Below are 561,469 nucleotides of genomic sequence, written 5' to 3'. Positions count from 1 at the left end.
CGATCATCTCTTAGTTTGGCCCTGAAGCTCTGAATTATGTCCTAAATTGATGATTCTCAATCCTGGCAGCATGGGCAAATCCATCTGGGGAACTTTGAAAAAGTATGGCTACTTGGGCCCACCCCCAGAGATTCTGATTTAATTGGCTTTGGGTGGGGACCTGGCCCTGGTATTTTTATAAGCTCTCCAGGAGATTCCCATGTGCATCAGGGCTAAGAACCACTGTCTAAATCGTATGAGCAGCTTCAGTAGGACAAACAGTGATGTCAGACTAGTGGCCAGCAGTGAAATAGACAGCAGCAGATGGCACAAAACCTTCCCCAGGACGAGCGTGGGCCTGCACCGTGCTAGGAACAAGGACGGCCAAGAGCTATGACTGTCTCTGGCCCACAAGAAATTTGCAACCTAGTCGGGGAGAAATGCACAGGTGGGTTGCTATGATGCTTGGAAGAGGGCTTTTGGTTCAGCTAGGATGTGTCAAGGAAGCCTGCCTGGAGGAGTTACCTGAGTCATGAAGGATAAAGTATCCAGATGAAGAAGAGAAAGGGAATAGTCCTCCTGGGCAAAGGCTTTGAGGTATGAACTGCGCAGCGAGTCTGTGACGGCTGATTTTTTGTGTGAACTTGACTGGACCACCTGGGGTGCCCAGAGATTTGGTTGAGTATTATTTCTGGGTATGCCTGGGAGGGTGTTTTTTGGATAAGATTAGCATTTGAATTGATACACTTAGTAAAGCAGAATGCCCTTCCCACTGTGGGTGGGCTTCCCCCATGAAGGCCCAAATAGAAGAAAAAAGCAAGTGCACAGAGAATTCTCTCTTTGCCTTATGTCTCAGAACTGGGCTATCCGTCTTCTGCATTCAGGCTTTCCTTGCATTGGAACTGCACCATCAGTTCTCTTGGGTCTGGGCTTCTCAGCCTTCATAATTGTGTGAGCCAATTCCTTACAAAAAATCTCAGGGCACCTGTGTGGCTCAGTCATTTGAATGTCTGACTCTTGATTTCGGCTCAGGTCATGACCTCATGGTTCATGGGTTCGCGTTGGGCTCTGGGCTGATAGCCTGGGGCCTGCTTGGGATTCTCTGTCTCCCTCTCTCTCTGCCCCTCTGCCACTCACTCACTCGCTCTCGCAAAATAAATAAACATTTTAAGAAATATCTCTTCATGTATTGAAGAACCCTGAGTAATACAGAAGGTGTATTGGTCGGGGTGGGGAAGTGGGAATGACATACAATTTGGGATTACTAGAGCAAAAAAAAAAAAAAAAAAAAAGGTGAGGCAATGACATTAATTAGGTGGGTGGAGGGGTAAACGGGACACGGATGGGACCATTGAGCAGGCTGGAGGAGGCTGGCAGAGGCAGCTGGACTGTCTGGAGCTGGGCCGGATGAGCAGCCTCTGTGGAGAGAGAGAGGGGCTCAGCTGTCAGTGCGAACTGGGAGAACCACGAACCTGTCCTGCCCCCACGAAGCCCCTCTGGACCGCAAGCTGGAGGAGAAGGGACCACAGGGCTCTGGATAAACCTAGCCGAAGGAGGTGTTAGAACAGGGAGGGGGCCACCTTTGCTGGGTTTGAGTTCCTTTGGGTTCATGTAAAGAAAGCCCTGGGCACACCCCTCCCCTAGGATAGGGCTTTTTGACAAACAGAGACTTCAGACCATCCTCAAATTTAGTCCAGCACCAACCCCCACACTCCCACCTACCCCCACTACCCTCCCCCCATTACCTTGGCTGGCAACACTCTTTCCAAAGCCACCTCACTTAGGAGCTCAATAATATGTATTTATTCTCAATAATACATTCTGTTTGAAAGGTTTTTTTTTTTTTTAAGTTTTTGTTTGTCCGTCTTGTCTCTGATAATGTTCTTCATGCTTCTATGATCAGAAATTTGTTTCTTCTCCACCACTGGGATAAATGTTTTCCTGTTTACATTTCTGGATCACTTAGCCAGTTTGTTCTAGTTTGTATTTAACGCTCTGATTCAGGATGATATTACTCACTATGTTCCTGGCACTGTGCTAAATGCTTTACATACATTATTAAGTTACTCCTCAAAACTATCTTCAAACATAGGTGTTATAAGTCCTACCATACCAAGAGTAAAAGGAGGCTTAGGAATTTTAAAGACTTGCCATAGTCTGGCAAATGAACCGATTCCAATTTGGTTCTTAAGTACTGCATAAGTAAATGATTTTTATACCGATTTCTGGTTGTCTCAGTAGCATTTATTACTGATTCCTTTCCTCACTGTATTACTTTTGATTTGTCATACTCAAACTCTTTGAATGAATCTATTACATCTGTTTTTTCTGATTTAATTATGTTTTCAATGTCGTGCCCTATTGCCTTCATGATTAGCACTTTATGTTTTAAAATGTACTAACACAAAATATAAAGTAGGATAAGTCTGTAATCATTATATTTCTTAAAATAACCCTTCTTTGGATTTTTTCTTGTTATTATACCAGAGGAATTGTACTCTTTGTTTGTTAGGTACGTTAACCTGCTGAGGCTTTGATAAATCTACAGACTAACCTTGAAAATACTATTATATTTACTTTCCTAATTAGGAGCAGGCATAGCACTCAATATGTTACGCTCTCTATAATTTCTCTGAATAACCCTTGCCACAAATTAAGTCAATCCCCATGCATTTAATCTGTTTTTGTTGTAATAGCAACGATAGAAATCCATTTTTATTGTATTCCCTGGTTTTATATCAGCATATATATTGACATGAACATATAATTCAATGCAATCTATACATAAATATTATATATACATATATACAAAATTTTTAGTGTCAGTTCTGTAGCTAAACTCATTACTTTCAGTAATTTTTGGTTGATTTCCTTAGATTTCTAGGTCTGCAATCATGCCATCTGTAAAATAGACACTCTTGTTTCTTCCTTTCCAACATTTATACATAATATTTTCTTCTTGATAGTTACTGACAACATTTCTAGAACAACAAATCCTGATTGAGAAAACCAATGTGTGTTTCTTTAAGAATAAAACAGACTCTTTCTTTTCCGTGCATACTCCATCATGTTTAGACTGGCAATCCAACATTGCTAACATTGCCTTCATTTCCAGTTTGGAATGGCTGAAGATAAAAATAGTTTGGACGGGGCGCCTGGGTGGCGCAGTCGGTTAAGCGTCCGACTTCAGCCAGATCACGATCTCGCGGTCTGTGAGTTCGAGCCCCGCGTCAGGCTCTGGGCTGATGGCTCGGAGCCTGGAGCCTGTTTCAGATTCTGTGTCCCCCTCTCTCTCTGCCCCTCCCCCGTTCATGCTCTGTCTCTCTCTGTCCCAAAAATAAAAATTAAAAAACGTTGAAAAAAAAAATAGTTTGGAGGCAGCTGAAAGAAAAATAAGCAAAAAGGAAAAAAAGTATATCATTAGGGCATTTGGAAGCAATTGTTCCTATTCCCTTTTCCTGGGCATTGCTAAGTTATTTCCTACATGTGAGCCTCTTGAATTCATCTCTCCTTGGATCCTGGATCCCTAGTGCCACAATCTGTAAATATGAGAGTCCCTGCCCTGAGGTGCTAATATTTTTCTTGTTACCAGTCCTCCTTCCTGCACATGCTTTCTCCAGAGTAAAGGATATATTCTCATATAAGAGAAATGGTTTTAAACAATGCTGACCAGAAATCCACCTTTCTGATGAATTACTAAACTAAATTCCATATGACAAAAAAGCAATCTCTAAATTATTAACACTTGATTTTAAAATTTTTCATCAGGAAGAGATGAGAATTATAGCCAACAACTTATTAAAATCTCTTTGGATAAAACATATATATCCAACATGATGTGCTATATTGTTTTTACTTCTTTGTACAAGTTTTGCATTTCTGGAATTAAGCATAGTGACTAGCACATGTAAAATATTTTTCTCTCCTTTTGTTAACATACGATCTTAATATTTTTGTTTATTAAGGAGATTTACCTATAATTTGATTTCAGTTTCCTATTCAAATTTTGAAATCAATCATTTTCACTTTATAAAATAAGTTGGTTAGGGGCGCCTGGGTGGCTCGGTCGGTTAAGCATCCGACTTCGGCTCAGGTCATGATCTCACGGTCCATGAGTTCAAGCCCCGCATCGGGCTCTGTGCTGACCACTCAGAGCCTGGAGCCTGTTTCAGATTCTGTGACTCCCTCTCCCTCTGCCCCTCCCCCTGTTCATGCTCTGTTTCTCTGTCTCAAAAATAAATAAAAACGTTTAAAAATAAAATAAAATAAAATAAGTTGGTTAAGCTACAACATACACATGCAAACACTCACACACTTAAAGTTTATGTGACATAGGAGTTTTTTTGTTCTTTGAAAGTTTGGAAAATTTTCATGTCCACCAGGATCAGGCATCTTTGTGGGCTAACTGCTTATGTTTCTTTTTGATGCTTTATATTTTTGTAAGCAAGCACACAATCAGAAATATAGTTTGTTCTTATTTCTAATCTTATTAATTCATATTTATCCCCTTGTTTTGATTGAGATAATAATCATTTACACACACACAAACCACTTTTTACTATTTTTTTGTTTGCTATTTAAATTTTATTTATTTATTTATTTATTTTAAATTTATATCCAAGTTAGTTAGCAGATAGTGCAATAATGATTTCAGGAGTAGATTCTAGTAATTCATCCTCTACATATAACACCCAGGCCTCGTCCCAACAAGTGTCTTCCTTAATGCCGCTACCCACTTAGCCCATCCCTGTACCCACAGCCCCTCCAGCGACCCTCAGTTTGTTCTCTGTATTTAAGAGTCTCTTATGTTTTGTCCCCCTCCCTGTTTTTATATTATTTTTGCTTCCCTTCCCTTATGTTCATCTGTTTTGTATCTTAAATTCCACATATGAGTGAAGTCATATGATACTTGTCTTTTTCTGACTGACTTATTTTGCTTAGCATAACACTCTCTAGTTCTATCCATGTTGTTGCAAATGGAAAGATTTCATTCTTTTTGATTGCCGAGTAATACTCCATTGTGTATGTATATCACATCTTCTTTATCCATTCATCCGTCAATGGACATTTGGGCTCTTTCCATACTTTGGCTATTGTTGATAGTGCTGCTATAAACATTGGGGTGCATGTGTCCCTTTGAAACAGCACACCTGTATCCCTTGGATAAATACCTAGTAGTGCAATTGCTGGGTCGTAGGGTAGTTCTATTTTTCACTTTTTGAGGAACCTCCATACTGTTTTCCAGAGTGGCTGTACCAGTTTGCATTCCCACCAGTAGTACAAAAGAGATCCTCTTTCTCTGCATTCTTGCCAACATCTGTTGTTGCCTAAGTTGTTATTTTAGCCATTCTGACTGGTGTGAGGTGGTAATATACTAACTTGTTTTTGTTTTTTTATTTTATTTATATATATTCTTGTTTAATTAAAAACTTTTTTTTGAATGTTTTACTTTATTTTTGAGAGAGAGAGAGACTGAGCACAAGCAGGGGAGGGGCAGAGAGAGAGGGAGACACAGAATCAGAAGCAGGCTCCAGGCCCTGAGCTGTCAGCACAGAGTCCTACGTGGGGCTAGAACTTGTGAACTATGAGATCGTGACCTGAGCCGAAGTCAGATGCTTAACCGACTGAGCCACCCAGGGACCCCTTGTTTCATTTTTTTCCTACTCCTGACTTGCTACTTTTTCCCCTCACTAAATACTTTATGTAGGGTTTTAGTTTATTGTGTTCATCTTTACTATTAATAAAGGTCTTCTTTATTAATGATCTTTCCTACTGATAACTGGGTTGTATGAAGTTTCCCTATATCATAATGCAATAGTTAAGAGCGTGGACTCCGGAGTTAGGCTGCCTGTGTTCAAACCTCAGCTTTAGGCCTTATCAGCTGGGCTGCTTTGGGCAAGTTACTGAACATCTCTGTGCTTCCAGCATTCTCATCTGTAAAGGTGGGGTCGTTCCCAGCACCTAGCTCAGAGATTATTTTTGTAAAGGTTATTTGAAGATACTGTGGTCATTTAACAGAGTATGTGGCACATAGTAAGCTCTTGATCAATGTTAGTATGATAGTTATTGCTTTTAATTTAAAAATATGAATTACCTAGTCCCTTCTGTAGGAGTACTCAGAGGAAAGAGGCATTTCTTGTGAGGGGTAGGATGAAGGGGAAGACTGGCCTCCAGGGTTGGTCTCTGGGTGAGAGGTAGAGGAGGATCTATGGTCCCCAAGCCAATACTATGGGTTTACAGCTGGAAAACCATGTAAAATGTTTTCCAGAACTGGGCCGTGGTGAAATGTAACACAGCAATTTCCAGGTAACTATAGCTTCCACTCCTTCTGCTTTTCCTTTCTCCTCTGCCTTATCCTTACCAGCTTCTCAATCCATTGCTTTTCCCCTTTTCCCCCAGTTCAAACCCAAATGAACTTCCATTAAGGTATACATGATTAATAAGATAGAACTTCTATTGTATTTGAATTTAACACTTGGTACAATATCAAGACAAATTAACTTTCCCATGGATTTCTCAGACAGTATGATACAGTGTTAGGTTTTATTTTGTTTTGTTTGGAGGAGGGTTGACTGGGCAAGGGTCCTTCTTGAATATCCACATATCCTCTTACCTATCGACCCAGTGCTATGCATAAGTCAAAACTGGACAGTTTGTTTGAATTTGTTTTCTGGCCAAGGTAAGGGAGTTATGAAGAGATTGAAATAGGAGTCTCTAAATTAATATCTGTAGGAATACGGTGGTGTTTCTGTGAGAAATAAAATTTTAGGCCCTCTTCCCATCTGGGCTTATCTCAGATCACCCTTCTTCCAACTCCCCACTCAGTAAGGAGGAAGTTTTGTTTTTGTTTTTAAGGTTTTTTTTTTTTTTAATTATTTTTTTTTCAACGTTTATTTATTTTTGGGACAGAGAGAGACACAGCATGAACGGGGGAGGGGCAGAGAGAGGGAGACACAGAATCAGAAACAGGCTCCAGGCTCTGAGCCATCAGCCCAGAGCCTGACGCGGGGCTCGAACTCACGGACCGCGAGATCGTGACCTGGCTGAAGTCGGACGCTTTAACCGACTGCGCCACCCAGGCGCCCCTTAAGGTTTTATTTTTAAGTAATCTCTACGTCCAACGTGGGGCTCAAATTTACAACCCCAAGATCGAGCTGCATGCTCCACTGACTGAGCCAGCCAGGTGCTCCAGTAAGGAAGTTTCTAATCTGAATGGTCAGAGCCCAAGACATTGATTGGACCGTGTGGCAGATTGTATTTTCCTAAAATGTCTCATCTCTCATGGTCTTCATACAATGTAACATTGACATGCTTCGTCATGAGGCAGGGTCTGTGGAGAACAGGGGGAGCCCTCTGGATGTAGGCAGACCTCTGTAACTGCCACAACTACACCAATGTCACAGAAATGATGTTGCACGACTTTTGAAGCTGGATCGTAACAGTTAATATGACTTCCTGGGAGCTCTCTCTCAGGACACTTAGCATGTTTGGGGGAAGACACATAGAGAGGCCACATGTGAGTGTCCTGACAGACAGCTAACTACCAGACACGTGAGTAGGCAAATGTTTCTCAGATAGGTCCAGTCCTCAGTCTTTGAGTCTTCCAGTGGAGACTCCAGAAATTGTGCAGCAGAGAAAAGCCATCCTTGCAATGCCTTGTCTGAATTCCCAGCCCACAGAAGTTGTTGGAGATAATAACGATCATTGCTGTAAGTCACTAAGTTTTGATTTGTTACACAGCGTCAGGTTACTAATATGGGCTGTATTTACTCAACGGTGTGAACCCCTGTGTTCCTCTCTTGTGTTTCCTGTATCACTTCTAGATGGATCAGGCTTAGCCAGTTTCTTCTCATCTCCTACTTTTCTCCTAATGTGCATTTGGGCGAGCAAATAAGCCAAAGCCTGTTGTGCAAACCTGGCCATACAGTTCCCCTATTTCTTAGGCTTCCTCCTTTTTGCATATGGTCAGAGGGCAGCGATATCCCAAAAAGAAGAAAGCCGCACTTAATATTTTACCAGAGAGCTATACATTGGAGTATGTGTGCCTGGGCCATGTTAATAAAGAGGCATTTTGCTTCACAATCTATGATTATTTATTGTGCTTAGCTTCCTTGGAGCCTGGTGGGAAGAGGAGAGGGAAGTAGGAGGCAAGGCAGGTTGGGGCATTGCTGGGTCCTTGCCTAGAATAACACAGAATCAAAACATCACTCTAATAATGAATAGTGGGTGGAGAACAAACAGAAGTCATCAAAATTTAAATTTTTTGTGTGTTTTTATTTTCTTTTTGAGAGAGAGAGAGAGACAGACAGAGTGCGAGTAGGGGAGAGGCAGATAGAGAGGGCGACACAGAATCTGAAGAAGGCTTCAGACTCTGAGCTGTCAGCACACAGCCCGACACGGGGCTCGAACCCACAAACTGCAAGATCATGAACTGAGCTGAAGTCGGACGCTTAACCGACTGAACCACCCAGGCACCCCAGGAGTAATCAAAATTTAAAACGTGTGAAGGCAGAAGCCAGTTCCTCTTCAAACCTCTAAGGTAGAAGGAAGAGCAGTAGCCTTGGAAACATGAAATATGGTTTTTATTTCTTCTCCACCAGGAATAAATTGCAGAATGAAGAGTTTTATGACCTTGGGCAAGTCACCTCATCACTTTTCTGTGCCTCCACTTCCTGAGTAATAAAAGGGGTGTTTTGCTGAACTAATTCTGTCAATCTATGAATCTACACGTTTCTCCTTTCAGTCACTTTCAAAGCTACTCACACCTTCAGCTTCCAAACAGGAACGTGTGCGTTTGGATGGACACCCATGGGAGATGCAGGGAGGGCAGGGAAGCCCCAGTTCTGTGCTTTCTGGAAATCACAACAGCTGCCACTGGGGCTTGGCCCTCTCTGTGGGAAGTAGAGGATGAAAATCCTGGGGGACAACAGCTGCCTGGGGAAAGCCTGCTGCCAGTGAGGACAAAGACTTGCTCCTACCCTTATTTCACCCTAGATGAGCTCTGCTGAGGACTGGAGTAACAGTAATGTCCCAGATTCCACACCCAGCCAAGTAGGAATGAGGAGCAGAGAAAGAAAACAAGTCTTATCCTTGCCCTTGACGTTGGAGCAGAGCAGAGGTTCATTTTCCAAATGTCTGTATAAAGAACCTAAATGCAGCCACCACAGACATTACACTTGGAGACAACTGCATTGGTAATTCTTTGCACCTGATGCATTGGCCGAGGGCAAAAAAGCAGGGCTCCTGGAAGAAGCTAACAGTGCTGTCATATTGCATGTCACCTTCTTGTAACTAATTTCCTACTGACTATTTTTGAGATATAATTGACATATAACATTTTATTAGTTCCAGATGTATAACTGAATGATTTGTTATTTGTATATATTGTGAAATGATCACAGTAACCTATCACTAGACCTATCACTACACGTAGTTACCAATTTTTTTTTTTTTACGATGAGAATTTTTAAGATTTTCTATCTTAGCAGCTTTCAAATATACAATACCATATTATTTACTGTAGTCACCATGTTGTACCTTACATCTCCGGGACTTATCCCATACCTGGAAGTTTGTACTTTCGACCACCTTCACCCATTTCCCCTACTCCCCACCCCTTCCTGCCTTTGGCAACCACCACTATGTTCTCTCTGTGAGTTCAGGGGTTTTTGTTTGTTTGTTTTAGATGCCATGTATAAGTAAGATCATATAGTATTTGTCTTTCTCTGTTTGGTTTATTTCACTTAGCATAATGCTGTCAAGGTCCATCCATGTTGTTGCAAATGGCAGGATTTCCCTTATTTTTATGGCTGAATAATATTTTCATACTGACTTCTAAAATTAGAGTATCCTCCATATGGTTTCACTCTTATGTGGATCCTGAGATACTTAACAGAAACCCATGGGGGAGGGGAAGGAAAAAAAAAAAAGAGGTTAGAGTGGAAGAGAGCCAAAGCATAAGAGACTCTTAAAAACTGAGAACAAACTGAGGGTTGATGGGGGGTGGGAAGGAGGGGAGGGTGGGTGATGGGTATTGAGGAGGGCACCTTTTGGGATGAGCACTGGGTGTTGTATGGAAACCAATTTGACAATAAACTTCATATATTGAAAAATAAATAAAATAAAATTAGAGTATCCTATTTTTTATCTGCCCTGTCATCCAGCCTCCTGGCCTGTGCTAGACACATGCTCACATATGCATTATAGTAGGGATGTCAGTCATGGTGCCTCCATGCCCACAGTCCCTTCTACAGGAAACTGTCCACTCACAGCTCTTGCTAAAGCTTAGGTGGCTTAAAAAAATTTTTTTTTTTTTTTTTTTTTACCATTTATTCATTTTTGAGAGACAGAGACAGAGTACAAGCAGGGCAGGGACAGAGAGAGAGGGAGACACAAGATCTGAAGCACTCCGGGCTCTGAGCTGTCAGCACAGAGCCCAAAGCGGGGCTTGAACCACAAGCTGTGAGATCATGACCTGCGCCCAAGTTGGCTGCTTAACCGACTGAGCCACCCAGGTGCCCCTAGGTGGCTTTTATATCACATGACTTCCCCTTCTCTTTCTTCAGCTGTAGATGACTGTGGTTGAAACAGATTCTTGTTCTCAAACTGCAAGGGAAGAGGAAAAGGTAGGTCTATCAAGAACTGAATTAGAAAGGATTAACAATGGAAATGAATAGGTGGGGCTGGGACTATATAGGTCAAAGTTAGGAGGAAACAGACACTATGAGGGAAGAGAAACTATAAGGTGGAACAAACAAAAAGTAGAAAAAATAAATGTGCCGGCAATGTGAGCACCAGCACATGGAGAATAGCAAAGTCCTATTTCCAGAGCACAAGTATGAAGCTCTGTCAACCCCTGTTGCTGTCAGTCCCAGGGCTGCTTTGGTTGCAACCCCAGTTCCTGGGGGCCTGGATGTACCATGGCTTCTGTTTTCGGTTTCTATTATTGTACCATGTACCTCCTGACCTTGAACTTTCCATTACTTAAAGTACTTGCAACACACACACACACACACACACACACACACACACACACACACTCACATTCCCTTTTCGTCTCCGTCTCCCTCTCTTTCTTTCTCTCTCTCTCTCTCACTCACCATTCTGGACACACTGAGTACTAAGAGTTCTAGCGTGGGTGCTCTGTGATGACTCTTGTGCTCTCTGAACAGAATGGTGGGCACATTCAATATGTTGGAGTGTCCTTCAGTGAGAGAGAATGGCTACTAATATATCACAATCATAATGGCAGCTACAACTTCTGAAGTACCTATTTTGTGCCAGGAACTGTCCTTAGCATTAAAAATCATTATCTCACTTAATCACAACAATTCCATTAAAATTGGTATTCCTCACCCTGTATATAGCTAAGGAAATGCTGGCTCGGAGAGTATAAGCGACCTGCCCAGTGACACCAATTAGTGAGTGGTAGAGGCAAGATTTGAACTTAGTGCTGCCTGACTCATGCCAAAGCTTGTGCCCTTTTCACTCTGTTGTGATATCTTCCTCAGGAATTCTGTTAAAACCAGCTTCTCTTGAAGCTGAATTCAGCCTCCCAGAGAGCAGTGGTTCAAGCGTGTTTGGCTTTGATACCTTTAAGTAAGGCAGGCACCTTGCAGTTCAACACAGTCTCCACTGTTCCCTATTACTTTATACCCAGAACTCTTCCCTCCTTTATGTTATTTTCTTAACCCCCAAGGGCACTGGAGTTTGCAGCCTCTGTGAGTAAGTACAATTTCTTACGTAGAGTACCCGATTTCAGACTTCTTTGTACCATGCCTCCAAGTAACTATTAGTGTTCCCCATAAGGATGACTCTCAGCCACTTTGATCTCCACACGTGCCAAAATTAAACTTTTTTTCTTTCTCTATAAACATGTTCCTCCTCCTTCATTCCTTAGCTAATGACTGGCATTGTCCCTGAAACTCCTTTACTCCCCAGAACCAAATAATGTCAAGTTTTATTAATTTTACCTCTTCAGTATTTATACCACTTCTCCTTTCCACCGCCACTACTCAGGCCCTCTTCATCTTCTTCCTGGGCTAGCAAATGCTTCATCTTGGTCTTGTCCCAGTAAATTTCTCCTGCAGGCTCATTCCTGAGTTCACATTTAAAATTCACATTTGATCTTATCACTCTGTGCTCAGAATTCTGCAGTGGTGCCCGTATTAGTTATCTCTTGCTGCATAACAAGTGGCCCCATAATTTAGAGACTTAAACAGCAAAGCATTTATTATCTCATAATTTCTTTGGGTCAGGAATCTGAATGTAGCTTAGCTGGCTTGAGGTCTCTTACAAGGCTCCAATCAAGGTGTTGGCTAGAACTGTGGTTTCATCTCAGGATTCAACTGGGAGGATTTCCTTCCAAGATCACTCCTGTGATAGTTGGCAGTCTTCGTGTCCTTATTGGCTATTGGCCAGAGATGTCAGTTCCTTCCCATGTGGGCTTTTCCATAGGACCACTCACAATATGACAGTTGGCTCCCTCAGAATGAGATCTCTGAGAGAGACGGGGAGAGAGATGAAAGCAGCATAAGTCACAGTCTTTGCAACCTTATCTCAGAAGTGACTTCGTGACTACTTCTGGAGTTGCTAGATCCAGCCCATACTGGAGGGAAGGAATGATGCAAGGTGTGAATACCAGGAGGTGGTGACCATTGGGAGCCATGGTAGAGGCTGCCTACCACAACCTCCCCCTCCCGAAGCAATGGTTTGGCTTTGGTGTTGTGGAGGTTACAAACACATAGGTTTCCTCACCAACATATATCATGCCTCAACAGGAGCAGCTGGGCTTCCCAAATCTGTTTCTTTTATGCTTTCTGATAAGTGTTTCCAATGAACAAAGTGCCTCTAGCTTAGAGCTGTTCAAAAACTACTGGTTTAGAGGACTAAATCGAAACTTTGTTGGGCTTCACATGATTTGACCCCTGTCTACCAATTCTGCCTCTTATCTGACCGCTCCTTTAGGCCATATTACTTCCAAGCAAGACAGACTTCCAGAACAGCCCTTTGCCTTTCTTGCTAGCATGCATGCTGTTCCCTCTCCCATAATACATCACTCCCAGCTTGTCTGCATTGCCGGTGTTACTAAGTCACCCTTTCCATGAAGTACCTTTTGATGGTTCCAGGCAGACTTAGCTGTTCCTTTCTTATTCTTCTAGTTTGCTTTGTTTAAACTCCTTAATCAAAGCAATTACCTTTTATACTCTTTTATGATCGGTTTATGTCTCCCCTTTAAATTATCTCCAGCATCCAACCCAGAGCCTGGCACATAGGAGACACTCAATAGCTATCTGTGGAGATCAATGAGCCCAGCATTGCCCAAGTGCTTGGGGCCCTGGGTGTGGATGGAGTGCTGACCATAGCCTGGCATCTTCACGGGATGCATGTGGTATCTCAGCTGCCTCATTTATAAACCATGAGTCAGTCATTGTATTCCAGATTGCTCTTCACTGTCATTTTAGCCTTTAGCTACTGACTGAAGTGAGCTAATTAAAGCTGAACTATTTTAATTGCTAATCATCAAGAAATCAGATTTTTTTTAATGGAAATGGCAGAATGTGTGTGTTATCCTACCATTAAAACAAGCCGGAGTGTTCTTGTTTCAAAATTATGATAGGTCCATTGCATCCAGAAGTAAGTGTGAACTGTCAGAGCGTAAGGAATGGGTTGTGTTGTGTGGAGCACAAAATTGACCCAGTTCCTACTTCTATTAGTGTCACATCACATCACTCAGGAAAAGTCCAGTGGTTATTGGGCTTGAACACGGAGGATGTTTACTGATGCCCACAGGAGGCTGATTGCTTGGCACGTTAAGGACTGGCCTTTTGCCCTCCCTCTTTATATTCAAAACCTACTCTGGAGGTTTATTTTTTCACTAAAATGTTTTTTATCTATAAAAAGATTTCTCTAGTTGATAAAAAAAAAGGTGGCACAAAAGTGGTGTGTCCCTTTCAAATGAAAGTTGAAGAATAAAATGGTGAATTTTGAAAATCATATTAAGACAATCCACATATAATAACCACTCCCACCACTATAAAAACAAGAGAAATGCTACTTTGGACCAGTTTGGGGTCCATCTGTTTTTCTATTTTGCCTCTGATGGTGACACAATGGGATACTTTGGGGGAAACCTGCCCTTCATGGTTCCATATCAGAATGTTACAGAGGGACCATGAATATTTCTCAATTATGTGTCTGTCATTATTGCGATGTCTAAAATACCTCTTTGGGTCTACAGCTGTTACAGCCTGGGCCACCTATAGAGGTGAGACATTCAATAAGATTATAAGCAAGTTTATTTAAGTTAGGCTTCTTTTTAATTTCAAAGGTTTCAAAGGAATCTCTTAGTTCTGGGGGTTTAAGCTTTGAAAACATGTTTTGCTTTCCTACACTATGAATTTTTAGTCATAAATCCTTTAATGTATCCATTCAAAAATATTTGTTGAGAATCTCCTAGTACCCAAAACAATGACAGGCACTGGAAATACACAGTACCTGCTTTACTATTTGAGGTACCATGTGGTAGGCACAAGCATGTCGTTGAGTATGGAAAAAGGAGTGAACTAAGAAAGGGATTCAAGCAGCATTTGAGCTAGAACTTGAAGGAAGGGTAGGAATTGCATGCATAAAAAAGATTAGGCACTTCAAGACAAAGGAAAGGATGAGGGAAGAATGAGGGACGACACAGGCGAGCAGGAGGGGATATTACATGTGCAGAAACAAAACAATCCCGTGAGGGTACAGATTTGGCGGCATGGGGAAGAGTAGCTGGAGAAGACATCAGAAGGGCTTTGTATAGCCTACAAAGAAGTATGAATTCTTTTTATTTTTTTATTTATTTTTTTTCAACGTTTTATTTATTTTTGGGACAGAGAGAGACAGAGCACGAATGGGGGAGGGGCAGAGAGAGAGGGAGACACAGAATCGGAAACAGGTTCCAGGCTCTGAGCCATCAGCCCAGGGCCCGACGCGGGGCTCGAACTCCCGGACCACGAGATCGTGACCTGGCTGAAGTCGGACGCTTAACCGACTGCGCCACCCAGGCACCCCCAAAGAAGTATGAATTCTTTTTCACTAGGCAGTGAGAAGTGTTAAGGGTGTTTAAGGCCAGATATGATATCAGATTTTAGAGAGTTCTGTTCTCAGCATTCTGAAGGAAGGATTGGAGCATGGAGAGTCTGTTGACGGGGAAGGTATTTGGAATGCTTGGAAGTGGGAAACTAATACTTATTGAGGATCTGCAATCTGCCAGATCCAGTGCTAGGCTCTTCACATATGTTATCATATTTAGTGTTCACTGCAAGTGTATGAGGTATGAATTCTAATTCTCATTTAAGAAATGAGGCTACGTAACTTGCCCAAGATCACCCAGCTAGAGGTGGTGGTGGAGCTGAGCTTTGATTGATTCCACCTGCCTGATTCCAAAGCCGCCCTTCTTTCCTTTATGCTGAAGGGGATGGTGAGGGTCTGAATTATGCCAGCGGCAATGCTAGAGAGGTGTCCTCCCTCCCCACAGAAGACTCCTCATTTAATTGTACCTCATTTGGAAGCTTCTCCAACTACTTCATCATTCGAATTGCTTTAATATGACAAATTGACCAATTACTAACAGGTTATTTATAACCATAGTGAAATTAGTTGCTTGGTTCAATCAAGCAACCAAAAAGTAACTGATTTGTAATGACTTGATTTATCAAAGTGTTCAGAACGGTTGGTGTAAATAGATGTAACTTACATTAGCATTAGACAAATATGTGCAATAGAATAGGCAGGCAATATCTGATTATTCACAAATGACATCTGAACCAAAAGGATTTTAACCCTAGCTCGATCTGTAACCAACTGGACAAGTCATAGCTTTGAGTGCAAAAAGATGTTCTGGGAAACCTTCTATTTTATTTTTCTGATAAAGAAATGGAAGCCCAGAAAGCATAAGGGATTTGCCAAGGTCTCCCAGCCAGAAAACAACAGAGCTGAAAATACAGACTTGGACCATCTGTATTTTTCTGATGCCAGGTCCTGGAGAACTTTTCCCACTATGCCTGCTGCACTGTGACAATGACCAGTCACTTAGCCTCTTGAATCCTCAATTTTCCCACAACAAGACAGAGTTGGTTGGTGGGTGTATCAGTTAGCTTTTACTGTGTAAGAAACAGCCCAAAACAACAGGTTTTACAACAATTGTTTTATGTAGCTCCTGATTCTATGATGTGTCCTGGTGGCTGTTCAGGTCAGGACTGGCTCAGCCGATTTCTACTGGACTTGCTCATGCTTCTGTGGTTAACTAGTGGGTCTTGGATGATCTAGTATAGCCTCACTGATAGGGGTTGGTAGACCAGTGACTAGAGATCAGCTGTTCATCAAGTGGGGCACCTTCATTTTCCTCCACAAAGCATTTCATCCTCCAGCAGACTTGATCAAGTTTGTATACCTGGTGCCCTCAGGGTTCTACGCACAAAAAGAGAGAAACCCCACTGAGCATGCTCTTTGGAAATCTTTGTGATGCCAAATTTGGTATTCTCTCATTGGCTAAAGTCAGTCACATGATGTGGCAGGCAGCTTGTGGAGTGGTTCCCAATAATTCCTACCTCCTGATATTCATGTCCTTATGTAATCTCCCCCTGTGTGAGGACTGGACCTCAAGATTGGCTTCTAATGAATAGATTCATTAGACCTCAAGTCAATAGACTGGACCTCAAGATTGGCTTCCGTGAAAGTGATGGGGTATAGCTTCTAAGATTAGGTTAGTGACACTCTCTTTGACTCTTTCTATGTGCTTGCTCTGGTAAAGCAAGCTGCCATGTGTGTACTGCCTTATGGAGTGGTCCACGTGGCAAGGAACAGAGAGAGCCCTCTAGCCAATAACCAGTGATGAACTGAGACCCTCAGTCCAATAGTTCCTTGAAGAACTGAATCCTGTCAACAACCGGTGAGTGAGTGAACTTGGAAGCGGACCCAACCCCCAATGAACTCTAGATGACACCGCAGCCCTGCCCCATACCTTCATTGCAGTCTTGTGAGAAACTTTCAAACAGAAGACCTAGCTAAGTTATGCCTGACTCACAGAAACTGAGTTGTTTTAACCTTGTAGTGATTGGTTATATAGCAATAGATAACAAATACACATAGCTAAGTTCAGAGTCAGTAGGGAGGGTGAGTATCCAACAGTGTGGTTATAGGAAGAGTAATTATATAAACTATTCACACATATTTGCAAACAATTTACTACAGTTTTCCAGCCTTTGGGAGTCTGAGGTGGAATGATTTTCACTACTTCAACATTTATTCTCTGTGCAAAGAACTGGGAACAAGATGGTGAACAAGACAGATTTCCTGCCCTTAAGGAGCTTACAGTTTGTGGCAGGGAGGGGAAGAATGGGGAAAGACATTAGTTCAATAATTCCTTTTTTAATTATTTGTTTAAAGTGATATTAAGGGAGAATGTGTATAACAGTCTAGGTTGGTCAGAGTAAAGCTTCTTTGAGAAAGTGGCACATAAGCTGAAGAGGCAGGCAGAAGAGAAAGAGAGGGAAAGAGGAAAATTCCAGGTAGAACGGTGACATTCTTAAAGAGGAGGCAGAGAGGTGGTCAGCAGATATGGGACAAGTTCCTATTTATGATCAAATTGTATCTTATTATGTAATAATGATGTTATGGGTTATGGTTTTAGAGATAAATGCAAAAATATTTATGGATGAAATTATTTGATGTCTGGGATTTGCTTCAAAACAATCCAGTGGCAGGATAGGGGTCAGGAGTGGGTGGAGCTATAAATGAAACAAGAATGAGTTAATACATTTTTGTGTATTTTTCATTTTCCATAATAATACTTTAAAAACTTGTATCTGGGGGTGCCTGCGTGGCTCAGTCAGTTGAGCATCCAACTCTTGATTTTGGCTAGGTCATGATCTCATGTTTCGTGGGTTCGAGCTCCGTTTTGGGTTCTGTGCTGACAGTGTGGAGCCGCTTGGGATTCTCTCTCTGTCTCTCCCTGTCCCTCTCCCCCTTTCAAAATAAATAAATATTAAAAAAAAAAAACAAAACTGGGGCGCCTGGGTGGCGCAGTCGGTTAAGCGTCCGACTTCAGCCAGGTCACGATCTCGCGGTCCGTGAGTTCGAGCCCCGCGTCAGGCTCTGGGCGGATGGCTCAGAGCCTGGAGCCTGTTTCCGATTCTGTGTCTCCCTCTCTCTCTGCCCCTCCCCCGTTCATGCTCTGTCTCTCTCTGTCCCAAAAATAAATAAACGTTGAAAAAAAAAATTAAAAAAAAAAACAAAAAACAAAAAAAAACTTGTATCGTGACAACACATCCTGAATGCTGTATGTATATATGTTTGAGAGGTCACAGGACACTTATTTCCTCCTGCTCCACTGCAGAGTAGAGGTTAATAGCATCTTTAGGGCAAGGGGATGGAATGAGTTTTGTGTTACAGAAAATGTAAAGGCTTCTCAGCTTCAAATCTTGTGGCTAACATAAAGAAGGATATTTGGGTAATTTACCTTGCCTCCTGGTTATAAGGTGCTATATTGCATTCTTTCTCATCCTCATTTGTCACTAGCTAAGATGGTATGGTTTCATATGTAATAGAATCTTATAACGTGGTTTTTACCCTAGAGTAAAAGGCAGTGGGAGGATGCTGTTTAAATATTAGTAAAATGCTGAAAAGATTCTGTTATAAGGCCTTATATAATCTGGGAAGTATTAAAGAGCTTATGGGTGGGGAAGGAGAAAAATAGGGTAGAAGAGATGGAAATCCCCCTTTGTTAAAAAAATTCTGGGTTGGCTTGCTACAGCAATACTGGATTAAGGATTTATTTGATTAAGTTTTCCTTTTACTCATGATATTCTGAGGTGGGTCAGACTGAAATTAATAGCCAGCATAGATAGATTTTATGAGTCAGGGATGTATTTCATTAGGATGTTTTTCAGGACAGGGGCACCTGGGGCTGAAGCTGAAGAGATGATGCTTCATATTTATAACTGTTTCAATGTTATTGGGGGAACCGTATTTTGTGATTTTGATTTACATCTTTCTTGAAAATTCCTTTGCCACCAAATTGAGTCTCTCCCTAACCCCTAATAAATGAAGACTTCACTAGAGTCAGATATATGCAAATTACATTTCCCTTCTCAAGCTAAGGTTAAATAAAAGGGAAAATTATCAAAGATTGCTTATGGCAGCAAGGATTTTCAGTGCTTGAAGATCAATTTCGTTATTTCAAAACCATGATGAGTCTCCTCAGTCAGTGCAAAGCAGGAAAGGAATAAAGTAACGGAGAAAGCGGACCTGGGCATAAACATGTTCCCACACAACATTTGTGCTGAAAGGCTTTGTTGGTGTTCCCTGAACCTTGGCAATTACAGGCATTTTCCTTTGCTCGGAAAAACGTCTGGCAAATACAGAGAGTAGGTTCCCTCCTATTCTGTGTTCAAGGCTAGGTTCTGGCCTTGTTGCAGGGAAACACTAATTCCTAACCATGCTATGCTCCCTGGGAGCAAATGGTTTGTTTTCTCTTCACTGAATCCAGCCTGGGGTGGGTTCTCAGCAGCTGAGCCTGGCATGGAAAATCTATTTGGAGCAACTTGTCCCCAGGAGGGAAGAAGGCAAGCTGATTGTGCGGAGGAGTCGCAGCCACCATCCGGGTCAGCCACACTCGCTGGTCAGTGCAGGCATCAACACACAGAGACACACACGAGAGTCCACAGCAAACAAGAGTCCTGTTTGTGTGCCCACACCCGCATGTATCACGCATACCCAGCTCTACCCATATATGCACTGTGCACCCACACTTGACATACCAGTCACATGTACCACAATGACACACAGACACCATACACATATACACAACACGTATATAACCACATCCACCCGCACATCGTGTACAAATACACACACATACACAGCTGCACATACTACACAGACCACATATACTCCACTACACACACACACCACCCACAATCCACCCTGGTCATATACATCCATACCACATACTCCTGTATACACACACCTCATCACACACCATGTAATGTCACATGCATCACGCACACCACATACATTCCGTACATACCATGTACACACTTGAACACATCCAACTACACACAGATACCCACCACACATGCTCCGCATAGCAACCATACACACCTACATACCACACACACACACACACACACACACACACACACACACCCATGCAACACATTCCACACACCAGTCCTGTGCACCACAAATGCATCTCTGTGTCTGAGACACCCACACACCCACCCCGGTTACTTTCCCGCTCAGCAAGGCGGGGCTGCAGTCCCCTGCGGGACTGGGGCGGGCGGCGCGCTCAGGGCCGGCGGGCCTTGGTTACCGCGGGCGGCGAGGCGGCGGGGCTGGGGTCTCGGGGGCCGGCGGCTAGAGCTCCGGAGGCGTGGCTGAGCGGCAGCACCTGGAGCCGGTGGCTTGCCCTGGGGTAGTGCGCGCGAGCGTGAACGTGCGCGCGCCTCCGAGGGGCCTCTGTGCCCCCTCCGGGAGGTGTGTACTGGGGGAAACGTGAGCCGCTCGAGGGGAGACGCTGTGTGTGCGAGAAAACCTCGCTGGCGGATGCGCAGGGACCGGCCCCCCGGGCGGTTATGGTGGGCGTGTCCTCGGTGCGCCCGGCCCTCGGTGGAGTTCTCCAGACGACCCAGCTCGGCTGGAAGTGTGTGTGGGAAGCGCGCGCGCAAGCCGCTGTGCGTGTGAACACCAAGCCTCCAAGGCGTGTGTGTGTTCATAATGGCCGTCCGTCGGTTGGGGTCGGTCTCGGAGGAATGAATGAGTGTGTGTCAGAGACTCGCTGTGACAGGAGGGGACGCCGCTAGTGTGTGCGAAGAAGCCAGGCTAGCATCGGCCGGCGCCGGTCGGCGCGCGCTTGTGTGCGCGTGCGTGTGCACGTGGGGACGCGGCGCGCGCCGCGGCGGAGGGAGGCGGGCGGCGGCAGGCCCAGCCCCCGGTCGCAGCGCCCGGGGCGGCTCCTCTGCGAGCCTGGGACCGCCGTGCTCCCGCCGCCACCACCGCCGCCGCCGCCGCCACGCGCTGGCGTGACTCCCGGCCCGCGCCCTCCCACGTCTGCAGCCTGCTCGGCTTTTGGCCCGCCCAGACGCCGCTTCTCCCGGCTCCCGGCCTCGGCTCCGCGGAGGGAGCGGAAATGAGTGCGGCGTCGGCGTCCGAGCGGGGTTGGAAGAGCGAGAAAGTGGACGAGGCTCAGGCCCTGGCGCGGAGTTGCGCTGCCCGAAGACCCGACTTCCAACCGTGCGACGGGCTCTCCATCTGTGCCACGCACAGCCATGGCAAGTGCTTCAAGCTGCACTGGTGCTGTCACCTAGGATGGTGTCACTGTAAGTCGAGCCGCGTCTCCCCTCCTTCCGCCGCCGTCCCAGGGCGCTCGGTGTCCCGGGTCGCGGTTGCCACTCTGCGGTCGCGGGTCTCGGCTCGGCGGGGGCTATCCAGCTGCTAGCTGGAGCCACCCTGGGCGCCCGGCGGGCAGGCGGGAGCTGCCCGAGGCGCCGGACGCCTCGGTTGGCGCTGCCTTGGCAACGAGATGAAATCCCGCGGGGAGCTTCGCTTTAGCCACTTCTACAAAAGGGGATCTCCCCGTCCCAGGAAAACTGGAGGTTTTTTTTTTTTTTTCCCTCGCTTTTTTATCTGAAATGACCAGGCACTGTGTTGAGAAATGGTAGAGCGCCGTCAGAGTTGACAGCCAGAGGGGAAGCCTTTTTTTCAGGGCTAGTGGAAATGCTCCCCTTTCTTTCTCACTTTTGTTTTTTCAGGCTGCTCGTTAAAAGAAAGAGCCCTTGGAAATCGAATTGTGGCCCATTTATTGTATCCAAATTGAGAAAACACTGAAGTGTAAGAGAAAGCTTCCGAGAAGTTAATATTAACAGTTTGGAAGGGTGAACTCCTTCAATACCTAGTTGTAGCGTATAGAGCCAATATATGAGACTGTTTTAAAATTACGAAATAAAATAAATGAAAGTAAGCTTTAATAATCTCAAACCAATTTACAAAAGCCAGAGCTAACTGGTGTAGACCTTTTCTCTGTGGTTATCCTGCCTGTGATTTTTAAAACGTATTAAACTTAAGTAGCCATTTAATCAGAATTCCACAATTTGATTAGTTCACGATATTAGGCCTGCTGTATCCAATAAATCATCATTTAAAGAAATATGTTATAAACTTAAGTTTCAACATAGCCTTATAATAGAGGTTTTTGGAGTGTTTATTCAGGACACACATTCTGGAAGTGATCTTAAGTTAAAATTGTTTTTTCCTTGTTGGTTAGGAAAAAATGGCTCCCAACAAGAGATGCAGTACATTGACAAGTCCTTGTTTACGTTAATTGAACACAGGGGGATATTTTAAATTGAATTTATGATTTGAAGAATAGGAGAATTCCTGCCTTTTCTTTACATTGAACAGTATTGATTTTTTTGTGTTGTCTGCTGAAGGGTCAGGTTCTTCCTATATTTCATTATTCCTATTGCTCTCAGATCCATTCCTCATTATAAAGCATCATTTCAGTGGGGGACAGGATACAAAGTTGGAAGTAGCAACTGTAAGAAACCTGTGATGCTGAAGTGCACAAGTACGATGAATCTGGTGAGAGTCCATTTTCTAGGGAGGTATAGAATCATAGTACAGAATATGAGGAACATTAAAGACGGTCAGGTCAGTGCCTGTCTTATTTCAGCAGTCTCTCCACTAAGTACCAACATTCCTGATAGGAACCTTGCAGTCTTCTCAGGTAGCTTTGATTCTTAAAAATACTCTCATATGGAGCTAAAATCAGTTACTTTCTAACTTCTTTCCACAGGTCTTATTTCTACCTTATGAAATCATGTAGAACAGTCTAATCCTTTTTTAGATCATTTTTTTTTCCAGCCCTTCAGATATACATATGAATATTCCACGGACATAGACTGTCTTCTCTCTGTATTCCCAGCCATTGTCACAATGTCTGGCCTGAAATAGATTTGAAATTCATGTTCGTTGAGTGACTGAGTGAAAGTAGCCATCGTTTTCCTCTCGGGCATTGTTTTGTCCTGTTTATAAATCTCTAGTCCCTTCTGCCTCTCCTTGTGTGGAATAGTATCCAGGCTCCAGAGCATCCTGGTTATTCTTTTCTGAATTTGTGCCAGTATGGTTATGATCCTTTGAAGACTGTGACCCTTAGAAGGGTACGTAATATCCCAATTGTGGTTTGAGTCAAGCAGGACTGCTGTCTCCCATGTGTGAGATACTGCTAATGCAGCACATTAGCTTTTCTCATATCCTCATCATATTGAGCTTGCTGCTGTCAGATTGAACTAAGATTGCTGTCGACTAAAGACATTAAGCCCCTTTTTTGTTTGTTTTACGTACATGGCAGTTAAGTCATGATGCTTGCCCATTGCACAGTTATATATGGATTTCTTTGGACTCTGATACCTTAGATGTTTTTCCCCATTAAATTTCATCTTCATTAGAGTTATCCATTTATCTGGCTTATCGTTGTTTTTTCAGATCCCAGCTCTTTCTTAGTCCATATTTGAGCCCCCTAGTTTCATGTGAGTCATATATGGGATGCCAACAGTAGTATAGTAACCTTTTGCATCTTCATTCAAATTATCGATAAAATTGTTGAATGGGAGAAGGCCACATACAAGAATCCTGAAGCTCACAGGTAGGACTGACCTTTAAGTTGATGGCAGTTCATTAAGAAGCACTCATTGTTATGGTCATTCAGATAATTAGCTAGCCACTTAGTATTGTATTTATCTTATCCATGTGGTATAATGAGAGCCTGGTCATATACCTTGTTGAAATCCTACCTTGTTGATATCTGACACTATTTATATTGCTTCTTTTTAATACATGATCTATCTATAAACACACTCTCTAAACAAGAAAGGAAATTTGATTAGTCTGGTTATTTAGTTTGGCTCCACAAATGCTTACCATTTTCTTTTCTTAGGGATTAGAAGCTATTTTTTAAATAAAATATCTGAATTAGGAAAGGATTGATGTCGAATCTACTGGACTATCGTCAGTTCTTTTCTTTAAAAATCAGATCTTTACATTTATTTGCTTGTTTCCAGTCTTTGGCAACCCTCCGGGTATCCATGCTTCCTCCACTGGCAGCAATTCAGTGATCACATTCACAAGAAGCTTCATTTCATTGAGAGCAGCAGCAAGGTGCTTTGTTACAGTCTTCTGTCCTATACTGGGGAATCAATTCTTTCTATCCCTTTTTTAGTCCAAATATCATTTTTCTTGAAAAGATGCAGAGCTCACACATTTGAGAAGTTCTACTTTCTTTTTGGCACTCACAGACATTATAGCATCAGTCCTAAGCCGAATTTTTAAATTCTGTTTAATGTATATTGAGCACTTTTTTCTTTGTGAGACATTATTATGGAAGTTAGGGATATAAATATGAATACAGCTGGACCGTGCCATTTAAGCAGAGTATAAGGACATGATTAATACTATATTTATTTTTGTATTCCTTTAAAATCACAAATGAGGGACATTTGGGTGGCTCAGTCGGTTAAGTGTCAGACTTCAGCTCAGTTTATGATCTCATGGTTCATGGGTTCAGGCCTGCGTTAGGCTCTGAGCTGACAGCTCAGGATTCTGTGTCTCCCTCTCTCTCTGCCCCTTCCCTGCTTGCACTCTGTCTCTCAAAAATAAATAAACATAAAAAAATTTTTTAAATAAAATCATAAATGGTAAGGGTGAGAAAACTATCAACTTGTTCACCAAATCAGAAAATGGTAAAATGAGAGGACCACTTTGATATTTGAGAGAGGAATTTCAGAACAAATGAAGAAAGTTCAGTTATATATGGTTCGTGTTAAACTTGTGAAATTCATAACCTTAGGAAATAGAAAAGACTAAAAATATATACATGTTCATAAAAGACATATAAAACATGTATATATTCATAGATGTGGTACTTGATGTATTATTAAAGGAAATCGCGTTTGGATAATGGCAGAGTTTGAGAATCATGTCTGGGAGGAAAACTATGGTACGTACTGTAGGTGTCACTATCAAAAATAGGTTATTTAGTTGAAGAAACTATGGCCCTGAATGTGTAACTTTTTTTCTTCCCCCAGTAAAGAGCGATATTGGATGGAATTACTGAGTGAAGGATTCCAAGAGGAGTTTTGAGAGGAAAAAAAAGACATAGCTTGGCTAGGGAAGAGGAATGGGAAAGAATAAATCACATGCAGATAAAAAGTAGATTTTTTGGCGAGAATAGGTAGAACATGTAGAAGGCATAACAAATTAGATTGTTGAAATGAACAGGGAAGGTGGGTAGTCTGAGATTTCAGTTGATAGAGACCTTAACATGATAGCAGTGATATGGGCAGTAGAGGAATGAAACTAGCAAGGGAGATTATTTTGTTATTATTGTAAAATAGAAATTCATTCAATAATATCCATAAATGGATTGGAATAGATTATTAATTTGGAGATAGAGGAAGAGAAAAGTTATAAAGGATAACTTCTAGACTTCTGCCTCATGCATATAGGATGGATGGTAGTGCCATTCATTCACTAACAAAAAGAAAATATTAAAGAAGAGCTAGGGTTTGGCTGAGCATGGATTGTGAATCCAGTTTTGAATCATGAATCCTGGGAGACCAGGAATTCAGTTTTGGATCTATTGAGTTTAAGCTGCCTTGTCATCACATAGTAATAATGTGAGTAGGCAATTGGATGCAGGGATCTAGAACTTAGAGGAGAGGTCTTCACTAGAGATAAAATAGAAGTCATTTACTTATTTTTAGATTACAGTTGTGGCCATGGTGAAGCCAGAAGATCACCAAGGGAGGGACTATGGTATGAGAAATGAAAATCTTTAGGTTTTCCCTTTAGAATGCTAATATTTAGAACACTAATATCTGGGTACAGGAGGATCAGCTTGCAGCAGAGTCCGGGAGGGAAGAAAAATATGGAAAGCTATTTTTTTGCATATTTTATTGCAGAAGCAGAGGGAAATGAGTGTTTTAAGAAACAGTATGAAAATTAGGGGTGCCTGGCTGGCTTAGTTGGAGTGTGTGGCTCTTGACCTCGGGGTGGTGAGTTTGAGCCCCATGTTGGGTATAGAGATTACTTAAAAATAAAATCTTTAAAAGAAGAAAGTATAAAGATTAAATCAGTTTTCGGCAGCTTATTTCTTAGAAATTGGCAAAATGTACAAATAGTGATTTTCTTTATTGCTGAAGAAGAGGGTAAAGGGTTTAGTCTCACAACAGTAACTTCAAAAATATATTTAATTGCAGGGGCACCTGGGTGGCTCAGTTAGGCATCTGACTTCAGCTCAGGTCATGATCTCACAGCTCCTGGGTTCGAGCCCTGTGTCAGGCTTCTGTGCTGACATGACAGCTCAGAGCCTGGAGCCTGCTTTGGATTCTGTGTCTCCCTCTCTCTCTGCCCCTTCCCTGCTCACACTCTGTCTCTCTATCCTTCAAAAATAAATAAACATTTAAAAAAAAAAGAATATATTTAATTGCAGTATTAGTCAAAGCTATTTGAGACAGTAAATTCTTCAAACTAGAAAGAAAAGAATAGAATGACAGGAGCTGAGAATTAGGACACAGAAATTACAGTTAATATTTATTGAGTGATTACTTTGTACCAGAGTAAGCTTATTATGCTAAGCACTAAATAGACAATTATGTTATTATGTCCATTCTACAATTGAGGAAGGAGGCTTAGGGAAGTTAAGCTAGTAAAAGTAGAGCCTGGATTTGGATCCAGGCCTGTCTGATTCTAGGACCGAGACTCTTAACCACCATAGGTTACAGAGTAATTTAAAATTAATGCACAAAATCAACAGTTTTTGGCTCCACCAAAGCCAGTGATGGGAAAAATTGTTAAGAAATGAGTGGAAAATTGTAACACTTGCAAAAATGAAATACAGAAGAATGAGAACTGTAAAGAGGTCATGAGATGTGATGGGGAATGACATCTAAGTTAAGAGTTAAGGAAGAAAAAGTGATTAGAAGGTGACAGGGGTGGGTGGGTAGTGTACGTGGTATGATGTTGGTGCCACCAGCAGAACTCAGAGTTGGCTTAATAAAATCACATAATAGATTAGTTCAGTTTTTTGCAGAAGACATCTTAAAAGATGTCTGTCTTTTTCAGATTGAAAGCAGGAAGAGTGGGACTTGATGTAGTCTAATAGATGGTATTAACATATCTAAAGAAAGACTGTCGCAGCAGAAGGTGGATGGGCAGCATGGAAATATAGAAAAATGGGTATTGGAGAGGCAGAATTTGGAAGTGTTTTTTTCAGAACCGTTCAGAGAAGGTGATAACACTGCCTAGAACTTAAATATCTGGTCTGTATGATTGGACTGTCCTACAAATATTTGGCTATAAGTTGGTTTCCTATTTATAGATTTTCTGTAGAGAGAGGAGCTGATTAGAGAATTTAACTCTTAGGACCTTTTAGCAAATATACTTGTCTCCACTAGGTAGTGTATTAGCATTGTGGTTTTTGTGTCATTGTATTTGTTTTGGTTTCCTGCTTCTACACAACTTACGGTAAACCCACAAAATCAAGTTCTGACTTAGCCAGGGTAATGCCTGCTGGTTTTCCTAAGGGGCATCTCAATCATATCAATAGCAGTTGCTACAGAAAAATATATTTAAGAAGTTTGATGGTGAAAACTATCAAAAAAAAAAAATGGAGTGGTAGTTTTATTGGATGAAGGAGTCAGCGGAAGCTTTTTTTCCCCCCCTAAGAATGAGGCTTCTTATCATGTCTAGTGGCTGAAGGAAGAGGATATGGAGTTAAGAAGACAAGTGTGACATGAAGTTCTGAGTGAGATTCCTCAAAGCCTTTCAAAGAAAGAGAAAACTGATGGGTGTTTTTCCATCCACGTGGTGCTTCAATCATAACACACATCAACTTCAACAATAACAATAACGGTGCTTATGGCAGGCATCTCTTTTTGCATGCAATCTTTATATTTGCAGGCATCATCTTTTTGCATGTGTCACCTCACTTAAACCTTAGAACAACCTTCTGAGGTAGGTATTGCTACTACCGTCATTTTTTAGATTAGGAAACTTGCTGAAGGTTACCTGTAGTCGCTTGGGCTGTATATGGCAAATGTACATCAGAATCTTACAAACCAAATGCCAACCAGGGCTCGGGGGCACTTGGTTCCACTCAGGGTACAGTGAGGATGACCTTCTGTTTTAAATTCTTTCTGGAATAAGCAGGAATTCAGTAAATAAAGTAAAATAAGAACGGTTTCTGATTTTAAAAGAAGGGCAATTGTATGCAATATGAGCATTTTCAGAGTGGTTGCAAACACTATAAAAACTGTGCTTTTAAAAACTACTTAACAGTGTATTGTATAATATGAATCTTCAGTCACCTCATATCCTCAGCTGATCCCTAACTGGTGCAAACCCTTTTGGTTGTTGTTAGATTTGCATGCATACCATTAATTATTGCTGGCTTCCAAGCCTGTTGCATTTAGGGATTTGAACTGGATAGCTTTTGAGGATGTTTCTGTGGTAATTTCCTACATTCCAAGACCCCCATTTTGTTTAGGTTTATTCTCTCATACTGTAGAATTTCATTTATTAGAAGAATATTATAGAGAAATGTTATTAATTCCAAACAATAGTAGTAACATATGTTTAACAATCAAAAGTTGTCTAGTAGAAGATTTGCTTTCTTGAAAACTAAAGAATGGTTTATACATAAAATGAGGAAGGCACAGTGTAATCCTAGAAGGGACAAGGGCCATGGAGTCTGATACACCTTAATTGGAATCATGGTTCCTCCATTTATTGGCAGTGTGACCTTGGACAAGTTAGTCAGCCTCTCTCAGTCAGTCTTAATGTTCCCTCTGGAAAACAGGAATAGAGGTTCTTATTTCACAGGGTGGTTGTGAGGATTAAGTGACACACGCAAAGTACTTAGTGCAAGTATTTAGTAGAAGTGGCTTGAGCCCCTCCTCAAGAAAACCAAACAAACAATATATAGAAATACCAGCTAGTATAATCATCCTGAGGGCAGGCTCTGGCTTGGACTTGGTGTTTGAATGCTGGATCTGCCCACTTGACCAGTTATATGGTTTGAGGGAAGTTAACCTCTTTCAGTTTCCTCACTTTTAATATAGAGATAATAATAGCACCAGTTTCATGGTGTAATGACTGCTAGTCTCCAGCTCCTTCTCCCTTCCACAAATGTTTAATGTTTAATCTGAAATTCACTTTGTGACCATACTCATTTGTTCAGTTAAACACTCAAAACAGCAAAGGTAGTATATACATTGTGAAAAATATATTTAGAAATTAATCAGTTTTTTGTTACCCTCCATTGGAAGGTCTGTTTTGTAATAGTTACTATGTGATGATTATCTACTTCTTGTCATGAAATCTGACAATGTGCTCCAACTCCCATGCCCCTCCTACATCCTGTTTTCCACCATTGTTTAAGCAATGGATAGTTCTGGTTTATTAGATATACCAGTTAATAGCTTTCATATATAGCAAATAAGGGTCAGAAGGTTTCAAAGGATCAGAATATTATAAAAGTTACATTGTATTAAAGTGAAATGAACATGTTTAATTTTAATAATTTAGAAGCTTTGTTAGGATCCTGTGGTTATACTTGGCCATCATTTGGAATGCTGATTTTATATGGAAAAATGGCCAAAGTACTAGTTGATACAGTAGTCCTGGCTGCTAGAATGTTGGACAAAGGACACTTAATTGTAGTCTTTGCAAATTACTTTACTTAGGTTGACAGAATTTTCATTCTGTGTTTCTCCTGTTATAATTGTTGGTTCTTCAATTTTCTGATAGTTAACAATATTCTGTAAGCACACTGCCAAAAACGTTCAGTACCGGAGTGCCAACAATATATAATAAATCCCTCCAGCTGTGTGTGCACAATGCCCTAAAACAGTCCTTTCAGGACAAATTCTTTAAACTTGCCTAGTGCTTATAAAACTAGATTATTTTGGTGTGATACAGATGTGTATTTCTTCCTCTGTATCTCATTACAACAGACTTTAGTGAAATAAAAACACTGAGAGTGTAATGATTTGGTATTTTCAGCATGCCTTTCTTAAGAATGAGGACATTTTCCTATATAATTACAATACTAGTCACATCTAAGATAATTAACATGAACTCAGCAGTGCTATCTGATATACAGTTTCCTTAATTGTCAAAAAATGACTTTTATAGCTGACTTTTTAAAAAATTCAGGGTCCAATCAAGATTCATACATCGGATTTCATTATTATATCGTTTTAGTTTCTTTTTTTTTTTTTTTAATTTTTTTTTTCAACGTTTTTATTTATTTTTGGGACAGAGAGAGACAGAGCATGAACAGGGGAGGGGCACAGAGAGAGGGAGACACAGAATCGGAAACAGGCTCCAGGCTCCGAGCCATCAGCCCAGAGCCTGACGCAGGGCTCGAACTCACGGACCGCGAGATCGTGACCTGGCTGAAGTCGGACGCTTAACCGACTGCGCCACCCAGGCGCCCCTCGTTTTAGTTTCTTTTAATCATTCTAGAATAATCACACTTTTGGGGGGATGACATTGAAATTTTTGAACAATCCAAGTTAACTGCCTGTAGCATTTCCCATATTTTAAGTTTGCCTAATTGTTTAATCATGATTAGATTTAGGTTAACGTTTTCATTGAGTTATTACAGAGGTGATAGTGTATCCTATCACGTGAGAAGACATAGAATGTTGAGGTGTTCCACTACTGCTAATGCTAAGGTGGTAACTGACAAGTCTTTTATAAAGATACATTTCCCCTTTATTGTTTTTCTTTTTAAAAACCTTTTTTATTCCTTTTGTTTTTAGCATACTATCTGTGGGATACTTTGACAATGAATATTCTGTTCTCTAACAGACTCTATCCTAGTGATTTTAGTATTGACTGAGGAGTCTTAAGTGGATCACTTATTACATTGGTGGTTGCATAACAGTGATTTTCTAATTCTGCCATTCTTTCTACCATTGATGGAATTGTTTTATAAAAAAGAGGTTGGGGGGGCACCTGGGTGGCTCATTTGGTTAAGTGTCCGACTCTTAATTTTTCGCTCAGGTCATGATCTCACAGTTTGTGATATCAAGCCCTCATGTGGTACTCTGCCCTGACAGCACTGAGCCTGCTTCAGATTCTCATTCATTCATTCCCTCTCCCTCCCCCTCTCCCCTCTTTGTGCGCATGTGCTGTTCTGTCTCTCAAAATACATAAATACACCTTTTTAAAAAAAAAAAAAGAAGAGGGTTTTCTTTTCTACCTGCATACCATCTTTTTTAAGTATTACTATAGATTACTTGGTTCTCTTTTATTTGTTATAAGTAAACATCATAACTCTTGATGTTCAAACTGTCTTAAATTTGGTCAGTGAGAGCCCCTTCAAGCTGGCTTCTGTGTCCTTTTGACATGTTCCTGTCAGTTTTTTGAGTACTTCCCTATTTTCTGGAACAAATTGTTCCAGGCTTACCTAGTAATTTCTGTGCCTCAGACCAGAAATGCATTGTTTTTCTAAGGATTCCAGATTCCTTTTAGTGATGAATGGCATGGAAACCATTATCTGGGCTTTTGGTGTGCTTATTTCTCCTGAGATGTTACTGCATTTAGGCCCGTTCAGTGGATAGGGTGTGTGTGTGTGTGTGTGTGTGTGTGTGTCCGTCCGTCCGTCCGTCCGTCCATCCATCCATCCATCCATCCGTCCGTGTGTGTCCGCCCATGCCCATTCCCATCACCTTTCCCCAATACATATTTGTACCTTGCTTCTCTCTGAGTAAAAATCCTGGTTTCCAATACATCATAATATTTACTCATTTCCTTTATTCTCAGCTACACACAGGGTAGTGTAGGGATTAGTACATTAGTACCACTACCAACAACAAACTGATGAATAAAGTTCAAGAATCTTTGCATGTTTTGGTCTTTAGGCTATATCCTAGGAACAATGTATAGTCAGAGCACTCTGTTCAAAAGTTTCTTGAGTTAATTTTTTTTTCTGTGTTATCAAGTTCATTGATTTCTGATTCTAATCAATTTCATGTTCACATTTTAATTTTTTTTAAATTGAACTTTTTTTTTTTTAATTTTTTTTTTCAACGTTTATTTATTTTTGGGACAGAGAGAGACAGAGCATGAACGGGGGAGGGGCAGAGAGAGAGGGAGACACAGAATCGGAAACAGGCTCCAGGCTCTGAGCCATCAGCCCAGAGCCTGACGCGGGGCTCGAACTCACGGACCGCGAGATCGTGACCTGGCTGAAGTCGGACACTTAACCGACTGCGCCACCCAGGCGCCCCTTAAATTGAACTTTTTATTTAGAAATAATTTATAGCTTTACATGCAGTTGTGAGAAATAATACAGAGATCTGGTATATCCTTACCCAGTTTCCCAGTGGTAGCATCTTGCAAAACTGTACTATGGTGTCACAACCAGGAAATTGAAATTGATACAGCCAAAATAATATTTCCATCATTATTTCCATCAACACCTCGTGCTGCCCTTTAATTAATGTTTATTTTCAAGAGAGAGCGAGACAGAGGGTGATCAGGGGAGGGTTAGAGAGAGGAGGAGACACAAAATCTGAAGCAGGCTCCAGGCTTCGAGCTGTCAGCACAGAGCCCGATGATGCAGGGCTCAAACTCACAAACTATGAGATCATGGCCTGCGCCAAAGTTGGATGCTTAATTGACTGAGCCACCCAGGCGCCCCTGGTGTTGCCCTTTTATAGACGTACTTTCCCTCTTGCCCCAGCCCCTCATTAATCTCTGGCAATCACTAATCTGTTCTCCGTTTCTATAATTTTGTCATTTCCAGAAGGTTTTATAAATGAAATCATACAGTATGTAACCTTTTGGGATTGGCTTTTCTTCACTCAGCATTATCTCTGAAGATTCATCCACTCTGTTGAGTGTATCAGTAATTTGTTCCTTTGTACTGCTGAGTAGTATTCCATGGCATACATGTACCATAGTTGAATCATTCACACATTGAAAGGCATTTTGTGTTGCTAGTTTGTAGTTATAAATAAAGCTGACATAAACAAATGTGTACAGTTTTCTGTTTGAGCAGAAGTCTTCATTTCTCTGGGATAAATGCCCAGGAGTGCATCTGCTGGGTTGTATGGTAGTTGCATGTTTAGTTTTTTAAGAAGCTGCTAAACCATTTTCCATAGAGATTGCCCCATTTTATATTCCCACCCACAATGTATGAGTGATCCAGTTTCTTCGCCACATTCTTGTCAGCATTTGGTGGTGTTGCTCTTTTTATTTCACTTTTGTTTCAGCCATTCTGATAGGTGTGTACTGATAGTTCATTTTGATTTTAATCTGTATTTACCTATTAACATTCATGTGCTTATTTGCCTTTTGTGTATCCTCTTTGGTGAAATACATTTTATCTTTTTTTTTTTTTTTAGGACTTTACTTTCTTAGAGCAGTTTTAGGTTTACAGAAAAATTGAGTTGGAGGTACAGAGATTTCTCACATATTTTGCTGCCACACATGTGCAGCCTCCCCTACTCTACTATCAATATCACTCATCAGAGCAGTACATTTTTTACCAAAAGTGAACCTCCATTGACACATCATAATCACCTTGACTATAGTTTACCTTATGGCTCAATCTTGGTATTGTACATCCTATTTGGACAAATGTATAAAGACCTATATCCATCATAATATCACTGCCCTAAAAATCCCTTCTGCTCTGCCTCTTTATTTCTTCCCACATGTCCCTGGCAATCACTGATCTTTTTATTATCTCCATAGTTTTGCCTTTACCATAATGTCATATAATTGGAATCCTACAGTAGCCTTTTTAGATTGGTCTTTTTCACTTAGTCATATGCATTTTAAGGTTCCTTCATGTCTTTTCATGTCTTGATAGCTCGTTTTTTTTTTTTTTTTAGTGCTGAATAATATTCCATTGTATGGATGTATTCCATTTTATTTATTCACCTACTGAAGGATATCTTGGTTGCTTCTAAGTTTTGGCAGTTACAAATAAATCTGTTGAAGATACCCATATGTGGGTTTTTGTGTGGATGTTTTTTGACCTCCTTTGGGTAAATACCAAGGAGGGAGCACTATTGCCAGATTCTATGGTAAGAGTATGTTTAGTTTCCTAAGAAACTGACCAGCTGTCTTCCCACCAGCAGTGTATGAGATTTCTTATTGCTCTGCATCTTTGCCAGCATTTTACGTTGTCAGGGTTCCATATTTTGGTCATTCTAATGAATGTGTAGTGGCATCTCGCATTGTTTTAATTTGTGTTTCTATGATGACATATCATGTGGGTGGACATATGATGTGGGATACTCTATGTGGAGTATCTTTGACATGCTTATTTGCCATCTGCATATCATCTTTGGTGAGTTGTCTGTTAAGATCTTTGGCCCACTTTTAAATCAGAGTTTTAAGAGTTCTTTGTGTATTTTGGGGGCACCTGGGTGGCTTAGTCAGTTGGGCATCTGACTTCAGCTTAGGTCATGATCTCACAGTCCGTGAGTTCAAGCCCCGCGTCGGGCTCTGTGCTGACAGCTCAGAGCCTGGAGCCTGCTTCGGATTCTGTGTCTCCCTCTTTCTCTGCGCCTCTCCTGCTTGCTCTCTGTGTCTCTCACTCTCAAAAATTAATAAACATAATTTTTTTAAAAATTTAAAAAAGTTTTTTGCACATTTTGGATAATAATCCTTTATCAGATATGTGTAATTCTTTGTATTATGTATTACTGAATTTTATTTGCTAATAGCTTTGTAAGGATTTTTATGTCTGTATTTATGATGGGTGTTGGTCTGTAGTTTTCTTTTTTGTATTCTCTTTGGTTTTGGTATCAGGGTAATAAAGGTTCATACAATGAATTGAAAAGTTTTCCTCTCTTTTTTCTGAAATAAAGTGTTTAGAAATGATGTGAATTTTTCTTTTAACATTTGGTGAACTCTCTAGTGCAACCATCTAGGTCTAGAGATTTTCTTCTTGGGAGTTTTAAATTACTAATTCAATTTCCTTAATAGTTAAGAGGTTCTTCAAATTATTACTAATGAGTAAATTAGGGTAGTTCATTTTTTAAAGGAATTGGTTCATTTCATTCTAAGTTGTCAAATTTATATGTGTAGAGTTTTTGTAGTATTTCCTAATTATACTTTTGATGTTTGCATGGTCTGTAGTGATACCCCTTACTTCATTCCTAATATTGCTAATTTGTATCTTTTTTATTCTTTGTCAGTCTGCTAAAGGTCTGTCAATTGTATTGATCTTTTCAAAGAAACAGTTCTTTGTTTCCTTAATTTTCTCTGTTGTTTTTGTTTTCAATGTCTGATTTCTGCTGTTGTGTTTATGTCCTTCTGCTTGCTTTGGGTTTGTTTTATGCTGCTTGTTTTAGCTGCTTGAGGATGAGAATTTAAGATGGTTGGTTTGAGATTTTTCCTCTTTTCTAATATGTGCATTAAATTTTTTTTAATGTTTATTTATTATTGAGGGAGAGAGACAGAGTGTGAGCAGGGGAGGGGCAGAGAGAGAGGGAGACATAGAATCCAAAGCAGGCTTCAGGCTCTGGGCTGTCAGCACAGAGCCTGACATGGGGCTCGAATTCACAAACCGTGAGATGATGACCTGAGCGGAAGTTGGTAGCCAACAATTTGAGCCACCGAGGCGCCCCTAATATATGTATTTGTTGCTGTAAAATCCCTCCCACAGCACTGCATTAGCTGTGTATCACAGATTTTGAGATGTTTTATTTCCATTTTCATTCAGTTCAGTGTATATTTTGATTTCTTTTGAGACATCTTTCTGATTCATGGATTCCTTAGAAGTGTTGGGAGACTTTTCTGTTATTTTTATGTCAATTGATTTATAGCTTGATTCTGTGTGGTCAGAGAATATACTTTGTACGATTTTAATTCTTTTAAACTTGTTGAATTTTGTTTTATGGCCCAGTATATGGCCCAGGTGTCATGGGCAATTGAAAAGCATGGGAATTCTGCTTTTTTGTTGGGTGAAACTCTCTCTATAAATGTCTGTTAGATCCTGTTGGTTATTATGTTGTTGCTTATTTTATGTCTATGTATTATGTCAGTTGTCAAAAGAGTGTTGATGACTCCAACTAAATTATGAATTTGTGTATTCTTCTTTCAACTCTGTCAGCGTTTGCTTCGGCTCTGTTGTTTGGTGCATATACATTTAGAATTGTCATTATCAAATGTTCCTCTCTGCTCTGGTAATGTTCTTTGCTCTTAATTCTACTTTATCTGATATAGGTATAACATAACTGCTTTCCTTTGACGTATGCCTCCATAATATATCTTTCCCCCACCTGTTGCAATACCACTGACTAGATTTCTTACACTGTACCTCTTATTCTCATGACTTATTCATTCTGTAACTGGAAGCCTGTACTTGCCACTCCCCTTCACCCGTCTAGCCTGTTCTCCCACTGGCAGCCATCAATTCTCTAGGTTTCTAAGTCTAATTTTTAATTTCTAGGTGTGATTCTGCTTTTTGTATATTTACATGGTTTGTGTTTTAGATTCCACATGTAAGTTAAATCATAAAGTATTTGTCTTTCTGTGACTGACTTATTACCTTAGCATAATACTCTCATGTTCCACCCCACATGGCAAGATCTCATCCTTTTTTATGGCTGAGTAATATACTATTGTACATATATACCACTTTTTCTTTATCTATTCATCTATTGATGGACATTTGGGCTGCTTCCATAATTTTGCTGCTGTAAATAATACTTCAGTAAACATAGGGATGTGTATGTCTTTTTGAATTAGTGTTTTATTTTCTTTGGTTAAATACTGAGTGATAGAATTATTGGGTCATACAGTATTTCTGTTTTTAATATTTTGAGACCTCCATACTGTTTTCCACAGTGGCTGTACCAATTTACATTCCCAGCAGTGCACAAGGGTTCCTTTTCTTCCACATCCTTGTCAGCACTTATTATTGTCTTTTTGATTCTAGACATTCTACCAGGTATGAGGTAATATCTCAATGTGTTTTTGATTTGCATTTCTCTGATGATTAGAGCATCTTTCCATGTGACTGTTTGATATCTGTATGTCTTCTCTGGAAAAATGTCTATTTAGATCCTCTGACCATTTTTAATAAGATGCTGATGCTGATGGTTTGGTGTTGAGTTGTATAAGTTCTTTATATATTCTGGATATTAACTCCTTATTGAGTATGTCATTTGCAAATATCTTCTTCCATTCAGTAGGTTGCCTTGCCATTTTGTTGATGGTTTCCTTTGCAGAATCTTTTTATTTTAATGTAGTCCCAATAATTTATTTTTGATTTTGTTTCCCTTGCCTTAGGAGACATGTTTAGAAAAATATTGCTACCGCCAATGTCAAAGAAATTACTGCCTGTGTTTTCCTCTAGGAGTTTTATAGTTTCAGGTCTCACATTTAGGCCTTTAATCCATTTTCAGTTTATTTTCGTTTATAAGAAAGTGGTCCATTTTAATTCTTTTGTGTATAGAATCCAGCACCATTTGTTGGAGAGACTGTCTTTTCTCCATTGTGTATTCTTAACCTACCTAGTCATAGATTAATTGATCATTTGTGTCACACTCACACATTTGAGTGTGAGTTTATTTCTGGGCTTTTTATATTCTGTTCTGTTGATCTTTGTGTCTGTTTTTGTGCCAGTACCAAACTGTTTTGATTACTACAGCTTTGTATTGTAGTATATCTTGAAATCTGAGATTGTGGTACTTCCAGTTTTATTCTTATTTTTCAAGGTTGCTTTGTCTCTTTGTGGGTCTTTTGTGGTTCCATACAAATAATAGGATTGTTTGTTCTGGTTCTGTGAAAAATGCTGTTGATATTTTGATAGAGATTGCACTGAATCTGTAGATTGCTTTGGGCAGTATGAACATTTTAACAATATTTTTCCAGTCTGTGAGCATGGGATATCTTTCTATTTATTTGTGTCATCTTCAGTTTCTTTCATCAGTGTTTCATAGTTTTCAGAGTATAGGTCTTTAACCTCCCTTGGTTAAGTTTTTTTGGCATTTTATTCTTTTTGGTGCAACTATAAATGGATTTGTTTTCTTAATTTCTCCGTCTGCTACTTCATTATTGTATAGAAATGCAACCAATTTCTTGGTATTAATTTTGTATCCTGCAGCTTTACTGAATTGATTTATTACTTCCAGTAGTTTTTTGGTGGAGTTTTTAGGGTTTTATGTATAGTATCATGCCATCTGCAGATAGTGATGGTTTAACTTCTTTCTTTCTAATATGAATGCCTTTTTTTTTTTCTTGTCTGACTGCCATGGGTAGGACTTCTGTACTGTGCTGAGTAAAAGTGGTGAAGCGGACATCCTTATCTTGTTCCTCGTCTTAGAGGAAAAGCTGTCAGTTTTCCACCATCAAATATGATGTGAACTGTTTTTTCTTATATGGCCTTTATGTTGAGGCACGTTTCCTCTAAACCCATTTTGCTGAGAGTTTTTATCATCAGTGGATATTTAATTTTGTCAAAGGCTTTTTTGTATCTATTGAGATGATCATACGATTTTTATTCTTTGTCAATGTAGTGTATCACGTTTGTGAATGTTAAATCATCTTTGTGTCCTTGGATTTAATCCCACTTGATTGTGGTGAATTATCCTTTTAGTGTATTGTTAAATGCAACTTGCTAATATTTTGTTGAGGATTTTTGCATCTATGTTCATCAGTGATATCGGCCTGTAGAGTGTGTGTGTGTGTGGGGGGGGGTGTCTTTGTCTGGTTTTGGTATCAGTGTAATGCTGGTCTTGTAAAATGTGTTTGGAAGCCTTTGTTCCTTTTCTACTTCTTGGAATATTTTGAGGAGAATAGGTATTAGCTCTTCTTTAAATGGTAGAATTCACCTGTGAATCCATCTGGTCCTGTACTTTTATTTTTTTGGTAGTTTTTTGATTACCAGTTCAATTTTATTACCAGTGGTTGATCTGTTTAGATTTTCTGTTTCTTCCTGATTCACTTTTGGAAGACTGTATGTTTCTGGGAATTTACTTATTTCTTCTAGGTTGTCTAATTTCCTGGCATAAATTTTTTTTTGTGGTAGTCTCTTATAATTCACTGTATTTCTGTGGTGTCTCTTGTTCTCTTTTGTTTTCAATTTTCTTTATTTGGGTTCTTTCTCTTTTTTTCTTCATGAATCTGGCTAAAAGTTTATCAGTTTTTTTTTTTCTTCTCAAAGAACCAGCTCTTGGTTTAATTAATCTTTTTTAGTTTGTTTAGTTTCTATGTCATTTATTTCTGCTTTGGTCTTTATTGTTTCACTTCTCACCTTATGCATTATTCTTTTTCTAGTTTGTTTAGGTGTAAGGTTAGATTGTTTATCTGAGCTTTTATTTGTTCTCAAGTTAGGCCTGTGTCACTCTGTATTTCCTTCTTAGAACTGCTTTTGCCATATCCTAAAGAATTTAGATCATAGTGTTTTCATTTAAATTAAAATTTTTTAACATTTATTTATTTTTGAGAGAGAGAGAAACAGAACATGAAAGGGGGAAGAGAAGAGAGAGAGGTAGACACAGAATCTGAAGAGGCTTCAGGCTATGAGCTGTCAGCACACAGCCCAATGCAGGGCTCAAACCCACGACCTGTGAGATCATGACCTGAGCTGAAGTCAGACACTTAATTGACTGAGCCACCCAGGTGCTGCTCATTTAAATTTAAAGTGGCTGTCTTATATATAGCATATATTAGTTATGTCTTTTTTAATAATTAATTTTTTTTCTTAATGTTTATTTATTTTTGAGAGATAGAGACAGAGACAGGACATAAGAGGGAGAGAGGCAGAGAGAAAGGGAGATACAGAATCCAAAGCATGGTCCAGACCCTGAGCTGTCAGCACAGAGCCTAACTTGGAGCTCAAAGCCGTGAACTGTGAGATCATGACCTGAGCCAAAGTTGGATGCTCAATCCACTGAGCCACCCATATGCCCCATATTAGTCATGTTTTCTAAGCCACTCTGCCAGTCTTTCTATTTTAATTGCTGTGTTTAGACCATTTATATTTAATGTAATTATTGGTAAGTTAGGGATTAGGTCTGCCACTTAATTTTTTTGCTTTATTTGGTCTTCCTGTTTTTTGTTTCTCATTATTTTCCCTGTTTTGCTGTGAGTTACTTGGCCATTTATTTAGAATTTCATCTTGATTTATCTGTAATATTTCTGAATATTCTGTTTATGTAGCTTTTTAAGGTTTGCTGTAGTGACTACATTATATATCTGTAGATTATCATAGTGTATTAGTGTCCATTTTGAGTGAAGTATAAAAACCTTCCCTTTTTGTCATTGTTTCCTACACTCATTTATAATATAACTATTTTAATATAACTATATCTCTATATACTTAGAACCATGTCACACAGGGTTATAATTTCTGTATTAATTGTCAAATATAATTTAGAAAATTCGGGGTAGAGCAGGTAAGTATTTTTCTACATTTCGCTTATTGTTTTTTATTTTTTCCTTTCAAAAGTTTCTTCTTTTATTATTCCCTTTTTGTTTATAGAACTTCCTTTAGCCATTCTTTTACAATAAGCCTGTTGGTGACAAATTCTGTTAGTTTTTTTTCACATGAGAATGTCTTGATTTCTCCTTCATTTTTGAAGGATATTATTATTATTATTATTATTATTATTATTGGGTATATGATTCAGGATTGATGCTCTTTCCTTTTTGGCACTTGAAAAAATTGTGCTACTTCCTTCTGGCCTCCAGAGGAGGCCAGAATGTTTATTTTTGAGAGACAGAGACACAGTGTAAGCAGGGAAGGGTCAGAGAGAGACGCACACACAGAATCTGAAGCAGGCTCTAGGCTCTGAGCTGTCAGCACAGAGCCCAACATGGGACTCAAACTCACAAACCATGGGATCGTGACCTGAACTGAAGTTGGCCACCCAGGCACCCCATGGCCTCTATGATTTCTGATGAGAAATCCACAGACATTTGTATTTTTTCACCTTATAGGTAAGGAATTTTTTTCCCCTGGCTGCTTTTAAGATTTTTTTTCTTTTTCTTTAGTCTTCAGAAGTTTGAATATGATGTGTCCTGGCCTGGATTTGTGGGGGCTTACCCTGTTTGTGGTTTGCTCAGCTTCTTGAGTTGGTATAATATGTCTCTAGCCAAATCTGGAAGGTTTTCAGCCATTATTTCTTCAAATAGTTTCTCAGCTCTGCTTTTTTTTTCTTCTGGCAGCTTCATTAATGCAAAACATTAGATTTTGTTGTTATAATCTCATGGCTTCTGAGGCTTTATCCCTTTTTTAAGTATATTCTCACTGTTGTTCAAATTGGGTAATTTCTATTGTATCTTCTAGTCCATTGAAACTTTCCTTTTCCATTCTTCTGTTGAGCCCATCCACTGAGCTTTTTGTTTTAGTTGTGTTTTTCAGTTTTCATATTGGTTTGGTTCTTATTTTTCTATTTCTTTGCTGAGACTGTTTCTTTTCTGGGGCTTGCTTTATTTGCCACTGCTTCAGGCATATTTATAATTGCTCACTGAAGTGTTTTTTTGAAATTATGGCTGCTATAAATTCCTTGTCAGATAATTCTGACATCTCTGCCATCTCAGTGTTGGCATCTATTGTCATTTTTCATTCAGTTTGCATTCTCCTTGGGTTTTTGGTGCAACAAGTGATTTTTAGTTGAAACCTGGACTTTTATAAGACTCTTGATTCTTTTTTTAAAGTTTTTTTATTTTGAGAGAGAGAGCACATGCACAGGAGGGGCAGAGAGAGAGAGAGGGAGGGAGAGGGGAACCCAAGCGGCTCCACACTGTCAGCATTGGAACCCAGTGTGGAAATTGAACTCATGAAACATGAGATCATGACCTGAACCAGTCAAGAGTCAGTCACTTAACTGACTGAGCCACCCAGGTGCCCTGTAAGACTCTTGATCTTAAACCCTCAGTTTTTACTGGATATATATATATATATATATATATATATATATATATTTTGACAGTGCACTATGAAGGGAAAGGGACACTGCCTCATTACTGATAGGAAGAGGTAGAAGTCCAGGCACCACCTTCAGCCTTTACTGACACCTAGTGGAGAGGAGTGTTCCTTGTCTCCTTGTTTCTGGTGGATGGGAGTGGGTTCTGGCTCTCCATGTGGTCTCCACTGGCACCACAGTAGAGATGACCTCATTACCAGACTTTCCACTGGGTCTCTGACACCACCAGGCTGGAGTGTTGAGAAACCTTTCTCTCCAGATTAGAAGTCCAGATTCTTTCTCTCCTCTTGGTCTTTGCTGTCATGGATTGGGTGGAGTACACAGTTTTTTCCCCTGATGTTTGATTGGAATAGAGTGATAATTGTCTTCAAGTTTTCTGCTCCTTGTCCTTTGGCCAGAGAGAGCAGACATTTGTTGGGGTATCTTTTGTCTGGTTCCATTGGCTTTTTGTGGTTGACATTTTCTCCAACCCTGGCATATAAACCCACACAAAGAAACTGGGAACTAACTGTCATGTTAGTCCCTGAGGATGCTTGGGCCCTGAGCTCACTAACTGGTCAGCCTTCTTTTCTCCCTTGTTAGGAGTCACATTCTTTTATATTTAATGTCTAGGGTTTTTAGTTGTACTTATTAGTAAGGAAGAATAGGAAAAAGTATGTTTACTTAATTTTGCTGGAAGTATTTGTTTCTATTTTCTTGATTTGATTTTAATTTTTGGATACATATTCAAAAATCAAAACTATATAAAAGAATACTGAGAAAAATCTCATTTGTATTTCTGTGCCTTCAACCCTATTCCAATTCACCTCCTCCTATTCATTTTTTATTAATTTTCTGTTGTATTCTGTGTTTCTTTTTGCAGAAGTATGTGTATTATATGAGTGTGCACATACATTTGTGTATTTATGTATGCATACATATTCTTATTTCTCCTTCTTAAACAAAGGCTTATCATACTGTATTACTTGTGTATTTATATACACATATATATTTTTTTCTCCTTCTTAAAAGCCTATATATACTCTTATTATTTACTGTATTGTGCTTTTTAATTTTGCTATTTATTCCTAAAAACCATTTCATAGCCAGATCCTTCTCATTTCTTTATGCCTGTATAGTGCTCTGTTGTGTCTATATGTGCAATAGATTTTTAACTTATTTGTTATTGCTGTATATTTTTTATCATATTTTGTTACAAATAATGTTGCAGTGCATAACTCGCACATATACTGTTATATTTTTGTGGTGGTGTTTCTTTAAAGTTTTAGAAGTGATGTTGCTGGACCAATTATAAACGCATGCATATATTTATTTATTTATTTATTTATTTTGGTATTGCCAGATTTTGCTCCATGTGGGTTGTACCATTTGCCTTCTTGCTAGCAGCATATAAGCATACTTATTTTGGGGGCACCTGAGTGGTTCAGTTTTTTTGAGCATCCACTCTTGATTTCAGCTCAGGTCATGATCCCAGGGTAGTGGGATTGAGCCCTGCCTTGGGCTCTGAGCTGAATATGGATCCTGCTTGAGATCCTGCTTGCCTGTTCTCTCACAGCCTTTCCAGTAGAGTGTATTGTCAAGCTTTTGAGTTTTGGCTGGTGTGATTGGTTAGAAATGGTATTTCATTTTAATAGTTTTAGCTTTCATTTCTTATGTTATGAGTGAGGTTGAGAATATTTGTTTTCACCCCCATTTTTCAAAGATATTTCCATTGAGTAGAGACTTTCAGTATATTGAATATATCATTCCACTTTCTTCTCATCTCATTGGTATTGTGGAGAAGTCAGCTGTCAGTTTGTTCATTTGAAAGTTATTTCTTCACTCTTAAGATAGTCTCTTTGTCTTTGGTGTTCTATATTTCTTTGTGTGTCTATATGTGGAATTCTTTTTCTTTATTCTGTTTGGGATTTGTTTAGAGTCTTCAGTCTGTAGATTGATGTCTTTCATCAGTTTCAGAAAATGCTTGACCACTCTTCAAATTTTATGATTTCCCTATTCTCACTATTTTCTTTTGAAACTCTAATTAATTGAATTTTATATTTTCACTTTATCCATGTCTTTTAACTTTGGCTTCATGTTGTGAATCCGTTTGTCACTCTGTCTTGCATTCTCAATGATTTCTTTAGATATGCCTCTGACTAGCTCTTCAAGTGGGTTTAAGCTGTTATTAGTTTAATCCATTGAGTTTTTTACTTTATTGTGTTATGTTATAGACATTCTATTTGATAGTTTATGGAATAATCATTTTGAAAAGACTTGCTCATTTAATAGTTAACTTGTTGTTACTCATCTTTTCAGTTCCTTTTATTTCTATAAATATAACAAGTATACTTACTTTATATTGTTTCTGATTGGTCCAGTAGTTGAAACTTTATAGATCTGATTCTACTGGATTTCCTAAGAGTCTTGTTCATTTGTATATTTTGTGATTTTTTTTTTTTTTAACTGTGAGTGCCTCCTTCTTGGGATGTTACCCATAGGAATTCCTCCAGACAGGATTTGTGTTTATTTTTGCCTGATGTCATATGGGTACTATTAGTACAGGATTGCTTTAAACTAAACAAATAGCTTGATGTATTTGGACCACTTAGGAGGATGAAGTTTGGTTAAACCTGTTGAAGGACAGCTTTTGCTTATGAGATATTATTTTGCTTCCTTCTCTCCTCATATGTCTTAAGTTTCAGATTTGTAAAATCCCTGCAGGAATATTTTTATTTCTAATTTACTGTTACTACACTGATATCAACTTTATGGGGAGTTTCTTCTTAGACTATTTATGGCAAGAATTAAGCTTTGTCTCTTGGACCCCGAGCTCCCAAAAGGTCATAAACCAAAGCTCAAGTTCACCTGTTTCTGCAAATGTCTGCAAAGTAAAAATCATGTTCATTCATACACTCATTTTTCTGAATTTCTACTTTTAATTAGATTTTGGCTTGATAATTCCATACTTTTTTCAGTTCATCAGCGTAGTGGGAATATTAAAATTTTTTTTAGCGTTTAAAAATTGTTTTTGTCAGGATTAGTTTGGTTGCCTAGTAAACCATACAGTCAGAAACAAATCTATTTTTAAAATTCCTAACATATGGTATGTCTTTTTAAAAGTTGCTTCAAAGCTTTTTTGGAACAGCATAGAATATAAATACATTCCCATATGAATTCATTATAGTAAAAGGCAGTAAGTATAATAATGATCTGGTTAACAGACATTAGACTGTAGGCAAGCTCTAACTATAACAAAATATCATCACTTGGTTCCTTTTGTGGAGTAGTAAGTGCTTCCATTCAAACATTGAAGAAATTATCACCTGATCATAGACTTAACTGTGGTTAATTTTTGGGTCAAATTATCACTTCTGTAAAATTATTTTGATTTGGGTAAGGCAATAGTCATTTGATTTCTTATAATTTTAGGCCAGCAGGTCATTTAAGAATTACTTTTTAAAGCCACAGTGCGATACCACTTCACACCCACTATGAGGCAATAACAAAAGGGAAGATAATAACAAATGTTGGCAAGGATGTAGAGAGGTTAGAACCTTCGTGCGCTTTACATTGGGAATGTAAAGTGGTATCCATTTTGGAAAACAGCTTGGCCATTACCAAAAATGCTAAACATGGAGTTATCATATGACTTAACAGTTTCACTCCTAGATATATACCCAAGAGAAGTGAAACATGTCCACACAAAAACGTGTCCAAAAATGTTATAGAAGCATTATCCATCATGTCCAAAAAGTAGCAACAACCTAAATGTCCGTTAGTTGATGAATGAATAAACAATATGTGGTATATCCACACACGGACTGTTATTTGGCAGCAAAAATGAATGCATTACTACTGGTACATGACTACAATATGGATGAACCTTGAAAACATTATGCTAAGTACAATAAGCAAGCCACAAAATCCACATATGGTATGAGTCTTTTTATATGAAATACCCAGAATAGGGAAATCCATAGAGACAGAGAATAGATTAGTGATTGACACTAGCTGGAGGAGGGAAGAGTTGAGAATGTTTTAGGGTTCTCCAGAGAAGCAATCTGTAAAAGATGTGCATGCACACACACAAACACACAACACACACAACACACAGCATACACACACACACAAAAGATTTATGATGATGAATTGGCTCATGTGATTGTGGAGGCTAAGTCCTACAGTCTGCCATCTGCAAGCTAGAGACCCAGGAAAGCTAGTAGTGTAATTCATTTCGGGTCTGAAGGTTTGAGAACCAGGGTAGCTGATGGTTTGAATCCCAGTCTGAAGTTTGGAGAAGATGAGGTGTCCCAACTTAAGCATGCAGGCAGGCAGGAAGTAAAAAGGAAAGAGTTCTTTTTTCCTTTTCTTTTGTTCTTTTTAGGCCCTAAAAAATTGGATGATGCTTATTACCCACATGGGTGCAGGGGGTGGATCTTCTTTACTAATTCCATCTAGTCAAATGCTAACCTTATCTGGAAACACTTCTACAGACACACCCTGAAATACTGTTTAACCTAGGCACAATGTGATCAGTCAGGTTGACATAAAATTCATCACAGAGAGTGACTGCTAAGGGGTATGGGGTTTCTTTTCAGGCTGATGAACATGTTATGGAATTAGATAATGGTGATGTTTGCACAACTTTGTGAATATACTAAAAACTGCTGGCTGATACACTTTAAAAGAATGAATTTTATAGTGTGTGAATTATATGAATAAAAATTGTATGAAAAAATTTTAATTTTATGGCTTATATTGAGAAACAGATTTCCTTCATTATATTTATTTTTAGCCCAAACCTCAGGAAAATATTTTTACAGGGTTATTTTGTTGTATAATTTATATAACATGAAATGACTTCATAAGAAGAAATCAGCAGGAAGAATGTGTTTTGTGTATGTGGGTGTGTTTTGTTTCTTGTGGTTGTTTTTTTAAGTAGTGTCAATTTACCTTAGTTAAAAGATTATGTGTGTGTGTATACATATATATATATATATTTTTTTTTTTTTTTTTTTTTTTGAGAGAGAGAGAGAGAGTGAGTGCACATGGGGAAGGAGCAGAGAGAGGGAGAGAGAAAATCCCAAGCAGGCTCCGTGCTGTCAGTATGGAGCCTGCTGTGGGGCTCCAACTCAAACCATGACATCACGGCCTGAGTCAAAGTCAAGAGTCAGACGCTTAACCGACTGAGCCACCCAGTTGCCCCACTTGAAAGGTTATATTTTAAGAGGTGCACGGAAGGATAAGCCAGCTCCTATTTTTGTTGCTCACTTTGAGAATGTCTCTAAACCAAATTATCAGTGGATATTTAGCTTTCATTGTATAACTAAGGTAGAAATATTACTTTTGTTTTAATCTGTTTATTCTTAATATAGACTTTACTTTTTGGGTGTCATATCTTTTATTACTCTTTAGGCTTCTCTTAACTCAGAATATGAACAAGTGTGTTAAAATTTTTTGTTTGAATATTTATATATTTTGGTAATAGAAAAGGTCTAAAATTGCCTTCTTAATAGTAAGAAGATTAATATTACCAGATTTGTTAAAATAACTGCCTTTTTTATATTTACCTTTAATAAGTTTATACATTCATTATATTTCCACCTCACCTTTTTGCCCTGGTAAATTGTTAACCTTGCTCTTGTTATTAATTTTGTTGGATGGCACAGTGTTTGTCTTGTTAGCCATGTTGCTCTGCCTATGTTATATAGTGGCTATTTTTTTTAAGTTTATTTATTTATTTTGAGAGAGAGAGAGAGGGAGGGAGGGCAGGAGGGAATATGAGTGGGGGAGGGGCAGAGAGAGAGGAAGAGAAAGAGAAACCCAAGCAGGCTCCAGTGCAGAGCCCAATGCAGGGCTTGAACTCAAAAAAAGCAAGATCATGACCTGAGCTGAAGTTGGATGCTTAACCGACCGAGCCACTCAAGTTCCCCTGTACTGGCTGTTTTTATAAAATAATTTTAGATTTATAGTCATAGTTCTGTTAATTCATCATTTAGTATATAACATATGAGAGCCCTAATTATTTGTGAATAATATTGACAAGAATGTAAAATTGGAGAAACTTAAACTATCTGAGTTTAACTTGTTACTTTGAATATTTTCTATAATCCTTTTTCAAAATGGTCATCAGCCTCTACAGAGGCTTAGGATGCTATGGATTCTATCTTTGGCAGTATAATTATTAGCAAGTTGTTTCTTAAATTGAGAAGTCCTACTTCTTAGTCCACCTCTGATTTCTGCTCTTTGTCCTACCTGTCCCTACTATCCATCTTTCCCTCTCCTCAGGCCTCCCTATTCCCTGATACACAACAATATTGAAGTTAAGCCAACTAATAACCTCCAGTAGTCTGTAAATGTCAAATTAAAGGAATAGTCAATTGATGTGGCAAACTTCATTGTTTTCTTATTTTAAGAAATTGTTGGGACTCCTGGGTGGCTCAGTTGGTTGGGCATCTGACTTCGGCTCAGGTCATGATATCACGGTCTGTGCATTTGAGCCCCGGGGCGGGGCTCTGTGCTAACACCTCAGAGCCTGGAGCCTGCTTCGGATTCTGTGTCTCCCTGTGTCTCTGACCCTCCCCCGTTCATGCTCTGTCTTTCTCTGTCTCAAAAATAAATAAACATTAACAAAAAAATTTTTTTAAAAGAAATTGTCACAGCCACCACCTTGGTCAGCAGCCATCAACATCGAGGCAGGACCCTCCACCAGCAAAAAGATAATGACTTGCTGAAAGCTCAGATGATGGGTAGTATTTTTAGCAATAACATATTAAAAAATTTGTTTAATGTTTACTTTTGAGAGACAGTGCAAGCGGGGGAGAAGCATAGAGAGGGAGAGACAAAATCGAAGAAGGCTTCCGGCTCTGAGCTGTCAGCACAGGTCCTGATGTGGGGCTCGAACTCATGAATCACAAGATCATGATCTGAGCTGAAGTCTGACGTTTAACCAACTGAGCCACCCAGGTGCCCTAATAAAATATTAAAAAAAATATTTTTTGTTTTAATATTTGTTTATTTTTGAGAGAGACAGAGCGTGAATGGGGGAGGAGCAGAGAGAGAGAGGGAGACACAGAATCTGAAGCAGGCTCCAGGCTCTGAGCTGTGAGCACAGACAAGTGGCTCGAACTCACGAGCTGTGAGATCATGACCTGAGCTGAAGTCAGATGCTTAACTGACTGAGCCACCCAGTCACCCCTCCAATAAAATATTTTTAAGTTAAGATATGTACATTGCTTTTTTTTTTAGACATAATGCTATTTCACACTTAATATAGTATCATATAAACATAACTCTTATATGCACCAGGATACCCCAGAATTAATTTGATTTGCTTTATTGTGATAGTTACTTTATTGCAGTGTTCTGGAATGTAATCTGTGATATCTCTAAGGTATGATTGTACAAACCATAGATGACTCCTCTTCTGTCCCAGTGTTAGAATGATTATTTTTCTATAGATTCTGAATGGTGCTAGTCTTTTGTTTTGTTTTCACAATAACAGGAGATAGTCTCTGATGTTATTTTTAATGGCTTTTTGTTCAAGAACTACTGAGTACATTAGCACTGTTACCAAAAATGAAGTTTTGTTTTAGTTTTGTTGGTTGCTTTTTGAGATAATATTATTATATTTAGATTAAAGAGCTAATAAGGGTTTTATTATAATTTGGTTTAATTTGATATTGACTGATGCTACCTGTAAAGTGCTTTTATTATTTTATCATTTAGCAATATCAAGCCTCATTTAAATAACAAAGACTTATTAACAGTTTCTAGCAGCTTGAGAAGCTGTTTTAGAATTGATATGCATTTCATATCATGCATGTGAATTTCAGTTGTGCAAATTTGCTAAAGTGGTGATACTAATCTGTATATTTTATATTCAGGCTATGATCAGTGTTGTTAATTTCTGTATTTAAATTTGGATTTACTTTAAACAGAATTATGGATTCATAGGAACCTCCATGAAAAGTACAACTATTTTATGTACAACTATCTATTTTATGTACAACTATCATTTTGATAGACCTTTATTTTGAGAAGTGTGTAAAAATGGTAACTTAATCACTAATCTCAATCATTGCATTTCTCAAAAATGTAATAATTTAAAAATCAAGCTTATATACTTAGAAACTTTCTGTTTAGGAAAAACAGGTAATTGAATTTAAAAATGTAATCAATGTGGAAGACCCTCAGTGAATATTTGTGGAATGATTTAACACAGATAACATTATTTTATTTTTTTTAAAAAAAAATTTTTTTTTTCAACGTTTATTTATTTTTGGGACAGAGAGAGACAGAGCATGAACGGGGGAGGGGCAGAGAGAGAGGGAGACACAGAATCGGAAACAGGCTCCAGGCTCTGAGCCATCAGCCCAGAGCCCGACGCGGGGCTCGAACTCACGGACCGCGAGATCGTGACCTGGCTGAAGTCGGACGCTTAACCGACTGCGCCACCCAGGCGCCCCCAGATAACATTATTTTAAATTACTTGATTAAATACCATGCATTCATAGTGTGATAGAACTTATCTCTTAAATCCTGTAGAATGTAGAAAAGAAAGTACCAGAGATCATATGTTTCAGAGTTTTTCAAATTATGCTACAAAGTAGGGTAACCCTTCCAACATGTGAAAGTAACCTATTTATTTATTTATTTTAAAAATATTTATTTTTGAGAGAGAAAGAGAGAAGGAGCACAAGTGAGGGAGGGGCAGAGAGACAGGAGACACAGAATCCAAAGCAGGCTCCAGGCTCTGAGCTGTCAGCACAGAGCCCCATGTGGGGCTCGAACCCATGAACAGTGAGGTCATGACCTAAGCCAAAGTTGGACGCTTAACTGACTGAGCCACCCAGGAGCCCCAATTTATTTATTTTTTAAATATTTATTTATTTATTTTTGAGAGAGCTCGTGTGCTTGTGCACAAAAGTGGGGTGGAGCAGAGAAAGAAGACACAGAATCTGAAGCACATTTCAGGCTCTGAGCTGTTAGTGCAGAGCCTGATGTGGAGCTCGAACTCACGAACCACAAGATCATGACCTGCACCAAAGTTGGATGCTTAACTGACTGAGCCGCCCAGGTGCCCTGAAAGTAAACTTTTTATATCAGGTTCTAAGCATACTGGCTTCTTATTTTATAAACAAAGTACAATAATAGTAGTATCACCACTAACATTTCTTTTACATCCTTTTTTTTTTTTTTCTGTTCCTCTCTTCTTCTTTTTAACTTGTAACCAGGAATACTGTTTGATTTTTAAAAATAGCTGGTTATTTTGGGCTTTTTTTTTTTTTTTTTTTTTTTTTTTACTATTGGGCTCTTTTGAAAGGAATTTCTACCAAAAGTTTGCTACCAGATTTGAGTACAGTGATTGCTGAAGTAATTGACTTTACTGCCTCTTGGATTTTTGTTTCCCTTACCATACTCAGTATTCTAAAATGTACAACCATTATTGTTTCTTACAAAGTCCCTTCATTTGTTAGTTAACTCTTCAAAGACGTTTTAACTTACATGTTTAATGCCTTTTGGCTCTAAGAGCTCTTTTTTTTTTATTAAGTTTTTATTTTAATTCCAGTGTAGTCAACATACATTGTTTTATTAGTTTCAGGTGTACCATATAGTGATTCAACACTTCCATACATCACCCAGTGTTTACCATGACAGGTGCCCTCCTCATTCCCCATCATCAATCTCACCCATTCCTCCACCGCTCTCCCCTCTGATAACCATCAGTTTGTTTTCTGTGGTTAAGAGTCTGTTTCTTGGTTTCTCTCTCTTTCTTTCTTTTTTCCTTTTCTCATTTGTTTTGTTTCTTTTTTCTTTTATTTACTTATTTTGAGAGTGAGCGTGAATGCGGAGGGGCAGAGAGAGAAAGGGAGAGAGAGAATCCCAAGCAGGCTCTGCACTCATAGTGATGAGGGCTTCAATCCCATGAACAGAACCATGAGATCATGCCCTGAGCTGAAATCAGGGCAGACACTTAACTGACTAAGCCACCCAGGTGTTCCTCATTTGTTTCTTAAATTTCACATATAAATGAAATCATATGGTTATTTGTCTTTCTCTGATTTATTTCACTTAGCATTGTACTCTGTAGCTCCATCCACATCATTGCAAATGGCAAGATTTTATTCTTTTTTATAGCTGAATAATATTCCATTATAAATATATATGTATATATTATACACATATATGTATATATGTATATATATGTATATGTATATTTTTAATTTTTTTACGTTTGTTTATTTTTGATAGAGAAAGAGCACAAGTGGGGGAGGGACAGAGAGAGGAGGAGACACAGAATCCAAAGCAGGCTCCAGGCTCTGAGCTGTCAGCACAGAGCCCGATGCGGGGCTCGAACTCACAAACTGCAAGATCATGACCTGAGCTGAAGTTGGATGCTTAACTGACTGAGCCACCCAGGTGTCCCTATGTATATATTATACACATATATACCACATCTTTTTTATCCATTCATCTATCAGTGGACACTTGGACTGCTTCTATAATTTGAGTATTGTAAATAATGCTGCTATAAACATAGGGGTACATGTACTCTTCGATATTGGTGTTTTTGTATTTTGGGGGTACCTAGTAGTATGATTACTTGATTGTAGGGTGGTTCTATTCTTAACTTTTTGAGGAATCTCCATCCTGTTTTCCACAGTGGCTGCACCAGTTTGCATTCCCACTAACATGCAAGAGTGTTCCTCTTTTTCCATGTCCTCGCCAACACCTGTTGTTTCTTGTATTGTTGAGTTTAGCCATTGTGATAGGTGTGAGGTGATACCTCATTTTAGTTTTGCTTTGCATTTCTCTGATGATGAGTGATGTTGAACGTCTTTTCATGTGTCTATTGGCCATCTGAATGTCTTCTTAGGAGAAGTGTCTGTTCATGTCTTTTGCACATTTTAAAATTGAATTATTTGTTTTTGCAGTGTTGAGTTTTACAAGTTCTTTATATATTGTGGGTACTAACCCTTTATCAGGTATATAATTTGCAAATATCTCCTCCCACTCAGTAGGTTGTCTTTTAGTTTTGTTGATTGTTTCCTTTGCTGTGCAGAAGCTTTTTATTTTGGTGTAGTCCTAATAGTTTATGCTTGCTTTTATTTCCCTTGCCTCAGGAGATATATCTAGAAAATTGTTGCTATGGCTTATATCAGAGAAATTACTGCCTGTGCTCTCTTCTAGGATTTTTACAGTTTCAGGTTCTTAAATTTAGGTCTTTAATCCCTTTTGAATTTATTTTTGTGTATGGTGTAAGAAAGTGGTCCAGTTTCATTCTTTTGCCTGTAGCTGTCCAGTTTTTTCAAGAGCATTTATTGAAAAGACTTTTTTCCCACTGGATATTCTTTCCTACTTTGTTGAAGATTAATTGATCATCTAATTGTGGGTTTATTTCTGGGCTTTCTATTCTGTCTTATTGATATGTGTGTCTATTTTGGTATCAGTACTGTACTGTTTTGATTATTACAGCTTTGTAATATAACTTGAAGTCTGGAATTGTGATACCTCCAGCTTTGCTTTTCTTTTTCAAAATTGCTTTGGCTGTTTGGGGTCTTTTGTAGTCCCATACAAATTTTAGGATTGTTTGTTGTAGTTCTGTGAAAAATGTTGTTAGTATTTTAATAGGGATTGTATTAAATCTGTAGATTGCTTTGGATAGTATGGACATTTTAACAATATTTGTTCTTCCAATCCATGAGCATGGAATACCTTTCCATTTATTTGTGTCATCTTCAATTTCTTTCATCAGTGTTTTCATTTTAGAGTATAGGTCTCTCACCTTTTGGGTTAAGTTTTTTCCTAGGTACTTTATTATTTTTGATGTAATTGAAATGGGATTGTTTTGCTTATTTCCTTTTCTGCTGCTTTATTAGTATATAGAAATGGAATCAGATTTCTGTACATTTATTTTGTACCCTGAGACTTTACTGAATTCATTTATCAGTCCTAATAGCTTTTGGTGGAGTCTTTTGGATTTTCTATATGTAGCATCATGTCATCTGCAAATACTGAAAGTTTTATTTCTTCCTTACCAATTTGGATGCCTTTTATTTCTTTTTGTTGTCTGATTGCTGTGGCTGGGACTTCCAGTACTATGTTGAATAAAAGTGGCGAGAGCGGACATCCTTGTCTTGTTCCTGACCTTAGGGAAAGGCTCTCAATTTTTCCTCTTTGAGTATGTTTGCTGTGGGTTTTTCATATAAGGCCTTTAATATGTTGAGGTATTTTCCCTCTAAACTTACTTTGTTGAGGGTTTTTATCATGAATGGATGTTGTACTTTGTCAAATGCTTTTTCTGCATATATTCAAATGATCATATGGTTGGGTTTTTTTTATTATTATTATTTTAGACAAAGAGTGCAAGCAGGGGAGAGGGGTAGGAAGCAGAGGAAGAGAAAGAATCCCAAGCAGGCCCCATGTCCAGTGCATAGCCAGAAGCAGGGCTCAATCCCACAACCCTGGGATCATCTGAGCTGAAATCAAAAGTCATGCTCAACTGATTGAGCCACCGAGGCATCCTAATCATATGTTTTTTAGCCTTTCTCTTATTGATGTGTCACATTTGATTTGCTAATATTAAGCCACACTTGCATCCTAGGAATAAATCCCACTTGATCATGGTGAATGATTCTTTTAATGTATTATTGGATTTGGTTTGCTACTATTCTGTTGAGGGTTTTTGTATCTGTGTTCATCAGAGATATTGGCCTGTAGTTTTCTTTTTTTGATGGTGTCTATCTGGTTTGGGTATCAGGGTAATGCTGGCCTCATAAAATGAGTTTAGAAGTTTTCTGTCCTCTTCTATTTTTTGGGAAAAGTTTGGGAAGAATAGATACTAACTCTTCTTTGAACATTTGATAGGATTTGCCTGAGAATCCATCTGGTCCTGGACTTTGTCTGTTGGGAGTCTTATGATAACTGATTCAGTTTCTTTGCTAGTAATTGATCTGTTCAAATTTTCTATTTTTTCCTGCTTCAGTTTTGGTAGATTATATGTTTCTAGGAATTTTTCCATTTCTTCTAAGTTGTCCAATTTGTTAGAATGTAATTTTTCATAATATAGGCATATTTTTTATAGTATTTTCTTTTAATTGTTTGTATTTCTGTGGTATTGGTTCTTTCCCCTCTCTCATTTGTGATTTTATTTGAACCCTTTCTCCTCCTCCTTTTGCTTTTTTAAAATTAATTTATTTTTTGAGAGAGAGAGAGAGGGAGGGAGGGAGGTAGGGAGGGAGGGAAGGAGGGAGAGGCAGAGAGAGAGAGAAAATCCCAAGCAGGCTTCTCACTCTAAGTGTAGAGCCCGATGCAGGGCTTGAACTCATGAACCGTGAGATCATGACTTGAGCCAAAGTCAGATGCTTATCTGACTGAACCACCCAGGTGCCCCCTTTCTCGTTTTTTCTTGATTAGTCTAGCTAGAGGTTTATCAATTTTGTTGATTTTTTTTTCAGAGAACCATCTCCTAGTTCCACTGATCTGTTCTATTAAGTTTCTATATCATTCATTTCTGGTCTAATTTTTATTATTTCCTTTCTTCTGCTGATTTTGGGTTTTGTTTGTTGTTCATTTTCTAGCTCCTGTAGGTGTAAGCTTGGTTGTTTATTTGAGATTTTTCTTGCTTTTTTTTTTTTAAGTTTATTTATTTTTGAGAGAGAGAGAGCGAGAGCGAGAGCTTGCATAAGTGGGGGAGGGACAGAGAGGGTGGGGAGAGAGAGAGAGGGAGAGAGAGAATCCCAAGCAGGTTCTTCACTGTCCATGCAGAGCCTGATGTGGGGCTCAAACCCACAAAACCATGAGTTCATGACCTGAGCCAAAACCAGGAGTTGGACCCTTAACTGACTGAGCCACCCAGGTACCCCGAGATTTTTCTTCCTTCTTGAGGTGGGCATGTATTGCTATAAACTTCCCTCTTAGTACCACTTTTGCTGCATCCCAAAGGTTTTGGACCATTGTATTTTATTTTCATTTGTTTTCATGTAATTTTTGATTTCTTCTTTCATTTCTTAATTGACTCATCTATTGCTCAGTAGCATGTTATTTAACCTCCATGTATTTGTGGTCTTTCCAGATTTTTTCTTGTGATTTCTAGCTTCATAGTGTCAGGAAAAAACGCGTGGCATGGCTTCAACCTTTTTGAATTTGTTGACTTGCCTAATATGTGATCAGTTCTAGAGAATGTTCCATGTGTGCTGGAAAAGAATATGTATTCTGCTCTTTTAGGATAGAATGTTCTGAATATGTGTTAAATCCATTTGGTCCAGTGTGTCATTCAATGCCACTGTTTCCTTGTTGATTTTCTGTTTAGATGGTCTGTCCATTGATGTAAGCTGGGTGTTAAAGTCCCCTATTATTATTGTATTACTGTCTATCAGTACCTTCATATTTTTTATTGACTGTTTTATATACTTGGGTGCTTCTATACTTGGGTGCATAAGTATTTACAATTTTTATATCTTCTTATTGGATTGTTCCCTTTATTATTATATAGTATTTTTTTGTCTCTTGTTACCATCTTTGTTTTACAAAGTCAATCTTGTCTTATATAAATATTGATACCCTGGATTTTCTCAGAGTTCTTTTGGAGAGTCTCTGCTCTATGACAGTGAACACATGGGCTGTGTCCCTTATGATCTTCCTTGAACTTTAATGTCATATTTGTACAACCTCTCAGCAAGGCAGACAATATGTATTTGCAGTATTTTATTAATTTTAATACAAAGCTAAAGTATTTTTTTTCTATTTCAGTTTTCCTAAAATATGAACTATGGAGATATTGTAAAGTTTATATTACTTACCTTTGTGAATTTGTTCTTTCTTTAATTACTTCAAGAACTATTTGATTTGTTGATTCTTGTGTATATTCCACTTTTAGTAGCATTCTGACTTGGAAAAGACTTACAGAATGTGTGTTGTAGAAGGCATGGTGCTTTTTATTATTAAAAAAAAAGACATTTTTGTTATTCAACAAATTTCTCTTGAATACCTAATGGTGCCAAGTACTGTTCTAGAAGTTGAGGCTTTAGCAATGAACAAAACACAAAAATGCCTATTATTCTAGACTTTCTAGTTAGTGGTCATTAACAATGAGGTATAATTTTGATTATGAGATTATGAGATCATAGTCATTTAGAAAATACTCATCTTTGGGTATTATCTTAGGTACTAGGAAGATAATTTTTGTGTGTGTACATTTCCTTTTTTAAATTAATGTTTGGATAACATGATCACAGAGATACTATACAAAGCACAGAGTTTGGGAAAATCATAGTCTTTATTGTCAGATACACCTGAGTTTGAATTCTAGCTTTACCACTTATATTCATTTGGCTGGGCAGTTTTGGATAAATAACTTATATGAGCTTTAGTTTACTAATTTGTCAACTGGAGATAATAGTTATATTGTAGAGTTATTGTGAGAATTAGAAATAATGTAATATTTTGTAGCATCAGCAGCTACCATTATCTTGTCATTATATTCTTTATAATCCAGGTTCATAGCCAACAATGACAGCAACAATAGGAAGGCAAGGGCCTAGGCCCCAAGATTCAAAGGCTTCTGGATATCCATCTAAGTATTCAATTCATTGGGATTGGGACTAGGTACTGACAATAAAGGGACATTTGGGGAAGCTAGTCAGGCCTTTTAGATTCAGAAAGATTGATCAGGTTAATGTCAACAGCATTGTCTTAGAAACATTGTTCTAACTTGCAATTAGGGTCCTAAAAAGCTATTACATTTTACTGAACACTTAAAAATTTTTCAGATGTTGATTTTATTGTGCTAATACTGGATACCTAAACTTGGGGTTCTTTGGGCAAGAAGAACAGATAACCAGGCACTGTAGAGCAATAGCTATGTATTTGCTCCTGAAAGAATCTCTTTATATAAGCCTGAACCAAGGACATGGGTGCCTTGACAAGGCTTTTTACTTCAGCAATTTTCTAAACTGATACTGTTTATTTTGTTCAACATTTATTTATGGGGAGTGAAGAGAACTAAAAAGTTGTATATCTTTATGTTCATAAGTAGAGTTTATTGTAGATTACTAAATGGAATATAACATTTTATTCTTACCTGCAAGTTGGAAAATACAGTAAAACCTTGGTTCGTGAGCATAATTCGTTCCAGAAACATGCTTGTAATCCAAAGCACTTGTATATCAAAGCAAATTTCTCCATAAGAAATAATGGAAATTCAAATTATTTGTTCCACAACCCAAAAATATTTATATAAAAATGATTACAGTACTGTAATATAGTACAAAACAATAAAGAAAATACAAAATATAAAGAAAAATAAGTTAATCTGCACTTTACCTTTGAAAACCTTCATGGCTGGTGTGAGGGAGACAAGAGAGGAGAGGGTTATTGTGTAAGACAGCTTTCACTATCACTAACAGAATCACTGCTGTATATTGGCTCAATGGAATCTTTTTCTGCACGGGGTCATTGTATACATTTGCAAGGTTGTTGACTATAGTATTGATAAACTCTTGTCATATCCTGTATTTAATGTAACTGGCGATAAGGCAGCAGAAGAAAGGGTCTATATCTGCAGGCAGCCTGACCCGGAATGAAGCAAAGCATTCCTAAGCTTACTCTTGTATGGAAAGCAAAGGACTGTCTGTAGGTGCTTTGAAGTGACAAAAAATACACTAGTGCCAGTTGTGGGCACCTGCCAATGTTCTGAAAAATCACTGGTTTCTGCCAGACACTGGCCTCTGCCAGACACTGGCCTGACACTGAGCATCTGAGCATGGGAGACAATCACCCACAATCCCACAGAGAGAGAGAGACAGAGACAGAGAGAGAGGAACCATTGGCTCAGTTGTGATCATGTGACATTCAGCGTCACGTACTATTCTTATTGCAAGACATGGCTGGTTTATCAAGTTAAAATTTATTAGAAATGTTTGCTTGTCTTGCAGAACACTTGCAGAGCAAGTTACTCGCAATCCAAGGTTTTACTGTAACAGAAATAGGTGACCTCAGCACTTTCCATTTAAAAAGCTGGGGTGCCTGGGTAGCTTAGGCCTCTGACTCTGGGTTTTACTCACGTCATGATCTCATGATCTCATGAATTTGAGCTCTGCGCTGACAACATGGAGCCTGCTTGGGATTCTCTTTCTCTCTCTTCCTCTCCCTCCCTCCCTCCTTCCCTCCCTCTCTCCCTCTCTCTCTGCCCTTCCCCACCTTGTGCACGCTCTCTCTCTCTCTCTCAAAATAAATAAATAAACTTAAAAAAAAAGCTATCTACTTAGTATAACACATTCTAGCTCCATCCATGTCATTGCAAATGGCAAGATTTCATTCTATGTTAAGTGAAATAAGTCAGAGAAAGACAAATACCATATGATTTCACATGTGGGAAGCAGAGAGGTGGGAAGAGAAGAGAGGGAAATAAACCATAAGAAACTCTTAATGATAGAGACAAATAGGATTAATGGAGGGAGGTGGGTAGGAGATGGTCTATATAGGTAATGGGTGTTAAGGAGGGCACTTGTGATGAGCACTGGATATTGTATATAAGTGGTGAATCACTGAATTCTACTCCTGAAGCCAATATTGCACCTTATATTAACTAACTAAAAATTTTAAAAAGCTATCTCTTCACCCACAACAGTTCTGGTTTATACTTCTGTTTTTACTGTATCTTTATAGGAAAAGAACCTTGTTAGGCCAGTAGTACCTTAAATTAGAAATAAAAGAGCATGCCCATGTGGAAGATGGGCTCTATGAGCCCTATGGACATGGGCTCCTATGTCTCTGGAAGAGACAGACCATTCTGCTATCCATTTATATGGACAGTTTGTCCCTATGTGTCAAGTGCATGCACACTAGACTTATTTTTTGAGCACCTTTTATCTACCAAGCTCAGTACTAGATCTGTTAGAAAATAAAAATATGAGTAAAAAACAGCTGCTTCTCTTAGGAATTTAGAGTTACTCTTAGAGATGGAAGAAAACTAACATTTAATGAGCACCTACAGTGAAAAGCTATTTCACCTACAGTGAAAGCTGTTTACATGCATTGTCATATGCATTGTCTTATGTGAGTCTCTGTAAATGGGTAGATAGTATAGAGGTTCAGAATATGGAATCCACAGTCAGACTCCTTGGGTTCAAATTCAGACTCCCAACACTACTTTTTCCAGCCAACTGTCTTCTCTGGACTTCAATTTCCTCATCTGTAAGATGTAATAATACAACTAACCTCATAAAGCTATTGGGAGGATTGAATAAATTAATATGAACAAAGAGGTTAGAAAATTATGTGGTATGTAATAAGCACTAAGTAATTGTTTATTTAAAAGTTAAATAGCTATTCATCAATTGATGGAACTGGAATTCAACTATCTCTTTCCCTTTACCTTTTAGTGGACATTGATATAAGACAATGGGACAATTTACTTCTTTTGTTAGAAGAAATAAAAAAAAGTTAATAGCGATTCAGAGGAGAGAGTACTTAGTTCTGCACTGGGGATTAGAAGGAGTCCTTAATCTGGGTCTAGATGGATGAGGGAAATTCCATTTGGGAAAGGGATATTCTAGAAGGCAAATTCCTATAAAGCAGATACTGTGTTTTTATAATCTTGTAGCTCTCATACCCCAAGTAGGAAGATAGTAGGCACTCAATAGCTAGTTATCAAACTGAATTGAACTTAATAAGTGGAGAATGGAGAATGTATTGAAGGAGAATAGCTGAATGGGTCAAGCTGTGAGAGTGCTAGATCCTTGGTTACCTCCTTCTCTGTCTGTCCTGGAGTTTTACTTTTTGTTTTCATTTATCACAATCAGGAATGACCTCAATTATCCATATCCTATATCAATGTAAGTAACAATCAGTGTAGGAAAAATTTCACAGTACTTTGTTATTCTGGTTTGACAGAGATTTGAAGAGAAGATCTGATAAAAAACAGTTGCTTCCCTTTCTTTGAAAATGTGTAAACATTATTTACTACTCTGGCCCACCAATGAAGTGAATCAGCAGATTTCTCTGGCTGGATACTTTGTATCTGGGTCTGAAATGATATAATTTGTTACTCCTGAAAATGGGAAGTGGAATAAATTAATTTAGAGAGACTAGCAGGGTGGAGGAAGTTACCTAGTGTCTAGATATATTTTGAGCCATTTTTATTGTTTTAATGTCATGGCATAGGATTTTTTTCTGTTCTGACATATCCTAATTTCAAAGATGTGACAGGTTACATGTTATTTATGCTTGCTTGTTTTAAAGTTATTGAACATGGGGATTTATTTGCAAGTTGTTTATTTGTTTTAAAGCATGTTTAGGATAGGGTAGGGATAAATTATTAAATCATTTCTGAGATGAAAGACCTTTCTTTCCACATGGATGTACACTATTGTTTCATGACCTTATTTTAAAAATGTAAAATGTAATGTTTTTAGAAGTATTGTTTCTACAACTACAGTTGTTGCTTAGTATCTGAGAAATGAAAGGTGCAAGTGTTGTGAATAACTTATTCACAACAGAATATAATTTAAAACTAACTTCTGATTAGGTTTTAAAAATAAGAATTTGAGGGGGAGGGGCCAACATGGTGGAGAAGTAGAGGGAATCCATATTTCCCACGTCTCTCAAACCAAGAAGTGCAGAAGCCAAAGGACCTTGAACACCAGAGCCTGGGAGGAAAAGAGACTGAATCTACTAGGAAGAAAATGGGAAAGCGGGAGATAAAAAAGGCCACGTGGGCATGGAGGGGAGGCACCCCCTTCTGCGGAGAGACAAAAGGAAGAGAAAGAGTGGCTAGGGAAGTGTAGGACCGTATCTGGACAGGAGAAAGACCTGGGACTGAGACTGAGAGGGATCCGATCTCTAACTGGGGGGCCTTCTTCGGACTGGAGCTGCTACCTGTTTGTGCACCTGGGGAGGAGGGCCTGGGTACAGTGGTAGGTCAGGGGCTCAGTCCACAGCTGGAAAAAGTGGTTCCCTCCCTGGAAGGCTGCGTGATAGTACAGAACCTGCCTGCATCCACCACTCCCCGGCACAGTGGCTGGATTGAGGATGCAGTCTGCAGGAGGAAAAGGAGGCCATCTCCCTGTAGTGCTGTGGGAAAAGACAAAGCCTGCCTGCGTCCGCCATCCCAGGGGCTCATGGCGAGGGCAGCGGCTCAGTCCACAGTAGGAGAAGGCTGTCCTCCCTGAAGTGCAGCGACACAGACAAAGCCAGCCGGGACCACATATTGCCGAACTAAGAGGCGCTTCCCTGGTGCCAGAGCACATGAAGCGGGACTTTGAATCCTAGCCAAGCGCAGGGTTAGGGGAGCTGGTGGAGAGAGAAAGACCACCCCGTCTGCACCCACAGCACAGTGAGGACGACTCAAACAGTCCACTGGGTCCGGATCCACGGAGAAGAGCCTGGGGAACCACCGTTTCTAACCCCCTGCCCCCATCACCACCACCAAGGTGGGGCCTCAGGGATCATTCCCAGGGCCCATAGTAGAGGTGGGTTCAGATTACGCCAAGCCACGCCCCTTTGCACTGGGTAACTGCGTTTCCATTGGAGCAGCACAGACCCTGCGGACAGCTACTACCTACAAGCGATGCAGCATTTCCTGGATTAACTCTAGGTCAATTCTGGATATATAGATATATTCTACCTTACCCCGCCATTTCTCCTTCTTATATCTTCCCTCCCCTAGGCTGGTTACTCTGGTTATTGGTCTGTCTAAACAGGAATATTTAATCCATTGTCTTGATACATGTTCTATACCTCCTTCTTTATACTCCTTTGTCTCTCTCTGAAATAATCAAGCCACATAGTTTGGGTAACTTTATCTTCGTTTCATTTTCCCTGCCTCCTCTATTTTCTTTCTCTCTCTATTAAGCCTTCTAGTCTCTCTGCCTAATCAGTGTTTATTCCCCCTGCCCCCATTCCTATCATTTCTCTCTTTGTATGTGCTTTTCCATCAGCACCGCCTCCACCCTCTTCTTTACTTGTAGTCAGTGTCTTTGGGTTTTTGTTTTTAGTCTTTAGTTTTTCGTTTTTGTTTGTTTGTGTTATTTGTGTGTTTGCATGTTTTTGTCTCCTGTTTGTTTTCCTCTACAGGGCTACTCCAAGGAACAAATCAAAGTACACCTAGTGGAGGATCTGAAATATCACTACGAGTAGGGTAATAAAATAACCAAAGTCAGGACAACAGAGAGCAAGTAACAGTCTCGGAAAAGACACCTCCTGAAGGGCCAGGCCCTGGACAGTGTATGACCCTCCTTTAATACAGTGGTGCTCGCAGGTGCAGAGCACACAACAAGCTTTTAAAATGCATAAAGGACAGAAAACTAGCCAAAATGACAAAATGGAAGAATTCTCCTCAAAAGAAATACCAGGAAGTAGCGACAGCTAATGAATTGATCAAAACCGATTTAAGCAATATAATGGAACAAGAATTTAGAATAATAGTCATAAAATTAATTGCTGGGCTTGAAAAAAGCATAGAGGACAGCAGAGAATCTGTTGCTACAGAGATCAAGGGACTAAAAAATAGTCATGATGAATTAAAAAATGCTATAAGTGAGGTGCAAAATAAAATGGAGGTGGCCACAGTGTGGACTGAAGAGGCAGAGGGGAGAATAGGTGAATTAGAAGATAAAATTATGGAAAAAGAGGAAGCTGAGAAAAAGAAAAATCCAGGAGTACGAGGGGAGAATTAGAGAACTAAGTGATGTAATCAAATGGAACAATATCCATATCATAGGAGTTCCAGAAGAAGAGAGTGAGAAAGGGGCTGAAGGTGTACTTGAACAAATCATAGCTGAGAACTTCCCTGATCTGGGGAAAGAAACTGGCATTGAAATCCAAGAGGCACAGAGAACTCCCTTTAGATGTAACTTGAATCGATCTTCTGCACAACATATCATAGGTGAAACTGGCAAAATACAAGGATAAACAGAGAATTCTGAAAGCAGCTAGGGATAAACAGGCCCTGACTTACAAAGGTAGACACATAAGGGTAGTAGCAGACCTATCTACCGAAACTTGGCAGGCCAGAAAGGAATGGCAGGAAATCTTCAATGTTATGAACAGAAAAAATATGCAGCCAAGAATCCTTTACCCAGCAAATCTGTCATTCAGAATAGAAGGAGAGATAAAGGTTTTCCCAAACAAACAGAAACTGAAGGAATTCATTACCACTAAACCAGCCTTATAAGAGATCCTAAGGGGGACTCTGTGAGTGAAATGTTGCAGGGACCACAAAGTACCAGAGATCACACTACAAGCATGAAACCTACAGATATTACAATGACTCTAAACACATATCTTTCAATAAGACTGAATGTAAATGGACTAAATGGCTCCAACCAAAAGACATAGAGTATCAGAATGGATTAAAAAAAAAAACAAAAAAACCACAAGACCCATCTATTTGCTGTCTACAAGAGACTCATTTTAGACCTGAGGACACCTTCGGATTGAAAGTGAGGGGATGGAGAACTATCTATCATGCTACTGGAAGTCAAAAGAAAGCTGGAGTAGCCATACTTATATCAGACAAACTAGACTTTAACGGTTGTAACAAGAGACGAAGAAGGGCATTATATAATAATTACAGGGTCTATCCATCAGGAAGAGCTAACAATTATAAATGTCTATGCACCAAATACAGAAGCCCCCAAATATATAAAACAATCACAAACATAAGCAACCTTATAGATAAGAATGTGGTAATTTCAGGGGACTTTAATACTCCACTTACAACAATGGATAGATCATCTAGACACAGAATCAATAAAGAAACAAGGGCCCTGAATGATACATTGGATCAGATGGACTTGACATATATTTAGAACTCTGCATCCCAAAGCAACAGAATATACTTTCTTCTCGAGTGCACATGGAACATTCTCCAAGATAGATCACATACTGGGTCACAAAACAGCCCTTCATAAGTATGAAAGAATTGAGATCATACCATGCACACTTTCAGACCACAATGCTATGAAGCTTGAAATCAACCACAGGAAAAAGTCTGAAAGACCTCCAAAAGCATAGAGGTTAAAGAACACCCTACTAAAGAATGAATGGGTCAACCAGGCAATTAGAGAAGAAATTAAAAAACATGGAAACAGATGAAAATGAAAATACACCAATCCAAATGCTTTGGGATGCAGCAAAGGCGGTCCTGAGAGGAAAATACATTGCAATCCAGGCCTATCTCAAGAAACCAGAAGAATCCCAAATACAAAATCTAACAGCATACCTAAAGGAAATAGAAGCAGAACAGCAAAGACACCCCAAACCCAGCAGAAGAAGAGAAATAATGAGGATCAGAGCAGAAATAAACAATATAGAATCTAAAAAAACAGTAGAGCTGATCAGTGAAACCAGGAGTTGGTTTTTTGAAAAAAAAAAAATTGATAAACCTCTAGCAAGGCTTCTCAAAAAGAAAAGGGAGAGGACTCAGATAAAATCGTGAATGAAAATGGAATTATTACAACTAGTCCCTCAGAAATACAAGCAATTATCAGGGAATACTATGAAAAATTATATGCCAACAAACTGGACAACCTGGAAGAAATGGACAAATTCCTAAGCACCTACACACTTCCAAAACTCAAACAGGAAGAAATAGAAAATTTGAACAGACCCGTAACCAGTGAAGAAATTGAATCAGTTACCAAAAACCTCCCAACAAATAAGAGTCCAGGACGAGATGGCTTCCTTGGGGAATTCTACCAGACATTTAAAGCAAAGATAATACCTGTCCTTCTCAAGCTGTTCCAAAACATAGAAAGGGAAGGAAAACTTCCAGACTCATTCTATGAAGCCAGCATTACTTTGATTCCCAAACCAGACAGAAACCCAGCAAAAAAAAAAAAAAAAAAAAAGAACTACAAGCCAGTATCCCTGATGAATATGGATGCAGAAATTCCCAACAAGATACTAGCAAGTTGAATTCAACAGCATATAAAAAGAATTATTCACCATGACCAAGTGGGATTCATTCCTGGGATGCAGGGCTGGTTCAATATTCGCAAATCAATCAGTGTGATATGTCACATTAATAAAAGATAACCATATGATCCTGTCAATCGATGCAGGAAAAGCATTTGACAAAATTCAGCATCCTTTCTTAATAAAAACCCTCAAGAAAGTTGGGATAGAAGGAACATAACTTAAACATTATAAAAGCCATTTATGAAAAGCCCACAGCTAATATCATCCTCAATGGGGAAAAACTGAGCTTCCCCCCTGAGATCAGGAACACGACAGGGATGTCCACTCTCACTGTTGTTGTTTAACATAGTGTTGGAAGTTCTAGCATCAGCAATCAGACAGCAAAATGAAATCAAAAGCATCAAAATTGGCAAATATGAAGTCAGGTTTTCACTTTTTGCAGATGACATGGCACTATACATGGAAAACCCGATAGACTCCACCAAAAGTCTGCTAGAACTGATACATGAATTCAGCAAAGTTGCAGGGTACAAAATTAATATACAGAAATCAGTTGCATTTTTATACACTAATAATGAAGCAACAGAAAGACAAACTGTTCCCATTCACAATTGCACCAAGAATCCTAAAATAACTAGGAATAAACCTAACCAAAGATGTAAAAGATCTGTATGCTGAAAACTATAGAAAGCTTATGAAGGAAATTGAAGAAGATACAAAGAAATGGAAAAATATTCCGTGCTCATGGATTGGAAGAATAAATATTGTTAAAAGGTCAATACTACCCAAAGCAATCTATACATTCAGTGCAATCCTAATCAAAATTGCACCAGCATTCTTCTTGAAGCTAGAACAAGAAACCCTAAAATTTGTATGGAACCACAAAAGACCCCGAATAGCCAAAGTAAAATTGAAGAAGAAGACCAAAGCAGGAGACATCACAATCCCAGACTTTAGCTTCTACTACAAAGCTGTAATCATTAAGACACCATGGTAATGGCACAAAAACAGACACATAGACCAATGAAATAGAATAGAGACTCCGGAATTGGACCCACAAACGTATGGCCAACTAATCTTTGACAAAGCAGGAAAGAATATCCAATGGAAAAAAGACAGTCTCTTTAACAAATGGTGCTGGGAGAACTGGACAGCAACATGCAGAATGATGAAACTAGACCACTTTCTTACACCATGCACAAAAATAAACTCAAAGTGGATGAAGGACCTGAATGTGCGACAGGAAACCAACCATCAAAACCCTAGAGGAGAAAGCAGGTCAAAAACCTTTCTGACCTCAGCTGCAGCTATTTCTTGCTTGACACATCTCCAAAGGCAATGGAATTAAAAGCAAAAATGAACTACTGGGACCTCATCAAGATAAAAGTCTTCTTCACTGCAAAGGAAACAATCAACAAAACTAAAAGGCAGCCTATGGAATGGGAAAAGATATTTGCAAATGACATATCAGATAAGGGCTAGTATCCAAAATCTATAAAGAACTCACCAAACTCCACACCCAGAAAACAAATAATCCAGTGAAGAAATGGGCAGAAGACATGAATAGACACTTTTCTAAAGAAGATATCCAGATGGCCAACAGGCACATGAAAAGATGCTCAACATCACTCCTCATCAGGGTAATACAAATCAAAACCACACTGAGATACCACCTCACACCAGTCAGAGTGGCTAAAATGAACAAATCAGGAGACTATAGATGCTGGAGGGGATGTGGAGAAACAGAAACCCTCTTGCACTGTTGGTGGGAATGCAAACTCTGGAAAACAGTGTGGAGGTTCCTCAAAAAGTTAAAAATAGATCTACCCTATGTCCCAGCAATAGCACTGCTAGGAATTTACCCAAGGGATACAGGAGTGCTGATGCATAGGGGCACTTGTACCCCAATGTTTATAGCAGCACTTTGAACAATAGCCAAATTATGGAAAGAGTCTAAATGTCCATCAACTGATGAATGGGTAAAGAAGATATAGTTTATATATACAATGGAATACTTCTTGGCAATGAGAAAGAATGAAATCTGGCCGTTTGTAGCAACGTGGGTGGAACTGGAGTGTGTTATGCTAAGTGAAATAAGTCAGAGAAAGACACCATATATTTTCACTCATATGTGGATCTTGAGAAACTCAGTAGAAGACCAGAGGGGAGGGGAAGGGGGAAAAAAAGTTACAGAAAGGGAAGGAGGCAAACCATAAGAGACTCTTAAATACTGAGGACAAACTGAGGGTTGATGGAGGGTGGGAGGGAGGAGAAAGTGGGTGATGGGCATTGAGGAGGTCACCTGTTGGGATGAGCACTGGGTGTTGTATGGAAAACAATGTGACAATAAATTTCATATAAAAAAAGAAACCAATTTGACAATAAATTACATATTAAAAAAATAAAATGCTAAAATAAATAAATATAAATTAAAACAAAAAATGAATTTTCCATTCTTAACTGTATTTCATAGATTTGTTGATCATAAAGGTATAACATCTGGTTTGATGAAAAATTTCACTTTTTAGAGCTGACACACTCAAAGAACATGTGCTGTGGCAGGAGTACCATGGTCAGGTTTTAAGCAGTAATTAACTGTCTAAAACTCAGTATTATTTGTCACATTAAATTAATTTAATTAATTATACGATTATTGGTTTTGTTGCTTATATATTTCATTTGGAAATTAGTTTCTGCTTTGAAGTTGTATAAGAGCTATAAGCATTAAGAGGTTTATATTTAATTTTGTGTTTCGGTGTTAGCATACTAATAAAATAATTGAAGCTTGAGCAGAAAATCTTCTGGGCAAATTATCATGTGACTTAACTCATTAAAATCTCAGTCTCTCACGTTTTTTGCTTGTGTTGATCTGCTCTCCGTGTTTGCCACGTGTCAGTTATATGGATTTTCTGAGGGGGTTCAGTTTACTTGTACATTAAAACAAGTGTTTTTATAAGGAATAATTTGTAGGTCTTCTTAGATCCTTTCTGTAAGTTGATCTTACATATCTTTTCAAGGAGTTGGAGGTTAATTAGAGTTTTTCTTAAAAATTGAGATAAAAATGATAAAAACCTTATAGTTCTACCATACTTTTAGCTTTTCAGTAGTACTTTCATGTTTATTATATCATTTTTAGATCCACTGTTTAAACTGATTAATTTCTTTCCAGAAGAGTTAGCTTGTTTTAGGCTTAAGGACAGAATGCATTGGTGTTTTACTTTTATTATCACATCCTGTGGTTCTGGATAGACAGCCCCTAATGCTTTTCAGGCATAGAAAAGGGACATCATATAGGCAGTGATGGAAAGATATTTTCTGTTTTTCCTGGGTATGAGGTAAAAGAGATGGGGAATTTCAATAGAAAAGATAAAAGATACCTGGAGAACTTTTCTGACACAGTCAAATGGATTTTTAAAAAGCTGTGGAATCTCCTCTGGAGATTTGAATGTGAAGATTTAAAATATTTTAATGGTATAGTTATCAATGCAGTAAGGGAATGGACAGGAGATCTCTTGCATGTTTGTGAATTTGTGCACTGTACCTTCTCCCTGCAGCTGGTTTTGTGGCCATGTGACAGGGCAGTTGGACAGGCCCTACTCTTAGAAGGGCTTTGTGCTCAGTTTAATTATTTGCTGTTGTCATCTTGAAATTCTGAAAGTTTGAGGAAGTCTCCTGGATTTTCATTTTGCATTAGGAACTGTAGATGATGTAGCCTGTTTCCCAGCACTGTTTGAAGATGAGTTAAACATGTGAAAGTCCATTCTGAGCCTCCCCCAGTGCGCTGTGAGTTCTCTTTCCTATGTTATTTTCTGGGTCTCTCTTGTCAGCTGCATGTACCTTGAGGCACCCAGAGAAGTTATTTGGGACTCCTTGCTCTAATAGTAATGACTCTTTTCTATAGCTATTTTGTCACTTATCCCTGAATTTCACTTATCTGAAAATACAGTTCCTTTAATCTGGGACTCACGTATCCTTTCTATCATCTTGCAACAAATTCTCTAAGCTGTTTTACCTACAAAAACAACCCAGAGCTTTCAGCTGCCAGATTTTGTTAGCTATGTTAAGACACTGGCAGCCCAGGGGCGCCTGGGTGGCGCAGTCGGTTAAGCGTCCGGCTTCAGCCAGGTCACGATCTCGCGGTCCGTGAGTTCGAGCCCCGCGTCGGGCTCTGGGCTGATGGCTCAGAGCCTGGAGCCTGTTTCCGATTCTGTGTCTCCCTCTCTCTCTGCCCCTCCCCCGTTCATGCTCTGTCTCTCTCTGTCCCAAAAATAAATAAAAACGTTGAAAAAAAAAATTTAAAAAAAAAAAAAAAAAAAAGACACTGGCAGCCTGAACTCAGACTACTATATTATGTAATTTGGTATTTTTTAAAATCAACAAATAATTAAGTGAAAGATGGTTTTACAATGATAAAAATATATAAGAAACTGCTTAGTGAAGTTGAGCATTATAGAATTGTAAGATACTTCTCATTTTTACCTTTGTTTTTTCATTGGTGCCCTTTTTGTACTTTCATGACCTTTGTTTTCTTTTTTTTTTAGAAAGTCAGGCTTGTTGACACATATCTCACATACAGTAAAATTCATACATTTTAAGGTGTACAGTTCTGTGCATTTTCTACAGACATATGCTGTTGTAAAACCACCTCCACATCAAGGTGTAGACTATTTCTGTCACCCCAAAAGATTCCCTCAGGCCCCTTTGTGGGCAGTCCCCCATTCCTGGTCCCAACCCTAGCAACCTTTAATCTGTTTTTGTTCCCTGTAGTTTTGTCTTTTCCAAAATGTTTTATAAATGGAATCATACAATATGCAACCTTCTTAGTGTACTTTTTATAATATTCCAGACTGTTATATAAATGGAATTATATAATATGTAGCTTCTTCCACTTGACATAATGCTCTTGATATTCCCATGCTGTTTACCGATGCAGTAGTTTGTTCCCATATATTGCAGTTTAGTATTCCATTGTACTAATATACTACAGTTTCTTTATCCATTCATTAATTAGTTGTTGGGCATTTAGGTTGTTTATAGTTTTTGCTGATTAATAACAAAGCAGATATAGACATTTGCATGCATGTTTTTATGGGGACATAAATCTTCATTTCTGTCGAGTACATATCTAGGAATGGGATTGCTGGATTGTGTATGTTTAATTTTCTCCAGAACTGCTAAGTGTCTTCCAAAGTGGCTGCACTGTTTTGCCTTCCCACCAGTAACGAATGGGTGTGCCTTTCGCTCTGCATCCTTGTCAGCACTTGGTGTTGTCAATTTTAAAAAATTATCCATTTAAATATGGGAGTACTATTATCTCATGGTGGTTTTAATATGATTTCTCTAATGAATAATGATATTGAGCATCTTTTCATGCATTTATTTGCCATCTGTTATAATCTTTGGTGAAATGGTTAAATTATTTGCTTAATGATTTGTTTGAATAATTTATTTTTTACTGTTGAGTTATGAGAGTTCTTTATGTATTTCAGTTATCAGTCCTTTGTCAGATATGTGTTTGCAAATATTTTCTCCCAGTCTGTGGATTGTCTTTTCATTTTCTTGCAGTGTCTAGAAAGGGGTTTTAAAATTTCATGACACCCATTTTAACAATATTTTCTTTTATGATAGGCTTTTTTTTTATGTTTATTTTTGTGTGAGAGAGTATGAGCAGGGGAGGTGCAGAGAGAGGGAGACAGAGGATCCGAAGCAGGCTCTGCACTGATAGCTGAGAGCCTGATGCAGGGTTCAAAATCACAAACCCTGAGATCATGACCTGAGCCAAAGTTGGATGCTTAATTGACGGAGCCACCCAGGTGCCCTTCTTTTATAGTTTATGCTTTTTGTGTTCTCTTTTATAGTTCTTTGCCTACTCTAAAGTCACAAAGACTTCTTCCCGTGTGTTCTTCTAGAAGTTTTATAGTAGAAATTTCATATTTAGTTAATGTGATTCTTCCATTTCAAGTTAGTTTATACCTTGTGTATGGTGCTAGATATTGGTTGAGGTTTTTTTTTATTTTTAAAAAAAAAATTTTTTTTTCAACGTTTATTTATTTTGGGGACAGAGAGAGACAGAGCATGAACGGGGGAGGGGCAGAGAGAGAGGGAGACACAGAATCGGAAACAGGCTCCAGGCTCTGAGCCATCAGCCCAGAGCCCGACGCGGGGCTCGAACTCACGGACCGTGAGATCTTGACCTGGTTGAAGTCAGACGCTTAACCGACTGCGCCACCCAGGCGCCCCGAGGTTTTTTTTTAAACACATGGATATTCAATTGTATCAGCACCCTTGTTGAAGATTCCTTTCTCCATTGAATTGCCTTAGGCTCTTTGCTGAAAATCTATTGGCCATAAATGTGCCGGAGCCATCTATTCTGTTCCACCAATATCAAAGTGTCTTAATTACTGTGGTTTTGTTATAGGCCTTGAAAGCAGGCAGTGTGAGTCCTCCAGCTTTATTGTTCTTTTTCAAAATTGTTTGGGCTATTGTAGTTCCTTTTTCTTTCCATATATGTTTTGGAATCAGCGATTTTAAAACAAATCTCCTGGGATTTGAATTGGATTTGCATTGAATTTGCAGATCAATTTGGAGAGATTTGATTTCCCTTCATGTATTTTGAAGCTCTGTTGTCAGGTCTATACATATTTAGGATTGTTATGTCTTTTTGGTCAATTGGTCCTTTTATGTAAGAGACTTTATGTAGCATCCCTCTTTATCCTTGGTAATTTAACCCTTGTTCTGAAGTCTGCTTTGATATTAATATAGTCATTGCAGCTTTCTTTTGATTAATGTTTGTATGGCATATTTTTTTATCCTTTTACTTTTAATGAGTTTATATCTTTAAAAAAATTTTTAATGTTTATTTATTTTTGAGAGAGACAGAGACAGAGTGTGAGCAGGAGAGGGGCAGAGCGAGAGGGAGACACAGAATCCAAAGCAGACTCCAAAGAGCTGTCAGCACAGAGCCTGTTATGGGGCTTGAACCTGTGAACTGCTAGATCATGGCCTGAGCTGAAGTCAGATGCTTAACCAACTGAGCCACCCAGGTGCCCCTTAACCAGTTTATATCTTAATGTTTAAAGTGGATCTTTTGTAAATAGCATATTGTTGGGCCTTGCATTTTTTATGCAGTTTGGCATCATGACTTTCTTTGGTTGTCCTGCATGATCTGGCTTTGTCGTTTCTCCAGTCTCACCTATCTCATTATACTCTCTCTCCTCACTGCTGTCTATCAGACTATCATTAATTTAGTTTCTGGAACTCCTACCATGCTTTCTTGCTATAAACCATTGTTCTTGCTGTTGTCTCTGCCCTGAATATTCTTATCCTACCACTCTTTTGCCCTGCAGCCCCCGCCCCATGCCATGCTGTAAACTTCTAGTAAATACCCTTCTTGTCCTTCATGTCTCTTCTTCATAGACACCGTTCCTGATTTTCCTATCTAGAGCAGGCCCTTTATATCTGTAACAGAGTCATGCTTATTTCCTTCTAGCTATACTCCTAATAGTGCATGTCGGTTTGTTTACCATACGGGAGATACATGGGAGATATTGTAAGTTTAGTTCCAGACCACCGCAATAAAGTGAATATTGCAGTAAAGCAAGTCAAATGATTTTTTTTGGTTTTCTAGTGCATAAAAAGTTATGTTTACACTGTACTGCACTCTGTTAAATGTGTAATAGCATTATGTCTAAAAAAAAGTACATACCTTAATTAAAAATACTTGTAGCTAAACAAATGGTAGCCATCAGCTGAGCTTTCAGTAAATTATAATCTTTTTGCTGGTGGAGGGTCTTGCCTGGATGTTGATGGCTGCTGACTGCTCATAGTGGTGGTGGTTGAAGGCTGGGGTGGCTGTGGCAATTTCGCAAAATAAGACAATAATGAAGTTTGCTGCATTGATTTACTCTCCCTTTCATAAACAATTTCTCTGTAGCATGTGAGGCTGTTTGAAAGCATTTTACCAACAGAACTTTTTTCAAAATTGGAGTCCGTCTTCTAAAACCCTGCTGCTGTTTTGTCAACCAAGTTGATGTAATATTCTAAATTCTTTGTTGTCATTTCAACAGTCTTCACAGCCTGTTAATCAGAAATAGATTTCATTTCAATACACCACTTTCTTTTCTCATTCATGAGAAGCAACTCCTCATCCATTAAAGTTTTATCATGAGACTACAGCGATTTGGGCTCAACTTCTACTTCTCTTGCTGTTTCCACCACATCTGCAGTTACTTCCTCCATGGAAGTCTTGAGCCCCTCAGAATCATTCGTGAGGGTTGGAATCCACTTCTTCCAAACTCCTGTTAATGTTGATATTTTGACTTCTTTCCATAAATCACAAATTTTCTTAATGGCATCTAGAATGGTGAATGGTGAATCCTTTCCAGAAGGTTTTCAATTTACTTTGCACAGACCCATAAGAGGAATCACTGTCTATGGCAGCCATAGTATTATGAAATGTATTTCTTAAATAATAAGACTTAAAACTAAAAAATTATTCCTTGATCTATGGGCTGCAGAATGAATGTTGTATTATCAAGAATGAAAACAACATTCATTTCATTGTTTGCCTCCATCAGAGTTCTTGAGTAACCAGGTGCATTGTCAATGAACAACACCACTTTGAAAATCATCTTTTTTTTCTGAACAGTAGGTCTCAATAGCAGGCTTAAAATACTCAGTAAACCATGTGTAGACAGTTGTGCTCTCATCCAGGCTTTGTTGTTTCACTTCTAGAGCACAGGCAGAATAGGTTTAGCATAAGTTTTGGGTCCTAGGATTTTGGAGATGGTAAATGGACAGTGGCTTCAACTTCAAGTCACCAACTACATTAGCCCCTTACAAGAGAGTCAGCCTGTCCTTTGAAGCTTTGAAGCCAGGTATTGATTTTTCCTCTCTAGCTATGAAAGTCCTAGATGGAATCTTCTTCCAATAGAAGGCTGTTTCATCTGCACTGAAAATCTGTTGTTTGGTGTAGCTACCTTCATTAATTATCTTAGCTAGATCTTCTGGATAACTTGCTTGCAGCTTCTATATTAGCACTTGCTGCTTCACCTCATACTTTTATGTGACAGAGATGGCTTATTCTCCCCTAAACCTCATGAACCAACCTGAGCTAGCTTCAGACTTTCCTTCTGCAGCTTTCTCACTGCTCTCAGTCTTCATAGAATTGAATGGAGTTAGAGCCTTGCTCTGGATTAAGCTTTGGCTTAAGGGAATGTTGTGGCTGGCTTGATCTTCTATCGAGAACATTCAGACTTTCTCCATATCAGCAATAAAGCTGTTTTTGCTTTCTTATCATTCATGTGTTCACTGGAGTAGCACTTTTCATTTTTAGGAACTTTTTCTTTGCATTCACCATTTTGATCGCTGTTTGGTGCAAGAGGCCCAGCTTTTGACCGGTTTCAGCTTTTGACGTGCATTCCTCACTAAGCTTAATCATCTCTAGTGTTTTGTTTAGAGAGAGAGCTGATTAGGAGAGAGGGGCAGAGGGAGAGAGAGAATCTCAAGCAGGCTCCACGCTCAGCACAGAGCCCAATGTGGGGCTTGATGCCATGACCTTGGGATCATGACTTGAGCTGAAATCAAGAGTCAGGTGTTCAACCAACTCAGCCACCCAGGTGCTCCAGTCATCTCTAGTTTTTTTATTTAAATTTTTTTTTTCAACGTTTTTAATTTATTTTTGGGACAGAGAGAGGCATAGCATGAACAGGGGAGGAGCAGAGAGAGAGGGAGACACAGAATCGGAAGCAGGCTCCAGGCTCCGAGCCATCAGCCCAGAGCCTGACGCGGGGCTCGAACTCACGGACCGCGAGATCGTGACCTGGCTGAAGTCGGACGCTTAACCGACTGCGCCATCCAGGCGCCCCTCTAGTTTTTTTATTTAAAGTGAAAGGCCTACAACTCTTCCTTTCACTTGAACACTTAGAGGCCATTGTAGGGTTATTAATTGGCCTAATTTCAATAGTTTTGTGTCTCAGGGAATAAGGAGTCCTAAAGAGAGGGAGAGAGCAGGGAAACGGCTGGTCAGTGGAGCAGTCAGAACACACACAATATTTATTGATTAAGTTTGCTACCTTACATGGATGTGGTTTGTGGCATCCCAAAACAATTATAATAACAATATCAAAGATCACTGATCATAGATCAGTATAATAAATATAATAAATGAAAAAGGTCTGTTGCCACAGACCTTCAATTTGCACAAAATGCAATATCAGTGAATTTCAATAAATCCAAGTGCAATAAAATAAGGTATGCCTGTATTGTCTACCATCTCCAATTGGAATGCCAATATTATGAAGGTAAAGGGATCTTAATCTGTTCTCCATTGAATGGTTGGCATTCACTAATAAAATGTCTGGCATATAGTATATACTTAATGAACAAATTTCTAAAATTTGGCTCTTTCTAGCAGTTATATAATATATGTATGTGTATGATACATGTGCATATATATGGTGTATGTTTATATGTGTATACATTCATATATATGTGTGTATGTATGTGTGTGTGGTTCATTGTATATATCCTCCATTAGGCAGAACTGTGTTTATACTTGCTAAATTACTCTTTGCATATTAGCTGTCCCACATCTCAAGTAATCTGTAGTGGTGCTATTATATGACCAAGTATAGGATCTGTGTAAGACACTTTATAAAACTTAGTTTCATTTTTCTAAAAGTACCTGAAATTCTAAAAACTGCAGACATAACCAAGAGACACAAAACTAAAAATAGAGAAGTGGTATACTTTTATGACAAATTCAGAATTAGATTAATTGAAAACCTAACTCAAAACTTCATAATCAGACATGCTTTTCAGTTCATTTTCCCATTTGAATATGTAATGAGATGTGGTGCAGTGTTTAAATTTGACATTTGATAGCTAACATAAAGTGGTAGTAAACTAGTAGTAGGATGTTAGAGCTAATTTATTGTTAGTCCATTAGGATCAACAAACATTGGTGGTGGGAAGAGGGACAAAGTCTGCTTAGAAAGTAATTAGTACTTCTATTTTTAAGGGACATTAATGAAGACTTTAATGTTATGGGTGACATATTAAAGAGTAACTGATGGTAGTAAGGAATTTTCTGGTGAGATAATGGAATTTAAAGATAAAGGAATGTCCTTTTCCTGCTGCAAACCCAGATACATTTTGGATTAAATATAGCAACAACAAAAAAATCTTTTCACGTATAGCCACGTTTGAAGGCTGGGGAGGCAAATATCCTTGAGCCAGAGGGAACTCAGAGATTGGAAGTTAAAGTCTAGAGGCCTATGAGACAGTAATTGGACTGCAGATTGGCCTCTGGGGTTTTAACCCAGGCTGGGGATAAGAGTGGAGGTCATGGGCTGCATATATAAGTAGAAACTAGACAAAGACAGCTTATTAAAGATTTTTTTTAATGTTAGAGTGCATGTATGAGTTGGGGAGAGGGGCAGAGGGAAAGAGAATGAGAGTGAGAGTGCGAGAGAGGCGGGGGGGGGGGGGGGGAGAGACAGAGACAGAGATAGAGAGAATCTTAAGCAGTCTCCACGCTCAGCATAGAGCCAAATGCAGGGCTCCATTTTCTGACCCTGGGATCATGACCTGAGCTGAAATCAAGAGTCAGACTCTCAACTGAGTGAGCCATCCAGGGGCCCCTAAAGAGTATTTTTACCTCATGAATCAAATCAGATACAAGAAAGAAACTCAAAAAATTTTAAATTAGTGTAATCCAATTGTTGCTCTTGTTCAGTAAAATAGAGTGATTGGGCAATGGATTATCTATTCAAATTTGAATGAAACTCAGTTTTTTGCCATTATTCTTCTTTTAGGTCTTATCTCTGCCTTCATTGAGTTTTCGTTTTATTGTATTTTTTTTTTAATTTTTTTTTTTAACGTTTATTTATTTTTGAGACAGAGAGAGGCAGAGCATGAACAGGGGAGGGTCAGAGAGAGAGGGAGACACAGAATCGGAAGCAGGCTCCAGGCTCTGGGCCATCATCAGCCCAGAGCCCGACGCGGGGCTCGAACTCACGGACCGTGAGATCATGACCTGAGCTGAAGTCGGACGCTTAACTGACTGAGCCACCCAGGCGCCCCTCGTTTTATTGTATTTTGATTAAAGTTGTAAGGTACAGAAAAGGGTAGTGTTTTGGCCATTAGCCTTTTATTTATTTCTTGAAAGCGTCACATGTTCTTGGTTAAGGAGAAACTAGCTCATAAGCATGGCAAATGTGTAGTCATTTATGAGCTGTGACAGAAGCAGCCAAATAATATAAACTTCTATCCTTGTATTGTTTTAAAGATTGTCTATTAAGGAATCATTGGTGGGACGCCTGGGTGGCTCAGTTGGTTAAGCGTTCAGCTTCGACTCAGGCTCAGGCATGATCTCATGGCTCATGGGTTCGAGCCCCATGTTAGGCTCTGTGCTGACAGCTCGGAGCCTGGAACCTGCTACCAATTCTGTGTCTCCATCTCTCTCTGTCTCTCCCCTGCTCGTGCTCGGTTTCTCTCTCTTTTAAAAATAAATAAACATAAAAAAAAAAGAATCACTGGCAAAACATTTAATGTTTCAAAAGTCTGGAGGGATAGACAATGTGTTAAGAAAAATGAAGTTGCGTTAGCAACCAACTCTTCTCTCAACATAAGGATGTAGGAGAAATTTACAGACATCATTATGTTGCCCATAAAGGGTTAACATCATTTAGAGTGGAATCCTTAAAGTATCCTCTCAATAATGGAATAACATGGTAGAGTGCTTCTTGAGATATCAGTATTTTAAAATGAGTCAGCTTGTACTGAGTGCAACCTTCAACTTTCTTATTTTCCTAGAACTGATTTATTATTTAAATTATTTTTAAATTTTTATTTAGTGTTCTGTTTCTGCTTTTAAGTTTTATTTTTTTTTATTTTTTAGTTTTTTTAATATTTAATTTTGAGAGAGAGGGGGGAGGGAAGGGGTAGAGAGAGAAGGAGACACAGAATCTGAAGCAGGCTCCAGGCTCTGAGCTGTCAGCACAGAGCCCAATGCAGGGCTTGAGTCCACGAACTGTGAGATCATGACCTGAGCCGAAGTTGGAAACTCAACCTGCTGTGCCACCCAGGCGCCCCTAAGTTTTGTTATTCTTAAAGCACACCAAGGAGAGAACATCGGTAAAAATGTTTTAAAAGCAGTTTTGTAAGGTCACAGCCCTTTCTGGATAAGCTTTAATGTAATTTAAATGTTGGGGTTTTATTTCAGGCTTTATTTTTATCTTTGTAGTGTTTTCACTTAGTAGGGGTTTCTGCAGACAGGTGTGGACCTGTGTAATAAAATGCAGCATATGTACCTCTGTACTCATTCGAACATTAACTGAATGCCCCCTCTGTGTTAGGCACTGTGCTACCTGAAGAGTATATACGGATGACTGACACAGTGGGAGAGACAGGGAGAGATAAGTACAAAGAAAACTACAGTCAAGTGTGTATGCTGTATAAAAATATATTTGGGATGCTGTGAGAACACAGATGTGGAGTATCTAACTTGGCCTTAGAGATCAGGTTAGTTTTCCAGAGTAAATGATGCCGAGCTGCGTTTTAAAGGAAAACAAGAACTGGCCAGATAAAGAAGAGAAAGTTGTTACAGATAGAAAATAGCACCCTGAAAAGACTTGTAGTTATAAAAGAACACTCATTTACTTACTTGACAAATCTTCATTGAGCATCTACTGTATGCCCAGCTTATGTGAAACCTGCACTGGGGACATATTGGAGAGTAGAAAATACTTCCTGCCGGGGCGCCTGGGTGGCGCAGTCGGTTAAGCGTCCGGCTTCAGCCAGGTCACGATCTCGCGGTCCGTGAGTTCGAGCCCCGCGTCAGGCTCTGGGCTGATGGCTCGGAGCCTGGAGCCTGTTTCCGATTCTGTGTCTCCCTCTCTCTCTGCCCCTCCCCCGTTCATGCTCTGTCTCTCTCTGTCCCAAAAAAAATAAATAAAAACGTTGAAAAAAAAAATTTAAAAAAAAAGAAAATACTTCCTGCCCTGTTGGAGTGTACAGTCTGTAGGAAAAAGAGATAAGTAATCACACAAATAATTTATAGAAACTATAGTTGTGATAAATTCAATGAAGGAGAAGTCCAAGGTGTTGTGAAAACATGTAATAGAGTTGGAGTTGGGGCAGTGTTCCTTGAAAAAGTAACACTAGACCAGACAACTAAAGGATAGGTTTGTAAACGAGCATTACACGCGGTTGTATTGATCTCATTTTTCCTGTGGTTATTAAACATAGGTTCTTGGGTATCTGTAAAGATCTTCAAGGAGTACAGAATGGTTGGAATTTAGGGTACATATGGGAGAAGGAAAGGAGATGAGGCTGGAGAGGTGCACAGGAGCAAGATCATGGAAAGCCTTGCATACCAGTCTGGGAAGTTCAGTTTTTATCTTCAAGATGATGGATTGAAGGAACCATTGAAGGACTTAAAGCAAGGCTGAAAGAAACATAATCAGATTTGTGTTTTAGAAGGATCTTTTTGAGAAAGGTTACTGTGGAGGATAGGTTAGAGAAGGCAAAACTACATTAATACCCACTTCATTCTTTGTCAAGTAATACATCATACTTTTTATTAATATTTTAGTTCCTTTATTTCTGTCACATTAGTGGCTATTCTTCTGTCTTTATTTGTGATATACGCACATATGGTGAGAACCATGGTTTTTACCTTTAGTAGTAGGCATGGCTTTTAAAGATTTCTCACAGGTCTTATAAGAGCAAGATTTGGAGAAAATGCATTTCATATATTTAAAAGTGATATGGCACAGCTCTAGAAATAATACTAATATTTTTAGGAGGAAAAACAAGTAGGGAATACCTAGCTTATGCTTCTGTTTGCATTTTTATTGACATGGTTGCTGATTTTAAACATAAGAGGTTCTGCTTCAATGAATGACTTACAATAATTATTAATATTTCCATAACTGTAATTTCTCTTCTATAAAGTGCTGGACTAGTTGAGCTGTAAAGACCTTTCTGGCCATTGTAATCTATGATTCCGTGTTTGGTTTTTCAACAGGTAGTCGCACTTTTGCTTTCCTGTACTGACACACCAAATTGAGGCAGTGATTCCAAACAGTGGGTGATTCTGGTACCTAGGGGACATTTGGCATGTCTGGAGACATTTTTGGTTGTTAGAACTTAGGGGAATTGCTACTCATATCTAATGATGTAGTAAGGGCCCTGGATGCAACTAAACGTAGTAGAATGTAGAGAACAGCCCTCCCCAACAAGCATTAGCCCATTCTTTCAGAGGTGGTGGATATAGTTATGGAATACATTATGGTGATGGTTTCTGTGGGTATATCTTTCTCTCTGAACTCATCAAGTTGTGTACATCAAATATGAACAGCTTTTTGTATGTCAGTCATACTTCAACAAAGTGGTTTTGGGGGGGAAAAAAAGAAGAAACTGTTCAGCTCAAAATGACATAATGACAAGGTTGAGAAACCCTAAATTAAGGCAAGATTGTTAAGGCTACCTTTGGTTAAAATATAGTCTTTGAATAGATCTCTTCTGTTGTCTTAGTCACCTTGGGCTGCTGTAACAAATAGACCATAGTGGTTTAAACAATAAATACTTATTTCTCATAGTTCTGGAAGCTAGAAGTTCAGGATCGGGGTGCCAGCACAGTTGTGTTCCTGGTTTATAGATGGCCACTTTCCTGATGTAACCTCAGGTGGTAGAGAGATCTTTTCTTCTGGGTCTTTTCTTATAAGGGCACCAGTCCCATTTATTAGGGCTTCACCCTCATTACCTAATTACTTCCCAAAGGCCCCACCTCCTATTACCATCACAAATGGGGTTAGGATTTCAATGTGAATTTTGGGAGGACACATTCAGTTTGTAAAACGATATTTATTCACTCACTCTGAACATTGCCAAATGATAAGCACGTTATCTTTGTATTCCTGTGGAATTGTCAAATACAGAGTAGGTCTTGTTGAGGTATCTGGGAGGACCCAATAAAACAGCATTGCTCTTCATTACTGAATTCTAAAACAGTTGCGAAGTAGAACAAGAGTAAATATTTGGGAACCAAAATATTACCCTCTTTCTAATAAAATGTGAATTAGAGGATGCAGCTTATATTTGTTGCCAGGTGGGCTTCTAAATTCTGAAACTCAGAAGCCTTATCAACAGCAGCACTGGACTGGGAGGAGTAACAGAGACTGTCCTTAGAGAACGAGGTCAGAATTTGTGTTCTCTGTGCTTGGTTCATTCTCAGGAGGCACAAGGAAGCAGCTGAGCCAAGCATATACAGTTTATTCCTCCAGATTTGCCAACTAATAAACCATTCTGTCTCCTTGGATAGAGGGAAGAAAGACATAGATAGAGAGGGCCAAGACTTTGATACTAATTGAGTTCCCTCCATAGAGAAAGGTACACTAGGGAAGAGGAAGGTTTCTTCATAACAGGACTCAAGTGGTATAGAATCTATACATACCATGGATTTCTGCAGAGTCTAAAAGGGACTTTTTCTGGACTTGTGTGCATATGTGGTGTCTACCCATTAGTTAACCTACAACCAAAACAAGGAAAAAGAAATTTAAATTTTATATGATAAAAGGGACCTTCAAATATTAGTCGGTGGGCCTTAGTCTTGGTTGCACATTAGAATCACTTGGAAACTTTAAAAAATACTGATGCCAGCGGACAATCCCAGAACATTTAAAATAGAATCTGTGTGGGATAGGACCTGGGTGTTGCTGTTTTTAAAAGGCCACTCAAGAGGATTCTCCTGTATAGGCAAGATTGAGTGTCACTAATCCAGTCTATCCTTCTCATTTTATAGATAAAAACTGAATCCCAGAGTTTTGGTGACTTAACTAAGGCTATGGTTAGTGAGAGCTGGAGTAAGAATCTGGGCTTTTTCTACCTCAGAGTCTATGGCTTGTTATGAAAACAAAGCTTTTGGTGGGTCCTTTTTTTTTTTTTTTTTCCCTCCCCAAATTTTAGCTCAGCAAAAGAATTTACAAAAGCACTAGTCTTATGTTGGGAGACTTGGGCTTTAATCCTGGCTCTGGCACTAGCTGGCTGAAACATTTGGCCTCAGTTTCTTTATCTTTTAAAATTAAGGGGTTAGACAAGATCATTTCCAAAGGTTTTTTAGTCAGTGAAACTCTGTGCTTCTTCTATAGTTTCACAGACTTATTGCTTCTTAGATGGTGTTAATTGCTATTGTGGTTTCAACTTTTACTAAGAATCCCTTGTCTCAGGGAAGGAAAAATAACATAAAATAGAGAGGAAGACAAACCCTAAGAGACTCTTAAATACAGAGAACAAACAGGGTTGCTAGAGGAAGGTGGGTGGGGGAATGGACTAAATGGGTGAGGGGCATTAAGAAGGACACTTGTTGAGATGAGCCCTGGGTGTTATATGTAAATTATGAATCACTAAATTCTACTCCTGAAACCATTGTTACACTCTGTTTTAGCTAACTTGGATTAAATTTAAAAAAAGAATCCAGTGTCTAGCAAGTGTGATGCTAGCTGCTTTCATATACATGAACTCATCGTAATTGAAATATTTTAGGATAGGGGCGCCTGGGTGGCGCAGTCGGTTGGGCGTCCGACTTCAGCCAGGTCACGGTCTCGCGGTCCGTGGGTTCGAGCCCCGCGTCGGGCTCTGGGCTGATGGCTCAGAGCCTGGAGCCTGTTTCCGATTCTGTGTCTCCCTCTCTCTCTGCCCCTCCCCTGTTCATGCTCTGTCTCTCTCTGTCCCAAAAAGAAATAAACGTTGAAAAAAAAAAAAATTAAAAAAAAAAAAAGAAATATTTTAGGATAGGGCTAATGGGGAATCTTCAAAATAATTATTAAAATCTAGATATTACAACCACTTAAAATTATGTGTTGAAAATCTGAGCTGCTTTAATTTGTTTCATTAGTTTACTGTAGAAGTAGCCTCTAGGGATATGTTAACGTGGTAAAGAATATCAGGAAAAATGCTTCTAATTTTTCTTGGCTATTTCCAAGTCTGGGTGTATTCAAATATCTGAATAATTATTTCAGTCATTTTAATGTAATCCTAATATTTCTCAATATATAAGTAAAACCTGAAACAAAATTATTTAATACAGTTATGTTCTTTTAGTTATTTTTGTGTTCATTTCATCATTTTATAGTAATCAACTTAGTATTGTTTGAAATTTAAATTGTTAATTGTTTCAGCTTGTATTTCTAAGGGCAGGGCCTGTTCTATTCCAGGGATTAAGTTATGTACTTCTCCCTTCTGTACCCTACATAGCTCTGTCCCTGCCACTTAAGAAGTGGTTGGCTTTAATTACTGTTTTATACTCTGGTATTAACAGTGCACTGTGTCTTGTTTTTCCATATATATCACAAACTGGAATTTCCTTTTGGCACTATTTGATAATGAATTGTAATAGAAGGTCACTATGACTAATGAATAGAATTATTTCATTAAATGGTTCTACTAGTGTTATTTATAGTCAGTTATATGCTTATCCATTATTTTATGACTTGATAAGGTTTTCCTAACTTCTTTCTACATAAATCTCAGGTGAGGCAGGAATGAAGATCTTACTATTTTCAGCCATGTTTGAGAAAAAGGAATACTCTCTTTAGGCGATCATATTTCTTTCAACTCCTATTCCTATAATTCTATCAAAAAAAAAAAGAATGGCACAGTTCATTCTTTAGGAGTCTCATTTGTCTTTCATTTTAACTTTCTACATATTGTGTACCTTTTTTTCTAGTCTAGATAAAAGCTTCCACGGGAAGACAAATATTAGATATGCTACTTTACTTTTGCTACAATTCTCTATAGGACTTGTGTGCATGTCAAATGGCAATTATCAGTTTGGAGTAAAAATATTAAAAATTTAACTCCTGTTCAGTGATTCGGGTTTTGAAACAATGTCATAGGAGTTTTTTCCTGAATTTGCAGATTCTGGAATTTTTCTAAAGTACCGTGATCATTATTAAGTATTATTTATTACATAGTGAGAGTTGGTTTATTACATAGTGAGAGTTGGTTGTATGTACTATACAAAAGGTAAAATATTTTAATTACTGTAGACATATGGGGTCTAGAGGTACAATGAAAAATATATTAGATAAAAATTTAAGCAAGGGGTACCTCTTGCAGTGATGGAGTTGGGAGAGGGAGGAATGAAATTGAGAATGAATAAACAGAGACGACTTCAACTATATTGCTAGTTTTATCTTTTAAACTGGATGGTGGGTACATGGGAGTCCTTTATATTTTTCTTTATACTTTTGTGCAAGACAAATATTTTCCAATGATTATTTTTAAAATGCTCAAAGTAAACTGGATGAAAATAGGTTGAATATGCAGACACCATAAGTGTAAATTTTTTTAGCCTATTGGGGATACTAATATGAATTATATACTGAAAAACTTTACAGAAATAAGTTTTCTAGTGAAATTTGAAAATACTGGAATTAGTTGGCAGTATAAGCAGAGTGTTTCCAGTCTAACAGGCAGGATGAAAGAAAGCAAGAATAGAGAAAAGGGATGCTTGCTGGGAAGTAAGGGAATGAGAGCCAGGTGGCAAATGACCATTGACTCAACCAGTTTCTTTTGTGAGTCCGAATATTGTCACAAAATGAGCCATAAGGGACGACTGTGTACTTGACACAAAAGTCATCAGTGACACCTGCTGAAGTCTTGGGACTGGGAGGAATTTGAGAGTAAGGGAAACCAAAGACCTAACTTTTCTAAAGGAAGACCTACATAAATTTCACTTACGTCTTTGAATTTTTTGTTAATAAAAGCTTAACTTCTACTTGAGCATGTTGCTTTCCATAAAGGCTTAAATCAATACTTTCACTACATGTGAAATTCCACATCTTTTTGGAGAAAGACTGAGTCAGAATCCAAGCTGTAAATTTCAGGCTGTCTGTGCTGGCAAATGAAGACTACCAGGCTCTTGAGAAGTCATCCAGACTATCTCTTGGCTGGGTTCCAGGGATATCCCAATTAAAACATCTCTTGGGAACTGAATTCCCTTTTGAGAAATTTGAGTTTAAAATACTTAACCATTTCACAAATCACAGAAAGCAAATATGCTTGCAAATTGCATAATGAAATATTTTTGTATGGTTTCCAGATATCTTAAGTTCGATCTTTGACAAAGTTGTGAAGCCTTTTCTTTCTTTCTTTTCTTTCTTTCTTTCTTTCTTTCTTTCTTTCTTTCTTTCTTTCTTTCTTTCTTTCTTTCTCTTTCTTTCTTCTTTCTTTCTTTCTTTCTTTCTTTCTTTCTTTCTTTCTTTCTTTCTTTCTTTCTTTCTTTCTTAATGTTTATTTTTGAGAGAAACAGAACATGAGCAGGGGAGGGGCAGAGAGAGAGGGAGACACAGAATCAGAAGCAAGCTCCAGGCTCCAAGCTGTCAGCACAGAGCCCGATGCAGGGCTCGAACCCATGAACCACTAGATGAGGACCTGGGAAAGTTGGACACTTATCTGACTGAGCCACCCAGGTACCCCAGGCCCTTTTAAGCTGTCTTCTCGGTCTGTAGCCTCTCCTTGTTTCCCTTCTTCCTTTCAGTGTTCACCGCTGTCTCTACTTTTATTGTCCAGTTACACTTTGTTTTTTCACTCCTTCTCTGTCACAGAGAAAGAATCTGATATTACTTACTGCTAATTGATTGATTATTCTTTAGTCTCTAAAAAGTTGAATGGTAGCTCCCAAAAGATACTGTCCAAATCCTAACCCGTGGAACCTTGAAAATGACCTTATTTGGAAAAAGAGTCTTTGAAGGTGTAATTCATTTAAGGTGGTGAGATCGTCCTGGATTATCTAGATGGGCCCTAAATTCAATGACGGATGTCTTATAAGAGACATAAGAGGAGAAGACATCAAAAGAAGGCCTTGTGAAGACAGAGGCAGAGATTAGAATTATGTAGCCATGGGCAGGGAAGCCTGGAGCCGTCAGAAACTGTAAGAAGCAAGGAAAGATTCTTCCCTAGAGCCTCTGGAGGGAGGATGGCCCTGTTGACCCCTTGATTTTAGACTTCTGGCCTCCAGAGTTGTGAGAGAATAAATTTCCATTGTTTTAAGTCACGAGATTTGTGGTCATTTGTTATGGCAGCTACAGGAAGCTAATACAGATTTCATGAGATTTCTTGTTGGTGTCAAGGAAAGTGGGTATTGATCTACTTTTCTGGACCCTGACTTTTTAATCTGTAAATTAAGATAATTAGATTATATCTAAGGCCTTTTATTTCTATGAATGCTTTAGAAACAAATAATCTCAAACCAATTAAATGCTACAAATTCAAATTAGGGAGAGGGAGTGCCAGAGAAGCTGGCATTAGCCAGAAGAGGCAGTTTTTAAATAAAATTACATGTTTGTTTCTTCATCAGTGTAAGCGAAGAATACAGTTCTTCGTGTATTTGTCAAAACAAAATAAACTCTTCAAATCAAAAGAAAGTTTTAAAACCACCATACTAGAAAACAAAACAAAAATTTAAATGTTTATTTATTTGGGAGGGCAGAGTGAGGTAATTCTACTATATGGTAATTCTGTTTTTAAACTTTTTTTTTTAAAAATTTTTTTCAACGTTTATTTATTTTTGGGACAGAGAGAGACAGAGCATGAACGGGGGAGGAGCAGAGAGAGAGGGAGACACAGAATCGGAAACAGGCTCCAGGCTCTGAGCCATCAGCCCAGAGCCTGATGCGGGGCTCGAACTCCCGGACCGCGAGATCGTGACCTGGCTGAAGTCGGACGCTTAACCGACTGCGCCACCCAGGCGCCCCTGTTTTTAAACTTTTAAGGAACATACTCTCTTTCACAGTGGCCATAAGAATTTGCATTCCCACCAACATTCCACAAGGATTCTTTTTCTCCATATCCTCTCCAACACTTGTTGTTTCTTCTGTTTTTGATTTTAGCCATTTCAGCAGATGTGAGGTGACACACCTCTTGTGGTTTTGGTTTGCATTTCCCTGATGATGAGTGATGTTGAGCATCTTGTCATGTGACTATTGGCCATCTGTATGTCTTCTTTGAACAAATGTCCATCCATGTCTTCTGCCCATTTTTAATCAGATTATTTGTTTTTTGAGTGTTGAGTTGTGTAAATTCTATCCAAATATCCAAAATATATTTTAGGTATTAACCCTTAATTGGATATGTCATTTGCAGATATCTTCCCCCACTCACTAAGTTACCTTTTAGTTCTGTTGATTCTTTCTTTTGCTGTACAGAAGCTTTTTATTTTGATGTAGTCCCAATAGCTTGTTTTTGGTCTTCCTTCCCTTGCTTCAAGAGACATATCTAAGAAAATGTTGCTGTGGCTGATATCAGAGAAATTACTGCCTGTGCTGTCTTCTAGGATATTTATGGTTTCAGGTCTCATATTTAGTTCCCTGATCCATTTTGAGTTTATTTTTGTGTATGGTGTAAGAAAGTGGTCCAGTTTCATACTTTTGCACGTAGCTGCCCAGTTTTGCCAACACCATTTGTTGAAGAGACTCTTTTCCCATTGCATATTCTTGCCTCCTTTGTTGAGGATTAATTGACCATATAATCGTAGATTTATTTCTGGGTTTCTTACTCTGTTCTATTGATCTGTATGTTATCTGATCTGGTACCATACTGTTTTGATTACTACAGCTTTGAAGTATATCTTGAAATCTGGAATTATGATACTTACAGTTTTGTTCCTCTTTTTCAAGATTGCTTTTGCTATGCAGGGTCTTCTGAGATTCCATACAAATTTTAGGGTTGTTTATTCTAGTTCTGTGAAAAATGCCATTGGTATTTTGATAGGGATTGCATTAAATCTGTAGATCATTTTGGATAGTATGGACATTTTAACAGTTCTTCCAATCCATGAGCACGGAATATCTTTCCATTTATTTGTGTCATCATTAGTTTCTTTCATCAGTGTTTTATAGTTTTCAGAGTACAAGTCTTTCACCTCCATGGCTAAATTTATTCCTAGGTATTTTTTTTGTGCAATTGTAAATGAGATTATTTTCTTAATATCTCATTCTGCTTCATTACTATTATATAGAAATGCAACAGATTTTTTATATTGATTTTTTTATATTGATTTTGTATCCTGAGACTCCACTGACACTGAGCATCTTTTCATGTGTCGGCCATCTGTATGTCGTCTTTGGAAAAATGTCTACTCATGTCTTGTGCCCATTTTTTAATTGGATTATTCATCTTTTGGGATGTTGAGTTTTCTACATTCTTTATATATTTTGGATACTAATCCTTTATCACATATGTCATTTGCAAATATCTTCTCCCATTCACTACGTTGTCTTTTAGCTTTGCTGATTGTGCTTTGCTGTGCAAAGCTTTTTTATTTTTGTATAGTACTAGTAGTTTATTTTTCCTTTTGTTTCCCTTGCCTCAGGAGACATATCTAGAAAGAAGTTGCTATGGTCGATGTAAGAGAGGTTTCTGCCTGTGTTCTCTTCTAGGATTTTTATGGTTTCAGGTCTCACATTTAGGTCTTTAGCCCATTTTGAATTTATTTCTGTGTATGGTATAAGAAAGTGGTCTAGTTTCATTCTTTTGTATGTAGCTGTTCAGTTTTCCCAGCACCATTTGCATTTCTGTAAATATTCTTGAGCTTAGTTCTGGAAGCTAAGTCAGTTAATTAGAAATAATTTTATCCTATCAACAATAGCCAAACTATGGAGAGAGCCCAAATGTCCATCACCTGATGAATGGATAAAGATGTGGTATATATACATACTTGGGGTGCCTGGGTGGCTCAGTTCGTTAAGCATCCAACTTTGGCTCAGGTCATGATCTCACAGTTTGTGGGTTTGATCCCCACATCGGCCTCTTTGCTGACAGCTTGGAGCCTGGAGCCTGCTTCAGATTCTGTGCCTCCCTCTCTCTCTGCCCCTCCTCTGCTCACACTCTGTTTCTCTCTTCCTCAAAAATAAATAAATGTTTAAAAAAACTTAAGAAGATGTAGTGTCTGTGTACACACACACATACACACACACAATGGAATATTACTTAGCCATCAAAAAGAATGAAATTTTGCCATTTGCAACGACGTGAATGGAGCTAGAATGTATTATGCTAAGCGAAATAAGTCAATCAGAGAAAGATAAATACCATATGATTTTGCTCATATGTGGAATTTAAGAAACAAAACAGATGAACATGTTGGAGGAGAAGAAGAGAAGAGAGGGAAACAAACCACAAGAGACTCTTAACTATAAAGAAAAAACTGAGAGTTGATGGAGGGAGGTGGATGGGAGATGGACTAGATGAGTGATAGATATTAAGGAGGGCACTTGCTGTGATGAACACTGGGTGTTGTATGTAAGTGATGAATCACTGAATTCTACTCCTAGAATCAGTATTACACTGTATGTTAACTAAAATTTAAATAAAAAAATAGTTTTATCCTTTCTGGTTTTGCTTTTATGACTTGTTAAGTAGGTTATAAGCAGTGCTCACTCAGGGCTAATTTTTCTCTAGTACGAGGCAAGACCTTCCTTAATACTGTCCTCAATGCCCTGAAAATTATGAATTTTTCTAATCTACCTGGTGGGGCCAGCTCTTTATAAGTGAGTAGTAGACCCTGTTCCCTCTGATCCTTTTCAGTCTTTTCTTGGCTGTGGTAGTTTCCTCATCAGTATGCTATTGAATACTCAAGGGGACCCTCTACAGGTCTCTGGGCTTATCTCTCTATGTAGCTCTCTCCTCCATGGTAGTCTAGCTTTCTTAGTTTACCGAGACTTTTAAGCTTTGTTTTTTTTACATTAATGAGAAATTTTTTGAGGTTTTTACTATTTTCTCCTTCCCTGTGCTGTGGCCAGGAAATTATCTCAGGGCAGTAAGTTTGGGGACTTGTAAGGCTTACCTTTTTTTTTTTTTTTTTTTTTTTTTTTTGTCTCTTGGCATAATTGTCTTTTGTTCTCTGATGTTCATTGTCTTGAAAATCATTGTTTCATGTATTTTGTCTGTTGGGTTTTTTGTTATCTTGTTGTGAAAACTAATAACGTGGGAATCACCTTTGTCCCTTCATTTTCCCTTCTTTTACACATCAAATTAGCATGTCTCACAGAATTTATCCCTTTCTAACCTATTCCTTTGCCATTGCCTTAATTCAATCTCTTTATTTCTCTCCTGCAACCTAAGTTGTCTTCCTGACCCTTTAGTCTGTCTTCATACTGTTGACAGAATGGTCTAAAACATAAATATTATCTGGCCCCATTCTTCTTTATTTAGAATCCTTCAGTGATTCCACATTATCTTCTGGATAAAATCTCTATACCCAGTCTCTATAGCATGTTCTAACACAGCCTTTTGTGATCAGGGCCTTGCTCATCTATTTGGACTCTTTTCCTTCTTAACACCTACGACTTTAAAGTGGTACTAAAGTGTTTTAATTCTTTGAAAACCTTTGCTTTTGTGCATCTTTGTGCTTTTACACGCCACACTGTCTGCTTGGAATGTCTGACCTTTCCTAGCCCCACCAAGCCTCCAACCACCATACTCTGCTCAGACATCACCCCTTATGAGTGTTTCCTGAACCACCTGCCCTCCTGTGGTTGATTCCTCTCCTCTTTCTTTGTTCTTCCTCTGTGCTCTATATATCATCCTATTAAAACACTTGCCACATTGTAGTGCAGTTGATATTTCTGGACTGTTATCCAAGATAGAAATGACAGCCATTTAATAATAATCCTGAGTTATATAGGCATTTTGTAAGTAGAAAAAGGATAAAGTATGCAAAATTTGAACTAGAATCCTATGAACAGTATCAAAACTCAAAATTCTTTAACATAATAATTGAAAATAAGTAAAATAACTGAAAGTATTTTAGGTACTTTTAACATACTTTTAATTTGATTTTACAGCGTTGGATTGGAACATAATACTCAGAATGCAGTTTGTCCTTATTCGCTGTCACACCAGAATGATAATGCATAAAGAATAATGTCAGGAAAAAGTTGGTATTTAAAAATACTTAAGAATCTACACTGTTGGTAGCCAAAGTAAGTGGGGAAAAATCATGCTGACAAGCAATATTAGAACACGTGATGGAAAAATCTGAAAATAACCAATCAGTGTATATGAATTCTGTCATTTTGTTATATGTGAATGAGACTAGATCTAGGTATATAATTTAATCTATTAAAAAATATGTTACACATGTATGTATGCCCTTAAAAGAGGGAAATTGGGACTTCTCAGTGCTACTTCTCACCAGCTGGCAGAGAGACAATGATGAGGTAGAAGATCCCCTTTCGGGGTGGTATCAAGAAACAAGGGCACTGGAATAAGGAGTTGGGTATGTTTTTTTCCTTATTAGTGGAAATTCACGTTGAACATACTTGATTATATTGCCATGCCAGTATCTTACAATCTCTTATTATCATTGCAGGTAAGTTGAGTCCTACTATATTAGAGGTTTCTCTAGAGAACAGAGCAAATAGGATGTGTGTGTATATAGAAAGGTTTATTATGAGGAATTGGCTCATACCATTATGGAGTCTGGTGAGTCTAAAATCTGTAGTGTGAGTTGGCAGGCTGCAGTCTCAGGAGGGCCAATGGTGCGGATGAAGTCCAAAGACAGTCTACTAGAGAAATCCCTTTTGTTCAGGGAAGCTGGTCTTTTTGTTTTAATCAGGCCTTCAACTGATTGGATGAGGCCTACACCCACATTATGAAGGACAGTAAGCTTTACCCAGAGTTCACTGATTTAAATGTTAATCTCATACAAAAATACCCTACAAATTGACACATGAAATTAGCCATCGCACCCACTGAGTGGCAAAATGAGTAGTTTTGTGATCAGTTTCCTCGGGCATTATATTAATGCATCTTTTTTTTCTTTGCGGGTTCATAAAAATGTTTACTGTAAAGGAAAATTCTATTTGCTTTTATCACATCATTTTGTAATCATTTGACATTTTGTGGGAAAACTATAGATCTTCTGAATTATCATTAATGAACTCTTGGGATATTTGTTTTGGTTAGAATGTGGCCTGCTTGTATTCTAGACAGAAGCAGTAATAGCCTCATTATTCTGTTTGACACCATCAGGAAGATCCCACCTAACATTTTAGGTTCATGGTCTGCAAAGGATTCACAGAAATAATATTTGGTTCTTCATTAGCAACATATTTTTTTAAATCCATAATTAGTATGCCTCTATCAAGAACATTTGGGGATCTCTGAGCCAGCCAAATGCACAGATAATTCCCAGGATGGTTTTATCTGCTTAGATTATCCTAGGCACGGCAGAACCACTGCATCTGGACATGCTTCATCCTTGCTGTGGGGCTGGTGACCCTGGAAGTGTTTTTAACCACAGCCTGTCTGTCAAAGGCCTGTGGCTTTGTTTTTCTGCAGGAGACCTATTTGTATTAGTGATATCTTTGTTCCCTTATATTTTCAAGTGATAATTTAAAAAGTTCATCAAACCCATAGAAATCTTATTTGGCCTTGAAAATCTGCATTATCATATTATCAGATCTCATAGATGTTATCACTAGGCTAAAACCATACAGACATGTGCTGTGGCCATAAATTACCATACACACAATGTGGGCAAACAGCTCCCACAGTGCCCATCATGGTGCTGATTGTCTTAGGCTTCTTTTATATGCTGCTTTAGTTTGTCTGTTACTTTACCTGTAATCAGAATTTCTTTTAAGTGGTTGATTCTGCCTTACTTTACAGGTATGGGTGATTCCTCCTTGTCCTTCTCCATTGTTCTCTTCCTAGGCAGTTGTATCTCAGGCTGTAGGGAAAAGAGCTGTATTACTATACTTTGCCAGCCACAGTGATGATCTGTTCTCATTCATAAAACTACTGAAAACCTACCCATTGATTTTTTTCAGTCTGGAATTAAGATTAACATATGTTGGTCTATTATGAAGCCTGGTTCAGAATATTCTTTCCTGTTATTTTTTCAGGGAAAGCACTTTTACTTCATAAGTTTTATATGTCATTCCTATGGAGGAGCATACTCAAGGATATTCAATAAGCTCTCTTTGTTTTATTGTTTTTTGACATTATTGATATAGAAATACTAAGCAAATATAGCAAAAACTGCTTCTTTAAAAAAATAGGTTTTAGAGTGCATTCTTCCAAAATCCCCTTCTGTTATATTAAAGTTAATTGTTTATCAGTTTTCTAATTTTCAACATCTAAAGAATTATTAGTATATTAATACATAACAGTATCTATTAATAGTCTAGGTTCCAAATCTATACACAACTTAATTTCTTAATATCGTGCTTATATTTTCTCAGTAGACAAATCAGGAAAGTGCCACCTACCAGAAATCCCACACCTTAACCTTGATCACTGAATCAGTTTGAGTCCAATCAGGAAAATGGAAACCACACAATAGATTACTCGGGAAGTTTAATATAAAGAATTATTAAACTCTAAGAAATAAGTTAGTATAAGATGTAAGGAAAGTCTGTGTGGTTCCCATGGGTTGAAGGAAAATACCCACGAAGGATAAAGGTGGAAGGCAGTACCCTTCCCAAGGTTGGGGTTCAGCCCTCTGTTGGAAAAAGTGTCATTCTCCGACAGGACAGCAGAGAAGCTTGCTGCTTTACCAGGCTTTACTGGTATGCAGTTACTTGGCAAGCAAGAAGCAACCCTCTGGAGTGCAGGGAAGGCACAGGCAATCAGCAGTTAAGGGTGTGGGTGTGTAGAGGGAGTAGAGGCTTGGGTGGGCAGGAGGGCTTTGGAATGCTGGTTTCAATGTGGAGAGGGCCATGGGAAGCCTATCATCAGGCCAGGCCAAGACTGCAAATTTGCTAAGGAACTGCATGTTCTGAGTGCCTGGCTGGGGCAGAGCTCCAACAGATTTCTTCATGTCTGACCCCTCACATGTGCAGCAAATGGTAGAAGAGCCCCTTACTTCTGCAGTGTCCCTCCAGTACCCTCTCCTGAGGAAATTTACCATCATGCCGACTGTAGTGGAAAATGCATTAAAAGCCGTGGGGGTGCCTGGGTGGCTCAGTTGGTTAAGCATCCAGTTCTTTATCTTGGCTCAAGTCATGGTCTCATGGTTCCTGGGATTGAGCCCCAGATCAGGTTCTACGTGGACAGTGCAGAGCCTGCTTGGGATTCTCTCTCTTGAGGTTTCCTCTGTCTCTGCCCTTCTCCTGCTCATGTGCGCAGGTATTCTCTGTCTCTCAGAATAAACTTTTAAAACAATTCTGTGCATTATAGCAGAGTGTATATTGAAGGGAATGTTTGGAATCGAGAGGCAGTTAATTGATATGTAGCACATTTCTTAAAATATTTTTGAGAGAGAGGGAGACAGAGTATGAGCAGGAGAGGGGCAGAGAGAGAGGGAGACACAGAATCTGAGGCAGGCTCCAGGCTCTGAGCCATCAGCACAGAGCTGGAAATGGAGCTTGAACTCATGAACCACGAGATCATGACCTGAGCTGAAGTCACACGCTCAACCAACTGAGCCACGCAGGTGCCCCGACATGGTAGCGTATTTATAATCTCATTGTAATCTGGACCCCTTTTTCCCCTCTTTACTATTAGTGTGAAGTGGGGAGTGACTCCCTCCATATATTTACAACCCAACTATTGTCATGAAGAAGTAGTCCACAACACAGCTCCAAGTTGGGTTTTGGTGCCATCATCTGAGCCCCCTTGTCCCCATTCAGGAGGACAGGCATATCTCTTCCTATTTTGCTTCCCTTATTGTACTGTTTTACAAATTGAAAGTTTGTGGTAACCCTGTGTCCACCAAGTCCATCAGTGCCATTTTTCCAACAGCATTTGTTCATTTTGTGTGTCTATGTCACATTTTGGTAATTCTAGCAGTATTTCAAACTTTTTTTTATTATTGTATTTGTTCTGCTGATCTGTGATTAGTGATTACAGCTCACTGAAAGTTCAGATGATGGTTAGCATTTTTTAACAATAAAGTATTTTTAATTAAGGTATGTACATTAGCATAATGTGCATAGACTTAATGCTACTACACATTTGATAGACCACAGAATAGTGTAAACATAATTTTTATATATGCTGGGGAACCAAAAAATTCTTTTGAGTCACTTTCTTTCTTTTTTTTAAAGTTTATTTTGAGAGAGATAGCACAAGCAGGGGAGGATAAGAGAGAGAGAGAATCACAAGCAGGATCTGTGCTGTCTGCGCCCAGCACAGGGTCAATCCCGTGAACCACCGTGAGATCATGACCTGAGCTGAAATCAAGAGTCGGACACTTAAATGCTTAATCAACTGAATCACCCAGGTGCCCCATCTCACTTTATTTCAGTATTCACGTTATTGCAGTAGTCTGGAACCGAACTCACAATATCTCCACGATATGCCTGTAGTTAAGTGGATAGTTAAGTAGAGATCTATTTAGTTGTGAATACCAAATTTGTTACTTCTTACTCCTTAACTCTTTGGATTCCGTGATTGGCACTGATTTTAAAATTGGCTGGGTTAGAGGCACCTGGCTGGCTCAGTTGGTTGAGTGTCCGACTGTTAATTTCAGCTCAGGTCATGATCCCAGGGTCAGATCCCGTGTCGCACTCTTCAGGAGCATGGAGCCTACTTGGGATTTGCTATCTCCCTCTGCCCCTCTTCCCTGTTCATGTGCATGCTCGCTCTCTCTCTCTCAAATTAAAAAGAAAATAATAGTAAAATTAGCTGGCCTAGCCACAGGTCCAAGAGAAATGAAAGGTAATTATTACAACTGATTAAAGAAAAAACATACTTTCTTTTATATATCAAGAAATATAAATTCTTGTATATAATTATTAATAATTTGATTTGAAATTACATCTCATTGATAATTTAGAATGTATTTCATTGTGATTAATAAGAAAGTTCTAGAATGCCATATTGGTTTGTATAAATTTGGAAATTAAGTTTTTGAGTATGTACCTACATGTTCCCTACAAAAATAACCTACAACAAAGATACATTTTCAAAAATTCAGTAAAAATCTGCTGAATCCCTGCTGAGCCCCTGTGCTAAGCAGATACTTCAGATGTTTCAAGATCTTATTTTTCTTAGATCAGGTTAACTGGTTAGCATCCTTTTCTTGTGAATTTCTGAACTTTTCATCCCCAGATCAATAGATAAATGTGACAGATGTCTTATTCCATTTCCCTTAGCATTAGTCTGTCAAGAATATCTGTCCGTTGAATTAATGGCTGCCAATAACTTATTTGGGATCTGTAGAACTATATAGCTGTATGCTAGTAGAATGGTAGAAGCCCCACCAGGGTCATCATGTTCTAGCTCTCCAGTTTTGCTGCCTTCCTTAGGGAATTTCTTTGTTCTCAAATTTTTCTAAATGCAGTTTTAGAAATCTGTTGCCCAGTTTATGGACTGGGTAACTCAGCCCATATACTAGTGGTTTTTGCAAAAAAAGGTAGGAGGCTGAGATGGTCACATAAAATGCCCATAAGGTCAAGGCTTGTTATAAAGAAATCAGAGGTAATGACTATTATTATGATCATCCATCTTTAGATAAAAAAGGGTAGCACTCATAAAGCTTTTCTTACCTTGTAATGATCCGTAATTAGCCATTTTCTCACTAATTCCTCTTTCCCTCCATCAGGCTCATTAGTGTTTTCGTGCACTGTGATGTACAGACCCTTAATACATACTGGTTGAGTCTCTGTGTGCCCTGTCAGCTGCCATCTTTTTCTTTTTGAACATACTGTTTTAATCATCTCACTGTCAGTGGCTGACCCATCCTTGGGAGAAGACTCCCTCAGCTGTCCCTTTTTCTAAACAATTTACTATGTTTACAAAAGCTCTACAGAGCAGCTCTAGTGAATAAGTAGGACTTACAAATTAAGTGAAAAGAGGTAGACCTTATACGCTCCTACATGTGAAATAATGTTTGGCCACCTAAAAGGAAATGGTCCCTTGTTTGTGGCCTTATTTGGTCACCTAAAAGGAAATGGAAGCCCGAGAGTTCTCCTTCTCTGCCCGTTTTGTTTAACTGTGGATTGTTTTAGCCAGACTTATCTGTTAGGATGTTTCTGAACTCTGGCCTTAGAAGAGGCTCTTTCCCAACTGGAATCATCTGTGTCTACAAGTCCAGGGAATTTCATTGTGCCAGGTTACTTAGCAGAGTATCTCCTATTGTATATAGTCTTCTAAGGCAAGGGAAGGGTGTTGCTCTCTTTCCAGATTATCTCGGTGGTGAGACTGGTCTTGGTCATAGGAGAGCCTTGTGTTCCAGTCAGGCTGGTCACCCCACCATCCCTCTAATATCCCATACTTTTTCCACCCCTGGATTTTTGGAATGCCACTTTCTTTGGTCCGAGTCCCAGCTTCTCTTCAGTTTACATTCCATATTTTCTGTCTCTTTTTTTTAAAATGTTATTTTGAGAGAGAGAGAGAACGCATGTGCACACGCACATGCGCACACAAGTGGGGGAGGGGCAGAGAGGGAGAGAAAGGATCCCAAGCAGGCTCTGTGTTGTCAGCACAGAGCCCAGTACCAGGCTCCATCTCACGAACTGTGAGATCATGGCCTGAGCTGAAATCCAGAGTTGGATGCCTAACCAGCTGAGCCACCCAGGTGCCCCCATTCCATATTTTCTAAGCCCTTCCAGCCCTCACTTTTCTCTGCGGTCCTACACTGTGTATAGTACATGCCTTCACAGCTTAATACTTACCTTTCCTCTTGTGCTGTTTTGGATGTTTTGTATGACCCAACTAGATTGTAAGAGGGATGAATTTTATACTTCTTCTCTTTCCCCCTTGTTGTTTACTGGCAGGTATTTGTAGAGTTTTTATTTCTTTTTCTTTTTTTTTTTGTTTTGGTATTTGTTAAAATACACAAGAGTGTGTTACTTTTATCCGTCCTTAACTGTCCCTTAAACCAGAAGAATTGGCTTCAGGTAGAACCAAACATGGTTTAAAAAAGTATAGAGCCTTCACTATACCTCTGTTCAGACTGGCTGCTTTATAAAATGATAAATGTGGCAAACAGCTTTTCTTTCTGTTGTTGGTTTATGGAACTTTCAGAAATGATATTTTTAGGGAAGGTCTCAGTATAACACCTGCCCATACCTCAAGGTGTCAGAAGTGTGGCTCAGAGCACTGTGGATTGTAGAAGTCTGTTGGTAAAGGGCTCCTGCCCAGTACCAGCTGCTAAGTGGTATTTCTTCTACCTCCTCCAGTTCTTCTCCCACTTATTTGACTGAAGTCCAGATCTGAGTGTGAAACTGGGAGAGAAGATGGTAGCTTAATTGTTAAGTCTGTTGAGTGCTTTGGATTAGCTTTGTGCCAAACTGTGAGAGGAGCAGATAGAAATGGAAGTGAGTAGAAAGGCAAAGCTGGTCACATTACTCTCTCCTTAAAGCTGTGCGGTGTCTTTCTAGCGTGCAGGATAAAATCCGCAATCTTTAACATGGTCTCTAGGGCCTTACATGGTCTGGCCCTCTCTTATTCATCATGCTTCAGCCACTCTGGCTCTTCTCCTTCTTTGCCTGGTAACCCCCACTCAGTCCTGAGGGGGCATTACTATGTATGGTCATCTCAAGGATGGCTTGCGTGACACCACCCTCCCCTCCTCCCTCCCCTGGTCCAAATCATGCATCCCACATGTAATTGCTAATCACTAATTTTGCTTTTTCTATCGCTTTTGTCTGTCACTTTCTATGGTTTGTAATTGTATGTTCAAATATACATATTCCTTCCATAAGGGCAGGGATGTGGTCCCTCTTCTTGCTATTTTAACCCCCTGACCCCTAATTTAAGGCCTGGCACACAAGTGAGGCTTAATAAATACTAGTTTGAGGGAGAAGTGAAAGCATATGTAAAAGTGGATTGTAGGGTTTGTAGGGTAGGTGATGAAGGTAGGGTGGCAGACAGCTGTGGTCAGAGAGAAGTTTACAGGCTAAACTGAATCAGGAAACTGGGTGCATTCAGAGAGTTGTAGAAACTGAGGACTAGGGGTGGTCATGGGCTTTGCAGGGCTTGGCCACATAGCAATCTGAAAAGCCAGTAGAGTGGCTTAGAGACTGGTAGGCAGCCCCTGCCTTCTGTAAGTAACACCAGTAATAGAATGTTTACAGTGTGCCAGACACTGAGTTAAAGCTTTTAAAAGGTAGACTCTGTGAACCTCCAGTGCCAGCTGATCCTTCCAGCTCTGCAACTGGTCTGGAGCAGTTCTATGTGCTACTCCACAGGTCCGTATCTTTTACTAGCCGTGTAAATTCCTTCAGTGAAGCCTGCAATCCTATTCTGGTGCTCGGTGAATGCCCTTGTATATTCTTACAGTTTTACTCAGTTATTGATTTCATTTTACTTTTTATCTTCTACCCTAGTTTGGAAACTTCTTGAAGCATCACTACATGTTGTATTTCTTTTTATTTCCCTGTAGCACCTGATTTAGTGGTATAAACTTGGTAGATATTCAATAAATGTTTGTTAAATGAATAAATAATTCATGCCTCTGGTATTCTGTCTCACTAGGGTTTTGTTTCACATTAATAAGTTCCATTGCACTAAAGGTTATGTAGTTTGAAAAATGAAGAAACTACGATCTTGCATAAAGTTCTCATTGGGGACTTTAACATATTGGGCAGTATATGAACTTCATTGTTCTCCTCGATTGAAGTACAAATACATGGAGGGGCATCTGGTGGCTCACTTGGTTAAACGTCTGACTCTTTTTTTTTTTAATTTTTTTGATGTTTCTTTATTTTTGAGAGAGAGACAGTGCGTGAGGGGACAGGGTCAGAGAGAGAGGGAGACACAGAACTGGAAGCAGGCTGCAGGCTCTGAGCTATTAGTGCAGAGCCTGACGTGGGGCTTGAACTCATGAACCACAAGATCATGAACTGAGCTGAAGTCAGACACTTAACTGACGGAGCCACCCAGGTGCCCCTTGACTCCTTTTTTTTTTTTTTTAAGTTTATTTATTTGGTGGGGGAGGGTCAGAGAGGAAGAGCGAGAATCCCAAGCAGGCTCTGCACTGTCAGTGCAGAGTCCGACACAGGGCTCAAATTCACAAACTGTGAGATCATGACCTGAGCTGAAATCAAGAGTCGGACACTTAACAGATTGAGCCACCCAGCACCTTAAGCATCTGATTCTCGATCTTAGCTCAGGTCTTGATCTCAGGGTCATGAGTGTAAGCCCTGCAGTAGGCTCTGTGCTGGGCGTGATGCCTACTTAAGAAAAATAAAGTAAAACAAAAATATGATACATTGACTGCCAGTGGAGCAGGGTACAAGGTAAGGCCACAAAAAATGTTGGTTATAATAAATCTGTTCCTTTGTTTTTAGTTTGTGATATGCTGCTCAACTTAGTAAATGTATATTGTAGAAATAGCTGAATAAGGATATCTAACATTACTTTCAGTGTAATGAATGCCCTTGGGAATAAAATAAACATAATTGTGATTCACTATATAAAATCAAAGAACTGAACTGTGGATGCAATTTCCCTTAGGCCACTCAATTTTTTTTTCAGTAGATTTACCTTTCTAATTATGTTTTGCTTAGGCTAATTTTAAAATTACTTTGCATTCCCTGAGAGCAGTGTACTTCATGTGTCAAGGGGACACACATTTAATAGTCATAAAACTATCTGTAAAAGCAAAAAGCTCATTTCCCTCCCAAAGGATCTTTTTTAAGAATCAAAATGCACAACTGTTCTTTAAAAAATAGTTTAACAAAGTGCATACAGTAGCTTAACAGGGCATATAAATTATTTTTTACATTTACTGGGGTTTTATTTTTCTCTTCCCTTTGCGCTCTAGAACCAAAGAAAGAAACTCCTTCAAGGAAATAGATCTGCTGTTTATTTTTTTAATTTTTTTTAATGTTTATTTTTGAGATAGAGACAGAGCATGAGCAAGGGAGTGGCAGAGAGAGAGGGAAACACAGAATCCGAAGCAGGCTCCAGGCTCTGAGCTGTCAGCACAGAGCCTGATGCGGGGCTCCAACTCACAGACTTGAGATCATGACCTGAGCCAAAGTCGGACCCTTAACCGACTGAACCACCCAGGCGCCCCAATCTGCTGTTACAAATTGGAATATTAGCTGTAGTTAATGGTAGAGAACAACAGTATAAGCTAATAAGAGCATTATCTAAACCTTATTAATGAAGTAATGAGTACCCTCATAAAGAACACAGATGTCACAAGGCTTGGGTCTTAGAACTGACTTCTGTTGTGTTACGTGATGTTGAAAAAGTAATTAAGTCTTCCGTTTCTTCTTCCATTTTTTTTTTTAAACCAAAGAACTAGGATGAGAACATAAATCTTTTTTAGTGTCTCATCGAGGCATTGTTTAAAAAGTATGTATTGGGGCACCTGGGTGGCTCGGTTGGGCGTCCGACTTTGGCTCAGGTCATGATCTCGCTGTCCGTGAGTTCAAGCCCCGCGTCGGGCTCTGTGCTGACAGCTTAGAGCCTGGGGCCTGTTTCAGATTCTGTGTCTCCCTCTCTCTCTGACCTTCCCCCATTCATGCTCTGTCTCTCTCTGTCTCAAAAATGAGTAAACATTAGAAAAAAATTTTTTAAGTATGTATTATATATTATTGCTAAACACCAAAGGGGAAGAATGATAAGGAAAGTTATGAACTCAGACTCCTAAAGAATACTAGAAGTTACTTACGTAGTGGTTTTGATCAGTCCTTGGTTGAGAAATAGCTGAAGGTGTTGGGCCAGGTTCCCAAAAAGAAACAAGATGTATGAAATTTATTTTTCACTTACAGATCACAACTGTTTTTTTTTTTAATCTTGCTGTTGTATAGTCTATTTCATTATTAAGAAAGTGATTTCAGCTCCCTTGAAAAATATTCCAGATAAATTAATGGGTTTGTGACATTAATTTTTTATATTATTTTTAATGGGAATTAAGTACTGTAATGAGATTTAGTATTCATTTTCCTCTGGATGAGTTTAGTGAGTGATGGAATGAGTCATTAGCAAGCAAAGACTCTGCTTCCTGGGAATATTTTGAGAACAAACTTAAGAATGTGTTTAAGTTCGTAAGTGAAGGACTAGGGCTCCTTGGAGAAATGACTGATTCCTGGACTGGGGCAGGGGAGTACCAGATAAGCCAGTAACATCTATGGTGCCAGAAAGCATGGACATCTTCAAAAAAGGATGATGGGGGCACGTTGAAAGGACTCAGGTGCTAACTCGAAGGAGCTGCCAGCAGTTAAATATGGGACAATTTGAGGAGCAAAGTAAATAATGATAGTAATGGATTACAATCCATAGAACAAAATAAATAGCTGTGAATCATATTTAATTTAAATAATTGAAAAAATAAACAAAGGGGAATTGCTTACATGGAATTCTATTAATATAGGAGTAATGATGGAAATAGGAAATAACTGTTGGGAAAAATACTAACTCTTCAGTGGAGAAACCTGGACAGATACCACATTAAACAAGTGTTCAAAGTTAATATGAGATGGAGCCACAGCATGTTACCTCCTGATAAATAATGCACCAGAAAGGGTACAACATCACTTCTGTAGTGATTTTTCCCTGTTGTTTTGAATTATATTTTTTAGTTTGAAAAAATTAAGATTCAGATGTAGTTTTACAAATAATACAGAGATTCATGTATCCTTTACCTACTTTCCCCTAGTGACAACTGTAGTTGCAAAACAGTAGTTCATTGTCATAACCAAGATACCGATAGTGATGTAGTCAAATTACAGAGCATTTCCATCACGACAAGGATTCCTGGTATTGCTCTTGCATAGCTTCACTGCTTTTTAAAATTGGGCTGCTTACGGGGCGCCTGGGTGGCGCAGTCGGTTAAGCGTCCGACTTCAGCCAGGTCACGATCTCGCGGTCCGTGTTCGAGCCCCGCGTCGGGCTCTGGGCTGATGGCTCGGAGCCTGGAGCCTGTTTCCGATTCTGTGTCTCCCTCTCTCTCTGCCCCTCCCCTGTTCATGCTCTGTCTCTCTCTGTCCCAAAAATAAATGTTGAAAAAAAAAATTAAAAAAAAAATAAAATTGGGCTGCTTGTTTTTTGTTACTGAGTTGTAAGAATTCTTTACATATTCTGGATCATATGGAGTTTCCCCTCCATATAATGAATTATACTAATTTTTTTAGTATTAAAAATTATGTTAAAATATACATAAAATATACCATCATAACTGTTTTAAAGTGTTCAGGTCCGTGGTATCACCTACATTCATATTGTACAACCATCACCACTATCCATCTCCAGAACTCTTTTCATCCTGCAAAACTGAAACTCTATACCCATTAAACAGCTTCCTGTTTCTTTTATCTACTGGCCCGTGACAATCACTACTCTATTTTCTGCCTATATGAATTTGATTAAATTAGGTGGCTTATATAAGTGATACCATACAGTATTTGTCTTTTTGTGACTGGCTTATTTCACTTAGCGTAATAGCTTCAAGGTTCATCCATGTTGTACCCTGGATTTCCTTACTCTCTAAGGCTGGATAGTTTTCCGTTGTATGTATATCCCACATCTTGTTTTTCCGTTCATTGATCTGTCAATAGACAGTTGGGTTGCTTTCTCCTTTTGGCTACTGTGAATAATGCTGCTATGAACATGGTTATGCAACTGCTGTCTCTTTGAGACCTTGCTTTCATTTGAGTATATGCACAGAAGTAGGATTGCTGGATTATATTATATCTAGATTTTTCTTTTATTCTCCCTCTACTTTCTACTTCAAGCCCTGTCTATCTCTGAGTATCTTTTCCTTTTAGAGATTTAAGTTTTAAAAGTTCTCATCTACTTCTTTCTTTTTTTGTTTTTAAAAGTTTATTTATTTTTGAGAGAGAGGGAGAGATAGAGTGTGAGCAGGGGAGGGGCAGAGAGAGAGAGGGAGACACAGACTCTGAAGCAGGTTCCAGGCTCTGAGCTGTCAGCACAGAGCCTGATGTGGGGACCGAACTTACGAGCCATGAGATCATGACCTGAGCTAAAGTTGGACATTTAACCAACTGAGCCATCAAGGTGCCACTACTTATTTCTTTAAATAACATACTAAACTCTTAATTAAAAGGACTGTTCAGAGAATAAAGTATAGTGGTTGTGGAATTTTGGCCAGGACCCCCCCACCTTTGTCCATGGTATTGTAGTGTGTTAGTTCATTTTATTCCCTTAGTAAGTACAGTATAGCAGACATAATTGAGTTTCTCTGATAATTCAGGATCTTTTGATGCTTTGGGGCTATCATTACAAACATAGATTCACAGTATAGTAAGCCACAGGGCAGAAGTTACCGGGGAATGGTGCAAAGTACAAACCCCTCTGGACTCTTTACAAAACTAAATCCTTGATTTCTCCTGTTAATTATGTATTTATAAGAAAATTAAACAATATAGTTTTATATAATTGATGTTTGAAAGATGTTTACTAAACTTAGTTTCTCATCTGGCTGCCTCTGCTATTTTTCTTCTCTGCCTTCCTCTTTGCATCTGTGTCCCCATATCATCAGATAAATGGGCTGTCACCTAACTCAGAGTAAGCATATTTAACAAGTACAACTTATAGAAGCAAATGAAGTGTAGAATACAGTATTCTGCATACTTTGTCTCCCAGCTGCATTTCCCTTTCTTTTACTACACTTCAAGGAAGAAAAAACAGAGTTTTCGAGAAGACAGGGTTAGAGAAAGGAAGAGGTGGAAGAACTGAGATGAAGAGAAAGAACAAAGACATTATGAAGAAGCAGAAAGGAGGAGAAGAGAAAGGAGGGTGGGTCGAGGGCAAGTGAGAGTAGGACAGGGTGGTTACAAAAGTTCCACAGTCAGTCTTCATGGAGTTCCTCCTTCTTTGAACTAAATAAAGCCCTGATCCCTGTGAGTCTGAGAAAGAATTTTCAGGAACTTCTACAGTTGTGACAAGTGGATAACTAAACCAGAGGTCACTTGGGCCAGAAACTTAATCAGCATTTTGCAAAAGGCATTTCTTGAGTGCCTGTCATCCATAGCCTCCTGAACTCAGTAACCACCAGTCCACTAGCTAAGAATAGAAAAGACCAATGTCCATTCCAGATGATTTATTCACCACTGTGAATATAAGGGACTGGAAGATTGGAGGGGAGGTTCGAAGTTCTGCCTTCTTTGCCCCTTCAGCTGATAATGCCAGTGGTGCTTGGATGCAGAGGTCCTACTATACCAAACTCTAGTGATTTGAACTTTTCTTGAAAGAAATAATACTGTACTTCCTTACAGATAACAGAGAAATAAAGATACTGGCATATTTGAAACCTACTCCCCCAGGCAGGTGTGACGGATTCTTCTCACCTCTGTTTTTATCAGACCATTTAGGGTTTACATGATACATGTCCATGCTTTGAAGCAGACCTAGGAACCCAAAGGACTAACAGTTTTAAATGTACCTTTTCCATGTGTTACTCCAGAATGAAACTGAATATATTTTTGAGTAATTTAGTTACAATAAAATTATAGCATCTAAGCCTACACTTTTGTACAAGAGTCAGGAACCAGAAATAAAAAAATATAGGCAAGCTGATTGATCTTAATAGATTGCTGATGTTGTACTATTTATGGCCTAGTTTGCTTTTCTGATCTTAAATTGCTTTTCTTCCATGGCCTAAATAAATTGTTAAAAAATCTAAGGTAATTTTCCATACAAATGTGATTTCTGTCCTAGAATTTCCAGTCTGACCGAGAAATAAACAGGAGCCAGGTGCATGCACAATGAGTGAATTGCTTGCAAAGAGATGCTCATGACAGGATCATAAATCAGTAGTTCTCATCCGGGGCGATTCTGACCCTTAGGGGTCTATGATAATGTCTGGGAACAGTTTTGTCATACCTGTGGAGGAGGTGCTCCTGGCTTCTAGTGGGTAGAGGCCACGGATGCTGCTAAACATCGTACGGTGCATAGGACAGCCCCCTATAACAAAGGATCATCTGGTCCAAAATGGCAATAGTGCCATTAGGTTAAAAAGCCCTGTCATAATTATGTGCTGAAGATACAGTATGGACTGGTTGATACTCAACTACATTAGGAGAAACCCAAGATGGTGCCTACAGTTGTGGCCACTGTTTGAGTTTTTCAGGATTTTTTTTTTTTACTTCCAGATTTCTATATTGAAATCATTTTAGATTTACAGACTGGATGATTTCCATCTCTATCTCTGTTTCCTTAGCACTTGGTACACAGGATCCTGGCTTTGCAAATGTTGAGTGAAGTGAAAGAACAAAGAAAGACACACATTAGGACAAGATCTGTTTAGGTTGCACTTCTAGGTGTGCTGTGTGAAGCCCTGCTCAGAGCAGAGGGGAAGGTGTGGAGATAAGCTTCTTGGTTTCCTAGAAACACTTGGTAGGTTACCCCCTACACCACCTGTGCCTTTGTTTCTGCTTGGCCTGGGCTGCTTAGTACCAGGGGAGCTGGTGTCAGGGAGAACATCTCCTAATTAGGCCATTGATGCACTTGGGCCTTGAAGGAGATCATTTCCCACCTTATACCTTACCCCAGCCCTTGCCAGTGGCTGGGACAGTCCTGTAGGCCATTACCTGTTAAATACGCATGTGTATATGTATTCCGATTATAACAGAAACCTAAAATGTGAAAGTCTTCTGTAATCCTGATAATAAATTGGTATATATTTCTCCAGTTTTTAAATGTATGTATTAGCATATATATTAGCATATAACTATTAAAAATAAAATGGAATTATAATTTTATAGTATGCTATTTTACAATGTGTTTTTACCATACTTACATACTTACAATACATATATTGTGGGCTTTCTTTATTCTAGTGTAAGGGATAAATCATTTAAGACTGTTGTTAAAATAAGAATTTTAGTATATACCCACTTCAGAAGTACTAGAAAGACATCAATATAAATTAAAATTTGTAGTGTGTGAGTTTTCTTAGATGGAAATACCATGATGTTATTATGTATCATGCTGTATTTTTCATTGATTATAACAATGTAGAATGATTCTATTACTGGTTTCTTTTGATGGTGACATATTTTTAAAAACATTCTGAATCCTCAGAAGGAAACCATTATAGCTGTGTTAATGTACTTTGTGTAATACTCTTAGATTTCAACCACTTTTTTTTGTGTTCCTCACAGGCAAGTATGTGTATCAGCCTATGACCCCTGTGGAGCAGCTTCCAAGCACTGAGATTCCTGCAAAGCCTCGGGAACCCACGAACACCATTCAGATCTCAGTCTCACTCACTGAACACTTTTTGAAATTTGCATCTGTCTTCCAACCACCCCTCCCCCCTGATTCACCAAGGTACTGTATGATCTCAGACCTCTTTATCGACAACTATCAGGTTAAATGTATTAATGGGAAGATGTGTTACGTGCAGAAGCAGCCGGCGCCACATTCCCACAAAATGAGCCCTGAGGAGGTCTCTGCACATGATGCCTTAATTTCAAGAGAGAGCAGTACACCAAAAATAGATCACTGCTCTTCTCCCTCAAGTTCTGAGGACTCCGGGATCAATGCCATTGGGGCTCACTATGTGGAATCATGTGATGAGGACACAGAAGAAGGAGCAGAACTGAGTTCAGAGGAAGATTACAGTCCGGAGAGCAGCTGGGAACCGGATGAGTGCACCCTTCTCTCCCCTTCACAGTCAGATCTGGAAGTGATTGAAACAATAGAAACCACCGTGTGAAAGTCCAAGCAGGAAGCCATGGCCTCTGATCCATGCTGAGCTTTTGTACTTTGGTTTGATGGATCCTTTTTCCACTGCAGTTGGTATTTTCTACCCCTCTCTGACAACCATAGTGGTTCAGTGGTCTGCTGATTAGCTTCACTCTTAAATTAGTCTTAGAACTAAGACCTTCTTTTTCTTATAAATGGTTTTCTTTTGTATCTTGACTTATTTTCTATGTAGCATCTGGTGTCATGAATTGTGACCCAGCCTTAATTTCACTGGGAACTCTGAAAGCAGTGAAGTGATGATTATCATGGATCAGGTTGAGGAGCTACCCACAGCGAAGGAGACAGTATTTTCTACATAGCCAGTTCTTGACACACACACACACACACACACACACACACACACACCCCTCTTGGCATTCCTTTTGGTGTGCCCACGGGCACCCCTACCCTGCTAGTCTCCTATGGGAATCAGCTCAGGAGCGGGGAACAGAGTTTGCACTGTAGATGCCATTCTGTCTCTTTTCTCTTCTCACCACCTGCATCGGTCTGGGCCCCTGTTGCCTCAGTTTATTTCTGGGAGGTTACTGGAGGTTCGCTCGACCCCTAGTTATGGCCAGTGTCTGCATACCCTGCGTGATCTGGGGCAGAGCCAGACCTTCATTTAAGAGATGACGCCTTCAGTTTCATGTTCAATCCACCTTTAGCTGCATGCCTATGCTCTGCAGGGTGCACAGTGGGATGCAGACTAACACCTGACTCCTACAGGAAGGGGCCCGCAGTCCAGCAGAGGGCTGTGCTAACACATGCGGGTAATGGTACCCAGAATGCTCTGGAAACCCAGGGGAAGGAGAGTACTAGGCATGCAGCTGGAGAACGTGTTGCCACGTTTGAGCTGGCCTCTTGGGTGGATTCCTCAACATTTCCCCATTTTTCTTAATTGTTCTTCAAATCTGGGGAAAACTTTTAGGAAGTTATATAGGTATTATATTTAGGAGGCAGCCACATCTGACGTCTTAAAAAAATCAATAGTTTTAGTTAGCATGGAAATGCTAAACACAGCAGTCCTTTAGGGATTAGGAATGAATCTAATAGGTTTGATTAATTCTGCTTCATTTGGTTGTATGAAGCATTAGAATGGCTTAGGTGAGAAATGGATTAGAATTCAGTATGATGCATGGATTTTTTTATGCAAATGCAAAAGCAGTTGAAATAGTTTGCTGCTAAGTCAGAAGATATTTTGTGTAATATTCATTCACTTTACTACAGTAATATTCATTGTCTGTTGTACATGTTCTCTTTTCTCACACACACAAAATAGTGAATAATTCTTTCTTACTTAGCTCTCTTCCGAATTCTCCTAATTTCCATTTATACAAGGTGTTATTGTGTGAGTTGCTTATCTGCCATTTCTCCACGTCTCCTCTCTGTGAGGCGTAGTTAAGAGTTCAGGAAGTTTAAAATACAGCCTGATATACCTGCCAAAGTTTGGAGGTTGAGAAATACTTCTTATGCCCTCACTTTCTGTGAGCGTGCTCTCGTGGCACTATCTCGTGCTCTGTCTGCATTTTGGCACATCTCTTCTGTGTCACTTTAGTTTGTATTTTAAGAAATAAGACGAGGCCTGTTGTGTTCCACCCTGAAGCCTCCATTTGACATCCTTCACAAATCACTCTAGGCAGAGTCTGCTGTCTTGGTTGTACATGTAGTTCAAGTGATTGGCTAGAACACTTTGTTAGGTCTAGGTGCCCAAAACAGCGCTAGGGTTTAGAAAACAGAGTACACATATTCCTTTGAAAGCAGTGGCAGTTAAAGCTTCCTGTGCCAGATGAGAATGCAGCATAAAGTTCCCACTGACTGAAATGTAAAGACTCAACAAGTCAGACCAGTAAGGTGGTGAGAGGAGCTCCAGGAACAGCAGGCTCCAGGAAAGGGCAGGTGGAGGAGGGGGTGCAGAGAGGGCCTTCCCCAGCCTGATGGCTTAGGGACAGACATCTGATGAGCCTGTCTGAGGTTCTCAGTGCCTCCCATGATTTACTAGCCAGCTGAAGGCAGGCACGGAAGCCCAAATCCCGTGAGCCGAGCAGTGTAGCCAGCCACTGTGTACTCAGGATCGAAGCAGCGACCCCAGGGTCCTGTCTGCACCTACCCTGTGGTTGAGCTCAGTGAAGCCCCTGGGTGGGCATATGGAGGGTCTCCTTTCTCCGCACAGTTTTATCAGTTCTCTACTCTGGGCTCACATTCCTGTTCATTAAACTGATCAGAGTCAACCACCAGGTCTCCAAAGCTGTGGAAATACGTGGTCACAGGGCCATGTTTCTGAAGCTGGCTGTGTCAGGATTGGGGCCTTCATCTGTAATATCTATGACTTTTGCCTAGGTTCCTGTTTTTTAAACTCCTGAACTGCCATTCAGATTACCCATGATTTTAATGAAATTTTTGGATTTAATAATGGTTGATAATCACTTTAAATATTTGCACAATCTCTTTATAATTAAAAATTCACTAAGCTTCACTTACTACTCTTTTATAGAATTGAGGATGTTCCATTGGATTCTAAATATCAGATGCTCCTGGATCTCAAAATAGCCTTTTCTAAACAAGCACAAGCAAGGGTTTCTTTGTCATAGCACTGTTAATAATTCTCTGAAAATCATACATGATTGAACCAGAATTGTTTCTTAATGCTTGCATTCCAAAAACAACTGATAAGGATATGAAAATGGGTATTTACAACTTAAATTCTAGGCCTATCTGTTATATATTAGATAAAAGAATTTCTCTGTAAACCTGATATTATATTGCTCATTTGTATAAGCATATTTATAGGCACTTTAGAAAATGTTTAGACTGCAATGTGTATTATAGACATCGAACACAGTCATGTTAAATAGTCTTTGGGTTAATACTTGTACGTTGACAGGTACTAAAACTTAATAATTTGAACCTGGTAGTTCACTTGGAGTGAAGGGTTGGGCTGTGTGGATGGAGAAAGTGCTTTGGGGGCTTTTAAGGAAGCCTGGCACCATTCCCACTTCCTGAAAGTTGATGTAAGAGCTGTTAGGGTGGAAGATGCAAAAGAAGTGCTGTATGGAATTCAGCTTTATTACCTAACCAAGACTTACTTTGGAATTTTCCAGTTTCAGATATTCTAACTCTTCTGAGAAATGACAAAGCAATTAAAATGCTTTTGTGGTTATAACGATTTGGTACATTAAAAATGAGGCTTTTACAATCAAACCTAGGTATTTTTTACCTTGTAATTTTTAAGATTTGAAGTAAGAATCTGAGGAAAACCATGAAGAAAAACGGTTGCTTTCCTGGGAAAGGAAGACTTGTACTTCAAGGTAATACAATACAAAATAAAACCAAATAAACCACCCAGACTAAAACAAAACGGTGAAGTCGTTGTCCTCAAGTACCTTTTGGATTTGATCTCAGATTCGATACTGTTGTGGGGCTGGTGCTTTTATTTTTTAACCTCTACTTCCTGGCCTATTTGAAGCAGTTCTTTTGAGACTAATCAGAACAAACTCATTTTATACAAATTTCTCTATTTGGGTATAGGACACAACCTATTTTAGAAAACTGCCAAAAAAAAAAAAAAAAAAAAAAAGAAAACTGCCAAAATACCCAGATAGGTTTGGCGGTATAAATCCTATTAGGCAGGGGGTCGGGGGGAAAGCACAAGTTAAACTAATATTTATATGTCAGCTCTTGATTATTCCATCTTGTTTGCAAAATTGTATTGACATGTTTTGGCCTTTCACATGAGGGAAACAACATTTTAACAGTTTTCTTTCCTATCCCCTCTCCACAGGAGGTGAGGGCCAGAATTGAGGAGGACAGTTGCATTTTAGGTTTGTCTGAATAGTCTGGGATTGTGTCTGTTCCCACAGGGGAGGAGAGGGGAAGGAGGTTGGAGTCCTCACTGTCTCAGTGCCGTGAACTCCAGGGATGTCGGTATTTCTCACATCCAAACATAATTACGAGGGCACGTCTCAAAATTAATTTTGGGATTACCTTTTAAAAATGTTACATCACTGCTCCCTTTCGTTACTCTAGAGACTGGAGAGTTGACTACCGTGAAAGGGCCATGCTTCTGATAGTGCTTTGAGTTCCTTCTTCTGTTAAGATTGAAGCAGTGCTGTCTTCATAGTATGAACAATTCTGAAAGCAGATCATCACTAGAGGCTTTAATATTGAGCTTCTGTATCGTTGTGTCCACATACACTTTTTAAGGTTGTTCATACCTTGCAATATTCACTTACTGTGCTAATTTTTTCACCTATTTCAAAGTTTTAAGCACAATGTTGACCCCTCTGTAATTTCCTAATAGTATATTCTGTTTTCCTAAAGAAGCTCAAGTTTCCTCTATGTATAATACTTTAGGAAAATACTTAACTTGTAAAATAAATGTAATTTTTTTCTTTTGTACCAGCACAAATCTGATATTTTGGAGTCTGGAATATTCTCTCCCCCTCACTTTCTCCTTTGGAGGGGTTCTGTCTGATTCAAATAACATTGTGAACTAAAGAAAACAACCCGCATTTATAAAACATGAAACTTGTATACTGAGTGCTTAGTTTGTGCTAAGAAATAAGCAGTTTACATCATTATCACACTTAGACTTTATAAAAACTGTGAAGTGCAGGTAAGTGTTATTATCCATAATAGGCACTCATGGTCAACTGCTGACAACGACTCCCAGAACACTTTGTAATAGGAACTTTTTTATCAGCCACATGAGGTTTATGCAAATAAAACTTACATTCCCCCATGGTCTTTATTTCACACACAGCTACAGGCTTGCATGTGGTTTATATGTGCCGTGTGAGACACTTCTACCCACAGGTCCCAGGCGGTGCACTTTGTCACCCAGGCTCAGGGTCCAGACCTCAGAGTGGCAAATCCAGAAGCTCAGTTCTTTAATTCACACCTGGAAAAGAGCAGCTTGTGGGCTGGATTTAATTAAGTAACTTCACTAGGGACCGCTAAGTAAATTCATTTATCAGTAATAGTAATAATGCCATTGTTAATATTATTAATAGTTATAGCCCAACCTTACTGCTTTCCACAAGTAATCCTTAAAGCAGCCCTCTGAGGGACATTTCAGTACTGCATTTCACAAATCAGGAACAGTGCTCAAGGAGGAAATATTTTTGCCCCAAATGGCACAGCTTGTAGGTAGTAGGAGTCAGAATTGAACCCAGTTACTTTGGCTCCAGAGCTCACGTTCTTGGCCCTCTGCCTGAGTTGCTCACTCTTATAGCACCTCTTCCCACCCTCACGGTAGTTGGAGGCTGAGTCAGGAGGCTGCTAGTGAACCTGGGAGCAGAGTGGAGGGTGTTCCATCCCTGTCCCTAACCCAGCGAACACCTTCCCACGGGCTGGTGGCTCATTCCTCACCCAGTGTGGCTGCTCTCCAGGTGGTGGTGGAGAAACACCCAACAAGATTCCTTCCTCCCTCCCCCTTTTCTGTGCTCCACACAGACCTCCTCCCAGCGCGTGTGTGCGCGCGCGCACACACACACACGCCAACTTACTGCAAATATCTCCATGCTTTGATGAGGCTATTGTTTCTTCCATGTTTAATCACATCTTGACGAGCATTCTAGCTCTTTCTGCCTTCACAAAAGATGACTTGTCTCAAAATGACTTTTGCCGACAGCTAATCTCATCTGTGTGTGCATTTTACTCACTTAACTCTACATAATTGTATTGCCAAGTTCTAGAAGGCATCTCATTGTAGCCTCTTAAACAACTGCTGACTACATACACTTTTATTCTGCAATAAACTTTAATTTAGCATCTCGTCCTCATTACAATTCAGTCATTGCGAACTGCTAATGCCTTTAACCTGTGCTGTGCTGCCTCAGTTCTGCCTTGAATGCAAGGAGTGAGGCAGGACCTAGGAACTCAGGCTTGTTGCAGTAGAGTTCAGGGAGGTGTAATCAGAGGTCAGATGGAATTCTGCAGGAATCAGATACAGGAACTGTTGGAAATAGAAGCAAAAACAAGGCAAAGCAAGTATGCCGGGTATTAGTGGTGTTTTTGTTTGCTTTTTTGAATTTTCCTGGTTCTCTAAAATGAGTTGATACTACTTCTATAATCAGAATCCCAGTAAATTATTTTGAGGACGATGAGTCCTAGGACAGTGAGTACAGGTGGAGCATTTGCTGGGTATGTGGGGTGGAAATGGAGAGCACGCAGGTCTGAACAGTGACTCACCTACTCAGGCACCTGCTGGACAAGACTAAAGGCTGGACTGGGGAGTGTGTGTCCTTGAACTAACTGGCCTCCACAGGCAAGTGACCCCATTCCAGCCCTCCAACCATAGATGGAAAGTTCTCGCACTGGTGGGTTGGAGAAAGAGGAGAGGATTTGCTTCTCATTGTCTTTCTCAGTCCACAGCCTGAAGCTCTGCGTGTGAATTTGGAGATGGCAGATCAGAAGGCTTGGCTTTGGTGGGAAGCCTCAGCCCACTTTATCATCTAGTGTAAGACCCCAGATAATTTATCCCAAGAAAGAGATCTGGAGCGTCATTGTGAGATGATGACCGCACAGCACCGTGAATCAGCAAAGCACTGCGACATCAGAATGGGATGTGACCAAGCATTTCCCAAAAGGTCAGCTTATCAGCCACACCCAGTAACTGTGTGGTCGGAGGGACAGGATAATTTTGTGAGTTTATGGCTGAAGCAACCAATAGTTAAGTCAGCTCTAAAGGTGGGTAAGTTAGTCATACATGGCTGGTAAGTGGCAGGGCTAGAGCTCCAAATGTCTGCTGAGATTCCAAATCCAACTGGGGTGACTTCCTCATTTGTTGAGCCTGTGCAGTCAAACCCTCCTCAGGCCTACTCCATCTGCTCTCCCTCACCTGTCTGTCTCTTCCTCACTGCACGCCCAGGCCTACCACAGTCTGGACCAGCCCTGGCTCTAGGTGGAGGCATCAGCGAGCCACAGCTCAGCCCTCTGGGCATCGCCTGGTGTTGCCATTGTTGCCAAGTCACTCTGGCTTGACCTGGGCCTGGGTCTGGCCTTGGACCCCAGATACTGACGTGTGCTCAGGGGTGGTCCTGGATCTAAGAGCTCTGTTGGGGATTGCCCTCAGATTGTAGCACTTTTTAATCAGCTGCTTCTGCCTTCTCCCCTTCCTAGCCCTGTTAGGGTGGGGCCTTTGATACCAACTGCTCTCTTAGATATTGCATGTCCTCAGTCATCACCTGTTTTGGATTTGCCTCTTGGGGCCAGTTTGCTTCAGAGGACTATGTAGACACTGACTCCGATTCCCAGTGACGAGTATCTGATGTCTGCTTAAACAGGGCCCCATGCAGTAGACAAAGTTTCTGCCTTCAAGTTTAGAATCTGTATGAACTGTGATGCCAAAATTCACAGAGCAAATGTAGACACATCCACATATCTGTAGAAGGACCTGGAAATGCCATTGCAGTATGTCCACAATGCCTAAGAGGCCACACAGGCCAGGAGCTTTTGGGAAGACCCTGGGTGGGAAACTGCTCTGTGTCTGTAGGGAGTGCTCGCTGAGGCTAGGATGGGATTTTCACAGGGATTTACACAGCCTGTCCAACCTTAGAGCCTTGAATAATGAGAGGTGACCACAATGATGCACTGAGTGTATGGAGAGGACACCAGGGATTTGGGTTTCCCAAGGAATCCAAGGCCCTAGATAAATGTGGGAGCCACAGTGGGCATCTCTGGATAGGTCATTGAGAGGGCAGTGTAAGATCATTGGGTCCAACTAGAATTCACTGAACATCCTTTTAGATTACTAGGGGTCCCAAAGGTGTCAGTTCTATCCCAAAGGATTTATTCTTACCCCATAATCAACATATCCAAGAGTCAGGCTATGAATTCCTGGAGCTGTAGTATGTTCCTGGAGTCAAACAGGAAATAACGTGGGCCCCATGTTATGTCTGATAAAGCCATTCAGAAAGGCTGTATGGGGTCACAGGTCAGCAAAGGGGAGGGTGAAGGGAGAAATCACCATCTCAGGTGGAAGTGAGGGTGAGTGTGGGAGTGTTGAAGGGTGATGGCCTAACCATGTCCTTCTAGAGAGAAGAGGCTGGGTTCGCAAACCATGAGGTACTGGGGCATGGCATGCCCCCCAGACCATTAGGAACAAATCCTGATCTTTGAGATGGATGTGGTACAGAGTTCTGAGGGAACAGATGTCAAGCAGGAATAGGGGCTACCGGGCTATTCAGTTAGGGAAGTGCCCCAGTGTGAAGCCGAGGCCCAGCCCTACCAGCAGCTTAACAAGCAGATCCTGCCTACCTCCTGTTTGGGGCAGGAGGTAGATGTCAGGGCCTGTGCACCAAAAGCCAAGCTTAGGAAAGGACTGTGCAAGGGTGGTGTGCACATCTCCTGTCTTACTATCCCATGGTCCCCCGAAGCTGTAGACATTCGTTAGTTCATGCAGGCAGGCTGTACCCTTTGACCCTGAAAACTCATTCCTAAACTTATACCCAACAGAAGTGTGTACATATATTCAGCAAAAGACAGGAAGAAGAATGGTAATATCTGGAAATAATCCTAATGCCCACGAACAACAGAATGGATAAATTATGGTAGATTCATATAATAGACTACTATACAGCAATGAGAATGAATAACAATTCTCACAAACATAACTGGAGTGAAAGAAGTCATTTCCAGAAGAGTACATAATGTATTTTTATAAAGTTCAAAATAAGCAAAACTCTTTATGCCAATGGAAGTCAGGATAGTGGTTAACTTGGGGGACATGAACAGAGAATTCAGGGGACCTCTGTGGTCCTGGTCATTTCTTTTTGCTTGATCTGGGTGCTGGTTATACAGGTGTGTTCACTGAATTAATCCAGCTGTACACATAGGGTTTCTGAACGTTTTTGGCCCATAAAAAAGTGACTTGAAAGAAAATGTGACATATTACATTTAAGCACTGTGCTATGGAAGACATGGGAGTGTACAGAACACAGTTCTCTCAGGAGTGATGGAGACAGGCAGGAAGCCACCCAGGTGTGGACAAAAGGTAAGTCAAACTGCCATTTTCCTCACGGAGTTGTGGAAGGCTTCATAGAGTATCAACGTGTGAAGGAGGCTCATGGCAGAAAGAGGGACCCCTGGGATGTAACCTGATGAGCCAGGGCTGCCCTTTGGGAGCTCGGGGTGCTCAGACTCCCCAGGGCCTGGAGTTGGCTGTGGGCTGCCCAGAGGACAACACACACAGGCCTGCCCTGCATCTTTGGGCACATCACAGGCTTGTGATTATGGAGATGCACCTTTGGAAAAACATTTTCAGTGGGCAGAGCTAAGTGGAAACATACTGTTTCTAAAAGGATCCCCAAAGCTCTGAATTATTTATTCACTAAAGCATTCATCATTGATGAGGCCCCTGTTGGCTCTCCTCTTCCACAAATGCCTTCCCTCCTCCTCACCACAGAAGGTTCTAGTTGGCAATGTTATCCTTGTAAAGCATGTTCCCACCCATCACTTGGACCTTTGCTATAGATGGAGCAGATTGCTTTTATTTTTATTTTTCAGAAGAGCAAACAGCCTTCCTCAGCTGACAAGTGGGCCCATGGTGGGGCTGTGCCTGCAACCCCAGGCTCCTGATTGGCAGCCCAGGGCTCTTTCTAGTAGTCCATTCTGGCTCTTGTGGAGAACTGAGTGAGACCCTGTCCCCCTGATGGCAAGAGCAAGGGGCAAGTATGGTGGGAAGGGGAGCATTCAGTGGAAGCTGGGAGTTGAAAGTAACCGTTTTCAGGTGGGCCAGAGTAATATTCAAATACTTACCATTTACCAGGTACAAGGAAGAAAGAAAACTGTGATGGACACTGCTGTATTATTGGCCAACGAGAATCCACTAACCTCTCCCATCAGGGCCTTAATGTCCTTTCAGAGGATCATCTCTCCCTCTCCCACAGGGAGCAACATGAGAAGAGACTGTTTAGACCAGGTACCTGCCCTCCCCAAATGGTAGCTGAAGGGTCTATGGAACCTTCTCTCCTAGATCCTTCCTTTACCGCCTGTCACAGCCAAGGGGTGAGCATGGGACCTAGCAAAGCAGCTGGGGCTTGGCACTAGGGCTGGAGTGGGGGGTACTTAGAGCTGTCTGCTCTTCGTCTGCTCCTTGATCTTGTGAGTTCCTCCATTCCTCTCTGTGAGCTCCATGGAGATGTCAACAGAACCACTGCTGTTGTTGACTGGAGTCTAGATTTCCAGGCAAATCTTTGCCCCCGAGGAACTGCTTTGAAGCAGGACCTGACATCACTGCAAGGTAGGACATCTGCTCAGTGCCATGGGAGAGGTCAGGGACAGTGGCTTCCAGATGGCAGGGATTGGGGCTCAGCTCAGGCCTGCCACATCCCCAGTGCCCAGTGCTGCCCAGCACTGAGAGTCCGTTTCTCATCTACTCTGAGGTGAGACCAGAGGGCTTTTCAAATCCAATCCAGAGTATACTCTTAGGAAGGCATGACCTAAATATAAAGATACTGTAATGTATCCATTGGTGCTGTGACTTGAATGAGAAGGTGAAGGACTAAGGACTGATAGAACAGGACAGGGGCTAAAGAAGAGTGATTTGCTGTTTACTGGCCCTGATTTGAACAGAGGTTCTGATATTCCAACTGCTTTTGCTCTTTAGACTATATAATGAAGAAGGGCAATCACCAAATTTTGCTTTGAGAATATCAAGTGCCTTTGTCCTTAATTTTAGACTCATCAAGAAACCTTCTGATAGGTAATTTGGGCAGGGAGCATCACTAGCTCTGGAATCACAGTTGAGTTCAAATCCCTGATTTGTTCCTTGAAAAAAAAAAATATATATATATATATGTTTCATGTGTGCAGCTTTATAATTCAACATCTGTATGCACTACAGAGTGATCACTGTACATCACCAAACAGCTGGCCCCTTCACACATTTTGCTCACCCTCCAACTCCCCTCCCCTCTGCTGGTAACCACGAGTCTTTTCTCTGTATCTATGAGTTTGTTTTGTTTTATCTTGTTTGTTCATTTGCTTTTTTTTTTAGATTCCACAAAGGAGTGAAATCACACAGTATTTGTCTTTTGCTGTCTGACCTATCTCACTTAGCATAAGTGAATAAGAATATCAGGGTCCATCCATGTTGTTGTAAATGGCCAGGTCTCATTCTTTTTTATGGCTAATATTACATTAAAAAATATTTATTTAGTTTTGAGAGACAAAGAGCTAACGGGGAGAGGGCAGAGACAGAGAGAGAGAAAGGATCCAAAGCAGACTCTGTGCACTGACAGAGTGTGTCTGTTTTTGTACCAAAACCATACCATTTTGATTATTCTAGTTTTGTGGTATGACATCAGAGAGTACAGAATCTCTGGCTCTGTTATTTTTTTCTCACGATTGCTGTGGCTTTTGGGGATCTTTTGTGGTTCCATGCACATTTTAGAATTATTCTAGTTCTGTGGAATATTCCATTGGTATTTTGAATCTGTAGATTCCTTTGGGTAGTATGGACATTTCAACAGTATTAATTCTTCCAATTCATGAGCATAGAATACCTTTCCACTAGTGTCTTCTTCAGTTTCTTTCATCAGTGTCTTAACAGTTTTCAACGTACAGGTCTTTCACCTCCTCAGTTTATTTCTGGGTATTTCATTCTTTTAGATGCAGTTATAACTGGGAATGTTTTCTTAATTTCTATGTTTTGTTGTTAGTGTGTAGAAATGCCACAGATTTCTGTACGTTGATTTTTTTTTTTAATTTTTTTTCAACATTTATTTATTTTTGGGACAGAGAGAGACAGAGCATGAACAGGGGAGGGGCAGAGAGAGAGGGAGACACAGAATCGGAAACAGGCTCCAGGCTCCGAGCCATCAGCCCAGAGCCCGACGCGGGGCTCGAACTCACGGACCGCGAGATCGTGACCTGGCTGAAGTCGGACGCTTAACCGACTGCGCCACCCAGGCGCCCCGTGTACGTTGATTTTGTATCCTGTAACTTCACTGAATTCATTTATCAGTTCTAGCAGTTTGTTTGTTGTTGTTTTTTTTTTTTTTTTTTTTTTTTTTGGTAGAGTCCTTAGGGTATTCCACATAGAGCATCATGTCATCTGCAAATACTGGCAGTTTTACCTCTTCCTTTCTGTTTGGATGCTTGTTTTTTCTTCTTTTTGCCTAACTGCCTTGGCTTAACTGCTTTTGGCCCAACTTCTTTTTGCCTAACTGCTTCCAAGTTACTTTGGATTGGACTTGAAGTATTTGACTTCCAATACTATGTTGAATAAAAATGGTAAGAGTGGGCACACTTATCTTGTTCCTGTTCTTAAAGGAAAGCTTTCAGCTTTTCACCATTGAGTGTGATGTTAGGTTGTAAGATTGTCATATGTGACTTATTATGTTGAGGTACCCACTTGGGTACTTGATACCCACTTTGTTGACAGATTTAAAAAAAATGTTTTATTATTTATTTTTGAGAGAGAGTGTGTGTGTGAGCGAGGCAGGGTCAGAGAGAGGGAGACACAGGAACCAAAGAAGGCTCAGTGCTGAGTGCAGAGCCTGATGCAGGGCTCCTACTCACGAACCATGAGATCATGACCTGAGCTGAAGTCAGACACTTAACAAACTAAGACACCCAGGCGCCCCTATTGAGAGATTTTTTTTTAACCATAATTGGATGTTACATTTTGTCGAGTGTTTTTTCTGTATCTTTTGAGATGAACGTATGATTTTTATCTTTCATTTTGTTAACGTGACATATGTTGATTTGCAGACACTGAACCATCCTTGGATGGTATACCAGGAATAAATCTTACTTGACCGTGGTGTATGATCCTTTTGATATACTGTTGGATTTTATCTGCTAATATTTTGTTAGGAATTTTTGCATCTATGTTCATCAAAGATATTGGCCTGCAATTTTCTTTTTTTGTGGTGTCCTTATCTGGTTTTGGTATCAGGGTAATGCTGGCCTCATAAAATGTGTTTGGAATCTTTCATTCCTCTTCAGTTTTTTGAAATAGTTGGAGAAGAATAGGTAGTAAATCTTTGAGTGTTTGGTAGAATTTGCCAGTGAAACCATCCAATCCCTGACTTTTATTTTTATTGCGAGGTTTCTGATTACTCTTTCAATCTGCCTACTAGTAGTTGGACTATTCACATTTTCTGTTTCTTCATAATTCAACCTTAGAAGAATGTATGTTTCTAGGAATTTATCCATTTCCTCTATGTTGTCAAGTTTGTTGGCATATAATTATTCATAGTAGTCTCTTACGATCCTTTGTATTTCTGTGGTATCAATTACAACTTCTCTTTCAATCTATTTTTAAAGTTTATTCATTTATTTTGAGAGAGTGAGAGCATGCGTGAGCTGGGAAGGGGCAGAGAGAGAAGAATGAGAGGGAGAGAGAGAATCCCAGGCAGGCTCCACACTAGCAACATGGAGCCTGAAGCAGGCCTTAAACCCACAAACCATGAGATCATGACCTAAGCTGAAGCCAAGAGTTGGACACTTAACCGACTGAGCCACCCAGGAGCCTACTTCTTCTTCATTGTTGATTTTATTTATTTGAGTCCTCTCTTTTTTCTTGTGCTGTCTAGCTAAGGGTTTGTGGATTTTATCTTTTCAAAGAGCCAGCTCTTAATTTCATTGATCTTTTCTATTGTCCTTTTAGTCTTTATTTCATTTATTTCCATTCTGATCTTTATTATTACCTTTCACTCCTTAGGTGTGAAGTTAAATTGAGATTTTTCTTGTTTTTTTGAGGTAGGCCTATATTGCTATGAACTCCCCTCTTAGAACTGCTTTTGCTGCATGCAATAAATTTTGGTATGTTCTGTTTCAGTTTCCATTTGTCTCTAGGTAATTTTTTATTTCTCCTTTGATTTCTTTGATGACCCATTGGATGCTTAGTAGCATGTTATTTAATTTCCACTTTTTCGTGGTTTTCCCCATTTTCTTCTTGTAATTTCTAATTTCATACCATTATGATCAGAAAAGGTGCTTGATGTGATTTAAATTTTCTTGAATTTATTGAGACTTGTTTTGTGGCCCAACACACGACTGTCCTGGAGAATGTTCCATGTATATTACATCTGTTTTTGGATGGAATGTTCTGTATATATCTAGTAAATCCATCTGGCCTAATGTGTTTTTTAAGGCCAATGTTTTCTAATTGATTTTTTGTTTGGATGATCTATCCATTGATGAAAGGAGGGTATTAAAGTCTCTTACTATTATTGTATTGCTTTCAATTTATCTCTTTAGATCTGTTAATATTTGCTGTATATACTTTTATGCTATGTTGTGTGTATATACATTTACAAATGTTACATCTTCTTGCTGGATTGACCCCTTTATCATTATGTAATGCCTTTTCACTCTATTAGTCTTTGTTTTAAAGTCTATTTTGTCTGATGAGTATAGTTACTCCAGCTTTCTTTTCATTTCCATTTTCATGGAATTCTTCTATTGCTCCACTTTCAGTCTGTGCATGTCTTTAGATCTGAAGAGAGACTTTTGTAGACACCGTATAGATAGTTCTTGCTTTTAAAAAAATCTGTTCACGGGGCACCTGAGTGACTCAGTTGGTTAAGCCTCTGTCTCTTGGTTTGGGTTCAGGTCATGATCTTGCAGTTCATGGATTTGAGCCCCGCGTCGGGCTCTGTGCTGAGAGCTCAGAGCCTGGAGCCTGCTTTGGGTTCTGTCTCCCTCTCTTTCTGTCCCTCTCCCTTCTCAAAAATAAATAAACATTAAAAAAATCTATTCAGCCACCCTATATTTTTTGACTGGTGAACGTAGTCCACTGACATTGAATGTAATTATTGGTAAGTATAAACGTATTGCCATTTTATTGTTTTCTGGCTGTTTGGGTAGATTCTCCCTGTTCCTTCTTTTCTTGGTCTCTTCCCTTGCAGTTTGATGTCTTCCTTCCTCCCTTCCCTTCCCTTTCTCCCTTCTCTTTTTTGTGTATCTATTGCAGGTTTTTGGTTGTAGTTACCATGGGGTTCATATATATTGACACAAAGAAACACAGAGCAGTCTATTTTAAACTGATAGTTGCTTAAATTTGAACACATTCTAAAAGCACTACACTTTTACTGCCCTTCTCCAGTTTTTTAAAAAATTTATTTGGTGAGGGAGGCGCAGAGACAGAGGGAGAGAGAGAGAGAAATCCATGCTGAGCATGAAGCCCGATGTGGGACTTGAATTCACGAACTGTGAGATCATGACCTGAGCTGAAGTTGGATGCTTAACTAAGCCACTCAGGCACCCCCAGTTTTGTTTCCTATATCCTATGTTACATCTTTTATTTTGTGTATCTCTTAACTACTTATCATAGGTACAGTTGATTTTATTATTTTTGTCATTTGACCTTCATACTAACTTTGTAAGTGACTGATCCACTGCCTTTACCATGTGTTTGCCTTTACCAGTGATAATTTTTCTTATGTTTTATTTCTGGTTATAGCTTTTTCTTTTCCACTTAAAAAAACTGTTCTTTAACGTTTATTTTTGAGACAGCATGAACAGGGAGGGTCAGAGAGAGAGAGGGAGACACGGCATCTGAAATAGGCTCCAGGCTCTGAGCTGTCAGCCCAGAGCCTGATGTGGGGCTCGAACTCACAGGCCGCGAGATCATGACCTGAGCTGAAGTCAGATGCTTAACCGACTGAGCCACCCAGGCGCCCCTTCACTTAAAGAAGACCCTTTAACATTTCTTGGAAGGTTGGTTAAGTGATTAACTCCTTTAGGTTTTTTGCTTGCCTGGGAACCTTCTATTCTAAATGATATCTTGCTGAGTATTCTTGGTTGGAATACTCCCAGTGCTTTAAATACATCCTTTCAGTCCCTTTGGGCCTGCAAAATTTCTGAAAAATCAGCTGATAGTCTTATGGGATTTCCTTTGTATGTGACTTTTTTTTTTTTTTTTCCTTACTGCTTTTAAGGTTCTCTCTTTAACTTTTGCAATGTTAATTATGTCTTCATGTGGCTCTCTTTGGGTTCATCTTATTTGGAATTTTCTGCTTCCTGTACCTGAATGTCCATTTCTTTTGCCATGTTAGTGAAGTTTTTAGTCATTATTTCTTCAAGTAAGTTTTCTGCCCCCCTTCCCTCTCTTTTCTCTTTCTGGGACCTCTATAATGTGAATGTTCGTATACTTGATATTTTCCTAGAGGTTCCTTAAATATTGTTTTTACAAAATTCTTTTTTCTTTTTCCTGTTCTGGTGATTTCCACTATTCTGTCTTCAAGATTGCTGATCCATTCTTCTGCATCATCTTATCTGCTGCTGATTCCATGTAGTGTATTTTTCATTTTAATTATTATATTCTTCAGCTCTGATTGGTTAGGTCTTACATTTTCTTTGTTGAAGTTTTCATTGTGTTCCTCTATTCTCCCAATTTCAGTGAGCATTTTTATGACTATTACTTTGAGCTCTTTATCAGATAAATTACTTACCTCCATTTCTTTAGGGTTTTTTTTTTTCCTGGGATATTTATCTTGTTTGGAACATACTTCACTGTCTCCTTATTTTAGTTTTATTTTCTGTGTTTGTTTCTATAAATTAGGTGGAATAGCTACCTGTCCTGGTCTTGAAGGAGTGGCCCTGTACAGGACCATATCCTGTGTAGACTGTGACTGGAAGCTTTGGCAGGCTGGTTGGAGCTAAGCAAGTGGGCTGGGTTTGGGGTGGGTGCGGTGTCCCAGGGCACTCACTTGGTATGGTGGTTGAAGCTGGAGTGGGCATAGGCCAGGGAGTCCTGGATGCACTGTGCTAGGGCCACCTTGATGCCAGAGTGGCATGGACTGGGGGATCTAGGGTGTGCTTTGTCAAGGCCATCTTGTGGGGTAGTCCCTGGGTACCCTGCCTAGAGCTGCCCTGGCAGGATGGCTGGAGCTGGAGCAAGCTGGGGGTCCTGGGGTGAATCATGCCAGGGCCACCCTGGTGAGATGGGCGCAGGCCAGAGGCATCCTGGGGCACACCATGTCAGAGCTGCCCTTGCAAGCAGTGGGATGACTGGGTTCGGTGTGTGCTGGGGGTGGAGGGAGGAGTCCCAGAGTGCACTGTGCCAGAGCTATCTTGGGGGGATGACTGGAGCTGGTGTGGGCCAGGGGTTCAGGGTCCACTGGGGCAGCCCTGACAGGCTGGCTTAAGCACCTGGTCCCTGCTCCTGCTTGTGCTGTCAAGGTGGAGGAAGAGTGTAAAAAATGACATTCACCGTGCCTCCTATCCTGGAGAGTTCCAGCAGTTTCCTGCCAGTTTGGTGGATGCCCTAAGGTTAGTAAACGGATTTCCTTTGCTCATAGTTTAATTAACCTGTTTTTCACTGTGCCTCAGGGTAGATGAATCTGGACTGGGCCCCTCAAGTGACATCTCTCCCTATTGCAGGTTGCTGCTTTGAGGGTGGGGTTCTCATGGTATCGTGTCTCCTACTGTTCTCTGTGTGGTCCCTCTATTGTTTGTTGGGCAGAGACTGTTCAATCAGCTCTCACTTCTTCCTTAGGAGGAACTGCTCTATTATATGTGTGTCAGTGGGAAGAGATGAGTTTCGGGTCTTTCTGTGCTGCCATCTTGGGCCACCTCCCTTAATTTTACTACTTTGGTCTTTTAACCTTCATGCTGGCTTTGTAAGTGATTGATCCACTGGCTTTGTTATTTTTCCAGTGAGATTTTTACTTTCCTATACTTTATTGGTGCCATTTCTTCTCAGCTTAACGAAGTCCCTTTAAAACATTTATTGTAGGGCTGGTTTAGTGGTGATGAACTCCTTTAGCTTTTACTTATCTGGAAAGCTGTTAATCTCTCCAATTTGGAATAATCTTGCTGGGCAGAGGATTCTTGGTTGGAAGTTTTTTCCTTTCTGAACTTTGAGTATGTCATGCCATTTCCTCCTGGTCTGTAAAGTTTCTGCTGAGAAATCTGATAGCTTTATGGAGTTTTCCTTATATGTAATAAGTTGTTTTTCTCCTGCTGCTGATTTTGTCTTTATTCTTAATTTCTCCATTTTAATTATAATGTGTGTTGGTGTGGATCTCTTTGTGTTTATCATGGACTTGGATGTCTGATTCCTTTCCCAGATAAGTTTTCAGCCAGGATTTCTTCAAATTATTTTTCTGGCCCTTTCTGTCTTCCCCTGGGATCTATATAATGTGATTGTTATTCTGCTTGATGTCTGTTAAGGTATCTTCATTTTTCTTAATGCTTGTTTCATTTTGCTGCTTTGTCTGGGTGAGTTCCATAGCTCCTCCTCCAGCTCACCTGATCTATTCTACTTCATCCAGTCTGCTTTGGAACCCCTCTAGTGTATTTTTTAGTTGTTATAACTTCTGTTTGGTACTGTCTTATATATTCTCCTTGTTGAAGTTCACACTGCGTTCATCTGTTCTTCTCCTGAGTTTGGTGAGCATCTTTATGACCACTCCTTGGAACTCTTTATGAAGTAGTTTGTGTATCTCTGTTTCCGTTTTTTCCTGAGGTTTTGTCTTGTTCTTTTGTTTGGAGATATTCTTCTGTCCCCCTCATTTTGTCTGTGTGTGTTTCTATTTATAGGTAGGTCAGTGACCTCTCTCAGTCTTGAAGGAGTGGCCTTATGTAGGAGATGTCCTGTGGGACCCAGAAGGGCAATCTCCTTTTGTCACCAGGCCAGGTGCCTAAGGGTGTCCTCTATGTGAGCTGTGTGCTCCCTTCTATTGTGGTGGGCTGTGACTGTGGTCCATTGGTAGGCAGGGCTGGCCCCTGGCCCATCTGTGGGGTGTATCTAGGACTACTGGAGTGTGTTGGGTGGGGCTGCCAGTGGAGTATACCCTTTCTGGGGCTAGCAGATTAGAGGGAGAATTCCAAGATGGCCCCCAAGTACTGGTATTATTGAGGTAGACTGAGATTGTAGAAGTGGCTCATACCAGTGTCTCCGTCCCCAGGGGGAGTTTCTGCTGTTTCCCACTGCTGTGACGGATGCTTTAAGGTTAGTAAATGGATCTCCTTTACTTATGGTCTGCTTTTTAAAATGGTGTTTTTGCACTGGTCTCTGGGTACAGTGAGTCTGCAACTCAGCCCTTTAAGAGTGCGTTTTCCATTCTCTACAGTTTTATAGTTTTTCTGAACATAATCCTCATTGAGTTTCAAAACCTGGTGTTTTGGGAGCTCATCTCTCCTGTGGAGGATCTAAGGTTTGGGGTGCCTGATGTAGAGCTCAAATCCATCACTCCTCAGGGAAAAGTTCCATACCTTTGAGATCCCTCCTAGTTGTGCTTCCCCATGGCTGATGTATTTTCTCCCCTGGCAAATCCACATCTCTGTGTCTCCTCCTTCCCATCCTGATGTTACCCTTTCAGCCTTTGTCATGGAGGCTTTGGTCATCCAATTTTCAGGTTCCTTTCAGAGGGCATTATTCCATATGTAGTTGTAGATTTGTTGGTTTGTGGAAGGAGGTGAATTCAGGGTCTTGTTACACTGCCATCTCGAGACCAACTCTGTTCTGCCATTTCTTGAGTGTGTTGCCTTGTAATAACAATTATTTATCGTGTGGCTCTCAGCTTTTTTATCTGTAAAATAGGGTTGAGACTATGTCATGTAACTGTAACCAGCATCCCATTGGCGATCACTTAATGCTCAAACACGTCCCCCAATTTGACCTCCTTTCACATCCCCATCACGAGGCAGCTGGCTGCCTGTGCAGCCAGGTCTTGGGAGGAGTTCCATAATGAAAGCTAAACTCACATTTTGGGGGCATCTGCTATATGCCCACACAGTGCTAAATGTTAACATGGATTGTCTCATTCAGTCTTCACAATGGCTTTGTTAAAGTCAAAGCTTAGAGAAGTGATCTGCTCAGGATCACAGCACATGGCAGGATCGATTTTCTATTCAAAGTCAACATATTTGCCTCTAGTCTATGTATCTATTTCCTGTGGGCTTGGTTAGCATAAGCCAGTGTTGATCCCTGAGTGAACAGATGAAAGGAGCACCTCGACCTGTGAGGTGGAAACCTGGTCTCTGCAGTTGTGACCTCCTGTGGCTGTTGGTTCAAGGATGTCCAGAGTCCCAGGGCCAAGGAATGGAAAAATACTGCTCTGGCTCACCTACTCGCTGCCATAGGAGCACTTGGGTGGCTGGGCCACTCTGAATGGAACCTGTGATGGAGCTGATCATGTGAATAAAGGCAGGGTTGCCATAATCAGGGTCCCTGACTTTGAATTAATAGAACCAATTGGGGCAACAAGGGTTCTGAATGTCCTTTGTGACTTAGACTGAGAGCTAGACAGCCAGCCAGCAGGCCTACAGAACTTAAACACAGAGGCATTTATTGTCAGAGAGGGCAAATCTTACACTCAAATGGGTCTTGCCATATACGCATCAAAAGGGAGATGCCCCCACCTCCCCCCCACGGTGCAGGTTCCAGTTATCCTGTGGCCTGGCAACCCCTGTTCTCTTTTCCCAACAGCAGCAGAAGTTGAAGTCCCTCCAGGTTACCCAGCAGCTAGAGGGGATGAGGCAGGACAGACTCCTGAATGCCATCTGCCTGAGTCCCACCTATTCTCTAAGCTTCAGAGAAACTGGAAAACGTCCCAACTGGCAAAGCGTACTTTCTTAAAAAGCTGGACAAAAGTATGGGACATTCCGTTGCTTAACAAAACAAAATCAACTGGTCTGGTGACCTGATGCTGCAGCAACATCTTGGAAGAGACAGGGAGTCTCCCTGGGGAATGAGGGGCAGGAAGAAAGGCCCAGCCATAGATGTCCCCCTCGGAACCTCTGCTCAGAAGGGGGCAGACGGAGGGGCCGAGCCAGTTAGAGAGGGGGTCCCTCCCTGGCTGCATTAGGATGGTCTCTGGTCTTCAGTGCAAGGCCTCAGTCCTCAGTCACAGGTGGGGGAATGAGCTGCAGCTGGAAGTTCTCATTCTGGAAGATGCTGTTGAAAGCAGGGCCACTCTGGGAGCCACTGAACGGCCTGTAGCTGTCGCTGCTGCGATTCTGGGAGAGTTCTGTAAGGAGGGCCAGCTGCAAAGGAGGGGACACACATCAACCAAGGTGAGTAGGGGAAGACACTGTGGGTGGGTTTGGCAGGGGGTGTGGAACAGAGTGGAGGGTCCTCAGTTCCTTGGCCTCGAATACACAAGGGACAGCACTGTGCTGCAGGGTATAGACCCCAGGGCTGCATCTCACAAACGAGTAATGTGACTTCGGGCAAGTTCATTTCACTTTCAGGGCCCAAATTTCCTCCTTTAATAATGATGAGACTGCACTGGGGACGTCTCATTCCGAACCTCCCTTGCTCTGAGCACTCCCACCCTGGCTAGCACAGGACCCTGCCGCCCCCTCCCCACACACGCCCTGAGCTGAGGTTCTCAGCAGAGCTTGTTCCACACTCTGCCTCTGACCTCTCCTTTGCAACCTGGATAGCTCCAAGTGTCCAGCTGCCACTTTAAATTCAGGGACCTGTCCTCTTAGAGTCCTGCTTCCACCAATGACACCAGCAAAACCCTCTGTTAGTGGCTCTGTTCCGAAAGATTAGGTAAGGTTAATACCAACCCACTGGGAAGCCAGACTGTCACTCCGAGGGCCATCCCTTTCACCTCAAAGGCTTTCTGCAAAAGTAGGGAGCAGAGAGCCTGGCCCTCATGGTCACAGAAGAGACAAATTTTACACCCAAAGTCCTTCACCTGGACAGGGCAGCTGTGAGGAGTGAGCCATCAAAGTCTGTGTCAGGCTCTGGACCCAAAGTCCACAGGTACTTCAAGGTAACTGTAATGAGTGCCTTCTAGGTGCCAGGCACTGTGCTAGGTCCTTTACATATGTACTATTTTTTTTTTTTTTCAACGTTTATTTATTTTTGGGACAGAGAGAGACAGAGCATGAACGGGGGAGGGGCAGAGAGAGAGGGAGACACAGAATCGGAAACAGGCTCCAGGCTCTGAGCCATCAGCCCAGAGCCTGACGCGGGGCTCGAACTCACGGACCGCGAGATCGTGACCTGGCTGAAGTCGGACGCTTAACCGACTGCGCCACCCAGGCGCCCCCATATGTACTATTTTTTAAAAACTTATATAAACATTAAAAAATACGGTATTTTGAGAGACAGCGAGCATGTGCGTGAGTGGTGGAGGGGAAGAGAAAGACTCCCGAGCAGGCTCTGCACAGTCAGGGCAGAGCCCAACATGGGGCTCGATCCCACAAACCATGAGATCATGACCTGAGCAAGAATGAAGAATTAACCAACTGAGCCACCTAGGCGCCCCCACATGTGTACTATTTCTAATCTTCCACAACCCTCTGGGTAAAAAACCCAGAGCCCCAAGAGTTAAATTAACTTGCCCCAAGTTACTCTGTGGTGAGTGGCAAATGGTAGTGTGGGATTCAAACTCAGGTCCATGTGGCAAGTTCTGCTCAGCTGAGCCACCGACAGTTGTGCCTTCCCTAGAGGTAACTCGTCTATCACCTGCTCCCTACTCACCTACCCTGCCAGGAACCCGGTCTTCTGGCTGACCCAGCAGCTGTTCTCTGATCCTGGCAAGGGGTTCTCTCTCCATCCAAGCACTAATGGCACAAGACTCGCCTGTCTCATTTGTCACTTTTGTTGAAAACTTACTACCAGGATTATGGTAACTGGAGAGACACCCAAAGGACCTCTAAGTTCAAAGTGCCAATTCATCTAAAGCAATCCAGTGACACGTGTGGGGCCCAATTCACAGCACTGGCTCAGAAGCTCCAAGTCACTCAGCTAAGGACACACAGGAGGTACACTTGCTCAAGTGTACGCACTGCTGGTCAAGCAGGTTGCAGAGAGATGTCCCTCGCTCTGCTCGAGCCCCATCTCGTGCCACTTCTTATCCTCTACAACCCTCTCAGCTGCCCATCGGCCTGTGAAGTTCTCCGCAAGAACAATTCTGTACAGTGCTGGGAACAGAACGGGCGACAGATGTTACATAAACTCAAAGTTCTTTCACATTCAGACACTGTGAGGTAGAAAGATCAACCACAAAGATATTTTCTATTTCCTAAGAGAAGACATTTCTGTGTTCTACTTCTGTAACTTTGTGATGTGGAATCAAGGAGTCCTGAAAAACGGCTCAACAGTTTGAAGCCGTGGACCTTGCTGAGAAGGCCCAGAAAACCAACTCCTGGGGCAGAGCTTGGCTGAGGCTGAGAAGGGACACAGGTGATGCCAGTTCAATAAAGCTGCTGGACCACATTCAGGAGACCCCTGGAGAAGTCCCCTGGGATAAAAACCAACTCTCAAAGAAGGAACACAAGTTTTCCTCTGGGCTACCAAGCCACCCAGCAGGCATCTGCATAAGACCAGGGTGGGAGAAGGGAGTCCAGGCCTAGAAGCAGACGCACAGTCTGTGCAAGCTCAGGATAAGCTCAGAGGACAAATCTGGCCGGACAGGAATTTAGGTATGACTTGGGGAGTGGAGAAGGTGGTAATCTGGACTCCACCTTCAGGTTACAGAGGTCCAGGAAAGTGTTTAAACAAGAGGGTAACAAGACATTGGGGTCTGGAGTGAGCACCCAGACAGCAGCATGGAGCAAGGACAGAAGGTCTGCAGCGGCCTCTGTGAGTGACAGTTTGGAGGGGAGGGGAAGGGAAGAAATACAGAGGAGGAAAAAAAAAGATGCCTACCCGATCTCTGGGGGAAAGGGCTGTTGTGGGGTTTCTGCTCTGGGTGACTGGACAGGCCACCTGGAGACAGGCAGTAGGCAAGGAAGGACAGGCTGAGAAAGTTACTGAGCACACCTGGGACGGGCCCGTGGGGCACCCAGACGGAAGCTGGGGCATGACTGCTAGCAGCTCTTCCAGTCTGTTCTCTTCTACAGTTCTAGACAGGCACTCAGAGTTTGAGCCCAGGGCCTTTGGAATGAAGACCAATCTTCCTAGTCTCCACTGCAGTTCCCACTGCCTCTGTATCCTCTGCTAAATCCAGAATGCTCCCTGGGGCTGGGGCTCCACATGGCCTTAACCAGGGTTCCAAACTGAAGAGGCAGCGGGAGGACCTGAGGACACTGCATTTCCCAAACAGTATCTATAAATAGGGAAATACAAATCTAAACCACTACATAAACATTACCCGGGAACTTCCTCGGTAGAGACGGCAAAGTTGATCAAACGCTTGGATTTGCTGTGGGTCCAGAACAGGTTCTGAGGCTGCCTGTAAATTAGAAAAGATAAGGTAAACAAAACCCATGGGTGGCCTCTGCACGTGGCCAATGCCGAAACAGAATACGGTCTTCCTTTGTGCTTTTCAGAGGAAACCCACGCCACCAGCAAACAGATTTTACTGAACATTGCTTAGAATTGGGCGCATCTTTTCCTCCTCAATATTTTTACTATCTTTGGGGGGGAAACGTACTAAGAGCTCAGAGAGAATGGAAGCAAGAGTACCCTTGAAATCACTCATGCCGGCCTAGGGTGGAACTATGTTACCGCTTCAGCCCCTATCTGGGTGAAAAGGATCTCGTTTTCGGTCCAGAGAGCAGCTGTCAGTGAGGAGGCTCACACCTCATGCGCTTCTGGAATCCCACAGTTGTGGCCCCAAAGTAACACTTAGTTCTTGTGATGCTGTCAGTGGTGTGGGGATGGCTGAGGACAAGGTGGCTCAGTGGAAATCCTGGGAGGGGCGGTATGATCCAAAACAGCCCGAAAGAAAACTGGACCCATGGAGGCTCTGTTTTTCATTCTGTTCCATGTCTCTGAGTCTGCCAGACACACGGAGAGATCATTCTCTAATGAGAACGTTTAAACTTGCCTTGACACTTTTTATTTATTTTTAAAGGGGTACCTGGGTGGCTCAGTTGGTTAAGCAACCGACTTTGGTTCAAGTCATGATCTCATGGTTTGTGGGTTCGAGCCCCCACATAGGGCTCTGTGCTGACAGCTCAGAGCCTGGAGCCTGCTTCAGGTTCAGTGTCTCCATCTCTCTCTGCGCTTTGCCTGCTTGTGCTCTTTCTCTCTCTCAAAAATAAATAAACAGAAAAAAAAAAATGAGAGAGAGAAAGCGTACCTTCAAGTGGGGGAGAGGTAGAGAGAGAGGGAGAGAAACAATCCCAAGCAGGCTTAGCACCGAGCGCAGAGCCTGGCACAGGCTCAATCTCATGACAGTCAGATTATGACCTGAGTCGATATCAATAGTTGGATGCTCTTGTAGGAAAAATATCGTATTTTTGGAGATAAAGTGTGTGGAGTGTTACACTTCTGACAAACACTAGGTAAAATACACAGGGGAGATCCAAGCTAAAGACGATCTGTAAGTCTAAGAAAGACTATACACCTAGCTCCAACAAAGCAAAACAAGAAAAAAATATAATTATCTTTGAGACACTTAACAACGAAAAACATGGTTTTGCCACCTGGTTTCCTGAATCCCTTTAGTATTACTGGCATAAACTGGGGAGCAGGGTGGGTTAAGGACAAGGGTGATACATGCCTTTTATTAGCCATTCAAAACCTCAGCTGTGGGCTTGCCACTGCCACAGTCCATATGACAAGGGACCAGCCACCCCCATTTCACCTGTGCTTATTCCCTGGTTACTCTGTAATAACGTTTAACTAGGAAGGCCCACTCAGAAACAAGTCAGCAGTAGACTGAGGAGGGTGTTGGGAGGTGGGGGTGATGGTGAGGGGCAAGGCAAGTTAATTAAAAAGAAGATTTAAATGTCAAGTTTGTATATGATCAAGCAGCAAGAGCTAGAAAAGGTCTCCCCTTATGGAAGTATTTTTATAAAACAGTCCTTTGCCTTGAAGGGATATTGTAAGAAAAAAATCTCATGAAATGTACTATTGTACTTGCTACAAAAGTGTGGATGGTACAGGCCACTTACAGCGATCCACTGAAAAAAGTCCCATCAGACTCTGCACTGAGAAGAGCTGTACTGGACCCAGACTTGCTAATAATTGTATTTTCTTTTCTGCTTTTATCACTAGGGAATGCAGGGCTAAAGAGTCAGCTGCATAGACTAGCAACTGCTGAGGACTTGGTGGCACACATTTATGTATGCAATTACAACCCAGTTTTATATTATTCTTCAATCATATAGTTTTTTTTTTTTTAATCTAATTTCCTCATTTATTTACTTCATTTATGGATGTATTTTGGAACCAACTCAAATCATTGAGGCCGGAAAGTGAAGGCCGGGTCAAGTCATAAGTAGAAAATGCCACTGCTAAAAACAGAATCATGCTTTTACCACCCCCGCTGCCCCCCAGGAAATACTATGTGGCAGAAGAGTCTATTCCAGGCACAGAATAAATGGCTCCAGCCTCTGGGAGTTTGCTCACCGAGGCAGAAAGTGCAAAAGTCAAAAATGATGGTCCAGCTCATGTTTTATGAGCCAGTACCTCTCAGATTTTAAGGTGCATAATAATCACTGAGAGGTCTGGTTAGCAGGTTTGGGGTGGGGTCTGAGATTCTGGGTTTCTAGCATATCTCCTCCCCCCCCCCCCCCGCTCCCCCCCCCCCCCACCCCAGAGTGCTGAGACTGCTAGCTAGTCTAGCTAGTGTCAGTCTGCACTTCCGGGCCCAGGGGCTAATCTGTACTGCAAGAACAGTTCAGGGCAGCCAGAGACGTCCCGTCCTGAGTCCTGTGGTAACAGGAGGCTCTCGGGATATGAGTATTTTGCCCCCCATTGATTCAACTGTACCAAATCAACCACTCAATTAGCATTTCTTTTTTTCTAATGCACTCAGACTAGGGATGTTGGTTTTCAACACTTACTAGGTTCACACGCACCTTACCAACCCTTGGATATAATAAGAAAATTATTTAATAAGGATGTTCCTGCCACATGCTTTATTTTGAATCTTATGGAACTGCAAGCCCTACACCTATTTTACTAAATAAGTGCTCACGACTGTGTAAACTGAGGAAGAGAAGGCTAGGAGACTTGCCTAATATGAATAAAAATTTCAGAACCAATTAAGGGTCCATAAACAGGACCTTTACCTTATTAACCCTAGTTCTCCCCTTGTCTGAGGAAATCCTCAGCATCCTAGAGCCTGGAAAGCAAGTGCTTTTTGGTGAATGTACTGACTTCTTCCCAGCCTGCTGTTGTGGACCTGAGCTGCGGCCTCCAGCCCTGCTATCCCTCCTGCACACTGGCTCCCCCCACAGCCATTTCTCTGTTCTCATGAAGTGTTTGCGCAGCCTTTCGTCCATGGGAAATCTTGGGAAACCAAGGACCGGTTTTCCCTCTGACATCTGTGAATGCCTTAACCTCCTTTATTCTACATTAAGTCCTAGTTCAGGTTCTTTTGAGAACGGGGAGTGGGGGGGTGGGGGGGGAAGGGGCAGAGAATCCCGAGCGGGCACTGCTCTGGTAGGTTAGCTCAATGCAGAGGGTCACCTGAGCTGAAACCAAGAGTCCACATGCTTAACTGACTCAGCCACCCAGGCACCCCAGTCCTATTTTAGCCTTAGAACTCCAAATGGTGAAACACTTCAATAAAATAACCATGATTTTGAAAACAAAAACAAAAACAAAACTCTAGTTCTCCTTTGCTAGGAGAACACATAAACACACACATACACAGACTCAGAATTTCCAACAATATGACATGCCCAGATCAGTGTGCAGTGGTGGCTTGTCAGGGTCTTACTCATCCTCGAGGCCCTTGAACTCCTTGGAAATACCAAAAGAAGGAGTTTCCAACAATGGCATCTTTCAGAAACTGAAAAATGCAGTTGTTCCACTCCACGGGTGTGAAATAACTGAGGATTACAGGTCCTATCTTATAATGCAAGCCATCATCCTGGACAACCAGAGACTGAACTAAGGAGTGACTGCTGGGGCTTCCCCGGAACCCCCTGGAAGCAAAGTCACTGCAGGTTGGAGACGCCCTGTTCTTGCCTGGGCCATAACGCTGTCACTGCGATAAAGTGAAGGCAAGTCATTTGAGGCAAAATGGGAGAGCTGGTTGGACATGCCCGGGACCTAGTAGACGTTCACCTGTATTAAAGGCCTTCCTAGAGTAAGAGTATTTTTAAAAAGGAAGCATTAAAGGAAGCATTCAGAAAATGACTAGTCAATCACTGAGGCAAGCATTTCTGTACTCTTTTTCCTGGTGCAGGCTTGAAGAGTGGGATGGGGAGACGATGAGAGGAGGGACAGGGCCTCTGGGATGGCAACTTGTGCACTGAAGACCCGTTTAGCTGGTTTGTGACCTGCCTATGCAGGCTCCTGCCCTATCACCTCCAGGCCTCGTGAGCTGAGCGGAAGACCCATATCTACGGTTTAACAAGTATCTCTGGAGTCCCTGCTGCTATCAGGCCTGAGGCACAAAGATGAACAAGAAGAGCCTAACGTCCCAGCATCTGTGGGGCATGAAAACCCCGCAAAAAGATTTCACCTTCTCCAGTGCCGATAAAATAATATATGGTTGTTATTGTGCCTCAGCAGCCTCTCAAGCTCTGCTTATTCGCCAGGGCAGGCCTCGTTTGCAACATGCTCTCACATCATCTACGTAAACCAACAGGACGTCCCTGCTATTGCAACATTTTTGGGCCCAGATTACACCCTGGCACATGAGACATGGAAGCGTCAGGTTGGCACGCTCTCCGGAACGCCTCCTCCGTGCGCCCCAGTCGTGTCGACCGATCAGCTTCCGCGTGAACCCTGAAGAACCGCTGTGTCACATTCACGATGGTGTGATTCTGTTAGACCGTGAGCTACCTGAACACCGGCGCGGTGTCTTGGTCACTCTTCTGTCCCCCATGCTCCATATCCAGCAAACGCTCAAGAAACCACTGCTGAACAACCACATACCCTGGTCTATTTGGAACTGTCCATTTTAGCTGTCTGAACCCACAGTCGCTTGGCTCTCCTGGTCCAATGTGAAATCACTGGCCCTTGTCTTCCTGTTTCAGGAACTCGGGACCTGTAAAGATTTTTTGTGATTTCTGGCATATCTGCCCTATATCTCAGAGAAGACGTCAATTTCATTTTATCTAATTCGCTTTCGGAGCAAGGATTATTTTTAAAATATCAAAAATATAGGTATCAACCCTTCTAAGAGGTAGGAAAATTTACCAAGCAAGTGGGGACTTGTAGTTAAAAGCCTCTTTCTGGTGTTGCCTTAGTACTTCCGAGGGCAGACCTTCCACTTGGTGTGACTGTGGCCTGTGGAGGGGAGACCGGGCCTGCTCCCCATGTGTGGCTGGTGGTTAAGAGCCTACACACTGAAGCCATCTGCCTAAGCCCAAACCTGACATCGCCAGCCACCAGACTACACTCGTAGGCAAGTTACCTGTTCTGAGCTGGTTGGTTTTTTCGTTTTTCTTTTGTAATGTGGGATAAGCTAATAGCTGTGCCACAGAAGGTGGCTGGGATTGGGAAGTGATGCATACAGCACTTGGGAAATGCCCAGGGAGCTGTAAGTTCTCATTTGGGGTTATTTATTGGACGAGGCACACAAGGGCCCTGCATGCACCACCACACCCAGAGTCAGTCTCACACGGGACCTTCTGGTCGTGCACACCTCCTCCTAATGTGGCCAATGAAAGGGAAAGAAAGCAGACATAGAGCGCAGTGCAGTCCAAAGTGGCAAAGGTGGCAAAGGAAGAGGTGTCAAAGAGAGGGAGTGGGGGGAAAGCTTTACAAAAAGGAGAGCTCTCCAAGGACGGGGCCTCTGTCTTCTCCTGCTTATGGGCACCCGCACTGGATTTGGCACAGAGCACATGTGAAATAATTGCCTGCGGGTGAGATGCAGGAAGGGACGGGAAGGGCAAGCAAGCATTTCTCTTGGTCACATGCTCACAGGAGCTTTCTCAAGCCCTCTGCGGTGCAGCAGGAACACAGGCACGGACTCTGGCAGACCTGGGCTCCATCAGGATTCTGCAACAACTAGCCGAGGGCCTCTGGCCAACTTATTTAGCTTTTCTCAGTCTCTGTCATTATCTGTAAACTCTACATTGCAGAACTGTTGTGAGGACCGGAGGTAACATGTGGGCCTGGTGCCTATTTGATGTTCAATAAACGGCAGCGATTACTGCAACTGTGTCATCTATACTCCCAGGAGAAGAGCCTGGGGGAAAGAACAATGGGCTGGGACTCAGGAGCCCTGAGCTCTAATTCTGTCACAGCCCCTTACATAACTTGGGCAGGTCATGGCACTCCCCCGGGTCTATATTCTGATCAAGAGGTAAGGTCACCAGGGGCCACTCTCTACCACCAGGGAGAGATTACCATGAGATAATAAGCATTTAGGGCACAAAGGTTTCAAGTAAGTAAGTAAGTAAGTAAGTAACATTTACTGAAATTACTCATGGCAAAGGAGGAGTTAAGATGGTGGAGAAACACGGGGACCCTGGGCTTTCCTTGTCCTTCAAACAGAGCTGTTTTGAGGTCAGACCACTTGAACACCGAGGAAACTGATCCGCAGAGTGGCAGAAGGATCTCTACAGTTGGAGGGAGACAGGTGGCAGGTGCACGGTGTGTGGATACGAATGGGGGAGAAAAAACAGCGTTGCCGCAGAGCGGAGGGAACTCTTCCGTGGAGAGACAAAAGGGAAAGAAAAAAGAAAAGGGTTGAGAAAGTGCAGCATTGGATTCACACAAGAGGAAAACCTCTGTGGACCACAGACTGGGCAGCGAGAAGTACTGAGTGTCCCGGATCTTTTTTGCAAACAGCGTTTGGAGCTCAAAATCCAAGGTATTGGAAATGCGTGACTTTTTCCAGAATGGAGCCTTGGCATGTGCTCCTGGGCAGGAGGGAGCTGGCCTAGACAGCATAGCATAGGGTGGTATAGAGATCTCTGGGGCACACTGGGAAAGAACATTCCCCTTCCTAGAGTACTTTTGGAAGAGGGTTTTTTGCCTCCCCTAGGATAAAAGACCCTGTAGGTGCCAGCCAAAGGCCTTTCATCAGTAGGGTAGAGAGCCTCTACTCTGGAGGATGGGGGAGGATCCATGTGGTGCCGGCTCCTTTAAGGCTGGGTTTTGAATCCCAGCCACACGTCAAAGAAAAAACACAGGAGATCTGTGGCACAGGGCAAGCTAAGTGCCCTTGCTACTCTGTGATGGGGGCCTGACAGCAGGGGTTGAGATCCTCGGTCGGTCCAGGATGAGAGACTGCGGTGGTGCCATTTTCCCCCAATACCAACATGGTGGGACCTCAGAGAACACCACAGTGGCCCCAGTGAAGATGGGACCTACTTACACCAAACACCCTCCCCCCAACCCGTGCCTGACAACTGTTCATTTACTAGGGCAAGAAGGACTCTGACCAGCGCAGGGGACCTCTCCTCCAAAGACCAGCATGGGCAGCATTCCCTTATGCCCTAAGTGCACTGAAAATCGTGCCTCAAAATGACACTGACAGTTCTTTTTTCTTTTGTTCTTCCTTTTTCTTTTCTTTTGGAATCAAGCTCAGAGTTTCTTGTTTGTTTTTTTCAATTCCTTTTCTTTCTTTCTTTCTTTTTTTTTTTTTTTGGATCAGGCTTTTTTTCCTTTTTCTTTCTTTTTTTTTTCCTTGTCTTTGTCTTTGGAATCAGCCTTATGGTGTTTGATTCTGTTTTGTTTTTGTTTTTGTTCTCTTCCCTTTTCTCCTTTTTTGGGATCTGGCTCCCCTGCTTTTTTCCAGGATTATTTTAACAAACAAATCAAAGCACACTTAGGAAAAGGTCCAAACACTCCTCATGGCAAGCAAGGAGGTCTGCAGAGGACTGAGCAGTGGCAAAGGGCAGCCAAAACCCAACAGCAGAGTGCACACAGCATACACCAGAAACACTTCCTGAAGTGCCAGGCAGGCCCTGGACAGTGTACGACCCCTTTTTGATACAGCAATACGCTCAGGTGCAGGAAACATGCAAGCTTTTAAAACACACACAAGATAGAAACTTAGTCAAAATGACAAGACGGAGGAATTTCCCCCCAAAAGAAAGGTCAAGAAGAAATCACAGCCAGGGACATGCTCAAAACAGATGTAAGCAATATATCTGAACAAGGATTTAGAACAACAATCGTGAGACAAGTGGCTAGGTTTGAAAACAGCATAAAAGACACCAGAGAGACCCTTGCTGCAGAGACGAAAGGCCTAAGAACTAGTCAGGATGAAACAAAAAATGCTATAACTGAGATGCAAAATAAACTAGATACAGTGAGAATGAGGAGGAAGCAGAGGAGAGAATAGGTGAAACAGAAGATAAAATTATGGAAAATAATAAAGCTGAAAAAAAGAGCGAAGAGAAATAACTAGAGCACGAGGAGAGACTTAGAGCAACTAAGTGATTCCATGAAATGAAACAGTATCTGTTATCAAAGGAGCCCTGAAGAAGAGCAAGTAAAAGGGGCAGAAGTTTTATTTGAACAAATCATAGCTGAGAACTTCCCTAATCTGGAGAAGGAAACTGGGCACAGAGACCCCCCTCAATATCAACAAAAACAGGCCAGCACCATGACGTATCATAGCAAAACACAAAGATAAAGAGAGAATTCTGAAAGCAGCTAGGGACAGAAGGTCCTGAACCTACATGGGTAGACACGTAAGGTCAGCAGCACACCTGTCCACTGAAACTTGGCAGGCCAGGAAGAGTGGCAGGAAATATTCAATGTGCTGAATGGGGAAAAATATGCAGCCAAGACTTCTTATCCAGCAAGGCTGTCATTCGGAACAGGAGAGATAAAGAGTTTCCCAGACAAAACGAAAGGAGTTCGTGACAACTAAACCAGACCTGCAAGTAATTTTAAGGGGGACTCTGAGTGGAGGAAAAAAAAAAAAAGAAGACCAAAGCAGCAAGACTACAAAGGACCAGAGGACATCACCAGAAACACCAACTCCAACACAATGGCACTAAATTCATATCTTTCAATCATGGAAATGGACTAAATGCTTCAATCAAAAGACATAGGGTATCAGAATAAAACAAAAACAAAAACCCCAAGATCCATCTAGATGCTGCCGACAAGACAAGAGACTCATTTTAGACCTAAAAACACCTGCAGATTCAAAGTGAAGGGATGGAGAGCCATCTATCATGCCAAGGGACAGCAAAAGAGAGCCGGAGTAACTATACTTATATCAGACAACTAGATTTGAAAATAAAGACTGTAACAAGAGATGAAGAAGGGCGTTACATCATAATTAAGGGGTCTATCCATCAAGAAGATCTAACAATTGTAAATATCTATGCCAACTTAGGAGCACCCAAATATATAAATCAATTAGTAACAAATATAAAGAAACTTACTGATAATAATACGATAACAGGAGACTTTAATACCCCACTTATAGCAATGGACAGATCATCTAAGCAGAAAACCAACAAGGAATCTAGGCTTTGAATGACACACTGGACCAGATGGACTTAACAGATACATTTAGAATATTTCATTCTAAAGCAGAATACACATTCTTCTTGAAATTACTCGTGGCTTTTACTGCACAATTATATGCAAACTAGGGCAACCAACTACAGGCATTAGAGACACTGTCACAAAGACCCAAGATAGCCTTGAAGAGGAATAACAGATTTAGTCTAAGATGCTGTTCAGAGAACGTGATTTGCCAAATCACTGTCATGCACAAAAAGTGGGAGCAAGCAGATTTGAATTCGATCCCAGTATGGCAAATCTATAAACACAAAGCACCCTTCCCAGTGTTCCCAGACCATCTAACCCCCCAGCAGAGGATTGATTATGAGTGATTTTCCAATTGGAAGAGAAGGAAAAACACATTTGATGCTATCTGCCAGAGCACATTTCTTTCTTCCCATGTAATATAGTGACAAAAGCTGAAAATTAAACTGCAGCTAAACATGAGAGGGATAAACGGCGACAGCCCTGGAAATGACCTTGTAACACTCAGTGTTAAAGTACATCTGGTGGAAAATGAGGTCCCGATGATGGAGGAAAGCCCTGGGCAGAAGGACACTGGGCTAAGATAGTGTGCCAGCACATGTCAGAGGCTCAATGACTCACATGGGGTAGAAATGAGAGCTGTTAATTACCTCAGCTGGAAGGAAGGAAAACAACCTAAGACTTTCAGGAATCCACAGACTTAACTAGAGCATCAAGCTTCACTATAGGAAAGCTGCCATGACCCACTGTCGCCCTGAAGGCTGGATTCCTAGGAATGAGGATAACATAATACTAGGGATCCTGGATACAAAGGCTTTCAAATCACACATGAAGCCAGGGCAGTCACAGAATCTCTACAATAATTAAGGTCATGAAATCAAAACCCCAACATTTCTTCTCCTAAGCATCTTCCCACACTAGCACACAAGCAGGCCAAACCTAGTTTACCAGAGATGTGGGATGCTGGATATGATTCTGGAACAAATTATTTGTCTTTCCTGCATTCCAGGAAACTTCTGGCATTTTTGTAACGTGCTGGTAGGGGTGGAGCTGGAGGTGGAGTAGGTCGAGTGGAATGAGAATCGTATTTTCTCACTTCTCCCCCTCCCTGCCTGCTATTGGCCTGGCTTTTAAATCTTTCTATCTGTTACAGGCTTCAGTCAGACTTTTGCTACAACCTAAGCTGTTTCAAACTAGAGGCCCTTAATATTTTGCCTGCAATGAAACCCTGGCCTCAGAGATACATGAGTGAAGCCACATTTCCTTTCTCCCTGCAAACAGGAAAGGAAACACCCTTAAAATTCCCATCCCCAGCACAGTTTGCTCCAGACAGAACCCTCACCTCTCACTCATCTTTATTTCCTAATGTCACAACACTCTCAATAGGTCACAATTAATAATGAACTAGGTAACGAAATAATAAAATAAGCACGTGTGTTGCTGAGCTGAATGGAGAGAGGAGGGAAAGACCTGGCAGAATCTCTCTTAAGGAGATTTCACATAGAGTAGTAACCATAGCTTGCTCTAGGATGAGCAGCTCTCGGGCAGAGAGTCAGGTGGGAGATGGAAATTATGAATATCTGACTAGAAAATACCCATAAAAACCCAAAACCTTTAATACTACAGTTAAAGAGAAACAACACAGGGGCGCCTGGGTGGCTCATTTGGTTGAGTACCCAACTCTTGATTTTGGCTCAAGTCACAATCCCAAGGTCATGGATTAAGCCCTGTTTTAGGCTCTGTGCTGAGCATGGAGGCTGCTTAGGATTCTCGCTCTCACACCCTCTGCCCCTCTCCTGCTGGTATGCTGGATCTCTACAATAAAAAAATAATAATAATAAAACAATAAAAAAAAAGAAACAACATAGTGACTTCTCAGCAGTAGGAAAAAATGCTGGATTAAGTCAGCTAGGATATGAAAGGAGTAACAATAACCACTACTACAGCAGCTAAGTTATGGAGCAATCACTACTGTCTGCCACTGTTCCAAATACTGTGCATGTATTATCTCATTTAATCACCACAAAAACCCTATGAGGCCAGTACTTTATCCTTATTTTACAGTTAAAGCAAATAAGGTCCTGGGGTGCAGCGCTGTGCCTGAGGTCACTGTGGTTGGTGGTGGAACTCACACCTGAATTTGGGCAGTCCAATTCCAGAAGTTTCTTTCATTTGCCTTGCTCTTGGCATCAGTCTGGAAGAGGTCGGACAGTCCCTTTCAAGGGACACAAAAGGTGGTGTCAGGAGCAGAGCAGAACCAACTGGGGACCAATATGCCTATGCCATGCTCTTAAAACACTGATGGCCTCTGACCTCTTTGGGATTTTTCATGATTCTGCTTTCTAGTTAAGGAAACTGGGCCTACAAAGTCTTAATAAAAGAACCAGGAGGGAGAGCAGCTGATGAAATGAGATACAATGATTAGTGTCACGCTTAAAAATACATTTTGGAGAAGTAAGCTGCAGAAGACCAGTGAAAGCTGACAATATTAAGAACTAAGCTAAGTTTTTATTTTTTTTTTCAACATTTATTTATTTTTGGGACAGAGAGAGACAGAGCATGAACGGGCGAGGGGCAGAGAGAGAGGGAGACACAGAATCGGAAACAGGCTCCAGGCTCTGAGCCATCAGCCCAGAGCCCGACGCGGGGCTCGAACTCACAGACCGCGAGATCGTGACCTGGCTGAAGTCGGACGCTTAACCGACTGCGCCACCCAGGCGCCCCTAAGCTAAGTTTTTAGAACAAACAATCCTAAAATTTGTATGGAACCAGAAAAGATCCCCCACCCCCAGAGCAATCTTTAAAAAGGAGAACAAAACTGGAGGCATCACAATCCCAGATTTTTTGTAGTATATCTACAAAGCTGTAGTAATCAAAACAATATGGTATTGGCACAAAAACAGATACAGGGATCAGTAAAACAGAATAGAGAGCCAAGAAATAAACCCATGATTATATGGTCCGTTAATCTCTGACAAAGGAGGCAGGAATATGCAGTGGGAAAAATACACTCTCTTCAAGAAATTGTGTTTACAAAACTGGACAGCAACATGCAAAAGAAAGAAACTGGACCACTTTCTTACACCATACACGACAACAAAATCAAAATGGATGAAAGACCTAAATGTGAGCCTGAAACCATAAAATTCCTAGAAGAAAGGACAGACAGTAATTTCTCTGACATTGACCATAGCAACGTTTTTCTAGATAGGTCTTCTCAGGGAAGGGAAACAAACAAAAAGCTATTGGGACTACATCAAATAATTTCCTTCTGCACAGCAAAGGAAATAATCAACAAAACTAAAACACAACTTACAGAGTGGGAGAAGACTCTGCAAATGACATATCTGATAAAGGGTTAGTATCCAAAACACATAAAGAATTTATACAACACAAAACCCCAAATAATTAAAAAATGGACAGAAGACATGAACAAATATTTTTCCAAAGAAGACATCCAGAGAGTCAACAGACATGAAAAGATGCTTAACATCACTCCTCATCAGGGAAATGCAAATCAAAACCACAATGAGAGATCACCTCACACCTGTTAGAATCGCTGAAGTAAACAACTCATGAAACAAATATTGGTGAGGATGTGAAGAAAAGGGAACCCTTGAGCACTGCTGGTGGGAATGCAAACTGGTGCAGCCACTGTGGAAAAAAGTATGGAGGTTCCTCAAAATATTAAAAATAGAAATACCATATGATCCACTGCTGGGTATTTACCCAAAGAATATAAAAACACTAACTGAAAAAGATATATGCACCCCTATGTTTAAAACAGTATTATTTACAATAGCCAAATTATGGAAGCAACCCAAGTGCCCACTGATAGATGAATGGATAAAGATATGGTGTGTATATATAACAGAATAATATCCAGCCACAAAAAAAGAATGAAATCTTGCCATTTGCAACACTGATGGATCTAGTGGGTACAGTGCTAAGTGAAGTAAGTCAGAGAAAGACAAATAATATCTGATTTCACTGATATATGAAATTTAAGAAACAAAACAAATGGACAAAGAAAAAGAGAGACAAACCAAAAAACAGACTCTTAACTATAGAGAGCAAACTGATGGTTACCAGAGGGGAAGTGGTTGGGGAGTGGGGGGTGAAATAGGTGAGGGGATTAAGAGTACACTTATCACGATGAATGCTGAGTAATGTATAGAATTGTTCACTTGAAACTAATACAACACTGTATGTTAATTATACTGGAATTAAAAAAAAATCTAAATTCTTCATTGACAGATCTCAGACACAACACACAGTGAGAAGGCAGTTTTGTACACACACTAGGTGCTCATGAATATTTTCTGCCATTACAGAAAAAATTCTGAACTTGGCTCTGACACTAACTAGTTGTGTTGATATCCCTGATGTTAGAATATCTCGTTTATAAAACAGAGAAAATATCTGCATAGCCTACCTCATGAGGCTCTTGTAGGGATCAAAATGGGGAGGGGGAAATGGAGAAAATACATTTCCTGTCATCTCTTTAGTCTCTGGCCTTACTCTAGCTGCTTTCATGTTTAATGCATACATTAGCCCAATGAGGTAGACCTTACTGTCTCTAATTTACATATGAGGAAACTGAGGTTCAGACATGTCAAAAATTACAGCTTGTAAGGCACATGTTAAATTACCTCCTGATGACCTATAACCCACTATACACATGTTGGTGACAAATGTAAGGTGCTATGTATGTATGAGGTGTTATGGACTTCCCATGGACCATCTCAGTTGCTCGGTGTGCTGGGAGTGCATTTACCTGAATACCTATCAGGATCCTTGGTGGAATGACTCATAACACTAGCACCATGTCATGCTGCGTCATTAAATAAAGGAACGTGATAAGTTTTGTTTGGCTTGTCTATCCTTTTTGCTTCCTCACAAAAATAATTGTCCCCACTTGGGTTTAAAGTCTCCGATACCTGAACATTCTACCTGTTCATGCTTGCCTACTCCCTGCCTAATGTGCTTTAAAAGGCAACAACCTGGGGAAATCTGCTGTGGCAAAAACTGAAAATCTCATTATACCTAAAAAAAATGGACTTTTAAAAAGTTTTAGACAACTGCAGAATGTAGTTTTAAACTTTAAATAACTAGTATCACTCCTGGGTCAAATTCATTAAAATCTGTCAATTATCTTGACAGGGATTATTATAATTATTACAAAAGTTTGGTCATCTTAGTTTAAATGCCTCACGGGCATGGGAAACTCAAATTCCCAAACACATTAAAGAAGAACTGCTTGGGTGTTGCTGCCCCCGGTGTGATGCAGCATTATAAGCAGAAATAAAAAAAGGCAATACTGGGAAATAAAATGGTTGACAACTGGGCTAGGACCCCCACCTCCTTCCTTCCTGAGAGAACTGTCCTGTGCAAACTCAGGTTCTTGCTTCATGGTGTACTGTGGTCTTTCCTTTTTGTCAGCAGAGGAAGATCTAAAAAAAGTCCAGTAAGGGCTTTATTGTTGCTTAATTTCATTTCACCATTGGCTTCAAATATATTGAAGGTGGTGTCAGGATTCTCTTGTCTGGAGAGCTTAGTATCTGAATATTGGCAAGTTTTCAGACATCTCTCAGAAGCTGAGTCCCCAGCTTTCTGAAATGCAGAAGATTTCTCTCTGTTTTATTGCCTGTCAAATGTTTTTGGCTTATCCTTCCTGTGTTTATTCTTTAAAAAAATTTGCATATACATGCATATTTTTATTTCTTCTTTCTTACAGAAAAGGTAGCATAGTATACTACTCTTTTGTGTTTTGCTTTTTTTTACTTAACAATATACCTTGAAAATAATTTTATGTTACAGAGATGTTATTTCCTTTTTTTTTTTTTTTTTTACAGTTGTATATAGTACTTCATTGTGTATATGGGCCATGATTTATTTATTTGATCTCCTATATTTGGATATTTACCTACTTTCTGGTATGTGGCAATAAAAAAATTGATAAATTTTTTTATGATAAATAAAAAATAAAAAATTAAAAAAAATTAAAAAAATTAAAAATAAAAAAAGTCTAGTAAGATTTATTTTTATGGTAAGTAGAGTTAAAAGAAAGATTCTTAATGGAGTGGATTTTTTTCTTTTTTTTTTTAATATGAAATTTATTGTCAAATTGGTTTCCATACAACACCCAGTGCTCATCCCAACAGGTGCCCTCCTCAATGCCCATCACCCATCCTCTCCTCCCTCCCACCCCCCATCAACCCTCAGTTTGTTCTCAGTTTTTAAGAGTCTCTTATGGTTTGCCTCCCTCCCTCTCTTTTTTTTCTTCTCCCCGCCCCCATGGTCTTCTGTTGTTTCTCGGGATCCACATAAGAGTGAAAACATTTGGTATCTGTCTTTCTCTATATGACTTATTTCACTTAGCATAACGCTCTCCAGTTCCATCCACATTGCTACAAAAGGTCATATTTCATTTGGAGTGGCATTTTTCTAATGCTAATCAGAAATCCTTTGTCTTATCATTGACCTTTTTAAAAAAAAAAATAGAAACAGGGAAATCACTCACTTCATATATGTAATTAAGGCCTGCTACCCTTTGATTATCTAACTGACTATTGCCTACTTAAGAAGAAAGTTGAACAATTATCTTGATGGATGTCACTGTGGGATAGCAATTATGACAAAGAGCTCTTCTGAGGGCAGGGTCCTTAATGATTTTCTATCAGAGCCATGATTGCTGGAACATTTTCAGTTCTAGTATTCCTGCCCATCTTAACTAGATAGACCTAAAAAATGATTACCTAACAAGAGGAATATAGAATCATATGGAAAAGCACATTTAACCCTGAAATTAGCAAAACCCAATAAAAGTTCACAATGTAATTACAAATCAAAAAAAAAAAAAAAAAAAGAGCACTGATGCACTGTGGTTGTACTCTACCTAGTTTAGATGTCAATTCACTGGTGAAAAGAGAGAAAAGCTTTTGGACCATTTCTCTCTGTAGAACTTGGTTGTTGGGAGGAAAAGGGCAGGAAGTGGAGTGATAATATGGAAACTGAGAGAAATTAATAAATTAAGTTATTGTTTACTGTACCTTAAAAATCTCCCCCCAAACTGCAGAGATTTCCAAATCTTGCCATTATAAAGTAATGGCTTTATACTAGCCATTTTATATACTAGCCATTTATACTAGCCTAGCTCTCCCATAATAATATAAAACCAGCCAAAATACATATACCTGTTGTTTTCTAACTTTGGACAAAAGGCGGAAAAGGACTATAATCCTTGACAGAAGAGAAACATTCAAAGTGAGTCCCATAATTTCCCTGGAATTGTATCTGGAGACACTTTCTGGATTGTGGCACAGGGAGGGAGAACCTAAGCAGACCATGGAAGTCTTGCTGAGCTGAGGAAATAGGAGTTTGGGGATAGGAATTAGGTAAATTTGAAGAGGAGGAAGCTGAGCTGAAATTGAGCTGAGCTAAAAATCTAATAGGGGTCCTCTGAAGTTTATGGCCTGATACTCAACTGCACATATATGGGCAAGACTCCAGAAGCCTTGCAGAGAACAGGTGCTAGAGAGCTATGAGTTAAATGGAGATTCTAGAGGTTGCAAAGTCCTAGAAGATATGAAAATACTAACCAGGCAGAGTGCAAGGACCTTGAAAAACACTCTGGGTATCCAATGAGACCATCAAGATGCAGGGGTATTCTAGACCTGCCTGAACACAACTCAGAAGTCTCTAAAGGAAGACAACAAAATCCAGATGCTCAACAACACTGCATTCACAATGCCAACCACACAATCAAAAGTTTCTAGATACGTGTAGTAGGAAAACATGATTTATAACCAGGAAAGCAATTGATAAAAACAGACTCAGAGAGGACAGAGGTACTGAATTAGCAAACAAGGAATTTAAATTATCTGTTTTATAGGGGTGCCTGGGTGGCTCAGTTGGTTAAGTGTCTGGCTTTTGATTTTGGCTCAGGTCATGTTGTCACAGAGATTGAGCCCTGCATCACGTTAGGCATGAAGCCTGCTTGAGATTCTCTCTCTTTTCCTCTCCCTCTGCCCCTCCCCTGTTCATACTCTCTCTTGCTTTCTCTCTCTCTCTCAAAAAATAAAAAAAAAAATAAAAAGCAAGACCCAATTATATACTGTTTTCAAGAGATGCACTTTAATACAAAAACAAAAATAAACAGCTAAAGGATGGAAAAAAGATATATAATCAAAACATGAATCACATGAAAGCTTGAATGGCTTATGTATAGAGAATAGATTTTGATACAAGGAGTATTACTAGAGGTAAGGAAGAACTAAAGACAGACAAATCAATAGTCATAGTTGGAGATTTTTAACATTCTCAGTCAGTAGTTAATAAGATAACTAGATAAAAAAAATCAATAAGCATACAGAAGATCTGAGTAATACTGACAACTGCCTTCACTTAACATTTACAGGAATTATACCCAACAACTGCATATTACAGTTTTTTTTTTTTTTTCAACGTTTATTTTTTATTTTTGGGATAGAGAGAGACAGAGCATGAACGGGGGAGGAGCAGAGAGAGAGGGAGACACAGAATCGGAAACAGGCTCCAGGCTCTGAGCCATCAGCCCAGAGCCTGATGCGGGGCTCGAACTCACGGACCGCGAGATCGTGACCTGGCTGAAGTCGGACGCTTAACCGACTGCGCCACCCAGGCGCCCCTACAGTTTGTTTCAAGTGCACAAATAATGTTCAGTTAGGTAGAATGTATGCTTGCCCATAAAAAAGTCTCAGTGACTTTCCAAAGAATTATATCATACAGGGCACGCTCTCTGACCGCAACAGAATTAAAATAGAAATTCTTAACAAGATATCCAAAGACGCCTCAAATATTAGAAATTAAGTAACCAATAAGTGAGAGAAATAAATCACAAATTAGAAAATACTTCAAGGTGAGTTCTAATGAAAATACAACATTAGCAAAATTTGTTGGATGGAGCTAAAGTAGTGCTTACACAGAAATTTACGGCTTAAAAATTTCATATTGGGTAACAAGAAAGGCTTAATATTAATGACCTAAGTCTCCACCTTAGGAGGCTAGAAAAAAAAAGTAAGTTAAACCATAAGTGAAGGAAGACAAAATAATAAAATGGAAATTGTAGAAAGGACAAGTGTAGTATGTAATATGAAAAACTGAGCGGATGATCTAGACAGCAGATTTGATAATGTAGAAGAGAAGATCTGTGAATTTGAAGACAACAGAAACTATTCAATTTAAGCAGACAAAAAATAAGGTAAAAATAATGAAAAAAGTGTCAGTGACCTGTGGAACATTACACTAACATACATGTAATTACAGGTTCAGAAAAAGAGATCTTGGGGCAGAAAATATATTCAAAGAAATAGCAGCCAACTGTTTTCCAAATCTGATGAAAATCATAAACATACAGATCCAATATATTTAATGAACAACAAGAAAGAACACAAAACCACACCTAGTCATACCATTGATGAAAACAAAAGATAAAGCAAAAAATACAAAAGATACAAAAGATGGGGAAAAAGATGCATTATAAACACACAAGGTGTTACTGGTTGGCTTCCCTGGAAAAAAGACTCTGAAGTGGAGATCTGTGTGCCAGAACTTACTGGTGGGTAAGTTCTTACTTACTTGGAATGGAAACCTACGGAGAAGTAAAGGAAGCAGAACTAGGCATAGGGAGAAGTTCTATTGCGATGCGATTACCACAGAGGCCCTCAGGTGATCCCAAGGAGAGCCCTGGAGCTAAGATGGTCTTGAAGAACTATCCTGCATTAATTAATTAAGGGGGTTCTGCCCTTTTTAAGTCTTCAATGACTAGTCATCAGATGCTGGCTGCTCTCAGGCAGAGAGGCTGTCATTGTTGGCAAAGTAGATCTCTTTAGCTGAGGACAATTCCTAGAGAAGGAAGAGCTGATAGCTATCAGTTGCTAAAACTCCCGGCAGCAAAGGGAAGGAGAACTTCTCATTCTCCTGAAAGATGGGAAAAGAAGGTGTCATTGCAACCAAAAGAAGATAACAGTAAGAATTACCACCAATGACTTATTAGAAACAATGCACATCATGAGACAGTGGAACAGCATTTTAACATGAGCTGAAAGAAAAAAATATATAATGTGATCATCATGGACATTTTTCAAGTAACAATCAATAAAAACTTCTCGAGGAGGAAAGTCCTTACAGATCCCTTTGTGGGATGAACTTGCACTTTGGCTCAGGAGATTCTTGGGTCCTGTAGTGCCTGTCCAGGACTCCTAGGCCTGTGAGTAAACTGTGCCAGACATTTACTCCCAGCACACAGGCCTCTGCACATGCTCTTCTCAGTAAGTTTCATGGCAACCACTGTAGTCCTTACCAAATATTTCTGACACGACAGTGTAAACTGTAAGGAATCACTATCCTGAGTACATATAAAACATCTTCCCTGGGAATCAAGGTGAGGGGCAAAAACTGAGGCAATGCAAATGTGGGTTTCACTGTAATGTTACAGGAATGCTGTGAAGATTTTCCAATTTCAATAAAATGTCTGTTTTAGGTATTGGAGATTTCACAAAGTTTCATTCAAGATTCCTCCTCCCCAAATACGTTAAGCTATTACTGAATTCTACTCAGATATATTTTCATTATTTTTTGACACCTTCAACTGTTCATTTTTGTCCTTTTCTGCTGTGTGCATATTGAAAGCTGCCTTAAAGCAGCAGAGGAGCCAGGTGAGGTATAACATTTACGAAAAACAACAAATCACAAGTTAGAAACTTAGTCCAGACACCAAACCTGTAATAGGAGGAAGTGCACGCCAAGTGCCAAATGAAGAACGGGCAATGACTGCTGCAAGAATTCAGAGTAGGAGGGGATCGGTTCAAAGCCATTTAATTCATGACTCTGAAGTGCAAGTGGCCTGAGACTTCCCTAGTCTACGCACTCCACCACTATGCCAGGTGCTTAGTTCATATCTTGACCTGTCTCTTCAAACCTGCAACATTTCTCACCCCCCTGCCCCCACATTCTCAATTATTTCCACAGATTTCTATTCTCTCAGTGAACTAGAAAACAAGGATGAAGAGAACCTCCGAGAGTGTTCACCACCACACCCACCAGGCTGCGTGCCCATGCACAGTGGTCCCATTATTCCTGGGACACACCAGGAATTCTCCTGCTTCAAGACCTCTGCATTTGCTGTTCTTTCTGCTTGGAATGCTCTTTCCTCTCATGTTCACATCGACTGTAACTTCACGGTTTTTAGACAGAAAATATGACCTATCAACGTTCCATGACCACTCTGTATAAAACAGCAATATCCTTTTTATCTCTCTCATCATGCTTTTCTTCCACAGCCTTATCAAAATCTGAGATACCTTCATATCTTCATATCATATCATATCATATCTTCATTTGTTTAATATCTACCCCCTGCCACCAGAATGGGAGCTCTGTGAAGGCAGAGACTGGTCTTGTTTCTTACAGGATCCCCGGCACTTAGACCCATGCTTGCTACGTAGTAAGTGACCAATACATAGTTTTTGGTTTTTTGTTTTGCTTTTTTAGAGAGAGAGGGAGAGACCTGGAGCAGGAGCAGGGGAGAGGGGCAGAGGGGGAGAGAGAAAGAATCTTAAGCAGGCTCCATGCTCAGCAGAGAGCCCAACAAAGGGCTCGATCCCACAACCCTGGGATCATGACCTAAGCTGAAATGAAGAGTTGGGTGCTCAACTGATTGGGCACCCCCAATACATATTTTTTGAATGAATGAAGCAGAACTTGAACTGGAGGCTAAAAACAAAGTATTACCTAAGAGGGGAGAGAAGGAAGGACATACCAGATTATGAAAAGGCAAGGAAGAGTAGATATATGGACATGGTATTGGTTATGTTTAGGAAACCATGAGAAATTTCCTTTGATTAAAGAAGAAAGAAAAGAAGATTAAGATATGTGGGCTGGTGTTGCATCAAAAGCTGACACTGTCAATCTAAACCAATTTAGACTTAACTTTGTTAGCGATGGGGCACCACTGAAGTTTTCCAGGCATTAGAAGAGGTGGAGAATGAACTGGAGCCCCAGAAGACAGAGACTGTGGGGTCGATGAAGACTTTTGCAACAGTGGAGGTACACACTGACTGGGGATGAAGACACTGTGGAGGTAACTGGGAAGCATAGAAAGCCTCTGGGAGCTCAGTGAATGCAGACAGAGGGCACTGTAACTGGAGAATTTCTTCCTTCCAAGGAATGCAAAGACATTTCTGTATGATTTTATTTTATATTGCTATGAAGTTGCCAGAGACAGACATGGACTGTCCCATTTAGTGCCATATAAACTGAGTCAATAAATGAAAAAGTGATGTGACTTAAGCATATAGAGAGGAGTCTCTCCTTTTAAAAATATGCTGTATCTGAAATAATATCTACCATTAGTAGATATTTCACTGCAAAACAGGGAGCTACGGCTTATTTATGGCACAGGGGAAGAGCCAATGTAAATTGCAACTAGAATGCCCCTAGAATAAGTGCAGAAAACAACAAAACACAAAAGACCCAGGGCAGTCGCTTTTGATAGAACAGACTGTAGTAAGGACCAGCTTACATTTCATCTGCATCTTTTCCTTTCCTTCTACTTTAACCAATGATTTCTCACTGTTTCTTGAACGTACTCAACCCGTGTTCTGATATTACATGAAAGGCGTATAAGCTCTCAGGGATGGCACATTCATTGATTCGGAACAGCAGTCCAGACAGAAAGCTATATTCTATGGTAACAGTCTATCAGACACTCAAGAACAACACATACATTAGAGCAGCTCAAACTCTGCAAAGCTCTGCTGTCTGGATTCTATGACCTTTACAAATGGATGATCATTCAGCACAGTGCAATTAAGAATGGCCTACTGAGTTGTTTTAATGCAAAATAATAGGCTGTTAGTTGCTCTGTCAAATATACTGAAGAGAAAAAAAGACACCTGCCACGTATTGTAGGAAATTCCTAAAAGCTTCATCTGGAAACACTGTTGGAAGGGAAAGGCCCATTTGTAACTCGATCAATACTCTTAACTTCAGTAGGGTCCAAAAGTCCAAGGAGATGGTGGACATGATGACATCATTTCTTTTGATAAGGGAGTTCACTTCCATACACTGAGAGGGTACAAAGATGGAGTAAAGAACCACCACTGGCCCTGACACAGTCTCAAATACAATCCCATTGGGAGAAAAGAAACTCTTATGATCTGACTCCATTCAGTGAAAACAATCTTGTCAACTGTTCATGATGGAGTGTCATATTAGAAGCAGAAAAATCACACCCATTAACTCTTAATTAACATAGCATGGTGACAAATAATACTATCTAGGTCTCTACCCTTGGCTTTGTTTTATACAAATATTTTATCAGTGACATGGAATGAAAACACGTGATCCCCAAAGGGATAAACTGAAACAATAAGAGTCTTGCACTTGGCTCTACAAACCAACAGGAGTTACATAGGATGGGATCAGTACCATGTGTGAACAGATTCAGGAGTTTGCGATCAATATAATGGCTGCTAAAAAAGCTAATATGCTTCTGGTTTCATTCATAGAGCCTAGAATGAGGAAAGTGATGATCTCATTCTGCTCTAAATTGACCTCCTGAAGCACCTTGGTGATGGCTGGAGATGAGGTATGACAGGGTAGAGGTGAGTAAGGAACAGAACTATGAATGTTCTGCCTTGACAGGAGAAGACTAGGGGCTGGGGATTCATGATTTCAATAACATAAAGCACTGGGATGGTTGCTATCTAAAAAAGGACTTAGACATCTTTTTGATGGCTTCTAGAGGCAGGGCCAGGATCAAAGGGTAGCAAGGTGTCACCCAGAATAAAGAAGAACTTTCAAAGATGGAACGTCCTGCCTTACGACGTGGTTTTCTTTTCTTTCTTCTTTTTTTTTTCAAGTTTGTTTGTTTGTTTATTTGGAGCAGAGGAGGAACAGAGAGAGAGGGAGAGAGAGAACCCAAGCAGGCTCCATCCTGGCAGAGCCAGACATGGGGCTCATTCTTATAAACGGCATGATCATGACCTGAGCCGCAATCAAGAGTCTAATGCTTAACTGACTGAGCCACCCAGGTGGCCCAGGAGGTGGTTTTCAATCAGATGCAGGACACTGCTTGTTAGAAATGGATGAGGAAAGAGATCAACTCCTACTAGCATGACAGTATGAGACACTCTGATGACCTTTTCAGCACTGACGCTAGCTAGCTAGCTACACCTGTCTGTCTGTCTGTCTGTCTATCTATCCATCCACCCATCCGTCCATCCATCCCAAATCAACCATTTACAGACCTTGGAAATTGTCCTAAGGGCAAATAGCAAATGAAGAAATAACTCCTTCAAAAAAAAAAATCTATATAAATTCAGTAAGAAAGTGGAGTGTGTGGTTTCTGAACCAAGACCTCTCCCTCCTCCCACCTCAGCTTAATGAGGTAGAGACTCTACTGCAGAGTGTTGCAGCCAAGAACACTGGCTCCTTCTCTCCCAAGCTCCTAGCTGGACGGCTTTGGACTTTAGCACTTCTCATCCTGCCTTTAGCTACATGCTGCTGAGGCCAATTAGGCAAGAACAGTCAAGGAGTGTTGGGGCTCCATTTTCCCACCCACACTCCACTCACAGAATACAGGCTTTATCCTAGGTGCTGTCCACTGAAAATAATGGCTCTCTGATCAGCCCTGCTCCAGTCTGTGAAGCAGTGGTTCCATGACAGGAAAGGCAAGCCAAGCAGACCTCAGGCTTTTCCCCCTTGCAACAAGAATATAAATCCCACAGTGGGCATGCCATTCAGAGAGAATCTTGCCATCGTACCTACTTCCAGAAACAATCCTGGTTCACAGATTATTCCTTGGGGAAGAAGCACGCAGTACAACAGGTCCTAAACTCTTCTCAAAGGAACTGACTTGGCTTTCAACTGCGTGGAGAAGTTCAAACCTAAGTGTATCATAAGAACAGTGGAGGGTGTGGTGAAAGGCAACTGGGAGGAGATTCATGGATTTAATGTAGACACAACCTAGACTAGACGAGCTACTTTGTAGAAGAGAACTGACAGAAATGATAGCTGGGAGGAGCCCTAACAAGGTCAAAACAAGTATCAAAAACAGACCTCAGAAACTATTCCTTTTCAAAGGAGTCACAATTTCACTGGATGACTGTGTAGAGCAATTTTTGCAGCCAGGACATTGTTGAAAACAACAGAGCAATCAGTGGAGTTTAATGGCTGGGTGTGGTCAAGGAAAAAGAGAAAGAGAGCCCTACCAATACCACTGCCATCCCCCCAGCGACTTTGGGTAAACCCAAGGCCATACCTCCTAAGGAGCAATATGAGAGGCTTAACACTTGGGGATGAGTAGAGGCACAGACTTCACTAAAATAACCTAGCCAGTCACTAAAAGTAATAGTTTGGGCTGCAGCAGTCTGGAGTGGAGTGGAGCAAATAATTCCACGAGTGGGGAAATCAATGCAGAGTTTCTAACCAGAAATTACAGTTTCTAACCAGAAATTACAAGGCATGTAAAGAAATAGGAAAGTACGATCACATACTAGGGGAAAAAAGGCAAACAAACACAACCTGCCTGAGAGAGTAGCCAGATGTTACATTTAACAGAAAGACTTCAAACCAACCATTATAAATATACTTGCAGAACCAAAGGAAAGCATGATTTTAAAAGTAAAGTATGATGCCAATGTTGCACCAAATACTGAGTGCCAATAAAGAAACAAACTACAAAAAAGGATCAAATGAAACTTCTGGAGCTGAAAAATAACTAAAATAAATTCAGGAGAGGGGCTCAACAGATCTGAACTGGCAGAAGAAATAATTAATGAACTTGAAGATAAATCAAGAGAGTGTATGCAAGGGGCACCTGGGTGGCTCAGCTGGTTAAGTGTCCGACTCTTGATTTTGGCTCAGATCTCATACTTTGTGAGTTCAAGCCCCACATCGGGCTCTGAGATAATGGTGCAGAGCCTGCTTGGGATTCCCTCTCTCTCTCCCTCTCTCTCTCTCTCTCTCTCTCTCTCTCTCTCAGTTCCTCCCCTGCTTGTGCTCTCTCAAAATAAATAAATAAACTTCAAAAAAAAACCCCACAAAAAAACAGAGTATGCAAGCTAAAGAACACAATGAAACAACGAAACTGGACAGAGAAATTCAGGACACCATCAGTACAACAACAAATATGTAATGGAAGAACAAAATGAGAGGACAGAAAAGGGAGAAGAAAAAATATTTGAAGAAATTATGGTTGAAGAGTCCCAAATTTACTGAAAAACAGTAACCTACCCACCCAGGAAGTTTAACAACTCCAAGCAGGATAAGGGCAAAGAGATCCATAAATACCTCACAGTAAAAATGCCATGAGTCAAAGTCCTGGAAAAAAGCTTGAAGAGAAAAAAGACTAGTCATTTACAAGGGAACCCCAGAAAGATTAATAGCTGAATTCTCAGCAGAAACAATAGAGGCCAGAAGACAATGGGATAACACAGTCAAAGTGCTACAAGAAAAAACCTATCAATAATCCTATATCTAGTAAAGCTATCTTTCAAATATGAAGATGAAATAAACACTTAACCAAGTGAACAAAAACTGAGAGAATTTGTTGCTAACAGACTCACCTTATAAAAAATACTAATGTAAATTCACCAGTCACTGTTCACAGGGTCACTAGTGGAAAGCAATTCAAATCCACATAAGAAAATACAAAAGAGAACTGGTAAATATAATTATGTAATTTTAATATACAGTACAAATAAGTGTATTTCTTCCTTCTCAAAACTGATTTTATAAGGCAATTATATAATAATACAATTGCATACATTGTACAATGTAATGTTGGCCTATAACATGCAGAAATGCAATACATGTGACGCATAATATATTTGCACAAGGGAGATGAGTAAGGGCAAATGCTTTACTGGGTTAAGAAAATGGCTACAGACTATAAAGCAGTAATTATCACAATGTGTTATTTGGTTTGTAACATTAATACATGTATTATGTATAAAAAATATCACAGAATGCAGGAAAAGGCAATAGAGCTAAACAGGAGTAACAATTCTCTCTATATAACTGGAATTAAGCTAGTTTAGACCAGAAGCTGAATCAGAAGAGTTAAGCTGTATAGGGTAAACCCTAGAGCACCACTATAACAAAAAAAGCAAAAACCAGAAAAAAAAAACCCTCAAAAACATTTAAAGATCTCACCAAAGAAGATATAGAGATGCCAAATAAGTGTATGAAAAAATACTCAGCATCATATGTCATTAGGTAAATGCAGATTCAAACGAGACACCGCTTCACACCAATAGGAATGGCTAAAATCCAAAACACTGACAACACCAAACACTGGCAAGGATGTAGGGTAATAGAAACTCACATTCACTGTGTGGGAATGCGAAAATAGTGCAGCCACTTTGGAAGATGGTTTGGCAGCTTCTCAGAAAACTGAACATTCTTAACCATACAATCTAGCAGTTGCTCCTTGGTATCTACCCAAATGGGCTGAAAACTTATGTGCACACAAACCCCTGTACACATGGATGTTTATAGTAGCTTTTTGACAACTGCTAAAACCTGGAAGCAACCAAGATGTCCTTGAGGAGGTGAATGGATGAATGACAAACTGTGGTATATCCAGATGATGGAATATTATTCAACACTAAAAAGAAATGAGACATCAAGACACAAGAAGACATGGAGGAACCTTAAATGGGTATCACTGAAGTAAGAGAACCAATGTGAAAAGGCTACATACTATGCAACTATATGGCACTCTGGAAAAGGCAATACTAGGGAGACAGTATAAAAAAGATTAGCAGTTGCCGGAAAGTCTGGGTGGTGGGAGGGAAGGATGAATAAGTGGAGCATGGGATTTCTGGGGTAGTCTAACTACTGCAAGATGCTGTAATGGTGGCTACATTTCATTCTACATTTATCAGAACCCACAGAATGTACAACACAAGGGGTGAACTCTAATACAAACCATGGACTTTCATTAATAATAATGTAGCTATGTTAGCTCATCAATTATAATAAATGTACCAAGGGAATGCAAGATGTTAATGATAGGGTAAAGTGGAGGGGAAATTTATGGGAACTCTGTACTCTCTGCTCAATTTTTCTATAAATCTAAAATTGCTCTGAAAAATAGCCCATTAATTTAGGAAATCGTTAAAGAAATCCAAATGCTACATTAGAAAATACTCACTTAATACCAAAGAAATGGGTGAGGCATTGATTTGCATACTGGGTAAGATCTCTGAGATCCTTTGAAACCCTCAGCTAGTCTTACTTTTTAGGCCAGAAGATGTGCATAATTATCAGCAAGACAGTACCAGAAACAAATCGTCCCCAGTGTCCCTCTCTGTAACTATTTCCAGCTGACATTCTCTCCCTCTACAGGAGGACTCATGAGCAGGTTTCAGAAAGGCCCAGGCCATGGCCTGCAGATCATAACCATGGAGAAGAATAAGAAAAGAACACGGCAGCAGCAGGAAGGCCCAGGACTGTGTTAAACTTCACGTGAGCCCACAGTTCCTGGAAAACAGCTACAGTTAAGGAAATCATCATATCCTGTTCTGGGAAACGGCTTACTGCAAAGAGCCCTCCTTTGCCCTAAGTCTGAGACAAAATCCACCATGCTACCAAGTTCATCTATGACAAAGCCAGACACAGACCCACCAAATTTCCATTCTTTACCTCCTAAAAGACTAATGGAACTGTCTGTCCCAATTCAGGGAACAAAATGTTAACTGATGACCAAGCTTTAGTTAAGCTTCTTTCCTTCCCCAAGCCTTTGACACACCCTCAACCTGAGCCAGCCTACAACCCCTCAATGGTTCCTTCTGAGAATAGGCTGACTGTAAGGAAACATTTCTAGTTAATTATCTGATTCTACCACCGACTCCCTCATATCTGATTCTTTCTAGCCCTGTTTACTAGCCCCTGTAAATAAATTCCTTTCTGCCTTTCTTTCTTTTTTTTCTTTAAGTAATCTCTATGCCCAACGTGGGGTGGGGCTCAAACTCACGACCTCAAGATCAAGAGTCGCATGCTCTACCAAATGAGCCAGCCAGGCACCCCTGCCTGATTTTTTGACACTCTTGTAATCTTAAGGTCGGACTAGTCTCCTAATGGCAAAAGCCCCTCCTTTTACTGCAATGATTCCTTTGAATAAAGTCTCCCCTGACTAAAGTCAACATTTTTGTTTTTGTTATTTTTTTTATAGACAATATACTCTAGTAGCTCAGGCTAGATGTTAGGGTCCAGCTGAAATCACCCAGCACATCAATGAAAATGTCACTTGAGTTTTATGCAACCATAGGCTCAGAAAAGCAGCCCAACTTCTCACCCATGGCAGGAAAAGCTCTGCAGGAGTTCTGAGTGGCAGACATCCTGCCAAGGATCAAACACCTCCACTAACAGATAACGAATGTGCCATCTCAGAAGGTAACTTCGTCCCCTATTAGAAAATTCTCATAATTAAGCTGACATTTCCATCTCCGTGGCTGTGACCCACAGGCACCAGTTCTGTCCTCTGAACTACACAGAATTCCTATGTTTCCTTTTAAATCTTTCCGCTGTCTGAAGGCAGCTGCACCTCATCTACTTCACATCGGCATAACAAGGCACCTGGCCCGTAGAGACCGTCCACTCCGTCTACGCCAAAAAAAAAAAAAAAAAAAAAAAAAAAAAGACCAAATCTTGTCCTCAGTTTGCTTATTTTAAAGAAATTTTTAAAATATTTTTTAAAGCTTATGTATTTATTTTCAGTGAGTGAGAGAGAGAGAGGCAGAGAGAAAAGGAGAGAGACAATCCCACATAGGCTCTGCGCTGTCAGTGTTGACCCTGACGTGGTGCTCGAACCCATGAACCATGAGATCGTGACCTGAGCCCAAATCAAGATTTGGATGCTCAACCATCTGAGCCACCCAGGCACCCCCTTTTAAAAATCAGCAGAGGCATGGAAGTCACATTTGGATATTAAGTTCTACTAAGAAAAATTAGGAAAGAGGCAGCACACATCCAGCAAGGGCTATCTATCACTATTTGTTCAGGAGGGTCCAGTCAGCTGAGACATTGCAGCCAGCTTTTCCTGTTGTTATGGAAACAGTGCCTCTGTGAGAGGCTTTTTCCCTTAAAGATAACCCCTCAGTCTCCCCCCTCCAATGATTCAATAAAGATCATGAGTGAGTATAGTCGTCCACATTCCTGACATGAGTGGCAAGACTGGAACAGACTATAAAAATTTTAACCCACCAGAACACTCGGACAAAACAAACAAAACAAAACAAAAAAACTGCTCCAAATTCTTATATTATACTTGAATACTTGAGAAACTGCTAATCAATTTCTAGGAGGCTTGGCTATTAAATCCAACAGTTTAGCACTATTAACTTGTAAATGTGTTGACAGAAAGAACTACATTTCACTGACTTTTGTCCTTCCAAGATCAGGCATCTTGAGGCATGTTGAATACTGACTAAATTTACCCAGGCCTATCAGAAAGGCCTTCCACTCTGCCACTCCCAGTACCTTGTTCCTAACTGGAGTAAGTCACTCTGGAGACACCATCAACTGTGGACTCTTCCAGTGGGTTCCACCAGCCTGAGGATACTCTTTAGCCAGAGCTCCTAGTCCCTCAGACTTCTGCAAACACACCAGCAGAGACAGCTCATCTCAAACAGGAGATGGCTCAGGGAATATAACCATGCTTTTGTGATTGAGATGTAAGACAAAATTGCTTTCTCTGGTTATTGTGCGTGTAATAATCCCAACCTTGCTACACAAATTCCTAGTTGGTGTTTCTTTAATACTCAAGAAAAGATCCATCAAAGCTGAGTGGTTTTTGATGCTGCCTTCAACTAACTCTCCAAACTCATTTATCACCTCAAACATTCTCAACACCTCCAATTTTAATCTCTTCTAGTTTAATTGCAAGGGACTTTTACAGTAATTTTTATTTTAGGAAAATGCTGCCTGGTCTTTAAATTTCTAGCCATCCATGATCAAACACTGAAAAAGTCCTAGGGAAGAATGTGTATCCAACTTCATTGAGGTTATCAGACCTTCTGAGGAAGAAATTTTATATACATAAGATAGATATTACACACAAATCTTACATGACATATACATATGCATTTTTAAAAAATATCTAAAATGCAAAATGCTCATGTTGCAAACAGATGTTATGTACATATATGCATGGAATTTGCAGATTCTGACATGTGGCAGCAGAGTGAAGAGCGACTCCTACATGAGACAACGACCTCAGGAAGTTCAGCAGAACCCTACAGAACATGCCTCTATTTCCTCAGCACTTGAATCCAGCTCTTGACAGAGCCAATATTGACAACACAGTCACAAATACTCTCTTCAGTTATTGGTCAACAGAGGCTCTTTGGCTCAAATCAAGAACATTATTGCTCCTTTGTGTTTCTTACACATGTCACTTTTGGCAGTCAACTGCTCAACAGACACTGCTGGTGCCTCCATCTGCCAATGCCACTTTGACAATGTAGCTCCAGGATGATAACCAGAATATACATGTAGGTGTACATATATATGCACACACAAACAAAAATACATACACAACTAGGGAAGTACCGATTAGGTATTCAGTTTCACAGTGTGCTCACTCAAATGCTACTGATACAGCTCAAACAGTAAGGGACTGACCATGCTGGGAATATAAGCCTGGCACAGCAGTGATGATTCATTTGTTCGTTCTCTATTTATTCAGGCCCAGAAACTTCTTTTCCCCTCACTTCCCATATATGGAATCTCTTTCATGTACCTCTCATTCACTCAACAACTACTGATTGACGACTTCATTCTACACTAAGGGATTCAACAGCAAGCAAGACCGACGTAGTTCCTGCCCTCATGAGGCATACAGTCTCCAATGGGGGATACATATAGATAAGGAGGCAATTCCAACATAGCCAGGTAAACATGTTGGTAGGTGGGGACCAGTTCAGGCGCTATGAGAGAAAGCTCAATAAAGGAAAGACACCTAGGTCACACTTAAGGTGTCAGAAAGAGTTTTGGGGGGAAAAATACCTAAGAATCCGAATCTATTTCATCTCCTCATTCCATTAATACAGCACAGACTGAGGACCTTCTTTCTTGCCTGGACACGGTCTATTCTTCTGATCGATCTTTCTGCCTTTAATCTCACCTTTGACAGAAACCTTTATCTTCAAGATAAAAAGCGAGCTTCACACACTAGGGCTCTTTGTGATCTGGACTCCCACTTATTTCACCAGGCTTTTGCACGCTCCCATATTTAAGGTATACAGAACCATTTCTGAAGTGTCCTGTACTCACCCATGTCTACCCGAAATATCTCTTCCCTTGTGTTTCAAGGCTGATCAAGCTTTATCTTCTTTGGGAAACCTTCCCTGACCACTTATTCTGAGAGAGGCAACTGTTCTGATATGTATTTTAGCATTAATTCAGACATCATAAACAGTGTGATATTAAGTATGTGCTATTTTGTTTAGGGTTCAACTTAGGGACACTCAGTGGCCCCAACCTAGAATCCGTACTTCAGAGATTGCTAGCTAACATGAATTCCCAAAAGCATCTATTAAAAGTCCTTTAGCTGTCCATAGCTGTTCACCAACACCTAAGACTTTGCTCATTACCTCCAAACAAACAAACAAACAAACAAACAAACAAAAAAACCCAGAAATTTTTCTGTTGGTGAGATTAATGTCTTAGTAATCAGAATGATAACTATGAGAGATAGACTCTCATTGCTAAAATAAAAGGTATTCATATATATTTTTATGCACTGAATAAAATGTTTTAGAAATAGTCCCAATTCTTGAATGGAGAGTGAGTCTGTACCTGATCACTTAGGAATGCCACCGGGGGCCACCTGTGTCCAGTCATTCTAGGCTTTGGAAGTTTCTGTTTGTCTGATGCTGATTACAAGAGGATGAGAATCCTACTTCTGTAACATTGCTACACCTCTGACAGTGGTTAGACAGATAGCTAGGACATTCCCAAGTTTAAAATATAGGTTACAGGAACCAATTTCTAAATGAATATTTAATAAACATCTTTAAGTATGGCAGAATTTGTTTTCTTATAATCTAGTAATAAAGCTCTAAGGGAGCAGCTAAGTATTTCTCAAACTTTTTCATTGGGATTTTTACATAAAGAGCATAAGAGCTGTAGTAAATCCATCTAGTCATCCCCAACCAGCCTCTCCTCTCTGCTCTTTGTACCCTGCGCACCTTCCATGGCATGTGTCAAACTGTATGGTAATGTCTACCTTCCCTACTAAATGCTGAGGTCCTTAAGAACAAAGGCTATTTTTCATCTCTGTTGCCCCTTGCTTATTTATTAGCTCAGCATCTACATAAAGAAACACCTGTTGGATGGACAATAATACAAAGTAGCGTAACAGAGTGACAGGACATCTAACTAGGATGGGGGGATTTGTGTTTTTTTTTTTTTTTTTTTTTTTTTTTTAATTTTTTTTTTCAATGTTTATTTATTTTTGGGACAGAGAGAGACAGAGCATGAACGGGGGAGGGGCAGAGAGAGAGGGAGACACAGAATCGGAAACAGGCTCCAGGCTCCGAGCCATCAGCCCAGAGCCTGACGCGGGGCTCGAACTCCCGGACCGCGAGATCGTGACCTGGCTGAAGTCGGACGCTTAACCGACTGCGCCACCCAGGCGCCCCTGGGATTTGTGTTTTAACACTAGTTTGAGCAATAGCTGAGTCCTTATGTCAATAATTTACCAGGTTAGGCACTTAAATAGTATCTCATTTAATCTTCAGGATCCTTCTGAGAGGTAGCACCATCATTTACAGCAAAGGAAGCAGAGAGACTGGCTAAGAAAGTTATTCAGATAAGTAAGAGGAAGAGTCAATATTTGAACCCAAATCTGGTTGAATCTAAAGCACATTTTTAACCTCTACTTTAAAAGTGTGTTCCATAGCTCACACTTGAAAACTTAGGTGAAAAAAATCTCCCTCTGGATTCCAATTTCCTCATCTGTTTACTGAATGACACCAAGTGTCTCCAGCCCTCTCCACTCCTCAGGTTACAGTGTGGCGGTTCCAGGCAGTGACAACCAAAGCCTCAATCTTGCCTGCCTTTTTCTGTCCTGACAAAAATGGAAGAGATTTTCCTGTGCAGCATGTGACAGGGCTTTTCACCTAACATATCTTCTTTTCATTCTTTTTTTCTTTTAAAAACGTCTCAGGGGATTCTGCAGGCAGAGAAGAGGGATCCGTTTTTGGCACATTGCTTTGAAGCTAGAACCTGCTGTTAGTTAACAGAGCCACCAAGTTGTTATTTTTGTTCTACAATTCTTCACTGACATGGATGCTGGCTGAAATTATAAAAAAGGGCAAGGAAAGAAAACCTACATCCAGGGACACTTCAATTGTCAGAAAAATAAAAGTGGTAAAAGAAAACAGTAAAAATGTCAGCTTGTTTTTACCACATTTCAACTGCACTCTTGCAGCTGTACACAGAAAAAGATTTTAAGTGGTTCTCTTGACATCATCTGAGAATTGCTCAACTGAAAGACTCACACCCTATCTGTGCTACAAATTTTATAGTCAGGGATTGAAGTGGCATACGTAAATACCACAAATATTTACTGAGCACCTTCTTATGTAGTACGTGCTGAAATGTTAACATCTCGGGCCAGTTTTCTATAGGCACAGCTATCTGGAGGGAAAGCACATCAGTAAGGAAAGAGTATCTTGAACCATCCTCCTTAGAATATCTTTCATATGCACCATTCAATGATCAGAATACTTGCCTGGTAAAGCAAATGGTAATTCTAGAACAATTAAAGTTCTTAGTTGGCAGGAGACTGATGCTAGGCCCAAATCCCCACTTGGCTTCTCTGGAAAAGCCAAGGAATTCTGGTGAAATGTCACTGAGGTATTTAATCAGAAAAAACTTTTGACAGCATTAAGATGATTAAAAATCAGTGTCATTTCGAGAAAGTTGTTCAACAGAGAATAAACACACAGAAGGAGGAAGGTGGGTTTGTGCCTTTAAAACTCACTGTCTACAAATGAGCAAAGGAAAAAAAAGACCAAGAAACAGACTCAACTATAGAGAACAAACTGATGGTTACCAGAGGGGAGGTGGGTGGGGTACGATGGGTGAAATGAGTGATGAGGATTAAGGAGGGCACTTGTGATGAGCACTGGGCCATGTATGGAATTGTTGAATCACTATATTGTACACCTGAAACTAATATAACACTGTATGTTAATTATACTGGAATCAAAATAAAAATTTAATAAATTAAAAAAAACCCTCACTTACCTTCTTAACAGCAGGATCCCCTTTGGATGGAGGACAAGGAGGAGACATTTTTACCTGGAAAAAAAAAGGCAAACATTTTATTTTATTTAATGCTTTTTTTGAGAGAGAGAGAGACAAAGAACGGGGGGTGGGGTGGGGGCAGCGAGAGAAGGAGACACAGAATTCGAAGCAGGCTCCAGGCTCTGAGCTGTCAGCACAGAGCCTGATGTGGGGCTCGAACTCATGAACCATGAGATCGCGACCTGAGCCGAAGTTGGATGCTTAACTGACTGAGCCACCCAGGCACCCCAAAGGCAAATATTTTAATATACTTTTGGTTATAATCTAGTTTTATTTGATCCACACTCAAAACAACTCAACTAGAATTGGTATAACCGAGATAAAATAGACCTTTTCAGAGGAACAATGAAGAGATTTTTTTAAGTCCCTATGAAACTTTTCCAGAGATCAAAAGTCAGTAGTTAGCCAAGATTAAAATATGATTAGTGTAAGAAAAGTAGAACAGATGGTCCAGACTGGTTTTAACCAAATAGTGGGGAACCAAATAGACACAGATCTTTGTTGACAATGTTAACCAAGTGACACACTATGCAATAGTCAGCATTTCTTGCAGAGGCCAACTCAAAGCATTCTTTGTGATATAATAGCCCTTTTTAAGTAAAACAGGCACAAAAGAGTTTGATAAAATAGTGAAAGATTTAGAAGAAGTATCAGCCAAACCATAACAAAACAATGTTTAGCTCAAGGAAGAGAAGATTGATGGTATAGGGATATCTTGAAATATTTAGGGTTGAAAGAGATTGTCAGATTAGAAAAATGAGCAAGACTCAACTACACGTTGCCTGCAAAAACCGTATTTTAAATATAAAGGCACAAATAGGTTACAAGCAAAGGGATTGCAAAGACAGCACTAGATTTCAGAGCAAAGACTATTAGCATGGATAAAGAAGATCATTTCACAATAATAAAGGGGTCCAATTCATCAGGAAGACGTAACAATCCTAAATGTCCATGCATCTAATAGCTTAAAAATACATAAAATAAAAATTGATAGAATTGAAAGGAGAAAAAGATTTTATAGTTATAGATTTCCATATCCTTCTCTCTCAGTATTGTTAGAGAACAAATGGGCAGATAATTAGCAAGGATTTAGAAGATTTACATGATATAATCAACTAACTCGATCAGTTGGACATCAACAGAACACTCCACCCAGCAAAAGCAGTACATTCTTTTCAAGTGCATGCGGACCACTTACAAGCCACATAGACTATTTTATACCAATAAAACAATTCTCAGCAAACGTAAACAGATCCAAGTGATACTAAAAAGTTTCTCTGATAACAATTTATCATGGAAATAATTTAGAATCAGTAACAGAAAGATCTCTAAAAAAATTCCCAAATATTTAGGAACTATTAACCAAATAACCAATGGGTCAAAGAAGAAATCAAAAGGAAATTAGATCCTAGAAACACCCAACCTAGCAAGAATGAATCATGAAGAGGGGCGCCTGGGTGGCGCAGTCGGTTAAGCGTCCGACTTCAGCCAGGTCACGATCTCGCGGTCCGTGAGTTCGAGCGCCGCGTCAGGCTCTGGGCTGATGGCTCAGAGCCTGGAGCCTGTTTCCGATTCTGTGTCTCCCTCTCTCTCTGCCCCTCCCCCATTCATGCTCTGTCTCTCTCTGTCCCAAAAATGAATAAACGTTGGAAAAAAAAAATTTTTTTTAAAAAATAAAAAATAAAAAAAAGAATGAATCATGAAGAAACAGAAAATCTGAACAGCCAATAACTAGTAAGGACACTGAATCCATAATCAAAACCTCCAACAAAGAAAAGCCCAGGTCCAGATAACTTCATTGATAAACTCTAACAAACATTCAAAGAATTAACACCAATCCTTCTAAAACTCTCCCAAAAAATTAAGGAGAAGGGAACACTTCCAACCTCATTTTAGGAGGTCAGCATTACCCTGATATTAAAGCCAGAAAAGGACACTACAAGAAAATTACAGGCCAATATCCCTGATAAACAAGGATGGAAAATCCTCAACAAAATACTAGCAAACTGAATTCAACAGTACATTATAAGGACCATATACCACGATTAAGTGGGATATATCCCTGGGCTGCAAAGATGTTTTAACATATACAAATTAATAAAGGTGATATGTCACATTAACAGAATTAAGGGGAAAAAAACTCTGATCATCTCAATCGATGCAGAAAAATTCTTTGCCTTCTCATGATAAAAACACTCAATAAACTAGGATTAGAATGAAACTACCTTCTTCTTACATAATACCTACCTTCTTACATAATAAAGGCCATGTATAAAAAAACCTCCACAACTAACATCACACTCAATGATGAAACATTAAAAGCTTTTCCTCTAAAATTAGCAACAATGCCTGCTTTCACCACTTCTACTGAATATAGTATTGGAAATTCTTGCCAGAGCAATTGGGCAAGAAAAAGAAATAAAGGCCATTCACATTGGAAAGGGGAAAAGTAAAACTATTTCTATTTGCCGATGACATATTGTATGTATAAAACTACAGAATCCACAAAAATATCAGTTAGAATAAACAAATAAAGGACACAAATCAGCATATAAAAATCAGTGTGTTTTTGATGAACAATCTGAAAATGAAATTAAGAAAACAATTTCACTTACCACAGCATCAAAAAGAATAAAATACTTAGGGATAAACTTAGCCAAGGAGGCAAAAGACTGGTACACTGAAAACTTTTTATAAACCGTTGCTGAAAAAAATTAAAGGAGACAAAGATAAAAAGAAAACATCCTGTATTCATGGACTGGAAGACTGAATTGTTAAGATGTCCATACTACCGAAAGCAATCTATAAATTCAAGGCAATTCTTATCAAAATCTCAGTGACATTATTGTAGCAGGAATCTTGCACAGAGAGTCATGACACTGAAGCTTTTCTCCCCAGGAAGCAATTTTATTCGTGCCGTCACTGCTCAGTTTGGTTCCTACAGAAGAACTGAGCCCCAAGCACCACGTGGTGTAGTTTTTGTACACATTTTTTACTTCTTTGTCTCCCACATATGGTAACAGACAAACACGCAGTCTGATTAAGTGGTCTCATGTTACAAGGTCATGAGGGATGTTTTCACGTATGCTTATAGCCAGGTTGCCTTGAGGTTTTTTTTTTTTTCTTAGTGAGGGGACCCTACCACATTATAACAGAAATAGAAAAATCCATCCTAAAATTCACATGGAACCTCATGGGACTCTAAATAGCCAAAACAATCTTGAAAAAAACCCAAAGTTGGAGGTCTCATATTTCCTAGTTTCTAAATTTCTATAAAACTATAGAAATCAGAACTGTGCTACTGGGCTAAAGACATACAGACCAATGGAATAATGAGACCAGAAATAAATCTTCACAGATAAGGTCAAATGGTTTTTGACAAGGGTGCCAAGACCCACTCAAAAGGGGAAAACAACAGTCTTTTCAATAAATGGTACTGGAAAACGAGATATCCATATGCAAGAGAATCAAGTTAGACTTTTACCTTACACCACATATAAAAACTAACTCAAAGTGGATCAAAAAGACCTAAATACAAAAGCTAAAACTATAAAACTCTTATAAGAAAACACAGGGAAAATTTCATAACACTGGATTTAGCAATGATTTCTTAAAGATGACACCAAAGTTACAAACAACAATTAACAAAAAAGTAGACAACTGAACTACATCAAAATTAAAAATTTTGCATACCAAAGGACACTTATAGAGTAAAAAGGCAAGTCACTGAATGGAAGAAAATATTGGCAAATGCCACATGACAAATATCCAGAATAAGGGATTAATATCTTGAATATACAGAGAATGCTTAAAATTCAATAACAAACCAAAATACCAGATCAAAAATGAGCAAAGCACTTGGACATTTCTCTAAAGACATACAGATAGCCAATAAGCACACGAAAAGATGCACAACATCATTAGTCATTCACAAAATGCAAATTAAAAATACAATGAGATATCATCACACACACACCAGAGCAGCTGAAACTAAAAAGACTGACTACACCAAGGATGTGGAAGAACTGGAACCCTCATGTAATGCTGGTAGGAGAGTAAAATGGTACAACCACTTTGGAAAGCAGTTTGGTAGCTTCTTAAGATGATAAACACACATTTGCCATATGGGTCAGTCATTCCATTCCAAACGTATTTACCCAAGAGAAATGAAAGTATATGCCCACACAAAGACTTGTACACAAGTTTTCAAAACAGCTTCATCTGTAATAGCCAGAAACTGGACAAATGCAAATATCAACAGGTGAAATCATCAATAAGTAATGGTATATCCTTAGAACAAATCACTACTCAGCAGTAAGAAGAAATGAACTCTTATAAAAATATGGATGAATCTTAATTATGCTAATTGAAAAAAGACCAAAAAAGTATACTTCCCTTGATGGTTCCACTGATCTAAAATTCTAGAAAATGCAAAATAATCTACTGTAACAAAGCCAGTCGGTGCCTTCTGGGGAAGAGAATGGAAGAACTAAGTTTTTAGTAGTGAGAGGGTCACTCTCACTTTAGTAGTGAGAGTAGTAACAGGTCTGCAAAATGACCTTGATTGTAGTGATGGATTCAAGGATATATACATGCCGTATTTGTACAATCTGTATGCGTGTATTTTATGTTAATTATACTTTAATAAAGCATTTAAAGAAATTTATAGGATAAAGCTAAAACAGTGCTTAGAGGAAGAAATTTATAGCTTTTTATACTATCCTGGAGAATAAGAAAGGTTTAAAACGAAGGACCTATGCAAGCGAGAAAAAGAAAATCAAAGTAAAACCAAACTAAGTTGAGGGAAGGAAATAAGGAACAGAAATCAACGCAATTGAAATCAAACAAAATAACAGAGAAAATTAACAAAGCCAAAAGTTGGTTCTTTGAACATATCAACAAGACTGATAAACTCTTAGATTGATCAAGAGAATATAAATCAACAATATCAGTAATGAAAGATATACTACTACATACTACAATACTTACACACATTTAAAAGAGGCTATTATGAAAAATTTTATGCCAATAAATTTGACAAATTAGAACACTTTCCTTGAAAAGCAACTCAATAAAATGGACCCAAGATGAAACAGGAAATATAAATAACCCTATATTTATTAAAGAATTAAATGTTATCTAATCTTCTCATAAGGAAAACTCCCAAGTCCACATGCTTTTAGCAGTGAATTCTAGCAAATATGAAGTACACAGAGACTAATCTGTACTAATATAAAATTAGAACATCAATTCGTTAGTTTACAAGGAAAAATATAATCCTTATTGCAAGTAGTTCAACAGACAGTAGATACGATCTGTCTAGGATGATGCCACAGAGGTAGAAGTATTAGACAAGCAACTGGATTCAAGTTCTCCAGCCCCTTCAATTCTGATGGTCTACTTCTAAGAGTATACATGCTAAAGATACTTCCTACCACTGTGCCATCAGGCTATTCAAATAGGACCATACTGCAGCCTTTTTCTTTTTCTTTTCTTTTCTTTCTTTCTTTCTTTCTTTTTTTTTTTTTTTTTTGCCTTTCCCCTTTGACTTTCAGAATAAGCTTAGAAAACATAACCTCAGCTCAGGGGTCAAAACTGCTGGCTGTTCAGACTTTCCTTTCAGTCTGGTCGTTCAGCAGGTCTGCAAAAATTAGACTTGACAGTCTTTGCTTTAACGTACCATGACATTAATACTCTGGAATTCACTACAGATGTATGATATAGCTTGCTAAACGTTATCCAATTTTAACTACGGGTATGCTCTTTTTGAAAAGAGAGAAAATAGATTTTCAAAGCAAAGTAGGTATTTAAGCTTAAAAAAATGACCTCATGAAAGAATCTGCAGATTTTTAAAAACAAGCCAAGAACTAGATGTGATGCTGGACAATTTATCTGTGAAAGCTGTTCTCTGGAGATTAAGTTAGAGAGTGTTTGAAGTGGCAACAGAAATGGTTCAGCATTGCTCATGAAAGGTCTTATTTTTCATTTAACAGGATTCCTTCTGGAAATGCCTCAGGCAATGCAGCTTCAAAGAGACACTTTAAATCCAGGTGTGCAGACACCAGATCTGGGGATATGGATGATGTATTAAGCTATGGCCTTAGTAATGCTGAACTGTGGGGCACCTGGGTGGCTTAGTCAGTTGGGCATCCGACTTTGGCTCAGGTCACGATCTCACAGCTCGTGAGTTTGAGCCCCGTGTCAGGCTCTAGGCTGACAGCTCAGAGCCCGGAGACTGCTTGGGATTCTGTGTCTCCCTCTCTCTGCCTCTCCCCTGCTAGCGCTCTCTCTCTCTCTCTCTCAAAAATAAATAAACATTTAAAAAATTTTTTTTAAATGAACTTTTTTGATTTTTGTTAAAATGATTTCTGACAGACAAGCAATCTGATCTGAAGTTTAATAGCAATATGAATACCTTCTTTATCACTTTGTTAAACAAGCCTTGGTTTTTCTGATTACTAAAGGAATACATGGTTCACTTATAGAAGTTTAGAAAATAATAAAGAGCAAAACAAAGGAAATAAAAATCACAATCTAACCACACAGCAGCAACCACTATTAACATTTGGAATCACGCTGTTTTGTGATCTTTTCATGTTACATGTTGAAAGTGTCTATTTCACCATATCAGTATTCTTCTATGATTTTTCTATGAAGCAGTCCATTCACTGTATAGATATGCTGTGACTAACTTCACCGACTATTTGGAGGTTACTAGGACATGTGTTTCCAAAATTTTTTAATTAAGAAAATGTTGTCATAAACATCTTGACACATACTCTTGATGTGTTATTTCCATTGCATATATATTTACTAAGTCCCTGCTTCAAAGGGCATAGATGTTCAAAAACACATACTGCCGGTTTTTCTCCTGACAAGGAAGATGGATCCACAAACCTGCTTCCTAGAATTCTGAAATCCAAAGACTCTGAAACAAAAAATATTTTTTTTTTTAAACTTTTGGCACTGACAGCAAAATCCAACTGGAAGTGAAGTAAGGCTATTTATAGTCTTTATTTTTCCCACATAAGTATTTGATTATGGGATGCTGTCCTAGACTCTACTGGGAATGTTACATAATATACAATATATATACTGTATTACTTTTCTTTTAGCACTTCAAGGATGGCATTTTATTGTTTCTTTGTTTCTTGAGAAGTCAGCCATCAGAAACTTCTGCTTGCTCTCTAAACAACATTTTTTCCCATTTTGTTTAGAGCTAGGGCTGTTTGGCAGAAAGGCTGTTCAATATAGGTAACCCTTACCATTATTACAATTGGACCTTGTATTACATTTCTTTAAATACTCTTCCTGTATGATTCCTGCCTCTACTTCCTCCAGGACTTTAATTACAGGTGTTGTCTTTTGGTACCTGAAGTTGTTCCACAGTTCACTGCTGCTTTATTCATTTTTCCTCTTTGATTTGGGATATTTTCTGTTGCTATGTATTCAAGTTCACTAATCATTTCTTCTGCTATGTCCATTATGCTGTTAATCCCATTCAGTGTGCTCTGCAGCTCAGACACTGTAGTTTTAATCTCTAGATGTTCTATTGACTCTTTATAATTTCCATAACTCTATCGAACAGTTCTAGTCTCTCCTCTAGCTTCCTGAACATATGGAATACAATTATAATAACTGTTTTAATGTTCTTATTTACCAATTCTATCATTTGTGCCATTTCTGGGTCTGTTTCAATGGACTGCCTTTTTATTTTTTTTTTTTTTTAATTTTAGAGAGAGCTCACTCGCATGAGGAGGGGGAGAAGGGCAGGTGGAGAGACAGATCATCTTAAGCACGCACAACACTCAGCATGGAGCCCGATGAAGGACTTGATCCCATGACGCTGGGATCATGACCTGAGCAAAAATCAAGAGTAGGACACTCAACCAACTAAGCCATCCACGCGCCCTAAAGACTGCTTTTTTTCCCCCAATATATGAAATTTATTGTCAAATTGGTTTCCATACAACACCCAGTGCTCATCCCAAAAGATGCCCTCTTCAATACCCATCACCTACCCCTCCCCCCCCCAACTCCCCATCAACCCTCAGTTTGTTCTCAGTTTTTAAGAGTCTCTTATGCTTTGGCTCTCTCCCACTCTAACCTCTTTTTTTTTTTTTTTTTTTCCTTCCCCTCCCCCATGGGTTTCTGTTAAGTTTCTCAGGATCCACATAAGAGTGAACACATATGGTATCTGTCTTTCTCTGTATGGCTTATTTCACTTAGCATCACACTCTCTAGTTCCATCCATGTTGCTACAAAGGGCCATATTTCATTCTTTCTCACTGCCACGTAGTACTCCATTGTGTATATAAACCACAATTTCTTTATCCATTCATCAGTTGATGGACATTTAGGCTCTTTCCATAATTTGGCTATTGTTGAGAGTGCTGCTATAAACATTGGGGTACAAGTGCCCCTATGCATCAGCACTCCTGTATCCCTTGGGTAAATTCCTAGCAGTGCTATTGCTGGGTCATAGGGTAGGTCTATTTTTAATTTTCTGAGGAACCTCCACACTGTTTTCCAGAGTGGCTGTGCCAATTTGCATTCCCACCAATGGTGCAAGAGGGTTCCCGTTTCTCCACATCCTCTCCAGCATCTATGGTCTCCTGATTTGTTCATTTTGGCCACTCTGACTGGCGTGAGGTGATATCTGAGTGTGGTTTTGATTTGTATTTCCCTGATGAGGAGTGACGTTGAGCATCTTTTCATGTGCCTGTTGGCCATCCGGATGTCTTCTTTAGAGAAGTGTCTATTCATGTTTTCTGCCCATTTCTTCACTGGGTTATTTGTTTTTTGGGTGTGGAGTTTGGTGAGCTCTTTATAGATTTTGGATACTAGCCCTTTGTCCAATATGTCATTTGCAAATATCTTTTCCCATTCTGTTGGTTGCCTTTTAGTTTTGTTGGTTGTTTCCTTTGCTGTGCAGAAGCTTTTTATCTTCATAAGGTCCCAGTAGTTCATTTTTGCTTTTAATTCCCTTGCCTTTGGGGATGTGTGAAGTAAGAAATTGCTACAACTGAGGTCACAGAGGTCTCTTCCTGCTTTCTCCTCTAGGATTTTGATGGTTTCCTGTCTCACATTCAGGTCCTTTATCCATTTTGAGTTTATTTTTGTGCATGGTGTGAGAAAGTGGTCTAGTTTCAATCTTCTGCATGTTGCTGTCCAGTTCTCCCAGCACCATTTGTTAAAGAGACTGTCTTTTTTCCATTGGATGTTCTTTCCTGCTTTGTCAAAGATTAGTTGGCCATATGTTTGTGGGTCTAGTTCTGGGGTCTATTCTATTTCATTGGTCTATGTGTCTGTTTTTGTGCCAATACCATGCTGTCTTAATGATTACAGCTTTGTAGTAGAGGCTAAAGTCTGGGATTGTGATGCCTCCTGCTTTGGTCTTCTTCTTCAAAATCACTTTGGCTATTCGGGGCCTTTTGTGGTTCCATATGAATTTTAGGATTGCTTGTTCTAGCTTTGAGAAGAATGCTGGTGCAATTTTGATTGGGATTGCATTGAATGTGTAGACAGCTTTGGGTAGTATTAAGGATTGCTTTTTTTAAAGAAAAATTTTTAGAGCAGTTTCGGGTTTGCATCAAAATTGAGAGGAAGGTACAGAATAGCGCATACATCCCATGCTCCCACACCTGCACAGCCTTCCCCCTTATCAACATCCTCCACCACAGCAGTACATCTGTTACAACTGATGACACATTACACTGACACATCATTATCACCCAGAGTGATATAAACCCAGTTTATATTAGGGTTCACATTTGGTGTTGTTGCCTTCTATGGGTTTAGACAAACGTGTAATGACATATGTCCACTACTGTAACATTACACAGAGTATCTTCACTGCCCTAAAGTCTTCTGTGTTCCATTTATTCATCCCCCCTCCCCACTGGCCCCTGGCAGCCACTGATGTTTTTACTGCCTCCACAGCTTTGCCTTCTTCAGAATGTCATACAGTTGATTTTTTCCCTCCTCTTTATGACTTGCATTTTTCCTGCTTTCTTGCATACCTGGTAACTTTTGATCAAATGTCAGACATTGTGAATTTTACCTTGTTGGGTAAAATATTTTTGTAATCCCTACCATACTCTTGAACTTTGTTCTGGGATGTAGTTAAAATACTTGGAAATAATTTGGGGCACCTGTCTAGCCCAGCCAGAAGAGGATGTGACTTCACCTCGGGGTCGTGAGTTCGAGTCCCATGTTGGGTATACAGTAAACAAACCTAAAAAAAAAATAAATACTTGAAAATAATTTGATCTTTTTTAGGTTTTAAGTTTTGTGAGGTGGGATCAAAGCAGCCGTTAGTCTAGGGTTAACTTTTCCCTCAATATGATGGTCAAGACATAACTTAGTACTCAGTGCTGCCCTGTGAAGGATGCAGTGTTCCAGGCTGGCATTATTCCTGGCTGTATGTCAATCTGGGGGTACTGCTACCTCTAATCCTTTTGTGTGGTTCTTCTTCAGGCCTTGAGTGTTCTGCTTCCTCACACATGAGTGGACAATATTCAACTTAATACTGAAGGTTGTCTTATGCAGGTCTCTGGGGCTTTTTCCCTGTGCAGCTCTTTCCTGTTCATACTCTGTTCGGCAACCTCAAGCCACCTCGCCTTCTCTGGACTCCAGCTCTGCCTCCTCAACTCGGAGAGACCGGTGAGCTCTGCCTCGGTTTCCTCTTCCCTGTGCCATGGCTAATCTTTCTGCTAGCAGTATACTAAGGATGATCCTAGGGCTTACGTTATTTGTTTCTCATCTCTCAGGGGCCACACTTCTTCACTGCTCAATGTCCAATGTCTTGAGAACCACTGTTTATAAATGTTGTCTATTTCCGCCCAAGAACTCCAAATGCATCCTGTCAGAAATTGAAGTCCCTGTATTACCTTTTAAATAAAAAAACTTCTCAATTCTGAAACCTATCTTGTCAAAGGGATCTGGATAAGGGATTGTGCACTTGTACAAACATACCTTCCCAATACTAATGATTAAAGAGTGTCTGCCTCTTCACATCCTTAACAATATAAATGTGTATCTATTTTGAAATGTGTGCCAGTTTATTGTGTATTTTTAAAAATTAGCCAGTTTAATAACTTAAAAAAAGGCATCATATTGTTGTTTTAATTTGTATTTCTTTGATCACTGGTAATGAAGTTGAACATTTTTTCACATTTCATTGAACACTATTATTTTTAAATGTCACTTGCCCACATTCCCATCAAAGCTTTAGTTCTACATAAATCCTGGAAACACTTTTTGGGTACTATTGTTATCCTCTGGTCTTTTGGACATAAGCCTTTTCTGGATCAAAGTGAAGGGTGCAAACTTTCAGGGCTTTAAGCATCTGTTAAACCACTCTGGCAGTGGTGACAAGGGAGGTGCTCACAGAGACGTGACTGTCTATCCATTTTCCACAATCACAGTCAATACATTACATGTGTCCTCTGTTTCAAACCCTTCAATGTTTCCTACTACTTTAAGAATAAAAAGTAAACTCTTCACCAGATCTTCCAGGCTATTCAGGACATGGCCCTGCCTACCTCTTCAACCTCATTCCTTGCCACACTCCTCTTTAGTTTCTATGTTTCACCCACTGATCTTTTCTCAGTTCCTTGAACAAGTCAACCCTCTCCTCAGTTCCTCTGTGCTTGCTCTTCTCTTGCTTGGAATATTCTTCACATGGATGGTACTTTCCTGTCGTTCAGATCTTAGCTTAAATATCACCTCTGCAGATGGATATTCCTGGACCACCCTCCAGAGTAGGTTTCCCTCATGCTATTCTTCCCATAACATTCTATTCTTTCCCGATAGCACTTACAACCTATCACAATTTGGAGTTACACATGCAATTACAGTTTGCTTACAATTTAATTATCGTCTAGCTCTCTTCCTATATGGTAAGCTACGTAATGGTAGGAAATACGTTTTCAGGTTTTTTATTGTTGTTGTTGTTCAGTAATGTATACTCAGTCCCGAAAATATAGAATTTGGCCCAAAGTAGGCATATGTTAAATACTGGCTGAAATAATGAATCACTTAATACTAGGGTATAATAACAAGATTACTGGAAAATGGGTAAAAGTCTCCTCAAAGAGATTCATTTAAATTAGAATCATTTATCACCTCTCTGCACATCTAAGATACATTAACCCTCATTTAACTTGTAAATTTAAGTTACAGGATATTCTTTTGAGAAATGCTGCTATCACCAGATACTCAAATTTCATTGTTTAGCATTTAATTGGAATCTAATGTTTATAATGGGGAATTGACACTCTTTAAAAACGACAGATGAACACAGGGCATTAATACCAGTGTTCTGATTTCATTAAGCAGCTGGTAAAACAAATCTTCAATTTATAGTGGGAATCCAAATTAAATAAGAATTGGACAATGGTTAATAGAAAATTATGACCAGTGAGCCCAAATAAATGTCATGTACTGAGTAATTTCTTTGAAGTTTTAAATACTCTCCTCTGACATTATTTATAAATTTACCCCAAAAGACAAAACATTTTCTTAGACAACTCTAAAAATCAAAATATAAAACCAACCCCAAGTACCAAGAAAAGTATCAGCTTATTTCGTTTAATTCTTTTCTGTTCTGATGATTAAAGAATAAATAGGCAGTTATAGGTTTATTTGGAGTCTTCTTCTCATGTATTTACCTCTTATAAAAAAAAATAAACAAAAAAACCCACCTCTGATATTTGACTAATGTACCTGCCTCTCTACCAGTAAGAGATGATTTATCCAACTCTGAAAAGTTATCAAGCAATACATTATAAAACTTTCTGATAAGTCTTTAAATGTTGCTGGCACATAAAATGTGTTAGCTTACTACCAGCTCTCAAGAATTCTAAGCATACAATCTAGTAAATCTTCAATTACGTTTCTTTGAATTTGCAGCATGTTGTCTGTTGATCAACAATTATTTTAAAAATTAATACCAAGTTAATTTCTTCTATTGCTCATCAGTGCCAATGAAGATGGTTTTCTGCTACTATAAATTTGATAAAGGAATAGGAAAAGAAAATTTAATAACCCAAGAAAACTATTACATTATATTATATAGCAATACCATTTGTTGAGAAAATATAGTAGAATAAGTACTTCAGTTGAAATTAATTCTCCAATGTATGTTACCTGTGGGTAATACACACAGAAAACAAAACGGCAAATCAGAGAGACTTACAAGGTTTATTTGTGGACCTCAACACTTCAGACTAAGCTTTGTAAACCTGAGGCAATGATGGAGATAAGGAAGAAAAGACGGAGTCATTTTTCTGGCTTGTAAAGAGTAAAAGTAGTTATTCCATAGGAGAGCAGACTTCCTGGGGGAATAACTCCCCTCATGTCTGTGCCGACCCGTTTGGAGGCAACCAATCTGTCAGAGTTATTGCTTATATATACTGACCAGTTGTGCAAAAAAGACATGAGGTAAGGAGCAGAAGAAGACAGACCTTCTCTACCAAAAATACAGTTCTCAGGGTAACTGTTCCATCTTGTTGAGCCAGAGTTAGAAAATGACCATGGAAAAAATTATCCTAGGTCTTGGAAAAGAGTGAAACAAAAAGGGATTTGACTGAAGGATCATAGAGGCAGTGAGAAGGTTCAAATGCATTCAGTATCTCCTGGGAGTAGAGAGCAACACGTGGAAACTGACTGGCAATCTCAACCTGATTTTGGAGTCACTGGGCCCTCACCTCTGTGATCCTCCCTGCACTGGCTAGGAACTTAATGACCAGGGTTGACATTTTTCAAAGGAAATCGAGAGCACAAAGTACAACTTTCATAAAATACAATTTAATAAAAACCATCATAGACAGAATTAGTATTTTCATTTAAAATTTTCTTATAATTAAAAATGGAATGGCTCACACGTGGTAAGAAATCTTAATTAGCACAGCCAATATGGTATGGATGTATTTTAAAAATCAGCTTTCCCAGGTTTCAATCAAGTCAGAATGCTAAAAATAGGAACAGGCTGGAGGTAGGAAAATTGGGGGTGATAACGGTCCTATAAAACCTTGAGTTCAAATATTGGCCTCCCTTCTCTGAGCTACATCCAGTTCCTATAAAATAGGGAATATATCACTCATAAAATTATGGAAACTAGCATAAACACATCTTCAGCATATATTTGATAAATTTAATTTTCTCTTTCCTTCTTGTGTTACCAATCCACTAGATCTTTTTACAGTATCCTAGTAACACAGACAGCTAGAAGAAAATTTAAGAAATCCCAAATAGTTCTTACTCTAGAACTACTGCTTCATATGATTTGAGAATCATTCTTCATTATTAGCAAGTATCAAAGATTTAAAAAAAATTTTTTTTAAAGTTTATTTATTTTCAGAGAGACAGACAACGGGAGTTGGGGAGGAGCAGAGAGAGAGAGAGACAGAATCCCAAGTAGGCCCTGCACTGTCAGCAGAGCCTGATATGGGGCTCAAATTCACAAAACCATGAGATCATGACCTGAGCCAAAACCAAGAGTCAGATGCTTAACTAACTGAGGCACCCAGGAGCCCCAACGAAACATTTTCAAGAGGATCTGACTAGTAATCTTACTGGAGTTTCCTGAACAATGAAAAAATTGAGTCATCTCTCTTCCCTTCCAGAATGGGATTGCCTCATACAGCCTCAGAAGTAAAGCTGCCTTTGACATGTAGGTACAACTTCAAGATAATTTACCTTTTCCAGATGTTCTGAGAGAAGGCAGGAGGAAAGTCAATGAAATAGATTACTATCTTTCTTCACTGTATGAGGTGTGGGGACGCTGGTACAAGGCAACCAATGTACTATAAATGGCTTCAGGATTCGACACCTATTTAGGAAAAATTTCTCAGCAAAACATGGAATAAAAAATAACTTCCTAAAACATGATATAAAGGTTACACACTAAATGTCTGTGGTTAACATTAAACTTAATGATGAAAAATTGAACACTTTCCCCTAAGATCAGTAACAAGGCAAACAGATCTATTCTTATCATTCCTATTTAACACTGTACTGGAGGCCAATGTAATAAGGAAAAGAAATAAAAGGCATAAGATTGGAAACAAAGAAATAAAAGTCTTCATTTGCATATGATCTGATTATCTATGTAGGAAATACCAAAGAACCTATAAGAAAAATATTAGTACTAACAAGTAAGCTTTGTAAGGTCACTGGTCACTGGACACAAGATCAATATATGAAAAGAAGTTGTATTTCTGTATCCTAGCAATGAACAATTAGAAAATTGAAATATAAAACTGTAAAATATATATCAAAAGAAACTACATACTTAGAAATAAATCTTAGCAACAAAACATGCAAGATTTACATGCCAAAAACTATAAAGCATTGGTGAAATAAGTCAAAGAAGATTGAAATAAATTGATAGGTATACCATGTTAATGGATTGGAAGACTCAATATTGTTAAGCTATCAACTCTCCCTAAATTGATCGATCAACAGATCCAACACAATCCCAATAAAATTCCAGCATGACTTTTTTTGTAGAAATTGACAAGCTGATTTTAAAATTTATATGGAAAAGCAAAGGGATTAGAACAGCCAAATGTTAGTAAGAACAACAGACTTGGAGGACTCATAATACCTGATAGATTTACTATAAAACTACCATATTGGAGAAAGGATAAATAGGTCAATGGAAGAATAGAAAGTCAAAAAACAGACCTGCACATAGTCAATTGATTTTTGCCTAAGATACCAAGGCAATTCAATGCAAAAGAATGAACTTCAATCCTATCTTGTACCCTAGTAAAAATTAACTCAAAGTGCATCAGTGGTTGCCAGGGACAGAGAGTAGGGGGAAAGACTGACTACAAAGAGATATGGGGGACTTTTGAGAGTCAGTTATAACACTGCTCTATATCTTGATTGTAAAGGTGGCTATCAACACTCTCGACAATAGCCAAATTGTGGAAAAAGCCTAAATGTCCATCAACTGATGAATGGATAAAGAAATTGTGGTTTATATACACAATGGAGTACTACGTGGCAATGGGAAAGAATGAAATATGGCCCTTTGTAGCAACGTGGATGGAACTGGAGAGTGTGATGCTAAGTGAAATAAGCCATACAGAGAAAGACAGATACCATATGTGTTCACTCTTATGTGGATCCTGAGACACTTAACAGAAACCCATGGGGGAGGGGAAGGAAAAAAAAAAAAAAAAAAGAAGTTAGAGTGGGAGAGAGCCAAAGCATAAGAGACTCTTAAAAACTAAGAACAAACTGAGGGTTGATGTGGGGTGGGAGGGAGGGGAGGGGAGGGGAGGTGATGGGCATTGAAGAGGGCATCTTTTGGGGTGAGCAATGGGTGTTGTATGGAAGCCAATTTGACAATAAATTTCATATATTAAAAAAAATACAAAAAAATAGCTAAAGAAAAAAAAAAGGTGGCTGTCAAAACTCACAAAAGGTAAATTTACTGCTTGTAAATTATGCATTAAAACACGTAATAATAGCATAAAACATAACTATTTTTTAAAAAAGGAAAAAATGGTCTATTTTAGCTGAGGACTATCTAGAAAGAAAGACATTAGTTGGTAATATCCAAGCAGTTATATGCATACAATCACAAGTTGGTTTACGAGCAGGACAAAACTGAAAGAGGAAAAAAACTGAAGTGCCCCAAGATGTGACTTAAGTCTTTGCATAAAAAAGGTTCCCTCATCTGCATTTGGATGCAGCTTGGAAACAGGGTGGAAATCATAAGATCTGTCTTTCCTTCCCTAAATGCAAACAAGGAAGCATTTTAGATGACTAGTTAATGAAATTTTCAATCTGGAAACCATACTGAACATCTTTACCTGTAATGTCCTGCCAAAGTCTCTAAATTCAACAATGACTTCTCTTATTCCCAAGTATGTTCTTTGTTTATTGCTTTCTACCTCAGTAAATGGTACCATCATCCACCGGTTGTTCAAGTAAGAAATCTGGGTACTAATTTTGACTCCTCCCTCTGTCTTACGTGCTCCATCCAACAGTTTTATCACCAACTGCTGATAATTCTATCCCTCAAATATAGCATCTCTGCTATAAACCAGAAAAGATCATGGAACTGGAAGTTGAACGTGACTGGATGACAGGGTGAAAGAGAGTGGTCTGAGATGCAGCTGGTGAGGTAAGCAAGGACCATGTTAACTGTTCTGGTGTCTCTGCGCATCTCAAACACATCTCAAATAGGTACTAGTTTCTCCATCCCAACTTCTATCATTCTAGTATAAGTTACCACTTCTTTCCTCCAAATTACTTCAGTGTTCTTGGGTCTCCCTACATCTGTTCTTATTTTCCTTTCATTTTCTACACTGCAGTTAGAGTGCTCTAAAAATATCGCTCTGAAAAAAAAATGCTATTCTGATCAGGTATTATTCCTTCCTTAAAACCCCTTAATACACTTTCTTTAGCACAAACATCAAAGTAATTAATATGGTCCCTGTTTACTACAGCAGCCTCACCTCATACCACTCATTTTCTCATATTCTTGATCCAGTCATGCTCAATGTCTAGCTTCACAGCAGAGAGGTTATGTCTGTTCTATATATATGGTTCCCTCAGTCTAGAGTATCCGTCTTTCTACCCACCATTGCACCTAAACTTGTCTAGCTCATGTCTCTTTTCCTTCAGGGGAAGCTAACATGGCACTTCCAGGAAGCCTTCCATGGTTTTTCATGTCGACTAAGTCCACTCATTGCCTGCTCTTACAGCATAGTTCATCTCCAAGTACTTGTGGCACAATAAAAATAAATATTTGGTCTTTGTCCCTGGTTTCTGGTACATAGCTCCTTAAACTCTTGGAATCTCCTGAGTGGTAAGAGTGCCTTCTGTATACTAATGAGATGACTGGTAGCTGTGGATGCCTAGATTGCTTCAAGTTGGGGGCTGGTCATTACAAAGATCAGGTCATGCTTAGAGGCTCTACCCTCCCCTGCTTGCCCTTCATCCCCAACTTCTAGGGAAGGGAGAAGGGCTAGAGATGGAGTATAATCACCAATGGCCAATGATTCAATCAGTCATGGTTACATAATGAGACTGCCACAGAAGCCCTGAAGCAGCCAGGTTCAAGGAGCTTCTGAGTTGGTGAACACACTGAGGTACTGGAAAGGTAGTGTGCTGGGAGAGGACAAGGAAGCACCCTTCTCCCTCCATACCTTGCCCTGCTCATTTTTTCCCATGTCTGTTCCTGAGTTGGATCCTCTTCTAAACAGGCAAATATAAAGTTCCAGGAGTTGCTCCTGGTGCATTGTCAAACTGCAGGGGGATTGATCACGGGAACCTCTGACTCTGCCAAGTCAGACAGAAGGGTAGGTAACTGGACATTCCATTTGCAACTGATGTTTGAAGTAAGGGTAGGCTCAGGTGAATGAGCCCTTGAACCTGTGGAATCTGACGCTAACTCCTGATAGTCAGTGTCAGAATTGAATTACTGGACACCCAGCTGGTGTTCAGAGTACTGACAGAATTAGTGTCAGACCTGGTGTTGGAAAAGATACCACGCTTTTGGCGCCAGAAAGAACTTGAGAATACTTATTCAAAGTCTGTTTGTCACTTCATTGGTTGTGTACTCCATGAGACAAATTCGTGTCTACTACTATACCCCCAGCATTTAGCACAGTGCCTGGCACGCTGTTTTGTACATACTTGACGAGTATAAATGAACGTCTACCACCAGAGTATAAAAATTCTGAACTGTTATCTGGGAGAAACTAGGTCAAAGTTTTTTTCTGGGTCTACCTCTGACGCAGCACTGAAAGCTGACAGAACAAGGACAGAAGATCAACAGGTTCCACTTTTCACTAAGTGATGTTAAGGCCAACTACAAGGTGGGGGCACAGAGGAAGGAGCAAGAAATGGCAACCGTGACACCTCTTCTCACTCCGAAGAGGAAATAAATTGAGAATAGAATAATGATCAAGTGCTGGTCCTAGCAGCGGCTCCTCCTCCACACTGGGCCCCGCGTGTTGTCAAGTTCTGTTCTCCCAAAAGTTATTAAGCAGCAGAGTTCAAATGTACCACTGCCTGCTTAAGAAGGAAAAAAGAAAGGCTGTCAAATGAATAAAAGTGTATCTAGTCCATGAGTCGAACTCCAAAGGCAATGACAAATTCTCAAATGAACACTACTGCATCAAGTTCTTTGAAGAAAGTTACCCAGCTGAGAGAGCCACGCACAGAGCACATGTGCACTTAGCTTGTCCACTGGTCCCACTGAAGAGGGACAGCTCTGCTCTCGACCACACAGGTAGCCATCAGTACTTGCTTACACCTCTTACTTTGTCAAAGGCTTCAGGAGGCTCATGTATGTACATCCCCCTCCCGCCCCCCACCTTCAAGTAGATCTTAAACTTTTTCAGAGAAGAAAATGTCTTCTGCCTTTAAAATGTCTTATATCCCTATTTTCAGTGTAGGGCAAGGAGGAGAAGTTCTTCAAATACTAAACAGAACTGAACAGAAGGCGTCATGCACTAGATACCAATGAGGTAAAGTCGCTGAGGTCTACAAGAAAAACGAGGCCAGGCCTGAAAGACCCTGGTAAGAAAAGACTATCTCCATCTTGCCATGAAAACAAGTCTTACCTGTGACGGGGCTGTCTTCCCCTTTTTAATTTCAGATGAATTTTCACTTAATTTCCCTACTTTGTTACTTGAGCTGCATTTGTAGCATGTCCATCTTGTCCGCCCCTCAGTTTCTATGGTGCACTCTTTGTTTTGCAGACAGAATGAGTGATACAAATGGCCACAGCTGCAAAATAAAGGCAACCAATTTGCACTTTTCTTTAACATAAAATCTCCAAACATAAGCTATGCTAGAGTGTATTTATAAGTGGCAAAGACTTCCGGTAAGTTGTAATACACTGACTGTTGTATAGTTAAGAAGAAAGGAAATTTACTTGTTGCCGTCCTTTTTTAAAACCCAGACTCACGTATTTGCACACCTACATTGGGAGCAGGCACAGAATCACAATTCTCTTGACTACAAACCACGTGGGAGATGACTTGAACTTCTGTTCATTTCTCAAACTATGAAATGTTTTTAGCAAGTATGAAAAAAATGCAATTGGGGAAAGCCCTAATGATTTAAGTAGCTTGGTAACAACATGAGTGGTCTGCCTCATCAAATCCAAGGCAACAGTTGTGATTTGATTAATACAAAACTGTCAGGGCTGCAGTAATTCTTACACTATTCCTAAGAAGAAACTCCCTGCTGATTGCTAAGTGAGCCTCCCTAAAGTGAGTGTTGAGTATAATTCTCTGTCATCTTTACTGATTGCTCCTCAACTCTCCAGCCTGAAATGTTGGACTACCTCAGAAGTCAATTCTTTTCTATAGTCTTTATAGTCTTTCTCTACTTTTTTTCTTCTAGAGCTACGTTTGCTCTTTCAGTGATTACTCCAGGTCCACAGCTTTAAAATGCCACCTATGTGTGGATGGGATATCTTATAGGCATCTTAACTCTAACATGTGTCAAACCAAATTCTTGATTTCACTCTGCTCTACCCCAACCGCATTGCTCTCATCCAACCTTTCCCACCTCAACAACTACATTCTTCCAGTTTCTCAGGCCAAAAAGTTTGGCATCATCCTTCACTATTCTCTTTCTTTCACACCTCACATGCAATCTATGAACAAATCTTACCAGCTCTACCTTTAAAATATGTCCAGAATCCTACCACTTCTTACTTCATTACTACACCTTGGGCCATCTCTCTCTTGGATTACTGCAATAACCTAAATGGTTTCCCTGCTTTCACCCTTGAACTTCTGTAGTCCATTCTCAATATAGCAAAGAGATCCTTAAGACACAGGCCAGACGTCAAACCTATCCTCAAAACCATCCAATGGCTTCTCATCTCAGAGTAAAAGTTTAACCCTTTATAATGACCCAGTTGCTATATAATTTGGCCTCTGTTCTTCTGAAGTCAACTGTTATCATCTTCCCTTTCCTTCACTCTGCTTCGCCAGCACAAGCCTACTCACTCATTACTCTCCAAGTATGTGACCAAGCTCTAGCCTCAAGGTGTCTGCCCTTGCTGATCCTCTGCCTGGGGCACCCCCCCTGATACTGCACGGCCACTTCCCTTAGGTCTCTACTCAAATGTCACTAAACTAGTGAGACTTTCCCTAGTTACTCTTTAGAAATTAGTAGCTCCCAACATTCCTTTACACCATATTTTATTTTATTCATGGTAATTATTACATTTTTATTAATTTTTAAATTGTTATTAAGTCACCTTAACAGTGATGCCTTCCAAGACTACTCTGTATAAAATATCCTCCCCCACCAAACACTCTTTCGTGGGCTTTTTGGGTGATGAGAGCTTCTTCCCCTTCCAACTACCAAATCTGCTAATCTTCCTGTGTCTATACTAATAGAAGTTATAACACTTATATAGCTCTTGCTATGTCAACACGATGACAAGTGTCTTATGTAATTTATCTCATTTAATATTTGCAATAAGCTAAGAAAAAGGTACCATTATTATCCCAATTTACAGATAAGGAAACTAAGATGTAAAGAGATTAACATGTTCAAAGTCTCACAGCTAGCAAGTGGCAGAAACAGGATGGGAACTCAAAAAGCGTGGTTCCAGAGTCCATCTTTTATTGCCTTTACCCCATATATTCTCCCAAACCCTAAGCAGAATGTAAGGTCTATGAGGGTGGAACTTTGCCCTGTTTTGTTCACTGCTAGAAAGACTGACTAGAGCTGTGTATCCACATGTATACCTGCCTGGTAATACCATACATGTCGCACACTGTATGTGTAACATTTCCTTCCCTTGATTACCTAAAGACAATGATTTCATCCGCCATTTCTTGGCGTCTCTTGTACTGCTGCAAACATATAGAGCAGTAATCCTGCTTGGGATTCAGTCCTCTGGTGACTGAAGCTCTCAGGTTACACAATGACCAATGGAGATCTTGGTTTAGAAGGCTAGTAGTTGTTTCCAGCAGAGTCTAGGAAAGACCAAAACAGAAACCAAACACACAAAAATGGTTCTTTAAGTGAAAGAGATGGGAGGAGGTGAATGAGGAGAGACACTTGTTTGGTTTTTTACCACAAACAACTGAAATTAGAATATACTATCTGGGGCACCTGGGTGGCTCAGTCAGTTAAGTGGCCGACTTCAGCTCAGGTCATGATCTCGCGGTCTGTGAGTTCGAGCCCCGCGTCAGGCTCTGTGCTGACAGCTCAGAGCCTGGAGCCTGTTTCAGATTCTCTGTCTCCCTCTCTCTCTGACCCTCCCCCGTTCATGCTCTGTCTCTCTCTGTCTCAAAAATAAATAAATGTTTAAAAAAAAAAAAAAGAATATACTATGAAGGCATAACATTAATAAAAAACAAACCCCAAATACTCCCAAATTTAAGTGGTTAACTTTCATGTGCAAGAAATGACCAGGGCATACATCGAGAGTCTCAAAATATTTATTAAAAGGCTATCATTAGTTTCTACTGAGAAATGTGTGCTCTGCCATTCTGTGGCTTAACTCAGCACTGATGGCTTTCGAATGACTAGATAAATACAAACCTATTTTTTAATTACGTTTTTCTAATAAGTTCCCTCTGAATGGCTCAAAGTGTTACAACAAACAACCCAGTTTTTTTTTTATAGAAAAAAAATTTTGTCCGATTTTTTTTTTTATAGAAACTGCATCCATGGCAATATTTCAAATAACCTTTCACTGAAAAAGCTAATGGCCGTCCCTCAGTTTTCATCTCCCTTGGGCAGAAAGATCACATTTTCCTGATCAGCACTTACAAGTCATTTGAATCTACTTAAGACTGTGACATCTGTCAGTAAGTCACATAAAGACATTTTCATAGCTATCACATTAAGTCATTTTAATACTCTGTGTGCTTATGTTGCTTACATACTCTACCTAATTCTCAACATTCATATCTATCATTCAGATGTGCAGCTGGGCTCTTTACTGTCAGTCCCAAAGGGGAAGACATACTGCCCATCCTCCTTGCTATAAGCCTAGTCCTTTAATTTTACCTGTAATGGAGAATTTTTAGGTCTAACAGTCTTACCACTGTAATTCTTTCCAATCAACCCTATCTTTTCCTGCTCTTCCAAAGTTTGCAAACATTTCCTGCCTTGTTCTCAGCTTCCCTTCTGCCAACACGGAGTGCATGCCTGCAGGGGTATCTGTTTCACTGGGCTATGCTTGGCAAAACTGTAGTTCTTCATCACCCTAAGAAAAGCTCTGTCACCCCAATTTTTCTTTTTTTCTCTCAGATTATTAAAGAAGCAGATAGTGTATCTACCATACCTAAATGGTGCTTTTCTTAGGTGGCTTCATGAGTCACTTTGAAGTATACTAAGAAAAAAATCTGTATACCATGGTGGCTCCTACTGAGAATCAATGCTACAGGCAGTTTTGAGTTAAACAAAGACTAATGACCACTTTTGGTTAGTGGCAATCATCTGCTTCAGAACGTTTGAAAGAAAATTCATTTAATTTTATTTTGCAATTTCTATACTCATGCTGACTCTTCCTTTTCATGGTTACATTCTTCCATTCAATTATTTTCCAGAATATTTCTCACACTTTTCACTTAGAAAAAAAGAACTGTTTCATTCCCAATGAATAAAATGAGTCCAAATTTGATACATTTCCACATTCTACAATATCTGTGTGTGTGTATACACATATTAATTAAGGCCAAGAGATTTATAAGCTTTTAAAAAGCATACACTTCAATCTACCAAACTTCCATTAAATAGGAATTTTTAAAGAAAAAGTATGGGTGCAAAGAAAAAAGAAATAGCTTCTTTTTACCTTAGGACAGCCTCAGAAATAGAAAGCTTACTTGTTCATAGTTAAAGGTATCCAACATTCCCAGAATGAGTCCCTGGATTTCTCCAAGTTTTCCTTTTCCGTAAACTGGATCCTAATTAGAAAAAAGTTGCAAACGTGTAATTTTGTTCTTGATATTTTAAAATCACTTTAATATATAAGTTATCAGAAAGAGCCAAACACTCAAGTACTTTTCTACAGTCACAAAATATTTATTCTTTCATGAACCTTCCACTAGAAATGTGTATCAGTCTCCCTCTGTCCATCATAAATATTTTGAAAAAAAAAGATAAAATAAAATTTAAGTGATATGAGCCCCTTACCTAATAATCTTTTTGCAAGTGTAATTAAAGTTCACCCTGGTTTTGTTTCTGCAAGAAGCTTCCTCTCCTTCTTTATATTAAACATCACCCATGCCTCTTTGAGCTCTTATTTATCTGCTACATTAAAACCAACGTCCACCTGAATGCCAGAATCTGTCCAACAGCCCCTTCTATGACCCACACCTGGCCTCCTCCTGGCTCCCACCAACTAAATCGTTTCAGTTTAGGAGATTAATTTTTGGATCCAAGGGGCAACTTTCAGTTTTTTAAAGCTTTTTTCAATAAAGTCACTACTGATCAACAACACATACTCAGACACCCAATCTCCCCTTCACTGCTTTTCCTATGAGGTATGCCAAGTAACATGTTTAGTAGGTACAATCTGGAAAAAAAACTGAAATGTATAAAAACAATTCAAAAAATAGACACAAAAAACTGAAATCCAGCCACACAGAGATAAACACTGTTGATATTTTGATGCACATTTTTCCAGTCTTGTTTCTGGGAAAGGAGACAAAGGGCAAGAGGGAGAGATGTATTTCTTAGTGTACAAAATTTGAGCATTTTACATACTTTTATAACAGTATATTGTGAGAAGTTTCCCATATCAAATATTTCATAACAGCTACAGAATATGAATCATGTAAAAATATCACTTGTCATTCAACCCTTCTCTACTGCTGGACATGTAAGTTCGCCTCCCCCTTCCTAACTCCCACTCACAATTGTCAAATGCTGGTGGCTGTAAATTTTAGTCTAAATCTCTCATTCTTTCTTTAGAGATTTCTAGAAAGGGAATTACAGATTCAAAGAGGGTTTTTATGGGTATCGATATATACTGCCAAATTGCTCTACCGCTAAGTTGTATTATGCAACTTTTATCTCCATCGGCCTATTTGAGTGATCATTTTACCGCACCTTTGGCTAGGCCCAGAATTATAATTAAAACATTGCTAATAAATGAGTATGTCAAATCTATTACTTCTAATATGGGATTATGTCTGACATAAATGATTCTCCCATGCCAAACAGGGGAGCCCAACCATACAGTAATGATGAATATAGCTATTTATTTAAGTGGGTAGCCCATGCCAAGCACGGTACTCCGTACTTTTTATATGTACCATATCATTACACTCCTTCCAGAACATTTATAAATGAAGAAATTCAAACTCAGAAAGGTTAAGTAAAATTCTCCAAGATCACAAAACTATTACACAGATAAACTGGGATTTGAACCTAGGTACTTCAGAAACCATGTTTTTAATTAATATGTTATACTGGTCTCCCAAGTAGATACATAGACTGATAAACTAAATAATAAGCTAATGTTTGCTGGAAAATGTAGGTAACATTTCTGGCTACTTCTTAGAGAGTGGCAGTTAAAATCTTGGTGCATTAAGAGTAATTCGGAGTTTAGATGTAAAGAAAAGACTGTGAAATAGGAAAAACATTGGAGAGAGGTTCAGAAATGTGAGAAGAAACTGTTTTTCTGCTCTTATACCACATAGTCTGAGTATTTGCTTCCTTTTCTCTTCTAGGCTCCGATGACGGCTCTTGAAGACTGGGTGTGCACAGTTTCTAACCAAGATTGTTTTTCAGTACTTTCAGTTGGGTGAGAGCAGCACAAGATATTAATCTTTTGTTAGAAAACAACTCAGGCCATATACTCACCAGATAATTTTTTGTTTTCTTTTTTTTTTGCATAAAAATAGATACATGTTAATGCTTCTAAGCTTATACTCAATTATGCTTTTGGTCAAGCTCTTAATAAATACACCTATTTCTCAAAGTATCAAGAGACAGTGTAATACTTTATTACAAAAAATATGTATTACAGTATCTACCATTCTATATACATCCAACACACTAATAAGCTCTAGCACAGAAAAGCTCTGTCATTTGTTTATGACAAGGGTGGTTTGGAGAATAAAAAGGTCTTTAAAAGGTTAAATTCTGGGGAAAGGAAAAAATCTTTATAGGTCATGTCTATATTTGTATCAGTACATTTCACTTTAATATGCATAATTTAAAAGCAAAATCATGAAAATTACCTCATGCTGTGGCAACATATAAATTATAGAATGCAAAAGGGAGCTCAAGGCTTCTAGCACAGCATGTACACAATCCACTAGCTTTTCCAATTATTTCCCAAAGATGTCAGTTAGATTCTTTAGCAACGAATAACTACTGAGGTTTCTCTTCAACTCATTTTTTAAAAAGTTCTTTGGCAAAAGACATGATGACCACTTTCCCCCATCTTGCTTTTTCTGGAACCTACTGTAGCATGTATGTGGTTTGTTTTATAATTAAAATCGTTACTAATCAAGCATTACTTTAAAATATGAATAATGCCCTCAGCAGGTTAGCATATAAATCATTTGTTTGCTTTAATTTCCTCAGTAAGACAGTCATAAACAGCTTCTCAGAACACAAGAATTACTTTTTGCCATAGAGTAAAGATCAATAAAACCAAGCGGGGAAGACAGAATATATGTAACATAAACATGTTCCCTTAAAAACACTAACTTACCATCTAATGTTCATGGAAGAAGCCTGCACAGTTCAGGTGCCAGGCATCAGTTTGAATAAACATTTAGAGGTCAAGAAGATCTTTGAGAACCTCTTATCATGAGAACATCTCCTCTGGAAAAACTAATTATGTGAGCAACTGCTCGTCGAAATAACTGTCACTCCCTCTCTTCTCTCCAAGGGGCCGGATAAAGGGAGGTGGATCTGAAGTACACCAGGGTTGGTGTGGGCTGGCGTTAGGTATGGGAGGCCTAAAATTTGGAGTTCAGTTAATGTTCTAGCTATGCCCACCTAATAAGTGAGTAAACTAAGGAAAGTTAATGTGAGTAGCACATTCCTATTGAGAAACATGGGGATATCACTACTTCCCCAGCTTAGTGTATACAGAGATCAAAGGAGATAAAGAACACAAAAGTGCTTTATAAACTGCTTAGAACTACCCCAAAATATGAGGTGATTGAGCCAACTAATATTTGTTGAGTATGGACTATGAACATAGGAAATGTTCTAGAAAATATTCTACTGGAGAAAACAGTGCATTAAAAACTGGGGCAGACAAAAAAATGATAAGGGACAAGATTTCAAAAAAAACAAAAAACGGGGATGCCTGGGTGGCTCAATCAGTTAAGTTTCCAACTTTGGCTAAGGTCATGATCTCAGGGTTCGTGAGTTCCAGCCCTGCATCGGTCTCTGTGCTGAGAGCTCAGAGCGTGGAGCCTGCTTCAGATTCTGTGTCTCCCTCTCTCTTTGCCCCTTCCCTGTTCATGCTCTGTGTCTCTCAAAAATAAACAAACATTAGAAACAAAAAATGCCCCAAATCCTAAGAACATAAAAATTCCGGTTAGAGTTCTTGATAACTTAGATGTAAAGGATCAATGCCTTGAAAGACACTACCTACCAAAACTCATACAAGGGGAAATAGATAAACAAGGCCTGTGTCTCTTAACCAAACTGAATCCTTAATTAAGAACATTTCAAAACAGAAGGCACCAGGCCCACATGGTTTTTCATTGGTTTATTCTACCAAATATTTAAGAAGAAATTATATCAATATTCTACAATGTTTCAGAAAACAGAAGAAAACATTTTCTACTTATTCGATGAGGCCAGCATTACCCAGACAAAACCAGACAATCTCTATCAAAATGCTAGCAAGTTATTTTATGTATAGAGACAAAATTACTCTATAGTTTATATGGAAAGGCAAAAAACCCAAAATAGCTAACACAATACTGAAGAAGGACAAGATCAGAGGACTGACACTATCTGACTTTCGGATTTACTATGAAGCTACAATAATCAAGACAATGTCACACTGGCAAATGACTAAACAAATAGATCACTGGAAAAGAATAGAGGACTCTGAAATCATGCCCCATAAATACAGTCAACTGACCAAAGGCTATTCAGTGAAGAAATGGACAGTCATTTCAATAAGTGGTGCTGGAAGAACTGGACATCCACATGGAGAGAAAGAACTCCAGACACTGACCTTCTATCGTTCACAAAAATTAACTCAAAATGGATCATAGACCTAAAATGTAAAATGCCGAACTTTATAACTTCTAGAACATGGAGAAACAAATCTAGGTGATCCTGGGTTTGAGGATGAGTTTTTAGATGCAACACTAAAAGCACAATCCATTAGGGTGCCTGGGTTGCTCAGCTGGTTAGGCATCCACCTCTTGATTTAGGCTCTAGTCACAATCTCATGGTTCGTGAGGTTGAGCCCTGCATTGGGCTCTGCGCTGTGCGGAGCCTGTTTAGGATTCTCTCTCTGCCCCTTCCCTGCTCGTGTGCACACATGTGCATGCTCTCTCTCTCAAAATAAACATTAAAAAAATAAATAAATAAAAGCACAATCCATGAAAAAAAACCCTGAAAAGTTGGACCTCATTAAAATTAAAAAACTTCTGGGCTGCCTGGGTGGCTCAGTCGGTTGAGTGTCCAGCTTCGGCCCAGATCATGATCTCACAGTTCGTGAGTTCAAGCCCCATATCGGGCTCTGTGCTGACAGCTCGGAGCCTGGAGCCTGCTTCAGATTCTGTGTCTCCCTCTCTCTCTCTGCCCCTCCCCAGCTTGCGATCTGTCTCTGTCTCTCTCAAAAATAAATAAACATTAAAAAAATTTATCAATCAATCAATCAATCAAATTAAAAAATTGCTTCATGAAAAGATCTGTTGACAGCATGAAAAGACAAGCTACCAACTGGGAGAAACAAGGGCAAAACATATCTGACAAAACGCTTGTATAAAAAATATACAAAGAACTCTTAAAACTCAACAATAAAAAGAACCTCCAAACCCGACTAAAAAGTGGGCCAAAGATCTGAACAGACACCTTATCAATGGGGTCACAGATGGCAAATGAGCAACATGAAAAGGTGTTCAATGTCACAGTTCATTAGGGAACTGCACATTAAAACAACGAGAGACCACTACACATCTATTAGAATGATTAAAATCCAAAACACTGGATTTATGGACACTTGCTTTATAGTCCAGAGTATGGTCTTGGTAGATATTGCATGTACAGCTTGAGAAGAATGTGTTGTAATTGATATGTAAAGGTCAACTAGGTCAAAGCAGTTAAAATTGTTCAGCAGAAAGGTGTTGTCATCTTTATTTTTGGTCCTCTGCCTTTTTTCTCTGGCTGCTTTTAAGCTTCTCTGTTAATCTCTGATTTTGAGCAATCATGATGCGCCTGGTAGTTTTCCTCATACTGCTCGGGTTTGGGGTTATGGATCTGTGTGCTAACAGTTCTTCATAAATCTGGAAAATATGCAGCCAGTATTTCTTCAAGTAGTTTTTCTGTTCTGACTCCCTGTTTTCAGGATTCCATTTTATTTTGGGCTGTTTGAAATTGTCCCACAGCTGATAACTCTGGTTCATTTTTTTTTCCAATTCATTCTACTTACTTTTATTTTGGATTGTCTATATTGTTATGTCTTCAAATTCACTTATCTTTTTTCTGTTTTGGTGTCCTTGTCTGCTAATTCTAACATCCAATGTCATATATGAGTTTCATTTTCCAACTTTTTTGCACACCTTGTAATTTTTGATTCAGTGTCATATGCTATTGGGACCTAGATATTTTTTTATTCCTAAAAGCATTTTTAACCTTTGTTCTGGGATGCAATTAAATTACTCAGAAAGTTTGATCCTTTCAGGTCTTGCTTTTAAGATTTGAAAGGCATGGCTGGAGCTATGTGTAGTTTAGGGCTGTTTCCTACTACTGAGTACTTCCGAGTACTTCACCCAATGTTCAGTGAATTATGAGGTCTTCTTCCTTCTAGTCTTGTTGTTGGTCTTGTGTGAGTACAAGTATAATTCCCTCTGATCCTTTCATGTCTTTCTTTCCCTGGCCTCCCTAGTTTCCTGAGATTGTGTACGTTTTGAGGAGGGTCTTTGGTCTATCTCCAGAGTTCTTTTGCCTGGTACTTGCCTGAAAACTCTGGGCATCTTAGACTCCTGACTCTCAGCGCCATCTCCTCAAAGCAATGAATATACTGGAAACTGGCTGTGATACCCCTTCCTGCACTATTGCCTAGAAAGTCTCTCAAGACATTAAGCTGGGGCAAACACAGGGCTTACTCTGTTTCCTGTCCCTCAGGTATCACTGACCTTCATTGCCTGATACTCAGTGTTTTTTAAAAACTATTTCATATACTTTGTCCATTTTTTGGGTTGTTTCAGGCAAAGGAGATAAATCGGGCCTCTGTTACTCCATCTTGGCCAGAAGTGGAATTCTTCCATCCTTGACCTTTTATCCACTCTAAAAATATTGAGTACCTACTGTATGCCAGGTGCCTCTGAGCTAGGTGATGGTGACAGAGTACTAGCAAAGTACAGTCTTATTCCCAAGCCCTTCTGTTCTAATGGTAAATAAAAATCAGTAAATAGGGGCGCCTGACTGGCTTAGTCGGTTAGGAGTCCAACTCTTGATATTGGCTCAGATCATGAATTCACTGTCATAAGAGTGAGCCCCCCCATCAGGCTCTGTGCTGAGCGTGGAGCCTACTTGGGATTCTCTCTCTCCCTCTCTCTCTGCCCTCCCCTGCTCTCTTTCAAAATAAATAAACTTAAAAAAATCGGTAAATAGACCTGATTCTTAGATGTTCTGTAACTCCAATTCTGGCCTTCTGCTTTCTTTGCTAATTCACTTCCTCCTAAAGTTCACTTAGTTTCAAGTATTGAACTACTACTTCTGTGTTGATGACTTCCAAGTCTATGTCTCCAATTTTATCTTTTTCTATAAACTCCAGTCTTGTATTCCCCCAAGGCTCATTGTTAGTCAATCACACTAACAAGTTCTTCTTAAATTTCCCTACCTCTAAACATCAAAAAGTCAAGTGGATTCTACTAATTTCCAAATTCATCTTCTCTTAGCCCTTCTATGCAACTCAATTAACAAACTTTGAGTACCTAATACATTCTAGGTATTTCTATGCCTTCAGTCTTGATCCCTTTCAATTTATCCTATATAACATACAGGGTGAATGATCTTTCTAAAGAGAAACCTCATTCCATCATTCCTCTGCTTAAAATCCTTTGATGAGAATCTACAAATTTTAAAATTAAATCCGAAGTCCAACCTTATGGTTCACAAAGCAATTAAAGGCACAATCCCTGCAAGTCTCAAATTTCAGCTCCGTGACTCACCTTTATTCTTGTCTTATGTTCCAAGCATACTTAAACATTTGCAACTCCCCCAAATGTACCATGTTTTACCTCACATTCTTTGTATATATAGTTCACTCCGCTTAGAATAGTGCTATCTCCTTTTTTCCCCCTGATTCCTTTAGGCTATTTAAGATTCAGTTCAGACATCTCCTCCTCCAGGAAATCTTCTCAAATTACCCAATCTGTTTCAGAGATAAACTTTCTTTCTTTCTTTTTTTTTTTTTTTTTAAGTTTATTTATTTTGAGAGAGAGTGAGCATGGGAGGGGCAGAGAGAGAGGGAGGGAAGGAGGGAGGGAGGGAGAGAGAGAGAATCCCAAGCAGGCTCCACACTGGAAGCACAGAGCTCAATGTGGGACTCTAACTCATGAACTGTTGAGATCATGACCTGAGCTGAAACCAGGAGTTGGCTGCTCAACCGACTGAGTGACCCGGCGCCCCCAGGGATGTACTTTCATTGGTACTCCTCTGCTAAAGTTATGTAGAAACTCAACTCATTCTAATTTATTCAAAAAACAAAACTATTATGAAGCTACTCGGCTCTTCTAGGTCAGGAGCTAAGCCTTTCATCTACACAGGAAATGACCAAACAGGGAAACATATAATAAACGAATAATTAATTAAACTCCTCAAAAGACCAGGCAGTGAAACAACTGAAAAGCTTATATGACACAATAGGAAAGAGAATAAATTAGGAGGTGAGAGACTTCGGTGGTAGCCTGGGTTTTGCCACTAACGGCGGGCCACGTACTAACTTTTCCATACTTTAGTTTCTTCCTTCATCAAGAAATTTCTGTAGTAGCCCTCTCTACCTCAAGAGGTTGTTGTGAGTTTCAAAGGAGATACTATTTGTGAAAACACCTTGAAAAAATAAAAATCTCCATACAAATATAAGGTAGAGTTACTATTACAGTAATCACAGCATGCAAATAAGGAGAACAAACTGAGGTGTGATGGGGGGTGGCAGGGAGGGGAGGGTGCGTGAGGGGTACTGAGGAGGGCACCTTTTGGGATGAGCAATGGGTATTGCATGGAAACCAATCTGACAATAAATTTCATATTAAAAAAAACTGCAACCAATTAAAAAAAACCTGCAACAAATTTAAAAGGAAAAAAAATAAAAAATAGCATACAGTCCTTATTAATGGGAGTAGAAGGTGGCAGGTACTTTTTCTACTACTGAAGGTAGAAATATGATAAGAACGCAGTTAAAATGAATGCCAAAAAAAAAAAAAATGAAATGACTGCCAATATAGCTCAAAATAAAGGGAAGGTTTTCTAATATCAAAAGCCTTCAAAGTCAGGAAGCTTGAAAAACAAAATTTTTAAAATCACCAAGAGAAAAATTGATTTTTATTTATTATAATTCATGTATCATCAAGTGTGGTTACAGCTCAACATAAAGCAAACTGAGAGAGGAGCCACTTTCGGCTTTAAGATTTCATTTTTTCTGATTTACTTGGTAAAGTATTCCTGCCTTACGAAAATATTACTTTATATATGACTAAAACACATTATGAAGTATTCCAAAATGGATATAAGAGAAGCAGTCTATATCAAAGACTTATCCAACACATGATAAGGACCGAATGAGATAATGCATGTAAAGATACATAAGCTGTGATGAGAGACTATGGATGCAGCAGTCTGTATCCGCAGAGGCCCAGACACTTAATACCAGATTGAAGTAGAGTTTGGCGAGCCTTAAAAGAGAGCTGACAGGGACATTCTTTATGGGAGAAAAATCATCTGAAAATTAGAAAGACCAATGGTATCACAGTGCTGTTCGATTTTTTCTTTCTCTTTTTCTTTTTCTTGGCGTGTCTCATGCTGCATAAGATGAAAGAAGACAAAATGGATTCCAAGGATAATTCCCACTGTTTCCCCCAAAATGTTCACAGGTTTTTCACAAAATATATCATAGGGTATTTTTAGCGTTCTTTTGATGATGCTGGGAGTGTTCAGCCCTTTTTGCTGAGGAAAACAGGGTAAAATAATGTTTCCTACAAAGGCTTTGGACACAAAGTCGGCTAGAATCTAGAACAGGGGATGAAATCTTGAACATAACAACATTTTTTATGATGAGCTAGAAAATTTAAGTTACAACCAATAATTAGGAAATGCTGATATTAACTTCATTTGTAAGTTATCTTTTTTTTTTAATCTAAAAATCATATTTAGCTGGAAATAAATGGTGATTCTCTCCCAGTTAGCATATGAATAGGAAGCTTGTACATCTGAATCCCAAGATAACAGTGAACATCTGAAGGCTGCACAGCCTAACTGAAGCTCATGGGTGTGTGCCAGGCAAACCTAGCCTCCTGGAGCACCAGGAAAGTTTCAAGGACGTCTGTCCTAAGTTAGATATTTAGCAATGCCAAAAATCAGCTGCATTACTCTAGAGACCCATGTAAACATTAGCTTCATTTGCCTGTTATTTAAACATAACTAAAATATTCATTGAAGTTGATCAACACTGAATCCCGCCCCCCTTTTAACTCACCTGTAAGATTCTTTGCAAGATGGATGGAAGGGCAATAAAAGCTGCCATGCTGTTTAGAACTTGCATGGTCAGAGATCTCAGAGCTGTTACAATAACAAAATGTTAACATTAAGGTTAGTTTAAAATAAGAGGTTTTGGTTTTCCCTATAAGTTAGTGAAAAATAGTGGATTTACCTAGCTTCCTAGAAACTTAGCTAACCGGGGCCAGCTGGATATTTTAAAGTTACTGTTGATAAGTAACAAAGCTACTATTATTCAAGACAAATGACAGAATTGGTGCCATAGAAAAAACTGAATATAAAAGGGGAGATTAATACTACACTATGATTTCATTAAGAAAAACAGTAATGATAATTTTTAGCAGATAATAATTGGCGATGGTGTAGGTGGACTCAATAAACCTACCTTCAGGGTGTAGATGAGGTGCAGCTGAACCAGACAGCTTCTGAGGGGCCATCATTGCCTCCAATAATGGAAACCAGAGTGCCTATAATGTCAGAGGAAACCACAGCGCTCTGTTATTTTTAAGATTAGCATCAGCATAGTGTTTTACAGGTTGAAATGTGCCTCTGACTTACATTTGCTTGCAAAAAAAAATTTTTTTTTAAAGAAAAGATGGAACACTTGACTGGGAAGAGAAAAGACAGTAAGAAACAATGACCATAGCTCAAACAGATGTCTTCACCATGCACCCTGGGAAAATAAAGAAACTGAAGTCAGTAAGTCTAGACCTTGGAACTATAATCTCCTGTGTCTCGGGAGAAGGTAGGTTCAAAGCAGACACGGCAGAGCCTCCAGTCAGGTTCTCGTATACTATGCTTTAAAACCATCACTGACCAAGTCTAAATAACCCTATGTACTGCAGGAGAGAACAGAGAACAGCCCCCTCCACTACCTCATCTCCACCCCCTCCCCCATTTCTCTTTAGCGATGTCAAGCAAGATCGATCAATGAAGGTTATCCAAAAATTTGTTCCCACTCTCAAGCATTATTTTGTATTTCCTTAGTCATCACAGACCAAGAAGTAGAAGTTAACATTATTTCAATTAACATTTCCAACCACATCAGTAGATAGATCATCATTTATTCCTATTATGTTGGGTGCTCTATTAAATGATTTACACAAATTTTTTCATTTCAATCTTGTAACAGCCTTACACCGTAAGCATGACCTTCACTTGAGATAAGAACTGAAATTTAGAAAAGTAATTTGCCAAAGATCACACCGTCAGTAAACTGGTGCTGTGACTCCAAAATCTGTGTTTTCCTAAGCCTTGGGAAAAATCTTTATCATCAAAAATCAAACTAATACATTTCAAAACTTAGACTACGGTTTCTTGTTGGATAATCATTTACAAAAGCTTTATTTAACTCTATGTCTTGGGAGGAACCTATTCCTGCAAACATCTGGGAATCATGAAGAAAGGTCAGAGCAGAACAAGAGTGGTTCTAGGAAGCTCTGTAAATACAGAAGGGAAATGTGTCACCCATTACCTGACACTGTACAAGTCCTATGGCAGTGGAGATATGGGAGCCCCTAAGGCAAAGGAGACAGGCTGAGGGTCCAGCAACTTTCCCACTGGGTGACCTCCCAACTGAAGAGCTCTATTGAAGAGCTAAGATTTTATACTGATGACTTTTCATGCATTCCGGTTCTTAAGATACTGGTTTTAACTTGGTTTTTATTTTATTGAAATTTTAATTTATTTTATCTAGTACTCATGAACTTTTAATCTTGTATTTTATTCTGAGATAGCTTTACTTAGCTTACCTTTTAGTTGCCTATTTTAGCTTGTTTTTATAACCACATCATTTATTTCTGTGTATTTTAATTGTGTAATTTAATTGTATATGGCAAAATTTTTACCTTGTTTTTTATATTTATTATGTTTATAAATTTGGTTTTTAAATTTTCTTATTTAATCCAGACAATTTAGAAGAAATACCTTTGTAAAGATTAGTTGTTTAATGAGTATAAATGGCAGCCTGGGGGGAAGCATGGTTGTAAGAGGTAATAGCCATGAAATGTGTTCACACCCTACTTCCAGGAGTTATTCTTCTTTAACTAAATCTCCACATGAACCATCCCCTGAAAGCAACACAACTAAACTTGAATTCCTTTGTTATGTTATGTAATAAACAGCTTTCTTCTTAGGGAATTATATGCACAACAAAGCCAGATTCTTTATTATATGTGTATCAGGAAAGCCTTGTAAACAGATAAACAAAGGTAGGACAGGTAGAGATTCAACTTGAGAAAGGACAAACAGCCCAACTTCCTGCAGTCTGACTTTTACGTAAATACTCGTAACATTAAATCTTGTGATGACAACTTTTAGAAAAAGATACTACAAACAGTTCATCATTAAACTTTCGAGTACTTCAAATTTTCTAGTTAGTTTAGTGTCTGTGGCAACAGCTTTTGCTCTCTCTCTCCAAAACAAAACAAAAACAAAGCAAAGAGAATCAAGGCAAACAACCATGAAAATCCCCCAAACTTAATGTTTTGGTATCACACAAAATCAGTCTAGCATTTTTCAGGCAATAAAGTAAGAAATTAACATTCAAATATTTTTGTTGTTGTCATAAAACTTGTTCAGAAATGAAGCAGAAACCAATTGTTGGAGAGTGGGGTCATAAAGAGAGTAGTGAGCATGTGTGTGTCCGCACGCGTGTGTGTGTGTGTCTAAGACAAGGATAGACAGACAGACTTTTCTTACAGGCAGCCAGTGAATGGTATAATAATAGTCTTAAAGAATGAAAATTTCAAAGGATAGGAAGAAGTCTAACATCTAGTACCTTTATTAAAACAAATTCCAACTCAGACAAAAAAAAAAAAAGAATAAATTTTCCTTTGGCCACATGAAAGGAAGCATTGTTCCCGTCTGATTAAGAGATACGGAGTTCAAATACAGTCAGAATAATCCCTAGAGTTCTGGAGGCATGGATTTTTATAACTAATTCTACCATTAATACATGTGAATCTGGACATATTTTCAGCTTATGTGAACCTAAACAGCCTTACTTAAAAGACATAATCATCGTTTTTTGCTTAAACTGTCCACGAGAAGTTGCGAGAGTCTCAAATAAGATACTGGAGAGGAGATGGGAGGGTTGAAAAGTGAAAAAGACTTAGAATTAAGTATATATGAACACAGCTTTAAGAATTCTACCCTGGGGCGCCTGGGTGGCGCAGTCGGTTAAGCGTCCGACTTCAGCCAGGTCACGATCTCGCGGTCCGTGAGTTCGAGCCCCGCGTCAGGCTCTGGGCTGATGGCTCGGAGCCTGGAGCCTGTTTCCGATTCTGTGTCTCCCTCTCTCTTTGCCCCTCCCCCGTTCATGCTCTGTCTCTCTGTCCCAAAAATAAATAAACGTTGAAAAAAAAATTTAAAAAAAAAAAAAAAAAAAAAAAAAAGAATTCTACCCTATTATGTTCTCTACCAAAATATAACCATGTCCAAATACAGCCAGCTAACCAAAAGATAAATGAAAATAAAAACTTTAGGAATGGAAAAATCATGGCAAAAAGGACTGGTGTAAAGCTGATCATCCATTTAAAAAAGGTTGAACAATTTGTGGGAATTGTGGATACAGAAAAGAATGTGTTACTAGCCTTAATGAGGTAAAATAACATAACGTATTAAAATTAAGAGGGATGGAGAAGAGAGGTTGGAGCAAGCATGAGTTCGTACAAATTTCCTTACTGGCTTCGCATCACAGATATTATAAAAACTGAAATGTAATTATAAACATAGTAATTCCAATCTATTGCAGTCATTCAGATTTTTTTTAAGCTGTAGTGATCTTTATTAAGAGATAGTATGGTGCCGAAATATTGTTTGAAATTCAGAAAGTCCTCAGTTTTACCTAAGCTTCCTAAATGAGTTGGACACTATATTTATTTATAAAAGCAAGTATTACATGACCCAGTTTTCCTACAATCATGTTAACCTAGGCAGATAAAAAATACCTAGACTGATGGTCACCAAATGATAATGATGGTTATTTCTGGGTGATAGGATTTTATAGGGTAATTTTTTGTCAAATTTTATTTATTTGAGAGAATGAGAGCAGGAACAAAGGAGGAGGAGCAGGAGGGGCAGAGACAGGGAGAGAAAGAGAATCCCAAGCACACTCAGCACTACCAGCACAGAGGCTTACACAGGGCTCGAACCCACGAACCGTGAGATCATGACCAGAGCCCAAACCAAGAGTCAGACACTGAACCAATGGAGCCACTGAGGTACTCTTATAGGGTAATTAAAAAAAAAACATTCTTCTATGTAACTTTCTGGATTGCAGGATTTTTAAAAATGATAACTACTGGGGCTCCTGGGTGGCTCAGTTGGTTGAGTGTCCAGTTGCTGTTTTGGCTCAGGTCATGATCTCAGTTTGTGAGTTCGAGCTCCACATTGGGCTCTATGTTGACAGTGTGGAACCTGCTTGGAATTCTCTCTCTCCTCTCTCTCTGTCTCTCCCCTGCTTGCACACAAGCACTCTCTTGCTCTCTCTCAAAATAAATAAACCCTAAAAAAAATGATGAATATGTATCATATCACATAAAAAATTTTTTTAATAAAGAAACAAAAATCACATCTATTATGTAAATGTGTTTGCTATACACATTTATCTTCTAAAAGGTTTTCAAAATTTATGGCCTAATTAAAAAATCCTCAACAAAAATGTAAAGCAGAAATTTACCCAACAGATAAGAACAGAAAACAAAAATAAGTTTATTACTTTCGTTGTAACATGTATGGCTAAACATACATAACAAATTTCTCCTACTTCCCATTTCGGAAAGCCAGTAAGAGAAAGGGGCTAGGTGGTGTCAAGACAGAGGCTGCAGCCTGGAGAGGCAGGCACAGAGGAGTCACGATGCCATATCACACTGTAACTTAACTTCCTTTTTAAATTTATCTTTAATGTTTTTATTTATTTTTGAGACAGAGGGAGACAGAGCATGAGCAGGGGAGGGGCAGAGAGGGAGGGAGGCACAGAATCCGAAGCAGGCTCCAGGCTCTGAGCTGTCAGCCCAGGGCCCAAGGTGGGGCTCCAACTCCCGGACTGTGAGATCATGACCTGAGCTGAAGTCGGACGCTTAACCGACTGAGCCACCCAGGCGCCCCAACACTGTAACTTAACTTCTTTTTTTTTTTTTTTTTCAACAATTATTTATTTTTTTTTGGGACAGAGAGAGACAGAGCATGAACGGGGGAGGGGCAGAGAGAGAGAGGGAGACACAGAATCGGAAACAGGCTCCAGGCTCCGAGCCATCAGCCCAGAGCCCGACGCGGGGCTCGAACTCCCGGACCGCGAGATCGTGACCTGGCTGAGGTCGGACGCTTAACCGACTGCGCCACCCAGGCGCCCCATGTAACTTAACTTCTTAAAACTGAAGCAGAATTTGGCTGTCAAGTCACATCTCGCCCCCTTAGTTTCTGCTTCGCTGCTCTAACTCCCACCTGCACCAGGTGCTCAACTCTACCTCCTTCCGTTTCGTGCTCTTCCTTGTGGCAGTCTGAATCTGTTACAGCAATGGTTCCAGTCTTGGCTATACAGTGCAATCATGTGGGAAGCTTTAAAACACACTGACAACTGGGTCCCAATCCAGAGACTTTAATTTACTTGATCTGGGGTGCAGCCTCAGTGCTGGGATTTTTCAAAGCTCCCCAAGTCACTATAATGTGCAGCCAAGGCTGAGAAACCATATCGCAGCCTTCTCTGACCTTTTCCAGCTCTGTGTCCCTGGAGGGGTTCCCTCCAGTTCCTCATGCTCACTTTCCTCCACAGGGGATAGAAGAGATGATAAATGAGGACACGTCCAACAGTATCACTACACAGAATACACAAAATCTCAGTCCAAAGAGAACAAGGACATCTCGTATTCATGCACCTAAATTCTGCAGCACAGCCAGATCTAGGAACATAAAGCTTTTTGTGAGAACAAAGAGGACAGACACTCCTCATAATAACTTTAGGAGGCTTGTACTCCTGGGAGCACTAAACAGTGATTAAAATCCAGCTGAATTAAACTCAGGTGGCTCAGAGGGCAGGGAAAAGAGAATTAATTCCGGGTTTCAGACCAAAACAGACTTTTTAAATATGCCTAAGTAGTCATTCTCCTACCTCTCTTTGCTGCTGGTTCAAATTATGTGAATTCCTCTGGCAAAGGGCAATTGTCTCTACCATGGTATCTTCAACATCCTTCAATGAAAGGTCCTCTTTGGCCTCTAGATTCAGAAAAATTGTTAACAATACTTAAGGATACATTACTGATAATCTCAGAGCTTCTGGAAAAAATTAAACTATTTTTTCTTTGCAGAGCCCTAGTTTTCCATTATATAATTCTTATATAATACCATTCTTCCATAAGAATGATACCAAGGCTTAGATTAAACAACAGACAATTTAGCATAAGAGGAGTTTTCCATGTAAACATCTGACATTCACAGCACATATAAAGCACATCATACTTAACATTTTAATATGTTTTGGCTATGTTAAAGTCCCAATCCTCTGTTTGTGGGTTAGTTAGTGGAAAGGTTACTTTTCACCTTTCTTGCTCTACCATTTCTTTTTCCATTTGTTTGTTTGTTTGTTTATTTCTTCATTCTGAGAGAGAGAGAGCATGTGTGTGTGAGCGGGGAAGGGGTATTGGGTGAGGGAGAAAGAGAATCCCAAGCAGGCTCTGTGCTGGTGGCATGTGACACGCCAACGTGGGGCTCGAACGCACGAACCATGAGATCATGACCTGAGCAGAAGTCAAGAGTCTGACGCTTAACCGACTGAGCCAGTCAGGTGCCCCTTCCATTTCTTAAGTGTAGGTTTAATATCTTAGGCCCTTTCCTTTTCATTTTTCAATAATTCCTCCCCTCCTATGGTTTCGACTCTTAGGTTCTTGCTAATAAATAAGTTTATTTATTCATTTTGAAAGAGAGAGAGAGAGCGCATGCGCGCATGAGCAAAGGAGGGGCAAAGAGAGAGGGAAGAGAGAGGGGAGAGAGAGAATCCTAAGAGGCTCCGCACTGATGTGCAGAGCCCCAAACGGGGCTTGAACTCACAAACTCTGAGATCATGACTTGAGCCGAAATCAAGAGTCAAACGCTTAACTGACTGAGCCACCTAGATGCCCCACTAATAACTTCTGAACATACACCTCCAGCCCTTATTCTTTTCATAATCTGCAGGGTGAATTTTTGACAGACTCTGTCAGACTCTGCTTAATCGATGACTACAAGCACCTTGAACTTGTATGTGCAAAACCCAACCCATTTTTCCCACCTCAAATCTTCTCCTCCCCCTTCCCAAACTAAGTTAATGAAACCATCACCTCTAAGTCAGTTTATAAATCTCCGTCATCTCTGATGGCCCACCCCCCTTCACCCACATGTCCAACTAAATTGCCACTTTTGCTGATTTTACTTTTGTGCCCTCACATGCCATGACTTCTGCCCTGTGGCTCTCTTCATCTCACGTTCACAACTGCAACAGCTTCTTAATTAAACTTCTGACTTCCAAATCTTGCTTCCCTCATTCTCCTTTATACTGTCACAAACACATCAGTTCTATCCACAAAAATCATTAAAGACTTCCAAGTTTTAAAAACAGAACATAAATAAACCTCTGACCCTAACTAAACATAGTTAACAGTCTGGCTCAGGTTCTCGCCCTCTGTGCTCTTAGGTCACTGCACCAGGTCTTACTCCTGAGGTTCCTGACCAGGCACTTTCATAATGATGTGCTCCTTAGCCCAGATGCTTTTTCCTTGCTTTTCCCAATCAAACTTCTATTCACCATTCCAGTCTTACTTGACAGGTCATGTCTTTCACAAACTATCTTTGATTCATCAGTTTCAAACCATTCCCTAAGTTTCCACAATCCTTTGCCACTCTCACTGTACCTCTTTTATAATACTTGATTCTTCTAGCATTTGATGTTTTCATTTACCTGTCTCTTTCACAAGATGCTAATTCTTTGGATGACGGCTATGTTAGCCATCTGTGTATAATCCACAGGAACTAGCACAATGTCTTGCAATTAGCAGAACCTCCCAAATTCTTAAGTATCTAGAAAAATATTAAATCTGAAAGTAAATAGTGGACATGAGACCATTACTGAGAAATTTATTGCTTCTTGCAGTGATTTTAGGGAAATCATTGCAGTGATTTTAGGGAAACATTCTTCTTACTTTTCCCTCAATCTTTCATGTAATGTCTGCAAAAATTATTAACAAGGAAAATATCATAAATGCAATAAATCTCACATAATCTGACTGAACAGAGATTGACAGTACAAAAATAATTATTAAATGTTTAGCTGAACTAAATATGGAAAAATCACTCAATTGTATGCTGAGGTTCCAAAAAGATTCAGTATAATAGCAAATGACCCCAGTACAACACAGACCCTAAAACCTAGGATCTAACCATAAAGAATATAGATAAATAAGTAATTTATAAAGAATTAGGGTAAACGTGTTTAAGGAAATGTGTGGGCCACGGGCTCCAAGAGAAGTGCTGATTGTTAAATACACAGGACAATCTAAAAATCGCCTATCAAATGAACTTTGGAAGAGTTATTTTGAAAATGTCAAGTGATGTGAAAACATATAATCCAATTCAAAAGTGGGCAAAGAACTTGAGTAAACATTTCTCTGAAGATACACAAATAACCAATATGCACATGAAAAGGTGAAAGGGTGGACCTATGCCGGCCGACTCCATCTTGTTCTGTGTCCTCCACCTTGAGTGACTATGTCCCCTATGTGCCCCCTTTCCGGGAAAATCGCAGAAACCTCAGACCACGCCTCCTCCCCTTGAGTAACCTCCGCTCACCCGTTAAAACTTCCCGATCAAAACATGCCCGGTGACCTGCGTAACAGGACTCCGACCCTTCCCCAGCCAATTGGCTGAGGCCACGACCCTTCCCCAGCTGATCGGCTGAGGCCACAGCCATTACCTCACCAACTGCCCCTAGACTCCTATAAAACCTTTGTGCTTTTGAAACTCGCTCTCCCTCTCCGGTATCTCACCGCTGCGTCGGTGCAGGTAGGGGATTGAGCTCAAACTAGCTCCAATAAAGGCTCTTTGCTTTTGCATCCGACTCGGCTCCCTGGTGGTCTTTGGGGATCACGAATTCTGGGCATAACAAAGGCACTCTACATTACTACTCAACAGGGAAATACGAATGAAAACCACAATAAACTACTACTTCACACACGAGGATAGCTACTATTTTTTTTTTTAATTTTTTTTTCAACGTTTTTTTATTTATTTTTGGGACAGAGAGAAACAGAGCATGAACGGGGGAGGGGCAGAGAGAGAGGGAGACACAGCATCGGAAACAGGCTCCAGGCTCCGAGCCATCAGCCCAGAGCCTGACGCGGGGCTCGAACTCACAGACCGCGAGATCGTGACCTGGCTGAAGTCGGACGCTTAACCGACTGCGCCACCCAGGCGCCCCAAGGATAGCTACTATTAAAGAAAACAGAGGGGTGCCTGGGTGACTCAGTCGGTTAAGCATCCAACTCTTGATAGAGGCTGAGGTCATGATCTCATGGTTTTGCAACAGAGCCCATATGTGGCTCTGTGCTGACAGCATGGAGCCTGTTTGGGATTCTCTCTCTTCCTCTCTCTCTGCCCCTCCCCCACATGCATTCTCTCTCTCTCAGAATAAATAAACTTAAAAAAAAAAAAAGAAAACAGCAAGTGTTGGTGGGGACTTAAATAAACTGGAACCCTGTGTATTGCTGATGGGAATGTAAAAATGATGCAGCCACTGTAGAAAAAAGCAACCCAACTGTTGCTCAAAAATTAGAAATAGAATCACCATTTAATCCAGCAATTCCACTTCTGGGTGTATACCCGGAAGAAATGAAAGCAGTGTTTCAAAAAGATACTTGTACACCCATGTTCACCGAATTATTATTCACAATGGCCAAAAGGTGGAAGCAACTTAAGTGTCCACTGACAGACAAAAGGATACAAAATGCAGTTGGTATATACATGAAACGAAATATCATTCAGCCTTAAAAAGGAATGAAATTCTGACATGTGCTAAAACATGGGTAAATTGTGAAGACATTATGCTAGGCCAGTAAGCCAGACTTAGAAAAGGATAAATGTTGTATAATTCTACTTTTATAAGATACCTCATCAAACTCACAGAGTGAGAAAGTAGAATGGTAGGTGCCAGAGACTGACTGGGGGGGGGGGGGGGGGGGCGCGGGGCAGGGAACGGGAGTAATTGTCTAATGGATACAAAATTTCAGTTTGGGAAGCTGAAAAACTTCTGGAGATTGATGGTGAGGATGGTTGCACAACACTGTGAATGTACATTTACAAATGATTAAGATGGTAAATTTTGTGCTATGAATTTTACCACAATTAAAAAAAAATAAATCTAGTTTCTAAAATGTCTAGGAATACAGGGGCTCCTGGGTGGCTCAGTTGGCTAAGCATCGAACTTTTGATTTTGGCTCAGGTCATGATCTCACAGTTCGTTGAGTTCAAGCCCTGCATCAGACTCTGCCGAGCCTGCTTGGGATTCTCTCCCTTCCTCCCTCTCTACCCCTCCCCCACTTGCACACTCTCGCTTTCTCTCTCAAAAGAAATAAACATTTTTTAAAAACCCACTCAAGTGTCTAGGAAAATAATGGGAATTTTGTATCTATCTGTGACAAGGCCATTTAACATTCCATACTGTCAAGTTTTACTGCTTTGTGCTAAAAATTACATAAATTCAGTGCAGAAAACACTGGCTATTCCTCATTAGAAGCTCTGATTTGCGATTGCTTAGCATATTACAGTAATATTTAGGTATATTAGTAATATTTTGTAATATTTAGGTATTACAGTAATATTTAGTTATGCATCTTATTTATATATAACTAAAAATTGGCAGAGAAATATAATCAAAAAAACAATACCAGTGAAAAGTGCCTACTTTTCTGTACCCTGAACTCCACTGATGGCACCACAAAGCCACAATGGTTTACATGATTTCCTATTAGGAGCTCTTGAAAACAAGCTAAAATTGGGATCAATGTTCAAGTATTTATGCGGATCAACGTAATTATTAGTCAATAAATGCAGTTTGTTAGACAACATCTTTTAAAACATGGGGTCCATGGGAAGAAATAATTGTAAATTATACTCAGGAACTTACTTTCATCTTGATGTGTTATCTCCTGAAGTTTGCTTTGTAGTCTCTAGGAGGTAAAAACACAAAACAAAAACACAGGAGGTAAGAGGAACACTGTTACCAAATCCACAAATATTTGAACTACATATTTTACAAGAAAAAACCTAAAGAAACAACAAGGTTATAAAGAATGACCCTTACTGTCATTCAGAAGAGAATTCTTGTGTATATAGAAAGCAGAGCTAGCAGTACTGAAGGGGACCCAAAATATCAAGTGTCACTTAATCTGCCCCGCTCTGCTTCTGTTGTACCACCATATAGTCATCAATGACATTCTCTAGCAGGGTAATTAGGAGTAGGATTTATCCAAGCTTTGTATAAGGGAATAGAATTCACACTGGGCTATGAGAAAAAGGGGTGAGAGGGAATAAGAAAGAACATACAAGACTGTCTGCACAGCAGAGGGCACAGCCTTGAGTGTGGCACCTCTAAATATGCAATTGCAGTGTCCACTGCTCTAACCGAATACTAGGATCCTCAGAAAGCATTAACTGATATTCCAGCATTACTGATATTCCAGATATTACTATACACTGAGAGTGACCTTTAATATATCCCTCCTACTCCAAATTTGCTCTTTTTCTTGAGGTCCCTTATAGGCTAAAAATCATACAACTGTCATCAACCACTTCCTCTTATTTCCTCCATACTATATTCAAAGATCAAAAGTTCTCAAATCCAATCCTCTTCCCACTCCACCACCACCACCACTGCCTCCAGCTCAAGCCTCACAGATTCACACCCACACTACACAGCTTCCCAAGTGCTCTCTGCTTCCTCCCTAAGATGAACCTCCCCCTTTTCTACCTGCCCCTCAGTCTCCTACCTAACCAGAGCAGTCTTAATGAAACAACATTGTATCAGTTCCTTCGCTTATAAACTTTTAGTTGATCTTGTGTGAACAACAGAGTCTGTCCTAATTCTTTAGGGTGTCCTACAAAATCTTCCCAGATCTGCACCCAGCCTTTGCTTCTAGCCTGCCAATACATGGATAGTGGAGCCCTAGTAAAATGCTGGCTGCTCTCCCAGTCTTTCGTATTTCTTTGTACTCCTATGCTTTTGTAAATAATGGTGTTATTCCCTTCAAGGATATACTGCCTTTCTTTCCCCCATCCGTGCCAGGAATACTTTTAACTATCCTTTAAAACTAGATTCACGATATCTTCAACAAATAGACGACAAGGAAAAAAGAGATGTAGGGATAACTTCTACATTAAAAGAGGTTGAGAGCTTACACAAAACCTCTGTGGAATATTCTTCCTGGCCTGTTTTATGATTACACAGCTAGAGAAAAACTAGAAGCCAATAAAGAAATTCTTTTTTTTTTCCTTGCTCTAAACATCTTTTTTAACTTAAATTCAAGTTAGTTAACATGTAGTGTAGTAATGGTTTTAGGACTAGAATTTAGTGATTCATCACTTCCATATAATCTGACCTGTCAGATGCCGTTTAGTTTTGTTGATTGCTTCCTTCACTGTGCAGAAGCTTTTTATCTTGATGGGGTCCCAATAGTTCATTTTTGCTTTTGTTTCCCTTGCCTCCTGAAATATGTCTAGTAAGAGGTATAGTCACATTTTTGCTGCAGCTAAGGTCAAAGAGGCTGCTGCCTGTATTCTTCTCTAGGATTTTGATGGTTTCCTGTCTCACATTTAGGTCTTTCATTCATTTTGAATTTACTTTTGTGTATGGTGTAAGAAAGTGGTCCAGTTCCACTCCTCTGCATGTTGCTGCATGTATGCTGGATACACATACATACATATATAGGAAGAGAGGATATCCCTAAATCTATTCCTTAGCTAGATAACAGTATTTAAAAAACTGATACAATACTTCACACTTATTAGAATGGCTACCAACAAGAAAACAGAGAAAAGCAAGTGTTGGAGAAAATGTAAAGAAATTAAAAGCCTTTGTGCGTTTCTGATGAGAATGTAAAATGGTGTAGCCACTATGGAAAGCAGTATGGCAATTCTTTAAAAATTAAAAATAGTATTTTCATTTAATTCAGTAATTCCATTCTGGTTGTATGCCCAGAATAAATGAAAGCAGAGTCTTGAAAAGATGTTTGTACACCCATGTTCATGGCAGAATTATTCACAAAGTTTGAAAGGCAGAAGCAACCCAAGTGTCTACCAACAGATGAATGAACAAAATTTGGTATATACATAAAATGGAGTACTATCCAGCCTTAAAACTGAATGAAATTCTGGCACATACTACAACATGGGTAAATCTTTAAGACTTTATCATTAATGTATACAAAAAGGCAAATACTGTGTGATTTCATGTATGTGAGGTAGAGTAGTCAAATTCATGGAGTCATAAAGAATGGGGGCTGCCAGGGGATGTGGGGAGGGAGGAATGGGAGATTACCATTTAATGGGTATAGTTTCAGTTTGGGAAGTTGAAAAAGTTCTGGAGAGGGATATTGGTGACGATTGCACAAAAATGTGACTACACTTAATACCACCAAAATGATAAGTTTTTATTGTAGGTATAACAATTTTAAAAATGGATAAAAATTTTTGTGAAAAACTGACAGAACATCAACTGTTGGTGAGAATTAGCAACCCAAACTCTTATATATTATTGGAGGGGATGTAAAATGGAATAACCACTTTGGAAAGAGGTCTGGTAATATTTTATAGACCTAAAACCTAGACCTATCCTATGACCTAGGGATTCCAGTCCTTGGTACTGACATTTTCCTGTGAAAATGACAATATTTGTGTACAAAAGTGATCGTAGTAGCTTTACTCTTAATAGCCAAAAACTAGAAATAGCCCAGGTGTCAATCATCAAGAGACTGAATGAATAGTAGTATATTCGTACAATACCATTCAGCAATAAAAGAAACAGACTACTGATACATCTCAAAAATATGGTGAAAGGAGAATTATACAAGACTACTAAGGGAGGAACCCATGAATGCATGAATGCATAAAATAGGTAAAACTAATTCACAGTGAAAAAAAAAGATCAGAAAAATGATGATCTGTGGGGGGACAAAAGTGGGAATGCGTATGAAGAGGCATGAAGGAACTTTCTCTGATGAAGCTAATGTTCTCTACCTTGTTAGGGACTAGGGACATAGGTGTATGCATTTGTCACAACTCAGTACATGACACATTTAAGACTTGTGCACTTTATTGTATATAAATTTCACCTTAAAAGTATACCAGAAAGAAATGTTCTACCCAACGACTAAACTCTAGTCATGATAAAAATAGTGGTAAGATGCAATACTGTCTGCAACTTACTTTGACACACAAGAAATGAAGATGGACTGATGAAAACTTACACAATGCTACAGGTCAATTATATCTCAATAAAAAGACAGATTGATGAATGGAGGCGTGGACAGAAAATGACAAAGCAAATATAGTAAAATATTACCTTTAGCATTATTAAGAAGGCCCCATGAATATCTCCTTTTTTTTCTAATAGATAGGCAGTGACTTCATGAAGTTGATACTTCTGGGTAATCTAGGAAAGAAGAAATGATAAGGATTTTTGTTCACAAATTTTGATTGTGGAGAGGATCCTACTAAAGATGAAAACAATATGACAGTAAATAATGAATTCATACCTCAGTAGTACATTACTTTCCAGTGTAATATGAAATATTGGACTTTCTAGTGTTAGAAGATGCCCATCTTGGCAGTTCTAACTAAACCATGTTCATTCACTTTTTTCTTCACTATTGTTTAATTTAAAGTTTTCATTTACCTGACTGAGTATATCCACTGGAAAAAAGGTAACACATATGTATAAGTGAGATCTTAATAAGAATCAATAAACTAAAAGTTTCTAATTAGTAAAAAAGAAATACCAAGTAAACTAAGAAGATAAATGAAAGATATTAAGTGCAGAAAATAATGCTATGGGAAAGAAACAACAGAGAAACAATACAGAGTTTCAACAAACCCCAAAATAGTCTTTGAAAAGACTAATAAAGTAGAATAAAACTTTCTTAGCAGCAAAAAAAAACAAAAAACAAAAAACAAAAAACTTTCTTAGCAGCAAGAACAGAGAGGCACAAATAACATTATTAGCATATAAACAGGTTCAAAGGAGAAAAGTGTGATCATCTCAATAAATGCAGGAAAAAGTATTTGATAAAATGCAGTACCCATTCTTAGCAAAAACAAAACACTCTTATCTAAACTGAGAAATGAACTCTTAATTTATTAAAAATTATCTATCAAAATCCTAAAATAAACACCATATTTAATGTAAAATGTTAGACCCATTCCCTTTAAAATCAGAAACAAGGCAAGATTGCATACTATCACTGTTTCTAAATAATATCCTGGAGCTCTTAGACATCTGGTAAGAAAACAGTGTAAATGTAAAAAAAATTTTTTTTAAAAAGAAAAGAAAGAAAAGCTAAAGACAAGAAAAACTACCATTATTCTTGAAAAATAGTATTGTCATTAAAAAAATCTATAAACTATTTAAGTGAAGAAAGAATTCAGATTCTTTTCGATACAAAACAATGTATAAAAATTAGTAACATACAGCAGCAGCAATCAACAAAGATGTCATTTCAAAACCTTTCCTTCCACATTGTTAACAAAAAGTGTAAGTATCTAGGAACAAATTTAAGATAACATTTGCAAGAACCTCGTAGATCATATAAAAGTTGTTGAAACCTCACTAAAGAACGTAAAAGGCTTTTAAAAAGACAACCATGTTCCTGAATGTGAAGACTCTACGTTGTAAGATGTCAATCTTCCCTGAATTAACCTATAAATTCATTGTATATATTTCATCAAAATGCTGGAAGTTTGTTGGTTTTTTTAATTTTTTTTTAATGTTTATTTATTTTTGAGAAACAGAGACAGAGCAAAAGTGGGGGAGGGGCAGAGAGAGAGAGGGAGACACAGAATCAGCAGCAGGCTCCAGGCTCTGAGCTGTCAGCACTGAGCCCAATATGGGGCTCAAACTCACAAAACGTGACCTCATGACCTGAGCCCAAGTCAGCCGCTTAACCTACTGAGCTATCCAGGTGCCCCTGTTTTTTGTTTTTTTAAAGGAAGATGACAACATTATTCCTAATTTGATGTAGAATAGTAAGAGCCTAAGAGTACACATGAATTTTAAAGAAAAACAATGAGAAGGGAAGACTCTTCTTTCAAATAATAAGCCTTATTGTGAAGCTATATTATTTAAAATATGTGGTAACAGTAAAAGGAAAGACATGACCAAATGAACAGAAGAGATTCCACAAAAAGATCCATGTATATCTGAGAGTTCAGTATACAGCAGAATGGCATTATGAATCAGTGAGGAAAGGATACCAGAAATACCACATACACCACCGGTTATACACAGGGGGAAAAAAAAAATACAGAAATCCCTCCCTTGATCTGTTTACAAAAATTAATTCCAGATGGATTAAAAGCCTAAATGTAAAAAGCTAAGGTATAAAACTCGTATAAGAGGATATCTTTTATACCATCAAGGTAGAAAAGGAAGACTCACACACAAAAATTTAAACCTTAAAGGAAAAGAATGATAAATTAAAATAGAAGTCACTAGAAACCAAATTAAAGAAACGTGCCACAATACACTGGAAGAAGGCATCCCCAACATATAAAATCAGTGAAGGATTAGAGATGCAGAAATTAGAATTTCTACAAATCAGTAAGGGCAAAAACTCAGTAGAAAAATGGGCAAATGATATGAACAGATAATTCAGAGAAAAAAACCTGAAAGTCATTAAACATATGGAAAGATGTTCAATGTCATGAATAATCAATGATACCCATCAAGCTGGCAAAAATTAAAAGCCTAAGAGTGTAAGGCTCCTGGGTGGCTCAGTTGGTTAAGTGTCTGACTCTTGATTTCTGCTCAGATCATGATCTCACAGTTTATAAGTTTGAGCCCTGAGTCAGGCTCTGCGTTGAGGGTGTGGATCCTGCTTGGGGTTCTCATTTTCCCTCTCTCTCTCTCTCTCTCTCTCTCTCTCTCTCTCTCTCTCTCTCTCACTCCCACTCTCACTCTCATTTTCCCTCTCTCTGTGCCCCTCCCCAGCTCTCTCTCTCTTTCTCTCAAAAATAAATAAACTTCAAAAAAAAAAAAGCCAAAAAATGTTAGGAATCAACTAGAATGTGGAAAAATAACAAATACCAAAAACATTGATGGTGAGAATAGAAACAAACAGGAGATCAACTTGGCAGTAACAATAGAATAAGCTAGTCTACTGTCTAAGTAATTCCACTTCCAGGTAATTACTTAGAGAAAGCTCACATGGGCACATAAAAAGGTTCATACAAAGATGTATAAGGTAGCATTGTTTAGGATGTGAAGGAGTGGAAACAATTTGAATGTCTATCCATAGGGAAATAAACTGTGGCATACTCATTCAATTGATATTATATGATCATTAAAATGAATGAGCTAATTCTACATGTATAACAATTGATAAATTTAAAAAATTTAATAAAAAAGCAATTTGCAATAGGATATGTTCCATATGATACCATTATTTTTTTTTAATTTTTTTTTTTAACACTTATTCATTTTTGAGACAGAGAGAGACACAGCATGAACGGGGGAGGGGCAGAGAGAGAGGGAGACACAGAATCGGAAGCAGGCTCCAGGCTCTGAGCCATCAGCCCAGAGCCCGACGCGGGGCTCGAACTCGCGGACCGCGAGATCCTGACCTGAGGTGAAGTCGGATGCTCAACCGACTGAGCCACCCAGGCGCCCCTAATACCATTATTACAAGTTCTATAAACATGGAAGACTGTGTCAGGCATTTTATTTATTTTTTTATTATTTTTTTAATATGAAATTTATTGTCAAATTGGTTTCCATACAACACCCAGTGCTCATCCCAACAGGTGCCCTCCTCAATGCCCATCACCCAACCTCCCCTCCCTCCCACCCCCCATCAACCCTCAGTTTGTTCTCAGTTTTAAAGAGTCTCTTATGTTTTGGCTCCCTCCCTCTCTAACCTTTCTTTTTTTCTTTTTTCTTCCCCTCCCCCATGGTCTTCTGTTAAGTGTCTCAGGATCCGCATACGAGTGAAAACATATGGTACCTGTCTTTCTCTGTATCACTTATTTCACTTAGCATAACACTCTCCAGTTCCATCCACGTTGCTACAAAAGGCCATATTTCATTCTTTCTCATTGCCACGTAGTATTCCATTGTGTATATAAACCACAATTTCTTTGTCCATTCATCAGTTGATGGACATTTAGGCTCTTTCCATAATTTGGCTATTGTTGAAGGTGCTGCTATAAACATTGGGGTACAAGTGCCCCTATGCATCAGTACTCCTGTATCCCTTGAATAAATTCCTAGCAGTGCTATTGCTGTATCATGCATTTTATAGGAAAAATAAACATAGATGGGAAGAATATGCTTCCCATCTTCAGGTTGGTGATAACCTCGGGGTGGGGGGAGGGGAAAGAGGATGATTTCTAAAACAAACAACTAAGATTTAAAGCCAGTATGTCAGGGGCGCCTGGGTGGCGCAGTCGGTTAAGCGTCCGACTTCAGCCAGGTCACGATCTCGCGGTCCGGGAGTTCAAGCCCCGCGTCGGGCTCTGGGGCTCTGGGCTGATGGCTCGGAGCCTGGAGCCTGTTTCCGATTCTGTGTCTCCCTCTCTCTCTGCCCCTCCCCCGTTCATGCTCTGTCTCTCTCTGTCCCAAAAAATAAATAAAAAACGTTGAAAAAAAAATTTTAAAGCCAGTATGTCAAACATGAACATCTATAAAACTGGGTTGGTGGGTACATTGATATTTGAAATTCTGTACAATTCTATATACTTTAAATATTTTACACCTAAAAAATTTTTAAAATGTGTGAGTAGTTCAGAAGGTGGCACAGGGAATACAGATTACTGTTTCATAAGTATTGATAATAAAGGAAAGGATATATAACAGTAGTTTAAAAATAAATTTTAAATACTAGCCTCTTATTGATTAGAATATGTATGTGTGTATACGTACACGCATGCACACACACACGTGCACATAGTCATGTTCATGTGGAAACAGGAGAAAACAAGGGAAGGGACCCAAGGCAATGACCGTGTTGAGACTACTAACTGCCACTGAGCCTGTCTTATGCCCAGCAAGCTATCTAACCATCAGAGCCTACAAACAAGAGCTTGGTTTCTCCTTTTCCTTTGTCTTGGCTTGTGTGTTGGCTAGAACGTCTGTGAAACTTGATTAGTAACAGCGATGGACATGCGCTGTTTCTGACTTTACTGGAATAAAGGGACAGCAGTTTACCACAGCAATGTAGAGCAGGCACTGTGGAAGCAGACTATTTGGGTTCGATCCCGGGGGCTATGTTATGTTAGTCTCCTTTTGCTCATGTTTAAACTGGTGAATGGTTAGGATGAGTTTACTCACATCCGTTCTGCATTCCAGGTCTTACCTGGATGGTTTCTTCCAGGCGGTAGCACTCAAGGACCTGCAGCGTCTCTATAACCTGGTTTGGGTCGAACTGACACAACAGCTCAATGAACTGCTCCGTAACAGAGGGAGGCATCTGCAGCGATTCCTGATTTACATGAATACCTTCCCTGAAAACATAAATAGAAAGAGAACGGCATTAATTCATCACATCTGTCATTAAGTATGTAATGACAGGTAAAAAGTACGTTAACCTTAAAAGCAAAACTCCCTTCTGGTGATATAAAATCGTGAATTGAAAGTCTCACTTTTACCTAGGGTGTTAGGGTGAGCTGTGTATTATATCAGACACAGTCTAAATCACAACAGTTCTCAGTTTATAGTGAATAATTAAGGAAATAATATTCAGTGAAAGCTCCTCTAAATAAATACCAAAGTTGTACTGTTGCTCTAGAAGAAACAAAAATTAACCAATGATCCACGAGTAACTATATATAGTAAACCATCTTCCGCTTTTAACAACTGGCCCTACCATACTTCGTTGGTAGCACCAATCACACCATGTTGTAACTACTTCTTTAATTATCTTTCTTATCTAAAGACTATAAACTCTTTGAGGATAGGTACCAGGTATCTTCTCACTAACGAATTCTTAAAGCCTGCAACAGTACCCTGCATGTTGTACGGGCTAGTTATTTACACGCTACTAAAACAAATTTATGAAGTGGATCAATAGTAGGACACACAATATTCATGTGTTCATTTATTTTGTATGTCAGCTAGTCACCAAAGCCCACTATTCAGAATACCTACAACAAAAGCTAGAGATACTGGGGTGCCGGGGTAGCTCAATCGGCAGAGCATGTGACTCAAGCTCAAAGTTATGAGTTCAACCCCTACGTTGGATGCAGAGCTTTGTTTAAAAAAAAAAAAAAAAAGGAAAAAAAAAAGCTAGAGAAATACAGAATTAGTTTTATCACAGTGGACACTCAACTACTGGTGGCCAAAAGAAATTATTTAGAAAATCAACTACTGCTCATTACAGACATACAAATCGTCTTTAAAAGAAGTCAGTTCCTTTTGAGAGCCCTATCTTTTCTTCACCTCAACTAAAGCTCCTTATATAAAGAACTGGAATAGGGTTAATAAGATACAAAACTGCTTGGGAAACTAGCTTTGTGAAGAAACGTTAAGGCAGATGGTTTAAAGCAACATCTCCCAGCTTTTCTCACATCACGCATTCAGAGAAGGACAGCATTTGCATGGCCCCTCAGAACAAAGTAAGACTGATCACAGGGGACTATGGATGCCCCAAGACCCACCCCAAGAGCTGAGGGGATCTGTCTCTAGGCACACCTGTGACCCATGTGCAGCACACCAACAGTCATAGGCGGGAATCTCTGACTCCGCAGAGAACAATTTGAGGTTATAAAGGTCCTATAAATAATGGTAAATAGCCCTCCTATTTTTACCAGTAAGAGCCTTCAGCTACAGAAAGAGGAATTATATTTAGACATAGGAAATCTTTCCTAAACTAAGAGTTTTGTGACACTCAGTCCCTACCAGAGGTTGACTGATGAACTCATTAATTAAGCTCTGCTGCTTGGAGCTGTCAATACTTGCTGATGGGCTAATTCGGTATGTCCTCAAATTGGCTGTAAATCTCTAAGTTCGAGTTTCATTTCGTTAGTTCACAGCTGCCTTTAAAGCAGGATTTAGGTAAGTAACTGGTTATTCCTTAAGTACAGCATCACCTTAGTTCTTCCTATGTAACATGAAAATTATCTTTTTAAGTGTCTAGGTCCCAACTACACTATAAACTCTGAGAGCAAAGACTGCTGCATTCAATGTCTCCCAGCACTCACACAGTCTTGGCACATAATAAATAAGCACTCGGTAAATGTACACTGAATTGAACTGGACAGGCAATAATGTGCTGGGTTGCCTTCAAAAAACCAAATACAGGATAGAGGGGTGCAAATGACAAGGACTAGGGCTATGAAATCAGATTCAGCTGTGAATGAATGCTGTCAGAAAGCTCTACACGGACCAAATAGAAAATGCACATGATAATCACAGGGCAATGATGGGTCTTTATGTAAGATCAACGTTTTGTCCCAACAGAATATGCCCACGTAAAAGAAAAAGGGAATGCTAATTGATGATCGTTAACATTAAGGTGAGCTGGTGTACTTCTCAGATGTTTATGTCATATTGTAGGTAGTGTTAATATTTTATCTACGCCACACTTCTGTTACTATGTCTTATAAATGCAAGACTATGGAGCAAATTAAGACTAGACATAAGCATCTGCCAATAAATCCCAGTATTTAATTCTTTCCAGAACACTTATTGACAAAACTCTTTACAAGTACTAAGGATGTGAATATGCATCAAACCAAGCAAATCACTCAGATGAATAGAATCTGATGCATTCATTTGTGAGGGAAATAATATGTCTGCTGGGAAATGATCAGGCAACATCAACATAATGAAAACTTTAATAAACTAACATGTATGCACTTACACCCATTTCTGACTGCTGCTTCACAGTCTTGCACATAAATACAAATTTTTATATTCCCTTCTCAAAGCTACTTCTGTTACTCTTCTATTAGCTATCTGCTTTGCCACTGTTAACTTTAGTGTATCAAAACTATATGTTTTAAACCTAAACCTTATCTATTCTTTTGGGAATTTCTATTTTAATCATAGCAATGACATATAAGATATAAACACTTAAGTATATATAAAAGGTAGATTTTTATAAGGCATACGCTAGACTTTCTCTTGTCATTTTTTTAAATTTCAATTTTATTTAAATTCTAGTTAACATATATTGTAATATTGATTTCAGGAGTAGAATTAGGGATTCATCACTTACATATAACACTCAGTCCTTATCCCAACAAGAGCCCTACTTTATACCCATCACCCACTTAGCACATCCCCTGCCATTTCCCTCCATCAACCTTCAGTTTGTTCTCTATAGTTAAGAGTCTCTTACGGCTTGCTTCCATCTCTCTCTTTTTCCCTCCCTTCCCTATGTTCATCTGTTCTGTTTCTTAAATTCCACATATGAGTGAAATCATATGGTATTTGTCTTTCTCTGACTTACTTTGCTTAGCATAATACACTCTAGCTCCATCTACATCATTGCAAATGTCAAGATTTCATTCTTTTTGATGGCTGAGTAATATTCCATTGTGTATATATACCATATCTTCTTTATCCATTCATCAATCAGTGGACATTTGGGCTCTTCCCATAGTTTGGCTATTGTTGATAATGCTGCTATAAATATCGGGGTGCATATGCCTCTTCAAATCAGTATTTTTGTAGCCTATGAGTAAATACCTAGTAGTGTAATTGCTGGGTTATAGGGTAGTTCCATTTTTAACTTTTTGAGGAAACTCCATACTGTTCTGCACAGTGACTACACCAGTTTGTATTCCCACCAATAGTACAAGAGGATTCCCCTTTCTCCACATACTCACCAATACCCGTTGTTTCCTGTGTTGTTTTAAAGGAGAGTACTTATATGCCTTGTGAAATACATGCACACCAACTACACCCAAAAATTCAGTTGGGGAAAACATTCACACTTACTCAGGTTGTGATAAATAATTTAAAATTATGATCTTGTACATTTGGCTGTTACTGGGAAGGATAAACTACGCTTCAGTTTTGAATAAATGATGTCATTAAAATGACTCTAAAATCCTGATAAAAATACTTGACAAAGAAAATAAATGTTGCAGGGAGATGAAAAAAAGTCTGGTCTGGTCTCTCCCCTTCACTCTAAATATTGCACAAAAATAGGCCAGTCTAGACTACTCTACATTTCTGAGGGAGAGAATTTCACAATCTCCCTGTAACTTGTGCTGACAACTTAGGGCCACCTCAGCTTAGCCTAAATCCTGACTGCTTGAATTCTCTGCTCATCCCCATATAACCAGTCCTTAGAGGTAGTGGCGTACTGATGACTGCTTGGTACCTTTTAGACTGAAAACTCAAATACATCATTCACAACACACAAGAGTGAAGACAATTATTGTCCATGGAGTTATCATTCTAATCAAGTTGTTTTACAAGGTTGTTAAGCTGAGCTTCCAGTTTTCCATTTTACATTCCATGTTAAAAATGCCACAACGTAATCCCATGTCCTTTGAACAAAACATAAGTAAATGTGCCAATCTGCCTGAAAAACACTTTAAGAGGCATTATTATAGGCAGCAAAGACAATACCCACAAAATGTGCACGGAATTGTAACAACAGTAACGCCTCACAAACCAGACAGGAGACTGGCTTAGGTGGAAACCCATCTGTTGCAAGAAAGAACATAGTAGGTGTGGCTCTCCATGATGGCTCTCTAAGTCAGGCAGAGATGACAGTATCCCTCATACAGAACAGCCACACTTCCTTATCAACTTTTATGAGGCGCAGACCAAAGCAGACAAGGGCACCGTTCTGTCTAATGGCAAAGATTCTGCCACATCAAATCAATGTAACAGCAGATGTAATTCAGGTCTTCAGGGGACTTGTTCACTTTCCATTTCCCTAGTCTGATACTAGTGTCAAAGATGTCCTTCCCAAAACTTAATAGAACTTTTGTTCTCTTTCTGATATTCACAAAAGAGAAAGTGTATTGTTTTCAATGTTCTCCTGCATAAAGAGGAAAAATGGCTTTTATAAGCTAACAGAAATAAGAGCCTAATGATTTTCATAGAAAAATAATTTAGTTCCATAACCTCATCAGGTATAAAGAGTACCTGGGGATGCCTGGGTGGCTCAGTCAGTTGAGTGCCCAACTCTTGATTTTGGTTCTGGCCATGATCTCGTGGATTGTGGGATCGAGCTCCACGTCAGGCTCTGCACTGATTGTGTGGAGCCTGCTTGGCAGTCTTCGCCCTCTCTCTATGCCTCCCCCACTTACACACTCTCTCTCCCAAAATAAACATTAAAAAAAAAAGTGTATCTGGATCATTCCAATGTTGTACAGACTTCAATTAAATCTCACAGGGTAAGCTAAAACAACTTTTCCAAAATACTACTATTAAAAATGGTAATAAGAAGAATGCTGAGGTTATTTGTAATGTGTACTTTCTTCCTACTGCAAAGCTCTCCCTAACACTGAAATATGCCAGTGATCCCACGAGCAAGAATTGTCTTAACATGGCCTAATTCAAAGAAAGACTGGGAAGGTGCAGGTCCTGCCACCTCGGCATAATACCTAAATTGGGGCATTTGTAGGTCTGGATGAGACGCCTGATGCCATTCTCTCCCCAAAGTGATAGATGGAACTAGAGAGACAAAGGAGATGCAGTTCTGTGACCCCACTGCAGAGACATTCTTTCAACAGTTCTCAGAAGTACGGTTTGAGCTGATGCTGGGTCAGACTACATAAATCTGATATCCACATATAATTCTGAACATATAGAGAACAAAGACATTTAGTTTCTGGTCTGGCATGTAAAGAGCTTGAAAGTTAACACCTCCATCCTCTCAGGAAAAATGCTGAGCAAACAGAAAATCAACAACTCTTGTTCCATCTACCTGAGAGCTGAAGTGGTGGGGCCAGCTGCCACCCCTGAGTTAGAGAGCAACAGACAGGTGGGTATAAATGATCACAGCCTACTGGAGCAGAAGCCACCACTGCTGGAGCTGGTACACTGGGGTAGGAAAACTTCAGCCGTCAATGACAAAATGCCAGAGACTCGGTGTGGACAGACTCAAGAATTAAATATCCTAGGGGGCCGAGTCTTGGGGGGAGTTTCCCTACTTTCATGGATTTTATCTTGAGGAGCTACCAGGTTCTCATTGTGAAGACCGGAGAAAAATCCAGTCATGCTTCCAGTACCAGAGAGGAGAAAAGTGGCCGTTTAAAAATATATCCAGAGCATTTTGTTCTTCTTAACAAGGCCTGCTATGGACTGAATTATGTCCCCTGCAAATTCATACGTTGAAGTCCCAACTCCCGATATCTCACAATGTGACCTTATTTGGAAACAGGACTTTGTAGATGTAATTAGTTAGGATGAGGTTATACTGGAGTAAGGTGGACTCATAATCCAACATAACCAGTGTCCTTAAAAGAAGAGAAAATTTTGACATAAACATACATACAGGGAGAATGCATGTGAAAACGAAGGTTGAAATCAGGGTGATGCTTTCACAAGCTAAGGAATGACAAAGATTGCCGGCAAAGCACCAGAAAGTAGAGGAGGAACATGGAACTCTTTCTCACAACCCTCCCAACACTTATCTTGGACTTCCAGTCTCCACAACTGAGACAATAAATTTCTGTTGTTTAACCACACAGTTGTGGTACTTTGTGAAGGCAGGCCTTGCAAAGTAATACAACTGCCCTCAAGGGAAACTATTTTATCAGAGACTAACCAAGCTGAGGGAAGAGAAATAACCACATCCAGCCCTCTCTAGCCTTCCTGTCTCACTTAAAGGGGTACAAGGGGGTTACTGAGAAGTACTTGGGAGGGTCATTGCCAGAGACACAACTCACCAAGAGTGAACACTAATCACAGGACTAAAGAATGCTTCTCCACCACACCTCACCACTACATCAATAGGGCATGCCTATATAATAACAGGGGAAAAGAACTGAAAGAACTACACAGCTCAGACTTTACAAAAAGTCTCTAGGGAAATCTAAAAACAACCAGGGAGAGAAAAACATGGACACCGAAGTAACTTTCAGGGTCAGACAACTACCGCTACAGCAAACAGTAAGCAAAGCCTCACGCTTAACCAGATAAACACAAAACTTCACACCAAAGGCCTATTTGCCATAGTTCCTTTTATGCAGTACATCATCTCCAGCTTTCAATAAAAAGTTACAAGACAACATAAAAAACAACAACAAATACAGTTTGAAGAGATTTAGCAAGCATCAGAACCAAACTCAAATAATGCCGGAGATGTTGGATTTATTACATGGGATCTTAAAACTTATGATCAATATGCTGAGGGCTCTTACTGGAAAAAGTGACAACATGTAAGTACAGATGGGTTAAGTAAGCAGAGAAATGGAAACTCTAAGGAAGGATCAAAAGAAAATGCTAGAAATGAAAAAAACACGAAATAAAATTAAGAATGCCTTTGATGGCCTCATCAACAGCCTGGATACGGCTGAGGAAAGAATCAGTGAGTTTAAAGGTGTGTCAATAACATGTCAATAGAAATTCCCAAACTGAAGCACAAAGAGAAAAGAGACTTGAGGGCAGAAAGACCCAGAACAGAATATCCAAAGACTGTGGCACAAATATAAAAGGTAACGCCATAAGAAGAAAGAGAAAACGGGAAAAAAATATTTGCACAGCAATAATGACTGAGAATTTCCCCAAATTAATGACAGATATCAAACTACTGATTCAGGAACCTCAGAGAACACCAAAGAGGACAAACAGCAAAAATCTATACCTAGGCATATTATATTCAAACTGCAGAAAATCAAAGACAAAGAGAAAATCTTAAAAGAAGTCGGAGGGAAGGAAAACACTACCTACAGAGGAGCAAGGCTAAGAATTACACTACACTTCTCTCCATAAACCATGCAAGCAAAAGACAGCAGAAGGAAATATTTAAAGTCTTGGAAGAAAAAACCCACCAACCTACAATTGTGTATCCAGGAAAATTATCTCTCAAAAGTGAAGGGGAAATACTTTCTGAGACAAAAATTGTGAGAACATGTCATCAGTAGACTTGCCTTTCAAGAAATGTTAGTTCTTCAGAAGGAAGAAAAATGATATAGGTCATAAATCTGCATCTACATAAAGAGCATTAGAGAGGGAATAAATTAAGGTAAAATAAATGTTTTATTTTTCTTATTCTTAACTGATCTAACAGAAAACAATTTGTCCTGTGCTCACTTCCACGGCACATATACAGAAGACAATTTGTCCAAAAGAATAATAGTTACAATGTATTCAGTGATTATGGTTTATGGTTAAGTGAATGACAGCAAATATTATAAGGGATAAGAGGGAGGAATTAGGAATCCTTTATCGTAAGGTACTGATACTACGCATGAAGCACTGTAGTGTTGTATCTGTTACTGGACTTGGATTAGTTATAAATGTGCACTGCCAACTGAAGGGCAACCACTAAAAGAAGTAAAAAAAGAAATATAATCGATATACTAAGAGAAGAGACAAAATGGAATCATATAAAATGCTCAATTAAAACCAAAGGCAGAAAAGTAGAATACCAAAAAAAAAAAAAAAAAACCACAAAAAACAAAAAAAAAAAAAAAGAAACAAAAAAACAAGGCAATGAAAGCAACAAATAAAAATAGCAACATAAATAGAAAATAAAGGGTAGGATTACAAAAATCACGCAGAACCTTAAAATGTGTCCTTTTCACTGAAAACAGAAAACAAAAACAGGTGTTTGGAAAGACTTCTTTAAATACACATGAAGCAATTAAAAAAAAAACACTTTAATATGTGGCACTTATATCTTAGTTTTGTTTCAAAAAATTTAAAAGAGCAGACCCTTCCAAACTACTTATAATTGCTCTCATATTTATTATTAACATAAGCAAATCTATGGAGGCAAAGAATATAGTGAACATTAAGCTACCAGTCTACAGATCTGTCTACATCTGTACATGTCCTCTTATCAATCATATACACATACAGTACGTATGCAAACTATTTCTTGTTAACGTATTTTTCCAGTTTAGCATTATTTTTACATTCACATTGCCATGTTTGCTAATTTGGTATTCAATTTTGCTCATATACCTTAGTATTTACTTAGTCACCTCCCCATCCTCTTTTATAAATAGCTTTTTCACTATGTAAATGAGAATACAGTTAATTTAATATCAGCCACATTTTTTTCACAGTATTTCCTTAAAATACTTTCCAAAATTGAAACACTGGATCAAAGCACATATATAACTTTTAGAGCTCTTAATAACTAATTATATATACATATATGTATATATATATATATATACACGTGTGTTTGTGTGTATATATATATATATATATATATACACACATACATAAAGTGCATACATTAAATTGCTCTCAAGAAAACAAAGTGGACTAAGGCAGAAACACATATGCAAAGGAAGGAATGACAGCACATAGTGCCTCCTCTAATCAAACAGGTCAGTACTGGGGAGGAATAAAGGGGCAAAGAGAAATGGGAGAAAGGAAACAAATGAAGCCAGACAGAAAGGCCATGAGGAGTTTGTATTCGGCCTTGGATAATGGGAATGGAAAGAACTTTGAGAAGGAGAGCTTTGAAGGGTGGTTAGGAGGCGATCAGGAGAGAGATACTGTGTGCCTGAACCAGGGCAGTGGGCAACAGAACAGAGGAGGACTCCCGTATGTACGGAGATATCTAAGAGGTTGATGTCATGACTGGTTCTGTGTGGTATGGCTAAGGTAGAATGGAGTAGGTAAAGCAAAGTGAAGAATCCATCATCACTCTCAAAATTTTACTGAAGACACTTAAACATAATTGCCTGCTTGCTTGTCTATTTCCTCCATTAGAAGGTAAATTCTGTCAAGGCAGGGCATCTTATTCACTATTTTACTTTCCATGCCTGTCAGTGTGCTTAGCATGCTGTAGTTACTCAGTCAATTGTTAAGTGAAATAAATGGGTGGAGAACGCCATTTGCTAGGAGAGAAAATAAAAAAGAAGAAACAGGTCTGGATTAAGAACATGTGAGTATAATTTTGAGCCATTTCAACCTCTAGCACAGTACTTAGCAGACAGCAATTTCATTACAAAGAAGTACTGATTATAGGAATAAAGAAATAAATGCAGGCAGGCAATTTTCTCTTCCTTCCTTCCTTCCTTCCTTCCTTCCTTCCTTCCTTCCTTCCTTCCTTCCTTCTTTCCTTCCTTCCTTCTTCCCTCCCTTCCTTCCTTCTCTCTGTTTCTTTCTCCTTTCTTTCCTCCCTACCTCCCTCTATATCTAGCTAGCTAGCTAGCTGAAAAGATTTGGAGATTAGGAAATGATACGTTAGTATTTAAAAGGTTTAATCTGAGCTTCTGGCAAAGTACTAACCAAAGACACTAAAGGGTTCGAAACAAGTCTCCTCAAAATGTGCCATTTTGGCATATGGACTGTTCTGAGCTGACGACAATCAAGACCCTGTGAGTTCAAGAGAAACCTTTGCCCCTCCATTAACTGATGTGAAAATGTTGGGGTTTGGAGCAAACGGTCAAGAAAGAATTCTTGAGGTGTTCTTCAGTGCAAAAAGGAGGGTTTCATTAAAGCATGGGACAGGACCTATGGGCAGAAAGAGCTGCAGTGGGTTGTGAGGGATGGCTGATTATATACTTTCAAATTGGGAGGGAGTCAGAGATAGCATAAATCTCCAAGGAACTTGAAAGCAAGGCTTCCAGGACCTTGAGGGGCTAGCTGTTGTTAGGAAAGGTCATTTACCAGTGTCTAGTAAAACCCTAGTCATGAGATCCTTAGAATGTATCTCAGTGGGCTATATGCTTGGAGGATGATTGCTGGCATCTCTCTGGGGCGGGGGGGGGGGGGGGGGGGGGGAGGAGGGACAGGTAGAGATAAAGGAAGTTTCCAAAGGAATTTTTACCTGTTAAAGGTGACTTACAGGATCCTGGAGGTTGGGTTAATATTAAGATAAGGTTGTCTTTTGCCCTCAGCAAAATATGAACACTGAGGCACGTCTCAAGGACTGGTCAATGGGCTGTAAGTTGTAAGGAAATTTGATTTTTTTCTTTTGCCTTTATTGTCCACATCATAAACTATCTAAAAGAATCTAAATTTGGAGCTTTTCCCAGAATAAGAGTTATTATCAGAGATCAATTTTCTCTGAAGTGATCCATCTGTATGGCAGGGCAAATACCTAAATACCCAACATCTGCTCTTCTTCTTGCCCTGTGAAGTGCCCTCCTCCCCGCTGAAGCCCCAGGCCCCTATCCCACTCCTTAGTTCAGGATGGCATACAGATCTCACTTTACCTTTCTGTCTTTGAACTTCTCATGTATGTAGGGGTTCTATACATATGAAATTAAACCTGACTTTCTCGTGTTCATCTGTCTCATCTCAATTGGATTCTTAATCCAGCCAGAAGAACACTTGAAGGGTAGAGAAAAATTCACCCTAACAATATGATATCTGGTGGTATGCCCAGCCAAGCTGATAGGCACTCAATGAAACAGAAATGAATCTTCCTATGTCAAAGTTCATGAACATAATGTTCTAATTTCTTATTCTAATTTTGAAATATGCTATTTCAACACTGAGGGTCAACATCTTTTTTTTTTTAATGTTTATTTTTGAGAGAGGGACAGAGTGTGAGCGGGGGAGGGGTAGAGAAAGGGAGGGAGAGAGAGAGGGAGGGAGGGGGGAGGGGGGAGGGAGGGAGACAGGGAGGGGAAGGGGGGAGGGAGGGAGGGAGGGAGAGAACTAGCAAATCTGAAGCAGGCTCCAGGCTCTGAGCTGTCAGCACAGAGCCCGACACAGGGATCGAACTCATGAACCGTGAGATCATGACCTGAGGTGAAGTCGAACACTTAGCTGACTGAGCTACCCAGGCGCCAAGAGAGTCAACATCTTAAAATGTCCCCTCAAAATTATCCATAGAAACACTGACAGGTTCAACTTAAATCCAATATATAACCATTTCCATAATCTATGTTTTGCTCCTTGGTAAAGCTACTCATTTTCTTAGCAATGCTCAATTTTTACTTTATTTTGATTAAATATTAGAAATACAATGTGACTTTTATGTGTTTTTTATTTCCTACAAGAAAGTCATACCATATATTTCAGAGGCCTCCAGGAGATGGTTAACAAAGGCTAAATTGACATTACCAAGACATTACCAAGAGAAGTGTACTGAGGAAAATATTGTGAATATAAATATACTTGCACATTTTCTTTACTCCTTATGTAAGCTCATAGCCCCACAAAAACCATCAGTGTCCTTTGTATTATCCTTCAAGCATTCCCACTGCACAAAAGGCCTACATCTGGATGTAAATTATCAGGAGAACTCCCATGAGAATTCTCGGCAAGCAGGAGTGCACACAGTGAGTGGGGGTGGGGTGGGCTTTATGTAGCAGCTGTCCCAAAGAAGGGAATTGGAAGAGAATGCAAATCCTTTCTCTCCCAAGCTGTTGGCCTCAATTCAGGCAAGTAATTTGTTTCAGTAGGATTAACTCCCCCACCAAAAATTATCTAATCCTTCTATGTACAGATGCCACCAATATCTTTATAGGTCAATTAATTCTACTGAGGACATTATTTACATAGTAAAGATAACATAAAGAAATTGAATAAAGAAAATTTATGAAGAGAAATATACCTAAGAATTCAACTAGATGATTTGTCCCTTTAAAAATGTTACTGATGAAATAAAAATCTACCCCCTCCAGAACAATTCAATAAATACTCAAAAATGTTAAATCAAATATGCATAAACTATATATATATTTCTATACACACACACACACACACACACACACACACATACACACACACATCGATGAGGATTCTACTAACTCAGGTTTTGGGGGGCAAAAGTAAAAACAAGCAATATTCTGACATGACACACACATATACAGTCTTCATCTGAAAATGACTGTTTTCTTTCATTTTCCTTACTTGCCAGAATGCTGCTAAAAGAGCTTCCTGAGTGATAGAAGGAGAACCTGGTTGTTAAAAAAAAGTCTGTTGCTTAAGAACAAAAAGGGAAGAATCAAAGGCAAAAACAGTCTCCATTGTGGGCCAGTGAAAAATGCCAGTCAGGGCCAGTCTACTTATGTTTGATGCTCTTTTTCCTCTAAGTATCTTTTCCATACTCCCTTGTTTCCCAGAATGTGACAAGACCCTAATCCCTGCCTTTTGTTTTTCAGGTTAGTCAACAAGCATATTTATTTAAAAAGGCTAAAATGTGATGGACAATCATTCAGAGTAATGACTTGAATATCAATATATGTTGATATTCATATTACCTAATACTGGTATTTTTTTATTTAAAAATAGTAAGATTTGGTAAATATCATCTTCTATATTTTATTACATGTGAGAAAAGGCCAAGCTCGAAGCTGAACTTCCTCTGTCCTCCTAGCTTGAGTCTCCTCAGGTAGGATGGTTGGGGGAAAAAGGACTTGATCAAATAAATTGTCCTATGGGAAGAGGCTCCAGGTGCTAGGAGAACAGATCAGACACAAGAGAGGAATAGAAGGAACTGTGCCATGGGAAAAGGGATGCACAGGCCCCAAAGAAAGGGCTGGGACTGGATGCCTCCTTCTTCAGCCTGCCCAGAACTCCCACCTCTCTCTCACATCTCTGTTCCCAGCTCCTCCCATCCTTTTTTCCACCAACCCCCAACTCTGACATAAGATGTTTTCATCAGTGAATTCCAGAAGTAGACTTGGGCCCATACTGGCTCTGAGGGAGAGCCAAATGATTAATATAAATTAACAAAAAAAAGCTATCTAGCCTCAGTGATATTCTGAGAACAGGGAATTAATACATAAGTAATTTGACGTCCATCGACTGATGAATGGATAAAGAAGATGTATATATGAAAAATGGAATATTACTAGGCAACCAAAAAGAATGAAATCTTGCCATTTGCAACAACATGGATGGAACTAGAGTGTATTTTGCTAAGTGAAGTCAGTCAGAGAAAGACAAATACCATATGATTTCACTCATATGTCTCATATGTGAAATTTAAGAAACAACATAAACATAGGGGAAGGGAAGTAAAAGTAAGATAAAAATAGGGAGGGGGCAAACCATAAGAGACTCTTATTTTTTATTAAAATTTTTTAATGTTTATTTATTTTTGACAGAGAGACAGAGCATGAGCGGGGGAGGGGCAGAGAGAGAGGGAGACACAGAATCGGAAGCAGGCTCCAGGCTCCGAGCCATCAGCCCAGAGCCCGACGCGGGGCTCGAACTCGCGGACTGCGAGATCGTGACCTGAGCTGAAGTTGGACGCTTAACCGACTGAGCCACCCAGGCACCCAGGAGACTCTTAAATACAGAGAACAAACTGAGGGTTGCTGGAGGGGAGGTGAGTGGGGGGATGGGCTAGATGGGTGATGAGCATTAAGGAGGGCATTGTTGGGATGAACGCCGGGTGCTATATGGAAGTGACGAATCACTGGGTTCTACTGCTGAAACCAATACCACACTGTATGTTAACTAACTTGAATTTAAATTAAAAAACACCACCACCACCACCAAAACATAGATAATTTGAAAACGTCTTGAACAGGGGTGCTGGGGTACACAGTCAGACTGATTTTCTAAACGTGCATATGCACATTTGGATGCCTGAATTTAAATGCAGCATAGCGTGCTCTACATTTAAATGACTGAGATTTCAAAAATTAGTACACAATCAACAAAACTACTGGCATTTTGGGTATGTAAAGACAGCACAGAACACTGGAATAACCCAAACTGACATGAAGACTAAAGCAAATGTCTGTTTTCAATGACTAGTGTACGTTCTAATGCAACATAAAAGTTTGTATGTCTCGTGTGAAAACAATGTCATACTGGAATATTATACTTATGCCACTGAGGCTAACTCTGGGTGTGCATCAAAAATAGCCCCACCCACAATGATTCTGTGAGTTTGGGCCCAGATGTCTGTATTTTTACAAGTTTCTTAGGTGATTCTGACACATACTTCCATTTAAGACAGAGTGACTGTCTTAGAGGATGTTAAATATTATTCCACTCAACTCCCAATGCACTCCGCTTAGTCACAGCAAAATGTTAAGATCTCACACATAAAGCTGCTTTGCTTACAAATCCATTACTAATCTCATCATCTCCCTGGGTTAGTTTTTATTTGATGAGTACCACAGCAGCACTTAAAAAAAAAATTAAACTTTGCTTCTCATACCACCACATGAAGTTATTAAAAACTAACACTTGAAATAAGTATTTAAGAGGTAATAAATTCAGAGGCGAGCTGGGAACTAGGTGTTTACTTTCAAAGTAAAACTATCAATCCACAGCAGTATGGAATAAAGAACAGGAAGAAGTGAAGTCAGGAATAGAAAGGGGAAGCTAGATGGTCATCAGATTCCTCCTGAAACATGTTTTCATGATTTTTTTTTTTACACTGATAACAACTCACCATGTATGCTCATGTTTGAACAGAAAAAAGTATTCCCTCAAGATATAATCGATATTCATCATATATTTTGTATAATCTATGAAACTGTTAATCAAAAACTAACACTAAGAATCAAAAGCTAATTATACTATTTGGATGCCATGGGCCAGTTTCTTCACCTCAATTTATTTCTTTTGATTTTTCATCTACATTAAAAAAAAAAAAAAAACAAATTTATGAACATACCTTGGGTCAAGAAGACTCCTCAAAAACTTGAAAAGCAAAACCTGGTCCTGAATGAAAAAAAAACAATTAAAAATACAATTAAATATTAAAGAACATATTTTCAAACTATGCCATGCTAAAGAATGACTCTAAAAAATCTCTAAAGTGCACACAATTCCATTAAGTCTTCTGTACAGATCTAAGAAATTCTAAGGACTCATTTGGAGGTCATTTCCTCTCAGTAATTCAAATCATTGTCACACATTCCATTCTGAGTGCAGAAGAAACACAAATGCCTTGTTATTGCAAAAAAAAAAAAAAAATGCCTTCTATTAAGGAATATATCCCCTCGCAGTTCTCAGCACAAGGACCCTGAGACCAGCAGATGCTCTGAACTACTCTGCAGATAGTGGGCTCTAGCTACACGGACGGGTTCAGATTGCTTCACCTGGGCCTCCTTGTGATAATGGCCTATTGCAAGGTAATTAATCTAAGTAGGGTAGGAGCTTGAGTCCCAAATAACAACCACCACCAAAAAAAAAATCCAACTCCCCAATGTAATCAACTACAGAAGAGATGGCACACTGCAACATTTTAGCAGTTAATATGCCATAAAATCTGGGTGCTGTTTCTTCCACTTATTAGCTGTGTGACTTTGTGTAAGTCACTGACTCTCTCGGCAATTCAGTTTACATATGTGAAAAAAGAAAACGACAGTATCTTTTCTTTCCTCTGCACAAGGTGTAGAGAATTAAATGAGATACACCTTAAAATACACTATGGAGGCACCTGAGTGGCTCATTCATTTGAGCATCTGACTCTTGATGTCACGACAGTATCTTTTCTTTCCTCTGCACAAGGTGTAGAGAATTAAATGAGATACACCTTAAAATACACTATGGAGGCACCTGAGTGGCTCATTCATTTGAGCATCTGACTCTTGATGTCGGCTCAGGTCATGATCCCATGGTCATGAGATCAAGTGGTCATGATCCCAGGATCATGGGATCGAGCCCCTCATTGGGCTCTGTACTGAGCATAGAGCCTGCTTGAGATTCTCTCTTCCTCTCCCTCTTCCCCTCTTCCTTGCTCACATGCTCTCTCTCTCTCTCTCTAAAAGATAATAATAAAATAAAATAAAATAAATGAATTAATATAAATAATGTTTTAAGTTCTTAGGAAAGCTAAGCAAAATTATTATAGCTTAGTTTTTCTTTTTGATACATTCAAACTTCACGTATATAAAGCAGGGGAGTCTCCAAACTAGAAAGGATCAATGTAATTTAGAGTATGAGATTTTAAATACATTTATCAGTCTTTGATTTTCTATCTTTTCCCTAGTCTATAATTTTGTTTCATTTTATATGACTTTCCTTCTGGTTATAACCTAATATTCTGGCTTTTTTTTTTTTTTTTCATCTCAAGAATTCTGAAAACGAGTGGTCAGAAGCATTATCTCTTGCCACCAAAAGTAAAGGTGCTTTATAAAATTTGTGTAGGATTCTCTCATATTCAGTAAAGCACTGCAATAAAATACCTCATTTCTTTAAAAGAAATGTGTGAAGACTCCACAAACAGTCCACAATCAAATAGCCACCCTTTTTAAAATCTATGACCCTTCAGCTTTTATAGGTTTGCCTGATGAGTGACATTATATTTATTTACTTGGTCTCTCTGCCTCTAAGTATCGTTAGAGACTAAGAGAAATAGAAAATCCGGCACTGGATAACCTTACATTTTAAATGACAGTAACAACACTAAAGGTCAGGAAATACACTAGGAACTGCTGACTTTTAAAGGGGGGGGTGGGGGGCACCTGGGTGGTGCAGTCGGTTAAGCGTCCGACTTCAGCCAGGTCACGATCTCGCGGTCCGTGAGTTCGAGCCCCGCGTCAGGCTCTGGGCTGATGGCTCAGAGCCTGGAGCCTGTTTCTGATTCTGAGTCTCCCTCTCTCTCTGCCCCTCTCCCGTTCATGCTCTGTCTCTCTCTGTCCCAAAAATAAATAAACGTTGAAAAAAAAAAAAAACTTTAAAGGGGGGGGTGGCTCTGTGATTTGAGAAGAGTTTTATCAGAAGTGTCCTCCTGTCCCCACCACTAGAATGGACAGGATGACTCTCTATGTACTTCCTCAGTATCTTGGGCAATGCTCTATATCATTCAAGTCCAACTATTCTGCAACTGTCTTTTGGCTTCTCTTCTTCCTTCAGCACAGGAATACATGTTTATGTTTTTTCCTCAGCACTTAACAGTGTTTTTGGTCCACAGCAGGTACATAATATTTATTGAATTCATGGACGTGTCTTTATCTTGAGTTAATGAACCTAATCATGCTGGGCAGCCAAGCCTGATGTCTGGGAGTCACCTTTAAACTCTCCCATCACTTTCAATTCATTTCTAAGTCCCACATGTTTTACTTCACAAACACATCCTGAACCCACCCACACCACTGTCACCGACTTAGTACCCCTCCTCACCATCTTTTGCCTGGAACTTTCACCTTCTAACTGGTCTACATGGTCTCTGTCCTCCATCCTCTCTTTGCTAGTCTGTTCCATACACTACAAAGTTAACTTTCTGTAAAATCAATCTAGTGATGGCCTTCTTTTGCTGAAAAACTTGAGTAATTCTCTAGGACACAGAAGACACAGTATCATTTCTTAGCACTACACATAAAATTGTTCAGTATCAGAGCCCAAACTCTATTTTCTGGCCTCAATACTTTTAACTCCTCCCTCCAACAGACCTTTTCTGGCTTAACCTAATGCTCCTCCAGGCATCATCTCCGGCATGTCATACTTCACAAAGACCTGGCCGTTATCTGGATATACATATTGCCTTGTGCCTTCAAGTCTTAACATACCCAGGGCCTTCTATCTAGAAAGTGCTTCTCAATTCTCTGCCTAGAAAACTGATGTCAATCACTCAAGACCCAGCCCGGGCATTTCTGGGAGCTCTTGTCTGACCTCACAGTTGGCGGTCTCCTCTTACTCCTCGTGTTCCTACAGTATTTTGCCCCTGTGTCTGGTGTAGCACTTATAACCCTGCATTTTGGCTATATAAGTGCTTCTTTCCTCCACAAGAAAAATTAAAAGACTGCATTTTTATTTGTCACCCAAGGCCTACCATACTGTGGTACATCATGGGGCCATAAGTGTTTAAGTTAATAAATTCCATCTTTGTCTCTCATGCCAGCTGCCCCCACCTCACTGCTTTGGTTTTCATCTTGTATAGTTATCCCCTCCTACAATCACTGCCACTTGGGGACTCTGGGTCATGCTTTATGTTGCTGTCATTGCCCTATTGTCTACCTCTATCACTTGAGGCCATAATGACAATGAACAAAACTCACTACTAGCACTGCAATGATAGTGACAAGTGGAATAGTAAGTCCACTAAATAGTATTTCAAACTGAGCATCTCAATATTCGACATTAATATAACTGTATTGTAGTTAAGATTTTCCAAGAAAAATTCTAAATAGTCAGCATTAACCCACTTTGAGAATTACACATCTGAATGAATAATAAATAACATCAGCCTCAAAGAGAATACAGCTATAGTTCCTATAGCCAAAAAAAAGGGGGGGGGGGAGGGGGATCTTCTGTGGATTACAAATTCTAGAATAAGTATAGGGTACAGTTCTGTTTCTGTGATGTTACTATTTAATATGCAGAAAGATGAACTCCCTTGTTTCTAGATGTAGAGATTATCACACAACTGCTCCCAAATATACACATACACAGTGCAGAAACTGCTTAAATGGCAACTATCTATTGAAGAAATTACCACAATCAAAAGCTCATAAGTGGATATTCAATAATTGTCTTTCTACTACATGTTTCTTCCCCATATATTTTTGCAATATTTACCTGAAGTTTTTTAATGACTATTTCAATCTGTTCAGAAAAGTGAGTAGCAACCAGCTCTGCAGCTTTACAGGGCTTCAGGGATACAAGTTCCTAAAGTGAAAGAGAAAGAGAAAATGATCTTTAATGTTAAGTTTAAATAGAATTTCCATAGATGTGAAGCATGATTACGTACTTCAGCATTTTCAAGAGCTTCTACACTGCACTTCAGAAGACCTCACTATAAGGTCTCAATTTAAAGGCACATTGCAAATAAACAAAATTAGAAATATGCCATGTAAAAAATTACATTTTGATATAAAACGTAATTCAGAATGTTTAGTAAATGAAAGCACTAAAACTCTGGATGTAAGCCTTGATATCTACAGGATGAACAGAAGGAACAAAAGCTTTCCTAAATTTCCTGCCGGTGAATTTCACCCTGGAGCTTAAAGTAATAACTTGAAACAAGGAAAAAAGAGTATAGTTGCAAATTTTCTAGCTACGAATTTGAAAACTTTACTTCTGATGCCAGTGGATTTTGAAACAAGGAGTATCTTAAAACAATGTAAGCTCACAAGTCTTAAATGAGACTAAGAGGTTGACCGCTGTTTATTAACTGCTGTTAATAAGATCCATTTCTGTCAAATTTAAGACTTCCAATCTGCCCCCTCCTTGAACCTTCCTAGACATTACTGGCTACTTATGTTCCTGAAACTCTCTTCTAACTTGTTTTCTGTAACCTACTCATCAACCATTCCAATTGCATGTTCACATTGGTAAAATGCAAACACCGACTAGAGATCAACATGGTAAATTGTCAAATAAAAATTAGACAAGTTATTGTGACTGCAGTAACAGTCAATTAACAGTTAGCAATGAGAAAAAAACCTACATTGATTTTTAGCTACTAAAGAAACTGAATGAATACTCAAAATTTTTCCATACGGAAAACTCCAGGCCCAAACAGCTTCCCTGGTAGTTCGAGCAACTATTTAAGGAAGAGACAATTTCCAACATTAATTAGCCTCTTACAGAGAACAGGAAAAACAACAACTTCAGCACATTTTATAACACTAGCAAAATTTTTGATACCTAAACCCAATAGGACAATATAAGAAAGGAGAACTATAGATCAGTCTTAATCATGAACATTGATATAAGCATCCTAAAACAAAACAAAATCCAATAATATTTAAAAGGATAAGATCAGGATCAAGTTGCATTTATCCACAGAACTCAAGTCTGATTTAATATCAGTAAGATTTACCATAAATATAGAATAAGAAAGAAAAGGTGAAAAATTCCTTCATGAAAAAACTGTTAGCATACCAGAAAGAGAAGACTTCCATAAAATAAATAAAAGGGTACAGAGTCTGACACAATATACTTACAACCTGGGAGGGAAGGGACTAAAGAATGGGCTCAAACTTAAGTGACCATCAACCTAACATAGACTGCTATGTGCATAAGATGTTACATATGAGCCTAAGGTAACCACAAATCAAAAACCAGTAATAGGTATGCAAAAAATAAAGTACAAGGAATCCAAGTATATCACTAAACAGAGTCGACAAACCATGAAAGAAAAGAGCATTAGAACAAAGGAACAGAGAAAAACTACAAAAACAACCATAAGATGCATAACAAACAACAGTATGTAAATACCTATCAATAATTACTGTGAATGCAATGGGTTGGATGCTCCAATCAAAAGACACAGGGTGACAGAATGGATAAAAAACAAGATCCATTTATATGCTGCCTATAAGAGATTCATTTCAGACCTAAAGACACATGCAGATTGAAAGTGAAGGGATAGAAAGGAATTTATTATGCAAATAAAAGTAAAAAGAAAGCTGAGGTAGCTTTCTTTAATTTATTTTGGACAAACTAGACTTTAAACAAAGAGTGTAAAAAGAAACCAAAAAAAAAAAGAAGACACTATATAATTATAAAGGGAACAATCCAATAAGATACAACAATTGTCAATATTTATGCAAGCAACATGAAAGCACCCAAATACATAAAGCAGTTAGTAACAAACAGAAAGTAACTGATAGTAACGCAATAATAGGGAAATTTCACACCCCACTTACATTAGTGGACAAGATGGTCTAAACAGAAAATCAACAAGGAAATAGTGGTTTTGAATAGTGGTTTTTTTTTTGTTGTTGTTGTTGTTGTTTTTTTTTTTTCAACGTTTATTTATTTTTGGGACAGAGAGAGACAGAGCATGAACGGGGGAGGGGGGGAGGGGCAGAGAGAGAGGGAGACACAGAATGGGAAACAGGCTCCAGGCTCTGAGCCATCAGCCCAGAGCCCGACGCGGGGCTCGAACTCACGGACCGCGAGATCGTGACCTGGCTGAAGTCGGACGCTTAACCGACTGCGCCACCCAGGCGCCCCTGAATAGTGGTTTTTATCTGAACGTTGAACCAGATAGATTTAACAGATATATTCAGAACGTTGTATCCTATAACAGCAGAATACACATTTTTTTTCAAATGGCACATGAAACATTCTCCAGAGTAGATCATATGTTAGGCCACAAGTCTAAAAAAATTCAAAAAGATTGAAATGCATCTTTTCCAACCACGATGTTATGCAACTAGAAATCGACCAAAAGAAAGAGTGTGGAAAGACCACAAATACATGGAGTTAAATAACATGTTACTAAACAATGAATGGGTCGATTAAGAAACAAGAGTAAATAAAAAAACATGGAAAATGGAAATGAGAACACAAGGTCCAAAAGCTTTGAGATGCAGCAAAAGCTGTTGCATATAACAATACAAGCCAACCTCAAGAACCAAGAAAAATCTCAAATAAACAACCTAATCTTATATCTAAGGAGCTAGAAAAAGAACAACAAAGAAAACCCGAAACAGTAGAAGGAAGGAAATAAAGATCAGAGCAGAAATAAATGATATAGAAACTAAAATAAACAGAGCAGAACAATGAAACCAGGAGCTGGTTGTTTGACACAAATCAACAAATTGATAAACTTTAAGTCAAATTCATCCAAAAAACAAAACAAAAAAAAAAATGGAGAGGGCTCAAATAAAATCAAAAATGAAGAGGAGAAATAACAACAGACACCACAGGAAAACAAACTGTAAGAGAATATTATGAAAAATTATATGACAACAAATTGGACAACCTAGAAGAAATGGATAAATTCCTAGAAACATATAATCTCCAAAAACTGAATTAGGTAGGAACAGAAAATTTGGACAGATCAATAACCAGCAATGAAATTGAATCAATAATAAAAAAACTCCCTACAAACAAAAGTCCAGGACCAGATGGCCTCACAGGTGAATTCTACCAAACATTTAAAGAAAAGTTAATACCTATTCTTCTCCAACTATTTCAAAAATCAGAAGGGAAAGGGGCACCCAGGTATCTCAGTCGGTTGAGCACCCGACTTCAGTTCAGGTCATGATCTCACGGTTTGTGAGTTCAGGCCCCACGTCAGGCTCTATGCTGACAGCTAGGAGCCTGGAGCCTGCTTCGGATTCTGTGTCTCCCTCTCTCTCTGCCACTTCCCTGATCCTTCTGTGTCTCTCACTCTCTCAAAAATAAATAAACATTAAAAAAAAATTAGAAGGGCAAGGAAAGCTTCCAAATTCATTCCATGAGGCCAGCATTCTCTGATACCAAAACCAGATAAAGACCCAATGAAAAACAGAACTACAGTTCAATATCTCTGACAAACACACATGCAAAAATTCTCAACAAAATATTGGCAAACTGAATCTACCAATATATTAAAAACATCATTCACCACGATCAGATGGGGTATATTATATTCCCAGTATGCAAGGGTGGTTCAACATTCACAAAACAATCAACATGATACATCACATCAACTAGAAAAAGGATAAAAACCATATGACCATTTCAATAACTACAGAAAAAGCATTTTAAAGTACAACATTCGTTCATAATAAAAACCCTCAACAAAGTACGTTTACAGGGAACGTATCTCATCATAATAAAGGCCATAGATGAAAAATCCACAGCTGACATCATACTCAGTGGTGAAACAGGGAGCTTTTCCCCTAAAATCAAGAACAAGAGAAGGATGTCCACTCTCACCACTTTAATCAACATAGTACTACAAGTTCTAGCCACAACAATCAGACAAGGAAAATAAAAGGCATCCAAACTGGTAAGGAAAAAGTAGAACTTTCACTATTTGCAGATGACATGATACTATGTATTATGGAAAATGCTAACGACTCTACCAAAAAACTACTAGAATGGGTAAATGGATTCAGTAAGGTCACAGGATACAAAATCTATATATAGAAACTTATTGCCTTTCTATACACTAATAGTGAAGTAGCAGAAAGAGAAATTAAGAAAACAATCTCATTTATAACTGCACCCAAGATAATTCAATACCTAGGAATAAACTTAACCAAGGAGGTAAAAGACCTATACTCTGAAAACTATATAACACTGATGAAAGAAATTGAAGATGACAAAAACAACAAATGGAAAGATATTTCATGCTCATAGATTTGAAGAATAAATACTATTAAAATGTCCAAACTACTCAAAGCAATCTATAGATTTAATGCAATCCCTACCAAAATACCAAAAGCATTTTTCACAGAACTAGAACAAACAATCCTTAAATTTGTATGAAAGCACAAAAGACTCCAAAGAAGAACAAAACTGGTGGCATCACAATCCCAGATTTCAAGATACACTACAAAACTGTAGTAGTCAAGACAGTATGGTACTGACACAAAAACAGACACGTAAAAACAGACCAAAGGAACAGAATAGAGAACCTAGAAACAAACCCACCAATATATGGTCAATTAATCTTCGACAAAGGAGGCAAGAATACGCAATAGAAAAAAGACAGCTTCTTCAACAAATGGTGCTGGGAAAACTGGACACACAAAAGAATGAAATGGGACCACTTTCTTAAACCATACACAAAAATGAACTCAAAATAGATTAAGGACCTAAATGTCAGACCTGAAACCATAAAAATCCTACAAGAGAACCCAGGCAGTAATTTCCGTGACATTGGCCATAACATTTTCCTAGATATGTCTCCTGAGGCAAGAGAAAAACAAAAACAAAAATAAGCTATTGGGACTACATCAAAATAAAAAGCTTCTGCACAGCAAAGGAAATAGTCAACAAAACAAAAAGACAACCTACTGAATGGGAGAAGATATTTACAAGTGACTTTTCCGATAAAGGGTTAGTACCCAAAATACATAAAGAAATTTGTATAACTTGGGGCGCCTGGGTGGCGCAGTCAGTTAAGCGTCCGACTTCAGCCAGGTCACGATCTCGCGGTCTGTGAGTTCGAGCCCCGCGTCAGGCTCTGGGCTGATGGCTCAGAGCCTGGACCTGTTTCCGATTCTGTGTCTCCCTCTCTCTCTGCCCCTCCCCCGTTCATGCTCTGTCTCTCTCTGTCCCAAAAATAAATAAACGTTGAAAAAAAAAAAAATTAAAAAAAAAAAAAAGAAATTTGTATAACTCAACACCAAAAAAACAAATAATACAATTAAAATTGGCCACAAGACATCAACAGACATTTCTGCAAAGATGACATACAGATGGCAAACAGACATATGAAAAGATGCTCAACGTCACTTATCATCAGGGAAATGCATCAGGGAAATGCAAATCAAAACCACAATGAGGTATCACCTCATACCTGTCAGAATGGCTAAAATCAAAAACACAAGAAACAGCAAGCATTGGTGAGGATGTGAAGAAATAGGCACCCTAGTGCACTGTTGGTAGGAATGCACACTGATGTGGAAAATAGTGTAGAAGTTCCTCAAAAAATTAAAAATAGCGCTACTGTATGATACAGTAATTCCACTACTGGTTATTTATCCAAAGAAGATGAAAACACTAGTTTGAAAAGATATATGAACCCCTATATTTACTGCAGCCTCATTTACAATAGCCAAATTATGGAAAAGGTCCAAGTGTCTTTTGACAGATGAATGGATAAAGAAAAGATGATATACATTGGAATATTATTCAGCCATAAAAAAGAATGTAATCTTGCCATTTGCAACAACATGGAGAGAGTATAATGCTAAGTGAAATAAATCAGAGAAGGACAAATACCATATAATTTCACTCATATGGAATTTAAGAAACAAAACAAAGGAAAAAGGAGACAAACCAAAAAACTAAAAAAGCTATAGAGAACTGAAGGTTACCAGAACAGAGATGGGTGGGGGATGGGTGGAATAGATGGAGATTAAAGAGTACACTTACCACGATGAGCATGGAGTAATGTACAGAACTGATGAATCACTATATTGTACACATGATATAATATAATATAGTGTGTTAACTATATTGGAATTAAAATTTAGAAATTAAGAAATAAAAGTATAAAAGGTCAAGAATAGCCAATACTCTTGGGGCACCTAGGTGGCTCAGGTGGTTAAATGTCCAACTCTGGATTTTGGCTCAGGTCATGATCTCACTGTTTGTGGGTTCAAGCCCCACATTCAGCTCTGCAGTGACAGAGCCTGCTTGGGATTCTCCTGTTCCCTGCCCCTCCCCCACTCCACGCATATGCTCACTTGCTCTTTTTCTCAAAATAAATAAATAAATTTTTAAAAATAGCCAACACTCCCTTAAAGATGTCAAGATTTATTATAAAGCAGTAATATTTAATAGTGCTGTACCAATGCAGAGACAAATAGAGCAGTGAAGCAGAATAGAGTGCTGGAAAACAAACATATACATCCTTGATATACTCCTGACAAAGTAACACTGTTGAACAATGGAGAAAGGTAACCTTTTAAAATAGCTAACTGTTGCTGGGAAAACTGGACATCCATATTTTAAAAACTAATTGGACACCCCCCTTACATCTGTACAAAAACTGCTTTCAAGTGCACCTAAGATTCAAAAACAAAACCAAAATAAACAAGAAAGCTCTTAGACAATAATATAGGAGAATTTCTCCTTCAGCCTAGAAGGAAAAAACTTGATTTGATTACTTAAAAAAACAAAAACAAACTTTTCTTAAAAAGAACTACATAAAAAAGCCACAGAGTGAAAGATAACTATAACACGTATCACTGAAAAAAGACTAATATCCAGGATGCGTGAAATTCTCCTATAAGTACAAGAGACATTCTAATAGAAAAATGGGCCAAAGACTTGAACTGACACATCACAGAAAGAGAATTTAAATGGTTAATAAACAATGAAAGGCTATCAATCTCATTAGTAATTAAGGGTATGCAAGTTTTAAACATAATAAAATATCCTTATACATGCACTAGATTGGCAAAATCTTATTTTTTTTAAGTTTTTTTTTAACTTATTTTGAGAGAGAGAGACAAAGAGACAAAGAGACAGAGAGCAGGGGAGGGACAGGGGAAACGGAGAGACAGAATCCCAAGCAGGCTCTGCACTGTCAGCACAGAGCCCGATGCAGGGCTCAAACTCACGAACCATGAGATCATGACCTGAGCCAAAATCAAGAGTTGGACACTTAACCAAGTGAGCCACCCAGGCGCCCCTAGATTGGCAACATTTTAAAGTCTAACAAGGATAAAGAGCTAATGGAAAATCTCATACAATGCCAGCATCTGGTGAAGTTGAATATACTTATCCCAATTAACTGGCAATTATAGGCCCAAGAGTAGAGACTGTCAAATGTTATTAGCATGCATCAAAATCACCTGGAGGGCTTATTGAACCATAATGCTGGGCCCCAACTCCAGAGTTTCTGATTCACTAGGTGTGAGCAAAGACTGAAACCACCTTTCTATCAAGTTCTCAGCTGATGCTGTAATGCTAGGCTACTCTCAAGAAATGCTGTGCTTAAGATGCATGTATAACGATCACAGAATGACTATTTTTATTTTACTTTTTTAAAAAAATTTTTTAACGTTTTTTATTTATTTTTGAGACAGGGAGAGACAGAGCATGAACAGGGGAGGGTCAGAGAAAGGGAGACACAGAATCTGAAACAGGCTCCAGGCTCTGAGCTGTCAGCACAGAGCCCGATGCGGGGCTTGAACTCACGGACCGTGAGATCATGACCTGAGCCGAAGTCGGCCGCCCAACCGACTGAGCCACCCAGGTGCCCCCAGAATGACTATTTTTAATAGAAACTAGAAAGAATAGAAATGTTCACTAACAGTAGAAATGAATAAATTGTAATATACTTGTAAAATGGAAAACTACACAAGAATTAAAATGAACCACAGCTACCTACAACAGAATATACAAACTTCATAGAGTAGAACTTCATTTACTGAAGTTCAGAAAAAGGCAAAACAAACATATGTCTTTTTAGGGATGCAGGCGTGTACAGTAGCAATATATAGAAAGGCAGGAGATTATCAGAAAAACCTGGGATTATCAGGATCCTGGGCATATTAGGGGAAGCAAGAGACTCTGATCAGGAAAGGATACGCAAAAAGGGTCTGGTGTATTGGAAGTAATTCAATTTCTTGACCTGGGCCTGGGACGTTTGCTTTTTAAATGTATTATTAAGTTGTACATTTGTTTTATGAACTTTTTGGGGATGCTTACATATTTTAAAATGAAAAATATTTTAAAAAAATCTAACGAAACATGTTTTGTCCATATTGGAAAAAGCATCGAAACTAGCAATTCTTTACTTGGAATCCACAGGCCCAATCTAAGAATGCCTTTTAGGGAGTCTATGGATCCCTGCAATAATAAACAAAATTATGTATCTGTGCACATGCACAATATTATGTGCCACAGGTCCAAATCTTTCATTAGATTCTCACAAGAGGTCTATAACTCCAGAGTATTAAGAAATCTATACACTGAGTATACTGTCAGAAAATTTTATGATGAGGATGTTTCCCCCTACACATTGAATATTGACTTGATTCACATTACTGCAGCCACAGAAGTCCTTCAACAAAAAATCTGTATGTTTGTAATTGTGGCCTTAAGAGATATTAAAAAGTTCAAGGTGAAAAAATGTGCAGATGTGGAGAAAACAGTCAGCAGAAATAATTGTTGTGCAACAAAAACCCTTCTAGTTTCTCCAATATGAGTTTTCTGCTGAGTAATTTGTTTGCTCATTGATTAATTCATCACGTTTCACATTATGCAGAGACATAGCTCCATTTTCCGATGTCTGGAGTCCATGTGCTCAAACCACTGCATAATGCAGATGAAGTGAAATGAAGAATGAGCCATAATTTAACTATGGGGACAAAGGGGATGATGAAAGGAAAAAGAATACAAAATGATTAAAGGAAAAAAGATACAACTGAAAATAGGGAAAGGTTTTCTTGAGTTCTTTCCACCAAGTTATATTCATTCATCTTGTTAGCAGGAATATGGTAACATTAAATAACATATATGTTCTCAATCCTACAGATAAAAAAGTGTGGCAATTACTTCAGACCACATATCTGGTGATTGACTGAGCCACCTTGCACACCACATGTTTCCCATAAGATGCTGTTCACATTTCTGATCTCTCTAAACTTTATAACCATTGGGAACTAGAACAAAGAATTCACATCACAAGCAATGTTTCAGAGCTCATCCTTTCTTATCATTTTCCATATGGATGACATTTTTTTTTAAGGATACTGAATAATCATATCTTTCACTACATCTCTAAAACTATCACCAGAAGTTCCCCCATCAGCTGACCCTTGCTACAGGAAGAAAAACTTTGTAATCTCTTACCTCCAAAACTAGGATTATCTCAGCATCTTTTGTCATAGTTTTTTTTTTTTTTTCAATTACCAGTAATCCATAAAACAGAATAGATTCAAAAAACCTATAGATCTGTTGGTTTCTGAGGTGTTGTGTACATGATGAACCTAAGGAAATGAACGTGAGGACTGATTCTGGGACCTCTCTTCAGATTCATCGTGATCACATGTATTAGTCTCTCCACTTAAGCATCTATAAGCTTGTTTTTTAAAAAGAAGTTCTTAACAACAACAAAAAAAAAAATTAAAAAAAAAAAAAGGGTCGCCTGGGTGGCGCAGTCGGTTAAGCTTCCGACTTCAGCTAGGTCACGATCTCGCGGTCCGTGAGTTCGAGCCCCGCGTCGGGCTCTGGGCTGATGGCTCAGAGCCTGGAGCCTGTTTCCGATTCTGTGTCTCCCTCTCTCTCTGCCCCTCCCCTGTTCATGCTCTGTCTCTCTCTGTCCCCCAAAAAATAAATAAACGTTGAAAAAAAATTTAAAAATAAAAAGAAGTTCTTGCTCTAAAGTCAACTCCTGTATTCTTGTAAAACAGCATGCATAAAGAAAATCAGAAACGTTGTTCTGTTACATATGGAGAGGGAAATGCATCAGAGAGAATAATGTACTGCAGTAATGTTTCTAAAAGTCCACTGGGTGACTGGGGGGAATGGCTCCCTATCACATATCAGGTGCAAAGACAAGTACTACTCTCAGAATCATTCTAAGAAGGCTGTTAAGAACCCACTAATATTCCAGTTTGTCAACCAGCTGATTGAACTTAGGTTATTTTCAGAAGTTATGATATAATACATTGTATATGACATGGACTTTATGAATACAAATATGAGGTAAAATAAATTATGTGAAAAAAGTTAATTTTCAATTAGATCAACTTAATAATATGACACCTGCTATTGCTTAGTTAGCATACACTTAATTTGGGAGATATCCATCCAAATGGGGAAGTTTAAGAAACTTTGTTGGCTCAGCACCTCAATATGATCCATTGCTTTCTGCCATACAGACTGCTTTTCCTCTGCACTGTGTCCAGGAATGGATAAGATATTGTGAATGTAGTTAAAGACTTCTTCCTGAAAAACACAAGGCAATATATTCATTCATTCACTGAAGCAATATTGAGTCACTATCTACTATCTGTACCTGTCTTGGTAAGTATCTATTATTTGGAGATGGAAAACCACTTGTAGATAAACTGCTGGGAAACTGACACTAAAGACAACGAGTCATTGTTTAAAGTTTAGGATAGACTCCTGGCAGGAGCAAATCCATTCCAATTAATTTTGGTCCCCATTTCATTAAGCTAATGAAAGAATATCATACTTTTGTCTTTAGTGGTTCCTATCCACATTCCCAATTCAATCTCACACCATTCCTGCCCTTTTGTGTTACCCTTGTCCCTATCTTGGAATACTTTTTCCACTGGCTCTTTGCTTGACTGGCTTCATCTCAAATTCCAAAACTCAGTCTGTGTGTCACCTCCTCTGAGATTCCTTCCCTGGCTGCTCTGTGTAAGTCAGTTCCCCCAACATCTTCTCAAGTTGCACCCATTTTCTCCTTCCTAGCACTCATCACAATCTGTGATTACATATATGGTTTCCTTATGGTCAGTCTCCATCACTAAACTCTAAGTTCTAAAATTATAGAAAATATATGTTTTAATGATCAATGTATACTTGGCTAATAGTAGGCACTTGTTAAAAAAAAAATCTGTTGAATAAATGAAAAAAAACCTTGAATCAGCAAACATGTCCCAATAGGTGTACTGAATAGTTATACCTACTTACTAGTTATTTCTACTCAATAAGGGGAGGGGAAGACTGAGCAAGAAAAAAGGGTAAAGTAGTCTCATAACTCACCTCCCTCAGTGGATCACGTAAGTAACAATCAATAATTTTGTCGTACTGGTGTTCTCGTTCATACATAAACTCACAAATTTGATAGCTAGAACATAAAAGGAAAAAGTTCAGAGTACCAAACAGCCAGGTGGTTATTAGCTTATTGTTTCAAGAAGTTTGCTCATAGAAGTTGGTATTAAGAAAAATGAATATAGATTTGATTTCTACTGTGAAATGAAGTTACAGTAGCTAAGGGAGAGTAGTATCTGCCATTCCTCTAAATACAGGTTTAAGATGCTGCTGAATACTCAGTTTATAAGAAATTTCAAAGCTGGGTACAAAATAAATGTTAAAGCAATAATGTGTCACATAAAAAATAGTTAAAATATTAGTTATCAATTAACTATATGAATTTTCTGTTGACAATTAAATATGTCAAATGAAATATTCAACAAATCAGATAAATAGTAGTGTTAACACATCATATCTCATTTGCTATGTTAAATTCTGCATTGTTTAGAATATGTATGAATAAGGCAACTCAGAATCTATAAAGTGATGGAAATTTTAAGTAAATAAAACTAAAATTATAAATCATAAGACTGTTGTTTCTTTTTCACACTAAAACAAATGTACAAACACTTCAAATTTACTCGTTGTTAATTTTTGCAAATGTTACTTACTCATTTCTAGACTTGAAAGACAAAAACTTTGCACTTAGGTTTCTTTTGTTGTTATCTGCATAGCTTTTCTTAATTAAAAATTGGTAATTTATCAATAAACCAGGCTTCCAGTTACAGAAGTTTCACTTAGTAATTCTATGGGGACTAATGTATGCCTTAAAAACAACTTACAACTCTGCTTTTTCTGCCATACGGATGAGCCGACTCTCTTCAAACTGAACTATGCCTCCAGCCTGCAGCAATTCTAAAAGGACCTGAATATTTAAAATAAATGAGTAAAACACTTTGGAATCTACTTTTATTTACTAACTCTCTAAGAGTCCATTCAGCCACACAAAATGTAACTTTTCCTTTTTTTTTTTTGTTTTTTTTTTTGGTCTTATTAGTTGATGTTTTGACTTGGCTTTCCCATATACGAAGTACCAGGAGGTACCCTTATGTTGATCACATTGTAATGAAGTCTTACAAAAAGATAAATGGCTCTATTTTTCAAAGATGGAAGAAATGCCACAGTGTTTGTAAATAAATCCTTATTAGAATATTTAATATTCTAATATCTTACCCTCCACTAAGCCAAAAATGTCCATATATATTCTTTCAAGAAGTGAATTTTTGTCTGGTGCTTTCATGTCTCACGGTTCTTTAAAATCTACTGTCCATAGGTAGTATCCATGCTTACATGTTTAATTTTTCTACTTAAACATTAGGGTTTTTCAAAATAGCATTATTCATAAGAGCCAAAAGGTAGAAATAACCCAAATGTCCATTAATGGATGAATGGATGTACAAATTATGGTATATGCATATAACGGAATATTATTCAGCCTTAAAACAGAATGGAATTCTGTCACATGAAATAACATGGATGAACCTTAAAAACATTATGCTAAGTGAAACAAGCCAGTCACAAAAGGATAAATATTATATGATTCTATTTATATGAGGTACCCAAAGTAGTCAAATTCATAGAGACAGAAAGTAGAATGGTGGCTGGCAGGGGCTGGGGAAGGTGGTAATGGGGAGTTAATGCTTACTGCTTAATGGGGAGGCTCAGTTCAGGAATTCATGATAAAGTTCTAAAGATGGACGGTGGTGATTACCGCACAACAATCATATATACTTAAAGCCACTGAAATGTACACTGAAAGTGGTTACAATCAATTTTATGGCATACACACACACACAAATAAAACACTGGGGTTCATATAATTAAGCTTTAACCACACCAGGTAGCTGAATAAAAAAGTGAATAGGATGTTGAGGTTGATTCATCAATATTTTAAAATAAAACTCAAAATACAACAGAAACATTATACAATCATTAGAACAATATGAGAAAGCTCTCTCTTATATTTAAGTTTGAGATCCAGAGTAACATGACCCTTCCCAGAACTTCAGGAAACCATTTAACAAATATTTTTCTAACATAGAAAACTGATCATTTTTTTAAGATTTTTTTAATGCTTATTTTTGAGAGAGAGAGAGAGAGAGAGAGAGAGAGCGCGCGCGCGCAAGTGAGCAGGGGAGGGGAGGAGCAGAGAGAGACAGAGATACAGAATCCAAAGCAGGCTCCCGGCTCTGAGCTATCAGCCCAGAGCCTGACATGGGGCTCAAACTCACAAGCTGTGAGATCATGACCTGAGCCGAAGTTGGACACTTAACCGCCTGAGCCACCCAGGCACTCCCAGGAAATTGATTACTTTCAAGTTAAGAAAAGACAAAAAAGCAGAAAAGAAATAAAACCTATCTAAAACTTACTGTTCAGAACCTTAATTGAGTCCATTCTGAGCATTATAATATACTGTAGTATAGAACTATGGAGTGAACTCATCTACTGGGAGCCTCAATTTGGAATAATATAATAGAAATGCCATCGCTGGAGCCAGTCTTAACAATTCAGCAGAATTAAGTTTTCAGGAACTGTATAAGCCAGTTGTTAAACATAGTGATTGTTAAAAATTAAATTATACAAATTTACAATTAATTAAATTAAAAAAGGTAATGAATACAATTCACTACTTCCTAATTATTTTACTACATTTTACTGTGTATGCTCTTGAGGTTTGCTACTTCATCTATGTGGTGGAAATATTATACCAGGGTGTGGCACTGTGCATCTCTTCCCAATTCCATGTTCAGTGACATCATGTTGGTAGGCTGAAATCAGCCATGGTGGGAGTACTTACACTATGGAAATCGACACATGTTATAAAAATCAGGGGTTACTATATTTTACTTATTTTAAAGGGATGTAAAATAAACAAAAAGACACATGTGTGACATGGAACCTATCTGTCCCACAAAGCCTAAAATATTTACTCTTTGGTCCTTTACAGAACAAAAACAAAAAAAAGCAAAAACCTGCCAATCCCTGGCTAAGAGAGTGATGGAAACAAGGTTAATAAGGCCATCAAATTTAAAAGTGTGCTTGTCACAATCATCACATTGCACATAGCACAGAAAATTAAGGCCTTATATGTTTCCAGTATTTAAGAATTGATTCAGCAAAGACATCACTGATGAATGTACAAAGTCCTGCCATGCTTTCACTCCTGTACTTTCATCTTACTCAAATATTGAAAATATCAACTAACATTCATGTCAGAATTACACCTGGGGAACCAGCTGTTAAAATTTTATCAGTATACCACCAGAAAACAATAAAAAATACTGCATGCAAAAATTTTTACATATAGAGTACAAGAGTGCTGGACTAGAACGGAAGGAATTAGGTTCTAATCTTAGTTTTGAACTTGAGCAATTTACTTCATCAGTTTTCTGTATTTCTCAAATGAAATCGAGAAAAAACCTTAATAGTCTCAAAGGAGACTCCCGATAATAGAACATTACTATACAAGGATTACTTTTCAAGGTTTGACTTGTACATTTAGATTTGGTTTTTATTTCTATTTCTATTTATTTTAGTTATTTATATTAAAATTCTTTATCATTGTACATAGCAACACCAAGATCCACTTTTCCTGTCAATAGAGAGATAGGGGCAAAGTGAGGGGTCCACATTATTATTTATATTCAATATAATTTGAGATCATCAAAATTCTAGCAGCTGTCTTATCTTCCTAAAATAGTCAGTCTGCAGCAGTCACTGGGCCACAGCTGTGAGGAGAAAAGGGTCACTGCTGCTATCCTAAGTTCTTTAGCCAAGTCTCAAGAGTCTCAACCTCCCAGCTGTGCACTATTACCATAAAAAAGACCAGCGTAGCTTTCACAGTACTTATATTTTGTAGCTTGTCTGACAAAGTCTAGCCATAACTTTTATTTTTTTTCAATATATGAAATTTATTGTCAAATTGGTTTCCATACAACACCCAGTGCTCATCCCAAAAGGTGCCCTCCTCAATACCCATCACCCACCCTCCCGTCCCTCCCACCCCCCATCAACCCTCAGTTTGTTCTCAGTTTTTAACAGTCTCTTATGCTTTTAGCCATAACTTTTAAATAGGATGACTCTCTTAGTGCCCACACTTATAGTGGGTAAGCTTTGAAAGAACCCTACTCCTAGAAGAGACTCTCGAGAAAGTGGCCTAAGTAGAAAAAAGCGGTAATCCAACAGTTACTATCTCACAGTGATTAGTGGAAGGACAGATGGATTCTAGTCTCCAGTAATGTTTAGCCCTAATGCAGTGGAGCTATAGAGTACTCCCAAAGTTCAATGTCCCAATACTCAAGATCTGGCAGCCTTTCTGGTCCAGAACCATAGCAGCTACAAGTGGTTATCAGATAAATGGCCCTAGTGGAAAGCAGGATACAACAGGTGCCAAATGTTGCTACTTAATGGAGAAGGATGAAGTATTCCCTGTTGAGTCATGCTGAATGCAAGACAGGTCCAGTCTTCCTAGGAATTTAGTTTGATGTGAATTCTTTATAAATGTACTCCTAACAACCATCTGCACTATTTTCTAGTTGCCACTATCTAGCTTAGTATTAGGGTTTGGCACAATTTTTCCCCCTTATGTTTCATGAGGTCTAGCACAGCAGGGTTCTTTCCAGCTTATTCTGTCCTCTTTCCCATACTTGAGCAATAAGAGTCCCAGGGGTTCATACCTGCTGTCTTTCAGAGTGTCGGGAGTCATCATCAGGACTACAGAGGAATTCAAGGACCTGGTCAAAGGAAAGGTATTTTTTTTTATTGGAGACTAGCATGCATGCCGTAACATTGTATAATGAAAACAACAATAACTACCCCTTCTATATCATCAATTCATCCATACTCAGCCATAACAAATACCACAGATATATGGTGTCTTCCCAACTGACTGGCCTATTACATGGCACCACAGGCTCAAGTATGCCATCAATTTAATATGTATCTTATCTTTACTGTTCAGAAACATGGCTGGAAGGCAGCACTACCAGCACACCTTAACCTTAAGATCCCTGATACCATGGACCAAGAAAAGCATGGACTTCAGAGTCAGGCCACTTGGATTTCAATCTCAACTTTATTAACATGTAATAATAGTATTTATTGCTAAGAATCACACTTACTAAGTATGATCCTGGATGAGTGACATAACCTCTCCAGGCTTTAGTTTCCTCATCTGCAGAATGGGGGTGCTCGGGGAGCAGTGAGTTAACATACACATATAAAACTCTAGAAGAGAGCCTGGTATTATAAAGTGCTCAATAAATGCTTGTCATTATTGGCAACTTTCTCCAGAGATAAAGTGGTTTTTTTTTTTTTTTTTTTTTTTGGCCACCCATGTATTGATATGCAGGAGCTATTTAACTGGGATTAAGAGAGATCTTCAAAGTCAAAGTCATTTGTAGGGACATTGAGACTTTCTAAAAGAAATCTCTCTTACAGATGATCAACATCAGAGACTTGCTACCGATGAGATAGGTGACTTCTAAAATTGAAAAATTCTTGAGCAAAGAATTCTAGGCAATTCAGAGAACACAATTAAAAGAACAAAATCTCTATAAACCAATCTCCACAAGCCATACCCCCCATGATACCAAGTTACTAAGAAAAGTCATACTACACAGGCACAACATTAAAAGAAACAACCAATTTAATCCAAATTAAAACCTCAACAGGTTTCTACCTGATAAGACATTTATCTAGTTTTTTATATTAAGAAACTATATAGTCCAGTGAACTTTCCTGTGAACAGCAAACAGCATAAAAACAATTCTAGCTCTCATCATTAAAGACACTCACCTGATCAAAAAGCGTTCTGTTTACAAACAAGGTATTGTCAGGCTTTGCAAGCTGCCGGGCAAGGAACGTAAAGAGACACCCGACTTGTGAGGGAGTAAAATCTGAATTCTCCACCATAACCTAATGAGCAAAAGAGACCATTTATTCAATACATCAACTGGTTTGACACAAAATTATACCATTAGAAGGGGAAGAGGGAGCCTCATTACTGGAGACTCATGGAAAGATTCTTTTATAGGCTATGCAACGATTGAGTTCAATGTCATTTAGAGAAGGAGCAAAAACTATTCATATTCTGAAAGGAAAACATTTTCATGATTTTTGGCATATTTCTAGGCACAATTTGGATAAGAACTGAATTGCAAGAGAGGTGATTTCAAAGAAATAATAATCATGTTTCCCTTTGGAATTCTTAAAAGAGAATCCTACTAAAGTTAAATTTAAATTAAAGTAAACCTACCAAAAAGCTGCCTACCAACACAGAGAGAACAAAGTCATTCTGGGGTTTAAAACTAAGGTAACTTGAAGGCAAAGGAAAAGATGTCCAACATCACTCATCATTGGGAAAATACAAATCAAAACCACCATGAGGTATCACCTCACACCTGTCAGAATGGCACGTATCAAAAAGATAAATAATCCAAGTGTAAGCAAGGATGTGGAGAAAAGGGAAGACTCATGCAGTGTTGGTGGGAATGTAACTCAGTGCAGCCACTATAGAAAACAGTATGGAGGTCCCTCAAAAAACTGAAAATAGTATTGATCCAGAAATTCCACTTCTAAGTATTTATCTAAAGAAAACAAAAACACTAATTCAAAAAAGATATATGCATCCCTGTTTACTGCAACATTACTCATAACAGCCAAGATATGGAAGCAACTTAAATTCCATCGATAGATAAATGGATAAAGATGTGGTATTTACGGGGCACCTGAGTGGCTCAGTTGGTTAAGTATCCGACTCTGGCTCAGGTCACAATCTCACAGTTCGTGAGTTCAAACCCCACATTGGGTTCTGTGCTGACAGGGTGAAGCTGCTAAGGATCCTGTCTCGCTCCCTCTCTGCCCCTCCCTCGCTTGCCTGCACATGTGTGCGCTCTCTCTCAAAAATAAACATTAAAAAATTTTTTAAAAAAAGAAGATGTGGTATTTATATACAATAGAATATTACTCAGCCACAAAAAAGAATGAAATCTTAACCATGTGTTACAACATGGATGGACACTATGCTAAGTGAAATAAGTCAGAGAAAGACAAATACCATATGATTTCACTTATTATGTGAAATCTAAAGAACAAAACAAAACAGAAACAGATGCAGAACTAACTGAGGGTTGCTGGGGGGTGGAGTGGGGAAGGGGGTTGAATAAAACAGGTAAAGAGGATTAAGAGGTACAAACTTCCAGTTATAAAACAAATAAGATACAGACAGGAAATGTACAGCATAGGGAATATAGTCAATACTACTGTAACAGCTTTGTATGGTAACAGATGGTAACTAGATTTACTGTGGTGACCATTTCATAATGTATGTAAATACTGAAATCACTATGTTACACATCTGAAACTAGTACAGTATTGCATGTCAATTATTCTTAAATGAAAACACTTTTTTAAGTAAGATAACTAGAGAGTGAAGGCATCCTAAAAAAGACGTCAGCTAGCCCAGCAATCAGTGAAGTGAATGGCTTCTGCCCTGTCTATAAGCAGTTTCTTAAACAGATGGTTTCATATAACAGGCTGTTTATGATCACACACAGTTATCAAACCATAATCGTTCCTCTGCTTTAGGTGAGCTCTCGTCTCCTGAGTACCTCCTATGAGTGAGATGGTATAGCAAATACCTTCAAGGAAATTATGAGCAAGAACGCAAGGTGAAACAGGTAACAAATCTTAAATAAAAGGTACAATGCAACTAACATTGTCATAAAGGAACAGATGGCTACAAAAGCACAGTAGGGAAAATGAGAGAAGGAATTTGAAAAGAAATGAGGAAAGTAGGGGAATGTGAGATGCGAGAGTAACCCACGACAGAGAGAAGACTGTGAGCAAAAGCATGGACACTGGAAAATACAAGTGCATGCAAAGAAACTGGATTTCTTTAGAGTGCAGCCACATGCAAGAGGAGGAGGGAGATATTAGACTGAAAAGATGAGGCCTTGAATACATTCTAAGGAATCTAGAGTTTATTCCATAAAAAAACTGGGGCTCTATTGACCATGTTCAACCATGAGAGCTTATCATCATCAGGATTGGGCTTAGGAAAATTATCCAGTTGGAGAACAGAGTGAAATAACACAAGGAAGAATTAAAAGGTAGGGAGTCCAAGCAAGATGCATATGACTGCAATGGAGTCTCTCCTCCAATGGATAATTGGGGTCCGAACTAGGGCAGTGATCATGAAAACAGAAGCAGGAACAGGTGCAAAAGACGCCACCGGAAAGAGGCAACAGGACAAGGATTTATCTGTGTGGAAATGTGTGGCTTTTAAAAAGGAGGAATAAACAATGACAGACCTTGAGCCTGACAGGCAGGTAGGACGATGATGCCATTAGCAAAGAAAGAAAATACAGAAGACAGGGAAGGAAGATCAGGCATTGTTTTGAATTAGCTAAACAACAAATTGTCTCATCTATCGGAAGTCCTAAGTCCCCTCTCCCACTCTCATTCAAAGATAAAATGTAAGATTCCTCCTGTTATAAAACATTCCCTTGGGGCCCAGCTTTTGGCCTACCTCCTTGTACTTTGCTTGAGCAGTGTATTCCTTTAACTCTCCTTGCTTTAGTCCAGCAAACACAGCTTGTTCAAGTACATAATTCAGCATTACCAGAGTATGAGAATATTTCAAGTTATAATCTGTGTATGTGTATATCTAAATTCTAATTGATAATAGATAATTCAAAGAGCTTTCTCCAGCTTTAAAATACTCAATCATCACTCCCTTTCAGTGTACAGGTGCTTTCCTGGGACTCAACTCTTGGGCCCAGCCAGTGCTCCTCTCTGCTTATTTAGCCCTTTCTTCCGGTTTCTGGGTGTGAACTCCCTAATTATATGATCCTAGAAATAACTCCTGAGAAAAGAGTTATAACTCTCAGCCAATTCCCTTGCCACCTCAGCAAGCGTCTAACTGGTTATCATCCTCGAAATTCTGGCCCCTCTGTGTTTCCTTTCTTACCTATTCCAGGGCCCATGCTTACAAAAATTCTGAGTAATCTTATACAAAGTCACAAATTAACAGCTTTTTACTTCTACGTCTGTAGTCATGCAGCACACATCATATCACCTTACATTCAATGTTCATCCAGTGTTCCCTGGTCACTGCCTACATTCCTATTTTCACTGGCCCCATCAGTACTACACTTGTTAGTGCAACTCTTTCACCAAAAATGAGAAAAAAACTCTCAAAGTTCATTCTTCATTGACGCAAGATAAATACTACCAAAACAATATACAAGTATAGCAATTCACCAACTCTAATAGTTTAAGTACTTTATGGAGCTTCAGGCTCTTCATTTGGATCATTCCTCCAACTTAGTATAGTTTTAAATTCAAATTCCAATTCAATAAACTTGCAAACATGCCTTGAACATCTACTAGCTTCCATTGCGCTGGACACGTTAAAACAAGGATACACATTAAAAAAAAAATCTTCACAGTCTCTATCTATAGGAAACTCAGTCCCAGGCAGGAAAACATAGATGTAAACAATTACCATACAGTGTGCCGCATATAGTATAAAGTGTTGTATGAACACACAGAAGGGGCAACTAATCCAACTGGAAATACGGAAGAGGATTCTAGATTCTAAAAGAGTTTCTCATGGATGATATTTGAGTTATGCCTTGGACAATGGTTAGGAATCTGCCAGGCAGAGAAAGGGAAGGAAAGGCATGATGGGATAAAAGAAAACTACACAAAGAATTTAAGACATAAAGATGACACAGAAAGCTCATGAATTGCAATAACTTAATATAGTTGAGAAGTCTGTAATATAGAGAGTGTGTTGCAGGCGGTGTGGTGGAGATAGGAGAGAAAAGTTACAGAGAAGTAGTCAAGGACCAGAAAATATAGAAGGATCTTGGATGTCATGTTAAACAGCTTTAGATGAGTATGGCAGAAACTAGTACTTGTGCTCCAACATCTGTTCTTCCTTCCTAACTTAGAAACAGAACTCCTCATTTTAGGCTAAACACATGGTAACCCACAATACAGAGTACATTTCTCAGTCTCTCTTAGCAGCTGAGAAGCAATATATCTAAGTTCTGATCAACATGTTATAAGCAGAATTGTAGTACAGAACTTCTAAAAAGTTTTCTTAAAGAGAGGGAACTCCTTTCTTCATCTCTTTCTGCATTCAGGCTGGTTACAATGTAGAGGTGATGGCTGGAACCCAGGCAGATATTTTGGACCAAAAGACAGAAACCATGTACTAAGAATAGTAACAGTGAAAGCAGAAGGCATCTGCATCCCTAATGAGTTTGTGAAGCCACTCTACCAGATCAGGTTGCCTACCTGCAGACTCCCACGGAGAAAAATAAATTCCCATCACAATTAAACTATTGTTATTTTGTATTTTCTCTCACAGCCGTACTCAATTCCAACTGATCCAACAGGGAGTCAGAGAAGAATAAAGGAAAGGCAAGATCACAAATGAAAGGAAGACAAGATTAGGTATTGAGAGACCATTTAGGAACTCCAGGTAAAAACTCTCCATACTACCTACTTGGATCAAACTGGCATTCTTTGGGGGCTTAGCAAGCTTATTCTCATATTCATCACTGCCTATCTTACAAGGTTAATAAATAGCTCAATTAAGATAATGTATATAAACGTGCTTTGAAAATTATAAAGAACTATTATAAATGTAATGCATTAATGTCATACACAATTAGAGAACATTTAATTTTGGTATCTTGTCCAAAATAATTGAAAACTCCCTAAGAGGAAGAAGTCTCCATTCTACAGCCAAATGAACAGGATGAAAATTCTAAGCTTTCAACTACAAGAAACTGGCCTGGTTCAAACTGTGCAGATGGAAAGGAAAAGCATCTGTCTCTGCATTCATTCATTAGCAACAGCATGGATCTCAAAATAGCTTTGGACTGAATTTAGTTAGATTTAAACTGAGATGATCTTCTCTGTGCCTCTAATCATTCTGAAGTGTTACCACCATCTCAGTGCCATGGTCAAACTACAGCAACACAGCAATGCTGGTCTGAGACAGAAGAAGATTCTTCACATTAATTATTTTCTTAAAGCATTCTGAAGTCAGTCACCATTATTTCACAAAATCATATTAATATAGTAATTACCACAAAATGCATCTCTCAAGGGCAGTACCCTGTATCCTAGTAGCAAGTCTACAGCTAAGATACAGTAACAATTTTTTTTTGAATTAATGGTTAGTTTTTCACTCAGGTTTGGAAAACAAAGACATCACAACAAAATTTCTTTGGACATACTGCTTTATTAAATAAGATTATTAAATAAGATTATTTTTGCTATAAAACAATTCAACTTTCTTAAACATTAATACAAAGACATCTATTCTCTGAGTACTCACTTTCAACAAAATGTCCACAATTCGTTGTTGATATTCTACAGCTTGCTTGTCATTTTTAAAATCTTCAAAAGTCTAACAGGAAGAGATTTTTAAAAATTATTATTTGTAAAATTTGAAGGAAACAAGATATTAATTTCTTACTATTAGGCAGGTAAAATCCCAAATAAGATAACCATTCCTCATCAGGTTTTTCCTTCGATACCTTTAAATAGTAAGTTGTTTTTAGTAAGTTAGCCAGAGAGCTATAGCATTTAATACTGCATGGTATTCTAGGACTTTAAAACCAGATAACAGGGGCGCCTGGGTGGCGCAGTCGGTTAAGCATCCGACTTCAGCCAGGTCACGATCTCGCGGTCCGTGAGTTCGAGCCCCGCGTCAGGCTCTGGGCTGATGGCTCAGAGCCTGGAGCCTGTTTCCGATTCTGTGTCTCCCTCTCTCTCTGCCCCTCCCCCGTTCATGCTCTGTCTCTCTCTGTCCCAAAAATAAATAAAAACGTTGAAAAAAAAAATTAAAAAAAAAACCAGATAACAAGCATAAAAATATAGTAACTATCATACAACCAAAGAGTGACTTCAGAAAGGAGGGCCAAGTTTACAGGCAATGAAAAAGAAGAAACACTAAGGGTAAGAGGCAAATTTATGAACAAGGGCTTGAGAAAATACATGTTACATGCTCAGCCATCATTCCATTTAGGCTATTTAGAAACAATAACTGAAGTACAGTTTATTAACTTTCATGAAAAATAACTTTCATGATTTTCATTAAAACTAAAAAAAATGATGTTCAATGACAGATTTTTTTTTTAAATTATGGTAAAACTGTCACAATGTTAAAATCCTCAAGCCTACATATAAGGACTAAGTATCCCATTTTCAAAACACGCCAAGTACAGCACTCTTATGTCCTTGCACAAGTAGAGCCAGATATATTTAGAACAAAACATGTACCAAAGTAAATGACAGCATCGGATTCTGAAAATACCTAGTACCTATAAAATGCATATATGAAGGAATTAACATTGTTTTCACTACCAAAAAAATTAAAACAAAAATATTTATTGAATAATAAAAGTGATGAAAGACTTGAAGATCTTTTCTGTGGTTTTCACTTAGCACATGTGGGTCTTAGAAATACAGCAGTAATTTAGTGCTTATTTTCCTGAAACAATAAAATAGACCACATAGTGTCCCAAGAGATTTAAAAAAAGGAATTTTAAAGCCATGAACTTTCAAGACTACATTATGGTTACATTCAAACCAAAATACTGCTGTTCTTTAAGTAGGCCCTAAATTTCCCCAACTTCTGTAATAATACTTGGATGAGTATGCCCTTCCTTCTCCTCTCTTGACACACACTAAGTGCTTTAAACAAATGATGCTCATCTGTCTACTTAATGACAGAAAAATAAAATCTTTTCTTTTTTTAAAGCTCTTTCTTCAACGAGACTGCTTTGCTGCCAGTTAGTGGAGAAAAGTTGAGATGAGTTACCAAGGAGACTGCAGGAACTCTCAGTCTGTAAACTCAAACAGAACATATTTTAATGTTTAAGTGGGTTAAATTTTACCCTGCCTGAAGACAGAAAGATGAACTACAAAGTCTCTCAGTTCTATCTTCAGGTTTATGAACACACTAATATACACTAATACAAACACATACCTCCACCCTCACCTCAGCCTGCCAAAATGAGATGTCACTCTGCAGGTACAAATAAAAGGTACTATCTGCTACAAGTGCTATTTAACTAAAAATCATGGAGAAATTAACATATGTATTAAAAACAACAGCAGTGACAGCTAGTAAGAAAATAATTTCTTATCCATTTTCCTTTTGGCAGCATGTATTCACTGCTTTGAAACATATTGAAAGTTTACTTGTATAAACATAATTAAGTGGTGATATACTATAGTATGAATATTATGATATATATAATGACATATTTTGGTTGTAGTTTCCAGCTGCCACTAAAATGACATGTCATTGTCATTATCACTCCATTGAAGATGCTTCCAATTATACAATGCTTGTTGGAGGAATAACATGTCCTAATGGAGAATGACAGTTTGTGAAGCACAAAGACCTACAAGCCACCCAAAAGCACAGACATGACCACAAGTAAAGTAAGAGAAATTGAATGCATATAGGAAGAGAACTAATAAAATTTAAATAAAAAAGTAAAAGAGATCAGAGAAAAGATGACAAATAGAGAAGATAAAGAAAATATAATATACAAATAATTGTAGTTTAAGATGAAACAAAATAATGAAGTAGAAAAACCATTTAAATCTGTAATTCAAGAAGACTTTCTTGAAATAAAAGGACTTGAATTCACACATTGAACAGGCCTATAGTATACATGGTATGACCCAGAAAAGTCAATTCTGAATGATATCTTAGAGTAAAACTATCAGTCTTTAAAGACAAACTAGACTGGGAGAAAACATTTGCTGAGCTTATGTAATCTGACAAAGAACTTGTATTTCAAATTTGTAAAGAACTTTCAAACCTAGCAAGAAAATACACAATTTTTAAAAATATGAACAGATATTTCACCAAAGAGAATATATACAGATGACAAACATGTCTTCTCTGCTAATATATTTTAATGAAAAGATGCTTACTGACATTAGTTAAAAGGAAAATATAATTAAAACGATAATTAGATACCACTATACACCTTTTAGAATGGTCAATTTAAAAAAATAAACTATAGCAAGTGTTGGTGAGATGAAGGAACAGACTGATACCTATACTACTAGCAGGAATGTAAAATGGTAGAACCACTTTAGAAAACAGCCTGTCAGTTTCTTACAAAGTAAAATAAAACACTTAACAAATGACCCAGCAATTCTAGTCTTTGGTATTTACTCAAGAAATGTATGTCCACACAACGACCCATATGTAAATGTTCATAATAGTGGTGTTCAAAACAAGAACCAAGAACCATCTACTGGTGAACAGATCAACAAACTGTACACACATAAAATGGAAAATTACACAGCCATAAAAAGGAACAACCTGGTTCAGGAGAATATGACGACAGAGTAGAAGGATCCTAGACTCACCTAGTCCCATAAATACAACTAGATACCTATCAAATCATCCTACATACCTCAGAAATTGACCTGAAGATTGACTGAACAAACTCCACTAAAGGGAGAAAAGAGGCCACACTGAAGATGGTGGAAAGTGTGGAGACATGGTTTAGAAGAGAAACAGCAGCTCCTTTGGAGGGGAGGGAGCCGTAGTCTTGGAGAAGAATGAGAGAGAAAGGAGCACACAGGGGAAAGCACAAGGAGAACATTTCTCCAAAGCCATTAGCTTGGAAAACAAGAGGGGCTGAATTTCACAAATTCTTGCAATCAGCAGGGCTTAAAGCCTGGAATTTTATTTTTATTTTATTTTTATTTATTTATTCTAATATGAAATTTATTGTCAAATTGGTTTCCATACAACACCCAGCGCTCATCCCAAAAGGTGCCCTCCTCAATACACATCACCCACCCTCCCCAGACTCTTAAAGACTGAAAACAAACTGAAGGTTGATGGAGGTGGGAAGCCTGGAATTTTAAAGGTCACAGGCTTAGCTGTGATAGAGCTGGAGGGCACTGAGGGGCTCCTGGAGAGAAGGTAAGCAAGCAACTTGGGGGCAGACAGTGTGGAAGCAGCAATCTTAACAGTGGCTGAGGCACATGGTGGTGGGCGGGGGGGGGGGGGGGGGATGTACATTATTTGCTCTTCTCAGAACTCTTCCTGGAGAGGCAGCAGTCATGGACACACCACACCTCTTTGGGAAACAAAGGAGCTGGCTAGTGCTATTTTCTTCTCTTGCCCCTCAGCAGAAACACAGAGCCATGTGTGGGAAGCAGTGCAGTTCTGACACCGGCTGCCTAACTTGCTTACAACAAGCCCCACCCCTCTGTACTCTGGTGGAACTGCCCTTCTCAGTCACGCCTGCATCAGTTCCAGCACAGTGGGCCCCCCCCTTAGAAAACCAACACAAACCCCCTGCCCATACCACATCTCCCAACCAGAAAGTTTTGCAAGCCCTCAGTTCCAGTGGAGGTGGTGACAGGTCTCATTCCACAAGCAGATCAGAGCACACTTAGTTAAAACTGCCCACATGCAGGCCAGGACCAAACATTGTCTATGGCAGGCAAGGAGAGCTTCTAAGACCAATGGCCTGAAGGATAGAGCAACCAGAAAACAACAGCAGAGCAAACAAGCACACACTAGATACATTCCCTGAAGCACTAGGTGGGCCCTGGGCACTACATTACCTTAAGGCCATTACTTTCAGGAGCAGGACACATAACTAGCATTTCTAACACACATAAGGCAGAGATTTAGACAAAATGCAAAGACAGAGAAATTTATCCTAAGTAAAAGAATACGATAAGGCCGCAGCCAGAGATTGAAGTGAAAGTGATATAAGTAACATGCCTTACAGAAAATTTAAAGCAACAATCACAAGGATACTCACTGGGTTTGAGAAAAGAAGACATCAGTGAGACCCTTATCACAAAGATAAGAGTTAAAGAAGAATCAATCAGAGACAAAGAGGGCAACAAACAAGATTAGAAACATTCTTGATGCAATGAAAAGCAGGCTAGAAAAGCAGAAGAATCAATTAATGACCCAGAGAAAAAGTAAAAGAAAGTAATGAAGCTGAACAAGAGAGAAAGAATTATGTTAAGACCAGACATAGGGAACTCAGGGACTCTATCAAATATAACAACATTCATATTACAGGAGCCCTAGAGGAAGAGAGAGAAAAGAGGGCAGAAAATTTATTTAAAGAAATAATAGCTGAAAACTTCCCTAATCCAGGGAAGGAAACAGACATCTAGGTCCAGGAGGCACACACAACACCCATCAAAATCAACAAAATCAGGCCAACACCAAGACATATTGTAATTAAATTTTTAAAATATAGCAATGAAGAAAAGAATCTTAAAAGCAACAAAAGAAGTCATTACCTTACAAGGGAAAATCCATAAGGCTATCTGGAGATTTTTCAACAAAACTTGGCAAGCCAGAAGGCAGTGGTTTGATATATTCAAAGTGCTGAATGGGAAAAATCTGCAGCCAAAAATACTCTATCCAGCAAGGCTACCATTTGGAATAGAAGGAGAGATAAAAGCTTCACAGACAAACAAAAACTAAAGGAGTTCGTGACCACTACACCAGCCCTGCAAGAGATAGTAAAGAGGACTCTTTGAGCGGAAAGGAGAGGACAAAAGTGACAGTATAAAAGCACAAAACACAAAGCAGTAAAAATGAGTATTTCTGTAATATTCAGCCAAACAACTCACACAAGAAAAAGGATATAAAATACAATAACATATACCCAAAATGTGCACAAAAGGGAAGAGAATGGATACAAAGTTGAACAACCATCAACTTAATAAGAACTATTATTTGCAGAAGAGGTTATATACAAACCTAATAGTAACCATATATCAAAACCCACTAATAAACATGCAACAAACAAAGAGAAATCCAAATATATCACTAAAGAAAATCAGCAAAACTCAAGAGAAAGACAAGACAGGATCAGAGAAAATCTCCAAAAACAACCACAAAGTAAGTGATAAGATGGAAATAAATACATTATCTATCAGGAATAACTTTGAATGTAAGGGGCTAAATACTTCAGTCAAAAGACATAGGGTGTCAGAATGGATAAGGAAACAAGACCCATCTACATGTTGCCTACAAGAGACTCGTTTTAGATATAAAGACACCTTCAGACTGAAAGTGAGGAGATGGGAGAAATATTTATCATGCAAATGGATGTCAAAAGAAAGAGTAGCAATACTTAACACTGGACAAACTGGACTTTAAAACAAAGACTGTAACAAAAGACAAAGAAGGGCATTATATAATAATAAAGGGAGCAATCCAGCAAGAAGACGACATAACAATTGTAAATATTTATGCAGCAAACAAGTAGCACCCAAATATATCAAACAATTGGTAACAAACAAAAAGGAACTACTTGATAATAATACAATTATAGTATAGTAGGGGACTTTACCACCCACTTAGATCAATGCACAGATCATCTAAACAGAAAAGCAACAAGGAAAGAATGGGTTTAAATGATATACTGGATTAGATAGACTTAAATATATATTCAGAACATTCCAACCTAAAACACCAGAATGCACATTGTTTTCAAGTGCACATGGAACATTCTCTAGAATAGGTCACATATTAGGTCACACAAAAGGCCTCAACAAATGCAAAAAGATTAAAATCATACCATTCACCTTTTCTGACCACAACACTATAAAACTAGAAGTCAACCATAAGAAAACATTTGGAAAGACCACAAATACAGGAGGGTTAAACAACATGCTACTAAACAATGAATGTTCAACCAGGAAATCAAAGAAGAAATGAAAAAAATACATGGACACAAATGAAAATGAAAACACAATGGTCCAAAACCTTTGGGATACAGCAAAAGGAGTCCAAAACTTTATAGCAATTCAGGCCTACCTCAGGAAGCAAGTAATATCTCAAATAAACAACCTAGCCTTACAACTAAAGGAGCCAGGAAAAGAACAAACAAAATCCAAAAACAGTAAAAGGAAGGAAATAATAAAGATAAGACCAGAAATAAATGAAACAGAAACTAAAAAATGGAACAGGGGCTGAATGAAACCAGGGGCTGGTTCTTTGAAAAATTAATAAAATTGATAAACTCCTAGGCAGTCTTCTCAAAAAGGACCCAAATAAATCACAGTGAGAGTAGAGAAATAACAACCAACACCACAGAAATACAAACAATTATGAGAGATTATAAAAAACTATATGCCAACAAATTGGACAACCTAGAAGAAATGGATAAATTCCCAGAAACATATAAACTACCAAAACTGAAATGGGAAGAAGCAGTAAACTTGAACAGATGAATAACTAGCAAAGAAATTGAAACAGTAATCAAAAAACTCCCAAACAAGAAAAGTCCAGGACCAGATGGCTTCACAGGTAAGTTCTACCAAACACTTAAATAAGAGTTAATATCTATTCTCAAACTATTACAAAAAACAGAAAAGAGAGAAAAACTTCCAAATTTATTCTATGAGGCCAGCATTACCCTTATACCAAAACCAGATAAATACACCACTAAAAAAGATAACTAGAATAAATAAACTTTAAAAAAAAAAAAAGAAGGGGTGCCTGGGTGGCTTAGTTGGTGTCCTCTGACTGCGGCTCAGGTCATGATCTCATAGTTTATGAGGTCAAGCCCCACATCAGGCTTCGCACTGACAGTACAGAGCCTGCATGAGAGTCTCTTTCCCTCTCTCTGGCCCTCCCCTATCTGCTCGCTCTCTCTCTCTCTTTCAAAATAATAAATTAACTTAAAAAACATAAAGAGAGGGGCGCCTGGGTGGCTCAGTCGGTTAAGCGTCCGACTTCGGCTCAGGTCATGATCTCACGGTCCGTGAGTTCGAGCCCCGCGTCGGGCTCTGTGCTGACAGCTCAGAGCCTGGAGCCTGCTTCAGATTCTGTGTCTCCCTCTCCCTCTGCCCCTCCCCTGCTCACGCTCTGTCTCTCTCTGTCTCAAAAATAAATAAACGTTAAAAAAATAAAAAATAAAAAAAAAATAAAGAGAACTAGAGGCCAATATTCCTCAGGAACACAGATGCAAAAATTCTCAATGAAATATTAACAAACCAAATCCAACAATATATTAAAAAAAAAAAAGCATTCACCATAGTGAAGTGGGATTTATTCCTGGGTTGCAAGGGTGGTTCAATATTCCCAATCAATGTGATACATCACATTAACAAAAGAAAGGATAAGAACCATATGATCCTTTCAAGAGATGAAGAAAAAACATTTGACAAAGTATACCATTTTTCATGATAAAAACCCTCAACAAAGTAGATTTAGAGGGAACACACCTCAACATAACACAGGCCATATATGAAAAACCCATAGCTAAAATCCTCCTAAATGGGGAAAAACTAAGAGCTTTTCCTCTAGTGTAAGGAACAAGATAGGGATGTCCACTCTCACCACTTTTATTCAACATAGTAATGGAAATCCTAGCCACAGCAATCAAACAAAAAGAAATAAAAGGCATTGAAAGCATCGAAGTAAAGTAAAAACTTCGAAGAAGTAAAACTTTCACTATATGCAGATGACATGATGCTATATATAGAAAACCTTAAAGATTCAACCAAAAAACTGCTAGAACTGATAAACAAGTTCGGTAAAGTTGCAGGATATAAATCAACATACAGAAATCTATTGCATTTCTATATACCAATAACGAAGCAGCAAAAAGAGAAATCAAGGAATCAACCCCACTTACAACTGCACCAAAAACAGTAAGAGAGCTAGGAATAAATCTAAGCAAAGAGGTGAAAGAGCTGTACTCTAAAAACTATAAAGCACTGATGAAAAAAATGGAAGATGACACAAAGAAATGTAAAGACATTCCAAGGGCACCTGGGTGGCTGAGTCTGTTAAGTGTCCAAATTCACATCAAGTTATGATCTCGCAGTTCCTGAGTTCTGGCCCTGCATAGGGCTCCATGCTGACAGTGCTGAGTCTGCTTAGGATTCTCTCTCTCCCTCACCCTCTGCCCCTCCCCTGCTCGTGCTTTCTCTTTGTCAAAATAAATAAACTTTAAAAAAACAAAAAGAAAGAAAGACATTCCATGTCATGCACTAGAAGAACAAATACTGTAAATATCTACACTACCCAAAGCAATCTATAGATTTAATGTAATCCTTATCAAAATACCAACAGCATTTTTCACAGAGCTACAACAAATGATCCTAAAATTTGTATGGAACCACAAAAGATTCCAAATAGTTAAAGCACTTTTTTTTTTGATGTTTATTTATTTTTGAGAGACAGAGTGACAGAGCAGAAGGGTACATAGAATCTAAAGTAGGCTCCAGGCTCTGAGCTGTCAGCACAGAGCTCAACATGGGGCTCGAACTCATGAGCCATGAGATCATGACCTGAGCTGAAGTCGGCCCCTTAACCAACTAAGTCACCCAGGCACCCCCAAAGCAATCTTGACAGAAGAAAAGCAAAGTTGGGAGCATCACAATTCTGGATTTCAAGTTTTATTACAAAGCTGTAATAATCAAAGCAGTATGGTACTGGCACAAAAACAGAAACAAAGATCAATACAACAGAATAGAAAACCCAGAAATGAACTCACAATTATATGGTCAATTAATCTTTGACAAAGCAGGCAAGAATATGCAATGGGAAAAAGACAGTGTCTTCAACAAATGCTGCTGGGAAAAATGAACAGCTACATGCAAAAGAATGAAACTGGACTATTTTCTTACATCAAACACAAAAATAAATTCAAAATGGATTAGGAACATAAATGTGAGTACTGAAACCCTAAAAATCTTAGAGGAGAACATAGTGACATAAGCCATAGCAACTTATTTCAAGATATATCTCCTGAGGCAAGGGCAACAAAAGCAAAAATAAACTACTAGAACTATATTAAAATAAAAACAGCAAAGGAAGCAATCAACAAAAGTAAAAAGGTAACCTATGGAATGGGAGAAGATATTTACAAATGACATATTTGATAAAGGGTTATTATCCAAAATATATAAAGAACTTGTAAGACTCAACAGCTTAAAAATGAATAATTCAATTAAAAAATGGACAGAAGACTTGAACATTCTTCCAAAAGATGACATACAGATGGCCAACAGACACATGGAAAAGATGCTCAACATCACTGATTATCAGGGAAATGCAAATCAAAACTACAATGAGATTTCACTTCACACCTGTCACAATGCCTAAAATCAACAATACAGAAACAACAGGCGTTGGTGATGATATGAAGAAAGAGGAACCTTCTTGCACTGTTGGTAGGAATGAAAGCTGATGTAGCCACTGTGGAAAACAATATAGAGGTTCCTCAAAAAGTTAAAAATAGAACTACCCCATGATTCATCAGTCATACTACTGGGTATTTACCCAAGGAATACAAAAATAAATTGAAGAGATACACGAACTCTGATGTTTATAACCACATTATCTATAATAGCCAAATTATGGAAAAAGCTCAAGTGTCCACTGATTGATGAATGGATAAAGAAGATATGGTGGGGGTGCCTGGGTAGCTAGTTGGTTAAGCGTCTGGCTTTGGCTCACGTCATGATCTCAAGGTTTATGGGTTTGGGCCTCGCATCGGGCTCTGTGCTGACAGTTGAGAACCTAAAGACTGCTTTGGATTCTGTGTCTCCTTCTCTCTCTGCCCCTCTCCACTTATACCTTCTCCTCTCTCCATCTCTCAAAAATTAATAAACTTTAAAAAAATTAGAAAAAAAAGAAGATACGGCATGCGCGCGCGCACACGCGCACACACAATGGAATATTACTCAGCCATAAAAAAGAATGAAATCTTGCCATTTGCAATGGCACAGATGGAGTTAGTACTATGGTAAGTGAACTAAGTCGGTCAGAGAAACACAAATACCATATGATTTCACTCATATGTGGAATTTAAGAAACAAAACAAATGAGCAAAGGGGAAAACAAAAGAGAGAGGCAAACCAAGAAACAGACTCTTAACTATAGAGAACTGATGGTTACCAGAGGGGAGGTGGGGGGGATGGGTTAAATAGGTAATGGGGATTAAGGAGTACACATGTGATGAGCACTGAATATTGTATGCAAATGTTAAATCACGATACTGTACAACTGAAACTAATATTATATTGTATGTTAACTAACTGGAATTTAAATAAAAACTTATTTAAAAAAGGGCCAATCTATTAACACAAGCAACAGCACTGATAAATCTCAAAAGCATTATTTTAAGTGAAAGAAGCCCGAAAAAAACTACAAAGCATATGATACTATTTATATGACATCCTGGCAAGGGCAGAATTTCAGTATTAGAAAGCAAATTGGCAATTGCCAGGGGCTGGCATTTAGGATGTGATGGAAATGTTCCATGTTAGTTGTAAGAGTGGTCACAAGACCGTATGCATTTGTAAAACTCTTCTCTTGAAATGGATGAACCATACTATATTTTATATAAATTATACCTCAAGGAAGCTAAATTTAAAAACCTTACTTTAAAAAATATTCCAAAGTGAAAAAAAAGTGGTAAAATGGGATTTAAAAATCTGTCACATAAATTACAAGCCCCTGAAAATGTTTTTTATTAAGATATATTGGGGCGCCTGGGTGGCGCAGTCGGTTAAGCGTCCGACTTCAGCCAGGTCACGATCTCACGGTCCGTGAGTTCGAGCCCCGCGTCAGGCTCTGGGCTGATGGCTCGGAGCCTGGAGCCTGTTTCCGATTCTGTGTCTCCCTCTCTCTCTGCCCCTCCCCTGTTCATGCTCTGTCTCTGTCTGTCCCATAAATAAATAAAAACGTTGAAAAAAAATTAAAAAAAAAAAAAGATATATTAACTGAATTAGGAAAGTTGGATGATGAATCAATTGTGGCAAAACAGGTAGTGAGTCCAGGATTTCAGATCATAGGTCTTGCCAATTTCTCCAGCTCTGGTACTTGGGCATGCAGCCAACAGATGATACAAGCATGTAAGAAAACCTCCACATGCCTTTCAAGAATTTCAAATTCATTAAGTCCAAAAGAGAATTAATATCTATATGTTTCCCCATCACTCACCACAACCTCGTCCTACCCCTCATCTGAGAAACCAGTTTCTCTTCTGATTCCCTAATGAATAAACCACCATATATCCAATTAACCAAGTCAGAAATCTAGGAATCTTTGACACTTCCCATTTGTCTTATCCTTCACATCCAGTGGCACAATAAGCCCTATGTTTTAGGCCAATTTGCTTCCTAAAATATCTTTCAAATCCCTTCACATCTTATTATCCCTGGTATCACAGCCTTAATTCAAGCCACCTCTATACTATACTTTAGATTACTACAAAAATTTGCTAACATATCTTCTTGCCTCCAAAGTTGTCTTATTACAACCCATTTTCATACAACAGTTAGGGGGAGTTTTTCTAAACTACAAATCATGATATTCCTCTACTTAAAAGGTTTCGGTGGCTACCTACTACTCTAGTGTAGAAGTCTAAACTTCTCACCATGGATTAAAAAACTCAGTCTCTTCCTACCTTTTCGATTTGTTTCTCACTATAGGCTTCCTTACACTTCAAGATGTGGTCATACTGATTTTTTTTTTTTTCCAATTCCTTAGTATACATTGTTCTGTCTTGTTTCCAGGCCTTTTTATATATTCTGTCCTTCTACCTAGAATACTTTTCCCTAATCCTAACCTAATTTCTATCCATCCTTTGAGACTCAACATGAACATCATTTCATACAAGAAACCTTCCTTAACCTTCCATTAGATTCCTCTCTTAGGTGTGTGTATGGCATCCTGCACTTCACCAATGGCACACACTACACTTTGCTATAATTACTTATCTAAAAGTCTAGAAGCTCTCCTCCACAAAGGCAGGGTTTATATCTTGTCAGCCAAGGGTACACTCCCAGTTAGTACAGTACATGTGACATACTAGGTGCTCATATTTGCTATGCAAATGAGATTGTACTGCAGCCTTACTATCAATCAATCCTCAATTCAGATATCAGCACAATTCCAAACGCTACCAGAGCCCTTAAAAAAAAAAAAAAGGAAAATTAGTTAAAATTCTTTGTTGCTCTCTACTACTTTTTCTGTACCCCCTGCCTCATCACTTTGTTTCTTTTTTCCTACATGCCGGAGACCAACTATTCTTATGTTCTCTAAGGTTGTTTAAAGTTTCTTTTTTTTCTTTTTTAATTTGTTTTAATGTTTATTTATTCTTGACACAGAGAGAGACACAGCATGAGCAAAGAAGGGGCAGAGAGAGAGGGAGACACAGAATGTGAAGCAGGCTCCAGGCTCTGAGCTGTCAGCACAGAGCCCAACGCAGGGCTCGAACCCACGAACTGTGAGATCATGACCTGAGCAGAACTCAGATGCTCAACCGACTGAGCCACCCAGGCGCCCCAAGGTTTCTTAAACCAATCAGATCTGACTTCCAGTTCTAAGTTTCTTTTCCCTTCTTCCTATGCAATTAAAATTACTACTTCTGAAGCCAAATATTCAAATAAACTAATTAAAAGAATAATATAACTGGGAATCTTAACTTTCTCATAGGCTTTCTTTTTATTTAACAGTTTATTACATTATTCAATTCATAAATGTACTGTATGCTCATTAGAGAAATTTGCCCCATCTCACAATCACTAATAATATTTAAGTCTTATTTCCTTCTGGTCTTTTTTCTCTAAATATTGTGCATATGCAACATTTGTGTGTTTTATACATTTGTGGGTCTATTGTTTCACTAACCACTGTAATATAAGCACTATCCATATCATCAAAAGCTTTTTAAAAAACAACTACAATACTATTTAATTGGAATGATATATTATGTGTTATATAATTATTCCCCTGGGGGCATTTTCATAGACAACCTGGCTCACCCAAATCCATCTTTAATTAAACATGTATAAGGATTTTTTTTCAGCACGAAGCTCCCAAATTCCTTTTAAATTCCAGTTATTTCCACTATCATCACCACTACATGTCCTTCAACCTTCTTCCATATTCAGTATACGAAATAATGTAATTTATGAAACCAAAAATGTACCACACATCTAATTCTGCTTTAGCTTTTTGATAAGGATGTGTTAGAAAGAGACAGAGAGACACAGGGGAGTGGGGGGAGAAGAAGGGACAAAAGGACGAGGGGGAAAGGAAGGGAGATAAAGAATTATAAAATATGGGTGGCACAACAAAATTAAACATTTTGAAATGTTTACTGCTCGCTGTCAGGGTATCAAAACTGTATCTGCATACACATCTTTCTTTCCATTAAAAAAAATTTATTACCCTGGTTCCTCTAAAAACATCTTAAAATCATATTATCTCTTACCAGTGCCAATACATTTAGAAATTCTCTTGTGTCAAAATGTAGCAAAGTCCGAACATAGGGGTAGATTTCTTCCTCAGGGGAGGCTTCTGCTGAATGCAGGCGAATCAGAAATTCAAAAACCTTCAAGTTTAAAAAAAAAAAAGTTGACGATCTTCTCTCCTTACAAAGTATCTTGCTGAAGCAACAACTGCCAGTTGGACAAAATAAAGGCAGGTGGAATTTAGTTTAAATTGCCACCATGTTGTAACTTCTCTAACCTGATTCCGCTATCATTACTGGCTGTAGTGATTGTGGGTAGGTCCTCTCCTACCATAGCAGATAGCTCCTGACTCACGTGTAACCTTCAATTACAGTTCATCTATAGTACATATTAACAAGAGGTGTGGAAATAGCACCAACCTGGTTTTTAACCAAGGGAACAAGATCTTCAGGGATGTCACCAAGGGGATAGGCTCGGCCTGCTAGACAACAGCTAGAAGAAAAGGAGAACAGATTTGGTGACTTATAATGGGCTAACTTCCAGGTAACACATTGTTTCTCAAACCCAAGATACTCATTTGGTGTTTAAGCACACTCGGCTTTTGTCACATCAAGTTCAAACTTGATCAAGATGAGAGCCAGTTCAGAAAATGTGAGCAACAGGGATGGTGGTGAAATAAACACATCCTGTGACAGAGTAAGCACTTTCATTTCTTCTTATTTTTCCTAAAAGAAACCTACACCACGCTAAGTGGACAGGAAGGAATAGAGAACAGACTATCTGAAAGTCTCATACTCAGCACCAGAAAAATACCTAATGGCACCATTACGTTATGTTTTACCAGTGAAAAGCCTAATGTTCTCACAAACTTCAAACCAGTGGCTCTAAGAACAGTGATTAAAGACAGGGAACAAGCTAGTCTAACAAAGGTCTGGAAAATGTCTGCAACAGAACAAGTCTTCAGGGAGAGGAGAAAGTGATGAGAAATTAACTATACAGTTTTACCTCCAAATCAGACCTTCCTTATGGCTAATGTTTTATGGTTTATGCCTTGCGGGTTCAACTATAAAGATGTCTTCTGTTGGGGCGCCTGGGTGGCACAGTCGGTTAAGCGTCCGACTTCAGCCAGGTCACAATCTCGCGGTCTGTGAGTTCGAGCCCCGCGTCAGGCTCTGGGCTGATGGCTCAGAGCCTGGAGCCTGCTTCCGATTCTGTGTCTCCCTCTCTCTCTGCCCCTCCCCCGTTCATGCTCTGTCTCTCTCTGTCCCAAAAATAAATAAAAACGTTGGAAAAAAAAAATTAAAAAAAAAAAAAAGATGTCTTCTGAATATGTCCTCATTCTGGGGGGGAAAGGCACAAATTTTAAACTTCTTTGAACTAGCCATCAATTTTGAATGTTGGATTAGAGACAGCATATTCTAAGAAATTTCAAGTACAGACAATTTCAAGTACTGGGGAGATGCTGTATATGTTCTTCTAAAGAATCGATGTAACAAGTGTGAAAGAGGTCTCAAAGTTAACTCTGGCACTAGATAGGAGCTAAAATGATGCTTTGGCAGGTTCTGCCACCTTCCGCCCTGCCACCCTGCCAGCCAGCTATCTGTCCAAAAGTTCTATTGGGACATAATTCTGAGCCTCCATAGTTTGTGGAAAGAATTCTGTTTGAGGAGTAAGGAGAGGAGATAAACATTTCACAGCTTAACCTCTGTCACTAACTTTTTCATGACCTAAACACATCTCTTGCCCTTTTATAAAAAAGAGAGAGAACACATATTCCACAGAGTTTCCAGTGCTAAAAATAAAATACTCTACCACCAGGCTTTCTCAACCTCAGCCTTATTGATACTTTGACAGAGATAATCCTTCATTGTATGGACTACCCTATGCACTCAGCAACATCGCTGGCCACCACCCATTAGATGCCAGCAGCATATCTCTCCCAGCCCCAAATGTGACAAGCAAAAATGTCTCTAGACATTGCCAAAGATCGGGGCGGGGGGGGGGGGGTGTACCAATGGGGGACAAAATCACCCATGGTTGAAAACCACTACTGTACAAGCAATAAAACATGAAAAGCACTATACACATAGGAGATGACAGTACCTCTAAGAATACGGGGCGGGGGGGGGGGGGGAATTATAGAAAAAGTACATGTAGATAAATTAAAAAAAAAAAATCTCTTACCTAATATATACAAGCAGCTTGTTGCCCATAACAACTTGCTCATCTAAAACAGAAAAAGTATCTTCAGCAATTCTCTCAAAACCTTTTCAGAAATAAAATCTTTATGTGGAAACAAAAAATAAAACTTGGCATTTGAGTTAAGTATCTTCCTAAAGAATACATAGAGAAAAAACCACCTTAATTCTTGTTTTTAGAATTTCCATTAGATTCTTTTCACAGACAAAAAACCAATGAGTCAATGAAGCATACAGAAGAAGGAATACATCTGAGGGTAGAGAACCATATATTGTTGGCTTAACCAATAGTCTGGGACCAGGGTAAAGTGTAGAGCAGGCAGTTAGTTGATGAGTTAAAGGTCATGACCAATTAAGTAATATTAAGGACTAATAATGTCTTCTCATCTGTAACATGGACTCTTATCACCCACTGTGCTCTAGGGTTGTGAAGGCCACTGTTCACAAATGTTTAAAATAAGAGACTTAGATTAAATGATCTTTAGGACCCTTTTTATTCTAAGTTACATCTAAAAAGTAAGATTCTGTCACATGATAATATAAGTCTATCTCTTGGTTAAAAGAAATCAGAAGTATAATTATATCAGGTGTAGGCAAAGGGGTCAAGGGCAACAAGACAATAAAGTAAGAGCCTCAAGAGTGGGTGAAGTGACCAGTAATTCTTATGGTGTGCAGATTATAGGAATTTGCGATTGGTTATAATAAACTGAAATTTCTACTTTTGGTATATGAATAGTGAGCATAATGTAAGCAAGTGTACATCTCTTAATCAGTAATCCTTTCTAAATACAATAATGCCTTGCATTGTGAGTAACTTGTCCTGTGAGTGTTCCACAAGACAAGCAAACATTTCTAATAAATTTTAACTTGATAAACAAGTGATGTCTTGCAATATGAGTAGTACAAGATGCTGAATGTCACATGATCACAACTGACCCAGTGGTTCTTCTCTCTTTCACTTGCAGGATTGTGGGTGATCGTCTCCCATTGCTCAGATGCTCAGTCTCAGGCCACGGTGTTTGGCAGTAATCTGTGATTTTTCAGAACAGTGGAAGGTGCCCACAACTGGCACTAGTGTATTTTTTGTCACTTCAAAGCACCTATGGACAGTCCCTTGTTTTTCCATACAATAGCTTAGCAATGCTTTGCTTTATTCTAGATTAGGCTGCCTCCAGATATAGACCCTTTCCTCTACTGCCAGCTACATTAAATATAGTATATGCCAAGAGTTTATTAATACTGTACTGTAGCCAACATCCATGCGAGCATATACAATGGACTGCATGCAGAAAAAGGCTGAAAAGAAAGGCGGTAAGAAGGAGATGATTACAATGGAAGTTAAGAAGGAAATCATTGAAGTATGAATGAGGTATGCAAGTGGCCGATATTGCAAGATTTTATAAGAAGTCTGTGTCTGCATCTCACCTGCAGAGAAGGAGGAGAAAAAGGCAGAGAAATCCCTCACTTCAAATGAGATTAGGGAGATGTATAAAATGTGGGAAAAGTACAAAATTTTGTAGAAAAGCACTACCCAAATAAGGCTGTAGCAGTGAGAGCAATGAATCTATTTAACAACAATACAACGTCACATTTCCACAAATTCTCAAAAGGAGGCAAAAGAAAGCATCACTGGATAGGCTCCTTGTTAAAGTTGCACAAAACAAAAAAGATTCCACTGAGGCAATAAACAGCAGTGATTCCATCAGTGATAGTTAGAGTCGTCCTGCACAATAACCCTCCTCTCTCATCTCCCTCACAGCAGCCATGAAGGTTTTCAAAAGTAAGTGCAGTTTAATTTATTTTCCTTTCTATATTGTATTTTCTTTATTATTTTGTATTATATTACAGTATTATAATCATTTTTATATGCGTATTTTTGCGTTGTGGTACGAATCATCTGAGTTTCCATTATTTCTTCTGAGGAAATTCACTTTGGTATACAAGTATGTTTCCAGAACAAATTATGCTCGCAAACCAAGGTTTTACTGTACTCCAGATCTGTGTTGTCATAAGTGCAAATAAACTTGAATTGCTTGAAATTATGAGTAACTATAATATGCTTCAATTCCAACTTTTTTAATTAATAAATTTCATTTTTTAGAGAAGTTTCACTAGGTTCACAGCAAAAATGAGAGAAAGGTATAGATATTCCCCATATATCCCCTATCCCCACACCACACAATCTCCCCCACTATCAACATCTGCTCCAGAGTAATATATTTCTTATAATCAATGAATCTACAGTGACACATCACATGAAGTCCACAGTTTACATTAGGGTTCACTCTTAATGTTGTGCATACTATGTATGGGTTTTGGCAAATTTATGCTGACATATGAACACCATTACAGTATTGTCAGTTGTACAGAATAGTTTCACTTTTGTAAACCCTCTGTGCTCAGCCTATTCATCTCTCCCTTTTCATCAACCCCTATCTCACAGTTTGTGAGTTCAAGCACTATGTCGGGCTCTGAGCCAACAGCACGGAGCCTGCTTGGTATTTTTCTCTCCCTCTCTCTCTCTGCCCCTCTGAGGCTTGCTATCTCTCTCAAATAAATAAATAAATAAACAAACAAACAAACAAACATTAAAAAAAAGGGACATCACACTAATGAATGAATGGGTTAACCAGGGAATTGAAGAAGAAATTAAAAAATACATGGAGGCAAATGAAAATGAAAACACAACAGTCCAAAACTTTTGGGATGCAGCAAAGACAGTCTTAAGAGGGAAGTATACTGGAATTCAGACCTATCTCAAGAAGCAAGAAAGGACCCAAATACACAACCTAACCTTACACCTAAGGGAGCTAGAAAAGGAATAGCAAATAGAGTCCTAAAACCAGCAGAAGAAGGGAAATAATAAAGAGCAGAACAGAAATAAATGATAAAAAAAAACAAAACAAAAAAAAAAACAACCATAGAATAGATCAATGAAACTAAGAGCTGGTTCTTTGAAAGAATTAACAAAATTGATAAACCCCTAGTCAGACTTCTCAGAAAGAAAAAAGACCCAAATACATAAAATCACAAATGAAAAAGGGGTGATCACAACCAACACCACAGAAACACAAACAATTATAAAAGAATACTATGAAAAAAATTATATGCCAATGAACTGGGCAATCTGGAAGAAATGGACAAATTCCCAGAAACTCACATACCACAAAAACTGAAAGAGGAAGAAATAGAAAATTTGAACAGACCCATAACAGCAAACAAATTGAATGAATAATCAAAAATCTCCCGGGGCACCTGGGTGGCTCAGTTGGTTGAGCATCTGACTTCGGCTCAGGTTATGATCTCATGGTTTGTGAGTTCGAGCCCCGCGTCAGGCTCTGTGCTGCAAGCTCAGGGCCTGGAGCCTGCTTCAAATTCTGTGTCTCCTTCTCTCTCTGCTCCTCCCCTGCTCGCACTCTGTGAGTGAATAAAGATTTAAAAAGAAAAAAAAATATCTGCCAATAAACAAATCTCCCAATAAACAAGAGAGGGAAGGCCAGATGTCTTCCCAGGGGAATTCTACCAGACATTTAAAGAAGAGTTAATACCTATTCTTCTCAATCTGTTCCCAAAAAAATGGAAATGGAAGGAAAACTTCCAAACTCATTCTATGAAGCCAGCATTACCGTGATTCTAAAACCAAAGACCCCACTAAAAAGGACAACCACAAGGCCAATATCCCTGATGAACATGAATGCAAAAATTCTCAATAAAATACTAGCAAATTGAACTCAACAGTACATTAGAAGAACTATTCACCATGATCAAGTGGGATTTATTCCTGGGCTGTAGGGCTGGTTCAATATTTGCAAATCAACGTGATACACCACATTAATAAAAGAAAGGATAAGAACCATATGATCTTGTCAATAGATGCAGAAAAGCATTTGACAAAACACAGCATCCTTTCTTGATAAAAGCCCTCAACAAAGTAAGAATAGATGGAATATACCTCACATCACAAAAGCCATATACCAAATACCCATGGTTAGTATCTTCCTCAATGGGAAAAACTGAGAGCTTTCTGCCTGAGATCAGGAACATGACAGGGATGTCCACTCTCACTTCTGTTGTTTAACATAGTATTGGAAGTCTTAGCCTCAGCAATCAGACAACACAAAGGAATAAAGGCATCCAAATCAGCAAGGAGGAAGTCAAACTTTTACTCTTCACAGATGACATGATACTCTACATGAAAAACCCAAAAGATTCCACCAAAAAACTTCTAGAACTGATCCATGAATTCAACAAAATTATAGGATATAAAATCAATGCACAGAAATCGGTTGCATTCCTATACACCAATAATGAAGCAACAGAAAGAGAAATCAAGGAATCGAACCCATTTGCAAGTGCACCAAAAACAATAAGATACTTAGCAATAAACCTACTAAAGAGGTAAAAGATCTATACTCTGAAAACTATAGAACACTTCTGAAAGAAATTGAAGAGGACACAAAGAAATGGAAAAGCATTCCATGCTTATGGATTGGAAGAACAAACATTGTTAAAAGCCTATACTACCCAAAGTAATCTACAAATGTAATGTAATCCCTATCAAAACACCACCAGCGTTTTTCGCAGAGCTAGAATGAACAATCATTAAGTTTGCACGGAATCACAAAAGACCCCAAATAGCCAAAGCAATCCAGAAAAAGAAAAAACTGGAGGTACCACAATTCCAGATTTCAAGCTGTATTACAAAGCTGTAGTCATCAAGACAGTATAGTACTGGCACAAAAACAGACACATAGGTCACAGGAAAAGAATAGAGAACCCAGAAATGGATGCACAACTGTATGGTCAACTAAACCTTGACAAAGCAGGAAAGAATATCCAATGTAAAAAAGACAGTCTCTTCAACAAATGGTGCTGGGAAAACTGGATGGTGACATGCAGGAGAATGAAACTGGACCACTCTCTTATACCATACACAAAAATAAATTCAAAATGGATGAAAGATCTAAATATGAGACAGGAAACCATCAAAAACCTAGAGGAGAAAATAGACAGCAACCTCTCTGACCTCAGGCAGAGCAATTTACTAGACACATCACCGAAGGCAAGAGAAACAAAAGTAAACATGAACCACTGGAACCTCATCAAGATAAAAAGCTTCTGCACTGCAAAGGAAACAATAAACAAAACTACAAGGCAGCTTATGGAATGGGAGAAGATATCTGCAAATGATGTATCTGATAAAGGGCTAGCATCCAAAATATATACAGAACTTAGCAAACTCAACACCCAAAAAACAAATAACCCAGTGAAGAAATGGGCAAAAGACATGAACATACACTTTTCCAAAGAAGACATCCAGATGACCAACCAACACATGAAAAGATGAGATACCACCTCACACCTGCCAGAATGGCTAAAATTAATAACACAAGAAACAACAGGTGTTGGTAAGGATATGGACAAAGCAGAACCCTCTTGCACTGCTGATGGGAATGCAAACTGGTGCAGCCACTCTGGAGAAGAGTATGGAGGTTCCTGAAAAAACTAAAAATAGAACTACCCTATGGTTCAGCAATTGCCCTACTAGGTATTCACCCAAAGGATAAAAAAAATACAGATTCACAGGGGACAAGCACCCCGATTTTTACAGCAGCATTATCAACAACAGTCAAACTATGGAAAAGAGCCCCAAAGTCCACCAACTGATGAATGGATAAAGATGATGTGGGGGGTGTGTGTGTGTGCATGCATTCATGCATGTGTGATGGAATATTATTCAGCCATCAAAAAGAATGAAATCTTGCCATTTGCAATGACGTGAATGGAACCAGAATGTATTATGCTAAGTGAAATAAGTCAATAAGAGAAACAAATATGATTTCACTCACATCTGGAATTTAAGAAACAAAAACAGATGACATATGGGAAGAGGGGGGAACAACATATGGGGGGAGAGGAAACAAAATGAGACAAGCCACAAGAGACTCTTAATGATAGAGAACAAACAGGGTTTATGGAGGGAGGTGGGTGGAAGATGGGCGAGATGGGTCATGGGTATTTAGGAGGGCACCTGTGATGAGCACTGGGTGTTGTATATAAGTGATGATTCACTGAATTCTACTCCTCAAACCAATATTGTACTGTATGTTAACCACAATTTAACTTAAAAATAAAATAAAATGTTTCTTATACACAACTTTTAGTTGAGTCTTATTTTTTGATCCATTCTAATAATCCCTTTCTTTTAATTGGTGTATTTAGACTATCGACATTTTAAATGATTATTGGATCAATGCCCACCATATTTTACCGTTTTCTATTTCTTGTCCTTATTCTTTATTCCTGTTTTGTCTTCAACACTTTTTCTGCCTTTTGAAGTTTTAACTGAGCATTTTATATAATTCTGTTTTTTCATTTTCCTAGTATATCAATTATATATCCTTTTTTAAGTTGTTGCTCTCAAGTTTGCAACATAAATTTACTAATGATTTACAATCCAAACAGATTTACAATCCAAATCTACTTCCAAGTAACACTAAACCGCTTCACAGGTACTAGAAGTATCTTACACTAACAAAATACTCTTAATTCTTCTCTCCTGTTCCTGTGTCCTTGCTCCCATTCATTTCATTTATACATAAACATAAAACACACAAGCATCCATACACACATAATCAAATACATTGTTATTATTATCTTGAACTATTACCTGACAGGTCAATTAAGGATAAGAAAACAGAGTTCTTCTTGAGCCAAGCTGTTTGAATCTTGTTGCTTGGTGGTGTGGTCTATATATGCTGTGTTTGGAAGGAAGCAGGGGAGTGGGTTCTTGACTGACCTCAGCCGGCCTGGGGGTGGAGGACACCACTCGAATTACACCTCAGGACTGCAGTCCAGGCCTCAACATTGCAACATCCCTAGACTCCATGACCAGAAGACGCCATTTGCAGAGGCTCATGGCAGAGCAGCTTGTAAAAGTCGGGGTACATCCTGAGAAAACTGGGCAGTATGTTTCTGGAAACTACTGTTGGAGCTAAGCTCTTGGTTTCTCTGCTGGACCACAGATTTCTGGGGGGTACACTCAGTCCCCTAGATGTAGGTTGACATGCCACTGTCTTTGAAAAGACTGCGCATCACTGAGGCAGCCCCCTTTTCCCAATAAAAAGTCTGGAGTCCTCAGCAGTGGCTGGTTAGAGGGGAATCAGGTTGCACTTTCTCTACTCCTCATAGTTTCCCTGCTTGTCAACTGAGTTTCCTCCTGAGGAAGATCATTTCCCTCACAAAGCCCAGGTCTCTGCAGACCAATTAGCAAGGGCACTAACAGCCATGCATGTCTGTCCTGGCAAAGGCCAATGTTTTTTGAAGAGAGCTCAAACTCCCTCCCCAGCCCATGTCTAGTGAACACCAGAGCAGGGAAAGAATCAAGCCCATTCCCTGTCCTCTTCTCCTCTGTGAATTGAATTTCAGAAATTTTTTTCTACACGCAACACAAAGCGTCCAGATCCATAAAACAATAAGGAGGGGAAATGTGTTTTGTTTTATTTTTTTCCTGGAAATTTTGCTTCAAATTTTGCCGTACCATAGAGCCCAGAAAGACATGTGTTCTCATTTGCCTGCCTGACTCCATGGTGGTGTCGCTTTTATGTTCCATTCGTGGCATTCGAGTTGCTCTCCTTTATAGCCCTGTTTCTCAAGTTCTGTTCAAGTTAAACTCGTGTAAAACTCTCCATGGTGCTGGGAGCAGCATGTGTGTTGCTGCTGCATAAGAATCTGTACTTGGATGCCGATCTAGAGACCTGATGGAATTGACAGTTGTGTACCCGTAATCATTAGTGGCAATGATGGCATTCTGAAAAGCAATTCTTATACAGTAAGTTCTACAATTCTTTGGAAAAAAGAATAAGAAAAATAAAAGTTTTTGTTTTACCTTCACTTATTCTGATGTTCTTTCTTGAATCTGAGTTTCTTATCTATATTATTTTCTTTCTCTCTAAAGATTTTCTATTAATATTTCTTGTAAGACAGGTCTATTGGCAACAAATTCCCTCTATTTTTGTTTGTCTAAGAAAGTCTATTTCCCCTTCACTTTTGAAGGATAATTTTACAAAGGATACAAAATTCTATGTTGATGGGCTTTTCTCTCAACATTTTAAGTATTTGTTCCCAACACTTTAAATATCTACTCCACTCTCTTCTTTCTGCATGGTTTCTAAGAAGTTGGATGTCATTCTCATTTTTGCTCCTTGTAAGTAAGGTTCTTTTTCCCTGTGGCCTCTTTCAGAATCTCTAGCTTTAATTTCTGCAATTTAAATATAATAGCCTAGGTTTGGGGTTTTTTGTTGTTTATCCTGCTTGGTGTTCTCCTAGCTTCCTGGATCTGTGGTTTGATGTCTGACATACATTTGGGGAAATCCTCAGTAATTATTGCTTCAGATGCTGCTTCTGTTCCTTTCTTTCTTCTCCCTCTGGCAGTCCCATTATGTGTAAGTTACACCTTTTGTACTTGTCCCACAGGCCTTAGATGTTCTCTTCTGCTTTTTTCAGTCTTTCTTCCCTTGGCTTTTCAGTTTTTGGTTTTTTTTTTTTTTTTTAACTTTTCTGTTATGTCCCCAACCTCAGAGATTCTTTCCTCAGCTATGTCCAGTCTATTAACGAGCCCATCAAAGGCATTCTTCATTTCTGTGAGCTTTGTGGCATTTTAACTTTACCTAGTCCCATCTCCCTTTCCCCAGCTTTACCAGAGCTCTGAAAACCAAAAGCCTTGTACAAATCAGCAACCTAATGGCCACTTGAGGGGACAAAATAGGTTGGGAGCTTGCCCACACAAAAACTTATTCATATCTAAGGGTGATGGGGGGAAAAGGCAATATAAGGGATACCTGTGGTTAATAAAACTGTATCTCTACTTTATCACTGTGAATATCCAGTTTTGACATTGTGCTTTTGTTTTGCAAGGTGTTATCATTGGGGGAAATTGGGTAAAGAGAATACATGATCTCTTGTGTTATTTCTTTCAACTGCACGTGACTCTACAATTTCCTCATAAAAAAAGTTTAATTAGAAACAAAACTTGTTCACTAATGTAGCAGCATTACTTAGAACAGCTCCAAATTGTAAGCAACTCAAATGTCCATCATCTGGTGAATAAACAAATGACAGTATATCCAACCCATGAAATACTACTCAGAAGTAAAAGTGAACAAAATATTAACACATGCAACAAGATGGATGTATCTCTACAAACAAGTGAAGTAAAAGTAAAGAAATAAAGCTAAGTGAAAGAAATAAAACACCAAAGATCACCTACTGTATGACTCCACTTACAAGAAATGTAGTGACAGAAAGTACATCAGTGATTGCATGGAGGTCAGCCTGGAGGAAAAGCTTGAGTACCACGGGCAGGAGGAAACTTTTTAGTGTGAAGGAACTCTAGCTCCTTCTACCGTTTGATTATGGTGGTGATCATATGATTATATACGATTATCAAAATTCATACTGCACACATAAAATTGAATTTTATGAAATTTAAATATCTTAAAATAGAAAAAGGAGAAAAAAATTAAGACTTAGAAAAGTAATACCTGTTAGTGTTCTTCCTGCATTCAGAGGAGGAGAAATGACTCTGAAAAGTTTCTGCATTAAAATTAAAAATAAAACAATCACCATCATTTTTTAAAAAATTGTATTTTCAAAAAACAATCAAGAATCTTATACTATTAATCACCTTTCTCTGAATAAATCAGTTATTTGCTATTGGGATTAAATACAAAAACTTTTAAGGTGGACACAAACTATTATTGAAGAATCAGTAGGAAACAACTGTTATCATATTCCTCACTGAAAGAAACCATTTAGTAAATACCATTTAGGTGAAGGTGTTTGTTGAGTTGTAATTTCTGATATAAATATCCTTAGGCTCATCAAAATGATTAAAAAAAAAAGTGAAGGGATTAATAGCCCACCAAAATGGCAATGAAGATTATTTTAAACTGAAAACATCTGAACAGCAGACACAAAAGGAAACATTATCTAAATTTAAACACAGCCTCTGAAAACACAGTAAGATTAATGATAAAACTACATTGGCCTTCCTCAGAGGGAGTTTCCTGTTTGGGAGAGGACAGGCCCTTAGAACTGGGAACTGCAAATCAAACTGTTCATTAGCCAAAAAAAAAACCAATCCTTATTTTCCTAGGAAGGCCCTAAATCCCTCCCTCCCCGCTAACCAACATTTTGTTAAACAGGTGTATAAACCTTTAGTTCCGGCCAGTCAGTAAAGTCCTCATTACAAAGTGCTCCCACTACTTGTGTGAATAAACCTTTCCTTTTCTCTTGTTAATCTGTCTTTTGTCAGCTAATCTGCAGCCCTCCTCCCCGCACTGAGACCTAAATTCCTAGAGGAAGTGCTTTCCCTCCCAACACAAGGCACTACTTTTACCTCAGAAGCAGCCACAGCTACAAATAAGGAAAGATTTCAGAGATCCTGGTAGTCATCTCAAATATGATGACACTGTCATTCCAGAAAATCTAGAAATTCTCAAGAGGCAGGAGACCTTTTAATTTAGACCTCTTTAAGTACTAAAATAATTAAACTTCAAATAATGACAAGTGATTTCCTTGTGAGCAGAAAGTTACAAATACGGAATCACAGAACACACCTACCTAACCTCCCATTGCTAAACTCTCCAAATGACTATTTAATAACAAATACCAAGCTCTTTCTGAAAACCATTAAACTTGAAAACCTCTCTTAACACAAAACAAGGCAATCTTAATAGCCCACAGCCCATCTGAGATGTGTAGATATAAATGCAAACCAGATTTTGAGGATTAAAACACACACATACAAAACTAAAATTTAAAATGCAACAATAACAAAAACCCAGCAATCATTTTTATCACCATAGAATATATCAAATTAGAATCTGTTTCTAAGGATTATTTTGAGAGAAGGCAGAATTGTAGAGGCCGCTTTTAGAGAACGGGCTTGGGCAATGGAAACCTGATCAAGGTAAAAGGGCCCACGGCAACCAAGACCAAGGCGCTGAAAGCAAACAGGCAATTCAAATAGGTTCATTGAGCGACCCACCTCAAAATAGCCACAGTCCCTAACTGACCAATTATAACCATGCACAGTTCCTAAGATTACCAAAGAAGAGAAAAGTCCATTTTTCCCATATTCCCTGACTTCACCCTGTAACTGTGGCCACTCACCACTGCCTCTGCTGTCTCTCCTTTGCTGTCCTGCCTGCCTTCCACACCTTTGCGGTGTATTCAGTAAACTTTTATCTCTTTTTCTGCCTTGGGTGAATTCTTTCACCACCTGTGCCACCAGCCCCCACGTGATCAGAGCGCCCCACATTTGCAACTGGGATGTCCGACATTTGGTGGCCCAAATGAGACCCTCTGATGGCCTGGAGCTCTCCCCGGATTCTCTGGGAATTTCTCGGGGCTTTCCCCCCGCGGACCATCCAATTGGAGGATCCCACAGAAACTGCATTAATTCTTCCTAACTGTGGTTTAAGAGTGAGACAAAACATTTTTTGCATGTAGGGAGGTCCTGGATCTCACTGAGGAGCCAGCTGACAGTTCTTTCCAGGGATGTACTGGACTTCGGAGGAAAGCAGCTGAGAGATGTTCAAGTGTAAAAAATCCTTACTAGACACACAATCAGTGTCAAAACCAGGGGAAGAGGGCTGTGGTACATTTTGGAAACTGACCAAGAGAAGAGAGGGACAACCAAAACTGGAGGAGTTTTGAATTAGAGTAATAGTCACCTACCTACAAAGCTAAGGGTGTTTAAGAAAGCATGAACTATCACAAGACAACTGCTGACTTAGCAATACCAAAGACAGTTTTGGATAGCCATTAAATACGCAAAAAAAAAAAAAAGGTTGACTGGATGCCTTCCACAGATGCCTGGCTCTTCTAAGCCAGGTAATTAGTCATTGTAATAAAACAATGGGCTGGCAGGGTGCTACCTATATCCACAATCCATTATCTACAATTCTGTCCTCAATTTAAGGCAAATAACAAAGTGGATACGGCATTTGGTTCTTTTTAAAATAAGACCAAATGCTTTTTAGTGATGAGGAGAATAAATTATAATGCATGCTGTAAGTGCTAAACTGGAAAAAGCAACAAATTAGCAATTAACAAATAAAGATATTCCACCATTATCAGGACCTTCCCCCAGCACAATATATCTACAAATAATATTTCTTAATAGTACATTTACTACACACAGTAAGTATATGAATATTTTATACCTTTTGGAAAACTTACTATAATATCAAAAATTCTTAAACAAACCAACTTAGTCGAACAGGCAGGCATTACTTTTATTTATTGCTCCCTGGGATTTAAATACCTATTTATGCAGACAAAAAAGAAAGCAATGGCAGAAGGTATGAAATTCAAGGTCACCTAATGCCCCAAGCTAAAATGGGTGCAAGTCTAATAATATATCTACAAGAAATTAAACAATGATTGGATGAAAACAGAATCTATTCAAAGTAAATGAATAGGAAAAAAGCCATTCATAGACAAATGTGTGTCCAAGTTAGGAAATATCTTACCTCCATTGGACTAATAAATTCATTCATGCCTCTGTTGTAAACATAGATCATAGCATCATACAGACGATTTTCCCAACACATGAGAACTACCTGTAAAAAGAAGAGTTGTCTCACCAATTATTTTCCTTAAAGCTTTAACAATGGAGAAGATCTTAAATACTCTTCCCTATCTATCTTAGTCCTTCTCTGAAAAAAACTGAAGTACAGTTGACCCTTGAACAATGTGGAGGTTAGGGGCGCTAACCCCTCCTCACCCCCACACAAAAACCCATATATAACTTTTGACTCCCCCACAACTCAACTATGAATAGCCTACAGTTGACCAGAAGCCTTATTGATAACATTGTCGAGTAACACCTATTTCATGTTATGTGTGTTATAGTCTGTATTCTTACAATATAGAGAAAATGTTATTAATAAAATTATAAAGAGGAGATACATTTACAGTACTGTGCTTGCATTTATTGAAAAAATTCCACGTATAAATATATCTGTGCAGTTCAAAATCCTGTTGTTCAAGGATCAACAGTACTCAAACACAGTGTCAGGGTAACAGCTGTTATAGGTTCAATACTACTTTTAATTGTACAATGGCTACTTTCAAACATCCCCAATGTCTATTTTTCTCTCCATCCTCCCCCTTTCCAAACTCATTTTGCCCTTGGTCAATAGCTCTACAAATTATCTACTGAACACTTATATTCATTCAGGCCCACTCCTAGGAATCTGAGATACAGTGATAGATCAGACAAATCTCAACTTAGTCTCTACCCTTACAGAACTACTGTTCATCTTGGACACTTAACAAAAGAAGGGAGGGGCAGAAAATGATATGTGAGTTACACCTGGGGAAGTTACTCAATTACACAAATAATTCGTTTACAAATGTGATGTGTTACGAAGCAACCTGATGTGCTCTAGAGTATTCAGAAGGTCATCCCTGAGGAAGCAATATTTAACTTAGGACCTAAAGGATGCATATAATGAGAGGCAAAAGCAGAGATGAACTCTAGGGACTATGTGGGCTGAAGCAGAAGGATGAAGGTCTACGGAAGAAAGAAGCTTGAAGTGTTTAAGGATGGAGAGAACTGATCTGTGAAAATATTCAGAAGAGGAACAGTGGTGACCTGCAGTGTATAGTACTTTATATTCTGTTCCTATATGAGTTACACTCCCGATGGACAAGGGAAGAGGGCTGTTAGAAGAGCAGAGGTTGGCAAAGGAGAATGATAAGGACCAACCAGAGAATTAAGAGGAAAAACAGAGGTAAGGTGTCATGGGAGAGTCTTGAGACTGAGGCAGGTTCTGGGACCTCTTCTCTTCTCTCACTAACCACCCTATGAGCCCGTGCTGTGATCATACATCTCTGTACTGATGATTAACACATTTACGGCTTTAGCCCTACCTCCCCTCTGATCCATATATCCAACCACTTACTTGGTATCTTCACCTGAGTATCTAATAGCAATCTCAAAATAAAAACAGAACTCCTGATTGTCTCTCTCAAACTTCGACCTATCCAGTCTTCCAATCTTCTTGGAGGCATCACTACCTGCATTTATCTCAAGCCAAAAAAACTAAGTGTCATCCTTAAATTCTCTCTTTCCCACACTTCCACACTCTTGCATCCGATTCATTAGCAAATTAATTCTACTGCCATAACATATCCAAAATCAGGCCATCTCTCTCCATCTCATTGCAACCATCTCTGGTCAAGACCACCTCCTGAACCAGTGTCTAATTAATCTTACTTCTTCTGATCTTGATTCCCACCTTCATTCTGTTATACCTAAGTAAACCAGAGTCATCTTGCTTAAAACCGTTTAATGATTTCCCAGAGCACTCAGAATAAAATGGAAAAATCTGGACCTTGCCCTGAAAGGACTACCTCTCTGTTTCAACCAAGCTCCAAGTCTATTTGCCCTTTATCTGTAACTTCAACATGAGGTTTTTTGTTTTTTTTTTTTTTTTGCATTAGCTGTTGCTTTTGCCTGGAACAATCTTCTCCAAGATCTCTGCATTGCTGATTCCTTCTTGTCAGATTCCAGACCCAGTGTTACTTCCTTAGGGAGATTTTCTACAGTTAACCAATCTATAAGGTAGCCTCACATCCTCTACCATATTGACTGACTTTTAACATAACACTTGTTTTTTTATACTTCTGGTTTATCTGTTTGTTGTCAAACTTTTTGGCTAAAATGTAAGCCTCTGAGAGGATAAGCATTGTCCACTAGGGTCACTGAAGCATCCTCGGAGCCTTACACTCAATGCCCCTCGAATTAATAACAAATGAGTAAGTAAAATGTGAAAAATATGACTTGATATAGTGAACATGGAGGGCATAGCTGATTCACTAAAAGCAAGGTTGAAGAGTTACTAGGATGTGGGAAAAATGGAAGTACAACCTAGATGATGCTTTCAAGACATTCGGCTATGACTAGGAAGAGTGACATGGGGCAGTAACCTATGGGGAAGAAGGAAAGAAGGCTTGATATGAAGAGAAGGGAAACTGAAGAGATTTTTTTAAATTGTTATTTTAACATAAAAAACACTAGAGCATATTTATATTTACATAGTGCTGGGGAAAAGCTAAAAATATTGGGAAGACAAGAAATGAGAAATTTCTCTTACACTAATATGGGTAAATCAAACTAGATTGATAACATGCTCTCAAATCACTTTAACTATTATCTGACATGAAAACTCTGCCAAATTACCCACACAACAGAAAGGCATACATAAAAGAGTATCTGGCTTTACTTAGCAAACTCACAGCCATTCATAAAGAGCTTCCAGGAAGAAAACAGTAACTATTTCTCCAAGCCCTTAACTTCTGTGTGACTTTGCACCTTTTAAAAAAGTACTTTTGGTCAAAGATCTTTAAGTCATCATAGTTTAGTTCAATAGGGCTTGCTTACTTATTAGGACCTTGTACCTTTGCAGAAGTGGCATGCTCATTACTAGGGCTAATATGGAACTGAACAGTTAAGAGTGAAATGTCTAGGGGCGCCTGGGTGGCTCAGTCAGTTGAGCAGACGACTTCGGCTCAGGTCATGATCTCGTGGTTTGTGAGTTTGAGCCCCGTGTAGGGCTGGGTCCTCACAGCTCAGAGCCTGGAGCCTGCTTCCATTCTGTGTCTCCCTCTCTCTCTTCCCCTCCTCTGCTTGCACTCTGTCTTTCTCAAATATAAATAAACATTAAAAAAAAAAAATAGACTGGGGCGCCTGGGTGGCTCAATCGGTTAGGCGTCCGACTTCGGCTCAGGTCATGATCTCTCAGTTTGTGGGTTCGAGCCCTACATCGGGCTCTGTGCTGACGGCTCAGAGCCTGGAGCCTGCTTCGGATTCTGTGTCTCCCTCTCTCTCTGACCCTCCCCTGCTCATGCTTGGTCTCTGTCTCAAAAAAAAAAAAAAAAAAAAAAAGAGTGAAATGTCTAAGGCCAAAATATATAATGCTCCTCAATTTAGGACTGAAAACTTACTGTAGAGACCTCAGATACACTTGGAGGTAGATTATCAAACAATGGGCTGGCTGGTCAAGCTAAGACATCCTGTAATTTGCTTCTTATACTGTGTTCTGCATTTCAAAACTCAATGTATGAAAGTTATGAACACTGGACATATAAAGTACCTTTCTGAAAAATGGCATCATATTCTTAAAAGTAAAAATATTCTATTATTTGCGTGGAAGTACTCATAGTTGAAATTCACTTGTAGGATGAAAAATGTACTAGTGAATAAGCAAACGGATGAAGAAGGATTAGTCAATAAGCATTTATTGAGCAACTACCAAATGTAAACTTTATGCTCAGTGTTTTGGTAGATTTCAAAGAAACAGAAGACTCTTGGCTTGCAGGAATTCATAACCTAGCTTTCACTAAAGACCAGTCCTAAGAAATATTGACAAAGACAAGTTTAAGAGACATCTTACCAAAAGCGCTCCATAAACAACTGGGGTTGATAGAAGGCACAGTGAGGCCCAATCAGTCAGGTAAGTATAATCAATAAAGGAATGTTGTTTATTCCATATATTAGTAAAGTTTGTATAAACTCACCTGCTGAATATCTAGGCTGGTGATATCCATATGTACAATGAGGGCTTCCACATTTTCCATTAACTTTTTATCTTGGAAATGAACAATCAAGTCTTTCATTACCTGGGGGGTCATCCCCACCAATTTATCACTTAAAATATATGGTTCAAGGCACTCCAAAAACACTCCTTTAGCCACTGAATTCTCACTCAATTTGTCATACATCTGGCTAAATAAAAGATCCCTGTAACAGAGAAAAAAAAAAACTTTCAGAAATATCCTGAACATCCATTAAATTCAGCCTGCTAACTATATGTCCTTGTTTTCCTATTTCAACAAAGCTTAACAAAACAAGCTTAACAAAAACAGTAACAACAAGAGTCTCAATCAATTCTCCCAATACTTTTACAACCAAGAAAAGCTGAATAAGTTAAATTATTTGCTATAAGTCACATAGCCAACATGTGATGGAGTCAGAATTCGAACTCAGCCTGCTGACCTAAATCCTGTGTTGAGTCTATTATGGCACACTGCTTCTTAAAGCAATGGTGATATGGCAGTGGGTAATAAAGTAAACATGATAGAGTAGAAAAAATATGAAAAAGGACTATTCCTAGGGGTGCCTGGCTGGCTCAGCAGAACATGCAACACTTGATTCTGGGGTCATGAGTTTGAGACCCATGTTGGGTGCAGAAATTACTCAAAACAGGACTATTCCTAATTTATCCTTTCCCCTTTCCTGGTATCTAAATATTCCCAGCTCATATACAAAGCCAATATGTTTCCTGATCTAGCTCTTACCCCTTGATTCTCAAAGGGTTTAGGCAGGGATTACTGATAAGAAAGGAAGAAGAAAATATTCACTATTTTAAAAATATATCTGGAATTTATTTTATTGCAGAAACAAAATTTTTTCATTATTCTAAACGCCACCACACTCAATAATTATACTTTATTTATTTCATATTTCTTCTGCAAGTAGTCCATGAATAATTTTAGAGTTATACTCATTGTAGATATAATTCCAAATTCTTTCATGCAACATTATATAATACACATCATTCTATGATGCTACCTACCCTTAAATTTACCATTTTGTCTCACTCACAATGTTTCAACATGCTGAAATATTAGAATTTACTTAAGTATTCCTGTACTTACTTCCACTATTTTACTATCATGAATGATGACACAATGAACATCTACATATACACTCTTTCCCATCTGGGGGATTTAATTCCTTAGTCATTCTACTTTTAGAAATTTATCTTAAATCAAAAGATATGAAAAATCTTGTGGTGGGGCACCTGAGTGGCTCAGTTGGTTAAGCATCTGACTTCGGCTCACGTCACGATCTCACGGTTCGTGAGTTTGAGCCCACTGTGGGCTCTGGGCTGACAACTCAGAGCCTGGAGCCTGCTTCCGATTCTGTGTCTCCCTCCCTCTCTGCTCCTCCCCCACTCACGTTCTGTCTCTCTCTCCTTCAAAAATAAACACTTAAAAAAATTAAACAAGAAAAATCTTGTGGTATTTGAAATTACTAAATCATCTTCAAAAAGTATCATAGCACCAATTTATGCTGCCACCAGCAATGTAGAATTATTCACTTTCACCAGACAATTGTGTTTGATTCTACTACCAGATAATTTAATAAGTGTAAATTAAATAATATTGCTGTCTTTAATTCTTTGATGACTGGCAAAATTAAATGTTTTCCATGTTCCCATTCATACATTGTATTGCTTTGTTTTCGTTCACCTGGTTCATTCATTTCCTTTTTTTGTTTAATACAAGAACTGTGCTAGTTCTATTTATCTCTTAAGACTATTTTTTACTAAATGTGAAAATAAATGTTTTTATAAATGTTATTTCTTTACATGTGTGTCATGTCGCTCGTGAAAAGTGGTAGCTGGTTCATCTACAAGTGTGGTCTTTCATGACAGTTCCACAAAAAGGCCAAGGAAGATTCTGGAGGCAGTAGGAGGGGGCCCTTGCCTCATCTGAAGTCTTGGAAGAGGGCAGATGATAAGAGAACTGGCTACAAATGCACCAGAACGACATACCACTCTTCAGTAAACAGTTCCTGCAATGTCCTGGGAGGGAAATCCATATCCATTTATTGTTTTTTCTCATATCCACAAATGTAATTTTTATAACAGTTTTCCCCTTGCTGCATATTCCTCATGTTGGTTTCATTTTAATCAATAGTCCATCACATTTTTGTGATTACCAATTATTAACCAAGTAAAAGTCACGGAGATTAATAAAACTTTACTGCTACAAAGAGTTACCGCGTAACTCTAATGAAGATAAAGAAAATGCCATATTTGCTAGCCCTTCCACTCTGTAATGCGTTGTTAAAAACGACATGCTAGGGAAGACAATTGTATATTTTAGTTCAACACCAAAAGCCCTGGAGAGGAAAATTAAACAGTGAAAAATTCAGTAAACAGAGCATAAAAGGTGACAAACAGCAGCATGAATTGCTGGTAAGATTAATGGCAAAACCATATATTTCTTTCTTAACCAGTCAGAGGCTATAAATAAAGAAGCAAGAAAAATAAAACTCAGCAACTCTTATTGCTATCTCTACATTTAAAATAAAAATAAAACAAAATACAAAGACATGTTCTCATCATTTTGGAAGAATATTTATTAGAGCATCAGGGAAGAAGGAAGAAAGAAAAGCACATACCAAAAAAAAAAAAAAAAAAAGTGTTTAGCTCCTGTGTTTCTTTCTATATTTAGGAATGATACTCCAGAGTGCTGACTCTGTTACCTGGAAGTCCTAACTTTAAAACTGTTTTTTATCACTTCAAACTTAGCCACCCTGTAGCCAGTAGAACACAAAATCCATTCTGAATAATAGAGGACCAAAGAGGTTGTCTTTCCATGTAGCTTCACTTTACGTTAATACTCATATTAAAGACATTATTGGGGGTTTACCATTCATAGCTTCAAACTGATTAAGAAAATGGTCAAATTCACTTCATGCATTATCAATTTTGCAATTTAAAAAATGAGAAGAACTCAGCTTTGATTATAAGTACAAACTCAGACTGTCAGAAACAGAGCAAGAACGTCAACCCTTAACACTTGCCAGTCTTTACTACACATCTAGCCAGAGCTAAATAAACAAATCCCCACTACATTTAAGTAGGACTTGAATCCAAAGTTGGTTTGGGCTGCTCTCTTTATTTATAAAAGTAATGACAAAGTTCAAATGAACTTTAAGAAATTATGTTCAAAATGTTCTATTTTCTGATACAAGGATCGCGGTTTGTAAAGATTTCCTTTAAAAAGGCATGGCTTACTTCTGGTGATGGTTGTACAACTCTGTGAATATACTAAAACCTACTGAATTGTACACTTTAAAAAGGGCGAATTTTGTGGTATGAATTATATAGTTCGATGTAGCTGTTATAAAATAGAAAAGGTTTTTCCCCTAGCTTTGATGCTTAAAATATTAACATGCAGTTGTCAGGAAAACAGGATCTAAAACATCCAGTTCCTCAACTATGTTTGATAATTAAGATCTTTCTGTTTCTCGAACAATAATACTGATGTTGAACAAGACTAAACACACCCTGGCTATCAAAAGACCACTTCAGGTTCACTTTAGATTTAACAGAAATATTTTTGGTTCAGATTTATATATAATTCAAGTCATTTGAATAATGCCTTCTTTTTGGATATCGGCTTACAGTGATATACGCTCAAAGTGGTCAAGATCATGTACGTGCAGCACCTGTTTGGTTTTGTCTTACAATGGCTTTATTGAGATACAATTCACATAAGATAGAACCTATTTTTATTATTTTTTTTAATGTTTATTTATTTTGAGAGTCTGAGAGACAGAGAGAGAGAAGAGCAAGCGAGCATGAAGGGAGGAGGGACAGAGAGAGAGGGTCAGAGAGGGAATCCAAAGCAGGCTCCACGCTGTCAACACAGAGCCCGGGGAGGGGCTCAATCTCGCGGTTCACGAGATCATGACCTGAGCTGAAATCAAGACTCAGACACTAAACTGATTGAGCCACCCAGGCACCCCCCCCATAGCACCTATTTTTAAACAATGTTCAAAATTATGATTATAGTTCAAGTAAACTCTGGACCTATTTTCAAAATAAATTGAAATTATGGCTACTATTGCATAAGCAAAATTACAAATCATTAAAGGTCCTACAAAAAGCCTTGAGATGTATCTTTTGTCTAATACTAAAAAAAAAAATATACACTGCCAAACTGAAGTGAAATTGTGAAATAAATCAAATTATGGGGGTGCCTGGGGGGCTCAGTCAGTTAAGCGTTGGACTCTTGATTTCGGCTCAAGTCATGATCTCGCAGTTCAGGAGTTCAAGCCCCACATCAAGCTCTGTACTGACAATGCAGAATCTACTTAGGATTCTCTCTCTCTCTCTCTCCCTCTCCTGTCTCTCTGCCCCTACCCTGCTTGCTCTCTCTCTCAAAATAAATAAAAGAAAAAAATTATTTTAATAAATAAAAAAGAAATCAAATTATGAAAATAAAAGTACGAGTCTTCAAAAACAGAATTTCCTGTCACTTCTGATTTTAAACAATTCACAAAAAGACTATAAAGCCAAATTTTAACCAAAAAAAAAGATGTCTGTAACATATTGGTCGGTATGTCCTACAGAGAAAAAGAAGTGTAATTCCTGCCACAGTAAAAGGATTTTACACTATAAAAGAATTCTTAAGTATGAATGGGAATACACACACACACACACACACACACACACACACACACTAGTTCAATTAGTATTACTGCTGGGTATGGATAGGCTTCTATGAATTATGATACTGAAGTAACTAACAGTGATTATAGGGTATTGGTCATAGTACTCAGTCAAAATCAATTCAGAATATGTATTGTGTCTATAATTTGACTCACACAAGAAACAGCATGTGAAAAAGGACTAACTATAAAAACAATGTACTCTACCAGAGGATATTAATATAAAAAGCTTCTGGGGGCCAGACTGAATGTCTGAGTGATGACTCTAGAGGTAGAAGAAGTTACCTGAAATTAGCTGAGTACTACATTATGTTTTGTAAAATTGTATTTGTGTTATGCACAACCTAAGCATTCCTTAAAGCCATCTTAAGGTCACAGATACTTCAGAAATCTGGGAATATAAAGAGAAGACCCTACAGAGAAATGAAACCAAACATCAAAGAAGATGGCATAAAGAGACAGTGCAGTTTAGGAAGAAAGATGTCATACTGGAATGAAGCTACATACATCTTACAATTACCGCTTCAATTTACCCTAGGGAATTGAGTACTTTTAGCCTGACTGTCTATGGCAACTCTAAGAAAAAATTGCAAAAACCCTACCATTTGAGAGTGATGACACTGAACTATTTTTATATCTAATCCACCTTTAATCACTGCATGTTTGGAATGGAAGGAGATTGAAAGATGACCTAGACACAAAGAATCAAAGTTGATCAACTGGCCTATTTGACCCCATACACAGGATCTTTCTGATGAAAAAGAAAGCCAGTATGGTGAGAAGTAAGCAAGCATAAAAGCATACCATCTAGAACACAAAAGGGAACATTTGACCCAATGCCTAGTATAACAGCCCCACACTTCCTTATACTTTTAGCTAATGGACAGCAAATTGTATAAATAATTTAAGTTTTCTAGAAAGCTAAGAGCCGTGATATACTATTCAGGAAATGTACACATATTTCTGGCACTCAGACCTGAGGGAAATTTTTCCCATAGGCCCTCATAGAAGAGAAAATGTGTAACATAAAGCCATGTTTCAACAATATCTCAATCATGAACACAACGTATTTCACTGGATAATTACATATAACACTGTATAGCTAAAACACTGGAATGAACTTAAGTAAACAGAAACTATAGTTCTTCATGACTTAAAGGTCTGACCTAGCAAATAACTGCCCTCTTGATAACATTCACTGATACATACTTTCTAAAGCATGATGCAGGCTACCTGCATATCAATCCATGCATCAGCTCAGGTTGTACAAGGTTTTGCACTGGGTCCTCAGTTGTTCTCTACCACTCAGAAACAAACTAGTGGTTAAAAGCAAGGACTCAGAAGCCAGACTGCCTGTACTGGAATCCTATCTTCGCTCCTCAAAAGAAGTGTGAGTTAGCTTTGGCAAATTATTTAACGGCTTTCTGTCTCTGGAACCACCTATGGAAAGTGGAGCTGAAAATAATACCTACCTCGCTATTACCAAAATTAGACAAATTAATGTAAAGTGCTTAGAACAATACCTGGCATGGGGGAAGCTATTATTTTAAGTGTGAAAAACTGTGAACTAGCAAAGATGGGTTAATTTAAATGTACTGATTTCTCCTTGACAAAAGGCTCTAAAAACCAACACTCCAGAGGCACTCTGAATTTGAATTTTGCCCTGTTTTGGGTGGTATGTAATACTGTGTTTTAATGCTAGTTCATGAAAGAGAATATATATACACACACACACACACACACACACACACACACACATACATACACACACATATATATATATGTATATATATATGAAGGACATGAATCATACACTTTTAAGATTTTTTAGTAGGACTACCTTGTTGTTAGCCATGTTTGCCTCCACTATCTGGCCACACAAACACACAGATGATACGCCCACACCACCTATTTTGGAAAAGTTAGTTTTACTGGTAAATGCACTGAAAATTGTTAAAGAATCAAATTTCTGTAAATTAAACTAAAATACATCCAAATTCATAGAATTCACAACAGTAAATTACCATATAAGCAACAGGCACTGTGGGTTCAAAATAATTGAATCTGACAGGCAATGTATACTTACTTTCGCTCTAGCAGCAGGCAGTAATCAACTATGACAGGCACCATGTCCTGAAGAGAAACCATAAAGAAAGCATCACAACCCTGTCCCCTTTGTCCCTTGGTTACATGTAACACATACTCAAAGTGGTCTGCTAAAGACCACTGGTAGAATGTTGGGAGAATATAACTTTATACCATGCTTTATGCCATATCTTAAAAATGTGAAAACACTTTTACCCAGTAATTCTGCCTGGAAATTTATCCTGAATACATTTGAGAAAAAAAATGTTTAATGCATTAAGGTGTTCACTGTGCAGCCCTATAACAGAAGCAACAGGAGAAGAGGGAGGACAGGAAGAAATTGCAATTAAATACACATACAACATGGGAAAACAGTTAAGTAAATCTGTCTTTTAAATAAAATATTAGGTAGATATTACAAATTTATAGTTTATAATAACATAACAAATATTAGGTGACCCATATGTATTTATCTCCCAACCTTATAAAGAAAATTTGCAAAGGAAAAGAAAAAAGAGAATACATCAAATTGATAACAGAATATAGTTGGTCCTGTTGGTGGCTCAGTTGATTAAGGTTGTCCATATTTTGTCACAAGCCTCCAAACTAGCTATTTCAAGGTTGATTTAACTTCTCGGTTTCATAACATTTTGATTGCTTTAAATTCATCTTGTACAGACTTGTACAACTGAATGGCAACCCATAATTTTGGCCTTTTTCAAGAGAAACAGTCTGAGGGAGAAACAGAACCTTATTATTAGTGGAAACTGTCAAGTAACCAAGCATTAGATTTCAGTAGCACTCTTTCATTTTCTGCTGGCTGCAGGAAATGGTTTCCTTTAAAAAGAAGGCCTAGATTCTAGGTAGAAAAAAATCCCACCAGGGAAGAAGGCACTGTGTGAAGAAGAGAATACTATATGCTAACACGTGTTTGACAAAACAAATAAAACCGAGGAACCCTTATCATTTGAGAGAGGTATCAGAAGGACTTAACAACCTTAAAAGGATTATGGGACTATACCTGACCCATCCATTCTGCTTCCTTTAGTCACCAATATTCCTTATAATAAGATTTAAAATCTTATTTAGATTCTTGAAAAACATGAACTAAAATCACAGAGAAATGTTAAATCATATTAAAATCATGTGAAAAGTGTTAATGCTACAGCAACTGTCAACCCTGCATGAGAGTACAGTGGGCCAAATAATTTGGAGGGAAAAAAAAATCTCCCTAGAAATTCTGGGGGAAAATTGTAATAAACATTCCTTACAATACACAGCTGAGTTCCTAAGAAAGTGAGGGCAATACTCAAGAGTCGAAAAGTGAAAAGGAAACTGAAGATCAAAGCCATAAGCCCGAAATTGTCACAGAGACTGCCTTACACATTTGTTGGTCTCATCAAAAGCTTGGGTTTTAATGCCAGAAAGCTTTCTCTAAAAATTTTCAAAGAAAGATTACCAAAATTAAAGATTATATATAAAAGCAATAAAAGTGATACATGTTGAATTGATAGCCTTACGTCTGTAAATTGTCATTTTTAGAACACTCCAACAGCATCAAAATATAGTTTTCTCAAGTATATGGAACATTTACTAAGATAGATAATGTATTTTAGGCCATAAAACAAGTTTCAAATTTAAAAAGATTTAAGTCATACGAATTACGTTCTCTGACCACAATGGAATCAGAAATTAACAAAATAAAGACTGAAGAGATGACATCACTATAGATTCTCCAGATATAAAAAGGGTAATTAAAATGTCATGAGCAACTTTTACCCAATAAGTTTGACAACTCAGATGAAATGGCCAAATCTCTTTAAAGATAGAAAATACCAGAAACAGAAGAAATACATAACCTCCTAAAAATCTCCATTTGTAGTTAAAAACCGTCCTACAAAGAAAACTCTTTTTAAGTTTTTATTTAAATTCTAGTTAACATATAGTGTAATATTGGTTTTAGTAGAGTTGAGTGATTCATCACTTACATGTAACACCCAATGTTCATCCCAACAAGTGCCCTCCTTAATACCCATCATCCATTTAGCCTATCTCCGGCTCACCTCCCCTCCAGCAACCTTCAGTTTGTTCTCTATAGTTAAGAGTCTCTTATGGTTTGCCTCCTTCTTTTCTTTTCCCTTTCCTTATGAAATGTTTTGTTTCTTAAATTGCACATATGAGTGAAATCATATGGTATTTATTTTTCTCTGACTTATGTCACTTACCATACAGTCTAGCTCTATCCACAGTGTTGTAAATGGCAAGAATCCATTCTTTTTGATGCCTAAGATTCTATTACACACACACAGACATACACACACCACTTCCTTTTTATCCATTCATTAGTTGATGGACATTTGGGCTCCATCCATAGTTTGACTACTGTTGATAATGCTGCTATAAATATGGGGTGCGTGTGACCCTTCTCGAAATATTTTTGTATCCTTTGGGTAATACGTAAGAGTGAACATAAATGTCCTTATAAAAAAAGTCATGTGGTTATACATCATAATCACATGACTTTCTCCCAGGTATGCCAGGTTGGTTTCAAAAACCAATCAATATAATTCACCATATTAACAAATAAAAAAAAACTATATGATCATCTCTACAAAGAAAAACAATTTGACAAAAGCCAACAACATTTATATTTCTTAGGATATTAAGAATAGAAATTCCTCAACCTGATAATGAACATCTTTGAAAAACTACAGCTATCATCATATTTATAAATCAAAGACTGATGCTTTCCCACTAACACCGGGAACAAGACAAAGATGTCAATTTTCAAAATTTCTATTCAACATTAATACTGGAGGTAATACTGGAGCCAGTGTAATAAGGCAAGAAAGAGGAATAAAAGACTGCCAGATTGGAAAATAATAAATAATTCTGTCTTTATTTGTGGACAACATGATTATCTCTGTAGAAAATCTGGTGGAATATACAAAAAAAAATTAGAATAAACAAGTTTAGCAAGGTTGCAAGATGGAAGATCAATGTACTAAAATCACTTGCATTTCTATATACTAGAAACAAGCTGAAACAGAAGTAAAAAAAAAAAAAAATACCATTAGCGTCAAAAAAAATATATTATGCAACTACCAAAATGGAAAAAAAAAAGACATTCTTTGTGACCCAGTATAAAAAGATTTCCAAGATATATTAAGTAGGAAAACAATACAAAATCACAAGGAAAAAATTTGTGTTAAAGAAGGAAAAAAATATGAATGTGTAGGTGGTTACAACTGTGTACATTTGCTTGTATTTATGTAAAGAAAATCTGGAAATCTACATGAAAATTAGTAACAATGGTGAGAGGCAGGTGGAATCTGGGCAGATGGCATCAAGGTGGCAGACTTTTCATTGTATACATTTTTATACTTTGCAATTAAAAAAAAAAAATGTAAATGTTTATTTTGAGCCAGAAAAGAAAGAGTGAGTAGGGGAGGGGCAGAGAGAGAGCCCCAAGCAGGCTCCGCACTGTCAGTGCAGAGCCTGATGTGGGGTTCGATCTCATGAACTGTGGGATCATGACCTGAGGTGAGGTCAAGAGTCAGACACTTAACTGACTGAGCCACCCAGGCACCCTATACTTTCTGATTTTTAAATTATACAAATATATAACTAATACAAAAAATTGAATGACACAGGTAATACACCTATGTATAGTCGACCTCAACACTACAGAAATAACTGGCTAGAACATTAAGAGGACACACACAAATATGTGTAAGTCATATTTATGTAAACTGTATTTATATAAAGCATCTACTGTAGACCAGGGCCATTGCTAGGTGTTAATGATACAGATTTAACAAAACAGACATATATTATAGTCTGGTACAAAGATTTTTAAAAAGTAACAATGAGGGATGATGAAAGTTATGAGAAGGGAAATATAAAATGCCAGGGGAATGTTAGTTAGGAAGGAGGCCTAACTAACCTAAGTCTGCCTTCCTTGGAATGGGATGTTTAAGTGAGTACCTGACAGACAGCAGTGACCAAGCCAACTACGGGGATGAATGCGCCATCCAGTGAGAGGGAACAGTAACTTGCAGGAGTCCAGACATAGGAGACAGCAGAGAACCTTGGGGACTGAGAGAGACAGTACGACCAGAGCATGGAAAGAGAAGGCTGGCAGTAGATGCGAAGGGGCATGTGCAAGATCCTGGACTTTATTCTAACATAATGGAAAACCACTGAAGGGGTTTTAAGCAGAGAAGATTAAAAATTTAAGAATTGGGGCAGTTTTACAAGTGGCTTAGAGTCTCAGAATACATGTGTAGACTTTAATTACTTCTTTGCAAGTTCTCTACTATATGCCTCTCGCCAACTTCCATTCCCTGCAGCACTTCTTAGTTCTCTTGGTCTAAACTCTCTCCAATTCCAAATTTCTGTTCACTCCCTTCTCTTTCTTTATCCAACGAGCTTTGCAATGCCTTGAAAAGCGTACACATAGGAGACTCCCACTTCTAGGGAGGTGGACCAGACATATTTTTCCCTATCTCTCCTACTAATATAACTAAAATCCCTGGACAATATATACAACACAAACCTAAGACTCTGAAAGGTGGAAGAAGATGGCGGACCTACCAGGGATCTCAGGACCTGAGGAACAACACAGTGGTGAGCTTTCCGGTTCCCTTTTATCATATATCCCAGACTTGGAAGTGAAGAAGACTGGCAAGGTGGAAATGCCCAGGCACACATATAGAAAAAGGCTCAACGAAAGCTACTCTCTCTAGCCAAAAAACCAGAAAAGAAAGAATCTAGCGGGGGAAAAAAAAAAAACCAACAACCCTTGTAACAGTATCTGCTCTATTCTGGTCAAACACCACAGAAAAAAAACTGTGCCCCCACACCCACTGTGATGCGTAGTTTTATGTATCAAGTTGGCTGGACCACAAGGTGCCTAAATATTTGGTCAAACATTATTCTGCTGTGTCTGATGTGTCATGTTTTTAAATGAGATTAACATATGAGTCAGATTCAGTAAAGCAGATTGCCCTCCCTAATGCAGAAGGAAACATCTGTTCTTCTTGGGTCTCAAGCCTGCCAGCTTTCAAGCTGCAACTACATCACTGGCTCTCCTGGTTCTGAGGCCTTCAGAGTTGGACTGGAACTACACACTAGCTCTCCCAGGGCTCCGACTTGCCAAATAAAGATACTGGGACTTCTCAGCCTCCCAAATCCAGTGAGCTAGCTCCTTATAATCTCTTTATTTATATATTCATAGTTATGTTTTATGGTTGAGGCAAAAATTGTAATACTGTGTGATGTGGTTCTATATACACATAAAGAGAGAAAGAGAGAGGGAGGGGAGACATGTCTATACCCCCTAATGGTTCTGTCTCTCTGGAAAACCTTGACTAATATACTCACCCATGCCAGCCAAAACGGTGCGGAAAACCTAGATTTCTACTCTCCACAGCACATAACAAGGTATCACAGTCCTCCCTCTGCTGAGCAGGGTGTTATCAGAGAAGTCTATGCAAGTCGGGACTTTCAGTTCTAAGAGTGCAGTAACAAACCCCTACTCCTCCCACATGGAGAGTGCTAGTGGAATTCATGTAATGAGGCCCAATGGAGTGGTGTCAGAGGAGACTTACAAAATAATCAGAATTTTCAGCAATGCCCAATCCAGCAGTAGTGAAGCTACTCTCACCATGTGTCAATGGAGGCCACATGGGGAGCAGTACTGAGACATTCCTATCCCTAACTAGTCAGTGAAGTACCAGAGAAGGCCTAGTAAGGGGCAGGAACCCCCATCTCTGTCCAGCAGTGAGGACATTAATACTCTATCAGGTATTAATGGAGGTTGAGTGGGGAACCTATACTTCTGCCCCCACCTAACAGTAAGAAGGTAGGACCCCTTCCCTTACCAGAGCAGTACCAGAAGAAAGCAGCTAAAACAGAAAGTTTAAATAAGATTTGGAGTCTCACAGTAAGATCTGGACATCCACAATGTCTAGATTTCAAAAGGAAATCATAAATCATACCAAGAACCAAAAAAAAGCAGTAATCAATAGATGCCAACACTAAAATGACAGAGATGTCAGAATGATCTAACAATGATTTTTAAAACAGCCATGATAAAGTTGTCTCAATAAGTAATTGAAATCTTGAAACAAATGAAAATATACAAAGTTTCATCACAGAAATAGAAAAAGATATAAAGAATAACCAAATGAAAATTTTAGAACTGAAAAATACAGTAACTGAATGTTTGAAAAACTCTAAGGACTCAACAACAGAATAGATGGTTCAGAGGGAAAAAAAAATGAATGAACAGGAAGAAAGGAACAAACAACAGAAATTTCCAATCTGAAGGAGAAAACAGGCTGAAAAAAAAAAATGGGACACTCAGGGACTTGTGGGGCTAGAACAAAAGACCTAATGTATCATAAGAGTCTCAGGAGAAAAGATAGAAGGTAGAACTCAAAAAGTCCTCAAAGACATAATGGCCAAAAATATCCCAAATTTGGCAGAAGACATAAACACACAGATTTATGCAAATATTACAAATGTAAAGGAATCCACACCAAATACATTTTCAAACTTCTGAAAACTAAAGACCAAAAAAACCCCAGAAATCTTCAAAGTGGCAAGAAAGAAATGACACCTTAGCTATAGGGAAAAACAATTTGAATGACTGGGTTTCTCATCAGAAACCATGGAGGCCAAGGCAAGTGGCAGAGCCGTATTTTTCAAGTGCTGAAAGTAAGTTACTGTCAACCTGGAATACCAAATTCATTGGAATATCCTTGAAGAATGAAGGGGCAATCAAGACATTCTATGATGAAAAGACTCTACTGCCAGCAAAACTACCCCCAAAGAATGGATAATGAAGGTTTTCTAATCAGAAAGGAAACAAAAGAATAGACACCCTGGAACACTGAAAGAAGATGATAAGCAAAAATAAAGGGTAAAAGTTAATAGGCTTTCCTTGTCTTAAGTTTTCTTAGGTTTTATGGTTGAAGTAAAATTACAGTACTGTGTGATGTGGTTCTAAATGAAGATTAGGAAGGGAATACAACTCAGAAATAAAAAGCAGCAAACTACTGACAAATGCAACAACCTAGATGAATCATCAGGGAATTATGCTGAGTTAAAAAAAAAAAAAAAAAAAAGCCGATCCCAAAAGCCTACATACTATATAACTCCATTTACATGACATTCCTGAAATGACAAAATCATAGAAATGGGAATAATTAATGGTTGGCAGGGCCTAAAGAGGGGATAGGGATGGGAGGAAAGAAGGTGTGGCTATAAAAGGGCAAAATGAGGGATCCTTGTGGTGATGGAAATGTTCTGTATCTTCACTGTATTGGTCAAAATCCTGGTTATACAGTTGTAATACAGTTTTACAAGATGTTCCCGCTGGAGAAAACGGAGTTGAAGGTACTTGGGATCTCTTTGTATTTCTTACAATTGAATGTAAATCTACAATTATCCCAAAATAAACAAAACTAATTAAAAGAAAAAAGAAAGAGGATACACATAGTTCTCATGCCTGCCCCTAGCTGTTCTCAACTCACTTAAATAGAGCTAAATCACTCAAGGTAATGCTTTCAATCTAGCTTCCTAAAGAAACCAGGTCCTTATCAATTTTGAACATTTGTAACTATAAACAAGATAAAATACTACTTAAAGCCAAATCTATTTCCATATATTAAACCTTCCTTTCCAGAATCTAATTATGGAGAGACAAGGCAGGTTGTCCAGTGTATTATCCCTGGTGGCAATCTCCTAGACACCTGAAAATAAGTTAGGTGGGACCAGTTAGATCTCTACCTCCCAACTGCAAGGACTAAGCGCAGACTCAACTTTGCACAGGATCTGTAGGCAAAACTGGGCAGAGGACATTCCAGGACTAGTCTACAATCACCTTAAGCAGTTGCTGCCCAAGATGATCACCCCACTTAACCCATTTAGAAGGCTGCTCTCACAAGAGCCCTAAAAGAAAGGAGAGCGGAAAAGGACAGGTCCCTCTCTTGAAGCAAAACCTTCAGACCATCCAGCCAGACCTGGTCTGGAGAGACACATGCCTCTCCACAGGATATTGAGAGATCAAGGGCCTACATGCAAACTTCTGATCCTTCTGCCTTTAAGTACAGCCTGTGCTATGCGCTGCTTATGGCTATGTGCCTGAAGTCTTTCAGTGCAAACACAGTGAGCCAATACCTGCTTTAAGAATATTCCTCTTAGTCTCAAAAACTTGCAGAATGCCTCTAAAAAAAATGTCTGAATTTTTGGTCTCCAAAATTAAAATCAAAAAAAGAAAAAGCAATTATTTCTCTAATCTCTTCTTCAATGCACAGTCCTATCAACTGGCCTAGGTGAACTGCTTCTCTTGTTCGATATTTGTATATATTTAAAAATTAAAGAAGCAATATAGATATGTGAATAAAACACTGAACTGACAGAAAATCTATATTTAAGCCTGTCAATTGTTTGAATGAGTGAACAGATCATTTTATTGCACTGTGACTATCTTACCATCTGCCAACTGAAGATATAATCTCTGGCTTTCCCTCTTTCATAAGGATGATGTGAGAAGAAATGAGCAGACACATTCCTTTGCTTTTTGGAACAACAGCATTAATTCTCATAATTTATATTCTAGAAGTCAATCAGGCAATGAAAACTGCATTATTTGAAAATGATTCAAAATTTTAACAAACCCTACAATGAATACATACATATTCATATATATGTATATGTGTATGTATATGTATATGTATGCACACACATACACACACACACACCAAAGTACATAAACATTCCTATACACAGATCAATAGATCTTTCTCTGTGGGCTATCAAAACTAGGCAGCTCAGGGGCGCCTGGGTGGCGCAGTCGGTTGAGCGTCCGACTTCAGCCAGGTCACGATCTCGCGGTCCGTGAGTTCGAGCCCCGCGTCAGGCTCTGGGCTGATGGCTCGGAGCCTAGAGCCTGTTTCCGATTCTGTGTCTCCCTCTCTCTCTGCCCCTCCCCCGTTCATGCTCTGTCTCTCTCTGTCCCAAAAATAAATAAATGTTGAAAAAAAAAAATTTTCAAAACTAGGCAGCTGTATTCCTGTATTAGTACACAGACACCACGAGTAGCTATGTAGATATAGGTATTTCTCTGTATGTGTATATTTGTACTTTTCCTGGTTTTTTCCTCACAGGTATGACAAAAAAATAATCTTCTAGGAAAGACTTGACTCCCAGAACCAACATTCTAATCAAGCCTCAGGAATAAGGTGATGTACTAGACACCAATACTTATTATTCACATCATCTCAGGGAAACATGAATTAGACAAAGAAGGCTCCTATTGCTTCACTCTGTGTTTAGCTTTTAGAGTCTGTCCACTATTTGGCATGAACTCCTAATACAAAAACATATGGCAACAGCTGCTATAACAATGGCCTTGAATGATCTGCAGCTCATGGAGGTGGAAATGAAGCAGAAAGGAGAGTGTGAGAACAATTAATGTAAGGCTTTACTTTTAAGAGCTTTTAAAATTATATTATTTTTCAAATTATTTTAGCTTGATTTATATTATTAAAATTCCCCATGTTTATTTATACCTCTACCTATTACATAAACAAACATGACTATAATAAGATAAAATATTCCAAAATACATGAAACTGCTTCCATAGTTAACTGACCAGCTTCTGAGTTTGGAACAGTTAGTAGAGAATTCTGATAGGAGAAAAGACATCAGGACAGTTTCAAGAAGTCGTTAACTGTTGAATGCTATGGAGGACCAATAAGATGAAGAATAAAATGGTCCACAATCATTCAAATACGATTACCGTGATCATACTAAAATGTATTTTTTATACATTTCAATATCTTCCTAAAATTTATATATTACTTAGTCCTCTCTGTTTCAAAGTGAGCCAGTTAACAACATATTGGTCTGAGATTATCAAAGAATGAAGTGTGCATGAAATCTAAGCAGACTGTAGGCTCAAAGCTCCTTGTGCCAGACAGCCTGGGTGCCTACTGTGATTCTGTTTATTGGTTGTATGACATAAGGCAAGTTTTTCAACCCTCTGTGTGTCTGTGTACACATGCAAACATTTGTAAAATGGAGATAAATAATAACTACTCCTCAAGTATATTATGAAGATTAAATAAGATACTTGCCAGGCACACAGCACATAATAATATTTGTCATGATTATGAACATCTGTGTGATTGTACTAAGTTCTATTCTCAGTTCAAACCTTCCAGAGTTAGATTTAAACATATGCCCAAGGGGCACCTGGCTGGCTCAGTTGGTAGAGTATGGGACACTTGACCTCAGGGTCATGAGTTCAAGCCCCATGATGGGCATGGAGACTACTTAAAAACAAACCAAAAAAACTACATATGCCCAAGACAAGCACTATATACAATACAAACACATATTTAAAAAAAAAAAAATCCATCAAGAAATATTTCTCAAATTGAAGGGCACTAAACCAGATGCTGGGAAAACAGTGGTGGCTCCAATTCATTTTAATCCAACTAGTTACTATACAAATATAGTTAAAGGTTCAAATATTTTCCCAGATAAATAAAAGCCACAGCCTATCAAAAAGTTACTATGAGATCCAAAAGTTACTTTCTATAGTTAAGAAAGGATAAAATATTGATTGATCTTTGGAGAAAAGCAAAAATATTGAATGGTATTATATATCCTGACTCTAAGGAAAAGGTGAGGCTCTTCATCAAAGGTAAAAATTAAAACTGAGGCAGCAAGCATGAGTGCCACCTGCTGGTAAAATAGAAATTCTCAGTATTTTGACTGAAATAGAAACCAGTTGTACTAGAAATTTCAATTCACTAGATTAGAGGTCATCTGTTTCCAACAATCATTTCTTCACACTGATACAGAATATCAGCTCTTCCTGCCTGACAAAGAAAGTCTTTAGTCAGCTGGTCTTCCTCCATTTCAATAAATTCAACAGTAGGAGGCACATAAATCCAAGAGCATTTTTACATTACCCCTGGGTAATTTTAGACTGAAATACACATCCTAATTTCCACCCACTTATACTAGCTCTCCTTTTGCTGCAATACAGTAAACCCCTATTTCACAGCCCGTCATCAACTGAAGGCAGACATGTTTCCACTTACTCCTCAGATTAAACAACCCCACTATATTTTTTTCCAGTCATTTTTTAAATCTCCCACCATCCTGGTTGTGGATGTAGCTTAATCTGTCAGTAGTCCATAAATACCTCAGAGCTTTTATTTCCAACCAATAGCCCAATGGAACTATTCCTTACCTTTATCTTGGGCCTTAACACACTATTAACTCATGCTAAGTTTGTGGTCAACTGAAATCTTATCCAGCTAGATCTTCCCAAACCAGTATTCATGTACTTAAATTATTTGGATCTAATGCAGTCTTGATGTTCATCCTTGTTGAATTTTATCTCATGACAATTTGGTTCCATTTTGTCAAGATCATTTTGAACTCAGACTCCTGGTGCCACCCACCTATATTTGACAAGTCACTCACTAAATCGTCACCCCAAATCAATTATAAAAAATTGCACAAGGGGGCGCCTGGGTGGCTCGGTCGGTTAAGCGTCCGACTTCGGCTCAGGTCATGATCTCACGGTCTGTGAGTTCGAGCCCCGCGTCGGGCTCTGTGCTGCCAGCTCAGAGCCTGGAGCCTGTTTCAGATTCTGTGTCTCCCTCTCTCTCTGCCCCTCCCTTGTTCATGCTCTGTCTCTCTCTGTCTCAAAAATAAATAAATGTTAAAAAAAAAAAAACAACTAAAAAAAAAATTGCACAGGAAAGAGCCCTAACGTAATTAATACCAAGCCACCAAAGAATACTCTTTGGGTAGGGATGTTTATCTAGCTACAAATCTACTTACTATTTACTTACCTATTTACTACTCATGAATCTATTTCTGCCATTAGGATAATGGAAAATTTACACAAACGCTTTAATGAAATCAAGACATTATGTAATAGGCATTCCATGGATATGCTGTCCTCAAATACCTTTCAAAACGGCAATTTATGAGTTTAACGTGGTCAATTTCAAGCAAGCTCACAGAAAACATTCATACACCACACTGGAACTATCAGTGGATAATTTCTTAAGTCCACTCTTCCTTTAAAAAAAACTCTAAGAGCCAACTTATTTAATTATTTCATGACTAACTAATTAAGATCAAACACTTAAAATGGCAGATTCATAGCCAACCATACATGGATTTCACTCATCCTAATGGGCTGAAGATCATCTTTTTCAGAAGAAAATTGTCCTCCTGAGTGAAATAAATTGTGTCTCCTCTGCTGAGGCATCCATGCTTAATTGAATATGCTTTATTTAAAAAAAAAAAAAAACCGATCCAAGGTTACTTAAAAATTATGAACAGTGACACAAACTGTTCAAGCAGTATCCTGGGTTATAATTCTACTGAGTTTTGAGTTTTAAACAATCATTATGCAACTAACTATATATCACATATGCTGGGCTTCAGTTTTTTAATATATTTTTAACTAGATTTTTCCACTTTAAAGACCATTCTCTTTGCTCATGAAAATGGGAGCAAAATAAGAAGTGTTCTTCTTCAGTACAGTATAGCAATCCAGATGTGGACCCTGAAGCCCAACTTCCTGAATTCTAATCCCAGTTCTATCATTTATGAACTGTGTAACCTGGAACAGGTTACTTAACCTCTCTGTGCCTCAGTCTCATCTATACGTATGAATAATAACAGGACTCATCTTACACAGTTATGAAAGAATTAAATGGGTTAATATATGTAAAGCATTATTAACAGTGCCTGCCACACAGTAAGCATTAAATGGCTTAGATGTCTGCTGTCATTCTCATCCTTGATCATCTGTTAACATCACCCCTTTCTCACCGATCTTTTCCTTGCACTTGTTCTGAAAATAACCATACAGAACACTAGTTAAGTAAGAGCTGGGCTTTGAAGTCACAAAGGCCTGGATTGGAGTACAGACCCCAACACTTACCAGCAATGTTACCTTGGAACATCACCTAATTTCTCCCAACCTAACTTTCCTCATCTATGCATTGGGATTAAAAACAGTATCTATCCCCATGGGGTTGTTGTGAGAATTAATTAAATACAAAAAACTTCACACAGTGCTTGGCATGTAGAATATACTCAGTGAATCTTGGTCACAATCCCTTATTTTGTAACCCTTAGCATGTTAGTAGGCACAATCCAGGTACTATTTTCCTTTCTGACAGTCTTACAGGTTCATGCTGCTTTTTATATAGATCTTTGATTATCTGCCTCTCTCCATCTTTTGTAGCTGTTCTGTGCTTTGTAGACAGATACTTCTCTCAACATTCGTCCCCATTTCAATTCTCTTTGAATTTTTGTGGTTATTATGTCAAAATTTAAGAATTTCCTGTTCTTTGTGAATCCATTTGTATTTTGAGGCCATAACCATGAGACAGTGCCCATAGTTTTCTTCTGAAACATGTACTTTCTCACAGGATTCAAGCTGAGCTTATTTTGCAACATTATTACAATCTTTAAAATAAAGTGGTATTTTTTTCCCTTGGAAGTCTATCTACTCTATTCCCCCAATTACTGGTAAAAAGTAAATCCAGAGGGGCGCCTGGGTGGCGCAGTCGGTTAAGCGTCCGACTTCAGCCAGGTCACGATCTCGTGGTCCGTGAGTTCGAGCCCCGCGTCAGGCCCTGGGCTGATGGCTCGGAGCCTGGAGCTTGTTTCCGATTCTGTGTCTCCCTCTCTCTCTGCCCCTCCCCCGTTCATGCTCTGTCTCCCTCTGTCCCAAAAATAAATAAAAAACGTTGAAAAAAAAAATTAAAAAAAAAAAAAAAAAGTAAATCAAGTAAATCCAGAATAATGGTTCACCATTGTTTCCTTCAGCTTCTATGAGACTAAATAATTAATAAATCAAAAAATTTTAGGAGATATTCTTTTAGCAGAATGAAACTTCCAACATATATCTAGAAGTTGAACAACACATTACTACTACAGTTTGTTTCTCTGTAAATTTTATAAACTGCATTAGAAGCAATCATCTATAGGGGCGCCTGGGTGGCTAAGTGGTTTCAGCATCCGCCTCTTGATTTCAGCTCAGGTCATGATCTCATGGTTTGTGAGATCAACCCCCCTGTTGGGCTCTGTGCGGAAAGCACAGAGCCTGCTTGGGATTCTCTCTCTCTGCCCCTCCCTCACTCAGGCTCTTGAAATTTAAAAAAAAAAAAAAAAAAGAAAGAAAAAGAAAAGAAACAATCATCTATAGTCCCTGTCATGCCAAGATTCTTTCATATTTCTCCACCAGAACATCACTTTTTTTCCTTTCTTTTATAGCTCTCTGCCATATCCTTCCCCAGCACTGTGGTTTCTGTATCACACATACACACACCCCTCATTAGCCCCTCCCAGTGTTCCCTATGGTTTTTTCTTTTTTTTTCAACAAAGTGTACCTTTCAATAGCCAGAGTTCTTTCATAAGTACCATCTCATCACTTCAAGGTAATAGACATCCCCTCATTAAAATACTGTATTCTATTTACACTGCAATGGTATACAAAATTTATATACAAGATATTGCTGCCAAACAGTATTGTCCCCATGTGCTTTCTTTCTGCCGTATGCCTTCCTCTTATCTTTTTCCGTAATTTTATAGGGGCTCATTTCTCTATTTTATTGATAAATGTAACGAGCTTGCAGTCAAATAGTAATAAAAGTTACCCTGCCAGGAGCCCACTACTATGACATTAAAGAGTACAGCTCAGGAAACCAAATCCTTCTCTCATACCTTCCATCTCTAGCCTTGTCTTCCAAAGTTACTAGCATCAAATGGAGACATGGAAATAGAAAAGCTGTGCCTGCTCTTTAGAACTTCAAAACCCTTAGATGTCTTTTAAATGTTTCCATTCATGTAAACAAGAAAAATAACCTTGACTGGAGTGCAAACTTTAAGACAGCGAGGACCATGTCTATTTTACAAACTGTATGTCCAGTGCCTAGTACATGTAAGACCAGGAGGTGCACACTTTGGCCCATGGACCAAGTCCTGCCCACAGCCTGTTTCTGAATGGCTCATAGCTAAGAATGGTTTTTACATTTTTTAAGCGTTGTTTAAAAGAAAGAAGAAAGAAAGAAAACAAAGAGGAACATATGACACAGACCATATGCTCCCCACAAAGCCTAAATTTGCCCACCATGACCCTTCTTAGAAAATGTTCGCTGACTCCTGTATTAGACCCTCCAATATTTGTTACAAGTGAAGGCAGGGAAGGGAGAGGTGAGGGAGCTCTAAAAAATGGAGAAGGACAAACAGAAATTTGCAATAAATATAACTGGTGATCACTACAAACAGTAAAACTCGCATAACAAAAATTGTACATGTCTTTAAACTGTTCCTTGACTTCCATTTTCAATGAGTTCCAGAAGAAACTAAAGATCTTTCACCTGCATGTTTTAGAGATCTTTTTGTTTTGTTTTTTTAGGTAACCAAGCTGTTGTTGAATCACAGGTGCTCCTAGGAGAACTAAATTTAAACCTTGGTGGTACACCTCTTCTCCAACTAGCCTAGTTAACATAAATGTTAGTCATCAGCCAGGTGTCAGCCACTGGGAGGTGTCAGTTCATAGGTATATACCTATAGGTATATATGAGGTATATACCCTCATGTACACATCCTTGCCCTCCACACAGCACTAGAGCTAAGCATCAACACTCCACATTTTACCATCTATCCCCATGTTACCTATTACTTCAAAATTTCATTATTTAGAATGCTCCAAAAGTCCTGCAATAAAGTTTTGAATGCTGAAAATGTTTAACCAAAACATGAAAGCCCTATTCTCAAGTAATATAAAAGAGCAGTATTAGACCTATTCATAGCAATGTCTATTAGAAGCACATGCAAAGGTGTACCTGAAAATGCTGCTCCATCACTTGGATTTTTCCCTGGTCTGGACACTTTTTCAGAGCTCGATCTGCATAGTGGAATAGGATTTCTACCATCTGTAAGGAAAACAGCCTTGTATAGAAAATCAAAATATCTCTCTAAAATTTTTCAATACTTAATATATGTAGGTCCTCCTAAATAATACAGAATTGAGTTTTATTAAAGATATAACTTTTTAAAAAATTTTTTTAATGTTTTTATTTATTTTTGAGATAGAGATAAAGCACGAGTAGGGGAGGGGCAGAGAGAGAGGGAGACGCAGAATCTGAAGCAGGCTCCAGGCTCTGAGCTGTTAGCACAGAGCCCGACGCAGGGCTCGAACTCACGGACTGTGAGATCATGACCTGAGCTGAAGTCGGACACCCAACCGACTGAACCACCCAGGCACCCCAAAGATATAACAAAATTAAAAATATATATATAATATATATACATTTATATATATATATATATATATAACATATATGTATAAACATATAATTACATGTCATATATATATATATAATTTTAAAAATTCAGTGGCAGTTTTTAAGAGTCTCTTAGGCTTTGGCTCTCTCCCACTCTAAACTCTTTTTTTTTTTTTCCTTCTCCTCCCCCATGGGTTTCTGTTAAGTTTCTCAGGATCCACATAAGAGTGAACACATATGGTATCTGTCTTTCTCTGTATGGCTTATTTCACTTAGCATCACACTCTCCAGTTCCATCCACGTTGCTACAAAGGGCCATATTTCATTCTTTCTCATTGCCATGTAGTACTCCATTGTGTATATAAACCACAATTTCTTTATCCATTCATCAGTTGATGGACATTTAGGCTCTTTCCATAATTTGGCTATTGTTGAGAGTGCTGCTATAAACATTGGGGTACAAGTGCCCCTATGCATCAGTACTCCTGTATCCCTTGGGTAAATTCCTAGCAGTGTTATTGCTGGGTCATAGGATAGGTCTATTTTTAATTTTCTGAAGAACCTCCACACTGTTTTCCAGAGTGGCTGCACCAATTTGCATTCATCTGACAATAAACTTCATATATTGAAAAAAAAAATTCACTGGCTTTATTTCCCAATATTTTTAACCTCAGACTAATTTCTTGCAGCCTCAGGGCTAGTACTGATTTGCTAATCTCCAGGTTCTAGACTCAGTAGTACCTCTGTTGCTCAGGAAATGAAAAATCGAAGTTAATGTCTTCAGAAAGCTCTGCTGTAGGTCTTTGCCTCGAGAACACAGACAGAACATAAATTCCTAAAGTATTTTAGCTAATACTGAGACAATTAATCATTCATGAGTCTGAAGAGTGACCAATTTCTATTCATGTTTTCTATATGCTTACACTTATTTTGGAATATAATTTTTACCAATGCACTTGCACAATAAAAACAGAGAAGAATGACTATAATAAATGAATTTAAATTCAACCAGGTCTAGATTAGGAAAACAAAGTCAATATTAAATATTGGCATTAATCATATTAATGCTAATTAATAATAATAAAATCAGCCATCTCTGTTACCTCAGGCAACACAAACACTTGCATGTGTAGTATTTCTCATAATTACTTATCTGTTCATAAAAACTAACAATTGTCAACTTTCTATGGGCTATATATAATCAGACTCATAAATAATCCAGATCCCTGAGTTTTTCCGTCCTCCTTTCTGCTGTCCTTTGGCTTTTTTTTTTTTGTTTTGTTTTGTTTTACAATTTTATCATCATCATAAGGGAGTGAGCAAGGGAAAAAAGAAAGGTGATAAGAAGAAAGTTTAAAAGAATTCAAGATGACACCAGGGAATTATACACTTGTTTTTTTACACACTCTCTCCTTGACTGTAGCCATTTACCTAATCATGTCCCAAAATTATTAGCTGATACCAAAGGCAAATCTGTACTGTACCCTAGTAAAGCCCCTACTAAAATACTCACCCGATCTGCAACAACAGCCTTTCGCTTACTGGCATCCCCTGATAATCCTGCAGAGAAGCAAAATTCAGCATAAAAACAAAATCCATAATGTGCTAACAAAAGACATAATTATAACAATCCTTAGATATCAAAGTATTGGCTAATATGCCATAGTAAGAGCATCTCACATCTATTGGATCAGATGACCTATCAACGTACTTTCTTTTTATTCCAACTATAAATTCTCCTTATGAAATTAAAGAATTTTAAAAGCAATATTTAAAATTCTATGTCCTGTATTTGTCATTAACCTTTTTCACTGGAAGTCTGTAAGGTTTGATGACATCTTGTTTAGAAAATATTTGAACGCTATGCTAAAAAATGTCCTATGAGTGATTAGTATTCATTTTCTCTACTCCAGAAAAACAATGTCTACTACACTGGTATTCTGTCAACTTACCCACTACTGCTTTTGCTTTTCCTTCATGGAAAGACCATGCAAGAGCCAAGGCTTCTGTAAGACAATCTTGTTTCAGAAGATGATCCACTCTCTAAAATGAGTAAATGAGAGAAGCTAAACCCCTTTGTCTGACCAACTACTAGGTAGAATTCCTATTCTACCTAATACCTTTTCAGACGTTATTGCTTAACAGCTAAAATTATTCCAATAATCATGTGACTATCTTTTTTCTATGAAAACAATTTCTTAAAGCACTACATAGTACAGTGATTGTATGGGCTAATACAGGTAGCCACAAGGCCTAAATATGAAAAGAGGAAACAGCTGGAATGTCACTGTAACAGAAAAGGTTAGTTGTTTACCACAACATCCATTCACACCCTCCTCCCTTGTTTTTAAAATTTTTTAAATGTTTTTATTTATTTTGGAAGGAGAAAGAGAGATAGAGCGTGAGTGGGGAGGGGCGGGGGTGGGGGGAGAGACAGAATCAGAAGTGAGCTCCAGGTTCTGAGCTGTCAGCACAGAGCCTGGCGCGGGGCTCAAACTCAGGAGTCGTGAGATCATGACCTGAGCCGAAGTCAGACAGACGCTCAACGGACTGAGTCACCCAGGTGCCTCCATTCCCTCCTCCTTAGTAACAAATCCCAAGTTTACCTGAGACAGCAATATACCAGCAAAAGGACACTTCTAAGACTCCCTGGTAGCCACTTGGGGTCATGTGACTAAGTTCTAGCCAATGATAAATAAATGGAAAAGTTTGGCCTTCCCTGGGGATAACCTTAAAAGGCAGGCGCCAGCCCTTCTCTTCCCCTTCCTCCTTCCTGGAATGTGGACTTAACAGCTGGAGCTCCGTCAGCCACACTGGAACATTAAATGACTTTGAGACTAGAATCCACACACAAGAATGGTGGAATAGGACAGTCTACTAAAGACCACTGAGCTGCTGCACTAGCCACAGACTACCTACCTCCAGATTGTTTTTACATTAGAGAGAAATCTTATTGAAGCCACTGTTATTTTAAATTTCCTGACTTTTGTAGCTAAATCTAATCCTAATTTATAGTCAGTATTAGCAAATCAAGTACCTAATAGTTATAAAGATTCTGATGTATACTTCTGAAATTAAAAAGCACAAATCCAAATAATCTTTTCCTGCAAAGTCAAAACAGAATGTTAAGATGCTAATCAATTCAACAGCTCTAACATATAAAATTACTTTGAACTCACCTCTCTCCAGCTTCTCAGCATCATCACATAAACAGACTAGAAAATAAAGAAACAATAATTAAAATGATCATCTTTAACAGCTTAGTTTGGGAGACACATTTGTCCCAGTCCTGCATCTCATTTTACATCTCTTTAGGTAAAAATATTTCATAGTACAATTAGAAGTATTTACTAAAGGGTTTTCAAGGGCCCACATTAAAGAGTAAATCAAACAAATATTTAAAGTTAAGTCTACAGTCCAAGGAATTAATTCCACAGGCAAGAAACAAAGAATGCCCCAAATCCCTGTAATATTTTGAACTTTAATAATGAATATTTCTCTAAGTTAAAAAAAAAAAAAGCAAGGAACAAATTGATACACAAACAAGTTCCTATTCCGGTGATTCTATTTTAAATCAAATACCTCAATGCATTTTAATATATCCTAAGCTGATCTAAGCTAAAGGACATGACAAATATACATGATAAGCTATCTTCCTCGTCTTGAAAACCATAAATGTAAATATTATGAAAGTATATCCTTGAATCAAGAAAATAAGCATCCTAGAACCTAAATGAAAGTAAAAATGTCTGAAAGGCAAAATAAATTAGCTAAAAATCACAACTATATACCCCTGAAAGGGGCACCTGGCTGGCTCAGTCATTAGAGCATGCAACTGTTGATCTCAGGGTTGTGAGTACAAGCCCCACACTGGGCACAGTGGTTACTTAAAAAATAAATCCCTTAAAAAAAAATAAAATACACACACACACACACACACACACACACACACACACACACACACACCCTAAAAGTGTTAGATTCCTGATGATCAATATGCACTTTGTAACGCACTGCTCTCTGTACCAGCAACCCCCTTCAGCCGCAACTATCCTGGCACAAACAAATGTCAAGTCAGAGTGGAAGAGCTTACTTTTGTCCCCAAGTAAAAGATCTGACCACTGTAACTACTGATGGACTGATAACAAGCCTTCTCTCCAACCAAAGCCTATAAAAAAAAAAAGTAAAAATAACATGTATTAGAGAATTGACATTTTAAAGAATGTCAATTACACAGACATTTTAGATCAACAGTTTTATCCCACAAATTAGTGAGGGAAAAATGTCAGTCAAGCGCCAGTCAGTGAAGTGGCAGAAAAGACAAAGTGCAAAAAGTTAATTCTCTGCCTACCCACGGCCTTTTTATTTTTCAGAATAATACAAAAATGGGAAGAATAAGCCAACTTTCTAAATCTAAAGGGAAAATGCTGCAACCTGCCCATTACTGGAAGACAGGTATTCACTGCTTCTGACAAAGAACAGGGCTGTTTGAAAATGGCACCTCCATGTTCTTTGAAATAAACACCAATATAATACACAAGAAGAAACTGGAAGACAAAGCAGAATAATATATGGAAGTCAGCATAGCCCAGCAAAAGAGAAATGAAACCTACCATGTGATAAATTTGGATTGCCAATTTTGGCTCAGTCACTTAAGGTATGACCCTAAACATGTTTCAAACTTCTGTCATTCATTTTTCATCTTTGAAAAACCATGCAGTTTCTATGAAACTTAAATATATTAACATTTATAAATGTCCCAAAATATGCAAATGGCCAATAACTGATAACTAGGATAACCTTTAAACTTAAGCTATGAAATTTAAAAATATATCCAAAAGTAGAGAGAATACTCTTCATCCATTAATCAGCTTCATTAATTACCAATATCATCACCAATCTTGTCTCACCTATATTCCCACTGACTCCCCTATACATAGTATAATTTTGAAATGAATCTCAGACTTTGAGTATTTCATTTATAAAAATTCAGTATATGCATAAATTAGCCCTTTTTAACATACCCAGAACTTCATTAGCATATTTTAAAAAATTTAACAATCATTCCTTAGTATGAAATATCCAGTGTTTAGATTTCAAATGGTCTCATAAATGTCAAATGTTGTTGAGATTTTTGTTGTTTTGTTTTTGCTTTTTCTACATTTCATTTGACTAAATCTAAGATCCAATGAAAGGCCACATGTTGGAGCTGGCTGATAGGTCCCTTAATTTTCTTTTAATTTATAGGTTTTGACTCCATCTCTCTCAAACCTTTATTTTCCTTGAAGTTAACTGTTGAAGAAACTGGAACACTTAATTCCATAGTTTCCCACTATCTGGATTTTGCTAACTGCATCCACATGGAATCTTTTAACTTGTTCCTCTGTCTTCCATATTTTCTCTAGAAGATGTTTGATCAGAATCAGCATCTTTGATTTTGGGGGGTTTTTTTGGCAATACTACTTTAAGTATGATGTTAGCTTTAAGATTTTGTAGATGCCCTTGATCATCAGGTTGAAAAAGTTCCCTTCTATTCCCAGTTTGCCATGAATTTTCTCAGCAATGGCTATCGAACTTTGTCAAATACTTACTTCTGAAATGATATTATGGTTTTTCTTTTACAATCAACTAGTACGGTAAATTATATTGATTTTGAATGTTAAGCACCCTTGCATGCCTTGGACAAACAGCATTTGCTCATGTTAGTACTCTTATTATACATTGCTTGTTTCTATTTGCTAATATTTTGAGTATTTTTGCTTCTATGCTTATGAGGGTATTAATCTGTAGTGTTCTCTATTGTAGTATCTTTGTCTGATTTTATCATCAGAGTCAATCTAATCTCATAAAAAGAGTTACATGCTCCCTTTTCCTCCATTTTTTAAAGATTTTTGTGTACAGTTTTTTTTTCCTTAAATATGACAGACTTCACCAGTGAAGCTGTCTGGGCCTGGGGCTTCTCTATAGAGAATCAATCATTTCTTTAACTGATGTATAGTGACTTAGACTTTCTATTGCTTTTGAGTCAGCTTTGGTAATCTGTGCATTCCAAAGAATTTTTCCATTTCACCTAAAGTTGAATTCATTGGCATAAAATTATGCACATTATCTTTTTAATATCTATACTCTCTACAGTGATGACACCTCTTCCATTCCTGATACTGGTAACTGTGTCTTCCCTTTTCCTTAATTAGTCTCGCTAGAGGCTTATCAATTTTATTTCTCTTTTAAAGAAACAGCTTTTGATTCCTTTGATTTTCTCTAAGGTCTGTCAATTTTCTATTTAACTGATTTGTGTTCACCTTTTTATTTCTTTCTTCAATCTAAGTTATATTTCTCTATTTCCTTAATTAAGGTAGAAGCTTAGGGCATTAATTTGAGATTTTTCTTCTTTCCTAATACACGTATTTAATGCTGTAAGTTACTCTTAAAAACGGATTTAACTGTAGGCCCCAGATTTTGATATGTTGTAATTTCATTTTCATTCAGTTTAAAATATATTCCAATTTCCTCTGAGATTTCTTCTTTGACTCATGGGTTATTTATAAAAGTGTGGTTTAAATTCCAAATATTTGGGTTCTTCCCAGACTTACTCTGATGATTCCTTCAACAATTTATGAAAGTTTGTTTTATGGCTTATCATATAACCTATATTGGTGCATACTCCACGTGCTCTTGAAAAAAGTTTGTAACTTGCTTTTGTTTGGTGGAATATTCTGTAAATGTCACTTAGGTCAATTGGTCAATCAATAGTGTCTAAGTCTTCCACACCTTTAATGATTTTCTGTCTCCTAATTCTATTAATGACCGAAAGGAGTTTTGTGTAATTGTGGTTTGTCAGTTTCTCCTTTCCATTCTGTCAGTGTTTGCTTCACATGTATTGGAGGTCTGACATTGGGTGCTTAAATCTTTAAGATGGTTTATCTTCTTGTAACCCCTTTTTACCAATTTGAAATTTCTCTTTATCTCAGACAATATTTCCTACTCTGAAATCTAGTGATTATGATTAGAGTTTGCAGGGTATGTCTTTTTCTATCATCTTTTAATTTATCTAGGTCTTCGTACTTCACGCGATTTGTCCACAGCACAGATTTGGTTCTTAAATTTCTTTATCCAGTCTGACAATCTACCTTTTAACTGAAATCTTTAGACTATTTCCACTTGCTGTAATTGATATGGTTGGCTTTAGATTGATGATCATATTAACTGTTTTTTCTACTTGTATTGCCTGTTCCTATTTTTTAGGCTTCACTGAATTTAATATTTTTTAACATTCCATTTTGTCACTACTATTAACTTATTTAGTTACACATCTTTTTTTCAGCGATTCCTCTGGTGTTTACAACATGTAACTTTAACTCATCTCTATCTACATTTAAGTAATATCATACTATTTGATGTATAATGTAAATCCTTATAATGATATACTTCTATGCCCCACTCCCTGCTATGCACTATTTTCATCATACACACTACTTCCACATTATCATAAACATTACATTATTTTTGTTTTAAACAGTCAATAGCTCTTGTTAAATAACAGTGCTGAGGTATAATTTATATACCACATAATTCACTCATTAAATGTAAAATTCAATAATTTTAATACATTTACAGTTGCCCAACCATCACTAAAATCCAGTTTTAGAACATTTCCATCAATCCACAAAGACCCCTTGTATTCATTTCCAGTCAACCCTTATTCCCACTCCCACTCTCAAGTAACCACTACTCTACATCTATCTCCGTAAACTTGGCTTTTCTGGACATCTCACAGAATCAATCTTTCCATATGGCTTCTTTCACTTAACATAGTTTTTTGAAAAGGTTCATCCATCCATGTTGTAGCACGTGTCAGTAGTTCATCCTTGTTATTGTGGGACAGTATTCTATTACGTGGCTATGTCACTTTTTATTCATCCACTTACCAAGTGGTGGACATTGGACTGTTTCCATTTTTTGGCTATTATGAATAATGCTGCCATGAACATTTGCGAACAAGTGTTTGTGTGGACGTATTTTCACTTCTCTTGGGTATATACCTAGGAAAATTGCTCAAATGAATCCTCATGAATATGTTTAACATTTTGAGGAACTGCCACAATGTTTTCCGCAGCAGCTGTACCATTTCCCACCAGCAGCATATAACAGTCCCATTTTTTCCTTATCTTCACCAATATTTATGACTGTCTACGTTTTTAGTTACAGCCGGCCTAGTGGGTATGAAGTGAGTATTTCATTGCGTTTTGATATGCATTTCCTTAATGATTAACAACGCTGAGCATCTTGGCTATGCTTATTGACCATCTATATATCTTTGGAGATTGCTCAAATTGTTTCTGATGAGGAATCTGCTTTCATACTTACTGTTGCTCTTCTGCATTTAATGTGCCTTTCTTCTCTAGCTGCTTTAATATTTTTCTCTTTACTTATTTTGAACAATCTATATACGGTTTTATTTTACTTGTGCTTAGGTTTGCTGAGCTTTTTTTAATTTTATTTTTTTAATTTACATCTAAGTTAGTTAGCATATAGTGCAACAATGATTTCAGGAGTAGATTCCTTAATGCCCCTTACCCATTTAGCCCAACCCCCACTCCCACAACCCCTCCAGCAACCCTCTGTTTGCTCTCCGTATTTGAGAGTCTCTTATGTTTTGGTCCCCCTCCCAGTTTTTATATTTTTGCTTCCCTTCCTTATGTTCATCTGTTTCGTATCTTAAAATCCTCATATGAGTGAAGTCATATATTTGTCTTTCTCTGACTAATTTCGCTTAGCATAATATCCCCCAGTTCCATCCACGTAGTTGCAAATGGCAACATTTCATTCTTTTTGATTGCTGAGTAATACTCCATTGTATATATATACCACATCTTCTTTATCCATTCATCCATCGATGTACATTTGGGCTCTTTCCATACTTTGGCTATTGTTGACAGTGTTGCTATAAACATGGGGGGTGCATGTGTCCCTTCGAAACAGCACACCTGTATCCCATGGATAAATGCCTAGTAGTGCAATTGCTGGGTCGTAGGGTTGTTCTAGTTTCAATTTTTTGAGGAACCTCCACAGTGTTTTCCAGAATGGCTGCACCAGTTTGCATTCCCACCAACAATGCAAAAGAGATCCTCTTTCTCCACATCCTCACCAACATCTGTCATTGCCTGAGTTGTTAATGTTAGCCATTCTGACAAGTGTAAGGTGGTATCTCATTGTGGTTTTGATTTGTATTTCCCTGATGATGAGTGATGTTGAGCATTTTTTCATGTGTCAGTTGGCCATCTGTATGTCTATTGATGTCTTTTGCCCATTTCTTCACTGGATTATTTGTTTTTTGGGTGTTGAGTTTGATAAGTTCTTTATAGATTTTGGATACTAACCCTTTATCTGATATGCTGTTTGCAAATATCTTCTCCCATTCCGTCGGTTGCCTTTTAGTTTTGTTGATTGTTTCCTTCACTGTGCAGAAGCTTTTTATTTTGATGAGGTCCCAATAGTTCATTTTTGCTTTTGTTTCCCTTGCCTCCGGAGAGGTGTTGAGTAAGAAGTTGCTGCAGCCAAGGTCAAAGAGGTTTTTGCCTGCTTTCTCCTCTAGGATTTTGATGGCTTCCTGTCTTACATTGAGGTCTTTCATCCATTTTGAGTTTATTTTTGTATGTGGTGTAAGAAAGTGGCCCAGGTTCATTCTTCTGCATGTCGCTATCCAGTTTTCCCAGCACCACTTGCTGAAGAGACACTGTCTTTATTCTATTGGATATTCTTTCCTGCTTTGTCAAAGATTAGTTGACCATACGTTTGTGGGTCCATTTCTGGGTTCTCTATTCTGTTCCACTGATCTGAGTGTCTGTTCTTGTGCCAGTACCATACTGTCTTGATGATCACAGCTTTGTAATACAGCTTAAAGTCCGGGGTTTGCTGAGCTTCCTGAAAATTTGTGTTTATAGTTTTGGAAAGTTTTTGATCATTCCTTCTTCCATTTTTTTCCTCTTTTTTTTTTTTTTAAACATTTTTATTTATTTTTGAGAGACAGAGAGAGACAGAGTACAAGTGGGGAAAGGAAAGAGACAGAAGGAGACACAGAATCTGAAGCAGGCTCCAGGCTCTGAGCTGTCAGCACAGAGCCCAACATGGGGCTCAAACCCACAAACCACAAGATCATGACCTGAGCTGAAATATGATGCTTAACCGACTGAGCTAATCAGGCGCCCCCCTCTCCTTTTCTTCAGAGATTCCAACTGCTCATATGTTAGCCTACTTAATGTGTCTCACAGGTCACAAATATTTTTTTTAATTATTTTTTCTGTGTTTCATTTTGGATAAATTCTATTGCTCTATCTTCAAGTTCACTAATGTTCCTATAATGTCTACTCTCTAACATTAATCTCATCCAGGGCATTTTTCATTTCAAGCACTGTAATTTTTATCTCTAGAAGTTAGATTTGTACTTTTCTAAATATCCTTCATGTCACTACTTAACTTTTTGGATATATGGACTATAGTTATAATAACTGTTATGTCCTTGTCTGCTAATTCTAACCTCTGTTTCCGGTCTAAGTCAGTTTTGATTGATTTGTCTCCTCACTCTAAATTGTGTTTCTCTTCTTCTTTACATGCCTAGTAATCTCTGACTGAATGGCAGACACTGTGAATTTTATCTTGTTGGGTTCTGGACATTTCTGTTTTCCTATTGATATTCCTGTGCTTTTGGGGGGCACCTGGGTATCTCAGTTGGTTGAGCATCCTACTCTTGATTTTGGCTCAGATCACGATCTTGTGGCTTGTGAGATGGAGCCCAGTGTCAGTCTCTGCGCCAACCGAGCAGAGCCTACTTGGGATTCTCTCTGCCCCCTCCATCTCCCTCTCAAAATAAATAAATAAAACATTACAAACAAAATATTCTTGTGCTTTGTTTTGTGAGGTAGTTAAGTTATGTGGAAACAGTTTGATTCTTTCTGGTCTTGCTTTTAAGATCTGTAGTAGGGACCAGAGCAGTGTTTATTCTGGTCCTAATTATTCCCCACTACCAAACCAAGATATAACCTGAGTATTCTACCCAATGCCCTATAAATCATGAAGCTTTCCATTTTGGCTGGTATAAACAAGCCAGTGCGAGCACTGGATACAGTTCCTTCCAAACCTATCACATAGTTCTTGGAGTTTCCTCATATGTCTGTTGATCAACTGTCTGCTGAATACCCAAAGGGAATCACAGGTATGGTGCTGTCTGTCCTCTCCAGTACACTGTCCTACGCTGTCCTGTAAACTCAACCCACCTTAGTCTTCCACAGTCTCAGTTTATAGAGTCCTTCAGACTCCAAGTGGGTCCCTCACCCCTGAGCTACAGCCTAGAACTTCTCTCTAGGCTAGAAGCTAGGATAATAACAGGGCTCATGCCATTTGTTTCCCATTTTGTCAGAGATTGCTGGCCTTCACTACCTGGTAGCCAGTATCTTGAAAAGTTTTTTTTTTCTTTCTTCTATACGGGAGAGTAATCCAGTGCCCACTAATCCATCTTGGCCAAAAGTACAAGTTCAAAGTCAAACACCATTTTTAATAACCATTCTAACACAAGAAAATACGTAAGTGTGGGATAATAATTAGTCTTTAGTGAACTCTACTGCATTACCATTTCTTAGTCTGGATTTTCTTGGTTTCTACGTTTATTTATTTTTGGGACAGAGAGAGACAGAGCATGAACAGGGGAGGGGCAGAGAGAGAGGAAGACACAGAATCGGAAACAGGCTCCAGGCTCTGAGCCATCAGCCCAGAGCCCGACGTGGGGCTCGAACTCACGGACCGCGAGATCATGACCTGGCTGAAGTCGGACGCTTAACCGACTGCGCCACCCAGGCGCCCCTCTTGGTTTCTAAATTCTGAGGATGGAAGACCCTTTCACATATTTTTTAAATGCTGAAGTCCTAATATCTCAGCGAGATGTGACCAATGGCTGCATATCACAGAGTAGATGCTCATTAAATATGAACATCATTACTTTTTTCTTCCATGAAATTAACCAGGAAAGCCTCTAAATTTCCTGCTTAGAAATTATTGCTTTTGGAAACAAGAGATCAGAATTCAAAGAAATTTAACTGTAAACTACATGTGTAAAACTGCCTTTAGCAAAAGGCTATCATTGTGGTTGCTTAAAATACAGTAAAATTAACACTAAGATCATACTTCTGTGTCTTCCTTCTCTCTCAACTCCTACATTTCATATACCTGTTTCTAAAGAACCTTCTTTCCTCCTCTCAGAGCCATCTTTACCTTTTAGTTCCCACAGCCACCACACCTGCTAAAGCCTTTACCAATCACCCAAATATTTCCAAAGCCTCACAGGCTATCTGTCTCCAGTCATTCGGCCCTTAAATCTACCAGGCTTATTGCCACCATATTAAACTTCCTAAAATATTCTGCTTTTATAATTTCTTTCTCATAAATTTTCAATTTCATTTTATTATTTTAGCATAAAAGTTAAAATTCTTTGGTATTATATTAGTCACATTTTTTTAACAGAAGACCACAGGAATTACTGTTTTAGTTCACATCCCTGAAGACTCATAAACACACCCATATCCACTTCAATCTAGTGGCTTTTAAAGACACACCTAACTAACTCCTCAGTTCCTATTTCTAAAACAAACAACAACAAAATACCAAGTTTATCAAAGCAGTACTAAGATAATGGATTGCCCTTACCAGTGCCTGGCTAACATTTCCTCCGGTGGCTAGGGATTTGAAATGGCTGCTGTTATAGACCAACTGAACTTCTGAGATCTCCACCGTTTCTAATTCCTCTTGAGTCTGCCGATCGATCACATGCAACTTCTCCACGCTGTCCAAGAGCACAACTGTACGTGAGTTTATCCACTGCAAATCAAGCACACCACAAAACAAACGTGAGGCCCATCCCACATCATTCAAGACAAAAAGGAAGCCTGGCCACTCAGGTTAAATTACGTTGAGGATTTTATCCATTCAGTAACTTGATAACAAACAATCACAGCAAGAACTACTCTGGTGACAGTAGTGGCCACACTGTGGTGGGTGACAGTGCACAACACGGTATTGAGTCTGACGGTGTTAAAATGACTCCTAGTATTTAAAAAAGGTAACTAAGAGCTTTAACAGATATATTACAGGATATGTTAGTTTCAGTACAATTATAAGGTACACTGGCACAAATGACTTAAGGAAAATGACAAAATATGCATTTCTTGTGTGTCTGATATTAATTTTTAAAAAGGCAAACAAACCTCCTAAACCTAGGTGGTCAAATGATTGTTAGCGTTTATATGCTTTTTAAAACAGAAGCTGTTTAAAACATGTATTTCCTTTAAAACCTCCCTACCAATTACGGGAGAGTCTATTTCTATTTCTCTATGTTCCAAATTTTCTTTAATAAATACTATTATAATTTTAGAATAACTTAATAATAATATTAAAAATCTTCTGAAGGATGCCATTTTGATAAATTTCTTGGGTTTTATATAAGATTTCTTACTTTCAAAATGATTTTTTTTTCAAATTTCAATCCTTCCCCAGGAAATAAATGGAGTTTTAAAAGCTGCTCAATTAGAATTCTAAATAAGCCAGAATAGAGTGCTTCTCTTACACTCTCTCTGGCATTCATGTTGTTTTATTTATATGACCTATTCCATGTCATCAGAGATTATCTGCATAATGCCATATAAAAAAAACCAAGTTAAAGTGGATACATTTTAACATGCTGAAAATGCACTGTCACCATATAGTGGCTACTATAAGGGAAGGGTGTTTCTCTGTTTTGCTTTCCCCCCCAAAAATTATCTCTCACAGAACAGGAAGTTTGATACTCAAGACTTTACAAAGAGCACTTACAAGGTGCTCTCTTCATTATTTTAAAAAACAAAGTATCATTTAGGAAAGACACATTATTAGCCTTATACAACCTTAGTGCTAGCTTTTATTTATTTATTTTTTTACAGGGAGAAAAATCTAACGGTCATACATTTTACAGAGAGATCATCAGTTTTGAAAAATATTTATCATCCTATTTTTTTTAAGGAGGGTATACATCTGTTCTTTATTTACCATTCCACTTATCAGTCAGAACCAGTGTTGCTATCTTCTTTGTTTGGATTTTTATAAAGATAGGCTCCTTTCACAAATACAAGCAAGATCATCATCTAGGTAATTCAAGTCAAAAATTACTTAGGTATCTTCACAGAATACAGGAGAAAAAGAATACCTGAATCCAGATTACCACTTATCTGTAAAATATCTTATTTGAATTTTTACAGACAGGTTTGGAACTCTTTGCAGCATCAAATATGAAAACAAATCACAGTAATAATTAATAGATTTGGCTAAGTTTTAGCCATGTTCACAATTCTGTTTTTTAAAATAAACTTTTTATTTTTACTACAGTTTTAGATTTACAGAAAAATTGAGGACAGTGCAGAGATTTCTCTTATGGTCCCGCACACAGTTTCCCCTACTATTAATTTCTTGTATCAGTACAGTAGCCAAAATCAATATTGATACATAGTTTTAACTGAGATCCATACTTCATTCAGAGTCCCTTCATTTTTATCTAATGTCCCTTTTCTGTCTCAGGCTCTCATTCAGGGAACTGCATTACATTTAGTTGTCACATCTTCTTAGGCTCCTCTTGACTATGACAGTTTTTTTTTTTATACTTCCCTTGTTTTCGATAACTTTAACAGTTTTGTTTTATTTTGTTTTAGAGAGAGAGAGCACACAAACAGGGGAGAGGAGCAGAGGGAGAGAGAGAAACAATCTCAAGCAGGCTCCACACTCTGTGGAGCGGATGTGGGGCTCGATCCCACAACCCTGGGATCATAATCTGAGCCAAAATCAAGAGTTGGATGCTCAACCGAGCCACCCAGGTGCCCCAACTTTAACAGTTTTAAAGAGCACTGGTCAGGTATTTTTTAGAATGTAATTCATTCAGGATTTGTCTAGTGCTTTTCTCATGAGTAGACTCGAGTTATATAGGTTTTTGGAAAGAAGACCATAGAAATAAAGTGTCATTTTAATCACATCATATTATATGCTTTCACAGGTCACCTGGTTAAAACAGACAGAATGACAAAGAGTGTCAGCAGGCATAGCAATTATTCCGAAGATTAGACCCTCACGACTGCAACTGCTGACATTGTTGTAAACAAGACTTTTAATGGAAACTTGTAAAGCAATGCAGTTAGTGTCGCATCATGGGTAAGCCACAGGACAAATGAAAACACCTACTGCCCTCCTATTCAGAGAATGGCTACTTGTGGTCGAGGGAAAATTTTCCAGGGACAGAATTACACGCAGATTTTAGAAGTGCCATATCTCAAATATCTTAAACAGAAGTAATGATGAAGAATTCTAGGAAACTGTTAGATAATTCAATAGGGGCTCTGGTGATGACAAAGACACTGATGTCTTACATTCGTGAGAAGAACTTGAACAAAATTACTTTATGAAATGAGTATGGAAAAAAGTATTATTTCTAAATTTATAGTCTATACGTGAGATGAAAAGACAATGTGCAACTAAATTAATAAACTGTATATTATGAAGAAAAGATCATTTCATCTATATCCTAAAAAGTTACATATCATCAAGTTAGGGGAGTAACTTTTTTTAGCCATTTTATTAGAAAAATGAGGCACTGACTCTTATCTAAGGTTGCCTATATTCATGCATATATAGAATATTTCACTGGATATTGATATGCCAAAAGGATTAATGATAGAAACCTAGAAATATTATAATTACACTGCTTACAAAATGGACACACCATTTGAAAAAGAAAAGATAAAATTTGATACAAAAAAGACATACTCTCTTTTTTTAAACCAACAAGTTGCTCAGGAAGGACTGAGAGGTGTCATATAGAGAAAATTCTGCTAAGCTTTTAGCCACGAAAAAAGAATTACATAAACTCCTGAACCAATTAGGACAAGCCCAAAAGTACAAAAGTGTGTTTACCAAGAAAGCCAGGCAATGATCTTTAAGAAATCCACCCAAATTCTTCTGAACACCCCTTTGAACTAATCAGGACATCAAAGAAAACTTTTCCTAATCCTGTCGGTGTTCAACAGGACATAAGGCTGAAAGGCAATTAAAAATATGATGGCATCATACCAAACTCAGACTCCATTCAGTATAAACAGAACTTCACTTCTGTCCATATTTTACATAATCCTAAAGGTCATGGTTCGTGACAGAAATCCTGGTAGTTCAAATACACCACGGACTCAAAACAATTACATGAAATGAATGGGGCACATCAATGTGAATAATACTCACAGTGAAGTTGATGAGGTCATAGTAGAGGTGAAGATGCTTTTGCTTAGTAACATGTATTGCTCCAGACTCATCTCTCTTCACCTGATGATGAAATAAAAACCACCTAAACACCAGCTGCTTTTTGAGGGACTTGTTTTTAGGTACTTAATTATACTCCACCTAGAAAATGATTTCCATTCACATTATGGATAAGCCCAGAAATATTGGCAACTACAGAAACTATTACGCAAATGAAAAAAAACATTCACACCATGATCTGTAGCGAAATCCAAGGCATATGTGACAGTGGTCTAGTTGTCAGTACTTCATGCATTTTCACTCTACTATAATTCAGAACAAACTAACTTCATCCCATCAGTGACTATACTTAGCTAGAGTTAAGCATAAAATGGGATTGACAACATGGCATGATAGTCAAACAGGTCATTAAAAAAAAAAAAAAAAAACAAGAAGGAAGCTGGGACAAAACTAGACTTTTCTGAAGTATGCTATTACAGCTCAAATAGACCCAAAATTTCCCAAGAGAAGCTCAAGTGTCAATATTTTATTTACATATGTGTACATACAGTCTCTAATCTTTAATCATCCTTATAATTTGCTTTCTCTACTTCTACTCCAAGGTGACAGAGCACTGAAAAAGAGACACAGTAGTAATCCAACCCTCCTGAAATGCATGACATCCCATCCAACCTGGGTTCTCTTACACTCTCCCATAGTAGTGTTCTAGATGTCTTCCTTTCCCTTTAAGCCCCAATTTCTCTTTCCCTTTAAGCCCCAATGTCTCTTTGCTCCAATCACTTAACAGTGTTGACCTCTCCAGACACCTTAACAACTGAGACCTCTTAATGCAGGCCCTTCATATTCTCTCATCTTTGGTTCACTAAGTCACTTTCCCTGTAAGAAATGATACTCTAGCAGAAGGAGAATGTGTTTCAGCTCCACTATTATAGCTGTGTGACCGAGGGCCAATCACTTACTCTTTCTCAGTTTCGTCCTTTGAAAAATGAAAATAAGCACCAAATTGTTCCCTATTTGGCATATGCTGAAAGTGTTTCACAAACAAACAAACAAACAAACAATAATGCCAACGTTACCTATTCTCCTAAGATTCACTGGAGCCCTTGCTAAAGAAAATCCCTTCATTTCTATACACTCTAAATCCCACCCCCTCCATCACTGTTTAATATTACCCCTCCCTTGCTGGCATATTCATTCACACTCCCTTTAAAAGGCCCTTTTCCTTTTGCTATCCAACATGTTTCTGACTTTTCTATCTTCAAATTAAAAAACAAAAGCAAAAAGCCTTTCCTTGATTTGTTTCTTACAGACATTTAATCATTGTCTTTCCTCTTTTGGCTAAATGCAATGATTATGTGAATTTGTTCTCCTACATACCCATTTCTTTAACAAGGCTCTACACTGTGGCTTCCACCTCCATTCCATTGATATTCAGTCCTCTGAAAAGTTTCTAATCAAGAACATTTGCACATCCAGTGGTCTTATCTTCAGTCTTCCCCCTTGATCTTTATTTAATAATGCTATTACCCTGAAACTGACATGGTCCAGAAACCTTTCCTATGTCTCCTGTGTGACACCATACCATCTTACTTCCCCTTCTACCTCTGGGTGCCTTTATTGGAACATTCTTTCTTGACTTTTTTTTTTTTTTTCCCTTTCCCTTGTGAGTGCCCACCAAGGTTATGTATGCTCTGGCTTTTGATCTTCACAGCTTCAACTACATCTCTATTCTGAAATTCTCACTTGCACTGCAGACCTGGATTGCCATTTGCCCAGAGGACATTCCCTGAGAGAACACTTAAGAATCACACCTTCACTTCTATCTCAATACATTCAAATCCTCTGTAACCCTAACCTTTCAAATAGTTCATGCTCCTAAAATGCAAAGTCAGAATCAAAATGTTTCATTCATGTCCTTCAGTTTCCAGATGCAGTAAGATAAGAAGCTTCATCTTTCCTTTAAAATGTCATCCCTAACTCTCACTGCAACCAAGCATCCTGGTCTAAAAACCTCACACCTGCTTTGACACAAGAACAAAACCCTCCATTTCCCTGCTACCACCTATAATCTATTCTTTCTCCTACTTCTACATTGATCTTCCTAAAATACCACTTTAATCACATCTTTATCTCTTTAATTACCTAAGAACCTGTGACAACTCCTCATTACCAATCTAGGCCAATTATGTAAACTAGATCAGGGGGTCAACAAACTTTTTCTGTAAAAGGCCACGTAATAAATATTCTAGGTTCTGTGGACTATACAGTCCTGTAACAACTGCTCATTCCTGCCACTGTAGCGTGAAAGCTGCCACAAATAATACATAATCAAATGGGCATGACTGTGTTCCAATAAAACTTTATTTAAAAAATCAAGCAGTTGGCCAGATTTGGTACCCAGGCTTTTGTTTGCCACACCGAATAAAAATCTACACCATATATTCAACTTTATTTTCCACAGGTTTCTCACTCTCATTAAACATTTATTAAGCATCGACTACATACAGGCACTGTCCTCACTGCTGGAATCCTTAGACTTATGGAGCTTTCACTCTAATGATGAAGAAAAATATTAGACATGTAATTTTAAAAGTGCTGAATATTACCAAAGGAGAACACAGAAGGTCTTATGGGTGTACATAGCAGGGAACAGTTCAGGAAGTCAGGGAAGACAATGTTAATCATTATTTAGGTAGGATAAAGCAGAAGAGAGCACACAGCTTCCCTGGCAGAGGTGAGAGCATATGCAAAGACACCAAGGCTAGCACCTGGTTAGAAAGCTCTGCCAGAGCCACAGCTAAAAGAAATGTCAGTGGTTTAGGCTAGGGAAGCAGCCATGGGGGAGTAAAAAAAAAAAAAAGGGGGGGGGGGAGTAAATTCAGGAGATGTTGGAGACAGAGTCAACAGGAAGCAGTGAAGAAGCAGAAATGAAAGGAGAAAGGGAAGTGAAAGGCAACCCCTAGGTTTCTAGCTGGAGAAACTAGGTGAACAGTTGTGTCCTTGCTTCACTGAGCTAGGAAACCCAAGAAGAGATTATGCAGACATTCTTACCTCTATAACTTCAGTTCATCTTATTTCTCCCAATATGCATACCCACCCCTCCTGTGATATTGGCCACATATCCTTCATAGAGTCTTACAGGGCCTACCCAGTCCATACAAATCTCTCCATACTCTGAACTTACATCAACTTTTAGTTCTCATCACATAGCTGAATCCTTAAACATAGTCGTCTCCCGAGTAGTAATGAGCATACTGGTTTTGCCTCTCAAACAATACTTGAAGTTATGTGAAAGAAGAAATGTTTGAGACTTCCTTCAACTGTTTCTATGTCCATCAGTGTAGAGAACACAGAACGTGACCAATGATACCTGTTGTCTAATAAATACAGCATATGTAGATAGGTAAGCCTTTAATAGACACATGTACACTCATATATTTATACATACACATAAACCATTATTTGTTGGTCAAAGGAGTTGGAACTGAGGAATACACCATGAAGGGGCATGGAGCTGAGGTGATCAGTTGTTTTCCATGTTAATCACTAAAGCCCTAAATTAAAATAAATGATCACTCTCTCTCCAAAGAATTTTAGTAGCATATTTCTTTGACACAATCAATATTAAATCACTGGTAAATCAGGAAAAAATATTATGATAAAAGACTTTTTAACAAATCTAGTATCATATCAGGATTTACCAACAGAAAATGAACAACATCTCCTCTGCAGAAGGCAAGCATGGGATTCACGTAATTATGCACTGCCACAAAGTGCCAGGCCAGCAACGGAACACTGGAAGGATCCATCTAAGTGAAGAGAAGGCCAAAAAAAACAAAAAAACAAAAAAACAACAAACCATCACAGTTAACAGACAGCAAGAAAAAGAGAAAATTAATTAAAAACAGCATCTGACTACTGTTCCTTGATAAAACATCTCCCAATTTCTCATTACAATTCCAGTGAAGCAGGAACTGACTGGGAGGTGTCATGAGGGTACTTTCTGGGTTGATGCTAATCTTGACAGAGGTTTGGGCTACAAAAGTATATACATTCGTTAAAGTTCAGCAAATGTATATTCAAGATGTATGCGTTTCATTGCAAGTAAATTCTACACCAAAGGAGAAACAAATATTCAACTCTAGCTAAACATAATAATGCATGTTGCATATTTAGGCAAAAGAGTGTTTACTTCTGCAATTTAGTTGGAAATACATTTAAAATAAGTGATGGGTGGACAGAGAGATGGCTAAATATATAATAAAGTAAGCTATTAATAACAGAATTTAGATAGTAGGTATACAGGTGTTCAATGTAAAATTCTGTTTCTTTATTTGAAAATGTTAATATTGGTAAAAACGATAAAAGACATTAGGAAGATGCAAACACATACCACCATGATAAACCTCACTTAGCCAGGGAAGCTTAGGTTTCTTAGGTTTAAGAAATGTTAATGACAATCTAAGCTAGCTGCACCATCTGAAAGAGCAGATCTGCTTCCCCAGGGACCCAGAGATACACAGAGTAACAACAAACAAACAGAAGAGTGATCTCCCTCAGTATCGGCACTGCGTTTGCAATTAGTCTTGGCTCTGTACCATCGTTCTCCATCTCATCCTATCAATACCTCTCCTCACATATACACTGGAAGATCACAACTCTCTGAAAACAACCAAGCAGGAAAAGAAAAGGAAACTGGGGTATGCATAATCGATTCTGGGAAGTATCATCCCCCAAAGTAAAATACTAGGCAGAAGCCAAAGAAAGCACAAGTAGTAGCAATTTATGCTAGATCTTACGATGGGGTGTTCTCTATCTGTAGTTCAGTAGCAAAGCAGCAGCTGTTTATGAGAGAACAACTTAAAACAATAAAGGTAGAAAATTAAAAGTCTCATGATCCCAGAACACCGCTCTAGTCACCAGTTTATGCTGCTTTGGTCACATGAAGGTTAAGACCAGACAAATGATCTTTGGAGCAGTGACTTCCATTCTACCTCATTTTCTAACAATCTCACAGAATTCACCACATACAAGTCATTTTCCCCCTCCTGGATTGGTCTTTTTGCTAATAAGTTGGAGAGGTTTACTCACCCGTCCATAGGGAAAAGTCATCCACACTTTCAAGGATGGTTTCAATCCAATGACCAGTATCTTTAGAAGAAAAATGTATTTTTAATGTTTATAATTTTCTATTTTGGGTATTCAAAGCCTCTAAAAGTTATGAGTTTCACCTTCTAAATACACTGACCTTTGTTAAGGATGCCATGGCCAATAAGGAAAACTGTGTGATGGGATGATCTTTCAACTCGGGCTTAGAATGAAGAGGCTCAATACAGCAAACTTCACCCTTGGAACCACTGAACAGACACCTAGATTCACACGTTCTCACTCCCATCACTCTCCTGCAAATGTAACCAAAACATTCAGAATTGATTTAGTAATGAGATTCAAGACACTACCATCTCAAGCATGGACTATTACAGTAGCCTCCTAACTCCTATTCTTGCCTCCAACAATCTAACTCCGTAAGACAGCAACACAATCTCTGTAATGTAGAAGTCAGATTTATCACTCTTCTCCTAAAAACAGCCCAATGCCTGGCCGCTGTACATAAAATAAAATCCAAACTCTTTACAATTTTTTAAAAGTTCCTGTATGATCTGGCTCCTACCTTCACTGCTCTCCCACTACTGCCAAAGTCACGCTCCAGCCACAACTGCCTTCTTCCCATTGTTCTAGCAAGCCAAATTTGTGCTTGCTTCAAGCCTTTGTGCTCGAACATCCCTCTGCCTAGAACACTTCTTTGCATTTGTTGACCAGATTATCATTCAGGTCTTTGCTCAAGTGTCACCTTCCTGAATTATCTTCAGGTGCACTCCAGCAAGCTGACTGGTCTTATTCTCTTCACAGCACTCATAACTATCTGAACTTACCTCATTTATGTGTTCATTTATTGTCTGTATCCCTACCCCAGCCCCAACTAGAAAGTAAGTTCTATCAGAGGAGCAACCTTGTCTGGTTCACAGCTGCAAGTCTGGTGCCTAGAACAATGTCCACCCATAGGAGATGCTCAACAAATATTAGCAGAATTAACAGTACTTTGTAAGCAATTACCTTGTGCTTAGCAGTATTAGAAAGTATAAGAAATATAAGAAACATAATCCTTACTCTGAAAACTTATGGAAACACAGTACACATTGAATTTTATGTTCTACTTCTTTTTTAAAACTCTGCCTTATAATTATTCTCCCATGTATCCAAACAGTCTTTACTCTTAAAGAGAAATAGGGCAATTCGAAGGTAATAAAAACCTTTCTACACCTGTCTGTTAGGGTTATAATCACCTAGACCTGAAGCCTAAACCAAAATTAGTGACATACTCCAGAATTATGGTTCCTAAGCCTGACAGCTCATATGAATTCCTTGGGGAAGAGTTCAGCATCCCAACTCAGACCTACTGAGATAGAATTTTGGGACACCAGGCCTGGAGCTCCAAATGCCTCCCAGGTCATGATAATATACAGACATAACCTATTTTCAATCACATGGGTTTTCCAGACCTCTTCATGTTTAACTTCAAGTCATTAAACCAGAGTTAGTCTTTTCATTTCATTTCTCAACAAATGTCCATTAGTCTCTTACTTAAATGTCAATTCAAAAACAGAGCCTCCGCTGTCATTGCAAATTGCAAGAGTTGGATCATCTGTAAACTAAACAGAGAAGAAATTAATTTCTTACAGATTTTTCAACAACCAGTCAAATATCAAAAAGGTAAGGGAAAAAACTTACACATTTTAAAAATCTAAAAACAAACATAATTCAATAGCATTTGAAATCACCTAAACTTGATTTAGCTCATCATCCTAAATATTCAGAATAAAAATGACTGTCTTCAAAAAACTGAGGCTTTAAAAAAGTAAAACCACCTTCGATCAGGATAAAAGAAAAATAAAAACTACGACTCATATCAGCCCTAAAGTTTTCCACTTGGTTTCTTAATGTTAACTTTTTCTAACATGCTATTAAACTGAATAGGATACACTGGATACATTTGCAGTTGTCTAGTTTCGAAGAACAAAGACACAGTGAAAGATATTTGCTATCTTTGGGAAATAAATTTGAATATGTTTTCTATATAACTGAAGAATTAACCCATTTAAAATAGTTGAACTTTTTATGTAACTCTACCAAAAATGTGCTTCCACCTGATCTTTGACAGGGTATACTTCAGTTATTATGACCTACTCTGGAAAACCCAAAATAACGAATAATGTTCACAATGACAGCCTTAAGAGCTTATGAGGTATGGTAAATATGAATGCTGTATGATACAAAAGTGAGTAACCTGAGTCATTTATAGTGACTAGTCTCCCTAACCCCATAGGTTGGTAAGCCATCCCAAAGCGCATGTCTTCATCCTCTTAGTCAGGGACAGTTGAGGTACCGGAGGCTACTGTAAAATTATTTTTCCTCAACCCCACACACAACCATAACAAAGAAGACCCACACCTGTGCTCTCAATTCTCCTAGCTGAGCAACTGCCAGAGTGGGAGGTATATACCTGGAATGTAGGAAAAGCAGTTGAACTTGCAGTTTTATTAGTCTTCTACTTATATGTATGTGTTTTGTAATGTACTTAAATATTAGTACAGTAGTACATTCATACTATTTCTTAAAAAAAAAAAAATATATATATATATATAAAGGATGTAATCCCAAATTGTTATTGATGGTACACAGGGTTAAGTTTGGAGAACAATGAGTAAGAGTACTAAAGCACACATGGCCGTTGTCAATCCAAGACCCAGGAAGTATTCAACCATATACATCACTTGCTACTTCTTACTGCAATGTCCAATCTCAAGCAAAACAATGGCTACTACTTCTATGCTTTTAAGTTTATTTTGAGAGACAGGGATGGGGAGAACACGTGTGCACCTACGTGTGTGAATGGGACAGGGAAAGAGACAGAGGGAGAGAAAGAATCCCAAGCAGGCTCCATGTTGTCAGCACAGAGCCTGATGTGGGACTCAATCTTACAAATTGTGAGATCATGACCTGAGCTGAAATCAAGAGTTGGACGCTCAACCAACTGAGCCACCCAGGTACCCCTGACTTCTATGCTTTTCACCTCGGCTGTATTCCTCTCTTTCCTGTTGGCATTTATCTCTTCTGTTTCCTATTGTTTCTCTCAAGGATTTTGCTTTTTGCTGTAAATGGACTATCCTTTTACAAACACCACCAATTATTCCTTCAAGCAAACATTTATTGAGCAGCTACCATGCATAACACAAAAATAAATGAGAAACAGATTCTAGTTTTAAAAATCTTCATCTATTAAAGGATGTAAGACATAAAAACAAACAACTATAACATTTTAGAAGTTGGCACATACCATAGGAAAGGAGGTCAAGAAAAATTGCCATGATGTTCAGAAAGAGGAGAAATTCTACTTTTACTGGTCTGGTTGTTTTCGTTGTTACTAAATGCTTCAATGCTGCTCTGTCACAAAAGACTTTTATGTAACTAACCTAGATGCAGACACATAAACTCCAGATGCTTACAGACTTTAAAAAGCATATGTATGGATAAGAGGTCTGCTCAGCTAAGCAACCAAATGTGTACATGATTAAAATCTAGAAGATCTGATTTTAGACTTCCCTAGTTACAGTCCTTTACCTTTTATGCTTCTGAACATGGGCTTGACAGCATACAAAATCCAAAGTTCACATTGTATTTATAAATGAAATCTGTTACCTAGGTTGGTTTATTTTTTTCAGATTGTAAGGAGAAAGCCAAGATGCAAATCTTAATGCTTTTCCCTTAGAGGCCTGAAAGAAAATAAACCAACAGATGCATTTTTAAACATAATGCGAACCTTGGTTCTTTCACAGTTGGTGCCTTGAACCTCAGGTAATTCTCAACCAAGTGTCACAGAGCAACGCTGTTGGGTAAAAAGACCTTTTAAAATCTTCCCATGAGTTTTCAGCAGGGTAATGCCTGTCTACTGACAACCTGTGGTCCAGGATCACATCAATGTTCTCTTTCTGCTACTCATCTATACAATAGGCTAGCCCATCTTCAGTTCTAACCTGGAAAACATCCCATTGGGCTAGTAAAAAAAAAAAAAAACTTCATTTTCAAGGATTCTGTTTATAAAGAAATGTGCTTAAAGATGCATTCAAAAGCATAATAACTAAAATGATCAGACAAAGTAAGCAAAGATATTACCTTAATATGCAATATTGCTGTTCCTGGAGGATGAGCATCTGTTATTGATCTTAGAAGTTTTCCACTGGCCAAATCCCACATCGTGATCTACAAGACAACTAAATGCTTCAAAAACCAATTTATTGCTCTTTTTTGGACTTAAGTATCCTGCCTTCTGGCTGAAATAATCCATCCCTGGTCTATAAACATTGCAGGCAAAGAACTATGAAGTTGAAACATAATTGAAGATTGCAGATCCATTAAAGCACAGGGCCTTTGTTCTGTCTTCATCTTCCCTTCGTCCTGCCCAACCTACTTTTCCCTTCAGATTTCAAATAGTTCTCTTATACTGAGACAAGTAAAAAACTTCTTTAATGAGTCAATCTCTTTACAATGGTAAACCTTATAGGAAAGGCTTACTGCCAAACTAACTAGTGATGTATAAGTCAGAAGATGAGAAAGGCCAAACCTTACTGCTAGTTTCATAAGTAGAAAGCAATACCCAAAGAGCTATCCAGTAACACAGCGATGAGAAGACAGAAAGCAGAATATAGTATATTTAAAAAGCAGCAACAACTATCTACACTACTCTAAGGAAGTAAATTTTGGTGTCACAGCCAGGTTGGTTTATAAAAGCTATTTACTTGTAAATATGGATAAAATAAAGTTCACGTTTACCTGTCCCTTAGCAAAGCCACAGAGAAGTCTTGAGCAGTCGTTGTTGATACTGAGGGCAGAGATGGCTCCATACTGACCTCCAACACTAGTGTTCCCCAGACAGAGTCGCAAAGCTTGATTCTGATCTAAAAAACAACATATAAAATCAGGTGAAAGAAATGGAAAATTGAAAAAAAATACAGTATTAGCTTGTTTTTAAAGACTTGGGAGGTAGCAACAATCACAAGAACCATATGATGAAGCTACATTCATTTTAATGTATTTACTGAGTGTCTACTAGATGCTGGGCATTGAGTTAGACACTAAGAATGAAGAAAAGGGGAGCCTGGATGGCTCAGTCGGTTAAGCATCCGACTTCGGCTCAGGTCATGATCTCGCAGTTTGTGAGTTTGAGCCCATGTTGGGCTCTGTGCTGACAGCTCAGAGCCTGGAGCCTGCTTCAGATTCTGTCTCTCCATCTCTTGGCCCCTCCCCTGTTCATGCTCTGTGCCTATTTGTCTCTCAATAATAAATAAATGTTAAAACAATTTAAAAAAGAAGAAAAAACCAGTTATCTACAAATAAGCATAATGTAGAACATGCTAACAATAAGTGAAAAAATCCGTAAGTATCTGTAGGTCTTTGAACAAACCAACTATCTTTCATCTGTCTCATTCTACAATTGTATTTCCTGCTGTTTTCAGGATGCGAGGTTACAGAGAATACCATCTTTTAAAGTAGCTCTAAAATTTCAAATATCAAAATTTATTAATTCGGAATTTGGCTGAAATTTACATTTATATTACCCATGAAGAAAAGGTTTCCTAAGGAAATTAACAATGCAAAGAAAATTACAGGGTAAACATTTAAACTACTTATTTTTCAAGCACCAACATTTGATATGCTAAAAGCAAATAATTCAAATCTCTACTAGATTAAGTTACTTAAGGGCAAGGATCTTGCCTCAATCACCTCTGATTTTCTCCAGGAGGTACTTAAATTTATTATTTAATAATTAAAAGAAATTCCTCTAATGTTCTCATAGGCAATGCTTATTTTGTATAGAGTTCATTATTGTACCTACTTGAAAACAATGAAATAAAAAATTTACGAAGTCACACCTACAGGGGCACCTGGGTGGCTCTGTTGGTTAAGCGTCCAACTCTTGATTTCGGCTCAAGTCTGATCCCAGGGTCATGGGATCTAGCCCCCTCTGGGCCTCCACACTGGCGTGGAACCTGCTTAAGATTCTCTCTCCCTCTTCCTCTGCCCCCTTCCCCACACGCACCTGTGGTCCCACATGCTCATTCTCTCAAAAAAAAAAAAAAAAAAAGGCATATCTACAAATTTTAACTGTTTGAGGGAAAAACTCACCATATTTGCACAGTATGGAGTTCTATGACCTCATTTGGCAATTGCTTGTGCCTCCCTTAACTACTTACATGCTACTCTGGAGATAAGTATGTCTTACTTCCACTATTAGACTATGTTCTCTCTAAGGGCTAAGATCATGAGTGAATTAACATTCCCAGAATACCAAGCCTGGTGCCTTGCACTCAAGAGGCACCTGACAATCATCTGAATAGCTTCCACATTTGCAAATCTTCTGTCTGTAAGGGTAAAACTAATTACCAGAAAGACCCTAAAGATACTCATTCTCAGATCTAGGTAGTAATACCATGTAGACCTTTTGCTTGTCCAAAGTGAATACTACACAGTTTTCTGTGTTCCTAAACTGCGCAAATAGCAATCCTCACCTACCAAAGGAGCTCTGACACAATTAATGGATGTATCATATCTGACATACAGAAAATATTCAGTGTTTTCTGAAACCATCTTATTTTTTTACGTTTTGAAAGTTTTTATTTAAGTAATCTCTACACCCAACATGGGGCTTGAACTCAGAACTGAAGAGCTGCATGCTCTTCCGACTGAGCCAGCCAGGCACCCTTGAAATTATTTTAGATTTCAGCCTTCTAAGATGAATATTCAAAAAGGAATAAAATTCATAAATATACAAGGTCTTATGTATTTAAAAAGTCATTATCTTTACCCACATCTAGAATTATTATAATTACTGATTTCTTCCCCTTACTTTTTCTTCACTTAAATTCTTTTCCTCTCTCTCCCAATTTGATGCAAATTATTAAAATGTCCTTTATTCAGTTTTCCCAACTCTGAACATGACACCTCATTTCATTTTACTTTACTGAAACTGCCTAAAATAGTGTTTTCCATGATCTTATCTTGTCAGAGCTGCCTTTTACAATTAGTGGATTATCCATGTATCTTATTTTGCAAACTGTCAAGACAGGATGGTTAGGCAACAGTGTTATATATATATATATATATATATATATATATATATATATATATATATATATACACACATATATATACACACATACACACACACACACACACCCTATTTGGGTCCTGCATGTAGGCAACAGACGGAATGAAAGGAAGACAAAGACAGACATTCCTTATCAGCCTCACAAAGAAGCCCCTTAAGTCTGGGCTACCTGCCTTCCAGGTACAGAAAAGTGATTGAATAGCATCCTGCTGGGATCCTTTGTGCTTTGAGATCCAAACTGTACACATTCTGATCCACCAATACTTAAAGATACTACTGCTTTCAGATTTAGCAAAGTTCACACATTAGACTATTTTAAGTATTCTTACAACTCAAGGAGAGTAAGAATAAAATTAAGGAAAACGATAAAGAATTACCATACCATTAAGAGAGGAAATAAAAAGAGGGAAAGAAAAACTTCTAGATTAAAAAACCCAAACAGGACTCTCCTTTCCGGACTATGGATCCTGCGTACTAAAAACCAGCTAAGAAAGGGGACCAAATTATCAAACTTGGTCATTCACGAAGTATGTATGAAGTTTACATCCCACAGGACTGTGTTAATGAAAGCATTCTCAACTTTTTCCTTTGATTTTTACAATGTATTCATTATCTTCATAATGTTCCTTTATATGGTAAGCATGGCAGTGAGGAGATAGTGTATAAAATGTAACCTGGTTTTTAACTCCACAAAGATATTTATTAGTTCATATTGCTGTCTTTATACATTGTATATTTGTGGTACCAAAGTAATAAACCTATCAAGCAATTTAGATGAAATTCAGAAAAGGGAGAATTTCTGTGTAAAGAAGAAACCAGAATCTCATGGGAGAGGTTTCTTCTACTGAGGTAACTAAACATTCTTTATCCCAGATTATTCTGGACACTTCTGGGAAAAGGTATTTGGTAAAAATAAACATAAAACCTCTTCCAAACACTTGAATTCTAAAGTTATATGGAAAGAACAGAAGGATCTGGACAGAAGTAAGAGATGAAAATCAGAGCTCTCCATATTGCACTCCCCCAGGGGGGCTCTTGATCACCTTAATTTTTAAGGAGAAATTCTATTTTTCCCTATTCACGAAGTCTGCTTTGCCTATTGTTGGGAGAAACCATTAAATTAGCAGTACATCTAATTTCATTTACAGAGCCAAATAAAATCACATTTGGTTGGCATTCTCAACTTAGTTTTCAAAAAAACTTGAGTGGGTCCTTATAAAGCAAATAACTCCAGGCAAGAAATATGAAATGAGACTATCGGTTTTCCCCATAAACTTCACAGAGTTGGCACAGAGTTTAAATAAGAAAATGCCTGTGAAAAATGTGAAAACTATCAAATGGTACAAATGCAAGGAATTATTGTGAATGATAATAGCTTGCCAATTAAGACAACGTGAAGTCTAGTTATCACAAACACTGCAATGAATTATATCTGTTTATTAGTATATCTTTCAAAGTATACTTTGCTTACGGCAGATCTCCTCAGCATATTCTGGGCTTAAGAGTAACGTGCTAAATAGCAAAGAAAAGCCACAAGTAATGTATAAAGTCTGTAATAGCCATAAAATCTAAATCTGAACATACTTCAAGAGAATTTCTGCTCTTTCCATATACCAAAATTGACCCCATCCTCTATTTCTCCATCCCTAATTTGTTTTAACTAGTTCCCAAAGACCTTCAAAGAAGGAAATAACTAGATCCTAGAAGAAATCAAGTTTAATTGTGTGTATAGAGTTCTCTTCTTGCCAGCATTCATCATTCTTTAATACTACTCTTTTCTTACCCTTTGTGCATATTAAAATATTCTCTAAGACCAAAAGAAAAGAGAAGAGGTATTAGAAAATATGTTTCATCAATGATCATAAAACAGGTGAAGCACTTCACCTGTCCTCCACCTAACCAACACACAGAATTGGGAGTGTGAGCACTCCCTCTGGAAAGCTCACTGAAAGAAAGAAGCCCAGGATACAGAGAAACCCCATGGCTAACTGGCTATCATCTAGAATGATGACGCTTACAAATAAGTTAGTAGTGTTCATTTATAAACCTGCTCATACCACCGTAATGTTACTGGATTTTAAAAACTTAATTAAGGGGCGCCTGGGTGGCGCAGTCGGTTAAGCGTCCGACTTCAGCCAGGTCACGATCTCGCGGTCCGTGAGTTCGAGCCCCGCGTCAGGCTCTGGGCTGATGGCTCGGAGCCTGGAGCCTGTTTCCGATGCTGTGTCTCCCTCTCTCTCTGCCCCTCCCCCGTTCATGCTCTGTCTCTCTCTGTCCCAAAAATAAATTAAAAAAAAAAAAAAAAACGTTGAAAAAAAAAAAACTTAATTAAACAATACGTTAACTGATGAAATACACTGACCAAAAAAAAAGTTGTTTCCGTGAAAAGTAAATTAATGCTCACAAAAAAAACTTGGTAAAGGTGTTTCTTTGAAAATCTGTCCCGTAATAAGATGTAGACAAGACAACTGGAGAAGATTAAAGAGTTGTTTTGTAAAAATCTGTAATTTTGCACTCCTCAACTGATTCGCAGGTGCCTAAGCTTTTACCATTTTTTCTTTTAAGTAAAAGTGCAAATTTTATATGACTCATTACTGATGCAGGTTATTCCAAAAAAGAGCCGCAGACTTCCAACTGGCAGATACAAACTCAAAGAAAAGTCTTTGGACTGTATCAAAGGATTAAGGAGAAAATGAATATTTGTATATTTTCAATTAAAATAAAACACTGAAGGTACACATACATATCTTTATAATTTTTAACAAATCCCTGCTTTAACCAGTTTGTTAGCTGGATTTTTTTTTAGTAAGCAGTTCATAAAAGGGCACCAACTGTAACTGACAGCATTCTCTTTCAACACTAAAAAGGTCAAAAGAACAACAGTCACTCATGCAAACCAAAATTACTATACCTTTTCCTTTGAATCCATGGAGAAAAGATCAAAAGAAAGAGAAAAGCAAGAAATCAGTCAAAAGTTCAGAGAAAAGACAGGTAAAATTTCAAAAGTATAAGTGACAACCTTTAGTTATTTCTGGGAATGATACTAAATGTGATTAACTGATTTACGATTACATTCAGATATTGGTTATGGCAAAGAGAAAATGCACAATATTCAAATTATAGTACAATAAGTAAATCCAAGTCCAGTAAGTTTGGTAGAAATAAAAACAACTTCAAAAAGATAATCTATGAAAGTATACTAACAATCCCCCAAAATAGGAAACTAAGAGCCCCGGAATAGAGACACATCTTTACAAAGATTTGAATTTTTGAGATCCTGTATAATAGATAAGAACCAAGATATATAATAAATATCATATACCTACAGTCCGTAAGAATAGGCAACATACATCACCTCTAAGAAGCTTATAATTATCACTATTTTAATGACCCACCTCTAGTCCAAAAAGAAACTAATGTTACTTAAAACAAACATAATTCTTCTGCTACATTTTTCCTACAATCACCAAAGATATTTAAACAAGACCAGATTTAACCTGACCTCTAATCTAGACACTTCATAGTATCATTATTCTGACATTTGTTACTGCCATTAAAATGAGTTTCAATCCATTTGTTAAAACTCACTGTCCAAATAATTTGATTCTACAAAAATAATGACAAAAAGTTAATAACTGCATGCTTAAAACCCCAAAGCATAACCAGAATATTATCATTCTTTCTCGAAATATTCACTTTGGCATACTTTCTCTTGCATGAGACTGTAGAGAAAGATTACTGTTTCATCATATCTACAAGAAAGCTGTTGAGGGGCGCCTGGGTGGCTCAGTCAGTTAAGTGTCCGACTTCAGCTCAGGTCATGATCTCATGGTTCCCGAGTTCCAGCCCCGTGTCGGGCTCTGTGCTGACAGCTCAGAGCCTGGAGCCTGCTTCAGATTCTGTGTCTCCCTTTCTCTCTGACCCTCCCCTGCTCGAGTTCTGACTCTCTCTCTCTCAAAAATAAATAAACATTAAAAATTTTTTTAAAAAAGAAAGAAAGCTGTTGAAACCTAAAAAAATTAAGAAGCAGGCCCAAGGAAATTAAGGAGACAGTAGCAAAAGACATCACATACTCTTCTGTTGGTTTTTAAAGTATTCATTTTAATTTGTCGCAGTAGCTTTACATGGGTTTGCTTATAAACAGACACATATTCCTGTAACTTTGTGGTAAGGAAGGGATGTCAAAGCAGAGTTGAGGAAAAGTGAGCATTAGTAAGCAAGAACAAAAAAATCAACTTGCATTCTGCTGACAGACAAACATACACATTATACTCGATCCTCATTCATCTTAGTTCTTCTATTCTTTTCTTCACATATCTTGGAATTTGCCTCCTTTTCTCTCAGGACAGACTTGCTGAGAATGGTGAAAATGCACTGATGTAGGATTCAGTGTTTCTTAATTCTGAACTTGGCTCTGTGCAAATCTCTTAACCTCGCTGGTTCTCACCCACCTCATGTAAAAGAGGACTGACCTAAAAAGTAAGATCCTTTCCCCAAATTCTTTTGATCTAACACCAATTCTGCTCCCAAAGGAAAATAAGCATTCTTACACCTGATAGGACAGCAGGTGGCTAAAACTTCCCAGAAGCAATCAGGTTATATCACAAGTGTTTAAAATGTTCATACCCTAATTCATTCATTCATTCACTCATTCATTCATTAAATGTATAAAACCTGGAAAAAATTAAAAAAAAAATAAAATGTTCTGACCTTAAGTAATTCTACTTTTAAGAATTTGTCCTAAAGAAGTAATCAGGTGCACAAAAATGCAGTTACAAAGATGTTCATTGCTATACTGTTTGTTTAGAAACAACCAATAGTAGGAAATGGTTAAGTAAATTGTGGTGAATCCATTTAAAAGAATACTGTGTAGCCATTAGAGATGATGTTAGAGATGAATATATAATTACATGGAAAGATGTTCATTATAACAAAAAGCAGGTTACAAATTCACATGATTCCATTTTAGATGTGTACATATACACACACATGTACAAAATAAAAGATTAAAGAGCCATATAGAAATGTCAGGGATTATTCCAGGATGCTGGAATCTGCTATTTTATATCTTTAATCTTTTGCTCATCTCAATTTTCTACTATAAACACGGATCAATTATAAAATAAGAAAAAAATCATTGAAAGAATCAATTCTAAAGTACTCTCAAAAGAATTATATTTTTGTGTCCATTCTTCCTACCTCCAAACAATAAAGCTTTATTTAAATCAATCACCTTTGAAAAATCGCATGATAATTTAGATTATTTGTAAACAGGAATTCAAATTGTTATGAATAGGAATTCAATATTTATAAGTAGGAATTCAAAAATTGCTCAAAAACAAGGGGAAATAACCAGTTTTTCATTCATACGGTAAATAATGATGTAAGCCCCACAGAGATCAAATTGCAGTACTGTTATTAAAGTATTCCCAGGTGATCCTTCTACAAATCCTGTAGATTCCTTAATAAAATACAGTGTTATTGGGAATTCCATTTAGGAGAGATGCAAAAGACTTAAGATTCAGAAGAGAACAATTAAAACTGCCAGACAAATATTATCTAACAGTTTTTAAATTAAAAAAAAAAAAAAAGAAGAAAATGTACTGCTCATTGTACTAAATTCAAAAGCAAAGAGTAATGAAACTAGGGTTATTTCGTCTCAGGTAGAAAAAGAAAGAGAAAATACTTAAGACTATCATCTAACATAGAAACGAATGAATGTTATATTCTCAACCAACAAACACATGTGATTATGGGCTAGAAAATTTTCAATTTAGAGGAATTTACAATGTAAATGAAAAAGAACTTATTGTCAGTTTGAGTTACTAGGAAAGCCTGTGAATCTCTTTTCCTGAAGATCTGCTAGGATATGATTTAGAATAAAAAATCACCACCACCACAAACTGAGGCAGACAAGATGACAACCCAAGGTCCCTTTCAACTTTATATTCTTTCTGTCTAGGTCTGTAGAATCAAAAGATATGATATGATAACTTATAAATTCTTAAACAAGAAAATCAACTTGCAATGAGCAACAAAATGAACTTGGGTCAAGTAATTTTAACTATAAAACTATTGACTGCTACTTTTCAAGTCTTCCTGCTTTTGTTTTTGTTTTTTTTTACAAGAATATAAAGTTTACAATTAAACTGTTATTAAAAGATATAAAATATAAAAGGATACTTAACATTCACAATAAAGAAAGTACTTAGAAAATTTACCAAATATTAAAGCCAATCCATGAGATGTACCCACTGCTATCAGACTGGACACTGCCTGAGAACAAAAGGGAAGATTATGTTTTGAGATATTACATCGAGGATCTTGAAACAATGCGAGTTGAATTTGTTGGTTTTCTTTCCTCTAGGCACCAGATGACATACCAACTATTATAAATAAGGAGAATTTCATCTAGGAGGCAAAAGGGGAAATGAAACTCAGGACCTTTTATTTCTGGGAATCCCTCTAAATTTACTCTAAGGGTAACAATATCAAAATATCATATGTTCAACATTATAGGCAAAAACACACCACTTCTATTCTAAAGCAATTTAAAAAAAAAAAACAAAAAACAAAACTCAGAGGTCCAGACAATACTTATTGGGAGGCACTTATGCTACCCAACCAAGAGCCAGCTATGAGGTGTGGGAAAGGGGTTGATAAAGCCCTTCAGTTTATTCACAGGAGCTAAAAGGCACCAGAAATATTCAAATTTCAGCCCACTTCCTCACCGATTAACTAACTAATAAGAAAGCTACAGGAGGCAGCTGGAAGTATTCAAGAAAAGAGGGCACTAGTGTGCTTTCAATATCCCCGGTTCTCTATAATCGCACCACAGATTTACTATTTGGCAGGCCTGGCAATGGAGTTCAGAACTATTAAATGTACTATTTACCACAAAGTGATTTCACCAAATGCTGTGTTCCACTCCCTTGTAACCAAAGGGAGGCCAAATCACAGAGGGAGCAAATTTACTTGGGCATGGGAGGACCACATATAAATAAACCTGGAAAAGGCTAACCATTATTCCATTATATTGAAGAATAACAATACACTAGAAAGAGAACATTCAATATGGAAAAATGTTAAACCTGATTACTGGCAGTAAATGACTTACGAATTTATTATCATAATAATTTATGCAATAACTCTGAACATTAGAAGAATAAATCTAAGAAAACCCAATGAAATAGAATGCTTACCTTTAAAGGATTATTTAAAGTGTACTTACAATTGCTGTAGGCAAGCCAGCATCAACTTTGTCCTAAGTGAAATTAAAAAAGTATTTGAAAACATACTCTCATTTTTAAACAGAAAATGATATAAGCCCCTCTCTTTACATAAACTTTAATCCAAATCAATTCAGATAAGAGATGGGATCCTCATTTTTGCCCCCAACTAAGAGAAACCACAAAAGTTGTACAGACGAAGAAAATATAAAGAGCATGAAAGTGGATCATTTTATTTTACTAACGGTAACCAATGCTTTAAGAAAGGCATGATTATAAATGAAAACGTAAGAAGAGAGAGAGGAAAGAAGTCCTATTTTCAATAACATGGATACACTCTAACTAGTATAGGTTACAATGACAGGAGTACATAAAGATTTTAGGAAAGGGAAACATGGGGCGCCTGGGTGGCGCAGTCAGTTAAGCGTCCGACTTCAGCCAGGTCACGATCTCGCGGTCCGTGAGTTCGAGCCCCGCGTCAGGCTCTGGGCTGATGGCTCGGAGCCTGGGGCCTGTTTCCGATTCTGTGTCTCCCTCTCTCTCTACCCCTCCCCCATTCATGCTCTGTCTCTCTCTGTCCCAAAAATAAATAAACGTTGAAAAAAAAAAAAAAAAGAAAAGGGAAACATGCTACAGATATTCTTTCTCTAAGCTTCCTATCCAGCAAATTATCTAATAATCCTTCAATAAAACCCAAGCTGGGTGTATTCAGTCAGTTCAAGCAAGCATCAGAAAATTAAAAATTAACTGCTGGTCCCAGCTCCATACCAGTAACTCTATGACCTAGAGAAAGTCACCTAACCTTCTGGGTATTAGCCTCCTCATCTGTTAAAGAAAATAGCAAATAATGCCCTATGTACCTCAATAATTTGTCCTGAGGTACAAATTATATGTAAAGTATCATATAAATGTACAGTTATCTATTTAATGCTTCTATAGCTTTAAACAGTAAGAGCTTACAATTAGCACCATAGTAGCAAAGAGCTTTCATGTACATGTATTACACTATTGACTTGCAATCTGCAAGAGATATATAAAACATGTATTATTCTGATTTTCCAGACTAAGAAAACAGAAGTTTTAAAAAGTGTACCTGACTTGCCCAAGATTATTCAAGAAGTAATAGAAAACTATGTCTCAAACTCAGAGTTTCCAGTTCCCAGACCTGGCTCTTTATATCATTTCTATAGTTCTTTTCTATGTCTGTCCCTGTCAATGTGGTCAGTTAGTTATTATAATCTCTCAGAAGGCAGAATCAATTTTATCCAACTTTACAGAGTGTCCTGGGAACTAACTCAAGAAACTTACTCTAGTGCATGGGAGTATGAGGAAGAACAATCACAAGGCTGCTATGTTCAATGTTCTGGATGGAGGATATACCCCGCTCTGTATGGATATGTGTATGTAAAGTACACCTAACATGCTTGACAATTAAGATGCATACAATAAATATCTGATGAATGATTGATTTGTGTCCTGGATAGGGAAAAAGAATGAAAGAGCAGATAAAAAGCATACTATATTCAAAATGGAACCTGAATAATGAAATGAGAAGTCAGCTTCCTTTAAAAGCCAAAAAACCAGGGGTGCCTGCGTGGCTCAGTCAGTTAAGTGTCCGATTCTTGGTTTTGGCTCAGGTCATGATCTCACAGTTCTTGGGTTCGAACCTTGCATCAAGTTCTGTGCTGACGGTGTAGAGCCTGCTTGGTATATGTGCTGCCGAAGCAAGCACAAGCCTGCTTGAGATTCTCTGTCACTCCCCCACTAGCTCTGTCTCTCTCAAAATAAATTTAAAAAATTTTTTAAGCCAAAGAAACAGACATATGCGAAGCACTAGAGATTACAGAGTTGTAGTACTGGTGTGGCAACATCTTAGGGTAATGATTCTCAAAAGCCAGGCTACCTTGAAATCACCTAAGATACAGATTCCTGTTATACTGTTAAAACGCAGATTTCCTATGCTATACTACTAAGATTCCAATTAAGCACGTTTGGGTGCTCAGGAATCTGCATTTCAATCAGTACCAGGAGATTCTTACACAACGGACGCATTTCGGAAAAAACACTGTGCTAAGGCATCTCTACCACCTTAGGCGATCATAAAAGTGATAAATACCCTTTGAAATTAGTCTAAACAAATTTAAAATACAGTCATCTGTCATATTACTTTCATTTGTGAATCAGAAGTTCACAATTCCAAAAATTCCATCTCTCCTAACTGTTCTCTATGCGTATGGACGACAAAGCCATTGTGAGCAAGGCCCCAGGCAGCCCTAATAACACCACTATCCACATGGCTGAAGGCATCACTGAACAACTATTCAGGAGAGATGCCCAAAAATAAAACTAGCTTTACATGTTAACACACCGAACATCACAGAAAAGCATACAATTTAAATTGAGCTGGTAATCCAAAATTAGGAAGGCAGAGTATGAAGACTGTCATAGGAAAAGCAGTTTTCATTTTAAAAGACCAAAGGAGCTCAGCCATAGCAATGAAATAAGAACAGAATGCAAACACTCTGGGATTTATTAGAATTTTTCCCTCCTCTTCAAGAGGGAGAAGAAACCCTTTTAAATAACAGATTTATCTAATCAATGTTCAGCGTCTGAGTTTTAGTTCAGTCTCCATTATTCAAAATATTTTTAAAACTGCACAGGTGGGTCAAATGACTGTTCTGGTTCATCTTGATCTTGAAAGGAATGAATTTCATCACCTACATAAGGATTAAATTCAGAAAACGTCATGGAAATGTAATCCTCAACAGGTGGTTCCCATTCTAGCAAATATGAGTTACTCTCCACCTAAAAGAGGAAGGACAATTGCCCAGGTTTCCTCCATTGCTTGACTATCTATTTAAATTGACTTCATGATATATAAGCTGGGTCGGGGTATACCAACTGCCCACAGAGGACACTTTTTCTTATTTTTTCTTTTTTTGTTTGTTTGTTTGGTTTGGTTTTTATACGAGCTTTCTCTGATAAATATGACAATTGCAATGCAGTTATGATGTTGTGATGCTACTCCTGTATCAATCTCTTCTTACCCTTTTGGGAAATCAAAATTTTGTCCAAACTGAATTTGCAAAATACCAATTAAACTCCATAAAAACATTAAAAAAGTCAAAGTTCCTGGGACATGAATATGTCACCGTGGTTGCCATCATCATCATCATCATTATACATAAGATCTATACAACGAATTCAGAAAACTAAAATTGAAAGACTACATAAAATTATAGGCTCTGAGGTCAAAGAAAAATTTGATAAAGCCTACCAGAATCATCATCTATTGTCTTGATGGTCTATTAAATATTTTTGCATGAAATCAGTGCTCTAAAAAATGTTCAAAAAAGACCGCAGATACTCTGTTCTAACCATTATACTCTGGCCACATTCACCAATACCACCCCCATTTCACAACAAAGCAGCACTACAGTTGGAGCCAGAAACCCCAATTTTGAGTAATTATTCTGCTATCTCCAAACTCAATGATGTAAGACAAGTTAATAGATCACCTTTCTGAGTCTCTCTTCTCATTTGTAAAACAGGATATGGCTTTCCTTACTTTCAAAGTTGTAAGAGTAAATAAAATAAGGTACATGAAAAGAGTTTTATGATTACAAAAAAAAAAAATCACTCAGTTGTAAAAGATTCTGATCAATCATTTCTCCATATGAAAAGACTAAAAAAAAAAAAAAAAAAAAAGAGCACTCTAACTCAACCAAATACACAAGATGGCAACTAAACTGAAAAGGAATTTAAAGAAAAGGCAGATAGTGTTCCTTTTAGGCTTGCTGCCATATTTCATTTAGGCACACCAGAGACTCTGAGCAGACCTTTATTTCATGGCTGCACTAATTTCTATGTCAAGATGTATAGCCATGTCTTATGAGTCAAAAACAATCACACAAAACCCATGAAAGCCAGATTCTATTTTTTTTTTAAGCCTCGGGCCAAGAGAAGTGCTGTGCTTTGTTTTATGCTCATTCCTGCTTCATTATGCCATTGCAGGTTACAAAGCTGGGAAAGAGAACAAAATACTTACAGCTGCAGACACTATCTGCGCAGAAATTCCCTTCAAAAGTGAATGTCGCATAACTGACCCATGGAGTGAAAAAGAATCAGGTAATTTCTTCTTCCTAAAAGAAGGGGGGGGGAGCATTTAAGGATATTAAAAAAAAAAAAGTCTTTTTTGAAAGACCAAAAAACACATAAAAATAAGGAACGCAGAAAACAACACTGAATGTAATTTGTAGCTCTGTTTGCAAAGAGGTATTGAGAGCCTGACAGTCCTAAATTAAGATGTTGTACTAAACCCACCTTGAACCCCAGAGAAGCACAAGTAGGAAAGTGAATAAAGCCATCAATCCTTTTTCATTGATTCAAACTGTTCCTTCCCCACCTAAAATATGGCAAGAGGTTTTACTCCTCACCAGAAGGTTGCCTGCCCTGCCCTACTTGTCTACATGACCTCTCCCTTCCTTCCACCCTTGCCCACCTTTCTGGCCTTTCTATCTGTAACTGCCCTCTCTCATTCTTCAACCAAAGCACCTCAAATTCCACACTCCTCTCTGCTGCTCCTACTAATAGATCCTTTCACTTACCCAACTCATCAGCATTCAAAAAATATCATCCTTTACCAAACACTGAGCACCTCCATCATGTGACTAAAAGTATGCTTCAGGCATACAAAAATAAGAAAGGCAAGGTTCCTACTCTCAAGGACCTCACGGCATAGCTAGAGGGACCAATAAGTAACTCACTCTTAAAAGATAAATGTTAGAGGGGCGCCTGGGTGGCTCAGTCGGTTGAGCGTCCGACTTCGGCTCAGGTCATGATCTTATGGGTCGTGAGTTGGAGCCCTGCATCGGGCTCTGTGCTGACGGCTCAGAGCCTGGAGCCTGTTTAGGATTCTGTGTCTCCCTCTCTCTCTGCCCCTCCCCTGCTCATGCTCTGTCTCTCTCTGTCTCAAAATAAATAAAACATTAAAAAAAATTTTTTTTTAATGTTAGAAAATAACAATGGATAAAGCACTATAGAAATGAAATAAAGAAGAGTTTAATCCTATTTATTGGGGGGATATCAGGGACAACTATAGAAAAAAAGATGTCTGATCTAGCCTTGATAGACAACCAGGAGTCTGGCAGGCAACAAAAAAGCACAAACAGAAATATGAGGATGTCAATGTGTGCTGTGTGTGGAGGGAATGTAAGTACCCAAAGGCACTGACCAGCAGGATGGGAGTGGGGGTGCTTAGAGATTAGGTCAAAATAGTGAGCAGGGTCCAGACTAATGCTACGCAAAAGAGTTCTGACAAATGAGACCAAAAAATAAAGACTATATATATATATATATATATATATATATATATATATACACACACACACACACAGTCTTTTTTAGTATAGTTGACAATTTACATTAGTTTCAGATGTACAACTTAGTTATTTGACAATTTTATACATTGTTATGTTCACAAGTATAGCTGGCAGCTGTCCCATTCCATTGTTATTAGAGTATTACTGATTGCATTCCTTATCCTGTGCCTTTTATTCCTGTGACTTATTCATTTAAAAATATCATAGGGCCGCCTAGGTGGCTCAGTTGGTTAAGCGTCTGACTCTTGATTTTGACTCAAGTCATGATCTCACAGTACAGGAGTTCAAGCCCCATGCTGGGCTCTGTGCTGACAGTGCAGAGCCTGCTTGGGATTCTCTGTCTCCCTCTTTCTCTGCCCCTCCCCCACTCACAAGTACACATGCACGTGCGCACACACACTCTCTCAAAATAAATAAACTTAAAAAAATCATTTAAATTATCATGGTTCCATACAAATACTGAGATTTTGTTCTATTTCTAAAAAATGTGCCACTGGGATTTTGATAGGGATTGCACTGAATCTACAGATGGTCTGGAGAAATATGGATATCTTAACAATATTAATCCATGAACACAGGATATTTTTCCATTTATTTGTGTCTTTAATTTCTTTCACCAATGTCTTATATATAATTTTCAGTGTATAGCTCTTTCATGTCCTTGGTTAAACTTATTCCTAAGTATTTTCTTGCTTTCGATACTATAAATTGAATTATTTTATTCCTTTTTCAGATATCTCACTGTTAGTACTTAGAAACACAACTAACCCCAATTAGCCAAAGCAATCTTGAGAAAGAAGAACAAAGATGGAGGCATCACACTTCCTGATTTCAAACTATATTACAAAGTCAAAACCAAAACAGTATGGTACTTGCATAAAAACTGACACAGAAACCAATGGAAAAGAACTGAGAGCCCAGACATAAATAGTTAAATATACAGCCAACTAATATTTAACAAAGGAGCCAAAAACACTCAATGGGGAAAAAATACAGTCTCCAATAAATGGTGTTGGGAAAACTGGGTAATCACATGTAAAAGGAACTATACCCCTATTTTATATCACTCACAAATTTTATATGAATTAAGTGGATCAAAGACTCAAATATAAGACTTAAGCCATAAAACTCCTAGAAGAAAGCATAGGGGAAAAGCTCCTTGACCTTGGTCTTGAGGGCAATGGGTTTTCTGTATATGACACCAAAAAAGAAAAAAGAAAAAAAAAGGGGGGGGGCAATAAAAGCAAACATAAATGAGACTATATCAAACTAAAAAGCTTTGGCACAGCAAAAGAAAATCAACAAAATTTTAAAAACCCATGGAATAGAAAATATTTGTAAACCAGGGCACCCTGGGTGGTTCAGTCTACTGAGCATCTGACTCTTGATTTTGGCTCAGGTCATGATCTCACAGTTAGTGGGATCCAGCCCCACATCAGACTCTGAGCTCACAGCACTTAAAAAAAAGTGCTTAAAACTTAAAAAAAAAAAAAAAAAAAGAAAGAAAGAAAGAGAGAGAAAGAAAATATTTATAAACCATTTATCTGTAAAAGGTTAATATCCAAAATATATAGTAGTTCTCCTTTATCTGGTTTCAGTTACTTGTGGCCAACCACAGTCTAGAAGCAGATGATCCTTCTTCTGAGGTATTTTCAGGTGGTCAACAGTAGCCTAACCTGATGTCAGGCCTTCATCCTTTACCTCACTTCATCTCATCACAGAGGCATTTTATCATCTCAAGTCATTGTTAAGAAGAGGGAGTACAGTACAATAAAATATTTCAAGAGACCATGTTCACATAACTTTTATTACAGTATATTGTTATAATTGTTCTATTTTATTATTGATTGATTATATATAATCTCTTACTGTGCCTAATTTATAAATTAAACTTTATCGTAGGTATGTACAAAAAGAAACATAGTTTATATAGGATTCAGTGCTATCTGCAGTATTTACAGGAAGAAACATAATTTATATAGGATTCAGTACTATCTGCAGTTTTAAGCATCCACTGGAAGTCTTGGAATGTATTCTCAGCGGAAAAGGAAGACTACTACATACGGAACTCTTACACCTCAACAGCAAAAAAAAACCCAAACAACTGAAGTTAAACACAGGCAGAGGATCCGAACAGACATTTTTCTGAAGACGACACACAGGTGGCCAAAAAGCATATGGAAAAATGTTCAGCATCACTAACCATCAGGGAAATGCAAACCAAAACCACAATGAGATACTGCCTACGGGGATGGCTATTATCAAAAAGACAAGAGATCACAAGTATTAGTGACGATTTGAGAAAAGAGAATCCTTGTGTACTGGTGGCAGCCACTATGGAAAACAATATAGGGGTTACCCCCAAAATTAAACATAAAATTACCATATGATCCAGAAATTCCACTTCTGAGGATATATCAAAAAAAAAAAAAAATCACTATCTCAAAAAGATATCTCCACTGCTGTGTTCATTACACCATTATTCACAAGAGCCTAGATATGAAAATAATCTAAGTGTCCACCTTCAAACAAATGGATAAAGAGGTGAGACAGACAGACAGACAGACAGACACACACACACACACACACACACACACACACACACACACACACACACATTATTCAGCCATGATAAAAAAAGGAAATCCTACCATTTGCAACAACATAGACGGACCTTGAGGGCCTTATGCCACATGAAATAAGTCATACAGGGAAAGACAAATACTATATGATCTCACTTACATGTGGAATTTTAAAAAGCCTACCTCATAGAGGCAGAATAGAACAGTAGCTGTCAGGAGCTGGGGAGTGAAGGAAAAGTGTAGATGTTGGTCAAAGGGTACAACCTTGTACTTGTAAGATAAGTTCTGGGGATGTAATGTACAGCATGATGTAACAGCATTATCTAACAATAATGTATTATATACTTGAAAATTACTAAAAGAGTAGATTTTAAATGTTCTTACCACAACAGAAATGGTAATTATCTGAGGTAATAAAGGTGTTAACTAACCCTATTGTGGTAATCATTTCACAATACATAGTATATCAAAGAATCACATTGTATATGTTACATTTAACCAATGTTATACATCAGTTATATCTCAATAAAGCTGGAAAAAAAAATTTATCTATTTGTAGGAGATAGTGATGAACAGGTAAATATATCCAGCAATGGTCCCTATCCAACAAGAGTTGACAACCTAAAGAAGACAACACTAATACAGGCAACATTTAAGAAAGGAAAAATACACATGACTTTATCAACATTAAAGTTACACATGAATTCAATAAAGTATTTACATTATGCTTCCTCCACTTCTCTTTCCTTTTCATGTGCTCTCCAAGAATTTGGAAGGTGAAAAGCAGCCAAAATGAAGTTATTTAGGGTTAGAAATCTTTCTCCCAAATCTTGAATCATTTTGTGATTCTCCTCTGAACCCATTCCAAGGGAATGAAGGAATGCTGGAGCTGACCTGAGAGTGGGAGGAAGGGGGCGGGGAGTGCAGAGAGCACAGGGTGACGAAATGAACCTAGCTCCATGTTTCCACCACAGACACAGTGCCAAGTTTGACCAATGCTTCCTCCGAAGGCTCTACTGCTTCCGGAAGTCCCTGCCTGTTATTATGGCTTCCTGCTGGGGGTGCAGAGGACAGTGGTCATGGCATGCACCTTTTCATTATTCTCTCCCCTCAGTAGTGCCAAAATCTTTAGGGTCTAATAAGCATATTATTTCCACCCAAGTGGGCCTTCCATTCCCTATGCAAAGGCTTCAGCAGACCATACCACACCAAAGAGAGATTTACATTTTAAATGATCAAATATTTCAACCATATGCCAGTGTGATTTACATGAATACCTACCTTTTTAAGTTGGTCCTGTCACCACTATCTGAACTTGCCACAGACGAAGTATCATAGGAGTGGGAATCAATAGTATCAATGTTTAACAATGTAGGGTCCTCCAGAACAAAAGACTCCTCTTCATCATCAGTCTAAATTGGAAGAATATGGATCAATAAACTCACAATTCCAAATACCCTGTAAGTCAGACAAGCATAAATGTGTTCTCTAAAATGCTCACATGCTTATTTCTGCTTTTCATCTCTTTTCCAAGCATTGTTATTGACTAGAGAAGCATAGAAAATTAATTTCCAAATCTAGATAGATATCTGTCTCTACAAAGAGTTCGCTCCAAAAATCTCTTCCTTGTAGCAGGAAGCAGCAGAAGCAGTTATGCAAATTATTGTTAGCAGCAAAACACTTCTTAAATTCAAACCCGTAAATAAGCTTTACTAGTTAACTAACAGCCAGTAGCTAATTAGAAGAAAACAAATACCACCTGATTACAAATAGTATCCCATGAGAAATAGGACAAACAAAAGAAAAGCATTCTGGGTTAGGAAAACCATAAGGGACCCTTAAAAACTGAGAATAAACTGAGGGTTGATGGGGGGGTGGGAGGGAGGGGAAAGTCGGTGATGGGCATTGAGGAGGGCACCTGTTGGGATGAGCACGGGGTGTTGTATGGAAACCAATTTGACAATAAATTTCATATTAAAACAAAAAAACAAAACAAAAAACAAAAAAAATAAAATAAAAAATAAAAGTGTGGAAGAAAAAAAAAGAAAGAGCATCTGCAAACACAGTGATTTCATAAGGTGAATTTTACTCCTAGAAAAGGAAGAAGTCCCAAATGACTGGAATATTATGAGGAGTTAGAGTGATCCTAGAAAGATAAGCTAGGACCAAATTATAAAAAGCTTTATATTCCATGAGCAAGTGACAGCAGGGCCTATGTCCTCCTTGTCTACCACTATATCCCTACTGCCCAGTACAATGCCTGGCATATAATTACTACTCATTTACTGAATTAGTGTACTGTATAGACAATAGGAAGGAAACCGAGATGTTTAAGAAGTAGGCACACATGATGGGACCAACGTTTTATAAAGATAAATGGGGCAGCAGGAAGATGGATGAGTGTAGTCAGGGAAACTGAGACAAAGAAACTATTAAGAACCTGTAACAAGGTAGGGGCACCTGGGTGGCTCAGTTGGTTAAACATCTGACTTCAGCTGAAGTCATAATCTCGTGTCTTGTGGGTTCGAGCCCCACATCGGGCTCTGTGCTGACAGTTCAGTACCTGGAGCCTGCTTCAGATTCTGTATCTCCCTCTCTCTCTGCCCCTCCCCTACCCCCACGCACATGCACGCACTCTTTCTCTCTCAAAAATAAAAAATAATTTAAAAGGAACCAGTAACAAAGCTATTGCAGTGTCAAGGGAAAAGAAAGAGGAGGGTGCCTGGGTGGCTCAGTCCATTAAGCATCCAACTTCAGCTCAGGTCCTGATCTCATGGCTGGTCAGTTCGAGCCCCACGTTGGGCTCTGGACTGACAGCTCAGAGCCTGGAGCCTGTTTCAGATTCTGTGGCTCCCTCTCTCTCTGCCTCTGCCCCACTCATACTCTGTTTATCTCTCAAAAATAAATAATAAACATTAAAAAAAATTTTTTTAAAGGCGGGGAGTGGAGCTTAAGAATTTGTCAGAAGAGGTCAAGAGAAGGAATAATGAAAGAGACATTACTGCGAAAACCCAAAGTCCCTGGCTACCATTTTTTTTTTTTAACGTTTATTTATTTTTGAGAGAGTACACAAGCAGAGGAGGGTCAGAGAGAGGGGGAGACGCAGAATCTGAAACAGGCTCCAGGCTCTGAGCTGTCAGTACAGAGCCCAATGCAGGGCTTGAACTCATGAACTGTGAGATCATGACCTGAGCCAAAGTTGGACGCTTAACGGACTGAGCCACCCAGGTGCCCCCCCTCCCCACTACTATTTAATGGCAGGGGATGGGAGGTGGGGATGTCAGGGAGAAATCAAAGAGGACTCCAAGGTTTCTAGCTTGAACAACTAGGCAAAAGGTAATACTTCTGAGATAAAAAGCAGAATAGCAGATAAAGCAGAATGAGGAGTTCAGCTTTGAACAGGTTGATTCTGAGCAACAGACATTAAAGAAAAATGTTCTGATCATACTCCTCTTTCAGCTGGACTACGTTCTGCCTTACCATTTCCATTAAAACTCATTATCTCCACTTTCTCCACCATTGCTAGCCACTACTACCTTTGCTGAAGTTACCAGCCAAATTCACAGGCCTATTTTCAGGTAACGTGTCCTTGTCCCCTTGGCATCATTTAACACTACAACCATTCCCTCCCTACTTCTTGGAACTTTCTCTTCCCTTGGCTTCCAGTGCATCCCTTTTCTGCTACTCCTCCCAACTTACGAGGCCTCTTCTACCAGTCATGTTCTCTATTTTCTACTCAGCCAAACCTTTAAATCATGCTATTCCCTGGGATTATATTCTTAGCTCTCTTCCTACTTCACACACTTTCTATATGAGCAAGCTAATCCATACTTATAGCTTGAAGTACTATGTCATGCTAATGACTCCAAAATCTGCATCTTCAGTATCAACATTTCTCTTGAGGTTCAGGCCCATATTGCCAACTGCTTTTCATATATCTACACACATACACACACACCTGCTAAGAACAAGATTAGAACCACAAGGAGAGACGGTCTCTTGAGAGCCGGACAGAGGTGGGACAACTGCCTTAGGAAAGGAAAGGAAAGAACTCAAAAATTAGAACTGCAGCACCAAGAAGCAAGAGGGCTAATCAGAATCTTACCTGATTTTCTTAAGCACCCTGAGGATGTAATTAAAGAAAACAGATCCATTAAATGAAGCCAGGGTTGAAGACTTACAAAATACATGAAAGAAAAAATGAAAGAAGAGAACTGAGCTTATCAATAAGGCTGAATTTAAAACTACTAGCTACACAGCAGAGATATTAATTTTCCCACACTGATGCATAAAATCTACATAATCCTTTCAAATTTCATTGTGTGTGTGTCTGTGTGTCTGTATGTGTAAACTAATAAAGTGATTCTAAAATTTACATGATGCAGAAGACCAAGAATAAGCAAGGCAACCTTGAAGAACAACACCAAAGATTTGAAACTACTAGTTATCAAGACCTATCATAACAAACATTAGAATGTGGTATTAGGGCAAGTATAAAAGACCAATGGAATCAGACCCACACAAAAATGATCACCTGATTTAAAACAAAAGTGACACCACACAAAAGAGTATTTTTTTTCAGTAAATGGTGCTGGCTCATACCTCACACCATCACACACAAAAAATTCCAGATGAATCACAGACCAAAGTTGAAAAGGTAGAACAATAAAGATATTAAAACAAGATAGTATCATCATGACCTCAGAATTTTCAAAATTTTCTCAAAACAAGACACACAAAAACACTAACCATAACAGAAAACCAAAATAAGCTGAACTACATTAAGAACTTCTGCTCATCAAAAGAAACCATTAAAAGAGTGAAAAAGTAACCCACAGAATGGAAGAAGATATTTGTAATACATATACCTAATAAAGGGCCTATATACATCACATGTAAAGAACTCCTACAGGGTGCCTGGGTGGCTCAGTCGTTTAAGCATCTGACTCTTGGTTTCAGCTCAGATCATGAGTTTACGGTTTCAAGAGTTCGAGCCCCACATCAGGCTCTGCATTGGCAGGGTAAGGCCTGCTTGGGATTCTCTCTCTTTCCTTCGCTCTCTTCCCCTCCCCTGTTCATGCTGCCTGTCTCTCTCAACATAAACAAACTTTAAAAAAATTTTTAAAAAGAACTCCTGTAAGCTTAAAAAAAAAAAGTGAGCAAAAGACATGAAAAGGCAATTCACAAAAGAGATATCCAAAAGCCCAAAACCTATGTCAAAATACCCAATTTCATCAGTCTTCAAAGAGAGAAATTCAGATTAAAACAATGATGTGATACCACTGTACATGGATACAGTGAAAAAGAGAAAATTCAAAAGTTGATGAGGCTATGGTATTCAGCACTCTCATATACTGCTGCTGGAAGTATGTATTATTCCAACCACTCTAAAAAAACCTAAGGCGGGGCACTCAGCTCAGTGGGCTGAGTGTCCGAATTCGGCTCCGGTCATGACCTCACAGTTTGTTAGTTAGAGGCCCACATTGGGCTCGCTGCTGTCAGCACAGAGGCCACTTCAGATCCTCTGTCTCTCTCTCTCTGCCCTTCCCCCACTTGCACTCTCTTTCTCTCTCTCTCTCTCAAAAAGAAATAAACATAAAAACAATACCTGCGGCAATATCTACTGAAGCTGAATATACCTGTATCTGACGACCTAGAAATTCTATTCCTAAGTATATAACAGAAATGTGTGTGTATATATATGTGTGTATAAAATTTTTTTTTTTATTTAGCATTTATTTATTTTTGAGACAGAGAGAGACAAAGCATGAATGGGGGAGGGCCAGAGAGAGGGAGACACAGAATCTGAAACAGGCTCCAGGCTCTGAGCTGTCAGCACAGAGCCCGACGCGGGGCTTGAACTCACGGACCGCGAGATCATGACCTGGGCCGAAGTCGGCCGCTCAACCGACTGAGCCACCCAGGCGCCCCTATATGTGTGTATAAACATACCTAAAGACATGAATAAGAATATTCACAGCAACTTTTCATAGTAGCCAGAAATCAGATATTATACAAATGCCCATCAAAAGTAGAATGAACAATGGTATACACATAATATAAAGAGTTTTATGTATGGGAATGAATAATTACATACAAAAATATGAGTGAATCTAATAAAATATGGAGGAAAACAGATCAGACACACAAAAGCACATACTGTATAATTCCATTTATATGAAGTTCAAAGCAGGCAAGCTGATCAATGCTAGAAGTTAGAACTGTGATTATCCTCGGCTTAGGTACTCAAGGGGCACAAGAAGAGGTTCTGGGGTGTTAGTGATGTTTTATTTCTTCATCTGGATTCTAGCTGCACAGGGTATTCAATTTGTGAAAATTCACCAAACTATACACTTACAATTTGTGCACTTTTTCTATATATATGTTACACTTCAATAAAAAGTTCAAAATAAATTTCTGGCTGCACAGTAGTAATGAAGTGAAGCAGGAATTTCCCAGACTGGAAGACCAGGAAGGATGAAGAGACTTGGTCCTGATTAGGCCAAAGAACAGGTTTAACGGAAGAAAAAGGTGGGGAGGTGGGGAGGTGGGCAGGCGGCTATGGTGAAAGAATGGAATTTCACAATTAAAAACCTCAGAGGTAGCACAGTTTCAAATAATGACAAGGCCTAGTAACATTATTTCATACCCTAAATTCTGAGATTTAGGATATCTCAATAATCTCTAACTTTCCATCCTATAACATATCTTGGATGCCCATTTCTTCCCAGCTTCTCTTCAGGTTGACATTAATGAACATTACTGAATATGTACACCCACATATCACATATCCTGGAGCAAGTGCTTACTTACACTTTGCATTTTTGCCCTTTCCATTTTGTCCTTTTCTAAAATAATTTTAATACTTTCTCCCCCTGTAGCTTTCATAATGTTCTACAACTTAAATTTTATTTTTACTTTCACTTATCCACCTGCCTAGCTCCTTGGAGGTGTGAAGGCTAGCCAAATTGCAGTCCTATGTCTCTCCCAAAGTCAGAGACAGTCATACAACATTTTATAATCCTGGCATCTAACATTATGACCCAAATACCTGAGGCACCCAAATTACTACTGAGGATGATAACAGTATTATCTTTTCAGTAAGCCACTAATGACTGTACTTACTGTTACTTATAGATAAGTAAATTGTGCAAAGATGGTTTTTCTTCATTATGAACCTGTTTCATTCATGAGCATTTTCTTCACCATTTGTGCACAAATATGATTAAATATGGCTTTATACACAACGTTCTAATATTACTTTTATTTCACACTTAGTGAAATGAGGATGTGATTAAGATGTTAACAAAAATGACTAAGATTACGCTCTTCATCTCTAAATGAAAGATTTCCTATTAGAAAGCAATAAATATCACTGTAATTGGTTAATCTTTCATTTATTAAAGCCTTGTCAAAATTTAAAATGTTTAAGTCTTAGCACAGATCATACATTTTTGAAGTTAAAATATATTCAAAGTAACAGCAATATCAAACTGATGCAAAAAATAGATACCAAAGTCATACAAGAAAAATAAAAGATACAATTCACAGAGAAAGTAGTTCACATCCTACAAAGTGTTGCCTATAACCCCAAAAGTATAGGTAAAAAAGTAACAAAAACCAAGACTCAACTTATTCAAAGCTATGGGATCAGTGGGCATTTCTTTTGGGGAACCTATGCACCGTTATCTTTTAGAAAACTATGGATCTGAAGTAGATTAACACACTTAAAAAATCTTTCTTGTATTAGAACCTAAAACCTCCAAGAGGAGTCTTAAGCAAGTTTTTAAAAGATCAAGAAGACAGAGTTAAAGAACTGTCAGCAGACACAAGGTACATAAAAACTCACATACTTCACCAACATGTTACTGACACCAAGCTCCTTTATAAAGTCTTTATGATCCGCTAATTCAGAAAGTAACATCATTTCAAAACTCTGACAAACTTTTAGCAAAGATGGCACCCATAAGACAAACTGTGCAAGTTTTGTTTTCTTTACACAGAAGAGTGATGAGGTGCATTTCAAGGCTGCAGCTGCTCTCTACTATCAGAGGATGGGTTGAGTATCACTCATAGAGAGGACATTATCGAAACATTATACAAAGCTCCAGAGTGACACGAATTTAGTATTTTAGCTTGCTTCATAAAACATTTTTTCAAATCTACCAAGTATGAGGCATTGTACTTGGCACAGGCATGAAAAGACACGGCTTCTGCCCTTGAGAAGTTCATAATCTAGGTGAGCACTGTCCAACAGAACTTTCTGCAACAATGGAAATATTCTGTATCTGTTCTGTCCACCTTAGTAGCCACTAGCCACATGGGGCAACTGAGCACCTAAAATACACCTTGCACAACTGAGAGATTGAATTTTTCATTTTTATTGAACTATAATTAATTTAAATCTAAATTGCTCCATGTGACTAGTGACTCCCATACTGGACAGTGCAGATCTAGATACATACACTATAATTAATCCAAAAGCATTAAAATCAATTCCATAAAATGACAATGATCATTAATACATACTTACCTCATTGAGTATGCTTTCCAGTGTTGGAGGCGTATCAACTTGAGGAATATCAAATTCCTTGTCATCAATCTAAATAGAGAAAAGAAACTAATGCTCATATAATGCTGCTCTCCCTCTTAGAATTGTGGGAGTGCTTTAATTTATTAGAACCATTACCAATTAAAGAGATAAACATACCAACAAACTGATCATGCAGAGCACCAACCCAATAATCCACATTAATAAGGTCAAAAGACTACAGAATTGTTTCCTCTCCTATCCACATATTCAGTGGTTATTAAAAACAAATATGCAGTAACTGCAACATCCTGACAGCCCTTTCCAGAAAGCTTCTGTTCAAGGATTCAGGCATCTGCATTCTTAAATAGTATAAAACAGCATGTCTTATGACAAGCCCCAATTTTCTAAGTGTAAAAAGCAATATACAGAGCAATGTACAACATCATAAGCAATATACAAAGGTCTGACATTGCATTTCTTTTTTTAGTATATGTGCTGCCGAAGCGAGCACTGACATTGCATTTCTTAGTTATTTCATAAATTATGGTGAGAAATGATTAGGTCAAACAAATTGCCATTAAATATTCTCCTGGTCACAAAAACTTATTAATATCAAATCAATGGGAGGAAAGTCACTTCATAAGATTTCTAAACCTACCACTAGCTCTGTGACCTTGAGCATCTAGTTAACATAGTCAGCTGTACTTCAGTTTCTTCCTCTATGAAGTGGCTTATCAGAGTGTGTGAAGCTCGAATGAGAACATATGTTAAAAGTGTTTCATAAATGGTAAATGTACACAAATGAAGACTGATATGATCTCATAAACCTGTTCATAGATTTCTACTAATTCATGTGAAAATGATAAAAAGTCTTTAGGTTCTAACTCTAACCAACGTTCTGGTTATATAACATCATTTGACAAAAGTTGAATTTTTACCAGATCATTTTTGAACTCCAGTTCCTTGTCCAGATCTATGTAAGAAAATTTTGAAAGCGAAGCTTCAAGATTGAAAGACTTATTCAGTTCTTCTTCTGTAGTCTTGGCACAAAGGCTCTGTTCCACATTTTCATGGTCTGGTTCGTTTTCCATAGTTACTTATAATAATTGTAGTTCAGTCAATCCAAGCAAGTTTTTGTTTGTTTTGTTTTGATTTTTGGCCTTAGATCATGATGACCTGAATGATCTGATCTCTTTTTAAAAAGAAAAAATATACATCATTTAGATTTCATCAATTGGACATTTCAAAGACGTACTTGGTTAGACTTGTATGGAAATGGATTCTTCATTCAATCACCTGACTGTGAAGCAAAGAGAAATCAATCCTAGGGTTTGAGGTATGATACTGGGGAAGAGCTTCTATGGAAGCACAGAGGAGACATATCTCACTACGGAGTCTGGGAAGGGGTCCACCACCCAAAGTCATTAAGTCTGGTGATAGTGATAGACTTGGGATAAGTTCAACCACTAGACTTGGGACCAAACAGATTTATGTTTTAAGAGAATAAGGGTAAATTGGTGCCAAGAACTGCAATTAACCCCCCCCACCTTACACTCCTAAACCCCACAAATCTCCAGTTCCCCTGGAGAAAAGCATACACATCAGTTTTGTTGTTGGCATCCATCAACAGTTGGCTTAACCAACTGAGCCACCCAGGTACCCCAATAAATAAGCTTTTTAAAAAAATAAAATAGAGTTGAAAATTAGTTGCTGTTATTGTTTTTTTTAATGCCTAAAATTCACTGACAATTTTATCCAACGAGGCTCATTGTTTTTTAGTACTGACGATGAATTTCACTTTGTTCCAACTTTCATTTTTATCAGATTAAAAGAAACGAGTAACTACTATATGTAAGACATGTAGAGTCATGAAGACAGATTTTTCAAGAGCTGAAACCAATTTTTCTTGCTAGTACATTTGGTATATTACCAAATACAGACTAATTTCTTTCACATGTTACAGAAGATAGACTAAAGCTCTGTTCTACAAACACATGATATCAAATACATTCCTAGAAGACATAAGTGAGGGCACTCTGTATCTGGCAACATTTGAAAGTAGCTTTCCAATCTCAGGTACTAAACATATTTCCCCTTTTGCAATGAGCCAAGGGCAGAAGCAATATTAACAATAATATGACTTTCTTCGAAGAGTACTGAATTGACTCATGACAAATTCCTTGTTAATAAGGTTCTCTCGTATTTGCTCCACTTAGGAAGAATGATTACAATTAGTCAAGGAATGTTCGCAAACATGCACAATCTAATACACATTCAGTGATTCCTGAGGACAGTTATTAAGTTTTATCCTTACACATTAAAAAAAAGAATGGAAAAGACCACAATAGCCCCCCCCCCAAAAAAACACTTTTATTTAAATGATTTAATAACCTAAAATATTTCACTCTTCACATTCGTCTTTCTAAAACAACTCACAAAGGAAAACAATTTTTTTTCTGGCTCTTTTTTTATATCTCCTATCTGGTATTAGTTAAGAGGTTCTCAGGGCAGCTCAGCATCTATGAACACCAATACCACATTCAAGAAGTTTCAAGTGATCAAGCATCCCCTAAACAAAGAGTACCATCTTGCCATGCTACCCTACTCCACTTTCAACCTTCACTTCACCAAGTTCCTATTATTGTGATATGCTGGCAAAGTGGAAAGAACATAAGCCAAACAGTCCATTAAAATCAGGTTTGACTTTGGGCTTTACCAGCTCCAATCTGTGACCCTGGCTAATTTGTCTACCCTTTCTGAGCCACTCTATTTCTATATCTTGGAAGATGAAATATCGTGGCCATATATGTTTTTGCCCATAACAGCACCTCTTGTTGGAGGAAGGGCTCCTTCAAACCATGTGGTTCTTGTGGAGGCTGCCAATCAAAACTCCCCTAGTAACAGAGACTGCATAATGCAGCCAGAGTGCTTCAGGGGGATTCATTAAAATGGAACCAGTGAGGAAAAGCTGCTTCCACTGTGTTCTAAACAATGAATAGTAAGGCTGAGCAGCACCCCCACCCTACACCCCACCCTGTTCTGCAGAAAAGGAGGTCATTGATTCAATACATATCAACTAAACACATACTATAAATGCCACTGGAGATCCACCACTACAGACTCAATTTACATCCTAGAAACAGATTCTCTAACAATAATAAAATCAACCTACAAAAAGAACCAGAGAAGATGAGGAAGGGGTGTCCTGATACCACTCAGGCCCCCTTATTCCAGTCTTGTATGATGTTCGCTCTAGCCACAGTCTTCTGGTGGTTTGGCTCTGTAAGCCAGCATACTCTCCCAACTCTTTTTTTTTTTTTTTTTTTTTTTTTTAACTTACATTGGAGAGTCCTGACTTTTAGGAATGCAGCTACCTATTTTGCAGAGCTACTGTGAGGAATATATTAGATTATGACTATAAAGCATTTAGAATAATGCCTGGACACAGAATAGGTTTTCAAGAAATACTAGCTATTATCATTTAAAATTTCTTCAAGATTTCCAAATTCTTCCAGAGCTAAACATCCTGAAACAATATCCAGTACTTCTGTAACAGTCTGGCCAGTGTTAAGCTTATCATAAGGATACCTTACTGGAAGTGTACACTTACTTCTGCTCTCAGAAGTTTCTTTATGAGCTTAATGTTAAGGGTTTTATCTAAGACTAGTACAGCCCCCAGTAAAGCATCAGAGACCCTTCAGGAAAAACGTTTAATTATTATAATAATTGTCATATACTACTAATTCATTCTACAACTGTGCTTTTAGGGGTGTCTAGGTGGCTCAGCTGGTTGAGTATCCGACTCGTGATTTCAGCTCAGGTCATGATCTCAGAGTCCTAGGATTAAGCCCCACATCAGGCTCTGTGTAGAGTGTAGAGCCTGCTTGGGATTCTCTCTCTCTCCCTCTGCCCCTCTCCCCAGCTCACACTCACTTGCAGGCTCGCTCTCTCTCTCTCTCTCTCTCTCTCAAATAAATAAATAAATAAATAAATAAATAAATAAATAAATAAATAAATAAATCTATGCTTTTACATCAACTTCCTCTTTTATCAGTTACCAGCAATTACACTTTTATGTTAGTGAGCAAATTTATGCAACCCAAATAGACCTAGGAAACAAAAGGTCACCATGCTCAGATTTTCTTTAAAAAAGGAGTCCAATTTTTTAGAAATTGAGCTGTGCTTGAATCTACCTGCGGTAAGTAAATTACCCAGTGATGTCTGTCCTGATCTCCAGAACCTATGACTCTGTTACCTTACATGTCCAAAGGAACTTCACAGAGGTGATAAAATGAAGATCTTGACTTGGGGAGATTATCCAGGATGAGCAACGTTGGCTCAATGAGGGTCTTAAAAAGTGGAAGAGGGAGGCAGAAGAGTGTGTCAGAGAAAGAGATAAGACAATAAAAGCAGGGTCACAGAGACGTTGTGTTGCAGGCTTTGAAGGAGGAGGGAGGATGCCAGCAGTCAAAGAATTTAGGCAGTCTCTAGAAGCTGCAGAAGGCAGAAATGGATTCTCTCCCAGAGCCTCTAGAAGGACCCCAGCCCTGCACAGCTTGATCTTGGCCTAGTAAGAGCAGTGCTGCTCTCGTGAACTAAAGAACTGTAAAATGATAAATCTGTGTTTTAAGCTACATTTAGGGTAATTTGTTACAGCAGGAATAAGAAATGAATACCCTATCCAGGTGCCTGGGTGGCTCAGTTGGATACGCAGCTGACTTCGGTTCAGGTCATGATCTCACAATTTATGGGTTCAAGCCCTGCATCGGGCTCTGTGCTGACAGTTCAGAGCCTGGAGCCTGCTTCTGATTCTGTATCTCCCTCTCTCTCTGCTCTTCCCCCACTCCTGCTCTGTCTCTCTCTCTCTCAAAATTAAATAAACATTTAAAAATTAAAAAAAAGAGGGGCGCCTGGGTGGCTCAGTCGGTTAAGCATCCCACTTCGGCTCAGGTCATGATCTCACAGTTCGTGGGTTCGAACCCCACGTCGGGCTCTGTGCTGACAGCTCAGAGCCTGGAGCCTATTTCAGATTCTGTGTCTCCCTCTCTCTCTGCCCCTCCCCTGTTCATGCTCTGTCTCTGTCTCAAGAATAAATAAACACTAAAAAAAATTTTTTTTTTCATAAAGAGAAAAAAGAAAGAAAGAAATGAATACTATCAAACTTCAACTATTTTGTTTCTGGTCACATTGCCAATATTCTGAAATACTAATCCCTCCCTCATGAGTGTGTGTGCCCAAATATTTATTGAGCAAGCTCTTCATTCCAATATGCAGACCAATGATGAAATGCTTAATATATGACGCTTCCTATTACACATGATGCAGACACTGCCTACAGATATCACTTAAGTGATATTCCAGTACTACTGATAATTTCCTTTCAAGACTAAATTCTACAACTAGCTTTCCACCCAACCATCCTGCTATCTAGTGTTTCTATAGCTCTTAAGGAGATGCCAAGTCAGACAGTACCTGCAGACAACACAATAGGTAAAATCAATTGTTTCTTAGTCTCTCCCAGAATGAAGTCACATTACTCTGACAGGAAATATCATAAAATCATGATTACCCAGTATGCTGTCATCTTCTGAGTCCTGATAAACTAACATTTTAATAGTTCTGATTTAAGATTATCTGACATCTTGACAGTTCTCAAGGCTATTCCCTCTTAATAAGGTTATTCCCTACCAAGTAATAATAGATTCAAGGATCATTTAAAAATAAATATATGTATCATATAAACAGCAATGACCCCATTTCAACCCTGGTTAACTGAATAAGAACTCTAGAATGTAACCTATATTAGGCAGGGTGACTATGAAACTCTTTGACCAGTTTTTTTTTGTTGTCACGGTTTTGTTTTCACCTTGGCAGACCTTCCCAACTGTTTTCAAATTCCAGGATCCTATTTAATTCACTGACATTCCTTTCCTCCTAAAAGTGTCATATGAGACACTTTTCACATTATGATGAAATCGAATCAAGTTCTGTTTTCTTTTTATAACTTACTGTAGCCCCAGAAAGGTATCACGAAATCATGGTATGGAAACAATTTTACATTCCAACTTTGTTTCCAGCTTTCCCAATCTAAGTATTTCTCTTCTTCCATGGCTTTGTTTTGCTTTGTCTTCTTGTAGTTTGTTTGTGAAGAAAAATACAATAGAGGATTAACTTCTATTTCTTTTCTGTGCTCTTTCTCTAGTAAATGGACTCATTCTGAACAGCTTCCCAATGCCTACCGTATGAAATTCCAAAATCTAAGCTTAGGATTCCAGATATCACATGAGCTGACCCTACCTTCCTTTACAACAAAAGGTAACTTGTATTCAGAGTCCTTCAAGAAGAGCTTCCCCTTTCCCTCCATGTCTGCTCGTGCTAGTTCACCTGCCCTTTCCTTTTCCTCTCCATTTATCTAAGTTCCTTCTTTCCTCCCTTCGCTAAGCATCCTCTGAATCCAGAATCCATGTCTTCTTTACAACAGTGCCTTGGCGCTTTCCTCATATTGATTCATTAACTTACCATGTGACTATGTCTTTTGTCCCCAACAGAAATGAAGCCAGGCTTCTTTGTATACTCCACATCAGTAGGCTCACTGAGTTACATAGCTATGTAGACATTCAATAAATATTTGCTGATTAACACAAGAATTGGAAGACAGGACTAACACCTGTGTTGCAAATTAAATGTATCAGTTTTATTACCTATAATTGTTATTTGACTCACAGCCTATAGGAATCTGTGCCATAGTAAGCCAAGTTATAATTGAGCTCTACCTTTCTGTAATCAGGCTTGTCAACTACTGTTGATCATATTCATCCCTCAGATATCAGCTAAAACGTTGCTTCCTCAAAAAGACTTTTTTTGTCCTGCTCAACTAAACCAGGTTCCCTGTTAATATGCACCTATAACATTGTTCTCCTCTTTCACTAAACTTGTCACATTGCAATCATTGTTTCAGTGTCTGAACCGTGATTCCCTTCCCTCAGGTTCCAGGAGAGCAAAGACCAGATCTACCTTGCTCACCAATGTATTCCCAATGCTAATCAACCCATCAATCCTTCCCTCCTCTCCTCAATCCCTACCCCCCCCCTCACCCCCCCCCCCACCCCCTCTGGCCAATAAGCAGCCAAGCAACACTGCATCACTCACTGGCTTCTACAGCCCCAAATAGCAGTTCTGGTCATTCAAAATAAGATATGGTTAGTCATTCTACCCCCAAAGCCTCCCACCTTGCAAGTTCCATTCTTTGCATCTAGGTGAGATTTTTAAAAATCCGTAACAGTGCTTTTTAAAAAATGATCATTTAGTTCATGTATAACATGACACAAACTCCACAATTTCATATGTTTTGTGTTCTTTTACATTAACTCAGACTACAAAACCAAGATGAAAACAATGGAGATGCATCCTATGTCCATTCTGTTTACAGGAATTCAACTATTATCTTCAGCAAAGAGAAAGAAAAAAAGAAATGATTCACAAATACATGGGGACTCTGCACACCATTCCACCCAATACTATACACTTCAGGGTGAGCACGCAACAGGAGATGGATATCTGCTGCCCTTTTGGTCTCAGTTCTTGAATGCCTTGTACATAAGTGATCCATTTCATCTGTGCCCAAAATAACAAATAGCATGCTGTTCCAACATGGAGGAAAAACTGGCTGCGTTGCACTTCCTGAGAGACAGGTCTCCAACCTGGGAGACTCCCTCCCAGGTATTTTTCAGGAGTACTCAAGTTTCACCTTACTCATGGACTTCAGAAACAGACCCTCTGTTAGACACAATGCTACTATACACTCAGATGAGATGCATATTTGGCTTGAGTTTCTTTCCAAAAATAGGCACATTTAAGCCCACAATGCTCAGAGCAGCCACTATGAAAAAGCCCAAACCTGTTTCCCTTTCTCTTCTCTTGGTAAATGTCTAAATGAGAAGAGTGGTTATTTAAAACTTAGGAAATACATATAGAACAACAAATGTTAAAAATAAAAGTGAGGGGGGCACCTGGGTGGCTCAGTCGGTTAAGCCTCCGGCTTCGGCTCAGGTCATGATCTTACAGTTTGTGAGTTCGAGCCCCACATCAGGTTCTGTGCTAACAATTCGGAGCCTGCAGCCTGCTTCAGATTCTGTGTCTCCCTCTCTCTCTGCCCCTCCCCTGCTCACGCTCTGTCTGAGCATGGTGCTAAGTTACTGCTATGAACCATCAGGCACAACCTTCAAGGTGCCACATTCTAAAAAAGAAAAAACTGGGGCGCCTGGGTGGCTCAGTCGGTTAAGCATCTGACTTCTGCTCAGGTCATGATCTCACGGTCTGTGAGTTCGAGCCCCACGTCGGGCTCTGTGCTGACAGCTCAGAGCCTGGAGACTGTTTCAGATTCTGTGTCTCCCTCTCTCTCTGACCCTCCCCCGTTCATGCTCTGTCTCTCTCTGTCTCAAAAATAAATAAACATTAAAAAAAAAATGAAAAGCTTTAAAAAAATAAATAAGAAAAAACTAATCCCTATCATAATATGCAAAATAATGGTAAGATCCATGTCTACAAACATCTATATTATGCATAAACCCTAATATTATTCATCAATTTTATATCAATGTGTACAGAGGTGATAAGTGAAATGAGACAGGAAAAAAAATCACTTCTTTCCAGCTTCCAGTAGGCCCTTAGTATTATAAGAATTACTCTTCAAAGACCCACCCCACCCTTAGAGAACTTCTCCTAAGAAGTACATGGGCTTTGTGTAGACTGAAATATATTCCCCTTTCTTCTTTCCTAAATTGGTACGAGTGAATTCTTTTCAGTTAAATGCACAGAAGATAGGATTCCATTCAGTTCTAGGCTGAGTAGATGGTAGCCTTCCCACTCATCTTAATTAGCTCCCAATTAATTGTCACCTCAATTTCTCTTTGTTAGGGGGTAGAGAAGGATGTGGAGTCACAAGAGATTTTTTTTTTTTTTTAATTTTTTTTTTTCAACGTTTTTATTTATTTTTTTGGGACAGAGAGAGACAGAGCATGAACGGGGGAGGGACAGAGAGAGAGGGAGACACAGAATCGGAAACAGGCTCCAGGCTCTGAGCCATCAGCCCAGAGCCTGACGCGGGGCTCGAACTCCCGGACCGCGAGATCGTGACCTGGCTGAAGTCGGACGCTTAACCGACTGCGCCACCCAGGCGCCCCAAGAGATTTTTTTTTAAGAGCAAAAGGAAACTTCTTACTGAACCACAGAAGAAAAACAAATTTGATTATGGTTAAAACATCCCTTCAACATCTTTCCTTTGGAAAACTGCTCGTCCTACACTCCAACCTAGCCGGAAGAGTAGGACATGACATTCTGGTATCCGTTCAGCCAATCACTATCCTCCCCTGGAATCTGTAAATACTGAAGGTAGGAGTTTTCTCTTTGTTCTAGGAAGATGTTAACACAGGGGCTGTTACACAGAAATGAAGATAATTAAAACATTAATTCAAGATTCAATTAAGACTCGAACAGTTCGAGTCTATATCTATATATAGATTACACCTGACACTGTGAATCAAGACACTATCTAACCGCTGTGAAAAGTAGAAACAGATGGAAAGTTAAACATACTTCCTTAAGTTGAAAACGCCTTACTTTTAACTCACCTACATAACTGACATTTGGTATCACAATAGTTGACATCTCTATAAAAGAGTGACAAACGGCTATAAAGTGCCGAGAAGCTTCAATATTCCGAAGACAAAAAACATCCATCTGCTGATGCTGGTCCAGGTGCAAAGAAAATATATAAAGGATAATCAACATACTATTATCTTAGCGCTCTAGAAAGAATTTTTTCACATGTCTCTTTAACATATGAAACCCAATAGTTCAACCAGAATTCCACCCCCCCCCCTTATCTTTTATTATGCTTTCTATGGAACAGGCCACCTGTTGACAGAGGATTCGGTATCCATTTTACTCTCTCCTTAAAGTTAACCATAAGCAAACCCATGTCTTCCACAAACATGTAGATTCTCCATCCCCATTTGTATTAGACTTCAAACACACACACACCTGACATGTAATTAACTACCTCTCAATCACAGACATCTGAAGGAGAGGTGGTGCCACAAGTCAACCTCCATGATTGTTTTGCTTGTGTTTTCTTTTTATGGGGGGTGGGGGGGAGGGAAGAGTGTGGTAGACGGTGGGCATGCAGAGGACACAAGCCTTCCTGTCCATTTCTAGTATGAGTCTAATATTAGGAGGTTATGGAAGAGGCATGCCTAGTTGAAGAAGGTTCCCAGCTCTTCCTGACAACCCATGGCCATGGAACCTCCCTAGCTGACCCTACTTCATCACACCCTACCCTCCCTTTGAAGCACACCCAAACATTTGAGGCAGCTCTGTTTCCCTCTTTCCCCAGATACCACACTTGGGAGAACACAACAGGACACAGGAGTGGCCTCAAACTTTACAGACCCACCTGTCCTCCTGCTGCCCTCACTCGGGAGCACACTTGCAGGCAGAGACAAACTGGAACCAGCCTCACAGGGTGTACATCAATCCTAAGAGGTGGACACCTCATCTAAGCCTTGGCCCCACACTTGGGGAGCACACTTGTCCCAACCTTCAAGAGACAAAGTAGCCTACACCTGTACCAGGGGCCTGAAAGGCGGATTGCACATCTGTTTCATTCGGGGGAGGGTGATCACCCGCCGCCTAGTCTCACAATCAGGAGAAGCGGGTGCACCTGTCCCTCGGCCTCACATTTGTTAGGAACAAGAGTAAACCGCCTAAGCCAATTCCAGGCCAAACGCCGGACACGCCTCTCCGCCCCAGTGTCAACCCTGCCGAGCTCGTGGGCCCCAGTCCAGTTAGTCAGCCTGGGGCTGCTCCGTCAGTCACTCCAGGGTCGCGCCACCGCGCGGGGGAAAGGGCCGAGGCTCAGAAACCCGGCGCGTTCTCCTCCCGCCCGGGGGACAGCCCTTCACTACAGTCCCCACCCCGCTGGCCCGCTCCCAGGAGATTCTTTACCTGCGCTCGCGGCCATTCCAGCCCAGGACCCGCGGCCCACGTGACCCCGCCCCCTGGCTCCAGCCTCACGCATGCGCAGTCTACACCACTGATGGCCACGCTTCCGCTTTCTTCCCAGGACTCTTGTCACTCCTGGGCGGTCCGCCCCCTACACCACGCCCCCATTTAAAGGGCCAGAGATTCAATGTCTCACACCAGGGACTTAATGAGTGATTAACATCTTGCGGAACAGGAGAGTGGAAACGTCAGTGAAGCGCAGACCGGTACATACAAGTCTTTGAAATGGGAAGACAAACGCCTCCAGCCCTATGTCAATGAATTCATCTGGCCTTTAAGAAAGAGACCCTACCAGCCAGGCAAGAAAGGTAGTTGATTTCCAGACTTTTGGAATTTGTAACCAGTAAATTTTTACTTAATCTTTTTAAAGACGCGCAAAGAATTGCCAGCTTTTTATTTTGCCAAGTAAGGACAATAAATATACACTAAAAAACAACTATTATTTTCTAACTTATGGTCAACATTGATCCACAAAAAATACATCTTAACACCAAACGTATAGGAGAGACACTCTCAAATAAAGGAGATATCTTTTAAATGGATAAAAATGTATGTTTATTTCTCTTATTCCTCCTGGAGAAAGATGAAAGCTTTCAGGACAGACTGGATTTTAGAGCCACCACTGTAGATAACCCTAGCCCCAAAGCACAGATCTTATACTTACTGGGGCCTATAGTAAAGAAAATGGAAGGAGGAAGAACAGAAGATGCTCCTAGAAGGAGATTTCGAAAATATTCAGTTGGGAAGACATTATTGCACAGCAACTAGGCACACTACACTTCTGAGCCGCTGAAGGACTCAGAGGTGGGTAAGACACAGCCTTGCCCCCAGGGCTAAGAACTCCATATAGGGACCTAGCTACAATGCTAGTGCATTGTAATGCAAGTCAGGCTCTTTTAAGTGGTATAAGAAAGGTATGAGACCATCACTTTAGAACAGAGATGAAGAAAAATGGTGGAACTATTTTCCTGAGGTGGGCCTCAGGAAGCTAAAAGGAGAAGTTGGAAGGGGGAACCAACTACTACTCAATGTCAATTACAGGAAGAATTGTCAATTACAGACCGCAACAGAAGAATATTCAACAGAGCGAATCATTGATTACAGGACCCAACAGGGAAAGATGTACATTGCATTTCCTCCAAGAAATCAACTACCCCTGTGACTCAGCCAATGAACAATCTGAATCCCTGCTTTCACCAATGGATTTTCCTTCAAAACAACCCCTCCCAACTTACTTCTTCTCCATTAAATTAGTTCCTTGGCTTTGGTGGACTTGCCTATAGTTCTGCCACAGCTTGCTTGTCTGGAAATGCAATTCTTGGTTATTCCCTAATAGACCCATTTTTGCTGGTAAAAACTTGTATTTTTCAGGTTAACACTATGCATTTATGCATGTATACACACACACACACACACACACACACACACACACACACACTGTGTGTAAATCCTAGACAGTAATCACCTTTAGCATGTGCAATACAACTTGGCATTTTATATTTTAGTCTATTTTTTTTAATGCTGGTTACTAAATTGATTTCATGACTCACTAATGCATAGCAACCCATAGCTTGAAAGTACAGCATGGAATATGTTAAAGGTACAACAGGATATAAGGCTGGAAAGACAAAGCCCAGATCCAAGGAGGACATTGAATGCCAAGCTGGGGGTGTCTGCTCTTCTGGTAAGAGGCCCTGGAGGTTCTTAAGCAGAGAACTGCTTAAAATGGCATGACTATAGCTGTGCCTTAGAAGTCTGAAGACCTGCCTTCAGTTCTCAGTATCACATTTTTAGAGGAAAACTATTAAACAGGAGCCTGGCTAGAAGAGAGTCAGCAGGCTGGTGAGATCAGAAACTCTGTCTAACAGAGAACTGTTAAAAGTGTTGGACAGAAAGGAAATTGGCAGAAGTGGGGGACTGGATTATGATACTGAGGGGTGGGGAAGGTTGTTCCCTGACCTTTCTGAATCTGTACAGCAGTTTGAGATGTATTCTGTGTAACTCTAGGGAGTAAATCTAGGACCCTTGCTGGATGTTATAGGGAAATGATTCCAAATCACAATAAGAATTATTTTAGGGCAGTCTAAACTGACACAGGCTGTTTGCATTAATTAAATTAAAATATTGTAGGGCACGTGGGTGGCTCAGTCAGCTAAGCATCCACCTCTTGATTTCAGCTCAAATCATGATCTCTCAGTTCATGAGATCTCTCAGTTCATGAGTTCATGAGATTGTTGGGCTTTGCGCTAACAGCAGGGAGCCTGCTTGGGATTCTCTCCCTCTCTCTCTTCTCCTCCTCTGCTGATTCTCTCTCTCTCTTTCAAGATAAATAAATAAACCTTAAAAAATTAAAATATTATATGCTTATTATATAAAGCTTGGAAAATTCAGGAAATATGAAAAGTAAAGCAGAAATTATCCACATCCCAGGAAACAGCACTTTTGGCTTATTTTCTTTGAGTCTTTTTCTTTGCACATTTACAGTCTTTTACATAATAGAACTATATAAATATATATATAAACCGGTTCTGTGTACCGGTTTTTTTTTGTTTGTTTTTATTTGGTTTTTTGCTCAGTGTTGTATCTTGAGCACCATCCACTGTTATTAAAATTTGTCACAAATATTCTTTGTAATGGCTGCATAATTGTTGATAATATAGTTTTATTTCTTAATTTTTGGACATTTAGGGGGTTAACTATTTTTTCACTGTTAACAAGAACGTTGACATGAATATCCTTATACAGAAATCTTTGCCCACATGTAAAAATTATTTCCTTAAGATAGAAACCCTATAAGTGAAATTACAGACTCGAAGACTTTGAAAGCTCTTCATTCTGTGAATACCTTCTGCCAAATTGCTTTCCAGAAAGGTCAGGCCAGTTTTCATTCTCACCAGAAGTACTCAAGGGTGCCCATCACACATACCCATCAGCATTTATTTTATCTTTTTAAAAAAGCTTTCCCAATTTGATAGAGGAAATGGCCTCGCATTTTAATTTGTATTGGATTACTAGCAAGATGGAATATGTTTATAAATTTATCAACCCTTTATAGTTATTCTGGGAATGCAATTTCACTGCCTATGTTTGGATTTGTGATTACCAAATAGTACTAAGTGAATTGTTGCAGACTTATGAGGAAAAAAAAAAAAAAAAGAGAGAAGAACTTTAAAAATAAATAATGTGGTCACACCAAGTTATAGCTGGATTATATTGTGGTATACCGTATAAACAAAGGTTAGTAGAACTGAGTCATCACAAGGTATGTGGTTAAATACGGCTGTGCTCTTGTGATCAGTAAAATATTCATGTGGTGAGGGGCAATTTGGTTTCAGCAAAATATCATTCCTTATGTTAAATCAACATTATAAATTTTAATTTTCTCATTTGGTAGTTTTGGTTTTTCGTTTTTTTAAGTAAGTTCAACATGTAGCTCGAACTCCTGAGATCAAGAGCCTCATGTGCTACCGACTGAGCCAGCCAGGCGTCCCTCTTTGTATTTAATTTATAAATTTGTTTTGGTTCTATAGATACATAAAATCTACAAAAATAAGGAGGCTTCTCCTTAGTTTTGTGTTTCCATAGGTATACATATACATATGTAGGCGACATGATAAAAAATAATTTAAGCTGACTTTAGAGATCTGGGAGAATCTTTTTCCCTTACAAGGAATCTGAACATCATTTAAGTTTGAGAAACATTGATTTAGCAGGTTTCTTAAAGTTTCATTCGTAATGATCTAAACATAGGCCCTGGAATTTTTTTTAAAGGGAACATTTTAGCACTGTATGTTCACTGCACTACAATTAAAATAAAATTTAAAAAAAGAAACCAGAAGAAAAAAATAAAAATAAAAAAATAAAATGGTAAAAATGGTGTCAGGTTTTATACCAGAATTTTTTATATGGAATATTGTGATAATTTTCTTGCCTTTGGAAAGAGCACCAAAAGTTAACTATGTTTAGCATTCAGAGAGTATGTTTTGGCTTAATACGTACCATTTGTCAAAGTTAACTTTGTGTAGGTAAGACCTAGACAGAAGAATGTTTGAATTATTAAACTCGTCTTTTTAAGTAAGACAAAGCAGTTGAGCAGTTGGTAATGAAAATGGAACTTCTGTGAACTGGTCTTAGAAGAAATTTAACCAATGAGACAAAAAACTCACGTGTGATGTAAGAGCCTGGGAGCATGCAAGTCAGCAAGGGCTGGCTGTTCTGATGGCCAGTAGCTAGAAAGGGAGCAGCAGCCAAGGGCTCCTGATGTTGGATGATGTCCCCGTACACAGTCCTAGTCCTCCAGCTCTCCCCACAACAGGAAGGATGAAGAGCATGGTCCAGGCACTGCTATTAACATTGCATCATGAGTAAGCCACATTTATCCTGAAGGTAAAAATGGCTGGTTCCTGGTAACAAGGGGTAGAGACTAGGAGATGGGTTGTGTCGTTTTTTTCTTTGCTCACAATCACAAGATAAATTGGGCTCTTCTCCTTTTTTAATAAGGAGCCTGATATACAGGGTTCTTAATGGAGTCAAAATATCCAAGAGAAGTGAAATTGGGTGTATGTCAGTTACTCAAGCTCATCCAGATGTCATTCTCAGGTGCCCTCTGCCTGGAATGCTCTTCTCCTCCAAGATAACCACATGGCTCACTCCCTTGCCTTCTTTAGGGCTTTGCTCAAATGCCACTGCATTAGTCAGGGCAATAAATACAGGCAGATGGCAGAGGAGTATTCTCCATCCAGGTCTCAGGGACCCAGCTTCTTTCCATCGGGTGATGCTTTCAGCTGAACACATGGCCTCCAAGTTCTCCAAGGCAGGGGGATGGAAAAGGCCCATTAGTTCTCAACTGCGTTGGCCAGAAAGTGACATGTGCCCCTTCTGCTCATAATCCATTGGCCAGCACCCACCACCTGGCCTTGCTTTACTACAAGGGAGGCTAAGAAGTATCAGGAAGCCCTCAGAATATCTGCAGAGTGCATGCAGTCTCTTCCATGGTCATCTCCATAAGGTCTTCCCTGACTACCCCTACCTCCCCCAGCATTCCCTTACCACCATTTTAGGCTTCATTTTTCTCTATAGTACTTATCACAGTCCAACATGCTATGTATTTTACTCATCCACTAAGTTTCTGTCTTCTCCACTGGTATATAGGCATTATGAAAATTATAATTTTTGTCTTCTTCATTTATGGTTTTCTCCCTAGCATCCAAGACAGTACTTGGCATATGGTAGGAGCTCCATAATTTTTTATTAAACGAATGAATGAATTCTGCAATGACAGTCTATATTTGTATGTGGAAAGGGTATCGCATATACTGACCTGAAGATGTTTCCTAAGGAATAAAGAACCCCCTTACAGCATACAGAAGCATGTATTGAGTACCTACTATGTGCCAGACACCATGCCTGGTGCCAGGAACACAGACGTGAGAAATAGTCCTTGGTATCTGGCCAGAAAGAAACAATAAAAATGGAATACTTACTAAGATCCATAATAGAAATAAATTATGAGAGCTCAAAGGCCAAATGCTTCTGACCTTTAGCAAGAATCAGATTTTAGATCCAAACATTACTAGAATAACAACAATCACAAAAGAAGCGGTGGGTGGGGGAAATGGGTAGGGGACTCAGGAGTAATAAATTGCTTCCCAAAGTCATAAAAGAAATAATAGCTGTATTTTCTGCCATTTTGTATTCTCGACAACAAGTTGCCTTCCATTTGCCATTCACCCATCCATTCTAGTGCCCTCCCATATCCCTCTTTCCTTCAGCTTTGGACTATGTAGCAGCCCATGTGCATTCAGTTCAGAGACACTTGGAAGGTCTCACTATTTAAAAGCATTTCTCCTTCTTATAATTTCACAATTCCAGAAATGCCATCACTTGAAATCTGCTTATTATGTCTTCCAGCCCCACCTATACTTTGCAAAAACCAAGCACAGCATATCAGTCTTTTGAACTGAGGACTGCCATCACAGGAGCCCTGCTGGAACTCATGAGCAAAAAATGGATGGAAAGGGAGGTCCAGGACTGGAATCTGGTATAGAAAAGGGAACCCTGGGCAGGCCCTGAAGAGGACTGGGCATTAGACCAGGGAAAGGGCAAGGAGAGAATAAAGAAGATGCAGAAACAACAAAAGCATCAAAGGTAAACTTGACCTATTTCACCATCTTTCATGGGTATAGTCTTGTTTACATAGAAGGACACAAACTATCTCTTTAACACACACACACAAAGGAAGAGTTGGGCTCAGCTGAGAATGAGAGAAAATTCAAAATAATAGCAATGTTCCGCTATGTCAGGACCCAGATTCCTATCTCACTGTTCTACCATGGAAAGCCTCAATTCCCAAGGCCATCTCACGGTCCAAGACATCAGCTCCAACCGTCACATTCACTTTCCAGTTGTCAGGGAAGAGAAAAGGAAGGGAGAAGGTATGTAAATTATCTACTGCTTTGTAACTACTCTAAAAATCACAGGCTTGAAGCAGCAGCATGTATTACAATTTTTGTAGAACAGGAATCTAGGTGTGGCTTAGCTAAGTCCTTTGGCTTAGGGTCTCTCACAAGCTTACAATCAAGGTAGCGGCTCAGGCTACAGACATCTCAAGGCTCAAATTAGGAAGGAGCTACTTCCAAGGTCACGTGAGTATCAGCAGGATTTGCTTCCCTGTAGGCCATTGGACTGAGGGCCTCAGTTCCCACCGGTTTTTGGCTAGAGGTGCCCTCACTTCCTTGTCACTTGGGTTTTTCCACAAGGCAACTCACAACATGGTAACTTGTTTCATTCAAGTAGGCAAACAAGAAGAGCCATCAAGAATGTGAGCAAGATGGAAGTCATAGTCTTTTGTAAGCTGATCTTGGAGGTGACTCCACATCATTTTTTGCTACATTCTATTTGTTAGAAGCACTAGCTCCAGCCCACACTCAAGGGGAGGGGATCATACAAGAATGTGACTTCCAGAAAGTGAGATCACTAGGAGCCAAATTTTAGAAGCTTCCACCAAAGAAAATTGTGCCCATTCCCTTCAAAGATGGTTACCTGAAATTGCCTTTACCAGTTCTGTCCGCGTCTAGCTGCAAGGGAGGCTGGAAAATACAGTCTTTATTCTGGGTGACTATCAGCCCAGCTGAAAATTAAGGATTCAATCCTGAAAAGGAGTTACAGAATTCTAGAGAGTAGAAGCCTTGGTTATTCCATGCAGCAGCCACAGGTATTGAGGAGGAGGATAAATATGGCTGGGTAGAATTATAGAATCAGAGTTCAAATCCTACCTGTGTCACACCCTATGCTGAGTGAATTACTTAACCACACCGAGTCTCATTTCTATGTTCAGACTAAATGAAATGACCTATGTGAAACATTTTGCACTAGGTAGGTTCTCAATAATTATCTGCTAAAAATCTGTTTCAGAGATAGCTTAATCTCCCAGAAACTGTTAAGCCAGGCTCTGACAGCGAACCAGCTTGCTGTGTGACTCCATGCCATTCATCTTGTTTCTTCTGGCACAAGCTCCCTGTCGGTAAAAGTCAGTACTAAACATCTGCCCTACCTATCTTAATAGGTTGCTGTAAAGATAATGTGTGCGAACATTATCGATTTTTTTTTTAATTGCACGCAAACTTAATGTGGCACTAGTGACCACCAGGTGGCAGTGGGAGGTAATGGGCTTAGGTTATGGCCCATGGCCACCAGATGGTGCTGGCATTCAGCAGATAACACCCTGGCTTTTCTGGGAGCCTATGGAGGAGCACCAAAAGGCCCCTGATGGCCAGTGCAAACCCCTCATCCTACAGAGTAGAGAATTGAGACTGGGGAAAGATTTGTCAGCAGGGGAGGGAAGTGTTCCATTGCAATAAGGGCTTGGGGCCAGGCTTCTTGATTCTCAGCTCAGGGTAGCTCTTATCCCTACACATTAATGATGGTCTTATATTCTCTCTAGACTTGCACTGGAGACCAAAGATGCCTACTGTCTTCTTGTTCATGAATTCACCAAATTTTAAAAGCCTAAAAAATGTCCACAAACATCATCTATCTCTCTGGCTATGTAGCATAGTGGTTAAGAGTCAGACTTCCATTTATATCTGTATAGCAGCAGGCTCCTCACTGCAATGTTGGGATAAGAATTTCTACCTGATAGGGTTGATGTGAAATTAAGTCAAATGAGATAAAATATGTGAAAATAATAGGTAACATTAAGGAGTCCATACTTGTCTAAGCAGTTTACATATATAGTTTACATACACAGTAAAACCTTGGATTGTGAGTAACTTGTTTTGCAAATATTCCGCAAGACAAGCAAACATTTCTAATAAAGTTTAACTTGGTAAACGAGCAATGTCTTGCAAAATGAGTAGTACATGATGCCGAATGTCACATGATCACAACTGAGCCAGTGGTTCTTCGCTCTCTCTCTCCCTCTCTCTCTCTCTCTCTCTCTCTCTCTCACTGTTTCTCTCACTGCAGGATTGTGGGTGATCGTCTCCCATGCTCAGATGCTTAGTCTCAGGCCATGGTGTTTGGCAGAAATCAGTGATTTTTCAGAACATTGGAAGGTGCCCACAACCGGCACTAATGTATTTTTTGTCACTTTAAAGCACCTATGGACAGTCCTTTGCTTTTCCATACAAGAGTAAGCTTAGGAATGCTTTTCTTCATTCTAGGTCAGGCTGCCTGCAGATATAGACCCTTTCTTCTGCTGCCTTATCGCCAGTTACATTAAATACAGTATATGACAAGAGTTTATTAATACTGTATTATAGTCAACATCCATACAAGTGTATACAGTGGCCCCCTTGCATAAAAAGATTCCATTGAGCCAATAGATAGCAGTGATTTCATTAGTAATAGTGAAAGTCATTCTATACAATGACCCTCCTCTCTCTTGTCTCCCTCACACCAGCCACAAAGGTTTTAAAAGGTAATTGCAGGTTAATGTGTTTATTTTTCTTTATATTTTGCACTATATTACAGTATTGTAATCATTTTTATATGAATATTTTTGGGTTGTGGAACAAATCATCTGAGTTTCCATTATTTCTCATGGGGAAATTCGCTTTGATATACAAGTGCTTTAGATTACAAACATGTTTCTGGAATGAATTATGCTCACAAACCAAGTTTCTACTGTATTTTATTCATTTAACACATAATATTTAATATTTAATTTAAATGATTTAATCATTATGGGAACACTATGAATTAAATGAATCATTTAATTCATAATACATAACATTTAATTCTCCCCATAACCTTATGTGGTATCTACTATTATTAGGTCCATTTTACAGAGGAAGAAACTGAAGCACAGAGAGGTTGTAGCTTGCCCATTCTCATAGCTATCGGTTAAGGAGTTAGATTTAAACCTATCTTCAGAGCCCATGCCCTTAACTTTATTTATTATTTGGCAGAGATTAAATACCCAATAAAAGACAGATACAGATCCAGAGTGGCCAAGCTGAGGACTCAGGCTTGAGGGACAAGGGTTTAGAAGAGAAAGATAACCACAACGTGCCTACATTTCCAGAATGGTGGGAGTAACACACAGTTGGAAGAAAAATGCTAAGTACCCACGTTCATAAAACAAAAGTAACCTACAAAATTAAAAAAATAAAGATAACTCAAACACAGCAGGTGGGATTTAGACTTTAGACACAGAAAAAAAACAGAATTTGAATTCTGATCCTGCCTCTTGGTAGACCTCAGGCAAGTTGTTCAATATCTTGAAGCATCAGGTTCTGCATCTAAAAATTGAAGCTAGGGGTGCCTGGGTGGCTCAGTTGGTTGAGCATCCAACTTCGGCTCAGGTCATGATCTTACGGTTTGTGAGTTTGAACCCCACATCTGGCTTGCTGCTACCAGCGCAGAGCCTGCTTCAGATCTAATGCCCCCCCTCTCTGTGTGTCCCTCCCTGGCTCCTGCTTGTGCTTTCTCTCTCAAAAATAAATAAAACATTAAAAAAAAACTTTTTTAATTGAAGCTAATACTCTACTTTGCAGAATTACTGCATTAGAAGCCAATGTGATTAAAATGCACATTTAAAAAATGTACACAGTAGGGCAGACATTTGATTATTACAATTCTCATTACTCAACAAATATATATTGTGCTAGTTGAAAGGTATTGTCCTTTCCCTAAGATATTGTCCCTTCCCTCAAAGAAGAGGAGAGGTGATGGATGTACATACCACTCGGTAGAAGGTGCCTTAGGGAGAGGTGAAACATGCAATGGTCATTAGAGGAGGCCAAGATGTTTTTCTAGCAGTGACAACTGGAGACATTTTCATGGATATGATACTGAAGAATAGCCTTGAAGGAAGCAAGGAAGGTGAGGAGAGCATTCCATAAACTTTATTAGCAAAAGTAAGGGGGCCAGAAAGAGCCTGTTTGTTTGGGGAGTAGTAAGCAGTTCAGACTGGAAGTATGAGTCAGGTTTAAGAGTGTAGCAGCAGAACGAGGAGGGAATTTCTGGTTAGACTTGGCACATTAAACATATGCATTTGACGCCATGCCTAAAATGACAGTAAAGGATAAAGTGTAAACCCACAAGAACTCTAGGAACAGAGGAGAGACAATGGCTGGTGGGAGATGTCAAAAACAAAAATTAGAAGATGAATGGTAGTTGGATGAGTATTGACTGACTTAGTAAAGACAAGAAAGCTGCCTACAGGGCAGGGAGGGGGCTGAGAAGTTTTCAAGAAGGAAGCCAACTTGATATGAAAAACGAAAACAAATAGAAATGTTTAGAAAATAGAGGTGTCAGGTAACCCTAAAGCTGATGGGATGGAGCTGGACTGAAAAAATCAGTATGAGTTGAAAGTCCAATTCCTTGACCCAGCCGTGTATCCACATGGCTTTCTCTACCCACCCAGCAAAATACAGGAGGTATACTCTCTGGAGAGGTCAAGGAGAGAGGTCTGGACTTGGGGAAGACACTAAGCAAGGCAGATGGAAGATGTCAATCACCATACTGAAAACAGGGGCATTATGTGAGAACTTCATCCCGAGCAGTGTGATCACCTACCTCTTCCCATGTTGAGCTCCCAGAACACTGAAAACCTGGCTTACATTCTAGGGGAAAGTGATTAGGGAAGGGGCTGTGGGGTAAGCCAGCTGAACCTACAGAATGACCTACTGATACTGACATTTGGTTGGGGGTGGAGGACTGTGTCCAGTAAAAAGGTCAGCTTCCTACCAGATAATCCTGAAGTATAGTCCACCACTCGACTGGCCCTGTGCACACAAAAGAGATTTTAGTGTACTCAGGAGAAACAGACAATTTAAGGAGATTTTTTTTTTTTAATTAACAGAAACATTAATATCCTTAGAGGGAAAGAAAAGCATTGCACCCATGAAACAAGATTAGGGAGCTATAGAAAAAAGAAACTTTAGAGGCTTGGTTTTTTGTTTGTTTGTTTTTTAAGACTCTTGGAGATAAACATAGCTAAAAATTTTAAATTGTATAGGTTTGGAGGAAAAAATTAGAGGAAATCTCCCAAAAATAAAACAATTACAGGTTTGTTTGTTTTGTTTTTTTAAAAAAAAGAACTAATAAGAGAAAAAAGACAAGAACACTAAAGGATTATTCCAGAAGGCTCACCACTAAAACAGGGGTTCCAGAAAGAGGAAACTGAGAAAAATTGGGGAAATAATAACCAAAGAAATGACTTAACATTTTTTTCTAGGACAGTTTAAAAAAATCACATTAAGGCCCATCATTGTGATATTTCAGAGATCAGAAATAAAGAGCAGATCTTCAAAGCTTCTAGATAGAAATATCAGGCCACATACAGAGGATTAGGGTTCAGAATGTATCAGACTTGTCAAAAGCAATGCTAAAAGGGCATGAGGAATCTTATTGGGGTATTCTAGAAAATATGCATTTAGAAAATGTTCTGGGGCCCCTGGGTGGCTCAGTAAGGTAAGCATCTGCCTCTTGATTTCAGCTCAGGTCATGATCTCACAGTTTGTGAGATGGAACCCCATGTTAGGCTAACAGCGTAGAGCCTGCTTGGGATTCTCTCTCCTCTCTCTCTGCCCCTATCCCTGCTCACACCCAATTTCTCTCTCTCAAAGTCAATTCAAAAAAAATTTTTTAAAGAAAATGTTCTAAAACTGGTTTGTGATGATGGTTGTACAACTTGGTAAATATAATAAAAATCATTAAAGTACACACTTGAAAGGTAAGTTTTCTAAGTCCAAAAATATAGCTCAATATTATCACAAAAAAGAATTCACAAAATAAAAAACTGTAGGTTGATATATAAGGCATTTCAAATATAAAAATGGATAAGCATATTATAAAATGGCTACTAAAACAATTCATGTATAAATATTAAACATATCATTCAAATAAATTACTATATAAAGTTAAACAAAAACAAATAACAGCAATGCTGGGTGGAAGCTGGAAGACAATTGAGCAATTTCTTCTAAATTTTTAAAGAAAGTTATTTTACATCTAGAATATTCTAGCCATTCAAGGTGTCAATAAAATGTGAAGTAAGTTCACATTTCATGTCAGGTTTCAAAAACTTGGTCTCTGATGTATCCATTCTCATAAAGATATTAAAGGATGTAATGAGGTATAAACCAAGGAAGAAAACATAGGTCACAAGAAAAAGAGAAAATCTAATACAGGAGAAAGACTGAAGAACTTTCCAGAAAGATGATGAGGGAAGTTCCAGGATGACACTCGTGCAGGAAACGAGGAAAGAAACCAATCCAGATTGAAGCAGGAAATCTTCAGGCTACAGGAGTGAAGTTTCCAAGAAAATAATGCAACATACGTATAGATAACCTGATTCATTTGACTAGAGAGCGAGAGAGAGAGAGAGAGAGAGAGAGTTCTAGCCTATAAGAAAGACTGGGGATGAATTAGTGATAAGTACATAGAAAAAAACTAAGCAAAGAAAAAAAAGAAGTATCAACCTTAGGGGGAAAATATTATTTCAAAAATAAATGTAATCACACATAGTTTATAATGTCACTCAGCTGTGAGCAATGTTTACTTAGTCATAATAACGTAAATACTGAACCTTGATTCAACTAAAAATCATGCTTCAACAATACTGGGAGAGAGCAAGAGAGAGAGAGAGAGAGAGAGAGAGAGTTCAGGCAAAGGGCCTGTAAGAGAAATAAATCCCCATCTTCCTATGGAAGTTGTCTTAGTTTGAATTTCCTCAGAGGCAGACCCTGAGACAATGATTTGCCGACAAGTAGTTTATTTGGGCAGTGCAGGGGACACTCAGAGAAGGTGACACAGGGAAGGGAAAACAACAAATAAGGAGTGTGGGATTAGAGGGGACCTGGGTGGCTCAGTCGGTTAAGTGTCCTACTCTTGGTTTTGGCTCAGGTCATGATCTCAAGGTTTGTGGGTTCAAGCCTCACGTCAGGCAGCGCGAAGCCTGCTTGAGATTTGCTCCCTCTACCTCTCAGGCAGCGAACTGACATTCTAGGAAATGAATATTCCATTTCCCCTACCTTGCAGTCCTCAACTAATGACTCTCAGGGGTTGGTGTGTAAATACATCTGCTCCCTCCCTCTCAGGGGGAATAATTCTGGGGGGTGTGTTTTGTCCCATTTCCCAGGGTCTTCCCAGCGGGACTAAGTTCTAATCACTCACAGTGGTGTCTGGTTTAATCCCACATGCATGTTTTTTAGGTTTATTTATTTATTTTGAGAGAGAGAGAGAGAGCATGCACGTGTACACGCACATGTTTCCTAGAACGTCAGTCTGCTGCCTGTGAGGACAGAGCCCCAAAACCTTCAAGCACAGAGATACAGGCCCTGGCAGCTGGAGGTGAGGAAGTCTGCTTCACGGGAAGGTCTAAGGGGTACAAGTGGGGCACTGACAGCATCTGAAATAGAAGTCTATAGATAATGTCTAAACTGGAAACATCTAAAATTACAATGCAAGCCTTTACCTCCATCAGACAAATGAAGGTAAATACCTGAAGAAAAATAAATGTTGAAGCAACTACCTTTGAGATGTCAGAATCAGAAGTGGGGAGAAATGAAGCAAGGAGCAATTTGTTTTGCATTATATACATAGTAGGGCTATTTTTAACTTTTAAAGTTAGGACCTTTTAAACACTGTAGCAGTTTAATGAAAATTCAAATGACATTCACCTAAAAATTACCAGACCAGTGCAAAGGAAAATGGAATCATGATCCCAGGGTGGGACAGGGTGGCAGGAGATCAGACACCAGCCTCAGCCTTGACTTCTGAACTCAGCTTCCCTCAGGGTTTCTGAGAGCATCAGGTGCTAGCAGGAGGATGGCTATCAGGGGGCACTGGCCCATGGGTATTCTGCCCCGTGACTCTTGTCTGGTCTAGGTGACTGGGAAAATGGTGCTGTCATTTATAGGCACTGAAAGCAAGTTTGGGAGGAGAAGGTGGTGAGTCACTTGGGGATATGTTGAGGTGGGGTAGTTAGGAGGATACCTGGGGGAGAGGTCCATCGGCCAGCTCAGGAGAGGAATGAGGGCCTCAGGAAGTTTCTGGGTAATTGTTCTGAGCCAGATAATAGCAGATGGTGTGGGGACCAGTGAAGACCATCCAAGCGACAGTCGAGTGTGGGAATTCAGGGACAGAATCATGACACATCCAAGGGTGAGACAGAGGAGATGGTGAGTAGATAAGATGTGATGACAGACATGTGAAGAGAAGTATGAGGTCAGAGATCAAGTTTCAAGAGCCTCAGTCATGGGTGTTCAAGGCTGCTGTGCTGTCATCTGGGAGGATGAAACACAAACAAAAGCTCTTGTATTTAGCATGTGCTCTGAGGTGGTAGAAAAACCTCTGCCCGTGCAGTCAGGGGACCTCACTTTTGGTCCTCTTTTCACCTCTAACCCTGGGCAAGTTACTTATCTCCCTGAATCTCAATTCCCACATCAGCACAACTGGACTGACAGTCACGGGCAGCACTGCAGGAATTACACACGCTTGGGAGACACAAATGCTTCCAGACTGCTTGGTAAAAAGCCACTTCCCTGAGTCCTTCGGATGTGACCTGCTTTGCCTCCACATTCCCGGTCCCTATGCTGGGACCGTTCCCCTTCCTAGACCTTCCTCCACCAAGGGAGGACACTCTCGCAGCCTTATGACCCGTTCCAATCGGTTGGGCCCATACTATATTGGTTGCTAAATATTTTAACTATCACCCCTGCTAATAATACCTTCCCTGCCTACTTGATGGTGACCTGGGGAGGATCAAATGAAATAACAGATGTGAAAGGCCTTTGCACAGCCTCGAAGCACTGCCACATATTGGCTAAAATGTTGTTTTAACATCAAAATGCAAAAGTAGTGCTGCGGAGAGATGCGGTCGCAGAGGGCATAGACACAGAGCTGTGATGAATTGCAGGGCCGGAGCCGGTGAGGGGGAGGGGAAGGAGGGAGCTGCAGGGCAGAGAAGGGAGAGAGGAAGGGAGGGGCTGAAACCAGGCCGATTGTATCACCTCCATCCCTAAGTCATAGAGATGTTGTATGCAGGACACAGGGGGTTTGAATCCCCCACCCTCAACCCCCATACCAAATCCAGCTCAGACATCTGCTGGGTTTTTGCTCTTGCACCAAGCTTCGTGTGTGTGTGTGTGTGTGTGTGTGTGTGTGTGTGTGGAGGGTGGGGAAAGCAGAGGATGTAAGTTCTTATGCCTATGTTTTTGTTCATGCAGCTTGACGTGGCCTATCTTTGGTAAAAGCCCCCGGATGACAGAAATCCAGCTATCTGGGCGTTTGGGCCTCCTCTAGATGTCTGACATTCTTAGAGCCAAACCCCACATGTGGCGGCTTCCTGTAATATCAATCCCAGTAGGCCTCTACTCTCCCTAGGACCTCTACCCTCTCTCTACAAACATGTTCAAACACATTTCGTCATTCGATGTTCACAGGCACCCTGCAAATGGGGTAATGTTATTCCTGGTTTACCGTTGAGGAAACTGAGGTTTAGAGAAGTTAGTTGACTTGCCAGAGATACCCAGGGAGCAAACGGCAGGGCCAAGACTTGGACCCAGGTTTGTGCTTGTTTTCTTCTTTACTAAGGAGACAGGATTTACTGCAGAGAGGGGCGAGTATCAGTTTTGAAAGAAGGAGGCCCTTCTTTTTATTTTTTTCATTTATTTTTTTTAATAGTACTTGCCTTTTAATTTATTTTAATGTTTTTATTATTTATTTTTGAGACAGAGAGAGACAGAGCATGAACGGGGGAGGGGCAGAGAGAGAGGTAGACACAGAATCCAAAACAGGCTCCAGGCTCTGAGCCATCAGCCCAGAGCCCGACGCGGGGCTCGAACTCACGGACCGTGAGATCGTGACCTGAGCTGAAGTCGGACGCTTAACTGACTGAGCCACCCAGGCGCCCCAGAGAGGATCTGAATTTAAAAAGAAGGGCCTTGGGGCGCCTGGGTGGCTCAGTCAGTTAGGCGTCCGACTTCAGCTCAGGTCACGATCTCACGGTCCGTGAGTTCGAGCCCCGCGTCGGGCTCTGGGCTGATGGCTCAGAGCCTGGAGCCTGTTTCGGATTCTGTGTCTACCTCTCTCTCTGCCCCTCCCCCGTTCATGCTCTGTCTCTCTCTGTCTCAAAAATAAATAAACGTTAAAAAAAAAAGAATTTAAATTCAGATCCTCTCACTCCAAGTCCAGAGCCCACAGCAATGACTCTCCTGGAACAACTGTTGCTTCAGCCAAAAGAGGAATTTTCCAGGAGGATCCACCGCTACCCTCGTGCCTAATAATTTCAACATTGCCTCCATCTCTCTCCCATCTACCCTGTCTTCTGTAGTCCTCTTATCTTGCGCTCCTCTGCTTAATAACCTTCAAAGACGTCTGATTGATTGCCTTTAGAATAAAATTTACATCCTGACAGAGAACACTGGGCCCTTCGAAACTAAGTCTGATCGTCTAGCCCAATGGTTGCAAACTCAAAAGCCCATAGAAGCCAGGTAGCTTACTTAAATAAATGGATGAAGCAGGCCAAGGCCCAGGAATGCAAGAAAGTGGTAAGGGTTACAGCAACCTAGGGCACGGCTGTCCATCTGAAGGAGGTAGCAGCTTTCCAGCTCCCAGCAAAGGTGGCCGTATGTGAACACAAGCGTAGGGTTACCTAGGGTTATCTTCTGCTTTTTCAAAAAGACCCAAAAGTCCAGAGTTTTATGCAAAATCACTCAATTTTTAAATGTTGGGACAATTAAAAGATACATCTTTATCTATCCCTATACCTATCTCTATACCTATGTCTATATATCTACATCTATATCTATATATCTATATCTAATACAAGCCAAACAACTCATATTTTCAGGTTGAATTGGGGCGGGGGGGTGCTGCCATTTTGTGATCTCTATTTTGGGCAATCTGGTCCACTCATTATTCCCCAAACACACCATATATAGCTCAAGTCTCAGGATCTTTGCTCACACTGCTCCCTCCAGCTAGAACATCATTTCCTCCCTTACCTCATCTTGTCCCTTTGACAAATCCCAACTTATCTTTCAAGATCCATGTCAGCTGTCACCTTCTTTCTGTGACTGTTCATGACCCCCTCTGCCTCCCACACTAACTCCAGGCAGAGTTAACTGCTCAGTCATCTGCATTCCCAGCACACTTCATACTAATGTCTAATAACACCCTTATCGCCTGGGTTCTTACCAGCACACGAGGGGACCCAATGTGCTCATTCCACAGTCTGACTCTGGGACAAACTGCTTAGTTTAAGTACTAGGTTAAGTACTTAACCTTTCAATGCCTCCATTTTCTCATTTAATGAATGGAAATAAAAACAGTGCCTACCTCAGAGGTTTATAAGGAGGAGTAAATGTGTGCGTGTAAATTGCCTTCTACAGTCTTTGCAAAATAAAAGTGCTTGCTCCTATTTTAGCTAAACCAAAAAAAAAAAATCCATAAACACTTCCTGAGCACCTACTGTGTGCCAGGTTTAGGGGGTGGGTACCTCATTTCCATGCTCCCTATGGGAGGTGAAGTGATTTATTTAAGAGCAAGTTTGAGAGAAAGACCTGAGCATGCCAAGTTCAACCCCTTACTCTCCATTTCTCTCTCTTGGAGCTAGTCTGTCTGCAGAACACCTACAATTGGATTGCCCCTTCAGGTGATGGTTCCAGAAGAGGCCTGCAGTGTCTAAGCTCCACCAGCTCAGCTCAGGGAGCCACATCAGAAAGTCCACTGTGTCCATGCATTCAGCCTCATTTTCTATCCCAAGTTTACCAAAGATAAAGCTGATTTTTCTATTTGTGTGATTCTCAACAGGTCCCAAAACCAAGTTGAGAGGAGGAGTGTTGTTGGCTGGCTCCTCCAACAGAATCCCGTGCCGGGGACATCCAGGCGAATGAGAGAGACAGCCTTGGCTCCTGAGTAGCTCAGTCTGGCTCCTGCCTGGCCCCTGGCGGAGAAGAGATTCTCTGAGATCATGTAGTATGGGCTGAAGAGCACAGGTGTCAGAGTCACACAGATCCCTTTGAGTCCCACTACTGTCCTAGTACCTATTAGCTGGGCAAGGTGTGGGCAAATTTTTCTGGCTCTCAGTTTTGTCCTTGGTAATTTGGGGTTGTGGCAAGGGTCAGGACCCGTTCCAGGGGAGGGCCGTTTGCACATTCCCACCAGCACTCAAATGAAAAGTTTTGACATTTTGCCCCACCATGTTGCCTCCTACAGCCTTCTCTGTCTCAATACGTAGGGACTCTGTCCTTCCGCCGCTCAGGTCAGAAAGCTTGGAGTCATTCTTCTCCTCCCCGCCCCCCATATCCAATCCACCAGTGAATTCTGTTGGCTTCAAGAAATACATCCGGAATCTGACCACTGCTCCTCACCTCGCCTCGCCTGCTGCCCCCCCGGTCTAAGCTGCCATCTCTTCTCACCGTGGCCACTGCAGTAGCTTCCTCAACGGTCCCCTGCTTCTGCTCTTCCCTCCTGTACTGTACTCGCAGCCCAGCAGCCAGATGGAGCTCATTAAAAATAAGTCAAAGCATGTCCCTCCTCTGTTCAAAACCCTTCAAAGGCTTCCCATGTCACTCAGAGTGAAAGCCAAAGTCCTTACAATGGCCCTACTCGGCAATATCTGGCCCCCAGCTGCCTTCCTGATCCAGTCGCCCCGCTTTTCCCCTTGTTCTCCCTGCTCCAGCCAGGCTCCCTGCTCTCCAAGGCCCTCAGGCCTCCGTGCTGCTCCTTAGATATGCCAGGCAGGCTCCTATCGCAAGCCTTTGCACTTCCTGTTCCCCGAGAGCCTGAGAATGCTCTTCCCTCAAGGAGCCACATGGCTTGTTAATTCATCCCCTTCAAGTCTCTGTTCAAGTGTCATTTTCTCATGGAGTCTTTCTAATTTTTTGAATTGCAACATCCCTTTCCCTTTACCATCTGTCTCCCTCAGTTGACATATTTCAATCATGCAATTGGCATTCTATCTAGGGCTGCCGGGTCAAGGTACGCAGGTTGGACACCTGGCTGAGGGAGCAAGGGTGGGTTCGGGCTCTGTACACTAAGCTGCACACCCAGGCACAGAGTTGCCTCTCACACCCAGAGGAGTGACTCTCCCCTAACTTGCATGAAGTTGCTGTATAAGCTTGTGGATACCCAAATACTATATATTTTATTTCTTTTCTTATCATTTGTCTTCCCATCCTCTCTTACCAGAAGGTAAGCTCCACAAGGCAGGGATTTTTGTCTGTTTTCTTTACTGCTATATCCCCAGCCTCTTATAAAGGCACCTGGCACAAAGTAGGTGCTCAATAAATGCTAAACCAGTGAATAGGATGACCGTTTAACAGGTTTTCGTTGTATTGAATTAAACTTTGACCCAAAAAAGAAAAGAGAATCATACCTTCATTGAATTCTCTTTCCAAATCTCTCATGGATTCCCACTGTCTGGTAGAGTGAATATTCTGAGCATCCATTGCCACCTTCATCCTGTCCTCTTTGATCACTTTCTGCTGTGTCTGACAGAGTCTGGGTTTGTTGCCATCCAATACTGACTTCATTTCTTCCGCATTAATCACGCTTAGCCTTGCCAGCCCCAGATCCCGCCGTCTAAAGTGTCCTGTCATTGTGTTTCCGAGGAAGAGCTGTCTGAAGGAAGGGGCAGAGAAGATAGAATGGTGGCCAAGGCCATCCAGATCCATGTATCTAATTGCCTGCTGCTCTCTCCACACCTGGGTGTCCCTTGGCACCCCCAATGCATCACGTCCAAAATTGAACTCATTAGCTCCCTACCTTCACCCTCCCACAAACCTGCTTTTTCTATCCCAACTAGTGGCCATAGCAGTTCCCAAGCCAGAGACCCAGGGCTCGTCCTCACCACCTCTCACTCCTTCCTCTCCCAACCCCACATCCAAACAACCACCGAGGCCTGTCGACTCAATGTTCTAAATGAATTTTCAAAAAGCTGTCCACTTTCACTGCCTTAGTTTAGTTCCTCATCATCTTGTTCACTGTGACAACAACTTCCCAACTGTTGCCCTCTCCTACCACCCAAATCATCCAGTGGCCAGAGTGGTATTTGTTAAGAGTATATCTGACCTTGTCACCATCCCCGAAGATCCCCTTTAAGGGTGCCTCATGACAAGGGGGTGAAGTTTAAGCTCTCAGACCCACATGGTCTGGCCCCTGCCTGCCTCTCCAGCCTCACTTTCCACTCCTTCCTGTGCTTACACTTCTTGCTTCTGCAGAAACCAAGCTGCATATGATTCCTAGGACGTGCCATGGGACCTCAAGCTCCCCTGCTTTGTCTATGCTCTTCCTTCTGCCTGCAATGCTTTCCTACGCCTTCTCTCCCAGGCAAACTCCTATTTCATTTAATATCTCAGGAAGTCAGCGGAACGTAGGGGCATCAAATCCTGCTTTCCCACTTACTAGCTATGTCAACTTGAGTTACTTTTCTAAACCCCCTGCGCCTCTGTTTCCTCCTCTGTCAAATGAGAATACTAACAGAACCTATCTCATTGGGTTTTTCTGATTGTTAAGGGAGTTAATTGATGGAAGACTCTAGCACTGTGTCTGGAACACGGTAAATACTTAACAAATGCTTGCTGGTTTTTTATTATGTGTCCCTTAAATAAACCCTTTCTTCCCTCTTCTATGCCATTTCTGTACCTTGTTCAAATGGCCGTCATGCATGATGAGAGATGCCAGAACACTCAACTGCCCCTCAGACAGGAGTTACTAGACTGGGAGCTCCTTGAAGGCCAGTCTTTACATGTCGGCTCAGTAAAAATTGACTCCATTTAATTGACCAAATGAAATAAAGACTAACCTTAAGCAAGACATTCAGAAGGGTTGTGCCAAGAGGGAATGTTGCAAACTTTTTTCTTCCAGTTCATGGCTGTGTTGCACCGATTGTGCTCCATGGGGGCCTGGCAGCCTTCATGGCTAAGGGTGCCCGTCTCAGCATTCCACATTGCCACTGGCTGTCCTCAGCACTGTCTTGCGCCAGGGATTCTGGGCAGGAGGCCTCTCTTCTGTGCTGATGGCATACAGGCAGCATTCCAGGGCCTGGTGGTGACATCCGGGCTCACCATCTACTGCTAAGGACCGCTAATAGGGAACGTCCGATGAACTTGCCTGGGAGTCTGGAAGCAGGACTGTGAGGGGTCCAGACCCGGAGCACACAGACAGCTACACCCTCCTCGTGCTCTGAGCAGCCGCCACGTGGGCTGCAGCTAGATGTTTCCTTGTTTAGGGCTTTGACAGCCAGCCTCCCAAAAAGCATGCTGGGTTTCTTCCTTCACTCATTCCCTACTCTCTTGGTATACACCACTATTGAACATCAGGTACCTCTCACCTTAGTGGCAAAAATCAGTCTTTTCACCTTTCCGTGCCTTTGGGAAATGTGGGCCGCATTTCTGTCTCTCTCTGTCTCTCTCTGATTTCTTATATAATACAGCACAAATGAACAACTGCCCCCCTCCACACACACCAATCTGGAATTTCTGCCGTCATTGCTGAATGTCCAGAAGAAACATGCTTCTAAACATTTGCTGACTGTTCTTCCTTTGCAAGAAAAGGCTCCCAGCGCTCTGCCCCAGCCCCTGCTATCCATGCCAGACCCTCCCCCAGAAAGAAGTCCTGGTCGGAGCCCCTGTCACATCTCACAGGGTGTGCCGAACGGGCTGCCCAGGGCATGAAAACTCCATTTTTGAGACATAAAGAGCCCACCACTTTGTTAGCATTTTCAGACCCTGTTAGTTTCCATCTGTCTCGTATTTACAATTAAACATCAAAACTGCCCTGCTCAGCCTGGCTATTGAAGTGAAGGAGAGGAGCATACCCAGAACATCACTGGGTAGGGACGGAAGGAAACAGCTCGAGTTTGCCAAGTACTCTACAGACAGTAATGCAATGAACAAATCAGGAACTATTCATGCGTGTGTGTCTGTGTCCGGCTCTATGCAGAAAGAAACAGACTAAGGATAAGAACAGATGACGACTAAGTTAAATTACCCTTTGCTTGGTTCCTCGGAACGGTTGGGCAGGAACGCTGCCTCCCACGCTGTTCCTGGTGTTTTGGTGGCCTCTTCCCATGTCCCTCCTTTCTGTCTGCTTTTTCTTTCGGAGAGCCTCATTCTCTCTCCCACCCTGCTGTTCCCTGTCCCTCGCCTTCCACCTCGGTTTGCCTTTCTCCAGGGGCCATTTCTTTCCTTGAACTTGATTCTTCAGTCTGCCACTTCCTGGCCAGCTCTCCCCTCTCCTTCCCGAGCTCTGTCCCCCATCTCTCAGCCATACCTTAGTTTCCCCTCTTGCTCCTGTGGTTTCTTAGTGCTTTCCCTCCGACTTTAAGTTCCAGACAGTGGAACTATGAAGGAAGTGGACCCTCCCCAAGTAACTTCTACTCATAGAGGCTTGTGTCCTTTTGGGGGAGACTGCCTGAAGAAGGCAAGTCCACCATTGTTCAGGGCAATTAGCCACCATGGACTAGATTCATTGAAAGGTTGCCCACGAGTGGGAGGCTCTTGGGTACAAAAGCCCTATTCGCGATAGTACATTTTATAGACACCCAGAGGGCTATGAGAACCTCTACCCAGACACCCCACTCTGCAGGAGACAGCATCCCTGTCAGCTCTAAAGGAACAGACTTAATTCCCTCAGATTAACCATAAATTGGGAGTATCCCACATGCAAACGAGCTTTCTGAAGGCTCTCTAGAGAACAGCCCTTCTTCTTCCACGAAGGCCGGAAGGGATAACCTTAGGAAAACTGTGTTTCAGCATCCTCCTGTGCCTAATTACCAAGCTCATTTCTTTCTAATCGTTTTTATTTTAATGTAAGAATATGGTAAATGTCAGAATGTCATGAGATGAATGTATGACATAATTTATTTTTGCAGGGGAGAAAAATGGGACCTGAAACACCTATTTAAGTCAGGTGTTCTGAAAATGATTAAATAAGAGGAATAAAAGTAGGACCTAAGTGTAAAATACAGCTCAAGAGGCCTAGTGCCACAGATTCAACCTGCTTATTACACTGTACGATGTGAATAATTTATCACATTTTACCCCACACTAAGTACTGTTGAGGATTAATCTTCAGTTTATTTGCAGACCACATTAACCCCTACTTGCCTCCATGTGCCGCTTTCCTGGGGGAGGTTTGGGGAAAGTCTGTGGAATGCTCTTGTGCACACATTAGCAAGTGATGGACAGCAGTAATTACCCTAACTAATCAGCCCCTCCCGGGAAGTCATCTGGGACCATAAGGTACCCCTGTCTCTTGCTCCTGGCACTTTCCTCTTCATGACTTTTCAAACCCTCCCCCTCTTGGGCTGTCCTCTCCTGTTGTCATTTTCTCTCCGCTTCACCTTTTTTTTTTTTTATGCCCTTGGACTCAGAGCCAAAGCCTCCTTCAAGACCTCCCTGGCCAGTCCCACTGTCCAGTTTATCCTACATATGACCAATGTGCCTACAATCTGATTTTCACTCCAGCTTTGCTGGGCTTGGAAACCTTCAGTGGAGGGCCCTGCTCGAGGACACGGACCTACCTCCTTCATCCAGCACTCAAGACCTCCCTGGGTCTGGCAACACCATCTGTTCAGCTTCATCTTCTACTTCTCCTTTCCAAATACCTTCCCTTTTGACAGACCAACCCCTAAACAGCCAGACTCCCACCACCACCCTTGCCCTCCTCCCTAGGGAAGTGTACCTCTGCCTTTTCTGCATCCTGCCTGCCTGACATCCCTATTGTGCCATGAACTCATCCCCGATGGCCCCAGACGGCTCTGAGCTTCTCCTTCCCGCCAGCCCTTTCTCCGTCCGGTGCATTGTGGAGTGCCCCTTGGACTGACTTCGAAACAGCAGTCTGGTTGGTAGCAGGAACTGGGGACTTGTCTCAGAGCTGTGGTGGGCATTCAGGTGATTCTTTACAGATCAATAAAAATAGCAACTTTTCTAATGGGGCTTGTAGTCACATTTTACACAAGACTAAGAAGACATTGACTGCCTATGTCCAAAAAGCACTGTCCTTATTTAGTGGTTTTTTTTTTTGGGGGGGGGGGTGGTGATTTGCAAACAGATCCTTTGTATGTAAAACCGTTAGATATAAAGTGCACCTAGTACCTGTCACAATTAGGTATAGCTATGACCCCAACTTTTGGAACCATTTATTGGCCTCATTTTCTGCCATCTTATTTGGTCTTCCAGATGTCTTAGAAGATCTGTTCCTGCTGCTTTCCAATGCAGCAGCTCTCTAGGTCTGGTGTACTAGGAGCATACAGCTTCATCTGCTTCTTCTGCTGCTCCTGAGGATCCCACACCAGGCCCTCCAGGGCGTCCACCTCTGTGTCCTCCCTACTCACCGAGCCTTACAGTGCCAACCTCCTGTTTACTTCCTTTGCTCCCACTGGAGACAATCTGAGACATTATCTTATACTTTAGGATCTCAACGTCATTTTTCCTTTGTCCATTTTCCAGTCGGGGCCCCTTTCCTCAAATCCCTTGTAGAATGAGGTAGGAAATGAACGAACAAGAGAATGATGTGTCTCTCATGCCCTCACCTGTGTAACAATATCATTGTTGCCCTTTAGTGGCCTCTCACAGACATCACATCACATTAGCCCTGAGGTTACGCAGCCATGAGAGTATCACCCTTTCCGAGGGACTTTTAGGCCACCCTGGAGCACCCCGTGTTTCTGCCTGAGCCAGGCTCAAAACTGAGGTTTACAGGATCCCACAGTAAATGACCTTCACTCGTACTGACCGACATACTTGGCTGAAGGACAGAACAGGGACAGGTCTGTGAGCCCAAACAGGATGGGTGGTAGCTTTCAAGTGGTTCTTCTTTGTGGTGAGTAGCTCAGTTTCTATGCCTGGAATGTGCTGGAGAACTGCCTTTCGGTCCTCCCCTCATCAACTTCCTAGTGACACAGGTTACTTCCCCATTCACTTCCTGCCGAGACTCATTTCCAGCTGCAGTCTCAGCCCACAGGCCCAGCAGGCACCTGGGAAACAATGGCAGGTGACCCAGATGGCTTGAGGTCAAGGCCAGCCCAGTGCAGACTACCAAGGAGCAATTCATGAAACCCAAAAACATATAGTCCCAGGAGTTCTCACCAGCTGGCCAGGGAGGCAGAGGCATGTGGCTAGCTGCCTTAGGGTCACCATCAGGTCTTATAAGTGGTCAGCCCCAGGATTCCAAGGACCAGACGGACCCAGAGACACCCCATCTCCAGAGTGGTGATTCAATCTGCCCTTGGATGGGGCCACTGATTCACACAGGCCACCCTGACCCCACTGTTCAGCAACTTAGTTCAGCATCTGAACAATCAGAATCACGCATAGACTAAGTAGAATTATTCACAGTCAAGGAAGCAAATTCAGAGGAATCTAGAAATCTTAATGAATTCTCTGCACTAGAAGAAAGGATTAGAATCTAAGCAAGGTAGAGGACTGCAAAGAGAAAAAACCCTCAAGTGTGACAAGAGAGGCTATAATTAAAATAGCAAATTGCAATTTCGGGGTGGGGGGAGGGTGATGGGGGGAGGGTGGAAGGGGAGAGATGAGTATAAAAACCAAGGGACACCCAATGAAGCATCTGACAGAAATGATTCCCAGGGACGTTCTGGGGAGAAAAATCCATCTGGAAACAGAGAAAAGGAAATGAAACAAGAATTTGCTGCATTATTTAAAGCTTTCTGTGGTGGGGGTGGGGGGTGAGGGACATTCAGGAGAGAGGAGGTTAAGGGAGAAGAGAATGGAATCGCTCTACCAAAGGGGATTAAAGGAATCGTAAGGGCTTTTTAAAATGACTCAAGCAAAAAAAGGATGCAAATAATTGTAGGCTGTGAAATTAATGGTGACCAAGATTCTTAGTTCATTCTTTAAATCTGCTTAACAGGAAAAATGAAGGAGAGAGACATTTGTATGCCTGGGGAGTGATGGAGTCCTTGAAAATGCAGTTCCACAGAGCACTGACAAAACCAGATGCATGCCAGAGAATATGTGTCCTGGGATAGGGCAGAGCTGGCAGGGAAATTAGACTCCACGGCAGGGGCAATCTGCTTACATAAAAATACCTGGCACTCCCTCTCTTGAATGTTTGGCTTCCCGAATATTTGACTCTTTCGTGGAAGTCTCCACAGCATGTCCAGAAATTAGCAAAGTCCAAAGATGCTCTTGTAACAAACTACATGGGAATTAGAGGGTCTGGGTTTGAATCTTAGTACTGTCACTTACTGCTTTGTGACCTTGGGCCAGTTACTTAACCTCTCTGAGTTTCGTTGCCTTATAGGTCTGTGGTAAGGATTAAATGAGACTAAATATGAGCAAGTGCCTATCACAGTGTTGGGTCCATAGTAGGCTGTCAGTGAAGGTTCACTGAATCTATATTTTTCATTCCCTGCCAATTTCTTTGGTCCAAAGGACCTTCTTCACTGAGTCCTGCCTATGGAATATACCAGTTCCTAGGACTGCCATTTTATAGCTCACTAGAAAACACAATGGCCTAGAATCCTGGGGGAAGCACAAGTCACTGGGAGCCCCAGCAGGGGCTTAACATCCTCTCTCACCTAAATGTTAACATGTGCCACTCTCACCTTGGTCAGCCCAGCTGCTGCACGCAGCCACTCAGTCAAGCCCACCACGGTGTTTTACCACACGATGGTCTCTTCACCCCACTCTGGCCCTGCTCTTTCTCGTCCGTCAGCCTTTTCCAGCCCCTTCCCAGCATTATGTCCACACCTACAGCATGTTTGTACACCCTGGGGCTCAGACCACGCATGCTAAGGGACTCCAGCAAATGGGACCCAGGCAAAGGAGGGAGGCTGTGTGGAGGAGAGAGAGTAACAGTTGGGAAACAAACTGGATTTCCAAGCAGAGAGTGATGGGACTTGCCCTGGACCCAGGGCCAGCAGTGGGGTTATTGAACATTCTAGGGAAGGAGTCAGCAAGACCCCTTGATGAACTAGCTCTGAGGCATGAGGATGAGAGGGGAGCCTAAATGGACCTCCAACCCCATCAGCCAGGAGTACAAGGTCTGTCTCCAGGGCTGATAGTGGTGGATGATTTCCCCCTACCGCCAGGGCTGTGCCCAACTGCTGTCGGCCATTTTACTCCACCTGCTTTTAAATAGCTGAACTGAACTGTTCCTTCTTTACCAAGGACTCCAGTGGGACCTGCAGGGTGTCATTGGCAGTGGAGGGGTGTAGAAGATGAGGATCCTCCTAGGGGTTTTGTGCCCTATCCCAAAGCCGGCCAACCTTACTACGGTTCTAGCAGGGCGTCTGTGCTCAGCTCGTGCTCTTGAGCTCTGATCCAACCACATGCGCAGCGGCAGGCAGTGAAGAGGAAACTAACCATCACTCTCATGTCCATCACATCTAGGTTTGTGAGGAGCGTGTGATGTATCCACCAGGCCCAGGATTCTTCAGTTTCATTAGCCTCCTGAGGCCCACCAGGCATCACTGTGCATCTCTGGGGAAAGAGAACCCTGTTCCCTGGAGGATGGGAGAGGGCTGCTTAGCTGTTCAAACCCCTAACTTATCAGTCTTTTTGTGGTCACCCCCGCCTCAACCCCTGCCTGGTGTACCCACCTCTCTATAGGCTGTCTGGTCTAGTTGGAGTGCTTGCAAACTGTACTAATCAAATAAGAGTCAATTACAAGACTGTGACTTGAGTAAATCATTTAGTGTCTCTGAGCCTCAGTGTCTTCATCTGTAAAATGGAGACAATTATATGTATTTCATGAGACTATCAGTAGGATAAACTGGAAAATGCAACTGCCACTTTTTTTGTGAACCGTAAACTCCAGGACAAATGAATGTTAATAATCGATTGTTGATGCATAGCCTGGGAAGTCTGTCAGCCCACACCCCTTGACTGAATCTTTCCTAGGTTCCTTCGCCTGGAAGCTGGGATGTTACCTACTCACCCCCTTCTTTTTTTAGCTTCTATTGTACTCTAAGCTTACCTCTATAATAGCATTAATCAACCTGCATTGAAGCTGTTGCTTTGCATATCAATCTCCTACAGTCTACTGGCCACTCCTTTCCCTGGCCCACAGCAGGGGGCTCATTGCCTGTTTGATGAATGTGTAGACTGAGGCCCTGGGGAACGGGGGCTGAAGATGCCACACATGGCCACCAGGGGGCAATCAAATCCTTCCTAAGCAGGTCAACTTGAGTCATTGCAGAGGCTCTCTCTTCTCAGAGGGAGAGCGAGCTCTGCAAGAATTGCTCTCTGGTGGGTGAAGGCCAGGGCCTAGGGCCTGCACCGAGAATTACCCTCTTTGTGACTGACATCAGCTCTGTGCAAAGACAGGACCATATTTACCAAGGTGTTCTGAGTCTTCATTTCTGCCTGGGGCCTGAGTTACTGAGAGGAGAGGCCCAGGTTGTTCTGGGGGGTGGGTGGATACCCACCCACCCAGATGAGCTCTGCTGACAAAGTCCGAGGGGCAGTGTACATGTTGTGTGCACATATACGTGTAAGTCCATGCATGGCATGGTTATAAGAGCTCTTGGCCCCTCCATGGAGATCTGGCCATTCACTTACCCTAATATGCAACATGGCAGACTGCAGAGTGTCAGCACCAAGGCCTGGGAAGTAGGTCTAGTCCACTTGCTGACCCACTGTGTGGCCTAAGCAGGTAGCTGCCCCTCCCTGGGCCCTGTCTCCTCACCTGTGAAATGAAAGCACCAAGTTAGGTAACTAAGGGCCCTTCTAGCTCTGACATTTATCCTTCGTATCTCTGAGGTGTGGGATGATTCAAGCTCAGGGACTCTGGGTAATCTTGGGGATACTCAGACTGGGTTAGAACCTGAATTCTCAGGATGGGCTTCTACCACCTCTGGCCTCCTATCAGGGCAAAGCCCAGACTCATTTGGGTGGTCACCTGCCCACTCAGGTGGGGCTCAGAGGGGAAGCCTTCTGAATAACTGTGGGGATGCTGTCACTTGCCTTTGTCTGTGGAGGTGTCTTAGGTGGGATAGCCCCAGCAGTTCTCCCCTTGCCCTGTGCTTCCCCTGTCCCCACTTCTCAAACCACCACGGCTCTCCTCTGCCATCGATGTTGCTATCTGCTGGGCAGGTGAGAATCGGTGACAGACCCACTGGTCTGGGACACTGACAACAAGCAGAGCCTACAGCCTCGGTCTCTGGGGGCCTCGAGGGGCCTGTTTTCTCTGGGACCCCACCTTTTACCTTCAGGCAGGACAGGCCAGACAGATGAAAATCTACCCAAGCACAAGCTGCTGTTGAAATAAAGGCAGAGATGTTTCTTTATGATTTTCCCCTTGAAATAAACCCAGACTTAAGAACAACAGAAACACGCAAAATGTGTTTTTAGTGGAACCCAGATGGAGGGCTGGAAGCCCAGCGGGCTGTCTCCATAGAGGGTTCTTGTCTCTGGAATTCAATCCTCTCCTCCCCAACCCCCTCACCCCCAACCCTTGGGCTTGGGCTTGGGCTTGCTGGCCTGGGGTTGGCTCCTTGGGGCCAACTCCCTGGGGTTGTTCCCAGGTGGGCAGAATGCTCCCCCCATCACCCTCCGGACATAAGGCTGAGTCTGGCATCTAGAAAGATCTGTGGTTTCAGAGGTTTGGGGGAGGGGAAAGGGGACCAGGACCAACTCAATCCAAACACCTGGATCTGCCGAAACACAACAAAGAGAGTGAATTAAGACATCTGAAAAAAATATCTGAGGAATTCTCCTCACCCACATGGCCCACTGCTTCTCGTTAAATTGCTACAGTTCTCCACATTAACATATGCAAATCCAGCCCTGTGCTGATGACTTAGGAAAGAGAGGTAAGTCCTGACAACCTCCTTCCACCCCAAAATTGGTCAAAGCATTCCCTGTGGGATGAAGATATGTCACCATTCCCACTTTAATTCTACTTGAGAGTCGTAGCCCTGGGATGGTCTGTGTCCTTGGGAAACAGATGTGAGGGTTTGAGGGGGAAAGGAGGGAAACCAATCCTGCAGGGGCTGCCTCCTCTATGAAGTGGTACTGGTCATTTGTCAACAAATTTTCCTGGACACCCACCATGTGCCAGAGGCTATACTGTGCGCTAGGGCCACAGAGGTGACCAAGACATGGGGCCTAGCCCCAGATTGCTAGTGATCTGGTGGAGGAGGAGGAGGAAACCAGAGATTATAATGAAATAACTGATGGAGGATGATAAGTTCGGTCATGGATGGTTTGCCTCTGGGACCTCCAGGTAAAGCTACTTGGATAGAGGGGATCTGACACTCAAAAGCGAAGTTTTTGGTGAGAAATAGAGACTTGGGAGTTATCAGCATAGATGTGGTGGACAAGCCACTTGGAGAGAGGAGCAGAGGGCTGGGAGCCATTTTGCAGGAAGGGGGTCATGTGGGCTTCCAAATCATTTGTAGAGCCCGGTTTTCTATTTCACTTCCTCCCGAGGTCATTCCTGACCACAACCCTTCCTCCTGGCCACCTCCTCTCTCTTACTTTCCCCCTTTTCCCTTTTTCCTCTTTGTTACTAACTGGTCTGCAAGGTGATCAGAACTGAATAGCAGGTAAGGATGCCCTGAGGACAGGGACAGTGCCCCTCTTGTTTCCCAGCTCCCAGCTCCCTGTCTAGCATATAGGGGGCCCTCAGTACAGAGGGCCTCGGTGTTTGTTGCCTGAATGAGACCAGGCTAGCATTCCCTTTTCTCCCTCCCTTCAGGCCTGTGCAGGGCCTCAGTGCTGCTCTGAAAAGGAAAGGGAGCACCAGGGATATGAGCGGCAGGGGGTCCTGCCAAGGCCCAGGAATGGGGAGGAAAGCATCCTCTCTGAATTTCACCTCCCATAGTCAGCCGCGACACTTGGACCGAGTGAAGCTGCGTGCTGTCCCTGGGGACCCTCACACATGAGCCCTGCTCCATATGCATCGAGGAGCCGGCCAAGAGTGGAAGGAAGTGCCCAGACAGAGGGAGACAGAGTATTAAAATTCCACCGACAATTCCATGGGAAGGAGTTTACAGTTCCTAACTGACCGTAAACCCTTTCTCCTGACAGGTCTTGGAATACATCACTTCGGGCTTTCCCAGAGCAGCTGACACATCGCAGTAACGCTTCTCCAGAAGTCAGGGTCTGCTGATTCCAGCGGGGACGGAAAGGCAAGCTGGGAGCAGCTGAAATGGCCCCTGTCTCCTCTGACTTCAGAGACCGAGGGCAGGCGGCCGGCTGAATGGAGTACAGGCTGTCCAAGCGCAGCCCTGAGATTCCCAGCCCGAGCCAGAGAAGGTGGTTTGTTAACCGTCTGCCTCTGGGCAGAATTCTGTTCACCTAGTGGGGGGAACTCGTTTTCTCTCAACAGAAAGCCCCGAGTGTCATGCCGCATATGTCTTTTATTAATAAAAACGAGAAAATGGAGTCATTATTACTGCATAATTGCAGTTCATTTGCTAGGCCAAATCTTTCAAAGCCCAGGTGCTGGGGGTGGGGCAGGGGGAGAAAATAAAAGGGACCTTGATATGAACCGCTTGGGAACCACCTGTGTAGGGGGCACCTCGGGAGAGACTCTCAAACAGCAAAGTGCCTGAAGAGAATCAGAGCTGGCGTGGGTAGCAAAATGCACACTTCTGTCAGTGCATCCAGACTGCACCACAGCCCTGGTGTCAGCTCCAGGAATCAGGTGACCTTAAGCAGGACCCTACCCTCCTGGAGGCTCCTTTCCTTTTCTTTCTTTGTCTTTTCTTTTCTTTTTCCTTTACTTCCTTACCCGCTCCTCCCCCCCCTCCCCCCCCCCCCCCCCCCCAGGAAATCAGAGCTCATATTCTTGCCCTCCTTGGCTCCCAGGGTTGTCCTGGGAATCAAGTGACATCCATCATGGATCTCTCCCTTCCTTCCCTCACTCACCCAACAGTCATCCACCCAGTCTATTTATGGGCCAGACGCTGTGCTGGGTAATGAGATACAAAAAAGAATAAAAAGTAAACCCTGCCTTCAAGGAGCCCACAGTCTAGTGGGAGCCACAAAGAGTATTAGATAGGAATAATGATGCAGTGATGTCCACAGTGCTTTGGAAAGCCAGAGCAAAGGCACCCCACTCACCTTGTTTAGAGATGGCTTCAGGATGGTGATGTCTGAGGTGACTTGTGAAAGGTGAGCAAGAAAACTGAAGATATAGCACATCGTTTCCAAAATGTGGACATGATCACGGTGTATATGACCTTGGAGGCAGACCTCGATGCTCCAGTCTGAATATAACTATCACTGTGCACGTTTTATGACCATGACTGCCCGGTGAGGCTATAAAAGAAGGAGGGGTGGCAGCCAATGGGGGACTTTTGCCAGGCTGCTTTGCCCCATGTGGAGGACAGCAACTTGTCTCCTTAAGTCATTTACACTACCTCCAGTCTGCTACAGATAAAGCCTGCTCTTCGGACCAGAACCTCGATGTGAACAAGAAGCCCCAGGTGGGCTGTTAGAATGTCATCTTTCAGGCTTGTCAGAGAAGATATTAAGATGGGAGATTGGCCATTTTTTTTTTTTTTTTTTTTTTTTAGATTGGCCATTTTTAACATGGTGGCCTCCACATGAACACAGCAGGGGTCCAGGCCAAGTGTATATAAATTGCTTCAGCCCTCTAACGCAAGAACAGAGTTAAGAACAAAGTTAAGGTAGAACAAGACACCCATATTTTGGAAACATGCCCATCCTTATGCTGTCAACGTTTTCCGGAATTATTTTCTTTTTGGCCTCCTTTGATATTAAGTAAGCGTTTTCTTTTCTGAGATATAATTGACATAACCTTACATTACTTTCAGATATACAACATGACTCAATATTGGGGTATATTGGGAAATGATCACAATAAGTCTAGTTAACATTCATCACCACACAGTTACAATTTTTTCCTTGTGATGAGACTTTTAAGATCTGCTCTCTTATCAACCTTTAAATATGCAATTCACTATTTTAACTACAGTCATCACACTGTACATTATATCCCATGACTTCATTTCTTTTTATTTTTTTTTTTTAATTTTTTTTTTTTTAATATTTGTTTATTTTTTTGGGACAGAGAGAGACAGAGCATGAATGGGGGAGGGGCAGAGAGAGAGGGAGACACAGAATCGGAAACAGGCTCCAGGCTCTGAGCCAGCAGCCCAGAGCCCGACGCGGGGCTCGAACTCACGGAGCGCGAGATCGTGACCTGGCTGAAGTCGGACGCTTAACCGACTGCGCCACCCAGGCGCTCCCTTCATTTCTTTTTAAATGAGAAGGTTGTATCTTTTGACCCCCTTTACCCAATGTGGGTGTTTTTTGTTTGTTTGTTTGGGGGGGGGGGGATTGGGAGGTTGTTTTCTAGATTGCACATAAAGTGAGATCACATGGTATTTGTCTTTCTCTAGTTTATTTCACTTAACGTAATGCCCTCGAAGTCCATCCATGTTATCATAGTGGTAAGATTACCCTTTTTCTTGACTTTTATTTTACTTCACTTGAGAGAGAGAGAAAGCATAAGTGGGGGAGAGGGGCAGAGAGAGAAAGAGAATCTTGAGCAGGCCCCACGTTCAGTGCAGAGTCCAATGCAGGGCTCAATCTCATGACCCTGGGCTTATGATCTGAGCTCAAATCAGGAGTTGACTGTTCAACTGACTGAGCCACCCAGGCACCGCAAGATTACCTTCTTTTTTATGGCTGAATAGTATTCCTATGTGTGTGTGCAACATATATATTTTGTATATATAATTTCACATTTTATTTATTGATCCATTAGTAAACATAGGTTCCTTCCACGCCTTGGGTATTGTAAATAATGCTGCAATGAACAGGAGGGTGCAAATATCTTTTTGAGTTACTGTCTTCATTTCCTCCAGGTAAATACTCAGAAGAGAACTTGCTGCTAATTCTCTTTTTAATTTTTTGAGAAACCTCCATACTGTTTTCAAAGTAGCGTTATTTTTAAAGATGCCAGTCTCCGCCCCAGAGAACCTGAACGAGAACCTGAAAGGAGTGATCTTGCACTCTTGGGAGCCTGCACGGTGGTGACAACAAAAATCGGAGGCGAGAATTTCTTCTATTCTCAGAAAGATGAGCTCAAGAGATCCAAGTTCAGGCCACATTGTCAGCCACCCACCTCTCCCAGCTGGAGTCTCTCCTTCCAGCATTCTTCTGGGTCACACTTTGGAGCATGTCTGTATTTCTGTGTGTTTCTTTTCACAGAGAAGGCATTTCACTTAACATGCCTGTAAGAAAATAAGAACAAGACTAAACACTGAGAATTTCCCTTCTCCAACACAAGGGAGAGGTCCCAGGAAAATGGGCTGGGATGCGTTGTCGGGACCTTTATAACCTGTCACGCTGTGGATGCTAGATGCTATTTATTGTCTCTGCCAGCACCGCCTGGGGTTCCCACACCAGCCGGTGGTGCAGCCAGGGGTCCTGCCAGAGAGGTGGGTGGGCAGGCAGGAGAGTCACACAAGATAAGGTCTGTTTCCTGGCTGAACTAGGGGAGAAATGTTTATCCCTCACCTCTGGGCCTCTAATGAATTCCAATTCAAGCCACACAAGCCTAGGAATCCATAGTTTTAATCATTTCAAAAACTAGCCCCACTCTGGGTAAAATTACAATGCGCAAGAAGCTCAATGGAGCTTAAAGGCCACAACCTCATTATCATTTCATTAGACTCACATTTCAGCAAGATGGAAAGAAATGTTCTCACACACCACCCCCTCCCATGGCTCTCCTCTCCTCCCCCAGCCCTGTGGAATAACTCTGGAGGACAGAGATGGTTTACAACAGCTGTCAGCTACGAGAGCCACTGGCCCACTCCCATCATGCACTCTGCCCGAGAAGGAAGCTCGGTGCAGCCGCTGGAGACCTCAGCGCAAATCAGTACAAATGCTTCCCAAATCAAGTTTGCAATCCTGCGAAGTTTAGTAAAAACAACCCTGCTGTCAGTTTGGCTTCTCACAGCTGGAGGGGTCAAGCCATCAACACAGTATAAACCCAGGCCAGCAGAACCTTGTCCTACCCAGGGCCCCAGACGCCCTCTGGGAAGCAAAGGGTTTGAAAATGTCTTAAACTTTCCCAGTTTGTTTATTTTCCAATGTTTAATGATATTGTCCATGCAAAGGAGCAGAACCCCAGCTCCTGCTAACAATTAAAGAGGTTTCCTAATTTAGGAGAAAAATGTGATTTAAAAAGAGAAAGAACTTGCACAGGAAGTAAAGCACATAATTCACATTGAGAACGCGTATGCAGAAGAGCCTTGAGTTGCAAGGGCCCAGACTGGATGGTGAGCACGTGGCGTGAAAGCCGTTTCAGGGGCACTGACCTGACTGGAGGCCATCTCAGAGGAGGCTGGCAAATGTCTGCTTCTCTGGCACACCCCTGTGGTACCTTATCACCCCACCCCCACTTCCAGTTTCGTGACTGTGCCTTGTATCTGCCACCCAGGTGTTTACAGACCTCACCAATCCCGTAAGTCCAGCGGGCTCCCATCAGTGAAATTACCCCATTCCGCGGCCGCTTGTCCCCACCTGCCACAGGCTCACTCTGTGACGTGCAGGACTCCTCGGAGTTGCCCCGCATGTGCTCGTGAATAGGATGCCATCGAGAGTGGATGCCAAATCCTGCCAAACATTCACCGTCTCCCCCCTCTTTGCTCTCTGATGCCATGTGGCCCACCGTCACTTGCTGCTGGCTTGGCCTGTAAGAATGCTGCTGCCCGTGCTCAGTGCCTCGTCTCAAAGCTCCTCAAAAGGGTGGTGCTGCCCACCTGCTATCCTTGGCACACTGGAGCCTCATGGTGTCCTGCGCCCTTCCCGCTTCTGTCACACTCTGTCACCTGGACACCAAACACCACTGCCCTCCCTGAGTCTTACAGAAGCCTCTAGGAAGTAGCCCCATTGGCTTCTTCTGAGGCCTCCCTCTCCACAGGGCTGAGATGCTAGGGTAGGTAGAGGCAGGGGTGCAGTGAGGTGTACCCCCTTCCACTTCTCTTTCCTTCCCCTCACTGCTAATAAATGCCTATGTCCCAGGCTTTCCCCCAGTCCAGCGGACACATCTGAATCCCACAGGTAGAAATGGTTTAGGCTGGAGCTGGGTTCCCTACTACATGTCCTCAGACCAGCAGGCCTCACCCTAGGCTGCGTATTAGAATCGCCTCGGAAGCTTTTCCAAAATCCTATGGCCAAGCCTACACCCCACACCAGGAAACCAGAATCTCTGGGCACCAGTAATTTCCTTTAATGTTTATTTATTTATTTTGAGAGGGAGAGTGTGCGTATGAGTGGGGGAAGGGCAGAGAGAGAGGAAGAGAGAGAATCCCAAGCAAGCTCCTTGCTGACAGCAGAGAGCTCAATACAGGGCTCAAACCTACAAACCGTGAGCTCATGACCTGAGTTGAAACCAAGAGTTGGATGCTTAACCAACTGAGCCACCCAGGCGCCCCTGGGCACTGGTAATTTTTAAGTCTCCCTAGGTGATTCCAAAGTGCAGCCAAGGTGGAGAACCACTGCCTTAGAGGAATGAAGGGAAGGGAATATGAAGGCACAGAAGGCAAGCCCAAAATTGAGAGTCCTTTCCCTGTGATGGAAGAGAACCGAAGCAAGCCAGACCTGGTGCCACACCCCGGGACACACACCGAGAAAACCCAATGATTCTTTTGCCAAACCTGCCAGTGACTCCTGCTGTTGTTGTCAGTATCTCTTTCAGCTGAGTCAACCTACTGGGAGAGTCAAAGAAGACAAGCGCAGTTCAGACCTGGTGGCATCCCAGGCGCCTGGAGGGAGGAGGCCTTGTTGGTGGTTGGGGCGGAGACAGAATCCCGGGATTAACAGTGCACCGGGAGAGCTCTGATCTAACCCTGTGTAGATTTCCAAACTCTCCAGCATAGCTAGCCCTCTGCCATCCAAAACAAGGTGACCAGGGACAGGCCTGCATTAGATACGTGCGCAGAGTTCGTTCATTCATTCATTCATTCATTCATTCTTCTGTTCCTTCCTTTGTCCATTTGTCTATTTGCTCACTCATATCTAAGCATGTCAGAGCTGTATGTAAGGACCTCAGATATCAAATGCAACCCAGTAGCTCCTAGGTTTGTTTTCAACTGGGGAATGCTGGTTTAAGTGGCGCCATAGGGAAGCATAAACAAATACAAGGACAGTTGCTCTGGTGAAAATAGGACAGGAGGCCCTGGGGCTGGCCTGCTCACCTCCCTTCTCCTGCGGGGGCTTCACCAGATTCTCTTGTTCAAGGAGAAACAGGGTGTGGAAAGTTCTCATCTTATGAGGACACTGAGGCACAGAGCAGGATAGTGCCTTGTCCAGAGCCATATGGATTTCATGGAACGAATTTTACTATGCTAGGTATGGGGGAGTAAGACACAATCCTTGCAAAATGGAGAAGCTTACAGACTAAATTAATACCTCTGAACAAAACGTCCTATTTCATCAGTAAACCCACCTCTCTCTGTTTTCTGCAGAAAGCCCTTCCCGGGTTCTTCCTCAGTACATGGCACTCATGGGAAGCCTTGTCCTTCAGCACCCACCAGGTCTGATTCATGTCCACCCAGGATACATACTGCCTACACTCATTTAAACTGTCCAGGTTGTGTTACTGATTGTTAAATGTTTTGAATATCATACTTGGATTCCACCATCAAAGTTTCCAAAGAGTAAGAGCCAGATAGTAACAGAAAACTTCAGTAACTAGATCAGCAAAACCTGCCTTCTCACTGCAATTATTTGACACCAGATCTACTCAAGATCTTTCATACAAAGGGGAGACCGTTTTCTTCATGAGGGGATTTCCATTAGGAACTTTCTAGGCATGGCCTTCCGAAGATGCATCTTGAGCACAGAGCAGCCAGGCTATCTTCTGAGATGAATTGAAAGCCACATGGTGCCTCAGGACCAAGACAGGCCCGAGGTCAGCCCCTAACCCTTCCACCGGCCGGCAGTGTTGTGTGCGTGCCGGACAGGCACCTCTCGGGGCTCGGGTTGTGTGTGTAGTGTGTGTGGTCTTCCCAGGAACTGCCCTCAGCTGAAGGGAGCTAGCTGTCTTGCCTAAGCGATGCCCAGAGGGTACAATGACCCAGCCCCATGGCCTCAATGGGGAAACCTCTTTGAAGGGCCACCCAAGCTTCAGCATGCCCCATGGGAGCAGCTGAGGCTTCCTGGCAACCCCACTGCCATTTAACCGCTCCCTCTGCCCAGTCTGGCTCCCATGACTCCCTTATAGGAGTTGTTCCATGAGCATTCCCCAACCAACCTTCTGCATTCAGGTCTTCCTCTGGAAGTCCATTTCCAAAGAACCTGACTCTCAAAACTACACATCTACAAAATGGGGGCAATAATCCCTACCCCTCAGAGCTATTGTGAGGGTTAAATGAGCTCATTGTTCACATGACATTTCCTCTCTAACATAGTGCCTGGAATATAGTGAATGATCCATACACACTTACTCACTTCCTTCCTCTCTCTATTCTTTCTTCCTCCAAGTGTGTTTATAAGTTTTATAATGAGTGTTCTCTCTCTCCTCTGAGGGAGACATCTGGCTCTCTATTCATTGGTAGGGCAGAAGTGATTGACATATTCCACACCCAGTAAATGCCCAATCCCTTCTTCGTGTTCAGGTGTTCTGCATAGCTGTGCTCACCCCTCATACCAAAACATAAACACACACACATGCACACACACACAACATTGCGGAATTCTGCAATCTTTGGAGTTTTACAAACATCCAAAGCTTTACACCATCACCACAGCACACACAATCCAAGAATTGCTTGTGTAGAGACGTATATAAACAAGTCAGACATCCCAGGAAGGAAAGATCATTTCCTGGTGGTGGAATCAAGGAGGTCCTCATGAAGGAAGTTGCATTTGTCATAGATTTTGAAGGATGAATAAAAATCCAGCAGGCAAAGAGGGTGGGAGTAGATTTCTAGGCCAAAGGAATGATATGGCGGTCAACTGTGGAGTTGGGAAAACACAAAGCATGCCCAGACAAGTCCTACAATCTTGGCTCAAGACAGGATTTTGCAGAGGAGGACGAGGGGGAGGGGCCAAGCCTGGGAAGACAGTTTGGGACCTGATTGGGTGGGGCCCTGAATGTCAAGCTGAGGCTGGAAGTAATGGGGTTCCACTGACTATTTATGAGAGGTGAGAAGAGCTTTAGGAAAATCAGTCATGGAGAGAATTGAATGAGAATGACACCAGAGGTCAAGAAATCAGTGCAGAGGCTGTGCTAATAGACAGGGCAAGAGAGGACACCCCTATCTGGCAGGGGCATTGCTGGATCAGGAGAGCAGGAGTCCCAGGGTAAGAGTGCTGACTTCTTTTTCAGATCACCACTATTAAAACCTTCAGGGGCAACTGTACAAATAACTCATCTCCTGATCTTGGGATAGGCAACAAGTGAGCTCGCTCCCCAACTATAGTTTGGAGAAGTGAAAGAGGAAACCAACCTCAACATAGTGTGCCTGACTCACTGTTTCTGAGTGACCTTGTACACAACTCTCTGAGCCTGCTGCCAGTCACCTCCTCTGTACACACCTTACCTCATAGGAATGTAGACACCAAAAAGGAGTCCCATGCATGAAACACCTAGAGAAACTTCTCGAAATAGGACAGACCCAGCCTTATCCCTCACTTGGCCTTGGGCAAATCACTTAACACCTTTCTGGGCCTCAGTTTCCTCATCTATAAAATGAATAGTAACTATCACCATCCATTTGTGGGACTTTTATGAGATAAAATAGCCTAATAAACCTGAAGGTACTTAAAGCTCTTTGGAAGCAGGTGCTAAAGAAAGACAAGATGTAATTGTTGATGCTGTTATGTAATTGGTATTACAATTGCCACCACCCCTGTAGCCTTGTCTTTCTTTTCCCTGAAGAGCCCAAATACCGTTCATGGTGTTCTGTTCTTCATGAATAATTCTCAAATGCCTCCTCTTGTTTAGATGTGGACGTATACCAGAAAGCTCCACAGATACTGCCTACCTGAAATGGACCTTGAGTCAGATCCTGCGAAAGCCAGGAGGAGGGCCTGGCTGAGAGTACCTTGGGGAGGTGGCAAAAGGGAGATGAGTCACCACCGCTCAGCAGGGAGGCTGTTGGTGTGTTGGTCAGGGAAAGGCAGGTGACTCAAGGTGGGACTTTCTGGGCACAGAGGACCTATGATCACTCACCCCTCTAATTCTTCCATCTCCTTCCATCTACCTCGATCCAGAGGCCACCCCTAGCCCATGTCTGGTCCCATGGCCTAGAAATCTAACAGTGTAGTCGGTGTGACTCAGCAACCATGTGACCTAATTTTCCTCATCTGTAAAATGGGTCTGATCTTCTCTGAGCTATCTGCCTTACAGGGCTGATGTGAAGAGGGTCCCCTGGGCTGAGGATGCAAGAATGCTTGGTGACAATAACGTGTTGTACCAACGTAAAGGGCTATTTAAGTGGATTTTTCAAGGCTATGTTATAAGATTATCTGTTGCCTGGGGGGAGGGGGGTGATTCTGGCTAGAGGCCATGAGGAAAGCTGTGGGGATCCCAGAGTGTCAGTTCCCTCCAGACTCAAAGTTCCAAAGCTGGGTAGAAAGTGTCCCTTGAAGGTGGTGTCCAAGAGAATCTCTCTTGGTGTTCTGATATAAAGCAACCCCGCCCCCCCCCCCAAAAAAATCCCCAAAACCCAACCATAAGACCAGGACAGTATGGGAGTCATCACCTTCCATCAGCCATGGCTTGGCTGTTCTCAAGTGTCTTTGGACTCTGTGCACAGAGGCATAGAGCTGGCTGGGTACAGTGACATCCACCCACCCAGACCACAAAGGAACATGGCTGGGAGATGGCAGTCTCCATTTAACTAGGGAGAAGTCAGAGCTGAGCTACCAAGAGGCTTTAAGTCCCTTTCCTGTGTTGGGGGGCCTGCCCTGAATGGAGAAAGGAAGATGTCCCCAGCAGCAAAGTACCCAGTCCTCCCAGGACAGCAAACATCCAGCAGGAACAAGGGCAAGGCCAAGGGCAGAGCCTGCTTGCTGTCTCTGGCTTGGATCCCCTCCTTACAGGTGGGCTGGGAAGGGAGAGGAAATAGGTTAGTGTTCTCTAGGAGAAGTAGCCTAGGAAGAACCCTTTGGGACCTCCTCATGGGGGTAGGACAGGGTTGATGGATTGGTGAACCCCCAAGTCCCTGAAACACAGACAAATTCTCCAATGCACAGAGAAGGTTTGGACTATAAAGACTCTGCCCCTGCCCCTGACTTCTAAGGGTTCCCCAGCCTCAAATGATCCCCTAACCTATCAGACTGGGGTTTAAGTCTTTTCTTTAATTTGATGGCTCCTATCCCTTAAACCAGATCTGATCATACTCCTAGACTGCCAGTCTGACCCTCCATGTTAAGGACCCTCCATAACCATGCTCTCCTTCCTTGGTGTGGTGACCATGAGAATGGGCTTGGGAATCAGACTGTCTGGGTTCAAATCCCAGGTCTATCACTAACCAGCCATGCGAACTTAGGCAGCTTATTTAACCTTTCTGGGCCACCACTAACTCATCAATATTTGGGAATAATAGTGGGACGCACCTCAAAGCTTTGTTATAAGAATTAAATGTATTAAATGGCTCAGCATAGGGCTTGCCACCCAGTAAGCACTCTTGTCTTGGCTCCTTTGGAAAATCACCCTCCACTGCCTTTTCAAGATGGGGCTTCTGATCTATCTTTTACAGGCCTTCTTTTCTCTCTGTCCTGCACCTTCCTCCACAGTGACACTGTCCCTTGTCATATTGGTTTTCTCCTGACTTCCTGGTCACATAGTAGCTTATGTAAGCTCATGGGGCAAGCTAGCCACCATTCATCCTTCTTGGAAACCCTCAGTTCTTCACCTGCCTGGGCTTGAGATCCTTCTCTATGAAGCTGTGCCCCTCTCATCTTTTATAAGCTCAAAATTCATGACTTTCATGAAACATGGCATAGTGTTTCAGAAAAGCATAACCTCTGGGCTGAGACAAACCAGCTTAACCTATTATCAGCTGTGTGACCTTGGGCAGGTTACCTAACCTTCCTTAGTCTCAGTTTCCTGATATGTTAGATGACATAGGTACCCCTCCCTCACAGGGTGAAGGAGAAGATAATGTAAAATAACACCCCCCCCCCCCGAGGCCTGGGGCAGTGCTGGGGGCAGTGCTGGGGGCCTTCTCTCCTCTCCACCCTGCTCTGATAGCACCTTCTCTTTGTCCTCCAGCCCTCAACAATCTTTCCAGCCAAAATTAGCTTACTCTGTGTATGTTCGTGGGGATTTATCATGTGGTGGTTACTCTTCCGTTCATTCAACATTTATTGGGCACTTACTATTTGTCCTACACTGTGTAGGCTCTAGAGATGACTATGACCTAACTCCTGTCCTGGAGAACTCACGGAAAATTGAGAGGCTCAATATATGTGCAGCTAATCTTGTGGGAAGTATTATATGGGGGCCTGTATACAAGGTACTCTAGATCAGAGCCTATGGAGTGACTAACACTGATTTCAGCAGTCAAGGGCTTAAACCCAATTCTGTAAGCATTGACTAAGCCCATGCTGTGTGCCAGGCACAGTACTAGTCACCAGGGATTCAGGATAAAGAAGACAATGTCTCTATCCTTAGGGAGTATGGGGTCCAGTGGGAAAGTCAGACAAGAAGATGTAAGGATTATATCATATGAAAAGTACCTGTGTGCCCAGGGTACTATTATGTAAGAGGGGGACAACTAAGTTATGTAGCAAGGAAGACTTCCTGGATGAGGTGACATCAAGATTTGAAGGACAAGTAGGAATCGGCTAAACAAAGGAAAGATAGGAAGGTCTGCCCAGAGGGAGGGAAACAGCCTGTGCAAAGTCCAGGAGGAGTGAGGCCAGGTAAAGGGTTCAGAAACTTCGAAAGCGTTCTGTAATTCTGGATGCATATGCATGAGGCTCTGAGCTTCTGGAAAGTTCTTCTTTCTCTTTCTCTCTCCAACATCCTATCTCTGGTCAAATCCTTAAACCCCAGCTCCAGCTCCCCCATTTCCCAGAGGCTTCAGCCCCTCTGGTGCCCTAGTTTGGAGTCATGCAATCCAGACTCCTAGGAAGCTGCCAAAGGAATAAGGGGGAGACCCGTGGTGGGTGCTTAGGCTGAGCTGGAAAGGAAAAACTTCCCACCCCCTGCTCCCTATGAAAGGACACTGACCAATGGCCAGGGTTAGCCTTGGGTTGTGGTCAGTCCATGGTAACAGCTGCTAGATAGCAGGAAAAAACCTGCTTCCTCAGTCGAAGCCTCCCCACCCCCAAGCCCTCGGCCTCTCTGCTCTATGTTTGGTCCCCTAGGGCTCCGCTCCTGCCAAATCATTTCCTGCTAATTTGGTCAAGGTGAAGGTCCCCTCACCTTCCTGGAGTTTTACCATGCAGCCAGCAGGCTGCAGAGACTCCCAGCATACCCCACACCTGCTGTTGGGGCACAGTCACCGCATACACACGCTCACATATGTGCACACACTCCTCTCCCACATGCAGACTCACAGAACTCACAGTCACACACAGCCTCTCACCCCCCTTAGCCATGCATCTGCTCATAGACACACACACACACACACACACACACACACACACTCGAGCACTAGGAGGGCACAGCTTGCCTCTGTTCTGTGAGTCCCCCGTGGGGAGGATCAGCCCCTCAGAAGGTTTTGGGCCTCCAGCCGAGGGACGGACATCAAGCCCTGCTCCAGAAAGCCCCAGGATCTCTCACTGAAAAGGTACCAAAGGGTTAAGAAAGAACATTTCCAGGGAGTTTGCCTCTTAATCAACACAGTTAATTCTTTTCCTTTTACAAACATAAATTCTTGGCAGTCACTAACCAAGAAAGAAAGGGGTAAGAAAAAAAACCTTAACCCAACATTAGTCAAATCTTTGCCTCTTCCCATTTTTTTTTTTTTCAAGTTAAAACCCAGGGGAATTCAAAGCAATGAGAGAAATCCCAACCCAGATGGAATGTTTTTGCTAATATACGTCTGCAAGTTATTTAAATGTATGTTTAAGTGTGCATGCGTGGAGGTGGGGGGGAGGGTGTAGGGAATGTGAGAGCGAGCAAGTATGGCTGAGTGGGTGTGTGTGTGCATGCGCACGTGTGACTGGAGCAGACCCTGGCTGTCCTCCGGCCCCAGCTCTCCTGCCTAGACCTGAAGCAGGACAAGGCCATTGTCCAGGACTGTCCTTGTCCTGCCACCTAGGGTCTCCTGGGACCACAGCCCCTGTACCTGCCGCCCCCACCCCCAGCCCCAGGATGGCCTGGGGGACATCTTCTGCCAACACTAACCCACCCACCATACACTTTCTTGCCCTTCTTTCCTGCATAGTCAGAAGAGCTAGGGCGGGAAAGTGACATTTTAGAGGACCAAGCGCTCACCATAGAGCTGCCCCCACAGTGGCCTTGCTTGGACTGGAGGTCCGACTTGGGCTCTGTTCCTGACCTCTTGCTACCCCCTCTCAGAGCTCTTGTATGATCTTCAGACCCCTGTCATAGTCCCTGTCTACTTTTTCCCTCACCCCCTTGGAACACCCCCCCCCCCAGATGACAGGCCTGACCCTCCCATACACCCCACCCCAGCAAGGGTCCTCACCTCTTCCCCAGAAGCCCCTCCCAGCTGGGCTGAGGGTGCAGGGGCTTCACGGACCACCCCCTCAGCCCCTACCTGCCCCAGGCGCCCTCTCTTCTACTCCCCCCCATGAGCCAACTTTAATTCTGTTAATCTTTTTTCTGAAATTGCTCCTCTGCCCCCCTAATCAGCTGTGTGGGTTCCAACTTCCTGATTTCCAGGGGAAGATTAAGCAGCTTTCTCCATCTAAAGGCTTTTTGGATGCCTGGGCCACCCCACAGGCTGGCTAGACCCCCTCGGTGAGAGGCCTGCCCTCACTCTTCTGAGCCTCGGCCCACCCTGAGTCCTGGGCCTTCCATGAGGAACTTCCCATGCCCCTACCCTGCCCTGGCCCCCCAGAGACTCCAGCCCTCCTGTCATTTCCCCTCCACACAAAGGCCTCTCAGCTCCTCCTGCCTGGGCCCAAGGCCTGGAGCCCACCACCTACTCTCACCAGCTCTTGGGAAAGGAGTACAGCAGCAGGGGCGGGGGGCAGTGCTCAGGGGCTGGAATTTGCAGAGACTCCTCACTCAGTAGCTCCCCTCCTCCACCCAGTTTCTCCTCTGGCTTCTCTGCTCTTCCCACCCGCTCTTGCCCTCAGAGGCCCTTTTTCTGAGAACGTGGCCATCCATGGTCTCCCATGGCTGAGGAGGGGACAAGATGTACCAGCTTTCAGCTCTGCACATGAGTCACCTACACTGCTCATCTCCTTGAGCCATGTCAGGATCTGGTGCTCATCTGAGTCCCGGCAAAAAGGAGTCGGGATCACAGACTGAGTGAGGAAGGGCCATGGGAGGGGAGATGGAGAGAGAGACAGAGTCCAAGGGAAAGTAGCAATGGGTTTTGGACTATGTGTCATCCGAGCTTGTCTGACATGTAGCTAGGGGATAGTGTAGCTTACATCTGACTTTTGACATGGAAGAAATAGTTGCCTGGAGAGGAATCTCTGAGACAGAAAGAGGAAAAGAAGACATTTGGTAGAAAGTGTCCAAGAATGCCCCCTTATCAGGGCTACAGCTTCCTTCTGAAATGGGTGGGGTCTTAGGACCTCCACCCCTGGAACTGACTTCCTAAGGCCTGAAGATGTCAGGACTCTTCAGCCAGTCTTCAGAGAGTCCATGAATCCCCTGACACCATGCAACATCTTTGTGAATATGGGCATTATTATAAGAACCTCCATGACCTTAATCATGTTCTCAAAAGGATTCCTCACTCCATGAGGCTAACAACCCATGACCTAGAGATTAACATGAAGGTGACACTTGAAGCTGGCCAGGGTGACCCAAAGAACTGAGCCAGAGTGGCTGAACCAAGTGGACTGGATCAGGCTCAGGCGGTAACGTGAGTCTGAGGAGCTGACCTTTGCTTCTAGGTGAGTGCGTGGGGACAGGGGTCAGGGGGTCCCCAGAGATGAGCTGGGTTCGTGGAGACCGCATAGAAAAGCTGATCTCTGCCAGGTGAAATCCTGGGGTGCACGTGACGCGCTTTCCCTGGGCTGAGCTAGTTTTTGGCTTTGTCTACTGCAGCCCTAACAAGTACTGCTGGTACTAAAGCAAGCCCTTAGGTCTTCCTGGGGCTTCAGTGAAAAGTGCACAGGAGGGTCTGCGCACAGAACTTTCACAACATGTACAAAGTTCATCTGTCTCAGAATAAAAGCAGCATCCACTCAGGGTGCCTGGGTGACTCAGTCGGTTAAGCGTCCGACTCTTGATTTTGGCTCAGGTCATGACCTCACGGTTTGTGCGTTTGAGGCCCGTGTCAGGCTCTGTGCTGACAGTGCAGAGCCTGCTTGGGATTCTCTCTCTCTCTCTCTCTCTCTCTCCTCTCAATAAATAAAATAAACTTAAAACAAATAGTGTCCTGTCTTCCAAGGGCTGTGAGCACATGTGTTCAGCACTGATGTGGGTGAGTCAGAGCCTTTACAGAAAAAGAGAGGGGAAGGTCATCAATACCAAGGGACTGTTTGGAGGAAATGATAGCTGCTTGGCAAAAGGCCCCTTGCCTACCTCTGCGCTGACCAAGCTGTAGGACCTTTCTGGGTCACAGCTCCCTCTCCCAGGAAATGACGATGATGGGGCGGTTGGGTCTTTGAGCACACCTTCAGCGCTGCCATCTTGGAAATTTAAGTACCCTCTCCTGTCCCCTTCCTGGAGCTCTTGTGTGGGGCAAGTGGATATTTTCTAAGAGCCACAGGGCGCCTTCCCAGCCTTCTCCCATGTGCCTCAAGACCACCCGCCCAGGGTCTACACACAGCCCTCTTCTCTTACAAAGTCAATTTCCCTACAAAACGGGCTGTGGGAACAAGGTTTTCCTCTTTCTTTTTTGACCTGGCCACTCTTCTGCTTGCTTTCATGCTCAGATTGAGCACATTCAAACAAAGGACAGAGCTGGGGAGCCAGGCTCAGACAGGTGCAGAAGGAGCATTCTGGCACCAGGGGTACTGGCCGCCACAGAGGACAGCTGGGAGGTGGGGGGCGTGAACTTTCCCCTTTCCCCTGGCCCTCTGATGAAGCGATAGCCTTCCTCTGTTCTAGGACTGCGTGCTGCTGTCCTAGATAACCTCCCAATCTGGCTTCTGGAGCCTGATGGATCCAGAATGCACGCTAGCCATGCGTGCCTGTGTGGTTTAGATCCGTATGTGTCTATAGCTATGTGTATAAATATAGATAGATGGGTACAAACCAAGGGTTTACGAGGCGGCAGCGATGCTTTCTGCCAGGCTGCTGCCAGTGCCTCTAAGAGGGGAGCTCCGGTGTCTCTCCCTGCAGGTCTTTCCTGTCACTTCCGCCCGTGACTCCTTTCCCCATTTCCCCACCCCAAGCTGTCACACCACCATCTCCTCCCTCGCTTTTCCTCCCCGAAGCCAGGCTGCTGCTATATCTTCACTTTTTCCTCCACAGCAACTCCGAAATCTGTTCCTTTCTTGGTCTCCGCCCCCACCCCCCATTGGCATCCCCCTCCTTGTCTCTCCTGTCTCGCCTGCCTCCCCCATCTCTCCTCTCTTGTCTCTGCTTCTCCTTGGTTGTCACCCTCCCTGATTCTGTGCCACCTCTGTCTGCTCTTTGTCCATCTGTCTGTCCCTCTCTGTGCCTGTTTTACGCGCAGCTCTGTCTCCCAGCCCCTCCGAGTCCCTGTCTGCCTCTCTCTGTTTTGTGCGTCTCTCCATCTCTCAACAAGGAACTCAGCCAGGAACTCCTCTGGGAAGCAGTGTTTCTAGCCTCCTCCTTCTAACCTCGCCATCAAGCTGACTTTTCATCTGGCCCGGGCTGGGAGCAGAGCAGAGGCTGACCAGAGTGGGATGGACCTCTTTGGCCTGTGAGAACCAGCGGGCCATGGGAAGAACAGCTGGGCTGGGGACCAGTGATGCAGGCCTGCCTGTTACTAAAACGAGTGGCAGCTCTGGCTCATTTGCATGTCAGGACTCTTTTACATAAATCTGCATGTCAAGCTAGAGGCCCTGGAGCCAGGTAATGCAAAATGATGCAAAATAAATTAATCAGTGTGCCCTGCTGCAGGTGTAAGCCAGCCCTGTCTTCCAACTGCCAGCGCAAATCCCTTTGGGCTGATTTCCTTACAGGGTAGGGGGTGGAGAGTGGGGCATGGGCAGGGTGCTGGCCCACAGTGGGCAGGCAGTGTTTCCCCAGGCTGTGGAAGGCCCCAGGGGCCGCCTGTTGTCCAGCCTGGCTCCAGAATGGCCCTCAGAGAGGATGGACCCTGACGACTGGAGATGGCTGTGAAGCCAGCCAGCCTGGACCACGGCCTCATCCAGTCCCTGGATACTCAGACTCCAGAGCTGGGGAAAAGGTGGGTGCAGGCTATACCTCATCCAGGGGGAAAATTGAGGTGCAGGGAGTGGAGGAGGGATTATTCCAAGGCTGCCCGGCTCCTCGTGGTGGGTCTGGCTCAGAAGCCTGCACTTCAAGCCCTCAGTAAGCAGCCTCCCTGCTCCTTACCACTGGCTAGAAGTAGATGAATTTTATTGCTCCATTTGAGGGCTCAGAGGTGACAGTCTGATCTTCTTCTCCAGTCCAGCCTTTGGGAGCACTGCCCCATTCTAACCACCTCGGGAGACCCCTCAGGCCTCCCTGACCCAGACATGGAGTCCTGCTCCTCCTTTAGGAAGAGGCAGCACGCAAAAGAGATGGTGGCCATTCTCCCTCTGTGTTCTCCAGCCTCTGGGAAGCGTGACTTCTTGGCTCCCCTCTGGACTGGGAAATGACACAGAAGCCCCAAGGCTTCTGAGAGGAGACCCCTTCATATGAAAGGGGGATGAAGGGCAGGGTCACTAGCACCAGAGCCTACCCATCCTCAGCTCCGTTTCTCCTCCAAAGGCCAAGGTGAACTAGCCTTGGGAGCCCCAACACCGCCAAAGACCTCGCACCCTCTCCAGACACAACCCGCAGGTTGGTCAAAGGAGAGCCATGGCAAATCATTTTTGTACCAACTATGGCTGCTCTCCTTCTCCTCTGCTGCAGGAATCTGGCCAATAGGGCTCCATCCTGCCACTGGAGAGTGCAGACCAACTGCGCCGTGATGGCCACCTCAGGGCGCAGGACATCCAGTGGTTAAAAGCAGGATCTTTGGAATGAGCCACATCTCTGCCTGTGTTTTGCTGCTACGATTACCAGCTGTGTGACCCAGGGCAAGGCACCTGGCCTTTCTGAGCCTAGTTTTCTCATCTGTAAAATACGGGTGGTTTTACTTCCTACCTCATAGGGTTATTAGGAGGCTTAAAGGAGACAAAGCGTGCACAGCACCTGGCGCAGAGTAAGCATCTATCTATAAATGCTGGCCATTACTACCACGGGCAAATACAAGCAGTCCAGTCTAGGGCAGAGGAAAGGTGAGGGGAAGCAGAAGAAAGTCCACCTGGAGCCCTTCGTCTGCCTTGGCTTTCCCTGTGCCCTCCCTTCAATTTATTCTCCACGTTTGCACCAGAGGCAACATTCTGAGACACAAATGCTGTCATGCCACTTCCTGGCGTTAGACCTTTTTTGACTCCCTATTGCTTTTCGGATAGAGCCCAAGCTCCCTGACTTGGTTTTACAAGGCTTCTGCTTATCTCTGAGTCTCACATCTCACCTTCTTGTAACCTAAAGTCAGGCCTGTGGTTACTCAGACACACACATCTGTGCTCACCTTCAGGCCTCTGCACGGCTGGTCCTGACCCCAGCTACTCACCTCTTCTCTTAGCTTAGAAGTTGCCTTCTCCAGAACACTCCCACCCTCTGGCTAAGGATGGAAAGAGGAATATAAGGGGCTCCTCGCCCCTGGGGGATTTCCCCTGAGAGGTCTAAGCAGTAAGGTTGTCCAAGATCATCTAGTGACTTTGCCTTTGGCAGAGGAGAAACCTGGGTTCCCAGAGGGAAGGGGCTTCCCACCTACCCCTCTGCATACTTGGGCAAATCAGTGACCCTCCAATCAGTGACTCCTCCTCTGACACCAAGGGCCTCTCATTCTAATTCATCTGCATTTAATCATTTAATCACTTCTACGAAGGGAGAATGAATAAACAGAAAAGACTTGGGGACCCAAGGGAATGAATTCCAAGCCCCAGTAGAGACCATGAGGGATTACGTATTCGGGGGCAACAGCTATTTTATAGCACCCCTCGAGTATCCCCATGGGGGCGTTCATCTCCTTTTACCTTTTCGTAGAATTCTGGTCTGCGTCATCTGCCCAGTGAGCAGGGCCTGGGACCAGATGAGACCCAGTCAAGGCCACCATGGGAGCATGAAAAGCACCCAGGATCAGGAATCAGAAGACTTGAGTTCAAGTTCCACCTGCTAGCTGTGCAAATGCGCAAATCACTTAACCTCTGCACCCCAGTCTCCCCAACTGTAAAAAGGGTTAGTAACAGGTCTCACCAGGCTGTGGTGAGGCTCATGTGAGGTGATGGATGTGAAAGTGCCTTCTAAACAGTTCGACATTCAACATGCTTTTTTAATGAGCCGGGACAAGCCCAGGAAGGTTCTGATCAGAAACCAGGCTTTAACGTCCACAGTCGATTGCTAACCCACCCTGTGTTCCTGTTCACATTCTGTGCCTAATCTGTTAGGGACTGAAAGGTGCTGGGCTTATAAATATTTGTTCCTTATGGCCAGACTTTCCTGGGTTTTATCAGCCTGGCTGATAAGATAATCCTGCCCTGTGGGGTGAGTTCTGGCACCTGGCGTTCTGCATTGCAGGTGACCTCTCAGACCTAACTTTTTAATACCTAGCAAGGCAATACATCGGCTCTCAAATTACAGGCTGGAGGTGGAGGGGCTGTCCAAGGGGGCCTCTGAAATTAATTCTCTTTGTTTCTGAATCTGATGTCTAGAGCTGACCAGAGACTCCAAATTAACACCTTTCATGCCAGATGGTGACTGGGTCTCCACTGGCTCCGCTAAGCTCAGAACCAAAATGGTTTTGAAAAGACTTGAAGTGAGCACCCTTCTCCTTTAATTAAGTGTGAAATCTCCGTATCTGTTTCAGCCTTTGAAAAGTGAAACCCAGGAAGGCAGCTTCCCCAGGCAGAGAGGAGAGGTGTGCAGAATTAATATTCCATCTCGATTTTTCCTGTGTAATTTAATAAGTTGACTAAGCTTATCAGGGGGACCCGGGCTGCATTTAGCCACTGGGTGAGCCAGACTCCTGCCGCCTCACTTTCCCAGTCAACAAAGCTCACATTAGAGCGGTTGACTGGTCAGGCGAGGTGAGTCAGGGTTAAGGTGAAGAGCTGGGACCAGGCTCACCTTGCTCAGTCACATGTTACCATTTGGCAACCCGTCCCTCCTCCCTCAAACATGCTAGCCGGATCCTTGATCCTCACGGAATCCTGGGTGCAGCCTGAGCCACACCTGCCCTCCCAGGCGTTGTCCCTCCGGTCCCAGATGGGCCCACTGCCTTCTGCCACCCCAGCCTCAGGTGAGACTGATCGGAGCAAGGTATGGACTTGCTAGGTATTAAAAAACAAACAAAAAAGGAACTACTTGGGGACTGCCCCAGCCCTGTACCTCCAGGAAGAAAGACAATTGCCTGGCCTAGCTGAGACTTGACCTCCAGCGGGCCCTGCTCCCCACCCTCCCTCCCACCCCCTTTCTCTCCCTCTTCTGCAGGGCTGGAGGGCAACCCCAGGGCTGCTTCCCTCTGGAGTTTCTCTCTCCCTCAAGGAATCTGATTCACAAAAGTAAAATTCTCACAGAAAACTCCAGAATCCCTAGAAAGAAATCCTTGGGACCCAGTGTGGGAAATATTACTCTCTCTGGGTATTTGTCTCTTTTTGAACATCTCCTGAGCGTCTGCTCATCTCCACAAGAAGTACATGGAGGTGGGAAGGGGGGAGATACCAGTATAGCATGTTTTTCCCATAATAATAGAACTCTAGAGCTAGAAGAGATTTCAGAGATCAACTAATGCAACCCCTCTTTTTTACAGGATAGTCTGAGGTTCAAGGAGGAAAACTGGTCTGTCCAGTGAGTTCTAATAACTAAGGCAGGGCCGGGGGGGATTTAGCTCTGGATGCCCCAGTAGGGTAGTCTATCACGTTCCAGGGGTTTAAAGCAGGGGCTCTGGACTGGGATGGACCTGAGTTCAAAGTCTGGCTCAGCTTGAGATTTGGCAAGTATTTAAAGCTTCTGTTGGCCTCAGTTTCATCATTTGTAGAATGGGGATGATAGTGATCACCTCACAGGATCAATACATGAGATAATGTGTGTCAGTGTCTGACATGCATTACATTAGCACATAAGCTCCCTGAAGGCAAGGGCTTGGTTTCACCTACTGCTGTAACCCCAGAGCCTAGAACATGCCCTGCCCAGAGCAGCCGTCAATAAATACCTATTGAGTGGATGAAAACAGCATATGGTTCTTACATTATTGCCCAGAGTATTTTCTTATGCAGCTTCAATCCCCGTTTCTTTTCTTCTCCTGGACACCTTTCTCTGCCTACTCCTAGTAGCAGTGTGGATTGTACATGAACATTCCTGCACACACACCCACACCTGCACGTCCCTGTGCTGCTCTGCTGCTGTCTGTCCTGTGTCTCTTCTCACCTGTAGGGGGAGAAGGGAACCATGAGGTTGAATCCAATCCTTACTTTCCTACCCAACACCCCCTGCCCCACCCCCACCACTGCCATCCCATTGGGTGATCACATTCTTGCCCCTATGTACCTGAAATCCTGCCTCCCCCATAATATCCTTGGTGTCGCCTAGCAAGCCAGGGGTGGTTTAAAAAAAAAAAAAAATCACCACCAGTTTTTGCTTTCCAAGGAGGGCTGCCCACTTATTTTTGTTTTGTCTGATTCAAAACGGACTGACGCAATTCCCCTCTGCTCTGACAAATAGGGACCCTCACCAAAGAAGGAAACAGAGCCAGAGTGAGAAGAGAGCAGGTCGGAGGCTTTCTGGAGACTTCTGTGGTTCCCACTAGAGCACAGACAGCTGGACAGTTCTCTCCTGGGTTCAGGCCTGGAGTTTCAGGAAAACACAAAGACTCAGAGACGTGCCTTCATTTGAGTCATTTGGGTGGAGTTGCTGTTTTTATCTGTGTTATCTTCCCCATTTCCCTCTGCTTCTGAGCTGGAAGCAGTGAGCAGAGAGTGGGAATACCTACCCACTTTCTCCTGCTTTTGGAGTCTAGGACACTGAGGCAAGATACAGAGAAAACGCTACAGTTCCTCTCAAATCCTGCTTTGTCCCCTTTCCACCCGCCTGCCCCCGCCCCCTGCATTTAGGGATTTCATTTATTTTGAACTAGTGATCATCTTGAGGAGGAAAATGCAGGAAACTGATAGACTAGATTATAACACAGTGTAAATAACTCAACCCTGCAAATTAACATAGGCCCACAAGCCTGGACCTGAAAGAAGCAGACCACAAGCATGGAAGAATGTGTCTAATAGTAGCAAATAACCGTAACAACAAATAAGGTCTATGGTCTGCCAGGGACTGGATTGGTGTGACCAAAAGACAAATGGTAAAGTCTGTAGGGGTTGGGTGTTTGTTTGTGCGCTCCCTTGATGTGTATGACCAAAGAACAGATTCCGTTTGCTTTCACCTTCTTTTTAATAACTGAACAAGGGTCTCCGTTTATTAAATTAATAAATGTTGGAAATGTTGGCTCTGTGCAGGTAAGTAGTTTCTATCCTTTTGAGGTTGGCCTCCCCCTGTTTGAGCTCAGATCTTACTAGGCACAGTGCCTGATGCCAGTAAGTGTCCCGTACCCCTGCCACTGCCCACCAGCCAAGCAGAGAGGCCAGGCAGGGTGGTCCACCCAGTGGGGCTCCAGTGGGCTGAAGCAGGGGGCAAGGAACAACTCTTACCACAATTATGGGCGCTGGATGTACCTACCCCATTGAGAATGTGCCATGCACATCAAGTTCAACAAACTGATGCAGAGGTCTATTACGAACTAAATTCCATGCCCTGCCCACCCCTAATTTGTAGGTTGAAATCCAATCCCCAATATGATGGTATCAGGAGGTGGGGCCTTTGGAAGGTGAATGGGTCATGAGGATGGAGCCCTCATGAATGGGATTAGTACCCTCAGAAAAAAGACCTTGGAGAGCTCTCTCACCCCTCTGCCACATGAAGACACAGGGAGAAGACAGCCGTCTTCAAAACAGGAAATGGGACCTCACCAGACACTGAATCAGCTGGTCCTTTGGTTTTGGATTTCCCAGCCTCCAGAACTGTGAGAAGTAATGGTTGCTTAAGCTACTGAGTCTATGGTGGTGTTGTTAGAGCAGCTCCAACAGACTAAGACAGAGTCTCAGAGCATTAGAGGAGCGAGAAAGAGTCTGAGGTGGTCGTGAGGGCTGGAGTGCGTAGCAGGGAGTCACAGAGCTGGGGAGGTTCTCCCCTAGCCTGGGACTTAACCCCAAGAAGCTTGCTTCTGCTTGGGCCACAGGAGCCACATAAAAACCCTGCCTGCTCATTAGTTCAGTGTCTACAGCGCGGTTCTGCCCCAGACATTGGCTCCCACTTGGTCCTGTTAGAAATGAGCCCATCAGCCCACTCAAATGAGGGACGCGGAAACTCAGCACAGTGAAGCGAGGCTTTAATCAATGTCTTGCAAGAGCAGGTGTCTGATGGACAAGCACACTCAGGGCAGTTACAGCAGATAATTTATCTCCTACCATGAAAGTCCCTCCCCTGGTTCCTCATTGGCTGAGAACTACAGAGGTTACAGCCGTACCTGGAAGTCGTCTATGCCCATGTAAGGCAAAAAGTAGTTTGATTGGAACAAGTGTACATTCCCTGAGGTGACCCAGAGATTTTCAGTCCCTCCTCCCTTTGTTCTTTTGCATATGCTCATCGCAAATCCAGCAAAAATAAGCCCACGAAATGGAGAGGGGAAGAAGAACCAGGAAGTGGGGGGGGGGGGAGTTGTACATTCTTCCAATAGGTTGTAAACGTACTGTTAACTAGACAGCACGGCTTCTATTTGGTATTTCTGAAAATGAATCATCTCCCTTACTTCTCACAGTCCCAGGCTGTCTCTCAGTTCAGCTTTCCAGGCTTGCCATACCTGGGACTTGGCAGCCTGGTTCCATTTCTGCTTCATGACTGTCTTGGAAATCCCATAACCTCAGTCACCAACAATTACCCTCTAAGCACCAAAATCTACCTCAGACCCTACATCCAACTCAGGTGTCTGGGATGCCACAACATGCCAGACTCCTAGTGGGGGTAGGGAGGGGGCTTGTGGGGAAGAAGGAGTGGATCAAGATGGGCAAGAAGGAGAATGGTTTGGGTGAATATTAGGAAGAGAGTTAAAAATAGACTCCTGCGCCATGTGGCATGAGTGGGTTGGGTTCTTTAAAGGGCTACTGGAGTGAGATTGAAACATTAAATTGATTTCCAACACCCTTTGGCATAAGCAGAGAGTCCCTGCTGTGAACCCCAATGATGTGGCCTCCATCTGATTCTTTTGGCTTTTAGGTGTGACCTCCAAGGAATGACAGAAGGGAATGATTTTTGAGCTGAGAAGAATGTATTCAAACTCCATGCAGTGTTGCGAAAGGTCTTTTTTTGTTAGCTCTGTTTTTGCTCTGAGAAGGTCTTTTTTTTTTTTTTTTCTTTTTACTTCTGGAGGTCTTGATGCTTACAGCAATCACCTGGCTTTTTCTGGTCTGGAAGTCGTATCTGTCTCCTCACCAAGGGCCTTGCTTCCACTTCATAACATCCTCCATTTCAACTCTCCATACTTGTCAGCAGAGGATACACACGTAGGAAACAATCAGATCTATGAACCAAGCTATCAATATTTGCCTTCCTGCCCCGTCATGGGTCGTAGGCTCTGACGCAGAAGTGATGCTGTAAGAGTCTGCCTGGTTACCCCAACTCACCTTCCCAGAAAGTGCACGCTGGTCACTCATGTTGATCCAAACAGAAAACAGCCCTTTGACGTCACCCCAGCTTTGCCTCCTCTTTCTCCACAAGCCCAACCTTGGAAAATTTCCTATTCGGCTTTAAAAAAAAAATGAATGATAACCTGAATGGAAACAGAGATAGCCTATTTATCAGAATTTCATACGATACAAAATGGAATCACTAAAAATAGGGTAAAGGTGTAAGGTTCCAAGTCAACCTCGACAGGACTCGACTTTAACAAGATGACATTTACTAGTGGTCAATGAAAAGTGCCCCCAAAATAGCACAGCTATATAATTTGAGAGTTTGAAAGACAGAACTAACAGAGCTACACATTGACCTGCAAGCTCAGTAGGGGTCAAGGGCACAACGTGACTCTCAAAAAACCTAAAGCAAGTTTAGGCTGCATCGTCAGAAATGTCAAGAACAAGAGAAGGAGGTGATGATCCCGTTCTTCTCGGCTCTGCTGGGCCACACCTGACGTGTTGTGTTTCCCTTCTGACACCACTCCAGGATGAACACTGACAAAAACTATCTTGCATTAGAGGAGCGGAAACAGGAAGACAAAGAATCTGGAAACTATAACAAGCGAGGACCATGAAAGAACGAAGGAAGTTTAACGCCAAAGAGGAAAAAGATGCAAGGGGGCCTGAAAGCTGTTTTTCTTTTTTTTTTTTTTTAATTTTTTTTTCAACGTTTTTATTTATTTATGGGACAGACAGAGACAGAGCATGAACGGGGGAGGGGCAGAGAGAGAGGGAGACACAGAATCGGAAACAGGCTCCAGGCTCCGAGCCATCAGCCCAGAGCCTGACGCGGGGCTCGAACTCACGGGCCGCGAGATCGTGACCTGGCTGAAGTCGGACGCTTAACCGACTGTACCACCCAGGCGCCCCTGAAAGCTGTTTTTCAAGTATGTTAACGACTAACCTGTACACAAGAGATAAAGCTTCCCTGTCCCCAACTCTAGAGGACAAAGTAGGTCCTCTGAGTTGGGGAGCTAAATTTCAGTCTGGCCTGAAGAAGAATTTTCATTCCCAACTGTGAGAATTGTCCAAAGCTAGGATGGTCTGCCGGATGAGGTAATGATTCCCCATTACTTGAGGTATTCAGGCAAAAGCTGGAGGTTCACATATGACGGATGCTAAAGAGAGAATTGTTGAATTCGTCGGAGGAGTAGTTCAGATCCTTTCAATTCACAGCCACTCTGACTCTAGGGATTGTTATTATAATTTATTATACTGTCCCCTACATGAAAGTATCAAATTCCCTTTGTTAATGCAATAAAGCTGATGAATTTCGGAAAGGTTTCCCAGTTCTTTTCAGACTCAGTTTTAAAATTTCAGACAAAGAGGGTGCCTGGGTGGCTCAGTGGGTTAAGTGTCCAACTTTCGCTTGGGTCATGATCTCACGCTTCATGGGTTCGAGCCCAGCCATTGGTCTCTGTGCTGACAGCTCAGACCCTGGACCCTGCTTTGGATTCTGTGTCTCCCTCTCTCTCTGTCCCTCCCCCACTCACACTCTGTCTCTCTCTCTCTCTCTCTCTCTCTCTCTCTCTCTCACAAAATAAATAAACATTAAAACATTTTTTAATAAAAAAATTAAAAAAATAAAATTTCAGATAAAGAGCACAGACTCTGGAGACGACTGCCTGGGTTCAAATCTGGCTCTGTTACTTATTAGCTGTGTGACCTTGGACAAGTCACTTAACTTCTCTGGGCCTCAATTTCATCATCTATGAAATAGGGATAATACTAGTACCTGCCCCAGAGGGACATGACGGGGATTAAATAAAGTAGTATTTGAAAAGCACTCAGAACGCTGCCGGCATATAGTAAGGACTGTGTTTGTTTAAAAAAATAATGTAAAATGGCTGAAAACAAAGAACAGGAATGGTCTCAAATTTAACAAACAGTTCACGGATGTCTTCCTCCTTTACCGACCATCACTAGCAGCTCTAGCTGTAAAATAGCCAAGAGCCCAGAGGTGGCAAAAAAAAAAAAAAAAAAAAGAATAGAAAAATCACAGTCTCCCTAAGCTCTCAGGGGGGAAGCAAAAGCTTCCTGCTATTGGCTTACGGTAACCTCTGAAAAGGCCTGTGTGTTTAATGACGCCAGCTTATCCCTACCTCCCCCACCCCTCCTCTCCCTTGGAGTTGCTAGGAGGCCAGGGGTGTGCTGCATTGTAATAAAGCAGTGCCTGGGGACGGCGGGGGCCAGAGCATGTTAGATATACAGGGTCTGTCCGCAGGAGCTTAATATCCTCTTACTGGAATAACTATTGTCCCAGCTTCTCGACAAATACCAACCATCATTAATAAAAGGACTAATAAAAGCATTTATTGCGCGCAGGCAATGGCCTTGCTTTTTCTAGCTCCAGGGCCTTGGCAGAGGCAGCTGTTGGGGATGAGGGCTGGAAAAGAGAGACTCCCACTGCAGCCAGGGGATCAGCCCCCGCTCCCAGCCCCGACCCAGCACCTTTCCCAAGGGGTGGGCAGCCAGAACAGTGAGAGACTGGAACATGAAGATAATGCCTCATGAAGGCATCAGACTCCTGGGTCCTTTTTGGTGGCAAATATGGGGTGGTGATGCCTAAAGAAAAAATTCTTATCATGACATACTTTCAAGACGCTTAAAGCACACCATCTTGCAAGATTATTAACCCCATCTTACGGAGAGGAAAACGAGGTACAGAGGGATTTAGGGGCTCACACAGCCTCACGGTGTACGGCATCCTTGCCAGAACTAAAGCTGGGCTGCAATATTCTTGACTCCCAAATCCAGGACCGTTCTGAAATTGAAAGAGGGCGAGGCCATATCTATCTGTGTCCACCTCCGAAGGGGGATCAGTGAATGCTGGGCACATCATCACTGCTTCTCTAAATTATTATTGTTGTTATTATAATAACTAGTGGGTAGAGTTGAGTGGGTGGTGGATACCAGATAATTACCAAGACCCCAAAATTAAAGTGTGGAGTCTTTACTTTTCCACGGCTGCTCAAAGATGAAAATGAAAGCTGGCCTCCAGGGATCCCTGGGAAGAGCCCTCATCTTGAGATAGAGTGAGTCCAGAAGAGGCAGGCAATGGAGAAAGGCCAGGCCCAAAGGCTTAGGAAGCCAGCCGTGGAGACCCTGGGAGGCCGAGGAGGCACAGTCAACAACCTGGGTTCAAATTCTGACCCTGCCACTCTTTTGTTGCTCGACCATGGGAGCTCTGTGAACTTCAGGTACCTCATCCTTAAAATGGAATAATAATCATCCCTCACCCTAGGGACGTTGTTAAGTAAGGATTAGAGGACAGACTCTAGAACTACAAAAAGGAAGGGGAAGGTTCTTTCCCCTTCTGGGCCTAGAGCTTTGCCGGTGTCTTTTTCTCAGGTCTACCCTGGAGAACAACTCTGGCTTCAGTTTCCCCCTATTTGAGACAGGGCAATAAAACCCCTGCCCTCAGCTCCTCCCTGCCCCCCAGGGTTGTCAGATGGATGGAGGAGATACCACCCTGGGAGCAAAGGTGGGAGTTAATAATAGCACCCTGGATCTCTGTTATTATTGTCATTATTCGGGCTCTGTCCAGTAAGCAGCGGGGACCCGGGTGACTCACTGTCTGCACGCTGCAGCCCTCGTCAGCCTGTTGGGACTTGCCTGCCTGCCAGGATGCCTTCCCCCAAGAGGCCTCCACCTCTTTCCCAGCTCCTGTTGGCAGTTCATGGTCTTCCGTCGCTGGATGGGAAGGGAGCATGGGGGGGTGACCTTTGGGAATCGAGTACCCAGCTCCCGTCCCATTAGCTGCAGCCCTGCCTGACATCAACAGCCACAAGATGAGCCTAGGGTAGGGTGGGGTGGTAGGAGCAGGAGCGTCTAAATGTTGCAAGGTTCAAACCATCAACTCCTGGAGAGATCTCCTGATTCCTGTGCAGTAGCCCTGAGGAGGGCAGGGACCAGGGAGAGAGGGGTTCAAGAGAGAGGGCGCCCAGGCCTCAGTCTGGCCCTGTGACGGCCCTCCCGGGTGGGGTGGGGTGGAGACATGATATGAGGGGCAAGTCCCCGCCCACCTCCAGGGGACGTGCTCTGTGTGGCAAAATTCTGGCATAAGGAGCTGCCTAGAAACTACGGGTCCATCAAGGATGGTTCTTAAATGCTGTAACCCAAATACCGGGGTTCTAAACTCTCAACAACTGCTGGAGTAGAGAAAGAGAACTGGGGTGCTTCTGACAGCTACACAACAACCCCCCACTTGCAAGCACTCTATAAATGTGAACTGAACATCTGTGACTCGCCCGCACACACCCCTGCAGTTTCGTGGCGAGGACACAGCTAATCATAGCTGGCGTTTGGGGGAGAAAGAGGGATTTTGCCACAAGCTCCATGACAGACTGTCTCCCTCCCTCTCCAGAATGTTGAAGAAAGTATGACTGGCTGGGAGGTGGATGAGAGGGAGTTTCTGTCTCCCTGAGGATTGGCGTTGCCTGGGAGAAGAGCACACCTCCCAGAAGGCCATGAAGGTCAGGGCCGATCCCCTGGTTCCTGCTCAGCAATCACACCAGGAAGACCAGAGCTGGAATCCCTATGCTCTATCAGTGATATGTGCTTTGGTTTTGTGTAGGTTTCTTTTAAAGCTGGAAGGGACCCAATTATAGGACATCTAGTTATATCCCTCACTCTTTACATGAGAAAACTGAAGTCTGGAGAGGCTGAAATGACTTGTCCGAAGTCGTTTGGGGTCTTAGACACACAGCTGTAGCCCTGACTCCACAGTCAGTATGCTTTCTATGGACTCCTCTCAATCCATTTTGAGTCCTTGGAAAACCACAGCAACAGCTACCCGTCAGTGAACGTCTAATATGTGCCAGCTACTAGATTAGCTGGTTTTGTGTATATAGTTCGAGACAGAAAGTAGAGGGGTGAAGGGGAGGATGGAAAATGATGCTACACAGGTAATTCGAGGCCCGCCTGAGGAAGGTCTTACTGCCAGGCTAAGGAGGGCACCGCTCGAGAGTTTTAGCTTCAGATGTCTGCTTTGGAAGAACTCTGCGATTCTCATTCCTAGCTTATTGATACATATTCTACCTCTGATTAGGCCTGACTCCCCCACCCTCCCCCCAACTCTCCACATTGGCCTGGGCACCTGTGAATGTGTTTGTCCACCTGCAGTTCTAATTAGGCCCTCCGGGGAGTCTCACACCAACCACCAGCTGTGGTCACAACCTCCAGCTCTTCACCTCTGCACAGGAACTTTCTCGGCACTCCTCTGGTGTTCCCCTCGTTACTGGATGTTAATGGAGTCTTTACCCCTTGGCATTCGGCTTGGTCAGGCCTGGTTAGATGGCCCCTTCAGTGGGGCGTGTGTGGAATCCCCAGCTGGGCCGTGGAACCGCAACAACCCCTTTCCTGTCCCTGTTCTGGTCCCAGCTCTTGGCCCACCTCAGGCCAAGCTCTGCCCCCATCAAAACTAAAACTACCCAGCCCCAACTCCCACCCTAGGACGTTTTCAATCTTCCTTTTAGAGCAACATGCCTTCTCTGCTTTCTTCCTGGTTGGCTTTTCAGTTCACCCTACTCTGGGGGTGCCTGGAATACAGTGGCATGCTTAGTTCTTCCAAAGTTGAGAGGAGATCCTTCCCCCCATGTATATTTTCATTTTCAACTCAGATAATCATCCCCAAGGAAGCTTCCTGAAAGAGAAGACAGACGATTCATTTTGGAGCCTGACAGTTTTGAACACTGGCTGTGTGACCTTTGGCAAGTTGTTTCCCTTCTCTGATCTCCTGTTTCCTCATCTGTAAAATGGGGACACCAGCCCTCACTGCACAGGGATTAAAAGAGGTAACACGCAAGACGCCAATCAAGGAATGGCTAAGTTCAGCTGAGAGCCTCAAGCAGGAAGGGACACATTCCTGTGCTTCCTCTTAGAACCGGTACCTTTAGCTTCTAGGACCTAGGGGAAAAAAACATAAACAAAATAGAATGCATTCTACCAGGGCTTTGAGCTGTTGCAAATGACTCCGTAGTGAAATGGGACGGAGCCCACCCTTTGAAAGGTTCCCCAGGCCTCTGCCACCCGGAGGAAGATGTGTCCTTCCTGCTCCAAAGGGAATGAAGGACTCCAGCCAAAAGCCAAAGCCATCCTCCACAGCCAGGCAGACAGGTGGCTCTCAGGCTGACCTTTGCCAGGCCCGGTAAGCAACATAGTTTCATTGTTCCACCCGGCTGCAGAGCTGGTTGGTGGAGTTGGCTTAGAGAAGGATATTTTGTATTTGGCTTTTGGAATGACTAATGAATGAGCTGTCTCCACTGCGGGAGAATTATGCCACTTAAGCAAAACCCAGCCCGGCTGGTCGGCTCAGAGATAGCTAATAGGAAATGCCTGTCAGAACACTGACGCTTCAAAGCCAAATATATTCTCACTGTGTTCTCTGTTTGCTAAGTTTACTTTATGCAAAATATAACTCAGCTGAAAATATGTCGATGGCAGAAAGCTTGCTCCTTCCCTCGGTAAGAAATTGTGACGACAAAGAGGAGAGCGGCTCCTTGTTAACCCTACTGGTCCTGTCAGGCTGAAGAATAGTCAGACTGTTGGCGTGGCCAAAGAGCACATACCTCCACTCGACAGAAAGTCTGCACCAGTAATGGGCCCATAGCAACGAGAGTCCTCAAAATAGAGGCAAGTGTCCTCCCACGAGGCTTCCAGACAATGAGAACAGAGGGAGTGTGGGCAACCTGAGCACAAACCGCCATTTTGTCAAGCTGCAAGGGCCAAAAAGGACCCACAGGGCACATTTGAATTTTTGCCCTTAAGTGGTCTTACCCGCCAATGCCCACTCCCCAGAGGTGAGGTACAAAGTCCTCCAACCAAGAAGCAACCGAGGAAAATCAACAAACTCCAGAACCCCAAACTGGGTGGCAGTGCTTTGGGAATAGAGTTGATGCTGGAGCAACCAATCTGTGGGAAGAGGATGGGATGGGGAGTCAAGGCGTTTCTACTTCTTTTCCCTATGTGACCTTGCAGGACGCACTTCCTTTCTTCTGGCCTTGGCTTCACCATCTATACATGGAGAGACTGGACCAGCTCAGCAATTCCTAGGGTCACACTGACTTCACACTGTTTATGGTACAGGATAGAAGAGAGGCAGGAGGGGTGCCTGGGTGGCTGGCTCAGTTGGTTAAGCATTCGGCTTCAGCTCAGGTCATGATCTCATGATTCATGGGTTCGAGCCCCGCGTCGGACTCTGTGCTGAGAGCTCAGAGCCTGGAGCCTGCTTCAGATTCTGTGTCCCCCTGTCTCTCTGACCCTCCCCCTCTCACACTCTGTCTCTTTCCGTCTCTCAAAAATGAATAAATATTAAGACAAACAAACACACAAAAAGACGAGAGGCAGGAGTGAGGTAACAGGATCCACTTCTCCATGCTCCAACCCTCTCCCTCTCTCAAGGATTGCCAGGGGTTGCCATGAGGAATCGGGTAAAAAGACAGGATCATCCTTATAGTTAGAGATAGCTAGGATTTCTCAACACCTGAAGTGGGAAAGATTCTTTGAAGCCACGACCAGAGACATTAGTATACGGAGAGGCCTTGCTGAGGAGGAGCAAAGACATAGGGGCTCCTACAGCCTCTGACCTGGAAACACCCTACTCCTAGAGGGCCACAGCCACCAAGCCACTCGGTGGCAGCTCGGTTACCCTTCCCAAACATCCTCCCCAGATAAGAGGTCTGGCCCTGCCTCGTGCAAGGCGTTGTATTTACTCCTTTGGGATCAAAGTGAGAACGGAGCCTAAGGAAATTTGGACTTCCCAGAAGGACCTGGAGAATGCGTCATGGAGCACCTATAGCGTGCCAGGCAGTGGGGATGCAGATAGGAGTCAGACACAGCTTTGCTTTCAGACAGCTCGGTTTCGGGGCAAGACGGGTCCCCATTTGGGGAAACAAAGAATGCTGTGGGGTCAGTCACATGACTCAGACATCAAGCACATTAGAGGCTCAGAGAGGCAAAGCCCTTGGGCAAGCTGCTGAAAGTCTCTCTGCCTTGGTCCTCATCTGTAAAATGGGGACAATGGTGACCTACCTTAGAGGACCAGAGGCAATATAAATGCCTACCCTACCACCTGCCACATTTTAATCGCTCGATAAAAAGGAGTTACTATTTTTATTGCCATGGCTTAGAGGTGAGCTTCTCAACAGAATGGGTTCCAGGTGAGCAGGGACTCATCCATCCCTGTAGCCGCTGGAACCAAGCCTGAGGTGCCTGGACCTCCCAGCTAGCTTTTCCTGGGCTGCCAGCCATTCCTCCATGTACCCCAATTTGCCACACAAACAGTGTCCTTTTCTTTGTGTGCAAAGAACCCTGGAAAGCCCTGCCTCATATCCTCAGAGAAAGCTCCAGAGCATATGAGGCCTTTGGTGAGGTGGGGAGAGGGGAGGGGGGTCTGCTGTAGTGGAATCCAGTAGAACAGCAAAAAACCTGGCACAAAGGGTACGTGGCAGTGAGTCTGGGAGCAAGAGGCAGCTGGGAGGTCTCAGTGCCCCACACAATGTCTTGCATATGGGCTGCCGGCACAAATTATTAGTTGAGTGATTGATTCTGCTCTAAGTGGAGCAGAGTCCAAGTTGGAAGATGTTGAGAAAAAAAGGCTGGATAATGTCCCATCAAGGGCGGCAGGAGAAGTGACTGGACAGGGGTCATGAGGCAGGACCCAGGCCTGTGGGGACATGCTGAGGCTTTGGGGCATGTGCTCCTTGGGGACAGAGGGAGACAGGGGGCAGGAGTCAATGCACACAGACTCAGGCAGGCATCAAATGGCAGACAGGGCAGAATCAGCATTGAGCAGGTCAGCAGGGAGCTGAGACCCAGCAAGGAGCGTAAGCCAACGCCAAGAAAGCCCTGAGCCAGGCTCGGCCAAGAATAGGGACTGACCTGAGAATTTGGGGGTCCCAGGGCCACAGGGAAAGGTTGTCACTGGTGGATAGAAGCAGGGAAGCTATATGATGCCCAGGAAGCCAAGCAGAAGAGTTTGGACTCACTCGAGTCACCTTAGAAAGCCATGAAGTGCACAAGCAGGTTATAGCCCTTCAAGCTTGTGGGGAGATGGTGGGTGGTGAGAATCACACAGGGACCTCCACACACACAGGTGAGGGCAGAGTTTGGGCTATGGAGGAAGCTAGGCCAAAGTGACTGACATGACTTCCAGGTTGGCCAGCAGCACCAAGCACCGTGCCCAGAGGGGCAAGCGGACGTAGCTCACTTGGAGTTGAGCTGGAAGGATGGTCCATCAGGCAGGTGGGGTAGACAGCAGGAGTCCAGAGGCTGAAAAGCAGGGGCAAGCTGGTTTGGGGGCAGCTGGACCTCAGTGAGGAGAGGAAAGCAGTGTCAGCCAGCTCGTGCAAGAACAGTGAAGCACATGCGCTCTGGGCTCAGACAACCCTGCTTTGCATCCCAGCTCCCTCACCTGAGTGGACATATGATCAGAGGCAGTATCCACATCTCTCAGGGTCCTTGTCTGCCCTTCACAGGCGTGAAGATCAAATAAGGTCATTTGTGGGGCTTCTGGCACATGTAGATGCTCACAAACTTGTACCTGTTCTAACTATGATCATTAGCCCCTGAGGTTGTCAGCTTCCCAGGAAATGAAGAGGGATTTAGAGTTTTGATGGGTAGAATGTGACATCAGCCCAGCCCCTGGGAGGAAGGGCAGCGAAGGGAAAATCACAAAGCCTCCAATCTCGGATGAACCCTGTTCAGATCCTCCCTCCCCCCAACCATCTGTGAATCCTGTAGCAAGTGACGTAATCTCTTCAAGCCTCAGTTTCCTCAGGTGTAACACGGATGTACTAATATCTGTCTTTTGAAGTTTTTATGACAATTAATGTGATAATGTATGTGAAGCGCCTGACCCAGTGGGTGCTTAATAAATGGCTACCCTATCGACGAGGCTGATATGTGAGGGAGGTAAGGAAGGATGGGACCCGGGGGCATATTGGGGCCCAGGACTCACCCCCTGCACCCTGGGGCTTGGATCTGTCACAGCAGAAAAGATTTTTTTCCTTGCAGATGCAGAAGCATCCAGAACTAGAGGGGAGCTCCACAGGAATGGACCCTGCCAATGCACTCTGATGCTCTGACAGGATTCCACCTGCCTGGACAGGATTGGCTCAGGGACCTGGGAAGCCATGTCTGACGGCGGAGGGTAGCGGTGGCTCCAGCTGGGAAGGACCCAAAAAAGAGAGAATAAGGGAGGGACTGGTAGAGGAAAGAGGTATTTTCTATTAGCATTCTGGGTCTTCAGTTCCCTTCTCTGTAAGATGAGAATAATAGTACCCGCCCCGCAGGGTCTGTGGTGACTCTTAAAGTAGGTGACTGACACACAGAAATCCTGGCTGTCAGTAAATGTTCAATAAATGGGGCTGTTGTTAATAAGAACATTAATAACAAGGTGAATCTGGGAAATACTTTGCAGGAATAAATGACAAGACTTGGTGTCAGGGCGTGGGAAATAGCTTAGCTCACACGTGAACAAGTGTAATGTGATCGAGCATCTTCAGGGGTCAGAATTGGAATTCCCTGCTGGGAAAGAAGGCTTGGACTGGAGTGGGATGGGGCATCCAGTCCCAGCAAAGGAGAATGCTGAAGTCACCTCAAGCCAGGATATACGGTGCGGTTTAGGAAAAAAGCACTTGAGTTCAGTCTCTGGGTTAAATGTTTCCACCTTTATTTTCTCCTAGATTCCCTCAGACAGCAGTTGGAAGGAATCCCCCAGGACCCCAGAGCCAGAGCCAGCATTGGACCCCAGGTAGTCCTTGGTCCCACACTCTGGGAGAAAGATCCTGGACCCAAAGAGTAGAACACAGCAAAACGGCTGCTCAGTGAACATCTTCCCTTTCCCTATACAGAACAAAAACCTCAGGAGACACCTTACCTTTTCCCCCTTTTAAGTGGCAGCCCCATTGTAAGCAAGGGGCTGACAGGACACGATCCCAGATAGGAACAAAGGAAACCCTCCCACCAGCTCTCTTGCCAGGAATGAGCTGAAATTCTTGGAGAAGTCTCTGAGCCAAAATTCTCAGGGAGAAGACCCAGAAGACTGCCCATCAGGTGAGAAAACGTAGGCAAAATGTAATGTGCAAAATCACGAACCAGAAAATCATCCAGCAAGCCCGCATCCAGCTATGTCTTAATGAGGCAAACTCCAAAGAAGTTTTTCCTTTAATCTGGCATTTGAAACGAAATGCTGCTAAGAAGCCCCCACCTCACTCGCTCCACCCTTATATGTTGCCATGACTACCCAAGTTCTTAGAACATGAAAGAACTACCTCAGCATTTCCCTCCAAAACAAAAGAAAATTATTCCAGGTTTCTGGGCAGAGAACTCCAAGGAATAGGACCTGTTACTGGATAGCAGGTTCTTCAGAGTTGCCAGTGATGAAATATGAGCCTCCGGGGACAGGGCCTTCAGAAAAGCTGGGGAAGGAAACTGGGGATGACGGGACCCCAGCGTTCGCCCCTGCTTGCAAAGCTGTACTCTGCCGTCATTGCTGGCTCCCTCCCCTCAGCTGGGCCTCATTTGCCCCTGCAATGAAGCGCATTAAAAGAAAACACATCCTCTCTCCAGATGGGAAGGGCAGGAGTTTGGAGGGGAGCAGGTCCTGGCTCAGTAGACCCTAGGGTTGCAGCAAAAAATGCTCTCTACACCAGTTTGTTCCTGGAACAGGTGAAGTGAGGCCAACCTGTGGCATGATGAGGAAGCCCTTGCAAATCCCCCTTGAAAGCCCGAGGTCCTGCTAGTAAGGGCCAATCGAAGCCTTCCCTTGGATCCAGAAAGCCAAGCCAAGGAGGAGACAGCTGGAAAGCCACACTGCCCCCTCCCATGCCTGAGCTTCAGGTGAAAACCCAGGGCATTGTCCTGACACCTCCCTCTTTCTCAACCACGACATCCGATTCTTCATCACATTTTGAGTCTACTTCCTAAAAGTTTTTAAAATCCATCCACTTCTTTTTCTCCCCAGTGCCCCTGACTTGGTTCAGGCCTCACCGTCTCTAGTCCAAAGAGATGCCTTCAAATCATCTGCCCACCAGAGTCAGAGTGGCCATTTAAAAACCCAATTGTAATCACATCACCTCCCGCCCAAACTCTTCAGGGATCCCCTTGCCTTTGGGTTAAATTTCCAAACTCCTCAGAAGGGCACGGAAGGCCATTCATGATGGCCCCCTTACTCCCTGCCCTAGCTTTAAAGAATCTATTTTCCCAACTGGTGGTCTGCCCCCCTCTGGGACTTCACAAACAGTTCTCTACTTGCCGATGCCTTCCCTAACTCAGTACGCCCCATGTCTTCTGTTTGCTTCTCAGATGCACTCTCTGCCCTGCTCGGTGCCCCCAGAGACTACCCTGCAGGATCACATCAACAAACCCCAGTGCCCTCTGGCTTCTGGTTGGGTTTGGCCAATAGCGAGCACCAGCAGAGATTCAAGGATAGAAAAGAGTGAGGATAGGGCATTTAATGCCTCCCTGTAAGGTCGTATTAGGCTGGCTGGTCCCAGATGGAAGGTCACTCCTTCTTCCAAGGTGGCCTATACTACACTGCGTCTTCCCAGAGTACAGTAGGCCCCCTCCCCACTTCTTCTGGACTAAAGGTGGTGATAACTCTGCTGCTGCTCCCCCTGGGTTCCTGTGCTACCTGTGACGTTCCCCATCCCCTACCTACACCCTTGCAAATAACCCCTTTGTACACAAACCTTTCTCAAATTATCCGAACTAAGTGTGTTGGGATCCTAATATGGTCATCCTTTGTCTTTGCTAAATCATAACCTTTCCTCAAGACTAAGCACAGTCAACACCTCCTCCAGGAAGGCTTCCCTCTTCTCCCCAGTCTGGGTCAGACCTGGGTTCCTAGAGCCTCTGTATAGTCCTTTGTCACAACTCGGTCCACACTTTATTGCAAAAGTCAGTCCTCTGTCCTAAATCTGAGCCTCTGAAGGGTGAGGACCATGTGTTGTTTGTTCATTCCTGCACCCCAGTAGCTGGCACAAAGCAAGAGCTCAGAAAATATTTGCTGAATGAAGAAATAAAGAAGCACAGAATGAGACCCTGCCAAAGATCCATAAGAAACACAGAGCAGGGGCGCCTGGGTGGCTCAGTCGGTTAAGCAACCGACTTGCTCAGGTCAAGATCTCATGGTCCCTGAGTTTGAGCCCTGCATCAGGCTCCATGCTGACAGTGTAGAGCCTGCTTGGGATTCTCTCTCTCCCTCTCCCTCTGCCCCTCCCCCACTTGTGTGCACGTTCCTTCTCTCTCTCTCTCTCTCTCTCTCTCAAAATAAATAAATAAACTTTAAAAAAAATGAAAAGAAACAGCATCCCTTTGTGTGTTGCCCATGCTGTAGGAGCTGGCATCCCTGAGCCAGAGTCAGATCACAGACCAAAGGGCCCAAAGAAAGGCTGTTATTTAAAAACACCCACCTCCAGGGCCTGGAGCCCATGTCAATGACTATGGGGAAAGAGTGAGAAAGTTGCACTGGTTCCTATTTCAACAGCTGTGTTTCCTGGGCCAGGGGGGTGGGGGAGAGTGACCAGCCTTCCTCAGCCCTGGGGAGACAGTGGAAGTGTCCACCCTTGAGCTGTCTGTCCTTGAGTGCCAACCCCTGGATAACTCATATCAACTTACTGAAATAAGTTATTAAAAGTCCAGGGGCTGTTCCGAAGGACCCCGCATCACTCTCCCCAAAATACCACCAAATCACTCACTCATTCATTCCCTCAACAAAATTCATTAGCAGTCTGCTCTATGCAAAACACTTCCCTTTGATTTAGTCTGTAGAGATTCTACCAAAAAGGGAAAAGACATTTTTTTCTTCCAGTCTGTGTCCCAAGCCCTGTAAGAGGCTTGGCAGGGTCAGAGGATGGGCTTCCAGCTAGAAAGGCCTCGGTCACCTGGACAAATCAAGGCGAACGGGGCAGACATAGTGGGTGGAAGGCAGAATAGTGAACTGGAATAGTGAGAGGGCTCTAGAATATGTGTAACCTTGGACAAGTTACCTCACGTCTCTGTGCCTCAGTTTCCTCCCGTGCAACATGGTGGTCATAACACGAACAAACTCATAGAACTGTTGTGAAAATTAGCTAAAATAGGGGCGCCTGGGTGGCACAGTCGGTTAAGCGTCCGACTTCAGCCAGGTCACGATCTCGCAGTCCGTGAGTTCGAGCCCCGCATCAGGCTCTGGGCTGATGGCTCGGAGCCTAGAGCCTGTTTCCAATTCTGTGTCTCCCTCTCTCTCTGCCCCTCCCCCGTTCACGCTCTGTGTCTCTCTGTCCCAAAAATAAATAAACGTTGAAAAAAAAAATTTTTTTTTAAAAAAAGAAAATTAGATAAAACAAAATACCCTCCAGGAGGCTGCCTAGAGCAGGGGGGCCCAATCCTAGCTGACCTGATGCTCCCTTTTATGGCAAATATTTTATAGCAAATAAGACCATCTTTACTATGCTGAAATGAAATTTAGAGATAATATAACCCACCTACACACATAATTTTTAAAAGAATAAATGTACTGCTATAACTATGGGATAAAGAATGAAAAGGAAATAATTCAGAATAAGATAATATGCATTTTAATCTGTAAATGTTTGAGTATAACTACACTAGAAGATATAAGACGATTATACCCACTTATAATGAGTAAGTTTGAACTTAAGAGAAGTAAAAAACATTGACTGGAACATTATGGGTACTTCTTTGTAATTGACGTTCTGAAACAAAACTAAATAAGTGCTATATATTCATGCAGATATGTATGAATACAGATATGTTATTTTGACAACTCAAATACCATGAGCACTTTGCTACTGGTATTGTGGTTTCCTGACCTGGTGAACAGCTCCTGGGCAGCATAAAACACAGCATTCTCTGGATTTATATGATGTTAGCATTTATGAAAAAATTCAGTGTATATTAAAACTACAAAAAGTACTTTGTGTTTACATACAAAATGGAATGACATTCTAAGCTCAGACCAACGTAGAGATTTTCGACCTATATGAATATCCGGTGGAGCATTCAAAAGTCATGTGAAGGGCAGGACAATCTTCATTGTACAAAACTGCCCCACCTAAGGCAAGAAGTCTGCTTCCCTCTGCCTTCCCCAAGACGTGCACGGTCAGCAAATGTTAACAAACATAAACACACCACACATGTATAAAGTGCCTCTAGGCGGCAGCACTGACTCCACTGAGGATCACTGGGCCAGAGTTTATGGGGTTATCCAAATGATAAGGACCAAAGAATGATAGCCACACAACTTCCAGGAACACAAACGAGACAGACAGCATTAGGTAGCCTATCAGCACATCACACTCTGACCCCAGTGTTTTGTTGTATCCCGCTACATTTGCGTTTCGTTGGGGCGGTAGGCTAACGCCATTCCCCAATGGGGGGTGAGGTCTCTCTTGAGTGTGAAGAAGAAATCAACGCCAAAATAGGCAGAGCTCTGTCACCCATAAATACCAGGTAGACTGGTAGACTACCCGATAGAGAAAAAGTCTCAGCAAACTGCTAAGACACTTGTATATTTCTCCCCCTATACAACTATTGGAATCTCTTTGAAAAGTGTATCATCAGCACTCTATAAATAACCATTGGCGTGCTCACCTATGTCTCTATCGTGAATCAACACCACAGAGTATTTCACAATGCTGTGACATTATGCCTCTCGACTGAATGTATCTTAAGAAAGAAAAAAACAACAACAACATTGTCTTTGGTGGCTATAAACCACCCTCCTAGCAGTCAAGGCAGTTAGGTGAGTTGGTGTGTGCCCACTCCATTCCTTCCCGCGTGCAGCCTTGATGATCAGTAAAACCTTACTTAAATCCAAGTTCCCATTTCCCACAAAAAGAGGCAATCATGTCAATTCTCCCAGGAAGAGGCAGCTCCTCAGACAGGAAACTAAATTCAGACAGTGGCACCCGGCAGAAGGGGAACTCTCATCTCCTTCTTGGCTTCATTCTTTTAGTGGATCCATCTGAACATTCAAGAGGGCAGCTGCCCCACAACCAGGGCTGCTGTGATGGTATTGACCACACAGGGGCATCCCTCTCACTAGGAGAAGGCAGGCCCTGAGCCCTCATGATCAAGTCCTGTCTTGTAAATGAGATTATATGAAGTCATGTTACTCTTTCTGTTTCTCTTTTGTTATCCCCAACTTGTAATAAAGGCTGGTCTGAAGGATCCAGTCTATGGATCCTATGTGTGTGTATATGTGTATTGGAGGGTGGGGACACTGACTAGTGTCCATGATGAGTGAGAAACCCCAGGGGAAAAGTCCAGTCACCTCTCTCCACAGAGATTCTCCCTTCATGGCTAAGCTTGGAAGAGTTGGTTTTAATTCATTAGGAAAGGTGGTGACTCTTCCCCTTGGGCCTGGTGGAAGCAGGCGAGAGATCTAGAAGGGGACTCAAGCCCATAGGCTAAGCCCACAGTCAGGTTATCAAAACTGGAGAATGAGATGAAGACTGATCTTGTAGCAAAAAGACATGATGTTAGGATGTCCTGTGGGCTGTATTGAGCACACTTGTATCTATTTCACCAGGTAGCAAAGTAGGTCCACCAATAGTTGGTGGGGGTGAGTCTGCCTTTGGGAGAAAGTGGATTCATCCATGGATAGAATGGGTCCACTGAGGGATGCCTGGGTGGTTTAGCCGGTTGAGCGTCTGACTCTTGATTTCAGGTCGGGTCATGATCCCAGGGTGTTGGGATCAAGCCCTGAATTGGGCTCTGCACTGTGCATGAAGCCTGCTGAAGATTCTCTCTCTTCCCCTCTGCCATGCTCCCTGCTCACTCTTTCTCTCTCTCTCTCTAAAAAAAAGAAAGAAAGAAGAAAGAAAGAAAGAAAGAAAGAAAGAAAGAAAGAAAGAAAGAGAAAAGAAAGAACAGAAAAGAGAACAGATCCACTGAAGCTGGGAACCAAGCAGGCTTGACATGTATCACCTACATGTGTTTTGGACTGAGAAGGGCTCAAGAGGAAAAGAGAACACATAAGCAAATAAACAAAATAGAAATAAATCTACAGGTATTTTCTCAAAGTTTGTTTCTCATCACCTCCACTCTCCTCAGGAGTCAAAACCAGTGTGGTCCCAGGAAACCCCTCGAAGCAGGAGGCATGAGGGAAGGGACTGGGATAGCTCTATTTTTTTTTTTTTTTTTTTTTTGAAGAAAAATTGCCAACACCATTTCCAAACGTCCCAGAGGAATGTGACTTTCAGGGCTACAGAGACCTGAGAATTAGAGCTGCTCTACTCAGCCAGCAAGAGCCTCTGGAACATCCCTGACATCTCCACCATCTAGCCTTCTGCTCTATAGTGACCGCCAACCCCCAACTTTATGCACATTTTGGGGAAGAGCCAGAATGGAAGACCACTGAGTGTGAATACAGATCTCACAAAGCCAGTGCACTCAGCCAATGGTTGTCAGTCCTGCTCACAAGTTAGAATCACCTGCAGAGTTTTTTTTTTTTTTTAAACACACCCAAGCCCGGGCCCCACCACCAGAGATGCTGATTTAATTGGTCTGGGGTAGAACCCAGGCGTGGATATGCTTTAAAAACTCTCCAGGTGATTCTAATGTGCAAGCAGACTTGTGAACCACTACATTATACAACAGGAGAGGCCCTCAGGCCCTCACTCAGATCCCAGTTACTCTTAATTTATATACACTTCTAATAATCCAGTTGTCTGGTTTCCTAGCTGGTATAAGATTAAAAGCAGCATATTTAGAAGGGGAGAGAAAGGCTGTTAATGAAAAAACACTAAAAGCAGCAAGACATAACAAATGAGAGTCTGATCACAAGTGTAAAGATAGAAAACCTATAAAAAGCACACACAGCACTTAACCCCTCCCCTCTCCAGCATATCCTATTTACAGTAAGGGCTGCAGGAGATCATGAGACAGTTGCAGCGTGAAGGGCAAATGATGTATGTTGACCGTGATACGTAAGGCATACGTCAACTGTTGCTACAAACGTTACTTCATCTAATTCTCATCACAGCCCTGTAAGATAAGTGTTATTACCCCATTTTACAGATGAAGAAACCAAGACCCAAGGAGGAGTATGAGCTTGCTCAAAGTTGCACAAGCATGGAGATGTGATGATGGGATTTGAATGTCAAATGTTGGTTAGTTTGACTCAAAAGCCCACATATGTTGGTAAGTGCCATATCTGCCTGTTTAGTATGATAACTGATATTTCCAATGATGACCCAAAATCTAGAGCTGTACTACCCTCAGTATCCAGCTGTTCAAGATGTTCATTTTAGGAATAGTTACACACACACACACACACACACATATGCCTTTTAACAGTGATGAAAGGACAGGGTATCCATTTGGGAAATAAATAAATAAAGAATACAAGTTATTTCCCAGCTCACACCATTTATCAAAATTAATACCAGATGGGTAAAGATGGAAATGAAACCATAAAGGTACTAGAAGAAAATAATAAGTGAATATTTTATAATCTTAGGATGGGGAAGAACTTTCTAAATATGTCAACAAAAGCAGAAACCATAGAGGAAAAGATTGATAGATTTGACTACATAAAAAATTAAAAACTTCTGTACATCAAAAACCGCCATAAATTGAAAAAATATTCAACCTCACTAGCATTCAAAGAAAGCAAATTAAAACAGCAATGAGAGCCCTTTTTTTCCCTTTTTTGCTGATCAGATTGGCAATGATTAAAAAGAATGATAATGCTGAGAGTTGGCATGGGTGAGGGGAAATCAACACTTGTACATCGTTGGAGGGAGTGTAAATTGGTACAATCTTTCTAGAAGGCATTTTGGCAACATGTATGAAAAAAGTCTAAGAAGGCACATACCTTTTGGCCAGTAGTTCCATGTATAAAATTTATCCAAGGGAAAGGATTGATCCACTAAACACAAATGCACAAATTAAAACATTATTTTTTTAAATTACTAGAAAAACAATAGAACCCCTTTGTAATCTTAGAGTAGTGAAGACCTTTTTAATTGATTAAAAATCCAGAAATCATGAAATAAAATACTGATTAATATAGCAATATAAAAATCTTAAAACTCCCGTATGATAAAAGCACCATAGTTAAAAAAAAAAAAAAAAAAAAAAGTAAATGACTAACTGGAGGGAAAAAAAATCAGAACTCGTTCCACAAAGGGTCAATCACTATAGTACATACTTTACTTCGTAAATCAAGGAGAGACCAACAACCCAACAGAAAAAATAATGTCTCCAGGAAAAAAAAACAAAAACAAAACAAACAAACAAAAAAAACCAGATGGCTTTTAAGCACATGAAAGAACATTCAACTTCATTAATAATAAGAAGAGTGCAAATTATAGTTGCAATGATATACCCATTTTTCATGTAGCAGATCTGTTCATATCCAAAATACACTTGATTGGAGGAAGTTGTAGGAAAATAGGCCTTCTCGTACAATGTTGGTAGGAATACAAAATGGTATACCCCTATGTAGGCCAATTTGGCATTTTCTATTAATATTATTAATATATTTACCCCTTGACTCATCAATCTCACTTTGAGAATTTTTCCTGCAAATATATTAGCACACATACAGGAATTACATTTGCATGTATTATAGCATTCTTCGTGATACTGAAATTTGGGGGATAGCCAAAATGCCCAATTATACGAAATTGCTTAGATATTATGGTCCATCTACACCATGATGTACCAGGAAACTCTCTACGTACTGATAAGGAAAAGTCTATGTTACACACTATTAAGTTCTGTTTTAAGTAAGGAGTGTGTAACTTCTGTATAAGAAAGGGCATGGCATACATAATTACATTTGCTTGTATTTTCAAAAGGGAACATTGTAACTATTAAAAGCAATGACCTATGGGAGGGGAAATCAGAAAAACAGATGAAATAGGGGATGGGGATTAAGGAGTGCACTTGTCGTGATGAACACCGGGTGATGTATGGAATTGTTGAATCACTATATTGTACACCTGAAACTAATAAAACCCTGTGTGTTTTTTTTTAAAAAAAAAAAAAAGAAAGAAAGAAAACCAGGTGAAGTAGGACATGCATGGAAGCAAGAATTCTCAATGTTGTTTTTATGTTGTTTTTATTTTTTTTTTTAGTTTATTATTTATTTTGAGAGAGAATGGGGGAGGGTCAGAGAGAGAGAGAGAGAGAGAGAATTTCTGCTGACAGCACAGAGCCAGACTCAGGGCTCTAGCTCATGAACTGTGAGATCATGACCTGAGCCAAAACTGGATGCTTAATCAACTGAGCCACCAGGCACCCTATATTACTTTGATTTTTGAACTATGTGAAGGTATTGTCTATTTTATTTTCTTATTTATAAAAGTTTTTTTTTTGTCGTTGTTAAGTAATTTCTATGCCCAAGGTGGGCCTCGAACCCAGCACCCTGAGATCAAGAGTCACATGCTTCTACTGACTGAGCTAGCCAGGTGCCCTAAATATGGTCTATTTTTAAAATAAAATTAATTTAATTTATGATGGTTCAAATTCATTTGTGTTGACATGAAAGATTTTCTAAATGGATTTAGTGCATGAAGTAGGTTACAGAAATATATATACAAGAATCTCAATTTTGTTTTTAAAATAATCATTATCTATATGGTCATATTCATATATATATATATATATATATATATATATATATATATATATAGGGAAACAGGAAAATCTAGAAAGATAGATTATAAGATATTAGCAGTGGTTACCTTCAGTTGGGGGATTTAGGATTATTTAGTTTTAATTTTTTTCTTTTTATCTACATTTTTTAATTTTTGTACAATGACCATGTTTTATTTCCATAATCACAAAATAAAAGGAAAAAGACTTGCCTTAGACAAGCCTCAAGGAAAAATAATAACCCAGGAAAAATTTGTAAAATGCCAAAAATTTTAATATCCTTAATATTTAAAGAATTCTCTCAAAAATATAATAAAAAAGAATACTCCAGAAAAATTCAAATAAAAAACAAAAGAACAAATAAACACACACAAACACACACACACACACACACACACACACACACACATATATATATATATATAATTATACAATGTATTATTGGAAAGCAATAAAATAATATTGAACACTGTTAAGTGGCAAGAATAATCATTATATGTTAAGAAGGAAAAGCAGGCTGGCAAATAGTGTTATTTTAATAAAAATATATTTATACCAGACTTACAGACTTTACTGGGTGCATATATTTGGGTACACATATAAATATATGCATAGAATAAAATCTGTAAGGACAGGCTCTGAAAGATAAATAGGTATGATGTCTGAATGGTAGGAATATAGGTGCTTACTTTTTTTCATCTCAACTTCCATTTTTCTGCAATGAAATGGTTATTTGTATAATATAAAATAAAAGTAAATACAATGTGTGTTTTTTTATGTTTATTTTTGAGAGAGAGAGAGAGGAAGAGGGAGGAGCAGAGGGGGAGGGAGGAGCAGAGAGAGGGAGACAGGGATCTGAAGCAGGCTCCACACCATCAGCACAGAGCCCCATGCAGGGCTCGAACTCACAAACGGTGAGATCACGATCTGAGTCAAAGTCAGACGCTTAATCGCTTAACCGACTGAGCCACCCAGGCGCCCCAGTAAATACTATTTGTAATATTGCCTTGTGAAAGATTTAGCCACAAGTAAGTTCATCGCATTGTATTTAGTAAAGAAAAACTGAAAACAACCTAAGTATGTAACAATAGGCTTTAAAGGCAACAGGGAGTCTGTGGACTCCACAAATAATTGTTATAGAAAAATATTTATTAGTGTGAAAGATGCACAGTTTGTAAAGAAGTATGTATTATATGTACATATAGCAGTATATGCTATAACTCCATTAAAAAATGTATATGCTTAGAAAAATTGGGAGAGGATACACACCAAGGTATTTGTTAACTGTGGTTACCCCTGGGTAGTGGAATTATAAGTGTTTTTTGTTTTATTCTTTTGGATGTTCAGGGGTTTTTCAATGCTCTACAATAAACCCTTCTAAAATGAGAAAAAAATAAAGCACCAAGAAATGTTTGCATGCTTTAAAAGAAGAATTCTTTAAGAGACAAATTCTAGGGACGCCTGGGTGGCTCAGTCGGTTAAGTGCCAGACTTCCGCTCAGGTCATAATCTCATGGTTTGTGGGTTCGAGCCCCGCGTCAGGCTCTGTGCTGACAGCTTGGAGCCTGGAGCCTGGAGCCTGTTTCAGATTCTGTGTCCCATTCTGTCTCTGCCCCTCCCCCACTTGTGCTCTGTCTCTCTCTGTCTCTGAAAAATAAATTTAAAAAATAATAAAGAAAGAAAGAGACAAATTCTAAACTATCTAAAAAATGTCACCCCTCCAAAAGGAGAGACTGGCTAACTAAGGTGTGGGCTACCTCTAGCTACTGATGATAGGGAGAAGTAAAGCTTGGCCTTGGTCCTAAACCGAGAGGCCATATTCTCTCCATCCTCCCTTTGAGTCTCTCTGGACCACTGGGTGTTGGCCACCACATTGGCACAAAGGCCCTGCCCACCGGTAGAGGAGGCAGGACCTACCTGCCCCCACCCCTACCAGAAAATCATTGGTCCAACCACTTGCCTTCCGGCAGTTAAGCAGTAAACCTGCTGGGCTGGAAGGTGATTGGCAGGCGGTGTGCCAGTGAAGTGACCAGGGCATGAAGGTCCTCTGTGCAGAATCATTCCTGGCCCAGGCCCTCCTTTGGCTGCTTCTGCTACCACCTCCCTGGCCATCGTAGAGTAATCACTGAGACCCTCAAGAGGAAAGAGCGGCTTGTGGGGAGGTGTGTTGTAGGGGGTGGGCATTCCCCTCAGACGGTCCCCTCCAGAAGGGTCAACGCAAAGAGGTGGGCTCTGAGGCCCAGGTAGCCCCCTAGGCCCTTCATGCCTTCTCAGAGTTTATTACAACATTCTCTTCACTGGACTCCTGCCCTCAGTCCCTGCCCTGTCCCATCCATCTTCCAAGCCCCTGTCGCCCTTCTTAAAATACAGCTAATCATTTTATTGCTGGGATCAAAACATTTCATCCAAAGGCAGTACTTCTCAAACTCCCCTCCCCGCCCCACTCCCCCCGAAGTGCACCAAGAGCAGACAAAAGAAATGCCTTCAGGTCCCCCAGGGGACCACGTCGCCTGAAGTTCCTGCCAGCACACCCAAGCGCTCTTTGAAGGCTTCTGTTTTCTCTTAAAAATTCATGAGAATTTTACATTCTATTCCATGATATATCTGAATTTCTCTTATTATGAAGATGTTTAAATTTATTCACCTCAAGGAAAACTGATGCTCCTGAAAGAAATACTGTGTGTACCTGGAGGCTCAAGTATCCTCCCTGGAGAAGTACCTACAACCTAAAATCCAAACTCCCGACGGGCGAGGCTCTTTACAATTTGGCCCTCACAAACCTCTCGGCCTCCTTCCCACTGCTCCTCCGCACACCCCCCAGTCACTGGGCCACCTGGACTGCTGTCATTTCTTGATATGCCAGGTCCCCCCCGCCCCCCGCCTCTGTGTTCCTGCTCAGACTCCTCCTTCTGGAGTGCACCCCACTCTACCTGCTGACAACCCACTCTCCTCAAAGGCCTCAAGGGGAATCCAACACCACCTTCCCCATGAAACTCCTCTGAGGGCTCTTGACAGATGCAGCATGAGAGATCGCATGACGCCGCCCGCGAGAACAGCCTGGGTTTTGGAATCACAAGACCGGGGTTCAAATCTTGCCTCCAACTCTCGACACCAGGCAAACTGCCTGATCTCCTCTTAGATGCCGTTTGTACAATGGGGGATAATCACGCTTCTCTCGCAGGGCCGTTACAGGGATTGAAGCGCATTCAAACAACAACGTAGTGCCCAGCACATGCTCCCTTCCCCTCCCGCCAACTCCTATAGCATGTTATTTACACTACTCATGTGAAGAACGTAAGTTTACACATTCTTTTTTTTTTTTTTTATAATGGCTTCTTTCCCCTAAACAGATCAGTGGCTCCCTATGACCCAAAGAAGCTTCTTGTATTACCCCCACGATCTCATGGCTTGAAAGATTTTGGTTATTAAATCAAACACATTTATGGAATAGCAGCCTGCTTTTCGAAGTTCTCTATCCTATTAAGCTTTTTCGAAGACTGAGAGCGCTCCCAGCCTTTCCTCTCCTGCCTAACTTTAGGGACTGGGACTTGGGAGCCACCCATGGAGACCATAAACACCTTGAGACCACAGCTCCGTCTTCACACTTCTCACGGCACCTTGCTCAGAGCCTCGCACTTAGAACACACCTAGTAACTGCTCGTGGCATAAACAAGAAGTTTCACACAGATGACAGGGGGGAAAAGCCCTCTCGAAATTAGCCAGTTGGTGAGCAGAAAGGGGTCATTGTTATGGGAGGCAGAGCTGGAGGCAAGCCCTTCTCCCCCCACCCACCCACAGCAGCACCCTCAATTATACCAGCTGGCCTCCAACTTCAGCGTGTGAGCCGATTAAAAAGCGCCCTCTCTTCAGTGTCTGGAAACTCCTGCAAGGAAAGTTTGCTGCCCGAAGTTGGCTTTTGACTAGAGTCTTAATAAGAGGCCTCAGCAGGCTACAGCTAGAGAGACAATGTCACTTAGAGGAGCAGCTTGAAGCGGCAGTTAGGAGAAGAATTATTTTAATGAATACATTTCCTTTCAATTGTATGGGAATATCAAGATCCCATTAGAATAGGGAAGCAATTAGAACTAATAAAGATGAATGCACAGTGCTCCGTGCGTGCGGAATAACAAGCAGCCAACAAAGGGACTCCGGAGAGCCTGCTCTAATCCAAATGAACTGGCGGCCAGCGGAGGGGAAACGGCTCCGTTCAGCTGCTCAAAGCCCGTGGGTCCCGCGCATTCTGATCACGGCCAGCGAATGGCGCGAGTTGGACCTCGGAGGTGGGGGTTGAGGGCCCCCGCCTTGGTCCTGGCCTGGCCTCTCCGGGATAGAGATGGGCCGTTGGCAGCCCCTTGGCGACGGCCATTCAGACTGGGGCCCTGGCTCGCAGCCAGCCTCACGCCTGCCCCTCGCACTGGGCCTCATTGTGTCCAGGTGGCAAATGCCTTCTCGCCAACTCTCCTTCGAGGTTTAGAGAGGGGGTGGGACAGTGGAGGAGGGAGAAAGGGGCCCTGTGGCCCCCTCTCCTGCATCTCTCCCCTCCCCGGCTGGCCTGGGTCTGCTCCTCCTCTGGGGTGGGTGTTATGTTACAGATACTGGTGGGTCACAGGCAGCCTAACACAGAAGCACTGTTGCTTACACAATTGCTCTTCAAACAGTAACAAACAATTTTCATTACCCAAGTCAGATCGAATCATCCGCCTAGCCATCCTGCCTCAATCCCAGCCGCTCATACAGGACCCATGGCTCTGCCCATTCTGCTGGGACAAAACTGGGCTCCTTTCTCCCCCTGGCCCGGGGACAGAGGACAAAGCTCTTCCTCTGATCCCGTCTTTGAGCCGGATCAGCGGGACGGCTGTCAAAACTGTCAGGAGAAATAGTGAAGACACAAGCACCTGTGCAGACTGGGGCTCACTCAAATCTGGGGTGACATGTTACTCAGCATCTCTGTGAAGAAGGCACTCAAGAGTTTGGAGGACTCTATTGCCAAGTTTAGAAGGAATCCAGAGAGATAACCCTGGCTGTCCACCAAAGCATTCGCTGGCCTTAGAAGGAGTGTCAGGACTTGACATTTCTTTACTTAATCTTTTTTGGCCAGACAGTTTTTTCAACCAGGAATGTGTAAACTCGTTCCAAAATGTCTGCATGAGAGACGAGTCACACTCATTACAGAGATTTTTCTACCACTTCTCTTACAAAGAAAAAAAAAAGTCTGTAACATTTAGTATTTAATGATGGAGCACTTTAAAAGTATGTTTACATTTATAATCTCACCCTCAAAATAACTCTGCGGACAGGCAAAGCATGGGTTGCCGGGCCTAAAGATGAGGAAACAGTAGCCCAGAGAGGTTAAGTGTCCTGTGCGATGTCACAGAATGAGTGACGAGGGACACCAGAACTCAGATCTTCTGATCTAGTTCAGCGCTTGGTTCTGGGACACACCTTTCCTACACCCACAGAGTGTTAGACATTTCCAGGGTAATTCATCCTGCAATTCTGCTTTTCTAGTGTAACTCCCTTCTCCCTTTCCGCATACTAAACAGTAGCCTAGACTACTCGAGGTTACAAAAGATCATCCCTCACGAAGGTTTCAAGGTAGTAGTCACCAAAGTATTTGTTTTGCTGTCCACCCCCCAACCAAATATGTATACATTTCCTCCCTTGTAATAGCTTAGGTAACGATTGCTTTAAAAGTCTGCCTGTCCAATATAAGATAGGCACAATCAAAACTGTAAAAATGACTGCCTAGGGCCCTTCCAGTAGAACATTGTAGCATCCAGGGATTGGCAAATGATTAAACAAAGCCATTCACTTTTTATGCCACCACCACCCCCCCACCTCTTATACCCAAAGGCCTATTCGTTTGGTATTTTAAAAATATTTTTTAAGGGGCGCCTGGGTGGCGCAGTCGGTTAAGCGTCCGACATCAGCCAGGTCACGATCTCGCGGTCCGTGAGTTCGAGCCCCGCGTCAGGCTCTGGGCTGATGGCTCAGAGCCCGGAGCCTGTCTCCGATTCTGTGTCTCCCTCTCTCTCTGCCCCTCCCCCGTTCATGCTCTGTCTCTCTCTGTCCCAAAAATAAATTAAAAACGTTGAAAAAAAAATTAAAAATATTTTTTAAAATAATTTTGGGGTATAATTTATATTTTGTGAGATGCAAAGAAATTAAGGGTACAGTTTGGTAAGTTTGGACAAATACACTCAAATCAAGACAGAGAATATTTCCATCACTCCCAAAAAGTGCCTGCATACCACTTTCTAGCCAACCCCACTCCAGACCTCCACTGTTCCAATTTCTATTGCCATAGATTACGTTAACCTGTCTTGAACATCCAATTAACTGGAATCATATTGCATGTAATCTTTTGTCTCTTTCTTCTTTCACTCAACATAATGTCTGCCAGACTCATCCATGTTGCTTCAGTGGTTCCTCCTTTTTTTGATGGGTAGCATTACATTATTCACTCAGTTTTTAAAACCCAGTCATATTACTGCTAATTTGTCCCTCAAAATTCTTTCCATTCAGTGTAATTCCTGTATGCTCCTTTCCATGCATACATGTCCTGCCTATCTCCTTGGCAATTCTTGAATTGAAAGAAATATGGAAATGGCCTCTTGGATCTCTAGCACTGTCCTCCAGGTGGGAGTGGTTCTCTCTACCTTCAGGAGAAACAGATAACCAGGCAGTCTAGCATGAGTACATGAAAACAGTCATGAGTACAGTCTTCAGAATAGAGAGATCTAGGTGGTTGTGGCTGGTCCAGCTCTTCACAGACAGTTGGTTAGCACTATTTTTCCATTTGTAAAATGAGGATAATAATATCTTCTTAGTAGGGATTTGTGAGGACTAAATTATATTGTACACAAAATGTTTGGCACAATGGAAACTCATAAGAAACAGCCTCAAGCTAGGCTGTAATAAACATCCTTCTCTTCATTCACACACTTTCCATTTTTATCATATAGTATTAGTGGATATATATTTTCAGAAGTCTTTAAAACGAAGAGCTCATGATTATATCTAGAAAAACCAAACAGATATTTACTTAAAGTAAATGTTATTTCCTATGGAAACAAGTAAAGCCTTCTGTCACTTATTCAGTGACAATTACATAGTGAATGCTGATTCTGAGGGGTTCTTCAAGGGTTAAAGACATAGCCCTAGCTTTTAGGATGTTTGGTTTTAAAGGGTAACAAGGTAAACACAAAAATAATAATAATACAAAGCAGAGTATGGTCAACAATAATTAACATCGATTAATATGGTGGCTAAGAGCATGGTCTTTAGAGTCATACTCCATGGTTCAGATCTCAGTCATGGGATGTTGGGGGAAGTTACTTAACGTCTTCGTGTGCTACTTCGCTCATAAAATGGGAATGATAATACCATTTCTGTGGCAGGGCTGTCATGACTAGACGAGTTAATACATGTAAATACTTAGCACAGGATCACACACTAAAATATGCAATAAGTAATAGCTAATAGTTCCACTTATGGAACACTCAATATGTGTAGAGCACTGCATTAAATATATGCATCACTTCACATAATCTCCATAATACCGTTACGGCTATTATATCCATTTTACTGGTAAGGTAACTGAGGGGCAGTGTGTTTAGGTAACTTGCCCAAGATTACATAGGTAGTAAGTAGCAAATGCCAGAGGAGAGACAGATCTATGAAATGGGGATGATGATAACAATAGTACTTACCTTAATAAGAATTAAACTAATATTTTAAAACTGGTTAGAATAGAGCCTAGTACATAATAAGGTCTATATAAGTGGATGCTAAATAAATGTAAATTGCTATGGTGATTGAGAGATGGCAGTAAATAACTTCCACACATGGAGATTAAGGAAGGCTTTGGAAAGGTGACATTTAAGCTGAGCCCTGAAATAGAAAGAAGGAAGGAACGAAAGAACGAACGAACGAAGAAACAAAAGAAGGAAGGAAGGAAAAGTGAGAGAGAGAGAGAGAGGAGAAAGAACTGGGGGTATGTCGGGGCACCTGGGTGGCTCAGTTGGTTGAGTGTGGGACTCTTGATTTCAGCTCAGGTCATGACCTCAAGATTGTGGGGTCAGACTCCATGCCGAGTGTGGAGCCTGCCTGGGATTCTCTCTCTCCCTCTCCAGCTCTGCACCCCCCCCCCCACCCTCCCATGCGTGCTCTTTCTGTTTCTCAAATAAAATTTGAAAAAGGAAAAAACTGGGGATAAAAAGAGAACAAGTAATGGGACTAGCTAAGTTTGATGAGGTCAAAGAATCTCCCCATTCCTCCAGTCAGTGGCTAATTCTGCCAGCTGTACTTCATTATATCTCTTATCATTTTTCTTTCATCCCTGTATAATATGCTATCCTCACTCCGTCATTATCCATTTTACAATATTTATGGAGAGCCTCTAGGTGCCGGGCACTGTTCTGGGCACTGGTAATACACCAATGAACAAGACAGGCCAAGTCTCAGTTCCTATTTTGCACTATAATAACACTCCAAACTGGATTCTCAGCTTTCGGTGTCCCTACTCCAATCCATCCTGCAAACTGCCACCAGGCAAACTGCAAAGATATAGATCTGGCCCCAACACTCCCTTGCTTAAACTCCCTGTAGTGTTTCCCATCGTGTTTAGAATAAATTTCAATATCCCTAGTGTCCTCTTCAAAGTTCTTCACTAATTGGCCCCCACAGCCTTATCTCCCAGCCTTCACCTCCCTGCACTATGCACTTGAACCAGTAAAATCGCTGAAAATCCTTGATACACACACTTATAAATAAGCACTTGCTGAAAAGACGTGGTTAGTACTCCATCCCTATTTCAACCTTGTCCATGGAAACATTTCCCATTCTGCGTGCTTTGGACGAAAAAGCCCTAGTTAGCCCCTCCGGCTCTGGAGCCTAAAAGCGCAGAACGCACACTTCCCACCTCCCTTGCACGCAAATCCAAACCCAGAGGGAGCCGGAAGGGGAGGGGCTTCGCGCGGCCCCGCGGCCTCCATCTTGGCTGAGCTGGCCGGAAGTGGCCGGGCGAACGGGTGCGCGAGCGCGCATTGAGCCTGCGCCGGGGCCGCGCCGTAGGTGTTCTGTGCCGCGGCGTTGCGGCGACCGTCCCGAGTCTTCTGCTGTGCCGTCCAGCAGCCCGAAAGCCCCTTCTGACCTTTCTCCTAGTCCTCCTCCCGCCGCCTCAGCCATTGTCCCACCCCTCCGCCGGGGTTTGCGCAGTGGCTTGCACACCCCTCGGCCCGTGTACGCGCTCTGCACCTGCATTCCCGAAAACATGTTGCAGAAACCCGAGAGCGGGGCTCTCCCCATCCCTCAGGCCGAGGGGAAGGATGGCGGCCGTGACGGTGAGACCCAGGCCCTGACCGCCTCTCAGGAGGAGGCCCCGAGTCCCCTCCTGCAGGAGAGCTCCAGGGAGGATCTTGGCGCCGGGAGGGAGGAGGGGGCTGCGGAGCCCGCCCTCAACCCAAAAGGCGCGAGGACCTTGGCAGCCAAAGCTTTGGCCCGGCGCAGGGCCTACCGCCGTCTGGATCGGACGGTGGCCGAGCTGGTGCAGTTTCTGCTGGTGAAGGACAAGAAGAAGAGTCCCATCACTCGCTCCGAGATGGTGAAATACGTTATCGGAGACTTGAAGGATCTGTTCCCTGAGATCATCGCAAGGGCCGCAGAACATCTGCGGTATGTCTTTGGTTTCGAGCTAAAACAGCTTGGCCGCAAGCACCACACTTACATCCTGATCAACAAACTAAAACCTCTGGAGGAGGAGGAGGAGGATCTGGGAGGAGATGACCCCAGATTGGGTCTCTTAATAATGATCTTGGGCCTTATCTACATGAAAGGTAATAGTGCCAGGGAGACACAGGTCTGGGAGATGCTGCGTCGGTTGGGGATGCGTCCGTCAAAGTATCACTTCCTCTTTGGGTACCCGAAGAGGCTTATTCTGGAAGATTTCGTGCAGCAGCGATACCTCAATTACAGGCAGGTGCCTCACACCAATCCGCCGGAATGTGAATTCTCTTGGGGTCCCCGGAGCAACCTGGAAATCAGCAAGATGAAAGTCCTGGGGTTCGTGGCCAAACTCCATAAGAAAGAACCCCACCACTGGCCAGTGCAGTACCGTGAGGCCCTGGCAGACGAAGCCGACAGGGCCAGGGCCAAGGCCAGAGCTGAGGCCAGTATGAGGGCTAGGGCTAGAGCCAATCAAAGGGCTGGTATCCACCCTTGGTGAGGGCCGGTGGATAGGTGGCCAGCAGGGTCCTCCTGGTTATGAAAGCTACTGTCTGAGTCATAAGTAGTATCGTTGGGTGTAGGCCGTTAATTAGAAGTTGAATTTGTGTAACTACGTTTTGTATCTTGCTATGTTTTGTTACATTTTACATACCGTTACACTGATGTTTATAAATGAGATTGTTCTACTTTTTCCTGTAGGATTTTGTTGTAGAGTTTTGCTGGTTTTGTAAAATGGATTGAAAACTTTACATCTTATTGTGTGATCTTGGACAAATTACACAGCATTGTAATGCTGTACGTTAATGATTTGAAGGAACTCAGCAGTATAGCTGATTGGTATCTAGCTTCCCGATGCTTTTTGTCTATATTGTATAAAGAAAAAAGACTAGCATGTACCTCTATTTGCTTAGCTATTCTGGTACCTAGAGAAAAATGAAAATGCAGTAAATTAGAAGTCTATCCTGGTACGCTTAATAAATTAAACATTTGTTGAGCATCTGCTTCTGTGTGGTGTTTGGGGCATTTGGGGATAGCATGCTAAACAAGATAAAGGTCCTCCTTTTCAGAACTGGAAAGGAAGTAAATAAACCAGAAGTTACAGTGCAGTTGGTTGAAGGCTACAGAGGGACCGCTAACCCAGCTGGGTGATTGGGCTTGCCTGAAATTACCTGTAGTCAGACTTTAGGGGTACAGGGGAAAGATAGGGCATGTGGAGGGGAGGGAAAGGAAAAGAGGAAGAAGTTGGGAGTGGGAAATGGGACTGCTTAAAAGAACTGAAAGTCACAGATATTCCTCAATAACATGGGAAGAAAACTTGATACGTAGCAGAGCTGAAGAACACCCTACCTTCCACAGTGCTCTTGTTCCAGGGCAACTCATTACAGTGCACAAACAGTGATGGTGACTATTAGCATTTTGGTCCTCTCCATCTCCCTTCTCTCAACCTCTACAAGGTCCCCTCTTCTACCAAAGCTGTCAGAGATCAAATACTGTAACAATTCTAGAATAATATGTCATGTGGGTGGAGGGTTCATGTGATATCCCCTACTACCCCCAAGAAGTTCCACTTCAAGATTTCTCCCCTGGCACTAGGAAGCCTAGGGCCCTCATCCCTGTTTCCACCTGCTGCTTTCCACCTGCCACCTCCCATTTGGAGGAGACTTGTAAAGCATTGCTCACATTCTTTTTTTTTTTTTTTAATGTTTATTTTTGAGAGAGATAGAGCTCGAGTGCAAATGGGGGAGGAGGGAGCACAGAGAGAGGGAGACACCAGAATTGGAAGCAGGCTCCAGGCTCTGAGCTGTCAGCCCAGAGCCCTATACGGTTCAAACTCATGAACCATGAGATCATGACCTGAGCCAAAATCAGAAGCGTAACTGCTTAACCGACTGAGCACCCAGGCACCCCAGCATTGCTCACATTGTTAACTAGCCATGAAGGGTCATCTACATAAGCAGCTGGGGGCCTCTGCGATGCCTGCCACCTTCATTCTGGGGATAAGTCCTGTAGAAAAGATGCATAGAGTAATAGGGAGAGTAGAAACCAAACCAGAGATGGGTGTAGAGGGGACTGTGAAACCAGCCCCCCTGCAGCTGCCATAGACAGAAGAGCTGCTTTTCTTCTCGTTACTGCCCGTTTCCCCTGCTTTCAGCTGTGTTCAGATAACATTTCTGAGTATGTTAAGGTTGGTGTGGAATACAAATAACTTTGGGACACAGGCCCAGAGATCCAGCAAACCAGATGGAGACCAAAAGCTCTAGGTTTATGGACAAAAAAGTGTACTAGTGAATAAAAAGATGACTTCTGGACAGTTCATAATTCATTAAACAGAACTATTGAGTGCCCACTGTATGCTGAGGACTTTGCCGGGTTACAAGATTCATTTGGGAAGACTGACTTGGCCCTCAAGGAACAGTGACAGTGATAATTTCTCACATTTGCATTTTCTCACCAGCAATGTGTGCACCTGAGGGTCAGATCACTTGCTGGTTTGCCTCAGGTCTCTAGGTCAGCCAAAGGCAGCACCAAGACTAGAACCCCAAGCCCTCGGTCCCCCAATCTAGTGTGTTTCACTTTAGCACATTGTTCTCCATTCCTGGCTTCCAGTATGTTGTGCATGGTTTTAGTTATCACAATTCCAAAACACAAGCGGGGCCTGTATAATTATCTCCAGTCGCCATGGTAGTCTTTATGGCAGTGACCTAGCACAGGGACACTCCCCCATTTTACCTGTAGCAGATGTGACTGCCGAAACTCAGACATGTAACACCTAGCAAAGACAGTACTAATAACAGTACCATTTATTAAACATCTAATATAAGCTAAAGGCATTTCCCCCCTGCTTTTCACATCCATACTGCAAAGTAGGTATTACTAAATACCTCCCTTTTATAGACGGTAAAGATGGTAATTCTTGCCATTTATCCTTGCCATTATTTACCTAAGAGAAGCCTGCTTTTTAATGCTTTTAAAAATTAATGGCGGGGCGCCTGGGTGGCGCAGTCGGTTAAGTGTCCGACTTCAGCCAGGTCACGATCTCGCGGTCCGTGAGTTCGAGCCCCGCGTCGGGCTCTGGGCTGATGGCTCAGAGCCTGGAGCCTGCTTCCGATTCTGTGTCTCCCTCTCTCTCTGCCCCTCCCCCGTTCATGCTCTGTCTCTCTCTGTCCCAAAAATAAATAAAAAACGTTGAAAAAAAATAATAAAAAATAAAAATTAATGGCAACTTTACAGGGTAGATACCTGTTCCATTTTGCACGAAGCAAAGAGAGAGAAGCTAGAAAGTTCTCACAGTGTATAACAAGGATTGCCACTGAAGTCTGAGTCAAAAGCTTGCACTGTTCACTATTTTACATTTCCTTCTTTTTTGGGAGTCTTTCCAGGCTTGGGTCATCTGTCTCTGGACTCACGTTCTTCCTTTAAACACTGCTGTCTCTCTGGAGGTACGAACAAGGATTATGTAGCCAGGCTAATTATGACAAGACACTGGCCTGCAGGAGGGTAGAAAGGAAGCTAAAATAAAGTTGAGGGGTTATCTGTTAACACGGATTGTAGCTCTGCTCACTCTCTCCCCGGTGTGCTGAGCATCGACTACATGTAGAACGTGTCTCTGTGCTCAAACTCAGCATGTTTTGCCCTTTATAGGCCATGTTACCTCAGTCTTGTTTAGTCTGTTCACTACACCTCAAATTAAGACATTCATGCCATGGAACAAGCAAGTAACCTTTGTGGACCTGCAAATATGATTCCCAGCATTGCTCCCACATGGTACAAAGGGCTGCCAGAACTCGTACCCTTGCCTCAGCGTGAAAGATCTCCCATGTCACAAATGTCATCATCAGCTTCTCAGAAGTACTGAAAGTATGGCCTCTGGGCGAATGTGTAGAGCAGACATTGGCCACAGTGAGGGCAAGAGATGACGTCCCTTGTTGCTTACGGTCATTCACATGAAGGGGAAAAATGGTCTGGGTCCCCCTCTCCCCCTTCAGGCACAAGCAGAACTAACGTTTGCTGGGTGAAACGGTGGCTGAAGAAGCAGGGCATTGCTGTGGGGGGAGTGGTGACCATTGGATTATTCCAAACCATACGTATCACGCTGCAACTCGGAAGCAAAGCCAGTAAAGGAAATTTCCTTGAAAACTGTGAATCATGTCTCGAACAATGGGAAGCTCTCAGTTCAACCACGGCCTCTGCAGAGATCCTGGCACTCGCCAGAGTGGGGACTTTTGACCCACTGGAACTTGGAGAATGGGTGTTTGGAAACAGGCTCAGGTTGATTATAGCCCCAACGTGTAGCAGGCACATAGTGCCCCAGAGGTGGCAGGCAGCTCATCTAGAGCCCCTGTAAATCAGGCCTCAATTCACAGGCTCAATCACAGTTTCCACTTGAGATAATTATGCTCCTTGCCTTGGTCATGGTGGCAATTGATGCTTGTACAAATTATTCCTCAAATTGTGCAGCCCAGCAGAGATGGTAACAATCATCTCCCAGCAGAAACAGAGTGTACTAAGGTTAGGTATTCTGAAAAGTGTCCTAATCAAGGCCTTTTAAAAATCATGACTATGTGCCTTTGAACAAGGAATTCCAAACTCAGAAGACTGAAACTCTAGGAAAAAGTTTAGTGGGTGATGGGAGTAGTGGTCGGCTACAATCGACACCCCACACCACATTCTACCAACTGAATGCAGACCCTGCCCAGTTCCCAAGCCGGTCGTGATCGACAATGGTAACGGCCAGCATTTATTAAGCCTAACCAGCATCAGGCATGATGCTAAGGATGAACACTGCTTTGTCTCACGCATCTGCACAACAGCCTCAATATTACAATGCTATAAGGGAAACCATAAGGAAGGAATAATTCCTTCCATTCTGTCAATGCACAAGTTAAATGACTTGCCCAAGCTCATGACATAGCTAGTGAGCAGCAGATCTAGAACTGGAACTTAAACGTTCTGGGTTCTTATGGGCATTCTACCCTTCTGGTCTTCGGAAGGCTCTTGGGGAGCAATGAACCCCCTTTGGGAAAATGGAAAGAAAAGCTCTCATCCTGCTGTTATACCATAACCTAGAGCACTCAGGCTAGGGAGTAAAGTGATGAGGGAGAGGGGCAAGGGGATTTCTCTGGTTGTAGGGTTATGGGCCTTTGGTCACAAGAAGGGAGAGGAATTCTTGAGGAATGAGCCCCCTAAGCACCAGTTCTGTGCTTCCCACAGTGGGGGAGTTAGTGCAAGGGAAGCAGCAGCCTCAGCCTGAAACTATTCAGGAGCCCTCCTGGGTGTCGAGCACAGTGAGCGGTGGCCGCATCCCCTGGACCCACGGGGACAGAGGAGACCTGAGATGGAAAGCTCCCGGCCCCTGAAGCAGACGGACCTGCATTCCAGTCCCACTCTCTGCCACCTACCTGAGCTACCTAACCTCTCTGAGTTTTGGCTTCCTACCTCAAAATCTGTGAAAACTGAATGAGGGAATTACCAAGCACCTGCCACAGTATCTGGCACATGGTGACAACTGTTATCATGAAAGGTATTGACTCGTTCAACAAATATTTTGTGAGCATCTTCTCTACACGTTAGGCACGTTAGACACAGGTGCTAAGGAGTGAGATTACAGCAAAGAACAAAAGGGACAAAAATCCTTGTGCTCACAGAGTTTACATACTAGTATTAGGAGACAGATAATAAGGTAAAGAAGTATAGTACACAGCATGTCAGATGGAGATCTATGTCCTAGGGAGAAATGAAATAGGACCAAGGAACAGGTACTGGAAGGGTGTGCAATTTCACGTTGCCTGGTTAGGAGCTCCTGGATGGCTCGGTCAATTAAGCAGCCCACTCGATTTCTACTCAGGTCATGATCTCACAGTTCATGGGATCAAGCCCCACATCGGGCTCTGCACTGACAGTGCAAAGCCTGCTTGGAGTCTCTCTCTCTCCCTCTCTCGCTCTCTCTGCCCATCCCCTGCTTGCGCTCTCTTTCTCTCTCCCAAAATAAATGAACTTTTTAAAAAATAAAAGAAAAATTACAATAAAATAGCCTGATTAGGGAAAGCCTCTCTGGGAAATGATATCTGAGTCAAAACTGTAGGTGATAAGCAGGAAGCCCACAAGCTCTCTGGGGGGACTGTGGAATGGGGGTGCTGGCAGATGGCACAGCAAGTGTGAGAGCTCAGGTGGGAGCAGGCCAGGCAGGTTCAGAGAAGCAGCTCCCAAAGCAGAGTGAGCCGAGAGGGAGGGGTCAAGTAGAAGGTCATGCGAGTTCCTTTGGCACAAGTGCCTGAAACGATGAATGAAGATGGATCTGTACCCAAGCGTCACCATAGGAGTTCACCAGGGGTAGAGAGCACCGTGACCTTAGGCTGGGTCGAGGTGTCCTTTGGGCCCAGAAGGAGAAGGAAAGAGAAAATATTCTCCCTCCATAGCTTTTGTTTCTCTAATTACAAATGCTTATAGTTGAAAACTTGGAAAGTTCCATAAGAATATAAAGAAGAAAACACATTCTCAGGAATACTGGCACCCAGGGGGCACCTGTGGTTAATGGGGTGGCATGGTTTTATGTCCATCACTACGGTATTTGGTTGTCACCTGCCGAGGGTATAAATGATTTGTTGCTATTTTAACGAGTTACAATGACAGTGGGCCTTACTCTTTGCAACATTTCCTTCAAATATTTTCGGGAGCTCCCAGTGTCTTCTCTGATGACGTCACAAATCATCTGTCCACAGCAGTCACCATGCCGGGCTCATGGAGGCCCATGAAAGGAGCCTCTGCTGGAGATGCTCCTTCTGGTGTCCCCCCGCATCAATGGCTGCTGCCTCCTGTGATGCCCCCAGGATTCTGGAGAGCTGCTGCATCTAGACAGAGGTGGACAGAGCATCTTTCTCCCCCACTCTTAGCTAAGGTATGTCACCCAGGTCCCAAAGCAACAGTGCCAGGCCCTCTCCAACCTCCTCAGGAAGCCTGCTTGTCTCTGCCTGCGATCTCTTGCAAGTAACTCTCTAAACTTGAGCTGAAAATAGCCAAGTCACCTACACAGGGACCAGTCTAGGCTTCCCCCTCCTCCACAATTCCTCCCCTCAAACCTTAGGAGAAAAAGGAATGTAAAGGCGCTCCCTCTCTCCCTAGGGATGGCTATTTACATTGCTGAACCAGAACATTCAGGCTGATGATGACCACACGGTTTCAGGTTCACACTGCTTTTCCCCAAAGAAAAGGCTACCCCAAAGGTGAACTAAATTCTCTACCTCTAGCAAACTGCTAACAACTCTAGCTCCCTCCTCCCCTCTTCTCCCACCTGCTCAGCATGTTTTCAAAACCAGGAGTGTTATATGGTGTGAGAGATGGCTAGGGTTTAGGTAAAACTTTGGAATGGGGAAAAGGATTCCAGGCAAGGGAAACCATCCCAGCAAAGGTACGGTTGCAGGAGTGTGCACAGCGTCCTGGGAACTGAGAGGGGACCGGAAGGTTGGAGCAGAGTCTGTGGAAGAGAGGAGAGGGAGCTGTGGCTGAAGGGAGCAACAAAGAGGGGTGGGGGGTGGCTGAGGGGGGCAACGAGCACATGGAAGTACTCTAGGAAGGTGAACTGGCTGGTCAGGAGGGGGTAGCTGGAGGCAGAGAGGACAAAGGGGAGACCCTGGCAATAGTCCAAATAGGAGCTGATAACAGCCTGATTGGCTGGGGGACTAACTTGAAATGATTTGATAACTGGTTAGCTGTGGGAAATGAAACAGAGGGACATGCAAGGCACGACTCAGCAATTTCAAGCTGGCGTGATTGGAAGAAACCGGAGTTGTTCGCCAGAACAGCTGGATGCCCAGAGGGAGCTGGCCAGGGGTCAGGAGACAGATGTGGCTTCAGGTACATTGAGTCTCGATTGCTCAGCTGGATATCCAATGGACACTTAACGATGGAGCAGAGGAGGGACACTGAGGCTGCAGGTAGGTGCTCTGAGTCAGCCTCCCAGAGCACATAGCCCAAACCAGACTTTCTGCGTGTGGAAGTGTCTAGCCCAGAAACCTGACCCCTCGCGGTCATGGGCGAGAAAGCGAGGATCTTGGAAGCCCCAACAGATCACACAGAAATGCAGTCCTGCCCCCACAGATGGCTTTGGAGCCTGCTTCTGGATCCATCTTCTAGATTCACTTCTGCAAATGATCCGCGGGCTCAGATGAAGGTCTCCGCGTGGCCAGGAGGTCATGAAGCTGGGGAAAGAGAAGCTGCAGTTTGTTGTAGCTGGGTGTCAACGAAGGGGCGGCCACAATGCTTTGTGGACACTTGAAACAGAACTTCAAGCAACAGAGTCACAGTGCAGCTGGAAAGACTCATGACAGACCCAAGCCAAGGCTTAAACAGCCAAAGCACTGGGACTCCAGACTTAGTGGCCTTTCTCTCCCTGCCTTATAGCAGACCTTCTTGCTTAGAAAGGAACTTTCCAGGCAACACCATCACCTTTAATCAGACCTGAGACATCTCCACAGCACAAGATATACTCTGAGGGACAGGGGTTCTCACTCAAGGAGAACCCACATGTTCAGACCTCACCCAGACACAAACATGAACTTGGCACACACATGTAAATATATCTCCTCCGACTCCATAGAAGAAATGAAGAAAAAATACCATTTGGCAACCGTCATATACCATGTACTTTGCCTAGAGCCCTCCAAGTATTTTTGCATTTAGTCTCACAACAATTATGAGACAGAGATTGTTTTCCCATTTTACAGAAAACTGAGGGTCAGAAAAATTAAGTATCTTGCCCAGGATCACATACTTGGAAAATGGCAGATGGGGGTGTCCGAGTGGCTCAGTCAGTTAAGCGGTTAAGCGTCCGACTTCGGCTCAGGTCATGATCTCACAGTCTGTGAGTTTGAGCCCCGCATCGGGCTCTGCACTGACAGCTCAGAGCCTGGAGCCTGCTTTGGATTCTGTGTCTCCCTCTCTCTCTGCCCCTGCCTGTTTGTGCTCTTTCTTTCTCTCAAAAATAAACATTTTTTTTTAAATTGAAAAAAGAAGATGGTGGATGGTTCCTGACCCACGTCTGCCTGTCCACTCATGTGTTATTCTTCTTCCTTCTTCACAGAGGTAGACACAGCAGGATCATACACACAAACACACCCACCCCCTCTACACTACAAAATCCCCATAGAATGTAAGCTCCTTGGAGGCAGGATCTTCATTTTGCTCACTGATATATCCCAGGCATCTGGGACCGTGTCTGGCACATAGTACACACTCAGGAAATATTTTGTGGCTGTTGTCAAATGAATTACATGAATATATGCATATATAACACTCACCTATGCACATCTACACACACACACACACACACACACACACACACACACACACACACCCCTTCACATACACTTATAGACACATTAAATTCACCACCTGAAAGGAGATCCCAGGTAAGCGGGACCCAGCGCTCAGAGCTGCCTGGCAGGCCTGCTCCTGGAGGGGTGACCTCGGCCTCACGAGCCCACAGCTCATCTCCCCAGTCTCCTCCCCGGAGCAGGCAACTGGCGTTAGCACGGCCCATGTCCTTCTCTCCCTAGCTCAGTCAAAACAAAGAATTTTCGTAAAAGATCTCTACTAAGAGAGAAAGCAGAGAACAATAAATCAAGAAACTGCAAGGTCCTGAGTGGAGGAGTCGACAGAGCCAGATTCTTATCCTCAGCCATGCCCTCCAGTCTGGCTTCAGCCCGGCTCGGCTGCTGAGGCAGTCGGCTCGCGGAGCCTGGGCCCTGCTCGGATGCCAACGACTCAGATGCCCGGCCCGGGGGAGGAGGGAGTTGGCACAGATGCTCGATCTGGGGGATTGTCTCTTCCTCCAGATACTGCTTCTTCTGCTGTCGGGGCACAGACCCTTCTGCCACGCTGGCCCTGGGCAAACTGCAATTTTACACCCTCCTTGCCATCTGCTGTGCCCTGGGTTTGTAAACCAGGCTGGTCCAACCCAAGTTACTCGGTAGGCCTGTGTAAATCCCTTGATTAAAACCCGAACAACCTTAATTCCTTAGAGTCTCAGGGCTCTGCCTGGGAAGGCTCCTGACTACCTCTCGGCCTCATCCCACTCCACCCCTTCATCTGGTCTCCAGCAACATTTACAAAGCTGTTCTGATTGATGTACCAGAGCCCAAGATTCCAAGGATCGATGTATCCAGATACCTCAAATGACTCCAGATCAGACCACAGACTAGTGCATGAGCATCACCAGGCCTCTGAATTAAAATGTGAATTCTGAGCCTGCCCAACACCAGCTGAATCAGAATCTCTGCAGGTGAGGCCCAGAATCCAGCACTTTGAACAAGCTCCCCAGGCAATTCTCACACTCCAGAGTCCAAGAAGCACCACCCCAAATCTCCTACATTCCGTACCTATCCTCACGTATATGTAATAATAGCTAAAACATTTATTGAGCACCTACTATACGCCAGGAGGCATTTTCACATATCAACTCAGTTAACCTTCACAACAGTGCTGTGAGGGAAGTGCATCACCCTTCCCACTAACCTGCGCAAGGGGGCACAGCCACGGGTGGGAAAGCCAAGAATCGAGCCCCGCCCCGTGACCTGGGTGCCTGAGCGTAACCGACACGCTCTCTCCAGTACACGCGAGTTTACTCCCACACCCCCACCGACTCCCACACCGACCACACACAGGACCCTCACCCCTGAGAGCCGGCGGCGAGAGGAGACTGGGGCCAGGGTATTTTCGAAGGCTCCCGGTCTCTTTCCCACCCCAAGTCTGGCGTACACAGACCTGAGCCGAGACGGCCAGCAGCCACAGCCAGCAGGGCCAGGGCGTTGGCGAACCGCGGCTCCAGGGCTCTGGCAGCACCCGCAGGCCCTGAGGTTCAGCCCCGCCTGCTGCAATGCGTGTGCCTACTACAGGCCTCAACTGCCGGGGGCCCCGCACCCTGCGCGCCAGCCTCCGCTGCCCAGAGTGTCCTGGCTCCCCGAGACCTGAGCCCCTGACAGGGCCCTCCTGGAATGCTGCAGCTAGAGAGCAGATGTGCTCACAGCTCTCTCCAAAAACTAGTCTTCTTAGGAATCCTGCCACGGGGAAAGGCAGGGGGGTGGGGGAGGGATTGGAAAAACAACCGAAATACCATAACACAGAAAAGCGATCCAAATAAAAAGCAGCAACTGTGTATCTGGAAGGAATAAACTGAGGAGGAGAGGCGCAGAGTCGAGCAGCGTGGCCACGAGGCTGCCAACCTTGGAGGGGGGGGGGGAGAAGGGGGCTGGGGGCTGGGCGGCAGCCACCGACTGGCCACAGGGCTTCTCTGGCCGGGGACTGGGGTGCGGGAAGAACAGAGTCTGGGCTGACTCATGGGCATGAAGAGTGGATCTCAACCAGCATCCTCCTTCCCAGAGCTCCAGGCACTGTGTTCTTTAGTTCCCAAAGCCCCAGCATTCAAGACATATCTAGAGTATTCTTCTCACTGTTCTCTGCTTAGGCCCACAGAAAGAGCCAGACCAGCCTCACTGGTATTCTGTACAGTGGGAGAGAGGACTTTCTCAGAAGACGGCTGGGATGCTCTGACAGTGAAGGAAGCAAGGTGGGAGAGATTTAGTTTGAGGCCACAGAACGCAGAACTAAAACACATCCCCACCCACTTGTCTCCCGATGAGTAGTGCAAACTTGGGCAACTCACTTATGTGCATGGAGCCCAAACTTCCTCACCGTAAAATGGGCTAATACAAGCTCTCTCTGCACAGCTCAGGATCAAACAAGACTGATGGGATGGACAGGGTATCAAGGCTTGGTTCGAGCATAGAAAGCAAGATGGTGGTTGGTCACCACATATGGAGTCGGAGAATCACCTACTTACTAGCCAGGAGACCTTGGAGTAGACAGCTAAACCATCTGTGCTTAAGAGAACCAAAGCCTAGGTGAAAAGCTGTTGAAAAGCTTTTTTTTTTTTTTTTAATTTGAGAGAGAGAAAGCATGTGAAAGTCAGGGAGAGGGGGTGAGAGAGACAGAATCTTAAGCAGGCTCCATGCTCAGCATGGGCTCAATCCCATGACCCTGGATCATGACGGGAGCTGAAATCAAGAGTCAGATGCTCAATTGACTGAGCCACCCAGGCACCTAAAAAGCTTTTATAAGCAGTAACTGCTACCAACTCTCACTCCTAAGCCATGTATCAGGTATAGAAATGAGCATTTTCACATACCTGTCCATATATTTCTGTGAGGTGTTATTCCCATTTTACCGATGGGAAAACAAGGCTCAGGAAAGTTAAGGAACTTCTGAAAGCTGGCAGATGCAGGACTTGAACCATATCTGTCTGTGGAACCCATGCCCTCTCTCCTACTGCAATCTAGTGGGCAGGGATGGGCAGTGTCACAGTTGGGAAGCTGAGAGAGGAGACTGAGTCCTGGCAGAAGAGACCACTGGGGACACCAGGCAGCAGCGGGCTGGGGCTCTGGGGTTGGCCACTGCAGGAGGCTTGGTGGAGGGAGGTACCCAGACCTGGAGGAACTAAAGCCCCCAGTGTCCCCATGACAACCTGAGGCCAGGCGCCCAAGGGTTCAAAACTGATATAAGCCACCATGAGGGAGATAGCCAGACAGGGCCTGGGGAACAAAGCGGGGAGCATGAGAGCTGCTAAGTAGGTCAGCAGAGCATCAAACTGTTGAGCGAGACAGGTGAGAATCTGGGAACAAGCTGGATTATTAACAGATAAAAGGAGGCCCACATAGGTCACCAGGATGGTGCAGAAATAAACTCCATAGCCACTGGAGAGGCCTCCACTTACATCGCTTGCTCTGTGAGACCATGAGGGCTTTCAGATGGACACTTTATTAAGGCCTAGCCTCCAGCACAGAAAGCAAGATGGCGGTGTGTCACAGGATATGAAGCCAAAGAATCAGGTTTGAGACCTACTTACTAGCTATGTGACCCTGGAGTCGCCCCTTAACCTCTCTGTGCTTGAGAGAGCCAAAGACTAGAGAGGAGCAGAGCAAAAAGTTTTCCTCCGTGTCTGCTCTCCAGGCCCTCCTCCAAGCCCCTGCCCCTCACCCCCTCTGTAAAGTCTGCCATTCTGACAGTGATGAGCCACTCCCTTCCTAGTGCCTCGTAGCCCCTGCTCATGCCTCAGATGTGCCCACGGTTTTGACCATTCAACTCTAACGACCAGTGACCAGCATGTGTATCTGTCACCCACCAGGACTGTGGGCTTCTCAAGGGCAGCCCATCGTGTGTCTGAGAGAGGGGCTGGTTAAGTGTTTGAGAAATTAAGGAGGGACTAAGGGAACAAAAATTCACCAAGGGAGTTTCCTAAAGCAGGTAGCGGTCGATCTGGGTCTTAAAGAGAGTTGCTGTATTTGGATAGTACCTTTTCTTCAAAGAAATCAAAGCCAAGGTCTTCTTGGCTCTTTGTGCCTGAGTTAGTCCGCCATACCAGTCCCCGAGTGCTAGAAGAACTCTTTTAACAATGATTATTTATTTGGTCCATAAGCACTTAATGAGCATATACTACATGGCAGATTGCAAAGCAAAAGCTAAAAATATATGGGCCTTGTCCTCAGAAGTGTAACTGTGAAGTGACTGGGAATGGGGTACAGATAAACACATGGATAATTATTTTTTTTTTTAATTTTTTTTTCAACGTTTATTTATTTTTGGGACAGAGAGAGACAGAGCATGAACGGGGGAGGGGCAGAGAGAGAGGGAGACACAGAATCGGAAACAGGCTCCAGGCTCCGAGCCATCAGCCCAGAGCCTGACGCGGGGCTCGAACTCACGGACCGCGAGATCGTGACCTGGCTGAAGTCGGACGCTTAACCGACTGCGCCACCCAGGCGCCCCAACACATGGATAATTATAATCTGTGACCACCTAGAGGATTCCATGGCAGCATATTAAAGAGATAACCAATCCATGTAGGAGGGAGCAAGGAAACATAGGACTGTCATGTGTGGCTGTTCAGGTTGTGCACTGCACTGTACAAGCCAGAGTGCTCCCTGGAGTTGAGCAATGCAGGGGCCCCGTGCTTCTAGGCCAGCAGCATCTGAAGCCCTGCTGCCACCTTCAATCCCCAAATGCTAGTTCGTCAATTTGGCCCCATTGGGTCTTTCTTCTCCTCCTCCGACTCCCCTCCTCTCTGAGAATTCCTTTCTCCAGTCTTCCAGAGAGGGTTTATTCGGGGAAACTCCCCCCAGGAGCCCCTGCTATCCCTTTTCTCCTATTAGCTCTATAAAGCAAGCTGACTCCTTTCAGAGAATTACATTTTTGGGAAGTGTGATTCATGGGGAAAGAACTCTTTCCACGGCTTTCTAACCTTTGATGTGACCCCAAAAAAACCTGTGGCTAATACAGAGCGATCTAAATCTCACAAAGCTCATAAACACAAGAGCTGCGCTGCATTGGGCCGTGAAAAAAGGCCTCTGGCTAGCCAGCTCCTGCCACCAGCTGGAGGAATTTTCCCCATTCTCACCCTTCACCAACAGCCCTCCCTACAAATCCTCCACTCTCCTGTCAGCTCCTGCAGGGGCAGTGTCCCAGGACCCCAGTGGCTGGGAGAGGGGCTTGCCAAGGCCCCCATGGTCCACCGGTCTGTAGCTGGACCCAGAACTTCCACCCCCCAGTTCTGATAGGATAGGCCTCAGTTGTTGAGCAAGGGGAAAAAAAGAGGCCAGGGAAACATGTAAAATACAGCCTCTTTGATGCGAAGAACAGGTGGGGCCAGAAGGGTGCCTGAATTGTAGATGACATATCTGCAGAGGTCGTACCCATTGTGGACACCAGCAGCCTGGCTGAGACTGAGGTTTCTGGAAGTTTCCTGAAAAGCGAAACAATATAAAGGAAGTCTATTTTTCCCATGAAAATAGGGCCTAATAGATATAAAGACTAATCCACCAGCAACAAATTTAATGGACTAGAAACCGTATACCTGTTCCGTATATCGCATACCTCTTTTTTTTTTTTTTTTAATTTTTTTTCAACGTTTATTTATTTTTGGGACAGAGAGAGACAGAGCATGAACGGGGGAGGGGCAGAGAGAGAGGGAGACACAGAATCGGAAGCAGGCTCCAGGCTCTGAGCCATCAGCCCAGAGCCCGACGCGGGGCTCGAACTCACGGGCCGCGAGATCGTGACCTGGCTGAAGTCAGACGCTTAACCGACTGCGCCACCCAGGCGCCCCGCATACCTCTTTCTAAAGCAGGGTATGGCACAAACAGGACAAGGTGGTAACTAATGAGATAATATAAATGAAACGCCTCGCGGAGCGTCTGGCTTATGGTAGGTGATCAATAAACAGTAACTGTTATTATAATGCCTTATTTTATTATTGGAGAGGCACGAAGCAGAGCAGGGAGAGGGGCCATAAAGTTTCCAGGAACAAGTGAGAGGCCCTGCCTGCCTGCCGGCCCGGGAAGGGGCCCGGACCTCCGGGCTAGGGTTTCACATCGGGAAGCTGGCCGACTGCAGAGGACATTTGGGCTCCTGCTGCTCATGCTGAAAATAGTAGCACCACACAGCCGGCCACAAAGGCAGAGGACCGGGGAGTGGCCAAAGTGAAGTGACTGCTGGCCTCAGGACACTTCTCCCAGGTCTTCCTTTCCTCCCCGACACCCTGCCCCCCACCCCCCCAGCAGCGCACAGCAATGTCGAAGTCCAGGGCACTTAAAGCAAGTGTTCGTCACTGGGTTTGGGCCTCACAGGTGGTGGGATCCTAGGCCACCACTCTCTCTCTCTCTCTCTCTCTGCAGGTGGGGAATGGGGCCTGGCGAGCTGCCAGCAGCCATCTCCCAGGCCTTAGCGAGTCTGCCCCCATCCCTCGCCTTCTAGCTGGTTGGTGACATGGGCGCTGACCCAGGCGCAGGACAACTGGAAGAAGGGGATCATTTCCTACCCCTCTGAGCACTGTGGGGGTCTTGCCCTCTGGGAGGGCTTTCCGGGGATTTCTCGTCCCCCATGGCCAGGGGTGTACCAGAAAGGAGACTTTTGTTCTCTTCCAAGGATGTGGCTGCATTGTAGGAAGGACTTGGTCAGGCGTGTCCCTGTGGGGCCACCTCAGGTGTGGGGCCAGCTAACCACCCCCCCCCCCTTGAAACACCACCCATGGCAGGGAGGCATCTGCCTTCTCAGCTTGTTAATTTCACACCCAGCACCTGGGGAAAATTACCTCCCCTCCCCCTCTGTTTTCCCCACCTCCACTTAAAACGGATTCACACTTTCTCTACTGAAGGGAGAACAGAAGGGATCTCCTTTCTGTGTGTGCAGGGAGTCAAAACAAAAGGAGAAACCCCAGGGACTTGTCACTGAACACTGCCCCCACCCCATCTCCAACCTCCATTTACCCTGTTTACTGTCCAGGATTTTTGGTCAGGAGACATCACTTTATCACTTGTGTGTTCTCACTATTTACTCCTTTTGAGCCTCAGGGGCTCATTGGTGAAATGAAGATAACAACAGCACCCCACGAGGTTGTTCGAGAGGAGGAAGAGGAGGCATGAGAAAGTGCGTTGCAAACTGGAGTGCCACACGACAAATTGTTGTGATTAATATGACAGAACTGCAAGTACTATAAAAGCAGCCACTGTCCCCCCCCCACCCCCACAAAGCAGTACCCCCAAAGCCTGTGTATGTTTCTAGACTGGAGTGTCTGTGTCTTGCTGCCCAATCCCACAGTGGGGGGTGGCCAGGGTGAGCATGGGGGTGGTCAGGACGGGGCAGGGTGAGGACAGCCCTGCCACCATCATCATGCAACCTCCGGCAAGAGGACCATGATTGTAACGCCCTAAAACGGAGTGAGGTTCTCTCCCCAGGGACTGCCTCACTCCTCCAGAGCCAAGTAGACATAAAGAAAGGGAGAAGCGGGGACTCAGGAACCAGCCTTAAGTCATGCAGCTTCCCCAAAGCCAGCCCCAGAGGCAGGGCCCTAAGAGCAAACCATCAAAAGGGGCTGATCCCTAAAATCAAATCCAAGGTGCTCCCCAAACCCCAAGAGCTCAGCTTGGGAGGGGCCAAGGTGACAGAAACCCCAACAACAGCTGTTGTTTGTTCAGCCTGTGCTAAGTGCCTGGCGTCCATTTTCTCTCATTTGACCCTAATCATAGCCCCACCAGACAGGGTGCCATTCTTCAGATGAGGCTCTGATCACATGTAATTTGCCTGAGATTGCTCATTTAGTTAGTGGCGAAACTGGTCAAGATTTGAACAAGGTCTAATTGGGTACAAAGCTCAGAATCACTGTACTCACTGCCTGCTTGCCTGTGGGCTGGCCCCAAATGGCAGGGTGGGCTGGGCTAGCTTCCGGGCGGGGTCCCCGGGCACACCAGGGAGGGTGGGAGCCTAAGTGGAAAGGAAGGTTGTTCACTCTCAGTAACTGCACTTCTGGACACCGACCCACCCTGCACGCACCGGGCTCAGACCACGGGGTGGCCCTGCCCTTGTGCCTGACTGGCTTAAGTGTCAAGGGTGGCCTGCTCCAGCACTTGACTCCAAACGTAGGGGAGGCACAGGCGGGTTCCAGAAGGAGGTCTTCCCACTTCCCTTCCTGCAGAACAACAGGAATTAGATTATGGAGGCCAAAGGACCCTGCTCTCCAAGAGGAGGACACAGCCCTTCAGACTTCGACTCCCAGACAGGCTGTGCAAAAAAGTGCCCCAAGCCCTCATCCCAGGGAAGGTGCTGGCCAGCTCTCCAGGGTGCCCTGTTGAGTTCCCCCCAGCTCTGTTCTTGTCATCTCCCAGGAAGGAGTAGGGATGAGGTGGCCTGGGCTGAGCCAGAAGATGAAGGAATGCAGATCAAATCTTATGGTTTCTGTTGGGATGCGTCACCCCAAAGGAATTTTTCTTTCCATCTATTCTAAAAGTCGTTTGGACATATTACAGAAAATTTGGCACATACAAGAACTATCTGTAATTTCACCACCACAACACAACCACTGGTAACATTTTCATGTGAGTCCTTCCCTGATCTCCCACTTCTTTCAAGACTTTTAATAATTGTAATTATGTCATTTCCAGAATGTGCATCTGGATTTTCCCACCACTTGTCACGATATTACAATCTTCTTTCCACGTCACCATGCAGGAGGCCTGCCCTCCTGTGCACGGCTGCCCGTGAGTCCATCGTGTGAGTGAAGACAAAGGCTTTCACCATCTGATTTAAGAGTGTTTGTATTTGCAGTCATACAAAAGTAGAGAACTTGAACCACATTTAGCCAAGCCTTTCAGAAACCACCTATTTTGAAAAGAATAAAATTATATGGACTCAGAGGTGGTCCAGAAAATCCAGGCAGCCCTTGATTGTGGCAGATTGGAGAGGGGTCCTTCTAGTAGGGGAGGCACAGCTGGGGTGGGGTTGGGCCACCTGCCAGCAACCCAGGAAGCACAAAAACCAGGCGCCTGGGACTGCTGTCTTTTCCAGAGCCTTCCTGCACTCTTTCAGGGCCTGCCTGGGGTAGGTAGTCCTGAATGCTGTGGCCCACTGCTTGGAGCAGAGCACAGACCCCAGTCATCTCCAGGTGGGTCCCAGTCCACCCGTTTGCTCAGGGACACTCTCAAGCAGACACTTTGAGGGTTATTCAGTATTTATCAAGGGGTACTGAACGAATCATGAGTCCTGTTGCAAACAGGAAGAAACCATCCCTGCACCCAGAAGCTTATATTCTAGTTACTGGAGAATTTAAAATGAAGTCAGGCCACACAGGTGGCCAATGGCTCACAATCTGGAGTCAGACTTAGCTGGGTTGAGTGCATCCCCGTGGTTCCCCTCCACTTACTGAACAAGTTGCTTTAACCTTTCTAAGCCCCAGCTTCCTCATCTGCAGAATGGGGTTAATCTAATTTACCTCGCAGAGTTGTGGTAAGGATTAGAGACAATATATGTAAAGGGCCAGACATTTGGTGGGCTCCCGGAAATGTTGCTTATACTTAAAGTAGCACAAAACACATATAAGATGCTAAAAAGATGCCTCATAGGCCAAGGGGGTCAGAGCACTGAAGGGTGATGAAGTGAAGAGTTCATCCAGGGCAGGGATCTTAACCCTGGCTACACATAACAATCACCTGGGGGAGCTTTGAAATTATATAGATGCCCAGCCAGGCCCCACTCAGACCAATAAAGCCTGAAATGAGGCCCAGGGCTGGGTATACTTTTTAAAAGCTGGCCAGGTGGGTCTGTGTGCATCCGGAGTTGAGAACCACTGCTCCAGGGAGTGTTTGAAATGGGATTTGGAAAGGAAAGATAAGGTAACTGACATGCATGGAGTTAACTTGTATAAGCTAGGTGCTTGCACAGTTTGGCTAATTTAGGTTCTCCCAAGAATCATCTAAAGCAGGTACTTTTTTTTTTTAAGTTTGTTTATCTATTTTTGAGAGACAGAGCACACATGCACACAAATGGGGGAAGGAGGGAGAGAGAGAGAGAGAGAGAGAGAGAGAGAGATAGAGAGAGAGAGAGAATCCAAAGCAGGCTCCAGGCTCTGAGCTGTCAGCACAGAGCCCGACACGGGGCTTGAACTCACAAACTGTCAGATCATGACCTGAGCCAAAGTCAGACGCTTAACCGACTGAGCCACCCAGGTGCCCCTGAAGCAGGTACTTTTAATCCCATTTGAAACAAAGGGAAGCAGAGGTTTAGAAAGGTCACTGAAATCTGCCCACTACCCAGCACACTTTTTATGGATAGTAGCCACATTTTTAAAAAAATTAAAAAGAAACAGGAGAAATTTTAATGATTTTTTTTTTACTTAATTCGGTATATCCAAAATATTACTTCAACATGTAACCAAAATAAAAATTATTAAGGAGATATTTTACATTACTTTTTTTAGACTGAGTCTTCACAACCTGGTGTATATTTTACACTTCTAGCACATCTCAATTTGGATTAGCCACAAGTGTTCAACTTACCACATGTGGCTAGTGGCTACAGTATTGGACTGGTTAAAGGGACAGTTGACCTGGAATCCCCCTGGGCAGATAGTAAGAGGCAGTGGGAAAGACCTATGGGTGGGGGCTGAGGACTTTCAGGATTAGCCAAGAGGTTCTTAAGCAAGAGTGTGTCCTGGGACCTGGTGACTGAGAGGACACTTGATGGCTGGGGAGTTTGGAGACAACCCACAAGCCAGAACAAGAAGTCCCACCGGACAGCCACATGCAAAAGAATAAAATGGGACCTTTATGTTACATCATACACAAAAATCAACTCAGAATGGATTAAAGACTTAACCATAAGACCTGAATCTATAAAATTCCAGGAAGAAAACCTAAAGGAAAAGCCTCTTGACATTGGTCCTGGCAATTAGTTTTTGGATCGGACACCAACCTTGCAGGCAACAAAAGCAAAAACAAACAAATGAGATGACATCAAACTAAAAAGTTTCTGTACAGCAAAGGGAACGATGAATAAAATGAAAAGGCAACCTACAGAATAGGACAAAATATTTGAAAGTCCTACATCCAGAAAGGAGTCATATATATGCATATATATATATACACACATACACATATATTTGTCTCACAAATCAATAGCAAAAAAAAAAAAAAAAAAGAGTAACTCAATTAAAAATTGAGCAAAGGAGAGGCTCCTGGTGGCTCAGTCGGTTGAGCATCTGACTCCAGCTCAGGTCATGATCTCACAGTTCATGAGTTCCAGCCCTGCATTAGGCTCTGTGCTGACAGCTCAGACCCTGGATCCTGCTTCAGATTCTGTCTCCCTCTCTCTGCCCCTCCCTCCCTCCCTCTCTCTCTCTCTCAAAAATAAATAAATATTAGAAAAAAATTTTAATTGGGCAAAGGACTTGGATATTTTTCCAAAGACGTACAAATAACCAACAGTTATATGAAAACGTATTCAACCTCACTAAACATCCAAGAGACGTAAATCAAAACTACAATGTGATGCCATCTCACAACCGTTAGGGTTGTCTATTATCCAAGACAAGAGATAATAGGTGTTGTCGGGATGTGGCGAAAAGGGAATCCTTGTAGACTGTTGGTGGGAACGCACAACCCACATTGGTACAACCATCATGGAAAACAGTATGGATGTTCCCCCCAAAATTAAAAGCAGAACTACCATTTGATCCAGCAATCCCACTTCTGGCTATATATCTAAAGGCAATGAAATTACTACATCAAAGAGATCTCCACTTCCATGTTCACTGCCACATCATTCACAGTAGCCAAGGTACGGAAACAACCAAAGTGTCCATTGACAGATGAATGGATAAAGAACATGTGACACACACATATATACACACACATACACAATGGAATATTATTCAGCCATTAAAAAAGAAGGAAATTATTTGCAACAACATGAATGAAAGTATAGGGCATTATACTAGGAGGAATAAGTCAAAGACAAATACTGAATGGTATCACTTATAGGTGGACTCTAAAAACAAAGTCAACCTCCTAGAAATAGGGAAGTGTTGATCAAAGGTACAAAGGTTTAGTTACGAGTACATCCTGGGGATCTAACGTCCCAGGAATTTGCTAAGAAAGTAAAATCTTAGCCCTTCTTACCCCACAAAAGGTGGGAAACTATGTGAGGTGATGGTTGTATTGTTGATTAACTTGATTGTAGTAATCGTTTCACAACATATACAGATATCAGATCCTCATATTGTACATTTTAAATACACACAATTTTATTTGTGAATCACACCTCAATAAAGCTGTGCTGCGGGGAAAGTCCAAAGAAGAAGGAAACCCCAGCAGGCGGCTAGCCCCATAAATAGGACTGGGAACCTTGGCCCCTGCCCTCAAGGGCCTGGAGGAGACCCCAGGCAGGAGCTGCAAGTGTGAATTTACCGCTGTTTTACAGTTCTTTTGGTTTGGTTCCCCACTCACGGAAGCAGACTTACACCAGATCCTCCCCTCCTCCCCCGCAGCCCTGCAGCCCATAAAGGGTAATGGAGCTGAAGTTAAAATAGTTACATGAAACCCACCTCATTTGAAAGGGCACCTGCTTTAAAGGCCAAATTTCCTGAGCCCAGGTTTATACATTAAGCTACAGAAAGACCTAATTAATTCAGACCCCACTGACTCTGAATTTGGGATAAAGTCGGCCTCAGGCCGGTCTGAAGACTTGCGTCTTGCACTATCTATGAAGAAATGGTTTGCTAAGCAAATAAATAGTGCAGGCCAGATTACAGAGACAAGTCTGGTTTACTTAAAAGTGTGTTTAAGGACTGTAAGAATTGCTTTAGCAGCCTCATTCACAGAACGTTAATGAGATCATTACAGCTGGTCCTCATCTATTTATTTCAACATTTCAGTTTTCCAAGCACCTTCATACACATTATTTGACGTGACCCCTTGGGTGGAAATCCTGTTACTTTTCAGTCTCCAGGAACTGACTTAAGGGTTGGCACACAGTAGGCACTTCATGGTTGCTAGGTGAATGGAGGCAAATAATAGGGGTCCCATATTCCAGGTGAGAAAAATGAGGCTCCATTTTTTTTTACAATGTGTCTTGGGGTGTAAGTTACATCGTAGCACGGTTAGTAAGTAAAACTGCGGTTTAAGCCATTCCTTGCTTTCTGGATCTTTCCACTCTATTATACAGTAGTCTGCAGAGGTTCCACTTCGAGACCCCCATGGATGTCTGAAACTGCAGATAGAACCAAAGCCTATAGATACTGTGTTTTTCCTGTATGTACATATTTATGGTAAAGTTTAACTTCTAAATTAAGCACAACATTAATTTAGAGACATTAACAGCATTAACTAATAATGAAACAGAACAATTCTACTGTAAAAGTTATGTGAATGTGGTCTCTCTCTCTAAATATCTTAGTAGGCTGGACTCACCCTTCTTCCTGTGATGGTATGAGATGATAAAATGCCTACACGGTGAGATTAAGCCAGATGAATGGCATTTAGGCATTGTAGGCATTGTGACATAGTGTCAGGCTACGACTCACTTTCCGATGACAGTCAGGAGGGTCATCTGCTCTCAGACCAGGCACGCTGACCTCGGGCAACCGAAACTGCAGAGAGCAAAACCGTGAATAAGGGGTAGTCCCTGTACTGTTGTCAGGATTGTAACTTGACAGCGAAGTTTGAGGAGGAGTCTGTTTTTAGGAACAACAACAAAAAGCCCAATTCTTCTTGTATAAATAGACTTTTCTCCAGGTAAGGGCAACAGTGAGTTCTGGAACCAGTGGCTCTCCACTACCCACCCCCAGTCCCCTTCTGTCTCGAGCATGGGAGGCCTTTCTGAGCAGGCCTGACTGTAACACAGGGCGTCTACCAAGCGTGGCTGTTGGGATGTCAGGACCAGGGTAGGTGCGTTTCCTCCCTGTGGGGGGAAGAGCTGGAAGAAATGGGAACTGCTCCAAACGGATCCGGGCCAGGCCACTCCAGGCATCACTTCCCAAGGCTCCAACCTCCCCGGAAAGGATGGTCTCTGTCCTCTGGGTCTCCCTTGCCCCAGAGCCAGGAAACAGCCTCTGTCCACTGGGTCTCCCCTGCCTCCGGACTGGGGGGAGGAGGTTGGTGAAGCGGGGAAGATGGTTGCTGTCTCTCCCTGCCCTTTGTGCTGGAGGCTCTGCTGGCTTGGAACACTGCACAGAGAAAATTCCCTGACCGTGAGATCTACAGGCTGCAGGGTCCCGGGGGAAGGCTGGGCCTGGGGCTCTTTCGTGCTGCAGCTGGAAAGAGGGGTTGGGTTTCAGTGAGCCGGGCTGGGGGAAGGCAGCCTGCCTTCCAGGCGGTGAGGGAGCTGGCCCTGCGAGTCAGTGGTGCCGACAGCTTCCTGTCGAGAGCTGGGGGTCCACGTGACCGCTCCCCACTCTGTGGATTAGGGGGTGAAAGGCCCAAGGGGAGGGAGAACAGGAGGGGCACCCAGGCGCTCTCTGGCCTGGCTGGAGGAGTGAGGCAAAGCCTCAAATCCTTTTTCCCTAAATGAATTCTGCTGCCTCCTTGTCACATGGTCCAGCCAGCCACCTCTGTCTGGGGAGGGGGGAGGGGTGCAGTGAGCCTTGGCACTGATTGGAGCCGTGGGCTTCCCCCCAACACCTGGCCACACACATCCAACACCGTGCTCGACAGGGAGGGAATGTAGTAGCCTCAGACCTACTCCGTGAAGAGGAGACAGGCTTTGACTGTGACAGGGGACAGACTGGTGACTGGGCTGAGGGCAGTGCAGAGGGCTCCGACCTCCCTGGCCTCTCGGCCAACTGCTCCCTCCAGGCCAAGGTCCCATGAATCAGGCCTGGTCTAGAGATGCCCTTGTTCTGTTCAACAAGCATTTACTGAGCACCTACTGTGTATGGCGGTGAGCACAGAGACAAGTCAAATACAGATTTGCCTTAAGGAGAAAGACTTGAGATGATAAGGTGTGAGTGTGACAGGGTGCAGTGGGGCACAGAAGAGGGCACCCAGCTGGGCCTTGGGGCTCAGAGTGAGCTTCTGGAATAGATGGTGACTCTGAGGAGGGAGAGAGAAGCTATCGGAGGGGAGGACAGTTCGGAAGGAGTCCCCTGAGGACCCAGCTTGGTGGTGGATTTCCAGGGGCAGCATCAGACCCACCTGTGTGCAGTCACCTTTCCCTCTCCATCCCTGTTCTGGCCACTGCCACTGCTCAAGAGATGGCCTAGAACCAGGGATCCGGGCAGCACCTGACAGCTTCCCCGCTGGCCCGGGGTTGGCCAGGGTTTCTGGGTCAACTAAGTTCACTTCTCCTCCCCTGCCCACATCTTTGTGAAGGATGCATTGGAGGGCAGGGCGAGAGAAGGGGCCGCCACTCGGGCCACCGGGCCTCCACCACCCTTCCTCCGCACCCCCGGGGCAAAAGCCCACACCACCGGGCACCTCACCGACGTCTGAGTGTGTGTGCTGGTAAATGCCACCGTGGAAACTTGGAGCCTCTGCCACCTCCTCTTTGGGATTTCTGGTGTGGCTCTGTCTGCCCTGTGGGTAATTTTCGTTCCAAGTTCCAGGTGTGTTGTTTACACAGCTCAGCCTTCCATGGAGTTAGGACAACAGGCTTTCCTTCCCACCAAAGGCGCTATGAAAAACACCCGGTCTGAGGGGAGAGGCGGGTGGTTGGAAAGGCCACGTGTGCTGTTGGGCACCTCATTCTGATGGTGCAGAATACCTGCCTGTGATGCCTTCCTCAGAGCTGGCTCAGCTCCAGTGCTGGGATTTCCATTTCCTGGAAGTGGCCTGGGACTCTGAGGGAGCCCATGTTCTGGAAACTTTACTGGGGGTTCTGGCTCTAAGAATGAAGTATCCCTGCATGGGGTCCTACAGGCCTAGGATCCACCAAAAGGGGAGGTGATGGGAATGTATCCCCCTCCAACCCAGCTACTAGCTGCCACCTTCCTGAGGACCCTGGGGAGGACAAAGGAAGCTGATGCTGGATGTCCCACAGGCAGGATGTTGGCAGATTATGGGTAGGGGATGGAGTGGGTGGAGAAGAGGAGAAAGGCCATCTGCTCACTTTGAGGAGGGTCTGGAAACTTCTCCCTCAGGGGAAAAGCATGTTCTGCCTCTGGGTATTCTCTTCAGCACCTTTATTTCCCTCTCTACCGGAAAGATCTGGCTTCCCTCTTGCTTTATGTAAGAACTATCTAGATGCAGTGAGCAGAGGTCTGGATGCTTGAGGACTCTGGCGGTTATTCCTCAGGGTCTCATCCTGACGTCCCCGGAGAACCTGGCTCAATGCTCTCCACCCTCCAACGAATCTCCCTGCTGCTTTTTTTTTTTTTTTTTTTTTTTCCTGCTTTCTCCTCGCCTTCTGCCCTCCAGCCCCTATCCCTCCAACACACTCTCCCTCTGGGTCTGAGTCTTCTCCACTCACTCTGCATGTTGCTTGTCCCTGGCCATCAGCCAACAAACACTAGAGCAAATCCTCTCCCTTCCCTGAGCCTCTGTTTCCTTGTCTATCAGGGAAGAGCAGGTAAGGGTGGGGAGTTACACTGTCCCGAGAATCCCTTCAGGCCCTTCCCCTCTAAGATCTAAAGCACCTACCTACTGACATCCTGGTGCCTGGGCAAGATTATGAAAAGAAAAAAAAAGATTTCTCAGTATGTGCACCAGGCCACCTGACTCCTCCAACCCTGGCCAGTTCAGGGCTGGGAGCAACAGGTCGGACGACAGGCAGGGACAGAGATGACCCCGCACCAGTGGGGAAAGGGGGGCAGCAGGGAAAGGAGATGAGCCTTCTGTTCTGCCCTCTCCCTTGATGAGTTCAAATACTCTTGAGCTCCGACAAATTCCCAAATGTTTCTGAGCCAAGAACCCCCCAAAGGAGTGGCTCAGTGTCTGGGGTTACAAGGACTTTGTTACTCCAGCAAAGCATACTACAAGCCATTTACTGGTTTAATTTAATTATTTACGATAACACTTCAGAGTAAAAACTACACTTGTCAAAATAAAGGGGACTTTGTGCTGCAATGACCCAAATTTTATTGTTGCATTACTTAATGCAGCGAAACCTGGTAATCGGCACCAGATCTCCCCGCAACTCGGGCAAATCAGCAACTTGGGCAAATCAGCACCGCATGAGGAGGACTGAAATGGATTACTGCTTCCTGGGGGAATTATTTTAAGCTATTTTAACAAAAAAGGCATTTGGAGCCCATTCTCCCACCCTAGTCACATCTTCTTTCCCCCAAATAAACTGGTTTCCAGACCCATTTGACTATTTGCCATTTCCTGTGTGCCCTTGGGTTGCCTGCCTTCCTTTGCACGTGCAGTCCCCTCTAGGATTCCTTCCCCACCAACCACTAGTCTGTCTGCACAACAGAACGCCCTGATGAATATTTAAAAGAATTCAGATTCCCAGGACCCACCCTGAAGAACTCCCACGGAGGGTAAAGTGCCCCTTCACCAGGGCTCCATCCCTAACGTCCCCACCCTGTCAGGCATTTCCTCCTCCGTGGTTCACTAGCATTTTGCTCTTTTCCTGTCCGTCTCCACTGCTTGACTGTCAGTTCCTTGGGGCCAGGGACTGTATCTTTTACCTCTTACCCTCAGCAGAGCAGAGTGTCTGCCCAAGGGGGAGATCGCTAAGGGGGGGCTGGCTGAGCGTAGAGCAGTACTTTGAGGAACTAAGAGATTGTGGGTTACACAGACCCAATGCAGGACTCCAACTCTTGTCCTCAGCCCACACTGGGCGCCTCTCTTTTCCATCTCATGCCTGTAGGACCACACTCTTCCTTTGGCAGAAGTGGCTTTTTTGGCCAAATGACCTTTGAGGATGGGAAACTCCTGGCTGTGCTGTGTCATGGGCTTTGGATGTTGTGGATTCACAGCAGAGTATAACGGGCATGTAATCTGGCTTTGCCATTCACAGCAAGTCTGTTAAGACTAGCTTTGGATACTTATTCCTTAATTAACAGCCCTCTCCCTTGTCCCAAGGCTAACAGTTTCCCCTCAGTCTCTGCCCCTCCATTATTCACAGCAGTGACCGCGGAGATGGCAGTCCAGGTGACCCACAGTCAAGTCTACTGATAAGTGCCCCAAACAAGGATGGCTCCGCCCATTCGTCCCATCTATCCATTCGTCCATCTATCTGTCAGTCATTTAGTGCCAAGTCAGGAGGAGGATCTCAAAACAACAAACCAAACCAGGAGACCTGACCCTTGCATTTAAGGGGCTTACAAGGTGGGAAGGCAGGGAGTGGTTATAATTCCAAGGCTCCAGTTTTGCTCTTTGTCCTCAACTATTTCCATCTGTAATGAGAATAACCTCCCAACTTGCTGATGCTTTACATACACGAACCACTTTCCGTGGGGCCTGGGCTTGCTCACACAGAGAAGAGGATTCCTCTGGCTTGCCATCTCTAAAACCAATTTGGACCAGTTCTGAGGTCCCTTTCTACTCCAGTCCAGTGCGGGTTTGTTCAGGAGGAACTCCTGGTGCAGGGACATCTGGGGGCTCACATTCTGCAAATTAATGGCTTCCTGGAGGTGGTTGCTAAGGAACCAGGAATTTTCAAGGAAAGCCTAATAAGCCATAGAGTCAGACCTTGGGAACCACCCAAAGCAATGGCTTGGAACCCTGGCTGCATATTACAATCATTAGAGGACGTTGGGGGCAGGGGGATGGAGATTTCTGAAACCCCCTTGAAGCAGATCTCTGTGAGTGGGGCCTGGGTATATTTCTTAAGAGCTCCTCAGGTGACCCCAATGTGCAGCCAGGGTTGAGAACCATTGATCTCACAAACTGGCCTATTCTGTGTTTGAGGGACTTGAGGCCAAGGGAGGTATAACAAAGCAGAGACACATGTAGAGAGCAGAAGAGAACACACACCAAGCTCCCAAAACCCTTGCTTTCCCATGGTGCCCGCCTGCTTACCCACTTCTCTGTGTAGGGTTAGTTCTCTCTGGACTCACCTCCAAAGATGTGCTATCCTTAGAGATCCAGCTCTGTGCCCATCTGAGGACAATGCCCAGAGCTGCCAGCCTGGATGTGTCTTTTCCCACTCTGGGGCGGGTGGGGGGGGGGGTGCGGAGAGCAGAAGGGCCGGTGGTGGCAGGTCACGGCAGGTGAGGCTGGGGCTCCCACCAAGGGTTTTCTCCAGAATCAATTCGGATTGTTTGTCTTAAACAAACAGGGTTTGTTCCAGGAAGACGTTTGTCTGCATGGGGCAGCAGCGCCATTCATCATGGTGGCTCTGGGGCTGGGGGCAAGATGTCAGCTTTCCAAGGCCCAGGCCCACAGAGAGCAGCCCGGGGGGCTGCTCCCCTAGGAACAGCCCGGAGAAGATGTCAGGAAAGCTAATGAGCAACCGGACAGCTGCAGCTTGTTAAAGAGCGCCCGGGGCCCATTGTAACTGAGACCTTTAAATATACATCATAGTCAAATAAACATCATCCTCCCAATGGCCAGTCCCTCCAGTGCCAGGCCAGTCCGGCCCAGCCCACCCAGCGCCTCCCCTTCCTCCGTACCTTCCTCCTTCCTTGACTGGAAATGAAAGGATTACAACTGGGAGAGATGGATACAGCCACGTTCTCTGACGAACCCCCTCCTGCCTCCCTCTAAATAGAAACAGCTGTACCCCATTGCAGCCCTATCACCCTGTTGAGGTCCCTGTGGGTTTCAGCAAATCAAAACGGCACTGGAGGTCCCTGGACAACCTTTGTAGGTTCACCCCCCTCACTGGTCAGAACCTTCCAGAACTGCCGAGCACTGGCCTGGAATGCTTGGTCCCTGGTTCTCTATTCCTATCCCCCCTTCAAAAACCACCCCAGAGGTCACCACCTCTGGGAAGCCTTATCAGACTTTCCTCGGCACAGCTAGTTGCCTGTTTTCCGATCTGAAGATGTGGTTCAAGCCTCTGGGAGCACTTGAAGTCCAGGTGAATCTAGGAGGTCCGTGTCCCCTGCCCCACTGAGCTCCTGGTATGGAGACCAGTTTTGAGTCAGGTCTGAATCCCCAGAGATTAGCACAGTGGGTGACACCTGGGAGGATTCAGTAAGTGTGCACAGAATTGACCCCCACGTACTCATTAATGGTCTCATCCATCTGCCAGATGTGTTAGGTATCAGGGTGACACATGGTAGGTGGGCTCTGAACAGAGCAAACGATCTCCCTGCAGCAAGGCAGGGAGGAGAATGTGCAGGAGGTCACCGGGCTGTTCTTAGGGTAGTGTCTGTTGGGCAGCAGTACTTACAGGTTCATTAGGGAAGGGAGCCTGTCCAGAAGAAGTCTAAGAGCCGAAGAGTAGACATGGGAAGACAAATAGGACTGCGAAGTGGAGGGCCACACTTCCCTACCAGAGCATTTCTCCTCCCCACAGCAGGTCTCAGTTTACCACTATACCCATATCAGCTCAGTGACCAGCAGCTTCCCACAGTGCATGCTACCGCATCACAAGGTCCCTCACCTCCCCCACTGTCCCTACCTACCGCATCACAGGGTCCCTCACCCCCCGCCGGTGTACCCCACCTCATCACAGGGTCTCTCACCTCCCCCACTGTCCCTACCTCATCACAGCATCCCTCACCTCCCCCAGTGTACCATCTCATCACAGGGACCTTCACCTCCCTACAGCACTCTCCACCCTTCTACAGTGTAGCAGTAGGCATTCTACATCATACGTCACCACGAATACCATAGAAGTGCAAGGTATGGTGTTAAAGTCTGAAAGCCTCCTCCATGGTCAGCAGAGGCAACCTTATCTCCAAGCTCATTGGAGCTCAAGCTCCAAGCTCGCTGGGGGAGGAACCAGAGGGAGAAAAGTGACCCAAGACAAATCAAACAGAATGGGTCTCTGTATGCCCACAGGAGGAAGCTTGAGCCAGCCCAGCCACCTTGACCTTTCTGATGTAGACATTCCAAAAAGAGTGTGTGTGTGTGTGTGTGTGTGTGTGTGTGTGCATGCCCATGCACACACATGTGTAGGAAATGACATCTACTGAACATTTACTAATTTTTACAGTCTTTGTGCTAGGTGCTTGATACACACACACACACACACACACACACACACACACACACATCATACATATACACACACATTCAATCTTCATAAACCCCGGAGCATGGTATAATTGAATTTATTTGACAGATAATGAAACTTGACCCTTATCCAGGGTTATATACCTTGCAAATTATAGAGCTAAAAGCTGGGATTTGAACCCTGGTCTCCCCAACCCCTAAAATTTGTTACCTCAGGACACATATAGGCTGAAGATCATTATCTTGTGTTGATAGTGAAAAAAGCAGAACATACCAGATGCAGTGGGCAGGTCAGACAACCTCTAATTAAAATTGGTTGTAGGCATCCTGCCCTAGGGATGATCCAGAAGCTGCTGCTGACCATGTATCTCTGTGTACCAAGCTTAGTACAGAGAAGCATCACTGCCTAAGGGTGTCCAGTCTTACCAGCCAGTTCCTCCAGGCGATAAGCAAACTGAGCACCTCGTGCAAACTCGCTCTCCTCAGGATCCTTGCTCTCCAGTCAAGCCAGGCTGCCTCCCAAGTCTGGACCTCAGGTCAGCTACCTCAGTGTGGTCCTTTCCATGTCCCTGTCCCTTCAACCTGCACTGGGTCTGCAATGCCGGTGCCCAGCACCAATCACTCCTGTCACCTTTCACATCCCTGCTTCCTGGGCTTAAAGGCCTGCAGAAGCAAAGTGCATGGAGTTCAAGGTTGTGCTGTCTAACTGATTGCCTCTCCTCTCTTCTTCTGCTCCCTCAACCCTCACAATATTGGATATTTCAGAGCATGGGCTGGGACTTCCATAGCTCAGAAAACTCGATAGGGTCCAGCACAGTACCTGATGCATAAGCCAATGGGTATATTTGGGGAAGCCATTTACAATATAAAGACATTCAGACCAGTGGCCAGGTAGGGGTTGAAATCCCAATTCCCTCAGAGATACTGTCTACTTCCGAAGCCCTACACCCTTGAGGCTGTATCTGCCGGGGAAGGAGGTGGAGTGCTTTTTCTCTAATTCACACAAAGGGGCTGTGTATATGCTGAGGGTCCTGCTGGTGCGAGAGGCACACTCTTATGGAACAAATGAATGAATGAATAATTCTAACCTGCTCTCTAAATCTTAGCCCTAGCAGATGGGGACAGATTTTCCTTCTGGGTACCTGTCCCCATCCCCGACTCCATCACACCTCTGTTTCTCTGTCCAGTCTTCCCACTTGCTCTGCTCTGAATACGAAATGTCCTTCACACTTTTCCAAAAGCATCCCCATTAGGACGCCAGGCCCCCAGTTCTGCCTGCGTGCAGTCCTTGCAATCCCCTTCTCCCCTACTTCCTTTCCTCCTCCTCTTCCTTTCACAATTCTTCTCCTTTACTTATTTAACTTTAAAAGGTTGTAGTAAAATATATATCACATACAATTTACCACTTCAACCACGTTTCTGTGTGCAATTTTGTGGCACGAAGAACATTCACACTGGTGTGCACCCATCACCACTACCCATCCCCAGAACTTTTTTCATGAAAACTGAAACTCTGCGCTCATTAAACAACAACACCTCATTCCTCCCTCCCCCCAGGCCCCGGCCGCCACCACCCTACTGTCTGTCTCTTTGAGTTTGACTACTCCAAGAACGTCTCAGAAGTGGAATCATTCGCTACGTGCCCTTTGTGCCCAGCTTATCTCACTTAGCATAATATGTTCAAGGTTCATCTATGTTTCAGAATTTCCATCCTCTTTAAGGCTGAATAATATTCCATCATCTGTATATACCACACTTAATCTCTTCACCTGTCAGTGGACGCATCGGCTGCATCCAGCTTTTGTGTATGGTAAGTGATGCTGCTATAAACACGGGTATCCCCCACTTCTTAGCATCCTCTTTATCTTCACCTTTATTTGTTTCCTTCCTTTCCAGTTGGAAACCCAAACCCACACAATATTCAGCAGCCACTAAGCCTGCATTCCAGGACAATCCTAGTTTCATATCATTTTTGTCTGTTGTCCCCACAAGCCACAAAAATGTCCCAGAAATTCCAATACACTTTCTCCCTCTGTCTCTTATATCCAGAAGAAACACAAAAGTCCTTTATAAGATCTTGATTTTTTTTTTTCACTCAAGAAATTTCATTACCTTTAAAAGTCCCTCCCACATTAAATAAAGAGCAAACATCTTTGCTTGGCCCTGCTGCCTCCAGGTATCATCCCCGTCCTTCTATTTACTGCCAAACCTCTCTGAGCGTTCCACGCATGCTTCTTCCGCTTCCTCACCCCCTGCCACCTTCTTAATGCCTTGCAATCTGGCTTGGCGGAACAACTCTACTGAAGCTGTTCTTGCCAAGGTCACCAGCGACTTCTTTTCCAAACAAGTTTCAATTGTTCTAGTTCTTGGTTATCATATAAATACTTCATCGTAGAAAAAATGGCAAGTACAGAGTAGGGCAGAGGAGCAGAAAAAGGATTACCCGTCCATGATCGCACTACCACGAGCAAAGGACTATGAGCACCTTGGCATACTTCCTTCTAGTCTTTTTTTCTTTATTCCAATCGTTTTCTTACTTTTTACCATCCTCATCTTTCCTGATCCCTGCGGCGCTTAATGTTTTTGAATATTTACTTCTTGAAACTCCCTCCTCTGGCCTGCTTCTCTGGTTTCTGCTCCAGTCTTACCACCTTTGCGAGCTGCTTTCTTCCTGAGTTTCACCAGGATTTAAATGGTGGCTAAGTTGAGGTCTCTGTAAGCGTGACAAGGTATGTCCAGCCAAGTAGTGACCCAGGGCACATCACTATTGGAATTCAGGAGTAAAATTGAAGTGATGAAACCAGGTCACCAAACCCCAAAGTGGGGTACCTCCACCCCCTCATCTGCCTGACCAACTCCCATGATCCTTCAAATCCTTATTCAGAGGTCAGCTCTTCTGTAAGCTCTTCCTTGACTCCCCCAGGCAGGGCTGGTCACTCTCCCCTCTGTTCTTGCCTCTTTCCCCTCAATGTGCTATCCATCCTTCCACCAAAGAAGTAACCACCTTACTTACAACAGATCTACTTACCTGACTATATTCCTCTCTAGACTGGGAGCTCCTTGAAGGCAGGGACCCTCTGTTATTGACCCTTGAATTTCCTGGATCTAGTGGAAAGCTCACTGGCCAGTTCTGAGGCCCAGAGAGGGCAGCTGAGTTGTCCGAGGTCACATAGGGATCTATGACGGAGACCACCAAACCCCAGGCCTGTGGAACTCCCGGTCCTGAGTTCTTTTTACAACACCATGATGGAACCACGATTATGTAGCATTAAGAGGGAGGGTATGGTGTGCCTGCCAGGAAACCTCAGACATCCAAATGCAAAGGAGCAACACAGGACTGGTAAGGAACGTGAAGGAAAGCAGAGACATGATCAGAGCTGTATTTGCACCTGCTGCTGTGAGAGGTGGTCCTCGCTGCCCTATCACTCACCTCACCAAGACTAACTCAAGCTCCCAGATTGGAACTCTATATTCCAGGAAGCCCTTCCTCAAACATAAGTCCCCCAACCATTTGGGCCAGATAAATAGAGGAGGCTCAGTGTCCTACCCACTACACAAAAGCCAGAGAGAGTTCAGAGAGGGAATACACAACTAGGGTTAGGAGATCAAGGAAGAGTCATAGAAGAAGAGCCCTTGGAGCTCATCCTAAAGGACAGGTAGGATTTGACATATAAACACACACACACACACACACACACACACACACACACCACACAATGTTTTAAATGTTTTATTTATTTTTGAGAGAGAGTGTGTGAGCAGGGGAGGGACAGACAGAAGGGGACCGAGGATCCAAAGCTGACTTTGACAGCAGCGAGCCCAATGCAGGGGGCTCAAACTCATGAACCGTGAGATCATAACCTGAGCCGAAGTTGGATGCTTAACTGACTGAGCCATCCGGACGCCCCTAAACACAAAACATTTTTAAAGCAGGAAGGAAACAGCACGAGCCAAAGCATGGGAATGAGCTAGTGTCGGGTGCTAGAAAACAGCTAATCAGCCAGCAGCTTCTGGGATAACCCTCCTTGGCTTTAAGAATGCTCCCAAGATGCTCCTGAGTCATGGCCCAAACTTTCTTTCCATGGATACAGCAGTTCCAGCCATATGACATTTGTGTCATGTGGAGCATGGGACGATGGAAGGATTGCGGGCTTTGAAGACCAAACAATCAAAGCTGAAATCCTGGTTCTGCCTTTTACTGGTTCTAGGACGATGAACAAGTCAGGTAATGTTTAGAGCCTCAGTTTCCTCATCTGCAAAACAAGGATTATAATACCTACCTTGGGCATCGTTGTAAGGATTACATGCAGTAATCTTGAGCATGTAGTAGCTGTTCAATAAGTGGTACGTTACAGCAACCTCCTCGTAATTACTGTTTTAAGGACTCCTATTTTCACACGTAAACAATGCTGGGGAACAACCCAGTCATTGGAGGGAGTTAGTCAGATTTCTCTATCCTCACCCTTTGCCATGTCTGTTTTTGCTGAGATGAGAGGGAATCAGAAGAGCTGGGTCCTTAAAAAAAGAGAGAGAGAGAGAAAAAAGAAATCAAGAAACAGACTCTTAACTATAGAGAACAAACTGATACTTTACCAAAGGGGAGGTGGGTGGAATCGGGGAAAGGAATTAAAGAATACATTTATAATAAAAAAGAGAGAGAGAGAGTACACTTACTGTGATGAGCACTGAGTCGTGTATAGAATTATTGAATCACTATAGCACACACCTGAAACTAATATAACACTATATGTTAACTAACTGGAATTTAAAAAATGACTTAACAAAAAAAGAAAAAGAAGAAGAAGGAGAAGGAGAAGGAGACCTGGATCCTTGTTCCACTTGGCTACGTGACCTTGAGCAAAGCATTTCAAACTCAGTGTCTCCACCTGTAAAATGGGACTGGTAATCACTATCCCAAAGGCTTGTTGGGAAGATTCATGATGCATGTGTGTTACAGCCGCTGCCAACATACTCCAAGTCCTCAGTCAAGGTTTTGGAAATCTTTGCCCTCCCTGTCACCCTCCCAGAGCCCAGTGTGCAACCCAGGGCTAGGCTGCGGGTCAGAGTGGCTGGGTGGTGGGTGGGGTGGGGTAGAGGCAGGGCCCAGAGCTGAATGCATAAATAACCAGCCTTCCCAGTCTTGCTTCAAAAGTCCTGGTCTCCAACCCTTTAATCATGGAGCTGCTCTTCCCTGGCTACCCTCCAGGTCCCGCCCGCCCACTTCCCAGGCAGAGAAGTCCCTGTGAAGGGAGCCCTGGATCTTTGCAGCCTGCCTGTTTTGTATGGCATGCTCATGAATAGATCCCAGGAACCCAGGGGGCCGTCTCTCAGCTGACTCACCCTGTACCCAACGTCCCCCACCCCACCTCATAGGCTAGGCTCTGGGCGCCCCACATCACCCCCTCTCTGACCAGGCCTATCCTTAAGCCCTGCCGGGCTGGAAAATGGGTTTGAGAGGACAGTGTCCTCCATGGTGACCACATTTTACGAACCAAAGCATCAATCCCCAACGCCTGATAGTTCCAAGTGTTCTCATGGGACAATGGAAACCTAATATTAGAAAGTGAGCCAGTCTCAGAAAATCCAGGACATGTGTTTGCCATGTTGATTACCAGCCCCCCTCACTGTAGGCAAACCTCTCTTTAGGCAAGGCGGAGTATTCCTTTGGGATCAGGAGTGAGAAGTATGTGGGGCTGGGGGTGGGGAGAGGGGATTGCATATGAAATCACATTTGGCAACTTGAGTCGTATTTTTAATGCACTAATGGAGTTGGCTTCTTGAAGAAAAGAACCAGTGATTCTTTTTCATATGGGAATGAATTCATATGGGAAAGAGTTCCAATATAAGGAGCTATTTTTAGATCTGGGTATACTAGATTTGCTTAGACCGAGGCTCACGAGTATTCAGTTTGCAACCCTTTCATTTGAGGTTTCCTTCTCTGAGTATCCACGGTGTTGAAATTCAACTGCCAGCCCTGTCATTTGCACTCCTCCCCAGTGGAGAGGGGATGCAGGGCACCATGGTGGAGTGCACGGTACCTGGGCATTGGCACCAGCGGGGCCTGGGTTTGAATCTCCTTCCACCACCTCCCAGCCGGATAACACACCTTACAGTCTGCTTTGGCCTCTGAGCCAAAGCTCGCAAGGATGGAGCTGGGAGGGGGGTGGGGCGCAATATCCTTCCCTGATAGATCGGGTGGGAGAATTAAATCAGGTCATGTTCATAAGTCACTGAGCATTTGCTGGGGCACAGAAGAGATGAGACCACAAGATTCCCTCCCCCCAGGACTCTGCCTTCAGAAGTTCTTAAAAAATAACATCTGCCAGCCTAGGGAGCACATCTGTCTGTTCCCCGACACACCATTAGGCCCTGCTAACCTGAGCACATCCTGCTTTTGTAAATCATTTTCAACCAGGGCTCCCCTTATCCCAGATGAGCCCCTCCTCCCGAGTCTGAGCTCTGGCAGACAATGAGGCTGCAAGATTAGAGCCGACCAACGCACCTTGGCGAGAACGCCCGCTGATCACTGCTTCCCTGCGCCCAGGCGTGGCTAGCCCACGGCACTCTCACAAGTCACAGAATCCTAGAATCCTATGGCTGGGGATGTCCTTGGAGGCCTATGCTTTCTGCTCCCTGCGGTACAAACAGGGAAACTGAGGCCGGGGGGAGGCAGCCCGTATTCAACGTCACACAGCTGGTTAGTGGCAGAAATGAGAGTGGGACTCTTAGGGGACACAGAATGTCCTCTCTCTCCTGTTTCCCCCTGGAGGGCTGCAGGTCTGGCCTCCCTGGGAGCCTGCATTCCATCCGGGCAAGAACTGTGTCCCTCATTAGTCCACACCCAGAGCTCTGAGTAAGTGGTGTTGGCTGATGGCTGACAGAATTCTTCACAAAGGAAGATTTAAAAAGAGCTTTGGAAGCCTCCTGGTTTTCCATCCTTGTCTTTGGGAGGCAGTGTGGTGCCGAGAAAGAATGTGGATCTGGAGCCAAGACACTTGGGTTCTGTAAAATGCACCAAGCTCACAAAGTGACCGGCACAGTGCTGGGCTCAGGGAACGTGCTAGACAGCGGGGGCCATCATCTGGTATAATAGTCCTGATTCTGCCACCGAGTGACCTCGGGCAAGTCAACAAACCTCTCAGAGTCTCCGTTTTCCGGAGAATAGGAACAATAACATCCCCAGCTTACCTCCTGGGGGAAATCAGTTCTCCCAGGGATTTTGCAGGGCTTCACAGAGGAGGTGACACTTGAGAGAAGAGATGAGCTTACTACAAGTTCAAGGGTGAGACAGGAATCTCAGGTTGAAGGAGCCACAAGACAACAGTGATTCAGGGAGAAAAGTATGGGATGGATAAAGAGGATCCTTTCTGGTGGCCACTAAACACAAAACCCAGAAGCTTCTATGTACACACAGTCTTCACTCCCCCATTGTCACCCAAGGACTGGGGGCCTGAGGAGAACCAACGTGTACGGAGCCCCACGGCTTGCCCTGCATGTAGCATACCTTGTTTAATCCTCCCCACTGCCATGCTGGGCTTGACACTATTCTACAGACAAAGGTTAATTGCCTCAGGTCAAGCAGGTTGAGAATGGAGGTGCTGGGATGAAACCCCCACACTCCCAGGGCCCGGGACATCTCTCTGTGAGCCACAGGCCTGAACATCATTCTTTCAGGTCTTCCTCACATCCGGAGAGCTGTCCTCACCCCTAGCCTCCGTGCCTTGAACCCCACTCCCTGGAAGGACCTCCAAGTCAGTGTCCTTGCCAAGACTCGGGAGCAGGACTTAAACTGGTTCCTCTGACACGGGCATGGGTTTACAGGCGTTTGTGTCTGTGAAACCTGTGAAATCGGGTGCAAGCCCATATGTGTGTGTGTGTGTGTGTGTGTGTGTGTACACACGCATGTGCACACGTGTGCACAAATGTGCGCTTTTCTGAGGAGCAGCCTCCAGCTCTCACCAGCTGCTCAAGGAGGGCCACACCTCAGCATGGTTAGGAACCTCCAGGCTCCACAACCTTCCGCAGCTGCGACACCAGAGAGACCCTTGAACTCCAAGTGAGAAATGCGGCCCACCTGAGCACCTACCGGCTCCAGGCTAGAAGTCCTTCAGGCTTCAGGGAACTCGCATCACATCTTGACAGACTCAGTGCCCTCACGTGGGTTGTTTCTGTTGCATCCTCCATGGAGGCAGAGCAAGAGGCTGGTGAGCTCTTGCGGGTGTTATAGGGGAAATGGAAATGAAGGGGCAGACTGGGATTTGGGCTTCTGGAAGTATCCAGGGTGGGGTGTGTTGTGAGATGAGCAGCTGGCCCTGGGCCGTGGGTGCTGACAGAGCAGAGAGGATCTGCCCTTCCCCCTCAGGTTGGGGCAGATGAGGAGTGAGTGACAGCAGCAGGTCCAAGCCAAGTGGCCTGAAGGGGCTCTCAGGGGCTCTTCAGCCACCACAGAGGCCCCGGAAATACCAGGGCTGGGAGAGGCAACGGGGGGGTGGGCCACTTCTCCCAGGCACCCTTTGCTGCCATCAGACCCATTGCGTCTCCCCAGCCAGGCCCCGAGCTTCCTTTCCTATCAGGCTCCAACACCACACTCAGAAAGACCTTGTATGTTTTTCAAATTAATGCAATTAAGAGCATTAAAGTTTGCAAACGATAGAGTTTTTCATTTTCCTTTTATTTGATTAGAGAAATTCCCACCGCACGGTTCTTCCAAATGAAACCCAGACCCGAGGCCCATTGTTCCGGGGGCTTCCATGAGAATGTGTTACCTTTCAATCTCACACACTAATGTGTTTAGCGTTACAGTCCCCCCCGGGCGGCTGCAGGAAGGATCTGGAGCCTTGATTAAAGCGGTCTTTACTGGGCAGGAATGTGGGCTCCTCCACCGGGGAGTCACGGAGGGGCTGGGTGTTTGCTCGGCAGGCCTCTGCTCACAGGGCCGGTGGGCTGGGGTCTGGGCTCAGGGGCAGTTGTGCCTCCCTGCCATTAGGCATTTCCCCCTCTCTACTGCCTTTCCTCCCAGACCTCCTGTACCACCAGCTCCAGCCCCAACATACATGCGACGATACAGTCCCCACCCATACATACCCTCTCCTCTCCTCTTTATCACCCTTCTCGACGCTCCTCTCCTCTTGCCTATCTTCTGTCCCCCATCTGATGCTGGGCTTCCCGGCAGCCTCTCTCCGTGGTCAGCTCTGTTCAGAGGCAGCGTTCAAGACATCACACTGATCACTCTGTTCCTCCCTCAGTTGGGCCCAAAGCTCCAAGGTGAAGAGCAGAATTAGAGCCAAAAGTGAAAAATTGATTAGAGGAATATGTAAGGATAGGCCTGGGAAAGGGAGGAGGGCGGGTCGTAACCCCTGTTAAAAATGCGACAGAGTGCCAAATTTAAACAGGATGTTAAGTCTACACCCCTCCCACCCCAAATCACCAAAGGCTCAGTGCTGGGAGGCCCAGGTTCCTTCCTCCTCCAACTGGAGCGCCTGGTCCTGGCCCCAGGGTGGCTGCATAGGCTGTATTCTGCCAATGCCCAGGGACGGGAAGCTGGAGGGACTTCTCTGCCCCGAGAGCTCGTGTCCTGCAGACCTTCACCGGTCCAAACCAGGGTCCTAGGAGACACCATCGAGACCTGGCCCAAATTAGGCAAAACTGAAAAACAATTGGGCTGGTGAGCTAGAATCCAAACTAAAAATAAGCCTGTCAACTCTCAGAGGCCCTGCCACTCCTGGGTCCCAAGGAGTTGGAAACATGATCTACCTTCACCCCCTGCCAAAGCTGCCCAGACCCTGCTGCATTCCAGATGCTCCGGAGTCATTCCACCAGCATCTTTGTGGGACCATGTCCCGTGGAGCAAAGTGGGCACTGGAGGGGTTCAGAAAGGAGCACTGTCCTCCCCCAGGGTGGTCAAAGAAGCATGGGGCCTAGGTGTTGTCCTGGTGGTAACATTCTCTGAGGGAGAAGAGTCTCCTGAAGCAGGACCAGCAGGGACCAACCCGCACTTGCAAACAGAAAGTCCCCTGGCCCCACTAGACTAAGAAAGGGGCCTAACCCAGACTGAGCCATCCCTTACCATCTCCCTTCCAGGCCTCTGCAGAGCTCCGTACCTGGTTGTACCTTGGAAGTCCCAGGCCATTCGCATGCTCAGATTTGCTTTTGAAGAAGGCTTCTCTATGGAGAGTGGAGGCAGGGAGGCTGGTCCCTTGGGGCAAGGGAAGATGGAGCTGAACAAAAGCTATGGTAGAGGGTGGGGAGAAGGGGGAAGACCAGAGGGATGACTCAGCCATTTCAGAACCAGGTCCCCCACCTCCCACCTGAGCTGCTGCCTCATTTATTCTCTACTGAGTCCTAGGGGAGAAAAATACCCCCACGTGGGCTGGGAAAGTTGGGGGACTGATTTGCAAGGCTAAGTGAGAGGAGTTCACTGTCCTTTTGTGCTCGCAGACACTCACTCAGGCAATACTTGGCCGATGAGATAAATCCACCTACACCTTTAAGCTGTACCTCCCCACGCAGGGCCCAGAAGGTCTAACCCTTGGATCAGTCCCAGGGTTCTGCCGCAAACATCTGCCAGGGCCAACAGCCCCCAGGTAGCAGATGCATAATGTGAACTGCATTTGGATGAAGAAGGAGTTGGAGAAGGCAGTGTGAGGGAATCTGGAGTGCAGGGGAAACTGCTCAGGAATTTGGCTTCATGTCCAAGTTGATTCTTCCTAGACAATCACCTTAATGTGGGTATCTCTTGGTTACCCATGCTTCAGGGAAGGATGGGGAGGGGGTGGATGATACCAAAGGTGAATAATCCAAAGACTATTTCTGAATATTCCTGTTGGACTTTGCCAGTTGGCTTTTTTTTCCCCCTGCTGGGAAACTTGCTTTCCTAAGCAGGATTTTCTTTGACTATTTTTCAAAATTTACTCATGATTTCCAACCACGAACAATGCTTCCCCGAGATGACCAGGCTTGGCTTTATCCTGAGCTCCATTTAAACCACAAAGACAGAAAGCAGGGGGTGGGGATGGCGATTAACTGAGATGGTGCTGGGGGCCAGGCACCCTTACTGAGGGGTGAGAATTGGTTGTGGACAAGTCCCAGGGTGAGGAAACTGCCATGGGAAATTCTAGTTGCTGCGATCAATGCCTGCCCATTCTGTCCCTGTCCATTCTCCACGGGAAGGCCCTGAAAGGACGTGGCCACAAGGCATGCAAAGGCCTAAGTGGTGGCTAGGTCAGAAGCAGAAAAGCAAGCTTGAACTATATGGGGTTGGGGCGAGGGATAGTGGCCCAGGTAATAGTCTGGTTCCCACAGAAGATGGGGAACAGGAGGCTGAATACAATTTCCAAAGGGTTATGGAAACATTCTAATCTAAGCCAGCACCTATATTCCTGTACAGCCGCCAGCACAGAGGCTCAGAACAATACAAGGGCCACTTAGGAGCCAGTGCCCATGCACCGGGGGCCTCTGCAGTGCCCACAGAAGACGGCGAAAGGCATGGTTCTCTATCCTGTCCACATCACTCCACCCCCCTTAGTTCACAGTCCAAGAGGCACTGCAACAAGGATTCTTCTCTGAGTTTCAATTTTCATGGAAATGAACCATTTTATCTCAGAACACAGGGTGGGGTGGGGGGAGGAATGAATTCCCTTTCCTTAATGCAGATGGACTAAATCCCTTCGCTTCTTACTTTAAAAAAAGAAATCCAAAAGCTGCTGCCATTTGCTCTGTTGGATGCCAGCTGATAACTCAAAGCCAGGAGAATAAATTCAGAGGCTAGGTGGCTTGTAGCTCCTCTGCCTGGGCCCCCAGTGGAGCTGCCTCCGCGACCCCTCCTGGTGGCCAAGGGGCTCAGGAAGGACAGAGCAGAGCTGGGGGTGGGGGACAACCTGACTTTGAGGAAAGTGACCAGACTTGAGCAGGAGGACTGGAACTCTTTGAGCCAAAAGACCAGTGCCCTCAGGAAGGGTTTCACAAAATACTGACTAGTTTGCCATAGCTTCGGCCCAGGCCTGATTCAGTCAACATCAGCCCACACGTGGTACAAATCCTCAAGCCTGTATTCAGCAACAACCTAGCATTAATTGACCGAGCTCTGACTCTATGTCAGGCATTTACATGCACTTCCTAACAATCCTGAGAGTAGACATTAGCATTAGCCCCACTTTGCAGATTGCGGAAACAAGGCCCAAAAGATTAGGTAACCTCCTTTAGGTCATGCAAAAAATAAGTAGCAGAATCAGGATTCAAACTCGCGTATCTGATTTCTGAAACTGTGCTCTTCACTGCTAAGTTAGGTCCATCTTACCAGGCTTTTCCGCTTTGCTCCTCATATGGACATTCCAGTTCAGCCCCAGAAGTGCACCATCTGCTAGACTCTCCTCTACCTGGAAGGCCCTTCACCCTGGCCTCCATCTATGACCTTCCACACTGACTCATTGTGCCAAAGGCCTGTTTCCTCTTCTGGGCCCCCTTGGCATTTGTTCACCTTAGTGGTCCTCCAAGAATATCTCCAGACCAACAGCAGCAGCAGCAGACCCCACCTCATACCTGCTGAATCAGAAACTCTGGGCATGGGTCCCAGCAATCTGTTTTAACAAGCCCATCAGGAGATTCTGATGCACACTCAGTTGGAGAACTAGTGGGCGACCTCTTGCTTCTCCAGACCCCATCAGTCCTGGTAACATTTAAGGATAAGGTTAGCTCTTGCTGTAATCTTTGACACCTGAGCCCACATCATCAGGTATATTATAAAGGAATTCTGAGCAGCTAATAATGAAATCAGTGAGGATTGTTTTGGCTTTCTGCTGCTGCTTTCTGCTCCACTGCTTGGCATCCTGTTCTGGAACAGAATGGCCATCGCCACACGGGCATTATTACTACTATCTTCAGAACGAGCTTCAATACCTTCAACCACTCCCTCCCCACCTCAACTGGGGCCTGAGCTATAGGGTCTCCATAAAAATCACCTGGAACCATTAGTATTCCATCCTCAAAGAACCTCTCCAGGCTTTGTTGCTGAACTGCTGCTTAACTCCCTTCCTTGAAGTTTCTCACCACAACCCACAGCCAGGCCCTGGCCTAGAGGATGACCTTCCAAACCCATTTGTCCCAGATGTGCAATCAGACAACTCCACCCTTACTGATGAAATCTCCATCTCTGATTATGGTATTTTCTATGTCTCCCTTTAATTCTGTCAATGTTTGCTTCATGTGTTTGAAGCGCTGTTATTAGTTGCATACATACTTATGTTTTTACTTCCTGATGGATTGGCCCTTCTACCATTGTAAAATATCCCTCTTTATCTCTGGTAATATCCTTTGGCTTGAAATCTATTCTATCTGATATTTATACAGTTTCTCCAGTTTTTGAATGTATATCATTTTTCATCCATTTATTTTTAACATATCTGTGTCTTTATATTTAAAGTATCTCTTGTAGAGGGGCACCTGGGTGGCTCAGTCAGTTAAGCATCCAACTTCGGCTCAGGTCATGATCTCACAGTCCATGGGTTCGAGCCCTGCATTGGGCTCTGTGCTGACAGCTCGGAGCCTGGAGCCTGCTTCGGATTCTGTGTCTCCTCTCTCTCTGCCCCTCCCCTGCTCATGCTCTGTCTCAAAATAAATAAAAACATTAAAAACATTGTTTTTAATAACAAATTAAAAAATGTAAAGTATCTCTTGTAGATTACAAAGGTTTTTTTTCCTTTATCTATTCTGACAATCTCTGCCTTTTAATTGAAATGTTTAGTCCATTAACATTTAATGTAATTATTGATATGGTTACATTTAGTTTTATTTGCCTCCTCTGTTTTCTATTTCTCTGTTCCTTCTTCTCTGCCTTCTCTTAGATTTTTAGAATTCCATTTAAATTTATCTATTGGATTTGTAGCTATACCTCTTTGCATTAATTTTTTTATTACTGCCTCAGGGATTACAATATATATCCTTAACTTTTCACAGTCCACTTAGGGTTACTATTTCAAGTAAAATGTAGAAACCTTGCAACCACAGAGGTCCATTACTCTCCACCCCCATCCTTTCTGCTATAGTTATCATGTGTATTTCATCTACATATATTATAAAACCCACAAGACAATGTTATAATTTTTGCTTCAAATAGTCATGTGAACTTCAGAGCAATTAAGAGGGCTTATTGCCAAAGGGAATCTCAAAATTAGAAGAAGCTTTCTTAGAAAGCTAATTCAGCTCATTCTTAGCAAAAAGGAACCTGGAGTTTTTAATGTTCCTTCGCTCCATTCTAGCTGATGTGGTCCTAAGTCCACAGGGAAGAACCACAGTTGATTTATCCTTTATCTTGTCTTTAAGAGTCTTTACCCAGTCCCCTGAGACCTGATTATCAGACTCAAAGTTTTTTTCAAAGTTTTTTAGGAGTTCTTGGCATTCAGACATGATAACCCAGAATTCCCAGATTATGCAGATTAGGCCTCACCAACACCTTGTCTCTCAAAAGAGGTACTTTCTCCCATGTTATTACTCCTATGTATTATTATTCTTCCATGTTATAGTGTGTGGTTTTTTTCCTCACCTCTCCTCTTAGATTATAAATCCTGAAGGTAAAGAATATGGCCTTATGCATAGTAGGTACTTAGACGACTTTGCTGAATGAGCAAATGAACCCCAAATACATTTTCTGGCACCTCTGAGGACAGATGGGCACAGAAGGGAAAGTGTGCTGGGAAGAGAGGGAGGTCCATGTGTCTGCATCTGGAGTGGTGGGAAATCATTTCCAGGGACAGGGGGTATATAGCCAAAAACATCACTGTGGATTGATGGGGGGGATCACAGAAAGCCTGGGGTTGACTCCGATGAAATGTAAATGTGGGAGTGGAGAATGTGAAGGCTGCAAAGTGGAAGAGGGGGAGGCTACCCGGCCAGGATGTGTGGGTGGGACCAGGATTTCCAGCATGCTCACATGTACCTGGAGGAAGTATGTGCTGGGCCACCCAGAGCTGCTGACACTGCAGCCTGGAGGGCTGAAGCTTTTTAGAGAAACCATTAGTCTAGTGACAGGGAGAAGAATGAAAAAGCTGCCAGGGCCAGGGTAAGCACAGGGCTGTTCCACAGGGCTCTGGGCCACACCATAAGGGAGGCAAATGGAGGTAATTCATCTGGGTACTTCTAGGACACACCAGGGAGTGAGGGTTCAAGGGGGTGGAACTGAAGCTGGTCAGAAAGGCCCTTTGCCCTGGAACCAGGGGACCTGAGCGTGTAGTTTAACCCAAGCCTCCGGGAAGAAGGGTGTCCTGACAAGACAGGGTCTTCCCGGGGTCAGGACAAAGGAGGAGGCCATGACTGAAAAGATGTGAAACTGGGAGCGCCTCTGAGTCATGCCCGCAGCCTGTGCTGAGCTAATTGAATAACATAAGACCTGCAATACCTAATTTCATATGAAATGTGATAATCGAGTAATGGGGCAGAGTTCTGCATGTGGCTGGGAGAAAAGCTGAGAGGGAGGAGAGGCGGGGCAGGAACTAGCCGCAGCACGTTTCGGCCTGTGTGAGCCAGCGAGCCAGTCTGCTGGGCGCTGCCAGCTGAGGTGAATGAAATGCCTGTTGTTTCAAGGCAGGGGGAAAATGAGTGACCGTTATTTAGAGTAAGGAATTTGTACCCAACGTGGTGTGAGGCTAAACAAATCTGCCAGTGAGACTTGACCTGTTACAATAACCTTAAATGTTTGGGGCTCACACAAGGAGGGTGAGGGGAGGGCACGTGTGCTTATGAGAACCTACTATGTGCACATCCCCGTGGCAAACTGGCCACCAGTGGAGGGCAACACTAGGACTCATCGGGTTCTAGAACGGCACTGGGAGATTTTTAGGTTGCAGGAATTTTCCTATTTTACAACAAAGAATGGCTGCCTCCTTTATGCATTAAACTTTCTTCTAATACCATGTGGTAAGCACGATTACAAAAAGACAGTGCAAGCCTTCCATTAGGGTTCCGGGGATTCAAGCTAAGAAGAGTGTGAATCCCAACCCCAGCCCCCTTCCACAACAGGCAATGTCTGAATATTTGAAAACACACTTCTCCTTCCAGTCCAATCCAGCTAGATCGCCGACATCCAAGCTGACTGTCGTTTCTAGTTGATTAAAGGCCTGGACAAACTGGATCTTGAAAGAATTCAAAGCAGATTTGAATAACTCCTAAAGGCCTTCTCCAGCATGGGAATCGGAGGCCATTTCCCCAAGCCTTCCTCTCCCATGATGGTCTCTTGGCTCGTCAGCAAAAGTGCTGAGCTCATTCTTGTCTGGGTAACCATCCAATTCTATAACGTGATCCTGCTTCTCTGCCCAGTGCAAGAGATGGCAGGGCTTATCCCAACTTTTATAAATTGGGTTGCTCACCACTTTAGGGGAATTCTGCACTCAGCAAGGTCCCTGGTCAGGATCAGTTGATCAGAATATCCCATTTTGGACTCTACAGCATGAATGGTTCTACCTGGACACAGGTTTAGGCAGGTCTGTTCTGGTTGAAGTTGTTGTTGTTGTTGTTGTTGTTGTTGTTGTTGTTGTTGTTCTTCTTCTTCTTCTTCTTTTTTAAACATTTGTATTTATGTATTTAAAGTAAGCCCTACACCCAACATGGGACTTGAACTCATGACCCCAAGGTCAAGCGTCACATCCATTACCGACTGAGCCAGTCAGGTGCCTCAGTTCTGATGGAAGTTCTTAAGTGAGGACTTCAAAACAAAGGAATTACTGAATTCCTGGTGAATAGCCAAATCACAGAAAGAGTCAGCTACAACTTTCTTAAACAACTAAAGTAAGCATTTTGCCTAATTACAGGGGTAAGGCATGGCTGTCTTTCTGGTTCTAGCGGCCCATCCCTGCTCCTCGGGTCAAGTGTAGGTGAGCCTTATGCTGCCCCTGAACCTCAGTCATCTCCATGGTGTCAGTTTCTGTCCTCTGCATCTGCCATGTTGCAGGCGCCTGGAGACCCTATTTCTATTTTCTTAATACCTGGTGATTATATTGCAATACTTGGCGGCGGGATTGGCACAAAGCTCAGGAGAGCTCTTCTGCTGCCAATTTTCAGCATGCTTCTCACCCCCCCACCTCTCATCACATCACCCTCTGCTGGCTCACACTTCTGCTCTCCCCAGTCCTCTGCTGGCCTTACTCCCCGGGTTCCTGCACCAGCATCGCAGCGCCCACTCGTAAGGCTCTGGCAGGACTCAGCAGCCCTCGGGCCCAGGCTGCCTTACTGCCTTGACTGTGCAGGCTCCAGGAGGCTGGGCTGCAAGGCCTCCTTGTGACAGCGCCCTTTGGCCACGCTTGGTGGTCAGGGCTGACAGTTGGCATTTGGACGCCCACATACTTTTTTGTTGTCATTACATATCAGCCCTGTGATCCCAGTGACATACCTTGATTGCTTTCTGATTGGTCTTTTGGCCAAAAAAAGTTCCCTCAGCCTAGCGTTCTTGTGATGACCATAATCATGCTGGGCCACTAGTTCATAAGCCCCATCATTATTAGTACCCTAATGGCTAATCAAATATTAATACATATTTTGTTTAATAATTAGAATGATTAATGATGATTCATTATTAAAATATCATCATCAGTCTGGGCCTCCGCTCAACTCCCTGAGGGCTTTGGCCAGCTTTTGCAAGTGGTACCTGTGACCACTGGTTACATGTGGAACTCTGACCCCTGGGGTAGCTGAGGCCTTTTGTTTTTTGTTCGGTGATGAATGTTCATATTGTGCCTCGGCGCCCACTTGCTTCCTGTGCCTCCTCCCCTTGGCTCTCCTAATGTCACATGACTGTCACAAGCTCCCACACATGCATATCACACAGGTGTAGGTCAATGGGTAACCCCTGAAAAACAAAGGGGAAAAAAGGAGAAATGCTCTATGTTTCTGAAGGCTGTTAGTGGGAAAGCTCCATGGTCACATTATGTTTTCAGTGTATGAGGGTGGGCCTCCTAGGTGGGTTCACACATTAGCATGGCACCTATGGCTTCTAGAGTGTCGGGTGTGGAGAAGGGAGGAGGGCCTAGAACAGGCCTTCGGAGAGTCCAAAGCACTGACCTTCATACTCATAGCCTTCCCTCCAGGTACTCGGGGTGGATCTGGTTGGTCCCCCACTGCCGGAGAAGAAACTGAGGCCCAGTGAGATTACATGACTTGCCTCAAGCCACACAGCCGATAAAAACAGGAGGAAAATCTGGGTCTCCTGTCGCTTCAGCCAGGGGTTTTCTGTTCTGTTTTCTGAAACAGAGGTAAAATTCTTTCTCTCACCCTCTCTCTCTTTTTTCTCTGGTGTTTCTGGGGAGATGTATGGCTGGTTCCCAACTGCTTCGAGAAAAGCGGCAAAAATCACTCCAGCTAAGTGGGTTTGGGGCATTGACAAAGGAACTCTTGGCTTTCCAGAGGCTACTAATGGGAGCGGGGGCGGGGCTTAGCTGGGGACGGATAGAATCACTTGCAAAACCCTAATAAATCTGCAGGCCCAGCTGTTCCTCATCTGATGATCCTGAAGGGAAAGTGTGAAATAGTAGAGATGCTGATGGGCCTGGGGGGCCCCTTCAAAGGCAACCGGGTTTTCCCAAGGACCCCGGAGCGGGGGTGGGAAGTGTCCGGAAATGTCTGAAAGGCGTTTGTTACAGTTGGGAGGCCTAAGGCCCCCAGAGGCCATATGCACACGTGGAGTGTGCCTGGGAACGCCCCAGGCCTAGAAGTGCTGGAGGGGTGGTCAAGCCATCCTCTCCCAGAGCAAGAGAGAATGGGCTGGGAGTCGGCAGCCCCGAGTTTGAATCCCAGCTCCCCCGTTCACGGTCTGTGTGGGCCTGAGTGAGATGTTTAACCTCTCTGAACTTCATTTTTGTCACTTGTAAAATGCGGATAATAATCCTCCCTTCGGGATTGCTGTGAGGATTAAACGTGCTAATGTATGTAAAGCTTCTGGCACAGGATAGGGTGCAATCGAAGTTCTTTCCCTTTCCTTCTTTTTCCTCTTTCCCCTGCCCCAGGGAATCAAGTGAGGCCCAGCCTGGGAAGGAGGAGCAGCCCCCCACCCCACCCCCCCACCCCACCCACACACTCACCTACTCTGCTGGGTGTGGATGGGGGTGGAGTCTTGCAGAGCAGTGTTCACACTTCCGTTGCCTCCCCAGCTCCCCTCCAGCCCCTGCAGGGGCAGGCTGGAGGCGGCGGGTGGGATTGCAGAGTAGTGTCCCTCCTGACCTGACCTTGATCATTCTAGGCCTACAGGAGCTGGGGGCGGAGGGGGGTGCTCAGTCCTGCTGGGACTAGAGGCTTCCAGAGAATGAGCCGTGGACCCCAAGGCAAAGGGCACCCTCTCTGTGGCTGAGGACTCTGGCAGGAGTTGAAAAGCCTTTAATTGGGTTCTGACTCCTCCATTCCCTAGGTGATAGTCACCCATCGTTCCCAGCAAATGGGCCAGCCACAAGCCTAGCCTCTGAGAGCAATTCCAGGGAGATCTAACCACAAGGACACCAGGCCCTTGGGACATCCTTGGCTACTTGGGCTCACGCGGCCTAAGTCAGGATGTGAGAGCCCTGCATTCTCTGGGCTTGAGAATAGGTTCAAGACTTTCACCCGCTGGGGAACCCCAGGCAAGCGGGGGAACCCCACTGATTGGAGGTCGCACACCTTCAAAACGCTAACACTCGTCTAAGAGTTATGAAGCTTGCCCAGATCATCCTCCGGTATTAAGCCCTGGTTTGGTGACTTGGCCCAAGTGACACTAATTGGGGCCTGTGGTTTTCTTTTCAACACTGTAAACAGAAAAGTATCTATCAGGTTAGAAAGATTAAGGCCAGATCAGAGTAAGGAGTTGGGCCTTTGCTGGGTTGACAATGAAAAGTGATGATATGTTAGGAGAATGATACACTCAGAATACACAGTAGAGAATTTTAGTTAGCCATGCATAGATGCTCAGGTCTGGCTCCTGGAAGAACCTTAGACCCAAGCCTGAAAGGCCCCAGCTCTGAGCCTCCTTGTAGGGTCTGCATAAGCTTCTACCCTCATTTGGAGATCAGATGTCCAAAGAATGGGGCAATGGTGCATGATTTTAGAAACTGTGGATGCGTTTGGATGTATGTATATGCTCGTATTCAGTGCATGTGCACAAGGCCCATCTCATTACGGAGTCGGGGAAAAAGATGCCAGCTTGATTTATAAATCTTGGGCATTTAGACATATGGCATGTAAACCTCTGTTAGTACTCTCATGCTGAATCCTGCAAATGTTAGTGGCAAGACTAACATAAGAATGGCCCCTAGTAGATGCTCAGTAAACTTTGGGGGAATGAATACTTGACCCAACGCGCATAATAACTCACAAGGAGGAGAGTTGGCAGAGAATGGACCAAACTGGCCAGAATTTCCCAGAGACCAACTCTTCTGCTGTATTTCCAATTCTGTTGAGACAAACAGCATAAATTCAGTGAAGCCTGCCTGATGGGCTCTCTGCACATAATTCCCCTTCCTGCATTTGTTTTCCACTGTTTCCTGTCTTGGATTTTTCTCTTTCCTTGTCCCTTTGACTTTTTTCCAGCTCTGATTCCCTCCCCAGCACTTTCTTCAGTTGCTCAGGCGGGTTGTTCTCTCCTTCCCACAAGTCAGCGGCAGAGGTGAGGAGCCATGGGCCCTGCACTCACAGGCCTGGCTGGCACTGGGTTCACCTGGGCTTGCAGCCTCAGAGCAGATCCTGGTACTGACCTGGGCTCCTCTCTCCTTCTGGAAACTTCTATCTGGTTCAAAAACGGGCGAGGTCAGGAGACAGCAGGGTGAGATGGGGAGCAGAGGTGGTAGCCCTCTTGAAACAAAGATGGGTGGAGCTGCGGTAAGTAAATGTGACCAGAGCCCTTAAGCCGCAGAGTAATCCAGGAGGGCAGCCCAGCTTCTCCCCTCCACATCACTTGCTGCCACTGGCTGCCTTGTGTCCCAGCCCCAGAAGGAAGTCCTTCCTCATATCTAACCAATACCCTTCCTGCTGTGATTCCTGCCTACTTCCTTCTGGTCCATGTGGATGATGCTATCCTCCTCATCTGTCCACTGGCACCTCCTCAACAGGCCTCTCCTCCAATCCCTTCAGCTCACAGGCTCCGGGGTGAAAGCAAACTTTAAGAGGATGTTTAAAGTTTGGCTTCTCATCACCACATCTCAGCTGAGTCCATAAAACGGCCTTATAAAGCCCACTGGCCAGCCAGCTGCCCTCAGCCTCAGGGGCCTCCCTGTTTTACGACCGGCCCCAATTCAGACACCAGCTGGATGTAGGAACTCGCTGGCTTTTATGAAGAGATGTTAACGAGAAGCATCTCTTCCCTTCTGTCCTGTTCCGAGTCTCTACTCCTTCTCTCATTCATGTGCTTCTTCAGTCAACAACCATTTACCAAGCACCTCCTCGAGACAGGCTCTGGGTCAGGCGCTGGGGTGGGGGAGATCACAGGTCAGAGCTGGGGTGAGGGGTGGTTCTACCTTGGAAGGGCTGACCCTGCAGGAACTAGAACCTGGGTGGAACCTCAACAGTAGCTGTAGTAGCTAGATCACACAGCACTGTCAGTGTTTGTAAATTACACAGTAATTGTGAAACAGTGTTGGAAAAACAAACAATTACAGAGCGCCTGATAAGAGCTGCCACAAGATGTGCTCAGAGAGCTGGGAAGCCTTGCAGAGGAGACTCCAACTGTGCTGAGGATCAGGGAAGTCTTCCCAGAGGAGGTGCCCTTTGAGCTGTTACCTAAAGGATACTTAAGAGTTTGCAAAGCGGACAAGGTGGGGCAGGTGGAGGAAATGATAGCAAAGGTCAGGCTTTCTTTTGCTAAAGACTGGGCGTGAGGGCTGGGTAATTAGTGCTGGGCTCCTAGCAAAAAGCCCGGGAGCAACAGGGGGTCAAGTCTTTCCATCTGTGAAATGGATAGTGTTAGTTAGTTAAATGAAAAACCCGAAGTACTAATAGCTGGCACGTGACTATAGCCTTTCATCATTTCTAGCCACTTTTCATATGCATTGCCTCTCTCTGTGCTTACAATGCTATTTTAATCCCCATTTTGCAGATGAAGAAACAGTCTTAAAGAAGTGCGATGACTTGTGGCTGTAGACCCAGCTGGCGAGTAGCAAGTGTGGAGCTTGTATTCCAAAGCCAGGGCTCTTTCTCTGGGTCAGTTTGGAGGTGCTTAGGGGAGTGCTGAGGGATGAAGGTGAGCAGTGGGGAGGGAGGAGCCAGGGCAAAGCATTCCCTCTTAGGAGCCTCTGTTTTGGTGTCTGTATCCCACTCCTCTCTGTGCACCACCTAATACTGGGGTGAGCGCTGGGGTGTGGCAGGTGAGAGAATATAGGCAGGTAAAATCTGAGATTCCTCGATTTCTCTGGGAGCAGGGGAAGGAAAAAGAGGACCCCCCCCCAAAAGTAGACTCACCTGGAGAAGAGTTCTTGGCAGCATCACATTTATAGGGGTCCCTAGACAAAAGGAAGGATTTAGGGAAAAGACACCAGGATCAGCCATGAGCCCCCAGGGCAGCCACTGTCTCTGGGTGGGTGTATTCAGGGACTGAATGCCCCCTTCTGGCTTGCCCTTGTGCCCTCCCACCTGCAAGGGGCCAGTCCAAGCCTCAGATTTGTATGTAAAACCCCAGGGACGAGGGAGAAAATCTGAACCCACAGACATACCTCCATAGTCAGATGCTCGGAATGGAAGGGGTGGAGGGAATAGGGACTCAGGCACGCAGCATCACACTGTCCCAAACACGTGGAGGCAGTCGTAGACAAACAACGGCCTGCACTCATACCTGCTCACCTGGACTGGAACACACACAGCCCCTCTACTCCCACCCTAAACGCAGCCACACACCCCGCCGCCCACGACCCTCTTCTATACACGCAATCGAATCCCTATCGCACCCGCACGGGCCCACTCATCCTCACACACAAGTATAAGCACCACATGGGGCGACTAGCATTTACAGACTGCTCATACACGCGAAAGCACCACTCCCCAGGTCCACAACAGTATCCAGGGCCACTTGCCCTCTCAGGTATATGACTATGTATGGAAATAATGTTCACACACGGCCCTGCGGGCCGGAGATAAGGGACCCAGAGAGCACTGGGGTTTAAGCTGAGGTGCCCAGCAAGTGTCCCCAGCCTGGCTTCCCTCAATCTTGTCATTCTCTTCTCACCCCTTCACTCACTCTCAGCTCTGGCAGATAAGAGTTGACCTGACCGGGACCAGGTCTCCATCCCTATCTCCAACCCCCTCTCCCCTCCTTACAACCCCATAAGTGCCTGTCAGGACAGCAGGGACACATGTAACATTACCCTCCCTCTAGCTCTACCACCATGCCCAGTACCTGGGGCCAGAGAAGTGTGGGGTTAAGAATGGCTGCCTGTTGAGGCGCCTGGGTGGCTCAGTCGGTTAAGCGTCCGACTTCAGCTCAGGTCATGATCTCGCGGTCCGTGAGTTCGAGCCCCGCGTCGGGCTCTGGGCTGATGGCTCAGAGCCTGGAGCCTGCTTCCAATTCTGTGTCTCCCTCTCTCTCTGCCCCTCCCCCATTCATGCTCTGTCTCTCTCTGTCTCAAAAATAAATAAACGTTAAAAAAAAAAAAAAAAGAGAATGGCTGCCTGGTCCCAGGGTCCCTTCTGGTGGGGGACTGGGTGCCCCCGGAAGCCAGAAACATTCCCACCAGGGCCTCCCTCCTCAGGCCTCTGTAGGGTGGGCTGGGAGGGTCGGAAGGGGTGATGCCGAACCCCCAGTGGGAAAAAGGGGTGGCATCTTCTGGCCAGCAGTGTCTAAGTCTCTCTCTCACACACACACACACACACACACACACACGCACACACTTACACACTCACACTTTCATACATTCTCACACACACACTTACACATACTCTCACACACTTACACACACATGCACACCTCCCCCACTGTAATTAAAACAGTTGCTCCAGCACCAGGGGAACGGCCGTGATTTATGAATGGGAGTTGGTGTAGAGAGATTCCAGCACCATCTGCTTGGAAGCAAACAGGAAGCACTTCAACGTGCTGCAGACCTGGGGGAGGGAGCCAGTTGGTGGAACAGGCTCATAAAAGCCCGTCCTAACGGCCACAGGTGCTCCTCCCTGCCCCCAACCCCAGCTCCCCTTGGTGGCACACGCTCCCCTAGCTAAGGCCATGCTGCCCAGAGGTGGTGTCGCGGAGGGAAGAGCCTAGACCTTCTAGCAGACCTGCGTGCAAATAGGGAGAGCTACTTACAGCTGGGTTCCAGTGTATTCTCTGTAAGATGGAGGAAACAGCAACAGACAGCTATAGTGTACTAAACATTTACCATGTGCCTGACCAGGTAAACTGTCTTAGCCCCATTTTACAGATAAAGACACTGAGGCTGTGGAGGTTAAGAGACAGCTCCAAGTTAATGCTAGTGAACCGCGGGGCCACAGCTTGAACCTGGGTCAGCAGAGGTCTCTGCTCTGAACCCTTTTTTCCCCCACAATGCTCCCCAACATAGAAGTATTGGGGATTAAAAGAGTTAAGTATTTTTAGTGCCTGGCACAGGTGCTTGGTATGCGTTAATTTTCTTCTTTCCAGGGATCTAGTTCTGGAAGCCAAAAGATTGAAAGACCAAGTAGGGAAGAGAGCCGGTGCGATATGCTGTGATTAGCACTTGGTGCTTGGGGCAACAGCAGCCATGTCAGGCCAGTCCTGAGAAGTTTAGAATCATAATCTAATGTCACCTACAAAAACAAAAAGAGAGAGAGCTACCACCTTTTAACACCCAATTGTTGTTGTACTTCACAGTGATGAGTTTTTGGCTGTATGCAGGGCTCATAAAGAACTGTCACCATTATATGGCCAATCTGAATTTAGTTTTTCTCTTCTTCCGTTGTCAGTCCCCAGCGTGCTTAATTATATCTCCCCAGTAGTCGTTCTCAACTAGAAGTAAGATTCAGAACCACCTGACATGTCTAAAAATTCAGCAGTCCTGACCCTCGTCCCCCACCTGCTACCCCCACCTCCAGATCCCTGGGTGTAGCCTCTAACCTTGAAAGGTTCCCCACGTGCTTTCAGGGTAATTCCCACCCCCCTTCCCTCGGCCTTCTATTTGCAAGTCCTAGCCCTTCAGATCCAGAAATCAATAGGAATTCATTGACTCTATAACCAGAATGCAAGCTCCTCCCCACGGCCCCCTCAGAGGTCTTGCCTTCAAGAATGAAGTCGTATAGGAAATACAGACTCTTGGCAACCAACTTGAAGACTGGTGGACACACACGCCAGATGGAAGGGCCAAGAATCTTGCTATCAAAGTAACTGATAGCAAGAAGGAGAGATGAGAAAGGAGGTGACACCTTTTTGTGGGGGGGGGGGCCTTGAAGGTCAAGCAGGATTTTGATAGGGGCTAGAGGGGATGAGGCATTTCAGACAGAGTAAGCTGCCGTGATAACTGGATACCACCATGCCTTAGCCTATGACCTAACACTCAGCATCTCTTGGTATTGGCTTAATTTTCCGTGGGGGAGTTGAAAGATAGAAAAGTTCTGCATGTCCCAAGGAGATGGGGAAGGGGCAGAGAAGGCTGGCAGATGGTATAGCTTGGTCCAGAACAGCCCTATGCTGTCAGTATCCCAAGCTGTAGTGCCCAGGCTCCTCTGTGCCGTGTGCGTGGCCCATTTTTCAGCATATACAGGATCCACAATATATAAGGGCCACAATCCACTCTACACACAGAGTCCTGCCCTACCACCTGGAGGGAAGAAAATTTAAATATTGGGGTGTGTATACACAAAGATTAAGCAGAGTCCTTCAGACTCAGAGAACAATGGAGGCCAAGAAGACAGTGAGCAGGTGAGCCTGCAGGGGGCGCCTGGCCAAGCTGGGGAAAGAATCAACATTCCCCCACCTTCCTCCACCACCTCAGTCCATTATACTTCCTCTCCCGCTCAGAATCAGACCTCCGGGGGCCCACCGTCCAGCCAGTATGCTCTTTACCCAACCTGGCCTTATCATCTCTCCACCCACAGGTCACCCAACAACTTTTGAGGACTTGGTCACCGGCTCATAGGCTTCCTCTGCATCCTAACACCTGCCATCATGCTAGGTAACTTGAATGTCCACACAGACACCCCGCCTTCCTCACGTATCGGCTCCTCTACCTCCCCATCTTCAGTGACTTTCTTCTCGTCACCTCAGCCACCCCCACATACTTCCTGGAATGTCGCCTATAAAATCTTAAACTCCAATATCCTTCTCTTGGACCACAGCTTCTTTCCTTTCCTCCCACAAAACCTGGTCTCCTCTCACTGAGATTTCTCCAATTCCCGCATTCTGTCTTGCTCATTCAACTATGGGACCAGAGCACTGGCTTTGGACGAGGCACTCTGCCAGGCTGTCAGCTCCTTCCTGGCTCTCTTCCTCCCCTATCGACCTGCCTGTGATTGGCCACATCATTCATTCTCCTTGGCACCCTCGATTCCCACACCCCCTTGCCCTGCCTTTCCCAGCCCTGGAGGATTCCAGTCATCTGCTTTCTCCATCATGATTCCCAGGCTACGAGAAGGCACAGGAAAATCACCCAACCGTGCAAACTGGTGCCACTCCAGATTTATGGTCCCTGACGTCAGCCAAGCCCTCCAGGCTGTTGGGCCCCTGGTGGTCAGCTCCTGTTCTTAACCTTTACCATCCTTCCAGGCTTCTGGCCTGCCCCTGCCTCACATATACTCATCAGAGAAAACAGAGATCCTCCAACCAGACCCCACCCCCAGGTTTCCTCCGCTCCTCCTTTGGACTTAACCCAGACCCAACCACACCTATTTCCAATGACCTGTTTTCACTCCACAGACCTCCAGCTCTTTCTCAGCTGCTGTGACACCACCAGCCTCTTCCAGACTCCTTACTTTCTGATCACCCCTTCCCTATCTCTGTTGCTCATTCCTCCTCCTCTGTCATTTGCCTCTGTGTTTGGTTCCCAGGACTCCACCTATGACTACTGGTCTTGCCCTGGCTCCTGCACCCCGAATTTTCTCATCTAAACCCATGGCTTCTTGCTCCAGTAGCTCTGATATCTGTAGCTCTGTGTCCAAGCTTGTCCTGCTGTCCTGGATGTTTGCCTATCTATCCTGCAGCAACACCAAAGCAGCATGTCCCCAACCAGGGCTCTTAGCATCTTCTTCATATCTCAAACCTCTCCCTCACACCTTCCTTGGTCCCTGGATGTTCAGCTATAACATCCCTGTCCACCCAGCTCTCCAAACTAGAGAACTGGGACTTGCCTCAGCTTCTTCCCGCCCCTAGCTCCATCCCCAGTCACCACATCCCATCCACCTGTCTCAGAGATGGCGCCCAGACCCACCTGTCACCCGGCCACTCTTTTCTCCAGTCCCATTCAGTCGTTTGCAATAGCCTCCGACTGGTCTCCCTCCCTCCAAATGCTCCTTGCTCCCAAGGAGCATTGCTCCAAATTTAAGCTCTGTATTTAAGCCAACCACCCTGTGAGGGCTCACAGAGGCCTTCACGTGGACAAGTCCAACCCCTCCCTGCTTGCCTTTCCTGCCTCCTTTGCCTGCCACCCTCAACCCACTGCTTCCAGGACACGCAGGAACTGCCCAGAAACCCTGCCTGTGAACGCTCTCCCTCCCTCTTCCTTGACTGGGGACTTGACCCTCCAAGAGCTAACGGAGAGGTCACCTTCCCAGACACCCCAACTCCTGAGGCAGAATCCACTATGCTCTTCTCTCTGTTCCCCTGTCCTCAGTTTACCCAATCTGTGCTATCTCTTGGTTTCTGTTTGGGGCCTTCATGAACAATGCCTGCCATGAACATTCTTGCACTTGAATTCACGTCTGGGGTGCTCATATCTTTGACTTGACTACCTAGATACTGGTAGGCCGCTACCAAAGAGGTATTTGAGAACTCCCGTTCCACAGCTTCCCCAATACTTGGTTTTAGCAGACTTTTACATTTTTGCTAATCTGGTGAATATGTAATAAAATCTCATTGGTTTTTTTTTTTAAGTTTATTTTTGAGAGAGAGAGAGAGAGAGAAAGAAAGAGAGAGCACGTGCAGTAGGGGCAGAGAGAGAGAGAGAGAAAGAGAAAATCCCAAGCAAGCTCCATGCTGTCAGCTCAGAGATCAACGTGGGGTTCGAACTCACGAACCATGAGATCATGACCTGAGCTGAAATTAAGAGTTGGTCACTTAACTGACTGAGCCACCCAGGCGCCCCAAATCGCACTGGGTATTAATTAGCATTTGTTTCGTTACTAATCAGGTCAGACACCTTCTCATATATTTATTGGCCATTTGAATGTTCAGTCCTCTAGGCCAATTTTTCCACTGTGTTGTCAGTCTCCTGCATAGTCCGTTGTAGTTCTTTACACACCTTCCCGAGATGAGCCCTTTGTTGGCTGTATGTGTTGCAAAATCTTTTCCCCACTGGGATTTCCCTTTTACTCTCTTAATGGTGTCTTTTGAAGAACAGAACTTCTTGATTTTAATGTACTCAAATGTATCAGTCTTTCCCTCTATGGTTGGTGCTATTTTTGTGTGTTGTTTAACAAATCTTTCCCTGCCCTGAGGTCATGGAGATATTTTTCTACATTGTCTTATAAAAGCTGTCTTGTTGTGCTTTTCACATTGAGGCCCATGTTCCACCTGGGATCCCACAGCACTTTGTACTTAACTGCTAGAGTACCGCTAACTCCATCTGTTTATGTGTCTGTCTCCCCAGCTAAACAAAGACTTCCGTTAGGGCAAAGCACAAATGCATTTTTTAAATCTCTGTGTCTGGGGGTCTTAATACAGTGCCTTGCACACAGTAGGTGCTCTATAAATGCCCTTAAGTACACAGATTGCAGAATCTAGGTAGAGCTGCTTCCAAACTGGAAGGCCCTCTCTTCTGAAGGCTCCTGCCTTTGCTGACTCCTGCCCTCCCTTCGATACCTAATGTTCATTCCACAATATGCATCAAGCAGGACCTGGGCACAGTCTAGATATGTACAGCTAAAGATGGTCAAGTCTCAGACTTCTAGGAGCTCACCACCTAGCACTTGGCTTTCTGGCACTGCCCAGAGGGCCACACGCTGATTTGGGAAGTCAGACAGACCTGGGTTCAAATCCCAGCTTAATCATCTGCATGACCTTGGGCAAGTCACTTCAGTGTTCTGGGGTTTCGGCTTTCTATGTTGTTAAAGGAAATATAACAGATCACTTCCTGGGTTGTTGTGAGGACCGAATGAGACCGTAAATATAAAAATACCAAACAGGTGCTGGACGCATGGTTGGTATCCAAAAGATTGTGGAGTAAAGGACAGAACGAATGAATGAACGAGTAAGTGAATGAAGTGGGACAGGGGACAGAGAGCTGGAACTGGCAGGGGCAGCCGGCAGGATGCAGGGGCCGCTTGCGGGTCTGTGGCAGGCCTTCCTTGTTGTCACAGTAACTGCTGTCAGCAAATGTCTCCAAGACAGGAATCCCCTTCAGGGCTCCCTTCCCCAGCCCACTGCATTTGTTGACTCAAAACCTCTCCACTGCCAATTTAGCCTGCAGTAAGGAAGGGGGTGCGGAGGGGGAGAGAGGTGTAGGAGGGGTGGAACTGTGTAGAAAGGGGTCTTTGTCTTAGTACTCTGTGGCATTCGAATTTCAGCAGAGTTTTTTTTTTTTTTTTTTTTTCTTTTTAAGCCTCCTAAAGAGTTGAGTGGGCTGCACTTGCAGTGGGAGGTATCTGAATTAGACATCAGGGAGGACTTCCAATAGGCTCTGTGTTGAGCAGCGGGACAGTGGAATGCATTGCCAAGGCCCTGGGAAATCTACCTGGGGCTCAGGCATAGATGCAAGGCACCCTCCCTGTGAGGGTCTCCAAGGGGCTTAGCCCTGTGGTTCCCCAGAAGCTCCCTTCCTGCTGAGAGTAAGAGGCTCCACGTTCAGGAAGCTCCTCTGGACCCAGCAACCCCTGGCCCATCTGGCTTCAAGGCTTGGACCTATCGCCCCCTGCCATTGGGTCTCCCTTCCTGGGGCTCCTGTTGGGGCAACTCTGGATCCTGAAGGGACCAAGGCTCTCCTCTGACTTGCAGAGCCCTTCCAGCCAGCCCTGCTTTCCACCCACAGTTCCCAGCCCAGGAGAGGAGCCTCGCTGACAGGCCCCGGCCTGCCCTGGTCCCCTCGGAGCATCAGGCTGGAGCCTTCCCCCCCTCAACACCCTCTCTGTCCCTTTAGGTGGTTTCCTGGCTCCCTTCATTAGGTGTGTACATGTTTGTTGACCTTCTCTCAGGTTCTCCTGTACCCATATGTCTGTCTATGTCTCTCCTGACACCTGCCTCCCTCTCTCTGCCTCTTCCTGTCCTCTCTGCCTACCTCCCTTTTGTCTCTTCTATTCATCTCTCTTTCTCTTCCTTTCTATGATTTTGTTTCTGACTTTGAGCGTCTGTAAACCTTTTTCTGTGTCTTTCAGTCTGTCTTTGAGTCTGTCTCTCTTTTGGTGACTGTGTCTCTATCTCCTCTTTTTCTCTCTGTCCCTCTCTCTTTCTGCATGTGTCTGTCTCATTCACAGTCCCTGCCTAGGCCTCTAAGCCTCTGTCTCTGCCTCTCTCCCTCTGAGCCTCTCACTCTCCTGGACTCTCAGCAGACCAATGTCAGAGCCAGAGCCTGCCCAGCGCCCCCCACCTCTGGCATATCTGCTGGGGTCAGTCTTCACTAGTAGCTGCCAGGTGAGAGTGCCCTTGTGTCCCCTTGCCCAGCCCTATGAGCTGGAGTCTCAGCAGACTGCAGCCCATCTTCACTCAGCACCTGCTGAGGGATCCTTTCCCCCCACTCTTCCAAACTTGAACTCAGCACCCCTGCCTCTCCCCTCCAAAGACCCCAAGCCCTGGCTGTGAGCCCAGCACTGCTCTGAATTCGTGGGGGCTCTCTGGCAGGAGCTCCACACCACCCCCCAACACCCCTTGGGAGTTCACAGGCCAGATGAGGTGATCCCACACTCATGCACAGGAAGCCGTGTGGACCATGCAGGGCATAAGAATCTGAGGCCTGGTGTGGGCCACAGACTGGAAAATCCCGAAGGAAAGAGTCTGTGTCAGAGAGGTGAGACTCGTGCTGGCCAGGACTGAGTCAAGTGGAGAGAACGTTCAGATGAGAGGCCTGAACTGGCAAAAGCATGGAGGTGGGAATAACTTGAGGGGCAATAGTGCTGTAAGCATCTAAGAGCAGAGAGAAGATTGAAAACCTGGCAGGTGGAGGGACGCAGAGCTTTCACAATGATATTCACCCCAGGTAAAGAAGAGAGAAAAAGCATTGTAGGGAATGTGGCCAGGCAGGCAGAGAGGCACGGAAGGGCCTGCTGTGCTCAGGGAGCCACTGGCTCTGTGCAGTGGGGAGTGGAGCTGTAAGGGACAAAGAACCGAACGAGGAGGCTGGCATGCCACCCAAGGGGTCTCCCCTCTACCTGCTGGCTACCGGGGAAGGGTTTGGAGCAGGAGAATGACATTGTCAGGTTTTTTTTTAATTTCACCTTTTTTAAAAAATTTATTTTTGAGAGAGACAGACAGAGAAGGGGAGGGGCAGAGAGAGAGGGAACGAGAGAATCCCAAGCAAGCTCCGTGCTGTCACAAACTGTGAGCCACAATGAAGTCAGATGCTTAACTGACCGAGCCACTCAGGTGCCCTGTGGTTTTTACTTTTTAACACATCACTGACAGCCGTTTGGAGGATGAACTGGCAGGCAGGGAAACCAAGGGTGGGAGGCCAGCTAGGAGCTACTGCAGTGGTCCTGGCAAAAGCTAAAGAAGGGCCTACCGGGGCTCTGCTCATGGGAATGGGGACAAGAGAATGCTTGGAGGGCACCGGCTGAGGTAGAATTTTGACCCCCAGCCAGAAAGGAGAAGGCAGGGAGGAAGCTAGGGATCTTCCAAGTTTCCAGCAAAGGGGACACAGGGGAGGAGGAGGTATTTAGAGGAAAATACCAAGCACTTTGGGTTTGACATATCTATGGGACTTCCTGGGGGTAGAGCTCTCTCCCCCAGGGTCCCTCTTCAACTCCTGGCAGGTGTGGAGGCCTAGAGAGGGCCCAAGTGGCACAGAGAAGGCCAGGAGCTGGCAATCCCTAGGGCTGAGCAGAAGCTGGGCATGGGTCTGATCTATTTACGGCTGGTTCCAGCTCCTAAGCAAGAAAGGGGTAAGGAAACATTGCCTGGTGACCTCTCTTGACTATTGCTTCCTCAGTGTCTTCTCACCCACGCCCCCTACACACACACACACACACACACACACACACACACACACACAATTGGGTCAGCAACACACCAAATGTTTCAGGCCAACCAACAAATATTTTCAAATGCAAATTCCCTTCCCTGGTCCCCACACAACTGCTCTCTGAGCAGCTGGAGGTGTGAGGGGGGAGGGGGGGTGGTGGTGGGGAACAGCAAAAATAAATCCCATTTTCTGCTCCTTTTCAGTGCCGGGCTACAATCCCCTACTAGCTTCCCTCCCTCTCCGAAGATGGGGGATTCGATTGGTCTCAGGTTTGGCTCTGTCTCACGGGGAGGGTGATGGGCAGGGCAGGGACTGAGCTGGGGGGTGGGGGGTGGAAGTGTTCAGTGACAGGGCTAAGAATAACAGCCTCCATCAGGCCCGGCACCCTCTTCCACTTGCCATGGCTCAGGTTGTTCCGTGTGTGCAGGAGACAGACAGACAGATACGGGGTGTCTGCACAGGGCCGTGTGTGTTTGTGCATGAGACAAGGACCAAAGCTGGGGGTGGGGGGCAGGGGTAGAGCTGACAGGCAAATGGCTCGGACGTGACCGGGAAAGGCTGGAGACAGAGCAGCCCTGTGTGACAGCAAGCCAGCCGAGAGAGGGAGAGAGGGAAAGCACCAGCCAGCATGCTCTGTGTGTGTGTGTGTGTGTGTTTATGTCAGAGGCTGGAGTGGGTGAGGGGAGCATGCTGTGGTGAGAGAGGCTGTGGTGCGGGGGAAGAGAAGACCGGACAGGCAGGGGAAAGCTGGGTCCCAGTGTGCGTTTGAGTGGCCACGGTGGGGGAGTGGCAGGGGAGGGCCTGGCAGTTAAGCCTCTCTCTGCCTGGAACCATGAAGAAGCCACCCACATGGGGCAGTTGAGGTGCTGCCTTCTCTCCGAAGGGCAAATGAAGAGGGAACGTGTGGTGTGCGCTCGCTCATGGGTGTGTCTGAGGGTATGGAGTCTGTATTTCGCGAGGGTGTGTCTTGTACGAGTGTCAGGGTCTGTGTACCTGTATCTCTGCACGACTGTGCGTTAGAATGGGTCTCTGTGTATAGAAATTTGTGTACATGTCCGTTTGTGTGTGTGTGGTCTTTAGAAGTCTTGTGTATGAATGTGTATGTCTGCGCGCGAGCACGTATGTGTATGCACACAAGAGTGTGTGTGTGTGTGTGTAGGTATGAGCCGCAGAGGGGTAGGGGTGGGGTCAAGAGCCTGCTGCACTTCCTGCCCTGCCCAGGATGGGGCAGGAAGAACGAGTGCCAGTGTCTGCTGACCACGATGAGTCCACCCGGCCACCTCCACTGTTAGCTGGCAGGGCAGCGATGCCTCAGTTTACCCGAAGCCCGTGTCGGGGGAGGGGCATACATTGGAATTTCTGTATGGGAATCACGAATGCCGTGGGAGGCTCTCAAAACAGACTTACGGTGCCTTCTTTGTCGAGCGGTGCGTCGTGTAGAGTGTGGTGCCCCAGCCTCTCGTCAAAGCAGCCGCCTGGGAGGATGGCCTCTTCCCAGGACTTTCAAGGTCTGGGCCCCCCGCCTTGCCTTCAGCGGCCAGGAGGGTCCACCTAGCCCAGGTATCCATCCATCTGTAACATCACCTAGACGGGTTCTTTAATTCACGACTTTATGAAGCCAACTAAATGGTTCATTGAGAATGACTAAACTCAACCTTGGAAAGAAAATCGTAAACATTTTACTACCTGGCTAAGCCAAGCATGATTACATGTGGAAACTATGGACGCTACTCAGTGGGATTTTGATATTAATTTCCAATTTCCTCTTCACTGAGGAACTGTTGAAAAGCCCGTCTCTGTGCTATCCAGGCGAGAATCCCCATTCCGCACACCGTCCGCGCACACTCCGCTGCTCCCCGCCCTGTCAACGCCGTCCCCCTGCCGCGCCACGCTGGCTCTTCTGGAGGTCTGCCTTGACCCGCAGCCTGCAAGGGTGTGCTCGCTCTGGGTTAATTTGAGTGCAAGCTTCGTCGGCTGTATTAAGGAAAGCTGCTTCAGCTGGCCATTCTCTCTGAAAACAGCGGTAGCCTCTGTCCCAAGGGGTCCCTCCCTCTGTGGGCTCCCTGCTGAGCCACTGCTCTCTGTCCTGTTCCTAGGCACGGGATGCCTGCCCACTCGGGCCTGTCCTTTCTGCTCTGCGCACAGGTGCCAGCGTTGCATGGAACAAGTAGCTTCAAGTGGGAAATCACTCTGGGGTGGGGGCGGGGGTGGGGGTGGGGGGGCCAGAACACGATTTGGAGACAGGCACGCACACCTCAATTTGTCTCTCAGCCCTGCCGCTGTGTGACTCTGGGCAAGTTAGTTATCCTGTCTGTGAAAAAGGTATAGTCATACCCTTCTTGAAGATATGAAAAATGAAATAACATATTCATATATAAAGGCCATGCACCTAGAAGGCATTCAGTAAGTGATACTTATCACCATTCTACCAACAGAGGGGATTTGGAGAACATCCACTGTTCACCCAGCTTTGGCTGTACCTCAGATCCCCTGGACAGCTGTTTGAAGTGCAGATCCCTGGGCCCAGGGCCTCTGCCTCGGTAGGTCGGGCCTCAGGCCCTCCATGTGCTCTGGCTTCAGGATGCCAGACAGTTTAAGGAAAAGGCTGGGCTCTGCCCACCTCCCTCCCCCTTGCTTGCATTTCAGAGGCCCTAATGTGCGCCAGCTCCTGGGGACCCCATCGCAGGTGAGGGCCCTATTGAGTTTGACATCGTCCTCACCCGAGAGCACCCTGGCGGCCGCTTTGGTTTTGATTACAGGCGGCCTGGCACCGGGTAGCCGTGGCCTGTTCACCTGAACTGCCGGCACAAGGCACAGATGCTAATTACACGGGTAAGTACTTACAGATTTCCCAGGAACAACAAAGATAATTTGTTTGCTGCATGGCTTGTTAGGAGGGAAGCCGGGCTCTGGTGGCTGGGTGGCTTGTAGATTAGGCCCATGGCCTTTCACCTCCTCCTGCCCTTGCCTGCTGGTTCTCCCAGCTGTGCTGATTAGAAGCAGGAGAAATTAAGATCTCTCCCTCACCAACCCCCCCCCCCACAGGCTGGAGGAGGTGGGGGGAGGAAAGAGAGATCTGGCTGCGAGGCTAGGCCAGGCTGAGGACATCTAGCAGGAGTCCCGCCTGCCCAGCCTGGAGCACGTGGAGACAGTGCAGACAATGAGCCGGAAGCAGGGCTTTTTCTCTGGGTCTCCCTGCGGACACACACAACATTGCTGCCATTGCTGGTGTGCGATGCCAGCAGGCAGGCCGGGTGGGGGGCAGAGGAGGGATGAGAAGGGGTCATGCACAAGGGCTGTGGGAGCTGGGGCAGCTGGAAGAGCTGGACAGGGAACTTCCTGGGGCTCCCACAAACGGTGGCAAGAGGGTGGCTGCCACGGGGAGGGGCACCCCCTGCCCTGGCCTTGACTGTTACGGAGTGGGCGGTACTGGCACTCTATCCAGCTGAGAACAGGGTCGTGCCAGATCTCTGGGTCCGAACAGCATTGTGCACGAGGAATTTCGCCATGGAAATTAGCCAGAGCCCATCTGCCTAAGAGCAATGCGAGAGGCCCCATGAGAAGCCAGGCATCGGGGCGGGAAGTCCTCTCTCTCCTTGCTTCCTTCTGCCTGAGGGAACAAGAAGGATGGGATAATTACTATAATTATTATTAATGTTGGTATCCCTTATGCGTTTATGTGTCTTTATGGTTTTACACACTAATAGTCACTATTTATCAATGGCCTACTATGTGCCAGACAATGAAATGGGTGCTCTGCATATGTGATTAGGCCTCTAATATAGAAGCCATTAGCTCCATATTACAGATGAGGAAATTGTTGCTGAGTGAGGTTAAGTACCTTGATCAAGGTCACACAGAAAGACACAGAACAAGGATTTGCACCCAGGGCCCCAAGTGTTCCCCTGGCCTTAGCTGACAAGCATCCCTTGATGGGCTCCTCCCCTTTGGGACACTGGGGTGTGTCAGGACCAGAATGCAGGTCTCTGCCTCCCCAGCACATGGCTTTCTCGGAGAGGCTGGTAAGTGGAACAGACTGGGGACGGAGAATGAGTTATGTGTCCCCTGTCAGGTATGATGATGAGCAGACTTACAGGGGAGTCCACCCTTATTCCGGGAAGGTGGAAACCGCATCAGAAAAACCTTGCTATGTTCCAGTGAGAAGAGCCCACATCCTGGGCCTCACACCCCTCATTTCTCTTAAGCTGCAGGTGACTTTGCAGATAGATGGAAACTCTGTATGGGGGCTGGGAACCTGGTCTCCCCCCAGTACAGAGGCCAGTCTGGGGTGGGCATCGGTATGGGACCTGAGCAGCCAGCAAGCTGTTGGGCGGGGGGGATGAGATCAATAAAACGACCATGCCAACCCTTTGATCACCTGCTCTCCATGGCCCCGGACTTGCTCTCACACTGCATCTATTTATATCTTTTCATTCTGGTTTCACTAAGCATCATGCCTCTATATCCCCTTGAAAAAATGTTAAAAAGCTGCTACTTTGGGAGAATTTGTTCAAGGCAAGTAAATTCTGCCCATGGCCACCCCCTTCTACCTCTCCACTTCTATCCCCGGGCCTAAGACTTCAACCCCTTAGCTGTTGAGAAAGAAACCTCTCCTGACATCATTAGTGTGTCCAAAACAGCCGTTTGCACATATTTGTGTTCCTTCCAATTAAGGTGATTCATTAAACCTCTGGCAGAGCTCATTTTTATTCCTTGATAAGAAATTTCAAATAAATACCTTCAGTCGTGGAAAGAATCCTTTGACAGAGCACATGTCCTAATTTTGGCTGATGGAATGTAGTCCTCAAATCATCAGCTGGGGATGTGCAGGAGAGACCTAGGGGCAGTTCTGCAGACTTTGTGCAAGGGACGTGGGCAGGCCAACTTGACTCTGGTCACTTGGTGGGAAGCAGGGGAGCTCACGCTCTAGCCTTGGGGGGCCTGGGGACAGCACCCAGCTCCCAAGGTTTCAGCAGGCCCCGCAGGCCCTGCAGCCCAGAAGCGGAGGCTCCTTTCCCTCGCCTGTTGTGGAGTGCGGTAAGCACCAGCCTCAACGAACACTGAGTTGCTACCCGGATACAAACCAGCGCTGTATTTTCTGTTCTGAGTGACTGGGGAGGAGTGCCATCATTCCAGGCACCAGGCCTCCACAGAGGAGGCCACGTGGCTACAGAAACACACCTTGACGGACACTTGGCATGCTGAGTCTATCCTCAACCCTGCAACATGATGATTTGGGCTCCTCGATGCTCCGCTCTGAGCCTTGGTTGTCTTCAAATGGAAGACATTTCTCAGGCACCTACCATGTTACCAGAGTTGCACTTCTAAATCTTACCAGCAACCCCAGTTGGCCCCATTTTACAGATGAAGAGATTGCTGCTCAGAGAGACTGACTTGGCCAAGGCCGTATGACTATAAGGGAAAGATCCAGAATGAATCCAGGACTCTTGGCTCAGGATTCTCTTGAGACCTCAAAGGGCACCAGTAATCAGCATTGCCTGAGCACAAGGTCCTGGCCTGGTGGCTCTCCTGAAAAAAACAAACAGGGCTCAGGGCTCAGGCCTCCAAGTCTGAGGCCCACTGGGAGCACCCAGAGCTAGAAGGGGAATACCACCCAGACTGTGGGTGGGCAGGCAGTAAATGTTCCGGGCTGCAAAAATCCACCACTCCAATTCCAAGAGACAGCATTGAACTCTAGTGGAACAGGACTAGAATCTGAATGCCAGGTGCCGAGGAGATAGGACACGGTGGTAGAGTCCTAGATCTATTAGGAAGCATTTGACTACAAGCAACAGAAAATCTAACAATGGTTTAGTCAAATAAGGGGTTGTTTCTCCCAGAAAACAGGAAATTTGAGGTAGGTGGTTGATGGTATTAATTAGCCACTTAAATAGTACTATCAAGGATCCAATTTCTTTCTGTCTTGCCTTTCTGCCACCCTCACTATGTTGGCTTTTTGTCCTCATGCTTGTCTACCCTTATGATATTAATGTGGCTGCTGTAGCTCCACACATTACATCTGCATTCAAGGAAAGAAGGAAGGAGAGATGGTACCAATGGCGTTTCCTCCCATAATCAGGAAATCAGAAACCTTTAGCTTCCCAGTTGAAAGATTTGATAAGCAGGTTGAAAATGAAGAAGAAAGGAAGGAAGGAAGGCAGGGAGGGAGGGAGGAAGGAAAGTAAGAAGCAAGGAAGGAGAAAGGAAGGGAGAGACCTGGGGGAAGAAAAGAAGGAAGAAAGGAAGGAAGGAATTCTTCTCAAAGCCTCCCCTTACATCTTTTTGGACAGAATGGAGCCATGTTGTCACTTTTAGCTGAAAAAGAAGCTGGGAAGCAGATTATCTGGCTTTTACCTTCTATGGTGAGAGAAGAGCAAGTAAGAAGGAGATTGAGAAAAGCTATTGGGTTTACCACCAACAGAATCTGCCATACAATTCTCTGTCTTGGCCATGTCATGGCATTCAAAGGATAAATCACACAAGTCTGTCCCAGTCCATGCACCTTTACACATGCTGTTTCCTGGAATTGGGACCCCCCATCCCATTTCTATACCTCTCATATTTGCCTAACAAAGCCCTCAGTGTATTCTGGAACTATACTTTTAGAAGCAATTTGGCAACATGTTTCAAGGGCCATAAAAGTGTTCATAAATTTTGACCCAGTATTTCCACTTCTGAGAATTTATTTGTTCCAAGGAAATAACCCAAGGGGTGGGGGGGAACTACATGCTCCAGGCTGTTCTTTGCAACTTTAGAAGTAAGAAACAACCTAAAGATCAACCAATAGGGGAATGGGTAGTTAAATCATATAGTACACTCATGGCATATTGCACAGCCATTAAAAGTGATCGTTATAAATTTCACTTAGTAATATAAAAAAGGACTATGATATAATGTTACGTTAAAAAACAAAACATATAGGAGCGCCCCCCCCCCCCCCCCGCCCCGCTCAGTTGGAAAAGCATGTGACTCTTGATCTTAGGGTCATGAGTTCAAGCCCCACGTTTGGTGTAGAGATTACTTAAAAAATAGATTTTTAAAAAACCTTAAAAAAATACATATAATCAAATACATTATTCAAACTGCATACTTGTCTTAGACAGCCCAGGCTGCCATAACAAAATATCATAGACTGGTTGGCTTGAACAATTGAAATTTATTTCTCACAGTTCTGGAGACTAGAAGTCCAAGAGGTCAAGTTGCTGGCAGGGTCCAGAGGGTGAAAGCTCTCTTTGGGTTTCAGATGGCTGTCTCCTCACTGTGTTCTCACAAGGCCTTTCCTAGGTGTGTGCAGAGAGAGAGAGAGAGAGAGAGAGAGAGAGAGAGAGAGAGAGTTCTGGTGTCTCTTCTCCTCCTTATAAGGGCACTAATCCCACCATGTGGCAACACTCTCATGACCTCATCTTATCTCCCAAAGGCTCCATCTCCAAGTAGCACAACATTTGGGGGTTGGGCTTCAACATAAGAATTTTGGTAGCATACAATTCAGTCCATAGCAATACTTACACTTATGTCTGCCTTGTGGACAAAGACTTGAAGGGAATTCACAAAAGTCATTGATTTAGGGTGATGGGATTGTGGGTAGTGTTTTTTTCTCTCTGTCATTCAAAATTTCTGTAATGGTCTTATATAGGTTTTTTTTTAAGTTTATTCATTTTTGAGAGAGAGCACACGCACAAGTGGGGGAGGTGCAGAGAGGGAGAGGGAGAGAATCCCAAATAGGCTCTGCACTGTCAGCACGGAGCCCAATGTGAGGCTCAAACTCACAAACTGTGAGATCATGACCTGAGCTGGACGCTTAACCAACTGAGACACCCAGACGCCCATGGTGTTATGTAGTTTTTAATATAATGCATGTATTGTGGGGTAGGATAAAAAATGATCCATCTTTTTTGATGTGGCCTCAGCTCACATGCCGCCTTCTCTAGAAAGCCTTCCTGGCTTTTCCCCAAAACACCTTTGCTGAAGTTATTTTACTGGACCATGTGCTCTTCTGGAGCAAGGGCCATGAGTAATTCCCCTTTGTTCCTGACTACGATAAACCAAATGGCATAGGCTGAGAATTCAGACAAGGAGCCCAGTGTTAGGAGTTGGAGAAGGGTGGGTGATGTGTGCAGTCAGGAACCAGGCATGGGGATTTGAGCAAGAGGAACACCAGCAGGTTCAATCTTGAACACAAGGGACACAAACTGCTGGGCACTGAATAAATCCAGTCTTTCTAGTAATTTTAAACTTAGTACTAGTAGGAGTAGTAATACATATATACATACTCATTGTAAAAAAAAATTAAAATGTTTCAGATAAAGCCCACCTTGCTCTTACACAATCCTACCTCCTTCCCCAAGGATTGTCAGTTTGGTATGCACCCTTCCAGAATATTCTTACTTATGCACATAGTTTCAAAGCAAGTGCCTGTGTTTACATAAATGGAGCCAGATTGTTCTGTGACTTGCTTCTCTCTCATTATGAGACCTTTTCACTTCAGGATGCAGAGGTCTGCTTCATCTGTTTGAACATCAGAAAACCATCACTAACGTGGATATTTAGAAATGTATCTAGCTCTTTCTCTATTAATGAGCATTTGGGCTGTTTCTGATTGTTCACATTTCTGCCACTGCCATCCTGACCCCTGTGACCGGGCGGGTGTCTTCATGCTCCTGGAGCATCTCTCCAGGCAGAGGTGTGGGATCGCTGTGGTGAAGAGTCTGGACACTGTGCATTTTCACAGGCGCTGCCAGACCACGCTCTATAAACACCCTGACAACTTCCATTCTTACCAACAGCGGAAGAGGTGTTTGTTGCCCTTAAATTGTTGCCAATGGTAGCTATTGAGAATCTTTTTAAAATTGTGCAGATCTGATGGGTGAAAAATGTTAACTCAGTATTGGTTGACTTGCATGTCTTTGATGACTAGAGTGGCTGAGCCTTTTAGACACTTAATTGGCCATCTGCAGTTCCTCCGAGGGGAGCTGTCTGTTACCGACCATCGCTCATTTTTTCTAGGGTGGTTTATCTCTTACTTTATTTGTGGGAATTCATTACATATCCTAAATATGAATCCTTCCATTTTTTCTGTCTTGCAGATGCCTCCTTCCAGTGTGTCACTTGTCTTGTAACAGTATTTATGGTGTCTTTTGTCATTCAGCAGTTTCAGATTGGGACATAATCAATGTTAGCAGTCTTTTCCTTTATGGTTTCTGTGTTTTATGTCTTGCTAAAGAAAGCCTTTCCTACCCCAAGGTTATAAGCAAATTCTCCTATATTTTCTTTTAATAGTTTTATAGCTTTGTTTTTTCACTCTGAGCTCTCTAATCCATCTGGAATTTATTTAGTGAGTAGTATAAAGCAGGAAGCAACTTTCTGCTTTTTCACAAGGATAGCCAATTGTCTCCACAGAATTTATTGAAGAGCGCATCATTTCCCTACCATTTTTATTTTTTTTAATGTTTATTTCTTTATTTTGAGGGAGAGAGAGAGAGAAAGTGAGCATGAGCAGGGGAGGGGTAGAGAGGGAGAGAGAGAATCCTAAGCAGACTCCGGCTGTCAGCGTGGAGCCCAACACAGGACTCAATCCCACCAACCGTGAGATCATGACCTGAGCTGAAGTCAAGAGGTGGGCGCTCACTGACTGAGCCACTCCCTACTGATTTTCAATGCCACTTTACCACACCGGATTCCTCTTTATACAAGAGCCCTTCCTACACTCTGTTCTGTGACCTTGATCCTCATGTCTTGTCCCATGTCAGCACACCACCATTTTAATTCACACAACTTGGTGGTGTTTTATTATCTATAGGGCATGTCGCCTTGTTGTCCTTCTTTTTCAAGTATTTCTTGGCTATTCCAACTGTTATTCTTCTTCCACATTAGTTTTAGAATTGGCTTGTTAAATTTCACACACACACTCACAGGGACAAATCCTGTTGTGATTTTGATTGGCATTATGTTGCATTTATAGAATTATTTGGGCAGAAGTGATATCTTGGGCAGAACAGTATCACATGTTCTCACTCACGGGCTCTGTCTACTTACGGCTGCTTTTCTGTCTCAGGCCTGATTCTGAGCCAACTCCACTGCTTCCTAGCTCTGTGATCTTGGGGGTGCTCAGCCTCTGAGTCCTGGATGAGGCAGGAGTACTACCTCCTGTCCCAGAGCTGATGGAGGACTGACCGAGAGAAAGTGTGTGAAAATACTGGATCTTGAGCATTTTATTTAAGTTGACCAACCCAGGACAGTGAGTTCTTTGAGTGGATGTGTGTTTGTTTGTTTGTTTGTTTGTTTGTTTGTTTGAAGTGGGCTTTACACCCAGCATGGAGCCCGATGCGGGGCTTGAACTCACAACTCTGAGATCAAGAGGAGAGCTGAGAGCTGAGATCAAGAGTCGGAAGCTTCACTGACTGAGCCACCCAGGTCCCCCAACAGGGAGTTCTTTGAGCAGTCCTAAGAGGAAGAGGAGAACACAATGGTTTCATTTCATTAGATTCAGGGGGTTTACAGGGTGGAAGGTCGGCATGGAGAGACAGTCAAAGAATGAACATGTTGAGCAAGCACTGTGTGAGGTACTTTACATATATTACCTCATTTGTCCTCAAAACAAGCTGGTGAGGTAGGTACTATCATCTTCTTTTTATAGCTGAGAAAACGAAGACTCAGACAGTGACCTGTCTGGACTGAGTCAAGGCTCTACTAAGCTGCAACCTCTGTCCTGTCCTGTCCTTCCTGGCCTTAAAGCCAGTGCTGCTAGAGGGTCTGCTGAAATCTAATGAGCATGGGATAGACTTAGCCCCAAGACACACACGTGAGCATTCAGCACTTAGCACCGTGCCTAGCACATATTAGGAGCTTGTTGAATTAGATTGGGGCAAAGTCCAAATGTTATAATGTGAATGCGACGGATAGTACAGTAACTGCTAGACAGAAGAAGAAAAGGATCTGTGGACTGGGGAAATCAGGGAAGGCTTCCAGGTAGAGGTGAGATTGGAACTTGGCCCTGAGATATATAGAGGATACAGACAAACATAAAACAAAACAAAAACAAAAAACAAAAAAAAAAACCCCAGAGCATTCCAGAATCAGAGCTAGTGTGGCCAATCAGAGCTAAACGAAACCGACTGGCTGGATAGGCAGTGTGAACAGAGAAAGGCATTTGTCGATGACTAAAGGCTTGGTTAGGCTGGGTGGTGTCTCCAGGCTGGAGCAAAGCTGGGAGGCCAGAGGTCATGGACTTGGTATCTTCTAGATGCATCTAGTTCCCCACAGTGTCCTAAGGTGAAGCTTCACTCTCCACAGGCAGCCCTCACGACCCGTTGCCATGGCACCAAAACACACAGACCTGTGTGGGAAGCCAGCTGGGAGGGGCAGGAAGGGGCTGCTTTCCCCATGCACAACGCCTGCCCCACACTGCATGCTGACCCCATCTCTTCACTCTGACTTTGACCCCCTACTCCATGCATCACTGGGTATACATTTGGGCCTCTGGGAATGAGCTGTGTTTCCTTAGGGGGGTGCCTCCGCCTCTCTGAACTCAGGATATATAGTTTCCAGGTAGGCACAAATTCTCCTGATCACAGCATGGTCCATTTTGCTGTCACTCAAAACTGCCTCACGGCATAGCCACCATTAACACCTTCACACACTCTGAGAGGAAAAGAGAAATAACCCAGTACATGCCAGGTGCTTTATATACACACTGCCAGGTTGAGTTTAGGGGTTTAAAAACCCAAAGCACATCAGTTCAGGTCCTGTAAGAAGCCAGACCCTGAGGTGGGATTAGATATACATGAGCTTTATTTGTGGAAACATCTGTAAAAAGAAAAAGAGAATCGAGCCAGAGAAGCACAGAGCTGTCAAACCATGACATGGGTCCGACCTCTGTGAGGGACAGAGGGAAGGAAGGACTGTCAGATGAGCAAAGTCTCAGATTACATCATGATTCTAAGGAGGATTCGGCCAAGCCAAGAGAAGTCCCTGAGCTAAAGTCGCCCCCAGAGCAGGCCTGCATCTCTCAGGAATGGGCCTGTCTTAGTGCCCCTGCTGTGCTCAGTGCTCAGTGAAGGGGGAGCAGCCCATGAGAAGTGTGGCCACAGCACCAATGCACAGCACCCGGGCTCCTTGGTCAACTAAACTCCCTGCAGCTAAAGATCCAAGTGGCGCATTTTCATGACTGCCACCCAAAGCAATGTGGCACTACCACTTTCTAGATTCTGACATGACTTAAGCCCAAGAGAGGCTAGACGTCAAGGCAGAAAGAGGAGCTTGGGCAGACCTCACTGTAAGGCTCCTGCACTTACTAGCTGCATGATCACAATCAGGTTTTTCACTCATCTGACTCAACTTTTCTACAAAATAGGGTAACAACAACCTTTTTCGTGGGTTGCTAAGAAGATAATCGAGGGCCTAAAACCCTCTCTTCCCCAGCTCCACTGGAGGAAAACTAGATGCAACTGACTGAATGAGAACCTAGGTCAGAGGCCCAGAGAGGGAAGCTCCTTCCTTTTTCTGAAGGGAGGGTCAAGAGGTCAAAAGACTGAGAAACAAAGATAGAAAGGAAAGCCTCCCTGAGGCCCAGTCAAAGTAGACAGAGAGGTGGTATGGTCATTTGCCAGGAAAAGTACAAATTCTCCTGCACCGTCTGGATACTAAGTGCTTCCTAATCTCATAAAAATGTACAGGTTCTGCAATTATCTCAAAATAATAAGTTTATTCACAAGATGTATCAGTTAAGAATGTGTTCAGCTGCAAATATCAGAAAAGCCAAGTAATTCTGTCTCCCCCCCCCCAAATAAATTGTGTCTTAAGCAAGCAGGTCATTTAATTACCTCACATAACAACAGGTTGGAAGGTAGGGGGGCGGTCTGTGGTTTGTTTAGTTCCTCCATAATGCCATGATGCGGGATCCATGTCTCTGTGCTTCTCTTGACCTTTGTCTCATGGTTACAAGATGGGTGTCACAGCTCCAAATATCACACCCTCATAAAATAGTGTCCCAAACAGGAGGAGAAGGAAAGGTGTACAAGGGGCCATTTCTTCTTCTCTCGTTTCTTCTTTTCAAGTAGACAAACTTTTCCAGAAGCCCCCTAAAGACTAGTCCTTTGTGTCTCATTGGTCAGAAGTAGACCACTCCTCAACCAGTCACTGGCAGAGGTATCTCTGGGCACATGTCTCCTTGAACAAGACCAAGGTCTGTTAGCAAAGACTGCAGGGCTATTCCCTCTTGAGGAGGCAACAAGAGCATCTTCCACAGGAAGAATTTCTAGAAACAGAATGAATCTTTCTATCCTTCTGAGCATAGCTGAGGGGTTGCACAATTATATAAACACATATAGTGTAATGGGAACAACGATAAATAATGTACATGACACAGGAGTCAGGCTAAGAAAGGAATCCATTCAATCAATGCAGGGCGGGGGTTCAAGGGTGACTAGAATAGTGGACACAGTCCATTACAGTGGAGCTGACAGACTCTTTGTCCTGAGGGTAGGAACAGGTCAGAGAAACCCTCACAGAACCTACGTCTGAACAGAGCACTGCCAAATGAGTAGGAGTTCCTAGGCAAACTGAGTTGGAGATGAGCAGACGCAACCCATGAAAAGCTATGTGTGTGCAGGTGAACAAATGGTTCAGTATTCCTAAAGGTTAAAGTTGAAGAACGGGCAATGTGTAAGATGAGGCCAGATCACGCAGGGTCCGGGAATGTGGATCATGAGGAATAGTCATTCAGTAGCCACCAAATAGCTTTAAGCAGGAGATTGACTGAAAGAAACATCCTCTTGTAAATGATTAGGACATGACAACATGAAGGGATCTCAAAAACATTTTGCTAAGCAAAGAATGCAAACCATATAATTTCATTTACATGAAGTCTATAGAAGAGTCAACATTCACGTCTGATGAAAGCAATCAGTGGAGTGATGGGCCACAGGACAGGGGCTGACTGAGAAGGATCACAAGGAACTTGAAGGGATGATAGAATTTTTCTGTATCTTTATCGTAGTGGTTACACAGATGTAATGTATTCATTAAAATTTGTCAAACTGTATGCTTAAAATATGTGCATTTTATTGTATGTAAATTATACCTCAACGTTAAAAAAAAAGTATTGGTGGGGTGCCTGGGCGGCTCAGTCGGTTAAGTGTCTGACTGTTTCGGCTCAGGTCATGATCCCACTGCTAGTGAGTTCAAGCCCCGCATCAGGCTCTATGCTGACAGTGAGGACCCTGCTTGGATCCTCTGTCTCCCCTTCTCTCTGCCCTTCCCCTGCACATGTGCCTGCGCACGCTCTCTCTCCCTCTCAAAAATAAATAAACACCTTAATTAATTGATTGATCGATTAAAAGTATTGGTGAAAAGTATCCCGGTGGGTGGATTCTAGGAGGATCTGGGGGTGGGGAGCCCCTGTGAAGGCTGTGGGCACAGTCTAGGAGGAAGACCCTAGGGCCTGCACTGAGGCAGGGAGTGGGAGCGGAGGAGGGGCAGGGCTGAGGGGAGGAACGACGCTGTTCGAGGCACTGGATTTGAGAGGGGCACAGGAGGGAACGAGAAGACTTCCCTTCTTGTTATTCCGGCTTCTCGCTAGGAAGAAGAACATTAGTCACTGAGACAGACTCCAAGGGAGTAAGGAGGAGTGAGCCCAGATGTGGAAACACTTGAGCTAGTGATGGGGATGTCTTCGGGACATGGCTATGTGTGGATTTAAATTTCAGGGAAGGGGATGGGCCGGAGAGAGTTTGGTTCTCAAACGTATGGAACGTGGTCATCCAAAAGGACCAAACTGCACGGGAAGAGGTGGGAAGAGGCAGGAGGGAGAGAGCCCTGGGGAGTTCCAACATCTAAGTACACTAGTCAGAAGAAAACGTTCTAGTTCAGAAAACTGTGAAGGACAAGTAAAACACAAGAAAAGGGCTGAGGTAGCAGATATCATCACAGGGGCCAGAGGGAGGAAGGTCAAGGAGGAGAGAGTGGTCCGTTGTATTAAATGCCTCAGAAATGTCCAATAGGCTCAGAGAGATGTATGGATAAATCTGAGACCCACACACATGGGTATAAGAGGCAGTGTTCAGACTCCCATTTCCTGACTCTTGAACCAGGGCTTCCTATAGCCTTTGAATCACTGGGCTCCAAAGGAACAAGGAAAATGCAGGAAAATTAGGGCACCTGGCTGGCTCAGTCAGTGGAGCGTGGGACTCTTGAGCTCAGGGTTATGGGCTTGAGTCCCACGTTGGGTGTGGAGATTATTAAAAATAAAATGAGGGGCGCCTGGGTGGCGCAGTCGGTTAAGCGTCCGACTTCAGCCAGGTCACGATCTCGCAGTCCGTGGGTTCGAGCCCCGCGTCAGGCTCTGGGCTGAAGGCTCGGAGCCTGGAGCCTGTTTCCGATTCTGTGTCTCCCTCTCTCTCTGCCCCTCCCCCGTTCATGCTCTGTCTCTCTCTGTCCCAAAAATAAATAAACGTTGAAAAAAAAAAATTAAAAAAAAAAAAAAAAGAAAAAAAAAAGAAAATGAAAGAAAGAAAGAAAGAAAGAAAGAAAGAGAAAGAAAGGAAGGAAGGAAGAAAGAAAGGGGGAGGGAGGAAGAAAGAAAAGAAAAGGAAATGCAGGAGAATCTACAAAGGCCCCTCCTCATTTTTTTTCAGTCAGCACCTCCCATGGAGCCTCCATGTCTAAATTGTGGCTCCCTAGAGCAGTGGAGTACCATGTAGCAGTTTTAAATAAGAAGGGGGACCCGTATGTACTTCTGAAAGACGCCCACATGGCTGACTACATGTTTTGTTAAAGGAAATTATGCATCTGGGAGGATGAACATCAACATGTCACCAAGGTTAATTCCGAATGGTGGGATCACATTTGATTTTTGAAACTGCTTTTAAATGTTTGCTAATCTTGGGGCGCCTGGGTGGCGCAGTCGGTTAAGCGTCCGACTTCAGCCAGGTCACGATCTCGCGGTCCGTGAGTTCGAGCCCCGCGTCGGGCTCTGGGCTGATGGCTCAGAGCCTGGAGCCTGTTTCTGATTCTGTGTCTCCCTCTCTCTCTGCCCCTCCCCCGTTCATGCTCTGTCTCTCTCTGTCCCAAAAATAAAATAAACGTTGAAAAAAAAAAAAATTTTTAAATGTTTGCTAATCTGTATTTTCCACTTTTTTTTAACATAAAAAAATTTAATCTAGAGTGTAGAGGGTGTTTAGCTGGATCCTGGGGGAGAAGAGAACAGCCCCGTCTCGGCAGTGGGATGTTCAAAAAGGGGTTCATGGGTTCCCACTGTCATAGCCACTATGAAAGGCAAGGGATGAGGTCCCAAGCTCCTCTCAGGGATGCAGGGACACTGGTCAGCCAGGCTGAGTGCAGAAAGTCATCACTGGGGAGGCAAGTCTGAAGACCACAGCAGAGGCCTCGGAGCGCTGGGCCCCCTGTAAGATCCACCCAGACAGTGGGACCTGGGAAGACTACGGGCCGTCACAGAGTACAAAGGCTCCGCCTGCCCCACATGGCCCATCCCAGACATCCCTCTCTGCCTCTGCATATCCTGTTCCACCTGGAATGCCCTTCTGTATCCCCGTTCTTGGCAAACATCTTGCTAACTCCAAAGACCCCGCTCTAGTATGGCGCACAGCATACCGTGCACACGCCAGTGTCTTCATGCCTCACAACTGCCACTTCTATGTAGTTGCCCTGATTTCAGGTCTGTGTACCATACTAGCCGGTGTGCCCCCCGGGTCGTCCTCACCCCTACTCTCAGGAAGACCCATCTACCCTGTGAACCCGCAGCTGTCAGGGCCCCAGACAAAAATAGAAATTCTAGAGGGAATGAGGGAGTCTGAGAATGAACAAATGGGTCCTTGCACAGGGAAAGCCCTCCACGTTAACCAAACACTCCTGGTAAGCGTCCACACCCAAACTCGGGCACCAGCCACCCGATCCAGGTGCTAGTCCCCTCCCCCTGTGATTACCCCAGTATGTGTCCTGGGGAGCAGGTGCCAACTAGGTATGACACACACACCAAAGCTGCTGGAGAATGGAAGGGCATAGGAGAAAGGTGACCACTGCCTGAGAGAAAGGGAGGAAAAACAGGAACTCAGGCAAGATGCAGAAATTGGCCCTTTCTAAAAGCTTTCCGCACCAAGCTTTGGGAGCCAAGATGAAAAGCACAAATACTGAGTTTAAGAACCAAAGGCACTCTCTAAGGAGAATTGGACATTTCCACATAAGGCAACAAAATTAGGAGAAGAGAATGAAACTCTCCTGATGCATAAACCAGCTAAAGGAGGCCCGGAGATTACTTGCTAGTTATGCAGCAAGCTTCCCAGAGGGCTAAAATGAAAATGGCCGTGCCAAAGAAAGTGGAAATCAGGCCAGGTTACGAAGGAGGGGCACATACAAAAAAAAATAACAAAAGCCTGCGCAGATAAAATCAGAAGAGTCGTTCAGAGAAAGAAATGAGATACAACTTGCACAAGGCGGCAAAAGAATGAGAAAAACATTTTCTAACTATAACAGGCCAACGAAAGGGGATAAGGAGATCGCTGGCTCCTTTTGAGTGGGGAGAGAAAGCCTATAAGCAATGACACTAAAAAAGCAGAGGCTTTTATTTTTTTTCTTAGCCTAAAAAGGTCAGCTGTGATCTGAAAACTGAAAGAGGCACCGCATGGGATCATGAGAAGGCAGGAAGCCAAGAGGGAAAGAACTTGTGTATTCACATCCACAGGCCCTGATGACTTACATGCTTAGGTACTTAAGGAATTGGCCCAAGGTGGAGTCAGCTCACTAGCTCTCGCTCTGAGGGGATTTATGGAGAACTGGTGAGGAGCCTGGAGACCGAGGGAGACCCAGGCAGCCTGTCCTTGCCTCTTTTTAAACGTGGGGGAAAGCAGATGTCTCTGGAAGTGCGTGGCCCATCAGCCGAGCTGCTATAATAGAAAACTACTGGGACACGTCGTCAAAAAATCAATCTGCAAACACTAGGTCATAAGGAATTAGGTAATAACCAGCACTGCTTTCCAAAGAACACATTCTGTCAGAGTAATCCAATTTCCTTCCAGGACAGAGTGATGGGCCTGGTAAATCAGGAACGGCAAGAGACACATCATCGTCCTTAACTTAAAGAACACGGCATTTAATTTCATCTTCTATGAGAAACCTCAAAAGAAAACCTGGGGAAATGGGGTCAACAGTTGGGCTTTCTGGGTTTGGACAAATGACAAGAGGTTGAAGGGTTAACCCAAATAGCAGTTCTTTATATTCTATGTAGTGTAGACGGATTAGAATGGGCAGAGGTAGGGGTGGGCGGTAGCAGGCGTTGGAAGTACTAGGGGAGGTGAGGGGTGGCGATCAGGGGCGGTGATCATGGTGGAGTTGGTCCCGGTGTTCCCGGAAGTGGTGAGGTGACAGTGGAGGAGTTGAAGGTGATGATGCTGGTGGAGGTGGAAATATGGTCATGGTAGGGGTGGTCGTGATAATGGATGTAGTGATTGGCCATGGAGATGGAGGTCATGGTTGAAACAGAGATGGAAATGCTAATAGCAGTGGGGGTGGAGGTGGTTGTTATAATGGAGATATTGATAGTGGAGGGGATAGAGGTGACGGTGGTTGTGGTGTTGACAGAGGTGACAGTGGTGGTGGTCATGGAAATAGCAAACAAACCTAGACCAGACGTAGTAAATCTGAGTTTCACAGCCATGCTGTTTTTAGCCTTTAATTGACACCCACAATAGACTGTTCTTTCCACATCTTTGCTGAAAGAAGCTGGCACAAGACCCTAGGCCATTCTGGGTTCAGCCCCACTCTGACCACCTCACTATTACCCCATTAGTCCTGGGGCAACGAGCCCCCTCTGCCCAGATAGGATGGGTGACCACAGACCCTAAGAGGCCGGTGTGAGGGGAGGATTTCCTCCAGCCCAAAGAGGTGGGCACAGCCTGAGATTCCCTGCCCCCTCCCCCTGCAAGGAGAGGAAAGACTTCTAAGGCCAAGTGGAGGCAGGCTGCCCGTGCCCAAGAGCCCCCCCCGCCCAGGAAACTGTGCAAGCTAGGGTCTGGGCGGGACTTTTGCGGGTTCTGACTTTCACACCTTTTTTGAATCTGAGTTCGATTACTGTAGGCCAAGGACTAGGGGTTGGGAACAGTGGGCTAAAGACCTCCCTCCACTTTGGTTTCTGCCAGGATGTGGCTGTTCTGTTGACTGGAAATAAAATTTAAAAAACCTCAGGTCTGTGGGGCAGTGTGCCTCTGGAGTCCCGGGGGCTGCAAGAGAGGTGGGTTGCTGGAGTCGGCATAGGCTTCGTGGCGTGTATGGTGCGAGAGGGGGTTGCCAGCAGGGGCTGGACTCCCTGAAAACATTCTCGAGGCTGCAAACTTGGCTCCAGATTGAAAAAAAAAATTCTTGCCTACTTCCTTGCTGTCTGTAGGACCCTAACTGGCTGTGTGACCTTGGGAAGGCCCTTGAGCCAATTTGGGATTCATGATGTTCTCTTATATATAAGAGAACTAGCAAGTTGGATGAGATAATCCTTATATTTTCAACTATAGGTCTAGTACCTTAAATGTACTTCACACCTCAGCTCTGTCCCCAAGCCCACCCTGCCCAACCCTCTCAAGGCCCAGCTCAAAGCCACTGCCACTTTTCTTTTTTTAAAGTAAGCTCTCGGGGCGCCTGGGTGGCGCAGTCGGTTAAGCGTCCGACTTCAGCCAGGTCACGATCTCGCGGTCCGTGGGTTCGAGCCCCGCGTCAGGCTCTGGGCTGATGGCTCGGAGCCTGGAGCCTGTTTCCGATTCTGTGTCTCCCTCTCTCTCTGCCCCTCCCCCGTTCATGCTCTGTCTCTCTCTGTCCCAAAAATAAATAAACGTTGAAAAAAAAAAAAATTTAAAGTAAGCTCTCTACTCAAGGTGGGGCTTGAACTCACGACCCCAAGATCAAGAGGCACAGACTCTACTGACCGAACTAGCCAGGTGCCCCTCCAAGTCACTTCTGTCACAAAGCCCACCTGTACCCAGCAGGCACAAGTGACCAACCTCTTCCTCTGTTACACCCTGTAGGTTTTTCCTACCCTCTGTCTTGAACTGTCAGACAGGAGGGTGCCAGGCTCAGTGCCTTCACCAGCTTGTCTGGACCTCATAGGCTTAAACCTCCTTCATCTCCTGTCCCTCTCAGCACCAGCACGCGTCTGGCACACAGGATACTGCAAGCATAAAGGGCAAGTGAATTTTCCACCTGAAGAAACTGAGACCCCAAGTGACCACATGACTGAGACTAGAACCCAGATCTGTCCCCAGCACATTGGCAGACATGACGCCATAGTAAAGAGCTAACGCCACAGTGGTCCTTGCACGGAGTCTCCCAAACTTGCGAGTGAACAGACCTCTTAAAAGGGAAGGTAATTCTCACAGATCCCATCTGCAAGCTCCCAGCAGCTCCCAGCAGCTCCCAGCAGCTCCCAGCAGCTCCCAGCAGCTCCCAGGCCCATGTTGGTGCACACCAACTGAAGGAACTGAAATCCTAGTCCATGAAAATGTTTAACTTCAGAGCCCTGTCCTTATAATTGCTAAAATATTTTAATACCAGTGGAATCCAAATTTTAAAAGTATTCAGAGAACTTATTCTGAGGATAGATACCCTAGTTTGTGACACACTGTCCTAGCTAACAAACTAATTCCCAGAAAGGTGTGAATGACATATACCCTCTTCACTGTTGCTAGGTCCCAGGGTACTTTGCATTTTACATGTACCTTTGGATCATGTGGCCCAGTAAGGTGAAAAGGCAGTCTTTGGGTCACCCAGAATGGTAGGAGGCTCTCGGAACCCTTTAAAAGCTCTGTCTAGGACAGCAGTTTATGCTAATATGCAGGTTGGTCATGTATATGCAGTGGGGGTGTAGAAGGGGAAAGGGAAAGGGGAGAGTTTCCAGGTTCTGGTTATAGGAAAAGTATGGCATGCTCAGATTCCCCTTCCAAACTGCCACTCCGTGTCCCAGTCAGCCCTGCTGATGAGGGAGTGCCTTTCCCAGCACTGCATGTGGGTCCCTGCCCACACGTACCCCACAACCACACACACACACACACACACACACACACACACACACACACACACATATTCTCCCTCCAAGCTGCACTCACATGTGCTCTCACCTCTACAGAGATGAGGCAAAGCCTCTAATCCCCAGAGAGGACCAGGAGTCTGTCTAGGAGATGTGCTTTGTTCTGAGACTTGCCATGTAACCTTGGGCAAGTACCCTCTCTGACCCTCCATTTCTCCATCTATGATGAGAGATTCAGATTGGATGGTTTCAGAGATCCTTCCAGCCCTGGCTGTTCTGTGGTCGTGTGATTTCTCCTCTCCTTACATTGTGAAAGGCCCTGGGGTGATGTGGAAGGGGCAGGAGCTTTTGATTCATATGGATCTGTGTGTAAATTCTAGCTCAAATTCTTTTTAGCTGCGTGATCTTAACCAATGTATTCAGCTTCTCTGAACTTCACCTTCTCATCTTTAAATTAAGGGTAACACTTACTATTACATAGGCTACTTGTAAGCATCAGAGACAAAAACAGTATGCCTGGTCTGCTCTCAATTAATGGTGGTTATTATTATATTAGCTAATGAAAGCCATAAAAAATCATACGTGGTGGTTGGAAGCATGGACTCTGAAGCCCTGTGGCCTGAGTTCCAATCCCACCTAGCCACTTTAAAAAAAAAATTTTTTTTTTAATGTTTATTTTTGACAGAGAGAGAGAGACAGAGTATGAATAGGGGAGGGGCTGAAAGAGAGGGAGACACAGAATCCGAAGGAGGCTCCAAGCTCTGAGCTGTCAGCACAGAGCCCGACGCGGGGCTCAAACTCACAGGCCGTGAGATCATGACCTGAGCTAAAGTTGGAAGTTTAACTGACTGAGCCACCCAAGTGCCCCCCACGTAGCCTCTTTTAGGCTGTGTGACCTTGGATAAGCAACTAAACTCTATGTTTCCATGTCCTCATCTGTACAGTGGGGATCATAATTATACCTATCTCATAGCATTGTTGCAAGTATAAAATTATTTGATAAACTGAAACAGAGCAACGTCTTATACAATAAGCACTCAAAAAAAATTATCAGCTATGGTATTATGAACAGGCTGGGGACAGAAGTCCATATGGATCTGGGGAGGGTACCGCCAGCACTTTATATCTACTCCCCCCCCCCCACCTTTGTTGAGTCTGGAGTCCCATTCTTTTCCCATCATTCACCTCCCCAGCCTGAGGCTCTCCCAGCTTTCATGTCGCACCCACAACCCAGTAACCCTCATCTTCCCTGTGCCCTCCCTGGAACCTGCCCTCCTCTGCCCCACGTGGCCTGTTAGCCTTCACCAGTGGGTATCTATCTGGCTGCTGGCCATGAGACCCTAGATACCCAGACCTCGCCCAGAGCTCTGGGGTCCTGATCGACCGGGAGCATAGGAATGTGCACAGAGAAAGCAATTCCGCTGCTTCCCTTACCTAGATCCTGAGAGCATTCATTCACTGGCATTAAGTTCTTCCTCAGGGCTGCCCTAAATTTGCTTCTCATTCTTGAGCTCTTCTTCAGGTCTTCACAAACGATGCTTTCTTCTGCTAATGGGCCTGTGGCTGAGCTGTATAGAGTCAGGAAAATAGAAATGAAAACAAAAGTGAAAAACTCTTTTTGTCCCACTAGATTGGCAAATCTGTATATATTCTATGATACCCAGTGGCAGGAATGTGAAAGAATGAGCACCCTCATATTTTGATGGAGGGAGTATGAATTGATATAGCGTCTTTGGAGGGAAGTTTAGTACTAACTGTAAGAATTTAAAACAAGCATATTCTTGGGGCACCTGGGTGGCTCAGTCAGTTATGCGTCCGACTTCGGCTCAGGTCATGATCTTGCAGTTTGTGAGTTTGAGCCCCGTGTCGGGCTGTGTGCTGACAGCTCAGAGCCTGGAGCCTCCTTCGGATTCTGTGACTCCGTCTCTCTCTGCCCCTCCCCCACTTGTGCTCTATCAAAAATATATAAAATGTAAAAAAAAATAAAATTAAAATGAGCATATTCTTGACCCAATGATGCCACTTCTAGGAACTTATCCTATAGAGCTGGCCAAATGCAGGATTAAAGGAGAACAGCATTACAATGTGTGGATCCAGGAAGAGAACATAATTGGGGCTAGTTTTGCAATCTACTAATGGTACTTATGTCGATAACTGTTCCCAAATCACTGGTCTCTGAATAATAAAGCTATAGAAATACTTCTGTTTGCACAAAGATATTCTTATGAGGATAGATGTGCACTATAGAACTGTTGTGACTGCAAAACTTTGGAGTCAATATAAATGTCCAGAGGGAGGGGACTAGATAAATAATAAGTGGAATATCTATATAAAGGAATACTATACAACTTTTAAAAATTATATAGACATATATATGTGTGTGTGTGTATATATATATATATATGCATGGAAATATTAGGAGAAAAAATAACACGTTGCAGGACAACATATATGGTTTGATCTCATTTAGGGAAAGAAAAAAAACAAAAACAAAAATCCCCACCCTTTCCCCCTCCTCTCAGCTGGGTGGAGGCTTCCTGCTAAGTTCAGGCTGGCTCAGGACAGGCTGCCCTGGGTCAAAAGCCCAGCCTCTTCCTTCCAGCCAAATGGGTCAGTGCCCCAGGATGGCCACACCTGGGGAAGGAAGCACTGCTGAGGCCCCAGGGTCAGGTCTCTTGCCCCATGGAGCACAATGGAAGCAGCCTCCATTCTAAAGCAGACAGACCTGGGTTCAAATCATGTTCATCAATTACCAGCTGAATGACCTTAGGCAAGTTTCCTCACCACTCTGAGCCTACATCTCCCCATTTATAAACTGGGATGCTAACACCTGCTGCACTCTGTAATGGGAATTAAATGAGGCAATGTATAGCCGGGTGCAAGACCATCTCAGTAAATGCTGGCCCTCTCCCATCCCCACAAAAGCTTCTTTTACACTGCTTTCAAATTCCTGCAACCCAGCCTCAGCTGTGACCCTGCTCATCAGCACTTCCATCACCCCCACCCTACTCCTGATCCGGTCTCCATGATGGACTCTTCCCAGGTCCACTTAACTCCTCACTCAGTGACAACACTGAGGCCTCCTCCAACAATGAGTTGAATAAGACCAATGAAGACTTCCCTCAGGGTTGAAATATCCTCTCCTACCCTCCCCCAAATGTGTCTCCTGTTCTGACATGTGCCCTAGCTCTCAACCCTCACCGGCATTCAGGACATGACCCCATCAGTCATCTCCCCTTTCACACGGCCATCTCTCCCTGCCACCCCAACCTTATGATTAAGCTCAGGTGGGTGCCACCATAAAACACCCATTTCTCTACCCTGCTCCCCACCCCATCTCCCTGTCTTCTTTAACCACAGTGTCACCTCCTTCTGCCCTTCTGCCATCTATTCGGGGACTTTTGTTCAGCCTCCCTCCCCTGGCCCGCCTCATTTTCACCTCTGGGCAACGGTGGAGACAGCCATAGACCCCTGGAAATGTGCTCCTGGCTTTTGCGACTCCGACGCTCTGCACTGGCCAGGATTCTTCTTTCTGCCACACACCTCACCCCTCCTGCAACCCATCTCCCCTCTATCCTCCGGGAGCAACCTGACCGCCAGATTTCCTCTCTTCGCTGAATGATTGAGCTAGAGGGAAAAAAACGTGACCCGAGTTGCCGGTTTTTCAGAGAAAACTGAAGTCCCCAAGTAACTTCCCCAAAGCCACACAGCGGGTGAGCAGTAGAGCCGGGTAGTCTTTAATCGTGGAATCAAGTGCTTCCGGAAGTTTCTGGCTCTCCGGAACTTCTTCCCCTCAATTCTACACACTTTCTCGGCCCTAGAAAAGTTCAGCCAGGTGCATATTAGCATAAAAACGTCCCTAATTAGTCTCCATTTCCGCCCGGGTGGGTCAACCCAGCCGCCAGGATCCCAGCCTCTGGCCCGGCACCCCTTCCCAACCTCCCCGGTGCCCAGGAATCTCCGAGCACCTGCCCGGAGAGTGGGCGGGCGGCGAGCGCTGAGGCCCGGCCCCTGCAGCACACTGGGCTGGCCTAGCCCGGGACGCCCACCTCCAGCCCCTCGCCCCCCGCTGCCAGGAGCACGCGGCGCGCACCGCCTGAGCGTGGGAGGGGTTGGATTGACCTTGGCAAGAAGCAGCGAAGCCCTCAAAGGCCCCGGCCCCTCGCGGCCGCTCCGGCGCCGGGGCTTCAGTTTCTGCTGCCACCATCTCTGTTTCTCGTCCAGCCAGGGCCCGGGGGAGGGGTGCTGGGAGGAGCCCGGCCCGACCCCCGGCAGCAGCGCTCGGCTGCCGGAGACGAGATCTGATGAGAATGTCTTCCTGCAAATTAAGCCTTCTCGGGACTCTCCATCCGGTGCCGGCAGCAAGCCCGGCGCGCGGGGAGCCAGGCTTGGGGGGCGGCGGAGGGGCCGGCGCGGGCGCAGCAGCGGCCAGGGCTCAGCACCCCACCCTCTGTCCCCGCCCCCTCCCGCCTGCACTCGGGGTCCGAGCGTGGAGCCCACCTACCACAGCTCCCTGAAAGAGGGCAGCTGTGCCTCTCTCCTCTGCCCCGCTCGGGCCACCGAAGGTGTTCAAGCACCCTGTCTCCTACCCTTTACCCGAGGAGAGAAACCCTCCTGGGTTCCGGTCCTGGCTCCAACCCCAAGCTAGCCGTGGTACTCGGACAGTTGCTTCTCCCTTTCCCCAGGCGTAAATCAGGGGCAAGAGCACCCTTTGCCTTCCGCTCTGGTGAGGATTCATGATCCCGCATGCGAAGGACCCGCCACAGTGCCCAGTACAGAGTGAGCCTAGGGTCCTACCGGCCTCGAGCCCTGGAGCTCTGGAGGACTTCCTCCCACCTCCATTGTTTGCACGTTAGCTATCTTCGTTTTTCTGTGCAAGGGAAGCTAAGTAGAAGAGTCTGCAAGGAGTGTGAGAATTTCAGGTGTATTTGGAAAAATAAGAGGTAGAATTTTGGAACACATTGCCATCCTAGAAAAATACTAGACTCCGAGATTTTCTCCAGGAAAACAAAAAGCGATAATGAAAGATCTTCACCTTTCTTTGGCTGTGAACCTATGGACGATAAATCTCATTGTTGTTTAATAACTTACTTTTATCCCCCATTTTACAGAGAGGGAACTGATTCCTCAAGATTACACAAGTGTTTAAACAACGGAGTTCCCAGTTGAACACAGCTCCTCTCATTCCAAGTCCTGTGCTCTTTGCTATTCCATGTCTTTGGACATGACTATTTTGTACTATTTATAGTTTCCGTACTTATCACTTTTTTCCTTAGTATTGGCGAATTAAAAAAAAAAAAAAGACTCCAACCTGTTTTAACTGTGCTAAAAGGAAGACAAAAAGCAAAGTGGGTGTCTATACTTGCATCTGGGTTCAAAATACGTGACAGGGTGTTGGGGTGGGGTCCGGTGAGCAGAGTGGCAGGGAAGTGGAGATCCCAGGAGCCAGAGTGGCAGGGCATCTAGAGAAGCCGCTGGGGATCCCCTCTGGCTCTACGAAGAGTTGGTGCCTCAAACCCAGCTCTCCCACTCTTCCCACACTGGGGATCCAGGTCAGTCGCAAGTGCCCAGCCCCAGGCCAGCACAGCCCTGCAGTGGGAAGGATGCTTGGCCCAGAGGTGGCTCAGCACTCCCCTGCTCCCCCTTGGGGATATCTGCCCGGCAGCCAGGGCGGGATGCACCTCTGGGAGGACAGACAGAGAGGCATTCAGGGGTTTAGACGGGGAGAGACAAAGGTGGGGAGGAAGCAATGGAATGAGAGGGAGAGACAGGAACCCAGAGGAGGAACAAGGAAGCTATTCAGAGTTAAGAGAGGGGAGGCCGCCGGGGAGAGAAAAGATGGAGAAAGAGGGGAGAAAAGAGAGACAGACAAGCAAAGGGGTGGTGGGCAGAGGGGGAGAGTGAAGGAGTAACAAAGATGGGCAGAAAGGAGACAAAAGAGAGGAGAGAAAAGGAGAAGCAGAGGAGACAGGGAGAGGCGACAAAAAGAGGAGAGGAGAAAGGAAGGAGGCAGGAGGGGAGGGAAGGAGAGGGAGAGGAGAAGCTGGCGGGCGGGGGACGGTGAGGCCGCGGGAAGCGCTGGGAGAAGGAGAAGGAGACAGTGAGCTCGACGCGTAGGGCTGCGGGGCCGGTGGGTGGGACCGAGTGCTAAGCCTTTTCTTTCTCTTTTTGGGGTGGGCGGCGGATCTCCGCCGAGATAACCCAGCCAAGCCCCCTGCCCCGCGCCCCAGCGAGGGGCCGCAGCTGTATAAATACCGGGGGTGGGGGAGCGAGGCTGCTGCCCAGGGGTCAGCGACACCGGAGAAGGCTTTGCTGTCATTAGCTAATTGAGCCCCAGATGTTAAGAAAAGGTTACGTCCTCCTCCGGAGAGTTTTTCTTTTTAAACACTTTACACAGACTCCCCGGCCAAAATGGCCGGGAGGGCCGGCCACCCCTACCCCGGCCTCCCCTGGCCCCGCCCCCCAGGGCCCCCGGCCCCCACCCCGACCCCCCCATCCGGCTCCCCAAAGCCGCCAGCCGCGGCTGCTGCCCCTGTAATCCAAGTGGCCTGCCCGGAGGCGCGGCGGGGACCACCGGCGGTGGAGCCAGCCCCCAGCCCGGGCCGCGCCGACTGGGAGGTCAGCCCGGAGGGAGGGCGGCTGGGAGCGGGGGACCCCGGGGAGCGGGGCTCTCAGGCTCTTAATCCCCCTGAAGGTTGCAGATCAAAGACGCTGGTACCGAGGCAAAGGCGGTGCGGGTGGGGGCGGGGGCTGGCTCGGGCCGCAGCCTTCCCCCTGCTCTGCGGGCTGGGGCTCCTTGGCCCAGGACCCCAGGCTGCCAGCTCAGCGGAGAGGGGAGGCTCCGGCTGCGGGTTGAGGACCGCAGGCCTGAGGGAAAGTTGCCCAAGCGCCCCCACAAGGCCTTCATGGAACTTGCCCCTCCCCTGGGGCTGAGGAAGGGTGTTTGTCCAGACCACTCCCAGGGAACAAAACTGTAGAATGCCAGGCACTTGATACATATTATTTCATTTACCCTTCACAAAAACCCAATGGGGTTTTTTAATTGTTGTTATTATTATTAGTTCATAAATGAGGAAACGGGCTTCTAAAAGGTTAAAGACGCTTGCCCAAGGACACACATGGCTAAAAGTGGCAGAACTAGAACCCCACAGGGCTCAAGGCCTTGCCTTGCTTTTTCCCCTCACTACTCTCCTCCAAACCCCCTACCCTTCCCTCTCCGCTCCCATCCCCTTCCTCTAGCCTCCCAGGCTTCTTCAGCCCCCCGAGAAGGGATCCACCCACCTGTGGCCCTGGCAAGCGGGGTGGGGTGGGGGAGCAGCATAGTGCCAAGGGCGTGGCCAGTGTGGCAACAGCTACAGGCTAAATGTGCGGGATGGGGCTGGGCAAGCATGTGCCTGGGTTGAATCTGAGCTGAAGGAATGTTCATGTTGCCCCTGTCCCAGAGGTGGGGCTCCCTGCTCAGAATAGAACCAAGCAAGTCAGAGCTGGAAGGGGCCTTCAAGATGATCTGATCCAACCCTCTTGTTTGATAGATGAAGCTGAGCCCCAGAATAGTGACGCGTCCTCGTCAAGGTCACACAGCGAGTTGGCGGCAGAACGGGAATGAGAGCGCAGGCCTTCACTGAGTGCCTGCTTGGTGCCCCACACCCGACTAGCTCTGCACACGTGATCTTGTTTAACCCCGCAACAACACTGCAAGGTGGAGATTATCATGTCTGTTCTCGACATGAGGAAACTGAGGCTCGTGTCCTAGGTCTCCCAGTGAGAAAGTGGTAGAACTAGCTTTGAACTCAGAACTTCCTCACGATTTCCCTTCCCATGCCCCCCCAGACTATTAAGGTTAAGAGTGGAGACTGAGGGATGGGGTGAGACACGTGCTCAACAGCTCTAGAGACACAATAGGAAGGGAACATAGGCTGGGAAACGTCTCATCCTCAGCTTTAGTCTAGACCAGCTCTCCATGACCTTCATAAAGTGGCCCAAATATTGAGGTCCTCCCCAAATTCCATTCTGAGAGGGTAAGTCTGGGGGCGGGGAGGTGGAAACAAGGTGGTTAGTGGCCCTTCACAGTTGTGAGGGTCTGGAGATTCAAGAGAGGTCTTAATCCACAGGCTTCTTTCTGATTTCCTACCTAAGGTTCAGCTGAGAAGATGAACAGGCCCTAAGGCTTAGCTGCCCCACCCCAGAGCCACACCTGGCTTCCGGGGGCAGCGCTACCCCAGCTCCACAGTCAGACTCCAAAAGCTTCATCCTCATACCTCTTCCCCTTCCTAGCCTCCTTCTATGATCCTGACTTACCATTTCTTAGCTTTCTACTGGCTCCATTTCACTCATTTATCCATAAATGCATCCAACAAAAATTTATCAAGTACCTACTATGTGTCACCATTGTGCCGGCCCTGGGGATACACCAGAAAGCAGACTGCTCTTTAGAAGCTTGCAGTCCAGCAGGAAGACAGAATTAACTACACAGATGTGTAAATAAATTTGTAATTACAAATCGGTGTTGTAAAGGAAAGTACTGGGTGCTTTAAGAAGTTATAACAATAACATGCCTGAATGTACGGATGAGATGATTATTAAGACAATAATTACCCAAACAGGGGGGCTGAGGCAACTCCTCATTTGTAATCATGCCCACAATTCTACAGTGGGTCTCCAGTCCTCCCCCAATGGTGACCACCCAGTCTGTCCCAGAGGGTCCAGCTGATGATGTGGATGGGAGTGGGATGATTAGATGATGGCCCCAGTGTCAACAGTCCCCTCTGCTGGCCAGCTCAGGATTGGGGAGGGCCCAGTCCAGAGCTGGTGAGGAAGCTGGGAGAGAGGCAGGTGAGGGCCAAGGCTTGAGTCTGGGAGCACTGGGAGAGGAGGGGGCAGTGTGCCTACTGATGAGTGTGTGAGCCTCCAGCATCATTCCAGGGAAAAATTCCTCCTGCTCTGCCTTTTGACTGGGTCTTCCCGTACACACACTTAAACAGATGCACTCTCCCTGACTCTTTAGGGAAGGGCTGGACCAGCCCACAAAAAGCATAGTAGAGCTGGACAGGTCCTGCCTTGATATCAAACAGCGTTGGGCTCAAATCCCACTTCAGCCAGTTTCTGACTGTGTGACCTCAGGCAAGGCTCTTGGTATCCCTCAGCCTTCGTCCCCTTTGAGGTAACATGAGCCTCTGCCA

General features: G+C 41.8%; 3 protein-coding genes and 2 long non-coding RNA genes across 12 annotated transcripts; 2 read left to right on the top strand and 3 right to left on the bottom strand.

Annotated features, from left to right (window-relative positions):
• The first annotated feature begins 20,923 nt into the window (after positions 1–20,923).
• Positions 20,924–113,039, top strand: CC2H3orf70 (chromosome C2 C3orf70 homolog). Its single transcript, XM_086674900.1, has 2 exons — positions 20,924–21,338; positions 107,924–113,039. Exons 1-2 carry the CDS (start codon positions 21,149–21,151, stop codon positions 108,478–108,480), a joined length of 747 nt encoding a protein of 248 aa, XP_086531026.1. The 5' UTR covers positions 20,924–21,148; the 3' UTR covers positions 108,481–113,039.
• A 15,695-nt stretch (positions 113,040–128,734) lies between these two features.
• On the bottom strand, positions 128,735–381,980 carry VPS8 (VPS8 subunit of CORVET complex). Of its 7 annotated transcripts, XR_015240159.1 has the most exons (49): positions 381,855–381,980; positions 371,789–372,042; positions 370,851–370,919; positions 363,599–363,729; positions 358,403–358,496; positions 354,357–354,389; positions 353,347–353,401; positions 344,791–344,915; positions 344,134–344,220; positions 341,545–341,612; positions 340,151–340,304; positions 339,994–340,053; positions 338,604–338,711; positions 334,885–334,965; positions 331,282–331,452; positions 322,679–322,753; positions 321,765–321,800; positions 320,538–320,628; positions 320,099–320,145; positions 318,145–318,234; positions 302,241–302,287; positions 295,423–295,645; positions 291,369–291,458; positions 288,372–288,423; positions 278,816–278,858; positions 277,051–277,123; positions 276,652–276,771; positions 262,728–262,799; positions 257,165–257,284; positions 256,045–256,101; positions 252,151–252,233; positions 251,318–251,402; positions 250,433–250,531; positions 239,753–239,842; positions 235,905–235,951; positions 220,575–220,722; positions 215,570–215,659; positions 212,138–212,180; positions 207,098–207,201; positions 201,374–201,455; positions 200,969–201,051; positions 190,944–191,024; positions 188,914–189,083; positions 186,702–186,867; positions 167,047–167,100; positions 143,876–143,956; positions 132,521–132,601; positions 131,214–131,348; positions 129,364–129,452 (listed from the first exon to the last, which is right to left on the bottom strand). XR_015240159.1 is itself a non-coding variant. In XM_086674896.1 (48 exons), exons 2-48 carry the CDS (start codon positions 371,939–371,941, stop codon positions 129,303–129,305), a joined length of 4,362 nt encoding a protein of 1,453 aa, XP_086531022.1. In that variant the 5' UTR covers positions 371,942–372,042; positions 381,855–381,980; the 3' UTR covers positions 128,735–129,302. The 7 variants fall into 7 exon arrangements, 4 of the variants coding, with proteins under 4 accessions (XP_086531022.1, XP_086531023.1, XP_086531025.1 ...); XM_086674896.1 differs by lacking the exon at positions 131,214–131,348 and having other exon boundaries at positions 128,735–129,452; XR_015240160.1 differs by lacking the exon at positions 143,876–143,956 and having other exon boundaries at positions 129,366–129,452.
• Positions 381,981–467,955: 85,975 nt separating this feature from the next.
• MAGEF1 (MAGE family member F1) lies at positions 467,956–469,672 on the top strand. The gene has a single exon (XM_025913969.2). The coding sequence runs from the start codon at positions 468,224–468,226 to the stop codon at positions 469,172–469,174; it is 951 nt and encodes a 316-aa protein (XP_025769754.1). The 5' UTR covers positions 467,956–468,223; the 3' UTR covers positions 469,175–469,672.
• Positions 469,673–532,930: 63,258 nt separating this feature from the next.
• On the bottom strand, positions 532,931–556,699 carry LOC147577333 (uncharacterized). Of its 2 annotated transcripts, none has more exons than XR_015240157.1 (4): positions 556,413–556,699; positions 555,730–556,107; positions 553,725–554,242; positions 532,931–534,884 (listed from the first exon to the last, which is right to left on the bottom strand). It is a non-coding gene; the product is annotated as an uncharacterized LOC147577333 (long non-coding RNA). The 2 variants fall into 2 exon arrangements; XR_015240156.1 differs by lacking the exon at positions 532,931–534,884 and adding an exon at positions 544,641–545,026.
• On the bottom strand, positions 538,411–541,981 carry LOC147577334 (uncharacterized). Its single transcript, XR_015240158.1, has 2 exons — positions 541,614–541,981; positions 538,411–538,554 (listed from the first exon to the last, which is right to left on the bottom strand). It is a non-coding gene; the product is annotated as an uncharacterized LOC147577334 (long non-coding RNA).
• Positions 556,700–561,469: the final 4,770 nt, after the last annotated feature.

This window comes from Puma concolor, chromosome C2 (assembly GCF_028749965.1).
Source record: "Puma concolor isolate L17-30 chromosome C2, mPumCon1.1.hap2, whole genome shotgun sequence".
In the NCBI taxonomy this organism is placed as follows: Eukaryota; Metazoa; Chordata; class Mammalia; order Carnivora; family Felidae; genus Puma; species Puma concolor.
The sequence above is the reverse complement of the archived record's forward strand: the minus strand, read 5'-3'. Positions and strand labels throughout refer to the sequence as shown.

Bases quoted from the DNA above. Each gene is read 5' to 3' on its own strand.
- CC2H3orf70 (XM_086674900.1), top strand. From the start codon at position 21,149: ATGAGTGCGGCGTCGGCGTCCGAGCGGGGTTGGAAGAGCGAGAAAGTG. The intron at 21,339-107,923 runs GTAAGTCGAGCC...TGTTCCTCACAG, and splicing joins TCACCTAGGATGGTGTCACT to GCAAGTATGTGTATCAGCCT.
- VPS8 (XM_086674896.1), bottom strand. From the start codon at position 371,941: ATGGAAAACGAACCAGACCATGAAAATGTGGAACAGAGCCTTTGTGCC. The intron at 341,613-344,133 runs GTAATATCTTTG...TTCTCTGTTTAG, and splicing joins CAGCAATATTGCATATTAAG to TTTACAGATGATCCAACTCT. The intron at 288,424-291,368 runs GTAAGATATTTC...ATTTTAATGCAG, and splicing joins AATTTATTAGTCCAATGGAG to AAACTTTTCAGAGTCATTTC.
- MAGEF1 (XM_025913969.2), top strand. From the start codon at position 468,224: ATGTTGCAGAAACCCGAGAGCGGGGCTCTCCCCATCCCTCAGGCCGAG.